The sequence below is a fragment of the Onthophagus taurus genome, chromosome 8 (genome assembly GCF_036711975.1).
Source record: "Onthophagus taurus isolate NC chromosome 8, IU_Otau_3.0, whole genome shotgun sequence".
Taxonomy (NCBI): Eukaryota; Metazoa; Arthropoda; class Insecta; order Coleoptera; family Scarabaeidae; genus Onthophagus; species Onthophagus taurus.
In genome coordinates, this window is record NC_091973.1 from 2,987,645 (window position 1) to 3,520,020 (window position 532,376).

At 35.4% G+C, this 532,376-nt stretch overlaps 43 protein-coding genes and 3 long non-coding RNA genes across 81 annotated transcripts; 22 read left to right on the plus strand and 24 right to left on the minus strand.

Moving 5' to 3' along the window:
• The first annotated feature begins 4,055 nt into the window (after positions 1-4,055).
• On the plus strand, positions 4,056-133,807 carry LOC111425414 (zwei Ig domain protein zig-8-like). The gene is made up of 5 exons (XM_023059411.2): positions 4,056-4,249; positions 4,313-4,695; positions 131,123-131,491; positions 131,815-132,114; positions 132,171-133,807. The coding sequence occupies exons 2-5, from the start codon at positions 4,608-4,610 to the stop codon at positions 132,332-132,334; spliced, it is 921 nt and encodes a 306-aa protein (XP_022915179.1). The 5' UTR covers positions 4,056-4,249; positions 4,313-4,607; the 3' UTR covers positions 132,335-133,807.
• Positions 133,808-136,006: 2,199 nt separating this feature from the next.
• Positions 136,007-139,776, minus strand: LOC111425194 (cortactin binding protein N-terminal like nausicaa). Its single transcript, XM_023059046.2, has 6 exons — positions 139,414-139,776; positions 139,230-139,331; positions 138,481-139,175; positions 138,266-138,432; positions 138,131-138,210; positions 136,007-136,497 (listed from the first exon to the last, which is right to left on the minus strand). The coding sequence occupies exons 1-6, from the start codon at positions 139,573-139,575 to the stop codon at positions 136,093-136,095; spliced, it is 1,611 nt and encodes a 536-aa protein (XP_022914814.2). The 5' UTR covers positions 139,576-139,776; the 3' UTR covers positions 136,007-136,092.
• A 2,814-nt stretch (positions 139,777-142,590) lies between these two features.
• LOC111425195 (major facilitator superfamily domain-containing protein rtet) lies at positions 142,591-144,406 on the minus strand. Its single transcript, XM_023059047.2, has 4 exons — positions 143,997-144,406; positions 143,486-143,827; positions 143,013-143,430; positions 142,591-142,959 (listed from the first exon to the last, which is right to left on the minus strand). The coding sequence occupies exons 1-4, from the start codon at positions 144,318-144,320 to the stop codon at positions 142,736-142,738; spliced, it is 1,308 nt and encodes a 435-aa protein (XP_022914815.2). The 5' UTR covers positions 144,321-144,406; the 3' UTR covers positions 142,591-142,735.
• Positions 144,407-144,755: 349 nt separating this feature from the next.
• Positions 144,756-145,511, minus strand: LOC111425327 (COMM domain containing 10 protein valette). Its single transcript, XM_023059286.2, has 2 exons — positions 145,396-145,511; positions 144,756-145,347 (listed from the first exon to the last, which is right to left on the minus strand). The coding sequence occupies exons 1-2, from the start codon at positions 145,425-145,427 to the stop codon at positions 144,786-144,788; spliced, it is 594 nt and encodes a 197-aa protein (XP_022915054.2). The 5' UTR covers positions 145,428-145,511; the 3' UTR covers positions 144,756-144,785.
• A 17,914-nt stretch (positions 145,512-163,425) lies between these two features.
• On the plus strand, positions 163,426-205,912 carry LOC111425600 (smallish). Of its 5 annotated transcripts, none has more exons than XM_071198540.1 (12): positions 163,426-163,658; positions 172,663-172,720; positions 172,824-173,018; positions 173,070-173,212; positions 173,269-173,981; positions 174,031-174,938; positions 174,992-175,195; positions 179,800-180,242; positions 180,294-180,468; positions 180,533-180,663; positions 180,847-181,010; positions 205,197-205,912. In XM_071198540.1, the coding sequence occupies exons 2-12, from the start codon at positions 172,688-172,690 to the stop codon at positions 205,382-205,384; spliced, it is 3,297 nt and encodes a 1,098-aa protein (XP_071054641.1). In that variant the 5' UTR covers positions 163,426-163,658; positions 172,663-172,687; the 3' UTR covers positions 205,385-205,912. The 5 variants fall into 5 exon arrangements, with proteins under 5 accessions (XP_071054641.1, XP_071054643.1, XP_022915497.2 ...); XM_071198542.1 differs by having other exon boundaries at positions 173,269-173,900; XM_023059729.2 differs by lacking the exon at positions 205,197-205,912 and adding an exon at positions 181,129-181,501.
• LOC111425599 (uncharacterized) lies at positions 182,373-196,193 on the minus strand. Of its 2 annotated transcripts, XM_071198539.1 has the most exons (10): positions 195,950-196,193; positions 195,567-195,894; positions 195,326-195,517; positions 194,632-195,247; positions 194,238-194,579; positions 191,886-194,183; positions 190,351-191,823; positions 186,929-190,298; positions 182,910-186,870; positions 182,373-182,854 (listed from the first exon to the last, which is right to left on the minus strand). In XM_071198539.1, the coding sequence occupies exons 1-10, from the start codon at positions 196,066-196,068 to the stop codon at positions 182,525-182,527; spliced, it is 13,029 nt and encodes a 4,342-aa protein (XP_071054640.1). In that variant the 5' UTR covers positions 196,069-196,193; the 3' UTR covers positions 182,373-182,524. The 2 variants fall into 2 exon arrangements, with proteins under 2 accessions (XP_071054640.1, XP_022915496.2); XM_023059728.2 differs by having other exon boundaries at positions 194,632-195,517.
• Positions 197,403-201,325, plus strand: LOC111425601 (uncharacterized). The gene is made up of 2 exons (XR_011641344.1): positions 197,403-200,332; positions 200,383-201,325. It is a non-coding gene; the product is annotated as an uncharacterized lncRNA (long non-coding RNA).
• Positions 205,913-206,007: 95 nt separating the features above from the next.
• Positions 206,008-214,591, minus strand: LOC111425207 (Arginine kinase 1). Of its 4 annotated transcripts, XM_023059076.2 has the most exons (4): positions 214,196-214,467; positions 212,183-212,725; positions 207,450-207,628; positions 206,008-207,298 (listed from the first exon to the last, which is right to left on the minus strand). In XM_023059076.2, exons 1-4 carry the CDS (start codon positions 214,237-214,239, stop codon positions 206,397-206,399), a joined length of 1,668 nt encoding a protein of 555 aa, XP_022914844.1. In that variant the 5' UTR covers positions 214,240-214,467; the 3' UTR covers positions 206,008-206,396. The 4 variants fall into 4 exon arrangements, with proteins under 4 accessions (XP_022914844.1, XP_022914846.1, XP_022914847.1 ...); XM_023059078.2 differs by lacking the exon at positions 212,183-212,725 and having other exon boundaries at positions 214,196-214,591; XM_023059079.2 differs by lacking the exons at positions 212,183-212,725; positions 214,196-214,467 and adding an exon at positions 208,922-209,040.
• A 1,705-nt stretch (positions 214,592-216,296) lies between these two features.
• Positions 216,297-217,691, plus strand: LOC111425250 (Xyloside xylosyltransferase). Of its 2 annotated transcripts, XM_023059171.2 has the most exons (4): positions 216,297-216,481; positions 216,546-216,971; positions 217,026-217,167; positions 217,223-217,691. In XM_023059171.2, exons 2-4 carry the CDS (start codon positions 216,749-216,751, stop codon positions 217,671-217,673), a joined length of 816 nt encoding a protein of 271 aa, XP_022914939.1. In that variant the 5' UTR covers positions 216,297-216,481; positions 216,546-216,748; the 3' UTR covers positions 217,674-217,691. The 2 variants fall into 2 exon arrangements, with proteins under 2 accessions (XP_022914939.1, XP_022914938.1); XM_023059170.2 differs by having other exon boundaries at positions 216,298-216,971.
• A 2,871-nt stretch (positions 217,692-220,562) lies between these two features.
• Positions 220,563-225,531, plus strand: LOC111425407 (dual serine/threonine and tyrosine protein kinase-like). 2 transcript variants are annotated; one of them, XM_023059403.2, is made up of 7 exons: positions 220,563-220,760; positions 220,814-220,986; positions 221,052-221,925; positions 221,981-222,160; positions 222,371-222,755; positions 224,698-224,944; positions 224,997-225,531. In XM_023059403.2, exons 1-7 carry the CDS (start codon positions 220,643-220,645, stop codon positions 225,393-225,395), a joined length of 2,376 nt encoding a protein of 791 aa, XP_022915171.1. In that variant the 5' UTR covers positions 220,563-220,642; the 3' UTR covers positions 225,396-225,531. The 2 variants fall into 2 exon arrangements, with proteins under 2 accessions (XP_022915171.1, XP_022915170.1); XM_023059402.2 differs by having other exon boundaries at positions 221,981-222,755.
• Positions 225,532-226,835: 1,304 nt separating this feature from the next.
• LOC111425649 (Lysine demethylase 5) lies at positions 226,836-238,513 on the minus strand. The gene is made up of 8 exons (XM_023059801.2): positions 238,209-238,513; positions 237,551-237,780; positions 236,885-237,412; positions 233,579-233,749; positions 233,249-233,527; positions 232,376-233,191; positions 230,116-232,317; positions 226,836-227,440 (listed from the first exon to the last, which is right to left on the minus strand). Exons 2-8 carry the CDS (start codon positions 237,752-237,754, stop codon positions 226,922-226,924), a joined length of 4,719 nt encoding a protein of 1,572 aa, XP_022915569.1. The 5' UTR covers positions 237,755-237,780; positions 238,209-238,513; the 3' UTR covers positions 226,836-226,921.
• A 2,591-nt stretch (positions 238,514-241,104) lies between these two features.
• On the minus strand, positions 241,105-241,877 carry LOC111425259 (short coiled-coil protein B). 2 transcript variants are annotated; one of them, XM_023059181.2, is made up of 2 exons: positions 241,730-241,877; positions 241,105-241,654 (listed from the first exon to the last, which is right to left on the minus strand). In XM_023059181.2, exons 1-2 carry the CDS (start codon positions 241,785-241,787, stop codon positions 241,317-241,319), a joined length of 396 nt encoding a protein of 131 aa, XP_022914949.1. In that variant the 5' UTR covers positions 241,788-241,877; the 3' UTR covers positions 241,105-241,316. The 2 variants fall into 2 exon arrangements, with proteins under 2 accessions (XP_022914949.1, XP_022914948.1); XM_023059180.2 differs by having other exon boundaries at positions 241,105-241,675; positions 241,730-241,875.
• A 609-nt stretch (positions 241,878-242,486) lies between these two features.
• LOC111425560 (venom protease-like) lies at positions 242,487-244,230 on the plus strand. The gene is made up of 5 exons (XM_023059664.2): positions 242,487-242,595; positions 242,697-243,186; positions 243,247-243,407; positions 243,708-243,809; positions 243,861-244,230. The coding sequence occupies exons 1-5, from the start codon at positions 242,535-242,537 to the stop codon at positions 244,178-244,180; spliced, it is 1,134 nt and encodes a 377-aa protein (XP_022915432.2). The 5' UTR covers positions 242,487-242,534; the 3' UTR covers positions 244,181-244,230.
• Positions 244,231-245,296: 1,066 nt separating this feature from the next.
• Positions 245,297-247,905, minus strand: LOC111425445 (uncharacterized). The gene is made up of 4 exons (XM_023059459.2): positions 247,807-247,905; positions 247,522-247,757; positions 246,035-247,452; positions 245,297-245,980 (listed from the first exon to the last, which is right to left on the minus strand). Exons 2-4 carry the CDS (start codon positions 247,751-247,753, stop codon positions 245,798-245,800), a joined length of 1,833 nt encoding a protein of 610 aa, XP_022915227.1. The 5' UTR covers positions 247,754-247,757; positions 247,807-247,905; the 3' UTR covers positions 245,297-245,797.
• A 433-nt stretch (positions 247,906-248,338) lies between these two features.
• On the minus strand, positions 248,339-258,148 carry LOC111425688 (transportin 1). The gene is made up of 9 exons (XM_023059895.2): positions 257,886-258,148; positions 257,136-257,684; positions 253,159-253,461; positions 252,256-253,107; positions 251,496-251,949; positions 251,344-251,439; positions 250,717-250,792; positions 250,329-250,503; positions 248,339-250,072 (listed from the first exon to the last, which is right to left on the minus strand). Exons 1-9 carry the CDS (start codon positions 257,988-257,990, stop codon positions 249,965-249,967), a joined length of 2,718 nt encoding a protein of 905 aa, XP_022915663.2. The 5' UTR covers positions 257,991-258,148; the 3' UTR covers positions 248,339-249,964.
• A 2,290-nt stretch (positions 258,149-260,438) lies between these two features.
• Positions 260,439-263,816, plus strand: LOC111425440 (protein tyrosine phosphatase domain-containing protein 1-like). The gene is made up of 9 exons (XM_023059450.2): positions 260,439-260,793; positions 260,973-261,053; positions 261,106-261,221; positions 261,987-262,109; positions 262,160-262,343; positions 262,392-262,672; positions 262,727-262,837; positions 263,000-263,524; positions 263,579-263,816. Exons 1-9 carry the CDS (start codon positions 260,537-260,539, stop codon positions 263,737-263,739), a joined length of 1,839 nt encoding a protein of 612 aa, XP_022915218.2. The 5' UTR covers positions 260,439-260,536; the 3' UTR covers positions 263,740-263,816.
• Positions 263,817-266,175: 2,359 nt separating this feature from the next.
• Positions 266,176-271,619, plus strand: LOC111425673 (acyl-CoA synthetase bubblegum family member 1). Its single transcript, XM_071198515.1, has 9 exons — positions 266,176-266,288; positions 267,213-267,326; positions 268,559-268,769; positions 269,340-269,474; positions 269,530-269,725; positions 269,780-269,881; positions 269,936-270,336; positions 270,395-271,236; positions 271,357-271,619. Exons 2-9 carry the CDS (start codon positions 267,269-267,271, stop codon positions 271,428-271,430), a joined length of 2,019 nt encoding a protein of 672 aa, XP_071054616.1. The 5' UTR covers positions 266,176-266,288; positions 267,213-267,268; the 3' UTR covers positions 271,431-271,619.
• A 1,096-nt stretch (positions 271,620-272,715) lies between these two features.
• Positions 272,716-273,337, minus strand: LOC111425579 (putative SERF-like protein). The gene is made up of 3 exons (XM_071198516.1): positions 273,167-273,337; positions 272,994-273,105; positions 272,716-272,904 (listed from the first exon to the last, which is right to left on the minus strand). The coding sequence occupies exons 1-3, from the start codon at positions 273,171-273,173 to the stop codon at positions 272,835-272,837; spliced, it is 189 nt and encodes a 62-aa protein (XP_071054617.1). The 5' UTR covers positions 273,174-273,337; the 3' UTR covers positions 272,716-272,834.
• A 2,746-nt stretch (positions 273,338-276,083) lies between these two features.
• EDT (Egg-derived tyrosine phosphatase) lies at positions 276,084-281,581 on the plus strand. The gene is made up of 6 exons (XM_023059569.2): positions 276,084-276,283; positions 276,369-276,511; positions 276,566-277,602; positions 279,978-280,166; positions 280,694-280,864; positions 280,919-281,581. The coding sequence occupies exons 2-6, from the start codon at positions 276,395-276,397 to the stop codon at positions 281,058-281,060; spliced, it is 1,656 nt and encodes a 551-aa protein (XP_022915337.1). The 5' UTR covers positions 276,084-276,283; positions 276,369-276,394; the 3' UTR covers positions 281,061-281,581.
• LOC139431092 (uncharacterized) lies at positions 278,474-279,442 on the minus strand. Its single transcript, XR_011641387.1, has 2 exons — positions 278,725-279,442; positions 278,474-278,668 (listed from the first exon to the last, which is right to left on the minus strand). It is a non-coding gene; the product is annotated as an uncharacterized lncRNA (long non-coding RNA).
• A 236-nt stretch (positions 281,582-281,817) lies between the features above and the next one.
• On the plus strand, positions 281,818-294,717 carry LOC111425620 (klarsicht). 2 transcript variants are annotated; one of them, XM_023059759.2, is made up of 15 exons: positions 281,818-282,128; positions 282,891-282,952; positions 283,758-283,993; positions 284,047-284,196; positions 284,250-284,445; positions 284,537-284,661; positions 289,337-289,686; positions 289,741-290,524; positions 290,579-290,766; positions 290,820-290,967; positions 291,020-291,346; positions 291,462-291,555; positions 292,316-292,497; positions 292,982-293,637; positions 293,924-294,717. In XM_023059759.2, exons 2-15 carry the CDS (start codon positions 282,937-282,939, stop codon positions 294,156-294,158), a joined length of 3,687 nt encoding a protein of 1,228 aa, XP_022915527.1. In that variant the 5' UTR covers positions 281,818-282,128; positions 282,891-282,936; the 3' UTR covers positions 294,159-294,717. The 2 variants fall into 2 exon arrangements, with proteins under 2 accessions (XP_022915527.1, XP_022915528.1); XM_023059760.2 differs by lacking the exons at positions 281,818-282,128; positions 282,891-282,952; positions 283,758-283,993; ... (1 more) ...; positions 284,250-284,445; positions 284,537-284,661 and adding an exon at positions 285,510-285,858.
• LOC139431091 (uncharacterized) lies at positions 293,155-302,710 on the minus strand. Its single transcript, XR_011641386.1, has 2 exons — positions 302,566-302,710; positions 293,155-302,482 (listed from the first exon to the last, which is right to left on the minus strand). It is a non-coding gene; the product is annotated as an uncharacterized lncRNA (long non-coding RNA).
• Positions 295,860-340,212, plus strand: LOC111425442 (PAS domain-containing protein trachealess). Of its 9 annotated transcripts, none has more exons than XM_071198672.1 (12): positions 295,860-295,966; positions 301,149-301,181; positions 307,284-307,331; positions 330,205-330,443; positions 334,158-334,231; positions 334,799-334,888; positions 335,248-335,407; positions 336,437-336,558; positions 336,616-336,916; positions 336,971-337,118; positions 337,172-337,296; positions 337,354-340,212. In XM_071198672.1, the coding sequence occupies exons 1-12, from the start codon at positions 295,929-295,931 to the stop codon at positions 338,361-338,363; spliced, it is 2,388 nt and encodes a 795-aa protein (XP_071054773.1). In that variant the 5' UTR covers positions 295,860-295,928; the 3' UTR covers positions 338,364-340,212. The 9 variants fall into 9 exon arrangements, 8 of the variants coding, with proteins under 8 accessions (XP_071054773.1, XP_022915223.1, XP_022915222.1 ...); XM_023059453.2 differs by lacking the exon at positions 295,860-295,966 and adding an exon at positions 298,023-298,093; XM_023059455.2 differs by lacking the exon at positions 307,284-307,331.
• Positions 340,213-341,689: 1,477 nt separating this feature from the next.
• Positions 341,690-344,965, minus strand: LOC111425401 (PRL-1 phosphatase). Its single transcript, XM_023059393.2, has 5 exons — positions 344,855-344,965; positions 343,203-343,392; positions 342,795-343,137; positions 342,393-342,691; positions 341,690-342,324 (listed from the first exon to the last, which is right to left on the minus strand). The coding sequence occupies exons 3-5, from the start codon at positions 342,900-342,902 to the stop codon at positions 342,213-342,215; spliced, it is 519 nt and encodes a 172-aa protein (XP_022915161.1). The 5' UTR covers positions 342,903-343,137; positions 343,203-343,392; positions 344,855-344,965; the 3' UTR covers positions 341,690-342,212.
• A 1,834-nt stretch (positions 344,966-346,799) lies between these two features.
• LOC111425399 (solute carrier organic anion transporter family member 3A1-like) lies at positions 346,800-352,912 on the minus strand. 2 transcript variants are annotated; one of them, XM_023059391.2, is made up of 10 exons: positions 352,426-352,912; positions 351,402-351,714; positions 350,771-350,891; positions 350,027-350,708; positions 349,741-349,977; positions 349,519-349,683; positions 349,100-349,468; positions 348,831-349,041; positions 347,887-348,224; positions 346,800-347,832 (listed from the first exon to the last, which is right to left on the minus strand). In XM_023059391.2, exons 2-10 carry the CDS (start codon positions 351,644-351,646, stop codon positions 347,564-347,566), a joined length of 2,637 nt encoding a protein of 878 aa, XP_022915159.1. In that variant the 5' UTR covers positions 351,647-351,714; positions 352,426-352,912; the 3' UTR covers positions 346,800-347,563. The 2 variants fall into 2 exon arrangements, with proteins under 2 accessions (XP_022915159.1, XP_022915157.1); XM_023059389.2 differs by having other exon boundaries at positions 351,402-351,718.
• A 195-nt stretch (positions 352,913-353,107) lies between these two features.
• On the minus strand, positions 353,108-360,705 carry LOC111425398 (microtubule-associated serine/threonine (MAST) protein kinase dop). 2 transcript variants are annotated; one of them, XM_023059387.2, is made up of 12 exons: positions 359,869-360,705; positions 359,003-359,088; positions 358,780-358,955; positions 357,407-358,717; positions 357,281-357,351; positions 356,998-357,225; positions 356,261-356,942; positions 356,145-356,198; positions 355,820-355,965; positions 355,537-355,766; positions 355,160-355,489; positions 353,108-355,107 (listed from the first exon to the last, which is right to left on the minus strand). In XM_023059387.2, the coding sequence occupies exons 1-12, from the start codon at positions 360,017-360,019 to the stop codon at positions 354,100-354,102; spliced, it is 4,473 nt and encodes a 1,490-aa protein (XP_022915155.2). In that variant the 5' UTR covers positions 360,020-360,705; the 3' UTR covers positions 353,108-354,099. The 2 variants fall into 2 exon arrangements, with proteins under 2 accessions (XP_022915155.2, XP_022915156.2); XM_023059388.2 differs by lacking the exon at positions 356,145-356,198 and having other exon boundaries at positions 359,869-360,704.
• Positions 360,706-361,318: 613 nt separating this feature from the next.
• Positions 361,319-366,082, minus strand: LOC111425400 (Dual-specificity tyrosine phosphorylation-regulated kinase 3). Its single transcript, XM_023059392.2, has 2 exons — positions 365,373-366,082; positions 361,319-364,857 (listed from the first exon to the last, which is right to left on the minus strand). Exons 1-2 carry the CDS (start codon positions 365,812-365,814, stop codon positions 363,644-363,646), a joined length of 1,656 nt encoding a protein of 551 aa, XP_022915160.1. The 5' UTR covers positions 365,815-366,082; the 3' UTR covers positions 361,319-363,643.
• A 1,167-nt stretch (positions 366,083-367,249) lies between these two features.
• LOC111425393 (transcription factor Mitf) lies at positions 367,250-381,480 on the minus strand. Its single transcript, XM_023059382.2, has 7 exons — positions 381,140-381,480; positions 378,293-378,488; positions 377,858-378,235; positions 369,656-369,842; positions 369,340-369,581; positions 368,284-368,451; positions 367,250-368,227 (listed from the first exon to the last, which is right to left on the minus strand). Exons 1-7 carry the CDS (start codon positions 381,355-381,357, stop codon positions 367,964-367,966), a joined length of 1,653 nt encoding a protein of 550 aa, XP_022915150.2. The 5' UTR covers positions 381,358-381,480; the 3' UTR covers positions 367,250-367,963.
• Positions 381,481-381,490: 10 nt separating this feature from the next.
• LOC111425558 (Cathepsin L4) lies at positions 381,491-383,878 on the plus strand. The gene is made up of 4 exons (XM_023059660.2): positions 381,491-382,712; positions 382,774-382,923; positions 382,977-383,521; positions 383,572-383,878. Exons 1-4 carry the CDS (start codon positions 382,614-382,616, stop codon positions 383,765-383,767), a joined length of 990 nt encoding a protein of 329 aa, XP_022915428.1. The 5' UTR covers positions 381,491-382,613; the 3' UTR covers positions 383,768-383,878.
• LOC111425557 (phosphatidylinositol 3-kinase regulatory subunit alpha) lies at positions 383,812-394,388 on the minus strand. Of its 2 annotated transcripts, XM_023059659.2 has the most exons (11): positions 393,618-393,703; positions 393,483-393,541; positions 392,618-392,719; positions 392,475-392,546; positions 392,360-392,407; positions 389,813-389,916; positions 388,094-388,228; positions 386,734-387,367; positions 386,123-386,330; positions 385,133-386,059; positions 383,812-385,055 (listed from the first exon to the last, which is right to left on the minus strand). In XM_023059659.2, exons 2-11 carry the CDS (start codon positions 393,484-393,486, stop codon positions 384,623-384,625), a joined length of 2,667 nt encoding a protein of 888 aa, XP_022915427.1. In that variant the 5' UTR covers positions 393,487-393,541; positions 393,618-393,703; the 3' UTR covers positions 383,812-384,622. The 2 variants fall into 2 exon arrangements, with proteins under 2 accessions (XP_022915427.1, XP_022915426.1); XM_023059658.2 differs by lacking the exon at positions 393,483-393,541 and having other exon boundaries at positions 393,618-394,388.
• A 3,014-nt stretch (positions 394,389-397,402) lies between these two features.
• On the plus strand, positions 397,403-399,951 carry LOC111425373 (signal recognition particle 72). Its single transcript, XM_023059351.2, has 7 exons — positions 397,403-397,577; positions 397,716-397,833; positions 397,887-398,139; positions 398,192-398,379; positions 398,433-399,392; positions 399,442-399,663; positions 399,724-399,951. Exons 1-7 carry the CDS (start codon positions 397,466-397,468, stop codon positions 399,845-399,847), a joined length of 1,977 nt encoding a protein of 658 aa, XP_022915119.2. The 5' UTR covers positions 397,403-397,465; the 3' UTR covers positions 399,848-399,951.
• On the minus strand, positions 399,863-401,489 carry LOC111425530 (DNA-directed RNA polymerase II subunit RPB1). Its single transcript, XM_071198578.1, has 2 exons — positions 401,472-401,489; positions 399,863-401,412 (listed from the first exon to the last, which is right to left on the minus strand). Exons 1-2 carry the CDS (start codon positions 401,487-401,489, stop codon positions 400,003-400,005), a joined length of 1,428 nt encoding a protein of 475 aa, XP_071054679.1. The 3' UTR covers positions 399,863-400,002.
• A 732-nt stretch (positions 401,490-402,221) lies between these two features.
• LOC111425676 (zinc finger MYM-type protein 3-like) lies at positions 402,222-410,352 on the plus strand. The gene is made up of 9 exons (XM_023059875.2): positions 402,222-403,224; positions 406,298-406,525; positions 406,580-406,750; positions 406,804-407,062; positions 407,116-408,735; positions 408,787-408,983; positions 409,333-409,669; positions 409,722-409,843; positions 409,896-410,352. The coding sequence occupies exons 1-9, from the start codon at positions 402,355-402,357 to the stop codon at positions 410,304-410,306; spliced, it is 4,215 nt and encodes a 1,404-aa protein (XP_022915643.2). The 5' UTR covers positions 402,222-402,354; the 3' UTR covers positions 410,307-410,352.
• Positions 410,353-410,467: 115 nt separating this feature from the next.
• On the minus strand, positions 410,468-412,759 carry LOC111425677 (TATA-box binding protein associated factor 7). The gene is made up of 4 exons (XM_023059876.2): positions 412,596-412,759; positions 411,588-412,335; positions 410,832-410,979; positions 410,468-410,772 (listed from the first exon to the last, which is right to left on the minus strand). Exons 1-4 carry the CDS (start codon positions 412,610-412,612, stop codon positions 410,564-410,566), a joined length of 1,122 nt encoding a protein of 373 aa, XP_022915644.1. The 5' UTR covers positions 412,613-412,759; the 3' UTR covers positions 410,468-410,563.
• A 2,973-nt stretch (positions 412,760-415,732) lies between these two features.
• LOC111425223 (Protein disulfide-isomerase A6 homolog CaBP1) lies at positions 415,733-417,678 on the minus strand. The gene is made up of 3 exons (XM_023059126.2): positions 417,608-417,678; positions 417,306-417,550; positions 415,733-417,239 (listed from the first exon to the last, which is right to left on the minus strand). The coding sequence occupies exons 2-3, from the start codon at positions 417,319-417,321 to the stop codon at positions 415,963-415,965; spliced, it is 1,293 nt and encodes a 430-aa protein (XP_022914894.1). The 5' UTR covers positions 417,322-417,550; positions 417,608-417,678; the 3' UTR covers positions 415,733-415,962.
• A 528-nt stretch (positions 417,679-418,206) lies between these two features.
• LOC111425225 (asporin-like) lies at positions 418,207-419,784 on the plus strand. Its single transcript, XM_023059128.2, has 4 exons — positions 418,207-418,297; positions 418,365-418,790; positions 418,891-419,443; positions 419,491-419,784. The coding sequence occupies exons 2-4, from the start codon at positions 418,626-418,628 to the stop codon at positions 419,715-419,717; spliced, it is 945 nt and encodes a 314-aa protein (XP_022914896.2). The 5' UTR covers positions 418,207-418,297; positions 418,365-418,625; the 3' UTR covers positions 419,718-419,784.
• Positions 419,785-420,285: 501 nt separating this feature from the next.
• On the plus strand, positions 420,286-425,095 carry LOC111425444 (solute carrier family 25 member 32). Its single transcript, XM_023059458.2, has 6 exons — positions 420,286-420,531; positions 420,625-420,859; positions 422,470-422,620; positions 422,674-422,926; positions 423,031-423,144; positions 424,419-425,095. The coding sequence occupies exons 2-6, from the start codon at positions 420,712-420,714 to the stop codon at positions 424,671-424,673; spliced, it is 921 nt and encodes a 306-aa protein (XP_022915226.1). The 5' UTR covers positions 420,286-420,531; positions 420,625-420,711; the 3' UTR covers positions 424,674-425,095.
• A 231-nt stretch (positions 425,096-425,326) lies between these two features.
• LOC111425528 (DNA polymerase epsilon subunit 3-like) lies at positions 425,327-425,677 on the plus strand. The gene has a single exon (XM_023059619.1). It carries the CDS (start codon positions 425,327-425,329, stop codon positions 425,675-425,677), a length of 351 nt encoding a protein of 116 aa, XP_022915387.1.
• A 599-nt stretch (positions 425,678-426,276) lies between these two features.
• On the plus strand, positions 426,277-447,193 carry LOC111425209 (potassium voltage-gated channel subfamily KQT member 1-like). 12 transcript variants are annotated; one of them, XM_023059088.2, is made up of 18 exons: positions 426,277-426,505; positions 428,555-428,774; positions 431,381-431,410; positions 432,046-432,222; positions 432,297-432,514; positions 433,805-434,100; positions 434,155-434,265; positions 434,321-434,505; positions 440,031-440,090; positions 440,576-440,739; positions 440,794-440,889; positions 440,988-441,058; positions 443,934-444,061; positions 444,293-444,389; positions 444,447-444,745; positions 444,815-445,020; positions 445,078-445,126; positions 445,431-445,518. In XM_023059088.2, the coding sequence occupies exons 2-17, from the start codon at positions 428,599-428,601 to the stop codon at positions 445,113-445,115; spliced, it is 2,352 nt and encodes a 783-aa protein (XP_022914856.1). In that variant the 5' UTR covers positions 426,277-426,505; positions 428,555-428,598; the 3' UTR covers positions 445,116-445,126; positions 445,431-445,518. The 12 variants fall into 12 exon arrangements, with proteins under 12 accessions (XP_022914856.1, XP_022914853.1, XP_022914850.1 ...); XM_023059085.2 differs by lacking the exons at positions 443,934-444,061; positions 445,078-445,126 and adding an exon at positions 441,180-441,307 and having other exon boundaries at positions 426,279-426,505; positions 445,431-447,193; XM_023059082.2 differs by lacking the exon at positions 445,078-445,126 and having other exon boundaries at positions 426,280-426,505; positions 428,360-428,774; positions 445,431-447,193.
• A 3,031-nt stretch (positions 447,194-450,224) lies between these two features.
• LOC111425678 (rho guanine nucleotide exchange factor 17) lies at positions 450,225-461,885 on the minus strand. The gene is made up of 12 exons (XM_023059878.2): positions 461,588-461,885; positions 459,954-461,526; positions 458,327-458,404; positions 458,181-458,258; positions 458,023-458,127; positions 457,848-457,964; positions 456,320-457,047; positions 455,912-456,262; positions 455,558-455,863; positions 451,518-451,585; positions 451,135-451,458; positions 450,225-451,081 (listed from the first exon to the last, which is right to left on the minus strand). The coding sequence occupies exons 1-12, from the start codon at positions 461,665-461,667 to the stop codon at positions 450,678-450,680; spliced, it is 4,212 nt and encodes a 1,403-aa protein (XP_022915646.1). The 5' UTR covers positions 461,668-461,885; the 3' UTR covers positions 450,225-450,677.
• A 2,024-nt stretch (positions 461,886-463,909) lies between these two features.
• LOC111425368 (temperature-induced paralytic E) lies at positions 463,910-467,680 on the minus strand. The gene is made up of 3 exons (XM_023059347.2): positions 467,108-467,680; positions 466,050-466,613; positions 463,910-464,971 (listed from the first exon to the last, which is right to left on the minus strand). Exons 1-3 carry the CDS (start codon positions 467,494-467,496, stop codon positions 464,908-464,910), a joined length of 1,017 nt encoding a protein of 338 aa, XP_022915115.1. The 5' UTR covers positions 467,497-467,680; the 3' UTR covers positions 463,910-464,907.
• Positions 467,681-467,792: 112 nt separating this feature from the next.
• LOC111425367 (tipE homolog 3) lies at positions 467,793-469,397 on the plus strand. Its single transcript, XM_023059346.2, has one exon. The coding sequence runs from the start codon at positions 468,051-468,053 to the stop codon at positions 469,395-469,397; it is 1,347 nt and encodes a 448-aa protein (XP_022915114.1). The 5' UTR covers positions 467,793-468,050.
• Positions 469,398-469,538: 141 nt separating this feature from the next.
• Positions 469,539-470,681, plus strand: LOC111425369 (tipE homolog 2). The gene is made up of 2 exons (XM_023059348.2): positions 469,539-470,185; positions 470,259-470,681. The coding sequence occupies exons 1-2, from the start codon at positions 469,539-469,541 to the stop codon at positions 470,287-470,289; spliced, it is 678 nt and encodes a 225-aa protein (XP_022915116.1). The 3' UTR covers positions 470,290-470,681.
• A 150-nt stretch (positions 470,682-470,831) lies between these two features.
• On the plus strand, positions 470,832-473,297 carry LOC111425446 (tipE homolog 4). 2 transcript variants are annotated; one of them, XM_071198670.1, is made up of 3 exons: positions 470,832-471,723; positions 471,777-472,071; positions 472,164-472,264. In XM_071198670.1, exons 1-3 carry the CDS (start codon positions 470,897-470,899, stop codon positions 472,188-472,190), a joined length of 1,149 nt encoding a protein of 382 aa, XP_071054771.1. In that variant the 5' UTR covers positions 470,832-470,896; the 3' UTR covers positions 472,191-472,264. The 2 variants fall into 2 exon arrangements, with proteins under 2 accessions (XP_071054771.1, XP_022915228.1); XM_023059460.2 differs by having other exon boundaries at positions 470,836-471,723; positions 472,159-473,297.
• Positions 473,298-476,096: 2,799 nt separating this feature from the next.
• Positions 476,097-511,305, minus strand: LOC111425594 (E3 ubiquitin-protein ligase RNF220-like). The gene is made up of 9 exons (XM_023059721.2): positions 511,099-511,305; positions 510,404-510,528; positions 509,789-510,293; positions 502,290-502,400; positions 477,669-477,883; positions 477,467-477,613; positions 476,927-477,412; positions 476,798-476,872; positions 476,097-476,745 (listed from the first exon to the last, which is right to left on the minus strand). The coding sequence occupies exons 2-9, from the start codon at positions 510,524-510,526 to the stop codon at positions 476,674-476,676; spliced, it is 1,734 nt and encodes a 577-aa protein (XP_022915489.1). The 5' UTR covers positions 510,527-510,528; positions 511,099-511,305; the 3' UTR covers positions 476,097-476,673.
• Positions 511,306-512,729: 1,424 nt separating this feature from the next.
• Positions 512,730-514,944, plus strand: LOC111425355 (Vacuolar H[+] ATPase AC45 accessory subunit). The gene is made up of 7 exons (XM_023059333.2): positions 512,730-512,965; positions 513,050-513,161; positions 513,214-513,478; positions 513,549-513,634; positions 513,688-513,896; positions 513,952-514,147; positions 514,199-514,944. The coding sequence occupies exons 1-7, from the start codon at positions 512,856-512,858 to the stop codon at positions 514,418-514,420; spliced, it is 1,200 nt and encodes a 399-aa protein (XP_022915101.2). The 5' UTR covers positions 512,730-512,855; the 3' UTR covers positions 514,421-514,944.
• Positions 514,945-532,376: the final 17,432 nt, after the last annotated feature.

The window sequence follows — 532,376 nt, forward strand, 5'->3', positions numbered from 1 at the left end:
AACAACAATACCCGTCAGCGTTCGTGGTTTTGTATTAAGTATTAAAACGACGATCCAATCTCGATAACAATTTACTATTTTATAGAAATAACTCGCCACGTTCAAATTATACATTCATGAGATTTTTTAATTCTACTTTATTAGAACGTTTATTAAAAGTTAGAAAATTTTAATATAAAAACACACTTTTTTGTTTTATTTTTCTCGGTTTCGCGTTTTCTGCGCGATTATTTCTACGGCTTGCGTGCCACACAATTTCGGGCGCATCTCCGAACGAACAATGCCTGGGCGTTTGTCTAATTCTGGTAAACGCCGGGGACAATAGAGAAGACGTAGTGTGGAATATTACGTGACGGAGCAAGCAAAACGTGCACATATTTTCGACATTAGCGCCACCGTATATCTGAAAGTTTTCGCGTTCTTGCGGCGAAACGCGATCCGCAATCCGCTTCGAATCCAGTTAAGATTTTTTCTATTTTATAAGTTACCTAATATAGAATAAAAGGCTTTGTATTAGTTAGTTCAAACAATCTTAACTGTGGTGAGTATGGTAAAATTATGATAAACCATTTTCGCTGAGGTGGTAATCGTAGAGCTGCAGTATAACGAGCGACCACAGACAAGGAGCTTATAATATGATTATGTGGCGTTGACACAATTTGGTGACATGACATACCATAAACCGGATGCGAGACGAGAGACTTTAAACGGAAGCCGTTGGCAGGTGAAAAGCGTAATGTAATTATTAAAATTAACTCTATGCAAAAGCTTAAATTTTTAAATTTAAGAATAAATTCAAACGGATTGCATTGAGGAGGTCGTATTTTAGTTAGAAGGGATGTTACTGTTGGGGTCCAAGTGGCTGTACAAGGGTTGAATACCGAAGGGAGTAATTGATAATCGTATTTAGTTCGCATTAGGTTTAATGCAATTTCTTAATTGTTAATTTCCACTCTCCGGACGGCAACGGCGTTCGTCGATGTGGGCGTATTCTGGGAGGGTGCATTTTTAACCCCCCGACAACCGCAATCGTGGGGGAAGCCCCACTTATCGTCCACTTGGGCCAAAAAAAAAGAACACTCCGTCGAAGCGCAATTGCGAAAAGAATTACCGGAGGACATTTTAATTCGTGCCCGCGCTAAACGGGAAATGCATCGAAGTTGATTAAAAAGTCTCCTCCCCCGGGCCACGACCGCCCGTCGCTTGTAATTTTATAAAATACCCATTTTCGAGTGTTCAATTCTTTTTTAAGCGCACAAACACTACTCAATAACGGTCATTTTATTATTCAATGGGGGTTCACGTTAATATTTACCCTCTCCACATCGTTTAATTCCGCCGGCAGTAATTCAACAACATATTCATCGTTTGATTGTGGCCGTTATTCATCACAAATCAATAATTAAGTTTTCAAAATTATCTACGGAAATTGAACGGATATTACTATAAAAACAATCATAGTGATCTATATTCATCTCATACGTTTATCTACTAATACATATTATGTATGCAAAGACCATTTTCCATATTTAGTTTTTCATTATTATTTTTTGCATCAGTTATTAATTTTGTATCACAAATTTTTGTAAATTTAGCGTCATTTTATAGTTTATCCTAGTTTGACTTAATTATGGATTTATTCAGGATCATACGCCAAATAGCTGTCCAGAAAAAGTATTTTAACTGTCTCTAAAAACGTTCATGGTACCATTTATGCTTTTCCATTCCTCCCTAACATATCTTATTTTGACATTTTTGACGAGGTCGTACAAGTATGTATATATTATGTGCAAATACTGTTGTTGCAGGAGATTTATAAATATATGAGGAAAGTTGTACGACTTGGTCAGAAGACAAGGGTATTCAATGCTGTGATCCAAATGATCTAATCTAAGAAAACCAGCTTGGAGGGAGTGGATAAGAGTTCTTGCACAACCTCCCAATACTTAACCCGGTTTTATTTTGCCTTAAAAAATACAGAGCTAATTGTTCTGAAGGTTAATATGACAACTTCTTAGCTACCATCAATATGCGGTTCGAGGTCCCTTCTTAACCCATTAACTTCAACTTCCTTTTTCTGTATTTTTGACAAGGAAAGTTATAAATAGGTGCAAAAAAGTCCTAAATGGCAATTGTAGCAGATTGGGTTGGTAAAGTTGTTAATAGTAAAACCAACCCAACCCAAGTATTGTTCGTGATATAAGAAGTACCTTCATAGTCATAAGTCATAAGTCGGCCGAGATTACTTCTTATATCACGAACAATACTTGGGTTGGGTTGGGTTCGGTTGGGTTGGGTTGGTTTTACTATTAACAACTTTATGGAACAAATAATCTCGGCCGACTTCGAAGACGTCGGCCGCTCCAACTTGTACTTGTGATATAAGAAATAATCTCGGCCGACCTAAGTATTGTTTATCATATTGTGGCAGATTGGGTTGGGTTGGTAAAGTTGTTAATAGTAAAACCAACCCAACCCAAGTATTATTCGTGATATAAGAAGTAATCTCGGCCGACTTCGAAGACGTCGGCCGCCCCAAATATTGTTCGTGATTTAGAAATCATCTCGGCCGACTTCGAAGACGTCGGCCGCACCAAGTAGTGTCATTAACGATACTTTGGGCGGCCGACGTCTTCGAAGTCGGCCGAGATGATTTCTAATATCACGAACAATATTTGGGGCGGCCGACGTCTTCGAAGTCGGCCGAGATTACTTCTTATATCACGAACAATACTTGGGTTGGGTTCGGTTGGGTTGGGTTGGTTTTACTATTAACAACTTTATGGAACAAATAATCTCGGCCGCCCTAAGTATTGTTCATCATATTTGGTCGAGATTCGGAGATAGTTGGCCGAGATTATTGTTCATGATACTTGGGTTGGGTTGGTTTTACTATTAACAACTTTATGGAACAAATAATCTCGGCCGCTCCAACTTGTACTTGTGATATAAGAAATAATCTCGGCCGACCTAAGTATTGTTTATCATATTGTGGCAGATTGGGTTGGGTTGGTAAAGTTGTTAATAGTAAAACCAACCCAACCCAAGTATTATTCGTGATATAAGAAGTAATCTCGGCCGACTTCGAAGACGTCGGCCGCCCCAAATATTGTTCGTGATTTAGAAATCATCTCGGCCGACTTCGAAGACGTCGGCCGCACCAAGTACTGTCATTAACGATACTTTGGGCGGCCGACGTCTTCGAAGTCGGCCGAGATGATTTCTAATATCACGAACAATATTTGGGGCGGCCGACGTCTTCGAAGTCGGCCGAGATTACTTCTTATATCACGAACAATACTTGGGTTGGGTTCGGTTGGGTTGGGTTGGGTTGGTTTTACTATTAACAACTTTATGGAACAAATAATCTCGGCCGCCCTAAGTATTGTTCATCATATTTGGTCGAGATTCGGAGATAGTTGGCCGAGATTATTGTTCATGATACTTGGGGCGGCCGACGTCTTCGAAGTCGGCCGAGGTCATTCCTTATATCGAAAGAAATATTCTCGGCCATAACTATTATTCGTGATACTTGGGGTATGCAGAGTTTCCAGTAGAGGTGTACCTTCCAACAGATACTCTTCCAAACCAATTCATCTAATCAAGATCTAACATCCTTTTTGTAGTTAGTAAGTATCTAGTAACGATTAAGGGTGTCCAAGACTTTTTCAACCTTACCGCTCATTTTGGATTAATCTTTTATAATTTCCAGTTATATTTTGTTATTTTGCATAAAATTGTTTTTGCCAAACATTTTTGCCAAACAAAACGGATAATGCTATTATAGGCTTTAAAATGACACGTGAGATAAAATTAATAATTAAATCGAAATGATAAATGTTTTCAATAAAAAATTTGAATAAAGTGATAAAAATGTTTGTATTAATTAGTTCGCTAATTTTATTATATTTTGAATGAAAATAAAAATTTGATAATTAGTTTGTGGTATATCGAGGGTTCCGCAATACTGTTGGCGTTAAGATAACGAGAGAGAGAGGACGCAGGCGTCGGTGAGGGGCGTCTGCGCCCTGTCAGCGGAATTTGTACCTGGGTCAGTCTTGATTCGAATCCGCTGTTGTACGCTGGTTGTATAGCTGTGCTAGCCAACATAAAAACAATGTGACGCGAAATATCGCGCCGTCAAGCAAAATTTTAAACTGTCGCCAACCTGATTGGAGGTGCATTTTGGAAAATTGGCTCGCAACGAAATCGGCTGCTAGAAGAAGATCGTTTTGGGAATAAACAAAAGGTAAAACGGTCGTTTTTTTGAGTTTCAAGAGAATCGCACTGAAGTCCGTGTCTTCTTTTTCAGACACCGCGCGAGGCCGTTGCCTGTAATTGCCCAAACGGTTTTTAGGGGTGGATTTATACGATCTCGATGTTCCGTTCGCCGTCGGATCATTCTGACTTGCAAACACGCGACAGTATCTCCAGGATATAAAGATTTAGTGCCCTAGATACTAATGCGTTTTTGTACGAACTAGCTTCTGCCTGGCGTGTACAAAGGACTGTGATGTAATTGCGCGCTTGAAAAAAAAAACCAAATAAAAGAGGGTAGCCGATGTGTGTAGTGTAGTGTAGTGCGGCGAGTGTCCAGGAAATCAACCATGAAAACACTTGCATCCGTACCGAGAGCCCCTTCAGCACTGCTCGTTCTTACATCTTGGATCCTCGTCCTCGTGGAGCTATGTACCGGTAACTTTTTAAAGTTATTTTGTTTTTGTTTATGTTTCGTCATCTCAGTCTCCTTTTATTTTAATTAGAGACCGAAAAATTTGTCCCGTTTAGTGGGATTTGATATCAAAGCGGAACGGCAGCTTAGTGTTAAGCCACCCGGATTTTTGCCGCTCGGTAATTTCAAAACGGCATTGCGTCTCGGTAAGACACGCAAAATTTACAAAAACCGCCAATTCGAACGCTGAATAATGGAAACTCGAATAGTCGCCAATTAAAGTTTGATACATTTTGGGATTATTTGACTAATTGCTTTAATCGCCGCTAACAAACAAGTTTCGAATGCGATTACAATTTGTTCCTACCTGGAAATTAATAACGATCCTCGCGCGAATGTTATATATGTTCGCCTCCCACGGCTTCGATAGAGGTTAATTTGCTGCAAAAACTGTTGCGACGCACGCGCTAATTACACACCGATCGTGCGCAAAACGCCAACGTACAATAACTGTTTCGTACCTAATATTTTCAACGTATCCTAACTTATTTGCGAGGGCGAAATTATTTCCAACGTGTGGGTCGAAACGACGCTCGAGAGGCAATTAAAAAAAAAAGTTTGAATTAATGTACTTTTTAGCGGTGCCGCCATTAAGGACCCGACGAATACGGCGGATTCATCAAAATCTCCGCTCTTTTCCTAGGACCACTTTAATAATTTAAAAACAAAATGGCAAAGTAAGAGCCTTGCCATATTAAAGTTGTAAACGAAAATTGTTTTACATTACTCCTTTTTTTACGTAATTAACCCAAGTTAAGATTTCGTTTTAAAATATGATGACTACGAGCTTTTGATTGGTTTATTCCTACCGGATATTGTTTACACTCACAAAGTTTACAGGCGGAAAGCTCTGTATTGCCAGCTGGCAGGGCATTGTCTGCAAATTCTATGTCTGTCGGTTTTCGCCCACTTTGCTATTACCTCACCACGCAGTGTTTACGCAGATTTAAACGCTATTTTATCTACTAATACAAACTACAACGTTTATTGAATCGAATTTATATTATATTCTATTATAACGTGATCTTTTAAACAAAATAAATCATTAAAAATATTAGTTTTTGTATATTGTATTTTGTGTTGAGGGTACAAATCTAATTTACCGACTTTTCACTTAATGTCAATTTCGAATTTTTAACTTACTAATTAACTAATTTTCGTACACGACGTCATCATTGCAAGTATGCAACCAATATCACAGTATTCGTATTACAATACGTTAATCGCGGAACTAACACTAGAATCGCTATCACTAGAACTAACACAAGACCTAGAACTAAAATCATTCGGGTTTAGCCGTCTTGAGAGACGTGCGGCTAAACCCGAATGTTTCTAGTTCTAGGTCTAGTGTTAGTTTTAGTTTTAATTCAACATCAATATACAATCTAGCACTATCTAGTGCTACCTAACACTGTCGTTAGAACTAACACTAGAGCTAGAACTAGAATCATTCGGGTTTAGCCGTACGTCTCTTAAGACGGCTAAATCCGAATGTTTGCATTCGCCAAGTATCAATCAATGTTCGCCCCAAGTATCATGAACAATAATCTCGGCCGACTATCTCCGAATCTCGACCAAATATGATATTATTTGTTATTGATTATTTGTTCCATAAAGTTATTAATAGTAAAACCAACCCAACCTAATCCAACCGAACCCAACCCAAGTATTGTTCGGCCGACGTCTTCGAAGTCGGCCGAGATTACTTCTTATATCACGAATAATACTTGGGTTGAGTTGGTTTTACTATTAACAACTTTACCAACCCAACCCAATCTGCCACAATATGATAAACAATGCTTAGGTCGGCCGAGATTATTTCTTATATCACGAATACAAGTTGGAGCGGCCGACGTCTTCGAAGTCGGCCGAGATTATTTGTTCCATAAAGTTGTTAATAGTAAAACCAACCCAACCCAACCGAACCCAACCCAAGTATTGTTTGCGATATAAGAAGTAATCTCGGCCGACTTATGACCTATGACTATGAAGTTACTTCTTATATCACGAACAATACTTGGGTTGGGTTGGGTTGGTTTTACTATTAACAACTTTACCAACCCAATCTGCCACAATTGCCATTTAGGACTTTTTTGCACCTATTTATAACTTTCCTTGTCAAAAATACAAAAAAAGAAACTTGGCAGTTAATGGGTTAAGAAGGGCTTACTAATTAACTAATTTTCGTACACGACGTCATCATTTCAAGTATGCAACCAATATCACAGTATTCGTATTACAATACGCTAATCGCGGAACTAACACTAGAATCGCTATCACTAGAACTAACACAAGACCTAGAACTAGAATCATTCGGGTTTAGCCGTCTTGAGAGACGTGCGGCTAAACCCGAATCAATCAATGTTCGTCCCAAGTATCATGAACAATAATCTCGGCCGACTATCTCCGAATCTCGACCAAATATGATATTATTTGTTATTGATTATTTGTTCCATAAAGTTATTAATAGTAAAACCAACCCAACCTAATCCAACCGAACCCAACCCAAGTATTGTTCGGCCGACGTCTTCGAAGTCGGCCAAGATTACTTCTTATATCACGAATAATACTTGGGTTGGGTTGGTTTTACTATTAACAACTTTACCAACCCAACCCAATCTGCCACAATATGATAAACAATGCTTAGGTCGGCCGAGATTATTTCTTATATCACGAATACAAGTTGGAGCGGCCGACGTCTTCGAAGTCGGCCGAGATTATTTGTTCCATAAAGTTGTTAATAGTAAAACCAACCCAACCCAACCCAACCGAACCCAACCCAACCCAAGTATTGTTTGCGATATAAGAAGTAATCTCGGCCGACTTATGACCTATGACTATGAAGTTACTTCTTATATCACGAACAATACTTGGGTTGGGTTGGGTTGGTTTTACTATTAACAACTTTACCAACCCAATCTGCCACAATTGCCATTTAGGACTTTTTTGCACCTATTTATAACTTTCCTTGTCAAAAATACAAAAAAAGAAACTTGGCAGTTAATGGGTTAAGAAGGGCTTACTAATTAACTAATTTTCGTACACGACGTCATCATTTCAAGTATGCAACCAATATCACAGTATTCGTATTACAATACGCTAATCGCGGAACTAACACTAGAATCGCTATCACTAGAACTAACACAAGACCTAGAACTAGAATCATTCGGGTTTAGCCGTCTTGAGAGACGTGCGGCTAAACCCGAATGTTTCTAGTTCTAGGTCTAGTGTTAGTTCTAGTTTTAATTCAACATCAATATACAATCTAGCACTATCTAGTGCTACCTAACACTGTCATTAGAACTAACACTAGAGCTAGAACTAGAATCATTCGGGTTTAGCCGTACGTCTCTTAAGACGGCTAAATCCGAATGTTTCTAGTTCTAGATCTAGTGTTAGTTCTAGTGAAGGTGCAAAACTATCACTAATACTAGACCTAGAACTGGAAAGTTTCGGGTTATTCCACGCTATATTGTTGTTTATAAATATATATATATATATTGATTAATCATCGTACCGACGTCATCATTGCAAGTATGCAACCAATATCACAGTATTCGTATTGCAATACCCAAGTCGCGGTATTGGTTGCATACTTACAACGATGACGTCTAGTATGATAATTAATTAACACACTATATAGTTATATATATATATTATATAAAAAGTAATAGTTTGATAGAAATTTAAAAAGAATAATAAATTTTTGATATCGTTTCAATAAAAGTTGTATAAATTTAAATATAGACCGGCGCATCCACCAATTGTATTCAGGAGAAAATAAAAATAGAATAAGTAAATATAAAATGTTTTTTTTTTTTAATATGAAATGTAAATGATAAAAATAGAGGTTATTGCTGGTATATGGAATGATAAGAAAACGAGCGATGGTGGAAAATGTGGTGCGATAATTAAGAATTAATTTAAACCGGGAAATGTTTATGCATTCGGGCGACAATTTAGTTTGCATTTTTAATTTATCCGGACGTATTTCAACAGGGTGACGGCGCGACTTCGCAGCGCATTGCGCGATAGTAGTTGGGTATGAAAATTTTAAAAGTCGACCGTTCGTTAAATATTCATTCGGTTCCGCTATGGTAGCAAATAAATAAGTAAAACGAATTTTTCTAAGAACAGTAGTTCTATTTAAAACCTCGTGTGATCATTAATGGGTCGTTCGGAAAATGGGGCGCGAATAAAATAATTAATACGCGATCAGGAGAACCGTTCGAAAACAATATAAATAACAATTCGGGTCTCTCGAGGGCCGGCAATTAGTAATTAATACCGGTCGGGTATTTTATCGAAGCTACGCATTAAATTATGTTTGCCGGGCTTTCAACGTTGCGCCCTTCTCTTTACCCCCAAAAATGCTAATTGATATAATTGCGATAATTATCAAATTTCATCACTTGGGACGGATATATTCGTAAACAACCGCTCGATTAATGCATTTAACCTGTCAAAATCTGTTTTCAGTTATCGCTAATAGTATTTTAAATGTGACCATTGTGTTTATCCAGCCGTCAATCAACCCATGCTATAATATGTTAAGTCGAAATTTAAGTTCAAAGGTTAATTAGGTACCTATGACGTGCGTTCTGTCGGGCAAATAACCTCGAAAAATACGCTATTTAAAAATTCAGACCTTTTCAGGTGCATAATTGTATGCAGAAAACTGGAGAGGGTTCTAATTACGAATGCAAACGAAATAATCGAATAGACCTACATATGCATACATACAGGTGCGCGAATTTACCAGCGCGCACCCAATTAATTGTAAATAAATAATTGTTTTTGAAGTGTTACTATTTTTATACTAATCCTATTTCACCAAATTATTTACAAATTTACAATCGCCACAGAATTTAATCAAATCTTATGTACTCAACTAGACAATCAAATATTAGGTTAGAATTTGCATAGGCAATGTCATTTGCATTGCTAATTGATGCCAGTTTAGAAGTTGTTTACAAATTTTAAAAGCAATACCATAAAATTCATACAAACCAACACGAATTTATATATATATGTTTTAATTATGATTAATTATTGAATATTAAATTATTATGTTATAATATATCAATATATATCGAGGAATTTTGAGTAAAATCGCAAATTTTTACGACCCCTCGGACTAGACAAATATCTTTTCAATATGAATATGCATACACGATGTTGGTTTGGGCCTTTTGGGGATTCCCCAATATCAGACTCCATTTCTAGGGATTCACAAATATCGGTCGTAAGATTTCTAAAGATTTTAGTTGAGCTAACTTTTAACATTCGAACTAGTTGAATCCTTAGTAATAAAGCGAATAAATATATGCCAAACTTTTTTGACATGGAAAAAAATGATGTTCAAAAGAATACTGTGATTAATTCTAGTATATTTAGCCATGATCAACTGGACTGCGTGTTCGCCGAATAAAGTGATGCCAGTAGGGTATGCAACCAACATTTGCCATTGTAGGCAAAAGCCGGATAAGAAAGCGCTCTTACTAAAATAGCATAATAAGACAAGTATGAGCAAGTTGCTTCACTTGAATATCTAAAATAACATTATTAAAATGTTTTAAAATGTTATTATTAAAATATTATTAAAAAAAAAGATTTCCGTCGAAGTTTTGAACTTGTTTATAAACGGGTACATTGTCATTTTATCACTGACAAAGATACAGCAGGTCAGAAAATTGCATAGTAGAAGGGTATTTTTCTTATTTGCGCATTTATTAGCCCCGAAATAGCATTAACCTTGCAGTGTGGCCGGTCGCTTTTGCCTACAATGGTCACTGTTGGTTGCCTAACCTATTGACATCACTCTTTTACACGGGAACTATGCGGAACGCTCAGTCCAGTTAAAAATTTTTGATATTTTTAGAAATTTCTTTGTCTGCGTAGGGAGAACTTATTTTCCGGGTTATATTCCAATATAGTCGGCAGGAAAAACAAAAGTTGATCAAAATAGACAAATTTTCGATCGTCTTGGCCGCACTTGTCATTTCCTTCCAAAACATATTTTTGAGTTTTTTTAGTTATAATTAATAACGATTTCAAATAATTGTAAATGGCGAAATTATTGATCATCGACTACTGTAAAATAATTGTAGTTGCGCAATATAAATTGGGTAACCCATAATTGTTATTATTGCAATGAATACATGGTTGTTGTGCAATATATATTCCAATTCGTTTTTGTATTGATTTCTTGCAAATAAAATGTATTTTATGATTTTCTTCCATTAATTGAACGTGCCTTTGAGTGCCAATTGATTTTTCCAAGAAACCTTATAGAATTGAGAAACTCCTTTTGTGTCTGGGTATTTTCCGAGAAATGAAAACTATTCCAAGAAGTACGTTTCATCATACGTCTCCTCATTAATCACCAGCTAACGATAACTGGAACTGAAACAACTAGCTTCTCGACGAGAATTGTAAAATCTCTATAAACGTATCTACACCGTTTTATTATTTACCATGCCAAGAATCTAATCGGTAATCGATATCTAAGAAACTCGTAAATAATTGATACAAACGCACTTTTTCATAATGAAATAGTCTATAATTATTATTCAATTAGATATGTAATAATAAAATAAACATCAAAGAGTTTATTGATATATTGATTCAAGTCATATGTCGACATGATTCTCTGCGACAAACTGTGTTGTTCGTTTCGGAGAGTGAGCTAAAGTTGAAATAAAAAATGAATAGCAGTTTTAAATTATAAAGAGCGTGGCCCGACGTTGGCATCGCAACACCCACAGTAGAAGCTTTGTGCTAATAAATTAACAATTTTATCCAGTACTGTTTTAGCGTGCAAAATTTGTCAAAGACAACGTGTTTCGATCGCGAAATGGCCTGTCACGTAGATGGTTTAAAATTACCACTCCTTCATCCTATCGGGTTATAAAATCGTCCAGCTTTTGATAAGAAGGCCACTTTGGTAACGAGGCACCATCCCCCGGGGAGAAATATAAAAAGGCGAAAAGAAAAAAAAAAATAAAAAGAGTGGAATAAAGGCAATTAAAGGCCTTAATTAATTAGATCGTATAAATCAAGGCAAAAGCCTCTATCGGGGTATAATTTGTTTCTAAGCGCGTCGGTTTTATTCCAGTGACCAATTTTGACGGTTTTATAATTCTTCATTACGCGTACGCTCGCCCACGCTCTGTCCGAATATTTATTTATTTAGGTTTGCGTAAACAATATTTCGCCCTGCAATGGGCATCGCCTATGCCGAACTAATTGTGATTAATATATGGCCGTGATTTATTGGCGAACGTTGACGTTGAATTACACGAGCCGAATTATTGGCGTCGATCGAAAAAATGAAAAAGGGTACTCGAATCATTTTTTTAACCCCCTCCAATCGTCGCCTATTTAAAAGACAATTTATATTGTGAAATTTAATATTTTTATATATATATAGAATTTTTTTTATCGACAAATTTAATTGACTATATTGTGTCGGTACTTTTTCATATTTCTATTCTAACATTTTTTATTATATCTCGTTTTTTCTTTTATGGCCTTGAGATTGTAGCGCCTCGGTTATATTCTCTCTCTAATCATTTTAAAGAAGTAATAGTTTTTTAAGGAAAAATAATTAAATTATATGCACGGAATAAAAGTGCCTATTTAAAAGACAATTTATATTGTGAAATTTAATATTTTAATTTATATATATATATAGAACTCTTTTATCGACAAATTTAACATTTAACATTTTTTTTACATCTCATTTATTCTTTTATGGCCTTGACATTGTAGCGCCTCGGTGATATTCTCTCTCCAATCATTTTAAAGAAGTAATGGTTTTTTTAGGAAAAATAATTAAATTATATGCACGGAATAAGAGTGGGCTTCGGGGGTATATATTTTTCTGTGAAATTCCTGCGGTCGACATCTCCTAGTACGAATCGCGCAGAAGTTGGGGCCCTAATTCTTTCACAGTTCGCTTGGCCTTTTTAATAAAACCAACGGTCGACGGTAGATCGCCGCGAACGTTGTGGAACGGTTGGCTTCGATTATTTAAAAGGAAAAGTAATTCATTACGCTACCGAAATACGGCGCAGGATTAATCGGGCCATTACAGGGCGACGTCATTTTTGATCGGGCTCGTGTACATGACAAATTCCAGGCAATTAGAAACGGTTAGAATTGCAAAAGCGCGCCGGTGCTCTTGGATACGCGATATTAAGTAATTAATGTCCTTGAGAAATGGTCTCTTGGACGTTACACAAATGATCACGCTGCCAGTCCACCCTATCTCGGTTAATTAGGGTGGAAAAAGTCCTGAAGAAATATCGAAGGGAAAACGAGAGGGAAAGGGTTTAGGTTCAATTTTGACGAGGAATGGAAATCACCGATTAAAACCGTTTGAAAACTCGTTATCCCGAAATATTTGCAGTGTATAAACATTGAACTCGCACTCTGGTAACGGTTGGAGGCCGCAATTTTGCCAAATGGAGGCCGTTTAACGTTTTCGTAGAATTCGCCGATTAACCGGCTGAATATTTAATGCTACTGCTCGCGTTATTTTTTTCCTGCGATAATCGTGAGTATCGCCAGTTGTCCAATTCGGATTTGTTTTTGTTTGGTTTCGAGCAAAAAAGCGCCATGGCAATAAGAGGGGCCAATTGATTTGGTGTGCGAATAAAAACGCGTTGTATTCGAATTATGACCGTTTTTTCCCAAGCTGTAACATTTTTTAATTTGAATTCTAATAATCTTATAAAAATTCATTGGGGTCATTTCAAATAGGCAAATGGAACTCGACGAAATGAAACGATCGAGGACCTTTAGGCCGCAACGTGAAATTTTTAGTAACCCGAAATCGTTTCGAATGCACGTCACACTTCCTGTCTCAGACAGTTGTGTCTTTGATCTACACAGTGCCGTGTAGGGGCTGTCTCCCCAGTACGGTTCCTCGCGCAGATATTTGGTCGAACAGGTTGTTTACGCCCCCCAATCCGCCTTTTGTAGCAGTCTCTAGTCCCCTCAGAATCAACCAGTTCGAACTTGTCCGAACACGTACCACGTAGATATCTTTAATAATTCCAACCGCGCGCGATTTATCCCCTATTTTTAAACGAGCCGGACAAATAAACGCCTAAATTGAATACCCACATCGATATCCTTCCGCTGGATTACTATTCCGAATGAAATTTTTAGAGTTTTCTCCCGTCACCCGGAATTCACTACACTTTGTACTAAACTTTACACCACACTACATTTTAGTACAAAGTTTTTTATTTCTCCTCTATAAAGTAACATTCATAATAATAGTTACATTTTATCTTAACTTAAGATAACCTTTATCTACAATAATCTACCACAGAATAACAACTAAAACTAGAGCTAACACTAGCATTAGAACTAACACTAGACCTACAACTAGAATCATTCGGGTTTAGCCGCACGTCTCTAAAGACGGCTAAACCCGAATGATTCAAGTTCTAGTTTTAGTTCAATAAGTAGTAATAAGTAGTAACCTACCACTACTAACTGCTATACAGCGTTAGATTGTTGTATATTTTTGAATGAACTAGAACTAGAATAATTCGGGGTTAGCCGTCTTAACTTTTTGTGTAATATATTACTAAATCTATACATATAACATGCTTATTGTCTTATCTTATTGTGTTAACTTATTGTGTTGAGAAAAAGAAATGTGAATTTTTTTAACCTCTAGAGATTTTTATATATATTTTTCGTCGACATTTCGTTTTATTAACAAGGTTAGCAATTCGGCCGGACATGAAAAGTTTGCCGACGCAAGTTTCTTTCTTTGTTTTTTCCTGCTTTCCATCCTACCAGATTTTTCTAAACAAGACGTATCGTCCCGCACGGCTGGGCCGAACATTTCCGACTGGATTATCTTAAAACTGATCTGCCAGAACGGTGGCGGTGGTGGGATAAAGGGTAACGGGGAGTGTCGTTGCGATATTTAAACTCGTCTGCGTCGTTGTCGTCGGCATCTTCGTCGTCTAGTAAGGAAATTAAACACCGGGAAATTTCCGGTGCGCGACCAGAAATATGAGGCGTTAGATGGAGGATTTCTTGCCTATATATATAATAGATTGAGGGGTAACGTAAGGATTGCGACAAATCCTGGAATCTGGAGATCCCGCGGAATGACGGAATCCAGGATCGGGATCGAGTCTTATTTTTCTAGGGCATGATTCAAGTTTAAAAAGGGAACGAATCGGGGCTAAAGCACTTGCACGTGGGCTATGCACCTTTAATGCTCAATCTATTTCTCCTTTAAATCGTTAGTGTCCTTTTCCTACATTTTCCTTTGTTACCCGTCGTATTTATCGGCAGCTTTTGTTCCGACGCCTGGGACGCCCGTGACTTATTTTTCTTCCCGACGGACCCCCTTTGTTCCTCCTAATTTCTCTATTAATCACTTTGATCGTTTGTGTAAACCGATGCGACATAATTTCCGAGAACGTATTCTTAATAAATTAGATTATAACTGGGAGAGCAATTTGTTCCGCCTCCTTATCCTTTGAAGCCCTATTAACCTCCGCCGGTGTGTTATTTAATTTTGCAAGATTTGCAAATAGGATACTTTACGCCTAATTGCTTTCATGAAGAGTTTACGAACCGGCGAGGGATAATTAACATCTTTACGCTCCTAATGGGACAATACACGCGCCTAGGGCACACGAGTCACCTATTCATTTAATCCAAATCGCAAAATTTACGAAAAAACGCGATCTACCGACACTACCGCACCAACTATTGATGGCATATCGATCCCAACCCTGTTATAGGGTCCTTGTATGCTAACACAATAGAGCTACATTACACCGCACTACTTACAAGAACAATTCGCATCGAATGTCTCGCGGTTATATGATCGAGTTAGCAATGCCTGTGCATTTTAAACCGTAACTTCTACCCAACTTGTCACGGTTCCGACCTCCACTCGACCGCCAAATCGATATATGTCTACATATTCAAATATAACGTCGAAGCGATAAATATCACACAATATACACGGTGAGTCATAAAGAATGAGAAATCTTTAAACTGGACGTACTAAATTCTAAAATATTACGATTTAACTCAACGTCGTTGTTTTGGGTTTCGTAGATACAAAAGATACTATAAACGTTTTTTACTTTTTAACGTACTCTATTTCTATTACACACGTACATAACCTCTTAACTGTCACTTAGGGGTTTAGTATTAAAACAAGTAGTGTTAGACAACCAAACATACAACAAGACATAACCTAAAAAAGAACGTATTGTAAACGTTAAGACGTTGAGTTGTAGATTCTATTGTGAACAAAGTGATTGGTTTAAATAAAATATTAACGACTATTAGTGTCATTTAATAACAAATCTAAACGATACGATACAATAATAGGAAAATACATTATCTTACAGTCGTTTACGAATATATTTGAAATGACCTTTAAATAACCTTAAATAATTTTTTTACCTATAATATATATTGAGATTATTCAATATGAAAATATGAAAAATAATTTAAATTTTATCTCATATATACTAAAATTTGTTTTTGTATTCAATTTGGAATTAATTAATAAACTCATTAACACGTTGACAAACTGTAAATGAAAGTTTACAAAGTGGAATAACATCGGTATTTCGCTAATTACATTATTGAAAAGGGAACGGAATAATTAGTGAAGTGTAATGAAACTAAGTGTTATAACGAACGTGTCGCTATGATAATTAAGTATGTGCGACTTGGGTGGTGATTGTTGAATGCTCGGCGGGGATACGTTATACAAGGCAATTTCCGTGTTTTAATTTTGTTTCAGTTTATGTTTGGGAACTCGGTGGTGTTTGTTTTTCGTAGGAATTGTACGCGTTACGAGGTTTAGTTAGTACAATTTAGTTTTGCATTGGGAAACAATACCGCCATGGTGAATATTATTCCGTACTTGAGAACATTTACGATTAAATCTAGCTGACGTAAAAAATTACTTAATTCCTACAGATTAACTCTCGTTCTCGGAAATCCATTAAGTCTTATAATCGCACCATAAGAGCAGAGGAAACGAGTAAAATTTACAAAAGACTATCGTTGTAATTAACAAGGATATTGTAGTGAAATTTGATTAGAAGCGGAGATTAAAGTTTACAGTACGTGCCCATCTTATTAATTATTGAAATTTAGCGCGCAGCGCATAGTCGCGATCTAGGAAGATGAAAATCCGCACAGTCCAAAAACGTCAATATTAACATTGGTTCGGGTTCGCGTTAAAAGTGACTAATTGGTTCGCAAGGTCTTTGCATACAATGCGAGAACAGGTACCAACCGCGCTCCCGGTTCTAATTAACTCTGCGCGATTCTGATCAAAATCTCGCAGGTAGCGGATGTTCTAATTACATTTTTCGACCAACGTCCGGATTTATTGTCCACCCGACGCGTAATTAATTAAGGAAGCTGACAATCTGCTTAGCAGCATATCTAACACTCTCCGTCTGTTTCATATAGCTACCTTAATACTAAAAGCACTTCGCAGGCGGGAGTACTAAATTAATAACATGTTTATAACATTAAGGTCCATTGAAGCTGTTATCCGGCCCTTTAACGCGGTCCGTTAAACGCCCTGCTTACACGTTTAGGATTGCAATTCGAAGGGATCCGTTTTGGCGATGTTGCTGGATGCGCAACTCCATGCTCCTACGGAATAGCAGGAAACCTGCATGAATGATTTCAATCGTGCGGTATTACGCCGTATTACCTGGAGATTGTTGCATTAACCGCGCTGCCTTAGCTCGAGCGAGCAAACTTCCAATATCCCCAATTTACCTACGTTGATTAATAACGTGAGTGGTGATTATGGAATTGTGGGTACCTCTGTTTGAGGGTTGTTTGAGCCAATATGCGGTAGATAAGTGTAAGTACACGTGAGTGGGTCCTTTGGGACGCTAAAAGACGTCTACGTAAAGCTTAGAATGGATAAAATCTGAGGGTGCAAAAGCGCCAGCGCACAGCTTTTCTCACCGCTTCGCGTCCGTTGATTTATGCTCAGATGTTCGCGGTGCGGCATTCTTTTTTCAGACAAAGAAGCGATTTCGCTAATCCGTGGGGGAATTTTCATCGAAAACGAAATTTTCATTATGAACCGATTAAAACGAACCGTTATTACATCCTTAATATTTCACGAGCACGAGATAAGCATATATCCGGAAATCAAAAAAAAAGATTCCTTTTTTTGCGGACAAGGTGTTGGTTCAAACATCGTTTTATGTATAACATGTTGATTAAAAATTCCAACAATAGTATGGGACACGGTAGAACGTCAAAACTTTCGAAATACAAAGTCAGAAGGATTCCAACGTGACCGTTTTCTTCGTTGAAAATCGATTGACACGTTTAGGGCAAGTGGTGAACGACGACGAAATGAGAATTAAAATGAATACGAGAGGGGTACAAAATTAAACATAACCTCGAACGAGACCTCACTTTTAAGGGTTTAAAAAAATGCAAATTTAATGTGCGCCTAAGCAAGGATCTCGTGCACCTGGTGGACATGAATTGTAAAACGGAAGATTCATGACCTGGTTGACTAAAATAGGCGAATTAGCGTAAAGCTGAATGATAGAATTTATAATAACGTTCCCCCCTCGGAGAAATGTGAGACGACACTCAATACTTAGCCAGGCTTCAGAAACAATGTAAATAAGCTTTATACGGTAGAGTTTAGAACAATTCTACAAGGACTTTCGATTCGATGCGAACAATACAAATTTATCCCATTTTGATATGGAAAAGTTTTAATACAACACGGAATCGGTAAGATGCTATTGAAGAAGAGAAAAGAGGATTTAATATAAGGATAATGGCCACCCGATTAGGTCAGGTGATGGCGAAGGGAATTTTTAATAAATAGCCGACTTCGAAACTCGAGGCGCCCGTAGATAATATGGATCCTAAATATCGAACTTCCTAATCTCGGCCCTAAGTTTCGTCGGACATATTGTAAAGTACGTGTTAAGCTCGTCGAAGTTCGACATCGTAGGCGCCATCGAATGAAAATTCTCGTCAAAATTATATTTCTTGACTAGTATGTTAATTTTAATGTTAATAATGGCGTTTTAACATTTGGTTAGCATTATTTTGGATGTCACAGCAGATATCTTGAACAATCCAACTCTAGCAAATGGATGTTCTGCTTGGCTTAACTCTTTTGCTTGAGCAGAAAGTAGCTCAAACTACCATTTACAGATTTAAGCAATATGCTCAAAACTGTTCTGACATGTCCTACCAATGGGCTGCGGAAGATACTATAAGCACTGCTATTGTGCTATCAATGCCGTCAGATTTGGCGGGATCACTATCAATGATTAATGCTCGATACCAGATTGTAGTGTCTGAATTCCAGGCGGAAGTAGTTGCTGAGAGAGGGGTGAAGAACATGGCAGTACGATTTTTTGAGTTGTGATAACAGAGTTTCTTTGTTCTCGGGTCTAGGACACTCTGGAGTTGCTGGCAATGAAGCGGCAGATAAGCTAGCACGAGAGGGCAACGCTAAAGCGTTTGTAGGGCCAGAGCCAGCATAGAAAAATGAAAGAGGTGGCTTAATCATCAAAAACTTAGTGAAAAAAGAAAAATGTTAATATCTATTATAAATTTATGTGTATGTCTAACATCAGCGGGTATTTAATGTGCTGACATGGAAATTAATTATGCAAAAGTGGCGTGGTTGCACGTGGCGTCGGATGATGGACGGAAAAAGGTAACTTTAGGTAAAGTTGGCGGGTAAGAGAAGATCATAAGTCTGACAGGAACTAAAAATAAATCTAATTTTAAGCCGGAGGAAAAGGTAGGTGGCGTCGTGTGGCGGCGCGTAAAAAGTCCCGGAACGGATTGTTACGTCGCGCTGGGAAAAAGTTAATTAGGCTTATATACACAATTTAAAGGTTCCGTGCCCGCGGAACTTTCGAAACAGCCATTTAGCCCAAGTGTACGGACCCAATAAATTTGGTTAGATACCGTGAACCGGGGGAGGGAGCCACTGGCTGTTGTTCAACTCGGGCTCTCGTATAAATATTACCGCGCAGATACAGGGGCGCCGCGGCCTCCACCAAAAAGAAGACTCGCGAATTATGCCCGGACCGCATGATTTACGCCTCCGCCTTCGATACCTATTCGCCGACTATTCATTTTTATTAGAACTCTCGGTAGGTGGCGTTCGTTACGCCCGTTTCTCTCGGACCGTGAAATCTATCATCATAAATATTCATTCCAGCTAATTGTGCTCCACGATAACACTCTATTCAATTACTAAGAAGTTTCTTTGATAATTTCTTGTCCGCCTATCGATATGGTTTTCATGCGTTGTTTGGTATTTTCAGGATTTCATATAATATTTACGCTTTGAAGTGACTGTTCATTTAATCCACAGGTACGTTACACGAGCAGTGGGATTCGTGTTTGATTTACTACCGTATCGTTTGTTCCTTTCTCGCGCGGTGGTTTGTTAGGGACCGAACGGGGGTGGGGGTGTAATTGTCACGAAAATAAAAAGAGAAACGGATCCCCCGGAGTGGAAATAACTAATCTACAGTCGTAAAATGGGTTAATTATACTCATAATGTCGGCAGTCGCCCCGAGAAAATTTTAATAACAAAACGGGGGGACAACAAAGGTCTTTTAATCTACGTCGAGCGTCGTCGACCGAAATCCCTCGCTAATTTTTCAATCGAAACGCCGTCTTAGCGACGTTCGTCGAGTGTGATAAGCGCCCGTCCGCCCACTTAAATTTAATATCAGAACACGCGCCCCTTGACGTTAGGCGAAACTTAATTTCGGTCCCGCTCGTGCCGGCCCCCGGACGTGTAAAACTGCGCGGATATACGCGAAAAGTTCGTATTCATGAAATTCCGAAACTCTACGAAAGCCCGGCTTGAATTCCTTTATTTAATATGAAAAATCTTATTTTTATTTAAAAACGAGGACAGCCACTGTCTCGACAACGCCAAGAGTATTCCCCTTTCGCACACGGTTCACCTATTTTCCTCCTCCTCCTACAACTATTTCTATCCAAGAAACGTTACGACGAATTTCAAATATTTCATTATTCTACTTCTATGTCACGCAAAACATTTTAATTTATCATAACATAACTTATTTAAAACTAGGTAGCGCTAGTAAACACTAGATAGCGCTAAATTGTATATTGTTACTAAACTAAAGTAAAACTAACACTGTACCTAGAATTAGAATCATTCGGGTTTAGCCGTACGTCTATAAAGACGGCTAAACCCGAATGATTCTAGTTCTAGATCTGGTGTTAGTTCTAGTGACAGTATTAGATAGCGCTAGTAAATACTAGATGGCGCTAAATTGTATATTGTTACTAAACTAAAGTAGAACTAACACTAGACCGAAAAATAAAGACGGCTAAACCCGAATGATTCTAATTCTAGTTCTAGTGTTAGTTCTAGTGACAGTATTAGGTAGCGCTAGTAAACACTAGATGGCGCTAAATTATATATTGTTATTAAACTAAAGTAGAACTAACACTAAACCTAGAATTAGAATCATTCGGGTTTAGCCGTACGTCTATAAAGACGGCTAAACCCGAATGATTCTAATTCTAGTTTTACTGTTAGTTCTAGTGACAGTATTAGATAGCGCTAATAAACACTAGATGGCGCTAAATTGTATATTGTTATTAAACTAAAGTAGAACTAACACTAGACCTAGAACTAGAACCATTCGGGTTTAGCCGTACGTCTATAAAGACGGCTAAACCCGAATGATTCTAGTTCTAGATCTAGTGTTAGTTCTAGTGACAGTATTAGATAGCGCTAGTAAATACTAGATGGCGCTAAATTGTATATTGTTACTAAACTAAAGTAGAACTAACACTAGACCTAGAACTAGAATCATTCGGGTTTAGCCGTACGTCTATAAAGACGGCTAAACCCGAATGATTCTACTTCTAATGTTAATTCTAGTGACAGTATTAGGTAACGCTAATAAACACTAGATGGCGCTAAATTATATATTGTTATTAAACTAAAGTAGAACTAACACTAAACCTAGAACTAAAATCATTCGTGTTTAGCCGTCTTGAGAGACGTACGGCTAAACCCGGATGATTCTAGTTCTAGGTCTAGTGTTAGTTTTAATGCTAATATTACTTCTAATACTACTTCTAATAATATAGTGTTAGTTCTAGTTTTGAAGCTATAATTCCAAAGGGGAAATTTTTTTATAGAAAATTAAACGGTTAGGGGACAGTAGAGAGTGGAGGATTTAAAGTGCAGGGCTGCACGTGCATATTTAAACGTCGCAATAAAGCTTAAAAGCGTGCTATAAATAAACACAAAATATCCGGGTGGCTGTGTAATAAAATAGGTTATGATGAAAATAAAGGTAATGAAATGATGAATTTTTTTTGTTAGAAATATATTAATAAGAATGTGAATGGATTGTAAAATTGAGCACTTGAGTTGTGATGGAAAAGCTCGCAATAATGCGGTTGCAGTCGATATTCGCTTTTGTGCGATACGAGGTTGATTAAAGAGGTTAAGACAAAGGGCCGGAAAAAAATGAAAGCAACAAACAAAAATCGATTTCCTTTAGACTGTGAAGAGCATAGAGGGGTGGTTAAAAGGAATATAATTTTGAAGGACATCTTTGGAACGTGAAGGTATCGTCTGTCTTCAATCGGGTCTTTTTAATTATCCTCGCGGCGACTTCATCTTTTTTTCGCTTGGGTCTAGCTCTGGCTACAGGAATGCCAGTGGCATCTCCATAATTAAAACGATATTTTACACTCCACGAATTTACTGGTAAGGCAGCCGTTTTAAGAAATGCACTTCATAAATTATGAAAATTGCCCGAGACTAAATGTACACAAAACACGTTCAGTACACACAATGCGCCCTGTGAGTTACTCTTTCGGGGGCCCTTTTTCAGCCGTAATTACAAACCTACGATCTACAACGGTTTTCCGATGAACTAGTTTTATAACCGTATTTTGGACCAGACGGCGAGGACAATTTTAAGCGTTGTAACCCAAAATTCCTAGTAGCTAAATGAATTTGCAAAACTTATTTAACTATTCGCACGATCCGTAGTTAAATTTTGCAAATCCCGTAATTGCAGTAACTGGAAAACTTCCAGTCAATAGTTACACTTGAAGTTTTCCCTTGATTTTATAACTATCGAAGTTTGCTCGGTCCTCAGGGCAAGGTTCGTTGATTCGAATTGATACTTTCCCGATCAAATCCAAAGTTGGAGACGAAACCCATACATCCTTTGACGGTCCTTCGAACAGCTTTTTTAACGTTACTTCATATAAATCTTGGCGAAAAAATAATCATAGTCAATATATAGTTAGTTACTCTTCAAGTTTTCCATTGATTTTATAACAATCAAAGTTTGGACAGGGTTTGTTGATTCGAATTGATACTTTCCCGATCAAATCCAAAGTTGGAGGAGACGGGTATGTCCTTTGAAGGACCCCTCATTCCCCTTCGGCACCGCTCCCCCATTTCCCAACGACGACAAAATGTAGCGTAATTAATTTCGACCCGCGGCCCCTCAAAACCCCGACGGCTCTCAAAAGTGGCGGCCTCTTTTATCATATATCATAAAGTACTTTCGAAATTCGTTAAACTTGTACAAGGAGATAAATCTCCGCTGTTTAAGGCCTCCTGAATACTTTAACTTCATTTAACTTGCTCAAAAGTATGTACAGGAAAGTTTTCCTTGCTTTCGTTTCTTTTTCCTTTCGCTTCCGGGGCGGGTGCGGCTCGCGCCACGAATCTCACAACGTTTAGCTCAAAATATTACGGAAATTATTTTTATCACTTAAATTATATTAGATTAATACTATTATAAATATTAATTAAATTGGTTTTGTAGTTCAATGAGGCAGCCGTTTAATAAGAGATGGAATCAAACAGACATAGCAGTAGGGCTATGTTTTCAACTGAACTAATTAGACTATGACAAAGGGCAGACCTGGAGATCTCTCGGTTACCGCCTAGAGGTAATTCAGGTTTCTGGAAGGCTTTTGCCAAGCTTTAGACAATTATATCCACCAACCTATTAGACGTGATGTTTACTGACAGTTCTTGGACTTTGAAAACCTCAAAGTTATTAATATTATATAAATTATTTCATTTTTGAAGAAAATTAAATGGTTGAGGGTTTGGTTGGGGATTTAAATTGTAGCGGGCACGTGCATGTTTCCATGTCGTAATAAAGCTTAAAGAACACACGATAATTCGTCTGCTGACCACGCGACGTGAAATATCCGGGCAAACTTCAACACGAGAATAAAGCAAGCAAATATATCGCGGTGAAACAACATTGTACAATTTCCTTTCGGGCACTCGTAGCCGCGGATGGAAGCCGCGTCGGAGCCGTTATTGTGCAGTTTTATTTGCTAATCTCCGCACGATAAATACCAGTCAATAAACAAAGCATAGCTCGAGTTCCGGAGATAACAGCGACCCGGGATATGTTCCCGATTAAAAGTCACTCGACGATTCAGGTGGAATTATGTCAACAAATAATTATTTTTGAAATGTACTCATATGAGTTATCAAGAACCTTACGCCAGCGCGTAACGTATTGTCCCATTTATCATTGCTCGAATGCCGAGAAAAAGGAGTCGACCACGGGTTTGCGGCCGCCGCGCTATCTCATCGTGGATTGATACAAAATATAAATGATACGGCCGCCATCAGTTTTGCATCCCCCGTCTACTCTGATTTATTATCTTCCGTTTCCTATGCCATTCATACGCGCCCCTTTTATTTTCGAGTGTAAGGAATCGAATCAATTTTATATACCGTATTCCTACGTCAGTTGATTTTCAACCATTCGTTTATTTGACTCGAATTGTTTATTTCAGAAATTGTTCACAAAAGAAATATACAGCTAATACTGGTATTGGAACTAACACTAAACCTAGAAACGTTTCTGCTTTATTACCGGAGAACAAAAAAGTTTGAAGCCGAGGTCGCTTGCGGCCGAGGCAGTAGAGTAAATAAACAACATTTAAATTTTCCTGCTTTATTATCGACGAACAAAGAAGTTTGAAGCCGAGGTCCCTTGCGGCCGAGGCATAAGATTAAGAATGCCACATTTAAGTTTTTCTGCTTTATTACCGACGAACAAAGAAGTTTGAAGCCGAGGTCGCTTGCGGCCGAGGCATTAGATTAAGAATGCAACATTTAGATTTTTTTGATTTATTACCGGCGAATAAAGAAGTTTGAAGCCGAGGTCGCTTGCGGCTGAGGCAGCGGAGTAAGTAAATAACATTTAAATTTTTTTGCTTTATTACCGACGAACAAAGAAGTTTAAAGCCGAGGTCGCTTGCGGCCGAGGTATTAGATTAAGAATGCAACATTTAGATTTTTCTGCTTTATTACCGACGAACAAAGAAGTTTGAAGCCGAGGTCGCTTGCGGCCGAGGCATAAGATTAAGAATGCCACATTTAAGTTTTTCTGCTTTATTACCGACGAACAAAGAGGTTTGAAGCCGAGGTCGCTTGCGGCCGAGGCATTAGATTAAGAATGCAACATTTAGATTTTTTTGCTTTATTACCGGCGAATAAAGAAGTTTGAAGCCGAGGTCGCTTGCAGCCGAGGCAGTAGAGTAAATAAACAACATTTAAATTTTTTTGCTATGTTACCGACGAAGAAAGAAGTTTGAAGCCGAAGTCGCTTGCGACTGAGGCAGTGGAGTAAGTAAACAACATTTAAATTTTTTTGCTTTATTACCGACGAACAAAGAAGTTTAAAGCCGAGGTCGCTTGTGGCCGAGGCATTAGATTAAGAATGGAACATTTAGATTTTTCTGCTTTATTACCGACGAACAAACGGTTCTCGAATTCAAACTTCTTCGTTCGTTAATGATAACGCAGAAAAATTTAAATGTCACATACTTAATTTACTGCCTCAGCCGCAAGCGACCTCGGCTTCAAACTTCTTTGTTCGTCGATAATAAAGTAGATAAATTTAAAAGTTACATTTTTAATCTAATGCCTCGGCCGCAAGCGACCTCGGCTTCAAACTTCTTTGTTCGTCGGTAATAAAGCAGAAAAATTTAAATGTTACATTTTTAATCTAATGTCTCGGCCGTAAGCGACCTCGGCTTCAAACTTCTTTGTTCATCGGTAATAAAGTAGAAAACTTTAAATGTTGCATTCTTAATCTAATGCCTCGGCCGCTAGCGACCTCGGCTTCAAACTTCTTTGTTCATCGGTAATAAAGCAGAAAAATTTAAATGTTGTTTACTTATTATACTGCCTCGGCCGCAAGCGACCTCGGCTTCAAACTTCTTTGTTCGTCGGTAATAAAGCTGAAAAATTTAAATGTTGCATTCTTAATCTAATGCCTCGGCCACAAGCGACCTCGGTGTCAAACTTCTTTTTTCGTCTTTAATAAAGCAGAAAAACTTATAAGCTGTGAACCTCGGAAGTTACTTTTAGTTCAATAAAAATATACAACAATCTAGCACTAAATAACAACTAGAACTAATACTAGCATTAGAACTAACACTACACCTAGAACTAAATTATTATATGTATATATATTTTTACTATATTTATTTATTTTAGATTATTGATTGTAATCTTGTTTGTAATCAGAAAGTGAATGAATTGGTGGGCGTTTCTGTGTTTGTAAATAAATGTGTTATACGAGTACTTTTTGTGTTGTACACGCAAGCTGCGACATGTACGGGTCGACAATTTCGGAACAAAATGGGTTTTAACGAAAATCGAAAAGTTTAAATACATCGAAAAAACGAATTTATTTTATTATTTGCTTATTTTTCGAGCGAATCATTTTTTTTTTTTGGGGGTGCAAACGTACACGAAAGCGATTGCGTTTTTGATTAATAGTCCAAACGGTTACTAATTTATTGTAACTATAAATTAAGGCGTGCTGTTTCAAATGTAAAGTGTATTCATCGACACGTTGATTTACGAGGATGCGTAGTTTCATATAATTGGTAATAATTCAATGACGATTTTCTTTATTGTTTGCATCAATAACTAAAAAAAAGTGAATTATCAAAAATCCCCCTCGAATCGGTTAATAATAACTTGTCACCTAACCCCCGGTCGACAAATCAGCTGAAAAGCGAAGGAACGGACCCAGGTTACGCCCTAATGCAGGGGCTTTTTCTTACACATGTTCGAACCCCACGGGCATTCTGCACTCCCATTGTCTTCGAAGCTTCACGGATATCCATTCTCGAAAAAATTTCGAGAGAGAAGCCGAATCCCGTAAGTAAAACCGAGGGTAATAAAAGAAACATTTTCGAACGCGTGAATGTTGAAGCGACACAGAGTGCTATAAAAACCAGATGGAAAACCGAACAGCGACATCATCGGAATCTTTTTCAAACCCTAATTTTAACTTAAAAAAACTCAAATTTTATCAAATTGATTATTAAAGCATTTAGAACTCTGGGTAGTTATTTTACAACTCTATCATGCTTAATTGTACAATAAAAGAAGTTAGAAAACATCATTTAAAGTTTTCAATTATCTAAAGGAGTCTTGGAAATGTATTTCTATGGAGAAGTACAAACTTCACTTCGTTACGTTTAGATGTAAAAGCTCTCTCTGAGTGGAAAAGTAAATCATTCGTAGGATGATGAATGAATTCAAGCGATGCTGTTATTTAACATTAATTACTTAATTATATTAGTTAAAATAAATCCTTCATTAATATCATAATTATTGTAGAAATATTTAACAATCTAGTACTCTACTTTAACAATAAAGAAAGTTACGAAGTTTTGCTTGACACTCTCAATTATCTACAAGACTTTTGAGATTATATTTCTGTAGAAACTTTACGGTTACATTCGGAAGTAAAACTTCTCTCGGTGTGGGGAGGTATAAAAATGATAAGAGATGAAAAATGTAACAATTAAAAAAATTACTTCAAAATATTTAAATAATACATTTTTTAGATTTAATTAATTTAAAGTATTTGTAATATCTCTGAAGATGGCACGTAGCCGAAACTAGTAACACTCATTAATTTATATTAATAATTATATTATATTAATAATTTTTTGATTCTAACCAGATAACTTAAAAACAACAGCTGATTTCAGCTCCTTAAAAAGGTTACATATTGATTGGCGGATTCTCATCAAATTTTTCATCGCTTAATTTAATCTATAATTGAATTGGATGAAGTGATCCTCAATACGACCGGAACTAGAATTAATTTAACCAGTATTCCGATCCTGATTCCCAAATCCACAGATTTCCAAACTAACCTACAAAAAACAAACAAGATTAATTTTAATTCTAGTTAAGAATAATTGTTTATAAATGTATAAATTGTTATAAATTAATGTGTTGTTTAAATTTTAAACTATTTAATCTCGTATGTGATGAAAAAGACGCTATTTTCTTTTGCAGGGCGCTTCTAAATTACCCGGGGTGGCGCGCAATCCGTTTTTACTGCACTCAAAACACCCAAAGTCTTAGTAACACACTCAAAAAACATTGACAGTTAAAATTTTCTCAACTTTTATTTTCAAGCTGTTAAAATCAATTTTTTTTGCTATATATGTACTTGTGTGATCGCTGCTGGTGTTTGCTTCCACTCGGTTTAGAGAAAATACGATGAGTTTCAGTTCTGAGCTCTGAACAGATCGGGATCAGAAAACTGCCATAACGTAGGAAGCTCATCGTGATCTAAAATTGTGCAGTTGACGTCAAATATTTCTAAATAACACCTTTTATGTTAAATTCAACTTGTTAGATATGCTCCTTAAAGATCGGCCATTTCATTTTTTTAAGAATTCGGTGTCCAAATACTTTGGTGGACAGTGTATATACTTACATTACATTACATTACATAGAATACATATCGGGTAGGCGGACCAACCAACCTTGCACCGCGACCCTAAGGATCTATTGTACCCCGATAGATATCGTTATCAAATTTCACCGTGCAGTCCAATGCTCTTAACGAACATTAATACCTTGCTCGGCGAAAGGTCATTCAGATCTTTTGAGGAGATAAACTGCGACCCAAAAATCGAGAATCTGATACGGTTAACGGCAGGGCAGTGGCATAAAACATGCTCAACCGTCTCTGCTTCCTCCGCACATAGTCGGCATTCAACATCGTCGGCTAAACCCAACAAGTTGAGGTGTGCTTTTAATCGGCAGTGCCCATTAGAACTTTTATGCTACTACGGGCAAGTCCTAAAATATTCCCGGGTTTGACAGTGGCGATGTTAATAAACACCTTAGCATGTCTCATTCCAGGAGAACTGGTCCACAGTAGGCGAAGTCTCTCTTCAGCCCACAGTCCAATCCTATATTTGGCCATCGCAAATGATACACCAACTGCTGGTTCCGGTCCCACAAACGCTTCAGCGCTGCCATCTCGTGCTAGCTTATCTGCCGCTTAATTGAGAGCAACCCCAGAGTGACCCGGGACCCAGATCAGAGAGACTCTGTTATCACAACTCAGTGTGTTTAATGTTCTCTTACAATCATTAACCAGAGCCGACACCGTTTTCACGGCTTGCAGCGCCTGGAGAGCGGCTTGACTGTCTGAGAAAATTCGTACTGTCATGTTCTTCACCCCTCTTTCAAGAAGGATTTTAGCACCCATGTCAATAGCAAATACTTCCGCCTGGAATACAGTACAGTACGTACCCAGGCTGTAGGCTTGCTTAATTCGAGGTGTCTGGCAGTATACTCCTGCTCCTACCCCTTCAGGAGTTTTTGATCCATCTGTGTACAAGCAAATGTCTGCCCGAACCAGAGAATTATCATTTTCGATCCAGGACTGCTGGTATCGAGCGTTAATCACTGATAGTGATACCGCCAAATCTGACGGCATTGATAGCACAGTATCAGTGCTTATAATGTCTTCCGCAGCCCATTGGTAGGACATGTCGGAACAGTTTTGAGCATATTGCTTAAATCTGTAAATGGTTGTTCTAGCCACTTTCTCTATATGCAAATGCAGAGGAGATAGGCCAAGCAGAACCTCCATTGCTAGAGTTGGCGTTGTGCCTATCGCACCAGAGATTGCCAATCCAGCTACTCGTTGAATTCGTGAAAGTTTACTGATAACTGAGGTGATATGATGATAACATCCAGGTTCTGCTAAGGACAGCCGTAGCCGCCGTAGCGTGCTGCAGGTTTACCTGTAAACAGTTAATAGACTTATCCACTGAGCTGAGTACAGTTTCCCCTACTTACCTCTCGCATGGGATGGAGCAGCCGTCCCACCGACCCTCTCATTCCAGTGCGCCCTCTCGAGCCTCGGGCAGGAGTCGAGGACTTTCCTCTTTCTCCACTCTCCCGTGGTGCAAAACGAGCACCTGCACGACGTCCCCTGCTGGACACCCCGGTGTATATACTTACCTAGGCATAGTCTTCAACCGCTGCCTCCATCCGGATTAACTCAAAATCCTAATAATACTAATTTTACCAACTTTAGAGAGAAGTTTTTTAGATTAAAAATATTTATCTCTTTATGTCCTGGTTATCATGGACAGAGTTTTTTTCTTTCTGGCAGAATTCTGTACTGTGATAAAATTTGTTGGTCTTTTCTTTATGAAATCTGTAACATAATTCTCCGTTAGATCTATTTTTCTGACTTGCGTTAAAATATCTGTCATATTACTGCCAAAAGACAAAAGTGATTCAAATATTTTTTTAGATAAATAGAAATTAATTAAAATTTTATTAAATAAAATGTAAAAATATAAACTTTGCGGTTACATTCGGCCTTTCTTTCGGTGAGGTAAAGTAAAGTACTTGTGAGGTTGGAGAGTAGAGAACGAGGGGCTCCGATTAGCTTATTTAGACAGGGAGGCAAGTGGGAAGTCGTCGAAGAAGTCGTCCGATTTTAATTAACGCTACATCAAATTAAATTTTGTTGCACTTCTTTGGTCTCACTTGTATTAATTGGCTCCCGTCCTTTGACGACCACCTTCATAGAATTAATTGTTAGGTAATTATGATGTGGAATTAATTGAAAAGATTTTGTGTTGGTTGAAATTGAAAATTTTTTCTGAAAATCGTGGGGATTTTGTTGGTAAGAAATCAGACACTCGGAGGGCCACTTTGTATTGTAAACGAGCACGTTTATGCGATAAGCGGATTCACCACAAAGGGCATCATCGCACGCCCGAGTTTACCACTCGTATTTAAACGGTTCCGGGAAAATTTTTAATTGCTCTTCAGCTCGACGCGTTTCACCTCCTTTCGTTCCCAAACCACCTCGTTTCTCTTATCTGAAACGAAATATAGTTTTGCCATTTGAATCACGGTTTAAACTAAAAGTTCAAAGAGCCAGCATATTCCCCTCTAAATTATTTTACGAAAGCCCAATTGAGTTTGGACATCGTATTATATAGAGCTTAGCGATTGTTATTCAATTCCTTGACTTCCATTAAATTAGACGGTTAGATAAAGCCCATTGAAACCAAGCGACTCCCCTGCCGATAATTAAAAGGGGATTTTTTTACGAAGTGCCAAAGAGGGTTAGGTACGCGAAAAGGGTTGATACCGGAGCGGACTCTAATTGTTTTTCAATACTTTTACCTTTAATTCAGAGCCTTTCTAACAAAAAATTTTTTGTTCGCTAAAGAGAAGACTTTGTCTTTTTTAATTAAAAAATACGAGTTTATTTGACAACAAAAAAGAAAATTTTAAATGATTGATACAAATATGATAAAATAGTAAAAAAATTAATATTGTTGGATCGAGTTGACAAGCCCTTTAATTTAATTCTCTCCTATACGCTTAATATAATGGAAATTTTTACTCTCACAAAGTAGGTAAAGAAGGATTTGTGAAAAAAATGAAAAAACTCAGGGTTTAATTAAAAGTACGAGGCTTCGGAACGGGTCCTTTTGTGCAGTATTTAAATGACACAGAACGATCTGGTAACTAAACATGAAAGAATATACATTTACAGAAGCTCCTTCTCATTAGAGAGGACGTGAAAACAAAGGGGGCGCGCGCGACGGGGTTGCATTTCGAAGGGTAGATGGTTCGACACGCGGGAAGCTTTGTAAATATAAGAATCGGGCTTTACTTTCAGCTGTCGTTAATTGAGGAAGCGGAGTGCCGGCCATAGTATTTGGACGTAAGATTGCACCCGGAGAGAAGACTCCCCGGAATTGTAAACAGTCAGAACCTGATGACGGGTTTTTCCTCTTTCGGCCGAGAGGACGTCCTCTCGAGTCCCCGGATAATCCATCACTATTAAAGAGAACAAAGCTGCTCTCCACATCTGACAGTAATCGTCATATTACATCGCGGCAATAACTTCTAAACACTCCGAATTCATTTATTTTAAAAGGCGACAGCTTGGTGAACCTTATTTCTCTCTCTCACACCACCCCCACCCTCCCTCACCGGCTACCGAAAAGCTATGTTAAACGAAAACAAGAAAAAACCCGCTGCCCGGCAATAAACTAAATTTCAAAAATAAACCTGTCGTTAAAAACGATTTATAGTGGTAGTTATTCTCTATCTGTTCAGCCCATTCGTAAACTCAAAATATCCACTGATTATACAATTTAACAGTTGGCTTATTACAAAAAAAAAGTTTATCTAAATCAATGATATACATGCTCGTCTTAGCTATATACCCACACTATGGAGGAAAGTAAAGGTATTCTTCATACCTAAAGGTGGTAGGGGTTCAAACACCGACCCCAAGGCATACAGACTAATTAGCCTAACTTCATTTCTCCTCAAAGGGATGGAAAATGTAATCGATCAATACCTTAGGAATCGAGTGCTTGTCACTAATCCACTCCACCCTAGCCAACATACTTACCAGAAAGCAAAATCAACAATTACTGCTCTCCATGGTTTGACTAGTACTTTAGAGGAGGCAATTGCAACCAAAGAGTGCTTTCATAGACATAGAGGGTGCGTTTGATAACACCTCCTATGAATCCATAGAAAAGGCTCTAAACGTAAAAGATATACAGGGTGTCCCGTTAAGCGTACGGAGCGGCTGTATCTTTAGAACGTTAAGGCCTAGAGGTTTGGGAAAAAAGTCCTTATAAGCAAAGTGACCAAGGGAAATAGCTGGAAATTATTTTGAAGTTCGTAATTCGACCGCTAGGGGGCGTATTTGCCATTGAGAAACATAAAGTTTCCGCTATCTCAGAAAGTTAGACGATGAGCTATAACTTTGACAACATCATTTAATAGCTTGGATAATACCGCATCGCTTTTGTTTTGCGATATTTCTCATATTTGTCATAATAAGGGAAAGGTGGGCCAATGCGTTTTCAAATGTTTACATTTTAATATCTCCTGGACCATTCAACTGATTTGAATATTTTTGGTCTTGTTTGAAAGAGCATTTCATGCTCTTTTAAAAGATATTTTCAGTAAGACCGCTTGGTTTCAAACAAATAAGCTAGAGGTCGTTATCTGCAGCGGTTACATATTTTTGTGATTTTTGAAGAAAAGTTAAATGGAACGATACTATTTACTTCACGGACCCTTAGTCACCTTAAAATTTGCTAAATTTTAGTGAAAACCGCATCTCGATATGGCCACCCGTTCTCGAATTATAGAAGAAAATGTTAAAAACTCGAGTGCCATCAATCGGATCCAGTTACCTCATCGACAAAAACAAATCACATAACCATGGTAACTGTAAACATGTCATTTACTAACGCAGAAGCGTATGATAGAGCATATGATGATTTATTTTCAATGTTTTGAATACGATGCAACTACATGGCAAAAATGTGCAATGCAATTACGACAAAGAAAGACATTTTTCTCTAGAAGTGTTTTTAAGATTGACTTAGCGATTACGGAAAACTGACAACGTGTAGCCCATTCAGAAATCTCTATGAATTCGTAAATCACATTGGTGTGCAATGTGATCCCACATAATCTGGGAACTCCGAAAACAGTTGTCCACAAGATTTCTCAAGAGAATAATATCTCCACCACGTTGTTTTACATCAGGCCTTAACTGATACCGATTATGATAACAGACTATACCATTGACTTTTAACTATGATTTGGGCAAATCCAAACCTTTTATCACAAATGCTATGGATGCATGAAGCATCTGTCCACAAGCTGATGTAAACTTGCATAATATGCATTCTTAGTTCGAGCAAAACCCACATTGCTTTCACCCCTTTATCTATTGTATAGACTAAACGACCTGACTTTTCAAGAAAAACCAATAACCAGGAAAAACATGATTAAACACTAAATACCAGTAGAAACGTGTCCAGGGCCGAGACTTAAGCAGCGCTTTTTTTTCATCGAAACTAGATTAAATAAATGCATCGAGGTTTATGGAAGGCATTTCGCACATTAATGAGTTATTTTTGCCAAAAATTTAAATTATTCTAAGTGTTTTGGTTTATTTTGTTTTATTATCATTGTTGATGTTTCATTGATCCGATGGCTTTTCAACACGCCTGAAAAGTAGTTTTGAAGCAGCTTGGATAAAGTGTGAAGGAAGATTCTAGATAATAAAATTTTTGTTCTCTCTTATTTGTTTCCTAAGGTAACTTGATCCGATTAAGATATACGGATTTTTAACATTTTCTTTTATAATTCGAGAATGAATGGAGATATCGAGATGCGGTTTTCACTAATATTTAGCAAATTTTATGGTGATTAATGGTCTGTGAAGTAAATAGTACCGTTCCATTTAACTTTTTTTTAAAAATCACAAAAATATGTAACCGCTGCAGATAACGACCTCTAGCTTATTTGTTTTAAACCAAGCGGTCTTACTGAAAATATTTTTTAAAAGAACATGAAATGCTCTTTCAAACAAGACCAAAATATTCAAATCGGTTGAATGGTCCAGGAGATATTAAAATGTAAACATTTGAAAACGCATTGGCCTCCCCCTCCCTTATTATGACAGATATGAGAAATATCGCAAAACAAAAGCGATGCGGTATTATTCAAGCTACTAAATGATGTTGTCAAAGTTATAGCTCATCGTCTAACTTTCTGAGATAGCGGGAATTTTATGTTTCTCTATGGCAGTTACGCCCCCTAGCGGTCGAATTACGAACTTCAAAATAATTTCCAGGTATTTCTCTTGCCCACTTTGCTTATAAGGATTTTTTTCCTAAACCTCTAGGCCTTACCGTTGTTGAGATACAGCCGCTCCGTACGCTTAACGGGACACCCTGTACATCATAACTCAACTAATGCAGAAAGCCCTACTACTCACCAGTACTTGGTGTAGAAGCAATGGGCTCATTCACTCGGAGATCTGCCGCAGGCTTCTAGGAAGGAACTGGTGTCTCAAACTACGAATGGCTCATTGGGCCTATGTAGCAATAATCAGACCTATGGTCGCCTACGCCTCATTGGTCTCACGCCGCTCCATTTACATATACAAAAGGAGGCAGCTTCAAATGCCTTATCACTCAAAACAGTTTCTTCACTCAAGTTGATGCAGGACAACCTCAGAAGACACCTAGAAATCCTCAAGGACCCATGTTTAAATCACCTGATTGAAATTAAAACGGGCCTTGTACCGACAGAATACAATTTCAACCAGCCGTATAAGGTCATATTTAAAAGCAGGGATGATTGGGCTCACTTAAAAAGAGGAGCCCTAGCCTGGTACACCGATGCTTCAAAGACAGTTAGATCCGGAGTAGGTACAAATAGCCACATTAAACTGTCCCTCAGCTCGGACATAACAATTTTCCAAGTAGAAGTTCTTGCTATAAACTTCTGCACCGCTTTGAACCTACAGAAGGGACAGAATTGTGCATCCATAAACATTTTCACAGACAGTGTGACTCCGCACTGATCAGAGAGTGTACCAGCAACCTGAAAGAACTCGCTAGGGGCAATGATATTACCCTATGGTAGAGACAGCGAACACGCCCTTCATTGGACCCCAACCTGGCTGTGGACTACAAAAAAGCCACCTAAAACAAATAATCAACAATTAGGAGGTCTCAAAGGTATTCTTACGTTCTTAGATCACAGACGAGGTTTTATGCCTCAGCAAAGGGGATCTAAGGACGCTCTCAAATTACCTGACCGGCCATGCGCCCCTAAAATACCACCTCTTCCACATTGGACAAGCTGAGGATCAAACTTTGCAACAACGAGTCAGAAACAGTTGAATATATACTGTGCAATTGCGTCGCCAGAGGCCGTCTAAGACACAAAATTTTCGGTAAAACTCTCCTGACACCTACCGACATAAAAGTGTAAGACCTCAGGCTTAAACCTAATTAAGGTTCATCAACGACCTGCATTTACCGTAAACTTTTCGAGGGCTAAAGTTACAATAGATTTTATAGGTCGCAGCAATAATAATAATAATAAGTGATGATATATCTAGACTGGACGTCGCGTCTCAATAATTATAATAAATGAAATTGTATGTTAAATAGGTTTAAAACTGTTTATACAAATTATGTAATTTATACAAATGAGTTTTGACGTTTGATGATAAATTTAGTTATAAATTCAGTGAGCAAATTACATTGTTATTGGGATAATGCAGTTTAGTATTGAAGGTAAGCTGCGAAGTGACATAATCGGTATCTTTTCAATAAAGAGTGAGATATTTATTGGATGGAAATAGATATCGCGCAGATATCTTGGCGTGGCGTTCACCGAACGTTTATAATGGTATGGTATGGTTCATTAGGCGTTGGGGGGGTGAGTGTATTGATTGGGACGATATCTCGCATATACATCTACGGGTCGTTTGTCCATCGTACAGCGACGGACACGCGCCGTTACGTCCGGATCTCTTTGATCCGACGAGCATCGGGTTCCACGTTCACCTGCGCCTCTAGTGATCGGCGATCCATCTTTTCCTTCATTTCAACGTAAAAATCCGGTCGCTTGGGTCCCGGAATCAAGCGACGCGCGTTAATCCGGGCCGAAGCATAAATATCCATACGATTATTCAAAAACGACCGGCAAACGCAACGTGGTTGTTCGGTAATTAAATTACATATGTAAATTCCGGACGGCCATTATGCAAATGGGCGTCGCTCCTTTTCCATGACCCACGGTGTTTCGCGGAATTTACCAAAATTTAAATTTACTTCTAAATCTTAAAAGCTCGAATTCATCTCGTGTACATCAATCAAAACGCTCAAAAACCCTTATGGTGCACTAATCGTTCTATAAGATATTGATTTTTTTATTACAACATCGGAACCCTGCGCTGGTTTTCAGAAAAAAATACGAGCAGGGGGTTTGAGAGCAAAAATACGAAGCGCCACGTGCGACTGGCATTACCATAACAATTAAGTTTTGGGTTTGCGTTCGGCGTATCCCGTTCGCACATTTCAAAGCTCCGCGACCGAATAAAAAAATCGCGCGGCGAGCTCGTACGCTGAATATTGCATAAACTGCCAAAAACGGAATCGTATATTAGGAACGACCACTAATGAAAGGAAAAAAAGGACGCGACAAAAAAAAAACTTCAACAATAAACCCTCCCATTAGCAAAACTTTCGTTTCAAAGTTCGTTATTTATATCCCTCGGTCTTGGAGCGTGCATACACCTTTATTGCTCAACTTTTATGACGCCCGGATCTTTGTTATCATTGATCTTTATCATGTACATTTTTTTTTACCCCGGCGACGTTTACAAATTATGCAACTTTACATAAAGTTCATCCCTTTCGTTTTGCCGTCTTTCTTCTTACAACTGCAATATTTCAACTTTAACCGAAACGTCACGAAAACTATTCATTTCGTATAAAATATAAAAGTATCAATGAATTTTTTTCTTCAAATGTTACTACCAACTTTATATGATAAAGTTTATATATATTACACCTTTTATTATTTCTATATTATTATCTATTATAACCTAACACTGTCACTAGAAGTAGGTAGCGCTAGTAAGCACTAGATAGCGCTAAATTGTATATTGTTATTGAACTAAAGTAGAACTAGCACTAGAGCTAGAACTAGAATCATTCGGAGATCAATAACAATATGTAATGTAGCGCTATATAGTGCTTACTAGCACTACCTAATACCGTCACTAGAACTAACACGACCTAAAACTAGAATCATTCGGGTTTAGCCGTACGTCTCATAAGACGGCTAAACCCGAATGATTCTAGTTCTATGTCTAGTGTTAGTTCTAGTTTTAGTTCAATAACAATATGCAATGTAGCGCTATCTAGTGCTTACTAGCGCTACCTAACACTGTCACTAGAACTAACGCTAGACCTAGAACTAGAATCATTCGGGTTTAGCCGCACGTCTCTTAAGACGGCTAAACCCGAATGATTCTAGTTCTATGTCTAGTGTTAGTTCTAGTTTTAATTCAATAACAATATACAATCTAGCGCTACTTAACACTGTCACTAGACCTAGAACTAGAATCATTCGGGTTTAGCCGTCTTAAGAGACGTGCGGCTAAACCCGAATGATTCTAGTTCTATGTCTAGTGTTAGTTCTAGTTTTAGTTCAATAACAATATGCAATGTAGCGCTATCTAGTGCTTACTAGCGCTACCTAACACTGTCACTAGAACTAACACTAGACCTAGAACTAGAATCATTCGGGTTTAGCCGCACGTCTCTTAAGACGGCTAAACCCGAATGATTCTAGTTCTATGTCTAGTGTTAGTTCTAGTTTTAATTCAATAACAATATACAATCTAGCGCTATCTAGTGCTTACTAGCGCTACCTAACACTGTCACTAGAACTAACGCTAGACCTAGAACTAGAATCATTCGGGTTTAGCCGCACGTCTCTTAAGACGGCTAAACCCGAATGATTCTAGTTCTATGTCTAGTGTTAGTTCTAGTTTTAATGCAATAACAATATACAATCTAGCGCTATCTAGTGCTTACTAGCGCTACCTAACACTGACACTAGATCTAGAACTAGAATCATTCGGGTTTAGCCGCACGTCTCTTAAGACGGCTAAACCCGAATGATTCTAGTTCTATGTCTAGTGTTAGTTCTAGTTTTAGTTCAATAACAATATGCAATGTAGCGCTATCTAGTGCTTACTAGCGCTACCTAACACTGTCACTAGAACTAACACTAGACCTAGAACTAGAATCATTCGGGTTTAGCCGCCCGTCTCTTAAGACGGCTAAACCCGAATGATTCTAGTTCTATGTCTAGTGTTAGTTCTAATTTTAGTTCAATAACAATATACAATCTAGCGCTATCTAGTGCTTACTAACGCTACCTAACATTGTCACTAGACCTAGAACTAGAATCATTCGGGTTTAGCCGCACGTCTCTTAAGACGGCTAAACCCGAATGATTCTAGTTCTAGGTCTAGTGTTAGTTCTAGTTTTAGATCAACATCAATGTATAATATAGCGCTATTTAGTGCTTATTAGCGCTACCTAATACTGTCACTAGAACAAGAATGTTTTTAGTTCTAGGTCTAGTGTTAGTTCTACTTTTAGTTTTTTTTGTAGTTTTAGAGATATAATAAAAGTTTGACTATTTTTGTGTCTTCGTGTAGAGAGATTTGTAATAATTAGATGAAGAAAGAGAAGTTGACATAAATTGGATGAGTAAACCCACCGCCTAGTTTTGGTAAAGTCGGTATTCTATCCAATATCGCGTCGGAAGTCGGGAGAATAGGCGGAATCCGTAACAGTTTTCGAGACGAAGTGTTTCGCCATTCATCTCGCGGTGACGCGTTCCGTTATTTCATTAGTCCCACTGCTTCCACCTTAAGGGCAAATACTGCAATACATTTCCAGAGAGCGTATTGAACAAAGTCGAGCCCGCGAGCCTGCGAGGCGGATAGATAAAGGAGTAGTCCGCGACGGAGGAGGCTATATTTCAAGAGCACAAAAGTCCAACAAACACTGCATATACACCATAAATTTGCATATTCTTTATCGGTTCGATTATTGCCGTTATATACGGTATTTTTATGCATAAATTTCGCGGGGGTTTCAATTTTCGTGGGCCTGGGAAGATTCCGCTGTACATTTCGCGATATACACAGATGACTTATAGAGGTTGAGGAAAAAAACGGGCGTAAGGAGTGACTAACAATCAATATTTCACGCACAGTGTAAAATCCTATACGCGTACAAAGCTCCTTCTTCCTCTTTCGTTCCAATAGACATCATTTCCCCTTGGTAAACACGAGCTATTGTGTCAAAGTAACTGTAATGAAGGCCAGCTTTGTGTTAAGCTTCGTTTTACATTACCGGTAGCTTTGTGGGTCCGAGGGAATAATTATTAAATGTTGACTTTGAATGAATTTAGCGTAGAACCGAGCTTTCGATACGAATGCGCTGCTTTCAACGCATTTAAGGGGCTGCCGTTAGTAACGCGCATTAGTAAATTGCAAATGTTATTACGTGGGATTATGTACATGAAGGATAATGTACTTACAGCGTCGTATTAAATTCCAAGTAGGTAATTATAGGAAGCGTCTTCAAATAATAGCAAATAGTAAAAGAAAAATACTAAAGGGCAACTAACGGCGCCATTTCAAAGTTCGACACCTTGGCAAACTGCCTACTAAAGCGCTAATATTTATTATACCGACATTACCCACGATTTACAACTCCTCGCGAAACTTTACTTTCACGCCGCTTCGGTTTTACAATTTTATCGATAGAGTACAAATTGCGCCGACAACATTTTTACGACCACTTAAATTTAACATCGGAACTGTTACGAAAAAATTACCACCTATTATTCAAATGGCAATCCCTTTTTTTACTAAAAATTACCGCCGCAATTACTATAAATTACATTCATAATACCTTCACGTTTTCTGCTACACTTTATTTTCTTTTTAATTAGCATATGTATTATATTCCTTTATTACACTTTAATTTATTAAAGAAAAAAAAAGTTCTGTACACCGCCATCGTTATTTATTTAATAACCCTGCGTCTAAAGATGCACGTCTAAACTCGAAACTTTGTAGTTCTAGTTTTACTTTTAGAACTATCACTAGACCTAGAACTAGAATCATTCGGGTTTAGCCGCACGTCTCTCAAGACGGCTAAACTCGAATGATTCTAGTTCTAGGTCTAATGTTAGTTTTTGTGACAGTGGTAGGTAGCGGTAGTTAGCATTAGATAACGCTACATTGTATATTTTTATTGAACTAAAACTAGAACTAACACTAGACCTAGAACTAAAATCATTCGGGTTTAGCCGTCTTGAGAGACGTGCGGCTAAACCCGAATGATTCTAGGTCTAGTGTTAGTTCTAGTTTCAATTCTAGCACCAAAACTGACATTAGACCTAGAATTAGAATCATTCGGGTTTAGCCGTCTTTATAGACGTATGGCTAAACCCGAATGTTTCTAATTCTAGGTCTAGGGTTAGTTCTAGTGACAGTGCTAGGTAGCGGTAGTTAACATAAGATATTACTATGTTGTATATTTTTATTGAACTAAAACTAGAACTAACATAAGATCTAGAACTAGAATCATTCGGGTTTAGCCGTCTTGAGAGACGTGTGGCTAAACCCGAATGATTCTAGTTCTAGGTCTTGTGTTAGTTCTAGTGGCAGTGGTACCTAGCGTTAGTTAGCATAAAATATTACTATGTTGTATATTTTTATTGAACTAAAACTAGAACTAACACTAGACCTAGAACTAGAATCATTCGGGTTTCGCCGTCTTGAGAGACGTGCGGCTAAACCCGAATGATTCTAGTGCTAGGTCTAGTGATAGTTCTAGTTTTAATTCTAGCACCAAAACTAACATTACATCTAGAATTAGAATCATTCGGGTTTAGCCGTCTTTATAGACGTATGGCTAAACCCGAATGTTTCTAATTCTATTTCAAATTCTAGGTCTAATTCTAGTGACAATGCTAGGTAGCGGTAGTTAACATAAGATATTACTATGTTGTATATTTTTATTGAACTAAAACTATAACTAACATAAGATCTAGAACTAGAATCATTCGGGTTTAGCCGTCTTAAGAGACGTGCGGCTAAACCCGAATGATTCTAGTGCTAGGTCTAGTGATAGTTCTAGTTTTAATTCTAGCACCAAAACTAACATTAGATCTAGAATTAGAATCATTCGGGTTTAGCCGTCTTTATAGACGTATGGCTAAACCCGAATGTTTCTAATTCTAGGTCAAATTCTAGGTCTAATTCTAGTGACAATGCTAGGTAGCGGTAGTTAACATAAGATATTACTATGTTGTATATTTTAATTGAACTAAAACTAGAATTAACATAAGATCTAGAACTAGAATCATTCGGGTTTAGCCGTCTTGAGAGACGTGCGGCTAAACCCGAATGATTCTAGTTCTAGGTCTTGTGTTAGTTCTAGTGGCAGTGGTAGCTAGCGTTAGTTAGCATAAGATATTACTATGTTGTATATTTTTATTGAACTAACACTAGACCTAGAACTAGAATCATTCGGGTTTCGCCGTCTTGAGAGACGTGCGGCTAAACCCGAATGATTCTAGTGCTAGGTCTAGTGATAGTTCTAGTTTTAATTCTAGCACCAAAACTAACATTAGATCTAGAATTAGAATCATTCGGGTTTAGCCGTCTTTATAGACGTACGGCTAAACCCGAATGTTTCTAATTCTAGGTCTAGGGTTAGTTCTAGTGACAATGCTAGGTAGCGGTAGTTAACATAAGATATTACTACGTTGTATATTTTTATTGAACTAAAACTAGAACTAACCTAAGATCTAGAACTAGAATCATTCGGGTTTAGCCGTCTTGAGAGACGTGCGGCTAAACCCGAATGATTCTAGTTCTAGGTCTTGTGTTAGTTCTAGTGGCAGTGGTAGCTAGCGCTAGTTAGCATAAGATATCACTATGTTGTATATTTTTATTGAACTAAAACTAGAACTAACACTAGACCTAGAACTAGAATCATTCGGGTTTAGCCGCACGTCTCTCAAGACGGCTAAACCCGAATGATTCTAGTTCTAGGTCTAGTGTTAGTTCTAGTTTCAATTCTAGCACCAAAACTGACATTAGACCTAGAATTAGAATCATTCGGATTTAGCCGTCTATAGACGTATGGCTAAACCCGAATGTTTCTAATTCTAGGTCTAGGGTTAGTTCTAGTGACAGTGCTAGGTAGCGTTAGTTAACATAAGATATTACTATGTTGTATATTTTTATTGAACTAAAACTAGAACTAACACTAGACCTAGAACTAGAATCATTCGGGTTTAGCCGTCTTGAGAGACGTGCGGCTAAACCCGAATGATTCTAGTTCTAGGTCTAGTGTTAGTTCTAGCTTTACTTGTTATTCAGCTCCTGGTGGTTGTAGGAGGTTTTAATGTATTAGTGTCTTTTGATAGTTTTCAAGTAGTAAGTACCTAATTACAATTTTGAGTAGGAAGCATCTCGCGGTTTTAGCGACGACGTTTCCGATTGAATCTCGTCAGTAAGTGGCGAGAATGGGACCGGTGGGAGGGAAAATCAATAACATTGCATCATCTGAAGGATTAATTCTGCAGAACACGCCTGACCGAGCAAACTGATGTTACACGAACCTAAAGCTGAAGGGGAGAGCTCTAACGTCTATCGTGTTCGTTTTTAAAGAGGTGGTCTTTTTGGAACGATAGGCTGCGGTAAAAATTCTTGTTACGAATGTTTTATCGAGTCAGAGTGTTGGATTCGATGGCTAGAACAGGTTCGAATCGAATTTATGCAAGTCTGGATGAAACCGACTGTACAGGGAATTACCGGAGAAAATCCGCAAATGCCCCGCTTGTTCGTGCAAAGTGGAAAAGTAAGGGAAAAGATAGTGAGGGTATTTTAAGGTCTAAGCTATTTCGTTAAGAAAATTCGCTTTACTGCGAAGAAAATTAGATGAAAACCACCCCTGTCAGTGGAATTAATAAAATCATTCCCGTTAAAGTCGGACGTTTCCGCCATTCGGCTCTAAACTAATCGTCGAAATTTCATTACGACGGACTTTTATAGCTTTATTTCACCTCGGCTCAGTTTTCCGGAGTAAGAACCGCGACCGGGGCCGAGCAAATATTTCACCCCCAACTCGGCGAGGGTTAATTTAAAATAATTAGGTGCGAGAAATCGTGACTTTGGGATTTTTCCGCGAGCTCCGCTCTCTGAACCGTCGAAAATAGTGTTAATTTGTATTCGTGCGAGGCGGCTTACGTCTGGGAATAGCAGATTTAAACGCGTCCCGTTCCTTTTTTTATGCTACCGTAAATCACCCGACTATGACAAGTAGTTAGTTTTTACGTCGAGTTTCATCCTACCGAGAGTGTTTGCAGTTTATCCGGGCTTTTTCCTTCTGCAAACAACGAAATTATATTAAACTGCGTTCAGCTTTAAACGGCTCCTTTCGCTACGCAAAAAGGGATGCGGATAATCTAACTAGTTCCACGACTAAACGAATATCTCTTCACGGCACTTTTAATCTCGCAAAATACGATTATGGACGCTTTAAGAAAAACCCCCTTCTTCTTTTTCCACCACGACATTATTCCGCTACTCCTCTGTTTACCATTTAACTACAACCCAAAACTAAATAATCATTTTCTTTGTTGAGTTTGTAATCAAACTAGTTTCGGCTTTTAGCCATCCTCAGGGGTTATGTCAAAAAAGTACGTAACATTTTTTTTAAATTAATATCGTATCTATTAAACTATGTAGCTAATTACATTAGAGATGTAGTTTCCGGATTGGCTCATCTGTTATTAGATAATTTCCGTTAAGGTTGCCATTCGATTTTGGGGGGAAATAATAAATTCAATCATTAGCATTCCCCGTAATATGAAATTATGGGCGCATAGTGCAAACTTAAATGAAGTGAGTAAATTGCCTTAAAACAGGCTGAAGTTAAATTGACATAAACTTCAATTAGCGTGTAATTGAAGTTGGCAACACGGCGGCGAAGCTCGAGCCCAGTAAAAACGCCGATCTAAATAAACCAACGTATTAAGAGTTGCCGGGGTCGTTTTTTGTTATTAAACGAATTAATTTGGCGCTCGTAACGTTTCGGGAACTCGTTAGTTCTTGGTTAATACAAGGGCAGTGGGAATCGAGCCGCTTAAACTCGCCGAACGGGAAACCGATGCGGGTTCTGTCTATGAATAAGGAAAAGAGATCTTTTTATCCTTAACCATACTGGAAAATATGGCCAAGTTTTGTAGTTATCGAACTCTGCCGAACTTACCCTACACCTGGTATGCCATCATTTGGAATATGTTTACCTATTACGAGCGCAAATATTTAGACAACCTCCTCTAAAATATCGCTAGCCTGCAGACGATATCGATCGATAGTTTATTGATGTAATTATCATTATCTCATCCATGTTTACCGGAGGGTTACTAAATATCACTTTTAGACAAACATCCTCAACCAAAGAACCCTTATACATTTACGCAAATATAAGTTTTTTCCACATCGTGATATTTGAACTTTTCATTTCCACTCTGAAAATAGGGCAGAATCTCAATTAATAGCTTTCCCCTCTGATGTATCATCCGCGCTCACTCCCCCAAAAAAAACTAGACCATAAAAGACCCACCTGCTCGCACAATTAATTCTACGCTGAATTACAGCGTTACGGCTTTCGAAAACCGATTTTCCTTTTATTTTGCGGTCGGCGTATAGTTGACCAATAGCAATTTACCGTCGGCTTTCATATGCAAAATTTGCGTTACACTGTGCCACCTATAGAAAGTTTCTCTGAGTTATGGTCGATATCGACAATAACGCGGTAACATATTACAATTTCACTTCCACCCGATATTTGCGATCGCTTCACTGTATGCCATCATCATTGTCAAACGAAAAAGATCACTACCATTTTATTATATTCTCCCATTCCCCAACACTATTTTGATTACATCTTGAAGAAATATCTTTCTATTCTCAATATACAGTGTGTTAATTAATTATCGTACCCGACGTCATCAAGTATGCAACCAATATGACAATATTCGTATTGTAATACGCGATTTGCGTATTTGGTTGCATACTTGCAATGATGAGACTTATATGTTGAAGATCATTTGAAGATGATTCGATTACTATTAAATAAATGAATATTATTAATAGTTGGATAGCCATTTTGTATAGTTTTGACGAAGTTAATTTAGTGTGTCTAGGTCGAAGAGGTATCTAATTCATTAAGGCGATGTGCATCGTTGCGATGAGTCATTACATTAAAAGGCCGCGACGAGTTTTTACGTGGAATATAACGTCCGTCGGAAGTAAAATATGGTTCACATTAAAGTGGACGGCCGCGGAATAAACCGTTCATAGACCGAAACGAACGTTCTGCGCGAAAACCGACTCCGGGGTCCCGCCTTTAGCGTGTACCTCGCAATGGAAAGGACAAGATCTAGCAGCCGGCTCGGTATAATCATGACGCCCGCATAGAGTAATACAATGGGAATGCGCCAAATCCACGTTTATTAATGACGGCGACTGGCTTGCAAAAAACGCCCCGGGCCCGAGACGGGACCTGGGAGGGTGAAAATTTGCTTTCGGGTTGTCGACGATTCCACCTCCGATATTCTCTTCCAAAGAATTGATTACCGATCGCCAACTCAACTCAACTGAAAATTTAATCTCTAAGTAATTTATTTTCATCATGTTCAACCTAATACAGTTGTCAATCGAAATTTGGTGAAACCATGTCGCCTAAGAAATAAAGAAATTTTTTTTATTCTAGAAAATGTACTTGACCTAGAAGTAAGAAAGTAGTAGTAGCGGCAAAGTGTCGAGTAATGATACTTTCGGGGGGAAAAACTCTGTAATATGGCTAATTAACCTCAAAAGAAGGTGGATGCGTCGAAGTTAGATCTTGCCGTCCGTGACTAACGACGTCCAAAACGGCTGGGACATAATTTAAATAAACAAAAAGGCCGCTTCCGCAATCCGAGTTTGGCTTTTGTGTTCGCGGGCCTCCAACTTTACGGCAGCGGACGTCGCCGAGTTGATTTTAAGGATTTCGTATGGAGAGAGCGATTAAGTACCCGAGGCGGGTACCCATTCTAGTTCCCCGAAACAGCCCCAAGCACCGTTCGCCGGCGCCGCCCTTCTTAATATCTCTTTCGAAATATGAACGGAAAACTAAACAATAATATTTGCCCCGCGCAAATGAACACCGCGGGGCCGAAAAATATCTCCTTCGTCGTAACAACGGTTCAGAGGGCGTCGGTTCGCGGAATTACTTCGGCCTTCGTTAGCTCTCCCATATACCCATTAACGAAGCCCGGGGGTGGCGCTGATTAGTCTCTAATTGTATGCGCACCGACTCCCTTGCGCTTGTAATCTAATTGGACCTATACTGTTTTGAGTACCTCCCGTCAATGGAACTTTAACGTTACAATATCCCCATTACATTAACAGTAATTATCCACATCAGATTCACAACATTCAATACGCTATCATATTCATAGAACTCAATTAACTAATACCGTGGGAAAATCTTGAAAATGTTTTAAAATGAAAATTTGACTCTTTGTTGTAAAGTTCACAGGAAATCATCGTAGTTGTAACTTCAAAATTTGCTTTACAGAACACGAAAAGGACACATAATTTAAATTTGGAAATGAGAAATAATAATAAATTCAAAAATTAGAAGAATTCGTAGTTTCACAAATGGTTAATGAAAAAAAGGTATTCCCAGCATGGTATAGAAAAACTTTTAGTACAAAAGTATAGCATATTTTACCCATTACACATTGCTCTCTAACAGTTTTGCTCTCAGATGCATCAATGTAGAGAAATATTCAAAAATATGAAAATTAGAAGAATTCGTATTTTCACAAGTGGCTAATGAAAAAAAAGGTATTCCGAGCATGATATAGAAAAACTTTTAGTACAAAAGTATAGCAAATTTTGCCCATTACACATTGTTATCTAACAGTTTTGCTCTCAGATGCATCAATGTAGAGAAATATTCAAAAATATGAAAATTAGAAGAATTCGCAATTTCACAAGTGGTAAATGAAAAAAAAACGGTATTCCGAACATGATATAGAAAAACTTTAGGTACAAAAGTATAGCAAATTTTACCCTTTACACATTGTTATCTAACAGTTTTGCTCTCAGATGCGTCATTGTAGAGAAATATTCAAAAATATGAAAATTAGAAGAATTCGTATTTTCACAAGTGGTTAATGAAAAAAAAACGGTATTGCGAGCATGATATAGAAAAACTTTTAGTGCAAAAGTATAGCATATTTTACCCATTACACATTGCTCTCTAACAGTTTTGCTCTCAGATGCATCAATGTAGAGAAATATTCAAAAATATGAAAATTAGAAGAATTCGTATTTTCACAAGTGGTTAATGAAAAAAAGACGGTATTCCGAGCATGATGTAGAAAAACTTTTAGTACAAAAGTATAGCAAATTTTGCCTATTACACATTGCTCTCTAACACTTTTGCTCTCAGATACATCAATGTAGAGAAATATTCAAAAATATGAAAATTAGAAGAATTCGTATTTTCACAAGTGGTTAATGAAAAAAAACGGTATTCCGAGCATGATATAGAAAAACCTTTAGTACAAAAGTATAGCATATTTTACCCATTACACATTGTTATCTAACAGTTTTGCTCTCAGATGCATCAATGTAGAGAAATATTCAAAAATATGAAAATTAGAAGAATTCGTATTTTCACAAGTGGTTAATGAAAAAAAAAACGGTATTCCGAGCATGATACAGAAAAACTTTTAGTACAAAAGTATAACATATTTTACCCATTACACATTGCTCTCTAAGAGTTTTGCTCTCAGATACATCAATGTAGAGAAATATTCAAAAATATGAATATTAGAAGAATTCGTATTTTCGCAAGTGGTTAATGAAAAAAAACGGTATTCCGAGCATGATACAGAAAAACTTTTAGAACAAAAGTTGTAGCAAATTTTACCCATTATACTTTGCTCGCTAACACTTTTGCTCTCAGATACATCAATGTAGAGAAACATTCAAAAATATGAAAATTAGAAGAATTCACAATTTCACAAGTGGTAAATGAAAAAAAAACGGTATTCCGAACATGATATAGAAAAACTTTAGGTACAAAAGTATAGCAAATTTTACCCTTTACACATTGTTATCTAACAGTTTTGCTCTATGATGCATCAACGTAGAGAAATATTAAAAAATATGAAAATTAGAAGAATTCGTATTTTCACAAGTAGTTAATGGAAAAAAACGGTATTCCGAGCATGATATAGAAAAACTTTTAGAACAAAAGTATAGCATATTTTACCCATTACACATTGTTATCTAACAGTTTTGCTCTCAGATGCATCAATGTAGAGAAATATTCAAAAATATGAAAATTAGAAAAATTCGTATTTTCACAAGTGGTTAATGAAAAAAAAACGGTATTCCGAGCATGATACAGAAAAACTTTTAGTACAAAAGTATAACATATTTTACCCATTACACATTGCTCTCTAACAGTTTTGCTCTCAGATGCATCATTGTAGAGAAATATTTAAAAATATGAAAATTAGAAGAATTCGTATTTTCACAAGTGGTTAATAAAAAAAACAGTATTCCGAGCATGATATAGAAAAACTTTTAGTAGAAAAGTATAGCAAATTTTGCCCATTACACATTGCTCTCTAACACTTTTGCTCTCAGATGCATCAATGTAGAGAAATATTCACAAATATGAAAATTAGAAGAATTCGTAGTTTCACAAGTGGATAATTAAAAAAAAAACAGTATTCCGAGCATGATATAGAAAAACTTTAGGTACAAAAGTATAGTAAATTTTACCCTTTACACATTGTTATCTAACAATTTTGCTCTCAGATGCATCAATATAGAGAAATATTCAAAAATATGAAAATTAGAAGAATTCGCAATTTCACAAGTGGTAAATGACAAAAAAACCGTATTCCGAACATGATATAGAAAAACTTTTAGTACAAAAGTATAGCATATTTTACCCATTACACATTGTTATCTAACAGTTTTGCTCTCAGATGCATCAATGTAGAGAAATATTCAAAAATATGAAAATTAGAAGAATTCGTATTTTCACAAGTGGTTAATGAAAAAAAAAACGGTATTCCGAGCATGATACAGAAAAACTTTTAGAACAAAAGTTGTAGCAAATTTTACCCATTATACTTTGCTCGCTAACACTTTTGCTCTCAGATACATCAATGTAGAGAAACATTCAAAAATATGAAAATTAGAAGAATTCACAATTTCACAAGTGGTAAATGAAAAAAAAACGGTATTCCGAACATGATATAGAAAAACTTTAGGTACAAAAGTATAGCAAATTTTACCCTTTACACATTGTTATCTAACAGTTTTGCTCTATGATGCATCAACGTAGAGAAATATTCAAAAATATGAAAACTAGAAGAATTCGTATTTTCACAAGTAGTTAATGGAAAAAAACGGTATTCCGAGCATGATATAGAAAAACTTTTAGTACAAAAGTATAGCATATTTTACCCATTACACATTGTTATCTAACAGTTTTGCTCTCAGATGCATCAATGTAGAGAAATATTCAAAAATATGAAAATTAGAAAAATTCGTATTTTCACAAGTGGTTAATGAAAAAAAAACGGTATTCCGAGCATGATACAGAAAAACTTTTAGTACAAAAGTATAACATATTTTACCCATTACACATTGCTCTCTAACAGTTTTGCTCTCAGATGCATCATTGTAGAGAAATATTTAAAAATATGAAAATTAGAAGAATTCGTATTTTCACAAGTGGTTAATAAAAAAAACAGTATTCCGAGCATGATATAGAAAAACTTTTAGTAGAAAAGTATAGCAAATTTTGCCCATTACACATTGCTCTCTAACACTTTTGCTCTCAGATGCATCAATGTAGAGAAATATTCACAAATATGAAAATTAGAAAAATTCGTATTTTCACAAGTGGTTAATGGAAAAAAACGGTATTTCGAGCATGATATAGAAAAACTTTTAGTACAAAAGTATAGCAAATTTTACCCATTACACATTGCTCTCTAACAGTTTTGCTCTCAGATGCATCAATGTAGAGAAATATTCAAAAATATGAAAATTAGAAAAATTCGTATTTTCACAAGTGGTTAATAAAAAAAAACAGTATTGCGAGCATGATATAGAAAAACTTTAGGTACAAAAGTATAGTAAATTTTACCCTTTACACATTGTTATCTAACAGTTTTGCTCTCAGATGCATCATTGTAGAGAAATATTTAAAAATATGAAAATTAGAAGAATTCGTATTTTCACAAGTGGTTAATGAAAAAAAAAACGGTATTCCGAGCATGATATAGAAAAACTTTTAGTACAAAAGTATAGCATATTTTACCCATTACACATTGCTCTCTAACACTTTTGCTCTCAGCTGCATCAATATCAAGAAAAATTATAACTTAGAATTACAATTTAATTTTGGCCATTTTAAAAATTAAGTCTTGAATTCAATTTTAATGTAATTTTCTGTAATTTGTATGTTCCCAGAATTCACAGAGGTTGCACATCATCGCATAGTTCTTTTTTTAAATTTTTTTGTTCTAAAGTGTAATTGGACCTATACTGTTTTGAGTACCTCCCGTCAATGGAACTTTAACATTACAATATCCCCATTACATTAACAGAACATATGATATTACCATCATATTCATAGAACTCAATTAACTAATACCGTGGGAAAATGTTGAAAATGTTATAAATGAAAATTTGAATGTTTGTTGTAAAGTTGTTTAATCTTGAGATGAAAATTTATGTTGGGTACTCTGCGAAGCAAAACTGATCTATATACCGAGGACGCTAACATATGAATAGGGGTGGTAGGGAAAAAGCTGTTATCGAATAGACTTTGGAGAGAGCCGTAGGTAACAAATGGCGGCGGAGTCGGTACAAATCCCGTTGCAGTTTCGCCAGTGCCATACACACTTTGCATAATAATCAATTTCAGTCGGTATCTGGCCGACATCGGTACGAACTTCGGCCTGACCATTCGTGGGTCAGCGAATTCCAACGTACGTTATTATATGCTCGCGTATAATACATATTCATCGGCTATATCTTCTGGAGACGGAACGGCGAGTTTATTTTGGGGTTAGTTCGGGAATCAGGCGCGATAGGGCACGTTTATACCGATTCCAACTTGCAAAGTAAATCCCCGAACAGTAAAATATTATCTGTTCGCGAGTGCGGATACCTCTATCTATCTGTCTTCTTCGTCTTCTCTTCATCAACTCGTCTCGTTCTCTCTCCCTCCTCCTTTCTCTTTTTATTCGAACGCGTCCGTATGTATATTTTTGCTCTCGCGCATTGCAATTCGGTAAAATCGCGATTGAATTCGAGCGGACGCTTTCGCTACACGCTCGATTCGCGCCCAATGCTTGATGCTATCTTAAATAATAAAGTGAAAGGCACTCACCGAAAAATATACTTCGCTACGACCGCTCCCTCAGGATATGCAGGCCCCATTCAAACGCATAACGTTATTGACTCATTTAAGATTTATACTCAATCCATTTCGTGACTGCGCGACTGGTTTTATTATATCTGAGATCGTATTATCGACGAGAATGGCGTCCGATATTTCGTTTAATAACAATTTCGATATTTGGACTATCGAATGAAGTCAAACGCTCGCTTTACGCAGCTGGGTGATTCGTTTTACTGCCGGGAACATTGTGAAAATGGTTCCAGGTTTAAATTGAAATCGACGATATATTTAGATAGTTAAGTCGTGAGATAGATAGATAGAGGGGGCTATTTGAGTGCGAAACTTTGCCGGCATTTAATTACTTTTGTCATGTTTAATTTGAAAGTAGAATCTTCCAATTATCACGCGGATTTGACGGAAAGATATAAATTTATATTGTCCACTCAACGCCACGGTTTAATTGAATTTAAAATCGACGCAATATCCCTTCGGACACTCCTTACCCTGACGTTTAACAACTTTTTTTGTTCAAAGTGTTCATAATACTCTACAGAACACGAAAAGGACACATAATTTAAATTTGGCAATTACAAAGAAAAATTTCCTTTTATTAAGCTGAGCTAATATCTTGCTATAAATTTTCATGCAGTTTTTTTTTCGTTATTTCTATGTTATTAGAGATCAGCTAGCCGATTTAGATTTTAAAATGTGCAGAATGAGTTGCTGAAGACGATGAGCAGAATTCACGTTGGAATTGCTGTATGTTTCATCATTGCATAGTTCTTGAGCTTCAAAATTTGCTTTTTTTTTTAATTTTTTTGTTCTAAAGTGTTCATAATGCTCTATAAAACACGAAAAGGACACATAATTTAAATTTGGCAATGAGAAAAAAAAATTTCCGCCCATAAAGCTGAGCTCATATCTTGCTATAAATCTTCATGCAGTTTTTTTTTGGTTTTTGTTTAAATTTATATTGTCCACGCGATGGGTTAATTGAATATAAAATTCGTTTGGACACTGCTTACTCTGACGTGCGTTTGACAACTTATGAAAATTGGGGTCGATTTTGGATGTCGAAAAACGTTGTTGGCGGAATCGTTTGTTTGTTTCAAACGTGCAGAACGCGGAACGGAATGGAAACTCTGTTAAATCTGCACACACGGACCCACCGTATCACTGTTTGTTCCGCAATCCAATAAGGCATATTTAATACACTTTTTCACTTCACGCGGGACCGATCAAAGGGTTTTGGTATCGCATCGTAAATACGTTCAAAAACAGTACAAAACGAACAAAGGGGCTGCAGAGCGCGCGGGCCAGTTCGTATGTAATGAATCAACAGTCCATTTGTAAATGAAATTAGCTGCTACCAGTATCTGGGGACTTTAATTTGAATACCAACGAAAGTATTTAATTTTCCGCCTCAATAGTTTCCTCTATTCTACGGCGGGCTGCTTCGTCTACTTAATTTCATTTATATCTTTTTCCATCCCCCTCGTTCCGTTACCCCGTTCAACTTCCGAGAGGGCCAACCCCTTCCCGAAAACTGTCACGCCACTTTAAATAGAGAACGAATTGCCCTTAACCATTCCAGCTTTATCAATTTATCTTAACCTCTTTTAAAACGACACCATTCTTGATCGTTATCTTTTTAAAATTCTAAAGCTGTCTATATTAGAAATCTCATTCCAAAAAAAAATTATTAAAATAAGTATTCATTCTTTAAACGAGCGGGCAATTCCTCACGATGATCATTATATAATGCATCGTGTTCAGTGAAAAGTTACTCCCAGAGAGAAAATAGGGTTCCGTGAATATTCTAACAAGACGCCGTGGAAGGGTGAATTAAATATGAACATCGTTGTGGCGGGAGCATCTGGATTTGCACAAAAGAGAGATGGAGAAAAGAAAACTGGACGATCCTTTTATTAAGTATACTTTATCGATTATTATTCACTTACTAATATAAATATTTAATATATTTGATGAGGGGATGAGGAAAAATGGTCGTTATAAATTGTTTGGTGTAAATTTCGGTTATTAAATTTCGCTCACCGGCGTATATAATAATTGTTCCAATAAATTAGATGATTCAGCGGTGATAAATTAAAGTTTAAACGACGATAGAACAAATTGTGTGCTGGTCGAGCTATGGTTCTGTATATCGTTCATTTAAAATTGAAAATCCAATCTGAACTGCTATAACATTGCTACAAAATCAATCGCCGTCGGGTTGTTTGACGTTAAGTGACAGTTATTTGCGTAATTTAATACGCGCAGCGTTGGCGGTTGGGATAGTGCGGCGGGGATTGGCTATGGAAAAACGGGTTGCAATTTTAAACTGGAGCCGTATTTTTTTTAAGAACTAACAAAAGCAAATGCGCGAAAGTGCAGTACTTGTAAAAACTGCACGTAGAAACCCTGTTTGCCTGAAACAGTAGCAGCAAATCAACCGACGCTTTATGGAGCGAAAGAGCTTACGCGAAAGTATCAAAAACCAGAGAGAGGAAAGTTCAGCGTTTACACTTTTTCGTTTAATAACTAGATGGATGGAGTTTTAAATAGCACGATTTCCATAATAATCATGTTACCCCTATGGTTTTATCGTTCATTTTCTAAAACTATTTCAAAAAAAACATAACCAAACAATGTTTATCACGCTTTGAGATATGCTATATAATGGTACCTAGTTAAGGGTTTGAGAAACTAAGTTTTAGACAAGAATTTAAACTATCTCGGGTTTAGAGGAGAATTGATCATTTCTGGGCAGTTTACAAGCACAGCTGTTAACAATTAGTTTCAAATAGTCTTAACCTGCGGGGAAACGCGTAATCAAGCCGAGGTTCAACGGTATAATTCTTCCTTTGTGGTCCTTGAAATTATATAACCGTAATCGTGGCTTTAAATCGCTTTACTTACCTACCACGAACAAATATTGAAACACAAAAAAAGAAACAGCATAAAAAAAGCAGAAAAGTAGCTCTTTCCAAACCAATTTGAATCCAACCCCTATTTTGCCGCGAGACCACAAAGTTTGTATAGTACTGTACAAACTCTCCGTTCTAATTTTTGTGTGTCGTGGTGCAGTTAAAAAAAAGCAATTACGTCCTACCGAAAATTTAATTGAGTCTTTGTTTTAATAAGAACTTGCTTACAACAATAAATCAATTTCTACTTTATATGGCAACTATTTAGTTTATTTTGAATTTTCATTTTTGTTACTTGCTCTAAAATTAAAACGGAAAAATAGAGGATTAACGTGAAAAGTTACATTAGTTTAGTTTTGCGTTAACTTTTCCTGCAATTAAAACCTTGTTGATCATAGAACGAAAAAAAAATATTTTTTATATGGTTATTAATTAAAATTTGTACCAAATTTATTTTAATTAATAATTAAGAAAGTTCCAGAAGTCTTGAACTCAATTTTAATGTACTTTTTTTCTGGAATTTGCATATTCCCAGAATTCACGGGGGAATATTTCTATATTTCCTTGTCGCATAGTAACTTCAAAATTTGAAATTTAATTTTTTTTTGTTCTATATGTTCATAATGCTCTACAGAACACAAAAAGGACACATAATTTAAATTTGGCAATGACAAATAATAATAAATTCGAAAATATGACAATTAGAAGAATTCGTATTTTCACAAGTGGTAAATGGAAAAAAAAGGTATTCCGAGCATGATATAGAAAAACTTTTAGTACAAAAGTATAGCAAATTTCACCCATTACACATTGCTCTCTAACAATTTTGCTCTCAGATGCATCATTGTAGAGAAATATTGGAAAATATGAAAATTAGAAGAATTCGCAGTTTCACAAATGGTTAATGAAAAAAAAACAGTATTCCGAACATTATATAGAAAAACTTTTAGTACAAAAGTATAGCAAATTTTACCCATTACACATTGCTCTCTAACAATTTTGCTCTCAGATGCATCATTGTAGAGAAATTTTCGAAAATATGAAAATTAGAAGAATTTGTAGCATCACAAGTGATTAATGAAAAAAAAAAACAGTATTCCGAGCATGATATAGAAAAACTTTTAGTACAAGAGTATAGCACATTTTACCCATTACACATTGTTATCTAACAGTTTTGCTCTCAGATGCATCATTGTAGAGAAATTTTCGAAAATATGAAAATTAGAAGAATTCGTAATTTCACAAATGGTTAATGAAAAAAAAAAACAGTATTCCGAGCATGGTATAGAAAAACTTTTTGTACAAAAGTATAGCAAATTTTACCCATTACACATTGCTCTTTAACAATTTTGCTCTCAGATGCATCATTGTAGAGAAATTTTCGAAAATATGAAAATTAGAAGAATTTGTAGCATCACAAGTGATTAATGAAAAAAAAAACAGTATTCCGAGCATGATAGAGAAAAACTTTTAGTATAAAAGTATAGCAAATTTTACCCATTACACATTGCTCTCTAACAATTTTGCTCTCAGATGCATCATTGTAGAGAAATATTTGAAAATATGAAAATTAGAAGAATTTGTAGTATCACAAGTGATTAATGAAAAAAAAGCAGTATTCCGAGCATGATATAGAAAAACTTTTAGTACAAAAGTATAGCAAATTTTACCCATTACACATTGCTCTCTAACAGTTTTGCTCTCAGATGCATCATTGTAGAGAAATTTTCGAAAATATGAAAATTAGAAGAATTCGTAATTTCACAAGTGGATAATTAAAAAAAAAACAGTATTCCGAGCATGATATAGAAAAACTTTTAGTACAAAAGTATAGCAAATTTTACCCATTACACATTGCTCTCTAACAGTTTTGCTCTCAGATGCATCATTGTAGAGAAATATTTGAAAATATGAAAATTAGAAGAATTTGTAGTATCACAAGTGATTAATGAAAAAAAAACAGTATTCCGAGCATGATATAGAAAAACTTTTAGTACAAAAGTATAGCAAATTTTACCCATTACACATTGCTCTCTAACAGTTTTGCTCTCAGATGCATCATTGTAGAGAAATTTTCGAAAATATGAAAATTAGAAGAATTTGTAGCATCACAAGTGATTAATGAAAAAAAAAAACAGTATTCCGAGCATGATATAGAAAAACTTTTAGTACAAAAGTATAGCAAATTTTACCCATCACACATTGCTCTCTAACAGTTTTGCTCTCAGATGCATCATTGTAGAGAAATATTTGAAAATATGAAAATTAGAAGAATTTGTAGTATCACAAGTGATTAATGAAAAAAAAACAGTATTCCGAGCATGATATAGAAAAACTTTTAGTACAAAAGTATAGCAAATTTTACCCATTACACATTGCTCTTTAACAATTTTGCTCTCAGATGCATCATTGTAGAGAAATATTGGAAAATATGAAAATTAGAAGAATTCGTAGTTTCACAAATGGTTAATGAAAAAAAAAACAGTATTCCGAGCATGATATAGAAAAACTTTTAGTACAAAAGTATAGCAAATTTTACCCATTACACATTGCTCTTTAACAATTTTGCTCTCAGATGCATCATTGTAGAGAAATATTGGAAAATATGAAAATTAGAAGAATTCGTAGTTTCACAAGTGGATAATTAAAAAAAAAACAGTATTCCGAGCATGATATAGAAAAACTTTTAGTACAAAAGTATAGCAAATTTTACCCATTACACATTGCTCTCTAACAATTTTGCTCTCAGATGCATCATTGTAGAGAAATTTTCGAAAATATGAAAATTAGAAGAATTCGTAGTTTCACAAGTGGATAATTAAAAAAAAAACAGTATTCCGAGCATGATATAGAAAAACTTTTAGTACAAAAGTATAGCAAATTTTACCCATTACACATAACAGTTTTCCTGTTAGCTGCATCAATATCGAGAAAAATTACAACTTAAAATTACTTACAATTTAATTTTGACCATTTTGAAAAGTAAGCCTTGAACTCAATTTTAATGTAGTTTTTTCCGTAATTTGCATGTCCCCAGAATTCACATAGAATCGTTGGAATCTTCATATCGCATAGTTTTTTAGCTTTAAAATTTTCAATTTAATTATTAAAAAATTTTTTTGTTCTAATGTGTTCATAATTCTCTACAGAACACGAAAAGGACAAATAATTTAAATTTGGCAATGACAAAAAAAAATTTCCGTTCATAAAGCTCTATCTTGCTATAAATTTTCATGCAGTTTTTTTTTCCATGTTATTTACCGAGGCGATTTTGTTACTTTTGGCGGAAAAAATCAGGAAAGTAGTACCAGATACAATTTTAAAAAGTTTGGTCAATTTTAGGTGAAATTAAATTTGTTATTTTTTTATTAAAAATAGTATGTGTAAAGAGCAGTTGTTTAGTTCGTGAACGGATTTGACCTGATTTGTATGAACGTTTATTAACGAAATGCTGTGAATGGTTTATGAAACCCAATTCTATAACATCCGATGTGTCCTGGTCGTTAATTGAATAAAATGTACGTTGACGTAAACGCAATTATTGTGATGTTGACAGGAAAATTTACCAAACAAACCGCTTTCATGGCAACCGGTCTCGAAATTTTAATTTAAGTTTTCGATTATTGCTTAAATTAAAGTTAAAAAAGCGTTTAGAAAAAAACTTAATTAAACTCCTCGTAGTCTATTATGAAAATCACCGTCGCGTTCATTAATTGAATTGGTTTGATTCGCTAGTATACCAGCCGTGTAACCAGCTCGATAATAAGTGCCATACAAATTGCTTTGTCGGAACTTAATCCAGTTACGTCTCGTTCCAGCTGGTACAAATTTCGAATCCCTTTGTTCGAGACTTGAGTAGACACGTTCGTCGCTCTAGAAATCTGGACGCAGATTTCTTAGATGCAAAGCCTTCAATTAAACCAACATCCCAAGCTGGGGCCCCGGTGAATTTATCGTACCGTCCGACCCTTCTTCCGTCATTCAATTGGTGCAATAAATCAGATAACATCTCCGGCTACATAGGCACCTGATGATGTTCGTTAAAAACCGAAACTAAATTTAAAAAAATTTTTTTTTATTAGTAAGTTGACCAGTTTGTGTTAGTTGTATTGTAATTAATAGAAATTGATTTTTAATGAATTAATTTTGATCGGACGTTCAAATTGGTAATTATTTAATTAAAAGTCGCCCGAAAGAGGGCTTTGTTTTCACTTCCGCGGAATAGGGCGACGGTATTAATTGAGGAGTCGATATCGACGTTTCATTTAATTAAATGTAAAGAATTTGGAATTAAGACGGCGAGGTCCGAAGTAACTTATTATACCTCTTTAATTTGGCTCCTCGTCCCGGGTCCGGGGTCGACTCGTAAAGTGGCTATCGAACGGGTAATGAAAGAAATTAAGACCGGTCCAGGTTTTCCTTAACATGATGAAAGGTGAGGTTGTAAAGCTGCAAGAATGTTAAAACATCACCGTTAAAACAGACAGGTTAGTTAAGAACTTATCTTATCAGTCAAATAATATCAACTAGTACTACTTACATACATTGTTTGATGTAATAATATCCTCTTTGTAACACTGCACCGTCCGTTAATGCATGTTGTAGAGGGTTAATTTAAAGTATCTCTCCATTAAGCGCATTTATGCGATAAATCATCCTCAAGAATTTCGATATTAATGTTATCTTGATTCTACTCTCGATGGATTTATATGAACTAACGTTGTCACTAGAACTAACACTCGACCTAGAACTATAATCATTCGGGTTTAGCCGTTTTAAAAAACGTACGGCTAAACCCGAATGTTTCTAGTTCTCGGTCTAGTGTTAGTTTTAGTTTTACACTAACACTATTATTAGAACTAACACAAGACCTAGAACTAGAATCATTCGGGTTTAGCCGTCTTGAGAGACGTGCGGCTAAACCCGAATGATTCTAGTTCTAGGTCTTGTGTTAGTTCTAGTGGCAGTGGTAGATAGCGGTAGTTAGCATAAGATATTAATATGTTGTATATTTTTATTTAACTAAAACTAGAACTAACACTAGACCTAGAACTAGAATCATTCAGGTTTAGCCGTCTTGAGAGACGTGCGGCTAAACCCGAATGATTCTAGTTCTCGGTCTAGTGTTAGTTTTAGTTTTACACCAACACTATCACTAGAACTAACACAAGACCTAGAACTAGAATCATTCGGGTTTAGCCGTCTTGAGAGACGTGCGGCTAAACCCGAATGATTCTAGTTCTCGGTCTAGTGTTAGTATTAGTTTTACACTAACATTATCACTAGAACTAACACAAGACCTAGAACTAGAATCATTTGGGTTTAGCCGTCTTGAGAGACGTGCGGCTAAACCCGAATGTTTCTAGTTCTCGCTCTAGTGTTAGTATTAGTTTTACACCAACACTATCACTAGAACTAACACAAGACCTAGAACTAGAATCATTCGGGTTTAGCCGTCTTGAGAGACGTGCGGCTAAACCCGAATGATTCTAGTTCTAGGTCTTGTGTTAGTTCTAGTGGCAGTGGTAGATAGCGGTAGTTAGCATAAGATATTAATATGTTGTATATTTTTATTTAACTAAAACTAGAACTAACACTAGAACTAACACAAGACCTAGAACTAGAAAATATGGAATGTTTCTAGTTCTAGGTCGAGTGTTAATTGTACTTTTAGTTAAATAAGTTAAATATTGAAATAATTCTCAAGAATTACACGTTTAAGTCTAAAATAAATTTCGATATTAATGTCATCTTGATTCTACCCTCGATGCGTTTTTTACGTTTATTTGGGTAACGGATTCGAGTAAATCCCGTTCGAATCAACAGGATTAACCCAAATTGTGATGACTGTAAACAGGGTCGAAATGTTTTCTTAAAAACGAAACGAGTTAAACCGATTTCCAGTAAAAATCACAAAACTCAACCGGGTCTTACAAAAAAAGATGGAAAAAAAAGCTTTCCGTCCAACGAATTCGTTAAAAACTACACCATTTTGACTGAGAACAACAAAAAGTTTTAAAACAACGCTGAATTAGTTTAGCTTATCCGATTCCTCCCATCCGTTTCAATCCAAAAACGTTGGGTGCTGCACAAAGCTGGACTCGTAATTATCATTTTTATGAGAAGATCATATCGAGCTCGCCGATAACTTTGTTCGGTAAATTTGTACAGCTGCCTCCGCAAATTGGTTTCCTTTATAAAGATCGGTCCCGAAATTTTGGAATCGGGAATGCCGAGCGCGAAGTTATTAGCAAAGGAAATGTGGAATTGATCAGGGCTCGAACTGCATTCGGCGGCTTCAACGATCCAGCATCGACATCGTATGGGAGGTTTTGGGGATATTAATAAAGCCGTTGTATATCAATATAAAGCAATATGCGTTGACTTCCCCCTTACAATCTTTTTACTTCCCCCACTCAATATCTTTTATGTTCGAAAACGTCGTTTGAAAATTTTTCAATTTATCTATTATAGATATTTTTAAATAAAAAATAAAATAAATTACAAAAAGTTTTGATACATGAGAAAATCACATTGTTTATCAACTACTATTTGTTTCAAAAGATGTGAGATAACCTCTAATTTACGTAACGTTTACGACCGTTTCTGTTTACATATTAAAGACAAAGCTCCTGAAGCCGTAGAAGCGGCGGCAACAGTGTAATTTTGTGTTGAGTAACAGGAATGGGTTGTAATTTCGATCAATATATTAATTTGTATCGTTTGTAAAATTTATTTTGTTGGCTTCTTCATCTTTAGCACATTTCGAACGGTATACGGAAAGATTTATCGTCAATCTGGTCGGTTCGGTTATCTTCATCTTCTTTCTTTTCGCATGGAGGTCCGAAACGTTCATTTCGCTGATCTGCGGTTGGTTTTCGAGATGGTTTCCGTAGTTTCGGATCTTTCCGGCGCAGCCGCCATAAAACAATAAGGCGCGAGGTAGTACGTGTGTACATAGGTCGATAGCGTATGAAGTATGGAGTATATAAATCTGCGCTATCTAAACGGTGTGGTGAATGATCTGGGGTAGCAAAAAGGCACGTCGCGGCCTCCGCGTAAGGTTGATAAAATGGCATGGGCCGTCTTAGGTCCTTTTATAAATTCCCGTGGCATAGATGTAAAAGTATTGACAACAATAATTTATTAGACAACCTTAAGTTATAAATCACAGAAGTCATAATTTTCTTGGCCCCGTGAAAAGTTGGCCTCGCAGGGAGGGGGTCGGCCGAAAGGGGTTAGCAAACAGGGTCGCGGGTGGTGCAGAAAGGGGAGTTGTTCGGGCGGCGGTGCGGCTCTCATTGATCAAGGCCCGAAACGCTCCGAAAATAGTCGAGTAATTACGGTTAATGCACTAAACCGTGACTGCGAAAGTCGAACATCGGTCTCAGATACAAATGATCCACGGGTAGAGCCGTTAAGGAGACGTTTCAATCCGAATGGGGCCGTCTTACGGGATGGACGTTAACCGTTCACTGCGTTCCGAATGTCCTTTCGGATTGATGACGTAAGTTTAATATTCCGGAGCCGTGCCTGCAGCCACTTTAGGGTACTAAAACGGCGCCCTTAACTAAAAATGGCAACTCTTTCAGGATTGGATTCGAACTGTAACTCGCGCTACGTCGGGAATTCTAACTGAATAATTAAACGGTTCGTGGGATTTGTGTAATTGTTGCCGTCGTGTCCTGTACTCTACTTTTTAGACATTCACCATGTTACATAAGTCACTAGGGAATTTCACATTTAAATACCCTTACTTCACAAATCCTCAATTATCCACTTTAACTTCAATATACTACTCCACAATAACTTACAAGAAAATTTATCACAGAAAAAAAAACAGCACCAAAGTTAAGCCTAGAACTAACACTAGACTTAAAACTAGAAACATTCGAGTTGGGTTAGGTAGCGCTAGATTGTATATTGATATTGAACTAACACTAGAATAAATACACGATTTGCGTATTGCAATACCAATACTGTGATATTGGTTGCATACTTGCAATGATGACGAATGAATATTTTGATGATGCCACAAAGAATTTATTCGGCAAATCGTGTATTTTGAATATAATCGATGAAAATTATTTACCTGGAAAATCAGGATGAATAATTAAAAATTTATATGTCAAAAGCTAAAATGAAATTTTTAAAACGAGATTATTTATTTAAAAGTAAATACTTTTATTGGCCATTTAGGAAATTTCTAAATTTAATTAAAGAAAAATTTAAATTAATTTGTTAAAACATAAAATTGTGAAGTGTAAACATATTAAAATGCACGTTAAAAGTTAAAATTTTACAATAAAATATAAATTAACACTATTATACTCATATTGACGGACATTTTAATATGTTTATTCTTCATAATTTTTAATTTTTAATATTTGTGATAAGCCGAAATGCTGTTCGACCGCTACAACAAACGTATTTCCAATAATATGCGTTAACCGTTTGAAATATCAAAAAAAGTTTCAAACAAAAGTTAAGGTTTTTCTTCTGCGAAATATTGTAATAATTTCGTGTGTACTCTGCACGATCTCGCTAAAACTGGTAATCACACCACCAATCCTTTGAGGGCGAGTCTAATACAAAAATTAGAAAATTATTACACTATTTCGGCGTGGGAATTTCTAATTTTCCTCCTTTATTTTATTAAATATCAAAAAATGTTGTTTAGAAAAAGTGTTCGTTTAATAATTATCTTCTCCTTTTAAAAATGCTTCTTAATAATCTCGGTAATTAACAATAATTAATCAAATATCTCGCGGAAGAAGTTTAGATTTTCCACTTTTAAACAACTTTTGTTTGAAACTTTTTTTGATATTTCAAACGGTTCACGCGTATTATTGGAAATAGTGTGTTAATTAATTATCGTACCCGACGTCATCATTGGAAGTATGCAACCAATATCACAGTGCAATACGCATCATACGCAAATCGCGTATTGCAATACCAATACTGTGATATTGGTTGCAATGATGACGAATGAATATTTTGATGATGCCACAAAGAATTTATTGGTCAAATCGTGTATTTTGAATATAATCGATGAAAATTATTTACCTGGAAAATCAGGATGAATAATTAAAAATTTATATGTCAAAAGCTAAAATTAAATTTTTAAAATGAGATTATTTATTTAAAAGTAAATACTTTTATTGACCATTTAGGAAATTTCTAAATTTAATTAAAGAAAAATTTAAATTAATTTGTTAAAAATTAAAAATTGTGAAGTGTAAACATATTAAAATGCACGTTAAAAGTTAAAATTTTACAATAAAATATAAATTAACACTATTATACTCGGATTGACGGACATTTTAATATGTTTATACTTCATAATTTTTAATATTTGTGATAAGCCAAAATGTGTTGTCAAAATCGAATGTTGTATTATTAAGGTACCGCTACGACAAACGTATTTCCAACAATACGCGTTAACCGTTTGAAATATCAAAAAAAGTTTCAAACAAAAGTTGTTCAAAAATGGAAAATTTATACTTCTTCTGCGAAATATTGTAATAATTTCGTGCGTACTCTGCACGATCTCGCTAAAACTGGTACGCCACACCACCAATCCTTTGAGGGCGAGTCTAATACAAAAATTAGAAAATTATTACACTATTTCGGCGTGGGAATTTCTAATTTTCCTCCTTTATTTTATGAAATATCAAAAAATGTTGTTTAGAAAAAGTGTTCGTTTAATAATTATCTTCTCCTTTTAAAAATGCTTCTTAATAATCTCGGTAATTAACAATAATTAATCAAATATCTCGCAGAAAAAGTATAAATTTTCCACTTTTAAACGACTTTTGTTTGAAACTTTTTTTGATATTTCAAACGGTTAACGCGTATTATTGGAAATAGTGTGTTAATTAATTATCGTACCCGACGTCATCATTGGAAGTATGCAACCAATATCACAGTGCAATACGCATCATACGCAAATCGTGTATTGCAATACCAATACTGTGATATTGGTTGCATACTTGCAATGATGACGAATGAATATTTTGATGATGCCACAAAGAATTTATTGGTCAAATCGTGTATTTTGAATATAATCGATGAAAATTATTTACCTGGAAAATCAGGATGAATAGTTAAAAATTTATATGTCAAAAGCTAAAATTAAATTTTTAAAACGAGATTATTTATTTAAAAGTAAATACTTTTATTGACCATTTAGGAAATTTCTAAATTTAATTAAAGAAAAATTTAAATTAATTTGTTAAAAATTAAAAATTGTGAAGTGTAAACATATTAAAATGCACGTTAAAAGTTAAAATTTTACAATAAAATATAAATTAACACTATTATACTCGGATTGACGGACATTTTAATATGTTTATTCTTCATAATTTTTAATATTTGTGATAAGCCAAAATGATTTGTCAAAATCTAATGTTGTATTATTAAGGTAGCGCTACGACAAACGTATTTCCAATAATACGCGTTAACCGTTTGAAATATCAAAAAAAGTTTCAAACAAAAGTTGGTCAAAAATGGAAAATTTATACTTCTTCTGCGAAATATTGTAATAATTTCGTGCGTACTCTGCACTATCTCGCTAAAACTGGTACGCCACACCACCAATCCTTTGAGGGCGAGTCTAATACAAAAATTAGAAAATTATTACACTATTTCGGCGTGGGAATTTCTAATTTTCCTCCTTTATTTTATGAAATATCAAAAAATGTTGTTTAGAAAAAGTGTTCGTTTAATAATTATCTTCTCCTTTTAAAAATGCTTCTTAATAATCTCGGTAATTAACAATAATTAATCAAATATCTCGCAGAAAAAGTATAGATTTTCCACTTTTAAACAACTTTTGTTTGAAACTTTTTTTGATATTTCAAACGGTTAACGCGTATTATTGGAAATAGTGTGTTAATTAATTATCGTACCCGACGATAGTATGCAACCAATATCACATTGCAATACGCATCATACGCAAATTGCGAATTGCAATACCAATACTGTGATATTGGTTGCATACTTGCAATGATGACGAATGAATATTTTGATGATGCCACAAAGAATTTATTGGTCAAATCATGTGTTTTGAATATAATCGATGAAAATTATTTACCTGGAAAATCAGGATGAATAATTAAATATTTATATGTCAAAAGCTAAAATTAAATTTTTAAAACGAGATTATTTATTTAAAAGTAAATACTTTTATTGACCATTTAGGAAATTTCTAAATTTAATTAAAGAAAAATTTAAATTAATTTGTTAAAAATTAAAAATTGTGAAGTGTAAACATATTAAAATGCACGTTAAAAGTTAAAATTTTACAATAAAATATAAATTAACACTATTATACTCGGATTGACGGACATTTTAATATGTTTATTGTTTATAATTTTTAATATTTGTGATAAGCCAAAATGTGTTGTCAAAATCTAATGTTGTATTATTAAGGTACCGCTACGACAAACGTATTTTCAATAATACGCGTTAACCGTTTGAAATATCAAAAAAAGTTTCAAACAAAAGTTGTTCAAAAATGGAAAATTTATACTTCTTCTGCGAAATATTGTAATAATTTCGTGCGTACTCTGCACGATCTCGCTAAAACTGGTACGCCACACCACCAATTCGTTGAGGGCGAGTCTAATACAAAAATTAGGAAATTATTACAATATTTCGGCGTGGGAATTTCTAATTTTCCTCCTTTATTTTATGAAATATCAAAAAATGTTGTTTAGAAAAAGTGTTCGTTTAATAATTATCTTCTCCTTTTAGAAATGCTTCTTAATAATCTCGGTAATTAACAATAATTAATCAAATATCTCGCAGAAAAAGTATAGATTTTCCACTTTTAAACAACTTTTGTTTGAAACTTTTTTTGATATTTCAAACGGTTAATGCGTATTATTGGAAATAGTGTGTTAATTAATTATCGTACCCGACGTCATCATTGGAAATATGCAACCAATATCACAGTGCAATACGCATCATACGCAAATCATGTATTGCAATAAAAATACTGTCATATTGGTTGCATATATATATTTACTATAAATTAAATTTATTTATTTAATGAAATTAATAAAAATTTTAATCAATGCGTAGATATGCAACTAAATATAATATTGTTAAAACAGATTTTTTTTTGATCTTAGATAAATTTTTGTAAGAATCGATATGATTTGATATGAAGAAAAAGATTTTTTGTATAAATATGAGAAAAAAGGCTGAAATTAGAGTGTTAGTTAAAAACGAGCCGTTTAATACAGAAAACTATTAGAGTAGAAGTGTGGAGGACTTGAACAAACTCGCACGTGTAAAATAGTGTCCCGGAGAATTTTTGCGCCATTAAAAGTTTTTCAATGCGGTCGTCGGCCAACAATGAGTATATAACTATATAAAAGCTTTCCATATAATTACCTACGAGGGAAAATTGCGCCGAGGCCAAAGAGTTTCCCAGGGAGAAAATAGAAAACGCGTAAAAACGTGTAACACTTTATTTCCTTTTTATTTCAAAGTGCGCAGGAGTAAATGGCGAGAGTGGCTTTGTAGAAGGCGAGAGGCCGACGATATTCCGTTCATAGAAAAATTGTGTGCGCGGCGGCGTCGACGACGTCGTAATAAAAAATGGCGCATCGTCTCGTTTACCTGAAGGTTGCTCGTTTTACGCGAACTAGCGTCAACATGTCAGTCCTTATTTATTTTAATTAATTTAACCGTCTAGGTGTAAAACGGAAACACTTAACCGCACCGTCGCGGTACAATTTAAGTCTTATAACAAACTTTTAATGAAAATTAAGTCGCAAACCGACGAGAACCAGAGGACCTTTCGCATCCGCTAAAGTATTTCGCGTAGACTCTTTCATTTCCTGGGTTTCCTGGCATATTTTACTTCTCGATCCTCAACCGTGGCGGTAACAGTGGCGACGACGTCTTATAACCGTCGTATAGACGTCGTTTCTGCCGATTTTCTTATTGGACGCGATTTCTCGAGGAAATTGTGAAATAAATTGCGGGGCATTACCCCCAAACTGTTCGACGTTTTCCCACCTACGAGCCACTCAAGTTGTAATTTGCTCGCGGCAACGTTACAGATATTTGTAACCAATCTACGTTTTGATGCTATTTACATTTACGAAATTCGGAATGCTAAAAGTTAACGCAGAAGCCGATATCGGCAATGTCATGTTAGAAAATCGAATATCAATGGAGAATACAAACTAGCGCCAGGGATCCCGGTAATTAAATTTTAATTAAGTCAACGGAATATCCCAAAATTACCATAAACAACGGGTTCAGGGACTGGTCTTTCCTCGTCAACGGTGGGACGATCAAGACAACCGCTTAGGGAATACGGACTTTCAAAATAATCCCGCAACACTCCGGGCTTCATACTCAATACGATACGCGAACGGCGGTCTCGTATTTTAAACAATTTTATGAATAGATTTCAGTTTTTGAACGTGTTCCAAAGTCGTAACAATGGATATGTACGGCCATAACGAAAACGGCTCCCTTTGAATCGGTCCCCGATAACAAAAAAAAAAGGGACATTTGATATATGTTTAATACGGCGCGGCGAGCACCCCAACGCTTTATTTATTGTTAATATTTATTTATTTCCTTCTGTTTGTAAATAAAATTTTGTAACGACCGGCCGAATCATCGATTTTTACGCCCCAACCACTAACAAATATTTACTCGGCTTTGTTTGACAATCCGACGAAACGACAAGAAACGACCACGTTAAAATACTACCATACAATCTAAGTACGCAAACATTTACAACCCAACGTTATATTGAACACAAGATGAGATACCTGTTGACTGCTTTTTTTTAACTTCATTAATGTAATTGAATCCTTAATTACAATTTACAAAGTTTAAATTAACATATCAAAAATAAGTAACAATCCCTGAAAGCGGTCTACAATGAAACTCAATTAACACTCTTGGTCCAGAGAGACATAAAATCGATCCACAAAAGTTACGTGAGAGTAACGAAATCTGGTAATCAATAAACGTAACAGAATCGTTGCGCTCAATGTATTACATCGTTTTATGTAAATGAAGTGATGTTTTGATATGTAGTTTTGACGAATAACAATACACTTAGGTTAATTTTGACGTAATTCCTTTATGTCAATCGTTAATAGATTGACGCCTAACGCTGTAGAGTAGTACAATTATTCAAATGATGTGGCCTCCGGATTCGGACCGACAATGGCAACAAAAGCCGTGAATCCATATTTAAATGAATGTTTTGTTTATCGTCCCCAAACTAAACAGGGCCCCGAAACTAATTTCCGCCAGGATTAACACGTCCGCGGGCTCGCGCGTCACTTCCGCGTCGATTCCCTCGAAGGAACCGGAGCCAACGATTTTCGAAGAACGACGTCGAATTGCCGAAACAATAAAGGCGTTTCAGGTGCACGATAAATTACACGTTCGCACGTAGAGGTAGGTAGGTGTCGTAGGTGTCGCCGCGGGGAACGCTCTGACGTGTAGCGATTTGTAAAACGCAAGGAATCCACCTTCCGAGGGAACCAATTTGGATCTCAACCGATAAATCGCCCCCTTCATTTGCGCAAGAAGCGACACCCGGACGTTTAATAAAACCTCAACAAATTTTTTAAACCTTTCAACAAGATCCCCAAAGACATTTTCAAGTTTTTACACAAAATTAACACAACCTACATAATTAATCATCAAATAAAACTAGATAGCGCTACATTATATATTTTTATTGAACTAAAACTAGAACTAACACTAGACCTAGAACTAGAATCATTCGGGTTTAGCCGTACGTCTCTCAAGACGGCTAAACCCGAATAATTCTAGTTGCAGGTCGAGTGTTAGTTCTTGTGACATTATTAAGTAGCGCTAATAAGCACTAGATAGCGCTACATTGTATGTTTTTATTGAACTAAAACTAGAACTAACACTAGACCTAGAACTAGAAGCATTCATGTTTAGCCGTATGTTAGTTCTAGTTTTAACTGCTATACAGCGTTAGATTGTTGTATATTTTTCAATGAACTAGAACTAACACTAGACCTAGAACTAGAATCATTCGAGTTTAGCCGCACGTCTCTAAAGACGGCTAAACTCGAATGATTCTAGTTCTAGGTCTAGTGTTAGTTTTAACTGCTATACAGCGTTAGATTATTGTATATTTTTCAATGAACTAGAACTAACACTAGACCTAGAACTAGAATCATTCGGGTTTAGCCGTACGTCTCTCAAGACGGCTAAACCCGAATGATTCTAGTTCTAGGTCTAGTGTTAGTTCTAGTTTTAGGTGTTATTCCGCGTAAGATTGTTGTATATTTTTCAATGAACTAGAACTAACACTAGACCTAGAACTAGAATCATTCGGGTTTAGCTGTCTTTAGAGACGCACGGCTAAACCCGAAACTTTCTAGTTCTAGGTCTAGTGTTAGTTCTAGTTTTACTTGTTATTCAGCGCCTGGTTGTTGTATATTTTTATCGAACTATCACTAAAACTAACAGATATACTTCCGATGGACTTGAAGTGGTGACCATGTTAAATATATTTTAGATCGAAAATAATTTCAGAAGCGACTTCAAACCAAAAAAAGCAGGGTGTTGCTGACTTTTGACGGACACTGTATATAAAGTGCAAGTTGCAAGTAGTGTTTGGCACTTTTGAGTCATTATGTCTAAAGTCCTCTTCCATTTTTGCAATAAGGTAATGCATTTTCTTACTTCTGCACATTTTATCCACCTGTTTTCTGAACACCTCCAATTCTGCTTTTCTTTCTCTTGCTGTTTTTATGTATTTCTTTCTTCCATCACCTTTCTGCACTCTTCATCAAACGAGGTTACTATCTTCTTCCTCTCCTTTTGCCAATTATTACCATTGCTACTCCCTCAATTCTTGTTTTACATTACGAGGCCACTCCAAGGAGCTCATAGATGAGCCATAGTGTATATATACTTCCGGTGGACTTGAAGTGGCGACCATGTTCACATATTTCCTTTTTTTTCTACACATTTTATCCACCTTTTTTCTGAACACCTCAAATTCTGTTTTTTTTCCTCTTGTTGTTTTTATGTATTTCTTTCTTCCATCATCTTTCTGCACTCTTTAAGGTTGCTATCTTCTTCCTCTCATTTTGCCTGTTATTACCATAACTACTCCCTCAATTCATGTTTTACATTATAAGGTCATCAATATGAGCTCATAGATCATCAATTCATACTGTCCATTAATGCTATAAGTCATAAAGAAATGGGTTAACGGTAATAATGTGAAATGTGAAATGAAGATTGATGTAGAGATAGTTTAAAATACATTTGATAAATCTGATAACGTTTAATTTACAAGTTGTGTTAATCGGATAACCGTCTTAGGTTGAAATACAAGAGAACAGATCGGTGGAATAATGTTAACGTTGGTCGGTAAGGGTTCTTATAAGTTGGATGAGGTAGAGAATACGTATACCGCGAATAAGGGAAGGTCGTTTCGAAGCGGTCAAGTAGTTCGCGTAGCAGATTTACACCTCGGGGTGGTAAATTAAGCTGGACGTTATCTAGAAGCGTATAACGTTAATATGTCTTGCCGAGCTCTCCAACTTGACTGCTCGATATCTGGACGTATTGTGCTCCATCGATAACGTTAGATTACTGAGGTAAGACCTCACGCCAAGAATGGGGGATACCTTCTAACGGTAATTGGTCTTAATATGGTCCAATTTATAACCCGCAACATAGCTCCTTCGCCTCTGGCAACCTCTTAGTGAGCTTCATAAATTGCCGTCAAGCGATGGTTTCGACACCTCCGCGGTGTCTTAAATAATTGCACGGTATAAAGAAGTGAAAAGCTGCGTGACTGTGTCGTTGATAAGTGGTTTTACAAGTGTACAAACGGTCGTAAAAGTAGAAAAAAACAGCGTAAAGGACGTATTTCTCTGCAGTACGAAGGGTTTTTAAGTACGAGGAACGGGTCACAATTTTTAATAACAGCGCCCGAGGGTGTAATTTCCGGCTCACCTGGTCAACGTGGACGCTGGCGTCACCTGAAAGTTGCCGACGGACGGCAGTGACGGTACCGCCCTAAATTACTATTAAACCGAATTCGGAGGATCCGCAAACTTTTCACGAGAGAACGCGCGCGGGCGTACCCGCATAAACGTGTCAATATAATTGAAATAGTGCCCCAATCACTTAGCCGGCTGCCGCGAAACTGCAACACCTGCTCTTTCATCAAACTCAATTTATTAAATCCTCCAGGGAATTGCTTCAAATAACGACCACCATCGGCCCGACCCCCCCTAAACTTGATCAACAATTCTATTTACGCAAACACCAACCCAAACTATCCTTTAATCAAATGCCCACCTGCTCTTTATCCTTACATCAAACAATTTTCCAACTGCATATTGACCGTGAACCTTTCATTAGTTACTATGCAAACTAAATCCATGCGTGCCGGGTCAATATATTCGCGAAGCGTGTGGCGACCCCCCCTAAGCGCTTTATACGAGGTGACGGGGACCTAATCAATCCATTACTAATTATTACCCCCCCTTCTCTAATATTAGCTTATTTTCAATAATTATTAGTTTAATTTACTATAATTATAACCACGTGTACAAGTTAGGCCAAATTCGACACTTAATGACGAAAACGGCATATCGATATCTCTTACGGTTTCAGAGATTTTTCAAAAAAGTGTAGTTTCGAAAAGTCGTCATAACTTCTTTCTTATTGATAAATATTCCTTTATGTAAAATTCGATGTAATAAGTTAGCCTTCCCTCAAAGCAATATTTTAGTAGTTATTGACATAAAAATGATTTTTTTACATGGAACACCCTATACACAGTGTGTTAATTAATTATCGTACCCGACGTCATCATTGCAAATATGCAACCAATATCGCAGTATTTTTATTGCAACACGCGATTTGCGTATGATGCGTATTGCACTGTGATATTGGTTACATACTTCCAATGATGACGTCGGATACGATAATTAATTATCACACTGTATTTTTGCAAATAATACATACCTGTATCTTTGAAACCGGAAGAGTATCAGTTTCCCTATAAAAGTGTCCAATTTGGCCCAAATTATTATGATTAATAAAAAAAATTTTAATATATCAATTTAGTTATTAGTTTTACAAGAACGTTTAAATTTTCAATTAATATTAAATTTTCGATAATAAATCATGGTATTGATGAAAATTTTATGTTATAATTCGAAAACTCATTCATTTTTCATTGATCTATTAAACATTTTATTAATCTGTCAATAAACATAGCGTATATGAACGTAAACAGTTGTAAAATAAATTTTAAAAGGAAAGAACGAGTGGAAGAGATGAGAACAGATCGATCAGACCCCGAGATAACAGTCGAGTGATGTACGACACTTTAACCCAATAAGCGAATTGGCGAAGTGCAGGCCCTCATAAGATCTCGTATCGATTGTCTCCCGTTTCAAATTGAGGCAATAGTAATCAATTTCAAGGCGGGGAGTGAAGGGTAGGAGGGTTTCGTGCGGGTGGCCGCCGAAAATGGAAACATTATAAAGCAATAAGGGCGCTGATTTATGGTGCATTAAAGAGTGGCGCAAATGATTCAGAGGCGCCTCAAACGAGTACGGCGCCGCCAAATCCCAAACTCGAGGGAGGGTTGGGGGAGAGCATAAACATTATCCAAAAACCACTAAAGCGGTTTTTACGTCCACGCCGGTTACGTTAAAGCCGCACCTTTAATGCTTTCCCCATCGGCCAAGTCGGCGAAGGCAATAAATACCTTGTATTACGTCGAAGAGGTGCCTTCACCTGCTTATATTGCCGCCATTTATTTGATACCGACGCTCTGATTTTCGAGGCTAATCAAGTTTCAACTGAAAAATTCGAAATTTCAGTTCATACTTACGTTTGAAAAATCAATAGTGCCCCAGTATTGGATATCGCTCGCGCGCAAATGAATACCACATGCGCCCTCCCTCTAACAACATCGCGGCGGCCGAATTTGTTTTTCTGCAATTTTTTTAGAGCCGCCGCCCTGGTTCTCCTCCACCTTGCAAACCGTATCCCAACTATCCGCCGTTACCATATTTAGGTTACGCTATAATTACCAGCATATTTTCATCGCTTTACAATTTTTTTTATAAAACTCCGTAAACGAACTAATCGGAACTCTTATATTTTCAATTTGAATAACTTTGGTAATGCATCAAAGCTATTCAATGTTCATGTTATTAAAAGATAAAATAATATGCAATAAACGTGCATATGTGTACACCATTTAAATTAATTTATCCTAATAAATTGGATCCACGTTGAATTTGCTGTATGGCATTAAATTAAGCATTTTACTGGCATACGGTCTGTCATTTTCAGGAGAAAATCCTATTTATTCGCTTTACTGGAATTAACATAAATCTCCCCACAAAATTAAATTAAATTAATTTCTTAGAAAGACCATTATTACATTAATCACAATTGTATCTTGTTAATGTCTTTATTAATTAAGATATTTCGCGTTAAAATATTTCAATTTTCCCAATACTTCTTTTTAAGCTCTAATGAGTAACTTGACTACAAACGTTCTAGATATTATATTGTCACAAGACTTATCACGTTGAAATCCTCATCAATTAAGCTTCCTTTTAAGATATCAAGCTTCAAAATATCTCAATCTACCCAAATGATATCGAAAAAAATCGTAGTTTCGTTTTAAATATTTAAAGCTCTTCCAAGTAACTCGATGATGAACGTTTCATATGTTGGATTAAAACGAGATGCATCACATCGAAATCCTTATTATTTAAGCTTTTTTTTAAGATATCTTACGCTAAAATACCACGATTTATTCCAATGATATAAGAAGTGCTTGATTTTAGCCGATTAAACATCCTTTGAGTAACCGAATCTTACTAATATTGAGTTATTCCAATACAACGCTTCGTATTGCATCGAATTCCTTATTAATTAAGCTTCCTTTTAAGATATAAAGCATCAAAATATCTCAATCTACCCATATGATATCGAAAAAAGTCGTAGTTTCGTTTTAAATATTTAAAGCTCTTCCAAATAACTCGATGATGAACGTTTCATATGTTAGATTAAAACGAGATGTATCACATCGAAATCCTTATTATTTAAGCGTTCTTTTAAGATATCTTACGTTAAAATACCACGATTTATTCCAATGATATAAGAAGTGCTTGATTTTAGCCGATTAAACATCCTTTGAGTAACCGAATCTTACTAATATTGAGTTATTCAAATACAACGCTTGTTATTGTATCGAATTCCTTATTAATTAAGCTTCCTTTTAAGATATCAAGCATGAAAATATCTCAATCTACCCAAATGATATCGAAAAAAAGTGGTAGTTTCGTTTTAAATATTTGAAGCTCTATCAAGTAACTCGATGATGAACGTTTCATATGTTGGATTAAAACGAGATATATCACATCGAAATCCTTATTATTCAAGCTTTCTTTTAAGATATCTTACGCTAAAATACCACGATTTATTCCAATGATATAAGAAGTGCTTGATTTTAGCCGATTAAACATCCTTTGAGTAACCGAATCTTACTAATATTGAGTTATTCAAATACAACGCTTCGTATTGCATCGAATTCCTTATTAATTAAGCTTCCTTTTAAGATATCAAGCATCAAAATATCTCAATCTACCCAAATGATATCGAAAAAAATCGTAGTTTCGTTTTAAATATTTAAAGCTCTTCCAAATAACTCGATGATGAACGTTTCATATGTTAGATTAAAACGAGATATATCACATCGAAATCCTTATTATTTAAGCTTTTTTTAAGATATCTTATGTTAAAATACCACGATTTATTCCAATGATATAAGAAGTGCTTGATTTTAGCTGATTAAACATCCTTTGAGTAACCGAATCTTACTAATATTGAGTTATTCAAATACAACGCTTCGTATTGCATCGAATTCCTTATTAATTAAGCTTCCTTTTAAGATATCAAGCATCAAAATATCTCAATCTACCCAAATGATATCGAAAAAAGTCGTAGTTTCGTTTTAAATATTTGAAGCTCTACCAAGTAACTCGATGATGAACGTTTCATATGTTGGATTAAAACGAGATGTATCACATCGAAATCCTTATTATTCAAGCTTTCTTTTAAGATATCTTACGCTAAAATACCACGATTTATTCCAATGATATAAGAAGTGCTTGATTTTAGCCGATTAAACATCCTTTGAGTAACCGAATCTTACTAATATTGAGTTATTCAAATACAACGCTTCGTATTGCATCGAATCCTTTATTAATTAAGCTTCCTTTTAAGATATCCAGCTTCAAAATATCTCAATCTACCCAAATGATATCGAAAAAAGTCGTAGTTTCGTTTTAAATATTTATAGCTCTTCCAAGTAACTCGACGATTAACGTTTCATATGTTGGATTAAAACGAGATATATCACATCGAAATCCTTATTATTTAAGCGTTCTTTTAAGATATCTTACGTTAAAATACCACGATTTATTCCAATGATATAAGAAGTGCTTGATTTTAGCGGATTAAACATCCTTTGAGTAACCGAATCTTACTAATATTGAGTTATTTAAATACAACGCTTCGTATTGCATCGAATTCCTTATTAATTAAGCTTCCTTTTAAGATATCAAGCATGAAAATATCTCAATCTACCCAAATGATATCGAAAAAAGTCGTAGTTTCGTTTTAAATATTTAAAGCTCTTCCATGTAACTCGATGATGAACGTTTCATATGTTGGATTAAAACGAGATGTATCACATCGAAATCCTTATTATTCAAGCTTTCTTTTAAGATATCTTACGCTAAAATACTACGATTTATTCCAATGATATTAGCCGATTAAAGTAACCGAATCTTACCAATATCGAGTCATTCAAACACAACGCTAATTAATTAAGCTTCCTTTTAAGATATTACTCATTAAAACGTCTTTGTTTGTCTCATTGGTAATTAATGGGAGTTGTATTTATAACGGTTTTCTTCGTTTTAAAGTGTAACGAATTTTAATAAATGCGCAGGCGCAAAACTGTTTGTGCAATGTGGGGGGGAGCGTCTGCGCATTAGAATGTTTCGAGGTAAACACAAGAAATAGTGTTTTAAGATATTTTTTGTTTGTCGAAGAACAGAAAGGATTTGTAGTGAAGTAAACACTTTTAACTGTATTTCGTTTTAAGAGGTTTTAAATTAAAAATTTAATAACGTTGGGAAAGCGAGGGCGTTATACTTCATACTTTTAAAAGGGATTTTCTATGGGGGATTTGTCGTCGGCTTAAGTGTGGGAGTTAAAGGGCCGGGGAGCCGCGAAATTATGCGACGCGTCGAGAAGCCGAAAATTTGCGTCGAAAGGAAAACAAAAGCGAGTGAAAAAGCCGTCGAGCGAAGAGACAGTGAGTGGCGTCGAGTTATCAACGCGTCGGTTGACGCGATTGTTTACGATTCCGTAAGAGTTTAATTGAATTATCAGTCAAGTGTACAGCTGCAGAAACGTGGCGTTCCGGTTTGCTGTCACTTTTCTACTCATTTCACATTTCAAACAAGGATCGTCCGCTTTTTCCGTTTGGAGAACCTATTTATACGGCGATTTTTGGAACAGGAAGCGGTCGACGTCGACGGTTTTTGGCGGCATTGACGCTGTCGATGATCACAACTAGAAAATGTCGAAATGAAGAGCTCTCGAAACTCTATTTATTCAACGGATACCGTTGAGTACTAATATTTATTAGATCGGGTTATTAAAACTAACCGTCGACGTGGTGCTCAGGTAATTGCTTCCTAGTGCACTAACACTAACTGATGTCCGCACTTAATATCATACGTTTTCGGCTCGAAATTCGCTTTTAATTGTGCCCTGGCTAACAGACTGCCGCACTGATAATGCGAAGTATCGAGGCGGATTAATTACGGCGACTACGGTTTAATAATTAATAAGGCATTAGAATTCTAGTTACGTAATGAGCTCGCGGTCGACTTCAAAGCTCCGCGATGCCGAATCTGGAAATTGTCGAAGTTGGAAGCCACCTTAACACGCGCGTCACGCCGTCGCAATCTACAACAGACGTCTGACTGCCGATTACACACTCATACGTGCTTTGCCACACCATATATATACATACACATATATAGTATACACTGCGATGCATTAACGTGGTACAAATACGCACAAACACTACAAACGTCGTCGACGTCTACTCCGCATCCCATTTAGGACAGGATGGATATCCTTGTTCCTATAACTAATTACAACACACATTACCCACAAGTTTTGTGACGACGTCTTAGCCAATTTATCCTTATTTTCCTGTACCAGCCAATAACACACATGTATAATAAACAACATTATTTACAAAATAATTTATTTTCTACACTAAGCATGTGATCGACAGATTTTACCATTAACCCCTTTCCAAGCAAAAGGGGTCGAAGCCGAAAGGGTGAAATTCCAGAAATTCCCGGTTCGAGCACGCGAAACATTCGCCGAAATATGCCTAATATCTTAGGTGATTCCGAAATCTTGAACTTACTCAAAAATGGGGATTCCAGCAGAGGCGGGTGCATCGACTAACCGAACTCCGGCTACGAAACGTGATCGCCACTTTAAGATGGCGAGTTATAAATAACTTATCTGATGTTTTCCAGAACCTTAAGCATTATTAACTTTCGTAATGACTTGCACGCTATGTACCGAAACCCGCGGGCGATTGCGGTCAAATCAAACTTGTTGAAAACCGGTTTAATTAAAAATTAATTTATCCGCTGATGTCGATAAGTATTTCTGATAAGAACCGCTAAAATCCTGACATCAGCAGAAGCATCGATTTTCTTTACTCTCCCCCACTTAAGTAATTACATCTCGCCGAGGACTTCGGGTCGGTTCCTTAAGGTCGAAACCGACCACCCAATGGCTTCTGCAGTCGGCGAAACTGATTAAGCTCCGCTAGTATGTGGAATAAATTAAACATCCCCCCAACACCTGAGACCCCCCCGATTGAAAAATTACTCCTCGACCGAAGAAATACGCGGATTACGCCTGGGCTTTACTGCCGAAAGTAAAATACTTCTCCCCCCAGGACAATGCGCCCGAAGTACTATTAATCTGTACTAAACAGAGAGATTAGCCCCTTTAAGGATTACCCTCCTAAATTGCCCCATACCTTTAAGACTGTATTAACACTTTAATTGTTTTAACTTCGATAACCATTCAATTCGTCCACTAAATTCTATTCATATTAAACTTGACTAAAAATATAGTATGAAAATTTTTTTAAATCTAGCGCTACCTAATACTGTCACTAAAACTAACACAAGACCTAGAACTAAAATCATTCGGGTTTAGCCGCACGTCTCTAAAGACGGCTAAACCCGAATGATTCTAGTTCTAGGTCTAGTGTTAGTTCTAGTTCATTGAAAAATATACAACAATCTAACGCTGTATAGCAGTTAAAACTAGAACTAACACTAGACCTAGAACTAGAATATTTGGCTGAAACTTTCTAGTTCTAGGTCTAGTGTTAGTTCTAGTTTTACACTAGCATTATCACTAGAACTAGCACAAGACCCTGAACTAGAATCATTCGGGTTTAGCCGTCTTTAGAGACGTGCGGCTAAACCCGAATGATTCTAGTTCTAGGTCTAGTGTTAGTTCTAGTTCATTGAAAAATATACAACAATCTAACGCTGTATAGCAGTTAAAACTAGAACTAACACTAGAGCTAGAACTAGAATATTTGGCTGAAACTTTCTAGTTCTAGGTCTAGTGTTAGTTCTAGTTTTACACTAGCATTATCACTAGAACTAGCACAAGACCCTGAACTAGAATCATTCGGGTTTAGCCGTCTTTAGAGACGTGCGGCTAAACCCGAATGATTCTAGTTCTAGGTCTAGTGTTAGTTCTAGTTCATTGAAAAATATACAACAATCTAACGCTGTATAGCAGTTAAAACTAGAACTAACACTAGACCTAGAACTAGAATATTTGGCTGAAACTTTCTAGTTCTAGGTCTAGTGTTAGTTCTAGTTTTACACTAGCATTATCACTAGAACTAGCACAAGACCCTGAACTAGAATCATTCGGGTTTAGCCGTCTTTAGAGACGTGCGGCTAAACCCGAATGATTCTAGTTCTAGGTCTAGTGTTAGTTCTAGTTCATTGAAAAATATACAACAATCTAACGCTGGATAGCAGTTAAAACTAGAACTAACACTAGAGCTAGAACTAGAATCATTCGGGTTTAGCCGTCTTTAGAGACGTGCGGCTAAACCCGAATGATTCTAGTTCTAGCTCTAGTGTTAGTTCTAGTTCATTAAAAAATATACAACAATCTAACGCTGTATAGCAGTTAAAACTAGAACTAACACTAGACCTAGAACTAGAATATTTGGCTGAAACTTTGTAGTTCTAGGTCTAGTGTTAGTTCTAGTTTTACACTAGCATTATCACTAGAACTAGCATAAGACCCTGAACTAGTATCATTCGGGTTTAGCCGTCTTGAAAGACGTGCGGCTAAACCCGAATGATTCTAGTTCTAGGTCTAGTGTTAGTTCTAGTTTTAATTCAATGAAAAATACACAACAATCTAACGCTGAATAACAACTAAAACTAGAATTAACACTAGCATTAGAACTAACACTCTAGTTTAGTGTTAATGTAAAGTATGTTCTAACTTGGTTAATTTTATCGAGGTTTTATTGTATAAGTAAAATTTTTTTTATAAAAAACTCATTGAAATTAATTGAATAAGAAGGTAAGTTTTCTGTGTGCATTGAACTTGAATGTTTGAAATCGTGAATCGGTGGTGCTTTACCTGGAAAGTTTTCAACTCAACAACCAAATCTTTTTCCACCGCGTCGCTTCAAGATAATTAAACTCGAGGGGGAGTTAAATCTTTTATCGAACTCGAGCCGGTGTTCTTCGTTAACGTTTCGCGTTCGAAAATGTGAAACCACGAAATCGAGGTGGTCACGTGATTTGCAAAAATAACCGCGCTCTCACGGGCTCGTAAAGTCGCCCCAGCCGCTCACGCAAATCAACCGATAAAAATTCCTTTTACGGTCAGGTGTGGACTTGGCCATAAAGCACGATATTAACTTTACTGCCCGTGTTTGGCGACGTCGCTGCCATTTTTAGATCATCAAATATCTCCGGCTTTAATAGCGAATCTTACCCCCGGCGCCTCCACCAGAATTTCATATAGTTATATCCTCAGCTTGAATCTTCCTTTTTTACATCAACTTTATCGATCGCAATCGGGGGAAGTTGTACACAAATATTTTTCGATTTAAGAGGGAAATAAAAATCTATTCCTTTGTTGAACACGGTTTCAAATCGCTCCTCGTTATTCACGCTATTGTTATTTTAATATTTTATATACATCCTTGGTTTATGATAAATTCTGCAACTTACATCGTGCCTAAGGCAAACTCGTTAAAAATTCTAGACTCACTTTAACAACAAAATTATAATTTTATCAAAATAAGAAGGATGTAAGAGATAAAATTCGAGAGGAATCGAGAATGCATTAGTTTCGATTGGTTGACAGAAGGAAGAGAAACGAGATAGATAGTAATTGATCGAACGAGTTAAGTGAAAATTACAAACTAAGTAATTCTTAATGTGAGACGATATTTCTCGATGGGACTTTAATATATCCGATAGTGCTCATTCCGAAATTCCCGGGTAGACGTTGACTGATGGGCCCGTGGTGTCCATCTCGTTTGTTGCTGTACTACCTGTTAAAGGTGTGGGATGACCCATTTCCGTCCGAATAACTTCATGAAAGGGTGTTTATTATCGACCCGAAAAAATCCAATATCTCGAGTATTTGCACGTCAAAGTTTAACAAATCTCGACGCAAGGAAATTCGCGCAAGTTGATGCGATATTTATGGCGGTCAAAGAGGATTTTCCGTGCCGACGAATCGCAAATAAAGTTTTTTCTCGAAATACGTCAAGAACTAATGAAGCCCACACGCCGATTTCTGAAATCTGTCTCGTGACGCTATAATATCTCGGCGACGTCAACCGCCGCCGCCGCCTCGCGATTGAACCCGCTACGCGATAGGTAATTCGACACGTGCCTCCTCATTTTTCTCTCGCGTAATTTGCGAGATAGAAAAATAACTTTTCCTCCTCGCTTCTTTCCACCGCCTCCGGATTATTCGATTTATAAACTTCGTTATCGAGGGTTTAACAAAGTCTTTCTCTATTTTTTTCATTCTCTCACGTACGCCATTCAACGAATAATTGCCAATAAAATCAATTCTTTCTCCATTCTCTCCCTTATTTTTTTTTTCTATACGCTAAATTTTCAACCAAATAAAAAAATATCCTAACAGAATATTTTTAAATATTAATAATCTCATTTTATATTCTGTTTAGCTCTAATAACCTTCCCTTTATACATTTATATATATATGTATATAATGTGCTAATTAATTATCGTACCCGACAACATCATTGCAAGTATGCAACCAATATCACAGTATTTATTTTATAATACGCGATTTGCGTATTGCAATACCAGTACTGTGATATTGGTTGCATACTTGCAATGATGATGTCGGTACGATAATATATACTATACTATACGATAATATACTACTATATATGTAGCGTGGAATAACCATTAAAACTAGAACTAACACTAGACCGAGAACATTCGGATTTAGCCGTCTTAAGAGACGTACGGCTAAACCTGAATGATTCTAGTTCTAGATCTAGTGTTAGTTCTAACGACAGTGTTAGGTAGCGCTAGTAAGCACTAGATAGTGCTTGAACTAATACTAGAACTAACACTCGACCTAGAACTAGAATCATTCGGGTTTAGCCGTCTTTAGAGACGTGCGGCTAAACCCGAATGATTCTAGTTCTAGGTCTTGTGTTAGTTCTAGTGGCAGGGGTAGATAGCGGTAGTTAGCATAAGATATTAATATGTTGCATATTTTTATTTAACTAAAACTAGAACTAACACTAGACCTAGGACTAGAATCATTCAGGTTTAGCCGTCTTAAAAGACGTACGGCTAAACCCGAATGATTCTAGTTCTAGATCTAGTGTTAGTTCTAACGACAGTGTTAGGTAGCGCTAGTAAGCATTAGATAGTGCTAGAACTAATACAAGAACTAACACTCGACCTAGAACTAGAATCATTCGGGTTTAGCCGTCTTGAGAGACGTGCGGCTAAACCCGAATGATTCTAGTTCTAGGTCTTATGTTAGTTCTAGTGATAGTGCTAGAACTAATACTAGAACTAACACTCGACCTAGAACTAGAATCATTCGGGTTTAGCCGTACGTCTTTCAAGACGGCTAAATCCGAATGATTCTAGTTCTAGGTCGTGTGTTAGTTCTATATATATATATATGGGTTTAATCTTCGATTTTAACGATCTAAAATAATGATAGTTTATAAGTTATAATTTAAATGAATGGCTAATAATCTCTTCAATATCTTTATCGTTAAACACACGTTAGTAGGAGAACATAAAATATCGATAAAGTGTTATCTACCTTTTGACCCGTATTAAATAATTACAAAATCGTTGAAATATTAAAGTGAATCCCGTTTAATCCACCCTCTTGGAAATCTATACCTTAACGTCTTTAAAGTGAAGTACAAAAAGTCGAGCATTAATGATAAAACACACCGTCGACGTAAAGCGAGAGTAATCAGATTAGCATTTCGACGCCGCTAAGTGAAGTAATGTCGTGTCACGTCGTGGTTAGAATTCGCGAATTCGACGTGCGACGTTTCGAGGAAAACATAAATCGCAGATTTACGGCGGGCGGCCTCATAAATGTCAAAGAAGTTGGAAATTAAATTTACGGAAAGTTGTGTCGGATAGTCCGGGTGGGTAAAACATCTAAATACGAAATTTATAAGTCGGGTCATAATAAATCGTAAGTGAAATAGCGGTCGGATTTTATAACTCATACTTTACGAACCTCGAACCCCAAATCGTTAGATATTTGCCTAGGGGATTCAAGCTTTTTATTTTAGAAATCAGTAATAATCGTAATTCAAAAGTTCGAATTCATTTCAAACATACTGATTGTAGATTGCGAAGGTACTAATAAAATTTTATTTAATTAACACCAAAAGTTGTATATCACAATGCTTAGTTTTTTCCATAGAACAAAATTATTTATGCGTTAATTAATTATGTAATTAAGTATGCAACCAATATCACAGTATACGCGATTTGCAATACCAATACTGTGATATTGGTTGCATACTTGTAATGATGACGTCACTGTATATATTAATATTCTGTTTAAGTAAGTTGATACTACAAAGTTGTTCGTGTATAAAATAGTTTGTATGTCCGAAATAGTATTCTGACAATTGGTTTGGAAAGTGAAATTTCTTTGAAAGGTTGTTAACGAAGTAAAGGAGTTGATGGTCTCGTCCAGGAGGAAACTTGGAATCCAATGACACGGTTCCGGCTCAAAATTTCAAATAGGAAAACTGGCGCTTCTTATTCGTCTCACGTTTGTTCGTGTACCTTAAGTCTCGCCACTCTTCGGTGGCTAAAACAAATCCGAATTTACATATTTTACATGTCACCCGAACACGTAGGCCCGCGTGGTATGTACGAGATGACGAGCGAGTGAGTCGGTTCTTTTTAATCATTTAGCACGTCGACCAAAGCGCGACCCTTCAAAAGTTTTCGGATTTCAAATAAACCACAATATTTACTTCACGAACTCGGCAGGTTAATAATTAACGAAGTTAATTTATTAACAACTCCGGGCTGAGTGACTTTGCAAATTCGGGAACGCGCTGTAAAACGAGCTTTTGATTAAAGACAAAAATAATCCCTAGCCGTTCTCTGTCAGGAAAAGGAACGTTTCGAGTACACAGAACCGAGTAAACGTTTTTAAACAACTTTGTTTGTCCGTTTTGCTCCTGTTGAAAGACAGGTGTACGTACGTTATGGGAAAATGTATCGCCTATGGCGTTTTACGCAGCCATAATGTTGCAAATATTAATAAAACCCTCATGACCCTTAGCCTCGTCCCGTTTTATAACTTGTTCTACAAGCCCCGAGCGGCGCTTTAAGCGTTTCGACATTAACACCCCCCGCGTTTCGAATATTATAGACGTTTTAACTCCGGATGATTCTGCAATTTAATTAAAACTCACACCCGAACGTTTCGCTTAAGTTTTTAATTAATTTTCCGTGTTGCAACTTCCTATTTTCTTCGACAAAACTATTGCACTCAAAAATAACGACACTGCTTAATTTATTCTAATCTAACTTTTTATTGTTTTTTATTTCCTCGAATAATTTTAATTAAAATATATAATGCAAAAAATATAATATGTAACGTTTATAGTTGATTGTGTTGTTTCGAACGATAAAGTTTGGTTTACGAGTTAATCGTGTGACCTTGTGAAGGTCAAAGCGATATTGTGAGGGTACAAATTGGGCTGGTTGAGTTCGGTACACGCCCGTAAATATATCGCCCCAATTTGTTTTAAGAGTTAATTTAGCGTGCAGTGTGGCGCGGAAGGTGCAGATGCACCGGCAAGAATAAATTCCCGGTATTAAATCGTTATAAGGCAACCGGGTGTCTCGCGACTGGTAAGCTACATAATCGGGGTTGAGTAATTGCGCGAATTAGAATGCATAGGAATAACACCACCCCCTTCTTGTGCGCCGCATAACACATTCGCCAATCCTGCTGCAACCGTCCGGAATCCTGTTCATCTTTTTGCCCAATTTGCTTCCGACGACTTTTAAAATTTACATTCCATTGAGCATTCGTCGAGGCGACGCGTGTAGCAGTGCCATTTTATACTAAATTTGGTTTTATTTCGCGTCAAGACCCGAATCACGATATATATATGTATACACAGTCGACATAAATAAATACTTTAAAGCTACTTTCAGCAAAACAATTTTTAATTTCGAGTTAGAAAAGAAATGCGTCTTTAAAAGTGAATAGGACAATCAATTATTATTCGAGTGACAAGATATCGCTTCCGGCTGCAATATCGCGCCACCGAAAATCTAATTTCGATCAACGAGTAGCGAGCGTGCGAAACTTTCTTAGGAGGGAGGGTCCCACTTCAAACACATATTGAAATATTACGGCGTTTTATGAATCCATAACTCTGCAAACATTAATAAAATTCCCATCGCGAGCTTTCTCATGCTGTAACTTGTTCCGTTCGTCCCACGTCCGAACGATGGTGAATCCTTCAATTTCTGTCTTACAAACTACACTGTGTTATTTAATTATGCAACCAATTACGCGATTTGCGTATTGGTTGCATACTTGCAATGATGAACTACACTGTGTTATTTAATTATGCAACCAATTACGCGATTTGCGTATTGGTTGCATACTTGTGACGTCTGGTACAATAATTAATTAACACGATGTACTTAACAACAATAGAAAATGTAAAAAAATACAATATTTCGTTAAAATCGCTTATGAGTTTGGTCATATAGCCGGTGTAAATCGAATTTTGAAATTTCGTCAAACGAAATTTGTTATAACGCGCAAAAATTGACCTTAAATTATTGTTTAATAGAATCATCGAGCATCAGCCATCGGGTTGGTGGTAAATATATAATAATTTCCAATGGAAATTGGTGGACCGAAATTCAAATAAAGCGCACAGAGGGCTCATAACGCGCGCATGGTAAAGTCGCCGGAGCTACCTTTTGCGAGCGGAAACCGTTTCGTGGCATCAAATATTCATGCGAACGACGAGTTTATCAAACGTATAATTAATTAACATATACATTCGCCACCCAAAACCGTACCGCTCATCTCGAACGATATTTTCGGTTGACGGCGAACGAATTTCGAACGTGCTGATACTAATTGGCTCGTATTAATTAAATGTTTAATTACTTTCGATTTGACAAAGTCAGACGATTTGCATTCTTCTTGTCGGTGGACTATTTACAAACGCCACACCATACCCATTAGCGCGTATCGATTTACCCCGGCAACAAACACGCGATTATTAATTAAATCTACAAGTAAATCGCAGAATGATTGGCTTAATTCCCTCTGGCGACCGAACCGTATAATTAATTAATCTCGTCGCGTATTTTTGAATTCATTTCAACGCGCGTGGTTTATTAAATATCTTGGGACCACCACGCTTATTAATTCCGCATATAAAATATTTCTTCCACACCGAAACCGATAATCAAATCACAAATTGGTTTTCATATCAAATTCCTCTATTTGACCTGGGACCGCCATTTCGCTTGTTATTTGATTTTAAAATACCGCAAAATGAATTAGGTATTTATTAAACTGGATTTCTGCTATGTTTTTAATACCACTTCATTCTTTAATCCCCTTCAATATCACCTACTCCGTGATTAAATTCATTAAAATAGGATTAGCTTTACCACTAAATTTATCATATTTCGAATAAAAATATTTATTTATTTATTTTTAACAAAAATTTATTACACTTTCGGTACGTCATTATAGAACAGCCTGTATGTATAAAAATATTTTCCGTTTATTAAATTTCCTACAACTATGCTATGTATATAGACTGGACGTCGCGTCTTTATTTTTTTAGTGTAGGTAAAATATGTACATATATATAGTTCCCCAAGATATCTTGGTAAGTTTCGATGTGGAATGTGTATTTAACGGAGTGATCCATTGTTGAGCGAGACTCCATTGATTCTATCCTTCGTATTCACACCTTTTTACGTTTTTGTGTCGATTCAAAAAAAAAAGATTTTTCTTTACATGCTTGGAGATGATATACGAGTGTGATCTTTGAAAATAATAGATTACTTATGAGTAGTGGTAGTAAAAAGGTTAGAGAGGGAAGTAGAAAAGAACACGTCGCGTTTCTGGACGTCGCATAAACCACGGCAGAAATATTTTCCACTTTAAATTCAAAAGTACGTAAGTGGGCCATTTTTTCCAAGCGAGGGCGGAAGATTTTGATGGAAGGTGTCCCCGGGATTAGTGTAAAAATTGCAGCCGCGACGAAGGCGACACGGAGGCGGCGCGAGTTGGTCTTTTTGAAGTGGCTGCGGTCGAGCCGACGCCGCTGCCGGTGCTGCCACCCCTGCGCCGAGGGGTTGGGGCGCACCATCTGTGCGTGAATTGAGCGCTATATCCGATTCACTCTATAGAGATCCATCCATCACGCGTGCGAGGCGTACCACAACAATGATATGAAACCAACCGAGGGCCTTAAATTATTTCTAATGTCCCACCGTATCTGCGAAACGTTTGTGTGGGTCCCCGTGTACCCCCGCGGTCATCCCTCTTCATATTTACACTCAGACGGATATGACCCACCGTATTTCGCCACGATAAAAATATATAGCCATTATATTTGACGGTGTGAAGCACTTGACGCGTACTAAAAGGAAATTCTTTCAAGCTTGGATTTCACCCCTTGGTCTACATGCCAAAACGGATCCTAAATTATCTCTTGTTTCATCACGGATTAAAATTTTAACCTGAGACTGAACATTTAGAAGCAACTTTTTTGCCTTTGTTGAAATAAATAGAACAGCATGCGTTCAACACATCAAGTATTTGGGAATTTACCTGGATTTGGTTCGAAATTGAAAGGTTCGCACCCTCCTCGGAGAAGACAGACTACAGGCTAAACTTTCTCCCGCGTATTTATCCTACCTTAGTATGCCTACCGCAAAAGCAACGTCTATGATAAGCGAATCCTAAAAAACAATCTACAAAAGTCTCAACGGACTTGAAAGCTCAATCTCCTCAAAACCTTTATTTTTTTATTTTTTAAAATTTAAAGCTTTCAAATTTGGAATTGATGAAACAACTTTTTTTTTTGAGTAAAAATAAAACTAAAGAAGAACTAGATCCTTAAGAACTTGAAGGTTGAGTATAGAGGTAAAAAGAATTTTAAATTCGTGATGTAGATAAGAACGTAAATAGAGAAGAGGTTTTAAATTGAAATCAAATAGAGTGGATAGTGAGATGTTGAAAAGAATGAACTAAAAATATACCCAAAAAGTTCAATGGTCGCAAAAAATATTTACATTCTGATTGCGTAGGATTGGAATCCAGAAAATGATTTTTAAACAAAGTAAAAGAAAAAGACTTGTTTGAGTTGGAGGAAGAGGGGAAGTAAATAACAGAAGATGTTTTAAATCAGTTCGGATGAAATAGACGGAGTATACAAGTAAGCACAAGTAAAGAAAGCCTAAAACTCAGTCAACCATGGTTAAAAGGAGTTGGAAAGGATTGGAGTCAATGGAAAAGAGTCTTGTTTGGAGTTTTGGTTCAAACCGGGGGTGGAATAGATAGGCGGCGATACGAGGTGTCCCCGCATAAATCAGCACCATTATCGGGACTGTTTAAATTGTTAATTCGGTAATGCTTTAAAACGGAAAGAGTTGGGCAGGTTGGGATTGGGTTTCGCGGAGCGGCGATGAGACAGGGGGATGAAGGGGAGATCGAAAAGGATGGCGACTGTGGAACGAACGGTGGAGGTCGGTGTTGTAGGTGGGTTCGTTCCGAGAACTTTTACATGGCAAAGTCGAATCGATAGCCCTGGGATCGCATTAATTCAGATCACAGAAAATCGACTGAATACGACCCTGTTCCAACTACACACGATCCGCTCGCCCCCTTAACTTAGGTCAACTGCTGGAATGACTAAGGTATCGCCGCTGTACAAATCGATCGCCATATCTACGCGGATCGGTCTCTCAAGTTTTACTACGCCCGAACGTTGCCGTATTCGTTTAGAATTAAATTAACGAAGCCGGTACCCGCTACCGCCGTTTCCCTACCGTTCGCCACCAGAACTTGTCCCTCCGGCTTACCACCGATTTACCACCCGGAATTTCCACGGACAAATTACTCTAATATTCGCGCTTTAATTGAATTCATAACACCGGCCATAACTCAGCTTATCTGATTAACTGATGACATCGGTTCGATTTAAATACGCTGACGGCGACTAAAATTTTATTATAACTTCCAACTACCTACCTACCTACCTGTTCCGTACAAATCCAATTTACAACGGTTAGTTTTAAATTTTAACCAAATCCCCCCACCTACCTCTCAAAGTCGATATACCCTCCACCATCTTTCGAACTAATTTCAACTTCTCGAATTACGATTATTACTCATTTCCAAACGAAAAACTCAATTCCAAATGCTAATATCTAACGATTTTGGTTTGAGGTTTTTTAAGTATCACATAAAATTTCATATTTTATTCAAGTAATATTAACAGGGAGATCTTATTCGTGCAACTACAGTGTGTTAATTAATTATCGTAACCGACGTCATCATTGCAACTATGCAACCAATATCACACTATTGATATTGCAATACGCAAATCGCGTATACTGTAATTTCTTCTTCTATGGCTATACAAACCAATTCGGGCCCTGAACTTCCTTAACCTTTGCCTCCACTTCCCCATGTCCGACACAGTTTTTTTTTTTTTTTCAGTTTCAACCCGATCTCTCTTTAACCCTGGCCCTGCTTCCCACTGGGATTAATTAAAACAGTCTTTCGTAGTGTTGGTCAAGTCACCTGAAGTCCTCAATTTGGAGGAGAATAAGAGAAGCTAAGTAACACTCTCATGAAAGGCGCTAAGAGGATGTCCCCAAGGGGGAGTGCTATCACCTCTATTATGGTGCCTGGTAGTTGATGACTTGATGAACATCCTAACTAAAAACGGATTTAAGATACAAGGGTATGCTGATGACCTGGTAATCACAATCCGAGGTAAATATGATTCAATCATAACTCAGCTAATGCAGAAAGCCCTACTACTCACCAGTACTTAGTGCAGAAGCAATGGGCTCAGCATCAATCCCAATAAAATCGAAATAGTCCCTTTCACTCGGAGAAGGAAGCTACAAATAAAAGCACCCTCCATTGAAAGCAGAACTATTAATCTCAAAACAGAAACTAAATACCTAGGGGTAATACTTGATAGTAAACTAAACTGGAACTCACACCTAGATAAGGTGAGGAAAAAGGCCATCATGGCAAACCAGATCTGCCGCAGGCTCCTAGGAAGGAACTGGGGTCTCAAACCACAAATGGCTCATTGGGCCTACGTAGCAATAATCAGACCCATGGTCGCCTACGCCTCATTGGTTTGGTGGCCAAAAACAAAACATAAGACAGCTCAACAACAGCTGGCACAAATCCAGCGTTAGCATGTCTTAACATAACGGGTGCAATGAGATCCTGTCCGACGGCTGCTTTGGAAGCCCTACTCGGTCTCACACCGCTCCACATATATATACAAAAGGAGGCAGCCTTAAGTGCCTTATCACTGAAAACAGTTTCTTCACTCAAGTTGATGCAGGGTAATCTCAGAGGACACCTCGAGATCCTCAAAGACCCATGTCTAAATCACCTGATTGAAATTAAAACGGACCTTATACCGACGGAATACAATTTCAACCAACCGTATAAGGTCATATTTAGTAGCAGGGATGATTGGGCGAAAGGAGGGCCTCAACTAAAAAGAGGAGCCCTAGCCTGGTACACCGATGCTTCAAAGACAGTAAGATCTGGAGTAGGCATGGGCATCAGTGGACCAAATAGCCACATCAAATTGCCCCTCAGCTCGGACTTAACAATTTTCCAAGCAGAAGTTCTTGCTATAAACTTCTGCACCGCTTTGAACCTACAGAAGGAACAAAAAGGTGCATCCATAAACATTTTCACAGACAGTCGGGCCGCCTTAAAGGTAATTCAGGCCTACACGTGTGGCTCCGCACTGATCAGAGAGTGCACCAACAACCTGAGAGAACTCGCTAGGGGCAATGATGTTACCCTATGGTGGGTTCCAGGTCACAGCAACATTGAGGGCAATGAGAAGGCCGACAAGCTGGCCAAAGAGGCAGCAAACACGCCCTTCATTGGACCCCAACCTGGATGTGGACTACAAAAAAGCCACCTAAAACAAATAATCAACAACTGGGAGGCTTCAAAGATAGCCTTACGCTGGAAAGAACTTCCAGGTCACAGACAAGCGAAGAGTATGATAACTCCGTCGCAAAACAAAACCAAAGAGGTTTTATACCTCAGCAAAGGGGATCTAAGAACGCTCTCAGGCTACCTAACCGGCCATGTGCCCCTAAAATACCACCTCTTCCACATTGGACAAGCTGAGGATCAAACTTGTCGACTATGCAACGACGAGTCAGAAACTGCTGAACATATACTGTGCAATTGCGTCGCCAGAGGCCGTCTAAGGCACAACGTCTTCGGTAAAACTCCCCTGTTACCTACCGACATAAAGTTTCAAGACCTCAGGACAATACTAAGGTTCATTAAGGACCTACATTTGCCCTAAACCTTTGGAGGGCTAAAGTTACAATAGATCTTATAGGTCGCGGTAACGAGAGGGGCCGCCCTCCTCAGCCCGGCAGCAATAATAATAATAATAATAACACTCTCAAGATACATTGTCATGTTTTGCACGATTTAGCAAGGCATTTTCATCAACAGTGCAATTATGTTTCTTATGTAATTTGAGTGGCACAAATATAATATTCAAAAACAGAAACTCCTTTCTAGATTTTTGCTTATTTTTGGATTCTTTTTTGCTTTATATTATTTTTTGACAATTTGCCAACATTCTGTTCTTCTTCTATCTGATACATTTTTAATTTCCGGCATCTTTTATTCTGACTCCTTAAATATTACTGACTTCTCACTATTTCCAGCTTCCTTCCACCAATTTAAGAAATTGTAGAGAATTTTGACCAATTAATGATTAATAAGTTAATTTGTATGAGTGAAAAGTAACATTATTAGATATGTTATAATAATTTTTCATAGTAGTTTATTTAATTTAAGGAGATTGAGGTAGATCTAGGTAAAGTTGTTGTAGGTTCATTTAAGCTTATCCTACAAATTTAATGCTAAAATATGCAACACTCTTAGAGCTGACGGGTAGGGATTTATCACGACGATGCCTAAGCAAATAAGGTCCCTTAGACGTGTACATTTGTCCACGTGATATCTAACAAATAAGGGAAACGTCAACAAAATGGAGAACTGGCATGGTAATCTGGACGTTATTACAGTTGTTTTTGAAGTCAATAAGTTTTCTGTGTTTGATATATTTTAGTTAGCGTTTCGTTATGTTTAAAAGTAATGTTTTGTGATAGTGTGGTCCATCTATCTCCTGAGGTTTTTGGAGTTGAAAAATTGCGGGAAAATCGCGACCACAAAGGGCCGAGGGAGGGCACCAGCCGGTCACGTCCGAGTAAGGCAATTATCCGCAATCAAGAGAAATTTCCTCGACGAACTTTGCGGAACAACGGTCGGGTCAACGTTTTTCCAACTCCCGGGCTACAAATATTAAATCCAGGAAAATTCTTATAATTTAATAACTCCGTACTTTTAAATAAGCGCCAAGTTTTCTCTGGAAAACAACTTTATCCTCGAAGTTAGCGATATCGATATCGAATTCACGTGTTACAACTCTCTCGTCGTCGCTGGAAAGTGGAACGATATTATACGTAATATAACGATTACGAATGGAAAAGAATAGCAATATAGATAAGAAATGATGAGCTGGATGGATATACGAAAAATATTAACGCGACCCAGATTTTTTTTGTTGGCCGTAACTCAAACGTATATGAAAGTTATTATTGTTATCTGTCTATAGTTTTTCGTGGAAACGTCGCGGAGGGCAGAAAATCAATTACGATTCGTTGAACCCATCCCCTCTCCCGGTAGTAATTCATATCCAAGGGGGTCAAAAAGAAGTGACGTGTACAGTCTCGAGGGAGGAGGTTAAAATATACGTTAATACCAACTTTTAGACCAATGTGAAGCTTACTTCACGAACTACGACCCGTTTATAACAAGTGCAGGACTGATTCAAATTAGCCGCCGAGCGTCCATTTTGTTTAACTTCCTACAAAGTTCCACCCAGATGATATCGTAGCAGTCAGAGTTTTCTGAAAATCGGAATAGATTTCTCTTCCAATTAAATTCTCTAATTTCTATGGCGATTGACTAAAATAATTTTGCGGATGTGAATTTGTTAAATCCGAGCTTATTCCTTTTTGAATTAAATCCTGATATATGAGTAGTCGACTAATGTGAATTATTTAGATAAAATTCGCAAAACACACGATTTGGCCGCAAATCTCGCAGCCACCGACGATCCTATTGCTGGTAACCACGTACATCCACCATATACCAGGACCTGTTCATCGTTTGATTAAACCGCAACGCACCGCGCCTCCCCGTTTCGTAACCCGGCATCAATATCAATTATTTCCCCACCAAAAACTTGCTATATATACGTTGTTCTGATGCTGTTGCCTCCCTTTTCCCCCATTGCGCTCGTACTCCCGTTACTAAATTACGTTTTAAACTACATTCCCCGCTTAATTAAATTCTAGTTATCGGAGCTTCCGTAACTATCCGCAATTATTATTTACATTGGTGATCGCTAGCCGCGGAATTTAAACTTATTTTGAAACAAATTTTTAATACGTTGTTTCCATTATAATTACATATCTGTATTTTCCCAAATTTAATACATTGTAATTGAGTAAATTACACCTATTTTTAATGAAGAATTTAAAATAAACAGAATGATAATATTAATAAAGGCGTTTGAAATTAATTCCTATTGGATTATACAATTTCACATATTTATCGGGCGTTTTCGGACAAATGACTGGTCAACGAGGGAAAAGAATGCAATTTGATGGGTAATTAGTGTCTGTATCCATCAATCAATACCTTATCTGCAGGTTCATATTCTAAATTCCAGTCACTTGAATTTATCATTTAAATTACACCATATTACAAATACGCATTAGGGATGATTTATGGGACGTTGTTTGTAAGACCATTTGTAGTACGTAATAAATGTGCCCAGACGCACCGTGCCCATTCGGGCCGACGGCGGCCGACTGCAGCAATCCCCACCGCGCGGCGTTGCCGTCGCACCACCAATCCGATTACAAACCCCGACACATATTCTACAACACTTAAAACTCCGTGAAAAGTAATTTTTAATGTAAATCCTCTTGCGAACAAAACTGTTAAAACGCAAATCCCCCCGATAGGGGGTGTCGAGCCTCTCCGCAGGCTTCGTTCGTCCCGGGGCCATCGCGTCAAGGGAAAAAACATCCCCGGGGACTACGCGCCGATAATATTTAACCGAACCCTGGGGATTCGTCGTAAAAATATTAATAACCCGCGGTGAGACCGCTGTGTTTGATCCGTCCAAACAGATCGATGATATCGAGACCCATTCTACCGGTAGGGGTGATGCTGTCCCATCGATTTTCAACCAACAAACATCTTAGACTTTACATTTAAGATACACCTAATTCTACATTTATACCACTTTAGATAACCTTTAAAGCAAATGCAATTAAGCTGCATTTATTGAGGTAGTATGTTCTGGAACAAAACGGAAATCCAAAAATTTATGGATGGAAGATTCATTTCTTGATTAACCAAACACTTCCATAATAAAAGTGGTAGTCTTGACCAAGTATGTAATGCAGATGAGTTGTCTCTTCTTACACTATTATTACTTGGTTACTTTGAGACCCCAATCCAGCCACAAAGCTGCGGAGACATGGACAATTATGACATACTCATCTTCGAAAGAAAAAGCCTTCGCATAGTTTTCAAAGGAATGTGTGAGAAGGGAGAGTTTTGAACTATACCAGCTGTTAAGAAAACACGAGGAACCAGATGTCGTGACTAATATTAAAGTCATGCGATTGCGATGGACTAACCATATGGAACGAGCACCACATTTATTAATTTTCTTTTTGATGTAAAAATAGAAATATTTTCAAAAAACATGTTACAAACTTATTTAATATTCTATTTGTGCATCCCTGTATAAATTAAGGGATCGCAACGTGGGACTAATTAAAACGCAATACAAATAGATTGCATTTAACACAGGAGGTTATTACCCAATTAACCCTCACAGGATCCCCTGCTTCATCCTGCTACTCTAAGTTGAACACCTTCACTAGCAGTACGAAATCTGGGATTCGGAGAATTCCACCTATACCAACAAGTAGTAAAGGGAACTCTTTGACTGAATTCTCTTAGCCCTTATAGTACCGTGAGGCAACTAGAAACCCCAAGTGTAATTTAATTATTTTTATTTTTGTCAAAATAGTCTCGAAAATTCTGAAGATGAAAGAAGAAGCCACAAATATTTATTGACTATAAGAGAACTAAGGTATTGACCAGCTTCTCCGTATATATACTGTTAAAAGGCAATAAAGAAAATAGCGTTTATGTTATATGGATTCATCTAAATAAAGACAAGAAAACTAATTGAATGTTGTAATAAACTAATTTGATTTCGGGTTTAGAAAACTAATTTATTAAATTTTCAATGAAATTTTGTAATATTCCGGCTGATTGCGCTGTCATTATGAGTATTGCCCAAGGAAAAATGTTGATCCAATCCTCCGATTGTTTCCTAGGGCTCGTTTTGTTTGCTTTTCCTTCCACGCGCAGTTTGCTTTCGAATGGTATATTCTTGTTAAAATCCAGACTCCCGCTATCCACGTTTGAGGGATTACTTTGAAACGTTTTGGCAGTTAGGCGGTCGATTGTGTGGCCATGCTCTCGCTAGACCGATTCTAGGTCCTCATCTACAAATTCCCCTCGGTCTACCAACCTTAAATAACATTTCCTTAAACCTCAAAACCATTCTCGACACGTCCGCTTACCAATAACAGAATCACCATATATGATACTGACTTTAGGTTACTTTAGAAGGATACCGAGATATGAATTTATTTGACCTCGATTTACCTTGACTACAAGTATTCTTTTATTATACTATTCCAAGGAGAGATCTCATTTTAATGTAATTAGGGTTGTTATAGTTTCTTAATAAAGGAGTTTTATATTAGGAGTAATCGTAAATGCTTATAGAATAGGTCGAACGTGTCCTGGCATAATCTTCGCCTTGGCAATTACGTGCGGTTGCTTAAAGTAAAGATGGTTTGATTAATTACCTTTGACAGTGGTCGAAAGCGGGTGGAGACGACGCCGGTGTTAGTAGCGGTGGAGGCGCCGGTGACAAAGTTTCCACTTAAATATTTGCGGGGCCTGGGCAGAGAATAATTAAGGGTGAGCCCAGGGTTTCGCATTTCTGAAACTGCAATGCGGCGTTATTATTTCACACCGAAAGCAGTAATTAGAATAGCATCAAGAATATCAGAGTACACCGTCGTCAAAAGAGTGTGTGCGCCGGGGCTCGGCCGCGGGCTGCGGTGACGTTGGGGGATCGCTGGGGGTTGACAGGGTTTTGTGAGGGCGGTGCCTTGTCGGTCCCCATTGTTGTTCTCGAAACGCGTTTTTACCCCTTTTCGTTTCCGTTATTCTCTACCGTTCCTTTTTAATTAAACTAATGAAATGATTTTCTTAAAAACGGAAGGCGTTTAAGGCGGATTCTTTAATATACACCCGGACGTTGGGTGGAGAAACTAATTTCGAGGGACATGTTCCATTATTTCTCATCCTTTATTACGATACCGAAAGGCTCCGGGGCCAGTCTTTTTCAGTCTGCGTCGTAGGAAATTGACAAAAGAGACATAGAATTTAATTTCTACCCTTTTTGCGGGGGACGCGAAAAGGGACACAATTTAAACTCCCCGGTCTATTTATTTACTAGCAACCAGTCCGGCTAAACTACAGTTAGCCGTGCCGTATTTCGTATGTAGAACATGTAAAAGAGGAGCGGGCATGTTTAGCAATCATTCATGAACTTGGACATCGATTTGCGTCCGTGCAACCAGAGTAGCGGCCAGCGCCTCCCTCACGCCTAGTAACCCTCTCTCTCTCAACTCTCGACTAGGAAATGAGCATAATTCTGGTGAGATATATGTTTCTTAGAGGTTAGCCTGCGCTCCGAAATAAGGAACAGTAATGTTAAATGCATTAGCATTCTACGGAAAAACAGATGGCGCCTGCGAATTCCGTTTGCGAAGGCTTCGGTCCTCTCGACCCCTTATTTTTGTTTAATGTCTGCGTTGGAACGCTCTTTAACATTCTTCCGGGATCGCTTTCCTTTGGCCCTTGAACATCCTTTACGACGTTTTCGAGTAACGCTCGCCATTTTTATATGTTTCTTCTTCACAAAAAATTTAAAAAAATATTTATTTCTTTTAACATTCCAATATAACGGGAAAAGAGATAATTAAATAAAATCCAAAAATGTTTTCGGAGATCTACAAGCAATTATCAGAAATATTATATACTTACACATATAAAAAATTATCTTGAGGTTATGTTGTCAACAAATTAAAATAATTATGAAAAATACTTACATCGTCAAACAAATAAACTTACAAGAATATGTTCGTAAATATAAATCCCTTTATGCAAGAAAAGTAAACAAATTTTTCAGAAATTCACGTCGATTCATTAATTTTTAGCGACTACTTAGGTTAGTTAGTTTGTCAGGTGACAATGATGCGCATGCGGCATAGGAAAAGTGCAAATGGCGGAATAAAGCGGAATAAAGAAAAAAGGAAAAAGAAATAATGTTTGAGTAACGTGTTTAAAGTATATAAATGCGGACGGTTTTTCGAAATTTTATGGCACCAATCGGGTCCGCGGTTGGAGTACAATGGGAGACAGTTCAATGGCGACAGATTCGGGTTGTAAGTTATAAAATAGGGCAGTAATCAAATCGGATTTATACCTCGACCGAGAGAACTGAGCCATTCGGGACCTCAAATAAAGTGCCTTTCTTTCGACGGTCATTATTTATTAACGGTATTATATCGCGCAAACTAAAGGAGGCCGTCGTTTATTGCGTTTTTATTACCGAAAATATTCGGGTTGGGATACCTGTTCGCATCGGCATAAATTCGCAGCCCGTCAAACCCCAAGGCGTCGTCTTCTACGTCTTGCTTCCGAACTAAAACTTGCCGAAAGTTATCCTTCGTTATATATTAACGTATCATTAGGCGAAATTTGTACTACCTACCGGGATTAATTTATTAATGTACCGAACGAATTACTACGAAACTTCGATCCCCGCCCTTCTTCTCTGGCAACAATTTTCCGAAATTAATTTCAACCGGTTTCAAGTCAGAGAGTATTTGGACAGTGACGGAATTTCGTTCCTTCCTACAGTTTTGATTAAATATTTACAAATATGAACTTTCGAGCCCACGTGCAATCTGATACACTTGTAGAAAACGTCGAAATTACATTTCGAAATTTAACATCTCACTTTAACGGAACTTAACGACACCCACAACCTAATTAATTTGATAAAACTTGTTAGATATTCCTATCGCGACGTTTTATACGTTTTACTTCTAATGCGCGACATTGAATCGCGATTATGTGGTGTAATTGCCTAGGTATTTAGTAATCGCCAGCAATCACGCGATATTGCCTATAAAATTAATTTACTCCGTGACAGCATTTAACCGTATATCACCGCGCTGAAATCGAGCGAGCTCGTTTTTCTATGCCATTATCGGTGTTTAGAGTCAACAGTGTGAACTTAAAGGCCGAGTGAATCGTTTCTTGGAAATGTGACAGTTTCGGAGTCTACTGAATAATGCACCTAATCGATAACTAGGTCGGTATAATTTTTCAAATAAACTCCAATTGTTCCGACTATCCAATTACTTAAACGAAACCGCGTGGCTTAAGAAATAAATATTGAAATATTACTGCCAGGTCAGCCTTCCGCAGTATACCATTTTATTTCGCTTCTACTTTCCTTGGCGATGTGTACACAGCCACTTGCCGCGTTTATGCTAATTCGAGAGTAGCATCTTGAAAAAGCACATTCATTATTACCAAGGCGCATACAGTTTCAACCCGCTTTCCCCTTTTCAAGGAACGAAAATAAAAACCACAATGGACCGCGCTCCTTGTTCCGCTCCGGCTATATTCGAAATTAGAGCAAAAGGATCGTCCGGAACACGCCGTTTTCTTCGTAGGAATATTGTTATTAATACCGTTCACTTGCATATTCAATTAGAAACGCCATAACCTCCTTTGGTCTATTTCTTCCTTCAAGTACTTTTCTGCGATATCAGCACTAAAATTCTGTCCTCCACCGGCATTACTACCATAACAAGAACGGTATCATCTCTAGTTATAATCATTACAAACCTTATCGGCGCAACATTTTATTTAACTACATACAACGAAACACAACATCGTAATACCTCACATTTTACAACATAATACATCATAATATATTCTAATACAGTGTCTTTATTAATTATCGTACCTGACGTCATCATTGCAAGTATGCAACCAATATTGCAATATACGATTTGCGTATGTCATATTTTTTGACATATTATTTCGAGTGTTTAATTTATTGTTTTATTTTAATAGGAGTTAATTAATTTCTAATTGAAAAATAGAAAAAAAGAAATGTAGCCTTTTGGTAACCAAAACTCGTTAATTTTGAAATCCGCTTACTGGGGAAGTATCGCATAAACGTAAATTCGATTTAATGTTGATAAGCCGGCGTAATTATTACCGTGTCAATCGGTATTTACGTTTGGTTGGGGCGGGAGGCGCGGGGTTGCGCGGGTAGCCCGCATCGGTTGCTTCCCCTGGTAGCGGTGTTATTTAGATGTAGTATTTAGATTTTGGCCGCGTCTCCGCTGTTTGCTTCGGTATCATTAATTCAACAGCAACAATAAATTAATCGATTATAAACGACCGTCTAACTGGTTAACAAATATTTATACGGGCATTAATTGATAAAGACGCCACAACCAAGGTTGGAGGTGGGGACCCAAACCCCTACCGCTCCACACCATCCGATCGCCCATTGCGAGAAAGTCGACCGGATTAGCATTTCTAACAGCGAAAATTCCCAACGACAGATTTGAAATTCAAATGCATTCGAAATAGCAACAATGTTTTCGATTCTCCCGTCGCTATGATATACGTATCTCCAACGTTGCGCCGCGGTAATATATTAAACGACGCCTTCGTCAAAGGAACCATCCAAGAGCAAAAGGTTTATGGTCGCCAGTCATACGATGCTTTGTCTAGTCTTAGATTACACATTTTTATTTGCAAAAAGAATTCGTCTTTTCGTTTGAGACAGAAAATTTTATTTTATTCTACGATTTAAAAATACTTGAATATATATATATATAAATTTTATTTTACCCACACAAAAGAATAAAGACGCGACGTCCAGTCTACATACAGGGTGTCTCACGTAAGTACAAAGTAGATAAATCACATTAAGAACCCGAGAAACACAGTTCTTCTTTAGAGAAAAGTTGTAGGAAATTTGCCACACTATAAACGGAAACTACTTTTATACATACAGGGTGTTCCATAACGAGGTTCCGAAACAAACATGTGTTATTTTAATTGGTATGATGTAATTTTTATTACGTGTTATGTTTCTACACACAAAAATATGTTGACTTTGATAATACATGTTGATACGTTCTGCTTTTACTAACACTATTTAAATCTGAATTGCGTATTGAGCGATCGAGCTAGAAATTTAAAAATTGGTGTTGTTTCTCTAAAATATATATTATGTGTATATAGATATATATATATATATATAGAACGGCGTTATAAGTGCATACCATATAAATAAAAATGTATTTGTTGGAATTTGTATTCAAAATTTTTGTAAAGAATGGAAAAAAAAATGGAAACGTATATTCGTTATTGTTGTTATGAACAATAAATCCTGTAATTCCGTTTAATAGTTTCGATCGAAATAGCTTTTGTAGCATCAATAATGAAGCCGTATTAGTGCAGTTAAATTATTCATTGTGATAGAAAATGTTTACGCTGAAATTTGGAGAGGAATTTTTCGTGCGAAAACGTGAGTGCTGTTGAACTTCCGACGGTGGGCTTTCCATTGTGTCAACCGTCAAATTTGCATCGGTGTTGTGAGGCCATAGATTACCCGAAATTTTATACGTGCCTTGCCAATAATAGGTAAATGTACTGTGACAATGGCGCTAGTTGTTTGTCATATTCTTGAATAACGAACGTTCAGTGTTCGGCCACCGTTAACGGGGTGTGGGTGGGATATAGGGGGCGTTGGTGGCAGAGGGTGCATCGGGGACCTGGTATTTATGAATGTTGCGTAAACCAATACCCTGTCACTAGTCGAGGCAATTCATCATGAAAGAAACATAAAACAAATCCATCTGTGAATCGTTTCGCGAATTTGCAACCCCCCCAAAATAAAGTGATTTAAATAATTGATGACATTACCAGAGGTATTCGAACTGTGCCCGGAACATCATCGCGGAGGCATTACAGCAAGTTACGCGCTGATGGAACTTGATAAACTAATACCGACCCAGCCCTGATGTAGGAGGACTGTAAATTTACCTCGAGATAACATCAGGGAGCGGCCGTGTTACTATTATTATTATCAATAATAATCAAGCTAACAGCACTCTCGGTAGGTACGCGTTACGTTTCGGAACTAATTACTGGTTAGTTTCGCTTGTCGCTCAAAATCAATACTTTTCAAAAACCAAATGTAATCTGACCAATCGCGACAGTATTCATTTGCTTATAATGGCCCCATTATAACGAAATTTTCGTTTTATTCTCAAACCATTAAAGTAAGATTTAAGTATTGATTTCGAAAAAAAAAACAGTTTGTTGGGTAGACACGAAAAGTAGGTATTTGTTCGGTGATGTATAATATTATAGCGAACAGAGAGGTCAATCAAGGTGAAAAATGTATCCCGGCGGAAAAATAAAAGCGGAGGGTAATTCATCAGGAAAGGAAACGGGCGCGTGAAAGGCTGTATTGGGTCGGAAGGCGGTGCTCTGGAGAAGGGTATTTCGTAGACACTCGAATTCCGACGGGTCAAGTTTTACGTGGAATAAAAATAAGCACCTCGGTGAAAATAATGTTTACTATATATTAAAAAAACCGAGGGGGTTGTGAGCTGAATTTTAAACAACGGCATTCTTTACGCTCTGCGTTAACCTATTTAAATTGTCCGCTACACATAATTTCAAATTGTTATTCGGCGCGCGACGCGGAAAAAAACGCTCCCCCACCCATTTCCATACTATTTATTTCTCTCTTTACACACCCCTACGCTTTTTATCGTTTTAAAACTAAACCTAAATCTTCACAGTTTAACCTCGTAAATAGACGCAGAATGAATTTAATCACTTATAGTTAGTTAAAATAAAACAATCTAATTTCATTTCTTTGCGATATTTATTAATTCCGTCTGCTTTGGTTTCTTTCGGTTCTCTCATACGAAGATGGTTGAATGGTAGTTTTCGGTAGCTCGTCGAGTAAATTAAGCAGACGAAATGAAAAAGGAACTGCCGAGATAGGTCTCTATACGATAGGACATTGCTTTCCGCCGCCCGTACGTTGCTCAAATAAAGGAGCTTTCAGTTTAAATTAAAAGATTAAAAATTATCACCATCTTGGTAGAAAGAAACCGCGCCGCAGAAGGGAAGTATATTGCGTATAAATAACGTGGGGGAATCTCCACGGCGGAATTACATTACATAAACGGGGCTGGCACAACACTTTCAGCGAGCGCTATCGGATGGAAGCAAGAGAGTAATTTAGAATTTCGGCATAAATCCGGACGGTTTTTCGAATAAACTCAATTAGGACGAATATCGTTATTGTTGGTCGGTTGCGCTTGCGCCGGAATTTCTATTGGAACAACGTTTTAGTTCTAGAACCGGTTTTGTGGCAGAAATACGATTCTCGTCGTCGTCTCTCGCTGTATATTGCAAGCGCTTTAATACAAGCAAACAAACATGTCGTCCGCGTTTAATTCAGCAAAATTTGCAGTAATTAGAATAGTTAGGATTAAACCGCTTCCGGTTTGCGTTCGAATCGGAAATTTCCTCAAAAATAAACATCCGATTCCACGTAAAAATAGTTTTAAAAAGCACTACAGCGCATTTTATCGTGTTTATTGGTTTCACACTCGTACCCTCTATTGGCTGTCTTTTTCACGAACAAACCGCTAGTCGAAACGGACAGATTTAAGTATTAATGGCTGCCGCTACTAAACGGATGCTATCAGATATTCAGGGCCCGATTGGAATCGATTTTAAAACGCTTGTATATTTGCCCGAGACCAGAGGGTCGGGGCCGCGGCAGTCGGGAGTTAATAATTCATAAGGTGCTTTACGTGTGTTTAAGCGATTTATCCGGCCTCCGCTCCCGGCCCGACACGATCCGCCAAATGAAGTTGTTTTCGGGCGAGATGATTCGCTCATAGAAGTTGGGGTGAAGTCCTCAGGTACAAACTCTACATTCTAATTTGGAAAACTTATCCAATTCTAGTTGTATGAAATTAGGTTTTTCCATTTTTGCTCACCACCTCAGAGTTTGCGGACGTCGTCTGAGTCAAGTTTAAGTGTTCGTGTATCTCGCCAAGTTCTCCCACCCAACTAATACGAGAGTTTGATTTCATCCGGTTCCCAAAACTTTCGGATACCGATGACATTTTATTAAGTTGTTTTAGGGTTGTATCGGGTGTCGCTAGCCGCTCAAACTCCATATAAGACTAGGACCGAGTGTGCCCTCTTGTTTGAATTTTGAATTATTTCTACGTCGTTTCCACCACAAACTCTTCCCCGCACAGTCGTTCCTGTGATGTAATTTCGCACGCCGAGATTTTCAATGTTATTTATGTACCGCATACTTCTTACGTCCGCGCCACATCACAGAAACTCTGCAAAATTCAAACCGAGCACACGTGAATAACAGAAACGGTCTTCGTATCTTTTGTTTACAAGGAACGCAATGTTATACTATACCAACAACTCCTTTAATGTTTCATTCATACGATACCATCTTGTTATGGCAAGAACACAAAAATTACAAACATATATATTATGAGTTAAAATACATAGTCAATTGTAGCACTTTATTTATTACTTTTAGTTTATTAAAAAGAAGATTTATTGTTTTTGTTTTTATTTTGACGGTGAGCTGGGATAATAAGAATCGTAAATAAGTTAATCGGATTCCCATTAATTATAGAAATGGAGGGATCAATTTTTTTAATGCAATGTTGTAATTACAATATTAAAATAATTCTTGGTAATGAAACAAACACTCTTATTTCGAAAAATTTTTCGTATAATACTTGTTCAAAATATCATTTAAATTCAATTATTTTTATAAAATTTTGGGATATTTTCACCAGATGGCGCTCAATATTAGTATAATAAATCATTTTTTGAGGTTATCTTTCTAAATAGTGATCGCATAAAAAAAATTTGAAACAAAATTAAATTATCCAACATTTTCCCGCCTTCAAATTTTTGTATTTTTCACTGTATCATTTAGCCCTTAACATCTTTAAGTGTTTTTTTTTAATTACAATTTTGAGGTTGGCAACATGTTTTATAACTTTTATTTATGCATTTGTAAAGCGATTATTAAATTTTTTTTTAATTAATTCAAAATATTATTTAAAATCAATTATTTTTATAAAATTTTGGGATATTTTCACCAGATGGCGCTCAATACTAGTATAATAAATCGTTTTTTGAGGTTATCTTTCTAAATAGTGATCGCATAAAAAAAATTTAAAACAAAATTAAATTATCCAACATTTCTATTAATACAATTTTTTTGAAAAACGTCATTTTATCCCGTCTTGCAATTTTTGTATTTTCCACTGTATCGTTTAGCCTCAACATCTTTAAGTGTTCTTTTTAATTGTAATTTTGAGGTTGGTAACATGTTTTATAACTTTTATTTATGCATTTGTAAAGCGATTATTACATTTTTTTTAAATTAATTCAAAATATTATTTAAAATGAATTATTTTTATAAAATTTTGCGATATTTTCACCAGATGGCACTCCATACTAGCATAATAAATCGTTTTTTGAGGTTATCTTTCTAAATAGTGATCGCATTAAAAAAAATTTAAAACAAAATTAAATTATCCAACATTTTTATTAATACAATTTTTTTGAAAAACATCATTTTATCCCGCCTTCAAATTTTTGTATTTTTCACTGTATCGTTTAGCCTCAATATCTTTAAGTGTTTTTTTTAATTAAAATTTTGAGGTTGGTAACATGTTTTATAACTTTTATTTATGCATTTGTAAAGCGATTATTACTTTTTTTTTTAATTAATTCAAAATATTATTTAAAATCAATTATTTTTATAACATTTTGCGATATTTTCACCAAATGGCGCTCCATACTAGTATAATAAATCGTTTTTTGAGGTTATCTTTCTAAATAGTGACCACATAAAAAAAATTTAAAACAAAATTAAATTATCCAACATTTCTATTAATACAATTTTTTTGAAACACGTCATTTTATCCCGCCTTCAAATTTTTGTATTTTCCACTGTATCGTTTAGCCTCAACATCTTTAAGTGTTCTTTTTAATTACAATTTTGAGGTTGGTAACATGTTTTATAACTTTTATTTATGCATTTGTAAAGCGATTATTAAATTTTTTTTAATTAATTCAAAATATTATTTAAAATCAATTATTTTTATAAAATTTTGGGATATTTTCACCAGATGGCGCTCCATACAAGTATAATAAATCGTTTTTTGAGGTTATCTTTCTAAATAGTGATCGCATAAAAAAAATTTAAAACAAAATTAAATTATCCAACATTTTTATTAATACAATTTTTTTGAAAAACGTCATTTTATCCCGTCTTGCAATTTTTGTATTTTCCACTGTATCGTTTAGCCTCAACATCTTTAAGTGTTCTTTTTAATTACAATTTTGAGGTTGGTAACATGTTTTATAACTTTTATTTATGCATTTGTAAAGCGATTATTACATTTTTTTTTTAATTAATTCAAAATATTATTTAAAATCAATTATTTTTATAACATTTTGGGATATTTTCACCAGACGGTGCTCAATACTAGTATAATAAATCGTTTTTTGAGGTTATCTTTCTAAATAGTGATCGCATAAAAAAAATTTAAAACAAAATTAAATTAACCAACATTTTTATTAATACAATTTTTTTGAAAAACGTCATTTTATCCCGCCTTCAAATTTTTGTATTTTCCACTGTATCGTTTAGCCTCAACATCTTTAAGTGTTCTTTTTAATTGTAATTTTGAGGTTAGCAACATGTTTTATAACTTTTATTTATGCATTTGTAAAGCGATTATTACTTTTTTTTTTAATTAATTCAAAATATTATTTAAAATCAATTATTTTTATAAAATTTTGGGATATTTTCACCAGATGGCGCTCAATACTAGTATAATAAATCGTTTTTTGAGGTTATCTTTCTAAATAGTGATCGCATAAAAAAAATTTAAAACAAAATTAAATTATCCAACATTTTTATTAATACAATTTTTTTGAAAACCGTCATTTTATCCCGCCTTCAAATTTTTGTATTTTTCACTGTATCGTTTAGCCTCAACATCTTTAAGTGTTTTTTTGAGGTTGGTAACATGTTTTATTACTTTTATTTATACATTTGTAAAGCGATTATTACATTTTTTTAAAATTAATTCAAAATATTATTTAAAATGAATTATTTTTATAAAATTTTGCGATATTTTCACCAGATGGCGCTCCATACTAATATAATAAATTGTTTTTTAAGGTTATCTTTCTAAATAGTGATCGAATCAAAAAAAATTTAAAACAAAATTAGTTTAAAATTAAATTATCCAACATTTTTGTTAATAATGGTACTAATTTGTCGTTTGCTGTGAACAACTTTTATTTATGCATCTGTAAAGCGGTTACTGCCCCTGGATATACAATTGTTTGTATGTCAGCTATTGTGTTGCTCGGTGCTAATTCATTAGATATAACTTTGTTAACGGCATTGTGGATTGATTTGGTTTACCAGTTTAATTTTAGTTTCAGGACATTCGGGAGTTTTAATTTTTTCTGCATTATATTATATTACATGGTATTAATTAAATTATATTCTTAGTCATTGTCTCTTCTCCGTCTCTAAGTCTTGGAGGCGATTTTTATTGGTCCAAACCGTGAAATAAGAAATGATTTTTGTTTTTATATATAAAAAGGAATTTTAAAAAATATTATACGGAACAAACTTAATTGCGTTATTAGAATTTCTTTTTCTTATTTTAGGGAGTACCTGAAAGAAATCTTTTCATTTCTATACAAATTACGGGCGTCTTCATTAAAAGACCGACCAAGCGATGGTCGTAACAAAGACCTGACACTAATTGGTCGTAATTAAGACTAACGACAAGCGTGAATTAAAAATGACAACTGAGTTCGCGTCGTCGCGTGGAAATGGAAACGATTTCACCGGAAACATAGGATAAGAGATGAATGTAAACAAAATATTGAAACAGCGTTAGCCCTTTTTGAACGTCAAAAGGATGAGCAAATCATGACCCTGCGGGCAATCGTTTTCGAAAATTCGCTTTGGATTGTGCGCTCGCCTCGTCCCGAGGCTAATTGCTGTGTTTATTATCTTTAAGGGAAGGACGGACACTTTATTAAAGCGGCCGCTTTAAGAGCGTATCCTCTTTTGGGGGGCGGCGTCTTTTCAACCCCATATCACACGCTCGAATGACTTTTTACAAAAGATCGTCATATCGGTTTACCTATTCTCCGGCTCGTCTTTATCTACCCACGCCCCCAGGCCGCCCCCTTTAACGACGTCGTATCGCCCGTCGTCCTCTTTTTTTGCACCCTCGAGTGTCTACTATTTAGAACAGATTTGATCCCCGCAATTCCTGAACTTAAATTTTAACTTTATAGAAGGCTTAGCCCCTCCGGATCAAAAAAGGATATCGCGCGTTTAGATAAACCACACAGATTTAAACGGAACATTTATTCTATCCTCTCACAAAAAGTTTTTTAACTCAAGATTTTCCACCAAAATCAACTCCGGATTAAGTTTATACTATAAATACGTGTGTGTATGGATGGTTGTATCAGTTTAAGTTTATACTATAAATACATGTGTGTTTGGATGGTTGTATACATAAAAAATTCTTTTAAGAAAAACTGCTTTAGGTGTCTATTGTCAAAAGTAATGGGAGACCTAATGAGTCCATGACAGATGTCAACTTGATTGAGCACATACGGTCACGATATGCAGGCGACGCGGTGCGCCGGCGTGTTGAATCCGGTTCGCTACCGCTCGCTATTTACGGATTAATTATAGGTGGCAACGAGGTAGCCATTAATCACCCCAGGCTTTGCACAGTATAGTCATCCGGCCGCAAAGAATTTCGGCCGACCATCGATTCTTACAATATTTACCCGGCAAATTACGTTATAATGGCCGTCGTTACTTCATCGTTTCATGTCAACGTCAATACTTAAAGTAATGACTTAATCGATTTCAAAACGAACAAAGTTGTATGAGCAAACAAAAATGTATATTTTACTTTGAAAACTACATCGAGTTTAACTTTTATTATTATTTTTTTCTTAATACTAAGATCATTATTACTATATATAAATTGTTTTAGCTGATCGATTTAGAATTATAATTTAAATTAAAAAATAAGTGAGTTGTAGGAAGTTAAAAAAATAATTTGTCGAATTTTAATAAACTTTTACCTATTACCAAAATGAACGTACACATATATTTGTATATATATATTTATTTATTTATTAAAGTAAAATTTGTTTTTGTTTCTAAAATAACGCGGAACCGGTGCATCATTTATTTTCACGTTGAACGTGGAAATTATTTTATTGGGTTTGGTCATTTTGTCAGGGATAAATCCAGGTATTATAATAGTTACAAAATTGTATTAATTTAAAACAAAGATGACAGTGAATAGATAGATGGGTTTTGTTGCGGATCAATACAAAGTTGCCTTTCCAATTATCTGCAGGGCAATTAGCGAATTAGTTGGAGGTGTGGCGTTCTTGGACATTGCGGAAAAAACGTTGAAATACCGACCCATCAATGGTCATTATTTTGTCGCGCTCTCTGGGTTTTATTCAGCTCGTTCGTGAAAAAGTTGTCGCCAGATAATCCATAAATAAAATAGCCACAGTTGGTTGGAGTTTGTTGGACGCCGCTCGCGCAATATTTCACTCCGACAAGGTGCTCGTGAATGACAATTGTCGGCCGCCTCTTGACTCCACCAAATAACAAATGGGACGCGCAAACCGTTTAAGGACTCGTTCCGGACGCGATTCTCGATGGTTGTTATTAAAAGTTGAAAAATGCTGCTTCATTAATAATCCCTACATTATAGAGTAACCAATTTTAAACGACACCTTGTTTACAATTCGTAATTGTACCTCAACACAACCGTTGAGAATCCATTTCGTGCACCGTCTCTCTTTACTCAGTAATTACTCCCGTTAATCGATGGGGATCCCGCCCCAAGAATTATTTTAAAGGGAAACTTCCGGGCGGCGGACTTGAGCTCAAAAAAGGGGCCGATCGTCCCAGCATAAGGCAACAATAGGGGGGAAACACGTACCTCAGATTGAAATCGTCACGTGATTGATGATTGGGATCCACCCCTTGGCATAAAATCCATTCTTCAAGGTCCTTTGTGCGAACACTCTCTCGAACTATCGACAATGCGATACAAAAACGATTTTTTTTTCAAGAAATTCCCCAACGCCTTCGTCACTGAATTCCATCTCTTCTTATCGTAAACCAGAAAGAATTCAGTCTCAATCGGTTCTTCTTTAACAATTTTATCAATTCATTCTATCTCACTCTCTCTCTCTAATACATATAATACTAAATAAATTAAACAAATATATATAATAAATTAAATAAACGTAGTGTGTTAATTAATTATCGTACCCGACGTCATCATTGCAAGTATGCAACCAATACTGCGATGTTGGTTGCATACTTGCAATGATGACGTTGAGTACGATAATTAATTAACACACTGTAGATTGTGTATAGCTAGATTGTTGTATATTATTATTGAACTAAAAGTAGAACTAACACTAGATCTAGAACTAGAAACATTTGGGTTTAGCCGCACGTCTCCCAAGATGGCTAAACCCGAATGATTCTAGTTCTAAGTCTTGTGTTAGTTCTAGTTTTAACTGCTATACAGTTAGATTGTTGTATATTTTTCAATGAACTTTAACTAACATTAGAGCTAGAACTAGAATCATGCGGGTTTAGCCACACGTCTCTAAAGACGGCTAAAGCCGAATGATTCTAGTTCTAGATATAGTGTTAGTTTTGGTGCTAGATCAAAAAACTAACACTAAATCTAGAACTAGAATCAATCGGCTTTAGCCGTCTTAAAAGACGTGCGGCTAAACCCGAATAATTCTAGTTCTAGATCTAGTGTTAGTTTTGGTGCTAGAACAAAAACTAACACTAGACCTAGATCTAGAATCATTCGGCTTTAGCCGTCTTAAAAGACGTGCGGCTAAAGCCGAATGATTCTAGTTCTAGATCTAGTGTTAGTTTTGGTGCTAGAACAAAAACTAACACTAGACCTAGATCTAGAATCATTCGGCTTTAGCCGTCTTAAAAGACGTGCGGCTAAAGCCGAATGATTCTAGTTCTAGGTCTAGTGTTAATTTTGGTGCTAGATCAAAATTAACACTAGACCTAGAACTAGAATCATTCGGCTTTAGCCGTCTTAAGAGACGTACGGCTAAACCCGAATGATTCTAGTTCTAGGTCTAGTGTTAGTTGTAGTGGTAGTGTTAATTCTAGTTTTAATTATTATTCAGCGTTATATTATTTAACTAATTTAACCTAAATATGACCAAAATATGTGTTTAATTATATAAGAAATGACTTTGATAGTAGGGATTTTATAAAAAGAACATGAAAGCGATGCTATTAGCTACAAATCCGTGTCTCTATTAAATCTCATCGGAAAAGTCGTGTCTGTCTGTGTCACAAAGAGATACTGGACGACGTAAAGGGTACGATTGGGAAAACGGGCGACAAGGCGGCCGTATTGAATCATTGATTGTGTACGTACGCTGTTGCGCCCTTTATTTATACACCAATACGGGGTCCGTCCCTCGGGGCTTCTTCACATTTTGATAGTCTGGTCCTGTAGATAGACCTTGATTAAAATCGCATCCTACGTGAAGCCGGACAATACGACGACAATTTCGTGGGACAAAGAAGTCAATTTGAACGGTGCTAAAAAGCGTGGCGGACTGTTTAAATTTTTATCCCTTAATTTTAGGAGAGCGAATATTTGGGACTGTGCTAGATAGTTCTTTATTTCGCATCAAGTAAGTAGACGTTTACGAGGTAATTACACGTTCGACCCGATTTCATTAACATTATCTTATTTATATAAGCCCTTTATTAAGAGAGGCATTAAGCTGACGACGACGCGGCGGGTAAAGGTAAAAAAAGTCGGCGTCGTGGCGTCGCCGTCGTCGCCCATGTCTTAATTTAAAATGGAAATTTTGTTTAATAACTTAAATAGGGATTAATGGGCGGTTTGTGTCGTGCAAATTGTACCGATTTTGAACCGATTCTTTTTCGCAAAAACATATGATGAATTAAAACGGACATTGTTGGGCTTAATCAATTCGCGTATGATCTCTCTTCTCCGAAATCATAATTACATCTTGCCGAGAAACTTGATATCCATAAATATGGATGAGCCCCTTTTTTCTGCAGCCAGAGATAACATTTGCATAATGCTTTGTATTCGCCGCGAAAAGAGGGAAAATAATAATAAGATCCCATTTTCGCTTTGTTTTTCGACCTCCCCACCGCGGTCTCTCTTTTCAAACCGTTCCCAAATTAAAAATTATTATTCAGGAAGTCACCTAATCACTCCTTTCCCCCTTTCTGTTTTCGCGCAAATCCAACTTGATCGCAAAAATACGTTTAGAATTATAAAAAAACTTTCGAAACTCCATTATAAATCATAAACTTTTCGATATTTAAACAATCTTTTATTCCATTATTAATAAGACAAATTTAAAAATAAATCGACCAGTTGCAGTAGTAATACGCATTTTCCGCTGACTATAACAAAATTTTCATTTAATTTCATGCCGTGCCGAACGTCGTTAATATTTAATTTCAACTCTACGCTTTACCAAATTCCTCTCTTTTTGTGCTAGGACGCTTTTTAACTTTTTAGTCATTCCGTTTGAAGTCGTTCCTTGGAAAATCTTACGAAAATGTTTTTTGATAATCTTTTAAGTGCGTTTACTAAGAGAAATCGTTTGGAAACGTTATTAAAAATAAATCAAAAACTTATTTTATTGAAATTATTATTCTATTTTATATATATTTACATTTAAATTAAATTCTAAAAGATATTCAATTCAATACGTTTTCAAATATTAGACATTCGCAAATATACAACCAATATTGTACCCAAATCGATGAAATATATGATTTCGTTTTAGCTTATTTTTCTACCGGTTTCGCAGCTTAATTAACTTCATCATCAGGAAAGGAAAAATAAAAATGTTTGCATACAAATATATATCAATTCTTTTTATTAAGAAAATCGTTTTAAAATTTAATTTAGAACAACTTTTACATAAAACTTTTTTTGATCCGATACTTTTTTTACCATAAAGCCCGATTCACACTATCGATTTATACATATACACAGCCTTAAATGTTAGAGATATCAAATTTGTTTATTAAGAAAATCTTTTTAGAATTTAATTTAGAACAACTTTTGTATAAAAATTTTTTTGATACAATTTTTTGTTGCGATAAAGCCTAATTCACACGAGTCGATTTATACATATACACAGCCTTAAATATCGGAGATATCAATTTTTTTTATTAAGAAAATCTTTTTAGAATTTAATTTAGAACAACTTTTGTACAAAACATTTTTTGATCCAATAATTTTTTACGATAAAGCCCGATCTAATTTATACATATACACAGCCTTTAATGTTAGAGATATCAATTCTTTTTATTAAGAAAATCGTTTCAGAATTTAATTTAGAACAACTTTTACATATAAGTTTTTTTGATCCGATACTTTTTTTAGCATAAAGCCCGATTCACACTGTCGATTTATACATATACACAGCCTTAAATATTGGAAATATCAAATTTTTTTATTAAGAAAGTCGTTTTAGAATTTGATTTAGAACAACTTTTGTATAAAAATTTTTTTGATACAATTTTTTGTTGCGATAAAGTCTAATTCACACGAGTCGATTTATACATATACACAGCCTTAAATATCGGAGATATCAATTTTTTTTATTAAGAAAATCTTTTTAGAATTTAATTTAGAACAACTTTTGTACAAAACATTTTTTGATCCAATAATTTTTTACGATAAAGCCCGATCTAATTTATACATATACACAGCCTTTAATGTTAGAGATATCAATTCTTTTTATTAAGAAAATCGTTTCAGAATTTAATTTAGAACAACTTTTACATATAAGTTTTTTTGATCCGATACTTTTTTTAGCATAAAGCCCGATTCACACTGTCGATTTATACATATACACAGCCTTAAATATTGGAAATATCAAATTTTTTTATTAAGAAAGTCGTTTTAGAATTTGATTTAGAACAACTTTTGTATAAAACTTTTTTTGATACAATTTTTTTTTGTGATAAAGCCTAATTCACACGAGTCGATTTATACATATACACAGCCTTAAATATCGGAGATATCAATTTTTTTTATTAAGAAAATCTTTTTAGAATTTAATTTAGAACAACTTTTGTACAAAACATTTTTTGATCCAATAATTTTTTACGATAAAGCCCGATCTAATTTATACATATACACAGCCTTTAATGTTAGAGATATCAATTCTTTTTATTAAGAAAATCGTTTCAGAATTTAATTTAGAACAACTTTTACATATAAGTTTTTTTGATCCGATACTTTTTTTAGCATAAAGCCCGATTCACACTGTCGATTTATACATATACACAGCCTTAAATATTGGAAATATCAAATTTTTTTATTAAGAAAGTCGTTTTAGAATTTGATTTAGAACAACTTTTGTATAAAAATTTTTTTGATACAATTTTTTGTTGCGATAAAGTCTAATTCACACGAGTCGATTTATACATATACACAGCCTTAAATATCGGAGATATCAATTTTTTTTATTAAGAAAATCTTTTTAGAATTTAATTTAGAACAACTTTTGTACAAAACATTTTTTGATCCAATAATTTTTTACGATAAAGCCCGATCTAATTTATACATATACACAGCCTTTAATGTTAGAGATATCAATTCTTTTTATTAAGAAAATCGTTTCAGAATTTAATTTAGAACAACTTTTACATATAAGTTTTTTTGATCCGATACTTTTTTTAGCATAAAGCCCGATTCACACTGTCGATTTATACATATACACAGCCTTAAATATTGGAAATATCAAATTTTTTTATTAAGAAAGTCGTTTTAGAATTTGATTTAGAACAACTTTTGTATAAAACTTTTTTTGATACAATTTTTTTTTGTGATAAAGCCTAATTCACACGAGTCGATTTATACATATACACAGCCTTAAATATCGGAGATATCAATTTTTTTTATTAAGAAAATCTTTTTAGAATTTAATTTAGAACAACTTTTGTACAAAACATTTTTTGATCCAATAATTTTTTACGATAAAGCCCGATCTAATTTATACATATACACAGCCTTTAATGTTAGAGATATCAATTCTTTTTATTAAGAAAATCGTTTCAGAATTTAATTTAGAACAACTTTTACATATAAGTTTTTTTGATCCGATACTTTTTTTAGCATAAAGCCCGATTCACACTGTCGATTTATACATATACACAGCCTTAAATATTGGAAATATCAAATTTTTTTATTAAGAAAGTCGTTTTAGAATTTAATTTAGAACAACTTTTGTATAAAAATTTTTTTGATACAATTTTTTGTTGCGATAAAGCCTAATTCACACGAGTCGATTTATACATATACACAGCCTTAAATATCGGAGATATCAATTTTTTTTATTAAGAAAATCTTTTTAGAATTTAATTTAGAACAACTTTTGTACAAAACATTTTTTGATCCAATAATTTTTTACGATAAAGCCCGATCTAATTTATACATATACACAGCCTTTAATGTTAGAGATATCAATTCTTTTTATTAAGAAAATCGTTTCAGAATTTAATTTAGAACAACTTTTACATATAAGTTTTTTTGATCCGATACTTTTTTTAGCATAAAGCCCGATTCACACTGTCGATTTATACATATACACAGCCTTAAATATTGGAAATATCAAATTTTTTTATTAAGAAAGTCGTTTTAGAATTTAATTTAGAACAACTTTTGTATAAAAATTTTTTTGATACAATTTTTTGTTGCGATAAAGTCTAATTCACACGAGTCGATTTATACATATACACAGCCTTAAATATCGGAGATATCAATTTTTTTTATTAAGAAAATCTTTTTAGAATTTAATTTAGAACAACTTTTGTACAAAACATTTTTTGATCCAATAATTTTTTACGATAAAGCCCGATCTAATTTATACATATACATAGCCTTTAATGTTAGAGATATCAATTCTTTTTATTAAGAAAATCGTTTCAGAATTTAATTTAGAACAACTTTTACATATAAGTTTTTTTGATCCGATACTTTTTTTAGCATAAAGCCCGATTCACACTGTCGATTTATACATATACACAGCCTTAAATATTGGAAATATCAAATTTTTTTATTAAGGAAGTCGTTTTAGAATTTGATTTAGAACAACTTTTGTATAAAACTTTTTTTGATACAATTTTTTTTTGTGATAAAGCCTAATTCACACGAGTCGATTTATACATATACACAGCCTTAAATATCGGAGATATCAATTTTTTTTATTAAGAAAATCTTTTTAGAATTTAATTTAGAACAACTTTTGTACAAAACATTTTTTGATCCAATAATTTTTTACGATAAAGCCCGATCTAATTTATACATATACACAGCCTTTAATGTTAGAGATATCAATTCTTTTTATTAAGAAAATCGTTTCAGAATTTAATTTAGAACAACTTTTACATATAAGTTTTTTTGATCCGATACTTTTTTTAGCATAAAGCCCGATTCACACTGTCGATTTATACATATACACAGCCTTAAATATTGGAAATATCAAATTTTTTTATTAAGGAAGTCGTTTTAGAATTTAATTTAGAACAACTTTTGTATAAAACTTTTTTTGATACAATTTTTTGTTGCGATAAAGCCTAATTCACACGAGTCGATTTATACATATACACAGCCTTAAATATCGGAGATATCAATTTTTTTTATTAAGAAAATCTTTTTAGAATTTAATTTAGAACAACTTTTGTACAAAACATTTTTTGATCCAATAATTTTTTACGATAAAGCCCGATCTAATTTATACATATACACAGCCTTTAATGTTAGAGATATCAATTCTTTTTATTAAGAAAATCGTTTTAAAATTTAATTTAGAACAACTTTTGTATAAAACTTTTTTTGATACATTTTTTTTTTGTGATAAAGCCTAATTCACACGAGTCGATTTATACATATACATAGCCTTAAATATCGGAGATATCAATTTTTTTTATTAAGAAAATCTTTTTAGAATTTAATTTAGAACAACTTTTGTACAAAAGATTTTTTGATCCAATAATTTTTTACGATAAAGCCCGATCTAATTTATACATATACACAGCCTTTAATGTTAGAGATATCAATTCTTTTTATTAAGAAAATATTTTTAGAATTTAATTTAGAACAACTTTTGTATAAAACTTTTTTTGATACAATTTTGTTTTGTGATAAAGCCCGATTCACACGAGTCGATTTATACAGCCTTAAGTATTAGACATATAAATTTTTTTAATAAACGCCGTTTTAAACAAGTATTGTCTAAACAATTTTTTGATTTAACCAATAATTAAGGAGATAACCTCAAAAATTAATTTCTTCATACATAATTTTTTTCTATATAGCAATATATATTTCAGTCCTTTTTTTGGACTCAGGTTAGTTCTTATCTCATCTGCTACTTCTTTCGCAGAACTAGAATGATATATTTGATTTTCAATATTGATCTTTTTGATTGTTTTGCCCTGGATTGGGCGTAAATATCTCATTCAGCTAAGCTTTTTGCTTATTGTCTCTTTTTTTGGGAAAACTTTTAGTTTTCTGGCTTCTTGATCTTCTTATTACCTTTTATAGTGAGTCCGATAGTAGTGCCCGATAGACTTTTTTTGTGGATGTCCAAAATAAAAAAAACGATTTTTTTTGGAAAATTTTAAAAACAGTATTTTTAAAGATGAGCTTGAAATAGGTTTGAAAATAGAGGAAATTACCGGGAAGCTTTGCTGTCCTTCATTGTTGAAGGTTTAGTTGGAATTCCTCGGGTTCGAAGTTGTCTATTTATTCCCCGAACGGACAGAGCGGGCCGTTTTTTTCTGTCGAAATAGAGAGGCGAAGGATTGGAATACGTCCCTCCATAGATTCCATATGGGTTTTTGCGCGAAGATCGCAGATATAAATACGGGCCTTGTTCTGGTGCGAATTTCGCATTCACCCGTCGGGAGTTGGCTGTGTATATATCTCTATACATATAAAGTTAAGGTATCTGTTGCTCGCGCGGACCTGACTGTGCCGTCTTGTGTTCTTTTTAATATTTATGTACCTACTTCGCTTGTCGAGCGTGTGCCGTTGCCGTTGATTTCCATTGTTTCTCGAGATGTAAATCTATATTCGCGCAACTTTGTTCGGCCACTGTAAACATTAGTGGGTATACAAACGACGTATTTGGATCGATTTTCGTGCCGGTTCGTTGATTTTAACAACGTGTACGTGATCGCTTTAAAATTGCACGAGTGGACGAACAGAAGGATGAAAACCAAGTTGGGAACGTCCGTCAGACGATAATTAAAGAGCCCCCGTTACTAAGTCGCATCAAGAAGTTATGTTTTCACGGGGACCAACGTCGGAAACTTAACTTGATCGAACGCCGAAAAATAAGGAAACAGTTTAATCCGTGGCCGCGAGGTGCAACAAGAAATCCAATTTGCGGATTAATTAAAAACTTGGTAAAGTCCCGGACCTTAAGGAGTTCCGAGGTGGACGGCGATTGTTCGCAATGAGAAAGTTATAATAAATTTCCCGAGATTTATGGAAAACGAAACGACGAGATGGAACCGTACCGGAAATGTGGAAAAATGTCCTTGTGTACAAGTTTAAATAGTGTCGGGAAAAACTTTGCCGTTTTAATTTATGAGTCCCATTTAGAACCGTGGCTTCGCGTTATGGCGTAAGTTATAGGGTTGGGAAAAGAACATCGGTTATCTACCATCAGATACACTCAGGTAGCTCCAACTACACGGAGCTAGCATAACTTCATTACAACTTCGATTCGCGATGCAATCGTAATGAACGATTGTGTCTCGGCCCGTTGAGCCTGTGGAACGACCGTCGTTCAACATGCAAACCGGAAACAATTCGCCACTTTAACCATCCTGTAAGGACCATTTTAGCTCGCCGTACTCGTACGCGCACGCGCTTTCGTTTGGAGGATAATTATCGTCGCCACACGGATATATGGACTTAGCAGATACAAACTAACGAGGATAATACCCACTGCTATTGGTGCATTATGATTAACGGCGATCCTTGACAGTTATTTTTCTCCAATTACGAGGAATATAGAATTTCAGTGAATCAACGTTGCGTGAAAACAATTTGCAGCGACAAACACGTGCTTAGCTGTTGTTAATAATTCGAATTGAATCCGCCAGGCTTTAAGCGTTTGTAATATTTAGTGTGCAATTAAGGATATTTTACTGGATTCCGGCGTATGTAAATGAATACGTGACCGTTCCCTTTTACGTATGTAGGTAGGTTTATTCTAATGAAACGGTGAACTTCTTGAAGACGTGCGTGACTCCGACGAACGGATTTCTCAATGAATCTACAGTCGGATAACTCGAAAACTTGTCTAATTACGGCCGAGCGGCGTCAAATCTCCTATAAAGTTCCGCCCAGAATTCCCAGAAAGGTTTAGTGAAGAAGTGGCGGCTCGCATTCATCAATAAAATTGTGCAATTGACGTCTTAATTCGCCAACTTTCCTCCAAAAACTGCCGCCCCATTGCTCCACTTCGTTCCCGACGGGCGAAATAATTCAAAACATACTTCGGACCCACCCGGAGATTTATGGCAACTCGGGATGCAAATGTAGCCCGTGAAAAATAACAGCCCTAAGAACTATACTTGCTCTTAAGGGATGTAAGGTTACTTGTCATTCCCCGATGGATTTTATGGATGTACCAGATTTTCCATACTATTTCTGACGCTCTGTCGATGTGAAATATCAAGCCACCGGAACTTAACTAGACTATATATCCTACCATTTTATTTCAAAGATTTAAACCTACAGACTGGATAATAGCCCTCGCGAGAATTATAAATCATCTCCAACTACATTTAATGTCGCTCAATAAGTATAACTCTAACACCTCTTTGGTTTCTTGGCAAACATACAATAAATATTTAATTAGAAGAAAATTTGTTAGTAAAATTTAAATTGAAAATAAATTGTAAAGGAAACCTGTTGATGAGACTTGTTTGACAGAAAAGGAGTAAAAAGACTTGTTGTTATTAAATTTTCCTTGACAGAAAATTCGTTTGGTTTATTTTCAAAAAGGGAAATTTAAAGCAACGAAGCGTATAATAGGCATCTCGAGAATTATACGTTGTTTATGTTCCTTATAATACAAAGATTTAAATTTAAAAAATCTTCCACGCAGAGTTAAATGAAACAAGGCCACTTTCCACGGTTTGAGCATCGTTCAATTTAACCGTCGTTCGAATTAAGTCGAGAGGATAGCGCAAAGATAACCTGTTGACGAAAAGGTGACAGGAAGCGAACGCTCGGAAGCCAAAAAGACTGGATGAACGTGTTGTTATTAAATTTCCCGTCGGAGAATGGTAATTGGTGTCGTCGTCGGTGTTGATGAAAGTGGATTACAGGGTTGCGCGACGCGGTAGGATTTTTATTTCCGAGCGAATACCTACCACCTTAAGTATTCAAATCTCGTCCGATACTTAATTTTTGACATAGTATACCCGGAGAAGAGAATATCCCTCGCGGCCTCGGAAGTTAGTGCAAGCTCATAACGTGGGCCTTTCTCGAATTGCCCACCACTCCTACGAGAGATGGCATTTTGAAAATTTTATTATTTACGTGAAAAATTCACCTGCCTCAACCGACTAAAATATCGCCATGGCTTATCTGAAATGAAATGCGCAAAATGCACCAATTTATAATTTCCCCCAACCCCGGGAAATTACGGTCGCGGGGGCAGATAAGGAATTGCGGTAAATAACAATAAATCATTTACTTTAAGGGGGCGTATGCGATTTATTAGGGCAAGAAACGCCACCCGTTCTTTCCCCTCCCTTCGACGGTCGTCGTGCGATGACGTAAAAACTGCCCTGGATGACTTACGTCTAAGATAGACTTGAATACTAATTAGAATATGTACTAAAATTATCTTCCAACACTATTAAAAGAATAATAAAGAAGTGTTACATAATTTTTTTTAATATTATTTTAAAATCAAATTTTAGAATGTATTTATTGTTTACATTTTTTTGTTATTTGGACGTGCTAAACGGGTTGGGATTTTACAGATTTCGCTGAGTCGAGGTAAAAATAATAAACAGACATAACATTCACGGTACAAAAACGTGTTAAAGTTTTATCCGCAGTTTCGTACCAATCGCGCATTTTTTGTGTAAATAGCCCGATTTTATTCGTAACGGCCAGGAATTATTTATTACTTATTGCTTATTTTTGATACACGATTTGCATTACCTGATATATATTTTTTTGCGTGTAAACGATAAATGTGAATGGTTGTAGAGTGGTAGTATCTATATTGTCAACTCACACAGGACGGGCGTTGCCAATTTTTAAATTATGGCTACACGAAATTTCAAAATTGATTTATTTATTCGGTTTATATTAAATTCATGAATCAATTATTCACGGTTTGTTCCAATAAACGTTTGTTAAATTTATTATTTCCCTTTTTAAGTTTAAAGTATGACAAATTAAAAAAAAAATAATTATTGTTTCGATACAATATCATAATTTGTGGATGGAAAGTCCGGTTTGTGTGTTGAATGAATCAAAACGTTGTTTGGACGACGGTGATGAATATCATCGAAAAAAAATAATAAATAACGACAAAAGGAAAAACAAGAGGAGCTTATCGGCAAAGAGCAGAACATACATCAAGCGCCCTTCCGGTAACTTCCCGGGAATATTAATTTAAACCACTAGCACGTTTTTTTGACACCTTCGGAGCGACGATGTAAAGCCAGGACGAGAAAAAACCGTACAAACGTGGAGCTACGGAGCTGCGCAGAGCATAAATTTTAATCAACGAAAAGAAAGGAAGACGAAAATAAACCGGGATGAGGACGATAAAGATTCTTAGCGAATGTTTGCCGGAAATTTCCTTTAGAAAATTTGTTTCACCGTTTGGTTTGACCTATATACGCTGGGATGCAAACACTTTTTTCCCGCGACGCCGACGGGCTACTGGCTGAAGGGGGGGCAATTTCTCGCCTTTTGATAACATCCCCAAGCATTCCGTTTCATAACCTCACTTTAAATGCATCTTGCGCATTGTTTTCGAGAGTTCACTTAGTTTAGGCGGCGTTACCTTGTTTATTAAAACTCCAACTACAATAAATTACCAAATGTGGTGGAAGCTAAACAGCAAAAGTTTAAATTGCTGCAATGGATTGCACCCTAAGAACTAACTATACACTTGTTCCCGAAAGCGGCCCCCACTCAATAATATTTCGAACAGCTGCACTACCCCAACGGCATTGTACGCCACCCTGAACATTAACTCGCATAATTTAGACGTTAACTACATAAAAACCACTACGTTTCAACGTCCTCTAGACTTATGTAACCTAAATTACTTTTCACTTAGCTACATTTCATATTTAAAAATTAACTAACTTATATACAGTGTGTTAATTAATTATCGTACCCGACAAAGTATGCAACCAATATTACAGATTCAAAATATTTTTAAAAATTATCAATTTTTTTTAATTTTATAGAATTTTCCTAATTATTGTTTGTATCAAAATATTTTTCAAGTAAAACATGTTCAAAATTAATACAGGAACAACTTTTATTGGCACTATTTTTTAAAATTTTCAATTTTTTAATTTCCCTATGAACAGTATAGAAATATAATTCAAAATTATTTTCCCAATTATTGTTTGTAACAAAAAATTTTTCTAATAAAACTTGTTCAGAATTAAAACAATAACAACTTTTATTGGCACTATTTTTTAAAATTATTAATTTTTTAATTTCCCTATGAACAGTATAGAAATATAATTCAAGATTATTTTCTCAATTATTGTTTGTATCAAAATATTTTTATAATAAAACTTGTTAAGAATTAAATAAGGAACAACGTTTGTTGGCACTATTTGTTAAAATTATCAATTTTTTAATTTCCCTATGAACAGTATAGAAATTGAATTTAAAATTATTTTCCCAATTATTGTTTGTATCAAAATATTTTTCAAATAAAACTTGCTCAGAATTACAAAAGGAACAACTTTAATTAGCACCATTTTTTAAAATCATTAATTTTTTAATTTCCCTATGAACAGTATAGAAATATAATTCAAGATTATTTTCCCAATTATTGTTTGTATCAAAATATTTTTCAAATAAAACTTGTTAAGAATTAAATAAGGAACACCGTTTCTTGGCACCATTTGTTAAAATTATATACTTTTTAATTTTCTTATGAACAGTACAGAAATTGAAATTAAAATTATTTTGCCAATTATTGAATCAAATATTGATATTATATGATATTATTGAATCAAAATATTTTTCAAATAAAACTTGTTCAGAATTACAAAAGGAACAACTTTTATTGACACTATTTTTCAAAATTATCAATTTTTTAATTTCCCTATGAACAGCATAGAAATTGAATTTAAAATTATTTTCCCAATTATTGTTTGAATCAAAATATTTTTCAAATAAAACTTGTTAAGAATTAAATAAGGAACAACGTTTCTTGGCAAATTTTTTAAAATTATCAATTTTTTAATTTCCCTCTGAACAGTATAGAAATAGAATTTAAAATTATTTTCCCAATTATTGTTTGTATAAAAATATTTTTCAAATAAAACTTGTTCAGAATTACAAAAGGAACAACTTTAATTAGCACCATTTTTTAAAATCATTAATTTTTTAATTTCCCTATGAACAGTATAGAAATATAATTCAAGATTATTTTCCCAATTATTGTTTGTATCAAAATATTTTTCAAATAAAACTTGTTAAGAATTAAATAAGGAACACCGTTTCTTGGCACCATTTTTTAAAATTATATACTTTTTAATTTTCTTATGAACAGTACAGAAATTGAAATTAAAATTATTTTGCCAATTATTGAATCAAATATTGATATTATATGATATTATTGAATCAAAATATTTTTCAAATAAAACTTGTTAAGAATTAAATAAGGAACAACGTTTCTTGGCACATTTTTTAAAATTATCAATTTTTTAATTTCCCTCTGAACAGTATAGAAATTGAATTTAAAATTATTTTCCCAATTATTGTTTGTATCAAAATATTTTTCAAATAAAACTTGTTCAGAATTACAAAAGGAACAACTTTAATTAGCACCATTTTTTAAAATCATTAATTTTTTAATTTCCCTATGAATAGTATAGAAATATAATTCAAGATTATTTTCCCAATTATTGTTTGTAACAAAACATTTTTCAAATAAAACTTGTTAAGAATTAAAAAAAGAACAACTTTTGCCATTTATTAAAATTTTTGAGATAACTAGATTTATATTTTATTTACCGTTATGAGTATATATATAAAACATTCAGTTAATAACATTTAGTATTTTAAAAAGTACCAATCCACATAAGTGTGGTCGAATTTACACGGTATTACTCGTTACGCAATCTAAATTACATAGCATTTACGATGGTTTTCAAACGCCCCAATTCCTTTGAGTGCGGTTCGCTATTTTCGGGTTCTATATCGTTCTTTCATCACCCCGTCAGATTTCCATGTTCACCAACTCGCTTTACAACTCGACACGGCGTCTCTAAACGGCCGTTAATTGTAGTAGAAGCGATTCGGTTCGCTGTTTCGTCAGTATCGCCAACTTCTTGCAGCCGCTCGCCATCGATTTTCGACCGAAAAGTTCGACTACTAGTGTTTCGCACTCTGACTTCTCCGAGTTTCTCCTCTACTCTACTCTACTACTCTCTTTTAGACCTTACTCGATCGCCCTACTCCCTTGTAACATCCCGATCCGAATTCTGTTCGCGCTAGATGGTTTTATTGGACACGTCGTCGAATCTCGACGTCAAATCGCCGATTGTAAGTCTATCAGTCAACGCTATCTTTGCGCTACTCATTTAATATGGTCGAGATATTAAATTTAAAATTATCCTTTTTATTAAATTCATTCTTTTCTGGAATTTTGCACTTCAAAATGGTATATTAGATTAAATATAGTGACGCGTCAAATGCTGGAAATATTGGATTCTGGATACTAATTGTTGATTCCAGTCATATATTCACTTTCTACTAGAAATCTGCTTCTACTAGAAAATCAAAATTGTATTAGTAGTCAAGTAAAAATAATTTTTGAATGGTTTATATTCGGAGTCATTAAATTTTCCTTAGAACCATCTGCACGTGTTAGAGAAGGATAAAGCATTCTCTTTTTAAGCAATTTATCGATTCATTTCTGCTCCCTTCTTCTTAGTAAATCGCAATCTGAAACGTTCTCCCCTAATGAGAATATGAAGGAATTAAAATCTTGCTGCTATAAGTTGTGTATTGTTACATGGAAATGAATTCATTATTTGCAAGAACCCTACTTTGAGAGATGTAGTTCCCATCATTAAGTATTGATTAAGTGGAAGGGAGATTAAAGGGGGTAATCAGAGACAACTAGGAATAAAAGTCTGTTTAGACAAGGGCACCCATCGTTGAAATAGCTATCATCGGATCTGCGTTGAAACACATCTCGGCGTCCATTCGCAGGGCTATTTGCAAAACCGAGGTGGAAGTGTGTGTACACAGCGTCACCTCCGCCCATTTCCAAGGGACGTCCCACGGGGGCTCTTCAGTCTCGCACTCTGAACTCAATACGCATTCGGCGACAGCTGACCATCTATTATCCGGACCCCCTTCTTGAAATCGGTCCCCTTTAAAACTAATTAACTACCTTAAGCCCCAGTGACAAATACATGACACGAGGTAACCCTTTCTTATCCAACCTTAGCCATGGCACCGGCAAAACGGAGGCATTCGTCACGGCGGCGGATTCAATAAGGGTCTCGCCCGAGATTACGACACTTCTTCTAAAGCTTACAGAGTCGGATTGTTTGAAAATTTCAATTCCTGCGCAATTTTGTTTTCCAATTTGAGCTGAGCAGCCAGTTGTTTTCATCGAAATAAAAAAATAGATCGGCATTCGACGAAATCTCGATTTCCAGATTGATGGTTTTCAATAAAACTTCCCAGTCGGCCATAATTAATGGTTGCGAGAGTGATTTGTTTATCAACAAAACTCGGAAACTGTTATAATTAGCCGTCATTGGAAAGATAGCGTTGCGGAAAACTTGAATGCAGCGTTATTGGACGCCGTCTATCGAACAGCAGGTAGACAACTCGTCCTGGTGTTCATAAATCGGTTTTAATAACGCCGACTAGGAAGGGATGGAACCCGATTGAGGAGAGCTTCCCTCGTATTTACTGCACCCTCCGAGTGGAAATATCTCTCTGCGATCCGGGAACCACAGCCACTCTGTGCAATATTGAACATGCCGAATTGAAAATCGCTTAAAATTCACCACTATTTTTGCCACACTTTTACCCCCACCGCACCGGAATGCCAGATAACGTACAAAAGGAATATCTTTCAATACGGCGCCGGCTTTTCCACCACTTTCGGGCTCCCCGACAACGCGCTTCATGAAAAAAAGATAACGCCGCCGCAACAAATAATTCTTTGTTCCCTCGGTTCCCTTTAATCTCAATAGTCCCGTCGCGCACCGAAAAATCTAATAAATATTGAAGTGAAATTGCAAAAACTCTTCGCACGCCAATCTGCGTTCCTCTTTTTGACGAAGACAAAACCAAAAATAAAACAACCTGTTAACATCCCTTTTGATATACATCAAAAACGACCAAAACAATCATTAAAAATTCACTTCAATCATTTTTATCACAATACAAAGTAAACTAAAATAAGTTCCTCTACATTTTATCTACAGCAAAAACCCCTATATAACAGACCTCGTTAAAATGAAATTCGAATATAACGAACACAATATTTTTAATTTGTGTGTTAGTTCTAGTTTTAATTCAATAAAAATATACAACATAGTAATATCTTATGCTAACTAGCGCTACCTACCACTGCCATCAGAACTAATACAAGACATAGAACTAGAATCATTCGGGTTTAGTTAGTCTTTAGAGACGTGCGGCTAAATCCGAATGTTTCTAGTTCTAGGTCTTGTATTAGTTCTAGTGATAGTGCTAGTGTAAAACTAGAACTAACACTAGACCGAGAACTAGAATCATTCGGGTTTAGCCTCACGTCTTTCAAGACGGCTAAACCCGAATGATTCTAGTTCTAAGTCTTGTGTAAGTTCTAGTGATAGTGATAGTGTAAAACTAGAACTAACACTAGACCGAGAACTAGAACCATTCGGGTTTAGCCTCACGTCTCTCAAGACGGCTAAACCCGAATGTTTCTAGTTCTAAGTCTTGTATTAGTTCTAGTGATAGTGCTAGTGTAAAACTAGAACTAACACTAAGACCTAGAACTAGAATCATTCGGGTTTAGCCGTCTTTAGAGACGTGCGGCTAAACCCGAATGTTTCTAGTTCTAAGTCTTGTATTAGTTCTAGTGATAGTGTTAGTGTAAAACTAGAACTAACACTAGACCGAGAACTAGAACCATTCGGGTTTAGCCTCACGTCTTTCAAGACGGCTAAACCCGAACGATTCTAGTTCTAGGTCTTGTGTTAGTTTTAGTGATAGTGCTCGTGTAAAACTAGAACTAACACTAGACCTAGAACTAGAATATTCGGGTTTAGCCGCACGTCTCTAAAGACGGCTAAACCCGAATGATTCTAGTTCTAGGTCTAGTGTTAGTTCTAGTTTTAACTGCTATACAGCATTAGATTATTGTATATTTTTCAATGAACTAGAACTAGCACTAGACCTAGAACTAGAATCATTCTGGTTTAGCCGTCTTTAGAGACGTGCGGCTAAACCCGAATATTTCTAGTTCTAGGTCTTGTATTAGTTCTAGTGATAGTGCTAGTGTAAAACGAGAACTAACACTAGACCGAGAACTAGAATCATTCGGGTTTAGCCTCACGTCTTTCAAGACGGCTAAACCCGAATGATTCTAGTTCTAGATCTTGTAGTGATAGTGCTAGTGTAAAACTAGAACTAACACTAGACCGAGAACTAGAACCATTCGGGTTTAGCCTCACGTCTCTCAAGACGGCTAAACCCGAATGTTTCTAGTTCTAAGTCTTGTATTAGTTCTAGTGATAGTGCTAGTGTAAAACTAGAACTAACACTAAGACCTAGAACTAGAATCATTCGGGTTTAGCCGTCTTTAGAGACGTGCGGCTAAACCCGAATGTTTCTAGTTCTAAGTCTTGTATTAGTTCTAGTGATAGTGTTAGTGTAAAACTAGAACTAACACTAGACCGAGAACTAGAACCATTCGGGTTTAGCCTCACCTCTTTCAAGACGGCTAAACCCGAACGATTCTAGTTCTAGGTCTTGTGTTAGTTTTAGTGATAGTGCTCGTGTAAAACTAGAACTAACACTAGACCTAGAACTAGAATATTCGGGTTTAGCCGCACGTCTCTAAAGACGGTTTTAACTGCTATACAGCATTAGATTATTGTATATTTTTCAATGAACTAGAACTAACACTAGACCTAGAACTAGAATCATTCGGGTTTAGCCGTCTTTAGAGACGTGCGGCTAAACCCGAATGATTCTAGTTCTAGGTCTTGTGTTAGTTCTAGTGATAGTGTTAGTGTAAAACTAGAATTAACACTAGACCGAGAACTAGAATCATTCGGGTTTAGCCTCACGTCTTTCAAGACGGCCAAACCCGAACGATCCTAATTCTAGGTCTTGTAGTGATAGTGCTAGTGTAAAACTAGAACTAACACTAGACCGAGAACTAGAACCATTCGGGTTTAGCCTCACGTCTCTCAAGACGGCTAAACCCGAATGATTCTAGTTCTAGGTCTTGTGTTAGTTTTAGTGATAGTGTTAGTTCTAGTTTTATGTGCTATACAGCGTTAGATTGTTGTATATTTTTCAATGAACTAGAACTAACATTAGACCTAGAACTAGAATCATTCGGGTTTAGCCGCACGTCTCTAAAGACGGCTAAACCCGAATGATTCTAGTTCTAGGTCTAGTGTTAGTTCTAGTTTTAGTTGTTATTCAGGCGTTAGATTGTTGTATATTTATCATTGAACAAAAACTAGAACTAGAAAGTTTTGGGTTTAGTTTTGAGACTTGATAAATACAGATCTGAATAGAATCTCGTTATATCGAAATATTAATGTATTTAATTTAGCTGAAAATTTTGAATGGTACATTACATTTAGAAATGCTATTAGTGATAGCACGACGTTGCTAATTCGAAACATTGACGATTGGACGACATTAGTAGGACAGCAGCCGTCGATCGTTCTCGCGCTGCGCATCATTAATGCGAGTAAAACGATGATTTACGTCGGACGGCGTAGTAGTAATCTGAGCCAGGGAGTGCTTTTGTCCTTAGTTGAGCCGGTAATTGGAGCGACGAATCCCCGACAAAGCGGCCGCGCGATTTGAAATTAGAAACGTCGAAATCGTGCGGAATTCGAAATTCGTTTCCGTTGATCGACGCGAAAACGATATCTATCACGTGGTATTGGCTTCGGAGCGATAATATTAATTGCAACGGGGAATAATAAATCGGGAAAGACGGAAAGGCCAGAAAAACAGAAACGATTTGCTAAAGCTTTTTTTAAGTAAATAAATAGGGGTAGAGAAATTGATTAGACGGAGTGTTTGTTTATACCGATTGTTGGTCGTAAAAAAAGAACGAATCGACTTAAATTTGTGGGTTGCGTTTGTTTACTTTTCGTTCTTCGCGCACATGATGTATGCGCGCATCGATTGTCGGTTTCGCGCAACAAATTTCGTTAGCATCCCCCGATTAACCCACTTAGTAAAAAGCTCTTTCTCTCTCGACCTCAAGCAATATCACCGACAAACTACATAACCCATCTAGTAGACTTTAAACAGACTATTTCACATGATTTGCAACACCATTTTAAAACCGTTTAGTCGGTTGTACATGATTTTAATTTAAAATCACTTTGTGTTATTAACAACGAGATGATTTTAGAGTAAATTTGAAACAAATTTAAATCATCTTAAAAGCGGGGTTTAAAACGTTTTCAACTTGGAATAACAATAGTTGGGGTGCAGCTTTTGCGCTCGTTTTATACCTAACGGCCCTCTTTTGACGATTTACTACTTCGGTCGTTTTTTCAGTCCGCGCCTGACGTCAGCTGGCGCTCGGCCAATCGGAGCGAGCCGATTTCAAAAACAAGGGGATTTCAATTTCATACGACTGACTTATAAATATACATATCCGCGAGCGGAAAAATATCGAACTCCTTCTTTATATCCAAGGATGGATCGTTATCGGTGTCCTCTTTGTCAGTGGGAGAGCAATCCTATCTTCCACCAAAGCATTTCCTAAATCAATACCAAACAACAGCATTGTACGCACATGGATTTACGCGTATTCGGTTACTTCAAAATCTCCCGCTAAGTAATTAATATCGATGAAGTAAATCACTTAAATGTTTCAACACTATAAAAGTTTTAAAGGAGAATTGCTTTCGATTAACAAAACGAACGAACGAAAATTGGCTAAAACTTTCGCGATTCCAAGCAATTCTTAAGGCAATTTTTGGATGAATCGCTCTCGAATGACAAAAGCCCCGAACAAAATTAGCAATTACCATAAAAGCAGTACCATTAGCAGAACGTGTCCTCAACAAAGACTATAATAAATTATTTAATTTGTGTTATTTCTTCTTTTTTATAGTATTTTCGGGAGGTCACGCAGCCCACGCTGTGAAGAAGAGATTCACCGGGCTCTATACGGGACCCTATTTCGATCCATCTACTACAACGAACATCACCACCCAGCTAGGCACTCACGCATACCTTCCTTGCAAGGTAAAACAACTCGGAAATAAGTCCGTTTCATGGATCCGGCGTCGCGATGCTCATATTCTCACCGTCGATCGGTTCACTTTCATCGCTGACGATCGCTTCCAAGCGTTTCTCGTCGAACCAACCGACACCTGGACACTTCAAGTCAAATACGTTCAAGCTAGAGATGCCGGCCAATATGAATGTCAAGTTAGCACCGAACCCAAAATGAGTCATTTCATTACTTTAAATGTTGTGGGTAAGACAAAATTTTTATTTAAAAAGAAAAGGTTGCAGAGAGAATTTAAAAGTAATAGTCTAAAAATAGAAAATCGTTTTCCAATTCGTTGTAAAGACGGGGTGGGATTCGTAGTAGTTCGATAAAGGACAGTTGCGGTGTAAATCGTTGGCAAACGTGGGTTTCAGGGTGGTGTCCTTTAATGACGCCAAAACAAAAGGTTACTCGAACTTGTTCGGAGAAGTGACTGGCGCGCTTAGTTTTTTCTTCTCTTTGCGAACTTTCGTCGTATAATAGCCTTTCTTAAGCTACGAACGTGGAATGAAAACGAACGCAATTTGCAGTTCCCAAGATCGAGATAATGGGCGAATCGGACATCTACGTAAGAACTGGTAGCCCGGTAACCTTAAAATGCGTCATTACGCAATCGTTGGAGGAACCTGCTTATATTTTTTGGTACCACGATGAGGAGCGCGTTTTGGATTATGACAGATCGGTTTTAGACATCAATATGGAAAGGATAAGGCAAGATACGACCATCGGCACACTCGTTATTTATCATGCTCGACTTGAAGATTCTGGAAATTATACTTGTAGCCCATCAAATTTGGATTCTGCTAGCGTGTTACTTCACGTCTTAAACGGTGCGTTTTTTAATAAATTGTCTTTAATTAATAAAAAATTTTATTTAAATGTTTAGGTGAACATCCAGCAGCTATGCAACGTGGAAAAAATGGAGCATCTCCGATTCCTGGATGGTCTCACTTGTCCATGGGCCTGGGGTTGACGGCTTGTACTTCTCGAAAGTTTGCTTTCCTGATTGCAATAACAGTTGCGGTGGTTGCCGAGCTGTTAGTGACATAAGACTTAAGTAGAGACACAGCGCGAGAACAGAACGAAGTGTAGACTTTTTTACTGTGTATACTTTTTCAGAAAAAAAAAACAAAACAGTATCAAATCTAAATGTTGTTCTCAAATCTACGTACAAAGGTTGCTCAAATTCATTGTTGCTGCGGTTCAGTTTCGCTTACGACTGTTGTTGACGGTTTTTCGTTGGTAAGCGTTTGGACCTGACGATCGTATTCGGTGTTCAGCTCCTCATTTGGCTTATATAGTACCGAACGTTTTAGATCGCGCTATGACGATTGGTGCTCTAATATACTTGTGCCAAAGAAACGTTCTATTCCTGGTTATAACAGCCATTGAAATTCTGTGCACTCCTTATTGAAATACTCTAACATATCAATTAATTTCATTCCGAATCAACCACCCAGAAAACAATGAAAATAATAAAAAAAATATTCATCTTATTTTCTCAAATTTGTGTTACTAGAACGATTTATATTCAACATACACACTATACGATACAAATTTATATGGGTCCATAATCAATACCAACGATATTTCCTACAATTTTAAAATATTCTGCTTTTACAGTTTCATAATGTTTGTAAAGATTTTCGTTATCGGGTGACACACTCAAGAATTCCAAACAATCTCGCAAGGATTGCACAAAATTTCAATTAACCCGTCACGTTTCCCCGATTGTACATACATTTGCATATTTGCGCGATACGTGGTTTGGGGTCCGGCTGTGTAAAGCGTGAGAGCATCAAGAAATCACAACGAAGGTGGAGGGAAAGAAAAAAAATGAACCATACCCCGCATTCCCCGCCAAACATTTCCGTTTACTGTTATCTATTACATGCTCGATAGATGTGGGGAACACTTTCCAGTTTTTATTTTTTTAAGAAAGCGTTCCCGGTTGTGTACATAAAAATTATTAAGGAATTAACTTGTAAGCTGATACAGACATGTAACCGCACTTTGGACTGTGTGATTCGTTTAAAACCCACCTAACCCTAACCAATACCGTACCCAAAAATAAAAAACAGGCGATAAGTCGTTATCATAAGGTGTGATTAAATTCTTAAGATAGTTAGAAAACTAAATGTAAAGTTAATAATAATAAAATATAACAATATATCATCATTCAAGGATGTGCGCGATGTATAAAATACAACAGACACTTTTGGTTTGTTTCGAACACGAAAGAAAGTAAATATATATACACACAAATATATATTATATAAAAAAGAAGCTTCTCCATCCGTTAGTTTGAATATCTTAGAGAGAATTTTTGACGAAAAATGGATTTAAAAAAAAACATGAAAACGTGAACTTGTTACACTGAGAACTGTGAATAATATAGGCGTAGGCGACGTGTTTTTTGTTACACTATAAACATTCAGTGTACTTTAGGTAAGGTCGGAATTGTAACCCAAATTTTCTGTTAAAATAAATCGTTATGAAATAAAAAGAGAGTCTGATGTTTCATCCTGCGTTTTATTTCCCAATTATTCTTTATATTAAAAATTATTTTTAAATTAAACAAATATTAAATAAACGAATATTGATATTACCCTTAGCAAAAATTGGTTTGAAACTCAACTAAACAAGATTAATTCTACCATTGAATAATAGATGTCACCTAATTTTAATCTTATTTTGATTTGAATCTTAAATTATTGTACAAGCTAAAACTTAACAACAAAATTCGTGATTTTGTAGCGCTAACATAAAATTTAGCCCCATTTATACAAACTTCTTAACCCAATATAACTCTGTCAATACGATGATGAAACGATTTCTAGAATCTTCCAAAGCTGATATATCAAATCAAGAGCAAATTACTTCTTATAAGAGACTTTGTGTCTTTATTAAGACATAGAAAGAATAATTTCGCCTCAAATCGCCGAGGTCACTTGCGGGCGAGGCGCTAGAATCTTCCAAATCTAAGAATTTCGGTTAGTTTGAAAAGGATCCTATCTCTTAATACTCCAAGTACTTTAGAACGTTAAGATATAATCAAAGATGGCGCAAATTCAAACATTTTTGACTTGAAATTTTAATTTTAACCAAAAAATTGTTAAAGAAAATAAAAGAGAAGTGTCGGTTAAATTATTTCTTTATTGATGTTTTGATTACGGTTTTGAATCAATAAAATGAGTTCGTATCGATTCACAATCTCGATGATATAAAAAGAAAATAAAGTAAATATTTAAACTTTTACTTTTGTGGTTTTTTTTAATGTCAACACATCCAACTATGTAGTATACATCATAATACCGGTATATTTTTTACTAAACTTATTTACAAATTTTCTAAATGTCTATTTTATTTACAACTCTCTTATTTTTTATATTATATCCACTAAAAAAACGTTTACTTAAAGATTATCGCAACGCAATACACTGGTTTTAATTTATTATTTTACAAGGTTTCGAGAAAAAAAAGAAAATATATATTAAAATACGCTTTACTCTGGCCATATTTGTTTTTTCTATATACTCGGAGTAAAAAGCTTTTTCTCCTTGTAGATAGAAAGAGTATGGATTTAAGAACAACAATACAGGGTGTAGTAACCAAGAATTTATATAAAAAACTATGTACTTATTTTCTTAGTTATTCCACATAATTTTTTCACATCCTGTATATCTTTTAATCCAATATCGTTTTAAGTATATACAATCTCAAAAGTTACCGTCTACTGTACACTTTAAATGCAGTTTATATGATTTTTATTTATCAAAAAAAAATATATAAAAATAAAAAAAAATAAAAAGGTGATAAAACTTTATTTTTTTACAAAATAAAAGAAAATATTTACAATTTCACACAGTAAAGCAAAAATTTTTGTTCACAAAAAAAAGTGAATAAAAAAACAGGATTGTTGTAGCAGCGCTTTTTACAGTTGCTAAAACAACCCTAAGACTACAGCAAATTTTCACATAAATGCAGCAAATACAGTATCTAAAATTAATTTATTAATTAATAGTACATTTAACACATTGACTGCAGTACTCCTAATACTGTAAACAAACGCAACTGGGTTAAATCCGAAACATAAACGAAAAAAAATATATATTAGATTTGTGCTTGTAACGGTTAGAAATAGTTACAACTGTTTCTATTCGTTCCTAGAGCAAACCTACAATTAAGTATCTGAGTAAAGCTTGAGAAGGGTTTTTATTAATGCAGCCTGATAATAGTTGCAAAAAATAAATAAATAAATCTAATCCTAACCTAAATTCACTATGTTACTACATTTTTTAAACGTCAGTTAGCGACGTTATGAGTGTTTTATTCGTACCTGGTCGAGATTATTAATTGTTAAATTAATTAAATCAGATTAATAACGATCACAATTTTTAAAACCACAAATATAATTCTTTCGAATTAATAAGAAAGTACAATAAATAATTAGTTATAATGTTTCAAAAATTAAAATGACACTTAAAAAAGTTTTTGCAACATCGAATCTTTCCTTGTTTATTTTTTTTATCACATGAAGTTTGGAGTGTTCTATTTTCAATCGTGTATGTTTATATTGTGGTGTATTTTTTTGTATAAGATCTTATACATTTTTTCTTTATTGCTAAAGAGTCGCTGATGAGCGAGTTCTATCACAGTATTGTGGATAGGTCTGTAAACATTCAAAAGAAAAAAAATCACTAAATTTTCATTAACAAAAAGCCAAATAAAAAAATTCTACTAAAAACTTTTTTCTCATTTTTTTTTCTTTTTATTTTTCATTAACCACCCGGTAATTTTAAGTCAATTTAAGTACTATTACTAGTCGCCATTGTAACGAACACTTGTTGGTAGTCCGCCAATTCTTGGCCGACAAGCATTTCTATGCCGGAAGCGGCGGACCTGCCGCCACCTCCTCCTTCCGACGCCGAATCTTTACCATCTTTACCTGCCGACGGAGGAGCTGCCTGCTTCTTCTTTTCCAATTCCGAACTTTCCGGTCGCCGCGACGATGATTGCTTAGTAGGAATCACTGGTTTATTTGGCGGAATCGGCGGAGGGACGCCTCTGGACGCCACCATACCTTTTTTTGGTGGTGTTGCCGGTGCCACATTACTTTGAATTTGAGAATGAAAAGTCGACTGTTTACTAGATGACGATGTCCTCGATGATTGAGATTGTACTGATGGAATAACTACAGCTGACGCTGTACCCTTAAAATAAAATAAAAGTTTTTAATATATATATAGAATATTCCAAAACATATTTAATATTATATACTCCATTATAGATTCGTAAGCGAACAACTTCTTATAAGAGACTTTGTATCTTTATTAAAATATATAAGGAACGATTTCGCTTCAAATCGCCGAGGTCGCTTGCGGGCGAGGCGCTTCATTTGATATATCAACACGAAATCGTTAGGTTTGGAAAATTCTAGCGCCTCGCCCGCAAGCGACCTCGGCGATTTGAGGCAAAATCGTTCCTCATATATTTTAATAAAGATACAAAATCTATTACAAGAAGACATTTACCCTCAAACCGCCGAGGTCGCTTGCGGGCGAGGCGCTACAATCTTCCAAAGCTGACGATTTCGTGTTGATACATCAAATCAAGCGCCTCGCCCGCAAGCGATCTCGGCGATTTGAAAGGAAATTACTTCTTATAAGAGATTTTGTATTTTTATTAAGATATATAAGGAACGATTTCGCTTCAAATCGCTGAGGTCGCTTGCGGGCGAGGCGCTAGAATTTTCCAAACCTGACGATTTTGTGTTAATATATCAAATGAAGTGCCTCGCCCGCAAGCGACCTCGGCGATTTGAAAGCAAATTACTTCTTATAAGAGAATTTGTATCTTTATTAAGGTATATAATGAACGATTTTGCCTCAAATCGCCGAGGTCGCTTGCGGGCGAGGCGCTACAATCTTCCAAAGCTGACGATTTCGTGTTGATACATCAAATCAAGCGCCTCGCCCGCAAGCGATCTCGGCGATTTGAAAAGAAATTACTTCTTATAAGAGACTTTGTATTTTTATTAAGATATATAAGGAACGATTTCGCTTCAAATCGCCGAGGTCGCTTGCGGGCGAGGCGCTAGAATTTTCCAAACCTGACGATTTCGTGTTATTATATCAAATGAAGCGCCTCGCCCGCAAGCGACCTCGGCGATTTGAGGCGACATCGTTCCTTATATATCTTAATAAAGATACAAAATCTATTACAAGAAGACATTTCGCCTCAAATCGCCGAGGTCGCTAGCGGGCGAGGCGCTATATATTTTCAAACCTGACGATTTTGTATTGATACATCAAATCAGGTAAATTAATATTACAGACTCCCTTATAGTTTAATATTATTATAGACGTTTATGAGGCGAGGTTGGGTCCGAATTCTCCACCTCAAATTGGTGAAATACAGTCCACATGATCAAAGTCAGCCTCAATCTACAATTGTTTCTGCAGTTGTTCTCAAACAATCATCCCCATAGTCACATTTACTATTATATTATTGTAACAAGTAAAAAAACGCCCCACTGAATGTATGTCAGGGTATAACCAGATCTTAAATGGACAAACATTATGATCAAAATCATAACTTGTATGCCTTGGATGTTGCAACCTTCTTCAGGAACAAGTTCAAGTGATGAGATGGAACTTCGAATTTTGCATAGAGGAACATGAACGAGAACCAGATTAAGAAAAACAGAGTAGTCAGCAATGTTAATAATAGAAAAGATAACGCAGCAAAGAATAATCAATCAACTTCCCACCAATTTTATCTTTAGTTTTCCATCTATGTTTCAATTTGAGCCTTAACATCATATTTATATCTAATATTATGTACCTTTAAAGCTGGTATAACTGGAGCAACAGCAGTTTGACGTAAAGCTTGCCCTGGTGTAACAGATTGAGCGATTCCTGTAGCTAAAAATAAAAAAAATTTCTGTATAAATAGTTTAAATTATATTGAGATGCTTACTGGGTCCAGAAACAGGAACACTAGAAACAGTGGCTGTGGGTTGAACAGCTTTTGCAACACTACTAGTCATAGGTACAGCTGTATCACCAGGATCTCTGGCTCGAGTTCTTAAAACATCTTCATATAGTGTACGAAGTTTTTGAAGTTCACCTTCAAGTTCTTGGCACCTATAAGAAAATTTTGTATTTTTGTAAAATAAATATTGCGTGATTTACTTTAATTCTGCAGCTGATAAAGAAGATTTTAAAGCTTTTCTTTCCGAATCGAATAGATGAAGTTGTTTTTCTAACTCGGCTTCCATTCGTAAAGATTTCTTGCTTTCTTCTTCTAAACCTTCCGCCATACTGTCGATTCTAGCTTTTTCCTCTGATAAAATCTGCGCTAAGTCTTCGCTCCGCCTTCTTTCTTCTATGTATTTAATAATCACCCTTTTCCTGTCACCCAAGAGTAATAAAACGATCTGTTTTTGCCTTGCTCTTTCTTCATCTGCCAACTCCTGTTGTCTTTTAACCTCTTTCTCCATTTTTTTTCTTGTTAATTTTTCCACTTCAAGTTCTTGCTTTAATCGACTTCTTTCCATTTCTAAGCCGTATGTGATGTCGTCTCCTTGAGCTGTATCATGTTCATGTTTACATTTTTCTTCTTCCAATTCTTGTATGACTTTCTTATGTTTCGCCTCGGCATCTTTAAGGATATTCACCATGTGTTGATGTGCTCGACGTTGCTGCATTGCCAATTGCTCTAACGCCTGTATTTGAGCATCTGCTGCTTCTTGCATTTCTTTTTCACTGTATGGAAGCTTTGAAGATGGGGTATCTGCTATTGTATCACGTAAAAGCGCTGTGTAAGGATCTGACATCACAGCCGGACGATAACGACCCAAATTAACTACTTGTTTTAATTTTTCAGACTGAAATTGAAATTAATGTGATTTTATTTAATGATGTGTTTTGGTTAAACAAACCTTTAAAGCTGCTATAGCAATGTCCCTGGCTTGAATTTCTCCTTCGAAACAAGTAACAAGTTTAAGTAGATCTGTTTTGGTCAATTCCATTTTAGGATTTCTCTGAAGAAAATGAAAAAATTTTTAAAATTATTGCAATAAACAAAGCACTGGGGTGTTGAAAACTTAAATTATTGTAAACAACCTTTAGGGTGTTGCTGGCGGTCGCGTTCCGATCGATTTGTTCGAATTGATTCATTTCAGATGTGGTCCCGGATTGTTGTTGTTCGGGGACCACGGTCAGGGGGCCCCCGATGCCGATGTTGAGGCCAGTTAACCAACCATTCTGGTTGTTATTAGTAGCCATATTGGAATTAAAACGTTTGAACCGGCGATTAGGGCCCCTAAATCACACCACGCAGGACTCAACGCAATCTTTTCAACACCTTATTCGGCATAATTAACACTAATTTAATCACTAAGCGGCTACACAAACATCGTCATTCCTACGTTTGACAATGAAAAATACAAATATAGGTTAATATTATAGCGATCGATTTTTTCACTTGGGGAAATATTTCGTTTTAAGATTGCCAACTTGAATCAATTTGAATTTCATTCTAGTATTTTTCTTTAAGGGGGGAAATATCAAAATAAAGCAAAAATGATGTATGAAAAGTATGAAACAACGAAAATATATAAATAATTTATTTTTTATGCTTAGGACAACTTAATCTGATTTTGTCTTAACCTATTATTATACTGTTTTCGCTAGAATTTTCTAAAGCAGACGATTACATCTAATTAAGCGCCTCGCCCGCAAGCGACCTTGGCGATTTGAGGCGAAATCGTTCATTATATATCTTAATAAAGGTACAAAATCTCTTATAAGAAGACATTTACCCTCAAACCGCCGAGGTCGCTTGCGGCCGAGGCGCTAGAATCTTCCAAAGCTGACGATTTTGTGTTAATATATCAAATCAAGCGCCTCGCCCGCAAGCGATCTCGGCGATTTGATGATAAATATCTTCTTATAAGAGAGTTTGTATCGTAACCAAGATATATAAGGAACGATTTCGCCTCAAATCGCCGAGGTCGCTTGCGGGCGAGGCGCTAGAATTTTCCAAATCTGACGATTTCGCGTTGATATATCAAATCAAGCGCCTCGCTCGCAAGCGACCTCGGGGATTTGAGGCGAAATCGTTCATTATATATCTTAATAAAGGTACAAAATCTCTTATAAGAAGACATTTACCCTCAAATCGCCGAGGTCGCTTGTGGGCGAGGCGCTAGAATCTTCCAAAGGTGACGATTTTGTGTTAATACATCAAATCAAGCGCCTCGCCCGCAAGCGACCTCGGCGATTTGAAAGCAAATTACTTCTTATAAGAGACTTCGTATCTTTATTAAAGTATATAAGGAGCGATTTCGCCTCAAATCGCCGAGGTCGCTTGCGGGCGAGGCGCTAGAATTTTCCAAATCTGACGATTTCGCGTTGATATATCAAATCAAGCGCCTCGCCCGCAAGCAACTTCGGCGATTTGAGGCGAAATCGTTCCTTATATGTATATCTTAATAAAGGTACAAAATCTATTACAAGAAGACATTTACCCTCAAATCGCCGAGGTCGCTTGCTGGCGAGGCGCTAGAATCTTCCAAAGGTGACGATTTTGTGTTAATACATTAAATCAAGCGCCTCGCCCGCAAGCGACCTCGGCGATTTGAAAGCAAATTACTTCTTATAAGAGAATTTGTATCTTTATTAAGGTATATAATGAACGATTTTGCCTCAAATCGCCAAGGTCGGTTGCGGGCGAGGCGCTAGAAGTTTCCAAATCTGACGATTTCGCGTTGATATATCAAATCAAGCGCCTCGCCCGCAAGCGACCTCGGCGATTTGAGGCGAAATCGTTCTTTTATATCTTAATAAAGGTACAAAATCTCTTATAAGAAGACATTTACTCTCAAACCGCCGAGGTCGCTTGCGGGCGAGGCGCTAGAATTTTCCAAAGCTGACGATTTCGTGTTAATACATCAAATCAAGCGCCTCGCCCGCAAGCGACCTCGGCGATTTGAAAACAAGTTAATTCTTATAAGAGACTTTGTATCTTTATTAAGGTATATAATGAACGATTTTGCCTCAAATCGCCAAGGTCGGTTGCGGGCGAGGCGCTAGAAGTTTCCAAATCTGACGATTTCGCGTTGATATATCAAATCAAGCGCCTCGCCCACAAGCGACCTCGGCGATTTGAGGTGAAATCGTTCTTTTATATCTTAATAAAGGTACAAAATCTCTTATAAGAAGACATTTACTCTCAAACCGCCGAGGTCGCTTGCGGGCGAGGCGCTAGAATTTTCCAAAGCTGACGATTTCGTGTTAATACATCAAATCAAGCGCCTCGCCCGCAAGCGACCTCGGCGATTTGAAAACAAATTAATTCTTATAAGAGACTTTGTATCTTTATTAAGGTATATAATGAACGATTTTGCCTCAAATCGCCAAGGTCGGTTGCGGGCGAGGCGCTAGAAGTTTCCAAATCTGACGATTTCGCGTTGATATATCAAATCAAGCGCCTCGCCCGCAAGCGACCTCGGCGATTTGAGGCGAAATCGTTCATTATATATCTTAATAAAGGTACAAAATCTATTACAAGAAGACATTTACCCTCAAATCGCCGAGGTCGCTCGCGGGCGAGGCGCTAGAATCTTCCAAAGCTGACGATTTTGTGTTAATATATCAAATCAAGCGCCTCGCCCGCAAGCGACCTCGGCGATTTGAGGCGAAATCGTTCATTATATATCTTAATAAAGGTACAAAATCTATTACAAGAAGACATTTACCCTCAAATCGCCGAGGTCGCTCGCGGGCGAGGCGCTAGAATTTTCCAAATCTGACGATTTCGCGTTGATATATCAAATCAAGCGCCTCGCCCGCAAGCGACCTCGGCGATTTGAGGCGAAATCGTTCATTGTATATCTTAATAAAGGTACAAAATCTATTACAAGAAGACATTTACCCTCAAATCGCCGAGGTCGCTTGCGGGCGAGGCGCTAGAATCTTCCAAAGCTGACGATTTTGTGTTAATATATCAAATCAAGCGCCTCGCCCGCAAGCGACCTCGGCGATTTGAGGCGAAATCGTTCATTATATATCTTAATAAAGGTACAAAATCGATTACAACGTGCTAGAATTTTCTAAATCTGCCGATTTCGTGCTGATACATCAAATCAAGTAAATTAATATTATAGACTCCCTTATAGATTAATTTATGAGGCGAGGTTGGGTCCAAATTCTCCACCTCAAGTGGCACACGATCGAAGTAACTTCTGGGGATGCTCCCAGATCACAAAGGACACCCTTAAATAAGTATAAAACAACGAAAATATATAAATAATTTATTTCTTATGCTTAGGACAACTTAATGTGATTTTGTCTTAACCTATTATTATACTGTTTTAATAATACATCATATAAAAACAGACTAGTTTTGTTAGAATAGATCATTTCTTATTTTAAACAAAATTTGCTAATATTTCTTCAGCTTCAATACAGGCCAAAGCAAAAATACTGCGCCGGTGAGATAAGTAATTGTAGAACCAACACTCCAAAATGATACACTCGCAAGTATTGGTCCTAAGGCTCTCGCTAAAGCCCCCAGGGATCGAAATATACCCATTACAGTCCCTTTTTGTTGCACCGAGCCATATTCAGAAGCCATCGTCATTAAACATGGGACGACAAGAGCTGTGGCTAAAAAAAAATATAAAATAAAAATAGTTTTTTAATTCTCAACATTAACTTACAAACAGCAAACAAAAATAACCCTAAATATAGAAGATGGATTGACGACGCTAATCCAACGCATATAAATGAAGGTATAATTAACCATAACCCGTTAACAGCAGTTTTCTTGGTCTTATTACTCGGTAATTTGCGAACATATCCGCCTTGAATTAACGCCATGATTAAACCAATAGAGAAAAACATCATTCCTTGTTGAGTTGAGGTGTAATGGAAGACGTGATGAGTTAAAAACGTTAAAGTAAATTCTAATCCGCTGTAAATGAACAAATAAACGAAGTAAACGATCCCCAGGAGTTTTAATTTCCTGAAATCTTGCTCATTTAATCCCGTAACAGGTGTAAAATCGAAAAGTTGTTTTAAATTAATTAAAGCTGTTGCGTTTTTTAAGCTTTCTTTTATACTATTTGCGCGTTTCTCCTAAAAAAAATTATAAATAAATTAAATATATAAAATAAAATAAATAAAATTAAACCTTTGGCAAAGTTTCTTTAAAAAATAAAATAAAGAAAACAAGATCACTGAGCGCTAAGAAGACTGCGAATAACGCTGGTAAAATGTACCAATCCCCAGTTTTAGATTTTGCCCAAACGGCAAATAAAGCACCAATAACAGGACCGATTATAAACCCCAAAGAAAATGCAATTCCAATAAGAGCCATCCCAATCCCTCTCGTTTTCATAGTAGATATATCAGTGATAATAGCCATACTTAAGGACACATTTCCTTTGCTAATACCCCCAATAAATCTTGCAAACACAAAAATAGCAAAATTCGATGATAAAGCCCACAAAATATATGAGAATAACACTCCGACCTAAAAACAAAAAAAAAATAATTATATATTAATTAATAATTATATTATTAATAATATATTAATAATATTAATAACATATTATATTATATATATATTAATATAATATATATTTATATATTATAATATATTAATTAAATAAAAATCTAAATAACATTTAATTCGATCATACCAAACAAGTAATCATAACTTTTCTTCTTCCAATAACATCAGAAATTCCCCCAACAATAGGGGCAGCAACAAATTGTAAAAAACTAAACATAGATCCAAGAAATCCTCCAAATAAAACTGAGTTAAAGCGTTCCGGTGCTCCGACGAGTTCTTGAAAGACAACTATTTGTTTTGATAGCCAAGAATATAATCCGATGGTGTCTTTGGCTTTGTAATGATCCAATAAAGAGGGTAGAAGCGGCAAAATCATTGTAAATGCGAGTAAATCTAGTAATAAGGATATGAAAACGACGTAAACGGTGGGGTTGACTTTTTCTTGGGTCATCGTGTACTTCTTTTTCTGTATATCAGCACTAATATCACATGTTTCTTTGGATCACAATGCGATGAAGAATGAATGTGGTGTGTGATGAAGATGAAAGTGGTGATACTTTCTAATTTACCGGTTTATTTCCTCAACGAGGTCATTAAATACACGCCCAAAGCGATTTTCGTTTCTTTCCTTTTTCTAATTGGATTTCGTTGATTTTGTTATCTGTGTACATGATTTTATTCGCGTTCCGTTTTAAACCTTATCTCTGGCTTTCCGGGATTTCATACACTTTACGTTAAAAAGATAGGTTAGAATTTCGTTTGGATCATAAAACTTTTATTTTATAGATATAAAAATAAGTCATTTTGATAGTTTAAGGTTAATTTTTAATCATTTTGACGTTTTAAACGTCACTTTGACATTAATGTTTAATAAAAATAAACCAAATAAAAATATAAATATCATTTTATTGTCATTTTAGGATAAACTTTGTAATTCATCTATTTTAATTTGAACTCCTTCTATGGCATTATACAAACTGACAATTTCCTCTTCATTTAAATCAAATACAACATTCTCAGTAGACTCACTATTAATAATATCGCTAAGTTGTAGTTTTAATTTAACAGTAGGAACTATTTCTTTGGGCGAATAATTCGTGGCAGCTTGCAAATTAACTTGCCAAGAAACCCCATTTAACTTCTTCCTTTTATTCAAATCGCCACAATCGCCTTTAATCCTTTCGATCCACATCTTTGTGAATTCTTCAGCTTTTTCTGTATCCAATTTCAAAACTAGCTCGAGATCTTTTTGTAGATCTACAGGTTTTAGAATAAATTTTACAGCTTGATTCCATGTGTGAGTTAAAGATTGCACCAAAAGGATGGATTTTTCCTCTTCTAATTGAAGTAAACTCCCTAATTTTTTAATCTCACCAAGTGTAAAGGGAGCAGATTCATCTGACTCAAATATTCGTTTAAGAAGGATCTTAAATTTTTGGGACGAGAGCAAATTTATTAACGCAATTCCTTCTAAAAGTCTAATTAAAGGAGTAAGTTAAAAAAATTGTTGCGTTAATTTTACTTACTTTTTATTTATTGTTATCCAAGGAAGAGACATTTTTTTGAGGTTAATCAATCAGTTTATAGAAATGAATTTGGTTGTTATGATCCCAACACAATTTTATAGGATTTTATCTGTTCCTTGTAAGAGAGGTTAAGTTAAATGAAGTTTAGTTTATTATCGCAAGATGTCAGGGCATCATTAAAATACGATTTAAATCCTTTTTTCTGTATATTTCCTTTTAACTGCGCAATTTCCTGACTTCTCAGCATAATCATGGTCCAAATAAATGTCATTTGAAGATATTATGATAGAAAGAAAGCAAAAAGAAAACACAAAGATGAACCTCTTTCTAGCACCTTTTTGCCTTCTTTCTACTTGCTTTCTAGCATCATTAATGTGTGATCGTTCGAATAATGCAAGTTCCTGATATGATTGTAGAAGATGTTATTGAAGACATTATGCCAGAAAGAAAGCAAAAAGAAATGAACATCAATTTAGCATCTCCACGACTTCTTTCTGCTTGCTTTCTAGCATCTTAATGTGCATTCGTTCCAATAATTTAAGTTCCTAATATGAGTAAAGGAGAAGCTCTTGAAGATTTTATGCCAGAAAGAAAGCAAAAAGAAGCCGGGGAAATGAACCTCAATTTAGCACCTCCACGACTTCTTTCTACTTGCTTTCTAGCATCTTAATGTGTGTTTCTTCCAATAATTTAAGTTCATAATATGATTAAAGGAGAAGTTCTTGAAGATTTTATGCCAGAAAGAAAGCAAAAAGAAGCCGGGGAAATGAACCTCTATTTAGCATCCCCACGACTTCTTTCTACTTGCTTTCTAGCACGTTAATGTGTGATCGTTCCAATAATTTAAGTTCTTAATATGATTGAAGAAAAAGTCCTTGAAGATTTTATACCAGAAAGTAAGCAGAAAGTAGCCAGTGAAATGAACCTTTATTTAGCATATCCACGACTTCTTTCTACTTGCTTTTTAGCATCACAAAGTGTGATCGCTCGAATAATTTAGTTCTTCCTATGATTGAGAAATAGTTCTTGAAGATTTTATGCCAGAAAGTAGGCAGAAAGTAGCCAATGATATGAACCTTTATTTAACACATCCACGACTTCTTTCTACTTGCCTTCTAGCATCTCAAACTGTGATCGCTCGAATAATTCAGTTCTTACTATGATTGGAGAAAAAGTTCTTGAAGATTTTATACCAGAAAGTAAGCAAAAAGGAGCCAATGTGATGAAGCTTCATTTAACACCTCCACGACTTCTTTCTACTTGCTTTCTAGCACTTTAATGTGCGTTCGTTCCAATAATTCCAGTTCCTAATATGATTAAAGGAGAAGTTCTTGAAGATTTTATGCCAGAAAGAAAGCAAAAAGAAGCCAAGGAAATGAACCTCTATTTAGCATCCCCATGACTTCTTTCTACTTGCTTTCTAGCACGTTAATGTGTGCTCGTTCCAATAATTTAAGTTCTTAATATGATTGAAGAAAAAGTTCTTGAAGATTTTATACCAGAAAGTAAGCAGAAAGTAGCCAGTGATATGAACCTTTATTTAGCATATCCATGACTTCTTTCTACTTGCTTTCTAGCATCTCAAAGTGTGATCGCTCGAATAATGTAGTTCTTCCTATGATTGAAGTAATAGTTCTTGAAGATTTTATGCCAGAAAGTAAGCAGAAAGTAGCCAGTAATACGAACCTTTATTTAGCATATCCACGACTTCTTTCTACTTGCTTTCTAGAATCACAAAGTGTGATCGCTCGAATAATTTAGTTCTTCCTATGATTGAAGAAATAGTTCATGAAGATTTTATGCCAGAAAGTAAGCAGAAAGTAGCCAATGATATGAACCTTTATTTAACACATCCACGACTTCTTTCTACTTGCTTTCTAGCATCACAAAGTGTGATCGCTCGAATAATTTAGTTCTTCCTATGATTGAAGAAATAGTTCATGAAGATTTTATACCAGAAAGTAAGCAGAAAAAAGCGGTGATATGAACCTTTATATAGCATATCCACGACTTCTTTCTACTTGCTTTCTAGCATCACAAAGTGTGGTCGTTCGAATAATTTAGTTCTTACTATAATTGGAGAAAAAGTTCTTGAAGATTTTATACCAGAAAGTAAGCAAAAAGGAGCCAATGTGATGAAGCTTCATTTAACACCTCCACGACTTCTTTCTACTTGCTTTCTAGCACTTTAATGTGCGTTCGTTCCAATAATTCCAATTCCTAATATGATTAAAGGAGAAGTTCTTGAAGATTTTATGCCAGAAAGAAAGCAAAAAGAAGCCAGGGAAATGAACCTCTATTTAGCATCCCCATGACTTCTTTCTACATGCTTTCTAGCACGTTACCAGTTCCTAATATGATTAAAGGAGAAGTTCTTGAAGATTTTATGCCAGAAAGAAAGCAAAAAGAAGCCATAGAAATGAACCTCTATTTAGCATCCCCATGACTTCTTTCTACTTGCTTTCTAGCACGTTAATGTGTGATCGTTCCAATAATTTAAGTTCTTAATATGATTGAAGAAAAAGTTCTTGAAGATTTTATACCAGCAAGTAAGCAGAAAGAAACCAGTGATATGAACCTCTATTTAGCATATCCACGACTTCTTTCTACTTGCTTTCTAGCATCTTAAACTGTGATCGCTCGAATAATTTAGTTCTTCCTATAATTGAAGAAATAGTTCTTGAAGATTTTATGCCAGAAAGTAAGCAGAAAGTAGCCAGTAATATGAACCTTTATTTAACACATCCACGACTTCTTTCTACTTGCTTTCTAGCATCACAAAGTGTGATCGCTCGAATAATTTAGTTCTTCCTATGATTGAAGAAATAGTTCTTGAAGATTTTATACCAGAAAGTAAGCAGAAAAAAGCAGTGATATGAACCTTTATTTAGCATATCCACGACTTCTTTCTACTTGCTTTCTAGCATCACAAAGTGTGGTCGCTCGAATAATTTAGTTCTTACCATGATTGGAGAAAAAGTTCTTGAAGATTTTATACCAGAAAGTAAGCAAAAAGGAGCCAATGTGATGAAACTTCATTTAACACCTCCACGACTTCTTTCTACTTGCTTTCTAGCACTTTAATGTGCGTTCGTTCCAATAATTCCAGTTCCTAATATGATTAAAGGAGAAGTTCTTGAAGATTTTATGCCAGAAAGAAAGCAAAAAGAAGCCATAAAAATGAACCTCTATTTAGCATCCCCATGACTTCTTTCTACTTGCTTTCTAGCACGTTAATGTGTGATCGTTCCAATAATTTAAGTTCTTAATATGATTGAAGAAAAAGTTCTTGAAGATTTTATACCAGAAAGTAAGCAGAAAGAAGCCAGTGATATGAACCTCTATTTAGCATATCCACGACTTCTTTCTACTTGCTTTCTAGCATCTTAAAGTGTGATCGCTCGAATAATTTAGTTCTTCCTATGATTGAAGAAATAGTTCTTGAAGATTTTATACCAGAAAGTAAGCAGAAAAAAGCAGTGATATGAACCTTTATTTAGCATATCCACGACTTCTTTCTACTTGCTTTCTAGCATCACAAAGTGTGGTCGCTCGAATAATGTAGTTCTTACTATGATTGGAGAAAAAGTTCTTGAAGATTTTATACCAGAAAGTAAGCAGAAAAAAGCAGTGATATGAACCTTTATTTAGCATATCCACGACTTCTTTCTACTTGCTTTCTAGCATCACAAAGTGTGGTCGCTCGAATAATTTAGTTCTTACCATGATTGGAGAAAAAGTTCTTGAAGATTTTATACCAGAAAGTAAGCAAAAAGGAGCCAATGTGATGAAGCTTCATTTAACACCTCCACGACTTCTTTCTACTTGCTTTCTAGCACTTTAATGTGCGTTCGTTCCAATAATTCCAGTTCCTAATATGATTAAAGGAGAAGTTCTTGAAGATTTTATGCCAGAAAGAAAGCAAAAAGAAGCCATAAAAATGAACCTCTATTTAGCATCCCCATGACTTCTTTCTACTTGCTTTCTAGCACGTTAATGTGTGATCGTTCCAATAATTTAAGTTCTTAATATGATTGAAGAAAAAGTTCTTGAAGAATTTATACCAGAAAGTAAGCAGAAAGAAGCCAGTGATATGAACCTCTATTTAGCATATCCACGACTTCTTTCTACTTGCTTTCTAGCATCTTAAAGTGTGATCGCTCGAATAATTTAGTTCTTCCTATGATTGAAGAAATAGTTCTTGAAGATTTTATGCCAGAAAGTAAGCAGAAAGTAGCCGGTAATATGAACCTTTATTTAACACATCCACGACTTCTTTCTACTTGCTTTCTAGCATCACAAAGTGTGATCGCTCGAATAATTTAGTTCTTCCTATGATTGAAGAAATAGTTCTTGAAGATTTTATACCAGAAAGTAAGCAGAAAAAAGCAGTGATATGAACCTTTATTTAGCATATCCACGACTTCTTTCTACTTGATTTCTAGCATCACAAAGTGTGGTCGCTCGAATAATGTAGTTCTTACTATGATTGGAGAAAAAGTTCTTGAAGATTTTATACCAGAAAGTAAGCAAAAAGGAGCCAATGTGATGAAGCTTCATTTAACACCTCCACGACTTCTTTCTACTTGCTTTCTAGCACTTTAATGTGCGTTCGTTCCAATAATTCCAGTTCCTAATATGATTAAAGGAGAAGTTCTTGAAGATTTTATGCCAGAAAGAAAGCAAAAAGAAGCCATAGAAATGAACCTCTATTTAGCATCCCCATGACTTCTTTCTACTTGCTTTCTAGCACGTTAATGTGTGATCGTTCCAATAATTTAAGTTCTTAATATGATTGAAGAAAAAGTTCTTGAAGATTTTATACCAGAAAGTAAGCAGAAAGAAACCAGTGATATGAACCTCTATTTAGCATATCCACGACTTCTTTCTACTTGCTTTCTAGCATCTTAAAGTGTGATCGCTCGAATAATTTAGTTCTTACCATGATTGGAGAAAAAGTTCTTGAAGATTTTATACCAGAAAGTAAGCAAAAAGGAGCCAATGTGATGAAGATTCATTTAACACCTCCACGACTTCTTTCTACTTGCTTTCTAGCACTTTAATGTGTGTTCGTTCCAATAATTCCAGTTCCTAATATGATTAAAGGAGAAGTTCTTGAAGATTTTATACCAGAAAGTGAGCAGAAAGTAGCCAGTGATATGAACCTTTATTTAGCATATCCACGACTTCTTTCTACTTGCTTTCTAGCATCACAAAGTGTAATCGCTCGAATAATTTAGTTCTTCCTATGATTGAAGAAATAGTCTTGAAGATTTTATGCCAGAAAGTAACCAGAAAGTAGCCAATGATATGAACCTTTATTTAACACATACACTACTTCTTTCTACTTGCTTTCTAGCATCACAAAGTGTGATCGCTCGAATAATTTGGTTCTTACTATGATTGGAGAAAAAGTTCTTGAAGACTTTATGCCAGAAAGTAAGCAACAAGGAGCCAATGTGATAAAGCTTCATTTAACACCTCCACGACTTTTTTCTACTTGCTTTCTAGCACTTTAATGTGCGTTCGTTCCAATAATTCCAGTTCCTAATATGATTAAAGGAGAAGTTCTTGAAGATTTTATGCCAGAAAGAAAGCAAAAAGAAGCCATAGAAATGAACCTCTATTTAGCATCCCCATGACTTCTTTCTACTTGCTTTCTACCACGTTAATGTGTGATCGTTCCAATAATTTAAGTTCTTAATATGATTGAAGAAAAAGTTCTTGAAGATTTTATACCAGAAAGTAAGCAGAGAGAAACCAGTGATATGAACCTCTATTTAGCATATCCACGACTTCTTTCTACTTGCTTTCTAGCATCTTAAAGTGTGATCGCTCGAATAATTTAGTTCTTCCTATGATTGAAGAAATAGTTTTTGAAGATTTTATACCAGAAAGTAAGCAGAAAAAAGCAGTGATATGAACCTTTATTTAGCATATCCACGACTTCTTTCTACTTGCTTTCTAGCATCACAAAGTGTAGTCGCTCGAATAATTTAGTTCTTACCATGATTGGAGAAAAAGTTCTTGAAGATTTTATACCAGAAAGTAAGCAAAAAGGAGCCAATGTGATGAAGCTTCATGTAACACCTCCACGACTTCTTTCTACTTGCTTTCTAGCACTTTAATGTGCGTTCGTTCCAATAATTCCAGTTCCTAATATGATTAAAGGAGAAGTTCTTGAAGATTTTATGCCAGAAAGAAAGCAAAAAGAAGCCATAGAAATGAACCTCTATTTAGCATCCCCATGACTTCTTTCTACTTGCTTTCTAGCACGTTAATGTGTGATCGTTCCAATAATTTAAGTTCTTAATATGATTGAAGAAAAAGTTCTTGAAGATTTTATACCAGAAAGTAAGCAGAAAGAAACCAGTGATATGAACCTCTATTTAGCATATCCACGACTTCTTTCTACTTGCTTTCTAGCATCTTAAAATGTGATCGCTCGAATAATTTAGTTCTTACCATGATTGGAGAAAAAGTTCTTGAAGATTTTATACCAGAAAGTAAGCAAAAAGGAGCCAATGTGATGAAGATTCATTTAACACCTCCACGACTTCTTTCTACTTGCTTTCTAGCACTTTAATGTGTGTTCGTTCCAATAATTCCAGTTCCTAATATGATTAAAGGAGAAGTTCTTGAAGATTTTATACCAGAAAGTGAGCAGAAAGTAGCCAGTGATATGAACCTTTATTTAGCATATCCACGACTTCTTTCTACTTGCTTTCTAGCATCACAAAGTGTAATCGCTCGAATAATTTAGTTCTTCCTATGATTGAAGAAATAGTCTTGAAGATTTTATGCCAGAAAGTAACCAGAAAGTAGCCAATGATATGAACCTTTATTTAACACACACACTACTTCTTTCTACTTGCTTTCTAGCATCACAAAGTGTGATCGCTCGAATAATTTGGTTCTTACTATGATTGGAGAAAAAGTTCTTGAAGATTTTATACCAGAAAGTAAGCAGAGAGAAACCAGTGATATGAACCTCTATTTAGCATATCCACGACTTCTTTCTACTTGCTTTCTAGCATCTTAAAGTGTGATCGCTCGAATAATTTAGTTCTTCCTATGATTGAAGAAATAGTTTTTGAAGATTTTATACCAGAAAGTAAGCAGAAAAAAGCAGTGATATGAACCTTTATTTAGCATATCCACGACTGCTTTCTACTTGCTTTATAGCATCACAAAGTGTGATCGCTCGAATAATTTAGTTCTTACTATGATTGGAGAAAAAGTTCTTGAAGATTTTATACCAGAAAGTAAGCAAAAAGGAGCCAATGTGATGAAGCTTCATTTAACACCTCCACGACTTCTTTCTACTTGCTTTCTAGCACTTTAATGTGCGTTCGTTCCAATAATTCCAGTTCCTAATATGATTAAAGGAGAAGTTCTTGAAGATTTTATGCCAGAAAGAAAGCAAAAAGAAGCCAAGGAAATGAACCTCTATTTAGCATCCCCATGACTTCTTTCTACTTGCTTTCTAGCACGTTAATGTGTGCTCGTTCCAATAATTTAAGTTCTTAATATGATTGAAGAAAAAGTTCTTGAAGATTTTATACCAGAAAGTAAGCAGAAAGTAGCCAGTGATATGAACCTTTATTTAGCATATCCATGACTTCTTTCTACTTGCTTTCTAGCATCTCAAAGTGTGATCGCTCGAATAATGTAGTTCTTCCTATGATTGAAGTAATAGTTCTTGAAGATTTTATGCCAGAAAGTAAGCAGAAAGTAGTCAGTGATATGAACCTTTATTTAACACATCCACGACTTCTTTCTACTTGCTTTCTAGCACTTTAATGTGTGTCCGTTCCAATAATTCCAGTTCCTAATATGATTAAAGGAGAAGTTCTTGAAGATTTTATGCCAGAAAGAAAGCAAAAAGAAGCCGTAGAAATGAACCTCTATTTAGCATCCCCATGACTTCTTTCTACTTGCTTTCTAGCACGTTAATGTGTGATCGTTCCAATAATGTAAGTTCTTAATATGATTGAAGAAAAAGTTCTTGAAGATTTTATACCAGAAAGTAAGCAGAAAGAAACCAGTGATATGAACCTGTATTTAGCATATCCACGACTTCTTTCTACTTGCTTTCTAGCATCTTAAAGTGTGATCGCTCGAATAATTTAATTCTTACTATGATTGGAGAAAAAGTTCTTGAAGATTTTATGCCAGAAAGTAAGCAGAAAGTAGCCAGTAATATGAACCTTTATATAACACATCCACGACTTCTTTCTACTTGCTTTCTAGCATCACAAAGTGTGATCGCTCGAATAATTTAGTTCTTCCTATGATTGAAGAAATAGTTCTTGAAGATTTTATGCCAGAAAGTAAGCAGAAAGTAGCCAATGATATGAATCTTTATTTAACACATCCACGACTTCTTTCTACTTGCTTTCTAGCATCACAAAGTGTGATCGCTCGAATAATTTAGTTCTTCCTATGATTGAAGAAATAGTTCATGAAGATTTTATACCAGAAAGTAAGCAGAAAAAAGTAGTGATATGAACCTTTATTTAGCATATCCACGACTTCTTTCTACTTGCTTTCTAGCATCACAAAGTGTGGTCGCTCGAATAATGTAGTTCTTACTATGATTGGAGAAAAAGTTCTTGAAGATTTTATACCAGAAAGTAAGCAAAAAGGAGCCAATGTGATGAAGCTTCATTTAACACCTCCACGACTTCTTTCTACTTGCTTTCTAGCACTTTAGTGTGCGTTCGTTCCAATAATTCCAATTCCTAATGTGATTAAAGGAGAAGTTCTTGAAGATTTTATGCCAGAAAGAAAACAAAAAGAAGCCATAGAAATGAACCTCTATTTAGCATCCCCATGACTTCTTTCTACTTGCTTTCTAGCACGTTAATGTGTGATGGTTCCAATAATTTAAGTTCTTAATATGATTGAAGAAAGAGTTCTTGAAGATTTTATACCAGAAAGTAAGCAGAAAGAAACCAGTGATATGAACCTCTATTTAGCATATCCACGACTTCTTTCTACTTGCTTTCTAGCATCTTAAAGTGTGATCGCTCGAATAATTTAGTTCTTACTATGATTGGAGAAAAAGTTCTTGAAGATTTTATACCAGAAAGTAAGCAAAAAGGAGCCAATGTGATGAATCTTCATTTAACACCTCCACGACTTCTTTCTACTTGCTTTCTAGCACTTTAATGTGCGTTCGTTCCAATAATTCCAGTTCCTAATATGATTAAAGGAGAAGTTCTTGAAGATTTTATGCCAGAAAGAAAGCAAAAAGAAGCCATAGAAATGAACCTCTATTTAGCATCCCCATGACTTCTTTCTACTTGCTTTCTAGCACGTTAATGTGTGATCGTTCCAATAATTTAAGTTCTTAATATGATTGAAGAAAAAGTTCTTGAAGATTTTATACCAGAAAGTAAGCAGAGAGAAACCAGTGATATGAACCTCTATTTAGCATATCCACGACTTCTTTCTACTTGCTTTCTAGCATCTTAAAGTGTGATCGCTCGAATAATTTAGTTCTTACTATGATTGGAGAAAAAGTTCTTGAAGATTTTATACCAGAAAGTAAGCAGAAAAAAGCAGTGATATGAACCTTTATTTAGCATATCCACGACTTCTTTCTACTTGCTTTCTAGCACTTTAATGTGTGTTCATTCCAATAATTCCAGTTCCTAATATGATTAAAGGAGAAGTTCTTGAAGATTTTATGCCAGAAAGAAAGCAAAAAGAAGCCGGGGAATGAACCTCTATTTAGCATCCCCACGACTTCTTTCTACTTGCTTTCTAGCACGTTAATGTGTGATCGTTCCAATAATTTAAGTTCTTAATATGTTTGAAGAAATAGTTCTTGAAGATTTTATACCAGAAAGTAAGCAGAAAAAAGCAGTGGTATGAACCTTTATTTAGCATATCCACGACTTCTTTCTACTTGCTTTCTAGCATCACAAAGTGTGATCGCTCGAATAATTTAGTTCTCACTATGATTGGAGAAAAAGTTCTTGAAGATTTTATGCCAGAAAGTAAGCAGAAAGTAGCCAGTAATATGAACCTCTATTTAACACATCCACGACTTCTTTCTACTTGCTTTCTAGCATCACAAAGTGTGGTCGCTCGAATAATGTAGTTCTTACTATGATTGGAGAAATAGTTCTTGAAGATTTTATACCAGAAAGTAAGCAGAAAAAAGCAGTGGTATGAACCTTTATTTAGCATATCCACGACTTCTTTCTACTTGCTTTCTAGCATCACAAAGTGTAATCGCTCGAATAATTTAGTTCTTCCTATGATTGAAGAAATAGTCTTGAAGATTTTATGCCAGAAAGTAAGCAGAAAGTAGCCAATGATATGAACCTTTATTTAACACATCCACTACTGCTTTCTACTTGCTTTCTAGCATCACAAAGTGTGATCGCTCGAATAATTTGGTTCTTACTATGATTGGAGAAAAAGTTCTTGAAGACTTTATGCCAGAAAGTAAGCAAAAAGGAGCCAATGTGATGAAGCTTCATTTAACACCTCCACGACTTCTTTCTACTTGCTTTCTAGCACTTTAATGTGCGTTCGTTCCAATAATTCCAGTTCCTAATATGATTAAAGGAGAAGTTCTTGAAGATTTTATGCCAGAAAGAAAGCAATAAGAAGCCATAGAAATGAACCTCTATTTAGCATCCCCATGACTTCTTTCTACTTGCTTTCTAGCACGTTAATGTGTGATCGTTCCAATAATTTAAGTTCTTAATATGATTGAAGAAAAAGTTCTTGAAGATTTTATACCAGAAAGTAAGCAGAGAGAAACCAGTGATATGAACCTCTATTTAGCATATCCACGACTTCTTTCTACTTGCTTTCTAGCATCACAAAGTGTGGTCGCTCGAGTAATTTAGTTCTTACCATGATTGGAGAAATAGTTCTTGAAGATTTTATACCAGAAAGTAAGCAAAAAGGAGCCAATGTGATGAAGCTTCATTTAACACCTCCACGACTTCTTTCTACTTGCTTTCTAGCACTTTAATGTGCGTTCGTTCCAATAATTCCAATTCCTAATATGATTAAAGGAGAAGTTCTTGAAGATTTTATGCCAGAAAGAAAGCAAAAAGAAGCCATTGAAATGAACCTCTATTTAGCATCCCCGTAACTTCTTTCTACTTGCTTTCTAGCACGTTAATGTGTGATCGTTCCAATAATTTAAGTTCTTAATATGATTGAAGAAAAAGTTCTTGAAGATTTTATACCAGCAAGTAAGCAGAAAGAAACCAGTGATATGAACCTCTATTTAGCATATCCACGACTTCTTTCTACTTGCTTTCTAGCATCTTAAAGTGTGATCGCTCGAATAATTTAGTTCTTCCTATGATTGAAGAAATAGTTCTTGAAGATTTTATGCCAGAAAGTAAGCAGAAAGTAGCCGGTAATATGAACCTTTATTTAACACATCCACGACTTCTTTCTACTTGCTTTCTAGCATCACAAAGTGTGATCGCTCGAATAATTTAGTTCTTCCTATGATTGAAGAAATAGTTCTTGAAGATTTTATACCAGAAAGTAAGCAGAAAAAAGCAGTGATATGAACCTTTATTTAGCATATCCACGACTTCTTTCTACTTGATTTCTAGCATCACAAAGTGTGGTCGCTCGAATAACGTAGTTCTTACTATGATTGGAGAAAAAGTTCTTGAAGATTTTATACCAGAAAGTAAGCAAAAAGGAGCCAATGTGATGAAGCTTCATTTAACACCTCCACGACTTCTTTCTACTTGCTTTCTAGCACTTTAATGTGCGTTCGTTCCAATAATTCCAATTCCTGATATGATTAAAGGAGAAGTTCTTGAAGATTTTATGCCAGAAAGAAAGCAAAAAGAAGCCATAGAAATGAACCTCTATTTAGCATCCCCATGACTTCTTTCTACTTGCTTTCTAGCACGTTAATGTGTGATCGTTCCAATAATTTAAGTTCTTAATATGATTGAAGAAAAAGTTCTTGAAGATTTTATACCAGCAAGTAAGCAGAAAGAAACCAGTGATATGAACCTCTATTTAGCATATCCACGACTTCTTTCTACTTGCTCTCTAGCATCTTAAATTGTGATCGCTCGAATAATTTAGTTCTTACCATGATTGGAGAAAAAGTTCTTGAAGATTTTATACCAGCAAGTAAGCAGAAAGAAACCAGTGATATGAACCTCTATTTAGCATATCCACGACTTCTTTCTACTTGCTTTCTAGCATCTTAAAGTGTGATCGCTCGAATAATTTAGTTCTTCCTATGATTGAAGAAATAGTTCTTGAAGATTTTATACCAGAAAGTAAGCAAAAAGGAGCCAATGTGATGAAGCTTCACTTAACACCTCCACGACTTCTTTCTACTTGCTTTCTAGCACTTTAATGTGCGTTCGTTCCAATAATTCCAGTTCCTAATATGATTAAAGGAGAAGTTCTTGAAGATTTTATGCCAGAAAGAAAGCAAAAAGAAGCCGGGGAATGAACCTCTATTTAGCATCCCCACGACTTCTTTCTACTTGCTTTCTAGCACGTTAATGTGTGATCGTTCCAATAATTTAAGTTCTTAATATGTTTGAAGAAAAACTTCTTGAAGATTTTATACCAGAAAGTAAGCAGAAAAAAGCAGTGATATGAACCTTTATTTAGCATATCCACGACTTCTTTCTACTTGCTTTCTAGCATCACAAAGTGTGATCGCTCGAATAATTTAGTTCTTACTATGATTGGAGAAAAAGTTCTTGAAGATTTTATACCAGAAAGTAAGCAAAAAGGAGCCAATGTGATGAAGCTTCATTTAACACCTCGACGACTTCTTTCTACTTGCTTTCTAGCACTTTAATGTGCGTTCGTTCCAATAATTCCAATTCCTAATATGATTAAAGGAGAAGTTCTTGAAGATGTTATGCCAGAAAGAAAGCAAAAAGAAGCCATAGAAATGAACCTCTATTTAGCATCCCCATGACTTCTTTCTACTTGCTTTCTAGCACGTTAATGTGTGATCGTTCCAATAATTTAAGTTCTTAATATGATTGAAGAAAAAGTTCTTGAAGATTTTATACCAGAAAGTAAGCAGAAAGAAGCCAGTGATATGAACCTCTATTTAGCATATCCACGACTTCTTTCTACTTGCCTTCTAGCATCTTAAAGTGTGATCGCTCGAATAATTTAGTTCTTCCTATGATTGAAGAAATAGTTCTTGAAAATTTTATGCCAGAAAGTAAGCAGAAAGTAGCAAGTAATATGAACCTTTATATAACACATCCACGACTTCTTTCTACTTGCTTTCTAGCATCACAAAGTGTGATCGATCGAATAATTTAGTTCTTCCCATGATTGAAGAAATAGTTCTTGAAGATTTTATACCAGAAAGTAAGCAGAAAAAAGCGGTGATATGAACCTTTATTTAGCATATCCACGACTTCTTTCTACTTGCTTTCTAGCATCACAAAGTGTGATCGCTCGAATAATTTAGTTCTTACTACGATTGGAGAAAAAGTTCTTGAAGATTTTATGCCAGAAAGTAAGCAGAAAGTAGCCAATGATGTGAACCTTTATTTAACACATCCACGACTTCTTTCTACTTGCTTTCTAGCATCACAAAGAGTGATCGCTCGAATAATTTAGTTCTTACTATGATTGAAGAAATAGTTCTTGAAGATTTTATGCCAGAAAGTAAGCAGAAAGTAGCCAATGTGATGAAGCTTCATTTAACACCTCCACGACTTCTTTCTACTTGCTTTCTAGCACGTTAATGTGTGATCGTTCCAATAATTTAAATTCTTAATATGATTGAAGAAAAAGTTCTTGAAGATTTTATACCAGAAAGTAAGCAGAAAGAAACCAGTGATATGAACCTCTATTTAGCATATCCACGACTTCTTTCTACTTGCTTTCTAGCATCTTAAAGTGTGATCGCTCGAATAATTTAGTTCTTACTATGATTGGAGAAAAAGTTCTTGAAGATTTTATACCAGAAAGTAAGCAGAAAAAAGCAGTGATATGAACCTTTATTTAGCATATCCACCACTTCTTTCTACTTGCTTTCTAGCACTTTAATGTGTGTTCGTTCCAATAATTCCAGTTCCTAATATGATTAAAGGAGAAGTTCTTGAAGATTTTATGCCAGAAAGAAAGCAAAAAGAAGCCAGGGAAATGGACCTCTATTTAGCATCCGCACGACTTCTTTCTACTTGCTTTCTAGCACGTTAATGTGTGATCGTTCCAATAATTTAAGTTCTTAATATGATTGAAGAAAAAGTTCTTGAAGATTTTATATCAGAAAGTAAGCAGAAAGTAGCCAGTGATATGAACCTTTATTTAACACATCAACGACTTCTTTCTACTTGCTTTCTAGCATCACAAAGTGTGATCGCTCGAATAATTTAGTTCTTCCTATGATTGAAGAAATAGTTCTTGAAGATTTTATGCCAGAAAGTAAGCAGAATGTAGTCAGTGATATGAACCTTTATTTAACACATCCACGACTTCTTTCTACTTGCTTTCTAGCATCTCAAACCGTGATTGCTCGAATAATTTAGTTCTTACTATGATTGGAGAAAAAGTTGTTGAAGACTTTATGCCAGAAAGTAAGCAAAAAGGGGCCAATGTGATGAAGTTTCATTTAACACCTCCACGACTTCTTTCTACTTGCTTTCTAGCACTTTAATGTGCGTTCGTTCCAATAATTCCAGTTCCTAATATGATTAAAGGAGAAGTTCTTGAAGATTTTATACCAAAAAGTAAGCAGAAAGAAGCCAGTGATATGAACCTCTATTTAGCAGATCCACGACTTCTTTCTACTTGCTTTCTAGCATCACAAAGTGTGATCGCTCGAATAATGTAGTTCTTCCTGTAATTGAAGAAATAGTTCTTGAAGATTTTATACCAGAAAGTAAGCAGAAAGAAGCCAGTGATATGAATCTTAATTTAGCACCTCCACGACTTCTTTCTACTTGCTTTCTAGCACGTTAATGTGTGATCGTTCCAATAATTTAAGTTCTTAATATGATTGAAGAAAAAGTTCTTGAAGATTTTATACCAGAAAGTAAGCAGAAAGAAACCAGTGATATGAACCTCTATTTAGCATATCCACGACTTCTTTCTACTTGCTTTCTAGCATCTTAAAGTGTGATCGCTCGAATAATTTAGTTCTTACTATGATTGGAGAAAAAGTTCTTGAAGATTTTATACTAGAAAGTAAGCAGAAAAAAGCAGTGATATGAACCTTTATTTAGCATATCCACGACTTCTTTCTACTTGCTTTCTAGCACTTTAATGTGCGTTCGTTCCAATAATTCCAGTTCCTAATATGATTAAAGGAGAAGTTTTTGAAGATTTTATGCCAGAAAGAAAGCAAAAAGAAGCCGGGGAATGAACCTCTATTTAGCATCCCCACGACTTCTTTCTACTTGCTTTCTAGCACGTTAATGTGTGATCGTTCCAATAATTTAAGTTCGTAATATGTTTGGAGAAAAAGTTCTTGAAGATTTTATACCAGAAAGTAAGCAGAAAAAAGCAGTGGTATGAACCTTTATTTAGCATATCCACGACTTCTTTCTACTTGCTTTCTAGCATCACAAAGTGTGATCGCTCGAATAATTTAGTTCTTACTATGATTGGAGAAAAAGTTCTTGAAGATTTTATACCAGAAAGTAAGCAAAAAGGAGCCAATGTGATGAAGCTTCATTTAACACCTCCACGACTTCTTTCTACTTGCTTTCTAGCACTTTAATGTGCGTTCGTTCCAATATTTCCAGTTCCCAATATGATTAAAGGAGAAGTTCTTGAAGATTTTATGCCAGAAAGAAAGCAAAAAGAAGCCGTAGAAATGAACCTCTATTTAGCATCCCCATGACTTCTTTCTACTTGCTTTCTAGCACGTTAATGTGTGATCGTTCCAATAATTTAAGTTCTTAATATGATTGAACAAAAAGTTCTTGAAGATTTTATACCAGAAAGTAAGCAGAAAAAAGCAGTGATATGAACCTTTATTTAGCATATCCACGACTTCTTTCTACTTGATTTCTAGCACATTAATGTGTGTTCGTTCCAATAATTCCAGTTCCTAATATGATTAAAGGAGAAGTTCTTGAAGATTTTATGCCAGAAAGAAAGCAAAAAGAAGCCAAGGAAATGAACCTCTATTTAGCATCCCCACGACTTCTTTCTACTTGCTTTCTAGCACTTTAATGTGCGTTCGTTCCAATAATTCCAGTTCCTAATATGATTAAAGGAGAAGTTTTTGAAGATTTTATGCCAGAAAGAAAGCAAAAAGAAGCCGGGGAATGAACCTCTATTTAGCATCCCCACGACTTCTTTCTACTTGCTTTCTAGCACGTTAATGTGTGATCGTTCCAATAATTTAAGTTCTTAATATGTTTGAAGAAAAAGTTCTTGAAGATTTTATACCAGAAAGTAAGCAGAAAAAAGCAGTGGTATGAACCTTTATTTAGCATATCCACGACTTCTTTCTACTTGCTTTCTAGCACTTTAATGTGTGTTCGTTCCAATAATTTAAGTTCCTAATATGATTGAAGGAAAAATTCTTGAAGACTTTATGCCCGAAAGAAAGCAAAAAAAGCAACTTTTCAATAATATAAGTTCCAAGTTTAATTGAAGAAAGACTTCTTGATGATTTTATGCCAGAAAGTAAGCAGAAAGGAGCCAACGTGATGAAGCATCAATTAACACCTCCACGACTTCTTTCTGCTTACTATCTAGCATCTTTAATTTATGAACTTTTCAATAATGTATGTTCCAACTTCAATTGAGGAAAAAGTTTTTGAAGATTTTTATGTTAGAAAAAAAGTAGAAAGAAGCAAAAGACATGAACCTCTATTTCACACCTCTCCCACTTCTTTCTACTTGCTTTCTTACATCTGTGATGTGTAAATGTTCTTCTTTTTCTTCTAAAAGCTCATTTTCTGTAGCCTATTTGACTTTATTTGCGGATTTTCTGATAACATTTTGATATTTCTTTACAAATATAGGATCAGAAAGGAAATAGGTATGTAAGGTAATGTAAGAATAACCAAGGCATTTATAATTTCACAGGAATTTTTATTGATTTAGATCTTGAAAAAAAAACAAATTTAAAAAAATACATTTCAAGTTTATTTGAATTAGAAAATTGACATTTTATTAGCTGATTAAAGAAATCGCGGTTTTAGGTGCTTTAGGATACTGGGTGCATCCCAAAAGCTCTACGAAACAGAAATATCATCCTAACAAAAATGTTAAGCCTGTTCGGGTTGATATCCAGAATCAAAGACGTTCTTAATGCAGCGTGTGGAGGGTTGTCTAAGCGGACTTTATTTTGCACAAATTTATGGTAATACAAATGGAATGATAGAAGAACGCAATATGTTCCAAACGAATCATTGAACCCGAATTTTTAGGGATGCCAAAAAAACAACGCCAGAGTCCGATTGAAGTAATTTATTGTTGAATGATTTCAATCTCAGATTTTAATCAAAATTGAAAAGTATATTCAAAAAATCCTGCCATCTAGTAGTCATGATCTCAAACTAAGCGCACATCAATGTTGTTATATTGTTAATAACTTGATTCCATCACAATTTCTTATCTTTGAAAGGGGGGATAAAGATAAAAAAGATTTATTTATATAATTTGATTTAAATCTTAAAATTTCAAGTTTAAACAAAGTTTAACTCAAATTTATTAATAAAATTTGTTTATAATTTCCAAATATATAATAAAATTGATTTAATTTTTTTAAATCGGAATTGAATGTTATTTGTGCTAAAGATAACGCGACCTAATCGTGAGGTGGCCTAAAAGGTTTGAAATTACGGAGTAATTTAATACTGTTCTCGTGTAGTTGATGAAATGTATTAATTTAGAATGAAATGGAATAATTTTGTGAGTTTGGGATGTTTAAAAATGGGTGCGTTTTAGTACTATTGCCCGTTTAGGATATCTGTACGGTTTGAATTCTTTTAATTTTTCTTCAAAAATTATAATATTTTTTAATACGCATGCGTCGATTTGGTGCATTTCTCTCATACCTAACCATTTCTGTTTGTGCAGTGAGGGGTGTGTTGCTTTGGAACGCTCTTGTTCGCGTTTTTTTTTTAATTAAATATTTATTTATTTATTTTCGCGCATCGAGACCCCGATTGTCGTAGTTGTATATTGAGGTTCTGAGCGTGCGGATGTCCGATTTCTTTCTCGTCCCAGTCGTTTACGACTTCGACGTTTTTGTGAATGTGCGGGAATAAACAATGTTTCTCATGGGATAACTTTTAAAAAAAAAGGTCTGTTCAAAAAAATTTTTTTTAATTTAATTATAAATTAAAATCATTTCTCGAATTCATTGATGCAGAATATATCAAAGATATATATCGGCACATCAAAAGTTCTTCTTTTATATTCGTGACATTTGCGTGCACAAGAAGTATTTTCTTGCTTTTGCTTTAACATATTTCCGTAATTATTAGGTTTGAGAATTCCACGAAGGTCGATTTTAATGTTAAAAAGAAATGAATAAACGAATGTAAGGTATTCACTGTTTTGTAATAGGTCACGACAATTTTAGCGCCCAGAAATCTTTGAGGCACAAGTTAAACTGTCGTTTTGCAGCAACAACGTTACGTAACGCTATTTTCAACAAGAATTGTGTAGGTACCTAAATAGTTTAAACCTGCTCAACGCATATTACTAATACTCCTCTTACATTCCTCTCTAATTGTTTTCTATAATTGCTCACTTCACAACAAAAATAATCGTTTATGTATTTTCGAAATCATTTTACCTATTTCATTTTTTATATGATTCTTGACCTTTGCTGTTGTGTTTATAAACTAAGCAAAGTCCTAGGTCAATATACTAATAATGGCGCATCTAAAGAAATGCTATCTAGAAAAAAAAAACAGCAAAATCTAATAAATGTAATCAAATTATCACGTGTAGCGGTGGTTTGACCTCCTTTTTCGTCACTATTCAGTCTCTTGTTTGATACAGAATGGCGCATTGTTCTAGTTCAAATAAGTAAATTTACTTTTTGTTAAATCTCATTCCTATATATATATATAAAACTACAACTAACACTAGGCTAAACCCGAATGTTTCTAAGATTTCCAAGATTTAGAACTAGAATCATTCTAGTTCTAGAATGTTCAGTATTCATCAACAATTTTTTTTATTACGAAATATAAAAGTGTAATTTTTTGTTGATGACGTCATAATTTAAAAACAGATGATTATCGGGAAGTGAATATGGACTCAAAATGTGTGTTTTGAAAAATCAAAATAGACTTGTTTCACCGTTTTTGCAAAATTATGTTTATCTATAAGCGTGGGAATTTCATATAATTCGCAATATATTAATGCAGGCTGTCCCGGCTAGTGACGGGACAGTGATATTGCTAGTGCTATACTAGAACTAACACTAGACCGGGAACTAGAAACATTCGGATTTACCCGCACGTCTGTCAAGACGGCTAAACTTGAATGATTCTAATTCTAGGTCTTGTATTAGTTCTAGTGATATTGCTAATGTAAAACTAGAACTAACACTAGACATAGAACTAGAATCATTCGGGTTTAGCCGTCTTGAGAGACGTGCGGCTAACCCGAATGTTTCTAGTTCTAGGTCTAGTGTTAGTTCTAGTTTTAATTCAACATCAATATACAATCTAGCACTATCTACTTCAATATTAATATACAATCTAGCACTGACAGTGTTAGGTAGCGCTAGTAAGTCTTAAATAGCGCTAGATTGTATCCTAATATTGAAGTAAAACTAGAGCTAACACTAAACCTAGAACTAGAAACTTTCGGGTTTAGCCGTCTTAAGAGACGTGCGGCTAAACCCGAATGATTCTAGTTCCAGGTGTAGTGTTAGTTCTAGTTTTACTTCAATATTAATATACAATCTAGCGCTAGCTAAGACTTACTAGCGCTACCTAACACTGTCAGCGCTAGGATTATATATTAATATTAAAGTAAAACTAGAACTAACACTACACCTGGAACTAGAATCATTCGGGTTTAGCCGCACGTCTCTCAAGACGGCTAAACCCGAATGATTCTAGTTCTATGTCTAGTGTTAGTTCTAGTTTTACATTAGCAATATCACTAGAACTAATACAAGACCTAGAATTAGAATCATTCGGGTTTAGCCGTCTTAAGAGACGTGCGGCTAAACCCGAATGTTTCTAGTTCTAGGTCTAGTGTTAGTTCTAGTTTTAATTCAACATCAATATACAATCTAGCACTATCTACTTCAATATTAATATACAATCTAGCACTGACAGCGTTAGGTAGCGCTAGTAAGTCTTAGATAGCGCTAGATTATATACTAATGTTGAAATAAAACTAGAATTAACACTACACCTGGAACTAGAATCATTCGGGTTTAGCCCCACGTCTTTCAAGACGGCTAAACCCGAATGTTTCTAGTTCTAGGTCTAGTGTTAATTCTAGTTTTAGTTCAATATCAATGTAAAATCTAGTGCTTATGTGCGCTACCTAACACTGTCACTAGAACTAACACTAGACCTAGAACTAGAAACATTCGGATTTAGCCGTCTTAAGAGACGTACGGCTAAACCCGAATGATTCCAGTTCTAGGTGTAGTGTTAGTTCTAGTTTTAGTTCAATGATAAATGGAACTAACACTACCATTAGAACTAACACTAGACCAAGAACTAGAATCATTCGGGTTTAGCCGTCTTTAGAGACGTGCGGCTAAACCCGAATGATTCTAGTTCTAGGTCTAGTATTAGTTCTAGTTTTAGTTCAATATCAATGTAAAATCTAGTGCTTATGTGCGCTACCTAACACTGTCACTAGAACTAACACTAGACCTAGAACTAGAAACATTCGGATTTAGCCGTCTTAAGAGACGTACGGCTAAACCCGAATGATTCTAGTTCTAGGTCAAGTGTTGGTTCTAGTTCTAGTGTTATTCAACCTAAGTATTGTTCGTGATACTTGGGGCGGCCGACGTCTTCGAAGTCGGCCGAGATTTTTCTTATACCACAAACAATACTTAGGGCGGCCGATATCTTTCGAATATACAACAATTTACCGCTGAATAACAACTAAAACTAGAACTAACACTAGAATCAACACTAGACTTAGAACTAGAAGCATTCGTGTTTAGCCGTCTTAAGAGACGTTCGGCTAATCCCGAATGATTCTAGTTCTAGGTCTAGTGTTGGTTCTAGTGACAGTGCTAGTGTTAGATCACTAGAACCAACTTAAGACGGCTAACCCCGAATGTTTCTAATTCAATAAAAAATATATAAAAATCTTGTTCTAAATAGTAATTAAAACTAGAATTATCACAAGCATTAGAACTATATAACTATATATATATTTTCTTAAAAAAAAAGTTGTAATTAAAATATAATTTCTTTAAATGAATAGTGATTAAAAATAAATTAAGTAGTGTATTAATTAAATACCCCGCCTGTATTTAGTTTAGTGTAAAAAAAAGTAAGGTGATATCACTATATAAGCATGGAAATGGGAAATTTCATGGCCTTGCACAACCGGCAAAGAAGAACCGGTCCGAAGCGGCCATCTCTGGTCGTCTAAGATCGACGTTTATTACAATAAACCTATGGAATGATCAATTAATTATTACCATGGTCGGGCGAACAGCTGATTTTGTGCGCTATTTTTTTTGCATCCTTTCCCCTACATTAAGTTTGACTTTCTTTTATGTTTTTGCCGTCGTAGAAATGCGGTTTCTATCTCGGCGACAATAATCGATTTAAGAAAATAAAATATAAAATAGAATTTTTCCGGGATTATTAAATAGCGAAAGCGCATAACCGCTTTATATCTTATTAATATAAATTGTCCATTGTCGATTGAGTGTTATTACTCAAAAAAAATTTCTCAAGAATTTATTAATAAATTGTAGAGAAAGTTTTTTTTTAATACACACATTCTCTTTGTTAAATATTTTCGATTTTTATTAAATTAGATTTTTTATTAATCGTAGAAATTTGAAAGATATTAAGGAGGATTAAGAAGAAAAAGAAGAAGAGAGGGCAGAGGATCTAAAAATTCCCCGCCGCACCGCCCGACAGACGAAATGAATCACCAGTTCGAAACGCGGCCCCCGGAAAAATAAACCGAGGCGATTTAAATTTAGAGAACCTGTTAGCGGCCCCACAATCCTAATGTACATTTTCACAGAAACAATGCAAGTGAAAGTCGCGGCCGTCGTCGTCGACGTCGTCGTAGTACATTTGAATATTAACGCGATCGGGACGCGTTTCCATGCATGCAAGTGGAAGTCATTACGACACTTTTTTCAACGTAACATACCTCTCAAAAGATAGTTTAAGTACATATTGTAGCATGTTATTGACAAAAAGCAACATTAATCTCGATGAGCAGATTAAAAACGCAACAAAAGATAAAAAGCGATTCATCGTTCTCGATCTTGATCATTCTTGATGATATAACGGATTACAGTTATTTGTACTTTTTATGTAATTGGAGAGGCCGGAAGCAGATAGAAGAGATATTGCAAAATTGTGCAAACTTCAATTTGCGCGTAATTAAATTATTTTCTAACCAACTTAGCCCAAGAAACGCGCATATTGTGGATATGCCTAAAGCAACACGTGACCGCGCAAACGTGGGCGTACTAACATGTGATGATTAACGCTTCGTATATCATAGGCAGGGGCGTGGGCTCATGCATTATGCATCTGGAACTCTGGCGACTGCACCAACAGAAAAATAGACGTTTTCCAACCTTTTTTCTTTTTTTTCGCTATAACCATGGATGGTAACGTTATATTCACACGTTACATTTTCTTTGATGGCCACCTTGATAAGAATTCTATGTTGTAAGTCACAATTAAGGCATACTTTTCAAGGTTTCTCAATAACGAGTAAACAATCCGCTAAGAATTTTATTTTTATTCTTTGCTTTCTTTTATGTCCTTTCTTTATTACAGATCTTTGTGCCGCACTTTTAAGGCACGTATTGAGATTTGAGAGCTCTCCCAAGAGTTTAAAAGGAAAAGGGAAGATTATGAATTTGAAAAGGAAGCTTCAACATGAATGGGAGTAGCTCAGAGGGCTCCCGTTGTGTATTCATCAATTATCCACTATGTGATCTTTTCGAAAAACATTAGAAATAAATCTGAAGACGATTTAGACTGAGATAATGAGAAGAGGAAATAGTGACTACAAGATTGGAATTTCATTATGTTAAACCTCAATTAAATCGTTTTACCAATGACGCATAAACAGAGTATCAAGTTGTTTATTTCCTTTATAAGTTCTGTCATTTACTAAGAGGAACTCTAGGAATACCAGAACATCTTGATTTCCAAGTTAATGTAGAAGAAAGATTTTGCCAGAAGTAGGAAAATGAAAGTCAAATGGAAATCTTATATTTTTATGGAAATAATAAAACTTTTTTCTGCTCTTTGTTTCATCAGAACAGTGTAGCATAACGCAAATGTGCAACCAAAAATACAGTTAATACAGAAATCCCCAGAAAAAGGGTCTTAACCAAAAAGGTTTTTTTGTACCTGCAACTCTAAGAAGGTAAAATTGTAAATATATCATAATTGCTGCGTATTACAGCTTCTTTATAAAGTCAAAATTCGTATTCATGAAAATACCTTTCAAAGAAGTCTACCCAGGTAATTATTAAACAAAGAAATCCGAACCCCATCGAGTTATTCTTACTACTTTTCCAATAAGTGGAAATAAATAACTGGACAACAATTTGGACTTTATAAATCTATATTATAAAAATATAAGGAATGAGATCTTGCGGACTAAGGAATAGTATACGTTTACGTTAGAATGTAACAAAATACGTTCGGTAATATGATTCTTGTAAATGACCGACTACCAGAGACCACAGTACGAACGTGAAATGTATATTTTTAGAGTACGTTTGTTGTTTCGGTGCTGAAGAGAGCAGGAAATCCCATCGCCATTAACGTTATTTCCGCGAGGCCGTCGCACAAAACAATGAGACAACGGCCATTTACTTCCTTGCTTTTGTATCATTTGGTTATTAAAATCTAACATTATTTATTTTACAATACATGAGTTAAAAAAGCATTTTATCCAACAATGAAAACTTAAAAGATGATAAAACTTATCGGGAATTATCTAAGGAGTGAAAATTCCATTGAATTTTATGTATTCTCGGTAAGTAGAACCCGCATACACTTTATACAGCCACCATTATAGAACAATATTGAGATAAAACTTAGTACATTGTAAACAGGCTGTTATCAAATTCCAAGATAAAAATAGTAAAGCGTCTCTTGTTTCGATGTGCACGTTTTGTGTAGTTACGTAAATCTCAATGTAAATTGTACGGATATAGTCTCATAATATATATGGGACCATTGTTATTTCGGCAATTGTTGCCTAATGAAAGTGTTTATCCTCTGGAAAATTGGGCTGAGTTAAATAAAAAAAATTTAGAAAGTTAAAAACAATTTTTTTGCTCAATTCGCGATTCTAGAGCAAACATGAAAAATCGGCCTTGCTCGAGGTAATGCATACAAAACACTTGAAGAATAAAAAAAATGATATTGCTTTACAGTTACTCAACCTTGAATTAGAACCACTTTTTTGCATAACATTTTTTTTTAGTTTTATTTCAATATTTTTTACGTTTTATAATATTGATGCAAGATTCACACTTCCTGTTGCGTCAACTTTTATCACAACATAATCTCCTCGCATCCTTTTATTTTATATTAAGATCCTTGACATTGTTTAAATAGGAATTTTCTTAAAATATGTTAATTATAATCGATTGAACTATGTCAATGCTAATCCTTGAAAGTATTTCTGTAACATATTAGTCATCGAAACGATTTGAGAAACGAATAAAAATGTAATGTATTACGATTAGTGATTCAATTATGTCGAAAATAACAAATCTCACAAATATAGCAACGATAAAGTTAACAAACTAGTTTGAAATCCAGTACTACTAGATTCAGATTAACATAAAAATGATAATCCCTAATTACGTCGTTCACCATGACTATTTATACCTTCAGAACTTTCCGACGACCTAAATCCGGCTTAATACGATTTTAATTACTCCACCGAAGATACATGGAATACCAAAAATCCATTTCGAAAATTTTATATTTTATTAATTAAAAACGGATTTTAAAGATACGGTTTTCATAAAACAACAACAAGAAAACAATTCAACTCAACTCAACTCGTTCCAAAACTAATTAGTCTTTAACAATGGAGAATGAATGGAATATGAAGGAAATCTTGAGAAAAGTGTTTCTCTTTGTTTGAAACCGTTCGCAATCTTAAATCTCGTTTTAGAAATGTTTTGATTTTAAACTGAATAAAAAAAAATTGTTTTTGTAAAAGTTAAAAGGAAATTGCTTTGATTGGTAGACAGGGAAATCGCAAACCAAGACGACATCCTGAGCGGGATTGCGTTACCTACGTTGTAATTAGGCGAATTGGTCGAAGTTACGTAACTCTGAGCCGGATTGTTGAATACGCTTTTCACGCGAGCAAGTTAAGAGCAACTAAGAGGTTTTTTTTTAAACGCGTATTCCGTATAGCTAATATTCCGAGGAACATGTAGAGACCTAGCCGGCTGCAAGGTTCAACGTTCGAACTCAACCTCGACAACATTCTCAATGTATAGTGCCACTCTTGATGGAAACTACATGTGATATACCATCTAGTCCGCTTTTGATACCTCTTAATGATATGGAGATGTAGAGGTACCTTCATATACTCCATCATTCCTTAGTAATTCTTTCTTTCTCAACAAAGGGGTTGATGCATTTTAATTCAAAATACTATTTTAACATTAGAAATAATATGTAAAAAATTTGTATTAATAACATATATTGCAGAGAAGATAAGGATATTAACAGTCTGAAAGTGACGTTATTGCACCAGGAGTAGAAACAGTAACAGCAGGAAGTAGCCGCTTTGGCGGGGCTAATATCACTTAACGATTTTGTTACCGTTGGACGTTTTTCTCTTTTCTTGAAGAGCCGTATACCATATGGCCTCCGGATTCTAAAGAGGCTCCGGAACGGTTGGTATCGTCCTGGTACGTATTGGTGATTTTTCGGCGTTCCAAAGGCCTGGGGAAGGAACACCCTTAAAAGGTCCGCACCTGCCTGCGACGACCTTGAAACGGCCGTGGCAGCTGGCTTACATAGGATGTGAATCATATATCATTTATTGGCCCCGAGCTCCTACGGTCAAGACAAAAACGCTGACCCCTCTTAATCCTAAGATGCCTTTCAGATACACTCATAGATTTTTTTATGCATTTTACGAATATTTTTATAATACCTTAAATTTAATTTTTTTTAATACTTATATTTATTGTATTGTGGTAAATTCCGATACTCGGTATTGTAAAAGAGATGTGACAACGACGACCTTGGTAATAGTCGGCGCATTCCAGGCGTGCCTTTTTGCCTCGATTTTTACCGTTGCGGGCGCACGAGCTCGAGCCGCCTGACGAATTGGCACAATTACGCATCAAAGAGGCATGAGACCGCAAGAGAGGCATCGTGCCATTTTAGGGAGCCCCCTTCTATCGATTGAGAGCCGCGTGAAAATTAAGAACAGAACGCAATGTTCCACCCAGCCAGGTGTATAAATACAACCGGCAAAAGCGCGTTCCCAGTTACAACGATTGAAAATACATGTGCTCGCATTGAAGTCGATGTATAAGTTGAAATCAAAATTAATAAAAACTATTAATTATATTTATCGTGTCTTCTTCTACGCTTATTTGATATGGTAATAATGATTTCACCTTCGCTAATTCGTTTCGATACTTTCCCCCGATTGAGAAATCGCTGCCCCATTTAATTTCGGTTTCGCACAAAAATTTTCTTTCGTTCATTTCACTTTTAGTCACCTGCCGAGTTTCCGAACACAGGATGCGAATCTCGTTAAGATTCCAAATTAGTTTTAGCCATTATGTTGCTTTTTAACCCTTTGCGATAATGGATTTTGTACTTCGAGCCCCTTGCTTCGTTCAATTTCCTAGATTGCTCGTTATTATGGAATACAGTGGATATGATTACTTTGTATAATACGTTATTACGCTAGGAATTGCACCATTATACGTAAGCACTTCATTCGAACTTAAATAATAGGGCCTCGCGATGGCAATAAACCAGCAGAGTTTGGTGTTAAAATTAAAACGTTTGTCCTCGCCATTGTATCCATTTAGCGTCTTTACACCGCATGTGCCATAGGAACAGTTCATACAACAATTAACGGTTTGTTCTTTTGTTGCAGCCATCCATAATATAAAGTGAACGGTATGATGGAACCGGAAAGCAACGTTGAGAAGAAGGTATTATCCGAGCATTAAGGCTGTTACTGGTTTAGCTTAACAAAAGAAACAATAGACTTAATGACCATAACATTTCATATTTCTTTATTTTTCCTCGATTTAGGGTAACACCGAGTATCAACCGACGAAATGTCGGGTGACGAAGCCTCCGCCGCCGAAACCGGCTGCAAATCCAATGCAATTCGTTAAGGTAGCGCCCTGTCCATTAATTCAAAAGGCTCAAGACCAGGTGAAAAAATTCGAGGAGACCAAAATTGCACGGCAAGAAGTGCGAGAAGAAGCGGAAGATTGGCAGCTGGTACGTTCTAGTAAAATCCACCTTCCCTCAATAAAACCAAATTTGTTTTAGAACTTAGATAGTTGGAGGAACAACCGGAGAAAACGTCAGGAGCACATCATCGAAAGGGTGGTCGAGGTGAAAAAGAATGAGCTGGAAGACCACGATCGAGCCAAAAGGAAGAACAAGACGTTTAACGAGATGGTTGAAGAGCGGTAGGTGCAAACTGAGCCTTTATTGACGTGACGCATTCCGCGATCATTTTTTATAGCAAAGGAAGGCAAAGGCTGAATATCCCGATTTACAACGACGAAGACGGTAACGACCTCAGCGACTACGGCATCGGCAGCAGCAGCTCCAAGACGAACAGCATCAAAGACGTGGACACCGACGACAACAGCAGCGTGCTGGACGAAAAAGACTACGCCCACAGCAACAAGGAATCGAGCAACTCAAACCAAAGTCAAAGCGAAGACGAAACCAATACCAAGACACCAATCGAAAAGGACGAGGAGCAGACCCCGGCCAAGCGATACGTACCTCCAAAGATACAACTCCGTTCTAGTTTCGAATTTTTGAAGAGGAACGCCGCCCCCGAAGAGACCCTCGAGCCCAAAGAACAATACACGTACGAAGGAGCCATCCAGGATTACCGAACAAGGATTCGAACAAAAATTAATTTCGACGAATCGGTTTTTAATAAATCCACCCAAGACTACTCGAAAATTAGGGAAGAAGTCGAAAGCGTCGTGCCAAAAGGTAACATATTCAAACGTAAAGTCCTCTTCGAATCCGCAGAAAGCCGAAACGTCAAGGAGTTCGAGCAAATCCTTCCCAAAGGGAGCTTCTCCAAACGCAGGGAGATTTTTGAAGGCGACGACCTGATCAAGAAGACCAAAGAAGGTGAGTGCATCATACCAAAAGGAAGCATTTTAAAACGAAAAGAAATCTTCGAAAGGGAAGACTACACACAATCAAAAGAAGGTGAGTGAGAGGTACATCATAAACTTAAACCAATTTAATTTATGCCTAGATTTGATGTGTGAAAAAGCCCTACCCGATTTAGACGACTACAACAGCATAACGCCCTCCAACTACGCCCCATCCACTTCCTCCACCGATCTAATGACGATGTCGTCAGATAGAGAAGATAGCGGGATTCAAACGTCCGACGTTTCTTGCTCGGTGAGCCAATCTGATGAGCAGTGCGAGGAAATCGAGACAATACCTAAATGCATCGAACAATTAAGTGTTGTCAAAGAAACAGAAAACCACCCGGAGGTGAATGAACCGAACGAACTAGACGAATCCAAAGAAGCCGAAACGTACCAAAGCGCACCCCAACAAACTGTAGATAATCTAATCGGTAACCAAAATCCGTCTTCTTCCTTCGAAAATTTAAAGACAATCATCGAGGAATTTATTACACTCGAAATCAAAAACGCCTTACCACCCCTTAAAATAATAAAACCGCAATTAGAACCCAAACCGCCACAAATCATCTATGAAAACGTCGATTTGAGTGGAAATTTAGACTTCATGAATCCTGCTACTAAACTCGAACCGCCCAAGGTGAAACCACCCCCACCTCCTCCTGAAGATCAAGTTGACGGCGACCAGGAAGCCGAATGCGAAAACAATTTTCGCCGCATCAATTCCACTAAACGAATCAAAAAAGAAATCCACATCAAACGATCCAGCTTTTTGGGGCTCGATGAACCCACCGAGGATCAAATCCATCCAGAAGTTTGCATCGACAAGCCACCGGATATCAACAGTTTTCTTGAAAAAGAAAAATGTCTTTATAAAAAATTGCAAGATAGTCGCGGTGGTAGTCAAGATTCTGGATTGGAGATTGAAAGAGGCCGACTATCCAGCGATACTTGGTGCAGTAGCATCGCTGATTTTAGTACCCCGATTCATGAACGACAAGATAGCGAAGTAAATATTTTTTTTTAATTGGTTTATTTAATTTAAGTAAATAATAATTTTAGCAAACTAGTAGTTTTACATCGGAAGAAGATGAGATTACGAAAAAAGAACGTGAAATAATCGAATTGGTGGAGAAAGAAGAAAAATCACGCGATAGTGATTATTCCAGCCAAACGACGCTAAGTCCAGTTAATACCAAGTGCATTTCAACCGATACCTACGATACGTTAGGTAGCGAAAAATTTGACCGTCCATATTTTCCTATGGTAAATATATTTCATGATTTCAACTAAAATTAGAACTAACACTAGAAACTTTCGGGTTTTGCCGTGCGTCTTTAAAGAAAAGCTTCGTTTTTTGCACTTTAATGAATTTTATTGTTTTTTTCTCAACCGGTTTCGCTATATTTACATAGCATCTTCAGGAGAGTTACGTCAATTTGTTACAAAAGTATACTTTAGCTTGATTCATTTGGTAATTCCTTGTTTATTTCTATTGTTAAACTATACTGGGTGTCCCTTTCATTTCGCTATTTTTTTAAACCTATAATTTTTTTTTCTTCAGTTGGGTAGACAGTATAATTTCACATAACTTTTACTTGAAAAAATTTTCACGATCGCTTATAATTTTTGAAAAAAAAAATTATTTTCGTTATTTTATAACGTTTTAGTACCTTCGGAAAATGTATTATAACTTTTGACGCATACTAGCTAGGTTAATAGTATAAACTACATTATGTCCCTCTTGATTTGCTATTTCTCAAGCAGTGATCACTGCTATGCTTTAGTGGTTCTTTTTTAATAATGGTGTAAATTAACAGTTGTATTAAATTAGTTTTAAAAGAAAAACGCTATCCAACAATTAAATTTAATTCAATTGTAAGTTCAAAAAAACTAATTTTCTAAGTTTTCAAAATGCTCCCGCCTCGATTTTGACATAATTGTATCTTGCGTATTGTCGATCTAACGACTCGACGTTATTCCTGCGGAGATATTTAGGTAATACAATTTCTAACTCGTTTTATTTTCTAATACCTCACGAGACCTTACTGGTGTATTATACAGCTCATTTTTGATTTTGCCCCATAAAAAGAATCTAAAGGTGTGAGGTCAGATAATAATAATAATAGTACTTTATTGACCGCAACAACCAACATAAAAAAGTTAAACAATAATATAAAGAAAAAAAAAAAATAAATGAAAAATTCATTCTATATGTGAAACTAATAACAATCTGCGGCCAATAGGCGGAGTCCAACTCAACCTAGAGTTGAAAACGACGTAATTAAATTAATCAATTCAAATGATTCCCTATATAACCAATAAATAGATAACAACCCAATGTCAGAGCACTGAGGCAGCATAAGGATTATGTTGACCTATCTGAAGCCGAAACAAGGTGTTACGCAAGTTAACTTTAAAAACGGATAGACTTTTATTTTTAAATTCAGCAGGACAGGAATTATACTCCTTGGCCACATTATATGAAAAGGAGCGCCTAAAAAGAGCTTTCCTGTGAGCAGGAACGGCGATAGTATTTTTGTGTCTACGATTCAAGTTATGAACATCGGTCCTATAGGTGATTTTATTATATAAGTAAGGTGGAGTCCCCGTAGTAATTAACTTGTGCACAAGACACAAGAACTGATGTTTGAATTTGTTTCTGATATTTAACCATTTTGCAGTAACCAATGTGTGACTAATTTTGACACATTTTCACGCTTACGAACGCTATACATAAAACGAAGACAGCTATTTTGAACCCTTTGAATACGATGAAGTTCATACCCAGTTAAACATGGACCATACATGGCAGCACAATGCACAAAATTTGACAGAACAAGTGTTTCGCACAAACGTTTCTTTGTAATTATATTTAAAATGTGTCGGTGTTGATAGAGGCATCTAAGAACACCATATGCCTTTTTCACGCAAGCGGTGACATGACTGCTGAATCGCAGATTGCTGTCGACAAGCACACCCAGATTTTTTGACTCAGGGTACACTACCAGCCTCTCTCCACCCAAAAATATACCGACACTATCAGAGTCCAAGTTACCAAAGATAATTACCTTAGATTTAGTGGCATTGAGAGTTAGTGCCATCTTGTGCGAGCAATCTAAAATAGCGTTCAGATCTGCATTTATTTTTGAGCAAGCAGAAGCGAGGTGTTCCTTTGGAAAGGTTATGTAAATTTGGGTATCATCTGCGTACATGTGTATCGACGAATATTGAATGCACTTAGGTAACTGGGATGTATACAAGGAAAACAATAGAGGAGCCAGAATAGACCCCTGTGGCACTCCCACTCTCACAGGCAGTGATGATGAAGATACATTGTTCAATTTTACTATCTGAGCACGATTGGATAGGAAACTTTCCAAAAGCAAAACCGCTGAGTCGGACAGACCAACATAGCGCAGAAGAGCTAAAAGCATTGAATGGTTAACCTTATCAAAGGCCTTACTGTAGTCCAGCAGTACAAGTATCCCACATAGACCGCCATCACGAGCTCTAATAATATCGTCTGTTACCTTTAATAGAGCCGTTGTACAGCTATGGTTAGGTCGAAAACCAGACTGAGAGGTGGGCAAGATGTTATGATCACTAATATATTTACGCAATTGGACCTCCATGCACCTTTCAAGGACTTTTGAGATAACTGGCAGGATACTAATTGGACGCAGGTCCGCCAAACCTGCTGGATTTGGTTTTTTAGGCAACGGCATTACCAAAGCAATCTTCCAGGCTTCCGGGAAAATAGACTGTTCAAGACAGGTATTTATAATATGTACAATGTAGGGCAATATTTCAGGGAGACACATTCTTATAAATGTGATGTTCAATTCGTCTATACCAGAAGATGTTGATTTAACGCCATTTAAAATTTTAATGATCGAAGAGGTGTCACTGAGTCCAAACGAAAATCTCTCATGGGAATTTGGGTAAAGCATATTTGTACCATAAAAAGTGAGCAAATCATCATCCACATCAGCATAACCAACAGAATTCACAAAATAATCATTAATATTTCCAACATCATCTAAATGTGCGGGAACAGTGGGTTTGGACCTGTTGACAATCTGCAACTTGGATAACAGCCGCCAACTACTCTTTACATCACTAGTCACAAATGTACTATTTAAGAAAGATTTCTTTTCTCGTCGTATTGCAGAAGTCGTTAAATTGCGTAAGGACTTGTAGTAGTCGAAGTGCGCTATTAATTTAGTTCTTTTATATCGAGATAAGGCTCTATCCCTCACCGACATCATTAGTTTTATTGTGTCCGTTAACCATGGTGCAAATGGCCTATGTAATCTGAGTGACCGAACCGGTGCATGAAAATCTAGAAGTGCCAAAAGATGAGTGTTTAAAAAATGTACTTTCTGATTAACATCAGTTATAAGATAGATTGCATAGAGTGGTAACCGGGATAAATCACCCTTCAGACTATAGGCATCGATGTTTGATATAGGTCTACAAAATTTGGTAATCGGAATGGGCCTTGAATCAGAAATAGTAATGTCACATTGAACAAGATTGTGGTCTGACATATACATCGGTATGCTTGCCTGGTTAATACAACCGTCCGGGTTGTTAGTGATCAAACAGTCAATCAAGGAACTCGAGTTTGTGGTGATACGGGTAGGAGAATTTATCATCTGAGAAAGGGATAACTCTTCTAAAAGCGTATTAAACCTCTCTGTATATGTGCTATTAAAATCCAGCATATTTATATTTAAATCCCCCGCGCAATACAAATAGTCAGTAATACCCTGTAAGCAGCATAGTGTGGAGCATAAATTATCAAGAAAAGCACATACATTCGAGATGATCTGAGAGGTTTTAACCAAAATAAAGTAAACAATCCAAATTATAATGTACAATGGACATTGTAAGTTACTATCAGCTACAGAACATTTAGTGTAAAAGAACAAAAAATAAAGAAAAAAATCAAAAATAATTGAATTAAACTTAATTGTTTGATCGCGTTTTTCTTTTAAAACTAATTTAATACAACTGTTAATTTACACCATTATTAAAAACGAACCACTGACTAAAGTATAGCAGTGATCACTGCTTGGGAAATAGCAAATCAAGAGGGACATAACGTAGTTTATACTATTAACCTAGCTACTATGCGTCAAAAGTTGTAATACATTTTCCGAAGGTACTAAAACGTTATAAAATAACGAAAATAATTCATTTTTCAAAAATTATAAGCTATCGTGAAAATTTTTTCAAATAAAAGTTATGTGAAATTATACTATCAACCCAACTGAAGAAAAAAAAATTATAGGTTTAAAAAAATAGCGAAATTAGTACTCACATCCGCTGTAACCGGAAGTACAAAAAGAATGATTTCATGTCGTAATAATCCGTTTTAGCGACCTAACTTTGCATTCCAAATGGTTTTCTTATATCACCAATAATAAAGAAAAATATGGGGATGAGCCACTTTTGAGGGACACCCGGTATAGATGATATTTATTAAGTATGATTGAAGAGGATTAAAATTGTTTAAAAACGTGATGTGTCATAGAGCTCCATGTAAATATAGCGAAACCGGTTGAGAAAAAAACAATAAATAAAATCCATTAAAGTGCAGAAAACGAAGTTTTAATTTATACACATAAAATGGAAAGAAAATCACCTAAAAATAAAAATTTTAAAGAAAAGGTTTGACGTTTCGGATGCCATGTTGCAACCTTCTTCAGAAACTGGTTCGAAATGAACCACTTTTCGAAGAAACTTCGAACCAGTTTCTGAAGAACGTTGCAAATAATTTTAGTTCAATTAACACCCTCCGTGAAGAAAGCCTTCGTACTTATAATTTTATGATTTATTTATAAAATTTTTTTTTGTAATAGAATACCTACAGGACCAATTTAGATGATGAAGACTCGGAAGTTTTACGGGTAGAAGCCGAACTGAAACAACTAGAATTAGAAGAATTTGAACGCCAACGCGAAAACATGTTATTCCGCGAAAAACTCCGCCAAAATAGACATTCATTAGAGAACATCTGTGATGCGAGGATCTATCCACAAACGTATAACGACAAAGTTAACTATCGAAAATCGATGCCTGAACTCCAAGTAGCTTCAGAGTACCGAAAACCACATCCTGAAGTTCCCAATTATCATCACCCATCACCGGAAATTGATTACCAATATCGCAAATCAATGCCCGATATTCAACACGCTTACAATCGATCCGTTTCCGATTATTGTAACAATGGAAGAATGAATATTGAGTATCGAAAAAAATTGGGCAATAAAGAACAACACGAAACGGAGCGATTTGTTAATAAGTAAATTGTAAATTATTAATTAATTTAAATTAATATTTAAATTTATTTTAGATTAAATCCAATCGAAATGGATAACGTTCAACATGGTAATAAACAAGTGAGACCATTAACGAGGCATAGTTTACACGTCTTGAGTGCGGTTCCAAAACCTAGGCACAATGACAACTGGATAACACCAAAAGCTAACCCGGAAGTAAAAAGTTACAATCAGCATTGGTTATATCAGGTTAATCATTTAAAATAAATAATACAAAAAATATTGAGTTAAAATAAACAAATTTTTTATTAAGGAAGCGGAATTACGGCGAATATCGGAACAAAATAGTAATATGAGAAATTGGCAACAACAACATCAAGATATTGGTGATCAAAGGATATTAAATAGGGCAAATGGGGCCAACATGCCACCGACTCTTAGGAGGTAAGATATTTTAGGAGAAATGTGCTATAATTCTAGTAGATCAAAAAAATAATTATTTTAATAACACTATTAACGGGTTAACTTAATAACGTAAATATTTTTTCTTTCTTTCGGACATGGTGGAGGGTATAAAACGGAAAAGTTAGCTCGTATTTATCAAAATAACGTTAATATTTTTTATAGTGTTAGACCCGAACACAGTCCGACTAAAGAGTATTTTGAGCATCCTTATTTGGGCCATGCGCAACCGCTGTCGTATCCCCCGCACGTGCAACTAGCCGATAACCAAGATAAAATGCTTAGCGTTAGCGGAAAGAAAAAATGCTCGAATTGCAGCAACGAATTAGGTACTGTGAAATTATTATTTTTTTAAATATACTATTTCGAATATAGTATGTAGATAACATAAAAAAATTATATTATTAATTTAGTCATCTTTATCTTTTGATAATTCCTTCTTTGTAGAGGATTCAGCGGAATTTAATTGATCATTATACTCGAAAACGTTAATATAAGAATCCTGATCGTTAGATACATCGTGAAAATATTCAGGAATATCCGCATACTCGTTAGAATCCCACTCATCGGGAATAGAAACCGCCGTTTCAGATTGACCCGCATAATCTAATGATGAAGTTTCAGTTGTATTACCTTCATCAAAGTCCTTTTGTTGCCCCTTGTTGCATTGAAGTTCGGAAAATGGTGAAGCACTGACATAGGGACGTCTACGTTGACGACGTGAACGAATTACAGGTGATACTTCAGCTCCCACCTGCTAAAATGATTTAATAAAATGTATTTAATTCTTAAAAGAAATAAAAATCTAAATCTTACCACATCCGACACTCGTTCAAGCATAATCTTTGTTTGATAATTAAAGATGGCTTCCGATTTCTTTCGAGGCTCGCATCCGGAAGTCGAAGGTTGTTCATCATCAATTTGTTCATCTGGTTTTGTCATAGAAGTGCTAATTTCTACGTTAGGTACTTCTTGTAATGCTTTTATATCAAAATCAATTGAGTCATTAATTAAAATAAGTATTAACGTTCATTTTGAAACGTGAACTTACCACGCGATTCTGATAAATATCGCCAAAAGTATCGTAGCGTTAAAATAATAAAACCAAAAGCAACTAGAGCAAATAAAACCGATTTTTTAGTTAAAATTATTAAATTTAACACAAAAATTACCTATCCAATGCCACATGGTGCGATGACACAACTCACTCTTTCGAAAATTTTCCACACTCAAACAAGCCAACTAGCGTACGCGATATTATCCAAAATGGCCACGCACGCGCAGTTATCGGCTGTGTACTATTTTGCGCCTTATTGCAAAGCTTTGGGTGACATCTATTAACTACTTAAAGCAAAATTGCGATTTGTTTAAACAAATTAACAAAATTTTATGATTAAGATGCTATATTTTCGTCGATTACACTCGAATTCGCGTATTAATCTTTTAGAAATACCTTTTCCATGTCTTAATCTTGTTAATAAATAACGGTAATGTCGATATCTACAAAATTTGCGAAACACTAAAATTCTTAACATATTTTAAAATTTCCTACAACTTTTGTTTTAAAAGTTTTTCTATAATATGTCCATATTCATCTAATTTTCATATTATATATTTATGCATCTGAGAGCAAAAGTGCTATATTATTTATTAAAATCTAATATGATTGCAAAAATTAATTAAAATCACAATTATTTGAAAAACTTTATTGAAACGAACAAAAACTTTATTTAACAAAAAAACTGTACTCAAAATATTATTAAATGTAACTCTGAAAAAAATAATTTTGATTTAAATCAAAACAAAAACTGAAATAATTTATGATAAACTGAAAGAAAAAATATTAATCTCTATCCCAAAATGCAGCATCGGGATCTTTCCGGACTTGTTTCTTAATCGCCTTTTCTCTCTTCACCGGCTTCCAGATAAGACTTTTTGGGTCATCATCGTGAAAGTCCAAACGTTGCTTATGTGGAGGAACCAAATGTTGATCCGCATAGAGGTCTTCTGGTGATTTGGGGGAACCACCTGGCTCGGGTGACCTTGATTTTTTAGCTTGGTCGCTTGGTGATTTTTTAGCCGTGGGTTGTTCGCTTTTAGATCTTTCTTGATGATGTCGTGAGTGCTGTCCATGTCGATCATATTGCCCCCGATGTTCATATCGTTCGTGATGCTGAAAAGAAATTAACAGTAAAATAATCCAATTGTTTGAGTCTTAATTTATTTACCTGTGCTTCATGATGTCTTGTACTAGGAGCCGATTCTGGCCTATACGCCAATGGTTCTCCTTTGTATGGTGAATCATTATATGGCGCTTTGTCTTTATGGGCTGTTTCTGCACGATGTTGATGTTTGTGGTGAGATGATTCTCCGGGTTTTGAATCGTGATGCTTGCGTCTATGACCCATATCAACCTTCGGTGGCGGAATTAACTGGGCGGTTCCCAATTTATTTACTTGAGCGGTCCACTTCTTCATTTTCTCAGCACTCTCCGGTCCCACAGGGAATTTTTGCATGACAAAGTCGATTAGTTGGACTCCTCTATCAAAGTCTTGGTTTGTGACCATTTCGTAAATCTCTTTGGAGGTTATTCTATCGTTCATATCCAGTAATAACCTAACCGCGTATTGTAAATCTGAATTTAATGTATCAATTTTCTTTTGGTAACGTGCTTCCTCCGCGGGATCCTTTTCAATAACGCTCGAAACTTGAGAGAGATAAGCACGCGAAGATCTTGCTGATCTGGCGACTGATATCGACGAAGCGGTGTCGGTTTCAAACTCACTTATAGTATTCTCAGTGTATATATCTTGGACTAAACCAGTGCCTCCCCTTTTAAAATAAACACGTTCTTTTCTATGTGTTTTGCGATACTTTTTCGGTTTCACTTGTTGTCCCTGTAAACCTGGATCTGCGATTTCCTCGTATTCTTCTGGATATTCTTCTGGATGTTCTTCTGGCATTTCCAAAGATTCTTCGGGGCGGTTATATACTCGAACAGTTTCGGTGAGCCATTTCCAACTATTCGATGATTTGTCAAATACTTGTACAGGTTTATCCATATATGTAAAAGTACCAGCTGTGTCATGAGACTCGCGTTGTTTTACAGCTGATCTTTCAATTTCCAAACTATCGATTTTTTGTTGTAACTGCTGCATTTCCCTTTTTTGTATTAGTTCTTGATCTTCACTTATTTCTATTGTTGTAGAACATTCTGTACTTAGATCTACCGTGGTATTAGTAGCCATAGTACCATAATCACCTTCCAAAAAGATGTCATTGAACGGTAATTTTCGGTCATACTCCGACCTACCTGACTTAGATGTTTTAGATTCTTTTTTAGATTTTTTCTTAGATTCTTTTTTAGGCTTAGGAATAGCACCTTGAACTCGATAAGCACTTAAGTCTTTTGGTTTCTCCTTTGTTTCAGTCGATGTAAGATCCGAAGTCGAAGCATCTTCTATAGCAAAGTCTGCCAATGCTTGTGCTAATAACGATTTGGTCGCTTCTGCTTGCGGCGATTTATGGGTTAATATTTTCCCAATTATAACTTTACCAACGGCTTGCTCAATGTCGGAAGCGGCAGTACTAGCACTTTCAACTACTTTTTCTTCTTTTTTCTCGGCAATCGGTCGGTCCATTATGCCTTTAAGTGTGTTAATTTCTGTTAAAATCCTGTCAGTGTTTTCTTTATGTTTATATTCAGTCACAGAGCTAGCAGCGTCTGGTTCTATATGAGAAGAGGCACTGGAGGTGGGTTGTAATAATGTGGAATGAGGACCTTTAAACGCTTCCAACGGAGCTCTCCCATATTTTACGCAAAAATTATTCCATTGACGGGCCAATTCCTGTTCGTGTTGTTGAAGTTCGTCGGGTTGAGTCCTTTGCACATCATCTCGTAATTCGCCAACAATATTCGCTTGTTTAGCAACTGCTTCCAAGTCTTTATTTAGAAGACTGTTACGTTGTAACCAAATCGTGTAGGGATCTGTGTCCCAATCTGCGCTGGTGCCAGGGAAAGGGAAACCGGGCGCTACTGGTTTTTCTTCTTGATGAAATCTAGGAGGTTGTGTATAGATCGTTTCCAAGACATTCAACCATTCATGAAATCTGCTTGTTATGTCCTCTCGAAATGCGCTGAAAAATGAGTGTGGTGACGATGCATAGGAATAATCTGCCCCTTTCTGATCTCGGTCACTTATTTCGGTCACATCAGTCTGAGATCCTTCCGAAATGCTATATCCTCTCTCGGGAGATACAGTTTTGATCCATTCGGCTACAGCAGGCATTTTTTCTACTGGAAATACCTCGCTAGGTGTTTTCTCTGTTGTAGTTTCTGGCTCTGTTTGTGTTTCCACGTTGGTGGCTATCTCACTATTGACATCACTAGTCGTTGAAGCTAGCGATTTTCTCGGAATTGGAGTAGGTGGAGGGGGAGGAGCTCCCCCTTTTAGACCTGGTTTTTCAAATAATTTAGTTGATTTCACTCGAACCTCAGTGCGTATTTCGCCTAACGCTTTAACCATTTCGAATTCTTGTGGGTTAAGCTGTTCTTTGGCTAGAGCAGCTGCATCCTTTTCTTGAGCATTACCTACAAAATGTGTTGCTGTTGGTTTTTGAGCGATCATTTGAACTCTCGGCATGTTCTGTTTTATATCATAATTTTGCCATAATAGATTGTAAGGGTTGGTCGGGGGAAGCAGACATGGTTGTTTTCTTTGCCAAATTAATGGAGCAACTACTTCCGAAGATTCGGACTCTAAATCACCTTCAACCTCGGTGGTTGATTCGGCAGTTCCGCTATAATATGTTAGTGTGTCATATGGTAACAGATCTACTCCTTCTTGTTGTTCTAGAATATCTCGTTCTTCTGGAGTTTCTTGTTCTTCTGGAACTTCTTGCACTCCTTGTAAAGTTTCGTTCTCCAAGGACGATCTTCCAGGCGTTGATCTAGGCGTATATATGAATTCCGAATGATATTTTGAGGTGAATGTGCTTACGGTACGAACAACACTAATCGATTTGGTCAGTGTTCTCAATTGACTTCCTTGCATTATCTCTTGAATTCTAGCATCGACCATTTGATTTATCGCTGGCATAATGTTAAGAGATGATAACATTTCTACAGTTATCACTTGATTTAGATTTGTCGCTCTTTCTTGACTGCAAAATAGCTTTTCTTTACTACCAGAAGGCGAGATTCTATAAAGTGGTTGATGAACTAACGCCTGCGTTTGTGGAGTGGTGGTAATAGAGGTCGGATCAGAATCTTGATGCACATTTTCCACTGTAGTTGTTTCGATCGTAACTGAATCGCTGTCCTGGCTGACTGATAATGTAACATTAGTGTTTGTAGAACTCAAATCAGAACTAAAACTGGTGGTTATATCCGTGGCGTTTGAAGGTTTCTTTATGCGATGTTTATCTTCAACCTGTTTCTTATGCGAACGCCAATCGCATTTAAAGGCAAACGACGATAAAAATGGCGCAATAATATCTTTATAATATCCTTTATCTTCGTTTTGTTGCCCAGCATCGTGCAGATAATCGTCAGAAAATATAATTTTATGTGTTTTCGCCTGCCCTTTGTATATATATGGCGAGTTATTAAGAAGGAGTTTGTACATTCTTTGAGCACCTCGAGTACGTTGATAATAAACTTGAGATTGGTCTAACACTGCATTCTCCCAAATTCCTCCATGTAAATTAAGCCTATTCGCATCAGCACCATCTTGGCATAGATTTCCAGATACAAACAAACATTCTTCGAATCTATTTCTTAAAAATTTTTGCAGAGTTTCTCTGCAACCAATAATTAAGTTTGTGTCACTGTGTGCTCTCTTTCTATAATATTGATCGCTTTTAACTGTTGTAGATTGTACATCATCTGTATCGTCGCTATCTGAAGATTGTTCTTCTGTACACAGAGTCGTTGGGCAACCAATAACTAAGTTTGTGTCACTGTATGCTCTCTTTCTATAATGTTGATCGCCTTTAAGTGGATTCGATTTACTTTTTGAAGTTGTAGGTTGTACATCTGATGTGGTACTAATTCGTCGTGCTTCTTTACTTTTAGAAATTTTTTTGCAATCGTCATCTTCATCTGTATCTTCGCTAGCTGAAGATTTTTCTTCTTTACACGATGTCCTATATTTTGACTTTTCTTTTTTCTGTTCTTGCTTACTTTGGCTGTAAAACGCAACATTTTATTAATTAATCTCTATGGAGATAATTTTTTTTTGCTTACCTTGGTGATTGAGGTTTGGGCCCTTTTCCTACAGCCGGAATTGGGTCATTTTGTCCAAATACTTTCGGTAAAGGGTAGGTGGTAGAAGCCTGACCAAATTGGTATGAATCTAGTAAGGGGTACCCTTCGTCTTGGGTAAAACAGTATTTGGTGTCATCTATTGGTGCGTTGCGATCAGATTCTTGAGGTTCATACTCTGATGCGGTGACAGTTGAGGATTCCTCTCGCCATACACGAGGAGAATGAGTCGATCTGGTAATTTGGTCGTCATAATCAGAATATTCGGAGGGGCCGCCTCTGCTCCCTGTTGTTGTTCTATGTGTTGTTGCCGTCCTATGCGACGTTGATGTCCTATGGGATGTTGCCGTTCTATGGGTCAGTGCTGGCGATTCCACTCCTTGGGAGGTTCGAGTTAATGATTTAAAGGAGGATGTAGAATCCGGTCTAATTCTTTTTGGTTCTTCTTTTGGCGCCCGATACTCTTCAGCGGTGTGATATTTCGGCTTTTCCGGGCTTGGAGCAGGAGGGCCCGACATTTTTGGTTTTTCCAAAGTTTTCTTTGGTGCCGCACGAGGTCTCTTTAGAGATTTATCTTCGGCCACTTTCAATTCAGCAGGTGTACCGCGATGTTGTCTCTCTTGAGGAGGACTTGGTTTTACTTTCATGTGTCTTTCTTTATGCCGATGATCGGATTTGGGATGCTGTTCGGGCGTATCTGACAGTTGGGGAATTCCCATTGATTGCCCGATTTTACCGTGCAACTCCAGCAATTGATCTCGCGGCAATTGTTCTATTAAATTTTTATATATTTCTTCTGGCGATCGCTGTTCACTTATAGCAGGGCGTTGAATATGTATCTGAGGTTGGTCTATGTATTGGACATCAGTACGTTGGTAATCTATACGTTGTTCATGCTGGATGGGTGGTGGTCTATGTTGGCCGCGAACTTCTTGGTATTGAAGTGTTTGAGCACGTTGATAAGTAGGGTCTGTAAACCGATAATTTAGGTGCGGTTCTGGTAAATTAGCTTGAGCCATCTGATAAGGCTGAATTGTCATAGCTTGTTGATTATATTGAGGCAACACTGGTAATTGTTGAGATGTACTTGGTAACTGCAACGATTGGAATTCTTCACCTTCTTGGATTTTCCTCATACCTGTTTGTAATAACTCCATAACTGTATTCAATGTATTTTTGGAGGCAACGTCTGCTTTCGCGATAGGTTTTGGAGGAGGTGATTGTGTGGGGGGTAACAAAAATGCAGGAATATCCTTATAAGGTGCTGCATCATGCACAGAAGTGGTAGTCTCTTCAAGCGATGTGTCTCCGGCGAATCCTTCTAACCCAATCATTCTTTCATCTAAATATTTTTTGGGTGTCGTTAAAATAGGTTGTTCGAATTGAAGTGGAGCCGCTGGTTTCATAAGGAGTTGCTCTAATAAATCTTTTTGTGGGCTCCTTTTACTCTGGGTGCGTTTCTTTGCAACATGTGGTGCCGCTTCAGGGAGTGGTAATTTCCGCGGTGATGCAGATCGTGAAGTTTCCTTCTTTGCTGTTTGTAATGCACGAAGAATGCTTGCGGGTGGTATTCCGGTTTTATCAGAAACTTGTTCTATAGTCTCTTCCATTTCAGTATCTATTTCAAGCTCGGAGGATGGTTCTGGTACCCTAAAATAAGCGTATCTACGTTTAAGAACCCGTCTTGGACCACCTCGTCCTCTGCCTGGGTCGGTTTTGCGTATCATAACCGTTGGCAATTCTGAATCTGATGCGTTATCCGTTATCAATTCAGCTTCTTGTGATGGAAGGTCAAAATATAGTTGTTCGCGTTTACGACTTTGGATTTGTTTTGATTGGCGTGGTGTTCTTTTAGGTTTTGAAATCTTACCCGTTTTTCTTGATTTTTCAAGATATAGCGCTTCTTGAAGTTCGGAATCTGATACAATATCAATTACTTTATTATCACCTCTAGGTGTGCGTGTTTCGGCTTCCAATAAATATTCTGTGGAATCTTCCGATTTTATATTGGCGTCTTCATCTCGTGGCGGAAACCGGAACGGTGCTGATCGAGGTCTTCGCCTACGATCATATTTTTTACGATGTTTTTCTTCAGCCTCTTTTTCAAGTTTAGCTTCATTTTCTCGTTCAAGTTTAGCTTCTCGTTCCTTTAGCTGTTCTAATTTGGCGTCTATTTCTTTTTGCAGGACTAATTTAGCTTGTTTTTCTTTTGCAAGGGCTAACCTTGCCTCATTTTTGGCCTCTCTTTCTCTATGGAGAGCTCGTACTAATTTGTCTTTTTCATGTTCCATTCTTGCTTCTTTTGCGCTTTCGGTTTCTTGAGGTTGATCAGTTTGAATTGAGGTGGAAGCCACTTCTGGTTGCAATTTTGAATAAGTACCCACATCTTTACTCGCTTTCTTTGATTTTTTTGATTTCGGAGTTTGAATCACAAGTTTAATCATGGGAACGCTTGCTTCTTTGCCTTCGCTTTCTAAATTTTCGGTATTAGTTGCAGCGGATACAACGTTGGGACTAGATTCTTGCAATCTTTTTGGTGGACTTGTCTTGGCCGTTTCATCCTCAATATTTTTATTTACTTCAACGTGAATATCTTGTAAGAATCGATTGCCTTGACCGGAAAGAACGTCAAGTGCCTGAAAAAAAATGGAAGACTTTCCTTCCACTTGATGACTCGGTGGATCTTGTGGTTGCGAGAATAAGTAAAATGGTAAGGGGTTAGAATCGGGGCCGTCGTCTAAAGTAGATTGTTTCGCGTCATCATCCGTAGATGATTTATCAGGAGTATACAAAGGGGGTGCAAAAAGACATTTGCGATCAATTGTTGGTCCGTCCCCTACAGCTTCAAACCGTTCGAAAGCGCTCATACATGTTGAGAAATTGTATTTAAATATGAAGAGCCCGCGGCGTTGCTCCCCAATCTCAATTCTCTGCGTAGCCCCGTCTCGAGGTCTTAATCTAATAATAAGAGGATCATTTACGAATGATACCATGTTCGGAGACAAATTTGTCATTAAATCTCTTTCGTTATTTGTGCAATGCTTTATGCATTCGTCGAACATTTCTTTTAAATGAAACACAGCTGTTGAATTAATGCTACGAGCCAACAAAGCGTATAAGGTCTTATTAAAAACGGATTCGCACGCTTCTCTAAACATCATGATCAACGTAATTTGTTCAATAGGCGTGTGACCACCGTGGGATTTTAAATCCGCCAAATGTTGTGATATGCCGATAATAATACGAGCAATCGCTCGCCCGATTTCCTGAGCATACGCGAGATACTGTTTATTTTTCATATCTTTATGCGCGGGGTCTCCCTCCAACGAATCTTGCGTTATATCACTTTGATCTAGATATTGAATAAACTTAGAAATGCGTTTTAAAAAGAATAAAAACCTTACCTTCGCTCTCCCCCACCATCGTTGATAATAACCCAGAGGATTTCATTTTCGCGTAAATCAACGGATTCTTGTCAAAATAAGCTTTTAATTCCGGATGCCGCAGCACTCGACTGTCCATGTTATAGAAATCAATTCCTAGCATCTCTTCGTCTGCTTCAAGATCGGCTATTTTAGCTTGGACACTACTTAACGGCTTGCTAGTTTCTTCTTTCACCTTCAACGCTTGCCGAAAAGTGTCAATATGGTGCTGCGTCATTGATTTTTCATGTTGTTGCTCCACACCTTGTTCATCAATATTACGCACCTTAGAACTAATCTCACTTTCTTCATAAACTGGTGCTTCTGAGATCGTCGGATATCGTTGCTCCGAAGTCGTAGGATCAAAAGTTAATCTTCTAGACACAGACGTCCTTTTACTTGATGGTTCTTCGGATCTACTTTTTCGTGGATAACGTTGAGAAGATTTTTTCGAGACTCTTACTGGTTCAGGTACCCCACGAATCGAAACAATTTTGGGCTTCGTCGTTGGTTGTATGTATTGAATCGTTACCGTTCCTTCTTCCTCGGAACTTTCGTAGTCTTGTATAAACTCGACGCCTTCGGTATCGTCATCGATGTTTACGCGTTTTGCAACAAATCGCTTAACAGTTTTAGCGTCGTCATCATCATCATCTTCGGGTGAAGATGTAAATACGTGTTTGGATGTTGTGGTGCTTGTAGCAGCTGTATCTAAAGTCGAGGTTGAACCTGGAGGTGGTGTTTTCTGAGGATCGGGTGTGTCAGGTTGAAATTCTTCGTCGCCGGTGGTTCCTTCAGATTCTTTTTCGTAGTATTTAGCGTGTGATGGTTTTTTCAAACACGATTTTTTAGGTAATCTTTCCATCTCGCTGTGAATCTCTTCCTCATCTGCAGTACTTAATTCAGATTCTTTTTTGTAATATCTAGGACTTTCTGTAACTTCGGAGAAGCTCTTTTTCAGTGGCATCGTGGGTGATGGTTTTTTCAAACATGACTTTTTTGGAAGTTTTTGAGTTTCAAACTCTTCTTCGTCTGCAGTACTTACTTCGGATTCTTTTTCGTAATACCTAGGACTTTCTCTAATTTCGGAAACGCTTTTTCTCAACGTTAGAGCTGATTTTTTCAAACTCGCTTTTCTGTGTACGTCTGGATTTGGAATATGAGCACCTCTATATGGAGGGGGTTTAGGAATGTCCCTAGGTGTACCACTTATGTCTTCGTCTTCCGACCAATAATACACTGGTTTTCGTCCCCATAATGTTTTCTTTTGGGAGGTATCTCCTTCTGGTTTTAAATGTGATTGACGTCTTTCTTTCTCCTCTGTGAGAGCGATTTGTATCGCTGGGTCATGTCGAGCTAATTGTGAGGAATATGCTTCTCTCATTTGTTTCATTCGATATTCTTCTTGAATGTTGTGATATTCAGGATATCTTGGTGATTCTTCTGTCATATCACCTAATTTGAAAGAAAAAAAAACACAAATGAATAAATTACAATTTTTATTTTAATTTTTTTACCTGATCCATCGCATGAACCTGAGGGGACGTCAACAAACTCCAATGCTTCTTGGTAATTTATAGCAGATTGGTTCTGATCCAAATATAGCGGTTGTTGAATCAATTTTGGTTTAAACTGTTGAGGCGTTGCTGGTGGATATTGACTTGGTAAATTCTGCTGTTGAGTGAATCTTTGTTGAGTTTCTAATAAATTTGGGGTTTCCAAATATTGCGGGTGCTGAATCGGTTGTGGTGGAGTCTGTGGAGACGTCCTTAATAATTGTGACTGCTGAATCGGTTGTGGTGGAGTCTGTGGAGACGTCCTTAATAAATTCGGCTGTTGTCTGAATCTTGGTGGAGTCTGTTGAGGCTCATATTCGATCAAATTCGGATCTTCTAAATATTGTGGCTGTTGATTAAATTGTCCTACAATCTGTTTAGAAGTCCCTGGTAAACTCGGTACCACCTGTTGCGGCTTTGGGATAGGTTTCGGTAAATTTAGACGTATATCTTTCGCCGCGGAACGTTTTACTTCTTGCACCGGAGCGGGTTGTTTTAACGTCATAAGTTCTTGAAGTTTCTTATTTACATCTTGTTCCGCGGGTGGGCTGCTATCATCATCAGGTTGAATACCAAACATACTATCGAAAATCGATAACCCCGATTTATTCAATTGGCTTTTTAATAATTGCGTTGTGTCAGGTTGAATTGGCGCAGTTTTTTCAGGAGAAGGCGGCTTCTGTGATGCTTGTAATTTACTGGGTAAAAATGGCTGATCATCCGGAAATTCCGAAGGCAACTTTTCAACAGATTTCGTTCTTTGTGCGGGATAAGAAGTTATAGTTGGAATTACTTTTCCATATTTTCGGCGTGCCATTATGAGTGGATTTACAGTCGCCTGTGGAGGTTTTTCTATAGGACCTGAAGAAATTAGGTCTTCTATATTCATTCGGTCTGGGTCGGGCATTCTAACTCGCGTATTTGAAGACTTTGCGGATAATGTTGGACTTTCTTTTCGATCACTCTGATACATTTGTGGGTTAGCATTCATAGCCTGTTGAACCTCCCAAGGTATTATTTGTGGTTCGACTTGTTGAGGACTTGGTTGAACTGTTTGAGGGCTTTGTTGGACGGGCTGAGGAGTAGCCTGAATTGGTTGAGCACTTGGCTGAATTAACTGAGAAGTTGGCTGAACTAGTTGAGGACTTGGCTGAATTGGTTGAGCACTTGGCTGAACTAACTGAAGATTTGGCTGAACTAGTTGAGGACTTGGCTGAACTAACTGAGGACTTGGCTGAATTTGCTGAGGACTTGGCTGAACTAGGGGAGCATTTGGATATATTGGTTGAACTGGAGGAGAATTTGGATAAATTTGTTGTGGGATTGGTTGCACTGGAGGATAATTTGGATAAATTTGTTGTGGAATTGGTTGAACTGGAGGAGGACTTGGATAAATTGGTTGAATTGGAGGAGGACTTGAATAAATTGGTTGAGGATTTATTTGGTCTGTTTGAGGATTTGGGTAAACCGTTTGTGGATTTTGTTGAATTGGTTGAGCAGTTTCATAAACTGGTGGAGGATTTTGTTGAATTGGATTTGAATACATTGGCTGATTTGAATAAACCGGCTGAGGATTTTGTTGAATTGGTTGAGGATTCTGTTGAATTGGTTGTGGATTCTGTTGAATTGGTTGTGGATTTTGTTGAATTGGTTGTGGATTTTGTTGAATTGGTTGTGGATTTTGTTGAATTGGTTGTGGATTTTGTTGAATTGGTTGTGGATTTTGTTGAATTGGTTGTGGATTTTGTTGAATTGGTTGTGGATTTTGTTGAATTGGATGAGGATTTGAGTAAATTGGTTGAGGATTTTGTTGAATTGGTTGAGGATTCTGTTGAGGAGGCTGAGGATTTGATGAAACTGGATGGGGATTTGATGAAACCAGACGAGGATTTGATTGAACAGGGTGAGGATTCGATTTAACCGATTGGGGACTCTTCAATACATGTGGATTTTTCTTCGGATTTCTCGCAGGCTTAATAGGTGAAGCTGGCGGCGTAGGAGTTGCTGAAGCACTCGGATTCGAAACTGAAGACTTAAGTTGCGCTGTTTTCAGCCCGTTTTGAAACGTTTTAAATGCCCCTCTAAACTCCTCAGGGAGACTTTCAATATCCTTCGGTTCATAGCCCGACCCTTTTTTAACCATTCTAAGGACAAACTCTCGTTCTTCTGGTTCTACACCAACTGGTGTCATTGCTTGTGATGTACTAGGAGTTGTTGCAATCGGCTCAGTTGAAGCAGTTTCTTCTTCTTCATCACTTTCTATTGATTAAATTAAAAGATTAATTAAAAAATTAAATTAAATAAATAAATTACCTTCGGATTCTTCTTCGTAAGTTTCTTCAACTTCTTGTTCAGACTTCTCTTCCTCCTCCTCTTCTTCTTCTTCTTCTTCTTCATCATCTTCCGATATCACTTGTGGTGGAGGTGTTTTTAATTTTTGCGGAGCTTTTTCAACCTTTTTCTGAGAGGTTTTATCATCAATTTTGCTCTTCTTATGTTTAACAGGTTTATTGGGTTCAGGAGCAACAACCACTTCTTTGATTGGTTGGGGTGCTCCCCCTCTTTTCTTTTTATGTACTTTGGGTACTTTTGGTGTTGCATCAGGGTGGATATCCGTTTTCGTTTCTACAGGAGTAGAAGTAACTGGTTTTGAGGCTGCAACAAAAAAAGTTATAAATGACTTTGAAAAGATTAATAATTTTAATACCTTTTTTTATTTTTTGTGTCTCAACTGGGGGAGGGGTTTCCACTTCTACAGGAGGAATGTTTTTCTTCTTTTTGTTCTTTTTTGGTCTTTTGACAACGGGAGGTGGCACTTGATTTTGAATTTCAACTTCGGTAGCAACAACAGTTTTCTTCTTTTTATTGATCTTTTGTGTCTCAACAACCGGAGGCGGGGCTGGAGTTTCAATTTCAGCAGCTTTCTTCTTTTTAGACTTGTGCGTTTCAACCACGGGAGGTGAACTAACAATAACTTCAAGTTCTTTTTTCTTTTTGCTGATTTTTTGTGGCTCAACAACTTCTGGGGTTGCCGCGGTTTTCTTCTTTTTGCGGGATTTCTTTGTCTCAATAACGGGGGGTGTTGTTGGAGGAATCGTTTTCTTTTTCTTGCTAACCTTTGTTGTCTCAGCTATGGGGGGTGGTGCTGGAGCTTCAACTGGTTTGTTCTTTTTGGATCTCTTTTTGGCTACGGGGTGGACTACCACTGGAGGTGGTGCTTCTTCTTTGGCTTCGCTGGAAGATGAGGACTCTTCTACCTCTGCCTCCTCTTCAACTGCTACCTCTTCCTCGGTGATTTTTGGAGCTTCGGACGAAGAAGGTCCCTGAAAACCGATTAATGCCTTTAAATCTACATAAGGACCTTCTTCCGGCTTAGGAGGATCAGCGATTCGATTGCGTACTCTACGAAATTTAGAAGGAGGGGGCCCTCCTTCTTCCTCTTCTTTAAGCTTTTGTTTAACTAGGGCTCCAATTTTGTGGCACTCATCACTTGGCTCATCATCTAATATATTAAACATAGCAATATCATCAGTTAATATTGGACGGGGGCGCCCAATTAGAGCTGGATCCATCTCAACTTCTTTCTTGTATTTCTAAAAAAACCTTATTACTAAAGTAAATCATTATTTAGAATTAATTTACCCCTGTCTCAAACAATGTCCGCAATGGTTTCAATAAATCTTCTTCTATTGATTTAAGAATGACATCCTTCTTATCAACTTGTGCAGAGCAAACCGGCAGATCAAACTGCAGGACCGGGAAATAATTTTTGATGATATTAATCATTGTAGTTGCCTCCAACTTCATGGACGCATCCCCAGTAATCTTAGCCAAGAATTCGGCTATAATATCCCAGTTTTCTTCCACTTCATTTACATGACACATAGCCCTTGCAACACAAACGTGACATTGACAATTTAAGAGATTCTCTTGATACCTTTGCAATTCTTTTCTGAAATCCCGTTTACGACTAAACGAAAAATATGTTTCAATTGAGATCAATTTTAATTAACAATTATACTTACGCTAATAATTGACGGTGGAGGTTAACCTCACAACTCCGTTTCGTTTCGCCATCTTTGAAGAACTGGGAAATATCTTTGATTTCGATATAATTCCCCACAAAGTGCCCCATCGTGTTCATAATGAGGCCCACAAAACGCTCCACACCACCAGGTGCCGCGTTAATATTCGCTACAAATTAAACGTTGTTGTAAATATGATTAAGTAACTAAAAAAGTTAGATGCGTAATAAACCCCGAAAGACAAAGAAGTTATGGAAAAATCCCAAACAACAGCTGTCAACTACCAACCTAAATAAATATAAGGAAAAATTCAAACATTCATAAAATTAAATTAAATTAATTTTAATCATTTTTTAATAATAAAAAGAATGTGGAAAAGTGTAGAACGTACCGAAAACACATTAAAGTTTCGATGTGATGTCACAAGCAATGTTAACCACGCATTTTTCTATTAAACCGGTCAACAATTAACCTATAAATTGTTTATTTTATAGCCACGCACAAAATGAATCTGATAAATTTAAAAGTAAATTTATTTTCACTAAATACCCTTGTTTTTCTTAGGCTTTCGATGCATAATGACTAGATTCTGTGTTAATACTACAACTAATACTAGACCTAGAACTAGAAAAAATGATAGTGATAATGCTAGTGTAAAACTAGAACTAACACTAGACCTAGAACTAGAATCATTCGGGTTTAGCCGTCTTGAGAGACGTGCGGCTAAACCCGAAAGATTCTAGTTCTCGGTCTAGTGTTAGTTCTAGTTTTACACTAGCACCAACACAAGACCTAGAACTAGAATCATTCGGGTTTAGCCGTCTTGAAAGACGTGAGGCTAAACCCGAATGATTCTAGTTCTCGGTCTAGTGTTAGTTCTAGTTTTACACTAGCACTATCACTACAAGACCTAAAACTAGAATCATTCGGGTTTAGCCGTCTTGAGAGACGTGAGGCTAAACCCGAATGATTCTAGTTCTCGGTCTAGTGTTAGTTCTACTTTTACATTAGCACTATTACTAGAACTAATACAAGACCTAGAACTAGAATCATTCGGGTTTAGCCGTCTTGAGAGACGTGAGGCTAAACCCGAATGATTCTAGTTCTCGGTCTAGTGTTAGTTCTAGTTTTACACTAGCACTATCACTAGAACTAACACAAGACCTAGAACTAGAATCATTCGGGTTTAGCCGTCTTGAGAGACGTGAGGCTAAACCCGAATGATTCTAGTTCTCGGTCTAGTGTTAGTTCTAATTTTACACTAGCACTATCACTACAAGACCTAAAACTAGAATCATTCGGGTTTAGCCGTCTTGAGAGACGTGAGGCTAAACCCGAAGGATTCTAGTTCTCGGTCTAGTGTTAATTCTACTTTTACACTAGCACTATTACTAGAACTAACACAAGACCTAGAACTAGAATCATTCGGGTTTAGCCGTCTTGAGGGACGTGAGGCTAAACCCGAATGATTCTAGTTCTCGGTCTAGTGTTAGTTCTAGTTTTACACTAGCACTATCACTAAAACTAACACAAGACCTAGAACTAGAATCATTCGGGTTTAGCCGTCTTGAGAGACGTGAGGCTAAACCCGAATGATTCTAGTTCTCGGTCTAGTGTTAGTTCTAATTTTACACTAGCACTATCACTAGAACTAACACAAGACCTAGAACTAGAAACATTCGGGTTTAGCCGCACGTCTCTAAAGACGGCTAAACCCGAATGATTCTAGTTCTATGTCTTGTATTAGTTCTAATGGCAGTGGTAGGTAGCGCTAGTTAGCATAAGATATTACTATGTTGTATATTTTTATTGAATTAAAACAGTAGTGGAAGTTAGTGGAGTTGTAGGTCTTTTGTTAATTCTAGTGATAGTGCTAGTGTAAAACTAGAACTAACACTAGACCTAGAACTAGAATCATTCGGGTTTAGCCGTCTTGAGAGACGTGCGGCTAAACCCGAATGATTCTAATTCTAGGTCTTGTGTTAATTCTAGTGATAGTGCAAAATTAGAACTAACACTTGAACAACTAGAAAGTATCGGGTTTAATGTAATCTCTGTCTGAAGACGCACGGCTAACCCGACCCGGAATTAACAACTCACCTTTTGCTCCATGCCCAACCCGACATTTGAGAGATTAGTGCTGCTTTAAATGTTAATTAACCTAACTCAAAGTGGAATTTCTACACAAAATTCTGAAATAAATCAGTAAATTAGATGGATCCGAACGTAACGTTTAAAGAGGGGGCCCCACCCCACTCTAAAAAGATATGTCGCATCTGGGTGACAAAGAATCGAGTGTTGTAGCAGCAATGGGACACAAAATGATATCATTTAACAGAAGAATAGTTTCAGTAAATAGTCTCCAAGCACTTAGTAGTGTTTTGGCAGCAGTATATAGTCTTTTGAAAGCATTAAATGGTCTTTCCCAACAATATCTAGCATTCTGAAAGAAGTTAATAGTCTTTTGGAAACAGTATCTTGTTTATCCAAGCAGATAATTGTATCTCCCAGCAGTATTAGTCATTTTGGAAAGCATACCTCTTTTCCAAACAATTATTAAAGTCATTGGAAGTAGTATTCCGCCTGTCCAAGTAGGTCAAAATCTTTTACAGCAGTATTTAGCATTCTGGAAGCAATAGGTATTATTTTGAAAACAGTATCTACTCTTTTCCAAGGAAGTTGTGGTCCTTTTTTGCAGTATGTAGCATTTTAGAAGCAGTAGGTAACTTTTTGAAATAGTATTTCCTCTTTTCAAGCAGTTTTTATTCTTTTACTAGCAGTATTTAATCTTCTGATAGCAATAATTAGTCTTTTGCCAACAGTATCAGGTACAGATTTTAGGTTACCTTTAGTTTATAGATGGTAAACAACAACATTTTAGTCGTTGTGTTTCGAAAACCTAAGAAACAACCGTATTTCACCCGAAAATATGCTTTTTAACCAAATTAGCATGGTCGATGAAAACTTTAAAGTGATTTTTCAGCAAATTTTACACTTTTTTTTATTTGAATTATACCAAATTTTATTTTTTTTTCACATCAGCAATTAAAATTAATTTAAATTAATCATATAAATGATTTAAGTTAATATTAATTAATTCATTTAAACTTAATCGCAATTAAAATGAATTTTCAAAAAAATGAGCTGCCACCTATAATCACAAACGCGTATTACACATAAAAATGGAGAATGTTCTAGAACATTCGGGAACATTCGGGAACCTTCCATGCTAAACAAATTAATGTTTAAAAATCAACCCCGAGGGTCCTAAATCGCTTCAAATACACTTAATCAAACTTATAAATAATAATCATGATAAATTTTTTCATAATTTTAATTTTCAAAAAAAATTTTTAATAAAAATTTATCTTAAATGTTGTAAATTGTAATAAAAGAAAAGACTTACAGGTAATTTGGCCCATTTGCACTTAATTCGGCTTAATTATCATTAAAAATATTCGCACTAACACTACCACACCTTACACTACAGGATAGTTCAGATGAACTGAGGTGCCCGGCGATTTGGCCGCCCTTAAATACCCCCCCAGAAAAAACAACAGACAATCGCCGTTTCCGTCCCCACAAAAGCGGAAGAAGCGATCGTCCGTTGTTTTTTTTATCACTTAAAACATCTTCAAATCGATTAATTAATGTAAATTATCGATGAAAATAGCAACAAATATCAATACGAGCATAATTAAATCGTTTTGATTAAAAATTAAAGTTTCAACAAATTTTTAATAATTATTATTTTAATTTTTTTGTGTTGGTATTTTGGGAAGACTACTGTTTTGCCGCAAAAATTTTTTTTGATTTATTTATTTAAATTACTGTTTTTATGTTTAAAATGAGAGCTGAGTAGTGTAAAAACTCATTTTATAATTATTTTGATTGATTTTATTCGGATTTTGATTTAAAAGTGGTCGAAATTCGAGTTTAATAAAGTTTATGAGTTGGGGATGAAGTTTATTTCCGGTCACGTGATTCCCGGAAGTGTTGGAAGCTGTTGCAAGCTCACATCTGCCACTATCATCTATCGTCGACGATCGACAAGTTGAGTTGTGTTTAAGTTGAGTTGTGTGTGAAGAAAATCTATTAAGAAGTAATTAAAAATGTGCCAATTAGGAGTTATTGGACGTCTTTTTAGAGCGATGATCAATTTTTTATATGTGTTTTTCGAAACGTTTGCTGATTATGTGAATTTCCCTCTGAGATTCATATTTGAGATCATCTACGAAGTACTTTTCCTGGATGCACAGCGCGAACCGGAAAACAACAGCGAAACTTTGTTGCAAGGAATTCCATCGAATCTCCTTCGTTTATCTGCGATCAACGTGGACACCACCAATTTTCCTCGGGCTTCTTCATCGATCAACCTTGGAGGTTTGTACTTGTTCTACGATTAACACCGAATAACCCTCAACTTTTTACAGAGCCTGATTTGTTGTCCCAAAGCGATAATTCTTTAACATTGGGATCATCAGTATCAACTCCCAATGTAATTTATTACCCTGCAGAAGAAGGTGACAGCAACATCGAGAGACCTATCCGTTATAGACGATCTCGTGGAGTAGCTACGTACATTCTTCCATCACCGAGTCTTCGCAGAATGCAACGAGATAGAGCTTCAAGGGGATTAAGACCTCTACCTGTTCAAAATCCTTTCATTGAACAAGAAGAGGATACCGATTCTTAAATTTTTTCTTAATGTTACCAACTCTTTCCATGAATGATTTTGATTTGATACAGTTTAAGTTTATTTTATGATTTAAATATGATCTGAACTTCTAATTACACCAAATCTTAATGGTGAAGAAGAAGGGGATAACAATTTTTATTTTTTCCAATACAGTTTAAGTTATAAAACAAGATTTTTTTCAATGATTAATGTTATTTTGACTATATGCATCGTTCCATGAGGAAATCTTCGAAACATTTCAAGAATGATGATGAATCTTTGTGGTGAAAACGATTTTTATTATTTCCAATACAGTTTAAGTTATAAAACAAGATTTTTTTCAATGATTAATGTTATTTTTACTATATGCATCGTTCCATCAGGAAATCTTCGAAACATTTCAAGAATGATGATGAATCTTTGTTTTGAAAACGATTTTTATTTTTTTCTGATACAGTTTAAGTTATAAAACAAGATTTTTTCGACGATTAGTAACTATGTAATCGCCAAGTCTTTGAAGAATCTCAAGAAATGAGCTGCAAGACGATCTCAATCTTTAGTTACATAAAATATTTTTATTCAACAAGAAGAGAATAGATTTTTATTTTTTTATATAGTTAAGATAAAGTTTAAGTTGTAACACAATGTTTTTTTTATTTCAATGTTTCGTTTTTTACAATAAAGTTTAGTTTCTGATACGTTTATCTATTTATTAATAATGGGGAGTTTGTATTGACTTTAGTTGATAAAATTCGATTATTATAAGGTAAATATTGCAACAATTCATTTTAATTGTTGCAATAAATCTAATAATTAAGAATGTAAGAGAATTATTTTGACTAGGAGGGTTTTATGGCTTATTAAAGAAACCCACTGCATTCGGGACTTATTAGAAAAAAGTTTTAGTATAAAAGTTGTAGCAAATTTTATCCATAGCATTTTTACTCTTTTACGGTATTTCTCTCAAATGCATAGATATCTAGATAATGTGAAAAGTAAGTGATATTGTTGTTTTACAATTTGTTGATGGTAGCCCACCGGATTCAGAACATGTTGGAAAAAAAGTTTTAGTATAAAAGTTGTAGCAAATTTTATCTTTAACAATATTGCTCTTTTATACTTTTGCTCTCAAATGCATAGATATCGAGGAAAATATGAAAATGTGAAATCATCGTTTTACATTTTGATGAAGGTAGCCCATCGGATTTGGAACATGTTAGAAAAAAAGTTTTAGTATAAAAGTTGTAGCAAATTTTCTTCTTAACAATATGGCTCTTTTACACTTTTGCTCTCAAATGCATAGATATTGAGAAAATGCGAAAAGTAGATGATATCGTTGTGTTCCAATTTATTGATGGTAGCCCAATGATTTCAGAACATATTAGAAAAAAAGTTTTAGTATGAAAGTTGTAGTAAACTTTATCTTTAACAATATAAAGCTGCTCTCTTATACTTTTGCTCTCAAATGCATAGATATCGAGGAAAATATGAAAATGTGAAATCATAGTTTTACTTTTTGATGAAGGTAGCCCATCGGATTTGGAACGTGTTAGAAAAAAAGTTTTAGTATAAAAGTTGTAGCAAATTTTCTTCTTAATAATATCGCTCTTTTATACTTTTGCTCTCAAATGCATAGATATCGAGATAATGTGAAAAGTAGGTGATATCGTTATTTTACAATTTGTTGATGATAGCTCACCAAATTCAGAACATGTTAGAAAAAAAGTTTTAGTATGAAAGTTGTAGTAAACTTTATTCTTAACAATATTGCTCTTTTATACTTTTGCTCTCAAATGCATAGATATCGAGGAAAATATGAAAATGTGAAATCATCGTTTTACTTTTTGATGAAGGTAGCCCATCGGATTTGGAACATGTTAGAAAAAAAGTTTTAGTATAAAAGTTGTAGCAAATTTTACTTTTGCTCTCAAACGCATAGATATTGAGAAAATGCGAAAAGTAGATGATATCGTTGTGTTCCAATTTATTGATGGTAGCCCAATGATTTCAGAACATATTAGAAAAAAAGTTTTAGTATGAAAGTTGTAGTAAACTTTATCCTTAACAATATTGCTCTCTTATACTTTTGCTCTCAAATGCATAGATATCGAGGAAAATATGAAAATGTGAAATCATCGTTTTACTTTTTGATGAAGGTAGCCCATCGGATTTGGAACGTGTTAGAAAAAAAGTTTTAGTATAAAAGTTGTAGCAAATTTTCTTCTTAACAATATCGCTCTTTTACACTTTTGCTCTCAAATGCATAGATATCGAGAAAATGCGAAAAGTAGATGATATCGTTGTTTTCCAATTTATTGATGGTAGCCCAATGATTTCAGAACATATTAAAAAAAAGTTTTAGTATGCAAGTTGTAGCAAATTTTATACTTAACAATATTGCTCTTTTAGACTTTTGCTCTCAAATGCATAGATATCGAGGAAAATATGAAAATGTGAAATCATCGTTTTACTTTTTGATGAAGGTAGTCCATCGGATTTGGAACATGTTAGAAAAAAAGTTTTGGTATAAAAGTTGTAGCAAATTTTATTCTTAACAATTTTACTCTTTTATACTTTTGCTCTCAAATGCATAGATATCGAGGAAAATATGAAAATGTGAAATCATCGGTTTACATTTTGATGAAGGTAGCCCACCGGATTCAGAACATGTTAGAAAAAAAGTTTTAGTATAAAAGTTGTAGCAAATTTTCTTCTTAACAATATGGCTCTTTTACACTTTTGCTCTCAAACGCATAGATATTGAGAAAATGCGAAAAGTAGATGATATCGTTGTGTTCCAATTTATTGATGGTAGCCCAATGATTTCAGAACATATTAGAAAAAAAGTTTTAGTATGAAAGTTGTAGTAAACTTTATCCTTAACAATATTGCTCTCTTATACTTTTGCTCTCAAATGCATAGATATCGAGGAAAATATGAAAATGTGAAATCATCGTTTTACTTTTTGATGAAGGTAGTCCATCGGATTTGGAACATGTTAGAAAAAAAGTTTTGGTATAAAAGTTGTAGCAAATTTTATTCTTAACGATTTTACTCTTTTATACTTTTGCTCTCAAATGCATAGATATCGAGGAAAATATGAAAATGTGAAATCATCGGTTTACATTTTGATGAAGGTAGCCCACCGGATTCAGAACATGTTAGAAAAAAAGTTTTAGTATAAAAGTTGTAGCAAATTTTCTTCTTAACAATATGGCTCTTTTACACTTTTGCTCTCAAACGCATAGATATTGAGAAAATGCGAAAAGTAGATGATATCGTTGTGTTCCAATTTATTGATGGTAGCCCAATGATTTCAGAACATATTAGAAAAAAAGTTTTAGTATGAAAGTTGTAGTAAACTTTATCCTTAACAATATTGCTCTCTTATACTTTTGCTCTCAAATGCATAGATATCGAGGAAAATATGAAAATGTGAAATCATCGTTTTACTTTTTGATTAAGGTAGCCCATCGGATTTGGAACATGTTAGAAAAAAAGTTTTGGTATAAAAGTTGTAGCAAACTTTCTTCTTAACAATATGGCTCTTTTACACTTTTGCTCTCAAATGCATAGATATCGAGATAACGTGAAAAGTACGTGATATCGTCGTTTTACAATTTAATGAAGGTAGCCCACCGGATTCGAAACATGTTAGAAAAAAAGTTTTAGTATAAAAGTTGTAGCAAATTTTCTTCTTAACAATATCGCTCTTTTACACTTTTGCTCTCAAATGCATAGATATCGAGATAACGTGAAAAGTACGTGATATCGTCGTTTTACAATTTAATGAAGGTAGCCCACCGGATTCGAAACATGTTAGAAAAAAAGTTTTAGTATAAAAGTTGTAGCAAATTTTCTTCTTAACAATATCGCTCTTTTACACTTTTGCTCTCAAATGCATAGATATCGAGATAACGTGAAAAGTACGTGATATCGTCGTTTTACAATTTAATGAAGGTAGCCCACCGGATTCGAAACATGTTAGAAAAAAAGTTTTAGTATAAAAGTTGTAGCAAATTTTATCCTTAACAATTTAAGTCTTTTACAGTTTTGCTCTCAAATGCATAGATATCGAGATAATGTGAAAAATACATGATACCGTTATTTTACAATTTATTGATGGTAGCCCAATGATTTCAGAACATATTAGAAACAAGTTTTAGTATAAAACTTGTAGCAAATTTTATTCTTAACAATATTGCTCTTTTACACTTTTACTCTCAGATGAATAGAAAAATATAAAAATCTGAAAAATAGGTGGTATCATATCTTAACACTTCTGCATAAGTAAATCCTGATACTAGCAGAATTAATGCTGCCATTAAAACAAGATATAAAGAGATGCTGTAAGCATATTGATAGGAATATTTTGTTGAGCAACCTTGAAAATAAAGACATCTCAAATTCTGCTATTACATCTCAATGTTTATCGTTTTCTTGTAAATTAAAAATTATTTTTTTTCCTTATTAGTAATTGTATGCTAATTGAATATCTGGTCAACATTAAGTCTTTTTGTGTTTATTTAAATTTATGTAGATTAAAACAGTTTAAATTATTTGTTATAGGTCGTGGAGCAGCGATGATAATTGAAAGTTTATGTCTTTTCTATCATATGGAATGTTTCAAATGTTGTGTGTGCCACATGAGGCTTGGTGACGGCCGTATGGGCACAGACGTCAGAGTACGCAATCAGAAATTACACTGCCACAATTGTTATTCAAGCGAAGACGGAGTCAAATTCAGTTGCGTTTAATTTTTTTTTATTAGTTTTTTTTGTAGATATGCGATTGTTCGATGTACAGATATTGTTATACATATTCGTATAATTGATGAATTGTTTCAATTTGATTTTTCTTCGTCCCTATTGTACTATAATAACGCATAAAATTAAACTTAAAAAAATAAATAAAAAATAACGCGATTAAAAAGAGTTGTTAAATAATAATTTGATAACTTTTTTTCTATCTTTTTATGTGTATTATTTTTGCCCTGATTCATTAGGTTGTGTTTATATAAAAATTAACAATATTTATTATATCGTATTTAACGTATAGAGAAGAAAGTTTATATATGAATATAATGCATCTACTCCTAGTGCAGCTCAGCGGTAGAAAAAATTATGTTTGCAAAGTTTACTATATGTTCAAAGTGAGTAATTATTGCAGCGATTCAATTATTATTATTATTGTTATATAAATTGTCTATATGTGAAAGTTATTATATTTAGTTTATTGTAAATTTACTTATCATTCTAATAAAAAAATCCCATAAGTATTTAAAACTGATTTTATTATTTCAATTTAAAATTACTTACCTTAACTTAAATAAAATAAAATAACATAAAATAAGGTTAAAAAGGTAATGAAATAACGATGGTTTATTTTTACATTGGATGTATTTTATTAAACAGTTGTAACAAATTTTGATAACTTAAAAAAATAATTCACGTTACGATTAAACGTAATCATTCTCAAAATAAGATATCCAATGCACACTTTATATAGTTATATATTATTTTTTACTTTGTCGGCCAGTCCACTTATCGTAAACATAATTTTGACCATAATATCGAAAACAAAGCAGACTACATGTTTGAAATACTATAAATAACCGCCGACAATTATTACTCGTTAATATATTATCGTAATAATAGAATAGCGTGCGAAAGCATCACCGAAAAAAAAAAAACAAAATAATAATACGAATGGAAATGAATACTTATTCTTTTTCATCTTCATTTAAATTCTTGCTCTTTCATTTTTAATTTACAACTCTTTTTCAATCTTGATGATCTCGGCGATGCCATCGTACATCTCTTTGACAGCATCGAATTCAGTCAAACCCATACGCCTCTTGTTAGAGATATCGTAAATACCACCTTCGGCTTCGGTGTGTTCACCGCGAGTACCGCGGACTTGCAAGTTGTACTTGGCAGCGACTTCTTCAAGTTTGGCTTTGTTAGCGGCAAGTTTTGGTACTTTAATGTGTACGGAAGCGCGTACAGTTGTACCCAAGTTGGTTGGGCAGAAAGTTAAGAAGCCCAATCTATCGTTATGAGAGAAGGGAATACGTTTTTCGATATCATTAACAGCAGTTACGAGACGTCTGTAAACTTCTCCCAAATCGCCACCCATTTGCATGGAAATAAGACGAAGATGATCTTCTTCGTTACACCATACCAAGAAGGTTTTGTTGTCGTTGTGGTAAATACCACGCCCAGTTGGCCAGAAACGGCACGCGTTGGCAGCTTGCAAGAAACGGTCACCTTCTTTGAATAAGAAGTGATCATCGATGAGTTTTTGTTGAACATCTTTGCTCATTCCAGTTAACGGGTAGAAGGTTCCCTTCAATTCGCCTTCAAGTCCAGAGAGAGTTGTCGAAACTTTTTGTTCCATTTCTTTGTATTGTTCTTCAGTTAAGCATGGGTTGAATGGATAACCTTCCATGGAACGGCCGCAACGAACGCGAGTTGAAACAACGTATTCGCCGGCTGGGTCAAGATTGCCGAAGGTGTTAACATCACCCCAGTTCTTGGGTGGGTGATTATCAGTTTTCTTGAAACCACCGTGGTAGTCTTCGATGATCGGGTCGAATAAGTCGGCAAAAACGGTGTAGGATTCAGCATCGGGGGCGTAGATACCGACGCCGGAATCCGGATTTTCAACACCTAAACAATTTTAATAAAATAAAGTTTATCTTTTCTTCAAGTATGTTGTAAATATTGACGCAATACACCTTGTTATCAAAAGCAAATAAGTAAGCAAGGATTTGTTTGGATTCGATAAAGGTTTCGAAAATTTGTTAAAAAAATGAATTACCAGATTGGATTACATCGAGAAGGGATGAACCAAAAGAAGTTTTCTTGGTCTTAAGGTTGTCGAAGACCTCCTTGGTCAAGTACTTCTTGAGGAGCGATTTGGAATCGCTGGCCTCCAATTTTTTGAAGCCAGCTTCCAATTTATCCAAAACTGCTTGATCAACCATTATGTCAGATTTTCTATTCATCAAAAAAAAATAATTAGAATGTTACATTTAATGTTAAAAAATAATTAATAAATATTTACATGTTTGTATTAACTTAGGACGACAATTAAACAAAATTAGTCCGAAGTTAATTAATTAAATTTTTTTTTAATTAAAATTATTTTTACATATATATATACAAATACAGACGAATACGTGGACCATGCAGATACCGACACCGATCTTTCTTTAATGAATTACAAACCCTGATTTTTGTTCTTCTTTAGCCTTTTTGGGGCTGTCCTTTGATGTGCAACCGCCCATGTTAATTTTTTTCTTACCGATTTCCTTCCTTTAGAATAACAACAAAAAAAACGAATCGACCACGAACGGGGGATGAAGAAGAATTTTAAAAAACCACTATTCTAGGGACACTACTACTACTAAACTCTAAATAACTCAATGGGGATAACCAGGCATACATTAGAAAAACCGACGCCCACAGCACCCCGGACGACGTCCAAAACTGTACTTGACTGTCGCCGAATAACCCACCAAAATCCAACCCCTCTCGCTATCACACCGTATCGATCGATACTGTGCTCTCTTCAAATATGAACGCTTTTCAACACTCAAAACTTGGAATTAATAGCCCTATCTAAAAGATTTTTTTATCTTTTTATTGCTGGTTATCTTATATATCACCATCAATCCTAAATGCAATAAATCTAGACTTTATCTTCATCAATATGACATTAAAAAAATTATACATTCAATATTAATAAAAAAAAATTACTTGTAAATCCCTCGTGATAAACATATTACATACACCGGGTATTACATTATTTCGTTATAAAAATTAACCCTTAACAAAAAAAAATGAATATGGGTATTGACCTTCCCTGGGTTGAAATTCGCGCAAGCCCAGTTCTGTTTTAGTTACATAACATGAATATACCACATGATTGCAAAAATTTTCAACCGCAACTTTGTATTTTTTACAGTACCAACGGAATGACATTGCTGAATCGGGACGAATTAGCACGCCTGGATGATTGTATGAGTCATTTCGATGGGAGTTGTCGCGAAATAATGCGTAATAACACCAAAAAAAAAATTAAATCCAACAGAAAATTTATCTAAACTTACAACTTATCCAATTAGATCTAATTTAGGTTCGTTAAAAAAATTCATACGCCGGGTACTAAGTTTTTAGCCGGTTTAACCACGTTGGTTTTTTTAAAAGTTTTTTTATTTATAAATTAAATAAATTGAGATGTGGCGAAATAGTTTTATGAAAAATTGTTGTGTAAAAAAATGTTCTTACCAAAGAACTAGAGTTCGAACCCGGTACGAACACTCACTGATGAAGGTTCCAAGTAAACTGAATGAGGTTCCTATCCTACCTTCTGCATAGGTACTTGTTACCCCACCATCTCGTGACGTATACTAGAAATTTTATATAGCCCGAATGACCTAAAGGTCGTATAAACCACAAAATTATACCTCATTTTTATTAAAAATATAATACAATTACTTGTTGAACTATCCCCATTTTCTAATCTAATCTAAATCATTAATACTTTTTAAAATTAACACCATTTTCGAACTCCAAATCATCTTTATCGTTTAAAATTAATCCAATTGTATACAAAACATTAATTAATTAATTCATTTCAAATCGATGAAACATCTAATTTTCTAAACAACGCGATTCAACAAATTTTTAGGAAGATTTCGATTTAAAAATAGACCTCGTTAAAACGCATTATGTAACGCCCAGTTTAACGCTTAACACAAATTTTTATTTAAAATTTCGATTCAAAAAAAACTTTACGTAATCAACCTTCATTTAATAAATAAGTTAATAACTAATCACCTCGTTAAAGCACTATAAATTAAATAAATTCGATTTAATGAAAGATAAGACAACATTTACACTCGAAAAGTCTATGTACCGTATAACTGATTGATTATTTCGAGAAACCTTGATAACACATGACGAATACTCACGTTTTATCAATAACCAATCGATGTTAATATGTATAAATAAACGTTTTCAAATTAAGCTAAAATTTGAAGTCAATTTTTTTTATTTTATCAATGATTTGTATAAATTATCTATAGTCATTGTGATATTGTTATATTATTAATAAGTAATATAAATTTAAAAAACTAAATGACTTTATCATTTTATTAAGGAAATATTAAAAAAATATTTTTATTAATTTAAACGAAAAAATCCAATAATTAAACAATTCAATATCCAAGTCATACATATAGATAATCAGATACAGTAAAACCTCGATATAACGAATTAATACAGAGAAGAGAGTGTCCGTTATAGCCAAAAGTTCTAGCACTAAAACTAACACTAGACCTAGAACTAGAATCATTCGGCTTTAGCCGTCTTAAGAGACGTACGGCTAACCCCGAATGATACTAGTTCTAGATCTAGTGTTAGTTCTAGTTTTACACTATCACTAGAACTAACACAAGACCTTGAACTAGAATCATTCGGGTTTAGCCGTCTTGAGAGACGTGCGACTAAACCCGAATGATTCTAGTTCTAGGTCTAGTGTTAGTTCTAGTTTTAGTCCTAGCACCGACACTAACATTAGACAAAATAACACTAGACTGAATAACAATTACAACTAGAACTAACACTAGACATAGAACTAGAATCATTCGGGTTTAGCCGTCTTTAAAGACGTGCGGCTAAACCCGAATGATTCTAGTTCTAGGTCTAGTGTTAGTTTTTGTTTTAGTTCAATGATAAATAGAACTAACACTACCATTAGAACTAACACTAGACCAAGAACTAGAATCATTCGGGTTTAGCCGTCTTGAGAGACGTGCGGCTAAACCCGAATGAATCTAGTTCTAGGTCTAGTGTTAGTTCTAGTTTTAGTCCTAGCACCGACACTAACATTAGACAAAATAACACTAGACTGAATAACAATTACAACTAGAACTAACACTAGACATAGAACTAGAATCATTCGGGTTTAGCCGTCTTTAAAGACGTGCGGCTAAACCCGAATGATTCTAGTTCTAGGTCTAGTGTTAGTTTTTGTTTTAGTTCAATGATAAATAGAACTAACACTACCATTAGAACTAACACTAGACCAAGAACTAGAATCATTCGGGTTTAGCCGTCTTTAGAGACGTGCGGCTAAACCCGAATGATTCTAGTTCTAGGTCTAGTGTTAGTTCTAATTGTAGTTCTAGCACCAAAACTAATATTAGACAAAATAACACTAGACTGAATAACAATTACAACTAGAACTAACACTAGACATAGAACTAGAATCATTCGGGTTTAGCCGTCTTTAGAGACGTGCGGCTAAACCCGAATGATTCTAGTTCTAGGTCTAGTGTTAGTTTTAGTTTTAGTTCAATGATAAATAGAACTAACACTACCATTAGAACTAACACAAGACCTTGAACTAGAATCATTCGGGTTTAGCCGTCTTGAGAGACGTGCGGCTAAACCCGAATGATTCTAGTTCTAGGTCTAGTGTTAGTTTTAGTTTTAGTTCAATGATAAATAGAACTAACACTACCATTAGAACTAACACTAGACCAAGAACTAGAATCATTCGGGTTTAGCCGTCTTTAGAGACGTGCGGCTAAACCCGAATGATACTAGTTCTAGATCTAGTGTTAGTTCTAGTTTTACACTAGCACTATCACTAGAACTAACACAAGACCTTGAACTAGAATCATTCGGGTTTAGCCGTCTTGAGAGACGTGCGGCTAAACCCGAATGATTCTAGTTCTAGGTCTAGTGTTAGTTCTAATTGTAGTCCTAGCACCAAAACTAACATTAGATAAAATAACACTAGACTGAATAACAATTACAACTAGAACTAACACTAGACATAGAACTAGAATCATTCGGGTTTAGCCGTCTTTAGAGACGTGCGGCTAAACCCGAATGATTCTAGTTCTAGGTCTAGTGTTAGTTCTAGTTTTAATTCTAGCACTGAAACTAGCACTATACTTAAAACTAGAAATATTCGGGTTTAGCCGTCTTAGGAGACGTACGGCTAAACCCGAATGTTTTTAGTTCTAGGTCTAGTGTTAGTTGTAGTGGTAGTGTTAGGTCTAGTTTTAATTCTAGCACCAAAACTAACACTAGCAATTTAATTACATTTACCAAGGTTTCATCCATTTGCTGATTTTGTGTACAAATTTATGTATTATATTTATGTAATGTGACATATAACAACATTTCAGTCTTTCAGATCTCCAGACTGCAACATTAATATTATTAAATCTGTAGCTATAATGATATGTTTGATATGAACGAGTGATTAATGTTAGTTTCCTTTGGTAGATCTTCTGGGTAGACTCAAAAGCACATGAAGTGGTTAATTAGAGACTTAGTAATAGACTAATAACTTTGTTTTAGCCCATACCGATGCAAGTACTTAATGATTTAGTCATTTGGATTTATATTGAATAATATTATAGTATAATAGCATAACTTATCTTAATTAGCTTGTTAATATAAAAGCAAGTAAAATCAACAAAAGCAACTCAATAAAATGTTAAAAAAATTATAAAATAAAAAAAATCATACGGTTTTTTAACATTTTCCCTAATCAGCTGCATCCTCTCCATATTAATAATATCTTGGGATGGGTTTCTAAGGTCTTCGGGCCAATCATTCCCATTTATGACGGAATCTTCGTCTTCTTCGCTATCTTCATCGTTAAAATCAATGTCGTCCAATTGTTCGTTTAAAATAGGGTGGGGGGAAGGAGATCTTGGCGGTTTAACAGGTTGCAACCTTGAAGGTGGTTGAGGTGATGGTATTCTCGTTGATTGAACGGGTGTGGGAATCTTTGGGCTTTGTTTAGGAGAGGAAGGTGGCAATCTAGGCGAATCGGGGGGTTGTGGGGAAATGCTTTGAGGCCTCGGAGAAACATTTCCGGGTTGTGGGGATATACTTTGGGGTTTTGGAGAAATGCTTTGAGGTTGTGGAGAGATGTTTTGGGGTTGTGGTATTTTTGATGGTATATTTTGAGGGGTGGTTGGCCGAATAGTTGGTTTTGGTGGTTCTTGTTTTTGTGGAGCTGAATGGGGGGGTGTAGTTTGGAAGAGAGTCTTCTGTATGGTTTCCCTTAATGGAAAAAATAAAAATAAAGTAAAATAAATGAATAATAAGAAGTAAAAGATGCGAAAACACCAAACCCTTAGTAACAAGCGCATGGTTTTTTATTATTACGTTTCACAAGCTATCTAATTCCTTATCTTTCACAACGTTGCACGTAAAACTTTTTGTAATTGAGGTATCGATAACGTAGTTTCTAGAAAATTGTATTATTCAGAAAGTGCGGCTTAAAATTTATCTAATCGGGTGTTATGGGTTCTTCGAAATAAATATGCATGTCTAGCAAATAACCTAAAAAATATATTATTTTCAAAATATGGAGACAAAATAGTTTTTTAATAAAAAATAAATCATTTTATAGATAATAAAAAAGATGGACGTTATCTCAATTTTTGACACACTGATAAATAAGACAACAAAAAAAATTTTTTTAATTTTTATTACGTAATTAAGTATTGGCATGGTTTTTGATGGATTCAAAAATAGAAACAGAAACATCTTCCAAAAATACGATTGTTTTCTCGTGAAGTTACTTTAAAAAATATATTAAAAGGTGAATTATCTAAATGGTCTTTGTTGGGGAGTCGCTTAGAATTAGAAATACACATTGCACCTGCCACATGTGCTGTAGATGCTATTTTCGCAATGCGTGGATTTCGAGACGAAAATACACTGAATAAGTCGAAAACCCTATTAGAGTTGGTGAAATAAATACCTTTTGGGTTATTGCGTAAGAACGCAGTCGTAAACATTACGACCTGAGCTAAAAAAAAATAATAATTTACAATGGTTTTATGGTTTACGATAAAAAGTCATAAATCGAATAAATACGAAGTCGGGATTTTAAGATTTTTCGTAGAGAACGCCAAGCTTTGCTAGATATTCAATTTAAACGCCCGGGTTTAAACACGTGATCTTCTAAAAATACTTTACTATAACATCCATTGCCAGGGTTATGCCGATTTTAAATATAAAATAGCTCTCCCGACTCCCCTGAAATCTTTAAACAACAAAAAACATTTTATATTTCGAGGTTAAATAAAAACGGAATTAATTTTAAGTCATTGATTATAATATTAAAATTTGTGGGTTACCCCATACCATTAGTAAGGTATAAATATAGCGAGAACAACAAGCTCCATGTGGTGACATGGATGTGTATATACGTGAGAGATAACAACGAAAAAAAGTATTCAAATTTATTATTAGCACAGATGAAACAGTCTCTAAAATAAGACTTTCTCTGGAATAAAGAGTTATTTACTTAAAGATCGTTTAATTAACGAATTCGCCTATTTATTACGGTACAAATAGGATTCTTTTATTTTATTTATTTTTCAATTATTGGCTAAATAACGTTATGCAAAAATAGAATTAGGCAAGCGTCCAAAAATACATACAGCTGTTGAATAAATAAATGAAAATGAGGGTTAGAAAAGCGTGAAGAAAACCGGTATTTTTCCATATTTTTTGACGTACCTGTACTCTTTCCATGATAACACCGAATACCACAAGGTAAACATTTTCCACTCGAAATTCACGTATTTAGCCCCGAAAAGTACTGCTCTTAAACAGTGACGACGGTTTGGGCCGGCCACGATTAGTTAACTGGTTCACTTGCTGATTTAGTTTATAACTAAACGTGATTTGAAAATGTGTAATTCTTAAAAAAATACAACTGACTAATATTTCGTTTGTTTTCACAACGATTTATATGGAAACGTGTTGAGTTTCGATGAATGTACAGTTTAAGTGCGACGTTATGCAATTTTGACAGCCCTTTTTCAACATCAATCGCTTTTCGGAACGATTTTAGAGACCGTTCCAGACCGAGATTTTCATGTTTCTACCAGGAAATGGGGTTCATACTAGCTGGAAACACTGAAAATGGAACAAGTATCGATTTTTCCCCTTAAGAAGATGATTCAACAAAAACAAACCCCCACATTTTTATTTCCATTATTATTTAACCCTAATATAATTTTTTTTGGCACTTTTTTATAAAGAAAATTATTTTAGTTATTATTAATTTATCAAATTAAAACAAATTAAGCAAAAAATTTCATGATTTTATCAATAATTCGTTTAATAATTTGTTTAAACACTTAATTATAAATAAATTATAATCTAATTCGCAGACTTAATTAACACACTTTATCAACAATTTATTAAACAACTCAACATCATTAATTCCTGAAGCGCAAGCAACCAAATAAACACAAATTTTTAAAACAATTAAATCAAGTTGTTATTAATATAGTAATAATATTAAATCTTTTATAAATCTTTTTATCATCAAAAATGAAGAACATTAATATTATATTAATTTTTATTTAAATAAACATTAAACAGCCATCTATTAAGCAATAGATGTATTAAATACATAATAAATATAATTGAAAACAAAATCGCAATTAAAAAAGTAATCAAAATCAAAATTAAGACGTCTAAATCAAAATTGAAGTATAAATGCCTAAATCAAAAATAAATGTATTTGATCTAAAAGTCATTTGGCCTAATAAATAAATAAACAATGTTTAAATTTGTGATTATTTGTGAGTACGCAACTCGCACTATGTGTATAATTAAAAATAAATAAAGTTTGTTAAATTTAAAAGAAAAATTAGGCAATCTAGGCGAATCGAGGAAATGCTTTGAGGCCTTGGAGAAACATTTCAGGGTTGTGGGGATATATTTTGGGGTTTAGGAGAAATGCTTTGAGGTTGTGGAGAGATGTTTTGGGGTTGTGGTATATTTGATGGTATATTTTAAGTTTCGACTAAAAGTGCGACGTTATGTAATTTTGACAGCCCTTTTTCAACATCAATCGCTTTCAGAACGATTTTAGAGACCGAGATTTTCATGTTTCTACCAGGAAATGAGGTTCATACTAGCTGGAAACACTGAAAATGGAACAAGTATCGATTTTTCCCCTTAAGAAGATGATTCAACAAAAACAAACCCCCACATTTTTATTTCCATTCTTATTTAACCCTAATATAATTTTTTTTGGCACTTTTTTATAAAGAAAATTTTTTTAATTATTATTAATTTATCAATTTAAAACAAATTAAGCAAAAAATTTCATGATTTAATCAATAATTCGTTTAATAATTTGTTTAAACACTTAATTATAAATAAATTATACTCTAATTCCCAGACTTAATTAACACACTATCAAAAATTGATTAAACAATTCATCATTAATTCGTGAAGCGCAAGCAACCAAATAAACACAAATTTTTAAAACAATTAAATCAAGTTATTATTAATATAGTAATAATATTAATTCTTTTATAAATCTTTTTATCGCCAAAAATTAAGAACATTAATATTATATTAATTTTTATTTAAATAAACATTAAACAGCCATCTATTAAGCAATATGTATTAACTGTATAATAAAACAAAATCGCAATTAAAAACATAATCAAAATAAAAGTATAAATGCCTAAATCAAAAATAAATGTATTTGATCTAAAAGTCATTTGGCCTAATAAATAAATAAACAATGTTTAAATTTGTGATTATTTGTGAGTACGCAACTCGCACTATGTGTATAATTAAAAATAAATAAAGTTTGTTGAAATTTGAAAGAAAAATGTTATGAAGTGTTTGTTTAATTTGTTGGGATTGTTTGAGGTTAACTAAACTAGATGGCGATAGATCTTTGTTTTTATTACATGGCAACAGTATTAATTTAATGATGATGATTAAATAATTTTTGATCGCAACATTTAAGTTAGAGTGAGAGATGATTAAAAGGTTTAAAAAGTGAAAATGTTTAATGTACGAACAATTTACGTGAAGATTTTATTTAATTTAACAGTTTTTCTCAGTTTGCTGTTGGTGTTTTTATGTACATTCACAATTCTCGATGGGGTTCGAATTAAAGAAACGCATTCCTCCGATACCCAGCGTCTTCACAATTCGTGGAACGATACCATTAAAAATGAATCGAAAATAATACAACCCGACGATGATTTCAACGTGTGGTTGATTTTTACTAAAGTTATCGATAAATCACCGTTAATGTATAATTTTAAACATTTAATAAACAATTTATTGAAAATTAGCTCAGTGCCTTTACATTTTCATATATTTGTTGATAGCAATTCACAAATTATTGCTGAAAGTATTTTTAATACAACAGAAAATTTTATATTCAAATATACGTATTATAATGTTCATTCTGCAGCGAATAGTATTATGGATATTGTTGATATTATGAAACCACATTTTAGTTCCCGACCAGGTTTGTATTTTTTTATCATATTTAGTACAATTAATTAATTCATTTTCGTTTTAGGAACATATTATAGCGACTCATTATTTTATTTATCATTAGGATTATATCGCATAGCACCTAAGACACAAAAAACAGCTGTTATGCTTGACTGTGATGTATTTTTTAAAGAAGATATATTAAATTTATTTAACGAATTTAAAAAGTAATCACTCCTCAAAAATACAAAATAAAAAAATAATGTATATTTTATTTTTTAGCTTTAATGAAAGTACTCTTTACGGCTTAGCTCCAGAATTAACGCCTGTTTATCGACACGTTTTGTATTCATACAAATTGAAGCATAATACAAGACTGGGCGATTCCTATCCGAACGGTTTCCAAGGTTACAATTCTGGCGTGATCTTAATAAATCTTAGTGCAATAAGAAAATCAAACGAATACAGGCAAAAGGTGCTCTCAACCGAATTTGTATCCACACTCACGTCCAAATACAATTTTAAGGGCCACTTGGGAGATCAAGATTTTTACACTCTACTTGGTTTCGAACATCCGCGGTTTTTTAAAACTTTATCATGTGGTTTTAATCGACAACTTTGCACCTGGTGGCGGGATCATGGCTATAAGGACATATTCGAAGATTATTTTAAGTGTAAACAAAAAGTTATTGTGTTACATGGTAATTGTAATACTCGAATTCCTAGAAAATAAATTATTTTATTTGTTTTATTACTTTTTTTTTGTCTTGTAATATATTTTGAAGATATTTAGATTTAAGGACTTCATGGAATCCAACCTCAACTTAATTTAAAACAGAGAATGACTTGACTTTCATAGTCAAGACAGTTCAGTCTGGATTAAATAAAATTCCAACTTATTATAACCGAAGTAAGGAAAGCCCGCCACATGGAGAGGATGTCAGAGGAGAGGGCGGTAAAATGAGCATACCGACAGAAATCCAAGGATCGACTTCCGGGATGATCGCGCAGACGATGGCTAAACGACGTGGAGGCTGATCAGAGGAGGTTCTGCCATTTCGGATATTTCAGAAAGGAGAATGCATGATTCCATCTAATTAAGCCGAAATTAACAAAATTACGACTCCAAAAATATGGCCCAGCTACCGGTCCAGACCAAATATATGCAGAAACTCTGAAATGATTACAGAAGAAGATAAGTAGAAGAAAAGCAACCTCGGCCGACTTCGAAGACGTCGGCCGCCCCAAATATTTCCAATAGGTCTAGCTAATACTCTGGAAATCTTCTAGAAACCCTTAGAAATATGCAAAATGTTTTGAAGTTGTTTTGGTATTTGTCACCTGGGTGCGGCCGACGTCTTCGAAGTCGGCCGAGGTTGCTTCTTCCATTTGTGTCAAGTGAGATAGGCTTGAAATCACCAGCAATTAGGATTTACAAAGTTTTGGTTTTCGCGAACCAACCTTTGCGCCTAAGTACGAGCCTATCTAGCTTGAAACAGATGGAAGAAGTAACCTCGGCCGACTTCGAAGACGTCGGCCGCCCCCGAATATTTCCAATAGGTCTAGCTAATAGTCTAAAAATCTTCTAGAAACCCTCAGCAATATGTAAAATGTTTTGAAGTTGTTTTGATGTTTGTCACCTTGGGGCGGCCGACGTCTTCGAAGTCGGCCGAGGTTGCTTCTTCAAGCAATTAGGATTTATAAAGTTTTGGTTTTCTCGAACCAACCTTTGCGCCTAAGTACGAGCCCATCTCGCTTGAAACAGATGGAAGAAGTAACCTCGGCCGACTTCGAAGACGTCGGCCGCCCCGAATATTTCCAATAGGTCTAGCTAATACTCTAGAAATCTTCTAGAAACTCTTAGAAATGTGCAAAATGTTTTGAAGTTGTTTTGGTATTTGTTACCTTGGGGCGGCCGACGTCTTCGAAGTCGGCCGAGGTTGCTTCTTCAAGCAATTAGGATTTATAAAGTTTTGGTTATCTCGAACCAACCTTTGCGCCTACGTACGAGCCCATCTCGCTTGAAACAGATGGAAGAAGTAACCTCGGCCGACTTCGAAGACGTCGGCCGCCCCGAATATTACTCTGGAAATCTTCTAGAAACCCTTAGAAATATGCAAAATGTTTTGAAGTTGTTTTGATGTTTGTCACCTTGGGGCGGCCGACATCTTCGAAGTCGGCCGAGGTTACTTCTTCCATTTGTTTCAAGCGAGAGATGCTCGAAATCACAGGCAATAATAATAATAATATTTTATTGTGTTACTAAGCTGTTGCTCATACACTCGTCTAAATAAATACACTTTTAATACATTTTCTTATTTAATAAATACACCAGCATAAACAAAAACCACAAGCTATATGGTGGTTACAATCCGATCCCTGCATTTAGGAACTCCTGCACAGAATAAAATGTTTTCTGACACAACATTTTTTTAAGCTACCTTTAAAAATCCTTCTATTAGACTCTGCTATTAATTCACTCGGCAGCCTGTTAAGTACCACTCGAGATAAGTACTCTGGTCCAAGCTGCGTTTTGGATAAACGGAAGTAATTGTTATAAATTTTATACTTATTCCTAGTATCATGCTCATGAATATCGACATGTACCGCAAAATGTCGCCTGTTATCAAATCGCATTCGAGAATAAAAAGTGAGGGCAGAGTTAAAATCTTTAATCTATTAAAAACATCTCGGCAGTCTTCTGTGTACCCAAGACCCTCCACTACTCTCACCGCTCTCCGTTGCAGTGCAAAGATATATGCACTACTTGGACTGCTACCCCGTATGAGTATTGAATATGACAACAAGGAATGAATCAGCATAATACGCGCTATATACTAATTAGGAATTAGTTTTGGTTTTCTCGAGCCAATCTTGCCGCTCCAAATATTTCCAATACCAAAGAATTCCACTTCATGATATTTGGAGGATCAATTTGTTTCAAAAGAGATATGCTCGAACTCACACTCAATTAGGATTCACAAAGTTTTGGCATTCTCGAGGTCTAGCCAATACTCTAGAAACCCTAAGCAATATGCAAAATGTTTTGAATGTTTGTCACCTTGGAGCGGCCGACGTCTTCGAAGTCGGCCGAGGTTACTTCTTTCATTTGTTGGAGTTTTCTCGAATATTGGTTCTCCGAATATTTTCAATACCCAAGAATTCCATTTCATGATATTTTGGTCGGCCGAGGTTCCACAAAGTTTTTGGTATTCTCGAAGTGTAGCCAATACTCCAGATATATCATTCCATTCAAAATAACATTCTGTATATCTTAAAGTTTCCGATTTGAAAAGACACTATTTCCAGTACATTCAAGAAAAATGTCTAAAAGATTTTTTTTAAATGTAGGTGCTAATTATGTAAAAGAGAACGAAGATATTTAAATAATATAGTCATATCTGTTGAGTAATAGCTGTAATAAAAAAAATTTTAACACAGACCGTGTTTGTTGAATTAATAATTTGAATTTAATAATAAAACGAATTATTATTAGTAAACAATGATTAAGTAATTAAGATAATGAAGAATTTAAACATTGGTTATTCCAAAAAGGTGTTTGTTTATTAGGTCAAATGACGATTAGATATAACAGATATCTCTTTAGTTTTGAAAGTTGTTGTCATTTGTCAAAACACTGACCAAGTCGGAAATAGAAATGAATAAATCTCAATACAGTATTATTAAAAAGTTTATTTGAAAATGTTGAATAATATACCAGTTGAATTTCGTAAATTTAATCGTCACCGGTCGTATTTAAAAAAAATATTAAGAGATACAAATTGTGCTATAGAAGATATTAAAAATGGACAAGTTTTAGGTAGGAATAACATAATATTTTCATGTTTATTTATTAATGTACATATGTTATAGATGAAATAAAACAACAATTAACTTTTTGCACTGTGGAGACGTTGCATAAAGTGTTGGATAACACCCCAGCGTTCGTTGTACTTGGTCAAACTTGTTTTGGGAAAGCTTTATTTGTTAATTTTTTACTCAATTATAAACTTTTACCACAAAAACTCAAATCTAATTGGAGATGGGTAAATTATATTGTTCTCACTTTATCCTTAACCTTTTTAATTACAAAATTAAATTTCAAATACAGGTAAAAATCAGTTATGGTATACGTAAATCGTTACGATTAACCTTAGGTTCAGAATATGAGATTGTTGATTCATTAAAATCGCTGCAACAACCTTGGACTGGTATAGCAGAAGATGATTTAAAACGTGATAATTCAGAATCTCCAACAGATCATTGTCCCACAATAGAAGTTGAAATTCCAGCAGAAATTTTAAAAGAGAATATAAACATTTATATTCCGCCCGATTGCGGTTCAGATGAATTACAAAAAGTACTCTCAAAACAATTAGACTCGATTTACCCAATTTTTATCTATGCAGTAACCGAAAATGCGCTCACCGAATCTGATATTCATAATATTCGCGTTTTAAAACAACTTTATTCTGATGCCGCGATTATATTTCTTAGGATAGGTTTATTAGATAATAAAGATCCCGTGGGGTTAAATAAAATCATGATCGATCTTAAAACGCAATTATCACGGCTCGGTTTTTTACCTGATTATCCACAAACGCCAGATTTATCCATTCGAAAAGCGCTTTGTTCTGAGTGTATGGTAGAAAACGAAGTAATTAGTTATATTCAGATTAAAGATCATTTGCATTTGTTCGTAAGAAACGTATTAAAAGCGTATCTATTAAAGCTATCTGCGTTATTAAGCGAATTACATAACGTTTGCCTTCGAATTTTTATTCTATCCGCTTTCGATATGGCGAGAGAGATCCAAATTACTCCTCGAAGAATCCATTACGCCCAAGATGTTGAGCAAAAACTTTTTAAATCACTTATGGATATTGCTCTTATCAGGCAAACTGAAATGGTTAAAATTATCCAGGATTCTCTAGAACAGATGAGGAATAATATTGATGTTGTTTTAGATGGATATGAATATCAAGGTAATTCTAATATACAAATAAAAATTTTTATAATTCAATTTAATTCAATTTATAGAAAACGAAATAAAATTTGAAAAAGTAGCAACCATGGAAATTCATCATTTAGTTTTTCAAAAACTAACAAACATCGTCGCGTCACGTTTAGTACATTCCGTCGGTTACTTGCGTGAAAGTTACACAGGAACCCTCCAAAGATGTCTCGAAAGCTTGGAGAAAAACTGTCATGAACTCGAAGGTAGTCTACTCGCATCCGACGCTGTTAAACAAATCGTTAACGCTGCGTATAACATAGACTTAAAATCGTTTGCGACTTTCTCCCTCGTCCAATCTTTCGTTGATCGGCTTCGAAAATTGGTACAAAACTTCCCGTTCAAATGGCACACGTGCTCCCAAAAAGTCCGATTCGATCGCGAATGGCAACGTCAAGTAATCTTAGAACTTTTAGATTCGCTTAGTTACCACAGATTGGCGAAGACGATTTCATCCCAATTTCAAGAACACGTTAAATCGTCGCACGAGGCGTTTCATTCCGCTATGAGATTAATCGAAAACCAGTTATCTGGACAACTTGAAGAGACTGAAGAGCAACGAATCGATATTCGTAAAAGACTGGCACCGAAATTTGCAAGGCTCGCCCTTGAAAGTACGTCGTTATGTGATCTTATACGCTGGGGGATGCCCAGACAAATTGTTGAAATCGGTAGAGGACAATATGGAGTTGTTTTTGCGTGTGAACCCTGGGGTGGAGTACAACCTTGCGCTGTTAAATCAGTTGTACCACCAGATGAAAGACATTGGAATGATTTAGCGATGGAATTTTATTATACCAGGTAATAGCGATGAAAGAAAAACATTTGACACAAAATGTTGCTCCACTTTTAATATTCTATTATCTGCCGTATTCTAAAAAACAATTGAGCATCTAATTTTCATATATTAGTATTTTTCTCGATATTTATGCATCTAAGAGCAAAAGTGAAATAGAACAATATTGTTAAGAATGAAATTTGCTACAACTTTTGTTCTAAAAGTTTTTTTGTAGTATGAAAATAAATCTCGAGTATGTTCATGATATCTCGGCCGACTTCGAAGACGTCGGCCGCCCCAAGTATCATGAACAATACTTATGGGCGGCCGACGTCTTCGAAGTCGGCCGAGATTATTACTATAAAAGAGATTTTTCTCGATATTTATGCACCTTAGAGCAAAAGTGAAACGGAGCAATATTGTTAACAATGAAATTTGCTACAACTTTTATTCTAAAAGTTTTTTTGTAGTATGCTCCGAATCTCGAGTATTGTTTATGACATCTCGGCCGACTTCGAAGACGTCGGCCGCCCCAAGTATCCTAAACAATATTTATGGGCGGCCGACGTCTTCGAAGTCGGCCGAGATTATTACTATAAAAGAGATTTTTCTCGATATTTATGCACCTTAGAGCAAAAGTGAAAAAAACAATATTGTTAACAATGAAATTTGCTACAACTTTTCTTCTAAAAGTTTTTTTGTAGTATGCTTCGAATCTCGAGTATTGTTCATGATATCTATAACCCAACCCAAGTATCATGAACAATACTTATGGGCGGCCGACGTCTTCGAAGTCGGCCGAGATTATTACTATAAAAGAGATTTTTCTCGATATTTATGCACCTTAGAGCAAAAGTGAAACAGAGCAATATTGTTAAAAATGAAATTTGCTACAACTTTTATTCTAAAAAATTTTTTGTAGTATGCTCCGAATCTCGATTATTGTTTATGATATCTCGGCCGACTTCGAAGACGTCGGCCGTCCCAAGTATCATGAATAATAGTTATGGGCGGCCGACGTCTTCGAAGTCGGCCGAGATTATTTCTATGAAAGAGAAGATTTTTCTCGATATTTATGCACCTTAGAGCAAAAGTGAAAGAAAACAATATTGTTAACAATGAAATTTGCTACAACTTTTCTTCTAAAAGTTTTTTTGTAGTATGCTTCGAATCTCGAGTATTGTTCATGATATCTATAACCCAACCCAAGTATCATGAACAATACTTATGGGCGGCCGACGTCTTCGAAGTCGGCCGAGATTATTACTATAAAAGAGATTTTTCTCGATATTTATGCACCTTAGAGCAAAAGTGAAAGAAAACAATATTGTTAACAATGAAATTTGCTACAACTTTTCTTCTAAAAGTTTTTTTGTAGTATGCTTCGAATCTCGAGTATTGTTCATGATATCTATAACCCAACCCAAGTATCATGAACAATACTTATGGGCGGCCGACGTCTTCGAAGTCGACCGAGATTATTACTATAAAAGAGATTTTTCTCGATATTTATGCACCTTAGAGCAAAAGTGAAATAGAACAATATTGTTAAGAATGAAATTTGCTACAACTTTTATTTTAAAATTTTTTTTGTAGTATGCTCCGAATTTCGAGTATTGTTTATGATATCTCACCCGACTTCGAAGACGTCGGCCGCCCCAAGTATCATGAATAATAGTTATGGGCGGCCGACGTCTTCGAAGTCGGCCGAGATTATTACTATGAAAGAGATTTTTCTCGATATTTATGCACCTGAGAGCAAAAGTGAAAGAAAACAATATTGTTAACAATGAAATTTGCTACAACTTTTCTTCTAAAAGTTTTTTTGTAGTATGCTACGAATCTCGAGTATTGTTCATGATATCTATAACCCAACCCAAGTATCATGAACAATACTTTGGGCGCACTAATAAACAATACTATTAGTAGAGTAAATATTGAATTAATGATAATGAATTTTAAAAGAACAATTCCGGAACATCCTCGGATTGTAAAATTAAGAGGATCAGTTATTGATCATAACTATGGAAATGGTTGTCTCTCGGCTGTGTTATTAGTTATGGAGAGGATGAAACGAGATTTATTCTGCGCGTTGAAAGATGGTCTCACATTTATCCGCCGCATTCAAATCGCTATTGATGTTGTTGAAGGAATCAGATATTTGCACTCCCAAGGTCTTGTTCACAGAGATGTTAAACTAAAAAATGTTTTAGTAAGTTTTATTTTTTAATCATCTTTTTATTACTCATTTTTTTGAATTTTAGTTGGATGGAAATGAACGCGCAATGTTAACAGACTTCGGATTTTGCATACCGGAGGCTATGATGTCTGGTAGTGTAGTTGGTACGCCCGTTCACATGGCCCCGGAATTACTTTCCGGGCGTTACGATTCTAGCGTCGATGTATATGCTTTTGGAGTACTTTTTTGGTTTTTATGTGCCGGGCGGGTGGAGTTGCCGGGACATTTTGAACATTTTATGAGTAAAGAACAGTTATGGAATAGTGTGAAAAAGGGTATGCGACCCGAGTGTTTGCCAAATTTTGACACGGAATGTTGGAATTTAATGGAACAATGTTGGGCGGCCGAACCGTGCGAGAGACCTTTGCTGGGTGACGTTCAACCCCAATTGGAAGATATTCTCAATAGGGCTACAAAAAAATAGTTTAAATAAAATCTTTTTATGTTTACAGAATATTTTTATAATTGTTATTTAATTGCAAAACCAATTTTATATTATTTATAATTAATTAACTAACACGATGGTTGAAAATAAAAAGAAATTTGCTTTAATAAACCTTCCTCGCGTAATAAATTTAAATAAAAGGATATGGTAAGGGGTTGAAATAAAAAAGCAGCTTTTTTATAATAAATTATACAGTATTTCTTGAGAACTTGTCTTCGATAGATACGATTTTTTATACATCTAATCGTGAATGACTCTAGAAAATAATGGAAGTAATTTATGAAAATGAAAAAATTGGGTCGCAATACTTTGAGAAAGAACTATCTAAATCATGATTAATACAACACTGACACAAATGTTAAATCGTTATGTTGATGAGAAGAATTAATTAATAATAAACGTCGAGACTTATTTTTTTACAATGTGCGATTTCTAAACTAATTAATAAAGTACAATAAACAAGTGAGTATAAAAGTAATATATGTTGATGACGGTGACGTATTTTTAATGTTTTTTTTACTTAAATTAATAAGTATTTAATTAAAAAAACGAAGTTTACGTTTTAATTTGTTTAAAATAAATACAGTGCAATTTTGATGTATCAATAAGTTTCCTAATAGAAAAGAAATTATAAAAAGAGCAAAATTGGAACAAAATACATAACGCAGTTGTTGCCGTTGTGAAAAAATAAAGATACGATTACCATTTCGTCTAAAAATACTTTATACAAACTAACTACTAGGAAATTATCACAAAAAAAATCAACTTTTAATTTGTTTATTGGTTTACGGTTATTTAAAAAGACATTTTAAACGAAAATGTTTAAATAACAACAAAATGGTTCAAATTAATAATCGACATACCTTTTAGCTCGATTTAAAAAAAATATTGCTATGAAGATCTCTACAGATATGAACTTTAAGATGTTAGTTTACTTTTAAACTGGTTAAAATCTAATTGTTGAATTAATAAATTAAAAAATCACAGTTTTGGAAGGTACGTAAACAGTGTTTTAAATAACCGTAAGTTATGATGTGTGTAGGTTATCTACAAAGTTGAAAAAGAAAACAAAACGAACGAAATAAAAAAAAATAAAAACGAAGAGTCACAAAAATAATACAATCGAAAGAAAACGTGACTTATCTTTTTTAACCTTACTATATACAATTTTTTGTTTATTACGACCTATTCCGACAAGCTTAAATTCTTTCAAACCACATTTATTGTTACATCCACCAAAAAATCGATTGTACGCTTTTTTCTTTAATAAAATATTAATAATTAATTGATTTGTACTGTACTCCATATAGTTTAAATTAAATGATAATAAAGTGGGTATAATGTTTAAAAAAATGATTAAAATATATTGAACCAATTAATTAATTTCCCATCGTAAAAGTGTGTATCTAGTATTTTTCAAAACAAAAATCAAAAAATTTCTAATTTATCATTTTTTTCTCTCATCATTTTTCATCCATAAACAGGCCACTCAAAAAAGGCAATAATTAACTTCTTTCTGACAAACAAGATAAAGCTTGTTGTTGATTGATAACGGCATCCTCAAAATCAATTTCGACCGAGTTCAAATTCGGCGTTAAATGATCTAAATTAACGAGTCCATTTTTGACGCTACCTTGCGAGCACGTTATACAAATGTAATCTTCGTCCTCGTTAATGTCTTTAATCGAGAGACCAACACACGCCATATGAAACCACAAATCGCAACCACCATCACACTGTACCCACTGGACAACTTCCTCACCAGACGGCTGCAAACATGATTCCACCGCGCATTTATCTTCAATTTCATCATCGTCGGAATGTTCTTGTCCACGACGACAATTTCGTCGACCACGAACTCCACCACCAGTTTCAGAACGACCTGGTTTTAATACTTCTTTTGTTGAATTTGTTGAACGACGCGGTTTTAATTTTTTTACTACTTCCGCTGGTTTTTTACCATTTGGTATTATTTCATTTTCAGAGCGACGTTTTCGACCCTTACGTTGTGGTGATTTTGATACCTATTTATATTTAAATAAGAAATAATTACAATTTACAAGTTTTTTTATTTTTACATATATTTTTAATAGTTAGGCCCCTCGCACACCAACGATACGCTACCCATAAGCAGAGATGTACCATTGTTCCTAGTGATGTAGCATAAATCAAAATTGTCAAAATTGGATCAGTTATAACGTGAGTACTAAAACTGACGGAGAAAGACGTTATGAATAAAAAATGTTCCTAATACATCAAGAAATCATAATCCATAATTATTTCGTATTTATCTATCACCAGTTTCTAATGATATAGCATAAATCCCAAAAATGTTAAAATTGGACGATTTTTTTTAATAAAATGAATTATAACGTGAGTACTAAAACTGATGGAGAAAGACGTTATGAACAAAAAATATTCCTAAAACATCAAGAAATCATAATCCATAATTATTTCGTATTTATCTATCACTAGTTTCTAATGATATAGCATAAATTCCAAAAATGTTAAAATTGGACGATTTTTTTTAATAAAATGAATTATAACGTGAGTACTAAAACCGATGGAGAAAGACGTTATGAATAAAAAATATTCCTAAAACATCAAGAAATCATAATCCATAATTATTTCGTATTTATCTATCACCAGTTTCTAATGATACAGCATAAATGTCAACATTGGACGATTTTTCTTAATAAAATTAGCTATAACGTCATTACCAAAAGTGATGGAGAAAGACGTTATGAATGAAAAATATTCCTAATGCATCAAGAAGTCATAATCCATAATTATTATATATTTATCTATCACCAGTTTCTAATCATAACAGCATAAATGTCAAAATTGGACGATTTTTCTTAATAAAATCAGCTATAACGTGAGTACTAAAATTGATGGAGAAAGACGTTATGAATAAAAAATGTTCCTAATGCATCAAGAAGTCATAATCCATAATTATTTCGTATTTATCTATCACCAGTTTTTAATGATATAGCATAAATCCCAAAAATGTTAAAATTGGACGATTTTTCTTAATAAAATGAACTATAACGTGAGTACTAAAACTAATGGAGAAAGACGTTATGAATAAAAAATATTCCTAATGCATCAAGAAGTCATAATCCATAATTATTTCGTATTTATCTATCACCAGTTTCTAATGATATAGCATAAATTCCAAAAATGTTAAAATTGGACGATTTTCTTTAATTAAATGAATTATAACGTGAGTACTAAAACCGATGGAGAAAGACGTTATGAATAAAAAATATTCCTAAAACATCAAGAAATCATAATCCATAATTATTTCGTATTTATCTATCACCAGTTTCTAATGATACAGCATAAATGTCAACATTGGACGATTTTTCTTAATAAAATTAGCTATACCGTCATTACCAAAAGTGACGGAGAAAGACTTATGAATGAAAAATATTCCTAATGCATCAAGAAGTCATAATCCATAATTATTACATATTTATCTATCACCAGTTTCTAATGATAACAGCATAAATGTCAAAATTGGACGATTTTTCTTAATAAAATCAGCTCTAACATGAGTACTAAAATTGATGGAGAAAGACGTTATGAATAAAAAATGTTCCTAATACATCAAGAAATAATAATCCATAATTATTTTATATTTATCTATCACTAATTTCTAATGATATAGCATAAATCCCAAAAATTTTAAAATTGGACGATTTTTCTTAATAAAATTAACTATAACGTGAGTACTAAAACTGATGGAGAAAGACATTATGAATAAAAAATATTCCTAATGCATCAAGAAATTATAATGCATATTTATTTCATATTTATCTATCACCAGTTTCTAATGATATAGCATAAATCCCAAAAATGATAAAATTGGATGATTTTTCTTAATAAAATCAGCTATAACGTCATTACCAAAACTGATGGAGAAAGACGTTATGAATGAAAAATATTCCTAATGCATCAAGAAGTCATAATCCATAATTATTACATATTTATCTATCACCAGTTTCTAATGATAACAGCATAAATGTCAAAATTGGACGATTTTTCTTAATAAAATCAGCTATAACGTGAGTACTAAAATTGATCTAGAAAGACGTTATGAATAAAAAATATTCCTAATGCATCAAGAAGTCATAATCCATAATTATTTCATATTTATCTATCACTATTTTCTAATGTTATAGCATAAATCCCAAAAATGTTAAAATTGGACGATTTTTCTTAATAAAATGAATTATAACGTGAGTACTAAAACTGATGGAGAAAGACGTTATGAATAAAAAATATTCCTAAAACATCAAGAAATCATAATCCATAATTATTTCGTATTTATCTATCACCAATTTCTAATGATATAGCATAAATCCCAAAAATATCGAAATTGGACGATTTTTCTTAATAAAATTAACTATAACGTGAATACTAAAATTGATGGAGAAAGACGTTATGAATAAAAAACATTCTTAATGCATCAAGAAGTCATAATCCATAATTATTTCGTATTTATCTATCACCAGTTTCTAATGATATAGCATAAATCCCAAAAATATCAAAATTGGACGATTTTTCTTAATAAAATAAACTACAACGTGAGTACTAAAACTGAAGGAGAAAGACGTTAGTCTAACAAGATGGCGTCGCGGTTGCGTAGCGTTTGTGTGCGAGAGTTATTTTAAATAAAAAAATTATTACTTACATCAAAATCAACAAGGATTAATTCCTTATCATGATCTCTACTGGCAACGACAAGTTGCCATAGTTGTGGTAATTCATCCAAAGTGACCTCTAATAAATCACCTTCGACCATTAAATCTTCTAACTGTTCTTTGACGGTTTCGCTTAAACGTATCATATATTCCGATTCTGAGTTCCTTGCCAAATGCATCGAATATGTATGTTCGTCCTGACAATTTTCGGAGTCTTCTTTACCACTGTCATCGGAAATGTTCCCACAATAATTACCGATAGGGCTGGCATTACCATCGGTAACATCTTCGGGAGAGGAATGAATAATCCCATTAATTGTATTCAAAGAATTTTTGTCGTTTTGTTTGGATTTTTCGCCGTTGTATTTTTGATTAATTCCGTTGAGTTTTATTGAAGCCGATTCGAGTTCGTCACTCTGCAATAATTGTCTGGCGCGATCTTGCCAGTTCATCGCGCGCTCGGTCAAACATTGCAGAGCTTCACCTTCGGGTAATCTCGTATGTAATTTTTGTAAGGACATTAATAAACTGAGAATCGATTCGAGTTTTGGTCGGCGCGTTCTTAAACAGTTCGGGCACAAAAATTTGCTGTCTTTGTAACCGATTTGAAGCATAGCGGTGGTTAGATTAGACTTGATTTTTGTGTTTGCTATCTTTGGTAATGTAACGCAAGTAGAATGAAACCAATCCTTACATAAATCGCATGACATCATGATACCAAATGAACCTTTTTGGCAAATACAAAATGTTGCGTCCGGGTTTTCTAGGCTTTTCTCTAAGTTTTCTTTTCGCAAACTTTTTAATCCGATCATTTCTTTTTCTTCTGCGTCTTTAAATCGGGCCACTACCGTGGTTGGGTCCATGTTATCTCTTAATAAAATGTACTCGTCCTCATCTCGGCGTTTCCTTCCTTTTGTTATTGTAAAATTTAGTTTTGGTGATAAAGCGTCCATTAGATTTCCGGTTGAATTCTTTCGTAAAAATATTCGACTCGTTTTCTCTTTCCATGATAAAGCTGAAGTGACGAACGATTTTAAGCGCTCCACTTCTTCAAGTTGGAACTGAAAACCTTTACTTTTTTTGATTAAATCTTCAATCGAGCATAAATACGGATAAAATTCAAGGGAATTCATTTCTTGAAGTTGTTTGAACCATTCGTTCGCGCTATTTAAGCTGTCGATTAATACATTTTCCGTTGGTAAAAACACTTCAATCTCGCAAGCTTCTTTGATTAATTGTTCTGCTTCTGAAATGATATCAGAACCGGTTTTCTTTAATAATTCTTGAGCGCGTTGTTCCCATTCTTCAGCTTCCGTGATTAATGTTTGTAGTTCCAATAAAACGTTGGAAATAACGCTATCATATGGGAAAACGTTACCCGATTGTACCAATTTTTTTAATGTGTCAATGTCGGCCACATCCCCCAAGTGTCGAGTACTTTGTACTTCACACAACCACTTTAATTTTTTTAAACGATCTTGCATTGGTTGTAAAGATGGTAATTCAATGCATAAATCGTTGCTGTTATTAACCAAGTCCTCCACTTGCTGCATTAAACATTCTTTTAATGGTAAACTTAGGATTCGTTTGCTTTCTTTTTCAAATTCCGAAGTTTTCGTTAAAAGTTCTTTAATGATTTTTTCCTCGTCTAAAATACATGCTAAACTATCAATCTCGTCGCAAAACAAAGTTAATTCCTCCAACGTTAATTTGCTTTTATGGTCATACGAGTTTCTGGTGCGAATTTTGTTTAAATCCAACTGCCTTATGACGCTAGCGCATTTCTCCGCATCCTCGATCGCGTTCGCTAATGTCAATATCAAGTCGGACTTTGGAAAGTGTTTTCCTTGTGCCTCTTGAAACAGTTGTCGCAATTCGTCCAAGTGCATTGATTTCGGCGTGTTTCTATCTAAAGCGTCCTTTACTTTATCGGCCCAACGGTCGAATGACTCCGCTTTCGTCTTTAAATTGCGTAATAACGGAAGCAACTCATCTAGCGTGTAGCGATAACGTAAAGTTCTACTTTTTGGAGAACATTTACATAATTCGGAATAATGACGAAGACAAACCAGAACGTTTGTGTTGCACGAACATGATATCGCCGACATGAAACACGTCGTTTTACACACATCGCATTGACGTTCATCGTCAGGAAGTAATTCGAAAGCTTCGCGCTCAGCGTTTGTTACACCCTATTAAAATTTAAAAAAATTAAATCAAATCATTTAATAATTTTAAATTTAAACTTACCCAGTCTAATAAACTTTTCCTTAATTTCTTTTCAGTTTCAACCATTCGCAACATATCTTGATAAGTAGCGGCGGCAACGGTGATATCTAATTTATCTGGATTAGCAGCCATCTTACAAACTAATTCATCATGGGAAAAGACGCAAAATCGTCTTAATTGCGAATAATGCAACACGCATTCTCGTCCCATGCAAACCCAATCGGCTGGTGCAAAATTGACAGCTTCAGCGAAGTTATAACCTTGATTAAAACCAGCGTGATAAGCTCTTGGAAATGTAATGACGAATTCTCCGGCATGTTGATCGGTTCGGTAAACAGGAACACCAGCGTTCATTAATATGTTAGGATTCATAATTGTTACTAATTGATGTAATAAATCTGGTTGGGATTGGAACAGTTCAGGGGCTGCGGATTTCATGGTTTCTTCAAACATCTCGGCTTTCGAACCGGGAACTCCATACCAAGTTTTTGGTTCACCCCAGTGAAGATAATTAATGGAATAACTCCAGTGATCCTCGTTGTGCCAACAGAACGTCGCAAAACACATCCCTACGTACATCCACGGTACTTTCATTCCCGATATATCGGCGTTTATGTAACCGAGAACGGAACCTTCCAAAACTGGAAGATTATTCAAATTCCAACCAGAGTAAGCGTACTCTTGGTCGCCGGGAAGTAAATTCAACGAGTTCTTTGTTGGAAAACCCGAACCGTGATCCATTGTATGCAAATCTGCGCCATATTCGACAGTTACATCCTCGTCTATGGAAGACACTATGCGCCAAAATTCTTTTTCCACTATCGATGTTGGTACAAGCTAAAAATCATAATTAAAGAATTAAAATGAACATTAACCAATATAATAATTATTTACATGAACCGGCATGTTGAAATAATCACTTTTAAATTGATCAGCCATTTCACCAAATTGTTGCAAATTGTATTCGCGTTGGGCCTGTTCGAATCCAAATGCTTCGGTGGGTTTGGAAACTTCCTCAGCAACGCATTTCGGACAACACCAATCGCCTTTCGGGATTTCGACCAACGGTGGCATTAAACAGAATGTATGATAGCTATCATCGCAACCATCACAAAGTAGCATGTACTCTTCGGAATCGCCGCGATTGCAGTTATGACAAACATACTTTGCCAACTAAAGAAAAAAAGTTACTTTAAAATAACACGAAAGAAAAGTTATTATTACCGGGTCTATATCCATATCGTAGTGAATTAATTTCGATCGAGCTTTCTCATCTTTTTTGTCTAAATTATAACCGGCCATTTTTGGACCAGCCCCGTAAAATTGAAGACGTTTCAGTTCTTTATTGTTATCACCATCGCCGTTATCGTCGGCCATTTCATCTTTTATTTTAACCTAAATATCAAAAAAATATTAGTTCATTATTCTAAGTGAGGTGAGAATGCATTTTTTATACGCAGAGATTTGGCTCTAGCGTGCCCTTTATGCAACTCGCGGAGCCTCAACCTGGAAATTGAAGTTGATGATCATAGCAACCCTTTAACCTGGATGCCTTCATCCCAGTTATGGATGAAATCTCAGAACTAATAATTAAAACCAATATTTGTTGGTATTAGATAACAAAGCCGAACTGGAAAGAGCGATAAGAACTTGGCCCAGGCATCTCAAAGAATACGGCTTGAGAATTAATTTTAGATCAAACAGATATGGCAGGCAGGATGTGATGGGGATGTGACCCAGGAAGTGAGATACTGCAGCTGAGATTCCAAAAATGGAGATTATAAAAATAAGTGCTTGATTTTAGCTGTAACAGTAGATATCTTAATTATTGTTTTATATATTTTATTTTTGTACTTTTCTCGATACTTATGCATCTGAGAGCAAAAGTGAAAGAGAGCAATATTGTTAAAAATAACATTTGCTACAACTTTTGTTCCAAAATGAAAAATCGATTAATTTTGGTCGTTTTAAATAAGTTATATTATAATCTTAGATTCTTGCCTTTATTTGCTTCGTAGATTTCGGCTGCCTCAAACATTGTTCGTGATTTAAGAAATAATCTCGGCCGATTTCGAAGATGTCGGCCGCCCCAAGTGTCATAAACAATGCTTACGGCGGCCGACGTCTTCGAAGTCGGCCGAGATTAGTTCTTCCATAAATTTCAAGCAAAATAGACTTGGTTTCATGCTGCCAATTCCGAGTGATACCATTAAAAACGTCTAAAACTACAAGTTCAGGAAATTTTCACATTTTTCTCGATATTTAAGCATCTGAGAGCAAAAATGAAAGAGAGCAATATTGTTAAGAATGGAATTTGCTACAAGTTTTGTTCTAAATTTTTTTTTGTAGTATGCTCCAAGAATCCTTCGTGATATAATAAATAATCTCGGCCGACTTCGAAGACGTCGGTCGCCTCAAGAATCGTTCATGATATAGGAAATAATCTCGGCCGATTTCAAAGACGTCGGCCGCCACATATAAACAATATTTAGAGCGGCCGACGTCTTCGAAGTCAGCCGAGATTATTTCTTTCATAAATTTCAAGCAACACTTGGTTTTACGCTCCCAATCCCGAGAATTTTGATATTTTCGTATTTTTCTCGATATTTAAGGATCTGAGAGCAAAAGTGAAAGAGAGCAATATTGTTAAGAATGAAATTTGCTAACACTTTTGTTCTACAATTTTTTTTGTAGTATGCTCCGAATTCGGACTCAGCCGACGTCTTCGAAGTCGGCCGCCACATATAAACAATATTTAGAGCGGCCGACGTCTTCGAAGTCGGCCGAGATTATTTCTTCCATAAATTTCAAGCAAGGTACACTTGGTTTTACGCTCCCAATCCCAAGAATTTTGATATTTTCGTATTTTTCACGATATTTAAGGATCTGAGAGCAATATTGTTAAGAATGAAATTTGCTACAACTTTTGTTCTAAAATTTTTTTTGTAGTATGGTCCGTATTCGGAATCGGCCGCCTCAAGAATCCTTTGTGATATAATAAATAATCTCGGCCGACTTCGAAGACGTCAGCCGCCTCAAGAATCCTTCGTGATATAATAAATAATCTCGGCCGACTTCGAAGACGTCGGCCGCCTCAAGAATCCTTCGTGATATAATAAATAATCTCGGCCGACTTCGAAGACGTCGGCCGCCTCAAGAATCGTTTGTGATATAAGAAATAATCTCAGCCGACTTCGAAGACGTCGGCCGCCACATGTCATAAACAATATTTAGAGTGCCCGACGTCTTCGAAGTCGGCCGAGATTATTTCTTCCATAAATTTCAAGCAAGGTACACTTGGTTTTACGCTCCCAATCCCGAGAATTTTGATATTTTCGTATTTTTCTTGATATTTAAGCATCTGAGAGCAAAAATGAAAGAGAGCAATATTGTTAAGAATGAAATTTGCTACAACTTTTGTTCTAAAATTTTTTTTGTAGTATGGTCCGTATTCGGAATCGGCCGCCTCAAGAATCCTTTGTGATATAATAAATAATCTCGGCCGACTTCGAAGACGTCGGCCGCCTCAAGAATCCTTCGTGATATAATAAATAATCTCGGCCGACTTCGAAGACGTCGGCCGCCTCAAGAATCCTTCGTGATATAATAAATAATCTCGGCCGACTTCGAAGACGTCGGCCGCCTCAAGAATCGTTTGTGATATAAGAAATAATCTCGGCCGACTTCGAAGACGTCGGCCGCCACATGTCATAAACAATATTTAGAGCGGCCGACGTCTTCGAAGTCGGCCGAGATTATTTCTTTCATAAATTTAAAGCAAGGTATACTTGGTTTTACGCTCCTAATCCCGAGAATTTTGATATTTTCGTATTTTTCACGATATTTAAGGATCTGAGAGCAAAAGTGAAAGAGAGCAATATTGTTAAGAATGAAATTTGCTACAACTTTTGTTCTAAAATTTTTTTTGTAGTATGCTCCGAATTCGGACTCGGCCGACGTCTTCGAAGTCGGCCGCCACATACAAACAATATTTAGAGCGGCCGACGTCTTCGAAGTCGGCCGAGATTATTTCTTCCATAACTTTCAAGCAAGGTACACTTGGTTTTACGCTCCCAATCCCGAGAATTTTGATATTTTCGTATTTTTCTCGATATTTAAGCATCTGAGAGCAAAAATGAAAGAGAGCAATATTGTTAAGAATGAAATTTGCTAAAACTTTTGTTCTAAAATTTTTTTTGTAGTATGCTCCGCATTCGGAATCGGCCGCCTCAAGAATCCTTCGTGATATAATAAATAATCTCGGCCGACTTCGAAGACATTTGCTTTTTAAAATATGCCAGATAATAGAATATTAAGTGTGGAGCAACTTTTATCAGTTGAGATATCTGTTGTGACAACTAAAATCAAAGACACTGTATGACTCTAAATTGGCTGGTATTCAATTTATTTGTAGGATTCCAACATATTTCCAACTCGACTCCTTATTTGTTTTATAAGAAGCATTTTTAAGATAAGGAAATAACGCCTAGGATTAATAAATAATATAGTATATAAAATAATTTTATTTACCTCAGTTTTTGGTTTAATATCACTTTCAGATAACTTCTTTTCCCTCCTACGACATCCACCTTTCTTATTAATCATCATTCGACTTTCAATGCGATGAGGTTTATATTCCTCATCATCATCATTTTTCATGTCCGGTGGAAGCTCTTTTTTCAAATTTTTAATACTTTTGCCTTCCGAAAACACCTCGTATGGGTATAATAATCGTTCGTAATGCGTTTTTAAGATAGCTCCGATGCTTTTCCCTTGCGGATAACCCATCATACTCGCGACTTTCGACCATTTCCGGTCTTTGGTGACAGAATTAAATCCGCCTTCACTGTGTACTATTCTATGCAGTGTGTATAAATCGAGGGCGCGTTTTTCTACCATGGGGATTTTAAGAGAAGATCCTTGTAGTTCCCAAAACTTTGCTATTTGATCGAGAAAATTCAATTTGATCCTTGTTTTTGCTTCCAACTCGTTCAATCTTTGTATTCTTGGTGTAAATTTTAATTTATCCACATCTACTGCAAATGGCGGTTGCCAATTCTAGAATTGTATAAGATAAAGAAAAATGAATTTATTTTTGTTTTTGTAAAGTGTAATAGAAAAGAATAGAACGTTATTTGTGGCACACCCTATTAATTTATCTTAGAAAAAAGTATGATAAAATGGCTGATAACTTACTGGTGGTGGTTTTATTTTGCAAATACCACATTGTTCAGCAATACTCCTTATTTTATCGATGTAACTAAGCGGATCGCTAAATTCCTCTTCGGAGGGTAAAAAAACGGGAGCCTCAGGTGGTACGATGAAATCAAAAGGCTCATTCTTGGCATTGTTGTAATCTCCATTGGATAATTCTATTCGTTTATCTTCTCTAGTAGCCATCCTTTTCGTATATTTACATAGTTGATCTAGATTATCAGGAAATAGTTGTAAAAAAAGTTTGTACTTTTACCTGCGTTGAGCAGGTAAAAATTTCTTTTTCTTGGGAAAATGAAGTCGAATAAGTCGAAACGTGTTATCTCGCATTGTTACAAAACGAATCATAAAAGAGCCGAGTTTTTATGAAACGAGGAAGAATTCAGTAATTTAAGAATGAAATGGTTCATTTTAAAATTAACGACGAGAAACGAACAAAAAAAACTTGTACCAAACTGATTCTACGTATAAAGTGACAAAATGTGTAGCTCACTTTCAATCATGGAGTGTATGCATATATATTTCATAAAAGTTCAATTTCTAAAACCGTTCCGTTAACAAAATAGTAAAACAAAAAAACGCGACACAAAAACAATTGCTAAACAACGGGGAAACAAAATGTGAGAAAAAATCAACTTACATTTTTGTTCCCCTACATAATAACACCAACCCACAAAATCCCAACAACAAGGTTTTTTATTTTCTCTCCTTTATTACGGTCGCACACCAAACATCGGGAACTCTCCCTACTCATACATCGATTTGCTGTGGTGGTACAGCGCAAGAGAAACGGCGAAAAATAGGCTGTAAATTAAAACTTTACACCATGGCAATAGTGACACGTCTTCCTGAAATTAACTTTTTTATTCGCGCACGTACGAAAAAAAGAAAACCGACCCGATGTAATCGTCCCGTAAAAACTCTGGTTTAAAAATGAGTTCTCTCGTGAGTTTCCGAGCCTTACGCGAAGCTTATAGGTTATAAAGAGCTACTACGTGATGTACAGTCGGCCAGCGAATGACTGTACATAACTGTTGGGTTTGTTAAATGGCACAGCCCAATTGATTTTTACATGGACGATTATTTTGCATCACATTATGATTGCTTCCTAACTTCCAAATAATGTCGCTATAAAGCCTTACAAACAATCGGAAATTAAACCAAAATTACTAACCAAATTCCTTCTTTACATCACATTACACAAATCGCTGTTATAACAACCAATTTCGTATTTTATTGTCAATTTTTACTTTACTTTTAAAACTAACAACAAATAACGCCATCTAGTAAATACCCTTCGAATTACTTTCTTACGCTATTTGGGTTATCTATTTTCAACTTTCAAAATTTAAAACTTCAAATTAATTAATTATCATTATTATTATTGCTTAGTATTGCTCCAAGGTCTTGTTCCTTTATGTCTCTAGGCGTCAAAAGGGAAAATTTTGTTTCTGGCAACGCAATTACACAAGTTTGATCCTTAGCTTGTCCAATATGGAAGAGGTGATATTTTAGACACCTGAGAGCGTCTTTAGATCCCATTTGCTGAGGCATAAAACCTGTTTATTCATCATACTCTTCGCTTGTCTGTGATTTGGAAGTTCTTTCCAACGATTGAGCCCTCCCAACTGTTGATTACATGTTTTAGGTGTTTTTTTGTAGTCCACGACTGGGTTGGGGTTCAATAAAGGGCGTTTTAGCTGCCTCAACAACAACATTACCCTTAGCGAGTTCTTTGAGGTTGCTGGTACACTCTCTGATCAGTTCGGAGTATGCCAGAATTGCCTTTAGGGCGGCCCGACTGTCTGTGAAAATGTTTATGGATGCACCTTTCTGTCCCTTTTGTAGGTTCAAAGCGTTTATAGCAAGAATTTCTGCTTGAAAAATGGTTATTCGAAAAAAATAAAATAGAAACACAATAAATATACATCTCGAGTACTGAACAACTATCGATTAGGATGCAATATTTTGATCAGGAAACCAAGGAAGTTCAAGAAGTATTCCTCGGATTCGTCAAGCTTGATGCTTTGGATGCGAAATATATTGCATAAGCAATAGATCAGTTTTTGGCAGAAGAAGATCTTGATTCGGACAAATACATTGGTTTAGGATTTGATGGTTAATCCTACGCTGAAAATATAAAAAAGCTTTGTTCTTTCACTACTCGGCACACAAATTAAATTTCATCATTAATGATCTAAACAGTCTGTCTGTACCAACAAAGATATTATTAAATTTTTTCAAGAATCAGTTCAAGAAACACAAAAATATTAGAATTTTTAAAGAGAATTTTTCTGTTATAATGCTCCATCAGCTCCATGCAGCAGCTTCTAGAGTTTCGTTTATTCTCAGAAATGTGCTTCAATCCGTAGCTTTGGATGTACTTAAGATATCCCAGCATATTAGTCGCACTTTCCAATTGATAAAAAACCACCGTAACGGTCCAGAAAACGTCACAGATGATATTATTTATCGTTGCAGAAAAACTTGGACTGGGAAAAGACATGAAATCAGTGCCCGATATTGTTGGGAGACAACAAAATCGGAACAACCACCCAGCAGCAAGCCCCTCAGAATTCTGGCGGAGGTCTTTAATAATACCATACTTAGACTCGATTATTAATTCCTTATCTAAATTACACCTGGCTCAAATGTTAGACATGTCCCTTGAAGACCTCGTAGAAGCTGGTGAAGTCTTTTCCCAATTTTAAAATTTATCAAATATCAACAACGAAATGGAACTATGACAAAAACTATGGCAAGATAAACCTGACTCAAAAGAAGTAAGTGTTGTGGATGTCATAAAAGAGGTCGACATTTTTTTCTGATTCACCAATTCACTGAGAACCCAAGAAAATTATGTTTTAAATAATTTGGTCTGTTTTTTTTCCTAGCCCCCATTTCTATTTTTTTGTCCAGCCCTCCATGGCTCCAGATCCAACTGTATTTGAAGCATCCAAGATTATCTATCTTGTTGGAAATGAGTATTCTCATTCACAAGCATTTGTGGAATGAAAAAGGTTTCTAGCATTCTGGAAACTGTATGGCTGTAACTGCTACGACGCCTTGCAAATCTTAGAATCGCTACTTGTCTCTATATTGCAGCTCTTGCACTACCGCTTTTTTTCTTATTGTTTCACTGTTTTTAAGTTAAAAATGTCCAAACAGAAATGGCTTTCCTACTCAGATAGATTTCTTTATTGTGGTATTAAGAAAGACTTTAACTGTAATTTTATCAGAAGTCTATTAAGCAGTAGAATGCTGGGTTCACTATCTACTCAAATTATCTTTATGGAAGACTACATCCAGAAGATTACCACTTCTTTTGAGAGGCCAACTCACAATATCCTGGATATCACATATTTTCACTTCTTTTATGGACCATTCTGCTGTTTTGAGGTTCTCATCTTCTTCCTCACCCATATTTATAATGTTATGTATTGTGCCAAGTTTTTCCACCAGCTATCTGGGTGTTATTAAGTTGTCCTTGGTTGCAGTATTTGCTGAAATATCTTAATATAAATCAAAAAAATTGCTTTTATTAATGTTCCTTTATTCTTTCTCCTTAATTAGATACATAAATAACATAATTTATCAAAAAAACCTATTGCTAATGAAATTTGATTTGATTTTAAGTGCAGTGCATTAATTATTTTAAGTAGAAAATAACACAATACAAGTGTATTATATATACAAGCAACATTCAAGCTTAGTGACTAGATAAATAATCCAACATGCTTAATTTTCTTTACTTTTTTTTAATTTTAGGAGAAGTAGATTGAAATACGCTCGAGGCAGACATTAAATTTTCAATATACTGCCCTAAAACTTGATTTTCAGATCTCAATTTTAAGTTTTCCTCTTTGACGCTATCAACGCGTTGAGATAAATCATCGAGAGTGTTTTGGAGCTCGAGAACTTGGGAAATTAACCTTGCTTTTTCCTCTTGTTCGTCCGGGCTGGAATCAGCCTCCAAGCTATGATGTTGTGGGCTGCTACTCCCGTTAGTAAATGTGGATTGAATCGATTCCATGCTACGGCCGTGGATCATACTTGAAGAGTTCGCCTCAGAAACTGAATTCGCATCTTGCTCATCAGGAATAATAACTATATCAATTTATTAATATCATCAAATTTAAATATAATAAAAGATTTTCTTACCTTGGGGATCATCGTCAGCTAAAGGAATGTTATCGTCTTGTAATTTTGCCCCTGCCATATTATTTTACTTGTTTTAGGGCGAAAACGTTATAATTCGATCGAATTAAATTGGACCAGTTGGTTGACGTTTATGACGTTTGTTTGGTTATGTTAGTTTCAGCTATTCATTCATAGATGGCGAAAATTAAAAAAAAATTTAAAAAAGGCGCGTTATTTTTAAATTTAAACACAAAATTATAATTAATTTGATGATGCTTTAAAAGGCTTTTTGGAATCGGGACTTCCTGAGTAAATTGCCCATATGCGTGTATAAGTAAACATCCAATTAACGTTTACATTGTACTTTATATAATTTATGATGAGATGTAATCACGACATGTTTGTATTGTATCATATCTAATTGATGGATTTGTTAGTTTTATTATAATTTTTTTATTTTCATCGTACTAAATTATTAATTTTTGTGCTTTAAAACGTCCTAGGATAAACCTTGTAAAATGAGATCAATGATTCAACAAGAGCAAGAACAACTTGACTCAGCTTCTTCCTTTTTTCTTTGAGGTCGAGTATGGTGTAAATTTTTGAAATTTTTTTGTAATCAGGGAAATCCTGCTACATCTCGGAGGAGACAGCGCTTTCATATCGTAGTAGTAATACGGTAACATCGTAAATCTGGTATAATCGACCTTAACAATGGCCTTCTGTGCATTTCGCGTCGTTCGTTTAAATACTCTCACCGCAGAAGTTGGAGGTTCAGTGTTGAATTATCTTTACAAATCACAACAACCCATTTTTTGTAGTGAAAATGATGCGATTGGTGTGTTTATTAGTTGTAACATCTTTTATAAGTAACGTTTCAGGTCAAGGTGCGTATTTTCTTAAAAAAAGTTCTTTGGAAAGAGATAACGTTATCATTAATATAATAACATTTTGAAACTTTAATTACGCAATAAATTTTGATTTCTAGATCGTTATTGTACAACACCATTGAGGGATGATGGAAGATGCATCATCATAAACTCCTGCGAGCCGTTGATAACCCTCTTAAAGACTCAAAATCAAAACCAAGAAATCCGAAATTATTTGGTCCGATCAGTTTGTGGTTATTCCGGAAATTTACCAATGGTTTGTTGCCCACAATACGGAAGGAGTCTTCCCGACACTTCATCTACTTCATCAACAACTCCTTCCACAACAACCGCAAAAATCAACGATAATCTCGAAGATCGATCCTCAAACAGTTTACCCACGTTTCCAGCATGTGGTTTAACAAATTCCACCGATTTTCGTGTGGTTGGGGGAACCCCCGCAAAATTGGGACAATTTCCTTGGATGGTTGCGCTTGGTTATAGAAACTCAAAAAATGAAAATCAACCCAGGTGGTTATGTGGGGGAAGTTTGATTACTAAAAAACACGTTTTAACAGCTGCTCATTGTGTTAAAGGGAGGGATGATTTGTAAGATTAAACTGACTTTTTTAACTTTTTTAAACTTTCACAAAAAAATACTTCTTTTAGATATTTAGCAAGACTTGGCGAATTAGAATTGTATTCAGACACCGAAGGTGCTAATCCAATAGATGTACCGATAATCGATAAAGTGATTCACGCCGATTATAATACTATGCATTACACGAACGATATTGCAATATTGACTTTGGCAAACAAGGTTGAACATCGTAAGTGTTTAATTCTAATTCGAAGCGTCGGGTATCCGTTAAAAATAGAATTTTAATAGTTGCTCGTATGGTTGCGCGTAATACGATCGACCGCTTAGACAACATCCTGTTCAAATGCATTCAAAAGAAAAAAAAATCCTTGAATGAATTTATTTTTTTTTGGGTTTCGGTCAACGTATCGTTGGGCAATCTCAATAGATTTTCGTCCATGAATTTATATATATCGACATTGACATTTTTTTTTAATACAATAGAAAAGACTTTCTTTTTTTACTTAATGAAAAACAATTTTTTTTCTAGCCTCAGTTTGGCCGATTTGTTTACCAACTTCGCCCAGTTTAAGGTCGCAAAAATTTGTTAAATATTATGGGTTCGTCGCCGGGTGGGGATCAATATATTTTAGTATGTATTATTTAATGAAATACTAAGTTGTGTGTAAAAAATAAATTTTAGATGGCCCATCAAGTAGCACACTTCAATACGCAAGTGTGCCGATTGTGAGCACAGAAACGTGTAAAGCAGCATTTTCAAAAATTAAACAGGCGATAATTGACGATAACGTGCTTTGTGCGGGATATCCGGATGGTTCAAAAGATTCGTGCAAAGGCGATTCTGGCGGTCCTTTTATGTTGCCGAGACAGGAAAATGGACAATTTGTGTATTATTTGTTTGGTGTTGTTTCTTATGGTGTCAAATGCGCCGAGCCTGGGTATTACGGGGTTTATTCGAGCACTGGAGCTTTTTTTGATTGGATAACGGCGAATTTACGTTGATACCGTACTTGTTATTTATGATGTAATTAATAAAAATAGTAATAATTGTTTATTGTTATTTGTACAAAAATTATATATATATATAAAATAAAGAAATTAAAATAAAAAAATGTTTTTTACTTTTATTAAACTATTATCTGCCTAAGTTAGAGACAAGTGCTACATGGATCCATCTTCATTAAAAAATTACCTTCGAGACAACGACTCATTTATTAACGTGTTATCACATCGACAGAAACAAAAAGATAAACGAAGTTTAGGATAATAACACAAAGCAAATTAATATTGTATTTTTTATGACTGGATCTCGAGTCAACATCCTCGGACACATATTTTTCTTTTGTTTCATTGCATCTTTCGATCTAAAATATTTTCAAAATGGTGGCCACTTTATCTTACGCCTTCTAAAGGTTTAGGGCAAATTTAGGTCCTTGATGAAACTTAGTATTGCTTCTTTGCTGTACATATCACACTATCAGTACATTTAATCCCTGAGGATTTCGAGATGTCTTCTGAGATTACCCTGCATCAGTTTGAGTTAAGAGACAAGGCCCACAATTACCTTAAGGTTGTTAAGAATAATCACCAATTATAAATAACCTTTCGATATAATTTATGAAATCTCGATCAATGACCTACTTAAGAACTTGAATCTCGAGGATGTTGATGAATCACCCCTTATAAATAAGCTTATCTTTCATTACGAATAATTTCTTGGCAATTTTTTAGATGTTTCTATGAATCCTAATGAATTAAATTTCTAGTAATGTGATATCATTTAAAAAGTATTATTTTATGATGTCACTTATTCAAGGATAACGTTGTTTTTGCCTGTTTGGTCAGTAAGGGAGATGTAAAAAGTGATGCAAGTTAATTGAATGTAAGTAATTGAAATTCAAAGACAAGTGTAAAAGGTCAAAATTGTATTTATAAATAATATATTAAAAAGTTATATTCGAATCATATAGTCTTAGAGTCATGAATATTTAATTTTTTGTAAATTTATGATAATTGTATTGAACGAAACAACCGCAAAATAATTTCGAATTAGAATTTTCTAAGTGTGGTGAATTCAAATAAGATTCGGGGAATAATAACAAAAAACGAAATGCTGGATAAATTTAAAGGTATATTTTTCAAATAGTACAGATTATCTTATCTCTTATATATTTTTTTTTACAAGTCCCTTCGGAAAATATAAACAATATAAATTCTTTTATTTTCAATAGAAAAACTTTCACCTGTAAAATAATTACCATTAACGCAAACATAAAATATATCTCAATAAACAGCTTAATGATCACCCAATTAATAAATAATGAATAAAACAATTCATTTAAAATCGTCTTTTTTGTTTTTTTCTCCACTAACAATCCTTGTTCATATTCGATTTATTTATTTATTTTGTTTCAATTTTTTTTAGTTTTTTATGGTGTCTTAGACACATAAAGGATGACACATCGAGAAAGAACATAAGATCGCTAAGCAACACCTACATTGTATACGTTTTGAAAACATCATTAGTACACCGACGGGAGCCGCGATATTTCGGGCTCCCTCATTTTATTTTATTTAATTTTTTTTGTTTATGTAGTCATCTTGAACTTTTATGGTAGCTTAACAGACCAGTTCGCAAGTATCCGGCGGTTCTGACCTCAACAAATGATTCACATCTAATAAATATCGAACTGAGTGACGTGCCATTTCGCGACATTCCATATCATCATTGCATAAATAATCGGTTTTATTTAAGAAAAGCATGTTGCATTGACGGGTTGGACTAAACCAACTATTATCAGCCTAAATAAAAAAAAAATGTAATATATTTCGTTAAAATTTTAAAATTGTACTTACACAAAGTAAACACATTTGATGCATAGCACAAGCTGGTTCAAAAATTTTTCCATAATGACCCAAAACGGTAGCAACCTCGCTACAAACACGTTGTACTTTGGGGCAATACTCCAAAGTGTTTCCATCGCGCATTTCTCCATATTTATCTTTAGAACAATTTTCATCGGTACATTTAATATTATTGTCAAATTCTTCTTCGTCCATTTCCTTTTCCATTTCGGCTGATTTTCTGGGTACGGATAAACGTTTCTCGTCGATTTTATCATTTTTTTCGCGATTATTCATTCGGCTTCGTTCTTTTAAAACGCTCTTTCTGTATTCGCCCAAAGCCCTGCGCATTTTTTCCAAACTGTAAGCGGTTGCCAATTGGGATATAACGCGGTCTTTAACTTCTTGAATTTCTTTTGAATCGACGGCTCCTTCGTGAGCGCCCGTAAATTTAAGCGCGTCATCAACGATTGCGTATTCAATGTTCTTTAATTTAGTGTCCATTTCATTAATTTTTTCTTCGGTCGTTTTCTGGTTTGTGTCTTGTTTATCTCTTTTAGAGGCCATTGCTACGGCTTTATGATAACGTTCCATTAACCACTCGTTATCTAAGTTGTCTGATTTCTTTTTGCGGTCTATTCCAAAATAGTCGGACCAATCGATGGATTTCTTTTTTAGTTGAATCGGCTTTCCATCCCCTTTTTCCGCGTCGCTATCAGGGCGTTTTGTTGTTGATGTTGTGGATGTGGTTGTTGTTGAGGAAGTTGTAACCTGAGATTTTTTAGTTGTTTCGTTTTCGGAGACGTGCTCGGTCCGTTTTGGCTTGGTGACCGGCTTTTCAGTGGGGTGATGTTTATGTTCCGGGTTAAAAATGTTGCTTAGATCTTGCGCGACTTTGGGATCGGTTTTTGTTGGGGTCACCTCTTTTTTTGGCGATCTTTTCACCGGTTTGTTAAACTCGTTGGTGTAAGGGATTGGGTAATAATTGCTGCTGCTTCGTTTTGTTACCGGAAAACGTTTGGATATTGAGTAGTCGTCTTTATTGGGATAGTTAATTAAGTATAAGTAATCGGCGGCTTCGTTGGGTTTGTAACTGCGCTTTTTCATTCCGACAGAATCTAAACCTAAACCTGTATAATGATGTGGATGGCTCCGTTTTTTGATATCACCCTTATTCGCGTGGATTCCCATGTAATAATTTAAAATTTCCGGGTAATTCCTACCGTATTTCTCCCATAATTCGTGTAAAAACTCTAAGTAATCGGCGTTATCGTCGGAGCTATTAATTTCGTTCAAATCGCCGGAAGCTAAATTTTCAAATTTTTCTTTTTGTCGCGATTTATCTTCCTCGATGCGTTCCCGAAAAGCCGATGATATTATTTTATTGTCACCATCATCAGCAGAGTACTCGTAAATAGAATCTTTGTAATCTACAAGTTAGTATTTTGAAGGACGTTTGAAGGAGATGTCAATCTTAGAAATCTAAATTTAGTTATTACCTTGATTGTTTTTATCTGGAGAGTTGAGAAATGCGAGATCGTTACCATTTTCAGCCAAATATCGCTCGGGGTCATTGTAAAAGTCGTCGGAATACTTGGGATAATCGCCCAAATCTTGCTGGCGCTTGCTGATCGCGTTTAGGGCGCTTCGGAGCGACCCTTCCTCGGCTCGAATATGAGTTCCGGCAAACGACGCCAATATCATCAATAACTTGGCCGTGGAGAAATGCATGATTCTGTAAAAAACCGGCTTGGAGAAATGAATTTGAAAAATAGGCAGCTTACCTCCTTAAAAGTTTACCATAAACAGATATTCTCGTTTGGGGACTCGATGGTAAGTAAGTGATTCGCAGAGTAATTTCGCGATTTTATACCGGAAGTGCGCAGGACAGATCCCGTAATCAATAATTTGACGCAGGCCAAAAGCACTAACGATAAAACAGGCTCGCTTCGGTAATTAAAACTTTTCAGTAATCAATTAAACATTGAAATTTCTAATTGATTACGAGATGGAATATGTTGCGCAACAAAAAATTTAATTAGGAAGTATGAAAAAAAAACCTTTTTATTAAAATTGTAGACATGATATTTATTAATTTCATGTTTTTCAAAAAAAGAAAAACAAATATACATTGATAAAATAACATATAAAAATAATAGGCTTGTTCAATATACAAAAAAAAATTATGTTATATAAAAAATGTTTAGAAAGAGGGTCTAGAAAGAATGTACAGCTAGAGGTCGTGTACGCAAGTAGTTAATGTAATAACCCTAAAATCCGCCAGATGTAATTAACTAACAATGGTAAGGTAAAGTGTAAGTACAACAATGGTATTATTTAATTTTTTAGCGTCCTCCTTCGATAAACACGTTTATAAACAATTACAGATTACAGACAACAACACCATGTACGCTAAACATAGTATAATAGTATTTAAATCACATCAACCAAACAAAGAAATAATCCTAATATGAAGGTTGCCTTTGTTTTTTATCACTAAGATCCGCTACTAGTAAATTGAAATTCATTAAAAGGAACTAAATCAAATCGCAAAATGTAAAATTCAAAGAGAAAAGAAACAATAATTATGGCATACAATCGGCAAACATTCCAACATATGATCATTTTTAATACAAGGCCACGTTCCTCGTTACGAGAGGAACGTCTTCGTTTCGATTTGAAACGAAGTTACTTAGCGTAAAATGACGTTATTTCATTTCAGAGAGAAAGGAAAGAAAAAGTAATTCAAATTTTGTACCGTCTATACAGCTACTAATAGTATAATAATGTAGTATTAGAGAGGAATGCGTTGACACACGCAGAAAAGGAATGGAACATGGAGTGTAGAAGGAACGCGAAGACTTCTGCACACCCATCAACTCACTATGGGTCTTAAGTTATCATCATATGCAACATGTTAATAACGACGACAAGAAATAGAAACCATGACGGTGATTTAAATAATAAATTCTTTTACTCGCGTTTCTGCATTTACTAGCCATAGAATAAGAAATAAAACAATTCTATATTTATATATATATATACACTGTATGTTGCATATATAACATTTTTATGCTCTGTTACTTTTCCAGAGATTTGAAAATGAATTCAAGCGGTTAACAGTCTAATATATCACAAATGAATAGGATTTATCCATCGCTAAATATCACATTTGTAGTTCGACATTTGCATAACTATTTATTTTTTTTATCTTTTTTTTTTAGGCCACCGTGAGCTTTCGGATGAGAGTTAAGGGACTAGGATACACAGGATTCGTCCGGTAACGTTTTACACGTGACGTTCAAGGTGCGAGGAATTGAAAGTCAGAAGTCCTCTTGTAGGTTATAAGGCAGGAGACTTACGAGAAGGACTTTTTACAAGTCAAACGGTGTGTAACGATCGAAAACGTTAAGAATCCCGTTTGCTTTTCTTTTAACAAAATAATAATCAAAGAAAACAAAACAACAAAAAAAATGGTTATCAAAAAATCCCATCTAATCGATCTAGCACTAAAAAATATCCACTACACATTGCAACGATACGACAAAAATTTTCTCTTAAAATCCTCATTTTTTTAATTGTTTTTATATTGACACCTATACTCAGTCGTGGTATCACGAGACGTCTCGGGAATAATATTAATAAAAGATGATATAAAAATAATTATAATTAAAATAAAAAAGAAATTATAACCAAATTAGCCCAATTTAATAAATGAAACATTGTTATTTACATACACGGTTAAGAATTGAAACCCAAGATAGTCTCAGCATGTGGATGTCGAAAAATACGTATTTTTTTGAGTATAGGTTTAACACAACTAGATTTGTAGAAAAATTGATGATCCCACCCATCCTGCGGCAGAGGCCCGTGCCGTCTGATTCCCACCCAAGGAACGCGATTGTCTTCTTAATCCCCGTGCATCGGTCACACATTGGGCTTTCAAACCCCGTACATCGTCGACAGTCGTTCGCTTAATTGAGGTGGAAATTGATCGCTAAAACGTCTCCAATTTTCCTCACCTACTTGAGCTTTAAATCCGTGCAATATCTTTAAAGTTATAAATTTATTTAATTTTTTTATTACTTCAATACAATATTAAGTCAAACTCTTTATTAATATAATAGAAAATTAATAACAATATAATATAAATAAATAAATAGTATATAAGAAAAGAGTTTAACCTGTTATTATATGCCTTTAAATATATGCGTGATTTTAATAAGATGTGAAAAAATGTTATTTGAAGGCATATTATTTATCTTTATAATATAGATATATTATAAAGTATTTAGCTTTTATTTACCTTAATGAATACTTCTCTAAGATCTTCTTTAGGTGCAACCCACGAAGCGACAGCGTCACAGAAAAAGATGAAATCTTGAACGACACCCGCTGGATTTACGGAAATCATGTGACACATCCCTCTGAAAGCACTATCCTTCTCTTCATTGTCACGTATATTACGTAAGGAGGTACACCTGAAAAGTTGTGGGGTGTCAATAAATATAAGAAAAATTTCGTAATAGTTGATATATCCGGTTTATCTATATAGTGTTTTTTGGACGTGTCGTCCCGTTCGACTGTTTCACTTTTTCAAGTTGAGAGAGATAGAGAGAGAAAAAGATAAAAAAACGGTAATAAATAAGATAAATGCAAACTTAGTATAAAGAATAAAAAGATTTTTTACACACCACTGTCGGACAAACTGATGTAACACAGGCGCGACATCGTGTGGGCAGACATAACCCAGGCGACCGATTGTAATGGCTACAGATCAACCACCGAGAACAAAAAAACAAACAAAAACCCCAACTGAATTAACGACAAATAATCACAATTATAGAAAAATATTAGCATTAATGGTAAATAAATATAAAAAGTAATATGGGCAAAGTTGTTGTAAAAATTGATAAAAAGGGAACAACCCTTTTTCCAAAAATAATTATAACGAAAATCATATTTAAATTAAAAAATTATTATATCAAGTACAAAACAAACGCCAACTAAAAAATGTATAGATTTCGATGTTTGTCTTCTTTGTCAATCCATTTTTTCGTCGATTATTTTTTGTCGCTTTTGTCGTTCCATTTTTATCAATCAAATCGTAAATACAACTTTGACGTTTCGAAATCGAAACGAAACGTCGAAAATCGTCTTACATATCTCTTTTCATCTTTATTTTATGCTACCAGAGAGATTCCTGTAGAAAATCAGATTTCTATTCTTTACTTTTTCATCACTATTGCGATAATAATGAAAAAGTAAGTAATAAAAAACAAAAAGGAAATTTTTAGTTTCATTTAAACGAGTTGGTCTACCTGTATTTTCTAACAAAGTTTTAGGGGTATTTGGTCTATTGATAATATCAATCAATTGATTCAACACAATAACAATGTATGGTCTGGTGTCTGCTCCTAAAAATTAAAATGTTGTGTTAAAAAATTGATTGATTAACAAAAAAATGTTTTACCTAATTTTATACTAATTTCTCCAATGGCCCAGGTGGCGTTATTGCATACAGATATATATTGGGGATTTAAATTTTGCCCAAGTATCGGCAAAAATTGAGGTATCCATGGTCGCACATGCTGGAAGCATGCCTTGGTTAGATCACCAAGCAACGCAAACGACGACTGTCGCACTTCCGGCATGGGATCTTGCATACAATGATGCAACAATTGCATTATGTTACTGTTCATCACCAACTTTTCAATATGTCCGTTTAATCCTTCCGCCAAACCCGACAACAAATCTAACGCCACGATCATAAAATCCTTATCAGGCGCGTCATATTGTTCCGGATTTTGAGTGTTTGCCATATGTTGATACAGGGTTTGTTGTACTAATGATACACATCTACGATACACTGGCTCACAGTATGGTAAGAAACCTGATTGCAATGCTGTTGCTACACTTGATAAACACTAAAACAAATAAATGTTAATTCAATGTTGTATACAGCGCAAAATTTGATTTAGCGGGTATTCCACCTTTAACTTTTTATGGTTTTACTGAATCCATCTTTTATGATTAAGTCATTTTGTTTATTGAAACCTTATTTATTAATAATTCAGAAAGAAAAAAGGAAAAATAGATAAAACATGAGAACAATTCTTCAAGTATGTACTTTGGCGCTTACATGGGACACCCAGTAGTGTTAAAAATCTATTACTAACAAGTCAAAGTAGGATACCCCCTTTAAAAGTATTAAACTTTGATATAAAAGGTACCTCAAGTAACGGAAATAAATCTTTATCTTCATCTTTAAGTACGTTCCATTTTTGTATAAGCGGTGGCATTAATAAGTTAATATAAGCTGGTTTATTAAGATGATGGCCGACGGAATCAGCTAAAGTTCCAATAGCATCGTAAAGTATCAACAAATTTTTGTGTTGGTATTTAGAAAATGCGAAAACTAACGTTTCGAGTATGAAACTTAAATAGGGTACTAATTCGGTGCAGGCTTCCTCTTCTAGCGTGGCGAAGGCGGAGCAAGCCGCTTCTTGCACCCTTTTATTGCTATCCAATATTCTTTTCAGTAATTCCGTCATTAACGGTTTTAAATATGAGTCGTGGGATTGCGAAACGACCCAATGTGAATAACGACTTAACGTCCAACATGTAATAGCTCTAACAAGAGCTTTTCTATCATTGAGACTATTTATTAAATACGGTATTAGTTCGGGTAAATGGTTTAACATCCCCGACATACACCCTTCCGCAATTGCGCCTAATGCTAAAATTCCAGATTCTTTTATTTCCCACTCTTGATGAAAAAGTGTTTCTTTTAGAATTGGTATTAATATAGGTAGTAGTTCCTCTCTGAATACGTTTGCTAATACATCTAAAGCGGCTGCACTGCACTTCCTCAAATTCCAATCTGATAATGAACTATCATCGTCTGCATCATCAAAATCTTCCTCATCTTCATCACCGTCTGTTGTTCCATTTTCATTCATCGTCGAACCATTAGCATTTGTGGCGCCCGCCGTTTTCATCATCGTATGAGTTTTTGATTTATGAAAACGTGGTCGAATATCTTCTTCTTTATCAGGTACAGCCTCATCTTCCTCAACATCACCCTAAATCAATTCATTAAGTATTAAGAGAAAAAAAATGATAAAATAACTAACCTTTAATAGAATAATATCGATTTCGGAATATTTCATTCCACGTACGAGTGTGGGAATTAACCTGTTTAAGTGATTAATCAAAACCTCTCTACATATAGGTTGTTCGGCCAACGATAGCCAAAATTCGCACGCCTCCAAAGCGACACCTTCGTCGTTATCTTGAGTTCTCATCAGCATGTATTCGATTATATCACCCATGTGGGGAATTAAACGATCCATACGCACTTCTAATAACATAACAAGCGCTCGACATACGTTTTTACGAACTTCCGGATCTTCGTCAGATGCGACGTGAAACAAATTCTATATAAATAAATTAAAAATTGGTATTAAAAAAATTTTTTATTAAAAAAATATTTTAAAAACTTCGTTATAACGGATTAATATGGGGAAGTTTTTAATTTCTGAATAATAACTAAAACTAGAGCTATTATTATTACTAGCTTAACACTAGTATTAGAAATAACATTAGAACTAGAAACATTCGGGTTTAGCCGTATTTGAGGAACGGTAATTTGGAGTGGTGTTTTTGAGGAGCGTACCGCTTCCATGCGATTTTTAAAACACCCGTTACAGAACGTTAGTAATATACTTACGTATTTGTAGTGAGTTAATTATGACAATTAGGGGTAGGGAATATATAATAAGAATTTTTCTAACTTGCTACGAAATAAAGCTGTTTTTGCTCAAGGTCACGTTATTTTGGAGCGGTATATTTGTGTAGAGACCGTTCCTGGAGCGCGAAACGGTTATGAGCGGTATTCCCATCATTAGTTCTAGGTTGAGTGTTAGTTCTAGTGATAGTGTTAGGTAGCGCTAGTAAGCCCTACATAGCGTTAGATTCGGGTTTAGCCGTCTTAAGAGACGTGCGGCTAAACCCGAATGATTCTAGTTCCAGGTGTAGTGTTAGTTCTAGTTTTACTTCAATATTAATATATAATCCTAGCGCTGACAGTGTTAGGTAGCGCTAGTAAGTCTTAGATAGCGCTAGATTGTATCTTAATATTGAAGTAAAACTAGAACTAACACTACACCTGGAACTAGAATCATTCGGGTTTAGCCGCACGTCTCTTAAGACGGCTAAACCCGAATGTTTCTAGTTCTAGGTGTAGTGTTAGCTCTAGTTTTACTTCAATATTAATATATAATCCTAGCGCTGACAGTGTTAGGTAGCGTTAGTAAGCCTTAGATAGCGCTAGATTGTATACTAATATTGAAGTAAAATTAAAACTAACACTACACCTAGAACTAGAAACATTCGGGTTTAGCCGTCTTAAGAGACGTGCGGCTAAACCCGAATGATTCTAGTTCCAGGTGTAGTGTTAGTTCTAGTTTTACTTCAATATTAATATATAATCCTAGCGCTGATAGTGTTAGGTAGCGCTGTTAGGTAGCCGCACGTCTCTTAAGACGGCTAAACCCGAATGATTCTAGTTCCAGTTGTAGTGTTAGTTCTAGTTTACTTGAATATTAATATATAATCTAGCGCTGACAGTGTTAGGTAGCGCTAGTAAGCCTTAGATAGCGCTAGATTGTATACTAATATTGAAGTAAAATTAAAACTAACACTACACCTAGAACTAGAAACATTCGGGTTTAGCCGTCTTACGAGACGTGCGGCTAAACCCGAATGATTCTAGTTCCAGGTGTAGTGTTAGTTCTAGTTTTACTTCAATATTAATATATAATCCTAGCGCTGATAGTGTTAGGTAGCGCTAGTAAGCCTTAGATAGCGCTAGATTGTATACTAATATTGAAGTAAAATTAAAACTAACACTACACCTAGAACTAGAAACATTCGGGTTTAGCCGTCTTACGAGACGTGCGGCTAAACCCGAATGATTCTAGTTCCAGGTGTAGTGTTAGTTCTAGTTTTACTTCAATATTAATATATAATCCTAGCGCTGATAGTGTTAGGTAGCGCTAGTAAGCCTTAGATAGCGCTAGATTGTATACTAATATTGAAGTAAAATTAAAACTAACACTACACCTAGAACTAGAAACATTCGGGTTTAGCCGTCTTACGAGACGTGCGGCTAAACCCGAATGATTCTAGTTCCAGGTGTAGTGTTAGTTCTAGTTTTACTTCAATATTAATATATAATCCTAGCGCTGATAGTGTTAGGTAGCGCTAGTAAGTCTTAGATAGCGCTAGATTGTATCCTAATATTGAAGTAAAATTAGAGCTAACACTACACCTAGAACTAGAATCATTCGGGTTTAGCCATCTTAAGAGATGTATGGCTAAACTCGAATGATTCTATTTCTAAGTATAGTGTTAGTTCTAGTTTTACTTCAATATTAATATACAATCTAGCGCTGACAATGTTAGGTAGCGCTAGGAAATCTTAGATAGCGCTAGATTGTATACTAATATTGACGTAAAACTAGAGCTAACACTACACCTAGAACTAGAATCATTCGGGTTTAGCCATCTTAAGAGATGTATGGCTAAACTCGAATGATTCTATTTCTAAGTGTAGTGTTAGTTCTAGTTTTACTTCAATATTAATATACAATCTAGCGCTGACAATGTTAGGTAGCGCTAGGAAATCTTAGATAGCGCTAGATTGTATACTAATATTGACGTAAAACTAGAACTAACACTACACCTAGAACTAGAAACATTCGGGTTTAGCCGTGTTAAGAGACGTGCGGCGAAACCCGAATGATTCTAGTTCCAGGTGTAGTGTTAGTTCTAGTTTTACTTTAATATTAATATATAATCCTAGCGCTGACAGTGTTAGGTAGCGCTAGTAAGTCTTAGCTAGCGCTAGATTGTATATTAATATTGAAGTAAAACTAGAACTCACACTACATCTAGAACTAGAATCAATCAGGTTTAGCCGTCTTAAGAGACGTGCGGCTAAACCCGAATGATTCTAGTTCCAGGTGTAGTGTTAGTTCTAGTTTTACTTTAATATTAATATATAATCCTAGCGCTAACAGTGTTAGGTAGCGCTAGTAAGTCTTAGATAGCGCTAGATTGTATCCTAATATTGAAGTAAAATTAGAGCTAACACTACACCTAGAACTAGAATCATTCGGGTTTAGCCATCTTAAGAGATGTATGGCTAAACTCGAATGATTCTATTTCTAAGTGTAGTGTTAGTTCTAGTTTTACTTCAATATTAATATACAATCTAGCGCTGACAATGTTAGGTAGCGCTAGGAAATCTTAGATAGCGCTAGATTGTATACTAATATTGACGTAAAACTAGAACTAACACTACACCTAGAACTAGAAACATTCGGGTTTAGCCGTGTTAAGAGACGTGCGGCGAAACCCGAATGATTCTAGTTCCAGGTGTAGTGTTAGTTCTAGTTTTACTTTAATATTAATATATAATCCTAGCGCTGACAGTGTTAGGTAGCGGTAGTAAGTCTTAGCTAGCGCTAGATTGTATATTAATTTGAAGTAAAACTAGAACTAACACATCTAGAACTAGAATCATTCGGGTTTAGCCATCTTAAGAGATGTATGGCTAAACTCGAATGATTCTATTTCTAAGTGTAGTGTTAGTTCTAGTTTTACTTCAATATTAATATACAATCTAGCGCTGACAATGTTAGGTAACGCTAGGAAATCTTAGATAGCCCTAGATTGTATACTAATATTGAAGTAAAACTAGAATTAACACTACACCTGGAACTAGAATCATTCGGGTTTAGCTGCACGTCTCTTAAGACGGCTAAGCCCGAATGTTTCTAGTTCTAGGTTTAGTGTTAGTTCTAGTTTTACTTCAATATTAATATATAAACTAGCGCTGACAGTGTTAAGTAGCGCTAGTAAGTCTTAGATAGCGCTAAATTGTATATTAATATTGAAGTAAAACTAGAACTAACACTAAACCTAGATCTAGAAACATTCAGGTTTAGCCATATTAAGAGATGTATGGCCAAACTCCAACATTATCTATAAACATGTTTTAACAAGATCCATTATATCAAGGTTTTGCTATAATTATTTTTCTTACCGTTAAAAAGGCATCAATGTGTAACATAAGAGCAGGTGACCTTTGTATGATAAAATTGTTGACACAACCAATTGCACAGGATCTAATTTTTGAACTAGAGTGACTAAAGAATTGTAAAAATTTTGGAATGAGTATGTCTAATGGTCGATTAACGGTGTCACCATCCAAAACTTCAACTGAGTCCTCACATATTTTTTGTAACGCCCCAAACGCGCCCTCACACACATTATAATCTTGCGAATCCAACATGTTGCACAAAGCAGGAAGTAGCTCGGGCCAAGATTCCAGCTCACTTTTACTGGCAATCGTAGTGATAAGAATCCCAACGGTGGCACGAATTAAAGGTGATGGATCTCCAACAGCTCTCAAACATTCTTGCTTTATAAATGTTGTTACACTAGACACTAGGTTATGATAGTGAGTTCTAACATTGTTTTTTAATATTAAACCACTTAAAGAACGTGTTGGCTCATCCTCTTGAACCATTTTTGTTAGAACAAACATAAGATAGTTACTAAAATCGGGATATTTACTTAATTGTTCCAATTTCTGAAGATTCTTATTAAGGAAAAAATTTAACTCGGTTGTGTAACGACCTAAACAAATGAAAATATTAAAAACTGGGGAATAGTTATGGAAGTGAGGTGGCAAAAAAAGAAACTGATTTATCCTAAACGAATGTATGTTGATTAAAGTTGATGTAATATTGAATTGATAAAATTCGTTTACGCTTCATTAAAAAAAGGATACTTGCTGTACAGCTCTTTGGGTAGCGGTGTCCGGCGATTGCGATTCCTTCAATAAGGTTAAAATCTCGCGTAAACCCTCTTGTTGGGGTGTCCACTCCATTTTCATCGTCGTTTCGTGTACGGGGACGTTAAATCACTCTGGCTGTCTCGTCACTAAATGGGTGTCGAATAAGTTTTTTTTTAAAACGAAAAAAAATCCTAGATAACGCTGGAGAATAACCATCAACGCAACAAAATATTTCGGCACGGGGCAATATAGGTGGTGGTGGGGGGTTAAGAGAACGCAACGGAACTGCACCTAGTTAGTCAAAATACCTTCCGAATTCAAATAAATATCACCGTTTAAAAACATTTCATTTATTATTTTAGCCATAAAAACGTACATTTTAAGAAACATTTTTAATAAACAACCCGATCTCACGTTCGTTAACAATTTAACAATCATCCGTTACTAAAACCTATGAAACGATTCAATTCGAATATTTCAAAATCAATACATAAACCGGCACTCTACAACGATTACTTTTAATTATTTATTATTCCTGTCAACGTTTTCATAGATATTTATGTTTTAATATTATGTACACCCATATTATCTCATTTTCTTCTTTATTACTTATAAATTTCATTTTAACACCGAAACGATCCCGGAAAAGGTTCTTAGTATAAAAAGTAACAAGTTGGGTTGCATAACCACTTCGTATTTATTTCATATCATTTAATTTTTTTATTAATAACATAATATTTCTTGAAATCGCCCTCAAAATTAATGAGAACTGAATTTTTTTCTAAATTGATACTAATATAGAATAATATCGTGACTTGAAGCCCATAGATACGACTGTTATTACCAAAATATCTCGATAATAGAAGTAAAGGATAAAATACATAACCTTCGTTGCCAATTCCAGAACATCAATAGCAAACGAAAACACACTAAAAGTCAGCAGGAGAAAATTTTGAAGTCAAATGGAAAATTTATGCTTCATAGATAAATTTGTAAAGAAATCTTTGGATTCCAAATTTCCACGAAGGTTAGGATTAACTAAAAAATCTATTACTTAGTACTCAACCAATCACAGGAATTAGTATCTCTTTTAGGTGTTGGACACTGCAGATAATAATCCCAAACTGTTAATAAAAGCTTCCTCTTTCCAATGAACCAACCCGTTTTGAAAAATAACTTTTAGTTTTTGAGAAAACAATATTTGAAGTTTCGATAAAATTTTCAATGTTGCAATTTTCATCGATAACTTTCAAAATTCGCTATAAAATTAATTTCTTGAAGGATCCTTGTGGAAATATCGCCAATTATAATTAAATTAATTATCCTGCTTTTAGAGTTGCTTCGTTAGTTAAATCAGCATCAAAGAAGTGCATTTTGTATCTTGGATCCAAATAAGTTAATTAATTTCATTTTTATTTCAAGTTTCATTTCAGAAATGCACCAGAAATTATACCATAATGGCCGAATATCCGGTATCCGGCTTTTCATAAAATCACTACCCGTTCCATCACTAGTCTCTACTGTCTGGTTATATTGTGCCATGTTTGTGATTTTCCACATCTACCATAAGGAGTGTAGTGTTTTAGACCGTGTCATTAAAAAATTATGCAAGGATCACTTTTTCAGATTCTAATTCAATTGGTCTTCTTAGTACACGAAATCTAGTTGACACTAAACCAAAAGCATTCTCAATTAATCTGCGTGACCATGCAAATTTCTAAATGCCTATGCTTAAATGTAACTAGATAGCGACTGTCCTTTATGGAGGTTAACTGCGTTAAGAGAAAGGAAGTGTGAATTGATAGATTTCCCCTCTAGAAAGGAGTATATATTTTTATTTTCTTTCCAGCCAGTGTGAGTATTGCCAATATGACGCAATTTAGTAACATTCCATCAATAACCTAACAAGGATTTTTTCCTAATACATCAAAAATCACTTTGTGTAAGACAGATTTATTAAATGAGCTCCGAAAAAAAAATTTTTTTACCTGGAACAAATATTTGCGTGTATTGTTTATATACAATAACTCAAACACGATAAGAAACAAAAAAATGTAAAGATAAAAGTTATGGTGTGACTAAGAATAATTTAAAGTGGGTATATAATAAATTAAAAGATATATGGATATATGGATATATGGATATAGGAACAATTTTTGAGTTTAATTTTCCATTGTCCATACAGTGTGTTAATTAATTATCGTACCCGACGTCATCATTGCAAGTATGCAACTAATATCACAGTATAGGTATTGAAATATGCGATTTGCGTATTTGGTTGCATACTTGCAATTACTTGTAGTTTGTAATAAATAAATAAGATGGGTGTTGTAAAAATTAGTTATACAACCCAACGTGTTCTAAAAGATGTATCAACAACTAATTAATTTTGTATATAAATAAATATCGAACATGATTAATATTACTTAAAATAGTCTTACTAAATGTATTTATTGAATATTACTAGGATTACATGTTAATGGGAAATAAAAATTTTTTGAAACCACTGAGTAACCATGAGAAACGAGATGTATATCAGTAAATAGACGATCATGCGCCATATTGGCGTTGTGTGGGTGACGAGGGTGTCTTTGACCATCGCGTTGCGGTGCTATATAACGTAAATCGGCGCCGAATGCAACTGCATGCGGACGCAATATGATCGCGCGCGAATTTTCAAACTTTTGAAAAAGACTATGGACGACGTCCGCGAATTAAAATCTCCAAACGCAACGTCCGAATTGGTGGCGGCTAATTATAACAAATTATCCGATCATATTCGGAGATTAACACCTCAGGGGATACAATGTAGCGTTTTTTGCGGCGGAATTAATTGTAAATATGAAAATCCGGATAATTGGACTGCTGATAGTTTGGCCGTGCAAGGAATATATTCTCATTGGTAAGTTAAAAGAAACAATTTTTTTGTATTACAAGTTATACGTGTTTATGTCGGTTATTATTGAACACCTGTCGTTATTAATACTTCGTTTTGTGAAATAATTCATTGAATCAATAGCAAATTGATAAAAACGTCCGAGTGTTATTTCCTAACGATAATTCAAGGTCGATCTTTTGCAGGATTACTTCCGACATTCTTGCGATGGCACGACCTAGTACCATTCTAATCGTCAAAAAGAACATTTTACAGCAATTCGAAAGGTAAAATCAATTAGGTACTTAATAATAATAAAAAAATGTATGAATTTTTAAGTTTGGGAATCAAATCAATCATAAATTTACAATGCCCGCGGGAACACGCTAGTTGTGGACAACCATTAGAAAGTTCCGGTTTTTCTTATGATCCTAATATTTTTATGGAGAATAAGAGTAAGTTATTTATTTATTATTTGTAAATTAAGATGCATATTATTTTTTTCTGGAATAAATAAAAATGAATCAAAATAACAGAAAAAAGCATAGAATTATATTTGTACTGCGCAAGTTAATGAATATTAATGCTAGCTATTTTAAAACTGGCACTCTTATCTTCCGGAAATCTACACGTTGGAAAAGCCGCGGGTTTCGCCTGCATAAAAAAGTCGTAAGTATTTAAGCGGGCATCAAGATCGATACAAAATTTTCTTTTTAGCGCAAGTACTAATACATTAATTCACATCAAAAATATTAATACAAAAATAGTCGTTTGGGGTGTCTAATTAAAAAGTAATTTACTTGTTGCAACCGACTCAATTATTCATAACCCTATTAGACCTCGTCAACTTGTCAAAACGGGTCTTGTACAAAAAAAAGGTGTTGCATCTTTAATATGTTTGTTACCTGTTAGTGCACGATATGTCAAAAAGTGGGTCACGGTTTTTTTGTACCCCGATCCAAGATAAGAAGTGAATTACCGATCTAATTCAAACTCCCTTTATATCGGGATGGTCAAGAACGAAAACATATATTATGCAAGATAGTAATTTTATGTAATTTCTAGAGTACGAACCAATAGTTGTGTCAAATCGATACTAAATATCGTTTTGGCACTTAATAAAGCACTTTAATTCACTAAATACCGTTATTAAATTTAATTCGATAAAATATTTAATATGCATCGATTTAATCCCTTTTTTGACATAAATCTTTTTTTAGTATATTATTATAATTTCGCTTGGAAAGATTACGGAGATGCCACCTTATTAGGATTATTAAACATGGTTAAAGTTTTAGCTTTTGCTACATCGGAAGGAAGAGTTGCTGTTCATTGTCACGCTGGTAACTTGATTTATATTAATTTGTCAATATAAAAAGAAAAAATTGTGCAGGTTTAGGAAGAACTGGAGTATTAATCTCGTGCTATCTGGTTTATTCTTTAAAAGCAGAAGCGAACGATGCAATTAAATACGTTAGATATAAACGACCGGGTTCGGTTCAAACTCGGGGTCAAATTGTGTGCGTTCGCCATTTTGCTAGTTTCATTTTACCGAGAAGATTAACGTTTTTTATAAAGTATTAATTGAGCTTATTAATATATTATTTATAACACACATTTTTTAGAGAATGCGAAAAAGAAAAATACATGGCTCCTTTTAATTTAGCTAGGTTTTTAAGGCGGCAAAAAGTGCTTTTTCACGGTTACGATGAAAGGATGTACAAATATTTTCCAAAAATAATCCATGTCATTTGTGAGCGTATTTTAAAACTATGCGGATGTTGGGTGAACGAATTCCCGCAAAATTGGAACATACCGATCACCACAGACTTTTTTTGCTCTAAATCTGGGAATGGTGTTGTTAGACATGAAAGTTTATACAGTATTTGTAGCAATGCGTCTGAAAGTATTTTTGATTACTATTTATTTATGACGTAACCATTTTTTTTTTAATTATTAGGCAATTTATTAAGTCCTGATACCTTAAATTCTCCGAGTAACGAACATTTCTTAACAATTCCTTCTGCACCATCAAGTCCTCATCCATCAGATTGTAGCGATACATTCTCAGGTAATTCAAAATTCATAACAATATTATCAGTATGCAACCAATATTACAATATTAGTATTGCAATACGCGATTTGCGTATTTGGTTGCATACTTTGTAATGATGACGTCGGATACGAGAATTAATTAACACAGTGTATATAATTGTATAATATATGTGTATAGATTTGGATACTGATGATATAAATGAAGACCTCTTAGCAGAAAATAAATGTTTCCAAGAATTAGAAAATGAAAATCTTCTTTGGGAGCCTCAACAAATAATGATTCAAGACGTTCGAATTGTAGAGAACGCTTTATTGGTTGATTTTTCAACATTAGACGGCGAAAAACGAAAGGAAGTTAGAAAATTGCAGACGGATATAAATAATTCTCAGTCGGGGTGGTTAAAATTGGAGGTTGAAACTGATTTGATCGTGTTATGTTCGATGTTACACGATTGGATAGAAAGCTTAAAAGAGCCGATCATAACAACAAACGACATGGAAAATATTGTTATTAACTACAAGCAACCCGAATTATGTTTTTCCCATTTCGAAATTAAATCTGCGTTTTTAATCGAATACCTTTTACATTTTTTAAGTAAAATCAATCCGATTACCGAATTAACACGAACTTGTATATTAAGAAGATTTTTGGCAGCTTTATCGCATCAAACGGTCGTAATAAACGACGTCGTTGTACCTCAAAGTATTAAATGTACATTTTTTAATTAAAACAATTTTTGATTTTTTAATTTTTTAGATAAAGGTTTCGGAAAATTACGAGAAGGAACCTTAACGTGCGCAATCGAATTTTTCGAATCGCTTTATACCGTGTTGGATTCTTACCATCAAAGTCAAAAAAATTTTTTGACTGAAAATAAAGAATTCTTTGAAAGTGCAGAAGAGAAGAGTGATTTTTGAGTTGAAATGAAGAAATGTTACTTCCAGTAGTTTTATTTTTATATTGTATGGGGTTTAATAAATTATTGAGGATTTAATTTTATTTTTTGATTTATTTAAATACCTCCATAATTACAGTAAACTGTATTACCACCATAATAGAATAATGAAATTAATAATAGATGTCGCCTTTGATTTATTTTACCCATTTCAAAACTTTCAATTATAAATTATAATTAAAAATTTAAAATAAAAAATTTGAATTGAAAGAGTTTAAATTAAAAAAACTTTCCAAATGAAATTTGTGTTTTACAAAGATTTCGCGTTTTACCACAGCAATAAGTAAAAAATATTAACAATTTCACGTTTACTAAGTGATACAATGAAAAGTTTTTAAATTACAAAAAAAAGGTAAGAATCACTTAGATAATTATTATAGAAAGAAAACAAAGGATAAATAACGGATCAAGTTGACCTAGTCTACATTTTCTCAGTAAGATAGGTACCGGTTAGCGGATTTTCTTTTAAGAATTGCTGTTGCATTCATTTTTCTGACCATTCGCATCTAAACTCGAATAGGTTCGTGGGCAGGATTAAACGTTGCTATCTCGTGGAAGTTACCTAAACGCCGAGTTTTTGTGTAAATAAGGTTCCCTGATAAGGGAACTTATTGCACCTCTAAAAAGCCGGGGAATGATTCATATTAAATGAAAGTCGTACGATGTTTTGTGCGTGATCATATTGTGAATCGATTAAATTTTCAATTTAAATTGGTAAGTGCCTTTAATATAAAAATAAATTAGCAAACAAAAAAATAATAAACAAAGAATAAAAAATAATTATTTTTATTGGAAATCACGCCACTGAAAATGAAATTATTATAAATAAACACAGAAAGTCGACGTCACAATATCGTTCGATCGATTGGGATTTAAAAATCGGTCGCGATAACTCGATTCAGAATGATATGATGGACAAAGTATCAACAACACATTCTTTTTAGAGAAGATATTAAAAAGAAACAATTTTAAAATTCAAAAATTTTAAAAACCCGCCTTTTTAAAAAATAATTTTTTTAAATCCTGAGATAACTCGTTTTGAAACACGTGTTTTAATAAAAATTTGTGTGTCCAAGTTAAACTCGTGCTCTCCAAAATTTTTAATATACAAGTAAGGTAAATATGAAACATTAATTAATTAAATAAAAATAATACATATTTTTTTCGTTATAATCAAATTAAGTCGATAGCGATTAAGTTTAGAAAAATACAAAAATTATCTCGTAATTTTTCGGCATAATTATCTAAAGGTCAAACGTTGCCAACGAAAACGAATTTCGAAAAACGTTGACGCCCATTTTTTGATTTATTTTTTTTCGTTAATTATTTTCTGTTCAAGTACGTCTCAATTCGCTTATCTTAATTTTGCAACAAGATGCAACACTCAACTGAAAGTCATCTTGCACACCTAAAAACGTGCTCTTCCAAACACTCGATAATTTATTGTTTTATAGATAACGAGGTACCTTCGATGGTCCAAAGTTTATCCCATTTATAACAATGCCCTGCGAATTACTACTGTTTTCTAAAACAATGATAACTAATAATTGATAATATTCAAGTAGACATATTCATATTTTTTTTAGATATTTACGTTTTTTTTTAAACGGGTTGCAAAGCGCAATTTGCTTTTTATCAATTAGATAACAACGAATTAAATTAAATACGCGGCTTATTTAAATTTATTAAAAAAAAATTGTTTCAAGGTTTAATTCGTATAGGAGCCAATATCAATTGATTTGGTTGTCATCCGCTCTAATAGATATTGTAAAAATCATTTTTGTTATATATGTATTACATACATATACAAGTGCTCGTACGATGCAGGTCAAAGTGTACCCGAATATCTTTTCACACAACTCGATTTCAATCGTTATCGCGATAAAATGACATTGATTCGGGATTTCGCTATTAGGACGCAACCCATGCTATTTTTGAAAAATTTAAAATTTAACCGTATCGAAACTTATTTAGATAACAGTATCGAAATCATAAAAAAATGTTTTTATTTAAATTTCACCTTACATATATTTTATTAAAATAATTATTTTAACTTACTTTTAAATAATAAATATAATTTTTTTTTTGATATTATTTTATTTATAAATACGTTACAAAAATAATTATAATCTCATTAAGGAAGTTGGTCAAAGTTAAAAAAAACAAAAGTTAAAATAGATTTGAATTGGAGTTAAACCCAATTGACTTGAATTCCTCTTTAATTCGTTGTCGAATATTAACAGTCAAAAAATTACGAAACTAAAACGATATAATGTAATACTTAGGGCAGAATATTCGGACGGTTTCAAAAAAAAAAAAAATGGGTGACATGAGTCAATAAGATAACGGATTTCCATAGAGTTAGATAACTATAAATTGGCGGTCGCTAAATATTTATTGCAGTCGCGGGGCGAGTGTTTAGTGACTTGTGCGTGTGCGACTTAGTTATATTTTGTGTTTTTAAATTTTTTAATCGAAATCAAATTGCAATAAAAATAAGCACCGCAACAGGTAAATTGTTAATTCATTAATAATAAGCAAAGCGTCGCCTTGAGATCGTTATTTTTTTGAATTTAATAATCGTATTGTGTACACTTTCTCGCGACAAATGGTTGGTTTACGGTCGATATTCCACAAGAAAAATTAATTTTTGTAAAATTAATTAGTTTTGTTAGTTATTAAATAGAGTTTCCAAAAAAGGATTTAAATACAATTGGGCGGTGAGATATTTTTAGTAATTAAATTATTACAACGAGGTAATACGTGGAAATTCTTGTTTATCTACTTAGATTATTAATACCATGGATATAATGAATTGCAAATTTTCTTCTTGAGGTATTTTATTTATTAAAACCTTATAAAATAAGAAATATTTTTCTTTTTATTAGGTTTTAAATGTAGATAATATTATCTATACCATAAAGTGATAAAAAATACGCTATCAACAAATTTCCACATATATTAATTTTTTTATATTATATTAACCACAATATCGTTAAAATTTAAATCTATTTTATTTTAAGAAATATAAATATAACTTTTTTTTGTTTATGATTGATATCTTTGATCTGATATAACACTCGTGCGGTCTCTTAACACTTAAATCAAGGAATTAAACAACATTTCCAAATTCGATTAACGCAGCCGCATCGTTAAATAAAAAAAATTAGACACCTTCCTTTATTGCTCGTTTTCTTTACTTCTAATGGTTTAAGCGCGTTTTACTTTTTTTTAATCCGAAGGACAAGGCCACTAGAAAATCTAAACATCTAATCACGATTTGTACATAAATTAAATTCAGTTACTAACTTAAGTAACTTGGCAATTAATTAATTATCATAACAATAACGTGTACAATAAATAATTACACTTTTTTTTTTGTTGCATGATTTCAAATCATCATTTAAATCTAATTTTTTTATTTTGTTGTTTCAGTTTTTCGTCAGAGTCAATTGAACAACATAATTTTCCAGTTTTAGAAACTCATCAAGATGTCAGTACAAATGAATGGAATATCACATGATAATAATAATAAAAAACCTAGTAATGGTATGTTATTTATTTTTTTTTTCTTTGTTTAAACGGAAAATTATTATTTACAATTTTTTTTTATCAATTATTTTATGATCCTAATCAATTAATTCTTATTTCCTATAATTTCAGATTTAATAAGTTAATTTAATCTTATAATAAACATTTTTTCTCATTAATTTGACTTAGTACCTTATTTTGGGTTTTTTAGTCTCATAAATTATTTTTTTAAGAAAATATCCATTAAATCATACCAATTTTTGGTTCTCTAACAACATTTTTTTACACTTTTCATTAAATATGTAAAGAGGATCAAAAATGCTTTCATTTAATAGATCCCAACCTCAATATAACGTTATCGCCGACTTGGTACCTCATTTTTATATTTTTTTAGCATCATAAATTATTTATTTAAGAAAATATTCATCAAAAATAAAAGGAGGAACCAAAAATAAGCCAATTGAATGTGTTATAACGCTAATATAGCTTTGGTACCAAATATATTTGGTATGATACTAATTTTTTTGTACCTTAACAAAATTTTTTTTATACTTTTCATTAAATATGTAAAGAGGATTAAAAATGCTTTCATTTAATACATCACAACCTCAATATATCATTATCGCCGACTTGGTACCACATTTTTATATTTTTTTAGCATCATAAATTATTTATTTAAGAAAATATCCATCAAAAATAAAAGGAGGAGCTAAAAATAAGCCAATTGAATGTGTTATAACCCTAATATAGCTTTGGTACCAAATATATTTGGTATGATACCAATTTTTTTGTACCCTAACATAATTTTTTTTATACTTTTCATTAAATATGTAAAGAGGATTAAAAATGCTTTCATGTAATACATCACAACCTCAATATAACATTATCGCCGACTTGGTACCACATTTTTATATTTTTTAGCATCATAAATTATTTATTTAAGAAAATATCCATCAAAAATATAAGAAGGAACCAAAAATAAGCCAATTGAATGTGTTATAGCTTTGGTACCAAATATATTTGGTATGATACCAATTTTTTTGTTCCCCAACAAAATTTTTTTTATACTTTTCATTAAATATGTAAAAAGGATTAAAAATACCTTCATTTAATACATCACAACCTTAAATTAACATTATTACAACATACGATATCACTTTATAATTGATTTGGTACCAACATATTTAGCATTGTACCAAATTATATATATAAATATGTATATAATAACAGTTTTTTTTTTAATTTTTAAGGTCCGGATCAAATAATTCCCGCTGAAAATTTATACACAGCTGATCCAACAGGATGCGTTAAAATTCGAATGCCAAATAATAGTAAAGATTTATCAGGAAACCCTCCATTGTCGGTTCCGGGATTATTAAAAAGAACTGTATCAAATTATCCCGATAGTATTGCTCTTTGTACTAAGTTACCTGATGGAAAATGGCACAAAATTACTTACAGGTAAGTAAGAAAAACATAATGAATTAGTTTTGATTAGAAAAACACTTAAAGTAATGATGAAAAAGTAAGTTTGAAACGATAACAATCTGAGGTGTAAAGTACATTCACCGAATTGGAGTAGTAGATAATCCCGGAGTTAATTTTTAACGTGCAGTTATGTAAGGAGTTGCTCTTTTATCAGTTTCGCCTCATTTTTTTACGAGTAATCATTTAATTAATATTATTTGAGATAAGTCGGTGAACTTGAATCTAAACTAAAATTAATCATTTTAATCGTCGACTATTTTAATTTTATTCAAAATTCCATCAAACGTTAGTTTCACAAATTTAAATCACAATTCCGCAATAAAATCGTATTAACATGCGTCTTATTGTCTGACAATAATAGGGCATTTAAATCACGGCTACTAAGCATTTTTGAAAGTAACTCTAGTCTTTGGTCCTTGAAACACTTCGTCGTCTCTCTTTTCAATTTTTTTTTAATTAAAAATACGTAATTCCAATATTAGATTTATAATTAACAATTGATGACATAAATTTTTTTTTTATTGTTTTATTAATTATTTTTAGAGAATACCAACAACAAGTCCGTCTTGTCGCCAAAGCATTTATTGCTTTAGGATTGGAAAGATATCATTCGGTATGCATTTTAGGGTTTAACAGCCCCGAATGGTTCATATCAGATTTGGCAGCTATTCACGCCGGGTAAATTTAATTAATTAATTTTTTGAAATGATTTTTTATTATTAATTATTTTTAGTGGATTCGCCGCTGGTATATACACGACAAACACGGCTGAGGCTTGTTTTTATTGCGCGGAAAATAGCAGAGCCAATATCATTGTCGTCCAAGATAGCAAACAATTGGAGAAAATTCTTTCCATCAAATCGAGATTGCCTCATTTAAAAGCAATTATTCAATACGAGGGGATCCCTGATAAACCAGACGTTTTAAGCGTAAGATTTAATTTTATAAACTTTATAATCACCAAATAAAATTTTTTTTAATAGTGGAAAAGAGTGCTTCAAATCGGCAGAGAGCAAAGCGATGAAAAACTTGAGAATGTTCTCAAAACTATGGGTGCAAACGAATGTTGTACTCTAGTATACACTGTAAGACCAATAAATTTATTCGCACCAATTTATGATTAACTTAATTTTTTTTAGTCTGGAACTGTAGGAAATCCAAAAGCTGTAATGTTAACCCACGATAACTTAACATGGGACGCTATAGCTATAGGTGAAAGAATAGGTGGCTTAAAAGACGGAATGGAATCCATCGTAAGTTATCTTCCATTAAGTCACGTCGCAGCCCAAGTCGTCGATATTTACATCACCATGTCAGTCGCTGCTTCGGTCCACTTCGCTGATCCAAACGCTCTTAAAGGAAGCTTGGTTAACACATTAAAAGAAGTTAGACCAACCAGATTCTTAGCTGTACCAAGAGTTTGGGAGAAAATGCATGAAAAAATGATGCAAATTGCAGCTAGTGGCGGTATTATCCAAAAAATGATCGCCAGTTGGGCTAAAAATAACAGTTTACAACATTATATGAAAAAAATGAATGGGTAAATATTACAATACAAATTCTATTATCTTAATTTCAATATTTCTTTTAAATTTTAGTGTCGAATCGAGCACATTTGGTTATTCAGTGGCTAGCTCCGTAATTTTCAAAAAAATTAAAGAAGCTCTCGGTTTAGAAAGGTGTAAAACATTCGTATCAGCGGCCGCGCCGTTGGCGGCAGACATCAAAAAATATTTCTTCAGTATAGATTTACCTATAATGGAAGCTTTTGGTATGTCGGAAGCTGCCGGAGCGCACACTTTGGGAGTTTTAGACGCTTTTGGTTTTGATACAATCGGACCAACGATACCCGGCATGCAAACAAAACTTCATAACAAAGATGCTCAAGGTCATGGCGAAATTTGCATGTATGGAAGGCATGTGTTTATGGGTTATTTAAATGAACCAGAAAAAACTAAAGACACTTTGGATGAAGAAGGTTGGTTACATTCCGGTGATATTGGAAGAATTGATGAAAGAGGTTTGGTGTATATTACTGGTAGATTGAAGGAATTGTTAATTACCGCTGGAGGCGAAAATGTACCTCCAGTTCCTATTGAACAATTGGTGAAAGCGGAATTGCAACATGTTAGCAATTGCGTCTTAATTGGTGATAAACGCAAGTTCTTGTCTTTGTTGGTTACTTTGAAAACGGAAGTTGACCCCGACACTGCAGCTCCTTTAGATAAATTAACACCAGAAGTGAAAGATTGGTTGTCGAGTTTGGGATGTCCAGCATCTACGATTCCTGAAGTACTTAAAGCTGGACCTGATCCGAAATTATTGCAAGCTATTCAAGGCGGAATTGATAGAGTTAACAAGCAAGCTACCTCTAATGCTCAAAAAATTCAAAAGTTTGCTTTGTTACCTAAAGATTTCTCTATTCCTACTGGTGAATTAGGTAAGAAAATTAAACTTTTTAAATCAAACGTTTTACGTGAAAATATTTATTTTGGGACACGTAAAAATAACTTCCAATTATTTTTAAATAACCTAATAACGTATAAATTTATTATTTTAGGTCCTACACTTAAATTAAAACGTAACGTAATCCTGGAAAAATATGGCGATATTATAGATAGGTTCTATGATTAATTACTTTTTTTTTAAATATAAATGTTGTGTTATTTGTTGGATGTTAGGTATATCTGTTGTATATTTTTTATTGTAGCCCTTAAGGTTTATTATTAAATTTGAAAAAAAAGGAAAAAACGAAAAAAATTTAAAAAACATTATTTAAATAAAAAAATAAATGAATTTCTTTTTTGTGGAATAATATTAAAATTTTTTTTATTTAAGCCGTTCTTTTTTACTTGTATAACTAACTTCATATTAACAACATTTTTTTTTTTAATATTACTATCATCACTAAGTCGTTCCATTCAAATAAAATAAACCAATTCAACGTTATGATTAATTCATGCATCAGGATATTAGGTTGTTAACGGCATCCAAAACAATTCCAAAAATGCGTGATGCCTCAAAAAAAAATCTGGAAGGACTATATTAAAGTAAGTACAAGCTTAACTTTAATATTTATTCGTTTACAGCAATATTTTAATAAGAAACACTAAAAAAAGCAGTCGTAATATATTATTAGGAGCCGAGGCAGTGGCTAAACTATTACAAAATTATTAATAAGGCTTTCTTGGCAGTCGTAATATATTATTAGCTGCCGAGGCAACGGTTTGAGTATTATACAGCAATAAGTAAAGGTTTCGTTTTAGAACCAATACTTCATTAGAAGCCGAGGCAGTGGCAGTATTACAAAGTTATTAAAATTTTCTTTGCAGTCGTAATATATCGCTAGAAGCCGAGACAGGAATACCTCGCCAAGGCAATGGCTTGAGTATTATAAAGCAATAATTAATTAATAATAAATTAATTTGCCGACATTGAGTCATCTCATGATATTCCAAGTATAGTCAAATTATCCTCACAGTTAAGGTCTTTAGAAATCCGTTTAGGCAGACAAAATGCAGAAATTTCTTGACGTTGTGGAAGAAGATCCAAACTTTATGGGGATTAGAGCATGGAGATGACTGGAAGGATGTTCTAAAGCATGTCAGGAAGATTTTGACGAAATCCAAGATGCTGGGAAAAAGACGTCAAGTTGAGAAAGATGAATGAGTTGTTGAGAAGATTCTTGAACTCATCCTCCACTTTTTCCATTCTAGCATTCTTGTATCTTCTTTCGTCTTAATATCTTTTTAGTCGTTTCGTGATGAAGTAGTTTACATGTTCGAATTACAATTGCAGAATACAAACAAAATTTTTAATAATCATCATTATTAATTAACATACAAAAATTATCATTTAAAAATGTTAAATATTCAACGAAATGTTGAAGGGGTAAATATGGCTAAGGAGAACATAAAAATAGAATTAATAAAAATTTTATTTATACACCTATGAAATAAAATACAAGTTAAATGGTTAATAATACTTGGTAAATATTAAAAAAAGATTTAATGACACATGGATCAGTTCCTGATAAACTTATTTTTTATTTTGGCTGGGTACCGCATCTTCTTTTTTGCGTTGTTTTTCTCTCATCATTTCCGCATCCCTATAAACAGGATACTCTCACCCTTATTACACACTTTAAACTAAACTTAAATATGTAAAAATAAAGTTGCTTTCTATGATCTGTTTTACCGAAATTTTCTCTGTTCCAACGTTAGGCCGTCCCCCCCGGAAGGTTTCTTTTTAGAACTTTCGAGTTGTTTCCTTTGATTCTTAGCCCTGGCCAATTCGCGTTGATTTCCGCCTAAAAACGAACGTCATTTAACCGTCAACCGGCCGTTCGGAAGGTCATTCGCGTCACTCACGTGTCATTTTTTTTATTTATTACACACTATTTCGATATTCTTTGCTGAGTTTGCCGAAAATGTTTGCTTTAATTTTATTTTTTTTTTAAGCCTGTCAAAGGCCGCAGCCTCAAAAAAGGCAACGCTACACAACCGGACCTACTCCGTGAAAACTTAACCAGAACAGTGCGATAAAGGTAGTATGACCTATGACGCATTCTACTTCAACGACATCTAACATCAAATATAATCAACTTTATGTAATTTGATCTTTTAAATAACGCATTTATTTAATGATTTTACCCATACATTTATTCTTTATTTTATTAATTACATCATATTTTTTTATTAATCTTACTTTATATCACGTTTATTTAGTTCACTTAAGTGATAAAAGGTGTCACCACGTTATTTAGTTTTATAAACGATAAGAGGTGTCGCTTTTTTAATCACATTGAATAAAAAAAATGCTTAGCTTCACACTTAACGCAGTGATAATGTAACGTAATAATGAATAAATGAATGAGTTGTAACAAGGGAATGAAGCAATAAACAAAAGTTCTTTTTAGAACCAATATCGCCGTAGAAGCTGAGGCAGCTCTGCTGCCGAGGCAGTAGCTCGAGCATTATAAAGCAACAAGGGATTATTTCTTTTTATAACCAATCCTTTATTATAAGCCGAAGCAGCTCTGCTGCTGAGGCAGTGGTTCGAATATTACAAAATTATTAATAAGGCTTTCTTGGCAGTCGTAATATATTATTAGAAGCCGAGGCAGCTCTGCTGCCGAGGCAGTGGCTTGACTATTATAAAGTTATTAATAAAGTTTTCTTTATAATAGTAATATCTCATTAGAAGCCGAGGCAGCTCTGCTGCCGAGGCAATAGCTCGAGCATTATAAAGCAACAAGGGATTATTTCTTTTTATAACCAATACTTCATTAGAAGCCGAAGCAGCTCTGCTGCTGAGGCAGTGGCTCGAATATTGCACAATTATTAATAAGGCTTTCTTGACAATCGTAATATATTACTAGCTGCCGAGACAGCCCTGCTGTCGAGGCAATGGTTTGAGTTTTATAAAGCAATAAGTAAAGGTTTCCTTTTAGAACTAACATATTATCAGAAGCCGAGGCAGTGGCTTGACTATTACAAAGTTATTAAGAAAGTTTTCTTTATAATAGTAATATCTCATTAGAAACCGAGGCAGCTCTTCTGCCGAGGCAATAGCTCGAGCATTATAAAGCAACAAGGGATTATTTCTTTTTATAACCAATACTTCATTAGAAGCCGAAGCAGCTCTGCTGCTGAGGCAGTGGCTCGAACATAACAAAATTATTAATAAGGCTTTCTTGGCAGTCGTAATATATTACTAGCTGCCGAGCCAGCCCTGCTGTCGAGGCAATAGTTTGAGTATTATAAAGCAATAATAATAATAATAATAATAATAAACTGCCTTTATTTCCAGAGTAAAGAGAACAAACAATAATAATAGTAACTATAGTTACTATAATGCAAAATAAAGATAATCAAAAAAGAACAAAAAACAATATTTAAAAAGAAAAATAACTTAAATACAAAACAGGTGGAAATCCTAAGGCGAAGTTCAGAATGCGACCATAATATGGCCCGCTTCTGCTCTTCCACTTAACCTTAAAAATAATTGCACTTTTATTCAATCGTAGTACATGCCTACTCCTAAAAACTAAAACTATTAATTGATTCTGCATTATAATCTTCATTTCACTTATAATCTATCTTATATATGAGCTAATAAAATAAAAAATAATAAAATGAAATAAACAAAAACAAATTATTCCACTTGTATTAAAATTAGATTGATCCACTATAAAGCAAACAAGAAGTCACTGTCGCTCAAATAAATGCCTAAACAATAACGTTCTGAAAGCACCCTCCCTTTTGGCCCGAATGGTGACGGGGATAGAATTATACAGCTTATAGGCACAGTAGCTAAACGCACGACAAAACAGAGCTGTACTATGAGCAGGCGGATTAACAACATTTTTATTTCTAATATTTATACTGTGTAGATCCCCTCTAAACTGAATCTTTTTACTCAAATAATTAGGCGAGCCAGTTGTGACAACCTTGTGATACAGCACTGAAGCCTGTAGAGTATAACGATTATGAATATTCAGCCAAGTTAACTCTTTAAGCTTATGAGAGATTCTTTCAAATTTTTTAATTCTGAATATATATCTCATACAAGCGTTCTGCACTCTTTGCACTCTCAATCTATCCATGGAATCCAAACATGGATAGTAGACAGGAATACAATAATTAAGCAAAGACAGTACAAAACATTCACAAAGCATCTTTTTCATTTTTAAATTAAAAATATCTTTGAAAGAATAGAGTAATTTTAATTTCAAAAAACAAACACTTAATGTTTTAGTAATGTGCTGTTTGTACATAGTACAAGGCATTATTAACGACTAGCCCAAGATTCAATAAGTAAAGGTTTCCTTTTAGAACTAATATCAGTGGCTTGAATATTACAAAGTTATTAAGAAAGTTTTCTTTATAATAGTAATATCTCATTAGAAGCCGACGTAGTCCTGCTGCAATTTTCTTTTAGAACCAATATATCAATAGAAGCCGAGGCAGTAGCTCAAGTATTACATAGTTATTAATAAAGATTTATTTTCAAGCCTTAATTAAGTTTTTTTTTTAATTTTGATTAGTAATTAAAGTCTTATTAAGACCTACTTCGTGAAAACTTAACCAGAACGGTGCGATAAAGGTCCTACTTCAACGACATCTAACATCAAAAATAATCAACTTTATGTAATTTGATCTTTAAACAACGCATTTATTTAATGATATTATTAGTACCCATAAATTTATTCTTTATTTTATTAATTACATCGTATTTTTTTTATTAACCTTTATTTAGTTCACTTAAGTGATAAAAGATGTCACCACGTTATTTAGTTTTATAAACAATAAGAGATGTCGCTTTTGTAATCACATTGAATAAAAAAAAATGCTTAGCTTCGCACTTCGCATAAACCTCAAAATCAGTGCCAGACGCAGTCATAATTTGTGTTCGTTTGAATTGGTGTTTTAGTTAAATTGTATATATATAATGCTGGTGATAACTTCCCAAGGAAAAACGATAAGGTGGGCTATTTTAGATTGAAACATTAGCATAATGACAACCAACGCAAAAACCTCATGTGCGAAAAAATGATTTTATCTTTTTTAGGTAGTACAACGCAAAAACGATTTACGATGTCTGGAGACGTTCTAAATTCGGAATGCGTGGAGCGCATTAGTATGAAAGATGTCGAGGATCTTTTGGATTATTTTTCAAAAAATGGTTATAAATCGAATAGTACGGATGCTGTTGTAAGGAAATTCGCACGATTTTTAAAAAACCCTTTCAGTATTGCTTTGTTTTAGCCCATAGCTTGTATGTCAAACACCATTGGATTAATGAAACTAGATTATACTTTATTTACTATTAAAAATAGTAATCCAGAGCTGTGCAATCATTATCCAAGCGAATTAATATTCTTGGAGTCTCCGAAAAACGATAATCCGACTATATACGAAAATTTGTATAATAGTGAACAATTAAAAAGTTTAATAACTAATTCTAGATATGCAAGGTGCCGCGCTCGTTTTCCAATGCCTGTGATAATGTATAAAGGTAAATATCTATTAAGATCGTCGACTCTAGCTGGTCCTCTAGAGTTAAACGCTAGACATATTTACGACACAATAAAAAGTGTGTTTGGCTACGAAGTAAAACACATAACAGATATGGATATATATCGTTTAAGAAGTTTAGATGTCGAATTATTAGAAAGTTACAATGTTATGAATATAGTTGATTTGATGGTTGAGAAGAAAAAAATCAAGTACAATGTAAGTGTGACGTCATCGGAGAAGGTTACGGAAGAATACGGACATTACGGACACTTTAATTTACTTTCCCTACCTTACCCCGGCTGTGAATTTTTTTCGGAGTTTCGTTTAAATAATTACGAGGCCGAAGACTTACAATTTGATTGGGAGCAACCGTTTATTGACGCAGAATTAGTTCCTCCTCAGCAAGATGGTCCCTTAGCTCAGCTCAACATACGTTGGGAAAACTATCGGAAATGGAATTTAGTTGAAATGACTCAAAATTATTTAAAAGTTCTTCTTAAATATATGCATGAAAGAAAAGACAGCACCCTCATCCATTGTATAAGCGGATGGGATCGCACACCCATGTTTGTCTCTTTAGTACGAATAAGCATGTGGGCTGACGGCGTAATACATCACTCATTATCACCTTTAGAAATGCTCTATTTAACCGTTGCTTATGATTGGTTTTTATTCGGACACGATCTACCAAATCGTAGAAGCAAAAACGAAGAAATTTTTTATTTTTGCTTTTATATGTTGAAACATATTGAAGATGAGGAATTCTGTATAAACCCCAATTACATGTAGGTATATATACAGGCTGTCTCGAAGCTCAACGTCAAGCAGGCACCGGGTGAGAGGCCAACCCATACCTGTTTTGGTAAAAATGAGAAAAAAATTCCATGTCTCTTAGTTAAGTAGTAATAGACATATTTTTGAAAACGTTGAAAATCAGCCCTGTACAGGTGTCCAAATTTCGATGGGTTTGCAGGGTATCTCAGTTATTATGAAAGATAGAAAGTTGCAGCTTCCGCGAAGCTTGCGCAAACCAAATTTTCATAGCCCTCTTCGTTTTTGATATACAGGGAGTGTTTGAAATTTACGATTTTCAGACACCTCCTGTATCTCGGCTATCCGCAAACTTAATAAAAAAGTAAGAACGGGTTCTAATAGATTTTTTCACGTAGAATCCAATGGTGCACGTAGAATGTTTCTAGTCATCACGGTTTTTGAGTTATAAACACAACCCAAATACTGAATACTCAACTTCTAAAATACTTAACTCTTTATAACTGAAAAACCGTGATGACTAGAAAAATTCTACGTGCACCATTGGATTCTACGTGAAAAAATCTATTAGAACCCGTTTTTACGTTTCCGGATAGCCGAGATACAGGAGGTGTCTGAAAATCTCTATCCTGTATATCAAAAACGAAGAGGGCTATGAAAATTTAGTTTGCGCCGTTGTAAGTTTCACAAAAAAGTAGCTCAGGTTCGCGAAAGCCGCAACTTTCTATCTTTCATAATAACTGAGATACCCTGCAAACCCATCGAAATTTGGACACCCTGTACATCATATCTTTAGGTACTACGGTCAGAAATGTTCCCAATTTAATAATGTATTCCTTATGAACCATGCTACTGTAGAAGTCACAAATCAAACAACAAAAATCGTTAGTTTTGAAAAAAAAAATATATTAATTTGATTGAGTTAAAGTTGAAAGAATTTATGTCTGTCAAGTTTGACATACAATTTCTACAAAAAGGGGTAGTACAACACCCTTGGCAAGTAATTTTAAAAGATGGCCTGTTTAGTCAAGTTTCAAAAATGGTACAACACGCCATTTTTCTTATCATAAAAAACATTTTCTGCAAAAAACACGTTATTTAAAAAATGCATACTTTTGTATGTTATTTGTATTTACTTTTTATTTCCTCTTAACTTTGTTAGAAGATGTGCCAGTCAATATCTAGGAACTACAAAATGTGGTTTCAACAAGATGTCTTGCAAAAAGACTTTCAAATAAGGTTAACCTAAAAACAAAATTAAACAAACAAATTTATTTATTATTAATTTTATAGCATTATTTTCTTAATACTAAATTTGCCTTAGTAGCTCAAATTATTTGCCGTCGGCAGTAATACAAGCTCTGTATCGTCACAAAAAAGATCTTTTTACTAGTTGTGCAAATCTCTTTGCATTTGTTTCTTCTGCTGCTGCATAAATATTGTGGCGCAGTTCGGCAAGATTTTCAATCGGTTTTTACTACACTGTTTCTTTTATGCAATCCTAATAAGAAAATCAAGGGGATTTAGACCCAGAGAATAAGGAGGCCAAGTAATCGAACCGTGGTTCGCCCAATCCATCTTTCTGGGTATTCTGTATGCAATCCCGTACAGGACATGCATAACGATTTTTAACATTTTCAAAAATATGTCTATTACTACTCAACTAAGAGACATAGAATTTTTTTCTTATTTTTACCAGAACAGGTATGGGTTGGCCTCTCACCCGGTGCCCGCTTGACGTTGAGTTTCGGGACATTCTGTATATACAGTGTGTCCCAGGATAGATGTTACAAGAAGTATAATGACCTAAATATACAGGTGTATCTGAATGACTGCAACATATATGAACCATGGGCGACTTCGGCTCCCCTAAGGAGCTTCACCCCTCCAAATATGGCGGAAAATTTTAGTTTAATTTTTCTTTCTCAAAAGCCATAAACGCTAGGAAAATGACATTTGGGGAATATGTTTAACTCATAATAGGGCACGTTTTGACCCTATTTGTACTTTCAACCTACCCTTCTAAACTATTAACCACCCCTGAAGACACTAGCTCTTAGTGTCTTCACTCTGATCTAATATAAATTATGACGGCTTAAGCAATATAGGTAGATCTTTTTGAAATTTTGCATAGTGCCATAATTTCTCATTCCAAACAACTTTTCTTAATGAAATTTTACTGTATCATGAAGAATAAGCTTACTTTACCTGAACTAAAAATTTTCAAAAATATTCTTAAAATCCTCTTCACACCAAGCAGAGCTTAATTCGTCATCTTTAAAAGAAAGTTCAAACATTTTTAGGTCACTATACCTCTTGTAACATCTCTCCTGGGACATACTGTATATAAAATTAATTGATGTGTTAATAAATATATTACATTTTTTAGAAAAAATAAGCAATTGTTGAATCGGGCAAGTGATCACGCAGAGAACAAAGAAAAATTTGACACTGTAGATTCAAAAGATCAACTTGGTTCTAGCCTTAGTTTAAATTCAAATGCATCATCTGTTAGCGTTCGATCCCAAGAACGTAATGCTTCTCCAAACGAATCGTTATCCGATGATTTTGAACATTTGTAAGTAAAAGAATTAATTAGTCTTAATTTTTACATATTATGACCATCATTGTACTTATTTGCAACCCAACCCAAAGTTTGAATGAATCACCCAATTGGTATGGTGCACTTTTGTTATCAAAATGTAGAAATGAACATTTTTATACTCCCTCCGTTTTCCCAGTTGATTCTGTAGTCGTATAAACTCCAATAAACTCAGGAACTTAAGGTTGAATTGATTGATTAAGCTCTCAAGCATGCGGAAGTTGACCCAAACATCAGGAAAGATATTCGTTCTTCCAAAACGAAGCTGACATTGTCATAAAAGTCAATGCCACACTTTACAGAACCTTATTAAGAAAGTAGTACTGAATGATGTAATAGAATAGAGCAAAAAAAATATTGTGTACTTCAAAATCCTGATGTTATGATCTAATTCTGAGCTGGGATTATGATTCTTCTCAGACAACAAAACCTTGCATATCTAATTGATAGTATCTACTCTAGAATAATACTCATAATTAATTTAATAAAATATTTTTTTATAGATCTGTACCAGATGTTTGCAAAGAAGAAAATAGATTTCAAACTCGTGGAACATCACCTGTAAATATGCCCGCTATTAAACGAACTCGTACGGATTCGATGTCATCGACAAATTCAGGAACTTGGGCTATAATATCGGGAACTGGAAGCTTACGTAGTTCAGATTTAAATAGGTAAGAACCAATTAACTTTTTGTAATTATTTTATTGAATTTTTTTAATTTTTAGTGAAAAAAGTTGGTCAACTGAGCATTGTCGAAACGTTGGTGAAGAATTCAAGCTAGAAACGCGCGTTAGAAAGTTGCGGGAGTTAAGAAGACTGATGCAAAACGCGTACGGAAAGACGATCGGTTTAAAGTTCGTCAATTAAAATTAAAAAAATAGGTCGGCCTCCGCTATTTTTCACTGTACTACTAGACTGTTGCGACTACCTGTCATTTGTGTTCATCCCTGCCTTAATCGAAAGGGACCCACGCTATTGAATGTGATTAATAACTGTTAGAATTTGTTACCGCGTTCGTATATAATGGCGTTTATTATTTTGTTTTTATTTTAATAATAAAAATTGACCGCAGTGCTTCCGCGACATGTCTACTAATAATATAAAATTTCGTTGAAATGTTACATTTTCTGCGCATGCAGAACATAATAGCCCTTTAACGCATTTCCATGTTATCAGTTAAAAAAGTATATTAATATATTACGTGTGCGTTACAGGGTTAAATATTTTTTTGGGAAGTTTTTTTAACTCGTTATCGTTTTTTTTTTGTTGATACCTCATTTAGGTGCCTAGATATTGCCTCTCAAATACTGAATTTCATTTGTAATGTTTTCTATACTTGTTCACATCCCTAGGAGCTAATGAACGTAAATATATTTTTTTAAAATTTATTTATTTCTTTTTTTGTCCCTCATCTATGTTAATTATGTCCGTAGAAGGAGTGAATGACCGTTAAAAAATAATTTTGGCTTAGTATGGAGTTTAAAAATAGTTTTAAAATTAAATCGTGACGGAGTATGGGACGTATAGAGAATGTAATAATTTCATTATGGTATGGATGTGATTGCTCGATGAGTAACGTCAGGTGTGTGGTGAATTTTAAACGGTTGGTATTTCCGAACGGAGCTGCAGGAACATCAGCAGGAGTTGAGTTTTACGTTGAATAGTCCGGTAGGTGGCGCCGTGTCGGTTGCCGTAAACGGTTTTTGTCGGTGAAACATCACCGTATTAATAAGAACGTTAGGTTATGTGCGGCGATCTGTGTTGCGGTGGTGAAATCGCGAGAGCAGCCCTTCAAATAAAAATGTCTGATTTTCCATAGTGGAGTACCGTATAGAAAGTAAGGTTATGTCGCTCGATTAAGAAGCGTTAAATGTAGTAGTGCACGTAACAAATAATGGCAAACCATGGGAAATCATTAGGGCAAATCTACATTGGGTGAGTAAAGATAACAAATGACTTAAAAACAAGTGACATAAAAACAAATGAAAACAACGACCCCAGACGCCCCCTTATTCGGTCCGGGATGAAAGCGTTCGAAAGTAAAAATCGACGAGTCGAGCACCTCGACGGCTGGTTTGAGGAAAATTTTTCAAATGCGAATTCCGATCGAAAGTGATACGGTTCTAACCCGTCTACAAGACGCCAGTGCCTTTCGCAATAAAAATTATCGGCTTAGAAATAGAAAATCAAATATCGCTTTTGCACGACCCCGACGAGTGACCTCAGGTCTCTCGTCTTGATCTTTAAAAGTCAAACCCAAAATCCGTGACGTTCGGGACGTTTAGTTTTAATTGGAGACCGAACCAATTAACACTGCTCCCCGGACTTTGTCTTTTGCTCTCCACGCAATATGATACAATACGTAATTTGAGCACTTCAAGGTGCGCGCTGAAATAGAGGCTACTGTGTCGAGCCGCTCGAAAATACAGAACCCTCGAGGTGGATTCGCGACCGTTAACAGCCACACCGTGTGCTAAAATCCTAAATTACCAATTGCCAATAAATATTTTATGTCATTCTATACCCGTAATACTTTAATTAATTAACATAATATATATATATAAACATCTGGACGTAAAAGAATAAAAAATATGTTTTTTACGCACGCAAATGCAGGGTAATCTAATTACTCAGGTCCTTAACATTTACCCTAGATATTTAGAGTTCACATTATAAATAAATTTTTTTTTGTTCTAGGTAACTGTGGGTATCGTCTCGCCTAAAAATTGTCAACATAGTCAACATGCCGGTGGGCACGAGTAAGTGTTCGAGCGTTTTCGCACAACCATAAGGCATTCCTGCGTAGACGTTGCGCAAAGCCGGTCTTGAAACTGTCGACTCGTATGCGACCACTTTTATGCGACTACCAATTCGAGAATTACGTTCGTTGTCAATGCAAATCAAGCAGTCCTTGCTCAGGTGTTACCTAATCGCACTCTCCAAAACAAATTCTAAACTAAAATACCACTTTTACATTATGCTCTTATCAATATTGATTTCTTGTGTAATAAGTACATTATAAAAGGTCATTATGTACATACATATGTAGCTATATTTGGATGGCATTGATTTTTGAAATTCTTTCTAAAGTTGTAGTAGTTTAAAATAACTTTTCTATTTAAATGCGTTTTCATTGATGTTCTCTAAAGTTTAATGGTCTGTAAAGTTTAGTTTGAGCAGTATTGATATTTAAAATTTCTCTCTAGACCTTAAAATAGACGATCTATTTAAGTGCTGAGAAGCTTATTGAGTATGATACCGGAAGTATTTATAGAAAGATATTATAAGTAGAGGAGTTTGTTAAGTCGTTTCATCGGTGAGTTAAGTTAAGTATCGATTGAGGATTGTGGCGTCCTAAATTGGTTGAAATTAGAACGAAGCGCGCGACAGTGGTAGTTAGGCCGTCGCCGGAAACTCTTTTAGTTTCCAGTCGTTCCAAAAATAACCGACCTATCCCTACAATATCTTCTGGTGCGTGACTCTTAAGAGTCGCAAATAGATTCGCGAAACCGCCAACCGCGCGAACGATTTTGGCCCGGATTTCTGAACGCGCCACTCTTGCAGGCTTTGAGAATTCCGCCATGAAGACGAGCTTCTCGTTGTCGTCTCTCCAGGCGTTCGAAACACCGGAGAAGGCTATCAAGACGCGTCCGTTCAACAGTCTTACAAAACGTAGAAAGGAGAATATCGCCCGTAGGTCCTGGGGCAGTAGCGCCAGCGTCCAAAAGGATGAATTCTGGTCCGCCCTCCAACCCAATTACGATTATATCATGAACAACAATATAATTGATAATTGCCAGGTAAAAAGGGTGCACTTTTCTAATCCAACATGTTTATAACCAACATTTTCTAGGAGGTTAATGGAGAAATGGCTGACGAATCTCAGATGTGGTCTTTTGAAGTCTTCTGCCGTCAATTCTCTGAACTCTATTCTTGGTTGAATAGCGTTCAAGAGGTCATTTACGGCACTGAGGAGAACGTCACCGATAAGGCTCTTAGGGCTGTAAGTGGGATCTTATTTTAAGTGAACTATCTAAACGATTTTCTTTATTTCAGCACTTGATGAGCGCTATGTCGAAAAAGAGCGATATCCATAAGTTGTTTAATGAGAGGGCCACTCAGGTTATTGCAAAAAATCCCGAATATTCCGAAGAAGTCCAATGGAGGCTCACTCGACTTAACGCCAAGTGGGAATCGTTGGAGTCTGTTTTGAAATCTTCAGATTGCGGCTGTCACGAAGAAAACTGCTTAGGTAATAAAATAGGCAACCCAAATAGCACCTTTGCATTATCGGTTGCATAGTTTTTTTATATTACAAAACAAATTTGAATAATTTATTTAAGATTTGGATCATGAGGTAAAGTGTCTTCAGGGTTGGATAAAAAATATCGAAATCATGTTGCAACCCGTTAATTTTAAAACAAAATGGACCAAGCCCGAAATTGAAAAGAAAGCTTTAGAACACAAGGTAAGTTATTTGAATTTTAACGCTTAACACTTCAAAAAAAGTGTCTTAAACAACCCACATTGCAGCTGTTGTTTATATACTCTGCATGAGGGTTAAAAAAGGCGACATCTGTTTCCGTTTCGTTTTTATTTAATTTAATAGGTTTACCACTCGAACAATTTCAAGGCGTAATCGAAAGCTTGCAAGTTTTGAATGAGATTAGAAATTAGATTGGTTTAAAAGATTTTAAAATTTCAATATAAAAGAAGATAATGTTATTGTATCGGAAGTAGAAGAAATGAAAATGTAACTTGGTGAAAGCGCTAATAATTAGATCTCTACCAATCGTTCAATAAACTTTCTATCGTAGAGCGCGGCACATCATCATCGGTAAATTGGAACGGTTCAAAATTCGGGCGAATCCCAACAAAAAACATGTCGCCCAACTATTTCCGTCAAGTGGGGCATTCGCGGTCCGTTGTGAAAGATCGAAGTTGAAAATAGTGCGAACCCGCGAATATCATCGCGTCATCGCTTTATCACTCGCTTATATTTAGAGGGAACTAGTTCGGCGCGTCGGGTATCATCGAGTACGTTCGACATCGTTCGACTACCCGAGGCCGCCACTTTTGTTAGGGCCGGATAACAGATGCTGGTGGCGTCAGTTCGGTTGTGGTTCCTATGGTGTTGGTGCCATGGTGCCTATGGTGGTCGTCGTACCATGCGTCGCGCTGTTCTCTACGTTAATCGATCTATGAAAGAACGATCGGCAGTCAAAGTCGCCTGATCGGTGATTCCCACCAGGTTTCTTCATTGAGAGAGGAGGACATTCAAATTGCCAACGGTGAGTTGCTATAAAGTCGCCGAAGAAACGAAAACGTGGTTGGTGTGTGTCTAAAAATACGTTGGTTGCGCGAAAACCAGCAGCGGCAGCGTGCGGGGTACTAATAATTCCACGCTGCCCACTATCTTATCGTAGGGTTTCTTTACTTTCCCCGCGCGCTCGTTGGTGTTGACATTAAGAGTTAGCGTGCGTTGTTGAATAACGCCTCGGCGACTGAGAGAGGAGGTCGTTAAACTCAATTTTTGTCCGGACCCCGTTGTGTATATGTGTGTGTGTATGTAGTGCAGTCGGTCCGAATGTCTTTAAAACCCTCGCAAAGGCAGACGACGGAAGAAGAAGGATGCCCTGCAGAGACGCAGACGCTTCGTCTACCGGTATAAATACGGGGGGCTAATTGATATCTCCTCTATTCTATTTACGGGGAACCTAACGGACATTCGTACCGCTACTTAAAATCGTTTCCAGTCGATGTGCAAAAGTCAAGATTGGTCTCGATTCTTAGGATGAGAATCATTGTAATAACCGTCGAAGATCGACGGACATTACTTTTTATGGCATCTTGCTTGTTCTTTTCAAACTAAACTTTTTCAATACCGCAAAATTAATAAACGGAAACAGTAAACCACATACATAATAAGTTACATTTCCGGAGAACTCGCACGAAAACGCAATGTTTTTCATATTTACAGTGGTCACTGACGCATGTTTCCTGTTGTCATTGATACGATAAAAATGATATAAAAGAACTTATTGTTTAAGTTATTACTATTTTTGGTTATGAGCTCATTGTATGGTTCTCAAAAGTTTATACGTGGAAACGGAAAACTAATAACGCAACAAATTTTTTTTTATATCTTAGTCCTTGAATGTTTTTAGATTTTGTTATTGTTAGTTATTTTTACGCGTGAGAGCATTTCTTGTGGTAGTTAGAGAATTTGCCGAATAACCTATATTTTTCTGCTCCTATAAATAAGTTTTCTATAAAATCTGGGTCATCGAAAACGTTAAAAATTTTAGATGATACAAACCAAAATATATAATATACACATCCGTTATTAATGTGGCGTAGAAAGCGTAGACCGATTTATAGCTTAAATAAATCAAATGTTTAGATTCGTGGTAATTCCTTTTAATAGATTAATCGATTACGATCACGCAAAGAGAAAAGAAAAATATTAAAAAAATTTTATGTACACATTATTTTATCACTAATTAGTTTTACACAATTTATTTTTTTATAGGACAAATAAGTGTTAATTAATTTCTTCATAGTATGATCTAATTTTGTTCGTAGAAATTAGTATCGAAATCAAAAAGCTAATAAGAGAAAATGGTAGATAAGTTTAACAGTAATTAGCACGATGTTGTTGGTTACGTGGTTTGAATTACTAAATTATCAGCAATATGCAAATTAAATTAGTAAATTAAAGAAGAATCTAATTACATCAAAAAACATTTTTTATTGTTTGAAATTTCTAAGAAAATTTTCATTTGAAATACCTGTACTTGAGAATTTTATTGTGTCAATGAAACTTTCTCTAAAATTTTTTGAGATGTTGTTGAAATGTTATTGAGAGTCGGAATAAAAGAGAAAAAAAGTTGGGTCTTAAACGGGCCTGTTCTGTTGTCCGGGCAGGTTAGCCTGCGTAGGCACGCCTAACCTGGTGTTTCTTTTTCTTCTTCGAAACCTGCAGAAGTCGAACAGTCGCGACAGCCAACCGGACTTTTCTTAGACGACGACCGTCGAACCGTGCAGGGAAAAAATCGGCACGTTTTCTGAGAAAACCGATCCGGAATCCTGACTAGCGTCAGGTCCAGTTCGCAGCAGGAAGGCGTTAACTCAATTTCCTGCCTCTAGGCATTGTTATCTCGAATTAGATCGTCGTCAAACAGTCACTTTTTTTCCAACGTTGTTGTCGAGGCACCACGCGAGGTTTAATAATTAGAGCGCGGCAACGTTATTCCTCCATTAAAATCGAATAAATGGTGGGTTTCTAGCGAAGATCGCGCTCGCGGAATAGACGTGATGTCATTATAGACGGATTGCAAAATGAAAGGCGCTAGAACATATATGTTTTAGATTACAAATTGCTTCAACATTGTGAAACTCTCGCTTGCAGCTTTCTCGACTAATAACTGCATCATATAAAAAAATCGTTTGTTAAAACTATTAATTCTCGTCATGGACGACGTTCCAACGAAATAAAAGAGTAAGATTGAGGTGAAGCATTTTGACCCGACGGCTTTTAACTAAATTAATCAGATTATATTATAAAACTTTTGTCTTGGCCCACTGAAACGTGGTATGTATGGATATGAGATGTGTAAAATAAACAAATAGATGAAAATAGTATCTTGTTTGTTGACGTTTGGAGATTCCGGGGCAGATGGAGTAGGTTTGGAGGGGCATCGACGATTAATATCGCGATCTCTCACCGAAACCTCGATGGAGAAAGTCAGCACGTTGCTCCTAAGCGGCAAAGGTCGCCCAAGAAAACCAAGGAGGATCAACTGTGGAGATCCCCTTTTAGGCATCACCGCGCATTCTCGGTCTCGAATGATTCAATTACTGGAAGAATAGAAACTTTCAATCATACGGCTCGCGCTTTCGAGGCGACCTCTTGCGACGCCTTTACCACCGCTGTAAGCGTGTCTGAGCCTCCACGTCGGCTCCGTGAGTCACGACGACGGTCGGTTGATTTCAAAACGCATCCTCTTTTTCCTTTCCTCGGCCGCAGCGGCCTCGTAACAATTCATTTCTCTTTCATTAATATTTAAGCCGTTCCGTAATGCGTTAAAAGTTAACGGCTATCGAATATCTTATCTCTTTCCTTACTGTCATGTATAAACGTCTAATTGACATTGCGAATGATGAAAAGTATAGCTTTGTTCTCTTGTGAAAGGTCGCCTGAGCGCATGTCTATCAGTCTACTTCCGCATGCGCTTAAAACTTAGCTAGCGGCGTTTTCGATTGTCAAGATATAAATCTTGTAATCGCGACTATTTTATCTTTTCGATGGGCCATCTTTTAGTTTCCAACCATTTTCCGGGGTTTCTCTTACGATGTCGTAAGTGTACGCTTTTGTGGTTTTGTTTTACTGATTAAATAGTACATTAATTAATTTTTAACCAAAGCTTAGTTTCGGAGAATCGATAATTTAGAGAATGTTGTCATTATTTATGTGGTTTCAAGGTGGAAACATTAGAATGTATCATAATTACAATTTAATTGTCCTTTTTCATAAATTTTTATTACTTTTATATTATAACAAAAGATTACGGGTTTTGTTTCGCCATCTTTATTTTAAAATTATTATTGTGTTACATTAAATTTTACAATTTAATTCGTGTAATTATCTACAAGTATTAATCAAATTTCTCCATTACTTTCATACAAGTCATATTTTATGTGTTTAATTCGAATAGAATAAGAGTTAATAAGAGCTGGTTGTGAAGAGAAATGTTTTGAAAATATGTAGTTTTTGTGCTTGCGGCGAATATCATCGCTATTCAAATTTGGCCGATATTTCAACCTCGACTCGGCTGGGTAATTATGTGTTAGAACTTAACTATCCACTTTGCCGACTCGGCGTGAGAGGGATTGGCAGCGGGCATAATTACTATTTAATTCCACCATAATTGCTCTCCGGGCGCAGAGCGTGATTTTTATCGGTCATTCTTTGTGTCGACGGAAAGTATACAGTATTATATTCGTAGATACGTTTCGATCGGTTTATCTAATCAAAAACCCAGCTAAAAAAACACTTTATCTAATCAGGCTGTGGGTGCGAACGTGAATTTTCAAGCGTCTAAATATCGATCAGCATTAATAATAAACGATTTTTTCTACAGGTTGTACACTGCGACATTGAAAACCATGGGAAGATTGTAACTTCCTTGATTAAAGTGTGCCAGCGTACCGACGCCAGTTGTAACAACGCCAGCGCTAAGCGCGTCGCTGAGAATTTAGAGAAGAGATGGCATCTGGTCTTTCTTAAGTCTTTGGAGTGGCAGTGTCATATTGAAAACTTACTTAAAAGCGAGTACAACTTATCTGATACAGAACTCGAAGACGAGCCAGCGGTTAAACATCCCAGACTCACAGTGCCAACGCCTTCAGCTGACGAACTTGATGGTTTGCTCGTCAAAGGAGTCGATAAACATGATTTAATCTTCACCGAAGATCAAAGCCATTATACGAGGTAAATTATTTAATTTCTACCAAATTGTTTGTGTTTTTATTATTTTATTTCCAGATCGAATCGACAAGGTACAAACCAAGCTACTTACTACTTCAAGCACATCGACACAGACTCCGAAATGGATAAACACGACTTAAAATTGGAAAAACCCGAAGAAACCCATAACCAATGCGAAGAAACCACCGACGACGAAGAAGAATGGACTTTTTCCGTACTTGATCTAAAGGATAGAAACGGAACCGAAGAAAACGGTGATGTCACAAAACCAATAACGGAAAACATACACTATTTAGTTCAAAAAGCCGAAGAATTAGTTAGAGAATCCCCCGCGCAAAGAGCGCGTGGTAACTCAATTGAAGTCCCTGTAAATAAACTCAACAGAGTCAAACAATGGCTTAACATTCAACCAAAAGACCCTGATAGTAGTTGCGATGCAAGCGGAGAAGACGACGAACGTGATTCCCAAACTTCGGAAGAAAACGATGAAAGCGTCATCACATACAGGGCATTGGGTTGTAATTCCCAAAACACCTCCTTTGTAGACTTGGAAGCTACACCAAAAGTAGTTAAACGCGGCAAATTAAGCACCGATATTCGACCGTGGAGCGTTTCATGCATATCACAATTAACTGGTAGAATGAATGACGAACCAAAAAATTTTTCCACATCAGAATCCGCTTTATATAGTTTATCAAAAAATTATCAAGATACCAATGGATGTAACGGACAAGGAAATAATTCCACCTCATCTACAGTTGAGGAAAGCTCCGCTTTGGTATTTGAAGATAAATGTTCGTCAAGTCGACGTAAACGATTTAAAATAAGGAAGCGATATGATGTAAGTATAAATATATAATCTACAAATACGTATTATTTATATTAACTTTTATAGCGGAAAAATAATGGATCCCCTTATCATTCAATGACGCTCATTAAATCGGGATCATTTTCGGGACATAGTCACATTAGATCGAAAGCTGATCGTCATAGTGTTAGCGATCCTTCCGCGATATCAATTTGTCATTTTATGTGTGATTCAACAAGTGGTGGAGAAAGCGAAGACAATCGTAAATTAAAAAGGTTAGACTTCTATTTATATATTATTTTCCCTTAATATTTAATATTTAACATAGACTATCAAGTTTAAAAACGCCTAAACGTCAAAAATCGGTTGCCCAAGTCGATATAGTAAGAGATGGAAGCCCAGGAAAAAATAGTTTGATTGCAGCAGAAGAACAATCGAGTTCAATGTCTGAGCAAGCTTGGGATGGTTTTCAAGAAGTAATTATTTCGTACTTTTAATATTAATTTATTAATTATTTTTTATTTTAAGGAAGCATATTTGTCTGAACAATACAGTGAAACGCATGATTCAGACGCAGCAAGAAAATTGTTGGAATTTGGAGAGGATTATGGAAATTTCCTGGGAAGCCAATCGGATTGGTCCGCGTCGACAAATCCGGGATTCTCGCCGCCTTTTCCCCGCAAAATGATGCTTCCCGCCACCATTAAAGAAATATCGTTACATTCCGATTCGGATTGCGATTCCGATATTAGAAGTTTACTTCGCGCAAATCGTCAAGAATTTAATTCAATGGATAAAATTTACAAGCGCCAACTCGAAATTGGATTAACAGACTACTTAGTAAACAACGACGTGGTAAATATACCGATTAATAAGAAAATACTAGAGTAAACTTTACGTAAGTAAAGTGGTCCTCTAGATTCTTTTTATTATTGAACGTGGTGGTAGAAATTGATAATTTTTTTTGTAGACGGATGTATTGGATAATTGCAACTGTTTTATAGAAGTGTTGACGGATGTATTGAATAGAGATAATAGCCCTGGTGTTAAGGGTGAAGTCCAAGGTAGGGATAAGTTTCCTATTTCTTTGTTTGAAGCTTGGAGCGTGTTTACTAATTACTTCCTCGATACATTTCTGGAGATAGTTAGGCACTTTTTGTGCAGAATCGGCCTTGCCGCTAGTCTGCGGATTATAAAAGACTCCAAAAAGAAAAGGAAATGATACACAAATACAGTGACATTTTTTTTTATTGATATATATAAACATAACCCAGTCTATTTCTTTTTACTTCTAGTTTATAATATGGTTGTATATTTTTGTTTTTTTTTCTTTATGCATTATACACTAATAACACGCAATGGTAACTATTTTTTTTCTTTTTTATTTTTGAGAAATATATGCTTTTATTTTCTGAGTAACCAATTATTTTATTTTTGCGTATGTGTGTAGTTCAACTTTTGTAGAGACGTTGTTTACCTTATTCTTGAATACTCAGTGCAATATTTCTAGAGACTTGTTGAAGACGCGTAACTAGGAAACATATCGTCTAAACGGTAAGGATTTTTGCCTGTCGGTAGAGCATCTCAAATGTACATAAAAACAAAACTAAACTAACTGAGTAGAATCATCGTTTTTTTTTAGTTATTTTTTATTAACGTCTCATATGTTAATAAACCAAACAAAAAGCCCAAACAAAATAACTTCCGTTTGATCACGGAAACGGTTCATCCTAATCCCATCGTTATCACATCGTTTTAAAACAAATGACAAGTTATTTATGCAGGCTTTTTACTAAATCCTCGTATTTCATTGTTTTTCTATAGATTTGTTATCGAGCTGGCGCAGCTTAAAGGATCGTGCACTCACTATGAAACAGTACAGGGAATTACAGCGACAAATCTTATTTGTTAAGGACGCACTACATCTTGTTAAAGCTAAAATTTCTGAGGAAGTTACAGCTGTCGATTGTATTGATGACATTGCTAGGGACATCGATTTTTATACGGTGAGTTAATACATAAATTTTCTTATATAATTATAAATAATAAATCTCAAATAATGATATTAACACATCTTGCGCGGGCTGTTTGCCGCCAAAGTCTTACCGCATCAATACCATGCAAAATGAGTTTAGTCGCTTCCCGCTAAAGATGTGTTAAGTAATCAAAAAATTAATAATGACGTGAATAATAAACAAAATCAATGTTTTTATTTAAAAAATTATGAAATTATATTTTTTGTGACTTTGTGGTTAAGATTTAAGGTCACAGTGTAGAGGACGAATGAGTAAAGGGTCTTTACTTTTAAATAACCCGGGTCGTTTCGGTGGTAGGGTAATAAAGGTGCATAATATATGGGACCGCAATCGTCAATGTCAGGCTGTGGAAATTTATAGGTCTCTTGGGGTAGTGGTAGAGCTAAAAGATCCGGAAACGGGAAAAAAAAATAAAATAAAAACTACCGACATTTTCGTTTTGGGTTGGTTTCAGGTGGAACTAGACACTTTGTTGGATCACAAATCGAAGCTTTTTACGCTCATAGGATCCGTCCATAAATTCATCCTCTCCGATAAAGAGTACAGTTCATCGTTTTTGAAACGGGACATATCTGAGTTGCATCGTACTTGGTACGAAGTTCATAGTGGGGTTTTGGGTCGTCTCGCTTTGCTTAAAGATTTGAAACAATCGTGGCAAACTTTGGAGAAACGTTTAGATAAGTTAAGAATAGATTTGAAGGAAGATGAGCAAACGTTAGACCAAATATTAGATGCTGCCGTGAAAGGTGATGTTTTATCCAATCAGACTTTATCATCGTTACGCGATGTTGATAAATTACTTTCGGAAGCATCACCCGATAATTCCGTTGAGGGTTATCCGAAAATCTCCGAATTTCTATTCGAAGGATCCTGTTCGGACAGCGGAATGTCGGATGAAGGGTCAGAACACGAGCCGGGAGAAAGAGAGCACCGACTGTGGTCGATCAGAAAGTCTGTAAAACAACTAGAAGCCGTCATGTCGCCGAACTGCGTGATCAGAGTATTGATGGGGGAACGATTGGCTGCCGCCGAAGAGGAGTTGAAGAGTGTTAGGAAAAAATGCCAGTCGCTAGTCGTGCGGACCTGCCCCTCGATGCAAGGTTCATCAAGGTATGGGTATTATTTCGACCCCTAATAGGGAACGATAAAGGGCATTCTTCCGCTTCTAACCCTTGTCCACCCTATCCTGCCGTTCAAAATGAACTTATTCATATGATAATTAGGTTCCGGACAAGCTTACCCCCGACATCTGCCGATATTTTCTCCACCCTTCAATCATTCGAATTCCACGATTTTCGCAATCAACAATAATCTATTTCATCAAATTACATACGCGTAATTTGATGAAATAGATTTGAGAATTACAAGTCATTATAAAAATTCCTTTTTATTTTAGCGTGGAATCGACTTCTACAGCTCCAGATGGTGGGGATCCATCATATCCACAAGGATCAACAAAAACGTCATGGTTAAGAAGGGTAACCCGAGTTTCGATACCTTTCCAATTAGCGTTAATGGCAATATTGTGTGTGGCGTGTCTTTTGGAGCCTCATTGTTGCGATAATATGAATACATTCTCGTTGTCGTTGACGCCCCATTTGCACTACGTGCGCGGACCGCCACCGGCGTGATTGGCGCTGCAGTCAACTTTAACACAATTTATATCGTATAGCATGTTGTTATGCCTGTAAATACATAACGTTTACATTTTGTGAAACGCGAGAGAAAGAGGTATAATCTTAAATTAAGAAACAGAGAGCAGAGATCGGAGACGATATATTTTTTCTATGCATTTTCCGATTTTTTACAAGAGTAATACTACATTTAGTATAGCGTTTTTTTATATTTATATTTTATATATAACGTTTACAAGTCTGTTTTTCTTCCCCCTTTTTATCCTTGATTTTTGAATATGTATTTCACTTAAATGTATTACTTAATGTGTTCTTTTTTATAAATGGCCGCCCTGTATTATTTTGAAAGTTGACCTATCTGCTGCAAGGTGGCGCTAGGAGCCGCCTTTCAGCATCGATTTTTATCCTCCAAGTACGTTATTATTTAACGCGTTGTTTGTTTTATATATTTAAGAAACCTAAATTAACGAGGACTTATTTAGTGTCATAATTTAGATTTTTTGTAATGTTTTATATTACGTTGGAAGAGTAATAAATTTTATCGAAGTAATTTAGATTTACTATTTTTTATTTATTCCTTTTTCCCACAATCCACCGCAACAATACCGAAATTTAATTTGACGCTTGGCCGAGTCAGAGCCGATGTTTTACAGGAATTCGCCTCCGCGAAGTTGCAAGGAAAAAGTGTAAACTTGCGTTCGCCGACGAAATACGGAATGGCCCGTTCGGGGAAATCGATAGAATCGATACGCTACGGGAAAGGAATTACAAGCCCACACGGTTTTCGAATATAAATAGGCAATTAACGGTATGCTCACTTCCCACCTTCATTTTTCCAGGTAACTTCCATCGAATTTTGCTAGATGGAACCACTGTAGATTTTGGCCACTATGAATTTGTTAATCTTATATACTTGTAAACATCTAAATTTTTGTTAATGATATTTATCTCTACAAATTAATTAATTAATAATAAATATGGATTTGTGATTTTTTTCCGTATAAGTATCATATATCATATTAAATCTGACTTTGATTCACATCGGATTTAAATCATATTTGATTGATTTTAATTCAATTATGATCACTCGTTTAGCAGATCTTTTCGCTGAAAAAATCTTTGTTAACATCATGAAATGAATATGATGCAATTTTAATAATAAGTGTAGAAGAAATGTTTAATTGGATGTTGTGTGTTTAGATTAAAATGAAGAGAAATGTGTGAAATGTATGAATATTGATATTTCTTGTTGTTAATGGTAGTAAAGTTAGGCGGAATGATGAGTTGTTGTGCATGGTGGTTGGAGATGTTGAATGGAGGTGGTGGTGGCGGTGGCGACGGCGCGAGAAGGAGTTTGGGGCCACGTCGAGTGGGAGTGTATCGGGAAGCGGAGGAAGGGCCGAAGTGCCGCCCGCCGGATCACATGACCGCAGGCTACGCACGCGGCTCGGGATCCGCCTTCGGTAACTCTTTCGGTCATTCAGCATCGGCGCAATCAATGGCCGAGAGTCCTCTCTGACGAGTCACGGGTCCGGCGCGTCCGCGACGCTCCCGCGCGTTACGCTCTGGTGATCCCCCGGGTGGTTTTAGTGCCTGTCCAACCTGGAGCATACGGGCGGGTTCGCGTCGTCGCCGTGGGCGGCGGTGCTCAGCCACCACCACACGGCGGCGGCCGTCGCGGCTGCTGCCGCCGCGTCCGCCTCTGGGACCGTTCTCCAAACCAGCGACCACCACGGATACCCCTCCGGGCACCATCCTCCTTCCCCAATGGATCTCCACGTGCCGCAGGCCTTCTCCTACTATCGGTGAGTACCGGCAACTTGTTGCTTATTTGCATGGGGCGTCCCCGCGCCACGTGAAACCACCCTTGGACACGTGCCCCGCGACCTGCGCTTGGGGACCACTTCTTCCCTTACACCGAAACACCTTTTTCCTTTTTTCACTTCGCCATTTCACTTGGGTCTTTTCAACACCCTCTTCATATCTTTTACCAAAACAACCTAAATCATTTCATTTTACCCACTTCACCAATTCCATATCAACTAAATTAGAAGTCATAACATATCATATCTCCTCCCTATCTATCCATTATGTGTTGTTAATAATCGTTATCAACAATGTTTCAATACAATACTTGGTATCACACTTCGTTCAAAGATTATTTAATCAATTGTATAGCCATGTAGATTTTCTTTCATAACATGTGTTTCAATTAACAACTTAGTATTAATGCGATATAGTTACAACCTTATCTATATACGTCATATTCTATAATTCATTAAATTCATCCATTAAAACTCATTGTGATTAAAAAATGGATAATATATATAAAAAAGTTGTGTTAAAAGAATGGAATTTGTTTGTGTAGTTGTACTTTAACGTTTCTACGTAGCTATTGATCAACGAAGCGGGTTCCATCGTTCACAAACGCGGGCCGGCAAATTTCATTCTCGCAGCGAAATATTTTGAGTTTCGTAATGCGCCGTTTTGGCTCCCGGTCACGTACGGCCGGGAGCAGAACGCGTCCCGACAATTTTAACGCGACCATTTTTGCGGACGGTCTGCCGCGGAAACGCGCTAAAACGCGCAGACCGCGCGACGTAGCGATATCCCGGTGCTCGATGTACACCGGCCGCGACCATTTCTATTTCTATTTTTGCTTTTTGCCGAGTTCGCACTTGTTCTTTAGTTCCGCTATCGATTTTGCGAGCGTACGAGGGCGGAATATCAAACCGCGAGTGGGCCGCATTTCTAAGGAGCCTCACCGCCCGTGGGGTAAACTTGTCAATATTCGGGGCCCTTCTAAATTGGACCACCGCGAACGCCGAATTTATAAGAGCCCAGTTTTTTTTTCTTCGAAGGCTTTTCTGAACACGCGCGGCACACTTTAAACACTAGATTTAAACGTAACTACCCTAACAGTCAAAAAGCTCTAGCTTATGTTTCTAAGGCTTTGTAAAAGTCGGATAAAAAAGTGGTGTTCAACAGGGGAAAGAAGGGGGTGTCAGAAAATGCATCTAGGAGTGGCAATTACGAGGTTGTCGTTCTGAACGAATTGCCCCCACCCCCCGTAAGCGGTCCTCGCCGCGACGTTTCGATGTCTGGGGGGACCGGGCCGAACTATTTTAAAGAATAATCGACCGGAGGGGCCCGGAAAAAAATCAGACTTGCAAATTCTTTTTGCCACCCGGCCCTTGGCAGCCCGTAAAAACATTAACTCCGGCTTCTTAGCGTTGGCGCCCCCTATCGGAATGAGTCGCTCTAAATAATTCCGAGAGGGAAATATTTGAGAAACACCCGGGCAGGAGCCACGACGATTTGCATACTTCTGGAAGCGGCCGCTAATTAAACTACGCGCGCCAAGAAGCGCTCCGCCCCCCTCTTGAGACGACCAAGAGATCAAACGCGGCCATCCGCAGGCGGGAAGGTCAAACGCTCATCGGCCAGGTGCTACTTTTCCAGCTAATATTTGATCATGGCAAACAAAGATCTTGTCGTATCTATCTCAACTCAAATGAACCGAAGAACATAAGAAATATATATATGTATATAAGACTAATCCACATATTTCTGACACTTAATTAAATATTTCTATGGTGAGAGGGGTATTTCTAATAAATTTGTTATGGCTTTTGACATTATATATATAAAACCAAATAAATGTAGTATTGTTTTAAAGTGTGGTTATAACATGTGTTGAAGAGTAAGTGAGAGGAAAAAAGAAGGTGGGTTGTCTGAGAGTTGAACGTGGATGCGACGCGGTACAGATATTAAACTAATTTAGAGCAATTATACTAAAGGGGAATTACTCAGTGCGACCGTCAATAGAGTTTAGTCGACCGCGCGATCTTAAGCCGGACACTGCGCGTCGCGGTTATGGTGACGTGAAGTGGTGAGTTTAGGAAGAAAGGTGAACGAATGAAAGGGAAGAGGTTAGTCAAAAGTGGCTTACATTGGACCCTCGAAGGGGAAGAAAAATAAATCGAGCGAGGTCGTCATCTTCTAATCTAATACGGTCGGGATTAAGTGCTCCGGAGTTTTCGGGAAATTGCTTCTTAGGTCCTACAAGTTCGCGCCATTTATTAGGGAAGCGGTATCCAAGGTTTATTTTAATTTCCCGGTCTCGTTCAGGATCGGCCTCTATGCATTTTGATTAGGAGCCTTCCCCCGCATCATATTCCTATTACCTATTATATTTTTCATCGGCGGGGACGCAAAATCAAAGCTCCTTGTACCGGATCAATTTTAACTCATGAATACGTTAGCTTTTTTCTCCCCCTTCGTCTTTATCCCATTAATAAACATTACCTCCGTGTGATCTGTCTTACATCTTTACCAACCTCAGAACCCTCAGCATCTTAAATAATGTTATTTGCAAAATCTCGACTTCATCATTTTTTAAAATTACATAGACGTAAAAAAAATGTATTTATGAAATTGTTTTATTTGAAATCTGTTCGATCGAAAGGGTTAACGTTCGTGTGGTGGGCGGCGGAGGGAAGGGCCATGTAACGGGCATAAACCGACCCGAACTGTAACATGTGGTTGGAAGTAGTGCTCTCCGTAAAGTTGCCGGCGGGCATATGGTGGTAACGGCTCTTGCACGAGCCGCATCGTCAATGAGGATCGGTCCCGGCGTCGAATGGCATTCAAAAGCGCGTCAAAGCCCCTACAAACTTAATACGACGCGTCGTCCTCGATCAATGGCCAAAGCTATATTAAGTCCATTACAAATTGTTTTACGACATAATGATCTGATAGAAAAAGAAAATATTCCAGTTTCAAGTATTTAATAATTCATCCCTAATACATTTTCAATTTCAATTCAAGTGCAACGAATCAAGTTTTTTTTTTAATGAATTTTTGCTCATTTTTGTTTTCTAAACAACTAAACCGATTGGAAGCAGATTTACGAGTCGGGTCTTGGTTTACTAAAAGGTAGCAAGCGATAGTGAGAAAGTATGTGAGTACAAGACACGCGAACAGATAGGGCCCTAATGGCAAGAAACAAGAAGTGAACTCGTAGGGTGAAAATTCGTGAAATTTATTCGCACTTTGTTACCGCTCCCTAAAAAACACAATTCCTTCCTAATAAAGGGGCTACTTTACATGCTCGTTCAAAACGTCTGTCGCCCGTGAAAATAAAAAGGAGGCCGCCCCCCGCCGAAGTTAAAAGGCTCCTCGCGCCCGCCCGCCCGTTTCGATCATTTACTTTCGCGTTATAATTTCGCCAGGGAACATATTTCGCAGCTTAATATTTCTTTTGCCAAGCTGCGAAGGGGAAGTCCCTTATCGCGGACGTAAATGCCCCGCCGTGAATCGAGGTTTCGATTCGCCTTTGTAGTGATCCAAGCCGATTCCGGCATGGACCGTTCGAAAAACCTGTCACACAACCTCTATTATTGAAATGGTTTCACATCGATATCGATAAGTTAGGCTTGTATTCAACAACAAGAAAAAATGTTTTAATTAAATAAATCTTTGATATGATGTTACGTATCATTTTAATAAATAAAATTAGGTTTAGCGAGGGTGACGTGACGAATAGTGCTATCGAAATAATGGCGTATGTTCGTAGTGGATGACTTCCTCGGCCGTCTTGTACCCGGATATTGCTGCCAATCTCGGGGGTCGTCCTGGGCACGATTAGAAGGCCGACAATGGGAGCGAGACGGATTTAATAAAGCACTCTTCGATTGTGCCCTATCTCTCTCGTCTCATCGGGTCGCTCAGGCGGCGACCCGAACGACGTCGGCCCATTGATATGCATTGGACCCGCGCCCTCTTTGGATCTTTCGGCCGGATGCCCACATTCGATCTTTCACCTTTCGCCGGATCGCAAAGCTTTTAATAAATCGTACCGACGCCTTATCCGGACGATAGAAGAACGCGGGGAAGGAGTCGAAGATCTTGGAGTCGCGTCGCGTGTCGTCGATCGTCCGCTTGCTGCGGCGTAATAATCGCGGCCGGCAATAAATCTATAATCTCATTACTAAGCGTGTCGCTTTAATTGAAATCTCGTGTCTTAATGAACAAAGTGGTGAGACGCTCTCCGTCCGGCGGCGGCTGAGTGTGGCGACTCTTGCAAAACCAGTCCGCGACGGTGGCGCCCCCGCCGGCGCTCGTCCGCTCTTTGGCACGTGAGAAGTCCTTTCTCAACAAATAATCGATAAAACTTGGTACGTTTTACAACAGAGGAACGTTCAAATAATCCCGCTCAATCTGATGAATCAAATGAATGAAATGAATCAAAAGTGAGGTTACTTCAAAAAACCTCAAATACGTCAAGATCTCTGTCAATCGGAAACCTCGAATATCTTCTGGTGGTTCGGGAGTTCGATCTTCCGATCGGAAGCCGCCGCCGATGGAACAATTGAAGATATTTTGCGCCGAGAGCATCTCGGAGGGCCGGTCCTCGCCGAGACAATGGCCTGTCTTCTTTTTGGCGACACGGTCGGACGTTTCGGTCGTCAGAGTCTGTTCACTTCCTGAGCCGCGTTGACGAATATTCCTTGTTAGCCGAAAAAGGGCCAAAGCCGCCGGGGACGCATAATGAGCAAAAAACTTCCAATCGGACTTAAAACCTGACCGGCGTCCAGGTTATGGACGCGCATCAACCTCCTCAACCTACTGTAATCTTCAATTCGCAATTCCTAAACATCATGATTTTCCTAATCGATTTCATTTTAATCATTTTTATTTGCATTATAAAATGCGGGTGGGTTATAAATGGTAAACTAGTATCAATTTTGAATGGTATGCTTTGGCGGTCGCCGAGAGTGTGCAAACGCAATTAGCGGGGCGTTAATAAAGCGAATAATGGGAAGAAAGCGGTCGCATATTCGCGGTTAATTAATCTCCGTGGTGATCCATCACCCGGAGAGTCGAGGTTTGGAGTTGTTGGGTCGTCGGTGCCTGAGAGGTCTTGACGTCGGCGGTTCCGAGCGTTACTATACTATATTAACGGTCGTTTCTGTTCTGTTTCAGATATCGCGACGACGCTCTCTGCTGGACTGAAAGGTAAGCGAGAAAGGTAAAGGGTACGACTTGGACGACGGTGTTTGTGTGAGTGTGTGTGTGTAGTACGTAAACGAGAATCGAAGACCGAAAGAATCGTAGAACGAAGTTGAGCGTCCGTTCACAGCTAACAGTTCTCCGTTTGCAGTTCGGAGTTCTTAGTTCTCTCGACTTGAGAAGGAGTTGAGAGAGTCGACAGTCGAGAAGGAGTTGAAGGCGAGTTGAGCGGTAAGAGACGGGGGTCTCTCTGCCGTTGCCGTTGCCGCTGCCGCTAACCTTTCGTCGGTCAGGTTTTTGTTATGTCGTTGCCATTATAGGTATGCGTCGATACTCGAAAGTTTTTCTCCGGCATCGGCAGCGTCCGACGCTGCTCTCGGACGGGACGAGACGAGCCACGGGCATCGGCTAATGAGGGTGGAAAATAAAGCAAAACTGTTATAAATTATCTCCCGGTCGATTAGGGCCGCTCTATCGTCCGTCGATCGAAACCCGTTACGAAATTACCAGGCCTCGATTACGTCGGAAGGGTATCGGAGGATAATTTGTTTAAATAAGCGTACCCTTTCAAACCACGGGATTGCCACTAGGGGGAGGAGGATAACGCCAAATTTTTAATCGGTTTATTAAAATTAATCCCACGGGGGGCGTTTTCCTTCCTATACTCCTCATATATTTATTTTATTCTTTTAACTTTTCATAATAACGGAGGCTACACAATTGAAGTGAAAGACTCCGCGTTACAAGGTCCGCGTACGTAGGGTTTCTCGAAAAAGGCCTAACCATTGTTCGTTGGCCGGTAGGGCCTTATTAGGCGATCGAATAAATTAACGGGTAACTGAGCGAGTCCGGTCAAAAGAGAAGCCGTCACCGTCACAATAGACCGTCACCGTCCGCCGACGGGCGGCCTCCGGCTTTGGCCGCGGACCGAAATAAATCCAGATTATTTTCTAGCAAAAATATATGGTCGTCGTCTCTCGGCCGTTCTCTCGCCGATCACCGATCGCCGATCGCACAACGCAACAACGCCCTCTCCCGAACGTCTTCGGTGTCTCACGTACGACTTGCGTATCCACATTCTCAGCATACGTGGATTTTAATGAGCGACCGTCAACGCCCCAATTCACTATTAAAAATATTAACAAAAAGAAATCGTTGTTTGTATACCCACTTCACCTTGATATTACTAAAAAAAGATTAATCCAACTTCAAGTATACAATATATAATTATAAATTTCGAATTTACTGATGATCCATATTTTTATTAAAAATTCCTTTCCTTTACACGTTTCATCATAAGAAGGTTCCTACAAATCAATATCAAATTATAGATAATCAACTTTAAAGAATGAGGTTATGTATATTCCCTCTAAATTTATTTATTACTTACATCGTGAATTTTGTGAATTTGGAGAAAAAATAACTATTATTACGATGCATTTATCGTATTGCTCAAACATTACAATTAATTTAACATTACATTAATAACAAACACCGGTATCAAATTACAACTGGATAATTACAGGCGGTTCTTAGGATCAGAAATTAGGTTATGAGTTATGAGCGCGCTAAAAACCGGAAACGTCCGAGAAGCCGCAAGGTCAATGTTTATAAATAATTAATTTTAATGTTTGAACAATACGATAAATACATCCTAATAGTAAATAATAGGATGTAAGTCCTCCAAATTCACTGACGATGTAAGTAATAAATAAATTTAGTGTTTCGAGGGAATATACATAACCTCATTCTTTAAAGTTGATTATCTATAATTTGATATTTATTTGTAGAATCCTCTGATGATGGCTTATCTAAGATGTACCGAAACATGTAAAGGAAAGGAATTTTTAATAAAAACATCGATCAACAGTAAGAAATTATGTATATTTAAAAAAAAAGTTGTAGAAAATTATGAAATGTCGATATGATAGGAAATGATATGAAGTCAGAATGAGTAGGAATTGTGTAGTGGGTACGACAGGTGGACGCGAATGTCGAGTCCCGTTTAATTACGTACGACGGCGTGGGGTGTTGATTTATAGCGCAGTTAGAGATCTCATAAACGTACGGGGGCGAGGGGAGGAATGCCGGGGGGCCTTCGGGGACGATGACGGTCTCTTCGGCGGGCCCCCGGCGCGATTAAAACCGCGTCGAAATCGGCGCTACGGTTCCGCGAAACAAATACTATCCCATATACGGGCCACCGTCCGACTATGGTCTAATCGTTTTCGAGAATCGAGAGCCGAGAGAAGACGCGGTCCGGTTTCGGCCGGCTCGTATTTATAAGAGCGCGACCAAAAAACATTTCGTTATTTTTACGCGTAATAAAAATAAAACGGCCGACTTCCAGCGAGGATTAATGGCGCTCGACGTACCGACACGCGAACCATAACTTCGTATCCACGTCGATACCGACCTTTTCCACCACTGTGTTCCATCGTTCCGATGGTCGCCTGTCCGAATATGGTTCCGGCACGGCCCAAGCAAAAATACGATAATTAAAACCACCGATACGACGATGGCGGCCCCACAAACCCGCTTCGGTCCGGTTCGAGGGTGGATTGTGGAAACTACCGCAATTACTCTCTAGTTTTTTCGCTATAAATCAAACCCGTGTTACCGTCCTGCAATATTGTTTGATGTACGGCCATCTGTTGGACAGCGGAAGATTAAGATTAAAACAAACCCTACGACACGTCCGGTTACATCAAACTATCGTTAGAAAAAAAAAGCAAAAAAAAATAGGGGGAATACAAGTTGTGCATTCTCGTTTTGGGAAAACGGTACAAAACGTAAAAGGTTAAATTATGTTTCTTTTGTTAATTATACCAAAGATGTATAGATCGGGATTCGCGGTTTTTTAAAGGCGCCGTCGGATTTATCGAATCGGCATCGATCCCCGCGACTAATTCGCCGTATAACGAACGCCATTATCCCGCAATATAGTTAAATACTAATTGAATTTATTGTGTTCCGTGGTGTACCCGCAGAGGATGCCGCCGCCTGCGCGCTCCGAACTTATATCATTGTCCCGTCCGGGTAAGTGAGCTTTTTGGTTTGCCCGACCAATTAATAGCTCGTCCTCCAACCGGGCGTAGATCCCGAGATAGTTAGGAACGATCGCGGCCGTCCCCGGGACCGATTGCTATACTCCGACAAAACTATATTATTCAACTGTCGCGCATCCAACCTTATCTGATCGCTAACTCCAAGGATTCGATTTATTCCACATTTAACGGAAACTAATAATAATATTTATTTAAAAATAACATTAACAAGTATTGTTGTGTACACCTCATCCCTGAGGTATATTTAATATACAAGTGTCCTGTATCTTCCGCATCAGAGCAATATACGGTTGAAGGATATATTATTCTGAAGCGATTTTTCGAAATGTTTATAATAACCGCATTAAACAGTTCCCGTTTAAAATCGGGCCGGTCCGCCGCGCTGTTCATAACACGTTTCTGTGTACTCACCAATAGATTCGACACGGAAAGAGAAATAAACTTTTTCCGTGAATATTAAATTCCGCTATTTAAATTCCTTCAACCGTATAATGCTCTGATGCGGATGATACGGGACACCTGTATATGACGACTCCTTATGTCTATGACTTTAAAAAGTGATTTTTAAATAAAATATAAAATAGAGAGAAGATATCAAATCGGGGGTTTTATAACAAACAAGATATTTTTTTCGGTAGTGACTCCCCCTGGGTCGAGCTAGCAATAACCTGCTGTGATCCACAAGGAGTCGTATTAATCTCGCGCGGGAATAACGTATTATCACTTATCGGGTAAAAATGGTACGTCAATTTATTTAAGGCGGCGCGACAACTCGAAATTACCTTTACTGATCGCGTACAAGCTCGCGCGACACACGGCCAAGGCGGTAAGTATTAATAAAAAATGACGCCGGCCGTTTTAATTTAATAAGTCGGCTCGGGTATTTTTGTTCGCCGTAAATCATTCTTCAGCTTAAAAAAAATAAGAAAAAAAACCGCCGCCGGGGGCCCTTAGGCGACTCCGCCGGCGCACTAAAGAATATTAGACCGTTCCCGTCTCGGGTAAATAATACAGCGCTAATACCGTCGCCGAATGCGGGCGAGCTCCTTGCCTTCGACATATTACGGAATACGTAACGATACGACATCCGACAGTTTTACTTATTCAACAAACCCCCGCGACCTTCCTACACTTCCTTCACCCTCTTCATATTTTTAGTTCTGTACACTTCAAAATAACTGTTTCCGCATACAACCCCCACACATAAAAACCAATCTCTCACTCACAATTTCCACACACACATAAACATACATCATTATGACTTTAATATAAAAATATCTACCTAAATGTGTATATAACATTGTTGTGTTCTCATGTTGTTATTTGAAGTCAATATATGAATGTCGGATTCGACAAAGTTTTGTCAACACCACAAAGCTAATCTAATTAGTTTGAGGACCAAGTTTTTGGTGTTATATTTTAATAAATCTAAAATGGAATTAACGTTTAATAACATTGAACTATATGCAAATTAGGTATATAATATATATATTTATAATTAGGTGTAATTAAATCAACAATATTGATTATCAGTTTTTAGATAAAATTAAATTTGACTGAAAATTTATAGGTTGTAACATTAATTGCTAAGTGGGTCACCGATAATCCAGTTTTGGGAATTCATGGTTCAATTTCGGCGGAGGTTAAAAAATTAAAAGTGTAAAAATAATTTGCTTCTTAGATATCCTAATCCCAATCTAATTCTTTTTTTGGCACCCAGGAGGAGAAATGTTTTATGCACCTCAACCTATTAATGACGTAAATGATAGTAAAATTGGATTGTTTTGTCGCAAAGTTGTTAAGTTTTTGTTGTTGCTATGTTCTTCAAATATTCATTATCTTCTTAGTATCTTCCTTTATTCTTCTTCCTTCATCACCATTACTCTTCTGAGGAAGTTGCTAATTTTTGTCGCAAGTTTCCATATCTCTGTTAGAGACTTATATAATAACCCACGATCTGTAAGAGCTTGTCTTTGTTGTTAATCTTCTCTACTTTTCATAATAATCACTTCCACTTTGTTCTCAGCTAATTGCTGGACTAATTCCTTCATGGTTCACCAACACTCTGCTGAGGAAGGTCATCATGATTTTTCTTGCCGCTGTTTTGACTATGAGTGCAGCCACATTGTTTTCTGCAAACTTAGGCAGTATATCTATTCCACGATTTTTGTCATTTATGGTAGATATTTTGGATCAAATTTCATTTTTCTTGGATCTCGATTAGTATCAATTCAGCTCGCTTCCAATTGTATGTATTTAAAATAACATACAGTTGGGTTGGGTTGGATTTTGAATCCAACCTAACCCACTTTTTTATTATAGAGATAAAATATAGAATAGAGATAAATATAAAATATGATGTATTTTAATAAAAATTTTTGAACTAAAACAATCTCAAATACTAAACGCAAACTAAACATACATAAATCAAGTAGCTCTTTAAGTGCTTTATTATCGTAATTGGAGAAGTTGACTTGCCTTGGGTATAACTATAAGCTTTGCGTAGGAGTTAGTATGTAGTGACTTAAAAGCTATTAATAGACAAAAAAATGTATGGGAGGTGTGCACAACATTTTTTGTAGTAAAGTGAGAAGAAGTATTTAAGTTACTTTTTATTTGTAACGTTTTAAAGAAATTTGCGATCGTTTCCATTAATACTTGTAAGATAATAACTGTAGCTGAGATAATAAATCAAAGCTTGCCTTCCTGTTAATCCGTCGGGATAACGCGGTGGTAATTAGCGGCAGCGTTTCTTAATCGAGGCGGTCTCGATTAGCGAAGGTACGTGACGGACGAAGTCCGTTGCTGACCTCGCGGAATCTTCTTCGCGAAAACGGTACACATAAAAGGGAGCGAAAATGGTAGTAGAGAGAGGGGCGATATGAAGATATAGGACTTATTTTGGGGGTTGCTTTGCGGCAGGGGTGCGAAGTCGCTTTTGGCGGCGCGTTACCCGTAGTTCACTATTCAACCCCGTCACGTTCGAAGCAATGTTGTGCGCTGACGTCCGGCACCTTCCTGACTTTTGGTTTGCTTCCAGGAAACCGAGCGTCGACGAAGTTGGCAACCCGTCATCGGTAAACGCGCGGTAAGTCATCTCTTTTTAAATTCACACCTTCATTTTTTTACGGCTCGGCTACCTTCGTAACATAACAACTCGATCAAATCAGCTGATCTCGTCTTTCTTATAACTAACATTGAACTCTATCGAAGCATCTATCGGAAACGTCGCGATAACAACGCACGGGGATGTTGATAACCATCTATTCCATCAACGCGTATTGTGATTTGAGTCTATCTTTTCTTGTATGGCTTGACTCGTCTTTTTTTCGCTTAATTTACATTTAAAATCACTTTACGGGCACGTGCATCTTAAATTTATCGAAACGATTTTGTTTTTAACATTTTTTGTTGAAATACTAAGAGGGTTATTATTTAAAAATACTAATAGGTGCTTAATAGGTTAACCCCAATGATTTATACGATGATATTTACATAAAGGCGTACGGATTACGGGCTACAAACTGCCCGCATGCAAATGAAGTGGACACTCAAATCCCGTTTCACGATGTGGGGTGGTATTTTTAATTACTTGTTGCTGGGAGGTCACGCGTCGGAATTAAGGGCTTTCGTTTTTATTGAGGGAAAATTAAAAACGTGAATTCATTGGGTTAAGTTTTGTTTGGGTTAAGCTATTTAGAAAGAAGAGGAAATGATTGGCAACTGGGAGGGTGGTCAGCTGGGAAGAAAACGGTTTTATGGTATTATTATGCAACGTCCGAAGTCGCCCTTCTCGTGGATACGGAATGAAGGTTTTGGTCGGGGATGTATTTTACAATCGGTTACGATGATACAAGCGATCCACTTCCCCCAGCGGTCACCGCGATATCCCACTTAAATTAAAACGGATTTGACGTATACCCTACTAATCTTGGGGGCGAGGGTGGCGTCATACCAAAAGATCCCTTGTCATTTTTCTTGTTTCGCCCACTCCAAATCGATGTTTTATCGGCATATTTTCAATACTTTCCTTTTCCAGGAATCGTGTTCTCTCTTAACTCCAAGGAACCGTGTTTATAAACCGGGCGCACGAGGAGAGAGTAGTTCATCGCGACGGGACACCGCGTTCGAATCAATCTTCGGCACACGGTTTATTGGAAAGGCCGGCACTTTTCGATAAATGCGCTGTCAGGTTCCGATGTTATTGCCTTCATGCGATACAAACGACGAGATTAGCTCGAAACCGTAGGCGCCGCGGCCTCCTCCCGCTCGAGGGACCTTATTTTAATGACTAGCTTGTCCTGCGACGTTCCGATAATTAAGACAAACACTCCAGGGATAAGCCTCCTCGGTTGCTACAAGCTACCACTTGTTACTCCGGGGAGAAAAAAACCGGTAGCGATTAAAATACTTCTATTCTCCCTGTCTCTTCGCGTTTTGCATATATAGGGTGTAAAATAAAAGTGTAAAAATAATTTGCTTCTTAGATATCCTAATCCCCATCTAATTCTTTTTTTGGCACTGTGGAGAAGAAATGTTTTATGCACCTCAACCTATTAATTGATCTTACATAGCCTAGACCCGCTCTCGTTTTTTGCAGATTGTTTTGGCGGAACGTTGTTAAGTTCTTGTTGTTGCTATGATCTTCAACTATTTGAAGAAGAAGTTGTTTTTTGCAAATTTTTGTCGCAAGTTTCCATATCTCTGTTAGACACTTATAGAATCACGGTTAGAGAGCTTGTCTATGTTGTTAATCTTCTCCTGCTTTCCATAATAATTACTTCCACTTTGTTCTCAGCTAATTGCAGGACTAATTCCTTCATGGTCCACCAACACGCTTCTGTTGCTTCCAACATTGTTTTCTGCAAACTTAAGCAGTATAAATACAAAGGTCTGTATATAAGGTGACTTATAATTTAAAAAGTAAATTCTTTATTTTAAAAGTATTAAAAAGTCATCAAGACTACAAGATGTAAGAATATATTTAAAAAAAATGCGATTGGGGTGTAATTAATTAAGGGAAGCAGAGGAAAAGAAGTAAAAGGAGACGAAGTGAAGTCGTGCGGTGACGTGGCTTTTTGCCTCGATGGGCGGCCGACAGAAAATCAACGAACAAAAGACGCACGCCGTCTCGTAAAAATACCTTTATCGCCGCCAACTTTTCAGACGGAATTTAACAAAGTACACTTAGACGATAGTAAATTCTTATGTTAATACGCGATTTTCGTAGCAAAAAACGCACCGATCGGTATTCCAAGACTTACCGTGCGTCCAAGGCCGCCCAGGATCCGCTCTCGGATCTGCCTCTGATGCTGCTGTTGCTCCTGCTCCTGCAGCCGAGGCCTTCGTGGCAGACTTCGTGGCGCTCCTGTCCGGTCGCCACCCATCGGCCCCGCGCTAATTTCGACCGGCCCTTGTCAATCACATGTCCGTCGTATTGATAATCGAAAAACATCCCGCTGGTTTTTCGACTCTAACTAAATCACCCTGTATATTAAATCATTAAATCATAACAAATTTTTTTATTGATATTGAATTAAAGCTAACTCATTTAATTTATAAATAATTTGATTTTAATGTATAAAAAAGTGGTTATGAATGAACAACTATACAGGATTATACGGGTTATACAGGTGTCCCGAAAATGATTTCATCCTTTTTATTTTTTAATTAAATTAGATAGAAATCATAAAAAGGCTGCTCCCAGATTCCCGATCAATTTCGAGCCTACCTGCCGCAGGAAGTCACGCGTCGACGCGTTTTTCATGGTATTTCGTATGCAGGCGGCCGCGTCGCGTCGGCCAGTAGCGGGAATGTTAATTCAGTTATTTATTCGAGCCCGTCGAATTAGGATTCCGGCGGCGCTTCACGTCCAAGTTTCCGTCGTGCGACGGTAAACGACGGCAACTCCGTCCGTCCTGGGGGCGACTCCGATTCTAATCAATTACAAATATACGCCACAGGACGCGCGCCCGCGAGTAATAAAGGCGTTAACGCAGCCCGACTTTATTAGAAACGAGGAAATCCAACCGCAATACTAAGATCCCGTTTATTACATCCAAAACGAACTAATGTTGGCCTACCGCTCGTAAATTTCTTGCGGTATCCTCCTAACCTTCATAATATCTAACACCATATTTTATTTCATACTTTGATTTTTCTTCATTTTTATTATAACCCAGAAAAATTCATTATCACACTCTACGGATTTCAAGATATAATAACATCTTCAGGAGCAAAACTGAAATCAAAATTAATAAAAAATGATCTCCCTAGCCATAATATTAACACAGTTGATAGATCATGACACATTATGTTCTGAAATCTTTCAACATGTCATCATAGTTTTGCATTTAGCTGGATAAATTATACTTAATCAGTTGATGGAATGGTCTTGATCGAATTTAATTCTTGTTCTGCTGGTAAATTTTCTTTATTTAACATTGTATGGATTCAAGCAACCTTAATGATTTTTCCGGACTCTCCGGATCTGGAAGAGGCGAGACTACCTTTCATCACAGTTTGAAATGCTAGCTCATTATCATCATCATTCAGCACAACCCTATTATTTATGATAGTCTACTCATTAATAAATTTGTCTCTCTTATCACCATTCTATCTCCTCCATGATGAGCACCTTACATTGAAATCTTGTCCAATTAACTCAAAATCGGCAAATTCCTCACCACATTCACCATAGCAGCGCTGCCTTCTTCTACATTAATAAAAATCATAAAAATTAAGGTTTAGTTTAATAATTATTATCTCAAAAACGAATAAAATTTTTCATGCACGGTTTTTTTCATAAGAAAGTACATATTTTCTTCTATAAATAGCCAATATTTGCATCAAGATATCTTAAGAATCGACTTTTTAAAAATGTTTTGCAAAATTATCAAAAACCATAAAAATTCAAATTATCAATCCTAAAGTCAGTTTCTCTTTGCAACTCTTAACTAGAAATGTTTTCAGCTTGATTTACTATTATGGCTGCTTGTGTATGGTTCCTTTCATCATAGTGACTACTTTCCATGGATCTCGTTTTAATACTTTGTAATCACCAATACTTAGGTTGTGTGCTCATGTCTTCTTGTTTTGATGTTCTTCAGGATTCTTAAGTACTGCGTTAAAACTTTTCTGTGAGTATATCTGTGAGAATATTGAAAAAATGTTTAATATTAACCGGTAAGGTTAGTAGTGGAAAGATTGGTGATGATGAAGAATATAATGAGTATAGTGAATATAAGAAATGAGTGAGAGAGATGTCAATAATGTAATTTTGTCAATTTCGTTCCCAGTGTATTCGAAAGGTAATAACGAACGTAAAATTGATAGTTACGCACACGGCGTACGGACAAGGTACGGAAAATGAGAAGGCGGCGTTGGTGAATTAGACGGGGATTTGAGAGTTGGTTCTCTTCTTCACGGGCGAACGGAATCGATCGGGAAAAGAGTATCGCGGACCGTAAAAGAAGTTACGGAGAGAGAGAGTCGTAGATGGTTTTGAATCATTTATCGGCTATTACCTTACTCCACCGGACCACGGGGCAGGTCGTATTCGGTTCGAAAAGTACGACTGGTGGACCTCTATTACCGCGACGATAAGGCCCGTTTCAATTTCCAATTGTAATGCGGGTCCGGGGAGAGGAAAAAAATTCTTTAAAGGTCGCTGGTGGCTTTGTTTTACGGTCGCCGCCGTCACCTATCCTAGCCTTCATCGGCAATAACGGCAAACCTATACTGCGGTGGACGTTCGGTGATCGCCCTTTATATTCATATCCGGGATCTTCGTCGCCACTTTAGATTTTTTTAGACTCACCGCGGGAGGGCTACGCAATAACGGGGAATTGGGAATTAAAGGGAACAAAACCAAATTGAAGACCTCTCGGCTAATTTCTTTCCTTTCCGATGCCGTTCCGAGACATTTAACAAACTCGAACGTCTTTCGTAATAAACGTTCCAATGAAATTTATTCAATTACGTATTCGACCCCATTCTTTTAAATGCACCGTTAAATTTATAAAATTTTCTTTATACTTGTGGGAGTTTTTTCGGAAATTTTTGGGATGCTCCTGATGATGTATTTTTTAAAATGAAACAAGAATGTATTAAAAAGTTTTTTTGGTTATAAAAAACTTTGGCAATCGTCGTGGAGTTTATTACCGAGAGTGCATTGACGGTTGGTGGGTTTTATTAAGATCGAAAATATTTAGGGTGGTTGAGGAGTAAGGCGTTTTAATTTTAAAGGCAAGAGGTCTGAAGGTTCGAAAAGAGGCGGAAATCGGAATTTGGAGCAGGCGGGTTATTAAGCCGAGCGGAACGCGCGAGACAATTATCCTGCGTCCTTTTTTTCGGGCGCCTCCTAACGTTCCTGCGACTTGTTTACGCTTTGATGAAAAAGTTAAGGCACGCGCTTATTGCTCCGTCCCGGAGGCGCGTCGCGCCCATAAATCGCAGGGCATTCCGTTGGCAAAATCAACATCAGGGCAGATAAGTGGAGGAAACCGGGGGCCTTCTCTATATCTGCGGCCTCCAGAGCCTTCAACTCGATCCTCCTCCTTTTCCGACGCGTCCTCTCGCGGCCGGCTACTGAATTTTTCATTCATATCTCCCAATGACGCGGAATCCGACGCATTTCCATATAAATTACGTAATATTTCTGTGCGGGAGTCGCGTCTTCGATAGCCGTTAGTCATCCTAACGAAGATTTATGACCGCCGACATATTGCCGACCCTCGGGCAACTTTTCGGCGCTTCGCAGGACGACCGCAGGACCCAATCCTCAACTGCTTTCCTCTCCTACACGTTCTTTTTTTTTTCAACCATTACATTTCCCTTCAATCTGTTCTTTTTATTTTTTTTTTATTTCGTATCATCTATTTGAATATAAAGAACAAAAATAAATATAAATAAACATTAGGAAATTGAACTAATACTAGAAACTTGCGGGGTTTGCAGTGCGTCTTTTAAGAAAAGGTTTGACGTTTCGGATGCCATGTTGCAACCATCCTCTCTGTTGACGTTATTTCTATGTCGATGGATCTCTACGGCTTCTCTTGTCAGTTTCTGGTAATATCTGTTGTCTCTAACCAGCACCTTTGTTTGTTCGAAGTCTATTTGGTGTCCCTCTGTATGGCAATGTTCCGCAACCGCCGACTGTTAGATCTTCATCAACCTTACATCTCTTTCATGCTCCTTGATGCGGCACTCGACGTTACGTCCAGTTTGGAAAACGTAAACCTTCCCACAACTACATGATAGTCGGTAGACTCCTGCTACTTTTAATGGAGTTAGTTTATCGGGAGTGTGTTCCGAATTTTGCCGCACTATGATGTTGTTTTTCTTGAGGTGCCTGGTAATTCGTTCCGTAACACCTGAAACATAGGGAAGACAGATAAATCCAAGTGGTTTTGTACTTACCGCGTCCTCCCTCTGCTTTCGCTGTTTGATGGCCCGGTTGATGTCTGCTTCTGCAGCACGCTTCGTAAAAAGTGTTGCTCCTTCTTCAAGTTATCTTGATATTCTCGCTGAAATAAAGTACGGATCACGGACCTCTTCTATTGGAGATGATGATGTGATGATGCCTGCAAGTACCTGTTGGTATGGGTCTTCTTTCGATATACACCATATGTCCATTTGTCGTCCTGGTGACCAACACATCTTGGAAAGGTAGTTTTTCGGCAGTTTCTGTTTCCATAGTAAACTTAATCGTGGGATGGAATCATGGGACTTAATCATATCACAAACGTGTCATCCACATATCGGAGCCATAGTTTTGGTTTCCGCTGGCTCTTCTTCAAAGCGTCTTCCAGCTAAAATACGTTGATGATAAACAGTATTCCACTAGATCTGGCACGTATTCTCGCAAACTTAAAACATTAGGAAACATATTTTTCTTTGATTTAAGAAGCGCCCAAATTAAAAATTCTTTTCTCCCCTTTCTTAAAAGTGAGTTTTTAACGCAGCAATAGTAGAATTTCACCCCTCGTACTAAGAAAATTAGAATGACAATAAGTTTTAAGTGCCATTTTACTTTAAAAGGGATCACTCAAAAAAAATGAATAAAATAAAGATTTGAAAGATAATTTATTTTAAATAATATCGGGTTACAAGTGTATGGGAGGAGAAATGTGAAAGAGGGTAGTGGAAAATATAATCGTGTTAGCTAATTCCGCGGCAATTTAAACTCATTTATGTAGAACAGGCAGTGTAGTGGTAATTTGCATTCGACGTCCCGCTGTCAGTCAGTCGGTAACATAATAGTCGCCCCCATTGACGGGAAGCGACAGCCCCCATTATACAAACCCTGTAGCACCGAGCAATCTGTTGGCAATTATTCATTTCAACTCCCTTCGACTGAAGATATTAATCGAAAACATGGGGTACGCGCGACCTTCGCCGTATTTACATTTATGTATTCGAAGGGTGGCGAATTACCGTGTATGTTAGATTCCTTTTGGAATATAAGGAAAAGATGCCCGCTCATGATTCACTGTTTTAGCTGAATCCGGAAGGTTACCGGGTGGCATAGGTTAGTTTACTTCGAATTAGTTCCGAAGGGGAACTTCGCGGAGTCCTCGGAAATCCGGTCGTAAAAAGGATCCACTAACGACACTTACGTTTCGGGGTCGGCAGTCATTTCGTAATGACGTTCTACGGCGCGGTCTTAAAAAGTTATTAGCGAGTCCGGTAATGGACGCGGCCCAGACTCCCCGGGGGGGATCCCCTTGATTCGATTAAGGGACGCTTCCCAACTCAAGGAAGCGTTGGGACCAAGCCTCTCTCGCGCCTTCGATTCCAGATTGCCGTCCTCTTAACCTAGCGGAAGTTAAGAAAACTACGCGCGCGTTACGGCCCCTCTGGGCGCGGATTACGCTCGCGTCGCGTAACGGCGCGGATCTTAACAAGAGTTTGCACTCAACTAACTCTTAGCGAACCGCAAAGCTACCGGGATTAGAATTTTATCCAAATATATGACTTCACAGACTGCTTCTATTTACTCTTCACGACAAAACTCTACTTACTTTAAGGATTCTAACTTCCTGTATATCATCTTATATACAGAAACATTCATATGTATGTAGTTAGTTCTAATGCTAGTGTTAGTTCTAGTTCAATATCAATATAAAATTTAGTGCTTACTAGCGCTACATAACAATGTCACCAGAACTAACACTCGACCTAGAACTAGAATCATTCGGGTTTAGCCGTCTTGAAAGACGTACGGCTAAACCCGAATGTTTCTAGTTCTAGGTCGAGTGTTAGTTCTAGTTTTAGTTGTTATTCAACTTTATATTGTTGTAAATTTTTATTGAACTAAAAGTAGAAGTAGAGGTTTTAGTGTATTATTTTGTAATAAATTATAGTATATATATAAATAATTTATAAATAAATAAAAATCTGTGATTGAGATTGACCATGAAAACGTTTGTTTGATGATGAAGATCTGTCTCCTCTGGTAATTTTTGGGTCACGACGTCGTTTCTCCCCCAAGCAATATACTTCGCACTCAATTAGAATTCCGTCGTATTTGTCCGAGAGCCCTTAGGAGAAGTCAATATTTACCTCTGGTAATCGGCGATGGTGATGATGGTTGACGTTGACGTTAAAAGCCGCCGCGCGTCTGGTGTCACCGAAATATAGGTGACCTCAAGCGGTCCTGCAGGGACTAGTGACCCCTGCTGCGTGCTCCCCCGCCCTCTGTAATATGGTAAGGCGAACGCGAGATGCTGCGGCTGCAGCCATGTAATCAACGTGGGACAGCCGCGGCCTTCTCTCGGACCTTCTCGGCCCTCTCTCTGACCGGGGCCGTCGCACGCCGCAGCCAATTACGCACGTGGACCGTATAATTTAGAGCTATAAACCAAAATAGAGCCTCGACTTATGCCGACGGAGATGGTGATTGGATTTGGATTCGCGACGGTAGTCGCTTTACGAAAGTTCAGCTTCTGAAATCAAAAAGAAGGAAATTTTGAAAAGGAAAAAATTTTTTTAGGGAAATTATTTAATATCAATCACCCTGTATATATAAGGCTTTTCCCACGTCCCGTGAGGTCATAACGTACGACCCCGTGCACTAACAAACTCCTTCCTTATTACAAAACGGTCTTAAACGGTAGATGCGTCGCTGGCGGCGGCGGCGGCATCGACGACGGCTTCTCAGATGATAAATCGCACCTTTCTTCTTTAATTCCGACTCGCTTCCGTAATTAATCCTCTCGGCAGTATTTTTAATTGCCGCCCGTTTTATCGTCTGTAAATTTCGTTAACGGACGCCGTCCCCCGGCTCTTTTTTCAACGTCTTACAAATTAGAGCCGGTATGGAGTTTACGACTTCGCCCCTCGCTAAATTTACATAGAATTCACTAGTTTTACTACAAATTTTCTCTGGGGTTGCAATTTCCAATTGCACGGCCAAGTAATCCAATTTAAATAAGTAGTTGCGAAAGTAATCTCATTAAAAGTATATTAAACGAAAACCAATTTGAAAAAAGTTTCAGTCGATACAAGAATTACAAATTTATTTTTAAGTCATAAACCAAAATAAATTCTGCCCTGCCCTTCTTCAGTAGAAGACCCTACAAAACACGTAAGTACACGTCAATTTTATAAACAATACACATACATTAGATAAATTGTTCAAATCATCAAATTTTAATATCAAAGCACATCTTCAAAAGCGCGCGTTCTTTTTAAGGTTTGAGGTTAAGTCGTGTGTATGACGGTAAAGTAGATTGAAATGCATCCCATATTTTATATTGATCAGATATCTACTTTACCGTCATACACACAACTTAACCTCAAACCTTAAAAAGAACGCGCGCTTTGATATTAACTAATATATGTGTATTGTTTATAAGATTGACGTAAGTTTAAGCTAATTTTAGGTGTTTTTAACATGATTGGATTACCTATGTGTTTTGTAGGGTCTTCTACCGAAGAAGGTAGAACCTTAGTATATTTTATTTTGGTTTATAACTTAATTATCTTATGGTGAAGATGGATAAGAACAATTTCAATACATTTATTTTTCTTTATTTTTTTTCTACTGACATTCTTCGTCCAAAATCATCAACGACGCACGTCGGAAAGTGACCGTGAATGATAAATCGGCGTTGAATTTCCATTTAGAAACAGTCGCCTTCCCGCTCTATCTAGCATCGGCCAGAGAGGGGGTGGCACGCGCCCCATTACAGGGGTGTCATTAATAACGGGACCTTATTCGGCGACGCGACCCGAAAAATGTAAATTGTGCAACGGAGGAAATGCTCTAATTAAATACACACTGATACGACGGGAGAGTTTCCGCCACTGTAAATCTTGTTTTCAAGATTACACCGGAAATTGAGACGCCAACGTCTTGTGCGATATATATATTTTTTTGTAATAAAATTTTGAAAAAACATCGTTGTAGGAGTGAAGTTGTATGTATAACTTAAATTATGAGGAGAAAAAGTTATAAATTGTGACACGGAAATCTGTAAAGATAACGTCGTTGCCACCGGTAGAGGGCAGCGCGAAGGAGCAGGTCCCTTATTAAGCCGTTATAAATTCCTGGAATAATGTTTCGGTCTTAACGGGCCTTACGATAAAGATCGGTCGTTAAAATGAGGAAGTAACTGCGCAAGAAATATATTATGACAGGTCGGGGTGCGTTACTATTGTATCCTCACCCCATTACCTGATACGCCTTCGCCGGCGCTATCTACATCGGTTTTTTTCTTTTTTTCAAGAAGAAAAACGGGTAAAACGATAAATTTGCACTAGGACGAGATAAGCGAACGCGTGGTAATAATTAAATTAACCTGCTCGCGTTGGGTTTGGTAGGTAGCCCTTTTTTGTGGACACATCAAGATAACGCCCTCCGATCCCCAGCTTTACGGTCCAGAGGTCCACGAAACGCTCTCTTTCTCCTCGACGTGCTAATCCCATCCAACAATAACCGTTTGGCGTTTCCTTTGCAATTTCCGTCACTACCCTCTATCCACTGTTCTCGTCACTCCAAAAGGGTTGCAAAGACTAAGTTAAGATTGTAAAGGAAAATATTTAAAATATTTGATGTGATGGTTGATGATGACTAATAATAGTCAAAACCAATATTATCCTTTACATATAAACATGGATTCCTACAACAATTAAGTTAAGATTCGTAATCATTTAAATTCGATTCACAACCCTCATCATTTTTATCAAAAACATATGTCGTTGCGAGTTTAAAAACGCAATTCCGCGAGATAATTCCAATTCGGATCGTCCCCCAAAACCACCGCCCTTAAAAAAACGGAAGGTTTGCGACAGAAACAAATGTGAATCGCATTATGTATTCATTCGGGCGGCAAGATGCGATAAAAATACACTTCCTTGTTCTGCCCCGCATTATAGGTTTTTAGCGTATGCAAATTAGATACTCCTCGTAGCTGCTGGGAGATGAAACGTGTCTATTACACGAGTTATCTTCTTAGTGCTCGATCTCAGCTTGTTCACTTTATTTCTCTGTCTTGTTACTACAACCCCCTTGTCAGAAAAATATCACCAATTTAAGCTTCTTGTCTTTAGTCATCATCGTGTTTATATCGAATAAATTTAAAATAAATTTGAAATAACTATTTTTTATTTTATCAATTTTGCAATATGGAAAGTAATATGTCTTGTTGATGGGTAGTATATGAAAATTGTGGTTTATGGATGAGTTGATAAGAATGACTGTTTTATTTCTATATCCCGTCCGGGAGGGTCATAACCATCCGTCCCCGAAGCGGGATTCAAAATTATGACCACGGCCAGTCCCCAGATGGTTGACGTAGATAGTAAAAGTAAGTCGTCGTGGTCGTGTCTTTACAAATCGTCAAGTCGCTGACGATTTGTATCGTAAAAACGTGACAGATTTGTGTACGCGTTCTGGGAACTGTCGTCGAGTTTCGGGTGGTATTCGATGGTTCCGCCCTCGCCGGGGCGGATTTTGCTGGCGCAGCACCTCGCGCCGATTACCGAAATTGGTCTAGAAAACCGGAGAGGAGGTTTTACGACTCCCGACGACACCTTCCGCGGCGCCTCCAAACGTTCAGAATACCAGCTTTTTTGACGTCTCGCGTCTCCCGTTGATTTACTTTTATTGTCTTATTTACATTCAACCCTCGCGGGAACGCGCAATCCGTTCCTCCCCGGGTCTCCGGCGGATAATACCGATGCATATTTCAGGGTCGTTTCTAAACCGTCGGTAATACCGGATTACGGCGAAAAATCGCACTACGGAGACCAGTAAAAGAAGCCAAGAATCTGGGCCTTATTGTCTGTGAAATTAAAACGAAAGGGTTGACTTTCTAAAACACCCACCGTTCGACAATTACACTTAAAAGAATCTCATTTCAAATATACTCTTTTTATTTCTTATAATTAACACAAATATATATATAAATTTTTGTTATTTAGACACTTATTTTTATTATGGCAAAATATACTTGCTTAAGTTTCATGGTCAAATGTTTTGGGCATGATTTCTTCTGCATCTTTCTTTCCAGAAAGATCTTAGGATTCATGGCAATACCAAATGATTCATCAATAAGAGTTAAACATTTATTTTTAATGGTATCAATTTTGGCCACTAAACGCAAAATATAAAGACTATGTGTAATTAAGACATAGAATTGTGTTATTCAATGTCAGCATTTAGTAGCAAAAAATCGATAATGCGTAAAATGATCTTCACTTATCGGAAATAACAGCAATTTCCTGGTTGCTATATTTGTGCTCTCTAACCAGAAGCGATTAACTATGGGACTAATACATTATGAATGCAAACTTGATCTCAACTCGATATTAGATAAAATCGTTCATTTGATGTCTTGCAAAGTAAACTAAGCACACAATACTGGAATAAGAAATCGTTTATCTTCACTTCGCCGAGGTCGCTTGCGGGCGAGGCAGCAGGACTGGTTCATTATGAACACAAACCTTAATTCAATGAGATTACTTATTTGGGAGCTATGATATCAGTTCCACCCCCTCGCCACCAAGCGACCTCTGCGATATTAGATAGAATCGTTCACTTGATGTCTTGGAAAGTAAACTAAGTACACAATACTGGACTAAGAAATCGTTTATCTTCACTTTGCCGAGGTCGCTTGCGGGCGAGGCATTGGGACTGATATCATAGCTTCCAAATACAAAATCTCATTGAATTAAGGTTTGTGTTCATAATATAGCAGACCTGCAGCCTCGCCCGCAAGCGACCTCGGCGATATTAGATAAAATCGTTCACTTGATGTCTTGGAAAGTAAGCTAAGCACTTAATACTTGTATAAGAAATCGTTTATCTACACTTCGCCGAGGTCGCTTGCGGGCGAGGCGTGAGGACTGGTTCATTATGAACACAAACTTTAATTCAATGAGATTATGTATTTGGGAGCTATGATATCAGTTCCACCGCCTCGCCCGCAAGCGATCTCAGCGATATTGGATAAAAACGTTTCTTTGATGCCTTGGAAAGTAAACTAAGCACACAATACTTGGATAAGAAGTCGTTTATCTTCACTTCGCCGAGGTCGCTTGCGGGCGAGGCGGCAGGACTGATTCATTATGAATATAAACCTTAATTCATGGGGATTTTGTATTTAGGAGCTATAAATAGTGCAGAAATTTGGAAAAACGATATCTTAACGAAAAGAGTGTAGAGTTATAATAGCATGTAGTGTGTTAATTAATTGTCGTACCCAGTATGCAACCAATATCACAGTATTTTTATTGCAATGCGCGATTTGCGTATGATGCGTATTGCACTGTGATATTGGTTGCATACTTGCAATGATGACGTCGAGCACGATAATTAATTAACACAGTATATAATCCAGTAATCAATGATCATTGTCTGCTATAAACTCATGTAAGGTAATGACACAAGGATACTTTAGCAAATAATTGCTGACAATAACTGTATAATAGGTATTATATTATTATATATATATATAATAAAATATTTTAGATTTTCGTTTAAGTAGATGTAATCGATTCGGGTCAATTGTTGGATTAACATATTTGGTTATCTCGAAAACGGTAGAGACCTATCTAGTACAAAGCTTGTATCAGGTCGAATTTATCTAATTTAGTACGAATTTTGGCGAAGGCGACAGGGAGATGCAGCAGCAACGGAGCCGGTTTATTGCCTCCTGCGGGCACTCGCGCGATCTAAATCTACGTTATACCTCTGCTGTGGAGGCACTCATTCTCGTTTAACGGCTCTAGTTGGCCAATTAGTTTTCAATTAGGGCCGTTTCGGCCACCCTTATCAATCCTTAACGTCGTGTTCCCGAGTGTGGTCGTTTTAAAACTGATCAAATTTGTAGTTCAATAAATTACGTTTTATTGTTTAGTAGAAATAACGTTTTGGTTAAAATTGTGAAAATAATTATAAATGAAATAATAACTGAACTCAATTTGATAAGACGTTGATGCGATGGTGTTGGAAGGAGTAAAGCTCTAATACAAACAGGTGCACGTGCCAATTTGCATCTTAACTAGTTTTCCCCGTTTCAAACCGGGTCGAACGTCCCTCGAGAACGGGGCCACACTTAAAACAATCTCGCATCGGCGTCCGATGTCTCCTTAATTCGAACGCGAAGTATAAAGTAATAATTCTTCGTGAGCGAGTTTATCCACCCCAACTCTTATGCGAAACCCCAGAAGTTTTTATAGCGCTTCCAACGAGTACCGTATGAGCAACGTCTCCATATTTTAAACGTAAATTGGTTTTTAAAACGGCGAATTTTCGAGGGCACATGTACTTGCCTCTTTACGAACAGATTTTATTGTTACAAATCACCCCCACATTCTTTTTATTTCTTTCTGTTTGAATATATAAAGCACTAGTTATTTGAAACATCACGAATAATAAACGACCTTGAGAATGCAGCACCTCGGATCGTTAAAGATATAACAAAAAATTGCCCTTACCCCAAAGGGAAAAATTCATCCAAATTGTACCTAACGAACGCTATTCAATAGCTCGATAGATATTGGGCTAATCGATAGTGAGGGCTCTGTGTTGTGGGCATATAGAAGAGGGTGCGGATCGCGATTAGTTTAGTCCCCTACACGCGGTCCCCCATGGACCCCTTAAATCAACCTCCTCAAGTAGGTAAATATACAGTAATGACGCAGTTCATTAGCGCGAATTCCGGGTTTCCAAGAAATCGGATTATCTTTAAAAAAAAAGAAAAAAATACACTCGTTACTGGTTACGATTGCTCCTCGGGAGATGACTCGAATATCAACCGGGAATGTCAACTCGAAACCTTCTTCGAGGGTCGCATTCGCGTTTAACGCACTGTGAAATAGACGATTTCGAATCGCATCTTCTCCGATTCATAAGTGATTCCATCGGAAGACACAAGATGAATTTCCCTAGCGAATTGAACTTTGACGTTTAATAGTTATTTATGTATCAAGGCAGGAAGTAACTTTTTTTTTAATTAATTGGTTATGAAAGTAAGTAGTAAAATCAATTTCTGTGAAAAATAATGTTCCATACAAACAGTTTGGTTGGAGTAAAAACATGAGTTTGAACGAGAAGGGGGCGAAAGGAAAAGGTCCGTGTTCCACGAAAGTTATCTCTGAGGCATACGCGGGTAGAATTTTTATATCTCGCAAGAGGATTTTGGGGTAAAGTAAAGCGGTCAGGCCCCTTGCGATCGCGAAAAATAAATTAGCAAGAAAAAAAAATCGGGAAGCATTAACACTTTTCTTGAGAGGGTTGGGGTGGGGAGCAGAAATGAAATAACGCGGTGGAAAGAGGAAAGGATGTCTTATCTACGCGGCGGAATTAATACGACAACCTCCTATCGGGGACATTTAGTAATTCCCCTTCGGTTATCTCCAAGTTAGCTACAAAAAACAATTACTCCTCCAACGAATACATACGTTCGCAAAAACCCGGAATACTTTTAGACGAACCAACCCTCAGGACCCGGACTTTCTAATTAGAATATCTTAATTTATATCAGTCGACCGACCGCTTGACCCAACCCTTGTATCTTTTGAGTTAATTTGCTCGCTTCCGTATTGAAGAACATTTACATAACTTCCCTCTCTTAATATATTAGATAAAATTTTAAAAATAAACCAAATTTTATAATATATATTTTTTTTAAATTTTGAATGTGTATGATATTATCGATTATATGATGATTGTTATGAAATGGTATTTGATTATTGTGCGTGGGAGTAAAATTGTCAGAATGGCAAGAGAAAAAGAGTTGGTAAGGGTTTTTTTTCGGAAGCAGTTTCGATTAGGTGATAATATGACGCATGGCATTGGGAGCGTATCGGCTACTTGTTGATCCGGACGCGTGGGCGTGTAGGCGGACTCCAGAGGCGAAAAGCAGCCAAATCGGCGTCAGTTTGTAGACGGCGCGCTCTCTCGGCTCGTTCCGTTTCGTCCAATCAGCAGGCCGAACGCCCCGGAGTTTCCGGACTCCGGCTAAGCGTCCGCCCACTTTCGGGCGGAGGCCCCCGGAGCCGTCACCGAACCGTACCCGATACGACAGCACCAGATACACTCCGCATACAATCCGCGTACGGTACACAACCTGAAAACACTCAGAGTATTCGGTCTTGGACGATTTCGTTTCGGTTTGAAGTTAAAGGACAAGAACGGGTTATTACTTTTGGTGAATAGTGTTTGCTTTTGAATCGCGATGTTGCCATATCAAGCAGTTGCCATGGACTATGCAGTATCTTCCAGTCTGCAGAGGCAGACACCAGTGGGCTTAGGAGTGAACATCAACCCGGCCTTCACGCACTCCTGGTTCGTACCAGCGGATCTGTGTGTCCCCTACAAACAGCCTTCTCTCCTCGAACCAGGGCATGTTATACTTATCTCTGTTTTAGCCTATTTCCTATATGAAAATAATTCGACCCCCGGTCGCCTACGCCGCGAGATTTACGTCAGGGTTGTGTGTGGGAGACCGGGGGAACGAGGGGTGACTCGCGTATTTGTCAGTTCGAACACATGTTACGGTAGAGGAGATTTACCGATCTCGGAAGACCCCGCTTTTATATATGCCCCCGGCGCGTTTCGATTTAATACTTTATTTGACGCTGAATAACTGCCGAAAACGCCGAAACCTTCCCCCCATCATTCGATTTTAACACCTAAGCTCTAAAGCTTTTACAACATGGCCGACTATCAAGTTTTCCTTTCCATTTTCAAACTCATTATTATCATCACCACCAAAAACTCCAAAATCACTTCAAATTAGATCTATATGACCTGAATCTCTATACTGTGGCAACACAAAAAAATCAACTCAATTTTGACAATTTCAAAGTTGAGTTGACTTAATATGATGACAGTTTTTCAACAATTACAAGATTCAAAACAAAATTGATTAGGAGACATAATGTCTTAGACGATGTAGTGTTACATTTCAAATAACTAAAATGAGTTGACAAAATTGATAATATGATCTTGGAATTCAAAATATGATCTCTCAACTTCTTGGTTCTTCTTAATAATTATATAATTAAGTCCGAAATTCCAAATATGTATTATATTTGGCAATTTTAAAATAAATTTGGTTCTATATGATATGAATTTTTCAAAAATTAATAAAATTCAAGGTAAGATTTAATCAAAATTGATTAGGTGAAATAATATCTTAGAAAATGTAATGTTACATTTGAAATAACCAAAATAACACGTTTAAATTAAGTTAGAAACCTCAAAAGTGATAATATGATCTTGAAAAATTCAAAGTGGGATTTCTCAATTTCTTGATTTTGCTTCGAATGTAAAGAAGATCTCATTTCTTCTTAATAATTATATAATTGAGTCCGAAATTCGAAATATATAGTATATTTTAACAATTTTAAAATCAATTTGGTTCTATATGATATCAATTTTTCACGATTAACAAAATTCAAAGTAAAATTAAATCAAAATTGATTAGGTGAAATAATATCTTAAAAAATATAATGTTACAATTGAAATTACTAAAATAAGACGTTTAAATTAAGTTGGAAACCTCAAAATTGATAATATTATCTTGAAAAATTCAAAGTGGGATTTCTCAATTCTTCTTTAACTGTAAATAAGCACTCTTTTCTTCTTAATAATGATATAGTTAAGTACGAAATTCCAAATATGTATTATATTTGGCAATTTTAAAATCAATTTGGTTCTATATGATATCAATTTTTCAAGCTTAACAAAAATCAAAGTAAAATTAAAACAAAATTGATTAGGTGATATAATATCATAGAAAATGTAATGTTACATTTGAAATAATCAAAATAAGATATTTAAGTTGAGTTGGAAACCTCAAAATTAATAATATGATCTTACAAAATTGAAAGTTGGATTTCCCAACTTCTTAGTTCTTCTTTGGATGCAAAAAAAATACTAATTTCTTCTTAATAATTATATAATTGAACCCGAAATTCCAAATATATAGCATATTTTGACAATTTTAAAATCAATTTGGTTCTATATGATATCAATTTTTCACGATTATCAAAATTCAAAGTAAAATTAAGTCAAAATTGATTAGGTGAAATAATATCTTAAAAAATAAAATGTTACATTTGAAATTACTAAAATAAGACGTTTAAATTGAATTAGAAATCTCAAAATTAATAATATGATCTTATAAAATTCAAAGTTGGATTTCCCAACTTCTTAGTTCTTCTTTGGATGCAAAAAAATACTAATTTCTTCTTAATAATTATATAATTGAACCCGAAATTCCAAATATATAGCATATTTTGATAATTTTAAAATCAATTTGGTTCTATATGATATCAATTTTTCACGATTAACAAAATTCAAAGTAAAATTAAGTCAAAATTGATTAGGTGAAATAATATCTTAAAAAATATAATGTTACAATTGAAATTATTAAAATAAGACGTTTAAATTGAATTAGAAATCTCAAAATTAATAATATGATCTTATAAAATATAAAGTTGGATTTCGCAACTTCTTAGTTCTTCTTTGGATGCAAAAAAATACTAATTTCTTCTTAATAATTATATAATTGAACCCGAAATTCTAAATATATAGCATATTTTGACAATTTTAAAATCAATTTGGTTCTATATGATATCAATTTTTCACGATTAACAAAATTCAAAGTAAAATTAAATCAAAATTGATTAGGTGAAATAATATCTTAAAAAATATAATGTTACATTTGAAATTACTAAAATAAGATGTTTAAATTGAATTAGAAATCTCAAAATTAATAATATGATCTTATAAAATTCAAAGTTGCATTTCCCAACTTCTTAGTTCTTCTTTGAGTGCAAAAAACCACTAATTTCTTCTCAATAATTATATAATTGAACCCGAATTTCCAAATATATAGCACATTTTGATAATTTTAAAATCAATTTGGTTCTATATGATATCAATTTTTCACGATTAACAAAATTCAAAGTAAAATTAAGTCAAAATTGATTAGGTGAAATAATATCTTAAAAAATATAATGTTACATTTGAAATTACTAAAATAAGACGTTTAAATTGAATTAGAAATCTCAAAATTAATAATATGATCTTATAAAATTCAAAGTTGGATTTCCCAACTTCTTAGTTCTTCTTTGGATGCAAAAAAATACTAATTTCTTCTTAATAATTATATAATTGAACCCGAAATTCCAAATATATAGCATATTTTGATAATTTTAAAATCAATTTGGTTCTATATGATATCAATTTTTCACGATTAACAAAATTCAAAGTAAAATTAAGTCAAAATTGATTAGGTGAAATAATATCTTAAAAAATATAATGTTACAATTGAAATTATTAAAATAAGACGTTTAAATTGAATTAGAAATCTCAAAATTAATAATATGATCTTATAAAATATAAAGTTGGATTTCGCAACTTCTTAGTTCTTCTTTGGATGCAAAAAAATACTAATTTCTTCTTAATAATTATATAATTGAACCCGAAATTCCAAATATATAGCATATTTTGACAATTTTAAAATCAATTTGGTTCTATATGATATCAATTTTTCACGATTAACAAAATTCAAAGTAAAATTAAATCAAAATTGATTAGGTGAAATAATATCTTAAAAAATATAATGTTACATTTGAAATTACTAAAATAAGACGTTTAAATTGAATTAGAAATCTCAAAATTAATAATATGATCTTATAAAATATAAAGTGGGATTTCTCATCTTCTTGGTTTTTCTTTGAATGCAAAGAAGATCTCATTTCTTATTAATAACTATATAATTAAGTCCGAAATTCCCAATAAATAGCATATTTTAACAATTTTAAAATTAATTTGGTTCTATATGATATTAATTTTTCACAATTAGCAAAATTCAAACTAAAATTAAATCAAAATTGATTAGGCGAAATAATATCTTAAAAAATGTAATGTTACAATTGAAATTATTAAAATAAGACGTTTAAATTGAATTAGAAATCTCAAAATTAATAATGTGATCTTATAAAATTCAAAGTGGGATTTCTCAACTTCTTGGTTTTTGTTTGAATGCAAAGAAGATCTCATTTCTTCTTAATAATTATATAATTGAGTCCGAAATTCGAAATATATAGTATATTTTAACAATTTTAAAATCAATGTGGTTCTATATGATATCAATTTTTCACGATTAGCAAAATTCTAAATAAAATTAAACCAAAATTGATTAGGTGAAATAATATCTTAAAAAATATAATGTTACAATTGAAATTACTAAAATAAGACATTTAAATTGAATTAGAAATCTCAAAATTGATAATATGATCTTATAAAATTCAAATTGGGATTTCTCAACTTCTTGGTTTTTCTTGGAATGCAAAGAAGATCTCATTTCTTCTTAATAATTATATAATTAAGTCCGAAATTCCCAATAAATAGCATATTTTAACAATTTTAAAATCAATTTGGTTCTATATATCAATTTTTCACGATTAACAAAATTCAAAGTAAAATTAAATCAAAATTGATTCGGTGAAATAATATCTTAGAAAATATAATGTTACATTTGAAATAACTAAAATAACACGTTTAAATTAAGTTAGAAACCTCAAAATTAATAATATGATCTTATAAAATTCAAAGTGGGATTTCTCATGTTCTTGGTTTTTCTTTGAATGCAAAGAAGATCTCATTTCTTATTAATAATTATATAATTAAGTCCGAAATTCCCAATAAGTAGCATATTTTAACAATTTTAAAATCAATAATATTTCAAATTTAGGTGAAATAATATCTTAAAAAATATGAAACCTCAAAATGTATAACTCAAAGTTGGATTCCCAATTTCTTAATTCTTCTTTGAAAGCAAACAAGATCTCATTTCTTCTTAATAATTATATAATTAAGGCCGAAATTCCAAATCTATAATACAATTTTCGACAATTTTAAAATCAAGTTGAGTCAATATATATATAATTTTCTAAATAAACATTTTTTGAAAGGAAAAAAAATACAGAATATAGTTGTATCATCTTGGGTGAAGTCACCCTTTTAATGAAAGCTGTCTTGGTTTAAGGGGTCCGGTCAGGAAATAATAAAAGCTTGACCCTTCCTGTTGGTTGGTCTATTTGCGGTAGCGCATAACGTGCCCTTAACATCGGGGTGTGGTCGAGGTTAAGCCAAAAGACGAAACATGCAAAGACATTTCGGCTTTTTGAAAAAGATGCTTGAAAACATCGTATTTGGAAATATCGCGGCGGTTTCCATAATATTGAAATCAGTGGTCCCAGAGGGAGTCGGGGTTCGAGAGGTCCCGAGGCCGCCGCGGCGAGACGCCCCGGTTTCAACGTCCCTTAGGAGGGATAAAATTCAAAAGTAACGTTTCCCCGTCGAGTGAGATCGCGTAGATTTTGAAAATGTGATCGGTCTTTTTTTGTGTCGTTTGTATAAATAATTAATAAAATTTGCTGAAAATAATCTGTCCTAGATCTAAAAAAATAATTAGATTTTGTGTTATTTCGTCATGAGAGACTTTCTCCGAAATTCGTTTGTGTTTGGTGATAAAAAAGAGTAGTATGTGAGTAATTTATGACGGACACCACAACAGACAGCCGTCGAATAATATATTTATGGATAAAAGTGGGGGTGGCTCCCTTACGTCCGCCGCTCTTTTCTTCTTTAGTTTCGGCATCCCCCAGCATAATTGTTTTTGCTCTCGGCCAATTTGCGCCGCGACGCAGGCCTTTTTCCTTTTCCGCAAGGGCCGACGTGTGAAAACGAAATTAAGGTGAAGTTTCGATAAAATTGATCGGAATTGGCCGGGGGCCCCTTGGGAGAGTCCTGGGGCTTCGGGAACCCCCCCCTCTTGGTCCGCTTTTATTAGGTTACCGTTGGCCTTCCGCCGTATCCTCACCTCGCGACACCTTCTGCAATTCCCCATGGGTTACCCGACCCCGGAACGGACGATGGACAGTAAAACGAAGACGTTTTCCTTGCAAGGTGCTGACTATGTCGGCCTCCCGTTTTATGACCAACTCCCTCTCTCTTTAAGGAAAAACCTCCACCATACCAACCCCCTCAACTCTACTTTAATGACGAGCAGCTCCCATGGGAGCTTTCTTTTCGGCCAATACTCCTTACTATAATATTAGAACTAATGGTGATCACAAAAATTCAATATTACTTATATTACTTCTTTCAATCTTAATTTATCATCAAACCGATTTGCATACAATTCAAAATATATCTGATTCATTGGTAATATTAGAATTGATGGAGATCACAAAAATGTAATAAACTGGTGTTAGTTGTATTTAATGTATTACTTGTGTTCTATGTATTGTATTAGATGTATTATCGAAATGACAATAAATCCACCCCCTAAAACCGACGTTAGCCGTATTCGTTGATGAATCATAACCCCTTTCGTTGCGCCCCAGATATTCATTAAGAACGGTTTCGCGTTTATCGAGTAACGGTTCCGAGATGTCTACTCTCAACCTTGTTCTCGTTTTCGTTACAGCATCCTAGAGTTACGGAAGGAGAAGAGCCGGGACGCGGCCAGGTCCCGAAGGGGCAAGGAAAACTTCGAGTTCTACGAGCTCGCCAAGATGCTGCCACTTCCGGCCGCCATCACGTCCCAGCTGGACAAGGCCAGCATCATCAGACTGACCATTTCGTACCTGAAACTCAGAGACTTTTCCGGGCACGGCGATCCTCCGTGGAGTCGTGATGGACCTCCACCAAACAAAACTCTAAAAGGTAAAATAAAAAAAATTCTATTTATTTATTTTGACAAACTTGAAAATGTTTTGTTGGACAAGTTTGCAAAAAAATGTTTTTATTTGAAACATCCACATTAATTGATCCCATGGTAAGTGGAAGTTTTATTTGGAACATTACCTAAGGGTATCTTTAAATAATTTCTATAGAACACCACGTAGGATTTTGCATATATACATACGACGCCCTCGGCACAAACTTTAACGACAAAATGGATAAATTAAACTTTATCTGGTATCTGGGAGGGCGAAATCTAGATAATTACGCCCCCGTGTTCGTGCCCTTTGGCGTGATTATTGTTAACAACCCTTGTACGATCGCAACAAAATAGTGCTTCCGGCGTATAAATTAATTAAGCTCTATTACAAAGGACAAATTTAACTAAAAAATAAAAAGTTTTTTAATAAATAATAACTTAATCCGACGCTGAAATGTTTTAGACACTAAATGAAGGAGATAATAAATTTCTACGCAGCAGGCAACCGTTACGACCTGCGATTACAGAAGTGAAACTCGTTCGACTAATTGAAATATAACTGGATAGCGTCATAATGACGTCATTAAACTTATATAAGCGTAAATTTTGAGTTCCCTACCTTTACTGAAATGCACTCACTCACAAGCATTTATGGTACATGAAATTCTCTAAATGTTTTTACTTGAAAATAAAATTATCTTGTACATAATTTGCTACTTTTCCGCCTAAAGGTCGTTCAATTTTTTATGCAATCGCTGTAATGATATACGATAAGCAGAAGGACCCGAAGGGACGTTATTGAATTACTGGGTAAAGTAAGCAAGGGCCAGCGGTCAAAGCGCCCATGGGAGAAGACCCCGCCCTTCCTATATTGTTTTATGAAAGATACGCGTTTTTCCGTATATCTATCGATATTTATCGCAAAACGAAGCATCTACATCACGTTATATAATGACTCAGTATAGGTTATTCCTTCTTTTTATCTTTTTTGAGGGCCCTCCATAATCGAATTGTCAACGACTAATGAGGTGAATAATGAAAAGTGCGCGGACGGGATTCGACCCGTTTTGGGGGGGCGGCGCTGACGAGAGACCCGGGGGTTGGTACCCCCAAAAACTAACATGTAAATCTAATCACGGACCCTCACTGCTAAATTTGTAAACCCAATTCCCCCTCCCCGCTCGTTCGCGGCCGCGGCTAATAAAATTACCGGGCGCTTATTGTAAACCAAACTCGGTGAAATTTACAAGTGTAATTCCGCGACTGAATCTTTAGGGGTCGAAATAATTACGACAAATTTGTTCTCGCTTAGATATCCGCCTCCCTTAATGAATTGACATTGATATCGAATTATTTTACATTTCCAAACCAAGGGGATTTATATATTATTCACAAACAAAATTAAGACCCTTTGTATTATTATTCAAAATTTATTTCTTTTTAAACTCTATATCTATATATATATATATATATATATATATATATATAGTTCATTTTTTTTCTATAATACCTACCAAATTGTTGTAAAGTTGGCAAAATAAACAGGGAGTTTTGTTTTATCATGTTTTGAAATATATATGTCACACTGATGTTTGAGTTTTCGTTATTCAAAAAGAAAAGGTGTATAAAAAATATTGTGGGGTGTTTATTTGCCATTTATTTACCTAGAAAAGGTGTTTTGTTCTATTTAATTACTTTGTATGACGTTTTTACAACAAATATGTACTTCGTTAAAATCGTATTTATCTAAAAATTTATTAGTATTTTAACCTCAACTATTTAGTTACTGATAATGTTACTAAAAATCAGGAAAACAACATAAATTTTATAAGGATCCTAGATAATACCAACAAAAACCCTAAAAAATTTACATTGACAAGTATTATAGCAAAAAAACGAACTATGTATATATATATATATGCAATATACAACTTATTTTGTCCCAAATAAAATGCAACATGTCTGAATATTTTTAGTTTTAGGTCTAATGTTAATTGTTTAGGCTAGTTAACATAAGATATCACTATGTTGTATATTTGTATTGAATTAATGAACTAATCTAGAATTAACACTAGCCTTCCTGAGAGACGTGCGGCTAAACCCGAATGTTTCCAGTTCTTGGTCTATTGTTAGTTCTAGTATTGCACTAGCACTATCACTAGAACTAACACAAGACCAATAACTAGAATCATTCGGGTTTAGCCGTCTTAAAAGACGTGCGGCTAAATCCGAATGTTTCTAGTTCTCGGTCTAGTATTACTTTTAGTTTTGCACTAGCACTATCACTAGAACTAACACAAGACCTAGAACTAGAATCATTCGGGTTTAGCCGTCTTGAAAGACATGCGGCTAAATCCGAATGTTTCTAGTTCTCGGTCTAGTGTTTCTTTTAGTTTTGCACTAGCACTATCACTAGAACTAACACAAGACCTAGAACTAGAATCATTCGGGTTTAGCCGTCTTGAGAGACGTGCGGCTAAACCCGAATGTTTCTAGTTCTTGGTCTAGTGTTAGTTCTAGTATTGCACTAGAACTATCACTAGAACTAACACAAGATCTAAAACTAGAATCATTCGGGTTTTGCCGTCTTGAGAGACGTGCGGCTAAGTCCGAATGTTTCTAGTTCTGGGTATAGTGTTAATTCTAGTGACAGTGGTAGGTAACATAAGATATCACTGTGTTGCATATTTGTATTGAATTAAAACTAGAACTAACACAAGACCTAGAACTAGAATAATTCGCGTTTAGCAGTCTTGAGAGACGTGCGGCTAAACCCGAATGTTTCTAGTTCTCGGTCTAGTGTTAGTTCTAGTTTTACACCAGCACTATCACTAGAACTAACACAAGACCTAGAACTAGAATCATTCGGGTTTAGCCGTACGTCTCATAAGACGGCTAAACCCGGATGATTTTAGTTATAGGTCTAGTGTTAGTTCTACCAATGCCTGTAATATTAACCTATGTTGCATTTTATGTGGGACAGTGTAAGTGCATAGTAGTTTCTGCATTCATATATAGCGAGTTATATGAAATTCTCGATATATATATAATTATTTTCCATTTCCTAACTAAGGGGATTCCCAAAACAAAATTAATTTCTCCTTAAACATATAACCTATATAGTTTTTTTTTTAAATAAAAATAATATTATTGTTTATCCTGTTGTTGGAAAACAAAAATGGTTTCACACACCTAACGACGGGCGTCGGAGTATAACGTCGGCGTTTGCGGGCGCACTTAAAATGCGCGTCGTGTCCCATTTTAAAAATATTCAGAAGGCTCATGTGCGTCTAGATGCGCGCGCGGAATAAATAATATTTCTTTCTGGAGGACGAATAATTGTCGTCTTTGTAGTCGGCGTGCGCGCGCGGAAGGGGCTCGCTATTACGAATTTAAAAAAGGAGAAAGGCTGGCGACTCTCGACTGACGTCTCTATCCCAACTAAAAATATCGGACAAACACCCCAAAAAGAAAAAACGGTGCGATATATGGACCCTACACTTCACCGGCCATATACTATGTCGCTCATACGTCTCCCCCCACGGAAATATACGATTCGTGTAGGGCGCTAAAAGAATTCCCTCGTATTTTAGCAATAAGTATTATTGTGATTATTATCGGTGCTTTGTTGCCAGAAAAAAAGGGAACTTTATAAGTCGAATAAAAATCGAATCTGAAATGTATCTTAATTTGTAAATAAATATTAATTGTTACAGCGGGAAGAGCAAGAGGTGCTGCTGGATTGGCTATGGATATATTCGAGCAACATCAAGGCACACACATCCTGCAGGTAGGGGTCGTATTTCCCGTTTCTTCCGCGCAATTTTGCCTTGTGTCCCAGGGGCGCGTAAAGAGTGACCGGTTGAACGCGATGGGAATCGTTAAATAGGTAGCTTTGGTCGCGACGTCTTCCCTCCCCCTAACAAATGAAACTCTTTCATTTTCTTTCTGGTGAAAATACCATTTATTAAGTTACGTCGCTAAACTTTTCCTAGTCTCGGTGCGATAACGACCCCTAACTACGATCTTTGTTTAATAAGGAAATATTGCGACGGGTTTTTGATTGCACATACGGGGTTCATCTACTTAGAAGGAGATGGTTTGTGAAAAAGGGAGAAAACGTATGTGTTTTCTCTTATGCCGCGAGATGGATTTATGAATGAAACTCTGATTTTTATCTACTCCCTGCCTCGCCGGAATAAATATAAGTTGTTGTTTACGGGCGGCGGTCGCTCCATTGTTAAAATTTTAAGAAGCTACTGAACGCGATGAGAAAACACAAGTCATTTAAACATTTTAATAAGATAATTATTTAAAAAGTTATACTTTATTGTTTTTATTTTATTTTATTTTATAGTCTTTGGATGGTTTTGCATTAGCCCTAGCAGCAGATGGTAGATTCTTGTACATATCGGAGACGGTGTCCATTTACTTGGGCCTTTCGCAGGTGAGTTTTAGTCGGGTTGATGGTGGCGGCAACGGCAGCAGCAGCAACGGAGAGAGGCCGCCCGGAGCGGACCTCCACCCACTCGCGGGGGCGGCCGCCGCCCCCCATGGCGAATGCTCCTCACGTAGACCTCTGCAGCGCCGTGCCCGCCATTCATAATGTGACTGCCGGGTTACAATCAATAGGGACTTTGCAACTGCGGAAACATGGCCGACCTTAGTTCTGCACGTCCACTCCTCCAAGCCAACTATGATTTTAAATTTCAACCCTCCCTTTACATCCTCTACATCCTTTACATCTACACCCCTTATTTATGATTTCAATTTATTATAGTCTTAGCAAAAAAATTTTTTTTCTAGGTGGAGATGACTGGTAGTAGTATATTTGATTACATTCACCATCAAGATCATTCTGAGATGGCTGAACAATTGGGTTTGGGTTTGGCCCAAAGCCAAAGTGTAGCTTCGCCGGGGAGTAGTTCGGAGGAAAGTTCGAACGCCGGTACAAACAATCCTGATGGTAAGTACGTTTCCCAACGGTCGGTTTCGTTCAATAAGGCACGTCGCGACTCGCTTTGAATGCCGATTTAAAAAAATCAGTGACCACCGGGTGACGAATGTGGACATCGCATTCCGCGTCGACGCGCTCTTTTGCATATCAATCGACTAATAAATTCTATTCTTTAGCCGCTTGTTGTCCTTTACGCTTCTGAAAAGAAAAAACTTCCCTCGTTAGGTAACCTAGAAAACAATCGATTTGGGAAATCGAGTCGTAAACTCATTTTTATTACTATCGCGTTGCGCTCCCCATACAAAATTACAAATTTCAAAACTTTACCCAATAAAACTTTGATTTCCCACCTACACCATTAATGCAACGCACACCTAACGCCATCTATTAATTCAATGGCAACTCACAAAACAATCCCTACTTTAACTCCGTGAATATATCCACATTTAACTACATATTTATACAAAAAGATGACGCTTTAATTTATTAAAGCGTTAAGCGGAGTTCTTGATCACAAAAACTGTTAAAAAGTAACTAAATTATTACTTGCAATATTTCGAAACTTTGTTTCTTCTAAAGACAATTACTAAAAAACAACGAAGTTACTAATAACAAGAAAAAACAACCTCTAAATTTACTTACATCATAGTTAAGTGAAATCGGGACAGTTGAAATACATCAAAACAATTCTTGAGTACTCATTAAGACAAAAAAGTCAAAATTAATTAAAACATTACAAGATGGACGAATTTAAAACGTGTATGAAACGATAAATGCGTCGAAAACAATTTTTGAACCGGTTTGAAAAACTTTGGTGGATGATGCGCAGACGCAAAGTTTTTCAAACCGGTTCAAAAATTGTTTTGACGCATTTATCGTGTCATACACGTTTTAAATTCATCCATCTTGTAATGTTTTAAATAATTTTGACTTTTTTGTCTTAATGAGTAGTCAAGAATTGTTTTGATGTACTTCAACTGTCCCGATTTCACATAACTATGATGTAAGTATTAATTAATTTATTAATTCATTTTTCAGTTTCTACTGTAATGACATTAGGAAGTAATCCCACATACAGAGGCTTAGATAGAGCATTTTGTGTACGCATGAAATCAACGTTAACCAAGAGAGGTTGCCATTTCAAATCCTCAGGGTATAGAGTAAGTTTAAAACAAAATTTTAAATTAATTGTTTTAAATTAATATATTAATTTTTAGGTGGTTCTAATGTTGTGCAGACTGCGACCTCAATACACATTTTCACATTCTCGAAAATCACAGCCACCCCTCCTTGGTATGGTAGCCCTCGCGATCGCTCTGCCGCCTCCTAGCGTCCACGAAATCAGACTTGAATCGGATATGTTCGTAACGCGGATTAATTTCGATTTTCGGATAGCGCATTGTGAACCGAAAGTTTCCGATCTCCTTGATTACTCAGCCGATGAATTAACGGGAAGAAATTTATACACACTGTGCCATGGTGAGGATGCGAATAAATTGAGGAAGTGCCATGTTGATTGTAAGTTAAAAAGCGAAATGAAAAATATTTTTTATTGCAAACTTTTATTTTTAGTGATAAATAAAGGACAAGTTTTGACTCATTATTACCGGCTAATGAATAAAAGTGGCGGTTATACTTGGGTGCAGACTTGCGCAACCGTAGTGTGCAATACAAAAAATGCTGACGAACAAAATATTATTTGCGTAAATTACGTAATAAGGTAATGGTATTTCTTTTTAATATTAATTTTGTTTAAGAAAATCATTTTTTTAGTGGTCGAGAGTACGAAAACCTAATAATGGACTGTTGCCAAATGGAGGACAGCACGAGGACGGTAAAGCGAGAGGACCCAAGCGGTAATGACCCGGAAAACGGGTCCCCGGATGCGGATCGAGGAGGTACGTTGCCGTACCGCCTGTATTAACTATCTCTAAATGTCGTATCTATGTGCTAAGATGGGCGCACTAGCGGAGGACCATCCAACCCTCCTCAAGACCCTCGACAGAATGGAGACGACCGCACCCAAGCCGATGATTCCGAACGAACCGGCACCACGACAACGGATGAAGTAGCTCATCTTGCAGCAACAGCGGATGGCACCCGAAGAAAATCAACCGGTGTTGGTAGAGGGAACAAGAGGAAACTCACCGAGACCACTTCCGGATCTTCCGACGACGAGGAGTCACCTCGGAGAAACGTCGTTCTTAGTCCCCCGTCCACGTCTTGTCATTCGACGGGAATTTCCCGACCCGTACCCGAATCGACGTCACCAAAATCTATCGAAGAATCCGGGACGTCTGTTAAAGATCTCGAGAACGCTATGTCCAAACATCTTCCGGCGTGTAAATCCCCGATTCATCAACCAACAGACTTTAGCACAGACGCTCTTTTAAAGCAGCAACGAACAACTATCCAATGGATTGGGGCACATCAACAGTTACAACAACAAGGGCCTTTACCAGCTTCAGCTCTTCTTAGACAACTTTATGCCAATCGTGAGAGTGTTATCCGTGCTAACGTTCACGGTATAAGCGGTAGCGGTTCCACAAGAACAGGAAGTACCACTTATTATACCGGTGATACACAAGCGGGACCACTTCCCACTCCCCCTGGAAGCGAAAGCTCTTCATCATATAATGATCACCAGTTTTTGCTATCGCAACACCAAAATTATTCCACCACGTATTCAGGGGATTACCACACGGCCATGACTCCTCCGTCCAGCGTCTCACCACGGGATAAGCATCAGCAACTCCATGGTGGAGTAACATTTGAGAACCCTATCTATCAAGATGTTTTACGCCATCAGTATCCTGATGGGCCACTCCCTTTAAAACCCCAGGTGTATTCATACGTAGAACAACCCCAATTTTATCACCACGGTACTACGGGAGCGGGTTTTCACCTGTACCATCCCGGAAAAAGTGCACCCGCCGCCCCCGCAAATTGGTACTCGTCGTCATAGTGCGTACGCTCTGTTCTGTAAAATCCAGGTTCTCATCGGAAAGCATCAACACAAAATAACCAAAAGTAACAATAAATTTTCTACGGAATCCGCCATCTCATTGTTCTCTATTGTGGTTAATTCTTGCATTTTATCCAAATTGGTTTGTCAAGGTAAATTTTTCCCAATTATAATTAAATTTTACTAAACTAAACTTTTTTTGCTAGAATCAATCATATCATAGCTTGTACAAGCCAATTGCATAAAATATCCATACTCCAAAAACATTCCAATAAGATGGTTGAATCACGGTGCTACAATTGAGGAGTTATAAATCTTCGTGTTACTATTGGTTATTTTGCGATATCAGTACGTTCCTTAGCATTAACGATGATTGTTATTGTTCGTCCAAAACAAATCTTTGTTCGCGCGTTTCTTGTCTTGCGTACGTTGATTTGTCTGTTAAAAAATTGAAACTAAAGCGATGGACAAATGAATGAACGAAAGTCGAGCCTAAGAAAAAAATCCGTTCGCTGTCACCTTCGCGGCAATTCTAAGTGATTCTTATCGAAGAAACTGACAGCAAACGCCTATTAATTTTGATTTTTTATAGTTCGTTAACGTTAACTACGCCTAAACCAAAGAGCGGAGGCTGTTCCGAACGATTATGTCCTCCCTAAATCCGCGACTTAAGATAACTTATTTTTTACTTAGCAGCTGTAGTTGCTAGATGAAGGCAGAAATGGGCTAGTTGAACTGGGGGGGTTTTATCGTAAACGGGTCAGCCTCTGGTGCAAATTTGTGCAATAATAAAATGTTTTGCATAATGTCGACGTTCACATATAAAGCAGACAGTTGAATTTCTCGTCTTACCCAACTTGCGACAATCAGAACAACTGTTATTGTTATCAAAAAAAAATAAGAATAAATAAAACCGAAACAGTCGTCGTCTATCTTCTTGCATTCCTCGGCGAAACTTGTCGAAATTCTTTTTTATTACTTAGTTGTTTTTAAGTGTGTTTCCAAAGTTTATTATGTAGGCAATGTTACTCTTTTTTCTAGCTAGCGTAATAATCGTACTTGTGTTTTAGCGTTACTATTATCGTATAGGTTTTGCTATCAGATCTACTAAACGTGTCGCGTTTAACGGTTAAGCCATATCCGGTATTCGTCTCCCGAAATCGACATCAAAGCGAAATTACGTTGACTGCATTCACATACGAGTGTCCCAATACATACAAAAATTATCGTATCGGAACACTTGTTGATCCCTTATTTACATCGCCGGTCAGCAAAAAAACAAGCATATTTTTCCACTTCTAGTCACATAGTTTTTGCTTAGAAACAAGCATTCCAAGAAGTCAACTTAATTTTTATTTGGTAGTCAGCCGTACGAAGGTTGGCATCGATCGTATATCGAGAGCGGTTGGGCATTGTCAGCAACAGTATTTGAACGGCCGGATCGGCCACCTGTACATAGTTATTAACAAAAAAATCCGATCATATCTGCATTCCGTGTTAACATTATTATTATCTTAAAAAACTGTGTTCCAGTGAATAAAAAATGTCAAGGTGCTGATAATATAAATATATATACATACATACATATACAAGTACATTATTAAATGTATGTAGGAATGTGATATATTCGATATAAATAGTTTTGTTATGTTCATTGTGACGTTGTGCGGAACGGTTTCCCCTCTTCTTTGCAGTACAAACCTAACTGGAAGCCAAGCCTGAAAGCTTACTGCGACAACATTCTCCCTTCCGGTCGTTAAGTATTGCGAGATATTTATTCATTTTACATGTTTTTTAGTCTCTATCATCAACTATTCGTATTGTAAATAAAGCTTATATCAAAACCAAACTTTTTCTTTTCTTAATTTGTTATTCTTTTCATTTAAAATTTTAATTGTATATATACAAGTGTTCATTAAGTATGGAATCGACTTAATATCTCCAAAAGTACTTGTCATTAATTACAAAATTGATAATTTACAAAAATTGTTCCTTGTTTAATTCTTAACAAGTTTTATTTGAAAAATATTTTGATACAAACAATAATTAGGAATATAATCTTGAATTCCATTTCTATACTGTTGACAGGGAAATTAAAAAATTGATAATTTTAAAAAATGGTGCCTACAAAAGTTGTTCCTTGTTTAATTCATAACAAGTTTTATTTGAAAAATATTTTGATACAAGCAATAATTAGGAAGATAATCTTAAATTAAGTTTCTTACTGTTCACAGGGAAATTAAAAAATTGATAATTTTAAAAAATGGTGCCTACAAAAGTTGTTCCTTGTTTAATTCTTAACAAGTTTTATTTGAAAAATATTTTGATACAAGCAATAATTAGGAAGATAATCTTAAATTAAGTTTCTTACTGTTCACAGTGAAATTAAAAAATTGATAATTTTAAAAAATGGTGCCTACAAAAGTTGTTCCTTGTATAATCCTTAACAAGTTTTATTTGAAAAATATTTTGATACAAACAATAATTAGGAAGATAATCTTGAATACCATTTCTATAGTGTTCACAGGGAAATTAAAAAATTGATAATTTTAAAAAATGGTGCCTACAAAAGTTGTTCCTTGTTTAATTCATAACAAGTTTTATTTGAAAAATATTTTGATACAAGCAATAATTAGGAAGATAATCTTAAATTAAGTTTCTTACTGTTCACAGGGAAATTAAAAAATTGATAATTTTAAAAAATGGTGCCTACAAAAGTTGTTCCTTGTTTAATTCTTAACAAGTTTTATTTGAAAAATATTTTGATACAAGCAATAATTAGGAAGATAATCTTAAATTAAGTTTCTATACTGATCACAGAGAAATTAAAAAATTGATAATTTTTAAAAATGGTGCCTACAACAGTTGTTCCTTGTTTAATTCTTAACAAGTTTTATTTGAAAAATATTTTGATACAAACAACAATTAGGAAGATAATCTTGAATTCCATTTCAATACTGTTCATAGGGAAATTAAAAAAATTGAAGCTGTAATATTATAATGAGTAACTCCATATTGTTCTGAAAGGGTTAAAGAAGGGTTTCATAATTAAAGATTTATTTTTCAAAAATTTTTATTTAATTTTAAATGTTATGCACCAACAAATAACATAAATTCTTTAAAAAAATTAACTTACATAAAAAAAACAGCGACATCTTTTATTCTCCAGCGAAACTAAAATTATTTTATTAAGTCGAGTTCCAAACCAATCTGGTCATTACATTGCTAGGTTATAAATAGATGGCGCTTAAACAAATTATTAAGCCAGAACATTTTTTTTCTACTAAATATTAATTAATACCCCGGGTATAACGAAATAAGAAAAACACGTTATACTGTTTATTCCACATCATTATTTCCAATCTAAAATTACACTGTTCGATACATTTACAAAATAAAAATATAATAAAATGGAGACAGTAATATATATTTATCTACCAGGTCAATTCTGCGTAAACTGTTAAATTCTTCGTATACGGGCATTGAGGAGAAAAATTATTTTTTGTATCACTAATACCGGATGTCGTTAAAATATCGCAATTCATAGTTTAGCACAGAAGTAAAAAATGTTTAAAATGGGATAACAGAAATGACCAAGCTATCGCGGCTACAGCAAACGTTAACGAAACTTGGGTCAATGCCACATGCAGACGCGTCTCCAGCTCATCCGTCACTTCGGCGTTCGGTGAGTGTATATATATTTATATAGATATAATTTTTTTTTACATTTTCGCCTCCGAAAAATACTTTTAGTTTGTCTCGGTTACCACAGAGATATATCAATCAAGTAAGTATAGTGCTAAAATTAATATTGGTTATCGATGAACACTGTCGTGGGATTGGATAGTTTTACTGCACGCAGCACGAGCTCTTGTAGCCGTTCTTCTGCTTGAGTCTCGACTTCGGACGGTATTTTTCTAAAAATGCCAGCTGCTTTGCGTTTATCGCTCCTCTACGTTTTCTATTACACAACAAAAATAAACAAGCTATATGTTCGTTCTTTACAGTTTACCATCAAAACAAACTTACTCTCTGATAAGTTCAACTGCCTCTTCGTACTTAAGTCCTAGCTCAATTAAAGCCAAAGCGACCATAACGGGAGCCCTACCAAGTCCCGCAACGCAATGAACGGCAACGTACGCATCGGGACTATCATGGAAGTGCTTTTTGATGAGTTTAAACCACTCCTCGACGACTTGGTTAGGTGGGAAGGTCCCATCGTCGTACTCGAGATCGTAAACCACAATACCTTGGTTCTTGAGCTCATCAATTTGGTACGATGGTTCACAAACCCTCACAACTGCGCTCACATTATGACGCTTCAATTCCTTTTCAAAATATAACCCAAAAAATAATATTACATAAAATGTTTGTGTTAGACAGAACTAACGGAAAAATTTGGTTTTCAAGTCAGGTAGTTAAATTTCTTACCTGGATGTAGGTGTGAATACTCTGATCTGAGGGTCTGTCTGTGATAAGGAATTTGAACCCCTTGTGCTCGATCTCAGCCGGAGCTGGCCTAATATCCTTTTGGCGCATGTTGGCGGGATTCGCGAGGAGCACTTTGTCACTAATTTACCGAGAGCCCGTCCCGCGAGTTATGTAATTTTTTTTAGAATGAGTGTCGGTCGATCAGTCTTTTTGAATTTCTAAGTGTAAAACGATAAAATTGGTTAATGTCTCCCAGTTACACTGTTGTTGTTAGTGTTTTTTTTACTTCTTTTTTTTATTTTGATATGCAATACCCCAGCAAGCTTTTCGATTTCGGAAAACTCTGATGTAAATAAAAAAAATTTATAACTTTATTAATACGAATTTTTTAAATAAATCTTCACTTACGTGTGGCTGTATTTGGTTACAAAGGTACGTACAATTCGATCAACTGCGTCTAACTATAAGAATAATAAACAAATATATATTTCTTTTAGTTAAAAAAGACTAGTGGATCTCTTTATTTGTGTTGGGCCTGGCAGTACTCCGCGCTATCCAAGTGGAACTCCATGTATGCGAGAACTGTCTCACCAAATAACTGCAAAACAAACAAAGAGACGCATCGTTAGTTCAGTTTCAATTTGATTCTTCACGTTGCATTATTGCGCGTTTAGAAAGAAAAAAGAAGAACATTGTCCGGAGGGGAGGTCGCGACCGTAATAAAAGAAAAATACAAGGGGTAAAGAATCTCCGAGGTCATCGCACCTTCAGAATCGAATTTTTGTATTATTAACAAATATTGTATTAATAGTTTGTTTATAAGTCCAGGAACATTTTGGAAAGTTCCGGGAGTTATGGAGAGAGTTGTCGGTAACTTTCTAACTTCATTTTTGGGGTTCACTTCTTTTAATTTAATGGATTAAATATGGATGGACTAATAAATAAACGAGGTTTTACTGTATTTATATAAACATAATAAAAATCCCCTATCATTTGCATCATCGTCACCGAAATCGATGATCTGGAGTGACGTCAAGATCACATCCTTGAGTTATAATTTGCAATTATTATTAATACCGAAATCGGCTTGCGAAACAAAGGTTAAGTTTAATACGAACAATCGATAAGAAAAAAATCGAAATTGTAGGAATCTTATCTTAAGTTCAAACAAATTTTTTTCGCAGATTCCATTCGTTTTATCAAATTACTCATTAAATAGTTTTTCAATTACTTCGCTAAAATATGATGAAATATTAAAAGTTGTTTTAACGAACAAATCTTTGTGATGGGAATAAATCGATGATGTTTGTTTAATATTAATCATTTGATTTATATCAAGATATAAAAAATGAGATATATATATATATAACATTAATATGATTAAAGATAAATCACGGTCAAAGTATACTCAAGATTTTTTTATTTTTTTAAAATAATATGTGTAATTGCAATTAATATCTGATCCTTTTAATTTTTTTTATTAATATATTCTCGAAGAGATAGTGACGTAACTATTCAACAATCGACGGAACGACTTTTGTTGAAACAAGGTCGAGCAACAACTGACGCAAAAGCAAAATGTTATTAAAGTCGAGTGATGACAATTGTACTGAGAATACGATTGTCCTCTTGAATATTTTTTTATCAGTCTTATTTTATTTATTTGTAACAAAAAAAATGGAAAGATATTACTGATATATTTCGATTGGGAATTGAACAGGATCGAACGAGTTTTCTGAGAACGCGTTGTTCAACGTTGCGAAACCATTCCTGCCGTGGCGATTTCCAGCAGGAACGGTTCGGGATTTTAAATAACTGCCAGTCAAAATCGCCGGGGGCTTTGGATACGCGGAGGAGATATTTTTGGAGTCTCTCTCTACATCGTTTCCCCCCACGTCTAAAGTTAAAAGAAAAAAAATATTTTACCTCTCCCATTTTCTCTTTTTTTTTTTTTGTAATTATTCCCCTTTTTTTAGCTCTCCAATCCATCGTATACCCGTTTACTTAATTATACTATATTCGAGTATACTTAAAATATTTATCAAAATTCATTTACTTACTGCACTAGCCATACACATTGAAAATGGAGTTGACTAAAAGCCCTTTGAAATTGCACGACAATTGCGGGAGAGAAAAAAACGCTTTAGCTCGCACGGCGACCGACACTTGACTGAAATCTCTATAGTCCAACTCGTCGACAATTCAAAATGGTTGCCAGTGACGTCGCACAGCTCCATCTCTTGATTTTCTCAGAAACAATTTATATGACGCCATATCTCATTATCTTTTTATATGCATGTACTAAATCGATGTGTAAATAACAAATGATTCATCATCATTTGATGCAAACCAAAATAACAATATGATTTTATATAAAATTTTATTAAATATTGCTTAAAATGTGTCAATATAAATCTCAATAAAACATCCTTTATAACGTAATCACGAAAGTATTAAAATATACCAATTACCTCCTTTACCAACCTTAATGTTTTATCAACTCCATCTCTTGTTGACTCCTTCAACGATTTATATGACGTCATTTTAAACTTTTTACTCATCTTCCTCATATTCGTATTCATTCTTCTTTTGCTGTGCACAAAGTCTTGACTAAAATCATAGAGTCCCGGATTAAAAGGATGATATAATCGAAGAATATCAAGGACCAAAAATTTAAATTTCACACGCTCTCCAGGCCTAAGCAAGGAGATGGCCTTAAGCACTCCCAGTTGATACCAACGAGACGATATTTTTTAAGTCATGAATCACACCACGTCGTCAAGGAAGTCTTAGCTAAACTCTATACGGCAGCAAGAAGTGAGGCTACGCATTAAAGGCGACAAATGAAAGTCATATCTGTCAATAAGTTCAAGAGTTGTGTAGTTCCGAACAGTTCTGAATGATTCCGCGTATACGTCTAATACGCAATATGTATACTTCTAATAATAAGGATCAGACTTGATTATCTTATGATCAGACTTCAAATTCACTTATTTTAGTAAGAATTTCATGATAAATAAAGTTTCTGGAGAAGTTATCCGCAACTCACCATCAGTTTATGTACAATATTTGTATTTTTTAACAATATAATGCCATAAGAGTTACTCTTAGAGATTGTGATTGCTTAAGATGTAAGAATAAGAAATCAAAGATTTCCAGAAATTCCAAACCCAACCCAAAATCAAAGTGAACACCAATTTTATATATGATTTGATGTTGTGTTAAAAACCAAGAAAAAATTTTAATTTTTTTAATCAATTCTATAAAACCGCTTTGTGTTAGCACGATACAGTATTGGTTAAAAACATTGGTCGTCATAGTAACGCTATAGTACAAATGGCGATAAAAACAAGATTTGAATCAACGAGTACGTGTTATTAAAAGATAATGAAGTTTTCATAAAAATATCTATGAATTATTGATTTAATGAAATTTCTATTAATAAAAAAAAATATTTTTATTGCCATTTAGGCAAAGTGCGTCTTGGTCACGTTCAGTTTTGTCCCGTGGTCATTTATTTTTAGATCGGGCAGTCAAATAAAGAACAAAACATCTCATATTTTTCGAAAACAATTTTTCGTGTTGTGGTCGAAACCAAAAACAATAATACGATATTTGATTTCGACTAATTTTATATTTTTATTGTTATAATTCTAAATCAAAATATATATGTTTAGTTTTCGATGAATTCGAAGTAATAGGAGATAAAACTTACCTTCAAAGAAGTTTGGGTCGCACTAAACAGCAAAACACAACCGAAAATGAGTAGTTTTACGTTTATTTTAGCGAGTTAGATTCGCGACGTACAATGTTTACTAGAACAGGATTGTCAATCGTTTAACCTTATGCCAAGTTGGCAGTATTTTTGGCCGTTTGGCCCATAGTACTAATCAAGTCGAATGTACACACGAGAAAGAGGGACAAATATACTTTTTCCCTCCATTATATAAGGCTATACGCAGTTACTTTCCAAGAAAAAAATGTTTAACATTATAAAAAATAAAGTATACTTTAAGGTGTTTTTTATTGGTAATATACATATAAAATTACACGTATGTCACGTTGGAAAAATCTTGAGCGTGTAAAACATGGGGGAACAACGGCCGCAATAGGATTATGTGGTCATATCAAAAATTATTTAAAAATAATTTTTGATACCACACCATTTAAAATAAAATAAAGAATAAATCAAAAAAAGAAATAGTTGCATAGATAGGACTAGTAATAGTGAGATGCGTTGCGGTTGTTGTGAGTAAAAGTAACGTTTTTAACGTACAAAAATATAGTTTATATATTCTTTTTTGTTCAGGGCCGCACCTACAATTTTTTTAATTAAAACCTTACAAATTAAAATTAATAAAGAAAAAAAAAATTAATTTAGTGAAAAAAAAATTAAATTAATTAAAAAATAAAATTAAAAACGGCGATAAGATCTAATTTTTTTGTTAGTGATGTTGAGATTCAGCATATAGCATTTTCAATAAAAAGAAACTTTAGCATGCTTTAGCTATAATATGAGAAACTCGAGAATTAAGTTTAAATTATAGCACACTAAAGTTTTTTATTGATTATACAATATCTCCTTTGTTCGCATTATTATTTTTTGATAACGAATTTTTTATCAAATCGCACTTAAACGATTAAATTATCTCAGTTATATGTGAGTAAACGAATAATACGGGTACAATAGATACATCTAATTGACAAATTTGCAACACTAAAAAAATAAAAAATAGTTTTACCCTTCTTTTATTTTTATTCATTAGAAACTATTCCGCGGCGGTGTTTGCAGATTCTAGATCAACTTTTTTCTCTTCTTCATCTAATTTTTTTTCGACGTCGACGATCGGTTTTATTTCTCTCCTCAGCGACAGACTCAAATCAACTTTATTCTGTTTCGAGTCGTGACTAGAAATTGTCCGTTGAGATGAGTATAAGGCCTTCATGGTTGACGGATTTGGAATCGGTGGACATGAATACGTCGATACTGAACTTAAATTTCGACGGTGACGTCTATGTGAATTTTTTTGTTCAAACACTACAAAAACAAAATTAATCAAAAATCAACAACACATTTTTTTTTAATATTTACGTTTATCCAAACTTATAATTGAACCGACGACTTCATTAACTGTTATTACAGCGGTTTCATCGAGCCGTTTACGACGACGAACTAACCACCAATCCAAAGTGAAAATACCAAGGGCCAGGATTTTAATGCCACCACAAAGACCCACATAACGATATCGGAATTGTTCGATATCGTAAAGTAAACAGCGCCCGGCTTTTTCATCACATGAACTTTTCCAAAGGAGGCACGTTGAATCTATTAAATTCCCGAATAAAATCGGCGCTGGGATATATCCAAAGAGACGAAATATAACAAATTGCATTCCTAATGCGAATGAACGTTCTTCTTCACTTACAGATCTTAAAAATACAAAAATAATTTTGTTAAAAAAAATTTAATTAATTTTTTTAAAAATGATTTTATGGCAAAATTATTTCTCATCTCTTTTTAGGAAAATCTTGATGCTTCTGAATTGTTATAACACGTGTTAATTAAAATTTTAGAAATATAAGAATAAATTAATAATCACTTAAAAATCGTTTAAAGTGAAATAACTCAAAAAATAAAGGCATTAAGTATCAACAATCCTTGTTAAAGTCGATGTAATTTTTAAAGGGGGATCGGAATATGCAAGAAAAATCATACTATGATATTTAAAATAACAAAGTTACAATCTCAAGTATTATGATTAATACTTAGGGCGGAAATTATTTCTTCCATAAACTTCAAGCAAGGTTGACTTGGTTTCAGGCTCCGAATCCCGAGTGATACCATTAATAAGTGCAGTGTGTTAATTAATTAATTATCGTACCCGACGTCATCATTGCAAGTATGCAACACAATACGCGATTTGCGTATTGCAATACCAATACTGTGATATTGGTTGCATACTGTATGTATAAAATACTGTATGTATAAAATAATATTAAGCCATAAAACCAGTTTTTTAAATATAATATAAATACCTAAGTACTATCATTAATAGTGGCATTTGTGTAATTGCAACTATAAACGTCATAAAGAATAAAAGTATTAAAAATGGGTAAATTGTGTGACACGAAGAATTACATGGCCCAGCTGTTGCAACTGGGACTACAGTAACTTCAGCGTAGTCGTCTCTTGATATTGACATAGCGGAAGTTGTGCCACCAATTAAGCTCATATTTCCATGAATACCTAAAATGTAAATGAAATCGTTTTGGAAAATAATTTTTTTTATGGAAAATTGTCTTACAGGCACAGTTGGTATAATTAGATCTAAGTATCGACGTGCAGCCCGCGTGACACGGGCTAAAGTACGTTAAGCCATTGTTACCACAAACCGGTTCGACGTCATTCGTCGTGCATTCGCAACCAAAATTGCATGATGACGTTAGATTGACTTCGAACGGTTCGGCGAGCGTGCTATTAAAATACGGAATGGTTGTGCCGGCCATTTTTAGATTGTCACAACCAAGGAAGAAGAGTAACGCGTAACAAAGCAGGCACATCGTGTTTGAGATCAAAACGAATTGCACCGCACCTTTCGGGCGGAGCTCCATTTTTTGTAAGATCCAACCGCCCATAAAGATTCCTATACAAGCTCCTGGAATAGCTATTGAACCTAAAAAAAAGGCGTATTAAAAAGAATTATAAAACAGAAAAAAATTTTACCTGTGAAAACGCTAGCTTGACTTTTACCTAATCTGAATTGTGTTTCTAAGTACTTTGGTAAGAATACAACAAATCCGGATACAATAACGAGTTCCATGCAGGCTCCAAGACACGTTACAATATAAACGGGGTTGCAAGCTAAACGCCACATTGAACGGGGAATATCTAAATTTTTTTATTATAAACATATTTTATAACGCCGAATATTAATGCATGATATACCTTTAATATCCTTTCCATATCCAGAATCATTAGTAGTATTACCAGATGGTTTTTGTGTAGGTACAATAGAATTAGTGCTAGTTACAGTGGCAGTTTTTTCTGTAAGTCGTTTGCGTTCCTTTTCAACTGACAACACTTTCGGGAAAGAAAAAAATGGTATGGAAACTAAAAGCAGAAGGACTCCGCTTAAAAGAAATCCACCCCACCACATTCCAACCCAACGGCGATCACCAGGACCTAAAAAAATTCATCTTGAGATTGTATCACCAAAACATTTCAATCTCACCTATATCAATTAAATTTGAAAATGAATCTACATGAAACGATAATAAATAAGCCCCCAATAAGAATCCTAACACAGGTCCAAATGCAGCCATACTGTACATACAACCAATATACATTGACGAACTATCTGATTTAACGTGATCATCAACGTATGTCGTTCCTAAAGTAAACAAAGGAGACCCACCACAACCCAATAATAACTGTGCTAAAACGAAAAGAAGCACTGGAATTGTAGTTGATGGGGTCCCTTTTATACAATTATCTCCTCGCAAATTGTTGTGTGGTCCTAAATTAGGCGACGATAAGCCCGACGATAATCGTCCTAATCCCATGTCTTGTTCTCTAACCGAAACTACCCGGCACATATTTTCAGCGGTTGCATTAGCGTTTGCACCGCTCCCGTGCTCTTCGGAAATAAAGTGCGGTATTGTAAAAATTAGCGAACCGATTCCCATAATCACCGCTCCAACTCCGATCCAAACAGGAATGTGTCTTCGACTGCCCAAATAGCTGACGAAAATCACCGTTATCACATTCCCGATTTCGTAAGACGACGCGATCGAACCGGATAGACTCGAAGGGATGTCGAATCGTTTTTCTATCGTCGTTATCACAGAGTTTATGTAACCCGAACTCAAGGCTTGTTGAAGGGTTACCAGGAACGATAACAGTAAAACAAAACACTGGAAATTTAGAAAAAATTAATTATATTCATAAAGGATTTAATTAATACTTTTTTTTATACCTTTATACCGGCATATTTTTGTATGAAACTTGGTCGGCACTTGAGTATTCCACATTCTTTTGCATCCTTTATTATCACAGCTGGCGTTTCGATATATAAAGCACTACGTGTCGCTTTATCTCTACAATTTTAAATTATATTAATCATAACCAAATATAGGTTACTATACTTTATTTTTTAATTCGGGCGAGTGTTTTCAAATTGAAGCGCCAAAAAGAAAGGTTGCTATTGGTTTGTTTTAAGCAAAAATTACACTGGGAAAATTCGAGATGTTTCCGGCCGAATAGAAACATTCGGATTTAGTATGGCTAAACCCGAATTATGCTAGTTCTAAGTCTTGTGTTAGTTCTAGTGATAGTGTAAAACTAGAACTAACACAAGACCTAGAACTAGAATTATTCGGGTTTAGCCGTCTTGAGAGACGTGAGGCTAAACCCGAATGTTTCTAGTTCTAAGTCTAGTAGATAGTTCTAGTTTTAGTTCAATAAAAACATGCAACTTAATATATATATATATATAACTACAGTTTTGGTATTAAAATTCCTGCCAAAAATTACACTGTGTAAACGTGACTTTTTATTTTACTCCTCCAAATTAAAAAATAAAGTATAGACAATATTAAATATTTTACCTGTCAAATCCAGTTGAAGGATTCCTGCTATGACACTTCACGACGGTGTCATGGCAATAATTTGTCGGTGGCAGGGGTGGTTTAGTTGGTTCCGTTTCCGTTTCCGCTGTTGTTTCTTCTTCGGGAACCCCCTCCGAATATAAACCGGTCATTGCATACATTGATTCTTGCCTCCTGTGGCCTCTTCTTGTAACGGAACCATCCCCAGTTGTAGGGTGACCACTCGTCGTACTATTCACAGTCATTTTTATTTATGTTGAAAAATAAGTACGAAGTAGTTTCTTAAAAAAGGGCTGTCCTAGGCCAAAAGTGTCTATCTAAAAAAATAATTTGTGTTGAAATATTTTTACATCATGATAACATCCCACTCAGCTAATAAATATTTATGAATCAAATTAAATAAAAATTTTTTTTTAAATGTGCCCGAAATACAAAATTATCAAAATTCATTAGATGGAATACACTTTCTAATAACAGTTTTGCAAACTTAACTTACGCAACTTCAGAACCAAGAGTCGCTTTCTCTGGGGCTCTTTCCCATTGTGTACACCAACGCAAATAGATAACGAGAATGAGTAAAAATTGTTAAAAATTATGTCTAATATAAAAAAAATGTATTTGGCAATTTGTATGAGTCGGTGGATATTCGATAAGTTGTGAAATTTCCATATGTTGCTAGGTAACGAAGCCCTTGACCTAATCGGTGAAAAAGTTGGCAAATACCGATTTTCTAATACCAATAATCATCATTGGTTGATGTAAAAGTGGAAACGAAAAATAAGACTGTATTGAGTAGGTCTTCTACATAGATTATTTGAATGACCTTGAAGATGTCAATAACACGATCCCGTTTCTCGAAACGATGAACATTACAAACGGTTTAATAAACAGTTTAGTTTGCGGTTGTGACGAAACAAAAGGAAATTCTTAAAACAAAGACTGTTTACCCCGAAGCAGTCCACGATACGTATACACACCGTTGTTACGCGCAATTACGATTTATTTGATAATAAATGACACTCACCTCGAACCGGATTTCCACGAAACTTTCAATAATATCCACTCTGCAACTCTTGCGGTCCTTCAGTTTACAATAAAGCAAACCGTCCGTGCATTGCTCATTGTTATTAGCTGATAAAAAATCGATCGTTAAAGCACCTAAATGGGTCTGTAAATAAGTGCCTCATGTTATTGAACAAATTTGTTTAACGCGCACAAAGAAACCAACATTTCTTCATCGAACGAACGACACGTTTTGGTTGACCACGGCACTGACCGCACACGCCGAGCCCCATATCGAGGCGCAGACCTCTCGGAAGGACCTCCTCTCTGCCAACACAGCCGTGTGCTTTGAACAACTTCGAACGACCTCGCTTCTTTTCCCACTACTTATTTCCGACGAATGCGGAAGAACTCATTTCCGGATGTTTTACCGCACGAAATCACAAAAACATTGATTTAAAAAAAAAATTATGACCATCTCGAACATAGGAAAATAACTCTTGTTTATAAAATAGATACAAAAAAAAATACAGGGTATAATTGTGTTCTTACATTATACGCAAACTCCGTACGATTTCACCGCCATCCTTTGGCGAAGAGATGTTAACTCTCACATTCAGTAGAAATACAAAACTTTTTGAATCAAAGAATGAAATTTAGGATCAGGACATAAAGGATTCGTTAAATAAAAAAACATTTGTAGGTAATTTTGCAAAGCGATCCATATATTTCGTGTACATTCGTCTACAAAGGGCTACCAGCGGAAAATGTAGAAATACAAACGACGCTATTGCCACAGAGAAACAAACTTACACGAAAACGAAATTGGTGCGACAAAAACGGATCAAAGAAGACGGTTTAAAAATTCTAAATCCAATTTTAAGTACTATTTATACATGAGCATTCTTCGATTTCACAACATAGTACACATCTATAACCCAGACCTACTGGGAATTGAAACAAAACGAAACAATTGATTGCACATTGTACGCCTTATCCCTCTAAAATTTGATTGTATTATGTACAAACTAAAAAATAAAAAGCGACGAACGGGGGCTGCTATCATAAAAATCAAACCAATAAATACAACTGCAACTATTATAAAATACGAAAGACATACCAGTGAGATGCTAAGTGAACTGATCAAATATAGTCGCCACGAATGCTAGAATAAATAATTAATATTGACTTTACGATTAAACGAAATGTACATGAATCACAATGTGCCCGTGATCCACCATTTAAAGCAATTAATAATTTTTTAGGATTTTGAAATTACATAAAATTAACTATCACAATGTACACGTAACAGTATCGAACTGTTCGTTCATTCGTTACGGTGCATCGCCAAAGCACGGCGAATTTTTTTTTGTTTTCATTTTTTTTTAAGATATGCTACAACATGAGTGAGCCCTCGTATTGGGCGAATAAACTTTTATTAGTCTTTGTTTGTGGACGATGGACGGGCATGGCGCACACATCTTATAATTACAATTACATCATTCATGATATTGAATACTTTCACGTGTAAATACATATATGTACATCACGATAACAATTATTAGAACAATTCGATATTTTCTTTTAAATTAAATAATTATTATTGATACAATTTAATATAAAATAAAACAATTCCAAAAACTTGACACAAAATTAACCTAACATAATAAAATATATATTACAAGTGCAATTAAAATCACTTTTTAGTATTTTTAGTATCAGTTTGGGTCTTTAATTTATCCGGTTTTTCCACTTTCTCTACTTGTTTATCACATTTACTCGGTTTCTTTTCTTGGCCGTTAGTTGGGCTATCCTTTTCTTCAGCAATTCGAGGTAATAACTCGCCCGGAGCAGCCAGTGATAATGACAATCGATTCTCGTTGTTAGACATGTTATTCGAAGCCTCGATCGATGGAACATTCGTTTCCGGCTCATTATCTTTATCGCGTTCGTGAGTTGAAGCGGGTCGCCATACCGCTCCAGCTCCCCCAATTCTGCCCGGGTGAGTTTTTACCCCAGATACGGCGTTTCCTGATGAACACAAAGGTGAAATATGGGAACATTTGCTTTCCGCGCTTCTCGGATGTAACCGATCTGGAGATAAAGCTCTTCTAAGCAGCGGAGATCCTGGTTCTGTACTTTTAGGACGAACAAAACTTTTCTTTGATTGACCACACGTTGTATTAACCGGAGCTGTACCTGCGCTTGGACTGTATGATTGCGTGGTGTTTGAACTTCCTGGTTGGTGACCTACAGGAAAAGCGAGAGGGCTCGGAGATCTTGTTGGAGATGCAGGGAGGGGGGAAGGAGAAGGAGTTCTAGCTAAAGGCGATAAAGGAATATGTCCCACCGATTTCCTCCGACCGGGGACGTTAGCGGGACAGGAAGGACTCGCCGCATGCAAAGATTTGCTACAAGAACTCGAATGAAGCTTGTGCTTTAACCCGTGCAAGGTGGATGGACGTTGTTGATAGTGTTGTTTCGCATTTCGTCCACTAGTTGCTGGAGTTGGGCTCGGAGATGTCGATGGTGTTTGAGAAGATGAACTGCTTGAGTGTTGATTGAACGAATCCGACGGTGACAAACTTGAACGATTGGAAGAGGTGTTACGAACGGTACTTTGAGGGCCATCTTGCGATCTTGGGAACGACGAAAAACTTCTACTTGGAGTTACAGTTAACGGTGATTGTATACTAGCTGCCATCTATGTCGTCACAACAAAATCAGAATTAAATCAAAACAAAAAAATATATTACCTGTTGCATTTCAACACTAGCCCTTTTACTGCTTATTCTACGAAACAACGACGTTTTTCGCCGTTTCTCGTTATCTCGTTTCTGTTTTCGTTGCCGATTCAAGCTGCGCTTGGCAAGTTTACTTTGGCCAGGTTCCCGTTTACGTCCCCCGGTTTGTATCGAAGTCTGATCAAGCGGGGTTGCTCTCAAACTAACGTGTTCAGCTCCGCCCAACAACAATTGAAGCACTTGAGTATGATAAAGTCCTTGTACCGCTTCTCCATTGACGTGAGTTATCAAATCAGCTGGTCGAAGACCCGCTTCAAAAGCTGGACTACCTTCATCTACAGCCTAAAAAATGCATTAGATCGAAATTGAAACGATAAAATTAAATTTACCATAACCAAATGGTGCATAGTATAAAAATCGGTATCCCCGTAATAAACGCGTATTGTATGAACCGTGAATCCGAATCCTTTAGGGCCTCTCCTAATTATTATCGGGGGTTTCAAGTTTGTAACAAGCGGTGATAATTCCCGACATGGTGAAGTATCTCTTGAACTAGCGGTACTTGATCCACCACCTCCGTTCGGTGAGTGCACTCCGACTGGATGCGTTTGAAAATCATCTGGGGGAGTAATATTTTAGTGATTTCTTTTATTGTAGTGATTTTTTTAATACCCGATGGTATGATGAGCGATAAACCTGAAGCTGAGGCGCTTTTTACAACGGCTCGTGACCGATGTTTGTTGGGTAATGCGATAGGAGCGGACATTTTTGGACATAATTCCCTGATGTTTTCGTTAGATGAACTTGTATTTAGTTTGCTGTGGAAAAAAACATTAATATTCAAAGTAATTTGTTGATAAATTGATGGATCTAAATCAGTGCCGTTTTAAATCTCGAAATAAAACCTCCTTGTATTACAAGAACGGTTTCCTTACATGCCTTATGGATAAATAGGCACTGATCTAAATGGTAAAAAAGTGCACCTATTCTACAATACCTTTTAAAAGAAGGCCAAAATTGGATAACATTTCTTCTTATATCTTTATTAATTCTAACACCAATTAAAAAATCATTCACAAGTTTTGTCACAAAATAAAATTAAAAAAATCTTACCCGTTATATTCATCTTCGACGGAAATGGAAAACTTTGGTAGAATATCCCTGGCGTGTCCAGTTTTTCTCCTACGTTGTATCTGAGGTGATACATCATCACTATCCGTTTGAGACGATTCAGGCGTACTAACCGTCTTATTAAAGGTCAAAGTAATTTTCCTATGCTCAATCGGAACCAAATCTGAGTAGTCCTTTTCGGGAGTTAACACATTAGGCCTAATTTTAGCTTTAAAATCAGGATTTTCTGGTGTATCTGGAGTTGTAACAACGGAAGTAGTGATTCGAATGGATTCGCTGTTACTTTCCGACTCTGTGGTGGTGGTGGTTGTTGTTTTAGACGTGGACTGCGCTTTGCGATATTGCGGCGAACACGACGAAAACAACCCGAAAACTGGGGAATCGTCCGTATCATCCGTGTCGTCCTCCAAGTCGTGATTATAACGGTCTATTCTACTATCGAAGTAACTAGTGTCTTCATCGTTGTCTAATTGCGGAACAAATTCCGCTTTTTGCCTTAAAAGTGAGTTCCAATCCAGACCACTAAAATAACAGTGTTCTTTTACCTCCTGAGCACCTCCTGTACCTAACCGATCGCGGGGTAAATGTTGCAAAAGGACCGTTATTAAATCTTTAGCCTCTTCTTGAACACTCCAATCGTCATTATCGGGCCATTCAATATCATCTACAAAAAAAATTAAAATAAACTTAAATAAAATTTTTTTATTATTAATCAATACCATTAACGGTATGCGCAAATAATTCTTCTGGAGTTTCTCCAAAAAATGGAACACAACCAATAAGGAATTCATAAAGTATTATTCCCATCGACCACCAATCCACGGGTTTTCCATAACCTTGACGCAAAATTACTTCTGGGGCGATATACTCAGGCGTACCAAATACTTGTTTATCAGAAAACTGTTTTGTTTCGCAATCAATGTACCCCTCATATAAATTTGTAGCAACTAAAAAAAGCAAATAATAAAACGATTTTTTAAAACAGTCATAAAAAATATTTACGTGACATTAAGCCCATTTTGCTTAACCCAAAATCGGTGAGTTTGATATGCCCCAAAGCGGTAATTAAAAGACTAAAAATAAAAAAATTAAATATTCTCATTAAAAAAAAATATTAATTCTTTTTACTTATCAGGCTTAAGATCCCTATGTACAATTCCATAACTATGTAAATATTCAACAGCGAGTACAGTTTCCGCGAAATAAAATCTTGCCATATCGGGCGGAAGAGGGCCGGTATTTCGCAATAAACTGGCGCAATCTCCGCCTTCAACATACTCCATAACCAAACATAAATGTTTTTTTGTTTCAAAGCTACAATACATGCTAACAACGAATGGGTTGTCCGCGAAACTGAGAATATCTCTTTCAGCGAAAACTTGCTCGACTTGATTGCGTAACATAAGGTTGTTTTTATTGATTTTTTTCATTGCGAATCTCTGTCGGGTTTGTTTGTGTTTGACAAGATATACGGCGCCGTAAGCGCCGTTTGAAATAAGTTTGATTACTTCAAAATTCTGTTCGCTGGGTACCGTCGAGCCGAACTTTTTACAATTTGGCGTTGAAGTAAGACAAACTGCCGCGGAACGTGCATCTCCCGACGGCCAATTGCAATCTCGAAGTTCGCGTTGTAATTCGGCAATGGGATCTCGGTTCAACCCCAGCTTTTGAATGATATATTGCGGAATATCAGCTTTAATACCCTGTGTAACCTTGACTTGGCCTTCAGCCGCCTCTAAAAAGTGATAAAATTCTTCCGGGTCGAATTCTAAGCACTCAAGAAGTCGAGCGGGTCTAGAAATAATTAAAAGAAGCTTTTTTATTATTCCTGTAACCTGCGTAGCGGCTTCTTCTGATTTTTCTTTGGTCTCGGTTAGTAAGCGCTCCAAATTTTCGGACATCTCGTAAAAATATCGACTGGTTATTAATTTATTGTGAGATTTATTCAAACAATCTCTAGCCATCTCGAGTACTTGGTGGTGAACGAATCTAACGATCGGTAAAAAATCACAGTTTTCTTCCGCGTCGACCAATTTATGTTCCTCTATAAAATTTCCCAACCGCTCTTCCATTTGTTGCGTTGCCTTCGGAAATCGCTCTTTATATAGTACGTTCATCATAGATATTTCATTATCGACAATTGGAGATCTACTCGGACTACTCAGACTTCGAGAACGCGGCCTATGCAAGGGTGACCTGTGCGTAACCGTTTCGTCATAATTAATACCGGGTAATGACGTGTTACTTTCGTTACTGGAGAAATGATGTGTCAATAAGCGCATATCGTCCGATGTCGGAAAATGGGGTAGTTGGTGCAACTTCTCGTGGCTCGAGCATTTTGATGACATGTTCGAGCTCCCAGGAGTTGTACCGTAACCGGACGAAGGCAACGATGCTACTGACCATCGTCTACCATCGCCCCTGTACCCCACGGGTATCCTAAAATAAAACAGATTTTAGTAATTATAATTATTTAACATAAAATGATATTATATATATACCGTTTTATCGGGACGAAAGAAAAGTTTAAATAACTCGAATGAGTACGTGGACTGTCTATTGGGCTCCCACATATTGGTGAATGAGATCTAGGTAATGTAGGTGATGTATTCGCCACAAAACTTAGTCTGTGTACTACCGCTGGTCTACTATTTCTTCTTCCAATCCACACATCCTTCTAAGAAATTTATTAAATAAAAATGAAATAAATTTATTCTTACGTACCATATTTGCGGATAAGGATGGTGCCGATTTTCCAAGGGCAGAATTGTGGAAACGCACTAGATTGGAATGGGGCACGGGTTGTGCGTCTAACAAAACAAAGATCATCTCGTTATAAACTTGTAGAAAATTAAGATTATTAAAAGACAATTTGCGTAGAACCTCCGACTTTGACCATTACACGTCCGCTAAAAGACTGCCGGTTAAAATTAACTCGTTTAAAAATGTGGCAGTCGTGAAGGAAGGTGTATATCGAATATGCGTGCAAATCCATCGCCAATAAATCATCTATTATTGTACGGTATAGTGAATATAAGCTTAAGAATTTCGATTGAAAATTTTGTTATCAAATTTTTATTGAATAATCTTCCGGATATGAAACAATTAATAACATATTTATTAATCACTAAAATAATTTGTAAAATCCAAAATTACGTACATGTACGAGCTCGATATAACCGTAAATTATGTTTTATGGCTACCGTTTTGGCTTCCTTTGTTAAGTCCAATCTTATGTTGGTGTAAATCTTATTTATAGGATCATGAAAACACTTGTTTTACAAATTTTCCTAAACATCTTTCTTTAAAGATTTACAAACAATAAATATATTTGTTTTGTCCAAATATTACTCATCAATTCCAAAAGTCTTTTTTTGATAACATCTATGTTGGGTATTATACAATATTTACACCTAATTAGGATATAAACAACGCGCAGTACCACGATATCTATCTTTAGATTTCGTTGGGAGTTTGCAATACTAAAAAGCTACTCTTAATATTATTATGAAATTAGAGTTGACAAAAATATTTACATGGAATACAAGTATAAACAAACATTGTTTTGCGTCTTATAAATAGTATTGTACCTGCGTTGGGCGCCCCCTGGGTATGGGCAGAGCCGTGGTGCCAACATTTGGGTTTTTGCTGTTGGGGCGTAGAGGCCGGCTCGTCGAAGACGAGAACCCTCGCCGAATTTGAACGCGTCCGCTGCTTAGCCCCCTTGTTGTTGTCTTCCATCTATGGCGATTCACATAATCGGCACTCGATCAAAAAGGAGGTGGAGGCGGAGGTGAACCGAGGGACCAGGTGGAGGAGGAGAAGAAGGATAACGACGAAAAATCGTCGACTACCACCGCGTCGTCGACTCACCACCCCGAAGAGGAATACATCGGCGTCGGCCGACGTCCATTTCGACCGCACGTCTCATCCGACATACATACACATGTATATAGATATACGTGTAACGTATATAACGTAGACGACGTCGTCTACGAACAGCTGCGATTGAACAACTGGACGCACGCGCACCGTTCAGGCTGCTGCTGTCTACGAAAGTTAACCCTGACACCGTTCTGTTTACCTTTCCCGTTTGTCCCAACCCACGGCCCTCGACTCTCGGTTACCAACTTCTCTGACCCCGTTCACCCCCGCACCATTCGACGCGGTTAGAGCCACTGCCCGAGATCGCCTTTGTTTTGTGCTATTTTCGACCCTAAAGGACCTTAGAGGGGCCCTAACTAACGCAAGAGGCCGCTTTACGACGGCGGCGGTATCGATCGTTTCTGACAAAAACGAATGGCGATATCCGTTTATCCGACATGCAACAAGTAATACCGATAGACATCAGCTCATTTACGTCAGCTTTATTCTTACAATTCCTAACGTGAATTTTTTTTTGATATTCGCGAACAATTCACGCTAAGCCGTTCGCTAACAAACTGATCTTATCATGTCAAATAGGTATCTTTAGTTGCCTAATCAGCACTACTGTTTTTCAATGTAATCAACAAAATATTTTGTAATAACTCCAATTTATAGAGATTAAGTTTCTATCGTTTCTCAAGAATAACTTTGTTATTGCAAACCAGTTGATAATAATTCAATGTTATCTAAGCATATCGATATGAGATTATCAAATTGCTCAAATTGAATTCGTAATGAATGAAAAGTGACGAAGCAATTTCAATTTAAGATCTTAAGTAATGACGATATGCAACCTAGTTAGCACACAACAAAACTATTACTTTAAAATGGAGTTGGATTTTTGCAAGGATATAGATATGAATAAATGATTTTTGGTCCAGTGAGATATTTATTCTGGCATCGACATATACACAAAATTGTTGTAGAATATGACGAGGAGGATGAATGCGAAAAATTTTATTATGTAGCAGGAACAGTTAAGTCGTAGTATAAAATAAGATTTCTATTGTTTTCTTAAACTACCTACCTCCAAGAATCTTAAGGATCGATTTTAATTTAAGGTTTTAGGTATTTAAGTGACAAAAGTGTATTAGATCAATAAAACGACAAGAAAAATTTTTACATATTATACATACATATAAATTCGACAACTAAATACATACATCACATCACTGCTAAGACAAAAAAAAATGTTAGCGCACGTTAGTCGAGGGAGGGGTTGTTTTTAGGTAGTTTTCTGTTATTAAAAAAAATCAGAACAATGCTTGTCAGAAGAAATGCGTGTTCCGTGCGAAACGTCTGCGAGACATGTTTGTCTTTTTCTATACGAACATGTTTGGCCGCTTACAATATTAAAATAAAGAGATCAAGCTGTCGTTTGTTACAGTCCGAGGCGCCTCCACCTCATTTTCCCTTGGCGGTATTTTTGTTGTATTTTTTACAATAAAATACAAGTCCATTACAACTATGCTAATCACTCACAAACTACAATTAAAAAAAATGTATCTAAAAATTAATCTAGAAATGGGTAACGGTTCGTTTACCCATCGTCGAATCGACGACACACGTGTCAAATCAGCTCGAGAGGAAAAGAAAGACGTAAAAGGAAAACATATTGAATACGGCAGTGAGTTATTATTTTTATTATTCCGTTTCCGCGAGTGTTTTTTGTTTGTTTAAACCTTTGGCTTATTTATGTACAGACCTACGCGCGCGCGTAGCTCTAATCACCCGGCAAACTAAAACACTGGGCTCATAGAGATACTTTCAGACTTTCAGAAACTAATGAGGATGTCCGACGCGGATACGCAAATGCGCGGATATGCGGAATCACGGTTAACGGGGAGGGATGGGTTGGAGATGATAGAAAGCAAGTTGTTTACGAAACTCTTAAAAATCCTTATACATTATTATCGTTATTTACAGCGTATATACTCGTTACACGTGCAACTTAGCAGAATACAACAATATCTATAGGCACTATCTGCACATAGCTAATGTAACACATATCACCAAACTCTCTTCATTCGTGATAACTTTTCCCTATCATAAAAACTGACTTCGATTTATAACCATTACTTTTTTTTGGGGATTATATTTTCGTCATACTACGCCTATCTAGTATTAATTACAAAAAAATTAATTAAACGCCACCGAATCCGGAAATTCAATAGTTTTCACGCAAAACGAATTAGGCAAGAAATACAATGCACTTCTTTGGGTAGGACTAACAAAACTTAAATTAACGTTTTCCTCCTTAAATATTTTATCTTCTTTCTTTCAACCTTCGAACCCATAATTTCAGTACTAACATCTAATCTACGAAGAGGATAATATAAAACCTACAAGAACCGGAGCGTTCGGCCGAAACATGCACAGTTCCCGTAGCGGCAGTAAAACGTTTTAAAATGTAGAAACGTTTTGCCGCCAAACGATCACAGTAAATGTCTGCACAGTGCCGCGTCTGTTCACAGGTAATAATTAATAAACAGGCATATTTTTTTAACAATTGACGCACATTCGTAATTTCGATATTGCCACATAGTTAATTAATCCATTCTAACATAATTACCAAGATGAAATTAAGAGAATATAAAAACGAAACAAAAAAAACAAATAGAAAATTCAAATAAATAACATTAATAAATATTTGAAAAAAAATTCGAAAATGTCTTTTCAAATGAAAATTGAGCCGTCTCCTCCTCCGCGGTTTATCAATTAACGCCGGACGAGAGACAAGACAGATAGTCAATGTGGGTGTGAGGAACGAAGATCTTGTGCTAAAAGACTTAAATAAAACTAAAATTGACCTAACCGCACAATCGGTTGAGCAAAAAAACCTATACAGGTGATTCTGAAAAACTTGTATAAAAAGAATTCCAAGAGAAAATAGGTCGATTCAAATACGAAATTTCAAAGGTTATAAGTTGGGTTAAATCGATCTATTTTAAGTTTAAAAAAGTGTAATATATTTTAAATTTTTCAGAAACATCTGATATATGTCGGAAAAAATGAATTAAGTGATGACCTGATGAAACATTGAAATTTTCGATAAAGCACTAAAGTCACGCGTATATCACATAAACGATACGATCACAAAAAACGATAGATTTTTTGGCAAACGCCGTAAACCAAAAAAAGTTGACCGTTACGTCCACGATACAATTCTATTTACTACACGAGTAGTTTATTCATTATAGGATAGAGTATTACAAAAGTGAGAAATGTGTAATACGTCACAAGTAAATCGTTTGGGATCGCATTTTTTTATTTTGTTTCCTCTTCTCGCTTTGTATTTTTTTCTTTCTTTTTTTTTTGATTTGTTTTACCCCACTTGGAAAATCACAATCTGCAAAATACAAGATATGTGTGTTGAAACACAATTATTAACTAAACGCCTTAGCCTACGATCACATGGTGAAACGGAGATAGATGGGGCTACGTAACCGACGGCAACTTTCCCGAGTGGTTGCTGTGCTGAGAATGCAGCGTAGCGGACCTCTCATCGCTCAATTGTACCCTTACCACTTTGTTGCTATTAATCAAAGTGTTCGTTTTGGGGGTACCTCTTGGTGCTGACGATGTACGACAAGGTTCGATCTTTTCGTTTGGTGGTCGTGGTAAACGCCTACGTAGCCACGCGTGTCTCAATGCATCGTACGGTGTCATCCGTAATTCCGGGTCCCATTCCAGGCACCGTTTTATGAAATCTAAGAATAAAATATCATCGCATCCTTTCAATACTTTTTTTAATTCCTTCGAACCCGGTGGTCCGCGCATTTTACCGCGTCTACTTAGACCACCCGTTATCACGGTAGTACCATCGGAAAGCGTCGAAGCAGTACAATAACGTGGATACCCTTTCGAACTAATAAAATTTTTGGCTCGTTTTGATTGGTCGAGTAAACGTTGAGGCGGCATTCCCAGCAATTCTATAATGCAAGCTAATTGATCTGCTTCGTCTTCGCCAGGAAGTAAAGGAAACCCGGTTAAAAGTTCCGCTAAGATACATCCCAAGGACCACATGTCAATCGGCATACCATATCGAGCTCCGAGTATAACTTCGGGAGCTCGATAAAAACGCGATTGTATGTAAGTATAAATCCTTTGATTTTCATAGCAGGATGACCCAAAATCGATTACTTTGAGACCGCTCCGACCCTGCTGTTTAAGTAGTACATTCTCCGGCTTCATATCACAGTGGATAATTTTGTTACGGTACAACGCCTCCAGGCACTGAAGCAACGAATGGCTGAATTTGCGCACCAGCTGAAGACTGAAACCCTGAAACTTGTTCTTTTTGATCAGCTCGTACAGATTGATCGAAAGTAGCTCAAACGTGATACACATGTGGTTGCGGAAAGTGAACGAATCCAACATGTGAATAATGTTCATCGTGTTATCCTTATCTTGTTTACGAAGATGTTCCAAAATGCGGACTTCTTCTTGCGCTTGCCTATGGAATCGTTTTTCGTTACGTACCATTTTTAGGGCGACGTGCATGTGCGTTTTATGATCGTAGGCTTTTACCACCTGTCCAAACGATCCTTTACCGATTACTTTCAGCACCTCGTAGCGATAAGCGACGTGGTCGTGAGGTATGTGGATGTACGATCCCTGTTCATTGTCGTAATCACAGTTGTTTGGATTTCCTAAAACCATAATTTATTCACATTATACACTGTGTTAATTAATTATCGTACCCGACGTCATCATTTATCGTTGCAAGTATGCAACCAACATCACGGCATTCGTATTGCAATACGCAAATCGCGTTATTGGTTGCATACTTGCAATGATGACGTCTGGTACAATAATTAATTAACATACTGCATATTTAGAATATAGAAGGTATATAAGGCAATGATTCATAAAAATAAAGAATGCATTTTAATAGTAATAAAAGATCGATTTGGAATGTTTATTGAACTAATTGTTTCTGTATAAAGAGTGATGATATCACACAGGAAACTCCATTGAGTTAAGTTTAACAATATCGATTTTGTTTACGAGAAATAAAAAATATCAGATTCGGAAAATTTTAATTAAAAAAAAATAAATTCCGATAAATGAAATTTCCTATTGTGTTGGAGTTGATAAAGATTTAAAATGAAAATGTTTTTATCAAGCAACAAGTGGTATACTAAGAAATCTGATAGATAAATACCTATAATTCCTGGTCGTTTTTTGGCGTTGGCCCCAATAAAATAAATTTGCGGGTAATTAAATATCTCGTAATGTTCGTAAGGGGTGAGCTTGTTCATATAGAGTTTCATAACCTGTTCAGGAGTGGCGACCATAGTCTTAGGTTTCTCAGGTTGTTGAAGCTGCTGTGAAGGGCTTGATGTAGATCCTTTAATTGCGCGACCAATAACACTTGGAGCAATCATAGTACAACCAGATTGAAGGTCAGGAAGGCCAGGTCCGGAGCCTGTAGAAGTTGTTGGAGGGCTCTGATCTTTAAGGACAGCCCCAGAGGTGGGTTTTAGGGGCGGTAGTCCACCCTGTATGCTGTCTTGTATAAACGAGTGCGAGGGTGCGTGTACGCTAAAGGGATGCGTCCGAGACAGGGGCATTTTCGTGCTGTTTACGACGGCTACACTAGACATTTCTCCGCGACTCCGGAATCTCTCGAGTTCCACTCGTCACCATCGTTCTAAAGACATCCAAGACCGTATACGACACGCACCACTAACACTATGAGGACCGAACCTCGAAGCGAGGACTGTTGTTCATGTTTCTGATACAACCAGGACCACGCGCATTGTCCACCGTTACACCGACAGCACGAACGATAGACCGTTTAATTTATAAACATTGCTTTTATAACAAAGAAATGTGATCTTTCGACGGCCATGTTTTATCTAACATTAGTTCAATGTACCGTCACAGTAGCGCCACGCGTCGCCCGGCTACCTGTCAAAAACCTCTAGGAACCGAGGATTTACGAAAATATCCGAATTGAACTGTCTTATTATCATTTTTTTTATTTTTAAGTAAATAAGGAACTTTACATCTTAAAACTTATTTATTTACACAAAATCAATATTACCGAATCAATTTCAAAAACTTATATCTATTAATTTTTCAAAATAAGTATTGAATTTATTAATTTATAACAAATAATCATAGAACCGAGAATATTTAAGTTTCAAAAGTATTACTATAATGGACATTTTATGCGAGTTTAGAAGACCTACTTGAGTTATCTGGCGGAGTCTCAATGTGCTGCAGTTTTGCAAGAAATTAAATTCTACCTTCCGCCCCTACAGCAATTCTGGTGGTGTAGATAAACAGGGTTCATTGTTTAAAGTACTCCCAGGTTACTACATTATCTGCTTCTTGTCAAAATAAATCCTAAATTTACAATTTAAAACGGCGAAAATTCAAATATTTATACCCCCGCTCCTACGTCAAATTTGATGATGCAAATAAACATTAATTATCTTAAAGACGCTGACAATTTAAATATTTATCTCTCCAAATGTATTGCAAATCTGATGGTGAGAATAGTTCCAGAGAGCCTCCTCGAATTATCTAGAGTGTTACAGTTCCTAGTTCTTAAGAAAATGAATTCTAAGTTTACTACTAGAAACGAAGTATTTTCAAAAATTCACTTCTCTGCTTCTACGTAAGTCGAATATGCACGGAGTGTACTAGAAAACCTATTCGATTGCTCTAGGATAATCCTAGATTACTGCAGTGTTTGATTCTTGAGAAAATAAATTCTGCGTTTTCAATCAAAAACCTCGATACTTATAAAATTAGCCTCGTTGTTGTACCTGGTTTATTGTTCCAGATGTGCGCTACACTCAAGTCTCGCGATCCTTTCTTCCGCTCATCTTCAGAGATCTATTTTGGGATCTTTCATGTATACATCCCAAAGACGTTTACTTATTAAATATTCAATTAATAATTAATAAATACTAATTAATATAGCTACTATAGAAAGTAGAATCGCAAAATAGAACGATTAGATATAATGAAGCTAAAAGGGTTGTTAATGATGGGATCATAAAATAGGTGGGTAATAAATAAAACAAATTTGTAACATTTAAACTTGTATAATCAACAAGTTCCGTAATATGTATGCATAGCAAACAAAAAAAATCTGGTTCTCAGTGAATTGGACGTTTTGAACGCCGGGGCACCATTTTGTACGTTATTTTACATATATAATATATAATTTTATCTCTCTCTTGTATATGTATACGTATTTTGAATATATATATTTATATAAACTCTTGAAAATTTTAACAGTATATCACATGTTTTTACAATCTACTTGAAAAAAATCGGAAGGCGTACTTTGAGTGTTTTTATTAATATCACTATAGAAAGTAGTGGACCTTTTTGCGATAAGGCACGGAGGATCCGGGGTACATCATACGTACCACATTTTAATACTCGTTTTTTTATGACAATCGAAAATGTCACTGTGCGTTATGGTAACAAAACCCCGTCGCGGCATGAGGGAGACGGGGATCCTAAGCGTACGCAGCGGCGAGATTCATAATGTATGCAATATGAGCCCACGGAGTAAGTACTCGAAAAGCCTGTCATAGGGGGAGCCGAATCTCGCCTCAGGATACGCAACTAATCTCTAAAATACTAGATTAAAATACAATTGCTTTCAAACTACGGAGACATTCAATATTTCCTAGAAATAATTCGTACTGCTACACTCCTCGGTTTAGAAAAGAAAAAAATAAGAAAGAAAATCTTGGCCACATTCGATTTCGAATCCCGTCAACGGCATCACGCGATCATATCTATGTCCAGGGTGTCGCCGTCGACGGGATCGATGTGGCTCGTTGGCGTTGGCAGCCTTGGTTCCAGCAGAATCGAGTCGGATACAGCACCTCCACGATCCGGGGAGGACAACAAAGGATCGCAATGTAATGGGTGAGGTGAAGACAACATTGGATCACCATTTACTCCATTTACAGGATGATCATCATCGTCCATTAATTCATCCATTCCAGATAAACCAAGCGTTGCGTCTGTTATTACATCTGGCATCTAAAAAAGAAATCAAAAAAATCGATTTGTTTTTATGCCGATTTAAAATATCTTACCTTTGGGTTAGGCTCAGTTAATAGATGTATAGAAGACATAATAGCCGCGGTTGGATTTTGCACTTTAGAATAGGAACCATTTGTGTAAAGCGACGAACTGGACGTGGATCCGTGCCAGGTGAAGTCCGACACGGGTAAACCATGAGATTTTGCTTGACGTTCTAATTCCTGGAAGAGTAGCTCATGAATAAACGATTAACTCCAAGAACAAATTCAAGGTAAAACCCTCAGAATTATAAATAATTTTTAATTAATTTTAATAATACTGTTAATACATGACCCTTATGTAATCTGCATAAAATTTTTTATTAATGTATTAAAAAAAAGAGTCAAATTCATTCCTTCTCTTAGTCATAATATGATAATTGCAGTATATTTATGTAATCATTATTATTTACGACCAGGTATACTGAGAATTACCGAAGAAATTTTGTTTACTTAAAATCACAAATAAAAATTTGGGTATCACTTAGTAGATTCTTTATCTGTTTTGTTTGTGAGATGAAATTTCTTTTTTGAAATGTGTTTAGTGTAAATTTACGTTAATGATGATAAAAGACTACGTGCCATTATTTTTTTGTTGTGATAAGTAATCTTGATATACATGAAACAATGACGTACAATTGTTTACTTTATTTTTACGCAATTTTCTTCATCTTGCTTATTTGTATACTTAGTTATTTACGTAAAAAAGGTTATATTATTAAGATAAATATTACTTTGTGTGTCCAAATACGCATCGTTACGTAAACGGTACTTAAGGATCGTTTTCCCGCTTGTTTCTAAATTTCATTTCGCATTAAAGTGTAGTGGTCTTATTTCAAATTAATACTAAACAGATTCAATTAGCACGAATAAACATAACCGCGTATACCGCACAAGGCGTTTACTCATTTATCGGGTTTATGATTAAATTATTATGGTTCTATGAAATCTTACAAGAAATTAAAAAGTAAAAAGAGTTACTTTTGAGGTTACCGTGTTGAATTATTTAATTTTAAAACCAAACCCTGAAACGAAACGAAACGAAATGAATATGACCTGTATTTAAATTACCTGTATTCTTTGTTGCAAACGTCTATTGACAAGCTCGACTTGTTTTTGTCTGGCTTCGTTTTGTCTAAGCCTTTGGATCTCGTTCTTAAGGCACTTGATGTACTCCACGGAAGACTTTAAGATGGTACCCTTGTTCGGTCGGACATCCCGTACGATCTCGAAGTATGGGTCGTTGTTCTTTGGCAAAAGGGTGCCGAGCTCCTTGATACGATCGTTAATGTTGAACCTTCGCCTTCGTTCGACTGAAAACGACAACAGCGGCCGTTTAGAAAGTGTGTGGTTGAAAATCGCGGTCACCGAATCCGCTCGAACTCACTCATGTTATGGTTGTCCTTCTTTTGTCGATCTTTGGCCAGGGCGTGCAGCTCCGCATCGGTGTATATCGCTGGTTCATTTTTGATATTCAACTCGGTGGAAGTCAACGAGTTATCGGACGTTTTGAAACCGTCTGACGCGAGCGAACTAGATTCCAGCGACAGTAGGTCATCCAGTAGGTCCTCGGCCTGCAAAAGAAACAACCAAAAAAAATTCGGGTGAACATTTTTTTATTCAATTATTTATGAAACTTAACATTATGAGCACGTACATTTAATATCTATGAAAATTATATATTAGCACGTCATGGTTCGGTACATGAGTGCTATTTTTGAACTTGTTTGCTTCTTAAAAACGCAAAGACTAAAAAATAATTCACGCAATATTTTTCTAAGTCTATTCTTCAAGACATAATCCAGATATTTTAAGTTAAGAGATTATCAGAGTTTCTTTTCAGCATCAGTGTAAATATTTTTTCAATATTTGTTTTTGTCCAAGTTAAAATGAAGTGTTTATTAATCTGATGAAAGTATGAAATAATCTTAACTAGATTTAAATCGCGTTATGTAACAAAATAATCCTGACTAGACCCGAAAGATAAGAAGGTATTAAAATATTACATCTATATTTTGTTAAGGATTTTGAAAAATCTCTATAAATCTTGCTCCACGTTCTTCATATCGATATGAGTTTTCGTTTGAAATTTTATTTTCTTAAATAATTAAGATGTTTGATGTACAAGTTTGGAGTGCAGGCGACAACACCTCAAGTGCGTCACCTGCTATCAGCGTTAGATAAAGACGATTATGAAATTTAAATACAGTAAATCAGAGACTTGATATATTTACGACCGAGTTAGCGTTTAAATAGAGCCTAAAATTTCGTGGCGCTCCGCTTCGGTTTTCGATTGATTTTTTTATCTAGAAACGTGCAGCCTCTTCTCTGAAAACGTGTCTCGCCACGTAAAAAATGTCGATCAATAATTGATAACAAATGTTTATGATTTAAAAAGAAAATCTATAATCTATTACGTTAGGGTCAATTGATTCCCGTCTCATTACCCCAGTCAATACTGTCACTGATTATGTCGCTGGGACGTTGATTTTTATTAATAACGTTTTAGAATGATTTCAAGGTTTTTTTTCAGATGCGATCAAACTTCAATTCAAGGATTTCTCGTTATGGGAGATAACTACAAATAGTATTTTTAAAGTGAAGACGCAATAAATAGAATAAATTCTTTTGTCTTTTCTTTTATATGTAAGATGTGTTTTTTTCAGGGGATTATTGACACATTTGGTTACTTTCGTAATTTTTACTCGCACTCAAGGCCTGAAATAGTACTTTTACTATTAACAAATCATCATGAATTGATTAATCTACACTCAACAAGTAAAATTTTGTGATAGCACAGATTAAAAAATATTTAAAATTTTGAAGTGTCCATTCATGAAAAAAAAATGTTATCTATCAATTAATGTTCCCATAAAAATAATACAAGGAATTTATATGCTAATTCAACACGAATTTAAATCGAAATTGATGTAGTGACTAAAGAATGTGGCAATAATTAAATTAAAAATAAAAAAATGTCACAATTAATATATTTCGTACGAAAATGAATCATTTTTTTTGTATTTTGTAAATGAAAAAGTGGCTGAATCCGGTTACATAATTTCAATGCGTACATTATTAAACGAAGAACTCATAGAAAACGCCGCTCATAAAATGTTATTTTTTTGTGTAAATTGTGATTCACTTAGCTCTATTACAACACACTCAAAGTCGAGAAATTAACCGTGCATTTGTGGCAATTGTAACAATAACGCCATAAAGCGTCGTTCATTCAAAAGGTTTTATCTTGGAGATAAAGGTTATTTTTCAAGTTAATTACTGGGTTAGGACGTAGATTCAGTATCGGAGAAATGATTAGGATAAACGACCAAAAAAATAATTGGGAGAGAATTTTTATTTAAAACACTTTTTTTAGTTTATGACATTTAGGTGATTGGGCCAAAACCGGCTCGGGTACAATTCATCGGTTAATTGGCCGAAGTGAAAACTGGGTTATTCCCCGTGTTTTAAATACCTAATGTATTAACATGAATTGATATTGCAAGAGAAAAAAAAGATAGGAAAAGCGTGTTTTAAATTCACCTTGAATTATGAACATTTCTGCTTAAATCGATTCTTATATAACTTGATTTTATTGTTTTTCAAAACCGAATCTGTCGTTAGGTCCTCGAAACGTGCTAACGAGGGCGCCGCTCAATTACGTTTAGTTGTTCTTCTCTGACCGCGAATTACTTGTTCAAACAAAACGGATGAGAGAAATCATCGTAAATTGCAACGGCGTTGGAGTCTGAGTTCTCTAGATACCCTCTTGAATGAAAATCCTCCAAGGCTGAGGTGCGCGCGACGTAACCGGCTAATTGCTTCGACGAGTAACAATAAGGAAGTGTATCGCAATAAATATCGATGTTATAATTTTCGAGTCGACCCGCTCAAGGTTGGAAAAATAACTTAGGAAAAACTGTATAGTAAACTAACTATTATTTACCTTTCGTCTTCTAGTTATTATATTATAAACCGGCATCTTAACAAAAACACTTAAAAAAAACTTATTTAAAATTTATTAAAAAAATTAATCTTCCTCCTCCAACGTTTCTATCCAATTCCTTTCCAAATTAATTAATCAAGTTAACTTTTAATTATTTAGTGAGTTTTTAAAACGCGCACAACGTGGTTTACAGCGAGACGCGTACAGCGCTACTAAAACGGCGTCGTGCTGTTTGCGGGTACAACAAACGGATAAATAGCTGCTCGCCGACAATTAAGTCAATTTTAAACAGGTGGTTCGATATCGCGCGCTCGGGAAACGTCGACTCGACGCGCTCGACCGCGATCGACAACTACCAAAACGTGTCACACGCGACTTGACCCGCTCAGATTTCTACCAACCGACCATCCAGATAATATACCCAACAATAAATCCAACCATTATTACCTTATCTTATTATTACTATACATTTATTTTTTTACTTCGATAACATTTCAGTAGCCTAAACACTAATATAAAAAGCGTGGGAAAATCATTTTAAATAATATTAATCATTTCATATAGATGCTTATCTATTTATATCGAGTGGTGCTTAGAATAATTATAACAATTTTTAAATTACAAGTAATTATTCTACGGTTTTACCGGTTTCGATACTTAATACGCGTCATCTTCAGGAAAAATTAATTATTAAGCTTTAAATTTTATTTCATTCAAAAAAACTAATCAATACATTTACTGAAACACTGTTCCAACGGATTAATGGAAGTGCTAAAAAGATGAAATATACATATAGAAATATGACTGTAAGATTTAGAAGTTGGCAAAAAGCATAGAAATAAGACAAGATATAGCCATTATAAGGAGCCAATCCTCTCAGAGTACATCAAGATCCAGAGATTGCAATGGACCTGAAGTATATGTGACAATATATATAGAAGAATATATACAAGAAGCGAGATGTAACAATCGGTGGAGCCGAGCCGTTGAAGACAAATCACAGAAAACGCGATTATGGATGGAAGAAAAATGACTTTAAGGTTTCTGAACCCAGAAAAGGCTTTCGATAGGGGATCTAGGAGTAAGTTATTTACAACTGCAAATAATTACTTAAAATCAACAAAATCTGCAAAAAAACCTGGATTATTTATAATAACCGAGATTATTTCTTATATTACGAATACAACTTGGGGCGGCCGACGTCTTCGAAGTCGGCCGAGATTATTTGTTCCATAAAGTTGTTAATAGTAAAACCAACCCAACCCAAGTATTGTTAGTGATAGAAGAAGTAATCTCAAGCCGCACCAAGTAGTGTCATTAATGATACTTTGAGCGGCCGACGTCTTCCAAGACAGCCGAGATTATTTCTTATATCACTAACAATACTTGGGTTGGGTTGGGTTGGTTTCACTACCGCAATAAGTAGTGTCATTAACGATACTTTGAACGGCCGACGTCTTCGAAGGCAGTCGAGATTATTTCTTATATCACGAATACAACTTGGGGCGGCCGACGTCTTCGAAGTCGGCCGAGATTATTTGTTCCATAAAGTTGTTAATAGTAAAACCAACCCAACCCAAGTATTATTAGTGATATAAGAAGTAATCTCGGCCGACACCGAAGACGTCGGCCGCACCAAGTAGTGTCATTAACGATACTTTGAGCGGCCGACGTCTTCCAAGACAGCCGAGGTTATTTCTTATATCACTAACAATACTTGGGTTGGGTTGGTTTCACTACCGCACCAAGTAGTGTCATTAACGATACTTTGAACGGCCGACGTTTTCGAAGGCAGTCGAGATTATTTCTTATATCACGAATACAACTTGGGGCGGCCGACGTCTTCGAAGTCGGCCGAGATTATTTATCCCATAAAGTTGTTAATAGTAAAACCAACCCAACCCAAGTATTGTTAGTGATATAAGAAGTAATCTCGGCCGACTTCGAAGACGTCGGCCGCACCAAGTAGTGTCATTAACGCTACTTTGAGCGGCCGACGTCTTCCAAGACAGCCGAGATTATTTCTTATATCACTAACAATACTTGGGTTGGGTTGGGTTGGTTTCACTACCGCAATAAGTAGTGTCATTAACGATACTTTGAACGGCCGACGTCTTCGAAGGCAGTCGAGATTATTTCTTATATCACGAATACAACTTGGGGCGGCCGACGTCTTCGAAGTCGGCCGAGATTATTTGTTAGATAAAGTTGTTAATAGTAAAACCAACCCAAGTATTGTTAGTGATATAAGAAGTAATCTCGGCCGACTTCGAAGACGTCGGCCGCACCAAGTAGTGTCATTAACGATACTTTGAGCGGCCGACGTCTTCCAAGACAGCCGAGATTATTTCTTATATCACTAACAATACTTGGGTTGGGTTGGGTTGGTTTCACTACCGCAATAAGTAGTGTCACTAACGATACTTTGAACGGCCGACGTCTTCGAAGGCAGTCGAGATTATTTCTTATATCACGAATACAACTTGGGGCGGCCGACGTCTTCGAAGTCGGCCGAGATTATTTGTTAGATAAAGTTGTTAATAGTAAAACCAACCCAACCCAAGTATTGTTAGTGATATAAGAAGTAATCTCGGCCGACTTCGAAGACGTCGGCCGCACCAAGTAGTGTCATTAATGATAGTTTGAGCGGCCGACGTTTTCTAAGTCGGCCAGGATTATTTCTTATATCACGAATACAACTTGGTATGAATATCATTGTTATTCATACCAAGCGATAGAGACGAGATAGACCATAAAGATGGAGATGATCTCGGCAGATCAACATATAGCAGATAAGTAATATACAAGTAGCAGAAATGCAATGCAGAAATCACAACTCTCTTCGAGTCTTAAATATCAATGGCAAAATTGTTCCCCAATATTCATAAATTGTGACGGAAGGTGCACAACATCACCTTATTCATATTTTTGATTTGCCGATTTTAATTTTTTGATTATAATATTCTTATCTTATTATTAATCCATATTTATACCTGTCATTCTCACCACATCAAATAAGCTAGTCATCTCGTTTTGAGTTTATTTTTTTATTCTCAAAAACCATAAATGATAGAATCGTGAAAGTAGTAATACAATAAAGATGAGTTGTTCTTAATATTAGGTTAATTCGTAAGAATTTCTCTCGGAAATTGTTTTTTAATAATTACATAACAAAAAAATTTCATGGTTGAGTTTAGAATTTTTTTTCTCAAAAACTATAAACTTTAAAAAATTCAATCTAGTAGTAAAATAATGATTAATTCCTGTTTTACAACCTCGAGCAATTTCATTGTTTTAGTCCTAATACATTCTGGGAAAAATTTTTTTTTAAAACTTTGAAGTTAAATAATATTAATAATTCGAGAATATTTCTTTTATTCCAAAAATAACTTTAATGTAAAAAATTTTTTTCACACTACCTCATCAAAAAGTTTTAATTATCGGCTGAATTACGTATTTGCTCGATAACTCATAAACGGTTGTTGCATCACGCCTTCTTAAATAAGAAGAAAAAATGAAAAACTTAAAAAAAATGGTCGTTTATGGGTGTAATTAAACTTTTGGATTATAACGCACGTTTTGAGATAGTGTAGATAAAGATTTGATTTGGTTCGCAATAAACTTTGACGATGATGAAAAATTAAAACAATTTTTTTAATACAACCGAAGAGTATTTGTGGTTTGAAATTGAAGTACAAGTTATTAAAACTCAATTACATAACGGTTGGCAATCGTGATTGGTTTGTTTGCGATCGCGACGTCGTTCTCTAGACTCTAGATCTTCACATTATCCAATTGAACCCATGAAGCGGGTTTATCTGACGTCACAAGTTTCGTTGGCTGCACACCTTTAGATGTTAAAAATAAAATAAGATTTTTTTAATATAAAAATGTTTAATATAAATTACAAAGTATTACTAATAATAAACACTTTAATTTCGTCTACAGCAACCGCTGTGGCAATATATTTAGTGGTGTTTGGAAAGTTAAATCAGCTAAATGGACGTTATTACATACTAAACAACGAGAGGGCATTATGCAAGGTTGAGTTTGCTCATCGCTTATTGTCCGTGCCGATATAATCGCGCTTGCAAAAACCGTACATGACTCGATTTTAAATCGTTTTGCGATGCGTTATCGGGAAATTTCTACATAAAGAATGATCGATTTTCAAATTGTCACAGCTCAATCAAAAGATATACACAGCATTTAATAGACAGAAGAGTGGGGATTAAAAAATAAAAAATTTTAATCGTAACGAAGGCCTTTGAATGAATCGCGTCGACACCATTGTGGCTATAAAAATGTTACGAAACGATTGCAAATGTTTACACGTAAATATATAACTCAAGAAGGCGAGCATACCGATTTATTTATAACGGTTATCTTGTCTGTTCATATTATATCGTCGTACTTATTTGTTACACAAAATATAGGACAAATTAAACTATTTTCATCAAATAAAATATTAGTTTACATATTTTTTTAATTTAATAAAACAAGATATAAAACTTAAATCCTGAGTTATTAACTTAATAAAAAAAATGAATGAAATTGTTTTAAATCTAAGCCCGTTCAAAAATAAATTGAAAATAAATCCTTACAGATCTTTCGTTAATCTAGGGTGTCAAATAGAAATAGAAGGTACTAGTAAAAAGGATTTAATCAATACAGTACCAAAGGATTATGTGATAACTCGGTTAAGATTAGTGTTTATAATCCAGCAAGAGATACGAAAATGTCATAATTTATTTTCCATCGATGGTTTTTTTCGTCGCCACTAACGGCAATGACACCATTATGAAACTGGGCAAGACGTGCGCCGATTGTAATGGTCGTACGGATTTCTTGTGACATTGGCCATCGCAAAAGTTCTCGGCTCGAGCCACAATAGCGAATTAGCATGAAATCACTTCGAATGCGGGGCAAAAAAATGAAATAAAAATAAAAAAGGAACGTGCAACAGTTTATAACCCCCCTAATAAATTATTCAAAAGCACGCTTGAGATAATCAATGAGAGAAATAATAGGCGAGATTAGTTCTTTATCAACCCATAATTGGTCCAATATATACAATTGATGACGGTCAAACACCTGCAATAAATAATCGTTGCGCCGTATCTCGATAAAATACCTAGATTGCCACCCAATCATCGTTGAGAAAATGTTTGAAACGAAATCATTTTTAAACAAAAAAGAAATCGTAAATCTTTAATTTTATCTAAGCATTTTTTAGATAATAAATAATAAAAAAATTGTATAATAACCGATCAATGTCACAAAAATTTATAACACAATTCAATTATTTACAACGATCTAATTTGTTATGTTTCATTCATAATCAATTTTAATACCATTTTAATTCTTCCTCTTAGTTATGATATTAGAAAATTATAAAACAAAAATTTTTTTCGCATCGTAAACGTGTTTTTCACGACCTCTTCATACGTTTGTTACTGTCATAAAATTGTATGCCAGAAATCAACGTTTATACGAAGTACGTCGACAAAACAATGGGCACGTTTTAAATTTATACCTGCATTCGATCGTTTCCGTACGTTAATGACTCTCAAACCGAACACAAAAAGCATAGAAAACAATTTTTATTTTCCCTTGTTTTTTTTTAATATTTTTTTTACTTACCTCCGAGGCACTGGTTGCTCCAGAACTAAGTGCTGGCGACGTAACCGAAAGTCTATCGTTTGGACTAGGAGAAGGGCCATTTCCGGGACCATAAGAGGAATGAGAATGAGTTAAGTTAGGATTCGGACATTGACCGTAAACATTAGCCGAAGATGAAACTGCGGCAGCGGCGATGGTGGCGCCATTCGAGAAGTTTCCGTTCCCCAAACCGGGAGCACTATGAGTTTGAACGTTCGATGGATAGATCTTTTGATGGAGATGAGAAAGAAGGCTACCGTTAGCCGGCTGTTGAAAAGATTCACTTAGATATTGTTTCACTTGACTCTTTTGCTTTTGAATCACGTGGTATCTAGTAGGATTTTCTAACTTTGTTTCAACCTAAGTAACAAAAAAAAGATTAGAAATGATACATCAAAAAACTTAATTAAACCAAACCTGTAAGACTTGTGGAGGAACATCCAAAGCTATACTATGAATAGGCACTTTAACAGCAGGAGCAGGAGGCCGTTGAGCTTCTCTTCGTTGTTGCTCAGCCCGTAAACGTTCTTCTTGCTGCAAAGCTTGTTCTCGCATCAATTGTAATTTCAATTGAGTTCGAGATACTGGAGTTGCCGTCTTTAAATTGGGGGGACTAAAAAGAAATTAATAAATTTAGTATTTCCATTTTTTGTGTATAACCATACACAATCCACATAATAATAAGTAACTTGTTTTAAAAATACTATTGGGTTGGGTTATATCAATTACCATAACTAATCCTTTTAACGATAATAATTATTAACATTTTAAAGTTAAATACTTTGCGGGATCATTTAGGAATTATAAAGGTCCTCTTCTACTATACACTTTCCTTTAGAGGATGGATCTCATGGTTAGATATGTCCAAAATATCTAACTTTCTTCTTTTGATGGTGTTCAATACTTCTAAATTCTTCCCATTCGCTCCATCGCTGTTCTGTTAATTACTTCATTCACTTATGAAATCCTTCTGGTTTTGATATTGATGCTGAGGTTGTGACTTTTGAACAGTTTAGCCATCTAGTAATCTCTAAATTGTAACTCCTTAATCATCATTAATCATGGTCCCCAGGTAGGTGAACTGTGATACTTCCAACAGTCTCCTTGCTAACTGTCATGAACTTGGTCTTATTAATATTAATCTCTTGTCAGTAAAGTTTTTGTAAGTTTTCTCTGCTCTCCATTCAGAAGGAGTCCTATATTGGTATTCTTTAGGACTTCCTTCAATATTAGTTCTGAGTAGAGGTTGAATAAAAGTTGAGAGAGAATGCTCTCGCAGAATTTTGATTGTGCTTTTCTAAGTATTGTTCATGATACAAGTTATGCTCCTGGTATAAGAAATAATCTCGGCCGATTTCGAAGATGTCGGCCGACCTAAATATTTCGCCGAAATTATTTTTTCCATAAATTTGATCTCTCTTTGAATATGTCACGGTTCATGTTTCTGCAGCGCCTACTTTTTTAACAAACCCACATCTGTGTGTCTGACATTCTCATTGAGGCTGATGGTTCTGTAATCACTACATATCTTGGCTCCCCATTTCTTTTTCAGCAGTATGAACTCAGAGATGCCATTCATTTGGGATGTTTCCAGTATTGTAGATGTTATTAACAATGTTAGTAAAGAATTTAATGGATCTATCGTCAAGAAACTAGAAGAATTCTGAATACACATCATCTGGTCACAGAGCTTTTCTTTCCCTTAGAACGGATGGCAATTTTGACTTTATCTGCCAAGGCATTAAGATCTCTCCTATTACAGGAAATTCTTTCTGACTCAATTGGATCAGTGACCATGTGTCAAAATTGGTTCAGATATCAAAAATTAATCATTGTCTTTAATAAAATATCTGAAACAATTTTCTTATGTAGCTAATATTAATTTGTATAAATATTATACAATTTTAATGTTTAATTTTTTTTAAATTAGTCTTAAATAATATATAGTTTTAGCGTTTGACAAGTCGATGTTGTTATCAATGTAATTGACATTTAATAAGTTTATCTGACCATACCGATAAGATTGTTTATCGTAAATTGCATTTGGCTACATATTTGTCGGAGACAAATACTCCAATCTTTATCTTACTTCATTGTTTTTCTAGTTTTTTTCCATATTGAAAAAAAATAAAGGATCCATAAAGCTCCGATCCTGCAGGTATTAAATAATAAACAAATTGTCGTGGCGACAACGTGCGGGTAATTGAGAAATCGCGTGAACTCGTCGGAAATTTATGATCGAATAAAATATATATCTTTATTTTTCTCGTTTTTTTATTAATTAAGAAGGTTGTTGATGAGGAATGAATCATTGATTAAGTACTTTAATCAATAATTGTACCGCAAAAGAATTTAAGTTGAAACAGGTGGCTCATTTAAATTATCTGATTATTTTATTTTAATAAAAAATTAACTTTTTGTAGGTATAGATTAAAACAATTTAAATTTTTATACTTAGTCACAAATAAAACATGTGGACTTCAATCGTACCGTTAAATACAAGCCGTGTCATCAAATTTCCAACAAACTACAATCTGCTGACGCAAAAGAACTTCCTTTAAGCGTAATCATAATACTATATCAACATACAAAAGATTAAAATTCTTGTTTTGTCACCATAACATATTTTTATTAATACATAATTTTATTTAAATATATTATTATTTAAAAAATGACGTTTTATGTGTACACATAATTTAAAGGTTTGCGTAAAAATTAGCATGTAAAGTACTGAAATACAGTGTGAATTGTTTTAACAAAGCGCGCCATCTATGATTAAAAAGCTAAATCTTCGGGTGTTAATATAAAACGTAAACCGGTTTTGTGTACAGAGATTTTTTTATGAAAGTGTAATTGGTTAAGTGAAAAAAAGGTGAATCGGAGAAATTGAGAAAGAAAGAGTATGAGGAAAAAAGTGGGTTAATAAAATATTCGATGATTTTGGTAAACAAAAGAGAAATCAGCCGATAAATGAGCGCACAATAAAGTGAAATTTTCTGGTCCTTTTTTCAATTGCGACGCGTCAGATTTTCGTCATTCGTTTCGAAGGACTTATTCTATTTTTGAATCGGCAACGACGAAGTAATTTCGCCGACGTCCGTCGAGGGAAATTCAAAGTATCCAAATACCATTTGTAATTAGAAATGGTTCCTAATCGAATTCTTCTATAAACTTATTATAACATATATAAGCTAAATAATAAGAATCACGTGATAAATATTTATTTGGAGATTCATTTATTTTTTTTTTTTTTAGTAATCTTACCTTTCGGTAACCGGCATTGTTTTGGATCGAAGCTCGAAGAACTCCTGGTTCTTAGGCGTGCCGAGCAGATCATCAAAATCGATTAGATTTTGCAGATCGAAATCATCTGACATATATGCGGACAGGTCGAAACCAAGATCGATTCCCGATTCGGCCATATCTGGTCTGCACGCGCTACTCTCACCTCTAAAACCTTTATTTCCACCGTTACATAGCATCAACTGACACCACCATTGCACGCACCATCTAATTTCGGACCATTATAAACATGTCGGCGCGTCAAAAATACACATCTATATACATATATACGCGCACATGAACGTCGAAAGAACTGTCAAACGGCACGACCACATACGACCTCACTTTTTTTTCCTACATCAAGCATCTTACAATAGAGGGAGCCACAAATTTCATTCATTCTATCCCATTTTAAACGCTTATTTCAGCATTTCCTCACAAATATTCATCACTTCTTTAAGTACTTTTAAAAATTATCACGAAATCATCATTATTTTTGGTACAAAATAGATTAAATTAAAAAAAAATCAAGTTAAACATCGCTACGATGACATCTATTGATGAGAAGATGTATTATTAAAAGAAAAAAAACAACTTTCTTTGATTTAAATGTCACATGATTTTAATTTCTTTAATTTTTGAAAGAATTTGATATTTGGTGGAGGTGACGGGTCTTTACACATTCATTTAACCCATTTGCATCGTGCGCTTGGTTTTATGAGACAGTCGCGGAATATTCCGCGCTTGGTGATGGAGGCTTTTACGGCGTGCGGAATATTCCGCGCTTGGTGATAGAAGACAGTCGCGGTTCGCGGAATATTCCGCGCTTTGATGCAAATGGGTTAAAGCATCAATGTTTGAATAAAAAATGATTTAACTCCTGTGTGTATCTAATATTTCATAAACCATCAATTCTATTGAAAAATTTTAAATAAAATTTTCATGAAATGACGGCGGAAAGTACTATGTCTGGTACAATACAATATTTTAGAAACAAACTTTGCGGCTTTCCGGGGCGCCGTCTCCTCTTATTAAGGATGCCATGTAATATTGTAGATCTGGAATGTTTTGGAAGACCCAACCCAACCCAACCTAACCCAACTCAACCCAACCCAACCCGAACCTAGCACTGAAGATGAATGATTTCGCTTAAATAAGCCAAGATCGCTTACGGGCGAGCCTTTACAATTAATTTTATATCAACATTAACACAAAAATCGTAGAAAGGAAAATGGATGAAATTTGCAGTGTTTAATTTAATGTTACTAAAATAAATAATAAATTAAAAAATATTAATTGCAAAAATTCTCCTTGACTTAAAAAATTTTGCTAACCACTGACATACAACATTTTTGTAATCATAATTTGAATTAATTCGCATTTTTTAGTAATGAAAAATTAAACACAATATTGCAATTCAACAAAAATTCCAATTCTTTTATCAGTAGTTAGCAAAATGCAACAAGGTAACATCGTATTTTTATGCTTGATTTCATTAATATTCTCCTCAAGCCTTCCCGATCAACATTTAGATAATTTATGGAATGATTTTAAGGTAAAGCCCCCCAAACTTTTAATTTTCAATAAAATACCATTTTTTTTTCTGATTATTAAAGAATAAATTTAATAAATCTTATTCGGGAAATCACGATGTCAATAGAAGAAAAGCTTGGGAAAATAATTTAAATTTAATAAAAAGCCATAATCAACAAGCTGAGATGGGGGAGCATAGTTATTTGATACAAGAAAATTATCTCGCCGATTTGGTATAATATTGAATTGTACTTACTTTTTTCTTATTGATTGTATTTTATTATAGTCTCCTCGTGTATACTTACAAAAAATGATTAAGTTAACCCAAAGTTCTCACAGGAAAATAGACGTGGAGATGGTGGGCGATATTTTTGAAAAAATCAATCATTTACCGGATGAAATTGATTGGAGAAAAGAAGGATTCACCACGCCCGTTTTTAATCAAAAAGATTGTGGATCTTGTTATGCTTTCAGTATAGCTTGCGTGCTTCAAGCGCAAATTTTTAAAAACACCAACAAACTGGTTCCCCTCAGCGAGCAACAGATCGTGGATTGCAGCAAGAATTCGGGGAATTTTGGCTGTAGCGGAGGGTCGTTGAGAAACACCTTGAAATACTTGGACAAGGTTGGTGGGTTAATGGCTTTCGACGACTATCCGTACGTTGCCAAAGAAAATAAATGCAAATACGATTCGAGAAAGACTCTGGTTAACGTCACTTCTTGGTCTATATTACCATCAAGGAATGAAAAAGCTTTACAAAAAGCCCTTGTAAAAATTGGACCAATTGCTGTATCAATTAATGCAAGACCACGAACATTCCAATTGTATCAGTAAGTATAAAAGAATATTTAAGAAAATCCCTAAGAAAATGTTTTTGTAGTAAAGGAATCTACGATGATCAAAGTTGTGAATCAAACACGGTAAACCATGCGATGTTATTGGTGGGATACACCAAAGATGCGTGGATTTTGAAGAATTGGTGGGGAAACAGATGGGGCGAAAATGGTTATATGAGGCTAAAACGCAACAAGAATCGTTGTGGAATCGCAAATTTCGCAGCATACGCATTAGTATAGTTAGATGTTTTTTTTAAGTTGGTGTAAGAAAATTAAAACTTAAATTGTTTTCAATGTTTATTGCATTCAGTTCACATGAAAAATATAAACGTGCAAAAGATAAAGAGAAAACGTTAACTTTTGTATTTTTGTTACTCTTAATAAACTGATAGTTGCTAGTCGTCGTGTTCGCCTCGAATAGAATGAATTTATTTTTTCGAGAGTGAAATGTAAAAAAATAAAACGGAGCGGACTCGATGGGTACCGACTATATAAAGTAAACGTTAAGTTGACGGGGTCGTTAAGTAACGAGAATACAACATGTGCGAGAATTGTTAATTAAAAAATAGAAAAAAATAAAAATAAAACAGAAGACCAAGTTACCGCGCGCGTCAAATAACGGTTTAAGTACACGTAACTAGAAGAAACGTAAACTGTAGAGCTCTCGGATAAAACGAACATGGCTTCGAAACAGGTTACGTGCGTGGCGCAAAGCGTTGTAACTTGGTAATGACTCGTATCCGCACATAGTCTCACTATTACGTAATATTCGCGATTACATTGCTCTCCCGATGGGGGGAAGTTATATAATTATTTTTTGTAATATGTAAAAAAATCCTCTTCTTTAGTACACTTATCACAGTCATTTTAAACATGGTGTTTATCGGAAAGTCCCCTCTATACACGTATAATTTGCGTTAAACCTCCTCGCGCACCCGCGTACGAATACACAAACGTACCCCAAAAATTGTACGTCTATATATACGTACACGCGCCTATAAATATATAATTAATTATTCATTAAAATAAAATCACATACACGAGAAAACTTGATGGGAATAAAAGTACTTCACAGCAACTTATAATAGATATATATCACTTGACAGCGTACGCGTTTATCGGGTATTTAAGCGTCGTGTTGAGAGAATCGTTATGGATCTCGAGGGAGTTTTGCGCGTAGTGCAGCACCAGCGACTTGAGCGAATCGTATATTATATACGGTTCCGAAAATCCGTAACCCTTCGATGTTTCCAATATTATGCAGTGATTCACGACGCCGTTGCACGCTATCGATAAAGCGTACTGGTGAGTGCTCGACTTTCGCACTAAAAACGTTCCATCCGCTTTTCCCGCCAACAACCGCTCCGCATCACATCGCACGCAGTTCACCAGGAACCATGACTTTTCCTCGTTATGCGGCAACGTTTCCACGTCGCAGTCATCCACCGAATCTATCACAGAACTACTCTCCGGATCTTGCATTAATTGTGATATCCTAGTTTGTTTCATTCCACGTCTGAGCAAAAGTCTACAATAAAAATAATAATAGTAGGAGTATATTAAAACTATAACGACTATAAATAAATAAAATTTAAGATTTCTTACCTATGATATTTGTCCCTTTCTTTAACAAGTTCACGAACTTTCGGCTTTAAATAAACGATCTCTCGTTCAAGAGATCTATTATAGTCTTCGCGTTGCCTGAGATTTTCGTCTAATTGTTCACAACTCTCCTCCATCATTTTCATACGGCAGCTGAGAATGTCGTTGTTCTCATTGAGCTTGGCAACCTCGTGCGGTTGCGCTTCCTTTTTGAATATTTTGTGAGTGACAACTTGTTCGTTAAAAACGGTGACGAGTTCTTTGAGCGCGGTGAGTGCTTGCCGTTTACTGTGCACCTCCTGCAAACTCTTATTAAAATCAGTTTTGTATCGCTCGACTAGACAATTCTTTTCTTTTAATCGACGATTAATATCAACGAAATGTTCTATAAGTCTTTCAATATCCTCATTGTTGTTCATCTCTTCCTCTTGATTGTATTTCGAAACGGGGTACAATAATTTGATATCTAACGATGAATTATATTGCGAGAGTGAGACAGTTTTAAAATGGTTAATTAAATCCACGACCGATAGATATTGATATGGTTCGGAAAAACCATATTTTCCGTTGGAGTGGCAGATCTTAATCAATTTATTGGCACCACCTTTACGTAATGTTAAAGTATATTCTCCGCATTTACTTGACGCGTCTCTTACAAGAAACGTTCCATCCACCTTATCACTAAGCTTTTCGTTCACTTCTTCTCGAGTAATATCACCCCAATACCATTCCGCGTCTTGCAAACTTGTCGAATTTGGATTAGGAGGTGGTTTATCTTTGTTAATGGCTGTAGGGGGACCTATGTGGGATGATTTTCTGGGTGGTATCGCCGGTGCTGACGCAAATTCTGGTAATTTTTCCCCCCAATCGCATCTCATTAAAAGTAATTCCACTATTCTATTATGATGGTGAGTATTGTATACCACCTGGCTAAAAAAACAGCAAAAATGTAAGTTATTAAGGATTACGTAAAGGACTACGTTTTGTGCTTACATGATATGCTCCCAAGGTGGCCGTAATAATATATGGCACATTACTTGGACGAGCACTGTTGGGGGGTTTCGGTTGCCGCGAGCGTATTCCATCCGACACATTCTACATAGATGCGCCATGACAAATTTAAGGGTACTCCTATGATGTTCCGGTATTTGTTGTATTAGTTGGTTTAACATTGACTCACATTGATCATCATTTTTTATTCCTATAAATAATTTATATTTTAATAAAGTTTTGAGTGCACAAATAAACTGAATAATTCATTTGCTTAAATCAGCTGATGAACCAAAGCTAAAGTGGGGAAATGGTGGGGGTAACGTTCTACGTCGCCAGCTAAATGCAAGCGGATAATAACTATATTAATGATTTTTAAAACAATGAATTGGTTTTTTTATCAGTTTAATTTAATTTCGCGGTATAAATTACATGCACACACCTTTTCTACATATTGCATACAAAACGCCCAACCCAAAAAAAAAGGAAAAAAAGATAAGATATACATTTTTAAAATAAATTGATTACATCTCTGATATAATAATCTTACTATCTAATAATGCAATAAGACTGAAAATTATAAAAGATTAAGATAAAAATGCGAAGCGACTTACTTGCTGCTGCATCCAAGAATAAGTCGTACCATTGAACTGGTATAATAGGGTCGGGAAGTTCTCTAAGAAACTTTTTGAGTATACTAGCGACGCACATAGCGGAGTAATCCTGCATGGAGTGTTCCGCGTTGTAATCGCCAAGGTTTTTGCAAACATCATTGAACTCCGGGGGTGCCGTCGACGCGTAAAGATTGTAAAGCTCCAGACTTCCGTTTTCTTTCGCTTTAGCTTCCAATTCTTGCGTGCAGATCATCACAATGGCCGGAGCTGGAGCTTCGGAAACGTTAAACATAGAACAAAGGCTTCTGCCAAACACTGATGATACGATGGGTACTTTTTCTCCAATGGATACACATCCAGGTAATCCATTTGCCGCACACGTGCGATGAGCTATCAAACCGCAGTCTTGACAAAAGAACCCCTGATGCAGGAGCCCTCGCAGATACTTCTGGCATTTCGTACACTTTTCCAATGTGCTAAAACTATGCTGAGCAAGCCCCAGGTGTTGCGAGACCAGCTCGTCTTCCCCTTTGATCTCCGGCGACGTCGGCGTATTGGACGTTTGTTTCGTTTTTAATTCTTCTATGCAGGACAGAATCGCTTTTTGATGAAACTCGTCTTTGATACCCATATTCTGTAATTGTACTTTTAATTAATTTAAAAACAAGAGCGAATCTTATTGTTCGTTTAATAATACTTTCTGTATCTTTTTAGATACAGACGAACAGATATGAACGTTACTCAAAACCGGTGATCTCTTACAATAAAAAATAATTGATGTCCAATTTAATTTTACGAATAATTGATGCAATCTTAATGAAATAAATTGGAAAATTTAAGGTTAAATTTACATCATTAAAAATAATCTGCAACATCACAAAGTGGATCACGATTTATATCGACAACCGATAAAATACATAATTGATATATAACACACATGATTTAAAAATTAATATTAAAACATTTATAATAAATACTAAACAATATTTACGGATTTATGTTATCCTAGAAAATCATTGATAAAATTCAAAACAAAATAACAAAGGAATAGAATCTGACAAAAGGAAATGTATCGTTTATCGAATGAAATAACAAAAATGCTTGGCCGTTGTGCAAAATTACACGGCTATTTAAGAAGTTATTAACGAGCGAAACCAACATTTTTAGATAGAGATTATAGCCGCTAACAATGCTATTTAAAAACGCCTATCGCATACTTTAGTATCGGTGCGCAAATGGAAAAATGGAATCGGATGTAAAAGGATTTAAAAAAAAATCGTAGACGATAAGATAGATGGGGTTCGTTCGACACCGGAGAACGATTGATACCCGGGGGTGCTAAGGGGCGTCGTGTACTCACCATCAGTTTGTCTTCATCGAGGTGAATTAAATCGATCCCCTTAATATCCTTACACCGAAAGACGTCAGTGTAGGAGTAAAAATTTAACGCGGCCATCCATTCTGCTACGTGCAGTGAGGTCCATTCGGAAATCGGCTGAAACGAGAGCAACAATAAAGAGGTTGACAAGGCCGGGCCGAGAAACGGTCCCCGAGAACGAGGGAGGAAGAAGGTAAAGGTTAGGAGTTCGCGGCGACAAAATAAAAAAAAACTATCGGGGGGTCTCCTCGCCGCCTGCGCTACCGGTTTCTTTTTATTTCATCGTTACAATCGTCATTCTTTTGCACTAGCGGCTTGCTTTCTCTCTACCGGTTTCGTTTAGTGTTCTCTCAGCCGAGGTCTGGTCGACTCTGGCACGGCGTACCCCGTGCGCACGAGCGAGGTACAACATAGTAACGTAGCCTCGTTCCCCATTGGTTAACCGTACACCTATCGCGGCACACTTGGTAATATATAATCGAAGTAGAGAATAGGGACGCGTATTATACGGCATTGCTGTTGCCAAGATGTGGAGAAATTCACTCGGGTTTGGAAAAATTTTCACCTTTCCGCGGATAGAGGAACATCGCAAAACGTTTTAAACGAAATTGCCAACGTCCAAACGCCACCGATTATCGCGCATCACTTTCCGATCAATTCGGTTTTCAACATTTTTATGGAAATATAGTTTCAATTTCTTACGTAATATAATCTTATTCCAAATATTAATTAAAACTTCAAAAAAAAATAGTACAAGAACTTTTAACCATATATTATTAATGTTTATTGCTTATTTATGTAAAATCAATGTTCTGTACCGATCCGGTATAGTATAAAAAAAAATAGAAGATGGCCCTGAGAACCGAACAGTTTTTGAAGAAAAAAATCGGATTCATTAAACTAGTGTGTCATCTAAAGAATTCTGAACATCTCAATAAGATAAATTTCACGTTATGCAAAGCACATTAACAGATCGATATTTTTTATCGAGTTTCGGAATTCGAAATTAGAGAAACAATCGAAATCGTAAAGAAAGGAATCTGAAAGGCGGAATGAATCGAAAACTTGTTGTGGTTAGTGGTTTTGAACGTTAGAAAAGAGTGCGAAAGGGCGAGATGAAGAAAGAGACCGCGGAAAGGTCTGGAATAGAAGGAAGGAAGGAATAGAGAAGTGGCGGTCGAGCTCACAAGGACGTCGTTGTCGTTGTCGTCGTCGTCGTCGTAGTCGTCGCGCGCTCGGAGCGAAAAGTAAAACCTTATTCAATGCGAACGAGTTAAGGACGTATTAGCATATGCGGTTCACCTTAGAACCGGCGAGACGTCGACGTAAATCTCATTAGGAATTTGAGTTGCTTTCGAGCAGTTCGGAATCTCTTTGGCTACAGCAGGTGTATACAACAGTAAAGAAATTCGGACGACAGCATGAATAGGAGCAACGTTGCCGTTACGGTAGCCGGTGCAATCGGTGCTGCTGCTGCGGAGGCCGTAGCTCGCTCTCCATAATTCGAGTGTAAATTTAACTCAAGGCCGTTACTGTTGTGGACGCGCTCGGCCGATAGGAGCGCGACCAGATTTTCGGCAACAAACCGGCGTTAGTCAATTACGTAAGAGGAGATTAGAAGAGGTTGAAATCGAGAGGTTGAGGGTCTGGCAGAAAGGCATACATATATTATTATAAGGCAGAGGCGTTCGTTTCACTCACCTTCTCAGAGTCCAGCGTCTGCCGGGGGAGGGGGTCGGAGACGTTTTGGCAAGAACGCTCGGAGGAGAACCTCGAGCAGACCTTATGGAAGCAATTGTGGCAATCTGGGGAACACAGAGAACCGCACATGCAACAACAGGAAACACAACAGGTGCAGAGCAACGAGTGAAACGACAGGATCCTGGCACAGTAGCTGGGGGGCACTTCGGCCTCCTCGGGAGCGACGGCGACGCCGGATACCGTCTCCCGGAGGAAGAACGTCGCGGCGGCTGCTGCTGCGGCGGCGTCCGCGTTAAACGATCGCGGCCTTTGCTCCGGCACCGGGCTTATACCCCTCAACATGTAGTTTTCCGAGTCTATGTTGACGACGCCGACGTTGGCTGCGGACATTTTGCCGTCCGGCAGACGAAATTGGCAGTACATCCCGACCCTCGCCTCGTCGGAATCCTCGACACCCGTCGTCAGTCTCTCCTCCGTACTCATCCTACCATCATCTTCGTCGGTTCCTAGTCTATATCTCTCTCACTCTATTCTTCGTTTTACTTCTCTTGTCCTTTCCGACGTCGTCGTTTATTATTTCTTGTCCTCTCGCGTTTTCGCTTCCCTACGCCGGTCGCCGCTCTCGCATTTCTATTTCTATATGGCGGAATAACCACCGACCCCGACCGCGTCCGACATCGACTGGCCCACGTCGGCGCCGTTCGGTCAGTCGACCTGGTGTCGAAGGAACGCGACCGCCACCGAGACTGCGCACCAATTCTCTATGTCGCCCCTTGACCCTCCCCCGCTTACTTCACAGCAGCAACAGCGCGAACTGCGGCCTCGCGCCTCGTGCGTATCGCAAACCGTTCCTTCAAAACTCGACTACGCTGCGTCAATTAACTTTCGCAATCGCCTCCGAATGTGCAACGTAGCGATTTTACTCTCGCGCGTTTACGCCGTTTCGTTTCGTTCCTGCGTTACCAATTGCGATTATCTATATATCTTCAAAACTCTTTACCATCTCATAACCACTTTTATTCGTTTTTTCTTCGGCCTCTTCTTCTTCGCGTAACCGCTATATATAATTGTCGTGTAAACGCGGTTGCCGCGGATTGACGCGACGAGTTATCCAAAAGATATGCGTTGGTCGGTGCTGATTTTGAACTGGGCGGCGCGGTTGCCACATCTCGGTCCCGATTAAAAATCGCCGGAGCTTGGCCGTTCTTGTAAATCGAAGCCCGGCTTGGATTTCAATTATTCTCGTGAGCTGTCGGTCGCGTCGTAAACCGGTGATTTATTGCGGTTGTGGTATTAAATATTAATTGTTCATGCCGCAGAGTACCTGTTAAAGCGAGTTAACAAACTCGTTCGTTTCATAACAATGCAAAGTTATTTCAACCTGGCTATTTCATTCTTTTATTAAAACAATTTTGCTTATTGTGTACGGTCATATTAACGATACCATTTTCAACGGCACAATGCGCTATTTGCCTTAAATAACAGTACGATATCAGGGAATAACCAATAAATGCGTTTTATTAACGTGCACTTTTTAAAAATACTTCGTATGCCGTCATCTTTTGTATGTTGATATAAACGTAAAAAACAAAAAAGAACTATATTTATGATTAATTTAAACTTTAGTAACAAAGTCCACAAGCTAACTAGATAAGCCTTTTTGCAATCTCTCATTAATTTCTTATATTGCGGCTATTTCAAATCAATATTCAAAATTAACTTAACTAATCACCGGATTAATATAAAAACAATCCTAATATAACAAAAAGTCAGTTTCAAATAAACGAAAAATATCCTTTCACTTTCGAGCAATTTATGACTTTGTACACACTTTATTTACATAATTTCATACTATAAACATTCTGCAATACAGTAGTTAACGTAAAATTGTTCGTTGATCATTCGAATATTTCAAGCATGCACCTAGGAATATATTTAAATTCCGTATGGATGATTAAAAAAATTGCCAAGTGATAAAGTCCATAACTTACACGATAAGCCATTTTACGACTTTTATTAATTCCGGCCATTAGTTTTATTTAAAAAGACTAAATTATATTCAGATTATAACGCAAATATTTATCTGTTGTGGTGTATGGTACATTAATAAACATTAAACTGTTTACATGTTAAAAAAGAATTTGTTATATAGCTTTGATTAAGCAAGTCAAAATAGATACTGTTGAATTGTGGCTTTCCGCCACAATCGCACACACACCGGGTGAGAATTACGTAATCTTATCAGAATAGTGAAATTTGAAACCACTCTGGTCAACCTGTCCACAAAACAATCTACCAAACATCCTAATCAACGTACTCTGGTGGTATTTTTGGACTCAAGGCTGCGTGTTGCATCTTGCTTTTAAATCATAATAAAATATATTTAAAGCGATTTTTATAACGCTCGAAATATCAACCAGGAAATAACGTGCATTGTCGATTCAAGGACAGCGTAAACGAGAAGAAGATTGTGTTACTGTGCCAGAAGTTTCACTCGTATTGTGCACCAAAGAAATCACTAGATTGAAAAAAGGTACCTAAACTTACCTAAACACTCTTCTCCAACTACTCCTATACCCCATATATAATCATTACCTATAATATTGAATTTAATTATAAAGTAAAGAAGTAAAATAAAAAAGGATTTTTTATAAATACTTACAGTGAGCACATAAAATAGGTGTGGCAGTGTAAAATTCTTTGAGACGATGCACGTCAACACGTTGTGTGTCTTCTATAAAACCAAGACTCATTTAACTTTTATGAAGGAAAAAAACGAAACATGAAACTAGGTTAATAACATACCCTGCATCAATTTTTGTACTTCAGTACCAGCTTCCACTCCTATAGCAGAAGGATGGTGAATGGTGTTGTTTACCTCTGAACCCAACAGTTTAACTATAGCCACTAAAACAAGAAACAAAATTAGATCAACCCCTTGATTTTTTTTTTATTTAAAAATTGTATGAAAAAATATTAATGTCATTTAAGAAATTTCATTCTTAATCTTGGTGTTATGGAAAAAAGTTTTGAATTTTTTAGTGCTTCCAAAAAATACTTCTCTATCAGAAACCAGGTTAAGTACTGAGTAAGGAAAGCCACTTAAAACAAGTAATTAATACATGGAAAGCTTCAAAGAACTTCCAGGACACAGGTTTTATGCCTCATCAAATCGGGCCTAAAGTCGCTCTTCAATATTGGACAAGCTGAGGATCAATCTTGTCGACTTTGCAATGCCGAAATTTTTTTAAATTAAGACTTTGGAGCAATACTAAGGTTCATCAAAGTATGGTATTGACAAATAATGCTTCCATCTTAATTTTAAATTATAAATTCGTTCTCTAATTATTAATTAATTAAGCGAATAGCGTTTCAATGACAATGAGACAAAGGTCCTATCAAAAATAAGGCATAAATAAATAACATTAAGATGCAACACACCTCACCCGACTTCTTATGTAACCTTAAAGAACCTTGATAATGAATAAAACATAAAATAAAAAATAAATATAGCATTTTATTTTTATAATTTTCAAAAAAAATGTTCTTGATCCGATTGATTGGTCATCTTTATGTAAAGTAATTTATGAGATTACTTTGTTATGGGGAGTATCTCTTCAAATCTCTCTTAATGGGTGCACTTAAAAATTCAAAACAATTTTTTTCTTGCCCATTTTATTCTCGCCATTCACCAAGAAAAAAAAATGGGTCAAAAAATCATGGTCTCTCCTTGTAAGTGGGTTTAATGGAAAAGAAAAACATTAATAAATTAAGGTTTTTTTTTAATAATAATTTGTTATAATACCTGGAACGTATCCTTGTTGGCCCGTACGTCTATTATAAGCATATAATTTAGATCTATTGGGATTTTTAGTTTTGGTAATTGGTGATTGTATTGGAATTTCCAAGACATCATCTCTTAGTACATGGAGGACGTTCTCTTCATTGGCCGGGGCGTAAGTGTGGAGAACCTTGTAGAGCGCATAATCCCCCATAGCAGAAAGGCTTGAGTGCAAGTTCTTTGCCTAGGAGACACCACTTAAGCATTACTTCATAGGGTTGGACGCATCCGGTACACGGTTCCCATTCCGGTTCGATTGAAATGAACATCTCCCTCACTAATCTCTGTTGTCTTTACATGGTCACGTCCATTTCACACGAATTACATGATGAACATCAATCCTGTGGGTCCACATTGATCCTGGGGGGCCCATTACCTACTTTCGACGTACTCCATTTTCAAAACGCTTACCAAGATCGATTTGTATAAAACTTTATTCACCAAAACTTAACAAAAACCCAACGCACACAACTTTTTTTCACTTTAAAACCTACCCGTTCTTTACCTATCAACTATACAACAATGGCGGTTGTATCTAGCGCTAACTATCTGTTATAAACGGAAGTATTTCGATTCATCTTTGCCGAACTAACTCTACGAAAACTAAATTTTTATCTTAAACGTAACACTTTAACGGACCATTTATCTTCGATCGCGATCCTCTACCGTTCCGGATCTTATCATTGTTGAGATTTTTAGTTCTCAAAACGCCCAACGGTTTTCAACTCAACTAATTACTCATATTTCCCATTATTCCCGACAAGGATAGCAACTATTTGAGGCGGTAACAAAACCATGACGTCATCTTTATGAACTAACATTACAGATTAAACTCAATAGATGGCACCTCCATTTTATTTGTAAATTCTTATCAATCCTTATTCATACAACATTATTTTCTTCATATTCAATAATATTCATCCGTACACATTGACTTAAACATGAAATCGGGATATTCGATATTCTTTGAAGCAACTCGCATATTCTATGTGAAATTTGTAGTACAACTATTGGCTACTAGATGAATCACTATGATTTAAATGTGTTATAAAGATATATAAAAGACTGCGAGTAGCTTTCCACATCATACTCAGAATCATTTTAAATGTTATTCGAGACTGTACCCTGAAGCACACCACATTTAATTGCTAAACAATGTGAATGTATTCTTTTTTCGAGCAAGTTATGAACTCCGGATGTGATTTGGTTAGGTTGGGTTGCGTTTAGATGAACCTAACTGGGTTATTAATCTTGGGAGATCCTGTTAGGTTGGGTTGGGTTCTTTTAAAACCCAAGGGAATACAAGAATAAGAGTTGAGTTGAGTTGGGTTATTTTGGATTGAGTTGGATTAGGTTGGGTTGCAGCTTTTTTAACCCAACCCAACTCAACCCAACCAGGTAGCCTCTTGGCGAAGGAAGAAGGAAGAGAGTCGGAAGAATCGAGAGTGCAAGAAACCATGAGAATAGCAACCAGTGATATAAGAAGAGAGGACGGACAACAACGCTCAGTATGTATTGAAATAATAGCAATGCAAAAAGTAATGAATAATCTTTGTATCCCATATTGGCGAGTGATGAAAAATGTTGGGTTGCAGAAAACCTTGCACCTTAATGCAGGGTGAGGCAAAATCTTTATAAGTACATAACATTTCATTATTATTCACTTTCGGAAAATTAAATCTGGCATATGATGACCATTTCCATTGTTGAAAAAGTTGAAGAAAATTGGTCTCCAATCTTTCCAGCAAGTCTCTATTGATTTGGGTTATTTGCTAACGGATCGCCTCTTTCAACTCAACCAATGTCTAGGGCTTGTCCTTGTAAACATGTTCTTTCAGGTATCTCCATAGAAAAAAATGAGAGGGGACCATAACACGTCACCAAATCTCGAAACGAGATGATTATGAAACAGGGGTCGAAGAATAGCCATTGTTGCTCTGGCGGTGCTCTTCTATAACGACAGAAAAACAGCCCTTCCAAAACCACTTGATTCCCGTGCCTCACCCTGTATAATATATAGTATAGAAACCAGGAAGGTAGACAAGATGGAGGACGATTGAAGAAGAAAAATGGAGGAGACGGCAATTATCGAAGACTGCCAAAGAAAAAGCAAACAAGCTTAGACGAAGATTGATCAGATTGTATGTAACATTTGAAAATTAATTAGAGAAGAGACCCGCTAAAAAACAGTATCAAGAAGCAAAGAGGGAACTTAAAGAAGCGGAAAAAGACGCATGGTGAAGACTCTGCGACGAATTAGAAGAAAATACATGAGGTTACATGAGCTCCTCGACCGGACAACGTAACGCCTGAAATTGTGAAAGACACACTCGGTGCAGGAAAAGAAAAGTTAACTACGGTATATAATGACCTCCTAAGAGATAACACATTCCGAGATGTATGAAAAACTGGAAGAATGATCCTAATACAGAAACAATCTGGAGCAAACAAATATGTGTCTTTTGAACTGTTATGGTAAACTTTCATCTTTTAACAACCTACAACTGTCTCTACTACTGTTTGTCGAACGATGCAAAACCCTCGTTCCACGACTTCTTCGTTGTGCTGATGAGAACACTACACCCTGCGTAGAACTGTACATTCACAGAAATACTTTGAATGAATCCCATTTTGTCTTCGACGCAAACTGTTTCGCATTCGTCAAATTTGTGCAAACTTTCCACTTTGGAAAGATTTGGCAAGCAAAGGACATTGTGTCTCAGAAAGAGAGGGATCAGAAAATATCGTTCGACAAATATAATAAATTATATTTTTGTTTCGCTTGTTTCGACTTCGATAGGTCTCTACAGTTAAGGAACTTCGTGAGAAAGGCAACATCGCCTCTGACAACTTTAGGACAAACGTGGTTGTTAAAAGATGAAAGCTTACTTTGAGCAAATTTCGTACCTCCATAAATGTTACGGTAAACTTTACGAACCTATGATTAAGAGCAGATTAGAGGAAAAATTAGATGAGAGAGGAGGAGAACCGTTGATGCCATGGCTATGTAAGCAGAGAATCGGAGGGTACTGATATATTTCGAAGAAAACCCGTGAGGTGTTTCTGGATAAGACGAGGAAAGGAATTTATAGTGGATTTTTAGTTTTCCCCAACCCCACACTATGTGGGCGTCCAAAGTTTCAGGCCAGGTGTCTGTTAGCAGATTTTCACGGACCTCAATAAAAAAAAGTTTGCACTGTAGGTAAAATAATGATTGTTTTTCCTTTTATGTGAAATGATGAAGAGAGGAATACCCAGGAGACAGGAGACGGGAGCAAGGGCCTGGTAGGAGAGTCCAAAGAAAAGCCCAAAGTAAAATGACATCAAGAAGGAGAAGAGAAAAACATGGGTTGGGAATTGGCAACCCTGGACCGGGTGTTTTAATAATTATAATTGAAAATTTTTTTGTATTTCCAAAGTAATGCGAAAGCGGTTCCGGAGAGAACCAATTATCACTTTTAAACAATCAATAATATTTGAATAATAATGTGTCATCTGCTGGATAATAGTTGTCTTACATAGAATACACACGTTGCTGTACCTTCCCCACTACTAAAATAACCTCACAATTAACCAATATTAAATTAACTCATACAAATTTATCTAAAACGTTAATATATACGTTTTAATTAAAATTTATATATTAAAATTCATATAAATTTGAATTAAAGGTAAGTTTATGTACCTTTAATACAGGTTGTTTTGAATAGATGGCGCTAAAATCGTCAAAACCACTGTCAAAATTGTGTCAAAGGATCCACGCTATAGGTGACATTTCACTTGATACAGAACAGATTGTATGGTGTGCAAAAATGAGCGGTGATAAAAGTGCTAAAGAAAAAAGTATAACTCAGGGTTACACCGAGTTGTACAGATTAGAACAAAACGGGGATTATGATAGAGCTTTAAAAATAGCCAACAAAAGTAAGGAAGCAAACTTAACTTTCTCTTTACAACTACACCATGCAATTTAAAAACATATTTGCGGTTATCTTAAATCATTAATGTTATTAATTTCATTTATAAGATTTAATTTCATAACAATGTTATTTCAAATTCTAGTCCTTCATGCATCCCCCAATGAAGCAACCGCTTTCCATTGCAAAGTTGTTTGTCTTATCCAATCGTCCAAGTTTGATGAAGCTATTAATTGCATGAAGAAACATCCCAATCTTTCAGAGTAAGAATTCTCTAACACAATTATTACAATTATTATTAAAATAACTATTTTAGGAACTTACAATTTGAAAAAGCTTATTGCTTGTACCGCAGTAATAAATGCACAGAAGCTCTTAAAGTTATTGAAGAGGTTGAAGAGGTCGATTTTTGCTTATCAGAACTCCGTGCCCAAATTTATTACCGTATCGAGATGTTCGATAATGCTGTCGCAGAATATGAAAATATTATTAAGTCGACTGATGATGATTATGTTAATGAAAGAGAAACTAATATGAATGCAGCTTTGGCTTATATGGGAGGAAATTTTGTATGTTAATGTTTCTTTAAATTCTCATTAAATAATTTTTTAATTTTATTAGAATACTTCTGATACCTCAGTTGAAGAAACATATGAATTATGTTACAACAAAGCGTGTCGGTTATTACAACAAGGTTATTATTTAGAGGCTGAAAAAAAGCTTAAACATTGCGAAAAATTATGTAGGGAAGCATTAGAGGAAGATGGCGCCACAGAAGATGAAATTCAAATTGAATTGGCTCATGTCAAGTAATTATTAAGTAACTTCAAAACTCACCCATCCTTTATTTGTTTATTTTTAGAATTCAATTAGCCTTTGTATATCAAAAAGTGGGTAGGATAAAAGAAGCTCAGGGGTTATACGTGCATAGTTTGAAATTAAAATTAGAAGATCCCGCTTTGGCGGCGGTCGCTTGTAATAATGCAGTTGTTATAAATCGCGATCAAAACGTTTTCGATTCAAAAAAAAAGATGAAAGTTGCAACAAACGATCAATTAGTATTTAAGTTGTTGTCCTCTCAACGAAAAAATATCGCTTTTAATAACGCTTTGTTGTTATATTACACTAACCAATTAGATCAATGTCGAAAAGCTTGTGAAAACATCGAGGCGACTTGGCCTGAATTAAAAGTTAAAACAGCAATCATAAAAACTATCATTGCAGTGAAAAACAATCAATTAGAGAAAGCGATGGCTATATTAGAAAAATGCCAAACAACGAACGATGATGATGCGTTATTTTTAGCATTATGCCGCGCTCAGTTGTGGCTAATGGAAGGTAATCGCCAAAAAGCGTGTGAAATTTTCCTTAAAGATATTGGAACAAATCGGTACAAACCCGGTGTTGTTGGCGCTTTAATCACTTTGTATTTGGCGGAAGGCAAAGAAGAAGTCGCCCAAAACATTTATAAAGACACAGTTGAATGGTACAAAATGAATAAAAAACAAGAAAGCGATCTCACAAATTTGTGGAGACAAGCAGCCGAGTTCCATATAAGAAATGGACAAGCAGCGGTTGCCGCTGGAAGCTTAGAAGAATTATTACGTTCCAACCCAAACGATAAAAAAACCATCGCGCAATTAGTCATCGCATACGGCGAATTTGACCCCTTAAAAGCCATCAAATTAGGTTCAAAACTTTATAAATTAGAAGAAATTGTTGAAGGTTTAGACACCGACTCTGTTGAGAGTTCCGCTTGGTTATCAACAAAGAAAAGTGCTGTTTCCAAATCTGGGGAGAATTCTCCTGGTTCTACACCCAGGTAACAAAATTAATTCAATTAAGACATTAATTAATTAATTTATTTATAGCACACCTTTATTGGATAGTCAAAATGGAGTATCAAAGAAAAAACGTAAAAGTCACAAGAAAAAAGGTAAACTACCTAAAAATTACGATCCAAAAGTACCTCCAAATCCCGAAAGGTGGCTTCCAAAGTATGAAAGGACGGGTTATAGAAAGAAACGTGATCGTAGAGTAAAAGATGTTATTAAAGGTTCTCAAGGAACAGCTTCTGGGCAAGCGGAATTATTGTAAGATATTAATTAATAATAATAGTAAGATATTAGTAATTAATTTTAAATCAATTTTAGTGATTTTTCGAGTAAATCAGCGGGTGATGTGGAGGTTGATACATCATCTAGCGTGGAACCCTCTCCTGCTACGAGGAATCAACCTAAAAAGAATCAACAAAAAAAGAAAAATCGACGACGTTAAATACAAAAAAAAAAGTTTTTTTTTAAATAAAAGGTGATTTAATGACTATTTGTGTACATTAACGTTTATAAATGCTATAATAAGAAAATAAATTCTTAAGATGACTCTATTTACATAAAAAAAAATATATTTTGAACCTTACTGAATAATATTATTTAGATCTTACCAGATTTCTTATCTTTTATATTTATTGGTACCGTCACATTCGGATTTGCAGCAAATTTAACGTTAATACTAGAAAAAGCACTTTGCACATCTGCATCGTTTTGATATCTTATCGGATAATTAACGGGCGTTCCGTAAGATGTAACAGCTCCCGGATTATTATAACTAGTTGGTCCATATAGATTTCCATTGCTATCTTCATCTTGATCGTAATTCGAGTATCCATCATATTGTTTCTCACCAGAAAAAGGTCCCACATTTGGTGGTCCGGTAAACGCTGCGGGTTGCGCTGGTTGCGCATCGCCAAATCGTATTGGTGGTCTTGTATCTTCAAACGAGACATCGCGATACTCTTCAGATGATTGTGACGGTGGTATAAAACCAGTTTGCGGAGAATTAAAGCTAGCAGCCAATTCAGAATATCTTTGGCTATACAATGTCGGTTTTTGTAAAGGAAATAACGGCCGTGGTGGAACCGTTCTTGGATAAATTGAGCGGTATCCGTACGTTGATGTCCCATAACCAGATGATGGAGGCTCGTAATAATATGACCTATAACTAGATAACACCGGAACTTGATCGTAATAAGGCCGATTGAATCCGTACAAAGTTGGTTGTTTATAAATCGGTCTTGAACCACCATAAAACGGTCTTGTCGGAAATTGAGGAAAAGCCTTTGGAATTCCATACTGATTTTGAGGAACTCCATATCGAGTTGGCGGAGGACCATATTGATTTTGTGGAGGACCATATTGATTTTGTGGAGGCCCATATTGATTTTGAGGAGGTCCATATTGATTTTGTGGAGGTCCATATTGATTTTGAGGTGGCCCATATTGATTTTGAGGAGGCCCATATTGATTTTGTGGAGGTCCGTATTGATTTTGGGGAGGTCCATATTGATTTTGGGGAGGTCCATATTGATTTTGAGGAACTCCGTATTGCGGTTTTGGAGGTCCATAAACCGATGGAACTCCGTACTGTGGTTTTGGTGGTCCATATTGAGTTTTTGTTGGTCCGTAATATTGAGGAGGACCATATTGGGGCTTAGCTGGTCCATACATTGGACTTGGGGTACCATAATTTGTATTTGGGACACCATAATTTGTGTTTGGCACTCCGTAAGTTGGATTAGGTGCTCCATAATTGGGAGTTGGTGCTCCATAATTCGGGGTGGGTGCTCCATAATTTTGAGTGGGTGCTCCATAATTTGGGGTGGGCGCTGAATAATTAGGTTTTTGTGGTGGAAAGAACGGTTGGGTTGTGGGTGCATTTAAACTTGGTGGAGCAAATCCCGTTGGTGGTTCTCTTTTAGTTCTATTAAAAGTATTGATTGAGACACTAAAATTTCCACTTTTATCACCAAAAGCTTTTGATGCTAAGTATAACAAGAAAACCATCTGAAATAAATTTTTATTTAAAAATATATTTTGAAAATTTAATAATAATAAATACACACCTGCCCCAACATGAACATGTTACACGTTTAAAGTACGCACTATATGTGAAAGTTGAAACTCAACTGATTCTTGGACGAGCTTTAAGTTTGAAACATGAGGGAACAATGGAGTGGGTTAAACTTTAGTAGAGTTGGTGCTTTATGCTTGCTTAGTTCCAATTAAGTGTTTACGGTTTTTTCTCCAAAATCGTGATTTTAATATAAAAAAGAAAGTAAATTGTGAGAAGATTTTTTTATCTAGATCTTTCCACCTAGATCCAAAGTAGGTGTTTATAATAAGCAAGAAAAAGGGATGTGTTATTAAAATTAATATACAATATTAAAATACAAAAACATTTTTATTTACAAAATTTCTGTAGGAGTTATAGAAAGTGAAATGTATAATGTAAGAGTGATGTAAAATTTTTATATAACATAGGGGTTTTTATCTTTGAAAAACACGGGTTCGCAACAATATCGCACAACGATTTTCTCGTGTTACTCATTGATTAATGTTCCTATAATTATATTATTTACGGAATATTTTGTTGTTATAAAAATTAAATGAAATAATTAAATGGCCTTATGCAACCCAACCAACTTTTGTTATAAGACTTGGAAATAAAACATATTAAAAGTTATTTATGTATTTCCAACGCCGTTAATAATACATTTTTACAATAAACAGAAAAAAATAAAAATCCTAATTAACATATTTCCAAATTCTTTTTACATAAATCATAACCAAACATAATTAACATGAAGTTAGCTTCAAATGCTGCAAAAACCAAACACCGCACTAAAACCGTATCTGTACAATTTGTTGCTATATAATCCAGTGAAATAACAGCGGAACGAATTCCTTAACACATTCATTTATTAGCTTATCATTTGTGCCAAAAGCATGGAGGAACAGGTTAGTGTTAAAGAAAACACCACCTCAACAAATACAGAAACTCCTCCTCTCGAAGAAAACGTAAATGTTGTTGAGAATGAATCAAATTTGGTTCAAGAACCAGAAGATCTTAAATCAAAAGAACTAAATATCGAGAAAACTATAATAGATATAGATAAAAGTGAGGAAGATGCAAAAAAGGTTATATTAGATGTAAAGGATGTTGTGAAAGATGCAGAAGATATTGAATTAGATACTAAAAATGTTGAATCAGATATAGATTTGCATAAATCTGAATTAAATGTAGAAAGAGTTGAATTAGAAGCAATAAAAGATGTTGATACAAAAAAAGTTGAAGAATGTAATTTTGATATAGAAAAGACTGATTTAAAAGCAAAAACTGCTGATTTAGAGACAAAAAAAACTGAGGGAGATAAAGATAATGATTTAAATACAAAAATGATTGTTATAAATACAGAAAAGACTGAAATAGATCAGTTAGAAACTAAAAAGATTGAATCTGAACCAGAAAAAGCTGAGTCTAAAACAAAGGAGATTGAGAAGGAAATGAAGATGGTTGAGGCAGAAAATGAAATAGTTGAGGTTGAAACAGAAATATTTGAATCAGAAACAAACAAGGTTGAGTGGAAAACGAAGGAGGTTGAGGAAGAAATTAAGATGGTTGAAGCGGAGAATGAGATAGTTGAGGTAGAACCAGAACAGATTGATGAAGAAACAGAAATAGAAAATGTTAATGAAGAAAAATCTCACCAAGACAAACAGATAGATGAAGAAGATAAATCAGCTGAAAATTCAAGTTTAAAACGTGAAATTTCTGCTTGTAATTCTGATTCAGATACAGAACCACCATGCAAAAAGGTAAAATCTATTTATTATTTAAACTGTTTCCATTTAATTTATTTCCATTATGTTACTAAGGAATTAAAGAAAGAGCAATTAAAATGAAACAAAACTGTAATATAGTTCCACAAACTCTAACTTTCTTTATAAGAAGGTGTTCTATGCTATTATAAAAGTTATGTTGGTACAAATGATGCCAAACATCTAAACAAGGATCTAATTAAGAAAATATGGTATTCTCAAGGGTAATCCTTTCAGCTGAGTAAATTCGAAAATTAATTGTGAATATGCCATTTGTGGTTTTAAAGAAATATGTTTCAAATACAAGTTACTTTATTAATCGTGGCGCATTTTTTGGCGATGTTTGTATAGTTTTTTGTTGTATATGTTTTTTTTTGCATATTTTGATAGAGGATAAATCCCTCTACGCGATGAACATATCAAATTTTATAGTTGTATAAGAAAAAAATCTAGAAAAATGCAAAAACGTAGATCTACAGTATTGGAAAAAAGTAGAGCAACTTTTAATTTTTCTATATTAAATTTTAAATTTATGTTTTTCGTCAGGTTTTAGATTACTATGGCATTGTGTATTATGTAGTCATTGTTCAGCCGAATTTTTACAAATATAGCTTTATTTTTATAGAAATTAAATAGAATTGCAAAAGTTGAGTTGGAAAAAAGTAGAACAATTTAACAATTTATAGGTAAATAACAGTTAAATTGAATAAAAAGCAAAGATTTTTTAGTATTTAATACAATATCCTTTGTTATTAATGACATCGCAACACCTTCGTGACATTGAGTGTATTAAATTGTCAATGATTTCATTCCATATTTTAGACCATTCATTTATATTTATTTCGAATTTTACGTAATTTTATTCCTTTACGACCTTAGACGTGTGTTTCGGATCGTTCTCCTGTTGAAATTTATAAGAGATAGGCAGATTTTCGTCGGCGTAATGTTCCATAACATTTCTTAATATATCACGATACAGAAATCTGTCCATTATTCCCATAAGGGTGTATAGGGCCTACACCAAAACCAGAAAAACATCCCCAAACCATCACAAAACCACGTCCATGTTTTAATGTTCGCTGCATGTACTTAGAAATCAGCCTTTTTTCTGTTGGACGCCTCACATATTACACTCCATCACTTTTAAATAAGTTAAGTTGGATTCACCACTAAACAATACCTTTTTCCATTCAATGTACAGTTGTATGTTTTGCAGCTTTATTTATTTTTTTTGATAGAAGTGGTTTTTTCGCTGGTCTTCAGGCAAATAGTTTATTTGCCGGCGGGTGTCGGCGGGTGTGCCGCAGGGTTCTATATTGGGGCCACTTTTGTTTTCGTTATATACATCCAACTTTTCAAATAGTTTGAAATACTGTAGCTGTCATTTTTACGCAGATGACACCCAACTATATCTGAGATTTGCTCCCAGTGATGTGTCTCTGGCTGAAACTATTTTAACACGGGAAATTAGGAACTTAGTGGAAATTTCGTCTGGACATAATTTGAAGGTGAATGGTGCCAAGTCGGCATTGATGCTTTTTGGTAGGCGGGGTTTGCGAGAAGAACATTCTACTCATTTTAGTATAGAAGTTGATGACCAGCGAATTAATGTAGGATGCTGTTTTCGTAATTTAGGATTGTATCAGGATTCAGATATTAGATTTAAAACACATATTACACAGAAAACCAATAAATCATATGCAACGTTGAAATTAATTTATGGCATTAGGCACACAGTATCTAAAGCTACACTGTTAAAACTGTGCGATACCCTTGTACTTAGTAATTTCACCTTTTGTGATGATCATGTATGATCATGTGTCTCATAAATTAATAGATGCTGGTTAGTTAAATATGTCCAACAGAAGAAAGTTGCATTTATTATCATTCTACCATCAACTTCTCATGTTGAAGAAGCCCCCGTATCTATACAACAAAATATCATTCAGGACAGATGTTCATAATATCAATATTAGAAATAGAGGTATTATTACACCTCCTAAACTAGACCTCGTTATTTGAACGATCCTTCACTTATTGCCTTCCTAAATATTATAATCCGCTGCCAGGCTCTTTGAAGTCTCTAAATTTGAATGCGTTTAAGAAGAAACTGCGACAAATGTTAATGGATGAACAATCTGGCGTATAGTTGCTGAGTTTCGCATGCATATGTATTGCAATTAATATATGTTCCTTTGTTTTTTTTTTTATTTTTGATTTGTTTAATATTGTTAATTTCGTAAACATTGATTTTTTTTTTTGTTTTAATTTTAATTTTTCTTTTGTTCTATTTTATTAATACTTAATTTTTTTTTTGTTTGTAGGGTTGAGTGGTAGAGAGGAACTTGATTCCTAACTCCGCCCTACGTATTGCTTTTGCATAATTATTGTCATTATTTTTTTTATTAATAAAGCCAAATTATTATTATTATTATTATTATTATTTTCAATTAATCTATTGCGTATTATACATGTTGATACCTCCAAACTCAGCCTTAATTTCGGCTGAAGAATAAAATGGATATGATGACTTGATTATTCTATCAAGACATCCATATTTTTTCTTCAAGTCTACAAGTCCCGACTCACGATATTGTTTAATAATTCGCGATACTACACATTTGTGTAAAGAGAATTTGCGAGCGATATCACATTGTTTTTAAAATCATTAATAACCATTTGTTTCACAGTTTTACAAACAGCTACACCACGAGGCATGTTTAAGACTGGTCTTATCGAATGTATCTTATCAAAAACTCGTTCTTATTAACCATATCTTTGTATTTCTTAGTAAAGTTGTTTTAGTTTTTTTAAACCCAAGTTTTATAATTTTATTTTATTTCTAATAAAATAAGGCTTTGTAAAATCTTCACTACATAAATGCTATATAATATACACTACCATAGTAATGTAAACCCTAAGGAAAAGCATTAATTTAATTTACAAAAATTAAAAGTTGCTCTACTTTTTTCCAATACTGTATGTGGCCCGTCCTAGGAAGTCACAACGGAAAGACGTAAATCTACGGGGTCCGTCCATTAAGTGTTAAAAACGTTTGTGTTTCATTTAGATTCATACGGAAGATTCAAAAGATGTTTCAACAGCCGATGAGGAATCAAAAACTGAAAACCCAACCGATAAACCTGCTTTTATGCATATCGATACCGAAAAGGAACAAGATAAAGGGTGCAATACAACCGAACAGGATGAAGTTGCTGTTGATCCTATCGGTGAATCATCTTCTGATTGGACAGCTGATGATGCGGAATGTATTATTCCAGATACTAATCAAAATCAAGTAATAAATATTTTTATAGGTACTGTATATCAATTAATACATCTTATAATTTAGGAACATAATTACAATCAAGTATCAATTGATGATCAATCCGTTTCTAACATTAATGAAACAACTGATGATACAGAAACAATTGATGCTGTTGAATATCCTGAATGGGATGGAAAATATGTGGTAAATTTATCCAAAGGGGATGAGCAAAAACAGTGTATGATGTGTAATGCGGTAAGATTTCTTGATATTATAAAAAAAATAGTAAATAAAAAATTTTTATACAGGAGAATGTTCCGAAATATACATGCTCAAAAAATAAAAATCAAATGTACATATGTTCTGAAGAATGCCTAAAGCAACTAAAAGAACAAAATGTCGATAACATTATAGTGCGTGATTTGCGCGTTAAAAACTTCTCCACGCCAGTTGTGGAAGTTGAAGAAGATAATTTTCGTTCATGCGGGGAATGTGGGACGAGATTAACAAGTGTAGAAACGTTTATATCATGGGAGTGTTTAGAATTTTGCGAAATGAAATGCTTAAGTATATAAATTTCTATTTCCTTTTTTCCTTATTTATTAAATTATTTTTTTAAGGAAGTTATCAAAAAAAAATTGGTTCATTTTGTGCATCATGTAAGAATCAAGTTTCGGACGTTTATCTTGGAAAATATTGCGTACGCTTCGGCTTCGACGTCCGTCAATTTTGTTGCGGAACATGTTTAACTGAGTATAAGAAAGGTTTAAAATCATGCTTGTTTTGTCGAGATCAAATGGAAATTCCCGAAACAACCGAAGAAGAAGCAACAAAAAGTAAAGGATCCGATTTTTGCTCGAAAACATGTCGCGATAATTATATCAATTTAAAAGAAGGTATTAAAGAAGATGGTCCTTGTTCTGTTTGTCATAAACAAAAATTGATTGAAATTGAATTTACGGATAAAGTAAAAGAATCTCGATTTTGTAGCGAACCTTGTTTCAAAGCTTTTAAGTATGTTAATAATATTTCCCCGGTTCGGTGTGGAATGTGCACGAAATATTATTACAAACAAGATCTTATATTGTATATGGTTAATTCAAAAGGGAATATTGTAAGGTTTTGTTCGAGAACGTGTCAAAACGTTTATATAAACATTAATCGCAAAATTATTTCTTGCTGTTGGTGTAAGGTAAAAAAGTATAACTTCGATATGATTCAAAAATTTGAAGGCGATCAATGTACAATGTGGTGCTCATTGAACTGTCAAGTGTTATATGACGCAACATCACATCGTAAATTAGAAAAACGAAAATGTAATACATGCTCAAACACGGGTGATATGATATATCACATCACTACTAATAGCGGGTTGAAGAGTTACTGTTCGTATAAATGCATAAAAAATATTCCATGCAACCAAGTTTTACGGGTTGCTGATATTAACGCTGTTCCTAGTTTTATAAAACGCGTTGCGAAAAAAAGTTTACGAAAACAAAGCTTACCAGCACAAACCACAGCTTCTCAACTACCCATTATTACTAGTGTCCGTTCGTTAGCCAACGAACAAAATCGTAATGTACCATCATCACCCCCACCACCACCACCACCGCAAGAAATATCATCACCAGAAATCGAGAAACCCATCAAATACGTTGTTGTGGTACGTCCACCAGAGCAACCTGAAGTCCGCAACGTTATGACCAGCGCTAAAGCTGAAACAACAAACGCAGAAACCTCCGCGAAAGTTGTCATGGTTGACCAAGAAACCCAAACCGATCTTTTTAACCCAACGGATATTGAAGTTTTACCTGTTCCTGTATACATTCCACAACCTATACACATGTTTAATTTTATCGATTTAAAACCAATACCTTTTCCTTTACCAATTCCAGTACCCATGTTAATACCTATGACAAAAACGGGAACCAGCGGAATCCTTAAAGAATTTAAAACGTCCCAACCCACACCAAGCGACCCATACGAACAAGATTTACTAGTTATGGCTCAATTAGTAGCCGACGCGGATGACAAGGAAGCAGAGGAAGACCAACAACCACCAGAATCCGAAACGGAAGATAACGGAGCAGACGAAACATCTTATAGCCCAGAATCTCAAGAACCACAAAGCACTGCTTTTGGAGACGACGTTCTTCAATTCGCTTTAAACATCAATTTCACTGAACCCGCCGTTGATTTAGAAGGAGCCCTCACCGCTAACACAATTACAGCCAATACTTGTATTTTATTCATTTAATTTCATTATTCTTGTAATAAAACAAACATTTTAGCAACCCAATCCGAAGAAACAAGTCCACCTAAACCGGTAAAAAATACCCGCGGATCTAGACGACGTGGCCGAGGAAGTCGCGGTGGTAGAGGAAGAGGTAGACCAAGTAACGTGCAAGAACCCCCCGTGGAAAAAGATCCCTCCCCTGAACCACCATCGGAACCTGCCGAGAAACCAGATGCAAATATGTGCTTAAAGGTAAAGATTAATATAGTTATAACTAGTGATGGAACGGATAGTGATTTTGCGAAAAGCCGGTTATAATTTGTGTGTATAATTTGTTGCCACATTACTGCGATATTTGAATAAAAATGAAATTAATAAGACAGCTGATAAGATATGTCAATTTATTTGGATCCAAGATACAAAATGAACTTTTTTGATGCTGGTTTAACTAACGAAGCAACTCTAAAAAGAGGATACTTTAATTAATAATTAGCGATATTTGCACCAGGATCCTTCAGGAAATTAATTTTATAAAAAATTTAATTTTTATTTATTTTTTAATTTTAATAATTAACTCTAATTTATTATTTTTAATTGATAGTATACGTTCGGGGTAAACGCTTGGAAACAATGGGTAACGAATAAAAATCAAGAATTAGAAAAAACATCGCGGAGAGTGAAATTATTTAAAACAGATTTGCTTCAATTAACATCTGACGAATTAAATTTTTCGTTATGTTTGTTTATAAAAGAAGTCAGAAAACCAAACGGATCCGAATACGCCCCGGACACAATTTACTACCTATGTTTAGGAATTCAACAATATCTCTTTGAAAATGGGAGGATCGATAATATTTTTTGCGATCCCTATTATGAATCATTCACCGACTCACTCGATGAAATATGCAAAAAATTCTCCACATTATACAACGACTCGCGTAAGAAGTAATTTTCTTCAAAAATGTCACATTTTAATTCAATTTTTTGTAGAATACATTGTAACGCGCGTTGAAGAGGAACATTTATGGGAAAGTAAACAATTAGGCGCTCATTCACCTCACGTTTTATTGAGCACTTTAATGTTTTTTAATACAAAACATTTCAATTTAACGGTTTGTATAAAAATAATAATTTAAATTAAGCATTTATTTAAATCATTTTAAGAATGTCGAAGAACATATGCAACTTTCATTCTCTCACATTATGAAGCATTGGAAGCGAGTACCAAACACTCCGGGCACATCGAAAAATACAAGCTCAAGAAATATTTTGTTGCGTTTTTATCCGCCTCAAACAGCAGTAGAAGGTAATCGCAAAAAGAAAGTTTACGAGCAACAAGAAAACGAAGAAAACCCAATAAGATGTCCAGTAAAATTATATGAATTCTATTTGTCTAAGTGCCCCGAAAGCGTTAAGACACGTAATGACGTTTTTTATTTGCAACCGGAACGTTCTTGCGTTCCAGACAGCCCCGTTTGGTACTCTACCATGGCACTTGGGAAGGATGGATTAGAGAAAATGTTACATCGTGTTAAAATGGTCAAAGAAATCAATGTTGCACTTTTATCTACTTAATAAGTCATATAGAATTGTATATTAAATAAATATTTTTTTGGCCTTATTTTTTTTATTAAATCACACCAAATATATTTATTAATAATAACAAAAAAAGTAACCGAAAAAGGTGTGCTAATTTCTAGAAATAAAAAGTTTGGTATATAGATGGCGCTATAAATCGTACTTAATGCGCATGCGCAACAAAAAATAATTGGTCGGGGCCCCAACCTCTACGATAATAATTTTTATACAAAAAATACTAAATTAAATAAACTCTATGAAGCTTGTTTAAGGAGTTCTTGTAATTCATATTGTTCCTGTTCTTTCTCCATTTGATCTTGGAGTAAGCGATTAACGTTATCTTGGAATCGCTGTCTAAGCGCGAAATTTTCAATATTCTCAATTTTATATTCTTCTTGTTGTTGTCTTTCTTTGATATCGTTTAGTTCTATTTCGAGTTCTTCTAATCTTTGTTCAATGCCAACTAAAAATATAAAAAAATTTGTTGTTTTTGGGGTAAATTAAGAAAGGTTTCGAAAAAACCTTTGCTGAGATTTTGTGTTGTGTAGTTGATGATGCTGGGGGTTTGTTGGTAATAATCCATTTCTTGCATAATCGACGGGGAATTATTAATAGCTCTAAACATGTCGCTGGAAAATTCAGTTAGCGTTTTCGTGTCGACGCAGGTATTCTAAAAAATAAAATTGTTAACCTTTGCATTTAATTCAAAAAGTTTTAAAAAATAATTGTTGTATTTAATTTTTTGTTAAGGGCAATTAAAAACCTGTCATATCCTTAACATCTTTGTATTAATAGACAAGGGAAAACAACATTGAATTAGTTACTTTTTAGGTATTGAAATAGTTAAGGGCTTAGTTCATACTTTTGTATAAATGTATACTTATCCTTAACTAAATATTATAAATAGTTAAGGTCAATTTTTGTAACATATCCTTAACCTACTTATTATTCTTTTTTATTTTTTTAAATCACAAATTAATTTATGGGTAATTCATATTTTTTGATATATCATAATAGTTAAGGGCTTAGATTGTATTTTTGTTTCCTCAACTAGATAACACAACAAAAAAATAGTTAAGGCCAATTTTGTAACATATCCTTAACTTTTTTTTAAATTTTTTTACCAACTTTTTTATTACATTTTTTTGAGTTAAAGCCACAAATTAGAAAAAAATTTCTTTAACTCCTTTTTCATACTTTTTTAAATTAAATAAATACCTCACATATAATTTGTCTGGGATACTAAATTTTCTGGAATAAATGAAAATAACATATTACCATAACTGAATTAGAATCAGTCAAGTGACTATCATCTGCTGATATTTGACTGTTATCATCAAGCTCATCAATGACATTAACAGTTGCGTCTTCTTCTTCAGAATCACTGACAGCGCTTCCAAATATCTCATGTTCAGCTATGTTTTGGTTGGGTTCGAGTGGTTCCTTTTTAATCACAGTACCCTTGTTAATTTTATCATCATCTTCGTTTATGACTTCCCATTTAACACCATATGCTTCATTATCACTTCTAAGTAATCGCTTTACTTCTTTTTCTATTTCAGGTGCTTCAACATATTTTTTCTTGAGAGTCTTACGAAATCTGCGTCTTCGAACGTTTTTTGCAGGAGGTGTTATGCCATGTGGCCATAAATATTTCTTTTCAACTTTATTAGGATCTTTTTTCTTTTTTTGTGGGGTGTCTTCATCTGGCTGTATATCATCTTCTTCTCTACATAGCAACATTTGACAAATATCCGCTGTTTTATAAAATCCTTTTGAATCTATTGTTTTTAATGACTCTACAATTGTTGGGAGATCAACAACTTTAGCATGCATGTACCAATGGTCAACACGAACCTCTCCTTGTCTTAAATCATTCTCTATTTTTATTGAAATGCGATCTTTTAATGTGCTATTATTGTGAATGGCATCTCTTAATATTTTTGCTGGTTCTGGAGGTAATCGTAAAATAAATTGTGATTCCAATTCGGTTGTCCCTTCATTGTCATGACTTCTGTGGATTTCCCTTCAAAAAATAAATTGTGCAATAATAAGTGTATATATCATATAATCACCAAGTATATTATATTACTTTATTAAACAATGATGGTGTTATCTATAATTTAAATGGAATCGGATTGGGTTGTTATCAAAAAAACCCAATCTATATCAATTTAATATGTAACCCAATCTAATTCTACTCAACAAAATTTTTTGTATTTCATATTTTTTTTAGGTGATTCTTTGATTTATCTCGACGCATTCAAAGTTTAAAAGGTAACTTACTTTTGTTTGTGCGACATCGAATTACTCCAATATTACGCGAAATTAATAAATTCTTGCGTATCACTAAATACACAAAATTGAGAACAAGTAAGTTATGATATAAAGAATAAAAATTGTGTAGGTAAGAAACTATATTGATGAGTTCGCTTGATAACTGCCATGTTGGACATGCGCGGAATGAGTCACGCATTTGCGCAAAATCAACATCTTTTAATTTTCAATACTTTTTCAATAAATATATGAGATATATATCATGTTTGTTGTAATCGATCAAAATATGTTTGCTAACGATCGAAGTATATGTGAATGTGATTTTTGTGTTTAATGTTTGAATTTGTTATGAACAAAGTTATAATAATTAAATAAAATTTGAGAATTATCATTTGTAGGGCCTCGCCCGTAAGCGACCTTGGCAGTTGTAGATGAATCGTTTATTTGATACCTTGGAAAGCAAACTCTGCGCATAACACTTTAATTTATTCTTATTTCGCCGAGGTCGCTTGCGGGCGAGGCGCTGGTTATGTAACTATATCAACCTAAACCTTGTATAAATTATCATTTGTAGGGCCTCGCCCGCAAGCGACCTCAGCAATATTAGATGATATCGTTCATTTGATGCCTTGGAAAGCAAACTCTGCGCATAACGCTTTCATTTATTCTCATTTCGCCGAGGTCGCTTGCGGGCGAGGCGCTGGTTATGTAACTATATCAACGTAGAACTTGTATAAGTTATCTTGTAGGGCCTCGCCCGCAAGCGACCTCGGCAATATTAAATGATATCGTTCATTTGATGCTTTAGAAAGCAAACTCTGCGTATAACACTTTAATTTATTCTTATTTCGCCGAGGTCGCTTGCGGGCGAGGCGCTGCTTATGTAACTATATCAACGTAGAACTTGCATAAATTATCTTGTGGGGCCTCGCCCGCAAGCGACCTCGGCAATATTAGATGATGTCGTTCAGTTGATACCTTGGAAAGCAAACTCTGCGCATAATACTTTAATTTATTCTTATTTCGCCGAGGTCGCTTGCGGGCGAGGCGCTGGTTACGTAACTATATCAACGTAGAACTTGTATAAATTATCTTCTAGGGCCTCGTCCGCAAGCGACCTCGGCAATATTAGATGATATCGTTCATTTGATGCCTTGAAAAGCAAATTCTGCGCAAAACACTTTAATTTATTTTTATTTCGCCGAGGTCGCTTGCGGGCGAGGCGCTGGTTATGTAACTATATCAACGTAGAACTTGTATAAATTATCTTGTGGGGCCTCTCCCGCAAGCGACCTCGGCAATATTAGATAATATTGCTCATTTGATGCCTTGGAAAGCAAATTCTGCGCATAACACTTTAATTTATTCTTATTTCGCCGAGGTCGCTTGCGGGCGAGGCGCTGGTTATGTAACTATATCAACGTAGAACTTGTATAAATTATCTTGTGGGGCCTCTCCCGCAAGCGACCTCGGCAATATTAGATAATATTGCTCATTTGATGCCTTGGAAAGCAAATTCTGCGCATAACACTTTAATTTATTCTTATTTCGCCGAGGTCGCTTGCGGGCGAGGCGCTGGTTATGTAACTATATCAACGTAGAACTTGTATAAGTTATCTTGTAGGGCCTCGCCCGCAAGCGACCTCGGCAATATTAAATGATATCGTACATTTGATGCCTTGGAAAGCAAACTATGCGCATAACATCTTAATTTATTCTCAATCTGCCGAGGTCGCTTGCGGGCGAGGCGCTGGTTATGTAACTATATCAACGTAGAACTTGTATAAATTATCTTGTGGGGCCTCGCCCGCAAGCGACCTCGGCAATATTAGATGATGTCGTTCATTTGATACCTTGGAAAGCAAACTCTGCGCATAATACTTTAATTTATTCTTATTTCGCCGAGGTCGCTTGCGGGCGAGGCGCTGGTTATGTAACTATATCAACCTAAACCTTGTATAAATTATCATTTGTAGGGCCTCGCCCGCAAGCGACCTCGGCAATATTAGATAATATCGCTCATTTGATGCCTTGGAAAGCAAACTATGCGCATAACATCTTAATTTATTCTCAATCCACCGAGGTCGCTTGCGGGCGAGGCGCTGGTTATGTAACTATATCAACGTAGAACTTGTATAAGTTATCTTGTAGGGCCTCGCCCGCAAGCGACCTCGGCAATATTAGATGATATCGTTCATTTGATGCCTTGGAAAGCAAACTCTGCGCATCACACTTTAATTTAGTCTCATTTCGCCGAGGTCGCTTGCGGGCGAGGCGCTGGTTATGTAACTATATCAACGTAGAACTTGCATAAATTATCTTGTGGGGCCTCGCCCGCAAGCAACCTCGGCAATATTAGATGATATCGTTCATTTGATGCCTTGGAAAGCAAACTATGCGCATAACATCTTAATTTATTCTCAATCCGCCGAGGTCGCTTGCGGGCGAGGCGCTGGTTATGTAACTATATCAACGTAGAACTTGTATAAATTATCTTGTAGGGCCTCGCCCGCAAGCGACCTCGGCAATATTAGATGATATCGTTCATTTGATGCCTTGGAAAGCAAACTCTGCGCATCACACTTTAATTTAGTCTCATTTCGCCGAGGTCGCTTGCGGGCGAGGCGCTGGTTATGTAACTATATCAACGTAGAACTTGTATAAATTATCTTGTAGGGCCTCGCCCGCAAGCGACCTCGGCAATATTAGATAATATCGCTCATTTGATGCATTGGAAAGCAAACTCTGCGCATAACACTTTCATTTATTCTCATTTCGTTGAGGTCGCTTGCGGGCGAGGCGCTGGGTATGTAACTATATCAACGTAGAACTTGTATAAATTATCTTGTGGGGCCTCGCCCGCAAGCGACTTCGGCAATATTAGATGATATCGTTCATTTGATGCCTTGGAAAGCAAATTCTGCGCATAACACTTTAATTTATTCTTATTTCGCCGAGGTCGCTTGCGGGCGAGGCGCTGGTTATGTAACTATATCAACCTAAACCTTGTATAAATTATCATTTGTAATGCGATACTATTGTATCAACAGAAATTTATTTATTTAAAGTATCGATTACTATACCATAACTTGACACGAAATGTGAGTGTTAATGTTAAATGATCAAAGAGATAAAATAAAAAGCAATTATTATCAAATATATTTTATTAATAAAACGTTTTTTTTTTATTTAGACACTTAGAAATAATAATTTTCTTTTCTTACAAACATTAATGTTTTACATACATACGCGGTTTAGTGTTATTTAACTTACAGGTGCAGAGACAATGAGAAATATATTACATTAAAGATGGAGGGGAAAGTAAAGAGGGACATTTTACGTTCTATAAAAAAAAATAAACGGTACAATGGAAAATTTACAATTCGTCTTTTTCGTCAAGATCGACGTCAGACAAGTCAATATCCTCTTCAGGTGGAAGCTCGCCATCTTTGCCATCCCAAGCGTCAGTCTTAGCGATTTTCGGAAGCTCGGCCCCTTTAACGGGGGCGGTATTTCCTCTGCCGTAGGAGAGGTCTCTAAGGAACTCGTTGATGCCATCCTTGGAGAATGATCCTCGTAGGATGGAGTACTTCATTTTTTTCGCGTTGACGACGGCCATCGCTGGATAACCGAAACCGCCGATGTCCAAAGCACTTTCTAATTCAAATTGAGCGCCAGCTTCCGCCCACAACCAACTCCACATTTTCTTTTTGTACTTTTCGCCCATTTCTGTTAAGAGATCAATGTAGTTATTGCGACATTGCGATTGACAATCTAATATGTGTGGTAAAATAGCGATGACGCATAAAGGTTTTTCTTCACAAGCTGTTTTAAAGGTGACGTCATTAACTATTTGAATTAATTCTGGTGCAGGTACGTTTTCAGAGAGTTTTTCCAATGCCCAATTGACAATATCTCCAGCTGTTCTTCCGCCGTTATAATCCGATACGGAGTCTGAATCCTTTTTACCAGGTGAAAAGAACTTGATTGTTGGATAACCTTGGATTCCATATTGAGAAGCTATGCTGCTGTGAACTGTGGCATCTAAAGCTCCTAATTTAACTTTTCCTTTAAGTTGAGTTGCAGCATCCGCCCAATGAGGGGCTAAATTTTTGCAATGTCCACACCAAGGTGCAAAGAATTCTACTAACCACATATCCTCAGATTGCATCACCAACTTTTCGAAGTTACTATCTGTTAATTCAATAACATCTTTATCTGAACCACCTGAAGATTTTGATCCAGAACTGGATTTGCCACCAAGTTGAGCATTTACCTTAGCTTTAGCTGCTGAGATTGCCCCATCAACTAAGCCTTGGGCTGATCTTGCCCCATTGTAATCCTCAGGCGATTTTTTATTGGCACCAAATATTTTAATAGTGGGGAATCCACGTACACCATATTTGCCACCTAATTCTTTGTGCTCATCAGCGTTAACAGCCCCTACTTTAACAACTCCTTTAAGAGCCCCCGCTGCTTTTTGATACTCTGGTACCAATTGCTGGCAATGTCCACACCAAGGGGCATAAAACTCTACCACCCAAACTTCATCACTGTTAATAACCAACCTATCGAAATTCGAAGGCGTTAGGTCGATGACGCTCGAAGACGTTGGATACAATCCTAGGGATTGCTCGAAAAAAATTGCCAAAACTAAAACAATTTTAAACCCAAATTAGAGTTCGATAAAAAATTTTAATAGTTTAAGTTATCACTTACCCAGGTACAGCAACATTTTTCTTTGTATCGGTCTCCGATTCGAAACTGCTAACGTGTTCTTAAATGTAAATGAACCGGTGCCTAATCGTCAACGAAAGTTTCGTGGTGAATTCTTATTGGCTCGTTGTACGATAATGTTTATAGTAGAATGTCATGTACAGTGGCGCCACGTACATTCAATTTAAAATGTCAAAATATTTGCTTTTTTAATATTTACTTTTTTTTATTACTTTTTAAGATAAAAACTAATTATTAAACTAATTATTTTTAAAGAAACAATTATTAAAATTCTAAAAAGTTACCTGCAAGAAGCGACATCTTTTAAAGATTTGAAGTAATCGTTATTGAGGTGCCATCTATTATAATATCGATGAACTATAAGCTATGACGTAGAACAATTTTAAATTGAGTACCGTGCGGTGATAATTACTGTTTTGTATGGCAAAATTGGCCGAAGATGATGGTTATTAGGGTTTTTTCGTAGAGAAAAAATTGCGGTTTTTAATTTTTTGTCTAGTTTTTCGCGTGGAACGGTGCTGTATTGATGATCAAACGAGTGTTGGGTCATTAAAAGGCAATAACGAGAAGGAAGGATCCGCTTTGGGACGCTATCATTATCGTTTCGACCTTTTAACCCGTGACACGATTACACAGTGTAACAGACAATGGTGTACGTTGGTTGTTCTTGTCGATTTGAAAACGTTTATTGTTTATCGAAGTTAATTAGGGAGCATCATCATCCGTCGCACGGCCGGCCCTTCCCATCTAATTATTTACTCTATTTGAATTGTCGCTGTAATACACAATAAAGAGTTAGGTAAGAATCCGGCGACAATTCATTTTTAACCGTTTTAACGACGCATCTGTTCGTAAATAAACTACAATTAACTCTTGATTGACTTAACTGACGAAGACGTCCCCTTAAAAAAGAAGTAATGCACTTCACAGCATCCTTTAACTTCACATACTCGTGATTTAGGTAAACAAAGAGTGTAAGTATTTTTTTTATTTTGCTTTATTCCACGATAACAATGTTTATCTTTTTCGTTTTATTGTTAGTGTTAACTTTTTGTAATACAATTGCAACATCTAGTTTACACCAGACTTAAGTTGAAGAAATTAAACGAATAATTGGATTAATTTAAGATCTCCAATGCGGGCTTACTCATGACTTTTATTAATTATAAAATGCGAGATACTCCAGATAACTAAAGTTGCGCAAAACAAAAAAAAATTGTTATCGTTAAAATCGTCAAAAAATAATCAGATTACTCAGATAGTCGGAATCATTACTATTGTTTATGTGATTTTCAACGCGAAATGATCGCGATTTACCTCTGGATTTTACTTTTCGTTTTCGTCGGAGCCGATCAACCCATTTCTTGTCAAAAATGTAGAAATCAAAGAGTTCATAATATGAAAGGCGCGGATTGTTACGATTTGGGTTTAAGGGAGATTCCGCAATGTTTAAATCCAAATATTGAGGTAAGAAACTTTTTTTATAATTAAATTAAGTACCTTGATTACTTAATATCTCATCTTGTTGATTTCCATCACTTTGTTATAATTAAATAATGTGTTTTAGGTATTGGACTTATCATATAATCGCATAAGAAAAGTCAAAGAAACTGATATTGAACGTTATTCTAGTCTAAAATATTTATATTTAACCGATAATACAATCACTGAAATAGAAGAAAAAGCATTATTAAAATTAACATCGTTGGAACTTTTGCATTTAAGTTATAATCCGTTATTGGCGATTCCAAAAACGATTTTTCAATTGCCATCTTTAAAGAAATTGTATATAAGTGAACATCAAGATGTTGATGTTGCGTATGATATTGAGAAAGGGAAGCCGATATTAAGTCCGTTGATGATGTTAGAAATTGCGTTTAACGATATGAGAGAGTTGCCTAATTTGGGGGAACTCCCGACGTTGATTTTTTATAACATATCGGGAAATAAAGACGTTTTGATGAAAACGTCCCATTTTGCTGGGCTGTGCATGCTAAAACAAATCGATATGACGAAGTTTACCGGAAGATTTGTTTCTGATTGTGATTGTAGTAATATTCAAAGATGGCTTCAAGCCCGGAAAGTTGAGATTATCGGGGAATTTATTTGTCAAATTAATGGTATGTATTTTAATAAGTAATATTTAAATTGATTTTTTTAATTGTAGATTGCGCGTATGAAATCCCTGAAAGTGACTTAGAAATGTTTGCGATTTGTTTAGAGAGCAATAAAGTGAAGAGTTTGCATAGCACATTGTTATATATTGTCCTTCCCGCGTGCCTTATCGCTACTATTATTTTGTGTATACTTCTCTTTATGTGCTGGCGAAAAACAAACAGTAGATATCATCGAACATCTGTCCAAATCCATGCTAACCGTCCATTATTTAAATGAAAGATGTAGAAATGTAAATAGTTTAGGTTTATAAATATATTTTTATAAAAAAAATATTTATAATATATAGTAAAACTTTAATATAACGGATTAATACGGGGATACAAATTCGAACTGCTATCCACACCGCTACGTTCTATATTAGGTAGTTCATTAAAAATAGATAATAATCTAGTACTGAATAACAACTAAAACTAGAACTAACACAAGACCTAGAACTAGAAACATTCGGGTTTAGCCATATATCTTTTAAGACGGCTAAATCCGTCAAAAAGTTCAGAGACAAAAAGTTCTTAGTATCTAGTATCTAAAAAGCTTTTGTCCGTTACATCAAGGTTTTACTGTATAAAATTTTTATTTATTTTGAAGCTTATATCTTTGTATGTATAACATATAGAACCAAACGTGCGGTGGTGTAAAATGGGTTGCCTAATGAACGAGGAGATAATGATTTCCTGATAAATTAGAGGCCAATAATTCCGTGATGTCATGAAATGGGATGTTAACGACACTATAATTGTGAGGTATTTTATTTTTCTGGACGCGGTCACGTGATGGTTCGCGCAACCAATGGCGAAATGATATATAAATCGCTAATAAGCGTGAATTCTGGTAGTTGCATTCGCGATTCGTTCCGCGTTGGTTCGCACCCGTACAAATATAGTTCGTATTAGAGAATACTAGATCGCGCCACGATCGTGTTGTCACAGAAAGAGTACACCATCATCCATAGTTCCATTTTTCATCAAATTTCTAGAGTATCACCAATGGACACTGGATAAACGCGAGTGGAAAGGATTTGTTGCGATTGAACGTAAGTGATTTCAAGTGAAATTTTGGCGCCCAGTTAACGTGAATTACATAACCTGCAATTTTTTCACGCGAATCCGGAAACGTTTTCCTTTAGGTGGTGTTCATAAGTTTCCGGTACAAGATGATCGAATTCTAAAGGGACAATATTTATTCATTAACAACGGCTGACGCAACGGACACAATGAAGAAGAACTCGGGCACACACAAATATAACGCACTATCTTTTCTCAGTAGCGTTAAATATGAGCACTTATTAGCTGGGATTTCTGGTGGTGCTATTTCAACGCTTATCCTGCATCCTTTAGATCTGATGAAAATTAGGTTTGCTGGTGAGTCATTATATTTTATTATATTTGCTTATTTAGAATTTTTTAGTCCTTGAAGTGTTATTATAAGTTTTAAATATTGCTTATTGTTACTTAATTGGCTCTTCATGGAAATTTTAAATTGGTTCCATAAAAAATTCCTAAAAGTTTCTAATATTTCCCAATTTATTTCCTAAAAAAAACTTTCACTACTTTTACGCTAGCATAAAATTTTTGTTGTTAATAAACGCGTTTTTATGGTCACCATAAAATTTTGTAATGTATTCTAGATCGTTTAATCAACACCTTCACATTTTACATATTCGATCAATAATGACTCATAATTCTGAGAAAATGGACTTTCTTTGTCGTGATATTGATTAGTTGCGGTAAAAAGGTCACTTTCTCTAAACATTTATTATTTTTGTGTTGTTTCATTCATATTATATCCCTACTTAGCCTGCGTTGGATTTATATTATAAGTCTATTATTGATATGCGAATCTAAAAAAATTAGAAGATTTTGAAGAGGATTAATATCGCCACTTTATCTTTTTAATAATAATTTTCTAATTTTATTGAATAGGAACACTCTCGGAGAAATGGAATGGATTTATTCGCCAAGGTAATCTCCAATAAAATTATTATTAAAGAATGAAAAGAATTGTTTTATTTACCACTGCAATTGTTTCGGATTCTCGGAAAGCTGGCCAAGGTGGCAATTTTAACAGGAAAAAATATTTCTAGAATTCGCTAGAAATTTTTTATTGACATCTGCAGAAAAGAACCCAACCTAACTAGTTGGAGTAGCATATCATTTTAAGAAGCTGGAATATGTTGAATATTGTATCAGGCGAAGCGGTAACAAAAGCAATAAAATTAGAAGTGAAACAAGAGTTAAAACTAATCTAAAGTGCGACTTCCTGTTGTTCACTCATATACGTGCCAACAATAATAAGCCCATCACGCTGATTTACATCACCACAACACCACGAATAAGAATAAAACAATATAATAACTATTAAGTTAACAAACCGTGTAATTACAACCCAAAATTGGAAAATTCTCGTGGCTTCAAAAAGAGATATAAAAATGTTTCACATAGAGATATTCCAAATGATTTCCTGGATCTCCCGGAGGTGTGATGGATTGATCAAGTCAAAATTATAATAAAGCTAAAAGATGTTCTCGTGATAAGATTTTTTTGACAGAAAATCGCCAAATGCAGAAATCCCAAAAAAGTGATCAACCTGAATATGAATAAATAATCTAACAAAAAAACCACAAAGAAATAGTGGTAAGCTTGAATTGACACAAAATTGTCAATAAAGATCGATTGGTTTGAAAAACTTGTTGGCTCCTGAAGCTGCGAAGGATTTAATCAAAAATTAAAGAAAAGAAGGCACCCTAAAAATGGTTAATTAAGAAAAATGAAAAAATAGTATTGTGTTAAAATCATTTTTTAAAACTTTATATACAAACGCTGGTAATTGTGTAACGTTTTCTTTTAAGAAAATGAAAATTTGAAGTTGCTAAATTATATTTAAATCTATAATAACCTCAAGGAATTAATATTAGGACGATATAGGATAAAATAAAATAATAAAATTAAAATGTTATATCTTTAATTTTCAGTAAGCGACGGCCGAACAACAATACCACAATATAGTAGTTTAACAAATGCTTTCTACACAATAGTTAAACAGGAAGGTGTAAAAGGTTTATATAGAGGTGTTGCTCCGAACGTATGGGGTTCCGGCAGTGCATGGGGTTGTTATTTCCTGTTGTAAGATTTGGCTTGGTTTTGTTTAGAATTTTTTTTATTTTGAGACTTTTTAGCTACAACACAATAAAAACATGGATACAAGCGGGTGATAGCGCGCAACCGTTGGGGCCATCGTTGCATATGATAGCGGCAGCGGAAGCTGGGGTTCTTACATTACTTGTAACCAATCCAATTTGGGTGGTAAAAACTCGACTGTGCTTGCAATACGGCTCGGATATGCCTGTTGCAAGTAGTAAGTGTTACCGAGGGATGACGGACGCTTTAGTTAAGATTTACCGGACAGAGGGAGTGCGGGGGCTTTATCGGGTTAGTGTCAATTTTTTTTATTTGAATTTTCCTTTTTTGTTGGATTGACTATTAGTGTGCGCGCGATTTAGGAAAAAGGGTTTTTTCTTATAGCTACTTTGCAGGGTTTCGTTCCTGGGATGTTTGGAGTGACCCACGGCGCCCTCCAGTTTATGACGTACGAAGAAATGAAGGCGTTTTACAACCGTTATAGGACATTGCCGTACGATAGCAAGTTGGTGAGTAATTTTCAGCGGAAAACGGGTTTATTACGTTTTAACTTTAACCATTTTCATGGGGTACTTTGTATTCATGGAATTTTCAAGGTGACCGTGAATGTTGGGTTGGGCGCAATTTTTTTTTTATATCATATGATGGGTGATTGAATAAATTGCAAAAGACTCCTTTTGGCAGCGGTTTCGTAAGAAATTGCTTAGATAACGTATTAATTGGACTCTATGCTTTCTTATCGTAAGGGTCATTGTTATATGTTTCGGTTCATTAAGGCTTAATACTAAAAATTTTTTTTTTTCAATTTATTGGGAAAACTTCGTGTAATTAATATATAAATAAATTTTGTTTCTAACTCGACTGATTATTGTGACTTATTTTAGTAACTTCCTTAAATTTTTACTTTTCGCTTATAATTAATTTATCAAACAATTTTATCAGATAAGGAAATCATCAAAAAAACGTGACATTCAAGTTCATCAGCGATAAGATATTTTATGTTCTAAATCATCGTGATATTCTTTCAAGGGGTACTTAACATATATAAAATATATATTTATATGTATAAATCATTTTTATTGAGATATTAATTTAATTGATAAATTTAATAAATCAAAGTGATTTAAAAATAAAGTTATGTTAAGATTAATTTGACCAATGAGGGGAACAACAAAATGTCACGCCTTCAATTTCACTGTGTGTCATAAGTAGCGATAAGTTAACAAGTGAAAAGGTTATCTTCGTCGAAAGATGAAACGTTATTTGTTTTTGTGATGTAAATCTCGTGAATTTCTCGTCATATTTTGCGTGGGCAATTAAGATCATGCTAGAATAATACCAAAATAAAACAAAAATAATATTAGAATAGTAAGGAAATGAGATAATATGTTTTTAGATTTAGTTTAGTAGATTCTGGTTAAGTTACGTCAATTCGTGGTGTTTGTTTGTCATGAATTTAATTTGGGTAAAAGTTGAGACGCGTTAAATCGGAAAGTGCGCCTTTAAAATATTTTCGAGGAGGCGAGAGCTCCGAGGTGTGCATTTAAAGTTTATCGGACAAACACGAGCGGCGAATGCGACATGTGACTCTTAAAAATAGACGGACTGTTTGAAATAGAATTTATACGAAACACGGGCATTGTTCGGTAAACAAAAAACCAAGTGGACTTATTATCGTTTTATTATCAAATAAATAACTTCCTTTTTCTTTTCTTATTTATTATTATAAATATTATAAATAAGTAAATGTGGTGTATTTTATATTTTATTTTATTTTTTTTAGACTACCGGAGAGTATTTATTCTTTGCGGCCGTTTCAAAATTGATAGCGGCCGCTGCTACGTATCCTTATCAGGTGATAAGAGCTAGATTGCAAGATCAACATCACACGTATGAGGGTACTTGGGATTGCGTCAAGAGGACATGGAAATACGAGAGGATGAGAGGTTTTTATAAAGGGCTCGCTCCGTACCTGCTACATGTGACCCCTAATATTTGTCTAGTCATGTTAATTTACGAGAAATTCACCAATAATTAAAAATTAATTAAAATTAATTACAAAAATCTGACCTTTGATTATTTTAGCGCAACACCATGGTCGGTTTCGAAACTAAAGTTAATAAATAAAAAATCTAAAATTTATGAACCGGCTGTTTTACTCTAATCGTTAAGTTATTTTATCTCCTAGGGTTAGTTAGGAAAAATTATTTATGATTCTATTTAATTCGTTTATTTAAATTTTAGTTATTAATTATAAAATTTTTAAAAAAATAATATTAAACTCTTGTTTCTATCGATATTGACCGGACGTAGGATATTTGATAGTTGAATTTTGATCATGCTGTACATAGTCTGAGACGGATATTTATCATTCAAGCAAGGTTGTGAACACTATTTTTTTAAGAGAGTTTCTTTCTTATTTTGTAATTCTTATCTAATTAAAAAAAACGATCTTCAGTTTGAACTCGTTTTATTTTTCCTAAAAAACTTCCATTAATAAACAATTGTTACGCAATTATTTACCCTTTCAATATCCACCAAGAAAACATCCATTAGAAATCATTAGAATATTCAAAATCATGTTAATTATTTTGTTTTTTTAACTCTTGAATACCAGTTTCTAAAAAAAAATACCGAACACGTGTTCTTGAGTATCGATTTACAACGAAGTGGTTCACGTGCGTGATCGAAATGGGTGACATTTCTAATGAAATTAAAGGGAGGAAATTACCGGAATTATTGAATTTTAAACTTCCCAAGAGCGCGGTTCGATCAATAATTGTTAAATCGTTACCGGAATCGGTGCATTTAAGCGAGGATCTCGTAAACTCGGTTAGTTGGGCCGCATCCATGTTTATTTTCTACGTTACCACGTTAAGTCGAGATGCTGATCATCAAAAAGAAACGATCAACGCCGAAAGAGTTTTTGATGCTTTAGAAACGGCTGGGTATCAAGAGTTTATCGAGGAGTTAAAATCAAATTTAGATGCGTATAAAAACGGGAAATGTGAACTAAATGAAGATGAAGTATCAGAAGAATAATGTAATTATTTTTTGAATATATACAAATGTATTAATTAATTTTTTTTTGATATTTTTAATCCTCAATAATGTAACGTTATCTTTTGGGAAATTGTCGAAACTATTTTGGTTGGACTTTTGCGGTGGTGATGGCGCAATGTTTTAAAAGATCGATTATCTGCTTACTTTTAATGATTAACACATGTTCGGGCTTATATGGGAAATAAAATAAATATGATAAAAAAACAATTTGCGCCATCGCCAGTTCATTTATTTCGCGTATAACATTTTTTGCCCAAACAAAAACGAAATGTAAATTAATGTTATTACCGATACGAAAAAATGTTGTTTTGATTCATAAATATTCAAAAAACTTGAAATTAAAAAGTAGATTGAACACGGATTTTCATAGAAATTCAAATGAAGTATCGAATTTCTATTCAGAATATGTATAAAATACAGACAGACAGAGTTCGGAATCGATTCCCCCAGAGGGGGGCTAGAAAGAATAACAAAAATTTGCGTATACCGGGGGGGTTTCATTTCGAAAACTGTCAGTGGTTGAGGGTAGCGCGTTTCCAGGAGGGCGGAGACGGACGTTTTCTCGTTGCGCGGAATCGCTACCGCGCTAGTATTTTAGTTTTAGTCCACGATCGTCCGCGAGCGAAACCTCACCGGATCGCCGGATTCGTGAACCGATTTTTTTTTCGTGTGACGAGATGTGCTCCTACCATGCTGACCAAAACGACCGGCGAAAGACAACTGAACATTTGACCCTTCTGTACGGGCGATGACCGGAAGAACTTAGCCTTTAAAAACACAACCCCCCGTTGGGAATTTGAAAAAAAGGTAGATTAATTCCTCCTCCCTTTTTGTTAGAGGGAACCTTTTAAATGCCAATTAAAGTTCAACCTAAAAACTTTTCCGGTGTAATCTACAAATTTATGACAACATTTTTTTTGAACTATAATCTTTACTTCGTACACTAAACAGATGAAGTAAACAATATCCACGTGGTCTTCATCTTCTCCTTTAATTCATCTTCCTCTTGAACAATTTATTCTATCTTTTGAAAAGCCAAAGGCTAAATCGGAATGTTTTTAGTTCTAGATCTAGTGTTGGTTTTCGTGCTAGAACTAAAACTAGACCTAGAACTAGAATCATTCGGCTTTAGCCGTCTTAAGAGACGTACGGCTAAACCCGAATGATTCTAGTTCTAGGTCTAGTGTTAGTTCTAATGCTAGTGTTAGCTGTAATTTTAGTTTTAGTTTTAGTTCTAGCATCAAAGCTAGACCTAGAACTAGAATCATTCGGCTTTAGCCATCTTAAGAGACGTACGGCTAAACCAGAATGATTCTAGTTCTAGGTCTAGTGTTACTTCTAGCAAGAAAACTAACACTAGAGCTAGAACTAGAATCATTCGGCTTTAGCCGTCTTAAGAGACGTACGGCTAAACCCGAACGATTCTAGTTCTAGGTCTAGTGTTAGTTCTAATGCTAGTGTTAGCTGTAATTTTAGTTCTAGTTTTAGTTCTAGCATCAAAGCTAGATCTAGAACTAGAATTATTCGGCTTTAGCCGTCTTAAGAGACGTACGGCTAAACCCGAATGATTCTAGTTCTAGGTCTAGTGTTACTTCTAGCAACAAAACTAGCACTAGACCTAGAACTAGAATCATTCGGCTTTAGCCGTACGTCTCTTAAGACGGCTAAACCCGAATGATTCTAGTTCTAGGTCTAGTGTTAGTTCTAGTTTTATTTCTAGCACCAAAACTAACATGTATAATTTTCAATGTTCAAGTTTAAGTTGAGAATGAATTGTAAATTTTATAAAAATAAATAATTTAGATGATAAAAGTAAAAATGAGTAAAATTTGTTTTTACGGCGTAAATGTCAATCAAAAACGATCTTAAAATGTAAATTTCTGAGCGTGTCAAAAATGATTACATTTAGAAAGCATCCGCATGATCGATCAGGGTTAAGAAATTTCTCGAGCAATTTGTAACCTTTGACCTTAAAATAGGAAAGGGTTTAAAAACGGTGGATTTAATCCATAATTTAAATCGATTCAATCTGGTCCTTTAATCTGAAAAGTGTACGGAGAACTCTCGGGTTCTGTTTTCAACTTTTCAACGAATCCAACGAATACGACAAGTTTATAATCGGGATTTTTGAAAAGAAAAAAAATAGGGATGAAAAATTGTAATTCAATGGTTTACTGGGGGGTTTACAGTCGTAATTTGTGCGATAATTCAGATTGAATCTATCCACTCGGAAACTATTTGACCTAATGAAGATTAATCTTCGCTTAAATCCACCTCGATCCGAATGAAAAATAGGATTTAATCATCTGGTATTTTAGTTTTCGGATCCTGGAATAATGTTAATGTTGCAACCGATATAATGTTGTTACTTCGAATTTCAATGATTATGGTCTGTTTCTGTTTCCTTTAATTCAATGTTCGAACCAGTTTTTTGAATCTTTATAATTTAAGTTAATTTGGAAGTATTAAGTTTCATTTTATTAGTGCTATTCCTATCGATGAGTTATTTGAGTCACAAAGCAAAACAAAACAAATCGATTGTCGGCTAATTATAAAGTGGTTTGAAAATTGAATTTGGTGACGATATCGCGTTAAGCGCGAGTTTTCTCGCGATTCGACTCGAATTAGATCAAAGCGATGATTACCGATGTATGTTAAAAGGTGGATTTACACAAGTTATGCCCGGTACTATATTTAAACCTTGTAGCGAATTAGAACAAATTTACATTGTGGTTTTGTTCGATCTCGGCCGAAGAAAGCTTATAGTTGATTTCTAAATTTAAACCGCGCCGCCGGTGCAAAGACAATAATATTATAGCCGGGGCACGCAAAAATAGTGCGTTGTTTTCCGTCCAGGGAGGATGCTGCCCTAACCACCACCACCTCGATGTGACTGGACGATGACATCTGGGACGTCCTCGCCGACGCCCACCGACTCACCATCCCTCTCGCAGCGTCCCTTGCTAACCGCCGCGGCGCCTGCCACCGTCAAAAAAACCGTCGAGTTCGATGTTATGCCTACCAGAAATGGTTCTGAAGATATAACCAATAAAACCGACAACAGAGACCCAGAGAGGTAAGATTATATATATCTATTTAATCAAACTTTTTTTTTCTACGTTGTTTATAGAATTACAAATTTTATTCCTTTAAAAAAAGTTCCCACGGTTAATTCATTGAACTAAAAGTACAGTGTGTCATCATTGCAAGTATGCAACCAATATCACAGTATTGGTATTGCAATACGCGATTTGCGTATGATGCGTATTTCACTGTGATATTGGTTGCATACTTGCAATGATGACGTCGAGTATAGTTTCCGATATTTCTGGTGGTTTTTATGATTTAATTGCAGTCATATAACGAACAAAGATGGGGTTGTATACAGGTAGTTTACGAACCCCAAACTCTGGCGTGAGTTGCTCAGGTCTACATTAACGAAAATTTCAATAACATAATATTTAAAAACTTAAATATCATTACTTTGTGTGAAAATACAACAATTTATTTAAATCTATCTAAAAAGTACATTTGGTTAAATAATTTATGATTATTATTATAAAATTTATTATCTTTTCACACTAATTCTAAGATAATTATAAAAAATATGTTTTAATTTTTATATTATAAATTAATACTTGCTTTTTTTTGTAAAATCATTTAAGTATAAGTAAATTTATATTCTTTACTACATTTCTGTTTTATTTTGTTGAATTTAAAATAAAATAAAAAAGAAGTGCGTCGCTGGACCTAGTTCCCTAGGAGGACCTATCATAAATCATGTCCAGGTACTTTTTCCGGGTGATAATTACTGCCACTACTGTTTCTGAGGGTCATAAAAACCACCAGAAATATCGGAGACTATACTATAATTAATTAGAACTAGAAACATTCGGATTTAGCCGTCTTTTGAGACGTTCGGCTAAATCCGAATGACTCTAGTTCTAGGTCGAGTGTTAGTTCTAGTGGTAGTGTTAGTATTGTTATTAAACTAAAATTTCTAGTTGTTAATGACAGAACTCAGGATTTTGACATATTACACAAAAACTTTTACGTTAGTAAATTTTATACTAAATAATATCGTTTTCTTTCACTTTTGCTATCAGAGACAACCATCATATATCAAATGATATAGCAAGTATATAAAAAACTTTATGATTGAAATAGTTGAAATGTTTTTTGATAAGTATAGAAAAGTGATTTAAGTTGAATTGGGTATTTCGAAGTTGTCACTTTACGAAAACTATTTCTATAAAGAACGTAGAAAAAAGGAGTAAAGTCTTTATCTTAATAGAGTTAAGTAACGAACTTAGTTATTCCTCTTCTTTTCTACCTGTTTAGAATCACCAAAAAGTTTTGAATCAACTATTTTTAAACTTTACCCATCCATCTCACAAAGTTTAAATTGTCAGAGTTGACATGTTTCATTCCCCAATCTGTTGTTAAATAAATAGATGAGTTTTTTTAGCTTATTTTTGTTATTTATTTATTTTTTGTTTACGGGTAGAAGTTGTTTACGATCGTGAAAATATCGGGTAGCGCATGTCTGTCGGTTTCTGGTTCGGAAGGAGTCGTGCGGCGGAGAATCGTTCGTGGTGGTGCAGAACGCAATCAACCTCTCACCTGTGTTGCACACAGACTGCGTGTTTTAAACTTCCGGTGAACCGAAAGAGTTCGTTTTAGGTTCGAAACACCCCCCTGACTACGAGTTACGGTTCGTGTCAAAAAAGGCCGCCGCATGGCAACTGGTGATGAAAAATCGCGAAAAAACATTTACGATCGCCGCGTAGCTGGAGGATTTGGTAAATATACTGGCCCAGCTTTCTTATACCACGCGACATGTGTTCCTAATAAAAATAAACGTTATCGAGTGAAATAGGTTCTTATAGGATAATTTTTTTTTTTAATTAATTCAAAAGTTATAACCTGGAAATAGAATTTTAAATTTAAAGAAGGCTTTAATAGACCGCTTCACTTTTGTCACCGCAACATCAACTAAATATTTATTACTGTATTAACGTTCCACCTCCGGTTCCCTCTTTTTCGTGGTAGGATCAGCGTTTTGGGTTCCCTTCAATTTCCCCAACTGCCGTGCGTCAGCTAATTACTATTGTTATTCTATCACTGCTGCGGGTTATAATTAACTATAATTATTAATTACGCATCTCTTGGATAATATAAATCTTCTTACTAACTACAGTGTTAATTAATTATCGTCATCATTGCAAGTATGCAACCAATATCACTGTATTGGTATTGCAATACGCGATTTGCGTATTCAGATATATTTAGTGTGATATTGGTTGCATACTTCAATAATAACGTCGGGTACGATAATTAATTAACACAACTCATCTCAAATTTATTAAAAACTAAAACAATTTAATATCACAAAAATAAATTCGCAAACTAATCTTGTTTACATTCAGCGAGGGACTCGTTTTGATTCCCATCCAGCTTTTCCAGATATGAATTTTTAGTTTAAAACCGGTGCCGCCAAAATTTTTATTTGCTATTAATGTGAGGTCAAAAGAGAAAATATTTGATGAATACTTCAACCGTATAATTTTTCCGGCGGGCAAAACGGTTCGGTAAGAAATAAAGACAGAAAAAATTAACTTCAACCCGGTGCTCAACGAAGCGTTTTCATTGGCTAGAATAACACGATGTAATGTTTAACAGGTGCGGCGGATTAAAAAAGCAGAGTTGCGTGTAAGTTGCCCCATTGCCGTTTTGGTGTGAGTGTTGTCTTTTTATTTCGAAATTATACGGTCGTCTCGGTTCGAAACGTGTCTGTGTTTTATTTGAATTGTCTTTTCCTTTTTAGCCACAGTGCAATCCTCCGAAGAAGCATGTGTTGCATGCGATGAGCACGATTGTCGCCTGCGTATTAAATATTTAGTTTATCAAGAATTATTTCGATGAATTATTACTTAACGTATACATCGGTTGTCCTCCCACTTAAACCCGTATATAATTTAAAGAAGTTTAACTGTCGTCCGCGGCTATAAACTTGAGAAGGGGAAAAGTTAAAAGATCTATTAATAAAATCTGTTGTAAACGACTCAGTTCAAAACAAACGCGAATTTTAAAAAGATTATCCCTATAAGATGCATGACACATTTTTTATTTTAGTTATGATTGTTCATAATCACAAGTATTTTGTATAAATATGGAAAGTAAAAAAATTCGCTCAAAAATACATACTTAGCTTTGTATGTTGTAGAACCTCGGCCTCAAACGACCTTGAGTTATCTAGATGGGTTTTTTTTACTTTCCTTACCCTGTATATTTACGTAATACAATGATGTTTTTGAGTTTTGTGTAAGTGGTAGATTTGTTTGTAGTTTGACTGTTCGTCAAAAACACGGTCGACTGACGCAGCCCCGAATGAGTCTGCTTGGGAAGCCACTGAATTACAGAGCGTCGCGACGGGATGCCCGATATCGACGACTGCAGAGCCGCGTTTACAACTTCCTGGAGCGTCCCCGAGGGACCGAGGCCATTTTCTACCACATGGTGGTGTAAGTCCAAGCCTCCACTTCCTCCTCCCACCCCAAGGGCCGTTAATCAATCCCCGTCGTTATCGACGTTGCAGGTTTTGGATGGTATTCATGTGCCTGACGCTGAGCGTTTTCTCCACCATCGAAGGTTTCGAAGACATCGCCGGCCAAATACTCTTCTACATGGAGACGGTTGTCGTTATTTGGTTTACCATCGAATTCAGCTTCAGGCTTTGGTCATCCGGGTGTAGGTCCAGATATCAAGGCTATGTTGGTAGACTGAAATTTCTCAGAAGGCCTTTTTGTATTATAGGTTTGTTATACAGTCTGTTAATTAATTATCGTATCCGACAAAGTATGCAACCAATATCACAGATTGGTTATGTTGATTTGTTTATTGACGAAACAATGATAGTTCTAAAAAGAACTGTTTAGAAAAATAAAACGGTTAAAGAACAAACAATAATGTACGATCATCTGTCAACCATTACATATTGAGATATGCAACCAATATTACATAGGTCACGTGGGTTATGATAATTAATTAACACAGTGTATTTTTATTAATTAATCACTTGTATCTAGGAAATAATCTTTCATACGCGTTGACCTACTTTATGAGTCTTAATCAGATTTATTTTAATAAATAACCCTTAGATTGTAAATCGTAGGGATATTTCTCTAATCCAAACTATTAATCTTAAAAAAACAAAGCGTAGGTAATTAATATTGAAGGAAGAATAAGCAATTGCGAGTTGAGAACAGGCTGCTGTTAATTGGAAACAAACACAAGGCAAATAAAATAAACAACGTGAAACAAGAAATAAATTTATAAATTATTTCGATGATTGCTTTTTTTTTCACTTTTACTATGTCGTTTGTATGAGTTTCGTAAAGCGACATATCTACTAAACTTTGATGGTCCATAACTGGAGCACGAAAAGCGATATATCGGAACTGTCTTCTACCTAACAAACGATCCAACCTTGTTTATTCGCGATGAGATATTTGCTACGATTTGAAATTTACTTTGTCAGATTCGAATCTTTTCGAAAACTGGACTTTTCATTAATTTTGAATCCAACACTGCACTTTGAAATAACGAATTAATTAGTAAAATTAATATATATTTATTGAGGTGGCTGTTTAATATAGTGATTTTTTAATAAAATATTTTTATTAAAATAAAATAACGTTGACTATGCATTGTTGAAATTCATTTCATTCTCGAACAATGAATTTCAAATTAACTTCGGTGACCTGGTAATTCATACCAGAATGCAACCTATTTAATCTGTCTATTCAACGATAAACTACATAATAGTGTCGTTTATGCGTTGTTTTATACACGTAACAATTGTATTTTTTTTGTTTGGGTTATTCTTTAAATATATGCATTTAATATCTCTTCCAAGTAATAAAACGCTTGGTGTTATTTTATGAGCAATAAGTCTTTTATTTTATCTAGAATTTATGTATTGCCGCATAAATTTCAACACCCCGAGTGTTTGTTTTGACGATCAACTGAGTGGAAAGGAAAACAACATCAATTTATTTTGTATCATATTTTTTAAAACTCTTTCCAACCGGTTGGTTTTTGCAGATGTGATAACAATAGTAGCTTCCGTCGTGGTGATAACAATGGAGGGGAAGTTATTAGCAGCGAGCGCTTTACGCGGTTTAAGATTCTTCCAGATTTTGAGGATGGTTCGAATGGATCGAAGAGGCGGTACATGGAAACTCTTGGGGTCGGTTGTTTATGCCCATCGACAAGAACTGATAACGACCCTTTACATCGGGTTCTTGGGCCTGATTTTTGCATCGTTCTTGGTTTTTTTAGCCGAGAAAGATGTTAATAAAAAGTTTTCCAACTTTGCCCAAGCTTTATGGTGGGGAGTAGTAAGTTTTGGCGCGCAACATAAACTCCACGACATTTTTGTTGTGTATTTTTAGATAACGCTTTGCACCGTCGGTTATGGTGATATGGTTCCAGAAACGTGGCAAGGGAAAATTATTGCTTCGTTTTGTGCTCTACTAGGAATTTCATTTTTTGCACTGCCAGCTGTAAGAGGAAAATTGGAATTAAAGAACACAAGTTTATATTTTTTTGTTGTTGAAGGGTATTTTAGGATCAGGATTTGCGTTAAAGGTACAACAACAACAAAGACAAAAGCATATGATAAGGCGAAGGCAGCCAGCTGCTATGTTAATACAATCTTTATGGAGGTGTTATGCTGCTGATGAACATTCGTTATCTGTGGCGACGTGGAAAATTCATCAGGTTCCTTTGCCGAGTCCGCCCACGTAAGTCATTTTTTGGTCTTAAAATATTTTTTTAATTTAGTTGGGGAAGTGTTATCCGTTATCTTTCGGCCCGGGGTCGATTCTCTGCAAGTGACATTTGTTTACGGGATTTTGCCTCAGGGTCCGGAACAAAATAGGACGGGAAGATAAACAACGCTTTAAATGGGCCGGAACGCGCGGGAGGATTTGACGCAAAATTGCCGGTATTGATTCAGTATTCGGGCGCGACGAGGAGAGATCTCAAAGACGTGCCGCAAGTAAACTCCGCGAAATCGATGCCGACCGGCCCCCGGAAATAATTAATGTAAACCCGTGTTTACGGTTCTATTTAAACACTAAATTCCCAACAACATCATTTTTTCTTTTTTGCCAAAACCGATTCAATTTTCGAATAATTCCCTCTCGGATATTGAACGTCGAAAAATAATCACCAAATCGATTTCGCTTCAGTCCGACCAGATTTTTGCGAACATATTGCCGATGAAGTATCCCAAAATTGCAATAAAAAGACTACTTTAAATTTCAGTTTGACGACATCGATTGCTTCATAAACTATCCCATTTTGTACTTTATTTAGTTTTTTTTTAACAAGTTAACCAAAAACTTCATTAAAATTTTTTAACTACAATTAAACCTCGATATAACGGACTAATACTAGAATTTATTGTATTTTCAATAATATGCGTTAACCGTTTGAAATATTAAAAAAAGTTTCAAACAAAAGTTGTTTAAAAATGGAAAATATATACTTTTTATGTGAAATATTTGATTAATTATTGTTAATTACCGAGATTATTAAGAAGCATTTTTAAAAGGGCTTGGTAGAGGTGTAAATAATTATTAAACGAACACTTTTTCTAAATAAAATTTTTTGATATTTCATCAAATGAAGGAGGAAATTATTACAATATTTCGGCGTGGGAATTTCTAATTTTTGTATTCAACGCACGATCTCGCTCAGTGTTGTTAAATACCCGGGTATTTATTTTCAAAGGAAAATTCCCTGGATATATACCCGGGGGTATTTACCCAAGATGGGTATTTAGTTAGTTTTATTTGATTTAAATTGAGTTGGTGGCAGTTTTGGAAGTACTTCAAGAATGCAGAGTCCATTATCGATACACCAAACATATTTATAACATTTACAAGAATGCTACAGTGACGGTAAAATTGCATGAAAGTACTGACCGAATACACATTGGGGGTGAGATAAGAGAAGGCGATATAATGTTGAACCCAAATTGTTCATCACAGTCCTGGAGAGTGCATTTAAACAACTGAATTGAACCCAAAAAGGTATAGACATTGATGGCAATATTAAATAATTAACAATTAATTTCGGATAGCCTTGGAGAGATGAAACTGATGCTGAACGTATACAGGATGCGTGTGCAAGAGTCGGGCTAAATATCAACAAAATTTAGGACAAATCTTGTTCCAAGCTTTAACATCAATATTGGTGATAATACTTCTATCTTGAATACTTTCGCATTAATCCCTGATGCCTTTCCATGTTTTGACGCAGTGATTGCGTTTTGAACCTCACTGATTGATATAGGTTCCATGACACTATCCTTTCTTTGGTGTGACGGACTGCTGTCTATTTCCAAATCAGTTTCTATGCTTAATAGGTTTTAGACATAACTTTTCCAAATGTCATTCATTTCACTATCATATATTATTTTTCCTGTTCCATCTCAGCATAGAGCTGTTTGCGATTTGTGCCTTTGTCTTAACTGTCTAACAAATTTATACACATTCCTAGTGTTATTAGCTTTAAAGTGTACAGGGTGGTTCAAATTCGATGTCCGAATAGGCTAACTCGAAAACTATAAGAGTTAGAAGAAAAGTAGCTGACGTGTCATGATCTCGTTTTTCGAGAAACTGCTAATGCCGAAAACCTCATAGGGCTATCGTCTTTTGTTTTTCCGCTAGAGGCCAAAATTGAAAATATCGTAAAACCCGCAAATGTAATTATCTTGGTTATTATTATAGGTGGAGTATTATAACTAAGACATTATATGGACACTTTTTTACAGAGAATTTGATGACGTAGTCAGAAAAATTTTGTCGGTTTTAGATTTTGAGATATTATCACAATTTTCGTTTTTTTAAATGGAAACAACCACTGATTATTCGCTTAATAAATTCGTTATTTTTTTCTGATTACAAAAATATAGGGTTTGACAGGTCTATTTCTTATTGTTTTAGAATAAAACTAAAAATAAACTTTTCTTTTAGTGTCGTCGAAGAAATTAAATTTACAGTTTCCTGTAAATTACGGTTCTATAACTAAAAATTAAAAAAACATATTTCTGATATTTGAAACAAATATATTTGTTGAACTGTTTAATTTATATATGTTTTACACAAAAGTTGGAATAGATTGACATTATTTCACATTCTTTATTACGATTTAATATTATTTTTAAATGACCTAATAAATTATCGATAGATGGCGCTCATGTTTTTTTTTAATTCAAATAAACATAGCAACATTTGTTTGTATTCAAAAATTTTCTGAAGTGTCACTTTAAAAATCCTGTTTTTAAGATCAATTACGCAAATTTTGAAAAGTTTGACTTGTCAGAATGTTACATATTAAAAAATTATTTGTTTTTAAATACCAGAAATTACTTCGTATTTAATTGTTAACTTTTTAGATTGTACCTACCGCCCCGTAACTTACAGGAAACTGTAAATTTAATTTCCTCGACGACACTAGATGGAAATTCTATAAAAAAAGTTTATTTTTAGCTTTATTCTAAAACAATAAGAAATAGACCTGTTGAACCCTATATTTTTGTAATCCGAAAAAAATAACTAATTTAATAAGCGAATAATCAGTGGTTGTTTCATTTAAAAAACGAAAATTCTCATGATATCTCAAAATCTAAAACCGAAAAATTTGTTTTGACTATGTCATGAAATTCTCTGTAAAAAAGTGTCCATATAATGTCGTAGTTATAATACTCCACCTATAATAATAACCAAGATAATTGCACTTATTGGTTTTACGATATTTTCAATTTTGGCCTCTAGGGGAAAAACAAAAGACGATAGCGCTATGAGGTTTTCGGCATTAGCAGTTTCTCGAAAAACGAGATCATGACATGTAAGCTACTTTTTTTCTAACTCTTATAGTTTCCGAGTTAGCCTATTCGGACATCGAATTTGAACCACCCTGTACATATATTTCGGGAAAGTTTATATTTTCACTACCGACCATTGTCGTTTACGTAATACTCTTCGAAAATATTTAACGATTTCTTTAATGCTCGAAAAACAACTTTGAATGTCCTGAATTGAGTATAAGTCTAATATTAATGACTAAATTCAGTTTTTGTGCTCCATTAATTCTTGTTGTTTGATTCTTTTCTAGTCATATTGAACTTCCATCAAATCCAAGATTCCAAGATCCATGAGATTGTTGATTTCAGAGATTGAGTTTAAGATCTTATTATTCTTCTTCTTTTATTCAGGTTGTAACCTGTTTTTTACGCATGATTAATGGTGTTTCATTAGAGTTGGAAATCCAACTTCCTGGTCTCCCGACATCTCTTTCTAGCTAATCTTTGGTCTCTTGCTGTCTTAATCAGCCAGGTTTCTTCCATTCTTTGGAAGTATTCATTAAATTTTTTTATTTTTCTCCTAGCAACTCTCATGACATCTCCGAATCCACAAAATTCTCTTACAATTTTGTTCCTAACTCTATCTCTTCGATTTCTTGTCTTTTCCACTATTGTTCTTAAAGTACTCATCTCAGTTGGTTCGCATCGCAGCCATATATCTTGGCCGTGAGGTTCGTGTATCGAGAGATAATAATCAAACAAGCGAACTAAACAGAAGGATGATACTCGCATGGGCAGCCTACAGGAAACTTAGAGATATCTTCATGAGCAGATTTCCCTATTTCAATCAATGCGTGCTTCCTCCTTTGGTTATGACATAGGGTTCCGAAACTTTAACATTAACGGTGGCCATTATTAGGAGGCTCAAAGTAACGCAAAGAAAGATGGAGAGGTCGATACTGGGTGTAACCCTGAGGGACCACATACGAAATGAAGACCTACGAAGAAGAACTGGCGTAAATGATGCGATCAACATTGTGACAAAGCTCAACTGAAACGTCTTCAACGCCCATTTCATCATGTTCTTCTACATTTTTGACCGAGCTGTTATATTTTTACTTGTATCACTTTTATATGTACTGGACCGGGGTAAATACCCATTTTATAAATACTCTCGCTAAAACTGGTTCGCAACACCACCAATCCTTTGAGGGCGAGGCTAATACAAAACTTAGGAAATTATTACAATATTCAGCGTGGGAATTTTTAATTTTTCTCCTTCATTTGATGAAATATCAAAAAATTTTATTTACAAAAAGTTTTCGTTTAATAATTATCTATACTTCTTAAGCCCTTTTAAAAATGCTTCTTAATAATCTCGGTAATTAACAATAATTAATCAAATATTTCACATAAAAAATATATATTTTCCATTTTTAAACAACTTTTGTTTGAAAAATTTTTTGATATTTCAAACGGTTAACGCGTATTATTGAAAATACGTTTGTCGTAGCGGTCGAACTAAAACTAACACTAGAAATAGAACTAGAATTATTCGGGGTTAGCCGTCTTAAGAGACGTATGGCTAAACCCGAATGTTTCTAGTGTTAGTTATAGTTTTAGTTGTGGCAAATTGAATTTACCGTTATATCGAGTTTTAACTGTAATTAGAATAACAACTTAATTTTTATGTTGTTTTAATATAAAATAAGGCGATTTAATAAGAGTTGCGTGACGGGGCATATCAGATTAATAAATGTAAAATGTCACGATATTATGGAATTAAAAGGTTTTGGTGTATTAAATTTTTTTTAACTTGGCTTTAGCGGAATACCTCTCTCGTAAAGTAAAACTTTTTTTTGTTCTTACTTCTGGGATTTAAAAATCTCCCTGGGTTGGAGATGTAACAATCATGTATAGGTTTCTGTTTGAAACCTTTTCTAAATATTTAGACGGACCCATCGAGGTTTTTTGGTATTTATGCGCATATTTAATTTCGATCGTCTAAAATTAATCTGAAAGTGTTATGAATGGTGAGAGATGACGGGTTCTCCGTGCGGGTTCTGCGAGCCGTCAGGTATCGCGGAGTTAATAAAAATCCCCGATTTATTTGTGCAGGTGAGCCGCGCATAAACAATTCCGATATTTGCGCCTACTCCTGTTTACCGGGTCTGGTGAACACTGAATGCAATAAAATAAATGATAAATCACGTTCATCCTGACGCTCCGGCACCATTATTTCGAACATCACTCTCGCAAAAAACTTCCATTTACCCGAGTGGTCTACACTCTACAGGAACACTACAACATACCACAATAAATTCACTCACGAACACGTTTTCCAAAAGAAAATTCTTCATCTACGCCTTTAAAAAAATCTCATTTTCTTCACATATAAATATTATTTATATAAATCTTTATAAAAAAATAAATTCATATTTTAATTTACAAAAGTGGTAAAGCTCAGGAAGCGGATAAAGTAGTGGAGAAAATTCAAACGATATCGTCGGTGATGTAAGTGATTTTAAGTAATGCATGCACGTATCCAGGTAGTTTAGGTTTTGGATATACGTTGTTGGAGTGGATAAGTTCAAAATGCATGCAGGGATTATCCGCTTAAGCGCTTATACGGGCCGCGTTCGGTTATTATTCGCTGAACGCGGTTCGGCCGATTTCCGAAAACCATTTTCGGAACGGATTTCGCGAATTCCGTCTATTATAGAGTACATCACGCCTCGGGCCGCGTTATTTCCGGCCAAGCAGTCGCGGGAACCCAAGAAGGCCAGAACTTCAACAATTTAATTATAACCGGTCGAAAGTTGGCCGTAATTACATCCGGATCGTAAATTATAAAACGAACCGACGTCCATCATAAAATTTCATATTCAATCTAATCAATTTTTGATAATATAATAAAATTTTTCGAAATTACTGCATGAGATTGTAGTAAATAACAAAAAAAATTTTTTGAGGTAAATATTTTCTTAAAACTTTTTTAGGAGGGTTTCAAGTAGTTTCAAGCACAACGCTTCCTTCGTGAGCCGTTTACCCACGATCCGAAGGCACAAGAGTACATCCTTACATTCCCCTTCCATGCACAAAGGGTCTCCAAGGGCCGCATGCAGGACGTTCGCGGATGTGAACGCGTCGTCGGAAAACTTGGGTACGTGAAGTAGGATGTCCTCGAGTTAATTAGGCTTAGCGCATTCTTTTGCAGGTTCCAGTACCGGAAACGGGAATCGTAACCTCAACGCAAGCCACAGCGAGGATTCTGTTGCAGAAACGGCAACGTTGTGTAAAAGGAACTCCGACGGTAGGTAGTATTCAAATTAACACCCCCACTCAAAAAAACACTGCAAAATATAAGTACTTGTCTCTTTTCTTTCTTTGTTATTATTGTTGTTTTTGTAGATGAAGATGAAGAACCGCGCTTTGTTCAATTGACAAACCAACATAAAGGCGCTATCAGGGCTATTAGAAAGGTAAGCCCATAATTAATCAAAATTTTTTTTTATTTTATTAATACCAAGAAAAGATATAGAAAAAAAGTTAAAATGAAAAAAATTACAAAATGATTGACTCGGTTGTTTCATTGTCATTTAGATAAAGTATTTTGTAGCAAGGCGTAAGTTTAAGGAAGCTTTGAAACCTTATGACGTGAAAGATGTCATTGAACAGTATTCGGCCGGACATGTAGATTTGCTTGGCAGAGTGAAAATCGTGCAAGCTAGGTACACTTTGGAAAAAAAATTGACCATCGGTTTGCGTCTTCTGCCGTCCTTATTTTATCGCCCCCCTATCGTATTTTGTATTTTTTATTTTTTCGTCTTCAAATTTTTAGCACCGCATAAGGCGTCAAACCGAATTTCAATCACTTTTTCACCTTCTAATATCAACTAACAAAGTGTCCATTAAAAATACATCATTTTTACTGATGATAAACATCAAAAATATATCATACTAACTAATAATAATAACGTTTTAAAACAATAATTCTATTTATTAAAAAATTAAAAATTCAAAAAATCATTCATTTGAATCTTCTATTTTAAATCGATATGTTAATTATGATAAAATATTGTTTAAAATCAAATATTATAATATTTGGGGAATTTATTAAAAATTTAAAAAATCGCCCTGATCTTATTTGTGACGGTAAAGAAATGAGTTATATCTCAAATTAATATTTGAAATCTCTATTTTAAAATGACACATTTAAATCGATATGTTAATCTTGATGAAATATCTGAAATTTTTTAAAATCGAATATTCTAATATTTGGGAAATTTATTAAAAATTTAAAAAAATTAAAAAATTTGTGAAGATAAAGAAATGAGTTATATCTCAAATTAATATTTGAAATCTCTATTTTAAAATGATGCATTTAAATCGATGTTAATATTGATGAAATATCTGAAATTGATTAAAATCAAATATTTGTGGAATTTATTAAAAATTTAAAAAATCGCCCTGATTGTATTTGTGAAGATAAAGAAATGAGTTATATCTCAAATTAATATTTGAAATCTCTATTTTAAAATGACATATTTAGATCGATATGTTAATCTTGATGAAATATCTGAAATTGATTAAAATCAAATATTTGTGGAATTTATTAAAAATTGAAAAATTCGCCCTGATCTTATTTGTGAAGATAAAGAAATGAGTTATATCTCAAATTAATATTTGAAATCTCTATTTTAAAATGACACATTTAAATCGATGTGTTAATCTTGATGAAATATCTGAAATTGTTTAAAATCAAATATTCTAATATTTGTGGAATTTATTAAAAATTTAAAAAATCGCCCTGATTTTATTTGTGAAGATAAAGAAATGAGTTATATCTCAAATTAATATTTGAAATCTCTATTTTAAAATGATGCATTTAAATCGATATGTTAATCTTGATGAAATATCTGAAATTGTTTAAAATCAAATATTTGTGGAATTTATTAAAAATTTAAAAAATCGCCCTGATCTTATTTGTGAAGATAAAGAAATGAGTTATATCTCAAATTAATATTTGAAATCTCTATTTTGAAATGATGCATTTAAATCGATATGTTAATCTTGATGAAATATCTGAAATTGTTTAAAATCAAATATTCTAATATTTGGGGAATTTATTAAAAATTTAAAAAATCGCCCAGATCTTATTTGTGAAGATAAAGAAATGAGTTATGACTCAAATTAATATTTGAAATCTTTATTTTAAAATGATGCATCTAAATCGATATGTTAATGTTGATGAAATATCTGAAATTGTTTAAAATCGAATATTCTAATATTTGGGAAATTTATTAAAAATTTAAAAAATCGCCCTGATTTTATTTGTGAAGATAAAGAAATGAGTTATATCTCAAATTAATATTTGAAATCTCTATTTTAAAATGACATATTTAGATCGATATGTTAATCTTGATGAAATATCTGAAATTGATTAAAATCAAATATTTGTGGAATTTATTAAAAATTTAAAAAATCGCCCTGATCTTATTTGTGAAGATAAAGAAATGAGTTATGACTCAAATTAATATTTGAAATCTCTATTTTAAAATGATGCATTTAAATCGATGTTAATATTGATGAAATATCTGAAATTGATTAAAATCAAATATTTGTGGAATTTATTAAAAATTTAAAAAATCGCCCTGATCTTATTTGTGAAGATAAAGAAATGAGTTATATCTCAAATTAATATTTGAAATCTCTATTTTAAAATGATGCATTTCTATCGATATGTTAATCTTGATGAAATATCTAAAATTGTTTAAAATCAAATATTCTAATATTTGGATTTATTAAAAACTTAAAAAAATCAAAAAATCGCCCTGATTTTATTTGTATAAGAAGTATCATATATTTGTGATGTTTTATATCAACATATGTCAGTCAGTTTTACCCAAAGAACCTAGTGTTTGTAAAAACTTTATATAAATATTTTTTAATGAACACTTAATAATGTTAAAATTTCTTGCTATGAATTGATGTTGAATTGTGATTAACTGTAACTAATCCTAAAAGTGTGGCATTTTACTTGTAAAGAAAAATAAAAAAGGCGTTGACGGAATAAAGTTGGATGTAAATTTTCATGGAATATCCTTCAGCGCCTCGACAGTTCCGTCTGTTCCAAAACATTCGAGCGGAAATCTTGGAACAGAGGGGACGCTTTTGTATATACGTGCCGTTTTTGCCTCGTTCGAAGTTTGCGGAAGTGGTGAAAACGGCGTACCTGAGTCCCATTATTGCGTTTTGGACCGGGCATAACTTTGAAAACTCGTTAGCTCTCATCCCGCTAGACTAGTTATGGCGCGACTCTAACCCCTCTCTTTCTACCGCCCTCTGTGTGTGTAGCTCAAGTATTTTGTGGCACGAAAGAAGTTTAGAGAAGCGTTGAAACCTTACGATGTTAAAGACGTTATAGAGCAATACTCTTCTGGACATGCCGACCTTTTGAATAGAGTGAAAAATTTGCAGTTCAGGTAAGCGGCCTGACCATTCAAACTAATTTTTCAAAAAACCAGTTTCAAATCATTTCATGTCCCGCACAAAACTTTGTTTTTTGTACATACTACATTTCGTTTTTTTTGGTAAATGTTCCCCGTAGTTCTCGTGCATGGTTTAACTTAACTCTCCACCCAAACAAAAAAAACCCATCCAAATCCTCGCGCCATCGAATATTGTTGAACTTTTCATTACCCTCGGCGTTTCAGGTTAGATCAAATACTTGGTAAACAAGGGTCCAAAGCCAAAGATGTGTACGCTTCCAAAATTAGTTTAGCATCCCGCGTTGTCAAAGTCGAGCGACAGGCAAGTTTTTTTTATTAAAACATAAAATTTTGTTGTTATAATTATTTTTTTAATTAGGTTGACGACATCGAAATGAAACTCGACCAACTCATGGAGCTCTATATGGAAGACCGAAAACGTCTTCTTGGTTTACCCGGCGTTCCCGTATCGCCGGATCCATCGGAACGACCACCGGGAAACCCTCCCAATTTAGCACTTAAACCGAAACCTATTCTAGTTGATAAGCTAACATCAGAACCCAGTTCACCTATCACGAAAAATTTTAAGGAACCACCTACGGTGTCGGTTACAAGGAGACCTATGCATCGGGGATATTCAGATTTAGGAAATAGGATTAAGAAAAAAGTTACTTTAAGGTTAGGATTATAAAGGAAGTTTTAAATCCCGAATACAAAACAATTTAAATTTGAAATTTATTTTTTAAGTTCGCCATACGATGGTGAAGTGGTGATAGTGGTACCATCTTTAGACATACAGGCGGAACAGGGTCAGGATCGCCAGCAGTACCAGTACTCGTCCGTCCATGGCCACGGGATTGGTTTGGGAGGTCCTGAAACCCAAGTAACAACAACGATGGCTGAAATGTCGGATCGAGAACCTGCCAGCCCTAAAACAACCACCGAAAGTTCGGGTGAGTGGCCGTCGAGAGCGCTGCGGGCGCCTTCAAAAACCTGTATTGATTTTGCAGCCTCGTACGATGGTTACTCATCGTCTACGTCGTTGTAGGGTTTTTTTCAGTGAGTTTTGCACATTCGCAACGTGATCTGTGTCACCTAGATTATTACTATATATATTTTTTCTTTCTATCTGGTGCGTACCCGACGTCAAAGAAACTTATAGTAAGACTTTAAAAAGTATTTTGAGTCTACTTTAGATTTCTTTGTAATTGATTGGGGACGCGGATTGTGGAATGTGCATGAATTCCTCATGTTTCCGAATCGAAACGTAATGCGACTACTTAGTATATAATCGGCGGTTTCGGTGTAGCATGTAGCTCGTTGCCGTAGAGGGTGCATATTCATGAATTGTTTGTTGCCATAGAGGCCGCAGAGGAGGACCCACAATCCGAAGAGGACAAAGAGGAACAAGACTGCTCCGAAACGGCTCTGTTAAACACTCCCAGTCAGGTCGCTATTACACCATTAGCAATTCATCGGGTGCCCGACGCAGCGGAAGAAGAACCACCGACGTAACCAATACTCACAATCACATACGAAGCACTAGGTCTCATGTTCGAAGTAGTTTTTTAAATTAAAACTAATTTAGTAGTGTTTTTAAATTAAAAAATTAAAGTAAATGAAACGGATAAACGGAAAACTAGGGCACAAGACCAACGCTTAACTTAGAAGATGACGTTGCCGAAATGGGAGGCCCGTCGTTTATATTCAAGTTATATATTAATATACACTTACACTGACGCTTAATAATAATAATAATAATAATAATTCGTCGCAGATTTATTGTAATACAAATGCTTGGGAACAGCGCATTAATCGATATACGCTTGCAAAAAACCTTCAAATTTTAAATCCCGACCAAGTGGGCGCCACTAAATTTAATCTGACCAATTCACAGCTACACTGTGTTAATTAATTATCGCACCCGATGTCATCATTGCAAATATGCAACCAAATACGCATACCAATACTGTGATATTGGTTGCATACATGACAACGTCGGGTACGATAATTAATTAACACACTGTATTCAAAAATTATTTTCAAAATTTATTTTCAAAATTTATCAAAACAACGAAATTGAAAAGAAAAAAGAATATGGTTAGCGGCGCCCCCTGATTAAAAATGATGTCAAGGCGACTCATTTAGATGCTTTAAAATTGCCCTTGGTTTACAAATGCTGTGATCAACGATGTTTTTTCGAATTGTTTAATGTAATTAAAAAAAAAATGATAAGCGTGGTTTTAGGATCTAGGGATTTGAAATATGTATAATCACCCAAAGTGCTCTATATATATATCTTAAGCCGTGCGTCGTCGACGTTCCCCGAAAAAGTGTCTCTCGTTAAATTCCAATCGGACACGCATTTTTTTTATGACCCCTAAGAAAAAGTAAGGGTAATTTCGAGGTCGAGTAGATCTTCCGGTTTTATTCATGTACGTTTTTAAATAGAAGTCGTGGGCACTCGAACGGTTTTAACCCGGTTTCGTTCGCGTAGATTTCGACAATAAAGGAGAGCGCCGACGACGAGGCGACGCGTACACATCTGGACCAAATCAAAAGAGACAAAGAAAAAAGTAACCCGTACCCTTGCTCGGAGGATGAATGCGTTTTGCGTGTTTTAATGTTGAATTTTAAAGAAGCGTGTTTCGCTCTGTCGCTTTAATTCAACGAACCGATACCACCGGGAGTGTCAAATATTTTCGTTTTTTTTTTTCATTATTTTTTGATATTCCCAATTTAATCAGATCAAGCAGATCTCCACAAAGTTAATTAAATTAAAATAAAGATGAATAAAGGAAAAAAAAATAAAATAATTCTAGAACAATGTACTGACATATTTTATATACCCCCTATATACCGGATAACTTAAATAAAAATATAAAAACGTCGGCGTATACAGTGTAAAACGATGTAAATATTGTCATGATTGTTAAAAAGATTTACCGAAGAGGACACAACGAATACTCACTTATCAACTCTATATGCTAGAGCTTAGTTTCCATGATTTTCTCTCGACACGAAAACAAAGTGCGTAGGCAAGTTATTTCTAGTTTTAAGTAATGTATTATAGTAATTATTTTAAATTTTGAAAAAAAATATATATAAATACGAATTTTACCGGTTCATTTTCGTTTCATTTTAACCCAAGACTAAATTAAATAATTACTATATTAAAGAATTTTCAAAAATTTCTAATGTGTATCAAGCAGAATTAGGGATTTTTACAAATATTTAGGCATTATTACAGATTTTCAATCTATTTTAATAAATTCAGAAGATTTCTAATATAGACATATATAAGATTTATATTCCCAGGGATATCTAACACTTATTAAGCATAATTAGGGATTTCCATGGATATCTAAGAGTTCATAAACACTTCGATGATATTTTCAACGATTTTAAATAGATTTCTAAAAGATGTATACAAATTATTAAAGCTTTCCAAAATTTTCTAAGGATTTCTAGGAATTTTATAAGATGTTTAGGGATATCAACTAATCTAGCCTCTCTCAAGTTGTTCTAAAGATACTCAGGATCCATTTTATGAATTTTCAAAACATCTTGTTACGATTTCAAAGAATTTTCAAAAATATCTAATGTGTATCAAGCAGAATTAGGGATTTTTACCAACATTTAGGCATTACTACAGATTTCCAATCTATTTTAATGATTTCAAAAGATTCCTAGAATATGTATAAGCATTTCTAATATAGGCATATATAAGATTTATCTTCCAAGGAATATCTAAGACTTATTAAGTATAATTAGGGATTTCCATGGATATCTAAGAGTTCATAAACACTTCGATGATATTTTCAACGATTTTAAATAGATTTCTAGAAGATGTATAAAAATTATTAAAGGCTTCCAAAATTTTCTAACGATTTCTAGGAATTTTAAAAGATGTTTAGGGATATCAAGTAATCTAGCCTCTCTCAAGTTGTTCTAAAGTTACTCAGGAGCCATTTTATGAATTTTCAAAACATTTTGTTAGGATTTCAAAGAATTTTCAAGAATATCTAATGTGTATCAAGCAGAATTAGGGATTTTTACCAACATCTAGGCATTATTACAGATTTTCAATCCATTTTAATGATTTCAAAAGATTCCTAGAATATGTATAAGCATTTTTAATATAGACATATATAAGATTTATCTTCCAAGGAATATCTAAGACTTATTAAGTATAATTAGGGATTTCCATGGATATCTAAGAGTTCATAAACACATCGATGATACTTTCAACGATTTTAAATAGATTTCTAGAAGATGTATAAAAATTATTAAAGCTTTCCAAAATTTTCTAACGATTTCTAGGAATTTTAAAAGATGTTTAGGGATATCAAGTAATCTAGCCTCTCTCAAGTTGTTCTAAAGTTACTCAGGATGCATTTTATGAATTTTCAAAACATCTTGTTAGGATTTCAAAGAATTTTCAAAAATATCTAATGTGTATCAAGCAGAATTAGGGATTTTTACCAACATCTAGGCATTATTACAGATTTCCAATCTATTTTAATGATTTCAGAAGATTCCTAGAATATGTATAAGCATTTCTAATATAAGCATATATAAGATTTATCTTCCCAGGGATATCTAAGACTTATTAAGCATAATTAGGGATTTCCATGGACATTTTCTAATGATTTCTAGGAATTTTAAAATATGTTTAGGGATATCAACTAATCTAGCCTCTCTCAAGTTGTTCTAAAGATACTCAGGATGCATTTTATGAATTTTCAAAACATCTTGTTACGATTTTAAAAAATTTTCAAAAATATCTAATGTGTATCAAGCAGAATTAGGGATTTTTACCAACATCTAGGCATTATTACAGATTTCCAATCTATTTTAATGATTTCAGAAGATTCCTAGAATAATTATATAACCATGTCTAATATAGACATATATAAGATTTATCTTCCAAGGAATATTTAAGAGTTATTAAGCATAATTAGGGATTTTCATGGATATCTAAGAGTTCATAAACACTTCGATGATATTTTCAACGATTTTAAATAGATTTCTAGAAGATGTATAAAAATTATTAAAGGCTTCCAAAATTTTCTAACGATTTCTAGGAATTTTAAAAGATGTTTAGGGATATCAAGTAATCTAGCCTTTCTCAAGTTGTTCTAAAATTACTCAGGATCCATTTTATGAATTTGCAAAACATCTTGTTAGGATTTCAAAGAATTTTCAAAAATATCTAATGTGTATCAAGCAGAATTAGGGATTTTTACCAACATTTAGGCATTATTACAGATTTCCAATCTATTTTAATAATTTCAGAAGATTCCTAGAATATGTATAAGCATTTCTAATATAACCATATATAAGATTTATCTTCCCAGGGATATCTAAGACTTATTAAGCATAATTAGGGATTTCCATGGATATTTTCTAATGATTTCTAGGAATTTTAAAATATGTTTAGGGATATCAACTAATCTAGCTTCTCTCAAGTTGTTCTAAAGATACTCAGGATCCATTTTATAAATTTTCAAAACATCTTGTTACGATTTCAAAGAATTTTCAAAAATATCTAATGTGCATCAACCAGAATTAGGGATTTTTTCCAACATTTAGGCATTATTACAGATTTCCAATCTATTTTAATGATTTCAGAAGATTCCTAGAATAATTATATAAGCATGTCTAATATAGACATATATAAGATTTATCTTCCAAGGAATATTTAAGACTTATTAAGCATAATTAGGGATTTCCATGGATATCTAAGAGTTCATAAACGCTTCGATGATATTTTAAATAGATTTCTAGAAGATGTATAAAAATTATTAAAGGTTTCCAAAATTTTCTAAGGATTTCTAGGAATTTTAAAATATGTTTAGGGATATCAACTAATCTAGCCTCTCTCAAGTTGTTCTAAAGTTACTCAGGATGCATTTTATGAATTTTCAAAACATCTTGTTACGATTTCAAAGAATTTTCAAAAATATCTAATGTGTATCAAGCAGAATTAGGGATTTTTACCAACATCTAGGCATTATTACAGATTTCCAATCTATTTTAATGATTTCAAAAGATTCCTAGAATATGTATAAGCATTTCTAATATGGACATATATAAGATGCGGTTGATTTTCGTTTCATTTCAACCCAAAACTAAATTAAATAAATAAAACGAATTTGTTTAATAATTTTTATTAAATTTGGGGTTTGCCTTTATACATATTAAAAATGAAATATTGAAAATAATAAGTTGACACTTTAATTGCCCACTTATCTTACGTTTACCTAAATATATATATTTATATATATATATGTATATACCCAGAGCTTCTCTAACGCGTTTTGTGCAAGTCTAAAAACTGGTCGATATCCGTGTCCATGGATAAAAGGAAAAAAAAATAAATCATTCGTATCATACACATAGGAACGTACTAAATAGAAATAATACACCTAATACTACTATCACACGTTTTACAAAGAAAATGCATTGATCACTCAAAAAATAAGTGCCGCGTCGGGCAAAGAGAAATTTAAACGGCTCTCGCAACACATCTAACAATTCTTAAGAACGTAAGAAACTGAAAAAAAATGCCAATTTTCATATATTCCAAAGTTCGTGTATTCCTAATTCATATATTCCAGAGTAAGAGGTGATTTGTAGAATCCTCCCGGCCGGCAATCTCCGATAAGTTTGTGTTCCGGAAGTCCTCATAACCATCGCCACCAGAAATAATGAGCAATTTCGAACTGTTCCTTTGTTCCGGTTTGCCTTTGTATTGATGCCTTTGCGACTCCGCGTTCGGACTGTGCCATTCTATGTTCGTTAAGAATCTCACATGGCCTGTATGACCATGAGGAACTCCTACAATGGTCGGGACGCATGATAGTTTTGTCATGGATGGTCCTATATGGGGAAGAGGCACCGTTAAGATTACTCCAGCGGATGTTCCCGCCCATAATAAATCTTTACAAGCCAACAACGATGTCACTCGAAGACAAGCTGCTTTGTGCTGTCGAATAATATCATCACAACCTAAAAAAATATAATTAAATAACACTTCACCAATAAAATTTAACATTTAGTACTTGTTAACATTTTGGTGACTGCTGGAGCAAGATTGATTTCGCAAAGGAACTCAAACGATATGGCATGATAACATTTAACAACTGAAGAATTTTGTAAAGACAACCAAACCCCGTTTCCGCATATTACTATGCAAGTGACCGATTTGTTGGAATCGTTGTTGATAGTAAACGTGTTTTCTACAGTTAACGTTCGTATGTTAACCACTTTCATTGTATTACCACAACCGCACCATAATTTTCCGGCGTTTGGGATCATTTTTGATATTGGCATCCCTATCGAACCCACCGCTACATTAATTGGTGAATTTGTGTTCCATCCTCCCTCTAAAATAAAAATTAATAAATTTATTTATTGAAGAAAAAAATGTTTTTTATATTCTTACGATTATCTCTGTCGTAAATAACTATATCACCATTTGATAAAGCTACAAACACCCTATTGTCCAAATATCTTTAATAAAATATTAAATTAATATTAAAAAATTTTTTTAGAAATGGGCTTATCCGGTTTTTACAAATAAATAATACTTTAATAATTAATGTTTATATTGAAATGATGTAGACCGAGTGTCGAAATCATAATTTAGAAAATTTTCTAACGATTTCTAGGAATTTTAAAAGATGTTTAGGGATTTTCTCTTAAGTTGTTCTAAAGTTACTTAGGATGCATTTTATGATTTTTCAAAACATCTTGTTGGGATATATATTATTTTAATGATTTCAAAAGATTCCTAGAAGATGTATAAGCATTTCTAATATAAGCATATATAAGATTTATCTTCCCAGGGATATCTAAGATTTATTAAGCATAATCAGGGATTTTCATAGATATATAAGAGTTCATAAACACATCCATGATATTTGCAACGACTTTAAATAGATTTCTAGATATCTAAGATTTATTAAGCATAATTAGGGATTTCCATGGATCTCTAAGAGTTCATAAACACTTCGATGATATTTTCAACGATTTTATATAGATTTCTAGAAGATGTATATAAAATTTTTAAACGTTTCCAATTTTTTTTAACGATTTCTAGGAATTTTAAAAGATCTTTAGGGATATCAACTAATCTAGCCTCTCTCAAGTTGTTCTAAAGATACTCAGGATGCATTTTATGAATTTTCAAAAAATCTTGTTAGGATTTCAAAGAATTTTCAAAAAGATCTAATGTGTATCAAGCAGAATTAGGGATTTTTACCAACATCTAGGCATTATTATAGGTTTTCAATCTATTTTAATGATTTCAAAAGATTCCTAGAAGATGTATAAGCATTTCTAATATAAGCATATATAAGATTTATCTTCCAAGGAATATCTAAAGACTTATTAAGCATAATTAGGGATTTCCATGGATATCTAAGAGTTCATAAACACTTCGATGATGTTTTCAACGATTTTAAATAGATTTCTAGAAGATGTATAAAAATTTTTAAAGGTTTCCAAAATTTTTTAACGATTTCTAGGAATTTTAAAAGATGTTTAGGGATATCAACTAATCTAACCTCTCTCAAGTTGTTCTAAAGATACTCAGAATGCATTTTATGAATTTTCAAAACATCTTATTAGGATTTCAAAGAATTTTCAAAAAGATCTAATGTGTATCAAGCAGAATTAGGGATTTTTACCAACATCTAGGCATTATTATAGGTTTTCAATCTATTTTAATGATTTCAAAAGATTCCTAGAAGATGTATAAGCATTTCTAATATAAGCATATATAAGATTTATCTTCCCAGGAATATCTAAGACTTATTAAGCATAATTAGGGATTTCCATGGATATCTAAGAGTTCATAAACACTTCGATGATATTTTCAACGATTTTATATAGATTTCTAGAAGATGTATATAAAATTTTTAAACGTTTCCAATTTTTTTTAACGATTTCTAGGAATTTTAAAAGATCTTTAGGGATATCAACTAATCTAGCCTCTCTCAAGTTGTTCTAAAGATACTCAGGATGCATTTTATGAATTTTCAAAACATCTTGTTAGGATTTCAAAGAATTTTCAAAAAGATCTAATGTGTATCAAGCAGAATTAGGGATTTTTACCAACATCTAGGCATTATTATAGGTTTTCAATCTATTTTAATGATTTCAAAAGATTCCTAGAAGATGTATAAGCATTTCTAATATAAGCATATATAAGATTTATCTTCCCAGGAATATCTAAGACTTATTAAGCATAATTAGGGATTTCCATGGATATCTAAGAGTTCATAAACACTTCGATGATATTTTCAACGATTTTATATAGATTTCTAGAAGATGTATATAAAATTTTTAAACGTTTCCAATTTTTTTTAACGATTTCTAGGAATTTTAAAAGATCTTTAGGGATATCAACTAATCTAGCCTCTCTCAAGTTGTTCTAAAGATACTCAGGATGCATTTTATGAATTTTCAAAACATCTTGTTAGGATTTCAAAGAATTTTCAAAAAGATCTAATGTGTATCAAGCAGAATTAGGGATTTTTACCAACATCTAGGCATTATTATAGGTTTTCAATCTATTTTAATGATTTCAAAAGATTCCTAGAAGATGTATAAGCATTTCTAATATAAGCATATATAAGACTTATCTTCCAAGGAATATCTAAAGACTTATTAAGCATAATTAGGGATTTCCATGGATATCTAAGAGTTCATAAACACTTCGATGATGTTTTCAACGATTTTAAATAGATTTCTAGAAGATGTATAAAAATTTTTAAAGGTTTCCAAAATTTTTTAACGATTTCTAGGAATTTTAAAAGATGTTTAGGGATATCAACTAATCTAGCCTCTTTCAAGTTGCTCTAAAGTTACTCAGGATGCATTTCATGAATTTTTGAAACATCTTGTTAGGTTTTCAAAGGATTTTCAAAAAGATCTAATGTGTATCAAGCAGGATTAGGGATTTTTACCAACATCTAAGTATTATTATAGATTTCCAATCTATTTTAATGATTTCAAAAGATTCCTAGAAGATGTATAAGCATTTCTAATATAAGCATATATAAGATTTATCGTTCCAGGGATATCTAAGATTTATTAAGCATAATTAGGGATTTCCATGGATCTCTAAGAGTTCATAAACACTTCGATGATATTTTCAACGATTTTATATAGATTTCTAGAAGATGTATAAAATTTTTTAAACATCTCCAATTCTTTTTAACGATTTCTAGGAATTTTAAAAGATCTTTAGGGATATCAACTAATCTAGCCTCTCTCAAGTTGTTCTAAAGATACTCAGGATGCATTTTATGAATTTTCAAAACATCTTGTTAGGATTTCAAAGAATTTTCAAAATGATCTAATGTGTATCAAGCAGAATTAGGGATTTTTACCAACATCTAGGCATTATTATAGGTTTTCAATCTATTTTAATGATTTCAAAAGATTCCTAGAAGACGTATAAGCATTTCTAATATAAGCATATATAAGATTTATCTTCCAAGGAATATCTAAAGACTTATTAAGCATAATTAGGCATTTCCATGGATATCTAAGAGTTCATAAACATTTCGATGATGTTTTCAACGATTTTAAATAGATTTCTAGTAGATGTATAAATATTCTTAAAGGTTTCCAAAATTTTCTAACGATTTCTAGGAATTTTAAAAGATGTTTAGGGATATCAACTAATCTAGCCTCTTTCAAGTTGCTCTAAAGTTACTCAGGAAGCATTTCATGAATTTTCAAAACATCTTGCTAAATTCTCAAAGAATTTTCAAAAATATTTAATGTATATCAAGCAGAATTAGGAATTTTTACCAACATCTAGGCATTATTACAAATTTCCAATCTATTTTAATGATTTCAAAAGATCCCTAAAATAATAAAATAAATTTCTAATATATCTATGATAAGATATCTAAGATTTATCAAGTATCCCTATTTATACTTGACATCTAGGGATTTAGAGAGATTTTTAATGATTCTAAAAGATTCCTTTAATAGATATATTCCTAGAAGTTTCAAAGATATCGAAAATTTTCTAATTATTTTCTGGAATTTTAAAACATGTTTAGGAATGTCAGTTAATCTCTATCAATTTTCAGGAATTTCTAGATATACCAACCTGCAAGACGTTTAGGCATATCAATTAATCAGTAGCAATTTCTAGGAATTTAGAAAGATAATCAAGATACACTATACATAGATACACAATATTTGGTGTATCAGCATAGCGTGATTTCCAACAGATTCTCAATGATTTCAAAAGATTGCTTTCTGGCAAGTTTTAGGGATTTATAAAGATACCCAACAAACACAAACCAGAGGACCAGTTTTTTTAACCTTATTTAACTCTGAAGATGGCGAATTAAATGTCGAAATCGGTCTATATCCAAAAAGATTTCAAACAAATTTTTTTTTTTTAAATTTGATGACCGGAAAAGCCCTAAAATCTTATAATGACTTTAAAATACTTACATTATACTTAAAATAGCTGACCCGTGTTGTAATTTAAACTTATTCTTTTTAATTCTGATATTATCGCTGGAGTTATAAATATGTATGCAACCATCTTCAGTTCCTAACCACATTGTTGATTGTTGGGTATCTGCATCATCGTTTTCTAGATTTATAGTATCAGTATTTGTTCCAGTGGGAACTCTGCTTTCATCTTGTTCATCGCAATCGCTTCTGTCTTCTTCGCTAGAAGAACTACTATCGAATTGTATTGTATTTTGGTCTTCTTTAGTTACGTTGATGTTTAGGCCTTTGTTATTAACAGTACTAGAAATAAAATGACAATAAAATTTATAAAAAAAATTAATTAATTACCTATTGCTGACTCCAGGTACTGAGGTAATGCAAAGTATTTTGGCGTTACACACGCCGTTGCAAGAAGTAACCGTGGGTTCTGGTTCTAAACTAAGAATACAAACTTGGCCCACATAACCGTCACTGTTACACACCCACACATCTTTGCCTTTGTCCCCAATTGTTGGAGCAGCGCAGGTAAATTGAAGGCCAGCTCTGGTTTTTCTAATGGGAACGGCAGTGACTAATTCGGGACACGCTCGTTTATCTCCTGAGATAGCTAATTTATGTTTAGCTTCGTTGAATGATTCCTCCCATGATGCCCTCTTTTCCGGCTTCAAAAACATTATAGAAATGTTCTGAAGACCATTGCTATATTAACATTATTGCAAAATTATTGAAAATAATAAAAGTATTGGAACATTTTACCTTGTATTTAAAGCTAAATCTAAACAAGAAAGTTGTGAATCGCTATTTTGCTGTTCCGTTAATTGCTTATTAAGGTTTCCCAACATTTCCTTGATAACATCATCGAGTTGTTTATGAGAACAGTGCAAAGACCATGAAAGATCATTCATTTGATTTAGTAACGCTATATCTTCCGTTAAATTTTCGATTTCTACCATCATCTGTCGCAAATTCTCATCTTTAGCTCTCAGTATTTCAAGTTCTTGCAAAGGAATCTTCATGAGTAGTTTGTACTTATTGGCTTCAAGGCTACTTGCAACTGTTCCTTGCCCCACCGGAATCGGTCGTTTTATCGTACCACTTCTTCGTTTAATGCTAGTCACTAGAAGTAGATCAGAAAACAAAAACAACGCTCTTTCTTTTCTCGCACCTCCCCCAGCCGTCATATTAACCAAATCATGTCTCAAATACTGCCTGTCGTTTGATACTAATTCTATTAACCCTTCAATTAATCCTTCGATTTCCCTGAGCTGTTCTAATTCAAGCGTTTCACGTTCCGTACAATTTATTTTTAAAAGTTGTTCATGAATTACTCTTTCCGCGCTTAAGAGGAGGGCATGATCCGGATGTGATGGATCAGTATGTTTTAGCAGTCGTTGCAACAACAATTCGTATTTTGGAAACTTTTGAACTGGTTTTATTAATAATGAATCTAAGGCCAATTTTCCTTTATGTTCTCTGGTCATTGCCTAAAATGATTTATTTATGTAATTAATATATAATATATGAGTTTCGTGAGGAATGGTACATACGATAATATGTTATAGATTTGTTCATTTTAAGTAGAAAAGTTAATGCATAAATTGATTTATTGGAATGTGTACATAAAATATCGAAATTCTTCGCCTAACTCGATGCACTTGGCTGATCTCTTGAAGATCAGGTCTCTCTGGTAGTCAAAGGAATATCTTCTAACAGTATTGGAAAGTCATTGCGCAATAACTCTAAATATCTGTCCGTTGTTAGACACTCGGGTGGTACGAAAGGACCAATTAAGTTATTGGTAATCATTCCACACCATACATTCACAAAGAATTTTACAGGAACCAAGGGGCGGTTAGTTATCCACAAAATTCCAATCTTCTGGCAAAGTCTGTTGGTTCAAGGTGTTGTACTGATTGAACATGGAATAGATACAAACCATGAGTACGCAATGTTCTCAAGAGGAACACCAAGACGAGCAGAAAGTCTTGGTTGAAATTTGTTCAACTTCATTCAGAGTTTGCACACCTGCCATATTTGGAACAGAATTGGTTTCATGTAATCTGTTGAATGTTCGAGTAAATGCTAGAATCTGCTAATTCTGGTAACATTCGGTTAGGAAACATTTGGATTACAGAAACCGTAACAAAACAGCATATTTTGCACGAGTCAATATAATAATAATAATAGAGTCAATATGCATTATCTGGTTGTATCTCAGTTACCTTAGGAACTTTTCTGCTTAAAATGAACAAATCTATAACATATTAAAAAGATGTTTATTTACCTCTAAAAATCTTGCAAAGGCTGGTTTCGATTGTTGAGCATTTTTAATAATTTCTCTTGCCCTCTTTGAATTGTTTATGTAATTGGCGTAGGCATCAACTACTTCAGGTTTAGAAAACTGAATAAAGATAGAATATAAGTAATTTGAGTTATAAATGAATAAAATCGAGTTATACCATGTCAAGAAAGACATCTCCGAGTTTTTGCTTTTTATCCCAATGGTCATGTCGTTTCTTAAGTTCGTCCAAAAAGAGTTGATGATGGGCCAAAATGGCAGGTACCTACAGGAAAGCTTTCGGGATATCCAAATGAATAACGAAGGTTGTAAAATTACCTGGAAGAAAATTTCGTCGACGAGAGAGGCATCGAGAAGGCCGGAGTTCTCTGGATTTTTGAGCGGTTCCAAGTATTTCTGTAACGTAAATATTGACGTCAATTTAATTCCTAATAGAAAAAGGATGATTTTAATGAAACACTCACCGTTACGAGAATCTGCAGCGACTCGACGTACGTCCTTTCGTTGTCATAAAGCTCGACAACCACGTGTGTCCTCGTATCCTGCAAAATAAACGATATTGGTTTTTGTGTTTTTCATTTTACGTCGCGATGACGACGGTGTCATTGTTGTTCACCAGGGGGTTCGTTCGGATGGTGGACACATAGTGGGCGTCATCTTCACTATCATCTACGGTCGTTGTACAGTTTTCAAGTTTTAGGCGCAAAGCGCGCCTTGCGCTAGACCCGCTCATTTAAACATAGCGAGTCACTCAGCTGCCACACCTTACAATCATGTCGCAGGATCGAAACGCTAAACAACCGACGCCTTGCGTCGACGCATTGCGTCCCGACGCCGAGGGACGTCGACGAACGGGGGCGCCGATTCGTTGCTACGCAACGCGAACTTTAAGAATTTCGAATGCTTTCCTTACGTTCCAATGCTACCAGAAATACCTTTCCTCATTCACTTCTCCAACAAATTTTTAAGATACAATTCATAAACGTTTCTTTTCTTTTTCATTTTAATACAAAAATTTATTTGATAAAATTAATTTTTTAAATAGATTTTTATTAATTTTAGTTCTACCGGTTTCGATTCATTTAGAATCATCCTCAGGAATACGTCATTTTGAATAAAGTATCGTTTAACCGTTAGTTTTATGTTTTTTCGAACATGTTGGTGGAATGAAAATATTTAGTTTAATTCAAAATGGCGTGTTCCTGAAGATGATTCTAAATGAATCGAAACCGGTAGAATTAAATTAAAATTTTGTTGATTTTAACTTTATAAATTGTTTTATGGTGTCTATAATATTATATTGTCTATAATATAATATTATACTATTATTATTTTAATAAAAAAATTTATTTGATAATATTAATTTTTTAAATAGATTTTTATTAATTTTAGTTCTACCGGTTTCGATTCATTTTAAAATCATCATCAGGAACACGTCATTTTGAATAAAGTATCGTTTAACCGTTAGTTTTATGTTTTTTTCGAACACGGTGGTGGAATGAAAATATTTAGTTTAATTCAAAATGGCGTGTTCCTGAAGATGATTCTAAATGAATCGAAACCGGTAGAATTAAATTAAAAATTTGTTGATTTTAACTTTATGAATTGTTTTATGGTGTCTATAATATTGTTAATTGTGCGGTAAAACAAGAATTCGAGACAAAGGAAGTTGTCCGAGCTCTTAGAACCATTCGGCTGGCGCCGAAGTTTCTTAAATATTTGCTTTAATCATTACCACTTTCTCTGTATAATTACAGTGAAAACCAGTTTTATACTAAGAAACTGCTGTTGGGCGGGTTCTTGTTATGGAGTGTTTTGAATTAGCTCTGGGGCTAACGACCAGTTGATTATTGAAAATTGGGTTAAAACATTTTTTAAATTGAATTGAAATTTGTTTGTGTTATCATTTACTTACGTGATTGATTGCGTTTTCATTGCGTTTACGCTAAAGTGACCTTGGTCTATAATAAGTTTTCTTGATTACTAACGCATAGTTAGAATTCTAATACACTTACTCTGAACTAAAACTGGGTTTTTATTGACACACTTTATTGGTTATTAAAGAAGAATTGGTAAAAAAAAATTACTTACATTATGCTTTTGTAATCCACTTTCCGATATTAATTGTTCAGAACTTCCTCTAAGAAGGCGATCAATTTCGTTGGTATTCTGGTCCGCGGATACAAGTCCTTCCAATTTGGAAGGACTTGATGTAGTCCTCTGGTGACTAATCACTAACTTTTGGTCTAATTCACTAAGTAAACTGGCATGGGTAGTTCCGGAATCTGCACTGACTTTTCTTTTTGAAACGACGGGTTTTCCAGGATGAGGTTGAGCAGACCTGGCACGTGTCGCACCCGGAGAAAGCTCCTCCAAAAATTTAAGATCGCTGTATTGATTTTTCCTCACTTCCGGCTTTTTCATCTCAGCTTCGAGCATCTGCCCATAAGGACCCCTTAAAGGTCGCTTGTAATATCGCCTAGGAACGTGCGGATCTAACCTGCTTTCCGAATCCGATACATCGGAAACGTTGAATTTATCCGATTTTCGATCGCTGGTTTGATCCGGTTCCGATTCCGAAAAAGAATCAACTCGAAGTAGGGTTTTTTTGGTGATTTTGAGTCGGTGAGGGTCGGGCCAATCGAGGGTTTGGCCATCATCTGGGCTGATGGGTTCGATGGATGTATCGTCGGGTATGGAGTCGTTGTTAATTTGCAGTTTGGGTATGTCGGATTCTTCTTGGAAAACCGCTTGGGGGATGGCGGATTCTTCTTCGTTGGGCCATTGGGAAATGTACATCCCTTTGCGGCGTTTGGATTTGTCTCGTTTTTTCTTCTTCTCGAATTCGTTTTCGGGTGGGATGGAGAGCGGTTGGGTTGGGTTGGGTTGGACGTCGAGGGTGGTTTGGCGATGTTTTGGTCTTGGGAGGGTGTATTCTGCGTGAGTTACGCAATCGGGATTGTTTTGGGTGCGTCTTCTTACGTATTTTTTGTCGTCGGCTGAGTAGTCGACTTGGGAGAAAGAAGCGCTTCGGATGGGGAGGGTGCAGGTTGGGATGAAGGTTGAGGATGTGGAGGAGGGTGAAGATTGTGTGGGGGAATTAGGGGTGTCGGAGGTGTTTGGTGTGTCTGATGGGATTTGGGGCTCCGGGGGGGATTTGTTCGGCTGGGGGTGGTGTCTGGTGCGTGGCGGAGGGACGGGTACTCGCTTGAGGCGATCGGAGAGCTCGCGGAGGCGTTGCTCATTGTTGTTGTCCTTCTTGTCTCGCACTTTGCCGGCGTTGGTACCTCGGTTGCCGCCGAAGCGGAATCTCGGGAGCCGATCCAGGTTGGCAGGGTCCACAGTCTGAAGGTACCCGCACTCGCAAACGCGGGCATAAGCCGGAGGCCGGAAGCCGCGTCTCTTCAGCTGGTTCTTGATGAGGGCCTTAGTGGAGCATAACACTTGGTCGCACACTATCGCCCGCTCGGACAGCTCTGACGTAGCATCCTCGGCCATCCTCACTCTATTTACGCACCTAAATATATCGTTGCTATTAATAGGCGCGGCGTCCGCGGCAGTGTGCCAACAGCATCGGGAACGGTATCTCGGGCCCGCTCCCGGCGGAGGCGGCGACACGGCTCCCAGACGGATCCCGTAGCGCACGGATCCGACCGTCACGTACCTAAGCGCCATTCGAAAGAATTACTACTCTCTCGCGCGTTAAAACGGAGGACTTTACTTACTTTTTCGTGGCGGCGCGCGTCGTTTCTTCCGACGACGTCCACGCACCGTCGCCGGTTTCGGACTCTGGGTCGTCGGACATTTGGACGGTTGAAGCCGCTTCGAGTGACGCCGAGGATCATCTCGGGTCTTGGGCCTCCGCTTCTGCCACCGTTTCCACCGCGGACATATTGGGGCCACGCGGCGCGGTACCACCGCTACAGCGCGTCGTGAAAACGTCGCGTACGTCTTCTTCGTCGTCCGTCGTAAGGCCGCGAACGGTCGGCCGCGCCCGAGGTTACAACGACCTATGCGGTTACCGTCTCACCACCGCGCCGCGCGCGGCGAACGGTGAGAGCCCCCGAAGAAATCGCGATCGTCCAAGGTGGGGGTAACCTCCTCCGCTTGTCCGCTAGTCAGCTTCTTCTTCACTCCTCCACTTCTTCTGACTTCTCCACGCTTCTCCGTTCACCGGTACCCGATACGCACCCGGTACACCCGATCTCTTGGTTCATCTTGGGTTTTATGGTGAATGGTGTGCACTATTTGAAATATCAGACGGACTCGTATGAGTACTACTCGTTTCGTTTTAAGGATTTTATTTGAGGATTTATCAAAAAAATTTATTTAATTAAATCATTTTTATTGACTTCCGAACTGATGACAATATAAATAATTAGACTTTTTTATAAATATTTAGCGAATAATTTGTGTCGTAACAATTTTGCTTAGTAACAATATCTCGAGGTTCTAGTACTTTGTCCATTTGTTAAATCCTATGTACAGTGACTTACTGCAGTGTTGTGTCGCCCTTGGATTTGGATCCTCTTTTTTTTTTAATCTGCATTGGTACATCAACATTGAAATATAATTATGTACATTTTACGTGTAACACTTAGCGAATACGAAAGTAAGTCGAACGCAAGTAGGAAGGTGAACGGAACCGATAAAGCTGAAGTTGTACTTTTTATTGATTAGAATTGGCTTGCGGCTATCGGCGAAGCCATTTCTAAGCGTGAGTTATACTTTTATTTTCGGACGGGTGACGTATTTACGTTCAATCACATCGAATGTGTAAAGTACAAAATGAAGGTTATCGCACGCGGTTTTTATCACGTACAAAAATGACAAATAACACGTGTCCTTGCTTCTACTCCCGCTCTTTGTCGCTACTGATGCTGTTGTCAAAGGTATGCATGTACAGGATGGTTCATTTAACGTTATCTCGAACATTTTTTGACCTTGACCTTATTTTCAAGGTTATATGAAGGTCACGACCAATTTTTTAAATAATACTTTATATATTTTATTCTAAAATCTGAATCTGTGTATAAAAGTAAAATAATTAAAAAAAAAAAATTAAAAAATTAACTAACGTTTATAATCTAACAAAAACAAATAAGATTTATTTCCTACCCGCTTCGATACATTGTCTTTAATTCTTAGAATAATATTTAAGAATGCTCAACAAAAAAAATCCAGAAGAGTTTCAACGATCTTGGTCGGTTAATGTTTGGTGTGGCATAATTGGTGATAAATTGATCGGTGCATACTTTATTGATGGCTAATTGTAGATTTGAGCAGGGAACAAAAACAAAATATGTGGCTGCAAAATGACCACATTTTTCACATAGATCGAGATTATGCTTGATTTAACCTGATTTAACACTTCTTAATTTTGTTCCGCCAGAAAACATGAAAGAGCGTGTAAGAAATGCATGCAGAAATAGTAACCAAGAAAACCTTTTAAGATGTAAAGAAAGTTTTAGTAGAAGGATTAATAAATGTATTGAAGTGGTTGGGGAAATATTTGAACATTTATTATAAATTTTATACTTGTTGATTAATAGTATAGTTTAATAAATGATATTTAAAACTATTTGAATAAAAAAATTATTTAGATTTTGTCTACTTGTAATTTTTTTTAAATTATTTTACTTTTATCCATTTAAAAAAAATTGGTCGTGACCTTCAAATAACCTTGAAAATAAGTTTCTCCTTTCGCACTTTCATTTGGTTAATTTTTATGGACCACCTGTATACGCTTCAAACAGTTAAGATACCGTTCCCGAAAGGAAATGAGGAACGCAGCACGATATCGACCGTTCGAAATGATTCGTTGTTATGTTCTATAATGCAGTATTATTGTCAATAGGTGACACACACTTTTATGGAGAATGATCTTTCACATTTTCATTAATTTAAATTTTTTAAATAACTCATCAACGGATAACGTGATTAAGTAATAAGTCGATATCGCCAGCGAAGTAATGTAGATTTAATTTTCAAACATTTACCGACATAGGTTCGTTCTCTCAACAATGTAAATAAACTGTAACAAGTCATAAATTGTATCGTATATTTATAGACTATATATACTATATAAAAGCATCGTCAAGCACTTTGAATTGTGTTTAATAGAAAGCATTATAAACTTAAGCTATCGTATTAATAAATTGTATTTATATTCCCATTTATCCTTTTAACGTGACGGTGTAACGCCCTTTCCGTTTCAGAAGGAAGGAAAACGTTCGTTTTTTTATGTATGTATATAAAAAATACCCGAAGCGGAGTTCAGAAACGAAATTTTTCGAAAAATGATGGCGTGGCGTTACCTTGTAAATTCTCTGGGTTCCGTCTTTTGTACAACATACACGCGCTCCTATCACTTATAGTTTTAATATTCAGAGAACTCTGCATCTAATTATCACAATTATATCGCAAAAAAACCGTTTTACATCGAGCTCGCTTGTTCCGGCGACAGCTCTGAAGTGTTAGAAAATTTAAAATCCATAGGATTTGTAAACGCTCTTGTACAGTCCAATGCATTAGGAAACGGCCCGGCAAATTTGCACACGTACTGAGGTTTTTGGTACGAATCTGAACCGTATTGTGCCCTATTCAAAGGTTGTCGAAGCGCTACATCGTTGAGCAGTCTATTAAGATATATATTTACATCTAATGCATCACTTTGGTTGTCGTCCAGGACTGTATTTTTTTTTGTTCTAAAATATTGGTATAGTACTACGTTTTTATCCTATTAGAATTTTTTTCTTGTGCGATTCTGATTCTCACGAACGAAAACTAAACGAGAGATGACGCGCCTTTATTATTATTTAAACTCTTTATCCACGTTGGCTGGTGACGAGAGAAAGTTTACATCGGTGCAAGTACAAGCAAATATTATTAGTATTTATTATTATAGTTTCATTAGTGTTCCCCGAAATTTTTGAATCATAATAGTGACTATTAAGGTATTTCTTTTTTCTCAAGTTTTTACGTTACCAAGCGACGATTTTATATGTAGTTATTTCTGTTTCAAAAAATAAGGCGTTGCATTGTATTAGATGTCAGCGATGGGACCCGCATTTATTGAAATACTCGTCGTTATGGTTCTCTCAATATTTCTGCAACAAAAAATTTCATTTCTTTAATAAACTAATTAAATATCAAGATATATATGTATATTAAGGCAACCTCAAAAATATTTATTTTATACCAGTGTATAGCGCCACCTAGTTTTTTGGTTTGAAATGTCTTAAATTGCTACCATACTATTCAGAGGGAAATTAAAATTGTGTTATTTCAAAAAAAGTTAATAATAAAAGTTGTGTGTAATTTAATTCTAAACAAATATTGTAAACAAAAAAATTTGGTATCATAAATAATTATTAAGATAACCTCAAAAATATTTATTTTTATACCAGTATATAGCACCACCTGGTGGAGATATGACGAAATTTTATTAAAATATTCGATTTGAAATCTCATTATAAACAAATATTATATGAAACACTTTTCGATAAATATAATAATTTGGTTTGCAATATTTTTCACAGAGAAATAAAAACTGTGTTATTTCAAAAAAAGTTAATAATAAAAGTTGTGTGTAATTTAATTCTAAACAAATATTGTAAACAAAAAAATTTGGTATCATAAATAATTATTAAGATAACCTCAAAAATATTCATTTTTATACCAGTATATAGCACCACCTGGTGGAGATATCACGAAATTTTATTAAAATATTCGATTTGAAATCTCATTATAAACAAATATTATATGAAACACTTTTCGATAAATATAATAATTTGGTTTGCAATATTTTTCACAGAGAAATAAAAACTGTGTTATTTCAAAAAATGTTATTAATAAAAGTTGTGCGTAATTTAATTTTAAACAAATATTGTAAATAAAAAAATTTGGTATCACAAATAATTATTAAGATAACCTCAGAAATATTAATATATATATACAGGTGTCCTGTATCTTCCGGATCAGAGCATTATACGGTTGAAGTATATAAATATTTCTTCTTATAAATCGTTCATAACACGTTTCTCACGTATACTCACCAATAAATTCGACACGGAAAGAGAAATAACCTTTTTCCGTAAATTCGTGAATAATGTATCCTTCAACCGTATAATGCTCGGATCGAGAAGAAAGTTTTATTTATTAAAAATTTGTTTATATACGACGTACCCTTGTATGGAGATTGAATTGACAACTCCGTCCGCCAAACTTTCCCTGCTGATTTCATCAGCCATAGCGACGACAAAATTGTGACCAAATCCAGCAATGTCTTCGCGAAAAGCTTCACTGGCAGGAGTAAGTACGCCACTAGCAGGTTGGAGAACGGTTTCCTGCACACTTTCGCCTTCGACGTCCATCTCTTCTGCGTTGTTTTTAAGCGGCGTTTTCTCGTCGTCGTCATTGTAGATCTTGAAGTACGCGAAGGTCAGGTAGATGACGGACAATATAAAGGACGGGATCGGAATTGCCATCGCGTACACTAGGTTCATGTACACTTGCCACATGTCCAGGTCGGTGATTACCAGGCCCGGATCGACCCTGCTGTAGTAGCAGGAAAAGTTCGTACCCAAGTCTTGGTACCGCTGGTAAAAGATGCTACAATTTAGCATCGGTGGGTATCCGCAGCCTTTTACATTTGGAAAAAGCTTGGCTCCCGTGTAATACCATTCGGAGCTGTCACCCATCAATCCCGTAGGCTCCACCTCATTAGGGTAGTCTTCTTCATCCTCTTTCCTATTAAATAATAAAAAAATTGTAAATATTCGTTAAAACAAAAAAGAGTTGTTTACAGATTTCGTTAGAGGTCAATGGTGACCTATTGATTGCAATGAATTTTATATGCAGAGATATTTTTGTGGACAAAGAAAACTATCAATTTTTTGTTTGGAAACAAAACGGAAATAGAATTCAAGGAAACCTTTAATAGTATTAACCTTACCAAACCACTTTATTTCCTAAATTAATAATTAATAAATGTAATAAATGTGTGATATTTTCGCAAAGTGTGTCAACAAGTAAATGAATTCAAAATGAAGTTGTTATTGTCGAAATGAACGATCTTTATGAAATGACTTAATGAGGTCGGAAGGGCATCTGCAGTAGTGGTATTTTCCTGCGGAATGTTGATAACGAGCGGTGACCTGATTTCAAAAATAACTGGCACACTCGTGAAAGCAAAGAAACGTATCCGTAAATGGATCATCAAAGTTTGTAAAGAGTAAATTTACATGTAATCGTAGTCATCCCTGAGGAGGGATCTTTCTTCCCTGGCTGAGGTAAATTCCGTGGTGGACGTCACGCCGGTTGAGTTCTCGGTGACGTTTCTTTTGTAGTTAACACGGAGTTGGCTGCAGGTGTAAATCTCCTTGGTGCAGCCTTCCCTGCACGAGGTCCAGGTGCAGTTGGAGGCACCCTGTCGTTTCTCGTTATCAACTGTCACGCACAGTGCCGGCGTTTCGTCGAACTCCATGAAGATAGTGGTAAACGCGGGATCGATGACGAAAGGCACGAGGAATAAGAAAGAGAACAAACTGAACGTCCCGAGCAGTACGAAGAAGGCGGTGATGTAGAAGAGGAGCTTTTGCTTCCAAGTTTGCTTGTTAGCTTGCTCACCCATCGTTGCGGCGCGAGCGGTCCCTTAATCTTGCACCCCACCATCTGATAGCGTGAACACCTTTACATAGTCAGAAGCGTCCTCGCGCACCGTCTTTCGAAAATAGGTTCACCCGAGTCAACCGACTGTCGCTTGACATACTATTCAGGGATACTGCAGTCAGAGACTGGTGGGTTAGAGGTTATCGATTTTGACGAAGGCTTACGCCAGATGTCTCCCGCTGACCGCGCTTTACGTCAAACGGCGGCGCCTGGCAATTATCAAACCTTCTGTAACGACTATCACAATCAGAGGTAAGTACTCGCGGAGCGATGAAATCGCATCGATGACGGTTTGTGGTGGCGTTTCGCGAATTTTTTAATCACGATTTTCTACACTTTGTTAAACGTTGGAACGCGCAATATTGATTTCGAAACCGCAGTGTTATTGATTACCCCGGCGGAGTAACGACGAGGGTCGTTGGCGGCGGTGGCGGTGGTGGTTGTGACGTATGCAGCGACACCGTCGCATATTTTCGCTAGTCCTCCTGGTCGCGCTACTCCTCCAGCTTTCGCGAAATGCCCAAAAAGAAACCAATTCCAGTGGAGGACCTCATAATACCACCTCAAGACGGTAGGATATGCGGTACGATATGCCTGTGTCAGATGACGCTCGTTTTAAGTAGCGTGGCGATCGTTTATCTGACCGTGGCCATCTACGTACCCTCATCTCGTGCCCTACAATCGGGAATTACCGAAGATCCCGTCATGTGCACGACCACGAGAGCCGTCATCGTCGAAAACTGCGACTGGGGATCCTGTGGTGAGTGGTGTTTGAGCAAAACGTCCGGTTCCTGCATGCAGATATATGTCAATCTGCGCCACAACGGTTCCTCTTTGTTGTTGGCTAATTGCACGAATACCGCGAATAAAACTTGCTACGGAATCGACCAGGAGAACGCGAAAAGAAGTCGTTGCATAGCGGATGAGTGCAAGAACCTCACCGGAACATTCAATTGCACCACGGGAACGTGCATCAACATAACAGATGCTTTCGAGTGCATTTTTACAGAAACCGATCCGGCGCTTAAATGTTCCGGCAGAAGAGGTAAGATAACTTGCATAGATCTCGACGGTTTATACAATTGTAAAAGAGGAACTTGCGAAAGAATCAGAATACCCTACAATTGCGATAGACGATGCGTAGACATCCCAACGAGAAATAAAAACGTTATACTCTTAAGCGGGGATAAGGTTTATTTATCTCAATGTCAGAGAGCGCTAGAATTAGAAACGGAAGAAGAAATATGGAACCAATCACAAGACAACATCATGATGACGTCATGTTACAGCATCATGAATACCACCAAGGGTGTTGTCGCTGTAGACTGCGTAAATGGTTCTCTTTTAGCAAACAACGTCCTAAGCGATCTTACCAACTTTACGTATCTCAGCTATTTGAGCGTTTTTAGCACGATACCACTCGACGAAAAAAGAAAAATCGCTCCTCCCGAACCGGATTTGCTCATCGCCAACGAAAGTCGTTTACTCATTAACCTCGAGGGTTGCGTTAATACCCTTCGAGATGAATGTAAGGAGTTCCTGCGGGTTTATGGGAAGGATGGGACCGACCATAACGCTCGCGCCCGCTTCCCATGCTTCTATTCAGCTGAAAACACTGATATCGTCGTCGCACGTTTCGATCTCGCCACCACAACCAAACAATTCTTGGTCGCTTTCGTACTGCCATCCGTTCTGTTCGTTGTCTCGTGCCTTACGCTTATTTTATGTCAACGCACCGTAGTTGTTGGTGATGATGCCAAAATGCGGTTTCAGGGATGCACTGATGCTCAAATTGAATTCGAAAAAAGTACTTCGGCCAATAATATGGCAGATAGAGGAGAAAACTCAATAATGGCATTGTAAAAAAAAGTAAGCTTTTATTGTTTTTGTTCTTCTTTGTGTTTGTGTTGACTTAGATTTAAATTTTTATATTGTTTCAGATTTTAAAAAAATAATTCTTTTTACATTGTCAAGTTCTGAAGCTTCTAATTAAGAACCAAAAAAATGGATAAAAACGTACCTAAATTGATATCGATCGTCGAGACTGCAAAGTTCTACGCATCACTATGCCTTGGAACTGTGGCCTTCGTTTCCGTCTTCGCCTTCCTGTTCCTAATTCCATTTGTCGTTGATCCCGCCATCTCCAGTTTGATGGCGAATTACGAAACCGAGGCCGTTACATGCGTCGCGACGCACCATATTTATGCCGAAGGACTCAGGAATTGTTCTTGGGCTTCTTGTAGAGAAGGCTGCACCAGCCAAGTCACCAAGTGCCACCAAATTTTGGTGAATTACTCACGGTTACCGTTCCGCGAATACAAATCCAAAGCTATCTTAGATTGGGACGTTGCCCATACTAGACTTTTAGTAAACGCCGAAGGTTGTGGATATCCACCGAGTGTAAATTGTACCGAATTTGCTCAGCAATATGGATATGAAAGTGCTGGGACTCCCTTTCCTTGTTATTACAGCAAAGTTTATCCAGATACAGTAGTGGCTAGATATTCGTGGGATGACACCTTGAGACAGCTCATTCTTTCTATAGCAATACCTAATTTACTTTTTGCAACATCAATAGCAATTTTAAGTTACTGGTACTGTCCGGGATGTGGACGTACTTGTAACAAATACATGCATCATTTTCCACATGTGTGAGTAATCTTAATTCTTTTTTAACTAAAATCAGAAAATTAACTTAAATTAATTATTATTAATTTGTTTTAGAGATGAAGAAGACGACGACGAGGTCTACTGACGGTTACAGAACTTTTTGAAAACTTAGCGCTACACCAAGCTTCGGCGATACGACGCGGACTTCCAGTTAGAGACTTAGTGGTGCAAAGATCTTCGCAAACTAAAACGGTTTCCTCGCACAATTCTAGTTCGCTACTCGCAAAAAATTTAAAATAAACAAATTCGCCATTCGTTACTTTTCCAAAACGTTTTCGACGATCGAGGACTAAACGCGTAGTGAATCGGAAAAGTAATACGAGAAACGTTGTACAAATTTAATCTTTATCATAGTTCTATTCGATTATGTTAGTTTATAGTTATAATCAATAATTAATTAATAATTATACTCGACTTTAATCTTCAAATGTTGTTACGAATGACACTGCAATAAAAAGTTCTTTCTTTTTATGGAAATTATTTGTTTTATTTCTTTTTTTATTCCTAAACTAAATTATATAAAATTTATATATAAATATATTATGGAAAAGAATGAAAAATTAAATAGACGTAGGAAGGATAAAGGGACATGCGCTTAGTTGACGATTGCGTGAATAAGATTCATCAATACAGTTCCAACATGACGGTTCCCAGAGTTCTGTCAATTCTCAGCATTCTGTGCCTTACGTAAGATGGGGCGCCGTAATAAATGTAAACCGCGGATGATTCCGCAACAAGATAAAAGAATTTGTGGAAGCATCTGTTTTTGCCAGTTAATAGTCGTTTTTAGCAGCGTCTCGTTGATTTATCTGACAGTCGCCATCTACATCCCTTCATACAGGGCTTTTCATTCCGGATACGAGGAGGTGCCAGTAATGTGTCAAACAGTAAATACAAGTATGATCAACAATTGTAGCTGGGCGTCGTGCGGGGAATGGTGTTTGACGAAAACCTCTGGATTTTGTCCGCAAATTCAGGTGACAACGAGACGAAATGGAACTGAGTTGATTTTGGAAGGGTGTACAAATTTTATTTCGGTTTCATGCCCTGAGGCGAACGTAGGGAAATTAAAAAAATATAATTGTAATAACGGCACGGAATGTAAGACACTCTACGGCGTTTTTAATTGTTCTTTGGGACACTGCACGAATATGTCTCAAGTTTATCAGTGTCATTATAAAGCTGATGGGTTCGTGGTTGATTCAGATAAAGATAACACTAAATTAAACGGATTTTTCGAGTGCAAAGGAGCAAAATGCACGAAAATCAAACGTGCGTTTAGTTGCGACAGATATTGCGATACGATTTACAGCTCTCTCAAAAATGTTATTATATCCGTTGATAACACACTTCATTTAGCTTATTGTGGAAGTGTTATAGCCACCACAATGGCTAATGGACGAGAAGAAGGAAAAGTTATTCCTCCAAAAACAATTTGGAGAGAAACTAAAAATGATATTCTTATGATGTCTTGCTTCAAAGCTGTTTATTATAATAATGGAACCAATGGAATAATTAAGTAATACGAAATTTTCAACGCAATATTTTTATTATTTATTCTTTTTATTGCAGTGCATCTGATTGCATTAACGGGACCATTTACAACGCGATAGACGTTCCAAAACCGTCAATGAACTTTACCACGTTCTGGAATTTACAAAAGAAATGGCGTGAATCACTCGACCCCGAGCAAAATTTTATACCGATGCAATCGCATCTTACCATTTACAATAGTTCACACCTTTATATTAACCTCGATGGTTGCGTCAACACGTTAAAAGGCGAATGCCGCCAGTTTTTACACACGCACGGTAAAGACGGCAGAAATCAAACTGCACAATCCAGATTCCACTGCTTTCATAATAAGGTAACTTAATACTTGTAAATACACAAAAAAATACGCTGCTTCTTTTAATTTTATTTTGGTATATTTCATGAATCAAATAATTTTCAGAACAGTTCTTTTATGGTAGTAGCACGATATGATTTGCAAAAAACATGGAAGGAGCTAGTGATAGCTATTAGTATTCCAACAGTATTGTTTGCAGTCTCATTTATAACGCTATGCGTGATCATGCAGTCTGTCAAGGTAGGTGATGACACAAAAATGCGGTGCCAGTACTGTTTGGTGAGTGACAAATCCGAATTGAATCTAAGCAAATACGAAGTTAGCGAAAGGGAATCCGATAGACCAAATCATATGGAAGGATGAAAACGACTCTGTCTCTAATCGACTCAATGTGCAAAAAAAAATTTAAAAAATATACCGTACTCGTGACATGTATGTAAAAACGTGTACTATATTTTAAAACGTGCCTTTTGTGTGCCTGAAAATATGATTATATACATTAAATAATCTATCCCCGCATATTCTGTTAAGACTTTACATGTTTACATACGTTGTCTACTTCTCGAAATTGCAAATGCGCCTTGGTGTGAACGTTTACAAGATCGATGTTGTATCTGTCAATCAATGTATCGCTTCAATGTATTCTAAATACTCTCGTTTAACTATAACTTATTATTATACAGGGTCTAAAGAAATTTTTGTTCACTATAAAAATATATCAACTTGGCATCAAGTTACCTCTTATCAAGTTTTTGAAGTCTCATAGATAACATCGTTTTTGCAAATAGATTTAATAATAAATCTTAAGAGAATCAATGAAATCCAATCATGTTAATTTGACAATCATGTTAACAGAGAGAAAGAATATACGTACAGATATGTTTCAAACTCAAAGTAACAAGGAGACGCTTCAAAAACTCACAATTTTAAAGTTAATTTCCCCAATTAAATAATTTAATAAAAGGATACAACGATTTCTCCATTATTACAATCTTTTAAGTTACATACAAATTTTGTTGAAGAATTTAACTCCAATTCTAAATTGGTAAGTCAATACGAATTTTTGTAGAGAACAAGAGTTTCTGAAGACCCTTTATTATACGAAAATCGTTCAACGGCACAAAATTTAACGAATTTCAATGAACAATGGGGCCCTACGTACAGAACGAACACAAATGTAATTTTATATGTATGTCTATTATAAAAAAACTCATAATAAATAAAACAAGGTGGTTTACAAAAAACAGTTTTTTTTTGTGAGATTAATTAAAATAATTTATCAGCTTTCGTACGCTCCATAAATACATAAATTCTTAATAGAGGCATCTATGACTAATACTTCAAGTAAATTTACTAATCATATCAACTTCATATGAAGCCTACATCATCAAATCGCCAAACAGTTTGAAGCAGCTCTCCATACAGATCTTAATCTGTATCAAGTTTTTGAAGTCTCCATCAATTCTTTCAAATCTTCTCTGTAATTGTAGTTTGATAACATCTTTTTTGCCAAAGCATGGCAAAAAAGATTTAATAATAAATCTTAAGAGAATCAATTGGCAGAAATGAAATCCAATCATTTTAATTTGACAATCATGTTAACAAAGAGAAAGAATATACATACAGAGATGTTCCAAACTCAAAGTACCAAGGAGGCTTCCAAAATTCACAATCTTACAGTTAATTTCAAATTTTTACATCCTGAAATCATTTATAATGATAAGGTGAATATTAATAGATGTATAATTACAAACTTTTATTTGCAATGTTTTAAGTTACATACATTTTTTGAAATTATAGCTCCAATTTTAAATTGGTAAGTCAATACATATTTTTGTTGAAAACAAGTTTCTGAAGACCTTTTATTATACAAAAATAATATGTATTATAAAACAACTCATACAATAAATAAAACAAGGTGGTTTACAAAAAACAATTTTTTTTTGTGAGATTAATTAAAATAATTTGTTAGCTTTCGTACGCTCCATAAACACAAACTCTTAATAGAGGCATCTATGACTAATACTTCAAGTAAATTTACTAATCATATCAACTTCGTATGAAGCCTACATCATCAAATCGCCAAACAGTTTGAAGCAGCTCTCCATACAGATCTTAATCTGTATCAAGTTTTTGAAGTCTCCATCAATTCTTTCAAATCTTTTCTGTAATTATAGTTTGATAACATCTTTTTTGCCAAAGCATGGCAAAAAAGATTTAATAATAAATCTTAAGAGAATCAATTGGATGAAATGAAATCCAATCATTTTAATTTGACAATCATGTTAACAAAGAGAAAGAATATACGTATAGAGATGTTCCAACCTCACAATGAAGAACCACTACATGACAACCCACAACAAAGAAGTACCAAGGAGGCTTCCAAAACTCACAATTTTACAGTTAATTTCAAATTTTTACATCCTGAAATCATTTATAATGATATAATAATTAGGTGAAGATAAATAGATGTATAATTACAAACTTTTATTTGTAATGTTTTAAGTTAGGTACATTTTCTGAAGTTTTAGCTCCAATTTTAAATTGGTAAGTCAATACATACCTTTTATTATACAAAAATAATATCTATTATAAAAAAACTCATACAATAAATAAAACAAGGAGGTTTACAAAAAACAGTATTTTTTTGTGAGATTAATTAAAATAATTTGTCAGCTTTCCAGCTTTCGTACTCTCCATAAACACATAAACTCTTAATAGAGACATCTATAACTAATAATTCAAGTAAATTTACTAATTCCTCTTTAACTTTTTTGTATAAAGCTTTGTTGTTCGCACATTGAGTGGAATTCAATCGAAACCCAACATTCTTTAAAGAATCGCCTACTTTCTTTTCAACAATATTTTTTACTGCAAGAAGTTCCACTACTGTTAATCCACAATTAGTTTCCTTTATATATTGTTCCATTAAACTCTTTTCATTGTCCTTGGTTTTCGAGGGAATTGATTTACAATGTTTTATGTTATTTGTATTTACATTATCTAAAGTATTATCTGCACATTTAGAGTTACTTGCCATTAAAGTATTACAAAAATGGCATACAGTAGATGTATCCATTCTTTTACAAATACCAACCCAACGTTGACTCATTTCTAGAATAGAATTTTTTTTCACCATTAACTCATCTTCATCATCACTTTCACTCGAATCGGTATCATCATTGTCATCAAATTGTTCTGCCAAATTATCGAATTGTATAGATGTATCTTCATCAAAACATTGGGAATATTTCCAAATAACGTTATTCCATTGTGTTTGTCTCGATTGAGAAAGATTATTTTGAAGCTCCAACACTGTTTGTTCGTTGTCTAATTCCGTGGTGAGTTCTAAACGTGACATTTTTTGGTTTATTCTTATTCTTAATATTATAGTGATGCCGTTTCGTAAAGTTTGATTGATCTGTAAACACGCGTGGTAAAAACCGTTACTTATTCTTTAAAAATTTCTATGCTATCGCCATCTAGTATTGAAAGTGGCCTCAATTTGCGTGAAGACACCTTTAATCAACGTATTAATTAACGATAGAGGGCACTACTATACCCAATTCCCTATTTTGTTTAAAATCTCTAATTATTTATTAACAAATCATGAATAAAAATGGGATTTATTTTTAATTCGTATTATATACAAATATTCTTATAGAGTGAACTAAATTAACTTTGGCAATAGAATTCTTTTTTAATAGTTAAAGTAATTCTACCATGATGTTACCATATAAACTTTTACTTAAACAAAAATGCTTGATTAATATGTTGTGCGTTTATAATTAAGATAAAATTTTATTTTAATTTTAATTCGAATTACATAATTGAACTTGTAGCTAAAACGACATCTCTTATTCAAACGCAAGACTAAACCAAAATGTTTATATCGTTCCCTTAAATGTCTGAAGATGCAGAACTCAACCCGAAACTTTCTAATTTTAATTGTTATTCACTAGACCTAAAACTAGAAACATTCGGGTTTAGCCGTCTTAAAAGACGATCAATATTTGGTGTGTTTAATAAAATAATTAAAAAAATTAAATTTAAATATGACATTTATTATTGTTATTGATATAATAGTACGTAATATGTATATCTACAGAAAATGTACAATATTTTTTTTATTATACAACAATGATTTGATTTAATATAATTTAAATAACTACTATACACAAAAAAAATAAAATCGGGTTTTTAAATATGTTACATTTAAATAATTACAATAAAATAATTAACAATGTGAGGTTTCTAAAATATGTTCTAAGTGAATTCTCAATTTATTTTAGTTCAAAGAACATCACATCGATAGGTTGGTTATTAGTTCATACACTAAGCTATATAGGCTCCGTTTTATTTTTTTATTTTTCGTAATCTACTCGTCTATGTATATTTCTCGTGTCGTATGAGATCGTGAGAGAATGAGAAATGAAAGCTAGTGCGATAGTCGAATAGATACAGTAAGTTTGTGTTACATGTCCATTTAATGTTAAAATTCGTTAGTGTGAGTTAATACCGTTTATAAATGACGGGATCGACGTCTTAATATTGGATTATTATTAACCGTTTAAAATGCAAGTATTGAGTAGAACAGTTTACATCAATTATATCAGAACATTACATAAATATACGTCGTAAATCTGATGGCGATGTAATCATACTGCATTGTGGACACACTTTTTTACTTCCCTAAAAAAAAATGATTTAAAATTTATTTTAAAAGTAAAAAAATAATGCTCACCAAAGTATGTAACCAACACTCTTCACAGTGTACATGCCAACATACCGTTGAAATAACTGGTTTTTTGTAATGTTCCTAAAATGAATAAATATTGCAAAAAGTGTCCAAAAAGAAAGTTAAGAAACTAACCAAACAAATCAAACATTTATAGTCCTCGACAACGTCGCCAGCGTTCGGATCCCCGGATCCTTCGGCTTCCAGCTGGCGAATCCTGTTCTTCAACTCTTCAATCAACTGGGCACGGCTACTCGGTTCTGCGTCGGATGTGCTGACGTTGCTGTCGCACTGCTGACCGCTTTCGACTTTCACCTCTACGTCGCCGCTCGAGTTAACGGTGGCCACCTGCGACTGGCCCTTTTCCTTTTGCTTTTCCTGCGAACTCTTGATCACCACGTCCGATTCGGTATACTGGGATGGGCCAAATGAAGACTCCTCCTGCTCGTCCCCATCAACAATCACATCATCACCTTCCGCATCCGTGCTAATTCTTCCACTGCTGCTTGGTGTTGTTCCCGCCGTTATTAACGCGTTTGTTCGTCTACGTTGACCTTCACTCCATTCTTCAAATTCCGAATCACCTTCTACGTCCACCGTTTCATCTTCATCGTTGATATTCTAATATTTTTGTTTTAATTAAAATTTATATTAATTTACTTTATTTTATTTTACCTTTCGATTGCATTGTTCTTCGTGGAACGCCATATCTTCTGGAGATCTATTAACACGTTCGTTGCAAACGGGACAATCTTCATTCTTCCTTTTTTTGATTTTGATTCTAAGCCTACCTTGTCTATTGATTTTTATCCTTTGAAACGTCTTGCAAATTAAAAAAGGATTATTAAAATGAATGAATAATTAAATAAATGGGTACCTCCCAACGTCCTTCCGGTCCAGTATCGCCTGGAAGAGCTGGAGGTCTGGTTAGATCTGCTTTTCTTTTTCTGCCTGCAATAATGCCGGATCCGCATAGTTTGTATAAACGTTCGAGTTCGTGCATTAGATGAATCTGGAGGTCGCCAGGTGCAATGGTCAGTCCACAGACTGGACAACTGGAGGGGTCGCGCTTCCGCTTGTTACCTGTAACGTCTTCAAAAGAAACAGGTGTGAGAAAGGATAGACGATCGTGTGCGGAAACTGTTGAGGTTAATTCGCGGGATGGCAGAGATCGTTGTGGAATGCTGATATGAACGCAGGGCCACGGAACCGTGCATAATGCCTTCGCGTCCACGCCAATTATCAAAGAGCGGCGTTTTTGTTTGTGGCTTGGGTCGGGGATGCATAATATTTAATATCGCCGCCATTGCACTAGCCATAAATGTGCGGCAAATGTCTTAGAATAAAGTCGGGTGTTATTGTTTCCGGTAGACCGGGTAGATGGGGTTTCGCTGGCCTCGCAATGGAAACGGGGGATCCTCATCCTACTCGGCATGCTCGATTTGCAACCCCAGACCAAACACTATAACCATTATTTACGGTCACATATTTCCACATTCGCACATACTTATTGTAACTATCACCTATATTTCAGCGGGGTCCGTTGGAAAAATCTACATTTTATTACGTCGAAACGAGCGCCTCCAAACGCACGCGTCGTGGCCGTCGACGAGCAGATAGCGATTTTAAGTCCCTTCACAAAACAAGATATTAGGAAAGTTTGGATCCTCTCCGACGCACCGGGTATCCTTCGCTATTAAAACTCGATATAACAGTTCGCCTACACGAATGACAAAATCACCAACGGTCACCACAAAAACCCGACGGACCCACTAAAGGGATTACATTTTATTATAAGTCTTATCGAACACCAGAACCCAAATCTATCACGTATTATTTATTTTACCGAAGAAGATAATATAAGTAAGTTAATATAGGAATAATTAAGCAATTAACGTAATACGTAAATGTTATGAAGGGGTAATAATCCGATTGTCGAGTGAGCGTGTCCCTAGCTCTGGCAAATATGCACGTGAAATCCTGACCAAACATTTCAATAATACCGCAATAACCCCGACCAATTTCAATTTACCAATTAGCACCTGCCAGTAACACTAGCATATAAACACGGCGTAGGGTTACGAGAAATTTATATTGAACTTGATGTTTCCGAGTGATTCCACTAATTTCTTAGGGACTCTGAATTCCTTAATTGTATTTGGAGAGCGGAGAACCGGAATTGATCGATTTACGATAGGTAGAATGGAAACGGATCGTTTCGGGTTTTCTTTCGATTGCAAAGGATTCGATTTGGAGGCTAATAAAAAGCAAACGAGATTAAACGGGTTGTATTTTTTAAAAGTTTGCGTGCAAAGTCAAAGTGAGACACTTATCGTGTAGTGGGTAACACAATACGGGTTCGGAGCGTACAAGCTTTAGGGCAGAATATGTCAATTTATTCAAGCTTTTTATACGTTTTTGCAAGAACGATCAAAAGAAGGTCGCCCTCGCCTTATTTAGCCTAATAAAGCAATCAGACGGGCGCGCTTTTCCTCGTTTTTTTCATTAAGCCCCCGTGCGCTAAGTAAGTGACGGCATAAAGATAATGTATTCCCCTCCCTCACGACGAGGAATAGTTGACGCGATCTTAAGCCGCGGAATTAATAGCCCGAAATTAACCCTTCCACTAATTTTGAGGGGCTATAAATTTGAAACCTTCATTTGTGGCCTTCAATGGTGGATGTAACAGATGTTACGGAACGTTTTGAGGCAGTCTGCAACAATTACTGTTCGTCGCTACCGCAGCACCCCCTTTAGCGGTTTTCGCAAATCTTCGACTAAACCGATTCTCCCCCAAAATCAAAATCATTTTAAAACCATAAAATCATAAAATCAGAAAGTTTCACCAAATGAGATTCGTTTGACCGACGTAATTTCCGACCCGCATATTAATAGGACAAAGTATCACGACGAATTTTCATTTTATTTTGTGAAAAGTATTTCATGAAAATTTATTGAAGCCAAAATTTATTACAAACTATATACTTTCTTTTTAATTAATAAATTCAGTCAATATAGATAAATAGAATTTATCTTGCAAAATATGTTTGAGTGGGGCTACATAAAAAAATTTACTCACACTTTAACTGTCGCTAACACGCTGCCTTTTTGTTTTGCAGGTGTAATTAATTAATCACAGCATGGCGGGAAATCAACTTAGTTTGGAAGAGAGGAAATTTGTCGTGAAATGTTATTGGAAGACCGAAAACGTCATTGAAGTGCAAAGACGATTCAGAAGGGAATTCGCAAAATCGCCACCAACGCGACAAAGACAAATTTGAAGCAGATCGAACCGCCCAGAACGTCAACAAGAAACGTTTTGGACTACCACGGACATCCACAAAGCTTTGGAAAAGAAGAGAAAAGAAGATTCGCAAACTTTACTCGATCCAGTTTTTACAACAAATGATAAGCTGTTTACTAGTATTGATGTTGTAAATGTACCTAATATATCTGATCATGAACTAGTAAAGTGTGAGCTGGCATTTGATATCGGTAGGCCTGCTGCAATTTATCGTACATACAGGGATGTGAAAAACATTAATTATCCACAATTCTTGAACGATCTGAAATCAATTCCGTGGAGAAACATATATGACCAGGAAAATGTGAATGATAAAATAACTTTTTTCAATAATTGTTTACTTACTCTGATGGATTTGCATGCACCTTTAAAAACTAGACGGTTTACAAAGCCTCCCAGTCCCTGGCTAACAGATAATATTAAACTACTAATGTCTATTCGAGATGATGCGCTTAAAAAATTCAAAAAGTCTAAGCTAACTCAAGACTGGGTTTCATACAAGTTGCATCGCAATCTGGTAACATCAACGGTGCGGGCTGAAAAGAAGGCATACTATGATTACGCCTTACGTAGTAAAGATCCAAAGGCTCTTTGGAGAAAGATTAAACATCTAAATATAAATAAAAAAATCGATAACAAAGTGTCTAACATTTTTCTTCCAAACGATTTAAATAATTATTTTGTTCACGGTGATTCTTCACTTTATATCCAGACTGATCCCGAATTACCCATATTTTATCAAAATAATGTAAACCCTAGAGTGCAGATAATGCAAGCTTTTATGCCTGTTGATGAACATGAAGTATCTATAATAATTAATAACATTAAAACTGCAGCGGTGGGTTCTGATGGTATCTCAATCTGGATGATTGACTTGTGTACCCCTTTTCTCATTCCTTATATTCCTCACGTAATAAACGCTGCTGTTCATCAATCAGTTTTTCCGGATGCCTGGAAAATGGCTGAAGTAATTGCATTACCTAAAGTATCTTCCCTTTCTGCCCTAAGGGATTTTAGACCGATCAGTATCCTCCCAGTAATGTCAAAAATTTTAGAGAGAGTCTTGGAAAAGCAACTTAGAGCACACTGCGAAAGGTATAGTATACTGCCAGATCAACAATCTGGGTTTCGTTCGGGTTTCAGTTGCGCAACAGCTTTATTGAACCTTACTGATGATGTATTTGCTTCTAGAGAGGCCGGGCAAGCCGCACTTTTGTTATCGTTGGACTTCACCAAAGCATTTGATACAATAAATCATAATATACTTGCATCTAAACTTAATTATTTTGGTCTTGGAAATCAAGCTGCAATTTTGATAAAGTCATTTTTGTCGGACAGGTCTCAGGTTGTGAAGATTAATAGTCAAGTGTCGAGCGCTCTGTCTGTTACTCGTGGAGTCCCTCAGGGGTCCATTTTGGGGCCACTATTGTTCTCTATTTATACATCTGATTTTGACCAGGTTCTCGAGCATTCGCAGATTCACTTGTATGCAGACGATACACAGCTTCTGCTGAATTTTAATCCAAATAATTGGGTTGATGCCTGCATAAAATTTAACTCAGATATAGCATTATTTTCTGATGTTGCGAAACGCCATGAACTTGTGCTAAATCCATTTAAGTCTTCTGTTCTTCTGTTTTGCGGTAGTGTCACAAGGAGAGCGATTAAGCCTTTGATATCCGGTCAATTGGTGGTGGATGGCGAACCTCTTACTGTTTCTGATCATATAAAAATTTTAGGAGTCACATTGGATCATCAGTTGAGGTTTGAGGAGCATGTGGCCAGGTGCTTGAGGGGTGGGTATGGCGCCCTGCGTCTCTTGTATGCCCATAGGGATGTCTTAAGTAAAAAATTAAAAATTATGCTGTGTGATAGCTTGGTTCTAAGCAAATTAAATCACTGCGACGTTGTTTATGGTCCAATTTTAACGGAGGCGAGTGGGCGTCGTATCCAGAACCTTCAGAACGGTTGTCTGAGGTTTATTTACGGAATTCGTAAATATGACCATATTAGTCATAAGTTGGCAGAGACCGGGTGGTTGAACATGAAAAACAGACGTAAACTGCATGCAACTTGCGTTTATTATAAAATTATTAAAAGTCAGCGGCCTCCTTACTTGCTGCAACGCCTATCTTTCAGAAGCGATGTCCATAACATTAATATAAGGAGGAAAGATGTATTGACGGTACCACGCCGCGCCTCGCACCGATCCTTTTCCTACCAGATAGCTAAAACGTACAATGATCTACCTATGAACCTTATAGGATTGAACTGTATTTCGTTCAAGAGTAAATTAAAATCCTCCCTCCTGCTTGAGTCATCATGATTTTTTTTTTAATTATATTCTGAGTTATTAATGTATCGCTTTATACTGACATGTCGTCGTATTTTGTTATTTTGTTTTTTTTTTTTTCATTTTGTTTATTAGTATTGTTAAAAACATTCTCATTTTTGCTTTATATATATATTTTCTATATATTCTGGATTAAGTGGAAGAGCAGTTGGTTAATAACCAAACTGAACTTCGTCCAGAAAATAAGTCTATTTTCTAAGAGTGTATTATTGTTTTCTTTCCTTTTTTTGCGACTTATTAATAAAGGCATTATTATTATTATTATTATAAGAGGAGGTGCAGAAAACACTTCTTCGACCACCACAGAAATCTTTTCGACAAACTGCTCAAAAGGTAGCGTCTATCGCATCATGAAGCGTCTGCACTGGGAATGCTACATTCCAACTGTAATCCATGCTCTCAACGAAGATGATCCTGATCGGAAAGTTCAATTTTGTGAAGATGTAGAGTAACAGTGTGGTGTAAGATATCCGCATTGAACATCATAGGACCAACTTGCTTCTGGTGTTAGTAGGTCCACAAATTTCAGAGAAGTTTGGTGATGACGACCAGATTTACTTTCAGCAAGATCTTCCATCACCTTCGTTTTGTCTGCATTGTCTGGACAATAATGGCCATCAATTTGCGAACATGATTCATCAATTACATTTGTCTTCTGTATTCGAAGTTACTCCATTTCATTCCATTCGAAGTGTCAGTAAATTTTTTTGATATACCCTGTATATATATAATGTTATATTAATAATATGTTGTCATAAAAGTAGTTTGTGAAATGGTTAACAAAAAAAAAGTTTGGGTAGTTGGATAAATAATCTGGGGTCGAATTTGCATGGGGTAAGGTTGCCGTTTAGGTAAACGAATAGGCCGAGGAGGAGTTTGGTAGATGTCAATCCTGCTAATGATACGTCCGACCGCAGTAAATTACTCCAGCAGCGGAGGGAGCGGGGTTTTACTGACTTGTGCCATATGGCGTTCATGAGAGTTAGTTTTCCCGTTTGTAATATGCCTAATGACGTACGCACGCGTTGCAGCGACGGCGAGTGACTATAACAGTGGTGCGCCCCGACGCCTACTGAATGAAAACGCTACTTTTCCGGTGGTTTCCGAAAAAGGGGCACCATAATGAGGGCTCCGATAACGTCCGCGTTTTCTTCGCATCGATTTTCTCATCGAAAAAGGGGATTGAAAAACAAATGCCTTCCCCGATTTTCCAGCTGAATACTTAGTTATTAATTCGCTGCTATAAAAAATATCGGTAGCGGATTTAATTTTGAATTAACACCATCTTTAAACGTTTGAGACACCTAAAAATAACATCGTAAAATTGCCGTTTTTGGATACATCCCAAAATCGATTTAAAACGTTTCGTATAAATTAGTAGGGACGTAGGTGTTTCGAGGTGTAAAGTGGAGTTACGCCCCAGGATCAGGAAAGGATCGGTTGAAACCCGGAACCGTGAAACCCAGCTACAGCATAGCGATCGCTGTCTTAACGCGGGCATATTTACAGGTCGGACGGTGTAAATTTCGGTGATGACTTGAGCCCAGTTCATCCCCTTTTAGCCGGTGCTGATTTACGAACGGTTCCCGGCAGAAGCAAGCAATTAACAAGGTTAGCTGGGCTAATCCCATGAATGATGTCCGCATAGTGACGGATTGGGGCCCGCAGGTGTGGCGCGGATCAGGTCCCATCATGCGGGTGCCCCCGCGAAACCCCCCAAAACTCTCCCCCTATCGCCGAACGCTACAAATCCGCTACTATTAACATGACAAATTCTAATATATTTCAACGGATTTTACGCTACTTTTCTTCTGTTTGTCTTTACGTCCTTTCTCAACACCGTTAAAAGAATTAGGCCTATTTTTCAACTTCTCAACACCCCTCCAACCATACTATTTTACTTCTAACATTTCTATAAGTAAAACTTGAACATCTTTTATTTTTCTTTTATACAGGAATGAGGATTAATAGAAGTCAATAGAGGGCGCTATTTTTGAAATTAAAATTATATAATTTTTTAATTGTGTGAAATTAATTTTTAGTGAATACAGTATAGAACTAACCGATGATACTAACGACGAAGTAAAACGGTGGCCGTTTTGTGTAGTACTTGCGTAATAGTAATTATTGTTTTATTAATTAATTGTATAGTTTTATTATAGCATTCGAAGTCTAGTGTTAGTTCTAATGTTAGTGTTAGTTCTAGTTTTAGTTGTTATTCAGTATTAGATTGTTGTGTATTTTTCGTTGTACTAAAAGTGTCATATTACAAAGTGTCAAAAAGCAAGTGACCGTAAGTTAGTGTAAAAATAAAATAATCAGAGTATATCTGTTTATATGTACTAAATTCGGTAGCACACCTGTTTTCGTTTATTTAATATCGATTACAACGCATTAATCTCGCCGGTAAAAGTTATTTGACAGATATAAGATTGAGCTCGGCACGCCATATGCTGCCTCCGTGTGTGCTACCTGTTTAATTAATCCCGTTATCCTAAACAACAGCGTAAAAAAAATAATCGCAATTTGCATACAGAATAACCCTACATTATTTAGTAATTACTCGGGCATTTTCCGAGTGATAGCGCGACGGGTTTTTTATCTTCGTTATCGGTCGCGTACATATGTCCATAGTAAATTAATAATGTATCGGTTAGGTATTAAGGGCGTCGATTTATCCGGAGAAGAGGGGGGAAGGTCTCTAAAAAGGCAATTACTCGTTCGTTTCACGGTGCCGGGATTAAAACGGCTCGCCGTCTTTTTAGAAGGAGTCTCAAAGACGATGTTTACGCCAGATTTCATTAATTAATTCAGGTGCCTCTTGGGCTCATTTCGTAATCCCCCGTGCGGTTATTACTTTGTAAGTATAATAACAGTAACACTACTTGACAATTTGAAAATTAATATCTTCATAAAATGCCCCTTGCTGGGCGCAGGGCCCAGGCTATATTATATTTGGGACGCCACCTACACGGGGACGCACTTAACCTTCTCTTATGAGGCCATTTTTCCTGCTTTTCATTACAACGACAATTATATGAATTGGTGAGATTTATCAGACAATACGATTGCTACTGAATTCCGTATAGCCGGCGAGAACGGAAAGTTTTCGAAAAGATTATTTAACAATGGATAATAAAAGATACTGTAAACTGTTGCTTTTAAGAGTTGAGACATGCGCGTCGTGAAATAGGGGACAAAAATAGCCTTTAAAGACCGCTGTGGACACTTAAGGCACTTTACGGTTTCAAAATAAATACCCGCGTACTTTTCGAGGAAAAGAATGCTTATATTTTATTTTTGGCACTTACACGCGTATTCAGAACGGCGAGTGCCCAATTGGATAATAAAGTTACTAATTTAAAGTTTGTTTAATGGCCGTCGTAAACGGTTCGTGAATATGGTTAGCGTTAAATTCGTTTACATTAATCGCCAACATTATCACTTTATTGGCTTATAAAAAAGGGATGCGGAGAAAGACCTCCGTCATAAAGAATTGACACCAACTCGGCGCGTACACAACAACGGGGCTCAAACTTTTACAATACACAATATATCCGTAAAAGAGACAGGCGGGCGACTTGAACGTTTACGCTTCCTATACGCGATCGTAAACCGACATTGTCGGTCATTTTTGAAAATAAAAACTCCCGTTACGCCTCGAGGTGACTACCAGAGTTCCGTCTCGATAAAGGGGGAAGAACGATCTCCTCTTCGTCCTCGTTCGACGTCGCAACGTGTTCGACAAACTTCCGAACTAGAATCGTATCACGACCCCTCTGTCCTTAATCGAGAAACTTAATTCATTTTAACCACAAGTACTACACAAAACGGCCACCGTTTTACTTCGTCGTTAGTACCATCGGTTAGTTCTATACTGTATTCACCAAAAATTAATTTCACACAATCAAAAAGTATAATTAAATAATTATTTAATTTCAAAAACAGCGCCCTCTATTGACTTCTATTAATCCTCATTCCTGTAAAAAAGAAAAATAAAATGTTCAAGTTTTACTTATAGAAATCTTAGAAGTAAAATAGTATGGTTGGAGGGGTGTTGAAAAGTTGAAAAAACCCCTCTGTCCTTAATCGAGAAACTTAATGCATTTTAACTACAAGTACTACACAAAACGACCACCGTTTTACTTCGTCGTTAGTACCATCGGTTAGTTCTAGTTTTAGTTCAATGAAAAATATGTAACAATCTAACATTGAATAACAACTATAGCTAGAACTAACATTAGTACTATAACTAACACTGGACCTAGAACTAGAAACATTTGGGTTTAGCCGCACGTCTCTTAAGACGGCTAAACCCGAACGGTTCTAGTTCTAGGTTTAATGTTAGTTTTGGTACTAGAACTAAAACTAGAACTAACACTAGACCTAAAACTAGAAACTAGGGTTTAGCCGTGCGTCTGATGACTAAAACTAGTCTAACTAACAATAGACCTAGAACTAGAAACATTCGGGTTTAGCCGCACGTCTCTTAAGACGGCTAAACCCGAATAATTCTAGTTCTAGGTCTAGTGTTAGTTCTAGTTTTAGTTTTAGAACTATCGCTAGACCTAGAACTAGAAACATTTGGGTTTAGCTGTCTTAAGACACGTGCGGCTAAACACTCAGAGTGACAATTTTATTAATTATCATCTGTAGATCTTCGAGCTTTCCTGCTATCGTCGGTATACCTTAGATTATTCATTGCCCTTCCGTTAATTTTCATTTAAGTGCTTTATCTACTATGTCTTGGAAGTACAGATTAATACCTATTGGTGACAGTATGCATCCTTGACGTAGTCCTTTCATTATTTTTACTTCTTGAAATATCATATCTTCCACTCGTACTGTTGCCTTTTGGCCGTAATAAAAACCTGAGATTATTCTTATATCTCTAAGGTCTATCCTCCTCTTTAGTAATGTTTCTATGAGTTGACCATGTCTAACTTTATCAAAGACTTTGTTATAGTCTATAAAGCATACATATAGGTCGTGGTTCATCTTTGTGCCATAACATTATATGCAAACAGTGCTTCCCATGTTCCTAGGACTTTGCAGAATCCAAATTGTATGTTGCTGATGTCTAGTCTCCAAGACTTTTAAACTTGTGTTGTCTAGAAATGCATAGAATTTTTCAGGAAATTGTTGCAAAATTGAAAATTTCTGCAAATTCTTAGAGATTCATTGTAAATTTTATTCCATCTACTTAAATCTTAGAAAATCCTTGAAATCCAAAAACATTTTGAATAAATTGTAGCAACTTATAGAAATCAGGAAATTTTTTGAATCCAATCATTATCAATTGATGTCTCTCTGGAATCTTTTTTTGATTTGATTTCCAATGAAGTCTATAATAAGTATAGTAAATTTTGTATAAATTTTTTGAAAATAAATTGTAGATAGTTAACAAATAACTGTAGTAACATAATTATTGAACCTCGGAGTGTCACTTTAAAACACAATTCGTTATATTTGCGATTGTAAATGGAGGAAAATAAATTACCAATTTGTTTTTATTTTGACGGCGTACATACATCAATCGTGCATTTGTAAACGCGGCGAGTTTGGTCGAGTAAACAATGCAGGTTTTTCGTGAAGTACATTATCCGCGAATCCAATAACCGTTTGTGGGTTGGAAAAAAATAAATTCTTTTTGTGTTCTTTTTCTGGGCAGCGCGACGATATTACTACGTAAATCCCTATCCGGGTGTGTGAGAAATAAGGGGCGGTGTAATTTCGTGAAAACACAAATTCCAAGGTGCGAAAGGACAAAATCCTTAAATCCTTCGTCGGATTTTACAAGCGATACGAACTCTAAATGTCCGTATATATATATATGAGTGACCATTTATCATTCCGAGCGTGTTCGGGTTTCTACCCCATCGGTTTCCACCACCCCATGCACCTTAAACGCCCCGACAACGATGGCTAAAGGGGCGCAAGACACTGTATATATGCGATCACAAAACTCGTACGCGCTAATACTTATTTATCGCGAGCGTTATCCCTTATTGTATTCCGCTTGTAATTGAAAAAAGGACATGTGTAAGCGGCCATTAATCATCGGCCAGTTTTTTTTTCAGCGGCCTCTTTGTACGCGAATATCAATAAAAATAAGTGTTGTAATAAAATCGAAGTTATTATACTAACTTGTCAACGCGACCATTCCTTTTCCGCCCGACCGCTTTTTCCTCTTCGCTCACCCGGCTCACTCCTCAGGAATTTCGGACGACGCTCCTGCAATTACCTCAAAAAGCGGTGGCGATGCGAAATTACGTTGCAAAGCTTTTTTGCTGTCACGCCTTTATAACCGCTCCATCGAGAATGCTTGGGATAATTCGAAGAGATCGTATTTAAACATTTCTCACTCGACAACATTTTGAATATATAAAATTTATAATATACAGGGTGATTTATTAGCTCACCATCAAACTTTGACATATGATAGCTAATCCAATTACCAAAAAAAAAAAGTTAATTAAAAGTTTTAATTTTTATATCATAATTCTTCCTTCTACTAGAATACATGCTTCACAGTGACGAATTAAAGAGTTCTTCAGCCGAATTATAATGTCTGGTTGATTTCTTATTTCAGTAGCAGCCATTTGTATTCTGTTTAATAACTGTTCTCGTGTGTTAATTTCCACTTGATACACAATTTGTTTCATTTGACCCCATAAGTAGAAATCCAATGGATTAAGGTCGGGGGATCTAGGTGGCCAAGCAAATGGGCCATTATTATCAATCCAATTGTTTGGAAAATATTGGTTTAAACACTCGACAACTACTCTTCCGCGATGAGGTGGGGCACCATCGTGCTGGTAGCACATATTTTGAATTACATTAAGAAGTATATCTTCAAGTAAATCAACTACATCACGTCCATCAAGTACACCTAGTATTTCCTTGGTCTAATCGCATGCGGATTTTGTAATGCCCAAATATGTTCATTATGGTAATTATTTATACCATCTCGTGTAAAACATGATTCTTCTGTCCAGAGAACATTTGAAATGAAGTCATTATTTTGGGCATGTTGCTGTAATAACCATTCACAAAATGCTAACTGTTGCTGATTATCTCCTGGCTGTAGAGCTTGAACATTCTGTTTACGCTACGGATGAAAGACTTCTTGGTTCAATACGCGCCATGCAAAATTTGGACTTACATGTATGTTGTGTGCTACTCTTCGAGTGCTGATGGAACGATTATCAATGACAACATTAATTACAGCTTCTTCGTCCTCTACATTAACTACATAATAGCTTTTGCTGGAGCAGGATAACCTGTTTCTCGAAGTCTTCTGAAAGAATTGCTAAAAACTGCATAACATGGCAAATAACGCAAATGACGAAAATTATATCAGCATGAGTTTCTTCTTGTATGTAATAATTAAACCTAAAAAAATAGTGACATATTACAATGACAACTTTGTTTTTGTTGAATGAAATCACCTTGTATAAGAACTATGTCATTAAAAAAATCAAAAATAGTAAAATAACGTATGGGATTAAGAGTAGAAAAAAATTTCAATTGAGAGTGGCGTAGGTTATTTGTTTATGACGTATGACGCGCCGATGGCACCCGGTTGACACGAGATATAAATCATTTTAGAACAGTGTCGCGGTTACTGATGAATGCGGGGTGCAAATTTGCGTCCAAAGTACCCCCAACCTTTCGACGGGCGAGAGAACCCCTAACCCTAACGGGCCGCATCCCCCCGGTTGACAATTCGTTTTCGCACTTGTAATTGGGCTGTTTTGTGAAGGGAATGACACCGGGAAAGGAATGCAAAGACCGCCGCCCCGTACTCGGATATTATTTTATATCGGTAATTTATTGTATAGCTTTGTTGCAAACGTCATCGGATTAAATTTGTGTTAAGAGGGGAAAATATACGACCGCTTAGTGCCGCCATTTCGACCGGATTGTTTGTGAAACGTATCAGCAATTGAATTGATGACTTGATTCCCCCCTTTTTCGAAATCTCGAAATCGCCGCTCGCGCCTCTCCGCTTAAAGCGGAATTAAAGGAGCGATTTTTTATTAAAGCAATATCGAGCCCGTCGTCTCGCGTAACGTTATTTACGTCCGCGAGGGGGAGTCGCAGTAGCCTTTTTAATGTCAAACTTAGCGGAACGTGGACCCCATCGAAGCCCGGACACCATAAACACGAGACAACAAGCTCGTCCATAAAAAGGACAATACTTGTAAGTGGCTTGTCCTGACTGGGGGATAATCTGGCGAAAAATGAGGGATTTATGAGGGGCGTGTGGGGAAGGCAAGGACAGTTTGACCACCAAGATTGCCCGGTTTACCGATACAGCCGTGACCAGACTTGAAATTTTTACTACATATGCTCCACCCCAATCCGAACATGTACAAAAACGGAGCTAATAACATTATCGGAATGGAGGCGGCTCGCAAAAAGCGATTAGGTTTCTTTTTGCGGCCGGTTTAAAGTAATCTACATAAAGATGGAAGGATAAGAGGGGAGCCGCGGCCATCTGGGACTTCAGAGTCCTGACGGTTTAGCGGGATCAGAGTGCCGTCAACGCCGCGACTTGATTTGTAAAGGATTTGCGAAACGTAATTGGTTCAGCTGGTGCGGACAACCCGGAACTATCAATACCTCATCAGTTTCGTGTGGGCAACCTGCGATTTCCTAAGGGCTTTAACTCGAATCCGCGGCCGCCGACCCCACTTCTCGCCTCCGTTTATCCGACCTGCGGCTTCCCGAGCTTATGTAAGTTGGCGGCCGACACCGCAGACCTGTTAAATCTATTAAAGCTCTCCTAAACCCCATCGATATTAAACGCCATTATTTAAACTTGCAAATTAGTTGTCGGGGAAAGCTCCCATTAGTTCCTTCTGTGGAACTAGTTATCAAACTATGAAACCAAAACCGTTTTGATTCTCCCCCTACATATTAACTTATTCCCTACCAATTTCATATATACATTTTTCCACTCAACAAAATTCATGTCTTGATGAAATCTTGCTCCTCAATGACATCAACAAAATTATCTGGGAATAAATAAGATGACTGTTTAAAAAGTGTATTGTGGCAAATCGCATATTTCAAATCGAGTTACCTATGTTACTTGGAAGTATTTGGGAGTTGATGAGTTGGTGAATTTAGTGACTTCCAAACTTTATCAGCAATGGAAAGAAAATCTTGAACTTCTTCTTTTCCAGAGGAAAGAAGTGCTACTGCGACAACTTTTGCTAATCGTCTTTGCCATAGTTTAACCAATAATTTTTGACTAACTACGTGAGATCCTCCAACTGTGGTCAACATGGAACGAAAAAAATCAGATGGTTTTTAGTCACCCATATTGGAACCAGAAATGAGGTTATCTAGACATGTCTCTTCGCTTAAGGATAATCGCTGTGTTAATACTTCTCTATATTTGGTGGATTTTGGATTATGTCAACCAGCTGAAAAAATTTCGGTAGGTAAGTTTGCCAATATTGCATTATATTTAGTTTGTCACTGTTAATTCTGCTTAATGTGGTAATAAATAATTAAATTATTATTGATTTTATATATTATATATTTTATTTTTTTCTTATAGCTGAAAGTAATATGGCTCACCTGGTGAACTGGCATTTCTTCAATATCAATTTTTTGTTTAAATTACAGAACTTCAATGCTTCTTGTGAAGTTTCTTTCTGGACTTCTTGAAATTCTTTATAGTTTTTTTCTATTCTTCTGATAAAAGTAGCTAGTTACAGCTCTTCACTGTAGTCGGGGTCACCAATAAAGGATAATAAATGGTATAAATTTATCCTTTTATATAATTTTAATTTACATTTTGGTAACTAATGTAACATAGGTAACTCGATTTGAAATCATGTATTTTTAGACTTATTAAACATCATGAGTGTTTAAATTTCTCCAGGATGTTGTTAAAATAAAGTTGATCTTACTGAGCGTTAAACTTGTTCTGCCCGCTAAGTCTTTTATTCGTTTTAATAATGAAAGTTGGATTTCATTAAATTCCGGAAGTGTTTCGCAACAAGATATTTCTGTCTCCAAGCTGGGAATACTCCAATATGAGACACTGTCATCGTTCGATGCAAGATCCGCATTACTTTCACTTTCAAAGCAGCAAGATCGCCTAATTCATCATTCCATTTGCGTTCATTATTTGTTTAATGGCACTATTTGTAATGTGCCGGAGTTTAGATATTTTGCAGTTTCGTCGGAGAGCGTCCATTATAGATTATAGATGGGTATATTCTGCATTTAGTGCAGATCTTTTCCACATGCCATTTAGCTGTTTTATTGCTTTACGCACTAAATTAATTCTATGAGCTATATCCCTCTCAAAATTTGATTTGAGTCTTACTGAAGAAAGACCTCAGGTATGTAAACTCTTCGTACCTCCTTGTTTGGCAGCCGTCAATATCCAAATTTTCCATGTCTGCTTTCACCTCTAAGTATTTTGACACCGCCTAGTTGTTCATGCAAATAAAAGGCTTTTTCAAAAGTCTTCACGTAGATATACCTAAAACATTTTTTACGTTTAGATAAGGTTTTCAACTGTTTTATTAGTCCTAATTGGGACAAAATGGCAAAATCCTCTTTTTTCTGACCCAACCCAACCATGAGCACAATAGTTACAAACGTTTTCTCCATATGTACAGAATAAACAATGATTAATGCTTGTTTGAAAAATTGGGAAAATTTTTCTTCTTTTCTTCAGCTTTCTCCTTTGTTAAGTCCAAATCCTTAACCGAATCATTTAGCTCGGCTTAAATAAACAATTTAGATTAAGAAATAATAAAAAATAAATATTGAAAATAGTAAAAAAAAACTCAATTTCTTCGTAAGATTAAAATTGAACAAGATTGGAAAGTATCAAAGAGTTTCCGGGTGTGTTGAAAGCATTGGCGTGCGGAATGATCAATTTGAACCTTTTGCGCGGAAAAAAAATTGAAGACAGCTTTCGAAATTGCTATGATAACAGGATTTGGTGTTCGTTTTTCTGCGGCGGTGGTTAGGAAGGGCGTTCGGTCCTTCCTTAACGGGTCGCCCGGGGGATTCGGCGTCGGCAGCTCGAAATCTATTTAACGGTATATTTATTCTCGCGGCTTCTTTGAAATAACGCTCCAACGCTTGTATATACCTCACTCACGTCAATCACCTAAGCGTTGGTCGCGTAAATCCCGTAGAAATGTGAACGTCACAACGTAAATCCCGAAAATAGACAGTATGAGATCTACGCAAATCTTCGTTTGTGAACTTAAGTCAACTCACAGAAATTGCTTTGGAATTTTATTATTTATGCGCCATCTATGATTGATAAGATTTGTTATAAATGACATGTTTTAATGTAACAATATATTATAACATCTTCATGGTTAAGTTGTGCTGAAGGGGTGCGAAATTGAGCGATTTACATGGCTATTCGGTTTACTTTAATTGCTGTGGCACGTGTTTCACGTGGTGAATTTAATATTCCAAACAGTTGCGGTCGCCGGTTCGCCAACCCCTTTTCGCAAACACATTCTCCTAATAACTGAGCAACAGAATGAAATCGCTTTTAAAACGGCAATCGATATGGCATAATCCGCGCTGATTCTAAGGTCGCGGGGGCTGATTCTCTAGCATTGCCGCTATGAGACCTGAATATTTTATCCGAATACGTTATTCCATCCGGATTCTAGCGAAATATGGCATTAGCGCACGTAATTTACAACTGCCGGAAAGACGATCCGAACCCGTGAACGCAAATTCTACATCTAAATTTTAGATTGCGCGGAATTTTAAATTTGCTTGCTTCGCTACCGCAGTTTCTCACTTCTTTGTGTACTTTTACGGCGAATCCCTGAATAAGCTGCATTTGCATAGCTGCACTTTTCCACCCCGGATATTATACCCACAAAAAAAATCCCTTTAGGAGAGTTTCATTATATAATACAAAAAGATTTAAACTTTTTTTGTCAATTTTTTTAATTCAAATCGCGCCATCTATTGTTTTCTATTATTACTTCTATATTAAAATTTATCAAAAAAGTTAAGTTTGGAAAATAAAATAAAATAGTAATCAGAAATGCCTTTCATTCACCGTGAACCGTTACAGGTTTAAAACCTTGTTTGTAAATCCCCTGCCCCTGACTGAAACGAGGTTAGTAAGATTTAGGGTGACATCAATTTAGGGGTTGTCACCTTTGCTTTAACACCACGCATTAGGGATAACTCCAATGTAATTCGTATACATCATTCTTTTAACATAATCAACGATAATTTGGGAGAATAATTTAAAACAATTTTAAAAAAATATAAGAATTTTACAAAAAATTTTTAATATAATTTTTTATGAAAGAATTTAGTATCGGTTTCATCCGCCGTCGGTGGTGGTGGTGCTACATCCGGCTATGTTGTGGCCAGTTTTTCAGTGATGTGAACAAAAGTGGGGGAAGGGAGGCGGTATGTTCAGAGCTGGCGGCGTGGCCAAACCATGGCACGCCCTTCGCGATCGAATGTACACCTGAGTTGGCGGTGAGCGTTATTTGTTCGGCGGCTTTTAGATTTGAGATTTCAACTCGAATTTACGACCTGCGGGGGCGCGTATATATTTATCAAGACTAATGTGGCCCAATCGTTGCCGGCCGTCCGTTGCCCTGAAATAAAAAAAAATCTCCCCTTTCAAACGCCACCCTCAATGCCACTCACCAAGCTATCAAAGTTGTCAAGAAAAAATTCAAAAAGTTATTCCTCAACCTTAAACATGTGTTATTAACAAAGAAATATGCATTGCATAAACATCATATTAAAGTCCATAAACATTTGTTACTAAGTACCTAATCAATTTTTTTCTTGTTCTTATTCTTACATAACAAATTGTAATAAACTGTCACTTTTATATTTACATTTGCAAAACAAGCAAAAATTTATATTTATCTTGCATAATTCTTGTATTAATTCAGCAAAGTATAAAGTATATATCTAAAGAATAGAATATCTCTTATTTATCTGCCTAATGATGCTTAACACAACGAAACTGGTCAATAATTTGGGCTAATGCCAAAATCCGAGATAAAGTCACAGTTTTCATTTCTGCCATTTCTACCAATGAGGTAGTTTAAGAATTCATTGTTAATATTAAGATGTTACACTTCAAAATGGTGCTTACTAGCGATTAGATAGTACTTGAGGAACGTTATGGCTTCGACCAGATCATCGAGAACTTGTCCCGATCGCTTAATATATGTGTGTCTCACATTGCTTATCCCATCAGCTTCAATCACAAAAAGGGAAGTTTTCTGCCACATTCTGTACTTCTTAAGAACTTCTTCCTACCTAAGGAACCTTGACCCAAATCAAGAACCCTTACATAACATTCTAGAGTTGCCAAATCGTTTTTCTTATTTACACTGCAAAATTGTAAATGCAACTCTAATAAGACGATACTCAACTTTGTTATATCTATCCCAAAATTGATGCTCTACAAGTATGGAATAACACAAATAAAGACTTAATCACACTGCTTGATAATTTTTGACATAATTTGAGACATTCCTAATTATTTCGTTGTTATTTCCAACATAAATATTAGTTAACTGAGTTCCTAGATGAAAATCTGAAAAATATGCTCACAGTTGACCTTAATGGGAAAGAAATAAAAAATCAGGTTAACACAATTTAAGTAGTGTGGGGAATAAGCGAGTACCAATTGTAGCAGAAGAATCAAAAATAATAAGGAAGAAGCCAACTGCAATCAACTTGTCGTATTAACTGGAAAGAAATACACGTTGATATCAGATAAGTTCAGGTTTTAAGCTTTTTGTGGAGCACTGTCGATGTCGCTTACAACTGAACTAATATTCAAAAAATATTAGTTAATAATATATGGAATGTCCAACTGAAATCATCCAACTTGCTTACATTACAACGTTGTGAGAGTGAGCTGGCTTTTATCATATTACCTACAGATTTCTAAGTCAATTCAAGTAAAACTCTTCTTCACGTTGAAAAGGCAACAATTTTCTGCTTCCGTATGACGTCTTAGAATAAGAAATCCAAGAACAAAGCGAAACAAGAAAAAAGTAACAGCTAAGTAATTATAAGGAATGTGGCGGAACCATTCAATAAAAACGAATGATTGCAGAGTCAAAAATAAGAAAGGTGCCATCCCAAAGGAAGTATTGAAGCAAACGTATAGAAGTAATATAAATGCTGAATGTATCTTTATTTTGTTTGCCTTATGTGCAAATTTCGAAAAAATTATCTGCCTTATGAATGCTCTAAGGAAAGTGTAATGCATGCTGATAATCGCGGCTACAGACTTACACGACGACCACAGGCTTAAAAATTAATCAAAAACTAAACGATATTAGGAATGTTGCGAGGTTGTTGTCCAAGTTGTATACCTAGGTGCTCTTATAACTAAGACCGGTGGCTGCAACGAAGAAATAAAAAGGTGCCTAGCTATAACTAGAGCGGCCACAGTAAAAGTAAGCAAAATTTGAAAGACCGAGCTATTGCTAGAAACACCACGCCTTGCTAAGTCATTAATTATTCCAATCGCCACATAATAAATCATACCTTACCTACTTTGGACAGCTAGCGAGGCAAACCGGTCCAATGGAAAACCTTGTCGTAGAGGAGAACATGGAGGGTAAAAGAGCACGAGGAAGATCATCGATACACCAGACCATACAGATGGCGCAGGGACGGGAAGAATGTAGATGAACCGTAAATGTAATTTTTTTTTTTTGATTACAGAACTTCAATGCTTCTTGTGAAGTTTCTTTCTGGAATTCTTGAAATTCTTTAGTTTTTTGGCTTCTTCTGATAGAAGTAGCTGAGAACTTGCAGCTCTTCATTGTAGTCGAGGTCACCAATAAAGGATAATAAATGGTATAAATTTATCCTTTTATATAATTTTAATTTATAGATAGTTTATTTTTGTTTTTGTCAATAACGAATAATACCAATACGTGCTGATAATCGCAGTAAGCAAGGAATAACTAACGGAAATGTTAGAGGGAAAAGTTAAACGACTACAGCCTTAAAAATTAATCAAAAACTAAGGTAATGATAAAAGACTGGTAATTCGAAAACAACGATATTAGGAATGTTGCGAACTATGAAGTTGTTGTTCAAATTGTATACCTAGGTGCTCTTATAACTAAGATTGGTGGGTGCAGCGAAGAAATAAAAAGGTGCCTAGCTATAACTAGCGCGGCCACAGTAAAACTAAGCAAGATTTGGAAAAACCAAGCTATTACTACAGATCATACAACAACAATCATCAAGATAATAGATCATACCTTAGCTACCTTGGACACCTAGCGGAAAAAATGGAGGACAAAAAAGCACGAGGAAGATCAACGATAAGATGAGTAGACAGGTTTAGGGAATTGACAGAACACTCGCTGCACCAGGCTATAGAGATGGCGCAGGATCAGGAGAAATGTAGAAGAACTGTAAACACCTAATTTCACCAAAATCCCCTCAGCAGGAAGAGTAAGAGGAAGATTCCACTCTTCAAGAACTTACTGTGCAAGGGTAAAACGTAGGTTAGCCCAAGATATTTTTGTAGCTAAATAGCTCAATATATATTTGATGGATGTATCATATATTAAGGAAGACTAAAGGTAGACATAACTGAGGAGGAGGAGGAGTGTCTTCAAGTTGCATGATTCAAAGTGCACTATTTACCTCTACTTAGTAACTTCATGAACCGTTGCAAAATGAAATAACGTTAATACGTTAATATTAGACATATTGCAGAATCCTTGGTTTACCATGAACACAGGAGGAAAGACTTTGGTTTTTCTTTCAAATGTAAGGGAGAGATTAGAGATGACTACCACATTCAAATCAAAGTAGTTGTATGAACGGATAATATTTGACTTAGACAAATGTAACTACAGAATATGTGTAAAAGCTAGTTGAATCTTTACCGACGGTAAACGCCTGGACACCAGTAGAAGTTTCCTGGAGAATTGTAATTAATACAAAAACGAAGAACGTACCAAAAGCATAAGTTATTAATTGACATCCCTTTTCCACTCCTGATGATGGCGGCAACAATTATAAAGACATTGCTAATGTTACCGGTTTCGGTGGTTAACCATCATCTGGAGTCATGTGAAAAACCCCAATAAATTTTGTATGACATTAAGCTACACTAAACGATTAAAGATATATATTTTTTAATATATATTTGGTATAAACAGAATAATAGAAAAAAAATTTCAATAAATCAATTTGTGTATGTACATATTGAAATTCGATGATGTTGTGAAAAAACCACATCGTTACAAAATACAGTAGGGTGGTGCAAATAGTGGGCCCCTTACATTCGCAAGTTCTTTGAGCGAGCGTTTCATCAATCACTACAAATTTTAATATCACCGAAACGTATTACGCGGCAGTAAATTGCATACAATAGAGTGACAGCGTGTCGTTTTTCAGCCCTCCGGGGGTATAAACGCGGTCGGCCGCAGCGGCAAAAAGAATTATTTCGCGAAAATAATGGGAGAGGTCGCGTTATAGGTTTTTCTGGACAGGGAAATTTAATTAACAATTTATGGGAGCCGTCGCGGTCGCGAAAATAGAGAGAGCCGAACCACGTACAACAAAAGGTGAACCATCCCGTCCTTATTGCCGGAGCAGTTCCTACTTTTTCTATCCGAAGAATTTTAACAATGGAATTTAGACAGGTTGGAATAAAGAAATAAACCCGTATAAAACTCCGATGTCGTCTCGCTTCGTTTTTCCAGGACCGTATCTTATAAATTTTTAAATTAACCTTAACTTTTATATGAAATCATATAAATTGGCAAAAACGGAGTATATGATTTTGAGAATGATGTTGAAAGGACAGGTTGGTCCCTGAGGGTAACAGATATGTTAGCCAGTCGATTGCATGTGTGTAGGAAGAAATCAGTAAATCGGAAATTAGGGGTGAACATGTAGGGGTGGTTCCCTAGGTCCTATTTAGATTTTCAGCTAGCCCGGAAAGGAAGCGAGATAGTTTAAATTTGAAAGTACAAAGGGCGGAATGCGGCTATATTTTAAAATGTTATCGGGGCTTGCAAAAGCCCTGGGCTGAAGCTATCGCCGACACCGTCGGTGGTGTGCGTGCGTCACGTGTGCGACATGTACGGTCCGGGGAGAGGTGCTAGGACATTTCAGCGAGTTAGCCTCGCGCCGAAGGCGGCCGTCAAGAGGCGGAGCCTCAGCAGGCGCTCGAATCTGCAGGACGGGAGGCGCCAAATGTAGAACACTTGAGCGCCACCTTGTCGAGGATTCACATTTTTAGGACCGTTCCAACTCCTTCGACCGCCTCCTCGACTTCTCAACTCCTCCTCGCGGAACCAACGATTAAAACGACCCAGCTCCCAATCTCGATATTTCCAATTATGGCTTGATTCGTTTCAATTAGCCGGTAATTGTACGCTCGATGTTACGACTTCTGACAGCGGCTAAGTGGCCGGAAGGACATATTTCGGGATTTGATCTCGACTCGAATGTCACCATAAAAACCGGCGCCCCGAGGCCTCATATCCCCCGTTTACCAAACCCTAGCCTCCATAATCGAATAACATTAATGTTTTACTCGTTCACCCAATCTACGATCTGTCAGTAGTCGTACTCACTCAGTTACGCTACGTCATTCTTTTTTCTTTTCACATCACCAAATCTTTACGTTATTACCATTTCATTTTCACTAGTCATCCGATTTTATCAAAAATGATTTGTAGAAATAATTTGGTGTTAATTAATTATCGTACCCGACGTCATCATTGCAAGTATGCAACCAATATCACAATATTGGTATTGCAATACGCGATTTGCGTATTTGGTTGCATACTTGCAATGATGATTAATGATGATAATTAATTAACATCATCATACAGCGTATGATGCAGAAATAAAGTAACAGTCTTGGTTAAAACAAACCCTCGTCATCGTGTGGTGAATAAAAAATTCAAAGGTAGACATTACTCGGGGATCCTATTAGGTAATAATGGGTAGGAAAAGCACCCCATGACGCTCTTATGTGCTCGATTAAGGGTAGAAAGTATGCAAGGAGATTTTGAGTATGGGGGGAAGGGGATCTGTTTGTTTATAAGTTCACATATGTAGCGATCCTTCAAGCGCCCACGTTATCTCGACGGTGTCTGGGCAAATTGCCACATGCTTATGGCGGGGCAATCTCCGACAAAGGGCCTGATATTAGGGACATCCCCTCGAAAGCGCGCGGTATCGCTAACACTGTAAACTGCCGGCGAGATCCCACAATTTCCCCGAAAGAAATTGCCCCCGGTTTTTCCGGGCTACGCGACGCGACGTCGGTCGTCCCGCGATGTTCCCGGTAAATCTTATCAAAACCCAGAGGCGTGCCAATATAAAATAATTTATATACGCCCTCGGGACCGGGAAGGAAAGGATTATCAAAAACGCGATCGGTTGGATTTATGGTTTTTCATAATCTCGATAAGATTGGATTGGGTTCAGTTTGATATCGGTGAAGATCATATTTACGGGCAACCGCGATCAACGTGGACCAAGAGCTCAATCAAGCGGTACGTGCCGGTACGTGTTCGGCCCCTCAAGATATAAGTTAGCACCTTGATCCGGGGCCGCACCTGTTAGTTTTTGTAACTGTGTAATTTGTCAACTTGTAAACATGCCCATAAAACGGGGCGACGCTTTTATTGTTTTTCGTTTAAACGCTCCCTTTGTGCTGTCACCGCGGACGGCTGACGAAATATATTTCTTCGCGATTTCAAACGCAAAATTCAACAGCTCACCTTGAATTTTCATTTCAGGTAAACCAGAATCCGTAAATCTATCTAAAAAATAAATAAAATTCATTTAATGTTGATGAAAAGATAATGATAATTGGTAAAGATTGTTTATAGGCTTATTAATGTGAGGAGGTTTAAAAAGTTGAAGGGGGTCGAAAGAAGTCGAAAGGGGGAGTTTTGTCAGCCTTGTCTTTTTACGGTCAGAAATCTCCGTCGAGATCTCTGATGAAATTAAACGCCGAGTTTTAATGTTCATCGAGTGGAAAAAACTTCATATCGTCCGTGTGCCATCGGGGCCTGCTCAGGAGGGGTGCAGCCTCCCGAGTTGTCCTCGGCGCAAAGAAGGGAATTTAATTAAGTAAAATTACACTGCTTGTACTTTAATTATGTCAGTATCAGACTTTTTACGACGGATGTCGTCCCGGAGCCTAGCATCGGCTCGGAAGCACAGAAGAGGCCCCGGATCACCTCGGGTGAACGATCAAAAGGTGTCGCTCAAAGCAGTTCCCCCGCCGTCCAAGCACCCAACCCCCTGGCAGATTTCCCAGCATTCCGACCTTATGTTGGCGACAATCTAAAAGTTACACCGAGGAGGAGCAGACAATTAAAAAGATAAGTAAGGCAATGACTTAAAAATGCGATAGAGAAAGTTAGATAGCCCCGAGACTACCGCCCCTTTGGTACTCGCTAATGGAAATACCTGGCCCCGGATTTTGCACCCTTTGAAATATGATAATTACCGCTCTCTGCCCTTTAGACAGCTCTCCGACTTTAACTATCACTTCTACGGTCTTTGAAGAGAATTATCTCGCTCTGTAACTGATTTCGTTTTGCGCAGAACATGGCCCGCCGTTTTACAACCCTGCTTGCTTAAAAATTACTTTATCAACAACGTTTTCTTTTTTTTTATTCACCAGACGGAATTAAAAGGATTACTTTTATTACTATTTCCCTTTCAATTGAAAGAAAGATAAGACTCAACATGATTCATCATGAATCATTCATCAGGACAGCTACATCCTGCCGCGAGATATCGAGATTGCGTTAATTTTAGTTCTAGCTACTTACCATGGTCAAAGAGGAAACTCGTCTTCGAGACATTTGCATGGGCAGCTGGTGGTAGTCCTGGTACGGAAAATGTATAGGCACCACCAAAACCACTTCCAAACAATGGACCAACTGAAATAAAAAATTAACTAATAAGAAATATGTATTAATCAATAAATTAATTTTTGGGTTAAATTATAGGAGATGTAAAACATGAAATGAAACAAAGGATCCGAAAGAAGCGACGACGCCGAATATCGTCGAATCTTTTGAGGATGAATGTACTAGCGTTGGCCTGTCGACAAATCAGAGAATCCGACGCTATAAATCAATTAAACTTGCGAAGAGGACTGCATGCCTCACATGCACGGGGGCTCTCCTACCTGTTTCTTATATGTAAAAGAGAGCCCTTCCCTCTACGCTCGTCTTTACGGTTCACCGACAAGAAAGAACAAAAGCCCGACGACTTTGGGCTCTTCCAATAAAAAACGTAAAACGTTCGAAACGAAAACGCTTGAATCGAATCCGCGTCGGGACGCCGCCGCCGCCCCTCGAAATAATTCGGTTAAAAGCCGTTTGCGTTAGCTCGACGCCGACGTCTGTTATGAAGAACGACGTCGTCGCCGCCGGACACGTTCGCGGTCCCAAGAAGAAGACAAAGACGCGACCGGTAGCGGGAAAAAGTAGGTATTTTGAAAACAATCCGGGCATAAATAAGTTGTCCCGCTCCGAATGGAAGAATGCGGGATACATGTTGCCGCTTGTTCCTACACGCGAACAATGGTAAACTCGTGTTTATAGAAATAAATTATAGAGAATAGCTTCTATAAAAGTAACATTACCATTGTCGAATACCTTAAATACGTGTCCCGCAGATCTACGGTCTGCCCCGTTTGGTATTTAACGTGTTTGTTTCGGTTTTCTCCTGCGGTTGCGAAATATCGATTTTTTTATACTACGAGATGTGAACTTTCAATACCGCTTTGTCAACTCCAATACATTCTTTCCATTTCATTCGATTCATAAAATTAAAAGTCATTTATAAGAAAAATTTTTAATTTCTACTTTAAAGACTCTGAAGATGCACTTCTAAACCCGAAACTTTCTTCTTCTACGTCTAGTATTATATATATACTTTTTTATACAAAAGATTTAATAAAATTAAGTGTATACAATTAATAGGATAATAGGAAGGAAAGATTTGTGTTAAATTTACCTGATATAAGATAATTTAACAAACGGTTTGGTGTCAAATTGGGTATGGTAGAACGGACCAATTAGGCGTTTATTTGTGCAGGGACACCTGTTTTCCACTAGACTGCACAAAATCGCTATTTGACGGAGTGCGTTCGCTCATTGTAGGCTGTGAGCTATCCGTGGGGTGACGGTTCGATGGGGTGACTTCTCCGCTACTTACTCCCTTTTAATCCGGGACCAACAACGGCAGCTTTCGGGAGCAGTCACAAATCTCGTCAGTAAATAATACATTCGCACCCCTATTCTAAACTTGGTCGCTTGTAACACTTTTGTGAACAAGCCGGAGCAAAAAAAGGTGTTAGATGTGTACATTGGAAGGATTAGCGTGAAGTCGTTACATTCTGCCATGAAATCAACCATCGACACGGAAAGCGTTGGAATAATAGCAAAAAAAAAGGTGTCGACCACGAAATGCAAAACCGCTTGTGGTGCGTCAAAATCCGCGTACAGTCCAATTTTGCGCGCTAATGTCCTGGGCTCAGTGTGGGGTTGTTAAAATCCGTTAACAGAAGGTAATGTATGATTTGTTATTGCGGCGTCGCTTTGCCACAAAACGGCTGCCGCAACCCTTCCAAAACCCGATGAATCACAACAACGCCGGATCGAGCCGTTTTCGAGATTTTTCGTCCGCTCGAGGGTGACGACACTTGATTGAGGCCGCGAATCCACCGACCTCCACCCCCTCGCCCATTAACAATTCAAATGCGGGATGATCCTGCCAAGACGGGATGAATAACTCTCTCCTTAACATGATCATAACACGGAAGACCCGCTTTTTTGTTATGTAAAAACGTTAGCACGTTTCACTCCCAGCAAAAGGGCAATAACTCCCCCCACGGTGGAGACGGCGACGTCTCTCGGACTTTAAGGGTCGCCAGGTATTACTAAATAACTGTATTCAACTCGACTGATACTTGAGTGACGACGGTCAGACAGTACAGGATTTCACTTGATCTTTTTATTATAAAACAAAAATTTCTTATTTTCTTATTTTATTTAAAACAATTATAGAAGGTTACATCGTTAAGTTAAAAAAGTGTGAAATAGAATTAATTTAATTAAAAGGAATACGTTGATACGAAACGAAATTTATATCTACCTCCCCTTTTAAGGGATGGGGGCTACCTCGGTGTCGTTAATTAAATGGATTTATTCCTGATTTCTTTACCTTGTTAGCGCCGGGGCCGGCGCAAATTCAATCTGGAGACTTTTCTGTTTAATTTCGCCGAGTAGAGACCGCCTCCCGTATCGTCCATATCTTCGGGTATTTAAAAAGAGGGGGTGATGCAAAGTCGCCAAACAAAACGTTAACAAGCCAAACGGTGGGTTCAATTAAAAATGCGCAAATACTACCTTGTCACTTACGCATCGCGAGGTTTGTGTAATTGATTGTATGACCACCCCTCGTGTACAAGGGGGTGGCAAAAAATGACATGCAACGCGACGGGAAACGTAGAGTGCATTCGACGGCAAATGCGACAACTGCAAAATACTTCTGTCTCCTGCAAACTTTACATGGTTAAAAGTCAAAAACACGCCGTCCACAATTTTTATTATTTTTTTAAAATTCTTTTTTTTTTAAGTCGTCCGAGGGTAAGTCGCAATAAAGGGCCGGGATGACTGGAGAAAAGAGTTTTTGATAAGGGCGCCGGCATTAAAGGTGACCGCCTAATGAAAGCCTCTGGGGAACGCTCCGAGCGATGCTCGACCATAATTACCGCCCACCCTTCGTACTTCGCAGCTTCTTTAACGCGTTAAACTCATTGTGACGAAAAGAAAATTCCTCATTTATTTGGGGTAATAATTTCATAAGTCCGAGCGAGCTCGCTTTTAACCGCCTTCTTGAATGGATACTTTTAAATTAAAACCATTTAACATAACCGCAATATTTCGATAACGCAAAACTCACCCTAAGTTATCATAAAGATTACAATTTCTAAATAGCCAAGTATCAAATTTCTTTTTTTTATTATATCTCCTTTTGCATACTTTTACACACTTTTGCACATTTTTGCACATGCGTATTACTTTTTATTCGATATAAAAATGTTACTGCACATGCGCATTTATTTAACAAGATCTTTTAAAAAGATGAAGAGATTTAATAGTGGAATTTGATCTTTTGAGAAAATTTTAATGATGTTACACAGCAAGAAAGGTTGTGAGTGGTAAATAGGTAGTTATGGTCATAACGGTCTTTTAATCGTTATTTTTAACGGTGTTTCGAAGAACGTTAACACATTAAGAGCGTCGGTGGTTCCTATTTTTACTTATTACTGTCAAAATGTTGGCATAAAGTCTATTGAGCTGCAAGTTTACGATCGCGAACCCGGTGTAGTTGTGTTTTAACGCTATGCTCTCGCTTTCAATCCGTATTTTACGGGGGTTTAATAAAACCGCGCTAGCATACAGTCTGAAGGTATAATTCCGTTTATTGGCGGTCGCGAATCGGCACAATAAAAATGAAAAAAAAATTCGTAGCGGTTAGGAGGGACGGAGTAAAGGAAATGCAAACCAGCGGCCGAGAAGGCAGATTGGAAGCACAAAGATAGATAAACGACAGGAATAAATCGAGCTATTGGTTCTCCTCGTTGACAGTGTGACAGCGTCGCTGATGGGTCCGACTCTACCCTGAAAAATAACGATATCGCCTGGGAGAGTGGAATGCCCGCAAAAGAAATTTACCTACGCCGTTCGACGATTTCTATACGGCCGCGGGACTTTGAATCGGCACAGTTACTGACCATGACGGGATGATAGGGTAATAAGCAAGAGGAAAGGTTATTTAAATACATGAATTATGTAGATGGCTACTTATCCGATCGGACATATTGATACTCAACCAGTTGTTATTAATAGTCTCAATTTACACACAATACTAAGGCAAAACTTCTGCTCCTGTAGACCCTGCTTACGTTTGAATACGATTTATATTGAAATGAACGTTTCTGTAATTACTCTCAACTCTACAACATCCCATCATATATTCGAAAATATTATTTCATTGCAGCTATTGTAAAATCTTCTAAATAAACAACTTGAGTAACATTTCTATTTGATTTTGATGCATCATCAGACATATATTCTGATGAGCAATATATTTTGTCATATTCCAGAATTACTGAGTCTTAGAAAAGGAAAAAACACCATTATAGATATTTCACTCTTCACTATGATGATGATACAGGAAATTTATGTAATATAGAATTATTAATATTAATTCTCCTTTCCAGCCGACTAATTAATACCACAACTAACAACATCCCATCCAAAAGCGATTTTAGCTAAACTTAGAACAAAGATTTCTTCGGATAATTTTAGGGTGTAATCCATGAACGAACTAAAGGGATTGATGTTATTAATTCCATATATTCGGCTCTTCTTCGTTGCATTCAAGAAAGTCTGGATAAGTATCGATGGAGCAAATTAAATTGGGTTAATTTGCTAAATGTAGTGGATCATTAATGGGTATTGGTGTTTTATCTTCGTGGTTTATAGACCTCTCTCCATTTCAATTAAAGACTTTGAGACATTTTTGTCAAGCAGTAAGGAAGATGAGATATTTTGTAGCGGAAAAGCTAATTTTGATGTTGATAATTGTTTGTTGATATTTTAAACAGGCTTTGGTCCAAATCTGAATTTGCTGTGACATGTTCTGATGAGCAATGTATTTTGTCATATTCCAGAATTACTGAGCCTTGGAAAAGGAAAAAGCACCATTATAGATATTTCACTCTTCACTATGTTCACTATTTCTGAAACATATGTAGCACTGAAAAATAAATAAAATTGAGTAATCGTTGAACATAGTTTAATTATTTAATTGGCATGTGTGGCCAAAAGAATCTTATTTTGATTGCATGAATGGTGGAACGCATTCCGGGATGAGATAAGCTATGAATTTTGTCGAAAATTACTTGTCTGAACTGTTGTGAAATATAAATTCTTGTGATGTTGTTTGATGTGCCAAACGATAAGATTTTGAAGGATTGTTGAAAAATTGTTTATTCAGTAAGTTCGACAATTCTGTGTTAGCAAGTTGAGCATTGCTAAGGGTTAGAAAATCTGGATAAGATCAATTTAGAGATCCGATGTTTGTTCTGGATAGAAGTTCTGCGAAAACATTTGAATTTCCTCTGATGTATTTGATATCTGAAGTAAATTGTGCAATATAACTTAGATATTGAGTTTGACGAGGAGTTTTGTGATCTGTATATACTATAAATTGATTTCCATATTTGAAAAATTTGATGGCAGAGTAGATTGCTAATAGCTCTCTATCAAAAGTTGTTAAAATGTGTTAAATCATTGGACTTTCTTAGTTATCATATTTCAGCCGATGGCATTCGACCTTCCCAATCAAGAATCACAGCAATAACACATTTTCAAAAACCAACGATTCTAAAAGAGTTAAAAAGGTTTTTTCTTTTGACAATGAAGATTCTTATTATCCAGCACTTGGGATGATATTTTCTTCTTTGGAGTCTTAATTCTTTTGACAACTTTTAGGTAGAATTTTAGATTAAAAAGTAAAGTCTTAAAAAATAAAATTTTATACTAACCCCTAAATACTTTATAATGAATTACTAGCGACATATGTTCAAACGTTGCAAACCGAGGGGATAAGTAAAAATGGTTCGTATATTTGTCCGGTATGGAAAGTTGCGTCGGCAGCGGTAGAGGCGACGGAACAGCACGTCCCCCCATCACGCGGCAATTAGCCCGTACGTGTCCCCGCGATTTTATGGGACAATCCTACACACTCACCAACAATTCGACGTCGCCGGAATACAAAATTATATTTAAACTGTGCAAAACGCATAATTTAATCATTCCGTTGGATTTATGGGCGGTCGATTTTATTTCATTTTTTTTCGTTCACATTTTTTTTGTTGAAATCCCATTTTTGTTTTAATAGCATATGCGCAGTAACATTTAAGTATTGTACACAAGGTATTGCGCATGTGTATAATTTCTATAAAATCCTGTAGTAGTAAAAAAAATGCAATTCAAGGAGACAATCGCAACGTGGAGGCCTCGGAGGCGATAAAAGTTTTACTGTCGCGTGTCTCGCGATGTTAATAAGGTCGAAATTGATTTCTCACGGGGGTAAGGGGAACATGTACGAAGGGAGACAGCGTAAAAAAGACAATCCCAGCTGTTCTATGTTGTGTCGAAGGTCCTTTCCGAAGTGTGCCCTGAGCAGGTATGCGAAGTTCGGTATTGAATGGAAGACTCTCTCAAAAGGTGTCACTAATACTTGACACCTACTGAGAACGCGCCGCCGTATACCGGAAGTTTGAAGAAAAGCGTCGGAGATGCCTTTAAACCGCCTCAATGCATTCCAAAGTCAAATATCTCCTTTCGAAACCCCTTTTCCTTAGGGGATTATTGAGACGTCATGTTTTTGTTTGATAGTTTTGATTGACTCCGAGTTAATTTATCCCAGTTAATTTATCTCCGTGATTTAGAGTAAACGTAATAACCGATAAATCGAAACGGCGCTGCCCGATTTTGATTTGCGACTCACGGCGAGGGAATAATTGCCGCCAATAATCGGGGGTCCTCTCTCGGTCTTTAGGTTTTTAATTTCGGGATCCCATTAATTGCGGGTGAGGATGATTTCTACACCAACCGAAACCCCGCGCGCGTCTCGATGAATTACAATTGATTCGAAATGAAAGTAATATATCTGCACTAGGAGGGAAGAGCCGTCGAACCATAAAAATTCTTCGAGGCGCGATACATCACCGATATTTCAATACGACCTATAATTTAAAACAATCCCTCTTCCAATCCTCAAACGTCCTCACCCCACCCTTTACCTCCCCTACAGAAAGGGAATGAAATATCCCTTTTATCCTATTTACACTGACACCTTTCCAACAACTGAATATTTCTATTTATAAATATATTTCTTTTATATATTTTCAACCTCAAAGTTTTACTAAATTTCTTCAATTTAATAATATGATAAACCAGATTAATCTTGTCAATCGTCAAACCAAAAAAAACCTTGTGATAAATTAGCATGGTTGTCTTTGGGTCGATTTATTTATTTAAAACCAGTTGGGCATTGTGTTCGGCGGACTGAAACAGGCTTTTTCCGACACGTCCCAACTGGTCTCGTTTCGTAAACGAAATAAACACCGCGCGTTAACAATACTTCCTCCGCGAACGGCTGCGACCATATGGAGAGAGTTACGGATCGCTCTCTCATTGATACCCTCTCTAAAAGACGGAAATATCAAATTCCTACTTACTGCGGAATCTTCTGCCGTCTTCGGGAGCACCGCCATTCATTTGTTGGTCGTTTTCTTGGATCTGCCCTTGAGGATTATCTCCGTCTTCGGAGATTTGGGCATCCATGCTTTCTTCTTTTACAGAACCAATTGTCCCTGGTTGCGGGGACATGGATGCGCTGGCTGGGGAACATGAGTCGGTTCTTGGGCTTGGACCCAAAAAACGTTCTTCTTGGGGTGAAAACATTCCGTGACCATGTCCGTGTTGTCCATGGACGGAGTCTCCACCCGTCTCGATTTTTAAGCATTTTGGAGGAGCAAAAGCCGATGGGGATGGAAAGGATTTAAGGTCGCCAAGAGGTCGGAAAGCTCCGGATCCCAAGGATAGACCTGGGTGTAAGAATTGCGGTTGAAGGTGATTGAGAATATGGGCGGGTATTCCTCCATAAGCTTCTATATGTCGTAGACCAAACCCCGATGCGGTGAACGGTCTGTGGAGGTCTTTGGACGCTTCGCTCATCTGAAACTAAACGCGAAATGTAATGCTAAATGGTGTTCCAATTACAAAACTGACCGAGTAACGCGACCGCTCATTGTAATAGAATTTTTTCTGTTGGCGACTTAATATTTATTTACCTGGGGATTGAATGGACGCTGAATCCTTAGGGCGTCCTGGATACCGCCGCCGGCCTGAGAAAAGACGACCAACGCCGGCGAGTTCAGGTGGGCGGCATTCGGGACATACGCGGAATTGTCCATTCCTGTAACCCGGAAAATAACGGCATAATAGCCATCAGCGCATACGCGACTATTTGTATAAACAAAATAAATCAGCTTATCGCGAACGCGGTGTAAATCATATCGAACGCCGAGTGATCCGGCCGATTTTATCGCCACCACCGCAAATTCATCAATATTTACAAAAGAAGACAATAAAAACGACATAATGTCCGCCTCAACGAACGAACAAATTCATTTTACAAAATTTTTAATTTATAATAACTATTTATTTAAATCAAAACTATTTCAGTTTATTAAATCAATCTGATTTAAAGTTAATCACAAAACAAAAAAATTCAAGAAAGTAATTTAGAAGAAAAATTGAAAATCATAAATATAAAAACTATATTTGAAGCTTTCAAAACTGAATATATCTAAAATTATAATCGAAATAACATATAGATTTCAACAAATTAAGATAAAAATGAAAATAAAAGCTGTCATCATTAAAGATAGTGGTTTTGAAAATGTTTTAACTTCATAAATCATTTTTAAACTATCTATGTATGTTGTGAAACTTAAAATTTGAATTTATTTAAAACTCTTCAAACCTTGGCGACGGACAACCGCCTGCTCCTCAGACTGTTTTGACAGCGTTCTGCCTGTTAATCTCCTCGTTCATAAGGCACTGTCACATCCGAAATTAATCGACACGCTTCCGAAAAACTATTCGAAAAAAAGGTCGTCCCCGACGGCGTCCCGACGCTAAGTATTCGAAATCATTTCGCTCTTTCGAGCGAGTACCGCCTGCAGACTGTTCGTTTCGTTGGCGCTTTCTGCATCCGGAGCCACGTTGCTCTCGTTCCGTGCGCACGCAGCACGTGTTCCGGGTAGCCTCCGGAGCTTCGGTAGGACGTCCCTTCCCTTCTTCAGTTGCGCTTTTTGCATCTCCTCCTTCCTCCCCTAAAACCAGTTACCGTTTTAACACCAAGATTATTGTTTGTACAAAAAGATTAACACCTTGTTTTTTTTATCTCTTCAATAATTTCTTTTAAATACAATAAATTAAAATAATGTTTGATTAATTTCTTTTTGCTTATAGAAATTTTTAAACTTATTTATCCAACTTTATATTGTAAAGTGCAAGTTGCTCGCGCCATCTATCAAGCTCCAAAACTTTTGAATTTTATGAAAAGTTTTTAAAAAGGCAAATTTAACGGTTTTAATAGTAACGGATAGGTGGCACTTTTCGTTTTGGAAATAAATCATAGTTTTTGTTAAGATTTCTCAGCGAAAAAATGTTTATTGTTATTCCAGGTTGGATAAATTTTCTTTCTAATTGATAATTCGACGTATTAACACCATCTGTTGATTAACTTCTTAACTTTTTCTAGTATATCTAATCAATAATCATAACTTTTCCATCTCTAAATCCCTTATTAGTTAGGCAACCAATCAATCTTATCTTGTAGCTAATATTGCATTCTTTTTGGATAAGTTTCGGTGTTTTTTTATTTTAGGATCTCGTTAGGGTTCTTTCTAGGTTTAGTTTCGGAGAGATCCCCTCTTGCCGTATACAGCATATTATCTACAAATCCATAATGTATTAATTTTGATTAGTACTATTACTAGAACCAACACTAGATCTAGAACTAGAAACATTCGGGATTAGCCGTACGTCTCTTAAGACGGCTAAAGCCGAATGATTCTAGTTCTAGATCTAGTGATATTTTTGCTTTTAATTCAATTTCCATGAATTGGACGTGTTGCAGCCAATTACTATTTCATCGTTGCTGCTCAAATTGTGAAAAGAACCACTTTGATGATGATAGTCACAAGCTACAAACATAACTAATGACTTTAAGCAATTTTTAAATGTTAATATAAAACGAAATGCTCACCATGGAAACTTCCTGTACGAATTTTATTCTTTTCATGAAGTCTTGGAATAGAACTAGTGTCGGGGTTGGATGAATAATTTGTGTGTTGTTCCTAAATTTCTTTTCATCACTTTTTATGAAGTTTTCAATCCATAATAATATCGAACGTTTTAGACCTGAAACAATTGAATGTTGTAACAATAACCGTTAATTTTGAATTACCACCGCCATCTCTGAATAAGTTGCTTAACGAATATTTTATTTGAATCAAATATAACTTTATAATTTAGAAAGTGTTTCCGAGATGCCGCTAGATACAAAATTATATGTTATAAATTCTCGGTTTAAAGTTCCATTGAGAAATCCAGATGTCAGTGTTGATTGGGTAGTTGTCTGTGTAACACATGATTATAAAGCATATCAGTAGATTCACGTGATCTTAACGAAATACTTGTGACCGTACAGTTCCTTCAGAAAAGCCTAAAAACATGGCTTTAAAGAATCATAGTTTGCTTGTAACATTACTTGGCCTCCTTTTCACGTTTAATTTAGCTGTATCCAGTGAGTTTGTTCCCGTTTATTTGTGGCAAACAGGAAAGTAAGTGTCTTCGAAATTGTACCACACCTACCAAAAACTTGTAGTACCTTTACATTTCTGATTATTATTTATTATAAATTTTAGATCAGGTGAAAGCGTGCCAGCTTTGCCAAAACTTACAAGAGACAATTTCGGGGAATTAATACATAATCGTTTAGACGAAAATACTATTCTTGTTACGTTTGCAGAACCCAATGTAAGAATTGCATTTTTTAAATAATTCTGTTTTAATTGGGTTACTTTTATAGCTAAGTCCAGAAGATTTTAATGCTGTTACACAATCAGGTGATCGCGTTTTTAACAGCTTATCGAATATCAAAGAAGATGTCAGTACAATTTACCTCCCACAAGTCCAAACACCTGTAAAAGCAGTTTTTAAGTTCTTCGGCGAGAACATCACCACCATTGCAGCTGAAGATTTTAAAAGTGAAGATATTGAATCTTCCGCGATTATCATTGATTTAAATGATGTTCAAGATGATGAAGATAGAAATCATATGCTTGCAAGACATGGTGAGTTAATTTTTTTTTGGGTCATGTGATATGGGTTGGGTTGGGTTTTGCAATAATTTTTTTATTTTAGATAAAATTATTGTCGATATTTATGATCAATTATTAAAGAAGTACAAAAATGTTGTTGCTTTATTCACTGGAAAACAAGCTTCTTGGGTAAATTTACTTAATCATTGAGATCTCATTAATTAATTTTTAAAATAATTTAGGTTGCACCCCAAGAAGTATTAAGTCGAAAAGTAAGAGAAATCCCAGCCAATGCTTGGATCATTAAAGATGCGGAATTCAAATTTTTGGCATACGCAACTGAAGCCCCCATTTTTCAAAATTACGTATTAAATGAACTCACAACAGTTAAAACTGAAGTGCAGGGTACAACATTAATAGCAACGATATCAGGGGGAAATTTTGTTTTGACGTACATTTAAATCGATTAAAATGTGTAATAAAATTAAATTATTTTTTTGTTTTAGATTTAAATTCGGTTTTGATCCAACTTTGGATGTGGGAACTTATTGGTATTTTGAAAGTGTTGATCTTGTTCAAGGAACAACCTACAGCTTTAAAGTCCCCAACAAAGTTTATCCACCACGTAGATTTTCGTATCAATGTACATCACAAGTTTTTGAGACTACGAATGGGGATAGATTGAGCTTTAAGAATCTTCAGGTAAAAAATTGAATCAAATCCTAATATAAATAATTAACGTATTTTTTGTAGATTCAACCTTTCCAAGAAGCTCAAGATGTAAATAATTTTAAATTTGGTGATGCGTACTTTTGCGTCGGTTTTACAAGTCCTGCAATTTGGTCTGGGATTTTCATAACATTTTTGTTGGCAACGATTATGGCGATTGGGTTGATGATGATGATGGATATGAAAACAATGGATAGGTTTGACGATCCGAAAGGCAAAACGATCGTCGTCAATGTGTCGGAATAAAAATTTCGATTTAATTGTGAAGAAACGAACATTTTTCAAAATAGGTGGTGATGAAAAATGTCCGCTTCGTTTACTAGTTTAGTAACGCCTTCCGTGTTAGCGCAACAACTCATATTAGTCAAAAAAACGCACTAAAACAGGGTGCAGGTTCGGGTACGATTGCAGGCACAAATTGTGATATTTAGAGCTCATTTCGTCGCTTTCAAAACCCGACCGAATCCAATCTTCGTCTACTATTACTAGGAATCTGTGACAATAGTGTTTTTTAAAACTGGGACAATGATTAAAAAAATATTAATAAGAAAAATGAGAAATGTTAGATTATTATCGTTATAAATTTGGAGATTTTTCAAGAATCGTTAAGGATTGCGCTGAATGTAAGGGGTCGTTTTTAGAATTGTTATAAACGTATTTGTTACACTTTATGTTATTCCTTTTAATTTAAAACAAAAATTAGTTACATTGTTGGATGTCATTAAAAAATAAAAACATTTAAGTATCATCGAAAAACCACCGAAAAGTTTATTGTACATACGACCAGATTTTTAAAAAAGCATATTTTTACTCTTTCGTTTTATCACTTCATATTATCAGTACTGTAACGAAAATATAAACAGCGTATCTTATCGCCAAAATTGGAAGCAAACATATCGAAAAATGTTCTAAAAAATCTTAAATTAAGGTGGCGGGTATCCATTTCTACAGTATTTTGTGTAATACAATTTGTAAATAACTGTGTAGGTACGTTTGTTTCGTAGATAGGAAAAATAATATGTTGCCAAAAAATTGTAAAATTAAAAATATGTATAGAAAAATAAAACGATAGAAATCATTAAAAACTTTTTTATTTTATTTCTTTTCCTTATTAACAAATAAATAATAAAAAAATTGTAATTAAAAATCCAAATTTTAGTTCAAACCGCCATCTATGAATTAAAGCAAAAACTCCCCATAAAAGATTTCTTGAAATCAATTTCATTTTTAAATTCAAACTAAATCCAATCCTTAACATCCTCAAAAAGCATCATTTTAACTCAACTTAGTTAATTAATAATATCACATTATTAGTAAAATTTCGCAAAAATTGAGTTGTAATTCGATCCCTAAATCATAATTAGACCATATTCAACCTGGTCATGAACGAAATTGAAATTTTACGTCTAAGAATATGGTTAGTCATCGCAATATTTGATAACAAAATTATCGAGGAATTTTATCGAGAATCTAACTATTCTCATATTAATTAGTTTGTATTTTTTTTTTTTGAATTCACTTTTTTTAGCGGGTTGTCCAACTCAAAGTTTCTTCTTCAATCGGTCTGCGCATAAATACCTTTGGTGGTGCTTGAGTGACGTTTGGGAATCACCGAAAACGTGAGTACTGTAAACAACGGTGTCAGATGTTGTTCATTTGTCTTTCGGAACGGAACGTGTGGATTGTTTGAACGACTTCGTTTGAATGACTCGTACTCAGTTTTAAAGCTATAGCACGCGATTAGAAATGCATGTGGTTGCCTAACTTTAGTTTGGTTTAGTTTGATTTGTACTATTTTTGATGGTTTAGTTCAGTCTCGTGTTTGGGCTCCTCGAGTCGTTGGGATTAGTTGTCCTTTATTTATTTGTGTTATGCCACGAAAATATTTAATGAGTTCTTTGCAGCACACGGTGAGTATTATTTAAACACGTATCTGATCCAAGTGCATTCCATGCTTTTCTTAGACTCAAATGTTGATTTTTAAACAATTTTAACTATCAAAAACTTAACACAAATATTAGTAGTAATTAACAAATTTGTTATAGATGAGTCAAAAACGTGTCCAAGATAAACTGTCTTCCTCAACAGACAGTGATGTGACAATCATTGATTTAACTAAAGACGACGATTCAATTCCGGATGATTTTGAATCAACTAAAATAATTGTGATAAATAATGGAACTTCCACGACACTTTCCAACGCTAGCAGTATAGATTTCTTCAGTTCTACTGACTTATTTGATTTCAAAAAATCTGATGATCTCAACAAATCTAAGAAATCTCTAACTGTTGATGATTACTACATTTGTATGACGCCAGATCCGTGGACTTACATGAATCCAAGAGTTAATATGGATCATTTATTTATCAATAAGGAAGAAAATGCAAAAAAACCGTATATACCAGCTAATTATGTAAGTATGTTTTAATATATTGTTTTAATTATTAAGATTTAGTCGCAAAAGTTTCCGAGGGTTATACAACGAAGTATCGGGGTGGTGTGAATTGTAGCACCTCCCCAACAAACTATTTTTTTTAGTTAGCAAACCTTCTTCATCTTCTGTCTAGGTTTTGTGATTGTTTATCAAGTTAATCGAAGTTTATTACATTAATTATTATAATTTTGTGTCTACAATTAATATTATATGAACCCAAAAGTGGTTCAGAACAGTGCATGTAAGTCTTCTTCTTCTCTCCTTTCTCTTCCACAATGTGCTCCTATCGGGGCGTTGGGATCCATCTTCTGAAGTTTTTCCTCTCCCCAGCAAGATCTTTGAGCTGCTGCATAGTCTTCCCTCGGCTGGCCGAAATCTGCGTCACTTCCCATGTTATTTATCTCCTTATGGATAGCCTAGTCTCCATGTATATCCGTGGTTTTCTTAGTTTTTCCATCAGTTGTGGGGAGTCCCTTTCCACTGTAATGCTTTCCAGACCTCTTGCCTTGGCACCATATCAAACGCAGAGTGCATAACCAAGAAAGCCAGGTATGTAGATTTCCCTCTGCTGAAGTAGTAGATCATTCATTATAACTGGTTGGCCAGTTTTGTGTTTATATGATATTAAATATAGAGGCTTGCCAAAGTTCTAGATTTTTAGCCTTAAGTTTAGCCGAGGTCCTTTGGTCGTGGTAGCCACATCTGAGTGCTCATATTAATTATAGAGCCACGCACCAATTACTTTGTACATAAAAAATTATGATTTTTATTTTTTAATTAATTCTTATTTTTGCAAAATTTATGTTAGGACACAAATCCTCTTCTTTTTATGGAGAAAAAGAAAAATAAGAAAAACGAAGGTACCAAAATTACAATTAAAACCTTAATCGAAGAAGTTGTAGATACGAAACCTAATCTGAAACGAAAACGAGATCAAAAAGGTATCCTCCCAGAAGAGCGTAATAAAATAACGGAAGTAACAACACCAAAAGTAATAAAAGGAGATTTAAGGAATCATTTGAATGCGATTCACAGTAAACGAGAGAAAAATGTGCATGTTGATAAAAAGGTTGAAAAAGAGCAGAAAGGAAAAATTACTTGTCGTGATTTAGACGAAGCTTTAAACCTTGTTTTTGAAGATATGCGTATAAGGGACCCGGAAGGTTTCAAACTTCTTAAAAAAACTCCCAGCCAAAAAGTCACAGAGAGTGATGTAAAGAAATGTTTAAAACCTATCTTAAAAAATCTGCTTGCAGCTAACCCTGAAGATGCACCAATCATCATTGATTCTTCCAAGCCAAAATCATCGCCAAATAAAAATTTATTATCGTTTCCACCTTCACGAACCGATCCGATGGTTATAAACGCTTTATTAAAAAATCCAGGTGCTATCTTGCAAATGTGTTGGTTCCGGCATTGCAGAGTAGTAAACGATTTAAAAGGCTGTGGGGAGTGTTATCTCACTTATTGCTATAAACACGCTCCAAAAGGACACCATGGTTGTGCCAATGAAAGCTTCGATGTAGCTTCTAACTTTAAACGGTCCGGAGCTGAACACGCCTCACGTAAAGTTAGAAGTTGGGGGCGTAAAATTGATCTTAAGAAGTATTTACCAGAATGTGAATGCATGGGGTTGTGCATTGATTGCAACTTTTTTTATCAGTACATTCGATTTTTTTCGGGATTTACTACTATTGTTCGTAAAGAAGGTAATTTTTTTATTAATTTAATGTTTAAAAATAATTTTTGTTAATTTCAGATGAAAGCATGAATTTATCATAATTTTTTAACACAAATTAGCAACTAAGAAGAAATATTTTTGTTACAATGAATGGCGAAAAGAAGTTTTTGTTTATTATTTTTTTTTTTAATGTTAGTTAATAAGACCAAAGAAGAGTATTTTTTTTATTACGTTCCAAAACTACTTTAAAAAAGTGATGTTCCGAATAAATGTTTATTTATGATAATAAAAATATATTTTGTAACGTTTTTGATTTAAATTTCCCGCGCGTTGTTGCGGTCGAGATTCGCGATAAAATTAAGTTGCGCATGCGCGAGTACAAAAACAAAAGGCATCTACATAACAGCCATTTTAACCTCAAAAACGCGAAAATCTTGTGTGTGTGACTATAACAACGACTTTTTGGGCTCAATTAAGAAGGTTGGTACAAAAATTATTTTAAATCGCGAAATACTCCTTTTTATTGTTATTTTCACCGCAGTTAAAGCATGGATTCGTCGAATAATTCCGATGAAGCTCATTATCACTTTAATAGTGACGCTCCAAAACGAAAATCGCGTCGTGATAGCCCCCCAAGCGAATGTAAAGCTACCAAAAGTCGTAAACGATCAATTTCGCCGAAATCGAATAACACAAACGTTTGTAACGAGTTAGTTCCGGTTAATGAGACAAAACCTGTTTTGGTAGACGGTTTTCGCGATTGGGTCAAACATTTAACAGGTACAGGAAATAATACGGTTGATGTTGCTGTTACTCCACAATTAAGGGGAGCTTTAGATGCATCTAAACTTAGAAGTACAGTTTTAAATTTGCCCAATTCTTCGGGGGAGCCGAGATATATAACGATAACACCTGGATCTTCAGGCGAACCTAAACAGTTAATATTACGGAATGTAGTGTTATCCAAAAATGCGGGCGAATCTAGCCAAGTTTCACTGGCAATTTTAACCGTAGCTTGGCCCCAATCTAATTTAATAACAACAACTGCCGGAATGTCGGGGCAACCTGCAAAACTAGATGATTTGTCTCGCCTTGCAACGTTAGCAAACTTAAACTTACCCACGTCTTCAGGTAAATCAACCCCAATAACATCAGTGAAGACTTTAGCAAATCTCGAGACTTCAAAAGGGCCAATGTCAGTTAATGTAATTCGTACACGTTCAAAAAGAGCTATGTCAGCGGTGAATGAAAATCATTCAAAGAAAACAATATCACCAGCTGATGTAAATCCTGAATCTTCAAAAGAAGCAATATCATCGGTTAATGTAAATGTTAGACGTTCAAAAAGATCAATGTTAGCAATAAATGGAAATTCTAAATCTTCAAAAGAATCAGCTAATGCATATCCTAGACGCTCAAAAAGAGCAATGTCAGCAGCAAATGTAAATTCTTCTGAGACTTTAAAGGGCTCAACACCACGAGTATATATAAAGCCTTATTTACCTTCAAGAAAACGAAAAACACCTGTAAGTGTACAACGTGAATCATCAATAAATGTAAATTCTTCTTTACTTTCGAAAAAATCGGAATCGTCAGAAAATGTAAATGTTTCTGGACCTCCAGGAGAATCAATAAATGCAAATCCTACATCTTCACAAAAACCATTATCATTAGTAAAAATAAGTCCTCTTGGATTCTCAAATAAGCCAATGTTATTAGTTAATGCAAATCCTAGAATTTTAAAAAGACCAATACCATCGACGAATATAATTGTTTCTGGACCTTCAAATCCTTCTGCATTTTCAAACAAGTCTATATTGATAAATGTAAATCCTGAAATTTTAAGAATACGAAAAACATCAAAATCTTCACAAAAACCAGCACCATCAAACTCAAACCCTCCTATACCATCAAATAAACCAATATTATTTGTAAATGCAAATCCTGGAACATCAAAAACGCCATTATTAATAAACGTAACTCCTTCCGTATCTACAAAAAAGCCAATATTAATAAATGTAAATACTTCTGGAACTTTACCAGCGAATATGAATGCTCCAGGATTTGTGGGACAAACACCTCAACCATCAACTCCCGCTCTATTTGTAAAAAAATGTATTAAGACCGTGCCAAAATTAGTACCAATACAAATGCCAGCCATGATAGAAAAGCGCACCTCAACGAGAAGAAAGAAGCCTGAACCACTTAATGTTAAACATCAAACTGCTGACACACCTCCCGTTACTTCTAGCGCGCCACAAGACAAACCAATTTTGGTCAAACCAACTTGTGTGCTCAATTCGAATCCTGTGCCAACGATCAAGACAGAAATATGTGAAACCACAATTGTAGCTACACCTTCGACTGTGACTCAAAATGTTGTAAGTATTAAAAAAATAAAATTAAAAAAAAATTAATAATTGTATTTAATTTTTATGTTAGGTTGTAAACCCTCCAATAGTATTTCGCCAACCTTGTGTAAGCACAATCGTTCAACAAAGAAGACGCAGCAATGAAACCATTAACATGGATTTTCGTCGACATTTTTTGAACAATCCTGCTAGAATTTTAGAGGTGTGTTGGGTGGCTGGCTGCAACGAAATCGTATTTTTGAAAGGTTGCAGCAACTGCCATTTAACCTATTGCCTCACTCATTTACCTAAAATCGTACATAGATGTGTGATGACTAATGACACATCTCACATCTGTAGGCGATACGGTGCTGATTATGCCTCTGTTAAAATAAAATTTTTGGGGCTATCATTACAATCGCAAAAAGTATTTCCAACCTGTAAGTGCAAAGGAAATTGTGGCGTTTGCAAATTTTTTTATAATTATATGAAATATGTTACTGATTTTGGTGTTCGTTAAAAAAATAATTTAACATAAATTTCGTCTATTTTTGAGATATATATTTATTCGTTTCGTTTAATTAAAAAATTATGCAATTTATTATATTATTTAATAATTTTTTGTAATGAAATTTTTAATGGGAATTTTCAATTTTTAAATAATTTGCTAGAATTTAATAATAAATCACTTAACTATGCTGTTTTTATTAAAATAAAATTTTTTGCGGCTATCATCACAATACCAAAGAGTATTTCCTACCAATAGCTTTAAATGTAAATGAAATTATCTTGTTTGTAAATTATTTTTTAATTATATTAAATGTGTTACTAGTTCTAATGTTCTTAAAAAAATAATTTAACTTAAATCATGTTTGTTTGTGTAATCATTGAAATATTAATATAATAAAAGTTCATTTCGTTCCATTAAAACATTTGTTTTATTTTCTTTATTTTAACAGAATTAAAAAATATTTTTTTGGAAATAATTCCTAATTAGAATATTGCCTCGGCCTTAGCAGCAGTGGCTTTAGGATCGCCTGGGGATGATCTTCTGATAAATTATTTACCTTAAATTATGGGAAATTTCTAGGGTTTGTACAATTATTGGCAAGGTTTGACCCTGCCATGAAGGAGCATCTCAAATTAGCTATAAAAGGTAAGTTGGCTGGCCATTATTGTGGCAAAAATATACAAAATGAATTGGTAGAATTAATGACATCGCAAGTTAAACTAAATGTGTGCCAATTTTTTAACCCCAAAAAAATGTTTGAAGTACAATTCTTTAATAATCTCTTAGACACGGTGCTTATGCCTATAAAGAAAGATTTAGCCATCTTAAAGATTTTTCTGAAACTTGACATTTTTTTGCCATGAAAGAAAAGCAAAACAAAGAACAGCTGTTGAATCATTCTGCACTGAAAACTAACACTCAACTTTAAATTGGATATTAATGGAGATTTATTGTGTGACGAAATCTTGAGTCTGCAACATTACCTGAAAGACTCACTTTAAGAGTTGTTTCCTAACACCTGGATAACTCTACATATTCTGCCAACAATATCAGTAACAGTTGCAACTGGAGAACGCAGTTTTTTCAAATTAAAATTAATAAAGACCTATGTATGTTATCTATGGAAAATGAAATTGTAGAAAATCTTGATTTCTCTACTTTAATTAAGTAATTTTCATACACATATTTTAGTTTCCATTCTTTGATATAAAAAAAATTTTAATCATTGATTTATTTTTTTCCGTTTGTATAAAAACTGTTTTTGGCATTATTAGATGTATTAATAAAGTATTAATTAAGACAAAAATTAATTAAATAAATGTATTAATTAAGACGAGGCGCTACAATATAGGCCGAGGCGCTACACTGAGCCTCGGCCGCAAGCGATCTAGGTTTAATTAATAAAAACATCTACAACTCCGCAGAAACATTTTTGTCGATTCTTCATTATCTTAGAGTTTTATTCGTATCATATAAAAAAGTTATTATCCCAAAAGCGTTTTAATACTCAGCAAAAACGAGGTTTGTGTAAAAACAGGACGTGTCGTATTCGATTTTTGTTATGCAACCCTATAAAAGTGGAAAATTTCCAATATGCATATGCCACATTGTGTTCTTTTCAAATTAATAATTCTTTAATTCGGTTCTATGGTAGTATTGAAGATTGATGATTTTGAGGTGTAGATGAAGAAAAATTTATGCTTTTTAATGATGTATTTATTATTTAGTTATCTCTAAAGAGTAAAAACAACGGTGATATTAGCAAAAATGTCGACTTCGGCTTAATTAATCCAAAGATTTACAACTCCGCAGAAAAATTCTTGTCGATTCTTCATTATCTTTAGTTTTGTTCATATCATATTATTATATAAAAAAGTTATTATCCCAAAAGCGTTTTAATACTCAGCAGAAACGAGGTTTGTGTAAAAACAGGACGTGTCGTATTCGATTTTTGTTATGCAACCCTATAAAAGTGGAAAATTTCCAATATGCATATGCCACATTGTGTTCTTTCTAAATTAATAATTCTTTAATTCCTGGAACATCAAAAACGCCATTATTAATAAACGTAACTCCTTCCGTATCTACAAAAAAGCCAATATTAATAAATGTAAATACTTCTGGAACTTTACCAGCGAATATTAATGCTCCAGGATTTGTGGGACAAACACCTCAACCATCAACTCCTGCTATATTTGTAAAAAAATGTATTAAGACCGTGCCAAAATTAGTACCAATACAAATGCCAGCCATGATAGAAAAGCGCACCTCAACGAGAAGAAAGAAGCCTGAACCACTTAATGTTAAACATCAAACTGCTGACACACCTCCCGTTACTTCTAGCGCGCCACAAGACAAACCAATTTTGGTCAAACCAACTTGTGTGCTCAATTCGAATCCTGTGCCAACGATCAAGACAGAAATATGTCGACTTCGGCTTAATTAATCCAAAGATTTACAACTCCGCAGAAAAATTCTTGTCGATTCTTCATTATCTTTAGTTTTGTTCATATCATATTATTATATAAAAAAGTTATTATCCCAAAAGCGTTTTAATACTCAGCAGAAACGAGGTTTGTGTAAAAACAGGACGTGTCGTATTCGATTTTTGTTATGCAACCCTATAAAAGTGGAAAATTTCCAATATGCATATGCCACATTGTGTTCTTTCTAAATTAATAATTCTTTAATTCGGTTCTATGGTAGTATTGAAGATTGATGATTTTGAGGTGTAGATGAAGAAAAATTTAGGCTTTTTAATGATGTATTTATTATTTAGTTATCTCTAAAGAGTAAAAACAACGGTGATATTAGCAAAAATGTCGACTTCGGCTTAATTAATCCGAAGATTTACAAAAAATTCTTGTCGATTCTTCATTATCTTTAGTTTTGTTCATATCATATTATCATATAAAAAAGTTATTATCCCGAAACCGTTTTAGTTCCAAGAAAAACGAGGTTTGTGTAAAAACAGGAAGTATCGTCATCGATTTCGCAACCCTATAAAAGTGGAAAGTTTCCAACATGCATATCCTGCAGGTGTTCTTTTCAAATTAATAATTCTTTAATTCTGGGTTCTATGGTAGTATTGAAGATTGATGATTTTAAGGTGTAGATGAAGAAAAACTCAGGCTTTATAATGATGTATTTATTATTTAGCTACCTCCAAAGACAACGGAGATATTAGCAAAAATTTAAGTTTCAAATGTCCCGCCGTGCATAGAGGTCAAATTGCCTGATGGGTATAAAACGCGCATATGCTGCATAAAGTTCCCCACTTCCATTTTGCTACGCGTTAAGAACACACCTCCGGTTAGAATCAACTCCAAAGCTGTTACTGCTCCAACTACTACCCCAGCTTAATTGTAAGTAATCAAAAACTATTTTGATTTGTTTAATTTCTTTTTATTTTATTCGATGAAATAATCATAATCATGCATGGTTTCAATGTTGCCATTTTTATTTGCCAGTATTTTAGATTTGGTTATGATTTAATTATGAATTGATTAAGATTTGATTTTTTAATATTATATATAAGATAGAAATCGATCGTAAAAATTTCGGAAGAAGGGATTACGTCATCTCACCCTTCATATTGAAATTCTTTGAAGAAGGTTAAAAAGAATCTTCCGATTTTAGCGAAACTAAATAATGATTCCATTATTTTAAGGATTTATTAATTCTAATTAAATTTTATTTTTTAATAATTATAATTTTACACACTTGATTCCGCCATCTTGTTAAATTATATTCACAAAATGGCAACTCATAAAAGACGAAATATTTTTAATTTTTTTTTTAAATTTTTTTTTTTTTTTAATTTTTATTTAGTATCAACTCGTAATTATGGATCGCCGAAGAATGTTACGAAAATTAGTAATGAGGATGAATTTATTAAAAAAAATAGCTCTTTTAAACAAATTAAAACTAACAAATAGAAGAATGCAAATAGCTACGAAAGCATTGGTAGAACATTTTGAGCTAACAGCTGCAGGGAACCCACAAATCTTAAGTTACCTTCGTCTGCTGTCAGATGACAACACCACAGTTCCAATGGATATGATGCCATCAACTTCAATGGGAGGATCAATCCTAGATGAAATTTATCGCGGAATAGAAGAAGACGATGGAACCATCTGGATTGATGTAACCCCCAGAGAAGAAAAGGACGTATCCATTATTGATGTCGATGCTGATTCTAACTACAAATCCCCCACTGAATCTGTCATAACTGATGATGACGGCGTTGAGTATAAAATTGACTGGCTTGACCAATCCGCAGTTAATGAAGACTCCGCCGTTAAAAATGATGTTGATTCAATCAAGATCGTAGAAGATAACTTGAATCAAATCTTAGGGGAGGAAGTATCATTTGAAAAAATCATCGTAAGTGATAATTCGAATGTTACTGATGTATATAAAAAACCTGAATGATATCAACATATCATATAAACAGGTGTTTCTTGTTCATTTTTTTAATTTAATTTTTTATTATATGTTCCTATTCGCATATAGACGTACTGTTTTGCCAACTAATTCATGTTATTACATATATAAAACGTGATATTTACTCTAAGAACTATATAATAGTATGTTTTTTAAGTATTCGTAAATTTTTGATAACAGTATTAGATAGAATATATGTTTATTTTTTTAATTTCTAATGGTTCTTAGCATTTTAAACAATTTTGATGGTTAATTCTAAAAAATGTTTTCTTTCATGTCATTATTGGTAAAAACTATTTTGCAATATACTTGTCATTACGTTTATAAAACAAGTAGTGAAAAAAAATTGTGTTTTAAAATAAGTATGTTTTTTTGGCTATTTAATTTTTTGTAGTCATTATTAATAACAGTATTAGATAGAATATATGTTTATTTTTTTAGTTTCTAATAGTTCTTAGCATTTTAAACAATTTTGGTGGTTAATTCTAAATAATGTTTTCGTTCATGTCATTATTGGTAAAAACTATTTTGCAATATACTTGTCATTACGTAAAAATTGTATTTTAAAATAAGTATGTTTTTTTGGCTACTTAATTTTTGTAGTCATTATTAATAACAGTATTAGATATAAGTTTATTTTTTTAATTTCAAATGTTTCTTGGAACATTTTTTGTGGTTCGATTACAATCACTGCAAAATTTTAAATAATGTTGTCGTTCATTTTATTGTAGATATCTTGTGATAATAACTATTTTGCAATATACTTGTTATTACATTTATAAAACAAGTAGTGTTTATTTTGAGTTAAAAAAATTTGGTATTTTAAAATAACTATTAAATAATTTTTTGTAGTCATTATTAATAACAGTATTAGATAGAATATAAGTTTATTCAATTTCAACAAGTTCTTAGTGTTTTAAACAATTTTTTGTGGTTTGATTACAATCACTGTAAAATTCTAAATAACGTTATCGTTCATTTTGTTGTAAATATCTTTTGAGATATAAACTATTAGTTTATTTTTTGTAGTTCTAAGTATTTCGAAAATTTCAGTGATTTATTTACAATCACTAAAATTTTTTTATAAAAAAGATCACTAAATATCTTTTGATACAATATTCATATTACCATATTTATATAAATATGTGATATTTACTGTGAGCTTAACAACAATTAAAATAAAAACCTAATAACAGTATTTGCCAAACTGTATATTTCTAAAAAAGAATATTTTAGGACGTAATATTTTGATAATGTTTGTTAAAAAAACATATTTTCATATTAAACAATGTCCTCAATAAAATCTTGTTTTTATTTCCTTTTCAATTTTAAATTTCCCGCCTTGCTATAGAGGCTAAATTCCTATATATCCACATATAGCGCAAGCGCGAGAAGCAGAACCCACGCCATCGTTCATATTTGACACACCAGAATAAACAACTTCTTGCCGATTTCTTCTTAAAAGCTACTTTGAGTGTTATAAAGTGCTCCAATTTAATTGTAAGTAACCAACCATCATTGTAATTCATAATTTGATTCTCATTATTCTATTTTTAATCCTTTATCGTGTTTTGTTCTTCATCAATACGTTATTTATTTAACCTTTTTGTTTACATATTTCGGATTTAATATTTGACACATGATAATTAATTTAGGCTTATTCTATATGTCTATTAATAACTTCATATTATCAATACATTTATGTTTTAATTAAAAAGTAAGACGTAGTTTGTTGTTAAATGAAATCCAACATTTTTTTGTATTGGCTTAGCGAGGTTAAATCCTCCTGGGGTGTTGTATTGCGCTGGTTAGGTTAATCTTGATTCAGAACATCCAACGTTCTCTGGTCTTGATTTTGTTGAGGCCATTTCCTGCTGGGATGTTGCAATACGCTGTCTAGTTTTGTTACAACATGCTGAGTTATCTCGGCTTAATTAAGTCTATCCAACATTTTGTGGTCCTGATTTAGCGAGGTTAATTCCTGCCGAAGCGTTGCAGTACGCTGGCTACCTTTTTTATAATTATTATGTCATATCCAATGATCTCTGATCATGAGTGTGCCAAGGTTAAATCCTGCTGGACTTCGGCTTAATTAAGTCTATCCAATATTTTCTGGGTTGATGTATTCCTGCTGGAACTACCTCTAGTAAATCAAATTTCCAAGATAGTTTTTTGCTAAATTCATAAAAATTTCATCATAATATAATTTATTATTTTTGTTTTAATTTTTGAAGATACTTCAAAATTATGGATACTCCACCACCAAATCACTACCGACATCCCAAAAAGAAAGAAAGCTTATTAAAAACAGTGTTGAAATCGAGGTTTCTAAAGAAGATATCTGAGCACAACAAGTTACAACAGCAAAATTTAACAGCAATAGCTGCAGAGAACACAGTCATGATTAAAAAATTACCTAATGGTTCTTTTGTATCTTTAACATCATTAAATAGTAGACCATCTTTATTGAAGGGAACACTAGACGATTTAACTAAAAGAAAAGACATACTTCAACATTTGAAAAAGATTCCACCATGTATTAATGTCTTTATTTCTAAACACCCAGTTGAAGATGTAAGTGTTGTTGATGATATTAAGCAGGAATCTGCTGATTGGCGTCTGCCATACGCTGACATTCTAGGTCAATTATTATCATATAAAAAAGTTATTATCCCGAAACCGTTTTAATTCCAAGAAAAACGAGGTTTGTGTAAAAACAGGAAGTATCGTCATCGATTTCGCAACCCTATAAAAGTGGAAAGTTTCCAACATGCATATCCTGCAGGTGTTCTTTTCAAATTAATAATTCTTTAATTCTGGGTTCTATGGTAGTATTGAAGTTTGATGATTTTGAGGTGTAGATGAAGAAAAACTCAGGCTTTATAATGATGTATTTATTATTTAGCTACCTCCAAAGACAACGGAGATATTAGCAAAAATTTAAGTTTCAAATGTCCCGCCGTGCATAGAGGTCAAATTGCCTGATGGGTATAAAACGCGCATATGCTGCATAAAGTTCCCCACTTCCATTTTGCTACGCGTTAAGAACACACCTCCGGTTAGAATCAACTCCAAAGCTGTTACTACTCCAAGTTCTACCCCAGCTTAATTGTAAGTAATCAAAAACTGTTTTGATTTGTTTAATTTCTTTTTATTTTATTCGATGAAATAATCATAATCATGCATGGTTTCAATGTTGCCATTTTTATTTGCCAGTATTTTAGATTTGGTTATGATTTAATTATGATTTGATTAAGATTTGATTAAGATTTGATTTTTTAATATTATATATAAGATAGAAATCGATCGTAAAAATTTCGGAAGAAGGGATTACGTCATCTCACCCTTCATATTGCAATTCTTAGAAGAAGGTTAAAAAGAATCTTCCGACTTTATCGAAACTAAATAATGATTCAATTATTTTAAGGATTTATTAATTCTAATTAAATTTTATTTTTTAATAATTATAATTTTACACATTTCATTCCGCCATCTTGTTAAATTATATTCACAAAATGGCAACTCATAAAAGACGAAATATTTTTAATTTTTTTTTTTAAATTTTTTTTTTTAATTTTTTTTTTTTTTAATTTTTATTTAGTATCAACTCGTAATTATGGATCGCCGAAGAATGTTACGAAAATTAGTAATGAGGATGAATTTATTAAAAAAAATAGCTCTTTTAAACAAATTAAAACTAACAAATAGAAGAATGCAAATAGCTACGAAAGCATTGGTAGAACATTTTGAGCTAACAGCTGCAGGGAACCCACAAATCTTAAGTTACCTTCGTCTGCTGTCAGATGACAACACCACAGTTCCAATGGATATGATGCCATCAACTTCAATGGGAGGATCAATCCTAGATGAAATTCATCGCGGAATAGAAGAAGACGATGGAACCATCTGGATTGATGTAACCCCCAGAGAAGAAAAGGACGTATCCATTATTGATGTCGATGCTGATTCTAACTACAAATCCCCCACTGAATCTGTCATAACTGATGATGACGGCGTTGAGTATAAAATTGACTGGCTTGACCAATCCGCAGTTAATGAAGACTCCGCCGTTAAAAATGATGTTGATTCAATCAAGATCGTAGAAGATAACTTGAATCAAATCTTAGGGGAGGAAGTATCATTTGAAAAAATCATCGTAAGTGATAATTCGAATGTTACTGATGTATATAAAAAACCTGAATAATATCAACATATCATATAAACAGGTGTTTCCTGTTCATTTTTTTAATTTAATTTTTTATTATATGTTCCTATTCGCATATAGACGTACTGTTTTGCCAACTAATTCATGTTATTACATATATAAAACGTGATATTTACTCTAAGAACTATATAATAGTATGTTTTTTAAATATTCGTAAATTTTTGATAACAGTATTAGATAGAATATATGTTTATTTTTTTAGTTTCTAATAGTTCTTAGCATTTTAAACAATTTTGATGGTTAATTCTAAATAATGTTTTCGTTCATGTCATTATTGGTAAAAACTACTTTGCAATTTACTTGTCATTACGTTTATAAAACAAGTAGTGAAAAAAAAATTGTGTTTTAAAATAAGTATGTTTTTTTGGCTATTTAATTTTTTGTAGTCATTATTAATAACAGTATTAGATAGAATATATGTTTATTTTTTTAGTTTCTGATAGTTCTTAGCATTTTAAACAATTTTGGTGGTTAATTCTAAATAATGTTTTCGTTCATGTCATTATTGGTAAAAACTATTTTGCAATATACTTGTCAAAATTGTGTTTTAAAATAAGTATGTTTTTTTGGCTACTTAATTTTTGTAGTCATTATTAATAACAGTATTAGATATAAGTTTATTTTTTTAATTTCAAATCTTTCTTTTAACATTTTTTGTGGTTCGATTACAATCACTGCAAAACTTTAAATAATGTTGTCGTTCATTTTATTGTAGATATCTTGTGATAATAACTATTTTGCAATATACTTGTTATTACATTTATAAAACAAGTAGTATTTATTTTGAGTTAAAAAAATTTGGTATTTTAAAATAAGTATTAAATAATCTTTTGTAGTCATTATTAATAACAGTATTAGATAGAATATAAGTTTATTCAATTTCAACAAGTTCTTAGCGTTTTAAACATTTTTTTGTGATTTGATTACAATCACCGTAAAATTCTAAATAACGTTATCGTTCATTTTATTGTAAATATCTTTTGAGATATAAACTATTAGTTTATTTTTTGTAGTTCTAAGTATTTCAAAAATTTCAGTGATTTATTTACAATCACTTAAATTTTTTTATAAAAAAGATCACTATAAATATCTTTTGATACAATATTCATGTTACCATATTTATATAAATATGTGATATTTACTGTGAGCTTAACAACAATTAAAATAAAAACCTAATAACAGTATTTGCCAAACTGTATATTTCTAAAAAAGAATATTTTAGGACGTAATATTTTGATAATGTTTGTTAAAAAAACATATTTTCATATTAAACAATGTCCTCAATAAAATCTTGTTTTTATTTCCTTTTTCAATTTTAAATTTCCCGCCTTGCTATAGAGACTAAATTCCTAAATATCCCCATATAGCGCAAGCGCGAGAAGCAGAACCCACGCCATCGTTCATATTTGACACACCAGAATAAACAACTTCTTGCCGATTTCTTCTTAAAAGCTACTTTGAGTGTTATAAAGTGCTCCAATTTAATTGTAAGTAATCAAACATCATTGTAATTCATAATTTGATTCTCATTATTCTATTTTTAATCCCTTATCGTGTTTTGTTCTTCATCAATACGTTATTTATTTAACCTTTTTGTTTACATATTTCGGATTTAATATTTGACACATGATAATTAATTTAGGCTTATTATCAATACATTTATGTTTTAATTAAAAAGTAAGACATAGTTTGTTGTTAAATGAAATCCAACATTTTTTTGTGTTGGCTTAGCGAGGTTAAATCCTCCTGGAGTGTTGTATTGCGCTGGTTAGGTTAATCTTGATTCAGAACATCGAACGTTCTCTGGTCTTGATTTTGTTAAGGCCATTTCCTGCTGGGATGTTGCAATACGCTGTCTAGTTTTGTTACAATGTTAATTAAGTCTATCCAACATTTTGTGGTCTTGATTTAGCGAGGTTAATTCCTGCCGAAGCGTTGCAGTACGCTGGCTACCTTTTTTATAATTATTATGTCATATCCAATGATCTCTGATCATGATTGTGCCAAGGTTAAATCCTGCCGAACCTCGGCTTAATTAAGTCTATACAATATTTTCTGGATTGATGTATTCCTGCTGGAACTACCTCTAGTAAATCAAATTTCCAAAATTGTTTTTTGCTAAATTCATAAAAATTTCATCATAATATAATTTATTATTTTTGTTTTAATTTTTGAAGATACTTCAAAATTATGGATACTCCACCACCAAATCACTACCGACATCCCAAAAAGAAAGAAAGCTTATTAAAAACAGTGTTGAAATCGAGGTTTCTAAAGAAGATATCTGAGCACAACAAGTTACAACAGCAAAATTTAACAGCAATAGCTGCAGAGAACACAGTCGTGATTAAAAAATTACCTAATGGTTCTTTTGTATCTTTAACATCATTAAATAATAGACCATCTTTATTGAAGGGAACACTAGACCATTTAACTAAAAGAAAAGACATACTTCAACATTTGAAAAAGATTCCACCATGTATTAATGTCTTTATTTCTAAACACCCTACATTTATGTTTTAATTAAAAAGTAAGACATAGTTTGTTGTTAAA

Bases quoted from the DNA above. Each gene is read 5' to 3' on its own strand.
- LOC111425414 (XM_023059411.2), top strand. From the start codon at position 4,608: ATGAAAACACTTGCATCCGTACCGAGAGCCCCTTCAGCACTGCTCGTT. The intron at 4,696-131,122 runs GTAACTTTTTAA...TCTTTTTTATAG, and splicing joins CCTCGTGGAGCTATGTACCG to TATTTTCGGGAGGTCACGCA. The intron at 131,492-131,814 runs GTAAGACAAAAT...CGCAATTTGCAG, and splicing joins CATTACTTTAAATGTTGTGG to TTCCCAAGATCGAGATAATG.
- LOC111425194 (XM_023059046.2), bottom strand. From the start codon at position 139,575: ATGGCTACTAATAACAACCAGAATGGTTGGTTAACTGGCCTCAACATC. The intron at 139,332-139,413 runs GTTGTTTACAAT...CATTTTCTTCAG, and splicing joins CCGCCAGCAACACCCTAAAG to AGAAATCCTAAAATGGAATT. The intron at 139,176-139,229 runs GTTTGTTTAACC...TTTCAATTTCAG, and splicing joins TTGCTATAGCAGCTTTAAAG to TCTGAAAAATTAAAACAAGT.
- LOC111425195 (XM_023059047.2), bottom strand. From the start codon at position 144,320: ATGACCCAAGAAAAAGTCAACCCCACCGTTTACGTCGTTTTCATATCC. The intron at 143,431-143,485 runs GTTTAATTTTAT...AATTTTTTTTAG, and splicing joins TTAAAGAAACTTTGCCAAAG to GAGAAACGCGCAAATAGTAT. The intron at 142,960-143,012 runs GTAAGTTAATGT...ATTTTTTTTTAG, and splicing joins GTTATTTTTGTTTGCTGTTT to CCACAGCTCTTGTCGTCCCA.
- LOC111425327 (XM_023059286.2), bottom strand. From the start codon at position 145,427: ATGTCTCTTCCTTGGATAACAATAAATAAAAA. The intron at 145,348-145,395 runs GTAAGTAAAATT...TCCTTTAATTAG, and splicing joins TGGATAACAATAAATAAAAA to ACTTTTAGAAGGAATTGCGT.
- LOC111425600 (XM_071198540.1), top strand. From the start codon at position 172,688: ATGATGGAACCGGAAAGCAACGTTGAGAAGAAG. The intron at 172,721-172,823 runs GTATTATCCGAG...TCCTCGATTTAG, and splicing joins AAAGCAACGTTGAGAAGAAG to GGTAACACCGAGTATCAACC. The intron at 173,213-173,268 runs GTAGGTGCAAAC...CATTTTTTATAG, and splicing joins AACGAGATGGTTGAAGAGCG to CAAAGGAAGGCAAAGGCTGA.
- LOC111425599 (XM_023059728.2), bottom strand. From the start codon at position 196,068: ATGAACACGATGGGGCACTTTGTGGGGAATTATATCGAAATCAAAGAT. The intron at 195,518-195,566 runs GTAAATTAATTC...AGGTTTTTTTAG, and splicing joins GGACATTGTTTGAGACAGGG to AAATACAAGAAAGAAGTTGA. The intron at 191,824-191,885 runs GTAAAAAAATTA...CTTTCAAATTAG, and splicing joins AGGTTCATGCGATGGATCAG to GTGATATGACAGAAGAATCA.
- LOC111425207 (XM_023059076.2), bottom strand. From the start codon at position 214,239: ATGTTTACCTTGTGGTATTCGGTGTTATCATGGAAAGAGTACAG. The intron at 207,629-212,182 runs GTATGATTTTTT...TTTGATGAATAG, and splicing joins AGGGAAAATGTTAAAAAACC to AAAATCTGACATAATGGTTG. The intron at 207,299-207,449 runs GTAATTCATTTT...AAAATTGTTTAG, and splicing joins TCTCGATGTAATCCAATCTG to GTGTTGAAAATCCGGATTCC.
- LOC111425250 (XM_023059170.2), top strand. From the start codon at position 216,497: ATGTTTAATGTACGAACAATTTACGTGAAGATTTTATTTAATTTAACA. The intron at 216,972-217,025 runs GTTTGTATTTTT...TTTTCGTTTTAG, and splicing joins ACATTTTAGTTCCCGACCAG to GAACATATTATAGCGACTCA. The intron at 217,168-217,222 runs GTAATCACTCCT...TTTATTTTTTAG, and splicing joins TTATTTAACGAATTTAAAAA to CTTTAATGAAAGTACTCTTT.
- LOC111425407 (XM_023059402.2), top strand. From the start codon at position 220,643: ATGTTGAATAATATACCAGTTGAATTTCGTAAATTTAATCGTCACCGG. The intron at 220,761-220,813 runs GTAGGAATAACA...CATATGTTATAG, and splicing joins TAAAAATGGACAAGTTTTAG to ATGAAATAAAACAACAATTA. The intron at 224,945-224,996 runs GTAAGTTTTATT...TTTGAATTTTAG, and splicing joins TTAAACTAAAAAATGTTTTA to TTGGATGGAAATGAACGCGC.
- LOC111425649 (XM_023059801.2), bottom strand. From the start codon at position 237,754: ATGGCTACTAGAGAAGATAAACGAATAGAATTATCCAATGGAGATTAC. The intron at 233,528-233,578 runs GTAATAATAACT...TTTTTTCTTTAG, and splicing joins ACGATATGGATATAGACCCG to TTGGCAAAGTATGTTTGTCA. The intron at 227,441-230,115 runs GTAAGTAATAAT...AAATATAAATAG, and splicing joins TAATCCTTGTTGATTTTGAT to GTATCAAAATCACCACAACG.
- LOC111425259 (XM_023059180.2), bottom strand. From the start codon at position 241,787: ATGGCAGGGGCAAAATTACAAGACGATAACATTCCTTTAGCTGACGAT. The intron at 241,676-241,729 runs GTAAGAAAATCT...AAATTGATATAG, and splicing joins AGCTGACGATGATCCCCAAG to TTATTATTCCTGATGAGCAA.
- LOC111425560 (XM_023059664.2), top strand. From the start codon at position 242,535: ATGATGCGATTGGTGTGTTTATTAGTTGTAACATCTTTTATAAGTAAC. The intron at 242,596-242,696 runs GTGCGTATTTTC...TTTGATTTCTAG, and splicing joins AAGTAACGTTTCAGGTCAAG to ATCGTTATTGTACAACACCA. The intron at 243,810-243,860 runs GTATGTATTATT...AATAAATTTTAG, and splicing joins GTGGGGATCAATATATTTTA to ATGGCCCATCAAGTAGCACA.
- LOC111425445 (XM_023059459.2), bottom strand. From the start codon at position 247,753: ATGCATTTCTCCACGGCCAAGTTATTGATGATATTGGCGTCGTTTGCC. The intron at 247,453-247,521 runs GTAATAACTAAA...ACTAACTTGTAG, and splicing joins TCCAGATAAAAACAATCAAG to ATTACAAAGATTCTATTTAC. The intron at 245,981-246,034 runs GTAAGTACAATT...TTTTTTATTTAG, and splicing joins ATCAAATGTGTTTACTTTGT to GCTGATAATAGTTGGTTTAG.
- LOC111425688 (XM_023059895.2), bottom strand. From the start codon at position 257,990: ATGAAAATGGAGTGGACACCCCAACAAGAGGGTTTACGCGAGATTTTA. The intron at 257,685-257,885 runs GTATCCTTTTTT...AAGAATCTTCAG, and splicing joins CCCAAAGAGCTGTACAGCAA to AAATTGGAACAATTAAGTAA. The intron at 250,073-250,328 runs GTAAATAAAAGC...ATAACTTTAAAG, and splicing joins TTAGAGAAGTATTCATTAAG to ATATTGCACGGATTTAAAGC.
- LOC111425440 (XM_023059450.2), top strand. From the start codon at position 260,537: ATGCGGACGCAATATGATCGCGCGCGAATTTTCAAACTTTTGAAAAAG. The intron at 262,673-262,726 runs GTATTTTTGATT...TTTAATTATTAG, and splicing joins TTGTAGCAATGCGTCTGAAA to GCAATTTATTAAGTCCTGAT. The intron at 263,525-263,578 runs GTATTAAATGTA...TTAATTTTTTAG, and splicing joins CGACGTCGTTGTACCTCAAA to ATAAAGGTTTCGGAAAATTA.
- LOC111425673 (XM_071198515.1), top strand. From the start codon at position 267,269: ATGTCAGTACAAATGAATGGAATATCACATGATAATAATAATAAAAAA. The intron at 270,337-270,394 runs GTAAATATTACA...TTTAAATTTTAG, and splicing joins TATATGAAAAAAATGAATGG to TGTCGAATCGAGCACATTTG. The intron at 271,237-271,356 runs GTAAGAAAATTA...TTATTATTTTAG, and splicing joins TATTCCTACTGGTGAATTAG to GTCCTACACTTAAATTAAAA.
- LOC111425579 (XM_071198516.1), bottom strand. The intron at 272,905-272,993 runs GTAAAACAGATC...TCCTGTTTATAG, and splicing joins TTGGAACAGAGAAAATTTCG to GGATGCGGAAATGATGAGAG.
- EDT (XM_023059569.2), top strand. From the start codon at position 276,395: ATGTCTGGAGACGTTCTAAATTCGGAATGCGTGGAGCGCATTAGTATG. The intron at 277,603-279,977 runs GTAGGTATATAT...TACATTTTTTAG, and splicing joins TGTATAAACCCCAATTACAT to AAAAAATAAGCAATTGTTGA. The intron at 280,865-280,918 runs GTAAGAACCAAT...TTTAATTTTTAG, and splicing joins CGTAGTTCAGATTTAAATAG to TGAAAAAAGTTGGTCAACTG.
- LOC111425620 (XM_023059759.2), top strand. The intron at 284,197-284,249 runs GTAAGTGGGATC...TCTTTATTTCAG, and splicing joins CCGATAAGGCTCTTAGGGCT to CACTTGATGAGCGCTATGTC. The intron at 290,767-290,819 runs GTTAGACTTCTA...TATTTAACATAG, and splicing joins GACAATCGTAAATTAAAAAG to ACTATCAAGTTTAAAAACGC.
- LOC111425442 (XM_023059451.2), top strand. From the start codon at position 323,932: ATGTTGCCATATCAAGCAGTTGCCATGGACTATGCAGTATCTTCCAGT. The intron at 334,889-335,247 runs GTGAGTTTTAGT...TTTTTTTTCTAG, and splicing joins TTTACTTGGGCCTTTCGCAG to GTGGAGATGACTGGTAGTAG. The intron at 336,917-336,970 runs GTAAGTTAAAAA...TTTTATTTTTAG, and splicing joins GAGGAAGTGCCATGTTGATT to TGATAAATAAAGGACAAGTT.
- LOC111425401 (XM_023059393.2), bottom strand. From the start codon at position 342,902: ATGCGCCAAAAGGATATTAGGCCAGCTCCGGCTGAGATCGAGCACAAG. The intron at 342,692-342,794 runs GTAAGAAATTTA...TATTTTGAAAAG, and splicing joins GTATTCACACCTACATCCAG to GAATTGAAGCGTCATAATGT. The intron at 342,325-342,392 runs GTAAGTTTGTTT...GTTGTGTAATAG, and splicing joins GCAGTTGAACTTATCAGAGA to AAAACGTAGAGGAGCGATAA.
- LOC111425399 (XM_023059391.2), bottom strand. From the start codon at position 351,646: ATGACTGTGAATAGTACGACGAGTGGTCACCCTACAACTGGGGATGGT. The intron at 349,684-349,740 runs GTATATCATGCA...AAAAAAATTTAG, and splicing joins ATATGGAAAGGATATTAAAG to ATATTCCCCGTTCAATGTGG. The intron at 349,469-349,518 runs GTAAAATTTTTT...CCTTTTTTTTAG, and splicing joins TCAAGCTAGCGTTTTCACAG to GTTCAATAGCTATTCCAGGA.
- LOC111425398 (XM_023059387.2), bottom strand. From the start codon at position 360,019: ATGGAAGACAACAACAAGGGGGCTAAGCAGCGGACGCGTTCAAATTCG. The intron at 359,089-359,868 runs GTACAATACTAT...TTGTTTTGTTAG, and splicing joins CCAGGGGGCGCCCAACGCAG to ACGCACAACCCGTGCCCCAT. The intron at 355,490-355,536 runs GTAAATTTAATT...TGCATTTTTTAG, and splicing joins CTATGCACCATTTGGTTATG to GCTGTAGATGAAGGTAGTCC.
- LOC111425400 (XM_023059392.2), bottom strand. From the start codon at position 365,814: ATGTCTAGTGTAGCCGTCGTAAACAGCACGAAAATGCCCCTGTCTCGG. The intron at 364,858-365,372 runs GTATTTATCTAT...TTATGGTTTTAG, and splicing joins AAAACGACCAGGAATTATAG to GAAATCCAAACAACTGTGAT.
- LOC111425393 (XM_023059382.2), bottom strand. From the start codon at position 381,357: ATGCTATGTAACGGTGGAAATAAAGGTTTTAGAGGTGAGAGTAGCGCG. The intron at 369,582-369,655 runs GTGAGTTCGAGC...TGTCGTTTTCAG, and splicing joins GAAGGACAACCATAACATGA to TCGAACGAAGGCGAAGGTTC. The intron at 368,228-368,283 runs GTAAGATATTTT...TTTCTTTTTTAG, and splicing joins TAACTGAGCCTAACCCAAAG to ATGCCAGATGTAATAACAGA.
- LOC111425558 (XM_023059660.2), top strand. From the start codon at position 382,614: ATGCAACAAGGTAACATCGTATTTTTATGCTTGATTTCATTAATATTC. The intron at 382,713-382,773 runs GTAAAGCCCCCC...TGATTATTAAAG, and splicing joins ATTTATGGAATGATTTTAAG to AATAAATTTAATAAATCTTA. The intron at 382,924-382,976 runs GTATAATATTGA...ATTTTATTATAG, and splicing joins AAAATTATCTCGCCGATTTG to TCTCCTCGTGTATACTTACA.
- LOC111425557 (XM_023059658.2), bottom strand. From the start codon at position 393,807: ATGGGGGATTATGCGCTCTACAAGGTTCTCCACACTTACGCCCCGGCC. The intron at 387,368-388,093 runs GTGAGTACACGA...GTACAATTACAG, and splicing joins TCGATGAAGACAAACTGATG to AATATGGGTATCAAAGACGA. The intron at 386,060-386,122 runs GTAAGCACAAAA...CTGTTTTTTTAG, and splicing joins CCACCTTGGGAGCATATCAT to CCAGGTGGTATACAATACTC.
- LOC111425373 (XM_023059351.2), top strand. From the start codon at position 397,466: ATGAGCGGTGATAAAAGTGCTAAAGAAAAAAGTATAACTCAGGGTTAC. The intron at 398,140-398,191 runs GTATGTTAATGT...TAATTTTATTAG, and splicing joins CTTATATGGGAGGAAATTTT to AATACTTCTGATACCTCAGT. The intron at 399,393-399,441 runs GTAACAAAATTA...ATTTATTTATAG, and splicing joins TCTCCTGGTTCTACACCCAG to CACACCTTTATTGGATAGTC.
- LOC111425676 (XM_023059875.2), top strand. From the start codon at position 402,355: ATGGAGGAACAGGTTAGTGTTAAAGAAAACACCACCTCAACAAATACA. The intron at 407,063-407,115 runs GTATATAAATTT...TATTTTTTTAAG, and splicing joins TTGCGAAATGAAATGCTTAA to GAAGTTATCAAAAAAAAATT. The intron at 409,670-409,721 runs GTAAGAAGTAAT...AATTTTTTGTAG, and splicing joins CACATTATACAACGACTCGC to AATACATTGTAACGCGCGTT.
- LOC111425677 (XM_023059876.2), bottom strand. The intron at 410,980-411,587 runs GTAATATGTTAT...TTTATTTTTTAG, and splicing joins CTGATTCTAATTCAGTTATG to AATACCTGCGTCGACACGAA. The intron at 410,773-410,831 runs GTTTTTTCGAAA...TTATATTTTTAG, and splicing joins AACACAAAATCTCAGCAAAG to TTGGCATTGAACAAAGATTA.
- LOC111425225 (XM_023059128.2), top strand. From the start codon at position 418,626: ATGATCGCGATTTACCTCTGGATTTTACTTTTCGTTTTCGTCGGAGCC. The intron at 418,791-418,890 runs GTAAGAAACTTT...AATGTGTTTTAG, and splicing joins GTTTAAATCCAAATATTGAG to GTATTGGACTTATCATATAA. The intron at 419,444-419,490 runs GTATGTATTTTA...TTTTAATTGTAG, and splicing joins ATTTATTTGTCAAATTAATG to ATTGCGCGTATGAAATCCCT.
- LOC111425444 (XM_023059458.2), top strand. From the start codon at position 420,712: ATGAAGAAGAACTCGGGCACACACAAATATAACGCACTATCTTTTCTC. The intron at 420,860-422,469 runs GTGAGTCATTAT...TTTAATTTTCAG, and splicing joins GATGAAAATTAGGTTTGCTG to TAAGCGACGGCCGAACAACA. The intron at 422,927-423,030 runs GTTAGTGTCAAT...GCTACTTTGCAG, and splicing joins GAGTGCGGGGGCTTTATCGG to GGTTTCGTTCCTGGGATGTT.
- LOC111425528 (XM_023059619.1), top strand. From the start codon at position 425,327: ATGGGTGACATTTCTAATGAAATTAAAGGGAGGAAATTACCGGAATTA.
- LOC111425209 (XM_023059085.2), top strand. From the start codon at position 428,599: ATGACATCTGGGACGTCCTCGCCGACGCCCACCGACTCACCATCCCTC. The intron at 440,091-440,575 runs GTAAGTGATTTT...AAACTTTTTTAG, and splicing joins CAAACGATATCGTCGGTGAT to GAGGGTTTCAAGTAGTTTCA. The intron at 440,740-440,793 runs GTACGTGAAGTA...ATTCTTTTGCAG, and splicing joins CGCGTCGTCGGAAAACTTGG to GTTCCAGTACCGGAAACGGG.
- LOC111425678 (XM_023059878.2), bottom strand. From the start codon at position 461,667: ATGTCCGACGACCCAGAGTCCGAAACCGGCGACGGTGCGTGGACGTCG. The intron at 461,527-461,587 runs GTAAGTAAAGTC...AATGGCGCTTAG, and splicing joins ACGCGCGCCGCCACGAAAAA to GTACGTGACGGTCGGATCCG. The intron at 458,259-458,326 runs GTGAGTGTTTCA...TTTACGTTACAG, and splicing joins CGCTGCAGATTCTCGTAACG to AAATACTTGGAACCGCTCAA.
- LOC111425368 (XM_023059347.2), bottom strand. From the start codon at position 467,496: ATGGGTGAGCAAGCTAACAAGCAAACTTGGAAGCAAAAGCTCCTCTTC. The intron at 466,614-467,107 runs GTAAATTTACTC...ATTATTTAATAG, and splicing joins AGGGATGACTACGATTACAT to GAAAGAGGATGAAGAAGACT. The intron at 464,972-466,049 runs GTACGTCGTATA...TTTTTGTTGCAG, and splicing joins AATTCAATCTCCATACAAGG to AAATATTGAGAGAACCATAA.
- LOC111425367 (XM_023059346.2), top strand. From the start codon at position 468,051: ATGCCCAAAAAGAAACCAATTCCAGTGGAGGACCTCATAATACCACCT.
- LOC111425369 (XM_023059348.2), top strand. From the start codon at position 469,539: ATGGATAAAAACGTACCTAAATTGATATCGATCGTCGAGACTGCAAAG. The intron at 470,186-470,258 runs GTGAGTAATCTT...AATTTGTTTTAG, and splicing joins ATGCATCATTTTCCACATGT to AGATGAAGAAGACGACGACG.
- LOC111425446 (XM_023059460.2), top strand. From the start codon at position 470,897: ATGGGGCGCCGTAATAAATGTAAACCGCGGATGATTCCGCAACAAGAT. The intron at 471,724-471,776 runs GTAATACGAAAT...TTTTTATTGCAG, and splicing joins GGAACCAATGGAATAATTAA to TGCATCTGATTGCATTAACG. The intron at 472,072-472,158 runs GTAACTTAATAC...AATAATTTTCAG, and splicing joins TCCACTGCTTTCATAATAAG to AACAGTTCTTTTATGGTAGT.
- LOC111425594 (XM_023059721.2), bottom strand. From the start codon at position 510,526: ATGGACAATTCCGCGTATGTCCCGAATGCCGCCCACCTGAACTCGCCG. The intron at 510,294-510,403 runs GTAAATAAATAT...TTTCGCGTTTAG, and splicing joins AGCGTCCATTCAATCCCCAG to TTTCAGATGAGCGAAGCGTC. The intron at 476,873-476,926 runs GTTAGTTTCTTA...TATTCATTTTAG, and splicing joins ATAAATGTTTGATTTGTTTG to GAACATTACAAAAAACCAGT.
- LOC111425355 (XM_023059333.2), top strand. From the start codon at position 512,856: ATGGCTTTAAAGAATCATAGTTTGCTTGTAACATTACTTGGCCTCCTT. The intron at 513,479-513,548 runs GTGAGTTAATTT...TTTTTATTTTAG, and splicing joins TCATATGCTTGCAAGACATG to ATAAAATTATTGTCGATATT. The intron at 514,148-514,198 runs GTAAAAAATTGA...TATTTTTTGTAG, and splicing joins TGAGCTTTAAGAATCTTCAG to ATTCAACCTTTCCAAGAAGC.